Raw genomic sequence first — 576,716 nt, 5'->3', positions numbered from 1 at the left:
ACACAAACACACACACACACATACATACACACACACACACACACACAGAAAGACTCAAAGTCAAGAGAACTTGATGGGGCTTCCCTGGTGGTGCAGTGGTTAAGAATCCGCCTGCCAATGCAGGGGACATGGGTTCAAGCTCTGGTCCGGGAAGATCCCACATGCCGCGGAGCAACTAAGCCCATGCAGCACAACTACTGAGCCTGCGCTCAAGAGCCCGCGAGCCACAACTACTGAAGAACGCACGCTTAGAGCCCGTGTTCTGCAACAAGAGAAGCCACCACAGTGAGAAGCCCGCCTGCTGCAACAAAAAGTAGCCCCTGCTCGCCGCAACTAGAGAAAGCCCGCACACAGCAACGAAGACCCAACGCAGCCAAAAATAAAATAAATAAAATAAATAAATTTATTTTTAAAAAAAAGAGAACTTGATGGAGTCAGGGAACGGCAAGTACCTCAATACTACTAGAGGCAGGACAGAAGTGACAAGCACTGAGGCTAGATGTGTTAGAAAAGGCTAGATCATGCAGGGTCATATTTGTCATGCTGAGAAGATTGGATTTTACCCTGAGTGTCATGGGATCCCACAATAAGGCTTTTGTTATGAGAATTGGTTTTTGCAAAGACCATTCTGGCCCTTTGTGGAGAATAGATTAGAGAAGGGCCATAGTGGAAGCAGAAAGACCAGTAACAAGGATCTTGCATTGTTACAGGCTAGAGATAAGGGTAGTTGAGACTAAAGAAGTGCCAATGGGGATGGGGAGAAGTGGCCAGTTTTGAAAGTTATAATGGACATAGGAGTGGATAGTACTAGATGATTGTCTAAATTGAAGGGGTGAAGAGGGCACACACAAACACATGTCTGTCGGCTCAATGGAGGATGGTGCCATTGACCGAGATGGAGACAACAGGAGAAGAAGCAGGTTGGGTTTAACGAGAACGCTGAGGGTGGATTTTGAGGCAAAATACCCAATTGCAGCTTTGTTACTAAGGTATCTAATTTTATCAGAGAACAACTTTGCTGTTTAGAGCTGCTGAATTTTATAATGATAGAACCAAAGAGGACTTTGGTTATCAGACGTTTAACTTCCTCATTTTAAAAATAAAGAAACTGAGCACAGACTAGGAAAGAAAGCAGCTTAATCCAAAATTTACAACGAATTAATTAATTAATTGAGGCAGAATGTATAATGAAGAAAAAGACTCAGAATCAAATCTCTATTCTGCTGCTTATCCTCTGCATGATCTTTTCAAGCATCTTTTCCTGTCTGCCTCCACCCCTTAGTGTTGTTGCAAAAGAGATCACAGGTGCAAAATGCAGCACAGTGCTGGGTACAGAGCAATTTCTAGAAATATTTTCTTTGTTCCTCATCCCAAAGAACTTGGTCATTCCCTAGATGAAAGGGCAAAAGGATGATTTTCCTAAACTTTAGTGTTCACTTGTCCTCTCCCTGGGCACTGGAATTAGGCAGAATAAGATTTGAAAACAGATTCTGATGCTCTACTCTATTCTAATAAATGTCTTAAATTGATTTCCTTTTCTGTAAATGTGGTGATACCATCTGCCTTACAGGATTTCCCAAAGATTAAGTGAGTGAATGCATGAACACACTTAAAATATCAACAGTACCAGTCACATAGTAGATGCTCAGTAAATCGTTCTGAGTAGGCATATATAGTTGAAATTTTAATCTAGCAGTTTAGAAAGGAGATAAGGATGACAGATCTAAATTGACTTCTCTAAATAGACATGACAACTGATAGGAGATTAAAATTGGGATGGGATGCTGAAAAAGGGAAAATCAACTCAGTCTTAAGGAGAACATATATTTATGAAAGACAGGGGGTGTGGTTGGTCAAAGAAGGAAAATAAAGCCAAGGATTACAGTGTAAAAACTATTAACAGAATTTAGAGGGGAAGTAGGGATTAGTCAAGTGGTAAACACAGCACAGAAGTAAGTAATGAGAGGAGCCAAGAAAAGACTATGAAGTGTGCAAGCTGGATGGGAGGAGAGGGGGACATTTAAGAGAACGGTTTCAAAGTGCTTTCAAAGTGTACAAAGTCAGTAAATATGTACTGCTCTTCAAATATTAATTTCACGGGTGTATATATGTGACTGGGTGGGGTTTTGTGTTTTGTTTATTGGTTTTGGAGTGTGCGTGCTACTTAGTTTCAGAGTCAGAGGAAATGGTTCTTCTCTGCAGCACGTTGATGTTGCCACAACTGTTCTGTTTGTTTTGTTTTGTTTCAACTAGGGGAGAATAACCTGGAATTACAGGAGAGCCCCATTGTAGGAGTTCACACCGTTTTTCATTTCTATGTGCCTGATCTATCCTGGCCAATCCTTTTACTCTCAATAATTTTTGTTATTTTAGTTTTGTCCTTTGGAAACAACATGTATTTATTTTGGTTTTTTTCTCTCTCTTTTCTAAAAATATAAAACTGTAATCTATCTATATTAAATTATAGACAAATTTGTTATTTACTTGTATGTATTTTAATACACCCCTTGTTGATGGTTTGTCCTATAACTTACCTTGTTTCTGTCTTTTCTTTGTGCACTATTGCTATATTTTCTCTACTTTTATCAATTAAAAGTTATCCTAAGTGTTTTCAAAACTCAAAATGTGCTTGAACTCACTGTTTTCAATGATCAGTATTAAGAATGCAAGAGAATCTCTCGACCTTCCCCTGTAAATAAGAGAATTAGCATGTTTGGCTTTCCTTAATTCTCTCTCAGCTACTCAGTTTTTTTATATATAAAATATGAGTTTTTAAGGCATGAATTATTTTTATTTTGTATATTCTCTTTGGGCATATTTTATATTTTTACTTTTAAAATTTATATTTACAGCAAGAATTTAAACTTATCTATGTGGCACTGGTAGCAGTGTTTATAATCAATTTTTCTTTCTTTTTTCCTTTAGCCGCACAGCTTGTGGGATCTTAGTTCCCCAACCAGGGATTGAACCTGGGCCCTCGACAGTGAAAGAGCTGAATCCAAACCACTGCACTACCAGGGAATTCCCTAAAATCAATCTTTTTATGACCTAATTTGTCCTTTTTTTCAGTTTGTTATTAATTTGTCTTATTCCAATGTATATTTAATTTTTAAAAAACAGATGAGTGATACAATTTTTGATTTTATGAGAATTTCTTTCCTTTATTTAATATGTTTCATATTCCATATACTCATATTTTCACATTTCCTATATACCTTGGGAAAGGAAAGGGAAGCTGGGAGTGACATCAGCACCATGGCAGCAAGAGTCATTCCTCTTTTCTCTCCCCTTTGATTAACAGCTAATTAGACATCCATAATGGAACAAAAGTGCCTCTGCACATTATACCAGGATACCCAGAAGGTTTCTACCCACACGTGCTTCCGAAAATGAGCAGACAGGACCTCAGTAGGGGCTATGAGGTTGACTTGACGAGCCTGCCCCGCCTTCACTCACCTTGATCACAGAAAGGAAATCTGGAGGGTACAAAACTGGGTGGATACCCGTGGCCACCTGTGAGAAAGTTTGTGGAGGTCCAGCCTTTCTGAGGGGAGAATCTGGCATACCATAGGAGCAGGACAGAGATGAGTTTGGATGCAGACTAGAGGAAGGAATTTGCCAAGGTGGGAACCCCTCTCCAGGGCGACACTGCAAGTGGCTGGGTTTTTGGCTGTGTCAGTGGGGACCCTTTCCATGGAGGAGGTAAAAAGCAAAAGTGGTGAGTGAATTCCAGGCTGTCCCAGGTGTGCAGGTTGCAGCTGGAGAAACCTGTTTCTCTCTACCAACATCCAGATTTCTGAGGACGAAACTCTGTGACTGGGGAAGGGACAGGAAAGGGAAGGAGGCAGATAACATAAAAGGGCTTTGAAGGAGTGTGTTTCCTGCTGTCTGCTTCAGGACTTCAGCAGGAGGTCAGCCTGTGGGCCTCTGGGAGTGACACACTTGAGGAGTTCGTCCCTGGGCTCACTCGTGGGTACCCCAAAAGTCTCAGGTGCTAAGCTCACACCTCCCCTTACTCTGCTGCCAGCTCCACATTCCCAACTGCATCCCAGACAGCCAGCTCCAGTAGGAGAAACCACAGAATTGAGCTATCACGCCACCTTCTGGAATATAAAAGAAAGGTTTCTAATGGACAGTTTGTTGAATTTTAAGAACCAAAGAACCGAAGTTCAATTAAGGATGGGTCTGCTACTTCAAATGCAAAAGCAAACGTGCATACCTTCAAACAGTATGAAAAATCAAGGAAATGTGGTATCATAAAAGAAAATTATAATTCCCCAGCAACCAAACTCAAAGGCATGGAATATTGCAGTCTAACTTATGAAGAATTCAAAATAGCTGTTATGAAGAAATTCATTGAGCTACAAGAAAACCCAGAAAGACAATTCAGTGAACTCAGGAATAAAATTAATGAAGGGAAGGAGTTCTTTACCCAAAGACTGAAATTATAAAAAAAGAACCAAACAGAAATCCTGAAGCTGAAGAATTCAATAAATGAAATAAAGAATGCAACAGAGAGCATCAAGAACAGGGAAGAACAGATGGGAGACAGAATAAGTGACTTGAAGGAGAGGAATATAGAAATAATTCAATTAGAAGAGGAGAGAGAACTAAGATTTTTTAAAGTGAAAAACCCTAGGAAAGCTATTGGATTTGATTACAAAGGCAAATATAAGTATAACTGATGTATCAGAAGGAAAAGAGAGGGGAAGGGGGCAGGGAGTTTATTTAAAGAAATAGTAGCTGAGAACATCTCAAACCTGGGGAAGAACTTGGACATATAAGTCCACGCTGTTGTCTCAATGCAAAAAGACCTTCACCAAGACACATAATGAAACTAACAAAAATCAGTGGCAAAGAAAGAATCTTAAAGGCAGCAAGGGGAAAAAAGAAAGTAACTCCAAAGAATCCCCAGTTGGGCTATCAGTAGATTTCTCAGCAGAAGCTCTACAGATTAGGAGACAGTGTTATGATATATTCAAAGCGTTGAAAGGTAAAAACTGCCAGCCAAGCATACTTTATCCAGCAAAGTTATCCTTCAGATATGAAGGAGAAATAAAGGCTTACCCAGACAAACAAAAGCTGAGGGAGTTCACCACCAATATACCTACCTGCCTTGCAAGAACGCTGAAAAAGTTCTTTGAGCAGAAATGAAAAGATGATCAGAGACATGAAAACATATGAAAGTATGATACACTCTGGTAAAGGTAAAAAGTTGATAGAATTAGAAAAATATAACTCTATTATTGATAGAATGGTGTGTTAACTACTTAACTATAGTATAAAAGTTTAAGGAAATGAGCATTAAAAATAACTATAGCTACTATAGTTTATGAACAAATACACAACATAAAAAGAGGTAAATTGTGACATGAAGAAGATAAAAGGGGAGGAATGAAAGAATAGAGCCTTTATAGGTGAATGAAAATAAATTGCTATCAGCATAAAATGGACTGTTTTATCTATGAGATGTCTTATGCAAGCTTCGGTGATAACCACAAAGCAAAAATCTACAGTAAATTAATGAAACATGAAAAAGGGAGACAGAGCATACCACAGTGGAAAACCACTAATTTACAAAAGTACACAGAAATAGACAGAAAAAGAAACAAGGGATATACAAAATAACCAGATGGCAAACAATAAGATGGCATTAGTAAGTCCTTACATATCAATAATCACTCTAAACATAAATGGATTGAATTCACCAATCAAAAAGGCACAGAGTGGCTGGCTGGATTTAAAAAACAAGACCCAACTAGATGGTGCCTATAGAAGACTCATTTCAGCCCTACAGACACACATAGGCTCAAAGAGAAGAGATGGAAAAAGAAATTCCAGACATGTGGAAACCAAAAGAAAGCAGGGGTAGCCATACTTATATCAGACAAAATAGACTTTAAGCCAAAAACAGCAACAAAAGACAAAGAAGACAATTATATAATGGTGAAGGGGTTAATACATTATTATATAATGATAAAGGGTTAAGATACAACAATTATAAATACATATGCACACTTCAGCAGAGCTCCTAAATATATTAAGCAAAAACTAATAGATTTGAAGGGAGAAATAGATAACAATACAGTAATAGTAGGGAACTTCAGTACCCCACTAGCAGCAATGAATAGGTCATCCAGACCAAAAAAAAAAAAAATATATATATATATATATCAATAAAAGAAATGTTGGACTTGAACCATACTTTAAACCAAATGGATTAACAGTTATATATATAGAACATTCCAACCACTAGCAGCAGAATACATATTCTTCTCAAGTGCACACAGAATATTCTCTAGGATGGATCACATCATAAGCCACAAAATAAGTCTTAGCAAATTTAAGATTTAAATTATACCAACTATCTTCTCTGATCACAGTGGTATGAAACTAGAAATCAACAACAAAAAGAAAGCCATAAGATATACAAATATGTAGAAGTTGAACAAGACATTTTTGGAAAACCAATGGGTCAAAGAAGAAATCTAAAGGAAAGTAGAACATTATCTCAAAATAAAAAAAAAAAAATGGAAACACAATGTATCAAATCTAATAAAATGTTACAAAAGCATTCAGAGAGAAAATTTATAGCAATAAATGCACATATTAAAAAATTAGAAAGGCTCAAATAAACAACCTAATTTTATACCTCAAGGAACAAAAAAAAAGAAAAAAATTAAACCCATATGTAGCAGAAGGAAGGAAATAAAGTTCAGAAGAGAAATAAATAAAATATATGAGACCAGAAAAATGATAGGAAAAAAACCAATATAACTAAGAGCTGGTTTTTCAAAAAGAAAACAAATTTTACAAATTTTTGGCTACACTAAGAAAAAAAGAGAGAAGACCCAAATAAAATTAGAAATTAAAAGGGACACATTAGTCTCCCAAGGCAATAGAAATAAAAACAAAAATAACCAAATGGGACCTAATCAAACTTACAAGCTTTTGCACAGCAAACATAAACAAAACGAAAAGACAATCCACTGAAAAGACAATCCAGCAAATGATGGGACTGACAAGGGCTTAATTTCCAAAATATACAAACAGCTCATACAACGCAACAACAACAAAAAGCAAACAACCCAATCAAAAAATGGGCAGAAGACCTAAATAGACATTTCTCCAAAGAAGACATACAGATGGCCAATAGGCACATGAAAAGATTCTCAACATCGTTAATTATTAGAGGAATGCAAATCAAAATTACAATGAGGTACCACTTCACACTTATCATTAAAAGGTCTACAAATAAGAAATGCTGGAGAGGGTGTGGAGAAAAGGGAACCCTCCTACACTGTCAGTGGGAATGTAAGTCGGTGCAGCCACTATGGAAAACAGTATGAAGGTTCCTTAGAAAACTAAAAATAGAATTACCATATGACCCAGCAATCCCACTCCTAGGCATGTATCTGTAGAAAACCATGGTTCGAAAGGATGCATGCACCCCTATGTTCATAGCCGCACTATTCACAATAGCCAAGACATGGAAACAACCTAAATGTCCAATGACAGATGAATGGATAAAGAAGACGTGGTACATATAAACAATGGAATAACACTCAGCTATTAAAAAAAAAGAATGGGGCTTCCCTGGTGGCACAGTGGTTGAGAATCTGCCTGCCAATGCAGGGCACACGGGTTCGAGCCCTGGTCTGGGAGGATCCCACATGCCGCGGAGCAACTGGGACCGTGAGCCACAATTACTGAGCCTGCGCGTCTGGAGCCTGTGCTCCGCAACGGGAGAGGCCGCGATGGTGAGAGGCCTGCGCACCGCGATGAAGACTGGCCCCCGCTTGCCGCAGCTGGAGGAAGCCCTCGCACAGAAACGAAGACCCAACACAGACAAATAAATAAATTAATAAATAATAAAGGTGCTAATAAAAAAAAAAAAAAAGAATGAAATAATGTCATTTGCAGCAACATGGATGCAACTAGAGATTATCATAGTAAGTGAAATAAGTCAGAAAGAGGAAGACAAATACCACATGATATAACTTACATGTGGAATCTAAAATATGGCACAAATGAACGTATGTACGAAATAGAAACAGACTCACAGACATAGAGAACAGACTTGTGGTTGCCAAGGGGGAGGGAATGTGGGGGAGGGATGGACTGGGAGTTTGGGGTTAGTAGATGCAAACTATTACATGTAGAATGGATGGACAACAAGGTCCTACTGTGTAGCACAGGGAACTAAATATATTCACTATCCTGGGATAAACCATACTGGAAAAGAATGTAAAAAAGAATGTATGTATGTGTATAACTGAGTTACTTCGCTGTACAGCAGAAATTAACACAACATTGTAAATCAACTATACTTCAATTAAAGAAAAAAATGGTAAATACTCAAAAAAAAAAAGAAAAAGGACACGTTACAACTGATACTACAGAAATACATATGTTCATAGGAGAATACTATGAACAATTACATGCCAACATATTAGACATCCTAGAAGACATGAGTAAATTTCTGGAAACACACAACTTACATGACCTAAGCAGGAAGAAACAGAAAACCTGAACAGACCAACAATGAGTAGAGACTGAATCAGTAATCAAAACTCTCCCAAGAGAGGACCAGATGGCTTATCGGGCAAATTATACCAAACATTTAAAGAAGAATTAATGCTAATCCTTCTCAAACTCTTCCAAATAATTGAACAGGAGAAACACCTCCAAACTCATTCCATGAGACCAGCATTACCCTGATACCAAAGACAGATAAGGACACTACAGAAAAGAGAACTATAGACCAACATACCCGATGAATATAGATGCAAAAATTCTCAACAAAATATTAGCAAACTGAATTGAAGACTACATTAAAAGGATTATATACCATGGCCAAGTGGGCTTTATCCCTGAGATGCAAGGATGGTTCAACATATGCAAACCAATAAATATAATACATCACATTAATAGAATGAAAGATAAAGATAACATGATCATTTTAATAGATGCAGAAAAAGCATTTGACAAAACAAAACATCCTTTCATGATGAAAACCCTCAACAGATTTGGTATAGAAAGAACATACCTCAACATAATAAAGGCCATATACAGCAAAGACACAGCCCACATTATACTCTTCCAGGAATAAAACAAGGATGCCAGTGCCCACTCCCACCACTAGTGAGACATACTGAAGTTCTAGCTAGAAAAATTAAGCAAGGCAATGAAATAAAAGGCATTCAAATCAGAAAGGAAGAAGTAAAATTGTCATTATTTGCAGATGATATGATTTTGTATATAGAAAATCCCAAAGATTCAACCCAAAACTGTTGGAACAGATAAAAAAATTCAGTAAACTTGCAGGATATAAAATCAACATACAGAAATCAGTTGCATTTATATACACTAATTATAAAGTCTGGAAAAGAAATAAAGAAAACTATCTCATTAACAACATCATCAAAAACAATAAAATACCTAGCAATAAATTTAACCAAGGAGGTAAAAGATCTGTACAGTAAAAACTACAAGAATTTGTTGAAAGAAATTGAAGAAGGCACAAACAAATGGAAAAACATCTCATGTTCATAGATTGGAAGAATATTATTAAAATGTCCATACTACCCAAAGCCATCTATAAATTCAATGTAATCTTCATCAAAATAATAATAGCATTTTTTAAAGATGTAGGGAAAAAATTCTAAAATCCTCAAATAGCCAAAGCAATCCTGAGAAAGAAGAACAAAGCCAGAGGCATCACTCTTCCTGATTTTAAACTACACAACAAAGCTACAGTAATAAAAACAGTATGGTACTTGCATAAGAATAGGCACATAGATCAAAGGAACAGAAAGGAGACACCAGAAGCACACAGTCACATAATATTCAACAAGGGAGCCTAGAATACCAGTGGGGAAAGGATAGTCTCTTCTATAAATGATCTCGGGAAAACTGGATAAACACATGCAGAACAGTGGAATTGGACCCCTATCTTACACCACTCACAAAAGTTAACTAGAAATGGATCAAAGACTCAAACATGAGATAGGAAACCATAAAAGTTCTAGAAGAAAACCTAGGGAAGAAGTTCCTCAACATTGGTCTCAGCAATGATTTTGAATATGACACCAAAAGTGCAAACAACAAAAGCAAAATCAACAAATGGGAAGGAAGCAGTTAACAAAATGAAAAGGCAGCCTACAGAATGGGAGAAAATTTTTGCAAACCATATATTGGATAAGGGGTTAACATCCAAATATATAAATAACTCATAGAACATGACAAAAAATTTGTTTTAAAAATGGGCCAAGGAACTAAATAGACATTTTTTCCAAAGAAGACATCCAAAGAACCAACAGGTACATGAAAAGATGCCCAACATCACTAATCAGGGAAATACAAATCAAAATCACAATGAATTATCACCTCACACCTGTCAGAATGGATATCATTAAGAAGAGAAAAAGATAACAAGTGTTGGTGGGGATGCTGAGAAAACAGAAAACTTGTGCACTGTTGATGGGAATATAAATTGGTTCTTCAGCCTCTATGGGACACAACGTGGAGGTTCCTCAAAAAATTAAAAATAGATCTATTGTATGATCCAGCAATTCCACTTCTGGGTATACAGCCAAAGGAAATGAAAACAGGATATGGAGGAAATATATGCACTCCCATGTTTATTGCAGCATTATTTACTATAGCTAAGGTATGGAAACAACCTAAGTGCCCATCAACAGATGAATGGATAAAGAAGTTGTGATATATTTATACAATGGAATATTATTCTGCTATGATAAAGAAGGACATCATGCCGTTTGTAACAACATGGATGGACCTTGAGCACATTATGCTAAGTGAGATAAGTCAGACAGAGAAAGACAAGTACTATATGATATTACTTGTATGTGGAATCTATAAAAGCCAAACTCATAAAAACAGAAAGTAAAGTGGTGGTTACCAGGGGATGGGCATGGGGATAGGACAGATGCTGTTTAAGGGTACAAACTTGAAACACGCAGTAAATAAGTCCTAGAGATCTGATGCACGATGTACTGAATATACACAATATTGTATTAAAATCAAACTTGCCAAGAGATTAGAATTCAATTATTCCAACCTCTAAAAAGAAATAACTATATAACATGATAAAGGTGCTAATTATTGCTACAATGGCGATTATATTACAACCTAAAATTACCAAATTAACATGTTTTATACCTTTAATTTAAACAATGTTATACGTCAAATAAATTTCAACTGAATTTTTTTTTTAATTTTAAAAAAGAAAGAAAAAGAGAAAAATTGGATCACAATTTCTTCCCAGGAGTGGATATAAGTGTTGTGCTCCTAGAGTCTAACACTAATATAAAGAATTGTAAAAACAGTTTCATTTCAATTTATTTGTGATTACCCTAGTTTGTTTCTGTTTTGTTTTTTTTCCATCTGGACACTTAAATAGATTGCTCTCTAGCTCTAAAATTTAAAAACAATTCATCAGGATCTGTCTCAGGGTTGTTTACTTTTCACCAATTTTGCCTGATATTTGGTTGAGCCTACTTTATTTATAACTGGTCTTTCTTAAGTCAGTAAAGCTTTACGCTCTTATATATTTGATCCTTATTACTCTTCATTTTTTTTCTGACCAGGAACATTTTTTTCTAACAGAATTTCTTGAATATTAATTACGCTCTTCACTGCTTCTATTGCAGCTGTAAATCAAACTTCATCGTTTTTAGGTTTTGTGCAGGATTTTCTTATTTTTACCTGCATAGAAGTCACTCCTTTTTCATATTTCTTGTCAAATGTATATTACACGACTATGCTAGTCACCTATATATGCGTGTGTTCCTCATATATCTTCACAGAATAATTTTCCTGTGTTCTATTGAAAACCCAAAGCAGGTGGTTTATAGAATTTAAATTTGTGTGTTTTACATAATTTTTAGAAGTCTGATTTTTCTCTACGACTTGAGAAAAACAGTGTCTTTCTTTAGATCGTAGAATCTTTTCCTAAGTCCAATGTTCCCTTTCACCAGATTCCTCATCTTTCAGCGAGGAGAGCTCTATTCAGGTTGAGGGTTTCCCACAAAAACAGCCTGAGAACCCAGACTTGGTGCTCTGGTTGATGTCCACAGACTCTAATCAAATTCCTAATGTCTGGCATTCATTCTTTCAGAGTTAACATGCTGAATTAACTGTAGTTTGCTGGAGCATATCAGATCATTTGAAAGCCAGTGAAGCCCATAAAACACCCCTCTCACCTTTGCCCCAGGAGGTATTCACCAGCAATAGGCATCTAGATAATCTGAGTACAGATTCTAGAGACCGATTGCTGATGTCCAAATCCTGGCTCCACAACTTAGGAGTTTTGTTATCCAGGTAGCTTTGGAGAGCACCTTTCAAGACTACGGTGGGAGAAGTATTTCATAAGCTTTGATTTTTTTCATCTCTGAACCAGAGATGATGAGTTTTTCCCTCATAGGGTTGTTGTAAGGCTAAAATGAGTTACCATATGTAAAGCGCTTCAAATAATACCTGGTACACAGTTACTGTTACATAGCATGTGTGCTGTTTCTCAGAAATGTTTGCTTTCAAAGGGATTGTGTAGAGATTGGCAAACTCAGCATTTACACAGATCTATGCGGGATCAAGTAGGAGCTGAAACCACCAGAGCAACAGGAGTATAAAGACACTGGCCTAGTGAGCAGAAAATCTCTGTACCTACAGACAGCCCACTCTATACTGGCTGCCCAGAACCGATTCCTCTTTGCGTGTGCTCCCCCGACACCAAGTTCTAACGACTTTGTCAATCCCAGGATGAATAGTCATGCCCATTAAAATCCTCGTGTGGAAAATGTGTCCATAATGACGTAAGTATTCTCATCATCTGGCTGGCAAATGCACAACAATGAAGAAGAGAAAGGACAGCTGTGTTTTGGGAATGAGACATCTGGAAAGATCAGGGAGTGCACTGAAGAGGCCGATGAGACAGGAGATGGAGAGATGAAGGGCTGTGGGCTTAACAACGGGACAGACTTTCAATGAAATGATTATTACAGAGAACAATACCCGTGACGTTTCAAAATGACACAATAAAGAGCAAACAGGTTGCAAGAGGAAAAATGCTACGGAGGCAATGATTCCACAAAGGACATTGAAGGACAGGGCGTGGGCGCTGCCTCACCGCTCACACAAAGAGCACCTTTTGTGCAGCAGACACTTGGGAGTTCAAAGCGCCACCAGATATAATCAAGGGTGAATGCAGAGAAAGGGACTGTGCCCTGTGCATACAAAAAGATTCTGTAAGGGAATAAAAATAAGAGAGTGGTACAGACTTGTGATGAGGCAGAAGGACAAAGAAGGAAGAGAGAAAAAGGATTATGCCTAGACTTATTTGGCCACAAACAGCCCACTCCATTGTGCTCACGTTACATGATTTTACGTGGTAAAAATAACAAGGGTGATGCATCCCTTGACCATATGCAAAGCAGCCTTTTGATTCTTTGCCTGATCTTCTTCCCTCCTTGTTCCTTTATTATCAATAGTCTTCTTTTTTGTTTCCAACCTAAGCATCATACATTTTAAGAAAACTAAACAAACTACTTGAATAAAATAGAATTTGATCCATGGATACTGAAGAATTTAAGAAAATGTGGTAGATTTTTTATGTTTCTCCACTCTAACCGGATCAAGTACAGGACAAATAGTTTTTCTTGTAATTTTGTTTGAAATTGCTTCCATAATTGGAACATTTCTGGTGAAAACTCCTTTCCATCTTGATCATCTGAATAATTGTCTCAATTCACGTCCCTTTTAAAAACTGCCGTGTTTCCTCCTTGATTCAGTAAACGGCCTTGCTCTTACGAGTAGGCATGGTTTAGATAGAATCTGTTGCAATTCTCACTGTGTCCACAAGATGGCAGGCGGGGATTTAGACTAAGTTTAAGAGTGCTAGTGAAAGACTTTTTCATAGATCTTTTTTTCTGATTCAGATCACTTCTTATTCAATCGATTAACAAATCTTTTTGCTTTTTTCCCCAAATTTACTGAGGTATAATTGAAACATTAAAAGTTTTATATAAGGTGTACAATATGATGATTTGATATATATACATAGTGAAATAATTACCACCACCAAGCTGATTAACACATTCATCACTTCACATAGTTACCTTTCTTTTTGTGGTGAGAACACTTAGATCCACCTCCTTAGAAATTTCAGGTATATAATATTGTTAACTATAGTCTGGGGACCTAATGTACAGCAGTAACCATGCTGTACATTAGACCCCCAGAATTTATTCATTTTATAACCATATCCCATTTGACCATCTCCCCATTTTCCCCATCCTCCAGTTGGCAACCACCATTCTACTCTCTGCTTCTATGAGTTCGACTTTTCAATAAATCTTTTTTGAATGCATATTATGTGCCAAGGATTATACTAGATTTGGGGTGGTGGGGAATACCATCCAGTTTTAAAGATTACCTTTATTTACCATATGACTTAGAAAAAAACACCAGGTACTTTGTTTCCTGGAGAAAAGACAAGAACTTTTGGACAGTACATTAATATAATTATATGCTGCACAGGAAGCCGCAACTAAAACGTATGCAAGAAAAGTAGCACATAAAGCAATAATCAAGAGAGAAGACTGGGTGTGTCTGACAATCTTTTAAAATCCTACCAGGATTACCACAAAAAATCTGAAGATTGACTCCAAAATTCCAACCTTTTTTGTTTCTAAAAGTATTTCCTTTGGAATTTAATTTGCTTACAATAATAAAATTGTAAGATATTTTTTTCCAGAGACCAGTTAACTGAGTAAAGTTTGAATTATCAATGCTAAGAAATAAACCTTCACTATATTATGAAAGTCAATAAATAGAGCTATATTTTAAAATAAAGGGAATTTGAGAGGTCCAGAGATGCCAGGGAAAATGTTCCCTTTCCAGATCTTGAAATTTAAATCTGATAAATTTTCTTTCTACTATACTGATATTAGGCAATCTTAATTTAAGCAAAATTAGAATCACTGTAAAATGACATATAGTCTAGTTTATTTTAGATATTCATATGTTTATTTTCTTAGGGTTCCCTACAATTTAACATAATTATTAAAGGTAAAATCATAAAAGGTAAATTTAAAAATTAGTATTCAGTATTAGAGAATACTAAAATTACATGGTTACAAAATGCCAGATGGTGTCATGGATTTAATCCCCGAACAGAAAAAAAGGGCATTAGTGGAAAAAATTGGTGATATCTGAATAAAGTCTGTAGTTTAGTTAGTAGCATAATAGTATCAGTGTTAATTTCTTGGTTTTGACAAACGAACCAAGGATATATGACATGTTATTAGAGCAGAGGAGCTGGGTGGTGCTATACAGGAATGCTCCATATTTGCAACTTTGCTGTGAATCTAAAATCATCCCCCGAAAAAAGTTTAAAAAAATATATTAGTCTAGTTAACAAGCACTATTGCTCATCCACCATACACCAGGTAATGAGCTAGATGCTGGTGAGTTCACAGTCTAGAAGCGATGTTGATATTAATGTTAAATCATAATCACAAAATATCTTCACCAATGTACTTTACCAGCAAGTACATTCTTGCTTTTTTTTTTTTGGAAGAATTAAAAATCACAGAGAAATTAATATGGGTAAAAGAGGAAAGAGAAATAGTGTTGTAAGAGGTCAAATAGAGAAACAAAAGGGATCATGGCAGAAGCAAGGAACAAGTGGGTGGATGGAGTACATAGCCTGGTGTGGTGGTGGACATCCTCTCCATCACTGTTTCCTTTTAGACTTGTTCCTGATTAAAATATGCATTTTTAAAATAGCTGCAAAACAAACACGACTTAAATAGTGCAATTCCCATGGATAATTTCATGTGCGATCTTGTTTTATGTCCTACCATTTTGGCTTGTGTGAGGCATGTTTTACCCCATCCTCCTAATAGCATGTGTTATAGATAGTGCGGGTGGGGAGAGGAAATAGAAGAAAACAAGCAAACAAAAAAATAAGTTGTGGAAGAGATGGAGAAAATAGAAGAAAAATATAAGGTAGGAAAACAGAAAAAGGAAAGTCATCCGGCTTCACCCAAAAACTCACTTCCCAAATAATCAAGTTAAAATGCTGGTATAAACTGAGCCAACCCTCTTCATGCTTCAGCTGTCACCATTAGCTACCAACAGATCGCCCAGGGGATTAACTTTACACAGAAGGGATTTAATAGCTTTCTGAGAAGGTGGGCTCTCAAATTCCAAGAAAGTTACATTTTCATCCTTCTTTTACCAGTCAAGGATAATTTGGCCTCCTCTTAACTCTTTTCAAAAATTGAACAAATAGTTTTTGCTTAATATATCACAGTCGATCAACAGTGATGTGTACGGTATTTAGTACCAGAGGACATGGGGTATGATACAGATGAAGTTTATGATCTTAACATTTAAGTTGACTAGCCATCTAGAATTTCACAGTAAGTAACTATTTTACTGGAAATCATTTTTCACGTCAAAAACTCAAGGTTCATGAAGTGGAAAACATGCACAGAAAGGTAACCACAATGATCAGAGGAGAAAGTTCTGGAACATGTAGGTCTATAAGGATGGGGCTGGACTGTAACAGAAAAATGAATAATACAGTCACTAACACGGATTAGCCGACTCACTCACCTAATTCTATAATGTTAACATACCCTTCAAACCTGAGTGAGGATGAGTCAGGAAACATGGAAGTATTGCTTCTTTCAGCTGGGTAACTTAGGAGGTGACAGCAATTAGAAATTGGTAGAGATTAATTCAAAACTGGTTTGAGAAAAAAGAATTTTGGCTAAAATATCCAAAGTGATCACCTCTGTGTGTGCCCAGCGTTCCTTTTCTAGGAATTGATCTCTCCACAGCCTGGGTAGTTGCTGCAGGAGCTGTCAGGTTACAACAGGTCACCTGCCCGCTAGCCAATGAGTCTCCTTCCTTGGAAATTTGGACATGAATCAAGAGAACTGAGACAGTCTTTCCTTGTGTCTACACATAAGGCATGGGAGTTGTTGCTGGATGACTGTGTCCCATCATGTAAGTTAAGAGCAAACAATAAACCTACACGGAGTGAGGAATAGAGAGAAAAGTCAGAGTCCTGACAGGGGTTCAGATCCCTGAATCCTGCCTTTCCTGAAGCCCAGAAGCATTCCTGTCTTTGGGTTCCATGCTACACTGAGTGTCCTTATAAAGAAATTTCTGGCTGAAATTCATTTTAGTTGGTTTCTCTTCTTTTCAACCAAAATAATTCCACCTAACACAAACGCTATAAACTATTCTCTTTTTCTCTCTCTCTGATCTTTCCCTTTCTCTTATATCTTCAATTTCTGCGTGTAACCAACATGTATAGCAGAGAAAACAATTAAAAACTGTCACCTCCTTGTTAATCAGTAAGTGGAGAGCTTTAGCTACAGCTACAGCTACAGCTAGGTGGATTTCAAGCAGGAGAGGGGGGATAGTGTCATCTGATGAAGCAAACAAAAACTAACAAAAATAATGATTTTTAGTGAAGAGTCCAAGTCTGAAGTAGCACTCAGCCTAAAGGGTCTTCTCTTCTTGCCAAATACAACAGAGGTTCCTACAACCTCTTCCAATGCTACACTGCTATCCAGAGAGGTGGCATCATGCAGTGCAGGCATTTAAAAAGAGCCAAGTCTCAGGATTCAATATTTGTACACACCTTATCACGATACATAGGAACGAAAATATGCAGTCATAAAGAGAGAGTTGTTGAAAACCATAAACTTAAATATGGCAGTTAGTATGTCACCTCTGGCTCTTTGAGTGGCATGATTGGTTTAGGACAAGGAACAGTCCATGAATCAGCTGATGATACAGAAGTGGTCTTATTGGTACCTAATCTATTCAACAGCATCACTGAACACCTAGCAAGTTTGAATCAGGACCAACATTTTCAGATCTCTGTCACAGGATTTCACCAGTTTCCTGGGTCATTAAGAACAGCATTACCTTGTACTGACACCTCTCATTTCTAGGGGAAGCAGAGATCCCAGCAAATGTGGCTGCTTGGACTCGATGATCTAAATTTTTCCTTCCAGCTCAACATGCGTCTGTGCTTTTTATATTCCTAAATGTGAAAGTACTTTGTGGGAGACTCCATTAAAAAGCTATCAGCAATGACAGTGGAGGAAGAAGAAAAGTGGTGACAAGGTACAGGAAATCAGTGAGTATAAAAAGCCATTTATCTCATCAAAAAAAGGATTTTTCTTGTTAAAATGTTTGATGTATTTAGAATACGTCAGACTCTAAAATATCTCTATGGAGTGGGTATCATAATTTATAAAGCTAGACATCACACCAAATTGACTCATTGTATTCTCATTGTACATTCACGTGTATTAAGAAATGAATCAAAAACATTGGGTTGGCCAAAAAGTTCGTTCAGGTTTTTTCCATAACAGCTTATGGAAAACCCAAATGAACTTTTTGGCCAACCCGATATTTCCACATGTGTGAATGTGTGAATGGTTTTTATTTTCACACTTTTTCTGCTTTGATACAGCAATACAGACCTGTAGCCTTCACTTACAGTAAATCTCAAACTTAACTTAGATCAGAGTGGATTAGAGTTATGTGGGAATAATAAAATAAACATTTCTTGAGAAGTTACTATGCACCACGCATTTTTCTAAGTGCTTCATGTGTATATAATTCTCATGCTATCCCTATGTGCCAAGTACTACGCTTACCAAAACTCTTTTACAGATGAGCAAAGTGAAGAACAGAGAGATCTAACTCGCCCAAGGACCCACATCTAGGAAGTCCCAGTATTGGTATTTGAACCCAGACGTTCTGAATTCAGAGCTGCACTCAGAGATAAGCTGTTGCTCAGATTCTGGGAGGCCACCATGGATAGGATTTTATGCTTAGGGGCTTGGTACTGGCTCTGTAAGACCATCACAGACAACAAAGCTGAAAACAACCTTCAGTGCCCCAACTCAGGTGGGAAATGCTGTACAAAATTGAAATGGGCTGTTTGGAGAAAAGGCAATGGATTTTTGTTTACATGGCAGACAAACAGCATTGGATAAAGGACCAAGTACAGGTTTAAAGCCAATTCCACTCTACTTATTTTATGTTGTAGTAGGAAATGACAGGTACCAAAAAGGAAACATCTGATTGCTCTCTATGTTGCCCATGTGGAATTCAAAACTATTATTAGGCTACCAAGACCCACCAGGGTAAGCCCTCTTAGATCATTTAGAGACTGGCCCAGTCACTCACTCACATGACAGTTAGTAGAGAAATCCAAATGTCCTAATGGGACTTGATGTCTTTTTAATACTGCCTGCTGAATTTTTTTTAAGTATTTAATAATTTGGGGGTAAATTTCTTATTTTCTTATCATTATCTTTTAGTATTGGAAATTCTATGGAAGTTACTGGTGGAGAGTTAAGGTAGATTTTAGATGGAAGCCCAGCATATAAAAAGTTATAAAAGTGTGGCAGCTTCACTGAAGGGGCTTGGAGTTCTGGAGCTTCCCCCCTCCACTAGTACATCTCCCTCCTGCCCCTGAGGGAGTGCATAAAGGTCTTTATGAAACCCCTAGGCCCCCAGACTACAGTTTGTAAACCACTGGCTGTTACCAAGTGGAAAACAAATGGGCAGCATTCCTGAGCTCTGGAGGTGGTATGATATGTTCTGAGGATCAAGAATGAAGTCAGGTTTTGATGACTCTGCCAGCGTTAGCCAGTAAAGTCCATTTCCCTGAAGGTCTTCATGGGAACGCTAGGGATGGGAGAAGGGAACACCCATGTCTTTTCCTTTTCTGACCCAAGTCAGAAATGCCCAAGCACATGTGATGGGCCAAACATAAGCCCCTTTAATTTAGGGTTTGATGAGCATCCTCACGTCATTCTAAGGAAAGAAAGAGTCAAGCAGAGAAGAGTCTATGAAGGTTATTAGCACATATAGGGAAGGGAGAGGGTGGAAGGATGGATGCCCAGGGGCAGAATGACAGTTTGACAAAAATGGTTCCAAATAATCCCTAAGGACAAAGAGGGGTACCTGAATTAAATTTGAAGATGACTGCCTAAAGGTGAGAAGGCTGAGGAATGGTGCTAGATGCTGGAATGATCACCACCAACACAGATTTTAAACACTCAGGGAGCATACTGAAGGGGATGAAGCAAATTTTATGATGAATTAGGAATGGAAACCATTAAGAACATCTTAAAGTTCAAAAGATTTTGAGCAAGTGACGGCAGGATAAGCATCGTATGGATGGAAAACCTGGACACAGGGGGTGTTGATGTTGGCGCTCATCCCTGTTGAGGAGCCTCACAATATTGGTGTTAAACTTCATCTTGTTATGGACTTTTGCTCTGGTTGATAAGATACTTTTTAGGTCATCTTTATTTTACCCTAAAATTTCACCATTTCTCCCAGCCATTTATGAAATCTACTTGGTGGGTCTCAGCCAGCATTTTTTAATGAAACAGGATAAAAAAATCAAATGCATTTTATACAGTAAGGGTTAGCATTATTTTGTGTGATTTTTGCTTTCATTAAATATATGTGTTTGTTTATGTATACGCATTTATTATGTGTATATGAATGTATGTGTTCTAAGTCACAACATAAAGTATTTTTTTTCCTTACTCTTGGGTCATATTCAAGAAAAATTTTAAAAGTCACTAAATTAGATAACCTGGTAGTGGTGATGCTGTTGAAAAAAAGACACTCTCTTACACTTCAACAGAGAAAGTGAAAAGGTACAACTGTTACAGAGGGCAATTTGGTAATAGGTTCCCAGAGCATCAGAATTATTCAGACCTTTTGATCTTGTAATTCTGCCACTCAGAAGTTAGCCTAAAGAAGTACCTGATCAAATACTTAGATACATATATCTTCCCACAGCATCATGAATAATAATGAAAACCTAGAAACAATCAAGGGATCAAAGGATAGAGTGATGCTTTATACAAATTTTGTGGCAGGTATACATCACACACCAAAGGTTGCTAGTTGTTATTTATCAATACAGGAAGATATTCATGATAAGATTACATCACAATACAAATGGCGTCACCTAATTTTTAAGTTTTTTTCTTAAATGTGTGTCCAGAAAACAAGCCCGTCATTGGTGGCCCAGGGCAGAAAGGAGTCCTGCCCCCTTGGAATCTGTCCCCGCTGCAGCACAGCCGCTGTTGTCAGAGGTACCTCAGTGGCTCCTTGCCTTCTTTCCACAGCCAAAGCCATTGCTGCTCCTCTGAAATAGATGGGGCTCCCCCACTTGGAGAAGGAGGAATGGGTGCCCCCCACCAGGCAGGCCAGCTTTGAGCAAAACCTGGGGCGAGGCATCGCGACTTTCTCACACCGTCTCTTTCCCATCCCCAGGCAGGAGACCCTGGGTGTGGCCGCCAGGGCTGGGAAGAGCACACATTGAGTTACAGGACTGAAGCAGAAATCAGAACGCGTTCTTCTAGAAATAATGTAAGGGAGCACCCAAAACAGGCAGAGGTATACTAGTTGAGTTGGTAGACTTTCCACAAGGAATCATTAGCGGAAAAAAGCAAGATGCAGAAAGTGAGTGTAATGTGATCTCAGTTCTGTAAACAATTACTATGAACGTATGTATGTACATGTACGTATGTCAACATATGATTATATAAGCACAGAGAAGATAAATTTAATTATATGGACTTTACCTGATGAAGAGGCTAATAAAAGGGGATGCGATAGGGGAAGGGACAAAAAGGAAAATCAAGTAAAATTACACTGAAAATTGAAAACAAAAATGTGTCCATAGAAAAATTTCTGAAAAGGCATTTATACAAAAATTGTAAAATCAGTAACTCTGTGGGAAGTGGGGAGGCATTATGAATGTTTCATTTTTTTTCCTTTTCTATTATTTCACTGTCTTTTTTCTAAAATGAATATAGATTTTAATTTTAGAAACATTGATACTTATTTCAATCCTGTCCAGTCTGAGATACTATGACTTCCAGAGCCTGTATCCAAAGATGAACCTCTGGTATTCAGCCCACACAATTCCTTATGAATATCTTGAGTGCTATAGGGGACAGCCTAAAGTGTGAAGCAAGAAATGGGAATAGCGTATAAAGCAGACAAGAAGAAATTAATCCAGCTGGAATAGAAGATGCCTTTTAAGAATATATTTTAAGATTAAATTGATAAAGGGAAATCAATAGGATATCAGGCCTTACATGTCGGATATGCAATATGGACTTGATCTTTGTGAAGGATCAAGTCATTTCATAGGAGGGCACTGTCACATTTTCCTATCAGTACATCATAGCGTCCACTTAGTTTAACTTTAACACTCCGTGAAAACTAACTCTGAAGGGCAGGAGGTCCACACTGCAATGGGATGGTGTTAGTATATGGAATAGAAGTGAAAGTGATGCAGGAAAGTTTTTCATTGAACTCTTTCCTCAAAAAAACAGCAGACATTCTTTTCTAGCTACTGTAGCAAGTACGTCAGTTTTTATAACAAGCTAAGGAAAATTGCTATACAGCTATAAATGTCAGCTTGAGTTCTAAGATTAATATTCTACTTGGTGCTCCGTTTCTTACAGGACAAGATCTCTACAGTTTCATTCTTAGCAATGTTCCAAGCATTATGTTTGGAAAGCACCATGCCTTAATGAAATAAGACCTAAATATGCTCAAGGGGAAATAAAACAGTCTCTACTTAACATTGTAAAAGATAAGACTACAAATACATTTTACCTTGATTAAGCCTTAGTTTAGAACTTGGCAAACTTTTTCTACAAAGAGTCAGATAATAAATATTTCAGGCTTTGCCAGCCCAATGTTCTGTTGCAACAGCAACAGTAGACAATATATAAACAAAATGGGAGTATATTGCAATAAAATTTTATTTTCAAAAATCGATAACATGCCCAATTTTTCCCACAGGCTATAGTTTGCTAATCGCTAACTTAGACAATATAAAATAAACTTCACCAAAACACAAATTAATCTACATTCAGAAATTTACCAAAAAATAATAATTAAATGAGCAGAGATTATTTGATCATTTAAATATTCTACTATTTAAATACTTATTGGTCAATTAAATATTCTACTAGATTTTATGTAAAAATTATTAATTTATACTAGATTTAGTGTGTTTTCCTAGAGCGTTTTTGTATTTTACAAACCCAACAATATAGAGGTGAAGATCAGATCTCCTCTTTAGATTTTAAATTTATTAAATATGGAAGTTATTGTAACTCTATTGGAATCTGTGTGCTTTTTAAGTACATACTTGAGTATGAAAATATTTAGGCTTCTTCTCTATAACTAGCTCTATAGCCCCATTTCTGCTGATGGTAGAAAACAGGTCAACTCTGGATGAGTTCTGGGTCCAGCCCGAGTACTTAGTGCAGGCCTCCAGCACAGTCTTGTTAAAGTTCCAAATTCCCTCACATGCTTTTGGCTTTTCTCCTTCACCCAGTTCCTGAGTTGGCTCTACCGTCCTAATACTAGGGAGGCTCCAGTGTCAGCTGACGAATCTTTGTCCCACTTCTCCCTGGAGCCTGGGTGATTGTGGGCTTCTCCCATGAACGATGATGACCCTAGCATCCTGTGTAACTGACTCTACGTATTTCCTCCTCCCTGACTTTTGGGATCTATTCAGATTTTGACCAAGTTTCCCTGATAACGTGGGGGTAAACTATCAATACAGTATTTGCCCTCACACTTCATCCTGCTTCTAGCCATGGCCACCACGTGGCAGGCCTGGGAACACTTCCAATTCTTCACTCGCTCAGGGCCCCAGGGAACTCAAGGACGCTTCCAATTCTCTGGAGCCCTGAGAAACTGAGATGGAAGATGAGGGACGGGGCAGTCACTGTTATTCTGATGCTCAGATGCTTTATGTTTCCACTTCAGCTCCCCAACTCAGCCACCGTGAGCTTGGTGCCGTGGGGAGAAGAGGCACACTGCTAAGCTCTCAAACAGCAAAGAGGCTCCAGTGCACTTGCTCTCAGACCCTTAAATCCCATGGCAGTAGGGTTGGGGTGGGGGTTTTGAGGAGGTGAGGCAGGGCATCACACCCACCCAAAGTGCTACCTAACACATTCGATTTCCACATGTAGTCCTTTATATCTGGTAGGGAGGACCCTGAGTTTTACACATAAACCTAAGATTTTGAGGTCCTTTATTTTTCTTTTTTCTTTGTTTGTTGGTTTGTTTTTTCTTTTTGGCTGTGTTGGGTCTTCGTTGCTGTGCGTGGGCTTTCTCTAGCTGTGGTGAGCAGGGGCTACTCTTCGTTGCGGTGCGCGGGCTTCTCACTGTAGTGGCTTCTCTTGTGGAGCACGGGCTCTAAGCGCACGGGCTTCAGTAGTTGTGGCACATGGGCTCGGTAGCTGCGGCTCACGGGCTCTAGAGCACAGGCTCGGTAGTTGCGTCGCGCGGGCTTAGTTGCTCCGCAGCCTGTGGGATCTACCCGGGACAGGGCTCGAACCCGTGTCCTCTGCATTGGCAGGCGGATTCTTAACCACTGCATCACCAGGGAAGTCCAGAGGTCCTTTATTTTTAAATTGGTCTTTCTTTGTCAACTCCCCCTTAGTGTCTGGGGTGGGTGATGAGGGGATTCAGAAACAAAACATGACCTCAGGAATGGAGGCCAAGATCTCCTTTATTGTAAGGAGGTTCCTGTCTCTAGTTATAAGCAGCCCAGAGCCCATGGTTGAAAGCTGGTGGGAATATAACACTTGGCTGGAAAAAGGAAGTAGGAGATAAACATTGAAAATGCTCTCTTTAGGACTGTTAGGTTTTAAAGCCTTTTCAGGAGGAGGCAGGAATGTTATTCAGACACACGGACTAGTGATTGGAGGATAAGGTGACTGAGACGAGCAGGAATAACAGGAAATTGGTTCTGAAAGGCCCCCCGAAAGCAGTACTGAATAGTGCAGTTACTATGTTGCTTGTCATACCTTACGGTGACTCAGCAGTCAGCAAAGTGCAGTTCAGAATCCTCAGTTCCCTTTATTTGTTGTCATGGATGGACTCCCTGCTCCCACCGGCATCTAACCCACTCCACTTGCACAATGGATCATTATAATCCCAGCTCTTTGAAGATTTTTCTCCTGAATAATTGCCCTCTCTCTCCTGCATCATTTGTTTCCGGTCTTCTTGAGGCCATTCTTTTTTTTTTTTTTTTTTAATGTATATTTTATTTTATTTTATTTTTTTAACATCTTTATTGGAGTATAATTGCTTTACAATGGTGTGTTAGTTTCTGCTTTGTAACAAAGTGAATCAGTTATACATATACATATGTTCCCATCTCTTCCCTCTTGCGTCTCCCTCCCTCCCACCCCTCTAGGTGGTCACAAAGCACTGAGCTGATCTCCCTGTGCTATGCAGCTGCTTCCCACTAGCTATCTATTTTCCCCAAAGAAGATATACAGATTGCCAACAGACACGTGAAAGAATGCTCAATATCATTAATCATTAGAGAAATGCAAATCAAAACTACAATGAGATATCACCTCACACCGGTCAGAATGGCCATCATCAAAAAATCTAGAAACAATAAATGCTGGAGAGGGTGTGGAGAAAAGGGAACCCTCTTGCACTGTTGGTGGGAATGTAAATTGATAGAGTCACTATGGAGAACAGTATGGAGGTTCCTTAAAAAACTAAAAATAGAACTACCATACGACCCAACAATCCCACTACTGGGCATATGCCCTGAGAAAACCATAATTCAAAAAGAGTCATGTACCACAATGTTCATTGCATCTCTATGTACAATAGCCAGGACATGGAAGCAACCTAAGTGTCCCATCATCGGATGAATGGATAAAGAAGATGTGGCACATATATACAACGGAATATTACTCAGCCATAAAAAGAGGCCATTCTTATCAGCATACTTACATGCTGTATTGTCTGATGTCTTTAAAAAGATAACAACTCCCTCCAGCTATCAACCCTTTGCTCTGCTCCTATTTATAGCAAAATTTCTCAAGATTTGTCTGTACTCACTGTCTATTCCTCACTTCCCATTCTTAGGAAGGAATTGGGTATGTTTTAATCCCTTCTAAATAAGCATTCATCCTAAATCACCCCAGAGAAACCTCACCCACATAAGGATCTGCTGGTTATTTCTCAAACCTCATCTTCTAAAGCCTCTTGGCAGCATCCGGCACAGCCGGTGATTCTCTCGTTCCCCAAATGCTTTCTGCAGTTGGCCTCCAGAATATTATATTCTTTAAATATGCCTCCTATCTCACTGGCCCCCTATCTCACTGGCCCATCTTTCTCAGCTGCCTTTGCTGCATCCACCTCCTCAGCTCTCTTCTCTACCCTTACTTTCCCTAATCAGTGTACTCAATTCTTGCTTTAAATTATCTTAATATCATTTTCAAGCTGATGATTCCTGAATCTTTATCTCTATTCCTGACATCTCCTCCGAAATCCAGGGAGCCGACTCTACATCTCTACTCAGATATGTAATAAGCACTTCATATGTAATTGTTCTGAATAGAACTTCAAATCCTCCCTTAGCCTTAAGACAAAAAAAGCAAAGAAATATTGAACTGTAGCTCATAGTTTATTTTTCACAGTGATATGCGTTAGCAATTCTGAAACTATTTTGTATATATTGCAGGATTGAGCAAATGGGTCAACATACTGAGAATAATAGGAACCAGGTTTCTCACTGGCTTGTTGTTTGGAGAAGAAATTACAAATACAGAAATGGAGAAGTTAAAAGTATTAGTATAAACTTGGGGTGTTTGACATAGATCAATAGATGATAGACAGATAGAGTAACTAAATATAGAAACACACACACACACACACACACTTCTCTCCTGCTGAGAAGACATAGAAGCACTGACACCCCAGGAACAATAGATCTTGATTTCAAAATGCCATTCCTCACAAAAAGGAATCAGGATTTCTTGGAAACCGAGGAGCAAGAAAAGTAGAAGGTAAGCCTGGAGCATATTCCTGTGCCAGAAAGTAAGGAATTGTTCAAAGAATAATGGAGATAGGTCAAAAGGACAGAACTAGCATGAAGAAACTCTCACTGGCTAAACTTGGGAAGTTTGAACATCAAAATAATTAGTAATGGCAATATATAAAAATAATCCTTTGAATAAAACAAATATCCATGAGATAAAACTAATATAAATACATTGATAAATGCAGGGGAAAGTAAAGCTTTACCTTAAAGTATAATGACAACTAATAAATGTGAAAACAACGATAGAGTTTGGGGGGGATGGAAATCACTATTTTGCAACCATCTTTGTAAGACTTGATTTAGCAAAGAATCATCAGTGGATGATAAAACTAGTGGTTGAGTGTTTGACGAGGAACAGGATATTAATCTCCAAGTAACTGTCTGTAGATTAACAGCAAAGTGAAATACAGTAACTGTACAGTGGAGAGAGGTGGTGGACATTACCTTAACAAAGTAATCAAAGTTAATGTCACCAATAATAAGGCAATGCTCCATTATATGCTTCTTGGTGTGATGCAGTGAGGACATAGCATTTGTAGTATTCCTGCTGAAAATGCTTGCTGATCTAATCATAAGGAAACCTGAGATAAACCCAAATTAAAGGACATGCTAGAAATTATTTTGCCTCTCCTCTTAAAAATTATCAAGGTCTAGAAAGACAAAAATGAGGAACTGTTTCAGGTTAAAGGATACTGAAGATATAGGGAAACTGAAAGTAATGCATAATACTGGGCTGGAAAGAAAAAAAAAAAAGACAATATTGGAAAATTGACTTTGAATATAGAATATAAATTAGATGAGAAATAACATTCAACAGTAAATATACTGTTTTGGATCATTTTATTGTACTTATGTAAGTGAATTTCTTGTTCTAGGAAATGCACTCTCAAATATTAAGGGATAAAGGGTGATTTGCAACTTTTTTAAATGATTCATAAAGAGAAAAGGAATGTTAAAGCAAGAGAGCTAGAATGTAAATAAGTGGTGAATCTGAATATGAAGTAGAGAGTGTATACTATTTTTACAACTTTTCTAGAAGATTGAAATTGCATTAAAATTAAAAGTAATGTTTATATCTGTGTTATTTTAGAAGAATCAGGAGTGGCAGAAAGGTCATAAATAATGTCAGAAGCTAATATCAAGTTCAACAAGAAACAACAACACGAAACATAAGTGAGGATATGCTGAGAAGAAGGAGTTCAGAATTTTACCACATAAAGGAAGCTGTTTCCAAGGGTTACGATGTCTAAATCATGGCCTCACTAATAATGGCTGTGAAAAAGGAAGATCAAGATCCTGGCATTGTGACAGTTAAGGAATGAAGAGGCCAGTCATCAATACAATGCTTGGAGTCTACAAAGATGACAAGAGTGATTGAGAGAAGTCTTTGTCTACAACTAAGTGTTGAAGTCATCAAATAAGATGGAATAAGTAGATAACAGCAACGAAGTTGGGGAGAAGGTGGCATTAAGTGAATAACATTGGGAGTCCAAAGAAAGGCATTAACAAGGGTTTGTGGGGAGCAGTAAGGAAGAAGCAGATAAATGGAAGCTTAACGTGTAATGACCTTTCCAGGATCAATGAGGGAAGGTAGGAAAAAAGCCCTCTGTTTGAGAGGGTGGCCAGAAAAGCAGTATCATCAGGGGAAAACCATGTTTCACTTAAATAAAAGGAATTGAGAGCATTCCAAGGAAATGTCAAAACTGCGGGGTTGTCTCTTCAACAAATGGTGCTGAGAAAACTGATTATCCACATTCAAAAGAATAAGTTGGATCCTTACCTTACAAACTATACAAATACAAAATCAACTCAAATGGACCAAAGACCCAAATAAGAATTAAAAACTATTAGAAGAAAATATAGTGGAAAATCTTCATGATGTTGGATTTGTTAATGATTTCTAAAATACAACACCTAAAGCGTAAGCAATGAAAGAAAAAATACATAAATTGGTTTTCAACAAAACTGAAAACTTATACATCAAAGGACACATTAAGAAAGTAAAAAGTCAATGCACAGAATGGGGGAAAATATTTGCAAACTATATATCTGATAAGGTCTAGTATTTAGAATATAGAAAGAACTCTTACAACAACAAAAAGACAATTTTAAATGGTCAAAGGACTTGAATAGACCTTCCTCCAAAGAAGATATACAAACAGCCAACAAGCACATGAAAAGATGCTCAATATCATTAGTCATTAGGGAAATGCAAATCAAAACAATGAGATAGGGACTTCCCTGGTGGCACAGTGGTTAAGAATCCGTCTGCCAATGCAGGGGACACGGGTTTGAGCCCTGGTCTGGGAAGATCCCACATGCCGCAGAGCAACTAAGCCCGTGCGCCACAACTACTGAGCCTGCGCTCTAGAGCCCGCGAGCCACGACTACTGAGCCCATGTGCCACAACTACTGAGGCCGCGTGCCGCAACTGCTGAAGTCTGTGCTCCTAGAGCCCGTGCTCTGCTAAAGGAGAAGCCACCGCAATGAGAAGCCTGCGCACAGCAATGAAGAGTAGCCCCTGCTTACCACAACTAGAGGGTCTGTGTGCAGCAATGAAGACCCAACGCAGCCAAAAATAAAAAAACAACAACAACAACAACGAGATACCACTTCACACCTGCTAGGATGGCCATAATAAAAAATGGAAAATAACTGTTGGTGAGGACGTAGAGAAACTGGAACCCTCATACATTGCTGGTCGAAATGTAAAATGGTACAACCACTGTGGAAAACAGTTTGGTGGCTTCTCAATAAGTTAAACCTTGAACTACTACATGACTCAGCAATTTCACTCCTAGGTGTGCATGTATGTGTGTGTATATATACAAAAGAAAATTTGCATGCAGATGTTCACAGCAGATCTATTCACAATAGCCAAAAGGTGGAAATAACGTCCACAATGGATGAATGGATAAACAAAATGAGAGAAATCCATACAATGGGATATTATTTAGCTATAAAAAGGAATGAAGTATCAATACTTGCTACAACATGGATAAATCTTGAAAAAATTATGCAAAGTGAAAGAGACCAGACACCTAAGACCACTTATTCTATGATTCCATTTGTATAAAATATCCAGAATAGGTAAATCCATAAAGACAGAAATCAGGTCAGCAGATGCCAAGGGTGGGGCGGCGGGGTGGGGGAACATGGAAGTGGCCACTTAATGGGTACGGGTTTCTTTTCGCAGCAATAAAAAAGTTCTAGAACTAGATAGTAACGACAGTTGCACAATATTATGAATGTACTTAATGCACTGAATTTTATACTTTAAATTGGTTAAAACAGTAAGTTTTATGTTGTATATATTTTACCACAATAAAAAAATGCAGGTTATTTTAGAGAACCTGGTAGAAGTAGCTAGACAGGTGTGAAATTCTATCAAGTGTCTGCAGGATGGGGAACAAGCAGATGGGAGGAGTTGCATGAAGACACCAAAAAGAAACTTTGGAACCAAATTTTGAAGAACTTTGAACGTCATATAAAAGAGTTTGGACATTACTCTAGAATCAATAAAGAACCACTGAGGAGTTTTAAGCAACCTGGTAAATCGATCTGAAGAAGTTCTAAAGTTACTGTAACACTCTTTTAAATGGAGGGCTGATATGACATCTAAACATCTATCAGAAATTCTCTTTTATTGACCGTTTCATTAAATAGACTTGATTAAATTATTTCCCTCTCTGTCCCCAGAAGCCAGGGTGCAAAAGTCCTTTCCTGGTATATAATTTTTCCAATCTCCTTCTTAAACTGTAAGCCAAAAGTAGCCAGACTGGTGGCCATCCCTAACAAGGTTTTAATAGGTCTCTTAGGATGCTTTTTACAAAAGGATACGAATGCCTCCCTCAACAATTAGTGGACTGAACGCCTAGGCTATTTTAACAAAAATATTTCCCCTGCTCCCAGGCAGCCCTGAAGCTTCCTCCCAGCTGGGGGATGATCCCTGTGCCTAAGCCCAAAAGCCAGGGCTGCTAACATTTCATGGCAGGAAGTCAACTCCGCAGCCTGCAAGTCTGGCATGTAAGGCATATAGATCTATCTTTAATCAAAACCACAGACAGTTGGCACTTCGGGCACTCCAAGAATGCAGACAGGAATTCTCTATGATCCAGCCCTGGCCAAAAGCTCCCATGAACACCTGACATTGAGAGACTTGGTAAAATCCATTCTTAACTCTTCACTCTTTGAGATGAGTTAAACACTATCCTATCTGAGACAGATGAGTTCATAAATCTCACACAGAGGCCTCGTGATCATAGCTCTCCAATTATGTGCCTTTCCTGGATTTTAAGGTATTATAGCTTCAGATTCAAATGTTCAACTAAAAAATATTTTTATTTTTTAAAATCAACCACACATTCACCAGGGTTCATTCAAGACCCTTCATGAATTGCCCATAGTCACTCTAACCTTCTAGACTCATCTCCCACTGTTCCCCCACAGAACCCTAACTTTTGCCCATTTATTTCATTAGTTGTGTGTCTTCTGATGTGTCAGTTGCTGAGGATTCTAGGATGGGTTAGACACGGTTTCTGCCTTCATGGTATTATATCAGCTCAACAGAAAGACAGACATTGGGCTGTCATAGGAACAAGGCATTTGCCAAGAATGTCTCTCCAGCACTGTTTTAGTACCTGTCAAATTTTTTTGCCAAAGATCTTCGGAGCTTTATGAAATTAGTGACACCTCCCCATTCTAGGCAGGACTTGACTTTGCATTGTTTTAATCACAATGAGATGGAAGCTTAGGACAATTAGACCAGTCAAGAAAGCTTTACTGTCCCTTTTTGTCTGACAAAATGTGGTGCCAAGCAGCACCCAGGAAACACCAGCTGTGCCCCTGCTCTGAGCAGGGTGTGTGTCTCCCCACCTGAGGGATCCAGGATTCCTAGGGTATGTGTACAAATCCACAGTCAAACCTCATGGCCTTTACCAAGTGATGGCTGCAAAAGGTGAGGGGGTGTTACATCCTTCTGGTGCAACGTGGGCCTCAAACTGTGCTATCGAATCACAACTCTTTTACTTCTTTTGAGTCATAAAGGGGCAAATCTCTTTCTAACCTGTTACAGAATCACTAAACAACATGCAGAATTGTGGACAACTTTATCTCAGAAATGTTTACGAGATCCACATGCTTTCTCAGCTTGTGTGATATGTAGAATGTATTTTATAGTGACTTGTTTAAGAATAATAAACAATGAGCACAGTTTGTTAATCCTATTTGTTTCTCATGAAAAGAGAAAAAAATAATTATACCTTAAGTGTCAGGGATTTTGAGGCCATTGGTGGATGGTTCCTTGACTGGGCTAAGGGATGCCCAGATAGCTGGTAAAACGTCTCTCTCCCTCTCTCTCCCGCCCCCTCTGTCTTGGAGCTGGGACATCCATTTTCTCCAGTCTTCAGACATCAGAGTTGCTGGTTCTTGGGTCTTTGAACTCCTGGGCTTACACCAGCACCCCTACCCCTCCAGGTTCTCAGGCCTTAGGCTCAGACTGGTAGTTACGCCATCGGGCTCCCCTAGTTCTCAGGCCGTTAGACTTGGTCTGAATTATACCACTGGCTTTCCTCGGTCTCCAGCTTGCAGATGGCAGATTGTGGGATCTAGCCTCTGTGATCATGAGTCAATTCCTATAACAAACCTCCTCATATATATCTGTCGATATGGATATAGATCCTATTGATTGTGCTTTTCTGGAGAACACTAATATACCCTTTAAAGAGGAAATTGACTGAGAAGCTCCCACAGCAAATATCTAGCATAGTACTGAGCACATGGGAAGTATGTGATGTCACACTAAGTTTAGTAGTAAGTGTGCTTCCATAGGATACATATTCGCCTTGAATTTCCAAATAGCACTTTTTTAGTGCCTATTAGGTCAATTCTATTTACGTACAGGAATTCTATTACATAATCAGTGACTAAATTTTCATTAATCTCCCCAGCCCCTGCACTTTGCAAGCTAACACCCATTTTTTTTCCCCATGGGAACAAAAAGTTTGCTTTATTCAGGAGGCCAGCAACCTGGGGGTATGTGTCCAAAAACCAACTCTGAAGATTCTGCTTGACCATGAAAGTTTTTAAAGGGAGACCAAACTAACACCAATTTCTGATGCATCTAAGTGAGTCATTAGGCATACAGTTTCTTGTCTGTTATTTCTACTATTTCTACCCTATGGGTCAACCATTCCATACTGCTGGAATGGAATTTAAACAGAGGCAGTAATAATTGTGAACTTTGTATGTAGAAAAGAATTATTGTGGGGCACCTGTGAACCATGTCTGAGTGTTCATTTTGGACTGCATCAGTGTGAAACATCACTATTCCAAGGCTATTAGAGTCTTGGTGCATCCCAAGTGGACCAACATGGAAATCTTTCTCTTCTCCCTGCCCTCCGGGCTGTAAGGCAGCCCAAGATCCTCCACAAAGCTCATAGAGTCAATTCACTGTCTGCTTTGCAGACCCAACTCTCTCCAAGGCCAGTTCAAGGTCTAGATTTAGATGGAGATAGTAGGAATTTTGCCTTAATTTCCAACCAAGGAGCCCTCGGCTTTGGAATTATTAGTTCTTGATTTAAAAAGAATTTGTTTTCCCTGAATCAGTTTTATATCTATTAGCACTTAGAGGACAGGTAATTATTTGGTATCCTAGAACGCCAACAGGCTTAAAATTGGCCATTTCTAAACCAGCTCAGTTTCACTTTCCAGGATAGTTTCTTTATGACCCCAGGGCAAAGGAAAAGAGAGAGTGAACACTGAACTCTTCAGTTCTAACTCCTCCTCTCCCTAAACACACACACACAAATTCTGCAGTTGAAAAGGCAGATCCAATACAGTCTAGAATATCCAACACATCTTATGGGTCATCTGGTCTCTATTTCTCTCCCAAATAACAAGAGCAAGATTCTATTACAGAAAAAAATCCAGAAGAAATATGGGAGGAGAGAAGATCAATAGCCATATAAAGTAGGAAGTAAATTTAACCTCAGCAAAAATAAAAATTCTAATAATGAAAATCCTCAGCAAACAAAGGAAATCCATCCCTGGAAACATGATACGGAAGGTAGATGGTCATGGCAGGGGGCTCTAGAGAGGATATACAGTTTGACTGAGAAATTAAAGATTCTCTGAAATCCAAACACATTATACAGAAGTCACCTGGCTGCTTGCTGTCCAGCCAAAGTACAACCTAGCACGGCTTTCCTTCCCACATAGCAGGAGAAGCCACCAGGTGTCAGTGAAAGCTAGAAAATAAAATCAAGTTTGGGTGTTTTAAAAAAAATAACTTGCCTGAATTTACACTAGGAGATAACATTCTGGACATGTTTTAATAGTAATACTAAAAAGTAATGATAATAAAGAATATCAAATACAGAAACTCACACAAATTATCGAAAAAGTTTGTTAATGAACACCATAATAAATGAACTCCCAATTTTTCTCATGATTCCAGAGAATGTATGTCTTAGTTAACCAATGCCACATTGGGAGAGGAAGAAACAGTGCTTCCTACTGATCAGACACCCAGCAAATAGCAAAATTATTTTAATAAACTTGGCCATCAGACGCATTCCCACCTGAGATCAGCACAAGCATCACGTGAAATGGGCAGCTGTTAGAGGATCACAGCTTTTGATTAATTCCAGGGAATTTTACCTGGCTTTTCCACTCTCCCCACGCAAATAACCTCGCTCAGATTCTTACTGGCAATTTTAGAGAAGGTTCTGCCTATTTAGGGAATTGCCTCTGCCACAAAGAATCAAGTGAAAATCATCAGCTCACCTCAGTGGGACCTGAAAATTACCATGCTTAGAACAGATTGGCACCTCCCAGAAAATTTCATATTTTTCTACTTCAAGGTCAATGGGTTCTTGCGGGGGCCTCGCACGGACTTTCAAATTAGCCATATTCTTGATAATTAGCTACCCCTCTTTGCCTCAAAAGCAAAGAAGAAACAAAAACCAATATTTTTATACCACTTTATGCTTATAAGACAACATTTTCACTCACATTTGATATTAACAGCAATCCTGTGTTGTGGGTAAAATAATTGCATGCCCATTTTATAGATGAGGAGATGGAGGTTAAACAATTAACCCAAGTTTGCACATTGGGTTAACTTCTCAGCATCAAGTTCTCCACTTGTAAATTTTTCTGACTCAGCTCTAAGAGAAAATAAAAATAAAGAGCCATATGCTCTTAAAAATGTTTTCAGTTTCCATAGAAAATCACCATATAAAGGTAGAATAAAGAGACAAATACAGTTATCCAGCAGAAAAAAAATTAAAACATTCAATACTGCAACTAAAGAAATTTTTGTCAAAATCTAGCTAAAGATATTAAACTTGTCATGAGACTATATCATTGTAAACAAAATAGAAGTTATATATTTATCATATATCAAAATACACATTTTTTTTAATCCATGTCTTTGGCAGGAACAGAGTGGGTTGTGAGCCAAATTCACTTAATGTTTGCTTATAAGGCTTAATTTTATATTTTAAAATTTTAATGTGAAGAAACTAGGAGAAGTGGAAAAGTACAAGTTATGGGGGTTTGAGAAGGAGCCTTAATAATATAAACCATTTACCCTCCTGAGTTCTGAACTAAGCGAGATAAACAGAAGTCGGGCAAATCAGACTACCGATGTCAGCTTTACATGAGCTGTTGGAGAACGTGACTCAGGTGGGAAGCAGCAGCGGTCCCTGATAATGCACCCTGAACAGATTTACCCAGAAGCCGGACCCAAGGCAAAGATCTGACCCCAAGTAGTATACCTGGGAGTTAATCCAAGCAGAAGAGTGAGGGAATGAGACAAGGAAGGGAAGAAAGCCAGCAAAGAGCACGTCCTAAAGTCAGTTACCGATATACGAGTGTATAACTGAATCACTTCGCTGTACAGCAGAAACTAACACAACATTGTAAAGCAACTGTATGCCAATAAATATATATATTTTTAAGTATCAAAAAATAAATAAATAAATAAAGTCAGTTCCCACCGTGGGCAGCCTGTTCCCAATCCAGCTGGGGAACTCTGGGGGAAAGCAGAGAACACACCTCTGAGAGTTGTCTCACCCCAGTGTCTCTGAAACTAGCTCTTTATTCATCAACTCCCACTCCATCCTTGTTGGAGAGCTGCCTCTAAGGGCATCAACTCTAGGGCACTTCCAGCTTGTCCTGTGCATGGGCCAAGCACGTTCGTGTGGCCAGGAACACACACTAAGAAAGCGCAGGCACTGGTAATAAGCAACCTTCTGCCTGTAGAGGTGAAGGCTGGGAGGAGAGAGATGGGGCACCCACAGCACTTGCTGCACCCATCGAGTCACAGACAGCACAGGCCAACCTCGCCACATGCCCAAGAGCAGACCAGCTGTTAGGCTCTCCTGAGCCAAGAAAGAGAAAGGGATTGAGTCATGTGTGCTCAGCTCCTCACCCAGAGTCACATCAGCTAAGTCACGCTTCTGCCGAGAGGAACAAGTGAGGGAGCAAGAGTGGCCAGGGGTGAACGCTGACAGAGCTACGGGAAAAGGGGCCCCCACAAGGACAGTCCGGGCTGAGAAGGGTCTAGAAACATTACCTAGAACGTCTTCACTCATCTTTTTACCTCTTGTTACCAAAAAGAAATCCCGAGCAAGCCACTTTTTCCGGTTTGACTTAGGTTTCACTGAATTATTAGCATATTTCTACATAAAGAATAGAAAGTATAATTTGGGCACTACAGATCCAAAACAAATACCTTTAACAGAGCCGACTGGCATAAAAATTACTTTCAGATGTTTTATATATATGTATCTCCTCTAAGGGAGAATTCAAATCATAACCCAATGGTTGGGTAGTAAAAATCAGTCTACTTTAAAATATTTTTATAACTCCCAGATACCAATTAAATTGACTTAAAGAGGTGAGAAGTAAATAGGCAGAAATAAACGCTATGAACAGCAAAATAGCCAAGAATATAACTTGTCAGAAAAAAAGAAAAGTTTGTATAGGGTTATACCATACTTATGCTAGGACTTAAATAATTTCTGGATGTGGCAGACCAACACATCATCTAATTTATTTTATTAGAAAAGGGAAGCCTTTCTGACATGAAAAATATATGGCAGCTCAGTGTATGTATGTATGTGTCTATGCATATATACATGTATGTATATATACATACACACATAGGCTGTGCGTGTTCGTGTATGTGTGCTTATGTGTATATATCACTGACTTATTGGATGGAGATTAAGTAATGGCCTTTGGCAATTTTCAGCTCTGTAGGAAGTGGAGACAACCAATATAGATCTATAAAGTTTCCATAACAAAAGCGAGTGTGTGCTATGAGAAACAATGGACTACCTTTAGAGCCAAAAATCATGTATTTATTCATTCCTCATTCATTTATTCATTCCACAGCAACTGAGTGCCTACTTGGCAGATGGAAGATTACGAAAGAGCAGAAAAGAGGTTGTATATGTTATCTATTGCTGCATAACAAGTTAACCCAAATGTAGTATCTTAAAACAACAAAAATGTATTATCTCACAGTGTCAGGAATCTGAGGGAGGCTTAGCTGGGGGCATCTGGCTCAGAGTCTCTCAGGAGGCTGCAGTCAAGGTATCAGTTGGGGCTGCAGTCATCTGAAGTCCTAGCTGGGCTGGTGGATCTGCTTCCCAGGCCACTCATGGGACTGTTGCCCACAGCCCTCGGTTACTCACCCCATGGTCTTCTCCAAAGGACTGCACACAATATGGCAGCTGGCCTCCCTAGAAGCACATGCTCTAAGAGAAAGAGAGCCACCAAGAAGGAAGCCGCCTGGCAATCTCTTTTGAGACAAGTGTATTTGGAGCCTTGAGTCACCATGTAAGAAGTGCTGCTACCTTAAAACCACCATGATGGAGACAGCACATGGAAAGGGCACATAGACCCACAGAAAGATGCCCGAGGAGCCCCAGCTGTGGGAGCCCTCGGCCCAGGCAGAAGACCTGTGAGTCTGGAGGCCTTAGAGACCACCCAGACCCAGCCACGGAGGGACTGCAATCCCATGAGAGATGCCAAGTGGGAACCCCCTAGCTGAGCCCAGTCAACTCAGCACTAGCAGAGATAATAAGAGATTGTTCTAACAAACCACTACTGGAGGGTGGTTTGTTACACAATAATAGATAACCTGAAACAGATCTTATGAAGAATGCAATCTCCTTCAACTTTAACAAGAAAAAGGATTAAAAGGCATCGTATATTTGCCAAAAAGACTCCGTTGTATTTTAGAAGGGTTTTGGCAACCCTGGAAGCCAGCGATTTCATTCTCCCAGTTTCCCCTCTCCCCTTTATTCTAAGGCCTCCTGCAGCACTTTTTCTAATGCAGAAGCTCAGCTCTGTCAAACCTTCTTCATTACAAAACAAGTGAAACACCACTTTCTAACCCCTCAGTTTGGAAATTCTAGTGGTCCTCACTTTCAGAAACGGCTATTTTGAGAGAGAAAACTACCAAATGACTGACGAAATGCTACTTTACTGGAAGACAGCAGCATCAAAAGGTCACTTTCAACACAGCATTAATATAAATGTTGTGTCTTAAAACACGTGTAAAACCTTCATGGGCGGCTCCTTTTAATCACCACACCAGGAGGTGTTTTACTTATTGAAGGACAACAAAGGCAGGCAACTATCAGGGAGGCATTTGCTTCCCAGATCTAACTTACAGGATGCTACCTGTGAATAACAATCACAGCATCTGCCAACGAGATCAATCACCCCCTCCCCCTCTTCCCACGACACTAACTGAAGCGGGAAGGCAACGGGGGTGGGTGGTGGCCAGCAAGCAGAGAACAGGGGCTGGGCAGGGCAGGGCAGGGCAGGGCAGGGGGATAGGTGAGGTGAAAGGAAGTGAAAAACCCGAGCTCTAACTCATCAACTATTTCTCCCTAAGTCCGTGGCAGCTCTCCTACATGGGAGTTAGAGTGGCCACATATGCTAAATATGAACTAAGTGGCCTGGTCCTCCTCTCTACAGGTACAGAAAGTCAAAACAGCTTTGCTGTCAGATCATGGCCTGAATATTTGATTGGCTCCATAGATCTCAGAGGCCTTTGCTGCAGGTTTTTGACATTTACTTACTGGCCTTTAACTCTGGGCCAGCTCTGCTCTCTATTACAAGTGCAACATAGAAATGTGGTCATGAAGTACTTTGTTGGGTTCAGTCACTCTGCAGGTCAACTCCCGGTTCCTCATGCCAACCCAGAGAGCTTACTTGACACTGTCATTACTTCCTGAGAGAAGCATTACAGTTAGCTCATTATTTAGGTTACTATGATATGGGAATGCCTAACACGAGTGTGTTGGATAGAAGGTATGCGTTCAACAAATGCAGTTCATGTGACGATGGCACTAATCGGCAAGCTTGAGTAAGCCCTAACCTTGGCAGCAATGGTTCAAGTCTAGCAGCACATTTGAATCACCTAAAGGGCTTTTAAAAATGCTGATGCCAAGCCTGCCCCAGAACAGTTATATCAAAATGACCAGGAGTGGGAACATGGCATTGGTATTTTTAAGAGCTCCCTCATGATTCTCATGTGCAGCTAAGTGAATTTCTGCTTTATGTTATTTTCATAGACAATTAATCCTTATTGGTTTCAGAATCAATGTTTTTGAATGCCTTCTCATACTGTAGGGCTGACCACCCTTACTGTTCACCTTCAACTGTTGCTACAGGTAGTACTGCAAATGGCCCTAAATCCTTACTAAAAGGAAATTTACCAGTTAAGAAAAAATGGAAGACTATTAGAAAAAGGAGAGCTCTTAGAAAAATTGTCTGTTGCTTGAAAGTAGAAATTCTGTACTCAATATTATCCTGAGTCTAGTCACTCCCCTAAAAATTTAGCAATTGTTTCTAAGTATCTTATGTAACCCAAACAAATCTGGGTGCCCTCTAGACCAGAATTGGCCTAGTGTTGTATCCATAAGCCAGCACAAATATATCTCCAAAAGGCCTTGACAAAGGGTATAAGTCTTTACTTATATTTCTTGAAAAGTGAGAGAGAAGAAATTATACAGCACAAAACATAGCAAAGTAAGCTTAAAAACACCATCTTCCCCAAATCCCACATCACAGCATAGCAAATGTCTCTAATATCTCCTCCCTGCTCTTTCAGAAACACCCTGTCTTTCAAAAACTCAGCCTACTCAGGATTTTCCATTTCTCTCTCCTTCTTCAAATCCACTCTTTCCTCCTACAAATAGCTTTCTGTCTCTATAATATTTCTGTCATTGTTACCTTTTATGTTTTATGCCCAGCATCCATAATTTCTTATTCTAGTAATAAAAGCACGTTTTCTCAGGAAATCACCCCCTTTCTTGAAAGTGTTTCAAATGTAGCTGAGCAAACCTGTCTCCAAGGCTGAGTGCGAGAGCTGGCCATCACCTATAATCCGCAGTGACCTGTCTGTTCAGGGTGAGCACAGGTCAGCCAGGCCAGTTAGATGCAACGGGACAACTTCAAGACTGCTTATGCTGTTAGACAAAGACTTTCTCTTTCTTCTGAGGATACCAGCCTTAGAGATACATCTCTAATTGCCCTAAGTGAGCACAGAAGCCTGAGAATGAAACCAACAACAAGGACATAGAACGCAGGGGTGGAAAATAGGTGCACCTGGGTGTGACAGCATTGCTCAAGTAGGTTAATCCCAAACCTACTAAGCTTTTGATGGAATCCGGCTGCGCTTCAAGAAAAACTACCCTGTTTCACAAATGAAAGAGAAACTATTTTAAAGTATATTGAGTTAGGTTTCTGTCACTTGACACTGAAAGTTATATGCAATACAGAAACCAGTGCTTGGAAATAGGGAATAGTATTATAAATAAGAGTCCATAATGGGGAACTGGCCAAGCTGTGATAGGTTAGATGGCAGTAAGGAGACCTCTGGCCTAACTAAGCTAAGAAGTTGGAAATGTTTGTTACAAGGTGATTTACCTGTTGCACCTGGGGATATAGAGAACATGTCTAAGAAGGCTGGAATATTAGGGAATTTTGCAGAAAAACTCTAGAATGTAGGGATGTATCGGTTACTCCTTGCCGCCTCCACTAAGCTCCAGCAAGAAAAAAATTTCTTTTACAAAGAACTCCTATGCACACTTGCCCTTCTGGAAACAGAGGGAAAATAAAACCTTGCTAAGAAAGACCCTTTCTACGTACAAGTAATTTGGAGAAGCTTTAAATTCTGTTTGCATTTTACTTGCAGGGTTTGAGATACTAAGCCCCAGGATAATGTTGGAATTGAAGATAAACGTGGAGCAGGAGATTAGACAGCAAGAGGAATCAACAGCCTTCTCCCTCAGGCTTCTTAAAACCTGTGAACTTCCTATTTTAAAAGGAGACAATCAACCCCAAGGAAAAGAGCCAGTCACTGGACTTCGGGTTAGGGACAAGGGAAAGATAAGATGGGACTTTGACCTATCTTGAGACAGAGGCCAAACTGGAGAGTATTAAGCTGATCTCTGGTCAGATGGACGGAACTCACTCTAATCTCAATTCAGGGGCGCTGACTTGACAAGATAACTAGCTTTGTTTTTACTAAAATTGACTGGCTGCAAACAGAGCCCAAACCTACTAAGCTTTTAAGGGAATTGTGTTTTCAGAGAATCCTCGGTCTATTGAACAAAAGTCCACACATATATTTTTCTGCAGCTTTTCTTTTTTCAGTTAGCAATGTCTCGGGAAGAGTTTCATACCAGTGCCTATGAGCTTAACCCTCTCTAACCTCTACAAATTTCCTTGTATAAAGGTTTCATCATTTATTTATCAAGTCCACTACTGCTGACCACTGACCTCTACCCAATTTAGAGACATCATAAAGAATGCTGCACTGAATATCCTTGACTGTACTTACAAAAAGAGGTTTTTCTTCAAAAAAAAACACTGAAACCTGGTACTATGGGAAGGGTTGCCATGTCCTAGCTAACAACTTCTGGGAACTCAAACAGGCATTTGTTCAAAAAAATGAACTGAAAGCTATCTTTATTACCCACGAGTTTTGTGTTTCATTCCCAGATCCGAGAGCCTCAGAAATATCCGCCATAACACTTCATCCAAAGAAAGACCCCAGCGATGAGGAGCAAAGTAACCCAAGGGCTGTGAATTTAAGACCTGACCTTTTGTGTTGCTGCAGCGTCCCACCAGCACAGTCTCCACACTCCAATTCTCTTTTTCTTCCTGGTTGGTTTTGTCAAACCTCCACGGTTTCCTAGTATGCCAGCAGCGTGTTTGTTTTTCATTTTCTTGCGGCTTATAAAGCCGCAGATGTGGGTGGGTGGCAGGAACTCAGTACTTCGCTTCCTTAGCAATAAGTACCGCCATCAACTGCACACATATGTCTCCTATTAAAGTAAATGGAAGGCACGTGTCTAATCTGGAGGACAAAATTGGCAAAACTGAAACAGCTGTAGCTATTGACCCTCTGTTTTGAATGGGTGCTATAGGAGGTGAATAGTTCAGTCCCTTTTTCTAACCTGCTTATATGACTTCTTCCTTGAAAGTGGTCATTTCTTTCTACCCCTGTTCACATATCCTAGGATTTTCCCCAGACTTTTCTAGGTTCAGTATTTCTTTCTTTCTTTCTCATTATAAAAGAAAGAAAAAAAGCCATTTGGCATAGTCTGTAAACACTAATGATAAAGAACAACTCCCAGTGCCTGCAGAAACTGGGTGACCAGGTATTGGTATATTTTAGAGGGAAATCAAATTGGGAATCTAATTGGGACAGTGGTTGAAAGTAAGATTCCTTTTGCCCTCATGTGTCTATGATTCATGAATTAATGCAGTGAACATATTTTGAGCATCTCAGCGTGCCAGTTACTGGTAGAATCTGGACACACACAAAACAAAGACAATTTATATTTCTAAGGATTTCACATTCTAGAGAGGACAGACAAGAAAACTGCCTCTCAAAAGAATCCATGAGGGCTTCCCTGGTGGTACAGTGGTTGAGAATCTGCCTGCCAATGCAGGGGACACGGGTTCGAGCCCTGGTCTGGGAAGATCCCACATGCCTTGGAGCAACTGGGCCCGTGAGCCAAAACTACTGAGCCTGCGCGTCCGGAGCCTGTGCTCTGCAACAAGAGAGGCCGCGATAGTGAGAGGCCCGCGCACCGCGATGAAGAGTGGCCCCCGCTTGCCGCAACTAGAGAAAGCCCTCGCACAGAAACGAAGACCCAACACAGCCAAAAATAAATAAATAAATAAATAAATTTATAAAAAAAAAAAAAAAAAAAAGAATCCATGAACAACGAAAGGGCAGAGAAACTGCGCTATTTGTTGTTGTGTTGTCAGTATTCAACAAATATCTGTTGTATGAAGAAAATAATTGCAATGTATGTGATGAAACCAACCAGAGACAGTAGAAACACAGATCTGAAAGTTAAAAGAATGGTCCAAACTTGGATGGAAAATTATGAACCATCACCATAGAGATGTTAGAAAAAAATGTAAAAGTGGGTGAGACTGACCAGGAGGAATATAGGAAGTCTGGCCAGCTTCAGAGCAACTGACCTCTAAGTGACAGATGAAGGGCAAGGAACCACCAAGACACAATCAAAGACGTGGGATGAATATCTATAAAGTGTAATGTCCTAGAAGTCAAGAGAGAGTGTCTTAGTTCGTTCAGGCTGCTATAACAAAAATACCATAAACCAGGTGGCTTACTTCCTGTTAGCATCTAAAGGCGTCTGCACACCATCACGAAAGAAAGGAAAAGTTCTCCAAGATTAGGCTTCAAGGTGGCAGAGCTAAGGGAAGGATAACTGAATACCATCGTCATGATTGGCCAAATGAAATAGCTGGTCTCTTTAGACGGGCTCAAAGCTTGTGATCTCTACTATTAAATATGAAGAGGGGACTGCATCCAAACCTCTGCACCTGGAAGCAATTGGTCTCCCAGTCTTAGCCAAACTTCTAAGGATGAGGAACCAAAGGCCTTCATCTCATGGTGCAAAATGACTCCTGCATCACTGGTATGCTATCATTTTCCACACAACCACCAAGTGAGCTGAATAGACTCCCCGTCTCCTCCACCCTTGGGAGAATTTGCTGGAAGAAATAGACATCCAACTGATTTACAATTCTGGACAGCCTTTCCTGTGTATGTGAAAAGCTATTTCTCACAGGGCTTTTCTCAGCTGTTGCCTTTTCCTGACGCAAGTGTCAAATGCTCTGGCAGGTGAATTCTACATCCCTGTGGTGGCCTTGGGTGTTGGCACTTGTAAACCGGTATATTTCTGTCATCACTTGCATGCCAAAGCTCAAAAGACAGCTACGTGTGTATTGGAGGGAAATCAATTAAGAAATGTTTTAGCACACAACCTCAGCATTTCCTTTGGAGAATAATGGGGAAAGCTGGAGAGCTAAGGGGGTTCCAGCCAGGGGAATGGAATCTGTAGAACCAGATACATGAATCTAAGAAGCTTAAAGAGAAAGCAAGGCAGCAGGGAATGATAAAAGATCAGAGCCCATTCCACGCCTCATTTGGCTCAAACCTTTGTCTGATGTAAAGCCCAGAAACTGCTTCCTTTGATTTCTGCCTGACAAGGGTGAAATTTATTTCCAATGCACTTAATATTGTATAGACATGGCAGGAACCGAGTGGAATCAAAGGAATGAAATGCATATATATCAAGGGTCATCCTACTCTTAGCTTGGTTACCTGTCAGTTGAAACATCCAACACTTTACTGGAAGATAATTAGGTGCCTCCCCTACTTTACCAAATAAAAGAGAGTAGGAAAAACAATCACTGGTTGAAGCAACACTTTATACATTGAAAAGAATGTGAAATATGAGAGCCAGAAATTATCTTAGAATTAAAATTTCCACACTCATATTGAGTAAGGAAACTGAAGCTCAAATAAAGTGAGTTCACCAAAGTCAGCCAGCTGATTAGTGAGAATAGAGACTCTGATGTAGTTATTTAGCAAAAAAAAAAGTCATTTTTCCAGGCATGGTGCTGGGTATCAATGGGTGCAAAGGGGAAATAAACGAACTACACTCATCACACCAGGAATCACACACGTGTTACAGTGGATAAATGCAGGAGTAAGGAGATCATTCAGGTACAATGTGCAGAGGGAAAACAGGAGACACAAAAGCCCGTCTCCTCATGAGCCACCCAAGGTTCTTTCCACAAGGCCCACCCCAGTCAATACCTTCAAAGGAAAAACTTAACGTCATCTCCACAGCATCACATTGTAAAATCTTGTGATTTAAGACAGTTTTATGTGAATGTAAAATGTCATGTTTATTACCAAGATGCATTCAAATCTCACACTTGTACTATTTACCATAAAGCAGATTTTGGTACATAGCCCAAATATCCCAGACTTCAGCACCCGGGAGGTCACATTACCCTTTTATACATAAATCACAACAGTTGGAACCCCTCATCCTTTTGACATGCATTCTTTTCCAGGTTGTCTTAGTCCATTCAAGTTCAGGGTGTTCTAACAGAATACCATAGACTGGGTGGCATATAAACAACAGAAATTTATTTCTCACAGGTCTGGAGGCTGTAAATCCAAAATCAAGGCACCTGACTGATTTCGCGTCTGGTGAGAGCCCTCTTCCTGGTTCACAGACGGATATTTTTTCACTGTGTCCTCACATGGTACAAGGGGACGAGAAGCTCTCTAGGGCTTCTATTATAAGGGCACTAATCCCATTCATGAAGGTGCTGCTCCTGTGACCTAATCACCTCCCAAGGCCCCACCTCCTAAAACTATCATTGTGCGGGTTAGGATTTCAACATGAATTTAGGGGGAAGGGATATAAACATTCTGCCTACAGCATAGGTTTTCCTCTTTTACCGGTTTCTGAATATCTCAGTATCTTGTGTGTTCTCCAAATCCTCCTGTCACCAGTCATCCGATTCTAGATTCTGTAAGCTGCTTCTTCTCACCCCAGGAGAGCCATCCCCAAGTATAGCAGAAGCCCTTCCCTTTCACTTTTCACAGCCAAGCAGAAAGAGGCTACTTTTGAAAAAATAATGATAATAAAATTATTCTAAAAGTAATTCAAGGGGACTGCACAGTCCCCAGCCCCTTCTAGGTCCCGTATAAAGCAAGTTTATAACATGTCCTCTACCCCAGGCCACTTACTCAGCCCCAAGGGTTTATCCTATGCCCACTGGCTGTTCGTGCTCCAGGTACCTCCACATCTCCCGGCCTAGGCCAAAGGGAACCCAGTCCCAGAGAGAGAGAGAGAAGTGTTTCCCTCACCCTGTTCTAAGGCTCATTTAGGAATGACTTTTTTCCAGAATGATCGACAGTTGAAATGTCCATTTCCTTCGGAGGCAAACCCACTCCTACTACAAGGTTGCAGTTGAGCTGTTCACAGGACAGTTCTATGACGACTGACAGCATATTTCCCAAAGCCCATGTGCTTTAGCCCCTCCCCAGTTTGTAGGACATCAGTAGCTCAATGGAAATTCGGTGATGCCAAAGTTAGTATTATTCTGTGTTGGACAGAATAATGCCTCCCAAAGATGTCCACATCCTAATCCCTGGAACCTGTGAATACGTATGTTACCTTACATGGTAGAAGGGACTCTGAAGATGTGATGAAGTTGAGGGCCTTGAGATGAGGAAACTATCCTGGATTATATGTGTGGGCCCAATGTCATCACAACGGTCCTTAAAAGTAGAGGACATTTCCTGGCTGTGATCAGACATAGATATGACTACAGAAGACTGGTCAGAAAGATGCAACATTACTGGCTTTCAGTGGAGAAGGGGGGCCACAAGCAAAGGAAAGTGGGCAGTCTAGAGAAGACAGAAGAAGCAAGGAAATGGATATTCCCCTAGAGCCTCGAGAAGGAACACAGGTCTGCCAACACCTTGATTTTAGCCCAGTGAGGTCCGTGTCATAATTCTGACCTACAGTCTGTAAGATAATAAATGTGTGCTGCTTTAAGCCACTAGGTGGTAATTTGTTATGGCAGCCCTGGAAAAGTAATTCCTTATTCCTTTTCAGTCTCTCCTCATTAAGGATACAAAAGACATGGAGACACAGTCTCACCTAGGAATACACTAGTAATATGTATTATACTTGTTACCCTTGTAATGCCAGTTTATCTTGGATGTGGTGTGGGGAATTTTGATAAGCAGCGGTTCTGTACTAACTTTAGTCATTCTTGGACTCAAGAAAATGATCTAAAACAATAAATAAAGTTGAAGTCAATTGGGAGAAATTTTAAATCAATTAGAAATAAATTCTCCAACCCAAGGTGTCTCAATTTGGCACTCCTGACATCGAGGGCCAGGTCATTCTTTGTTGTGGGAGGTCATCCTGTGCATGGTAGGATGTTTAACAGCATCCTCTACCCACTAGATGCCAGGAGCCTCCAATTGTGACACACAAAAATTTCTCCTGACATGGCCAAGTGTCCCCTTGAGACAAAATAATCTGTGGTTCAGAACCATTGTTCTATCCCAAAGGTATCTTGAGGGGAAATAAACAAAGCTATCGTCCAAGGATAACTTTGCTATTTCAGGATAGGAAAATGTTCAGTTGAGAATATACACTGGTAGGATATGTGTCAATCCCACAGGCCTTTACATTCTCAATGCACAGAACACACGGTGTCAGGGATACAAATATCTATTTCGAAGTGATTTAGGTATTAGGACCTTCTTGGATAAATTCACTGTACCCTCCTCCACTTTTAATACAAGTTCTTTTTCCATGAGTCAATCATTTTTCCTGGCAAACTGACTTGGAATGGCATTAAAGAGAATGAGGTTCAGTGGCTGCACTTGTAAGGGCATAGCGTGACTTCTTCGGAGATCAGGCACCAACACAACCAACTGCAGGTGGCTTTGGGTTACAGGGCACAGGCCAGTGGGCAGGGGGGATGTCGCCATACAGCCACTCACTGAGAGGGACAGGGGCTTCCAACAGAGCTACATTAACTTGGGCTAAAGTTATTAAATGGGATCTGTTCTCAGAAAACAAACAAAAAAAATTCCATTGAAGTAGATGTCACACATACAACCAATCCCATACTTTTATTCCATGCTTGAGATTTAGCTACATTAACCTAAAAGTGCTGGCACCTCAGACTGCCACATGCACAAGAAATCAAAGGTTATCTCTTCTTCTCAAATATGGTAATGATCTAAAAATAGGGAAGTGATTTAGGAACTAAACAAAGCAGCTGAGGTGGTTGTTTATAACCTGTGAATAAGGCAGTGTATGAATTCAGGAGACAACATTTGAAAATGAAGAATTCAGCTAGAGCAAAATTTAATCCATCATCACAATTATATTAACCAAATTAATAAATTAATGGAGCAGAGAGTCCAAGGTTCTATTCTATAGCAAAATAACCAAGAATTTGGGTGACTTTTTTTTTTTTGAGGTTTTTTTTTTTTTTATCACTTAGCAAAATGCCCTTGATATCCATCAAAGTTTGTGTATCAGTAATTCACTCCATGGTATGGATGACAGATAAACCACAGTTTGTTTAACCATTCACCTATTGAGGGATATTTTTGTTGTTTCCAGGTTTACAAATAAAGCTGCTATTAGCAATCACCTACAGGTTTTTGTGCTGACATAAGTTTTCATTACGAGCATAATTGCTGAATTGTATGGTGAGTTTATGTTTAGTTTTTTAAGAAACTGACAACCTATCTTCTAGAGTAACTGTACCATCTTCCATTCTCAACTAGTAATATATGAGAGATTCAGTTTCTCCACACCCCCTGCAGCATTTGGTATTGTCGCTATTTTGTTTTGTTGTGTTTTTTTTTTGCATAAACCCATTTATTTTATTTTTTTTTTAACATCTTTACTGGAGTATAATTGCTTTACAATGGCGTGTTAGTTTCTGCTTTATAACAAAGTGAATCAGCTATACATATACATATATCCCCATATCCCCTCCTTCTTGCGTCTCCCTCCCACCCTCCCTATCCCACCCCTCTAGGTGGTCACAGAGCACGGAGCTGATCTTCCTGTGCTATGCAGCTGCTTCCCACTAGCTATCTATTTTACATCTGGTAGTGTATATATGTCCATGCCACGCTCTCACTTCGTCCCAGCTTACCTTTCCCCCTCCCCGTGTCCTCAAGTCCATTTTCTACGTCTGCGTCTTTATTCCTGTCCTGCCCCTAGGTTCTTCGTGACTTTCTTTTTCAGACCGTCAGTAAGGTCAGCTGGGTCTTTTTTGTGGGATAGAGACTTTTTAAATTGGGATTTTCTTTAAAGTACATTTATGATGTCCAGTTGCCAGATGTGGTGATAGTCTATGGAAACAGTATTTGGGAATGGAAAAGTAAGCTAAAAGTGATAGATAAATGGGTTCTTTTTAGCAGGGTTCTACTTTAGATGATTTTTTATAAATATATTCCCTGTAATAAACACTACACAATTAGGAAAAATAATCCCCATTTCTCCTTCAAAATAATTAATTCCTATTTTCCTCTTAGATTCAAGGTGATGTCTCAATTACATTACAGATAAAGGCATTATGGCCACAACTTATAGCTCTCTTTAAATATTTCAAGGTCTGTTACCTTAGGGGGGATTAAGTCCCTATGTGTTTCTCCAGAACGAGGGCCCATGGACAGACGCTTCAGGAAGTCAGGTTTCAGAACAAAATACAAAAAGAAACCTCTTGTTGTTGTTGTTTAAGGAGAACGGCTTAGCCACAGACTGAGCTCTACTGTACATCAGCTCTTCCAGCAGGGGCTGCATCCTCACTGAGTTAAAATGATTTAAAGGAGAGGCTAGCCTAGCAGCCCTTAGAGCAACCTCTTCGCACTGCCGGGGTCTACACTCCAGCATCTGGAGGTGGCCATCATGTAAGGCTCCCAGGTGGTGGGTTCTAAGATGTCAGATGACTCTTCCAGCCCCATAGGGACCTAGCACAGCCCCACTGCCACCCCAGAGCATCAGTGACAGGAGGCTTGGCCTATTTTCTGTGGTGCAGCCACCGTTCATGACGGAGCATGAGCTCTGTCAATAGTGCAGGTTACCAGAGAACGCAAATGGCCCACCCTCTACTCTTCTCTGCCCTTACTCCCCTCGCCATCAGCAAAATGGTTTGTAATCCAGTGAAGATCCCATCCCTAATTAGTCAGGTCCCCTTCTGATGTTTTCAAGCCTGCTCAAAATGTTGGCTCAAACCTGTCCCTTGAGTATATTTATAAACCGAAGTCATTCATTCAATAAATATGTATTAAGGACCTACTTGTATCAGGCACTGTAGCAGGCACCGGGATTAAAGGGGTGAGCAAGACAGGGGTGGGTCCTGCCTTTCAAGGTGTTAACAAATACGGAAAACATGCAAATAAACAAGCACTAGCGTAAATGAAGTATAATTTGGGAAAATGTAGGGCAGTAAAGGAGCAGGTGGCAGCAGCCTCTCACCTATTGGGGTGACAAGGGGCCTGCCAGAGCCAGAGGCCTTCAAGCTGAGACCTGAGGAAGGAGAGGGAATTGGACTTGGAAAAGAATGAGTGTTCCAAACAGAGAACAAAGCATGAAGGCCAGAAGTCAGGATAGCTATAGACTTTTGAGGAAGTGGTAGAAGCTGCCCATGGCTGGGTTACGGAGGATCCCGAGCACTGAGTCTGGAGAGGAGGGCCAAGGCCCTTCTGCTCCTTGGTGACCATGTGGTGTAGCCTCATTAACTCAGTTATACTGGGACTAGGGAAAGCCCCACTCCCAAGCACAATAAAACAACACACCCAATACCGGTGCGCGTCTCTTCCTGGGGCAAAGCTCTGTCCCTGCCCAGACATCCCCAGGTGATCTGCTCTGAACACTTCCTGCATACAGTCTAGAGGTGACACTGTGGTAGAGTCACTGACTGTCCCTCTGCCCTGTTTCTCTGCAGTTCCCACCAAAGGTTGCTAGGAAGCTGCCACCCTCCCCCAGAAGGCACCTATCAACAAGAGAGACATTAGACACCATAGGCTCCAGGTCTACCGCCAGCCCCCTGATTCTGGTACTGCCCTCCTGGATCATTCCCAACAGACAGACGTGAGCAGGGACCTCAGTAGGATACGCCCATCTGTGAGCATTGTTCTCAGGGCACAGCCTCATCTGGAGAGGGATGGAGAGCAGGTACTAGTGAGAGAACATGTCCCTTCCATACTGGAAGGGTTTTATCCTTGCTTTTCCCCCTGGGGTTGACTGGAAAGGCCATTCTGGAAGGACAGATACTGATTCCAGCCTTTCTCCTCCACATCCCACCGCTAGGTTGCATGATATGGTGTGGGGCTGGGGGGAGATTATGTGGAGGCAACTGTAAGCAGTGCAGTCTCTCCATCTGTAAGGAGGGCCCCTGCCCACACCTCTGCATCACCCAGCTCACGAATGGGCGAAGAGAAAGCTTTCTCTGATTCCCACGCTTAACCACTACCACTGGTTCAGTGTCTCATGAATGTATGTGGATCTTCAGGGCCCACCCCTCCCCTGCTTCTCAGAGCAGGCAGCTCTCCTGGGCCTTGGCATACAAAGCCCCCAGGGAATGCCCTGAGTTCTGTGTAAAAGTGGATCAACTTGGTTGCCAAAAGTTCTTGGTAGGCACAGAGTGGCCATCCAGTGTTGGCCACAGATACTGATGATTAGCTCTGCAGACCAACCTAGGAAAACAGGCTGCAGTTTTATGTAGTTAAAAGTACGATGAGTTTTGTAGAATCTGAACACTAACTGATTGATCATGATACTAAGGAACAATTGTTTATTTTTTAGGTGTGATCATGGTATTATGGATATATTAAAAATAAGAGAGAGGGCTTCCCTGGTGGTGCGGTGGTTAAGAATCCACTTGCCAATGCAGGAGACACAGGTTCGAGCCCTGGTCCGGGGAGATCCCACATGCCACGGAGCAACTAAGCCCGTGCGCCACAACTACTAAGCCTGCGCTCTAGAGCCCGCGAGCCACAACTACTGAAGCCCGCATGCCTAGAGCCCGTGCTCTGCAACAAGAGAAGCCACCGCAGTGAGAAGCCCGCGCACCACAACGAAGAGTAGCCCCCACTCGCCACAACTAGAGAAAGCCCACGTGCAGCAACGAAGACCCAACGCAACCAAAAATAAATAAATTAAATAAATAAATTTATAAAAAAAAAAAAAAACAGAGAGATCTTTTAGAAAGAGAGGCCCAGGTGCAATATTTATTAGTAAAATTGTGTGTTGTCTAGGGTTTATTTCAACATAATCTGACAATGGAAGGAGAGTGGGTACATAGGTGAGACAAGCTTGGCCATTAACTTATGATTGTTGAAACTGTGATGGAGACTCAGAGTACATAGAAGTGATTACACTATATTTTCTACTTTTGCCTGTGTTTGAAATTTTCCCTACTGTGGAGTTTTAAAGCGTATCTTTAGTAAATATGCAAGCTACTAGAAAGGTTGAAGATAACTGAAATCCTTTAAAAAGGCTTTAATAAATGGCATTTCACTAGATGAATAAAGGCAGAGCAAAGTCTCCACTGTCCATGTTGAAGTCAGCAAACCTAAGATTGCTTTTGAAAGACCTTCTGCTGTGGATTACACGTAAGTGAAAACTTGGGCTCAGAAAATTAAAATTAGATCACATACAAAGAAGGGAAAATCAGTACAGAGAGCTTAAGTAGTATATAGTCTCTCTTGGCAATACTACTATTAGATTTACCAGGTAATCAAGACTGAACGACCAAAAAAACACATTTATTAATTTTCTGAAAAGTTTTGGATCCAGTTCTGCCAGAGGGGAGAGGTCCAGTTCCAAGGAACGTCCAGGCCTCCCAATTTGGTTTCTGAGTAAGTGAGCGAGAACATGAAACCTCTCAGAGTCATTCTTTCTATTCCACCGATGGCGGGTCTGGTCCCCTAAATGGACACAAGTTTTATTATCAAAGGGATTGGAAATCCCCAGGTGTAAGTCTATGGCGTAGAGATACGGCAAGATTCAGGAAGTGAATCCAAACCCTCAGGTTGGGCTCATTCTCAAAATGTAAGAGAAGCGAGGAGAATACAGTGAGCCCGTCATTTCATCCTAAGTTAGAATTTAGATGTCTGTCACGATCCAAATTCCTAGTGCTGAGTCCAGTAAAAACTGTGCCAAGGTTTTTCATGTCACACTTCAACTGTCACTGAGGAGCTGAATTAGCAGACAGACAGATAGTGACCACTTGAGCAAGTGGTCACTTGTCCCGCCACTTTCGGGTAAGATTAGAGTCTAACAGTGAACTACTGAGTGTCCCCTGGGGCACTAAGCACTTCACCAACATCATCGAAAATAAACCTCTCAGCTATTACCTCCCCATTTTACAAATAAGGAAACCAAGGCTCAGAAAGGTTCAGAAAGTTACCTGAGGTCCTACCACTAGTAAGTTGCTAAGCTTGGGTTTAAAACCAGATCTCTCTGACTACGGAACCCAATGTCCTTCACCACAACGCAAGCCCATTTTATTAAATACCACAGAGACTAATAAAACATATCAGAGAGTATTTTCTCTCTGGCCTTGACCAAGTAAACACATACTCTTTTGCTGATTCATTGGGCAAGTTGTCTAGCTATGTCCTTTATCCTTCACTGCAGTTAACCTCTAGTGCTGTGACATTCCCTTCCTTCCAGAAGCTCATCAGGGCTCCAGTCTGGGATATGACAGCGTCGCTTGTACATTTAAAAGTAGCCACTTGTTCGTCACACACACACAGGCACATTCAAACACACATTGATTTTGGTGGATTTGAAAGTTAGAAGCTAAGGAAAAAAACCCTGAGAAGGATGCCTGTGATCATCAAAAATAACTTCTGATTAGAATTCAGAAGAGCCCCATCTAAGGCAAAGTTGACTTGTTAACTTGCCAGAGAAACTGTGTATTTCCTGTCCAAGGAGGAATTTACTCTAGACCAGCAGGTATGTGGGCAAGATGGCTGCACACGACTTGAGAAGGAGGTAGAAAAGGAGGAATTCCTTTCAAATAGGGTCTTTCTATATTTCTATAAGAGGGAAGGTGGGGCTTCCCTGGTGGCGCAGTGGTTGAGAATCTGCCTGCCAATGCAGGGGACACGGGTTCGAGCCCTGGTCTGGGAAGATCCCACATGCCGCGGAGCGACTGGGCCCATGAACCACAGCTACTGAGCCTGTGCATCTGGAGCCTGTGCTCCGCAACAAGAAAGGCCGCGATAGTGAGAGGTCCGCGCACCGCGATGAAGAGTGGCCCCCACTTGCCGCAACTAGAGAAAGCCCTCGCACAGAAACGAAGACCCAACACAGCCATAAATAAATACATAAATAAAATTTTCTTTAAAAAAAGAGGGAAGGCGGATCTTTCCCCTGCAAGTTCAAGCTTATTAGCTCTGTGCCACCCACCTCATATGTGATCACCAAAATTTATTTTATAAGTTTTAAGTGAATGCAGTTACAATGTCCTTCTTAACCCTGAAGGACAAGTTCTTTGGCAGGAAAACTGAATATAATCCTCCCTTTTGAGGGGTATAAATATTTATTGCCCTAACACTACTAGTACAACAAACCTGTGGCTAATATACTCTCAATGCAAAGATTTACCACAGTACCTGGCCCATTACAGTCATTATTTAAACAGCATCTTCTCCATGACATAACTTTTGTGCTAGCTGACCAGAAGTATTTGAAGGTAAAATAAGGCATGTTGTTTCCTCATTTGTAACATTCACATGGGTAGGCTACCTTAAATCCAATTCAAGTACTCCTTGCTTGAGTTTCATATTATATATTTCAAGAAGCTGCCACCTATTAGGTTTAGTGTTTTGTAGTACTTTGTGCTGGGATTTCTCATGAATGGTAGTGAAGTGGCTTGTCTATGATGCTAGGCCATAAGACATTCTTAGGTGTAGTAAATGCTTCATTTAATTAAATATGTGCAAAGGACAAATAATGGCTCTTCCTCACAGACATCTCACAGTGCTCTGAAGTCAGTGGCACAAATGGTCAATAATTTATCTAATTAATTAAAGTAATTGCAATTAAGGGGTCAAAATTTATGCTTTTCTTAAATTAAAACAGAATCATGGTTTTTCCTATAATGTCACTCTCGCTGGTTTATATTTTGTTTAATTGTGGATTTTGATTGATTTTAAATGATAAAATTCCAGTCCAGTGTAGCTTAATAAAAAAGGGAATTTATTAGTTAACATAACTGAAGAGTCTTAGGGGAGTAACATCTACAGGTATGGCTTGACCAAGGTGCTAAAACAGTGTTATCTGGACTCTAACTCTCTCCATCTTCTGATTTGCTTTCCTTTATGTTGATTGCATTTTCATGTAGGCTCTCCCTATGTAGCAAAACAGCTTACCTTATAACTTAGCAAAACCAATAGAAAGAAAACCTTTCCTTCCCAATAATTCCAGAAAAACTCTAGGATTGAGTCTCACTATAGTAATAAGGTTACTTGTCCATTCCTACCTCCAGCAGGGATAAAACACACTGGTTTGTTAGATCAGTCACTCACCAGGACGGGAGGTACAGGACAGGTGGTGGGTTTTTAGTCTCACTCAACTACATAGGCAAAGAATAAGATGATTTCTCAAAGAAAAATTGGGATGCTGTTTCCAGAAAAAAGAAAAATGAGAGCCAAGCAGACAAAACCAAAAGTAGTCAACTCCATAGAGCAAGGTGGAGCTTTAGCAAAAGCACTTGTCAAACATACCTAACAGATGATCCTATCTTACCCTTTACTCACTTGAATGACAACAGTGATGACTTTGTGGTGGTATTTGTGGATTATAATTTCATAAATTCTAACAATTTGTTTTCTCATTTTCTTGATAGATACATTTTGAATAAGAAAGAGACCAAGGGAAAATGCAAAAACAGTAAGTAGTACCTCCATATCCATACTGACTCTGATACCATTATGGTAAACTTTGCTGAAATTTACATCCAGATTTTTTTAAGTGCCATCTCTCACGTGTGTGAAAGCTCTCACGTGTGTGAGAGCTGCTCCGAGACATCTGAAGAATGAGCCTTCAGGTATAACCCAACTCTGCAGAAGGAGAGCCTCTAGCTCATTAAAGATTTTTCTGGCTGCTTAGTTTATGTTATTTGGGTTTACTTTGGAATTTGTTCTTAGATTTTCAACCTATACTAGCATATAATGCAGGAATTGCCAAGGATGTTATTGATATCCACAATATAATTTGCAGAACAATCCATGCCTTAAAATGAAGGTAGAAATGAATGATTTTCATGGCTTTATACATTTAGTTTTTTAGTGTCCTAACATGATACTATCTTGTTTAACATTGTCATAGAACAAGGTATTCTATATAAGAAGATTTCCTAGATAATTGTTTTAATTATGTGTTACTTTGATATGTTTTTCTAAAGTGCATTATTTTATGTAGTAGCTTAGTTAGCATACATATCTGGGTCATAGATAAAAACATCAACTAAATTAGTATGTCAAAAATCAGTGACAGTCTCAAGGCTTATAACTTACTGGGGTTTGTATGGATGTTTAGACAATATGTTAGATGACTTCAAACTCACATGCAGTTGGAGTTGTATCTGCTGTGTCCTCCTGTGGCTTCATAGTGCTGTAAGTATATCTTCCTCATTGCCATTTCCAACCTGTGGCAGAAGAGAAAATGGTAAGTGAGCTTGTTAGAATTTGTCTAAAATAAGACTACATAGATCATTTAAGGAGCTCTGCAATGAATAAGGTACAACAGTTGCAGTGCATAAACTATTTTGTGTTCATCGACCACTACACTCAGAAGTCTAAGACAGCAGGGCCACATCTGCACTCTTAGAACCTGCTAGAGTAGATGATATATAATTGGTACTCAATAAATATATGCTGAATGACTAAATGAATTTACAGTTTGGCACTTATTTAACTGCTCTGAAACTTTTAAATTTCTTGGCTTTGTAGGTTTAAATATGTGGATTCTGCATAAACTGTTACTGATAGTCCTTGTGAGGTGAGAAAACATGTGCAAAACCACTTAGCTTAGTGCTTGATACGTAACATAATAGGTGCTCAGTAACATAAGCTGAATCAGCATTTTCCTTCATTATGATGCTGTCTTTGTTTGCTTATTTTTTAAATTGATTTTCATTTGTTACAGAATTTTCAGAGAGGTTGCATGGTATAATGGGAAAACCACTTCATCAAGACTGAGAATATCAAGTTCAAGTCCTGGCTTTTTCAAGTATTATTTAATGCTGGCAGTGGGCAGTTAACATAATTTCTCAGAACCTCAGTTTATTTGCGGGCAAATAGAAATAACTATCCAACTGCATAACAGTGTATTGAATCCCAGTCAGAGCTAAGGTCCATGAGATTCAAAAATGATCTATCGCTTTTCTACTTCATACAGGTTCTTATGGAATTCAACTTAGATAATATAAGAAACTTTTGTAAACTATGGATCAATATCCAACAATTAAATGCTATTTGGATTATTTTTCCATGAAGCTTAAGGTCTTTTTTTTGTCACTGAAAACCATTCAAGTTCTTTGGTTTCTTTTTCTTTCACTGTACCCTTCAGAGACAAATCAAAACAAGGACTGCTTTGTTTTTTTTCAAACTTTGTTTTTATTTGCAATTGATTTTTCCAAAGCCCAAGTTCTACTCTGCTTTTGGATTTGTTTTGTGGGATTGAGTTACATATTTTATAGATGTTTTGGGCGTGTTGGGGATGAATGTTTGCTTAGAGGATCTTAGGGAAAGGTTTACAGGATTCTAATAAGTGGATTTGATTGATCTAGCAATTTTATTTCCTGTATTGGTCTAACCAGGAGTCGAGGAATGAAGGATGGATAGGGAAGATAAGTAGTCTCTTTGAAACCAGCCCCTGCTCAATATTGGGTAGAGATTCAGGGTATGCTACGTTGCCAAGTTTAGCAAATAAAATAGAGGTCCAGTTAAATTAGCTTTTCAGATAAACAATAAATGAAGTATTGCCAAATGTTATATCCTGTATTTTATCTGGCAATTATAGGTGAGACAATGCCTAGAAGATTCTGAGAAGACTTCTTATTTACTTTAAAGGGTCTATAAGGAGTCAACAAAACAGCAACCTTCAGATCATCTTTACTCTGTTAAAAATTGAGATACATTTGCCACCTGGAAAAGGGTTCTGTAGGGTGACCAGGGTCATCTGAAAGGTTCTCTTTTATGGTCTCTCATGTAGGTGCAATTCCATGGCTGCTGGGGCTGGAGTTGTCTAATCACGTCAGTGAGCTGCAGACCCAAGAGACCTCACAGAACTGACTACTGACCGGAAGCTCACCTGACAGATACTGATTAAAGTGTCTACATATGGCCAATCCACATGGCTTGGGCATCTCCCAACATGGTGGCTGTGGTCCTAGAGAGCATCCCAAGAATGAGTCCAGTGGCCCCCATACCCACAGCTTCCGCATGCGCAGACTCAACTAACCACAGATCAGAAGTTGGAAAAAAACCTCCAGAATGTTTCAAAAAGCAGAACTTCAATTTGCCATGCACTGGCAACTATTTTTTTTTTAATTAATTCATTTAATTTATTTATTTTTGGCTGCGTTGGTTCTCTGTTGGCTGCGTGTGGGCTTTCTCTAGTTGCAGCGAGCGGGGGCTACTCTTCGTTGCAGTGCGTGGGCTTCTCATTGTGGTGGCTTCTCTTGTTGCGGAGCACGGGCTCTAGGCACGCGGGTTTCAGTAGTTGCAGCACACAGGCTCTAGAGCACAGGCTCAGTAGTTGTGGCTCACGGGCTTAGTTGCTCCGCTGCATGTGAGATCTTCCCGGAGCAGGGCTCGAACCCATGTCCCCCTGCATTGGCAGGTAGATTCTCAACCACTGTGCCACCAGGGAAGCCCACTGGCCACTATTAACACACCATTTACGTTGTATTTACAACTATTTACATAGCATTTACACTGTTCTAGATATTATAAGTTACATAGAGATGGTTTAAATATATGGAAGGATTACATAGGTTATATGCAAATACTATGCCATTTTACACAAGGCACTTGAGCGTCCGTGGAGTTTGGTATCCTTGGGGGTCCTGGAAACAATCCCCTTTGGATACCAAGGGACAATTATATTCCAAGAGCTAAATCCTTTGCTTTTGCTTTCAAACTAAGCAAACTCAGTGAATTTGTTGATACCATCAATATGCATGCTTTAGAGATGATTGTTATGGCACTTGTTACATGGCTTCTGCTCTCTAGAACACATTTACTTCAATCAGTAAGAATAGAAAGATGCAAAAGAGAGGTCAAATAGTGCATGTGAAGTGAGGATTGAACAAAGGGCAGCAGGACAGGTGGAGGCAAGTTATAAAGACATAAGCGGTGGCAGGGAAACAGCTATCTTCAGTGGATCAGGGTAGTAGGTAAAATGGAAGAGTTATGAGTTACACTGGACTGATATATGGATTATCTAGGATAATTCTGAGAGCTGGTTTAGTTAAGAAATAAGTTGACTCCTGGGGAAGAAAAACTAAGAACGTGGAATCCAATAAAAAGATCTGCCCCAATATTTTTATACATTAGACCCTATAAGGGACCAAAACATAGTAGGTTCATGGTTTAATCCTTTTTTAAAAAGTAAAATTTCTGTTTGACTTTATTTACACCTGTTTTTCATTTAAGTCTATGCCCAGTTGCTTTAATAAAAGGCTACTTTCCCTTAAATGCACTTAAAAATGTTAATTGAACCGAAAGAACACACCTCTAACACGGATCTTGGCTTACATTTTGAACTATATGATAACATCCACTGCACTGCTGTTTCCTTTTCATATTTCATGAATGTCCCAAGTATAAGCTGAGAGCCCCAAAGGCCTTCAGGAGCCTAAGTGAGTATAAATCCCACTCTATCAACGTTTCTAATCACAAGTCCTTGACATGCCTAGGCATGTGCAGAAAATGTTTGATTGAGTCTCAGTATGATTGTAGGTGAGCCCCAGAGGTTGCTGTTGGTTAAATAAGTATTAGGTCTGTTAGAAGGTCACCTTTCCCAGCCATAACATAGCTGCCTGCTGAGCAAAACAGTTGGTGGCTGGAAAAGTAGTGAATTAAGAACATGTCCTGCCTGTTGCTATGAGATGTGAAAGGGGGAGGCTGAGAGCCCAGCTTGCCCTGAGCGACTTTGCAGAATAGAAAGGTCAAGCAACTCAGCTGTACGTTTGGACTAAGATGCAACTGAGTTGTTTCTGAAAGCCGAGCCCAGAGGGAGAACATACCGAGAGGGAAAAACGAGATCATACTGTCTAGTCATTGATTGAAAACTCAGGCTGTGATCTTTGGGTCTGTCACTATATCAGAAAACACAAAATTTCACTAATAGCGATCAATAATGGGATCTGGAAAGCCACTTGAGTAGGGAAGGAAAGGTAATAAGGTAGGGGGGGGGTGCATTTCATGGTGAATCAGAGTACACAGGGCCCCGGAAGAAAGCAAAATCAAACTGATTGTCAATCAGCATTATATGCATCTTGTTGATGTGGGCTGGCCACTACTCACTAGAAGAAAGTTTTACTTGGAAAATGAGGATTAGGAATGCAAATGAGTTAAGGTCATAAAGGGGAAGTAATCAACTTGACTCCATACAAGATGAAGGTTGAGTTCAACCTGTCCTAAGACAGCATTTCTGAACAGCCTTTGAAACAGGTAAAAACATCTGAAATTTTAGTCTTCAGTCTCCTTCCCTAAGAACTAGTCTTGCCATTAGAGGCATTTAGATAATGTTGGAAATTTAAGGTGGATCTTGTTACATGAAATGTTGCTTTAACCTTGTATCATCATTGCTGCAGAAAGACAAGCATGGTTATTTATAGATGTTTCAAACTTCTGTTACTATTCCTCTCTCACTTAAAGAACAACAACTTGTGAGGTTTATTTAACTTAATTCACAGACTGTCTTTTTCTTCCAGGGAAGATCAAAACCTCTTCTTTATTCCTATATGTTTGAAGCCAGCTTATCATAACCAGGAAAATTTGCAGCTATGTCGCCAAATCCCGGCATCCTCTAAGAAGTCTTTCTGATAATATTTCTGCTCTCTTCGATTACTGCTTTAAAGCATATGTAGAGTCCCCGTTTCTTTTCTCCCTTTCCTGTCTCAGCAAGAGTATTTTAGCAGCTCCATTAAGGTATTCAGATTTCCAAATATCAGACTCCCTGGAGTAGCTTTCCAGGTTGAAACTTTACAGAACAGAGGTGGGTAAATTGACATTTTCAGAGTTTGAGATGAAGATGCAATGAAACACACTGCAACATAAATAAGAGAAGACATATCGCGATTCTTTTTAACAGGTCACTTCAACCACTGAAACTTCACTAGCATCAAAATGACTTACTAAACTTTATCGATGGGTAACACTCAAACGCTTGAACCACTTGGACAGCCTGAGCACTGAATTAAACCTGGGTCTTGAAAGTCCCACTATGTGCCAGGTGTTAAACCCTTGGTTGCTGGACTGGGGGTGTCTAGAGGTCCCTGGGTCAGAGGTGAGGTGGGAAAGCATAACTACTGTTTACATGAGTATTTCAACATTCTAGCAACCGTACTAGCTGTGTCCGTGTACACCTGCATCATATTATTCCTGTTTTATGCCGCTCCAAATTGTTCATTAGGAGATACAACAGAAAACATGATATGATGCAGATTTTGAACCTTTGCTGTGTTTCTTAGGCAACTGTGTGATTAATCTCATTGTCTTAGTTTTCTTGTGTAAAATAGTTTTTCTAACCTCAGTCATCATGAAAACACAGAGATTGTGAAAGCTTTCTGCAGGGAAATCTGTCATCAAAAAGCTCTTTATTACTCTCTAGCATTGTCTGTCTTTGAAATACTCTTAAAGAATTTTCGTCCTGTGACTTTCCTAACACGGTCATTAAAATTGCATACATACTGTCTTAGCTAGGTGACTATCATCATCATCATCACTGGTGCGCTGTGTTGACACTATTTAGATATTTTCAGCGCCTAATGATGTTCTAAAGGGAAGTTTATGTTCACTTTTTTCCACTATCCTTAAGTCAAATATTTTTGATTGGGTTAAAAATATACTCTCCTCATGTTTTTTACCACAATAAAAAAATAATAATTATGATGTTGGCATCTTAGGGTTAGAGTATATTACAAATCCAGGGACTTCTACTACTAGGACATAAATAAATATTTATATGTATGCAGATACCTGTATACTAATTGAGACATGACTTGTAAACATCAAGACTGGCATATTAAAATGATTAACATGTATATATGAAATATATATGTATATCCTCTACAATATTATCATGAATATCTGAGGACACATACAATTTTCACAACTCAGCCACTTCCTCAGCAGCTGACTTGAGAATAGCACGTTTGCATTTAGCCACAAGACCCGAACCCTTAGTTGATAAAGGAATGAAAAGTAAAACATGTACTGAGGGAGATAGACCTGTTTCTTTATCTCATCCTTTAGCAGCTTGAAAATGTTTCTGAGGCAAGAAAAGGTTGTGGGAATTTGGTTGCACGTGGCAGAGGATGATTTATGAAAGTTCAATTATAGTGTGACCCCATCTGTGGTATTTGCCAAGAACCAAATGTGAGTGTCTTTGGTAAAGTAGAACAAAAAAACAGCCCTGAACGCATACTGATCTTCCAAACAAAGAGCAATATAATGGGCGGCTGCCAGATACAAGTCTCCTGAAAGGGCATTATAATTAAAAATACCAGAAGAGTATTTTAAATACAATATACAAGGTCATTCCAATAAGAAGGCAACACAGGCATTGACAAAGAATGACAAGGATTCTCAGAAAGCAAGTGCTTGGAAATTACATTGCACGTGAAGTTTCACGTAGGGGCTTTAACAAATTGTGTCAGAAGAAAGGGTATAATTCATCTCCCATTCTAATTTTATTGTCATGACAGGAGGCAGGCTGCCATTCAAAGGCTCAGAGACCTGCTATTGCTTTTGCATTGTTTATACCTGCAAGAGATGGTGTATAATCGGAAGTAACATTTTGCAAGTCCCAAAACAAAGTTTCAGTCAAAGGGAAAAACTGGACAGTTTACTGACTGGCAGGTTAGGAAGGGCAGACACAGAAGAGAGAAGCAAGTGTAGAGATTCGCACTGGGAAATGTCCGTTTATATAGCCCATCTTCTACCTGAACCTGTCTTGATCCACATAGCAAATAGCTCGTGCTGTTTTGATTATCTGAGCTTGAATCAAGATGCCAGACTTCAATTCTAGCATCGTGTATTTCCTCCACAACATGGACAAATCATTTCCTCCACAGATTCACTTACCTCTCTGTAAAGTGAAGATAAGGCACACGTTTTTCCACTTTGAGTTATAACCAGGAGGTGCCTGGATAGATTCTCTTAGGTGAATAAACCTAACACAAGAAGCAACATAGACTCTAGCAGCATTTACCTATATAATCACTGAAGCAAATTCAAAAGACACACTTGGGATGTCCTGGAAGCTCATATACACAAGATACAACATAATTCCTTGACCATCATTCGCTTTGTCCATCCTGCTTCAGCCCCATTAAAAAGCAGTTTTCAAAAAGTAGGGAATTATAACCACATTTCAGTTATATGCTATAGTAATACGATTTTTTAGCACTTACCATGTTTTACCAAGCTCGGTTTTAAGCACTTTGCACGTATTACTCATTAATCTGCACAGTAACCCCATGGCTAATACTGTTTTTATCACCTTTTTATATTTAGGCAAACAGAGTGGATAAATAAATTGCCTTAGATGTACTGGTTTTCTATTGCTGTGTAACAAAATACCACAAAGTGAACAGCTTAAAACAACACACATTGGGCTTCCCTGGTGGCGCAGTGGTTAAGAATCCGCCTGCCAGTGCAGGGGACACGGGTTCGAGCCCTGGTCCGGGAAGATTCCACGTGCCACGGAGCGACTAAGCCCATGCGCCACAACTACTGAGCCTGTGCTCTAGAGCCCGTGAGCCACAACTACTGAGCCCGTGTGCCACAACTACTGAGCCTGCGCTCCCTGCTCTCCACAACTAGAGAAAGCCCACACACAGCAACGAAGACCCAATGCAGCCAAAAATAAATAAATTAAAAAAAAAAAAACCTAACTTATAAAAAAAAACACACGCATTTATTCACTTATAGTTTCTGTTGGTCAAGAGTCCAGGCCTGAATTAACAGTCCTTTGCTCAGCATCTTGCAAGGCTGCAATCATGGTGTCAGCTGGGCTACGCTGTCATCAGGAGGCTCAGCAGGGGAAGAATTACATCCAAGGTCATTTAGGTGGCTAGTAGGAATCATCTTGCAGCCGTATGATGGAGGGTGTCCCTTTTATCTGTTCTGGTTGGAGGCCACCCTCCGGTCCTGGGGGCTACCTGCCCCACCCACACTCAAGGGAGGGGATTACGCAAAGGCATGAACGACAGGAGGGAGGAACTATTGGGGGGTCACCCCAGGGTCTGTCTGCCAGTGCTTCTCAAACTTCAGTGTACATACAAATCACCTGGTGATCTTGTTAAATGCAGATTCTGGTTTAGTAAGTCTGGGAGGGGCCTGAGCGTCTGCATTTCCAACAAGCTCCCAGGTGATGCTGATGCTACTGACAGCCTGGGGACCACCAAGACCCTGTAAAGCTGAGGTAGGAACCAGCAATTTGAGCTCCTGGCCCCATGCTCTTACCCACTTCACTATACCTGCTAAATCTCCCAGGACTGGACATAAGGTTGTTGGCAACAATGGGTCTACTTTTATTTTTGCTGCGCATTTATTCTTGGAACCCTAAGGTGTTCAATGTAGTGGACATCTGATTACCTCTTTTTCGCATATGTGTGGTTTGCAGAACAAAGCTTTACCACGGGCAAGCTAACCTTTAAATCAAAAGCTTCAGACACCGGCTAGTTGGCCCTAGTGTCCTCCATCCCCTTCCTCAGCCAGGTGACAGTCTGCCCTGGCTAAGGGTGACACCCCTGGGGAGGGGATTTTGCCTGTTCCCTTTTCGGCTTGCTGAGGAGTGTTGGATAAGCGTTCCCCTAGATTCTCAACCATCACCTCCCCTCTCTAAACAAGAGAAGTTTCTTCTTAACTTGTTTTATAAATTGGGCCTCCACGGATATTTTTACTTGACCAAGTGTTACCAGAAAACTTTTTCCTTTTAAAGAAAAGGAAAGATAGTACAGGTTTTGAACACTCCTTGGTGTTTTAAGAGAATAAATATTTACTTGGAAGAAAAGACAAGGATTTAAAACATCTTACTTAACTAACTACAAATAATTCTCCCTGGACTTTGTAGTGGGGGAACCATTCTCACCAAAAGCATAAGAATGGTTGAATTAAAGTTTCTTTTTTGGTAATCTCTCCCAGACAGGAAGCTGTTATCTATCTTCTTTTTAAAATGATGCTTAGACCCTTACAACTTAAATTTAGCTCTCAGGCAGCCTCTCCTTCCTCCCTGTGGGGTACAGGTGGTGTTAAATGACAGACAGTCGTTAAACAAGATACCTCCCCACACAGCTGCCTTTGCCTCTTTGAGTAAGCTCTAATCTCTATTTAAAAAACAAAAAAAGAAATCTGAAGATAAGCCTGTCAGAGGGTTCTGAAATTAACATAACTCAGACCTCCCGCCTGTGTCCTAAAACTTAAAATAGTGAATTTCCAGCTGTCTGCCAGCTAGCTGCAAGGCTTTCAAAGTAAAGCCCCTGTTCTGAGGTTGGAGCAAGTCTGCAGTGCTTACCTTGGCGCTGGGAAAATTAAGGCAGAAGGAAATAACGGAGAGATAAAGGCCTCCTTGTAAAACTACACATTGAAAAGCTGTCACAGATGCTAACCACAGGGAAATCATCTCTTCCCATATTTATTGAGCTGGGCTAATAGCTTTACATTCCATGCCCCATTTACTCCTTATAATAATCCTGTCAAAAGCGCATTTGCACTTCCTGTTTGAACAGAGAACTCAGGCAGAGAGAAGCTAGGTGACATGCCCAAAGGTCACACAGCTAGCTGGCAATGGGGCTTAATTTGATCCAAAGTCAGCCTATATAATACAAACAGAGAAGCCTAAAAGCACAATAGGATGCCAAAGGAAAGTAGAAAAACACTCTGCAAGAAGACTGTGGTGGGCTGAATGGCGGCCCCCCAAAAGATATGTCCACATCCTAACCCCTGGAATCTGTGAATATGATATTATTTGGAAAAGGGGTCTTTGCAGATGTAATTAAGTTGAGGAACTTGAGATCATACTGGCTTATCTGGGTGGGCCCTAAATCCAATGACACGTGTCCTTACATAAGAGAAAGGCAGAGGGCAATTTGACACAGAAAGAAGAGAAACAGACACGGACACGGAGGAGAGAACCATGTAAAGACAGAGGCAGAGACTAGAGTGGTGCAGCCACCAGCCGAGGAGGCCTGGAGCCACCAGGAGCTGGGAGAGGCAAGGAAGCGTGCTCCCCTGGAGGCTTCACAGGGAGCACAGCCAGGCCACCATCTTGATTTCTGACTTCTGGACACCAGAACCGTGAGAGAATAAATTTCTGTTTTAAACCACCAAGTTTGTGGCAATTTGTGACAGCAGCCCTAGCAAAATAATACAGACTTAGACAAAGCAAATCCTTAGGTTAACAACTTGTCGAGGTCCCTGTAATTATCATGCGCACCTGAATCCCTGACTAGAGTGTAAACACTGAGACACCACCTCCTGTGTCTTGGTACCTCTTACAACCATGATACTTATCTGTAGCTCAACGAATGAATGTTGACTTGGGCCATGGAAATAATTGAAGGTCTGGCAAGCGGAACCTGTAGAGACAGCAAGCCTGGAATCATCTGGGAGCAGGCAGAGGAGGCTGTGACCAGTCAGTCCCTTCCAAAGGGCAGATCAGACTGGAATCGCCTGTGTGGCTCTTCTGCAGGACTGAGAAGAAGGACCAGGAACCCTGCCCTCATTTGGGGGGATACAGAGGAGGCCCCAGGAAATTCAGAGCAACCAAATGTTTTCAGTCTTCATCGAATCAAAACACAGTCATGGAAATGGAGACAGATTCCTATAAATTCTGAACTGGAGAACATAACAACTGGAGAAAATAAGAATAAATCTGAGGCCCTTCTATCATTCACTCTTTTGTCGTTTTATTTTTAATTTACCTTTAAAATAGATTCATTATTAAGGTATACAATGGAATTCAGGAACATCTCCCTCCCCCATCACCCGTTCATTCACTGACCAAACATTTGTTGAGGGCCTACCATGTGTGCTCCTCTCATGTTTTCCAAGTATACATTCAAATTCTTTGAGAAAAATACCAGATTTCTCTCTTCTGGTCCCACTCTTCTACCTCTAATATCTCTTCTCCAGTCTTTTTTGTCTTTGATTGGTGTCTTGCCATCTCTCCCATGAATTATTATATCTGCTTTGTGTGCTCTCTTCTTCTTCACAGAGGTCATGTTTTCTGTCTTTAAAGTTTTGGCTGAAGGTTCACATTTTTCACCTGTTCTGTGGTAGCTTTTTTCTGGTGAGTGGTCTTTGTTGGTAAGTTTATTGTTCTTTTCCACATATTTTTCTTAAAGTGTCTTTCGGTTGCTATTGTACCATTTTAAAACTTTTTTTACATCACTAAATGAGTTGAATTTTTCTGGACTAGGCATTTAAGAAAGTTCCTGTAAAGAAAGAGGATGGACCAGAGTAGCTTCCAGGTGTTTCAATCCAAAGAACTCTCTATAGCCACCTTAGAGGTCTGACTGCTTCCTGCAAATATGATGCATCCATTTAATTCTTTGTGTACCCTCACTGCTTCTGCCTCTTTAAATCAACTGCTTTTCGAATTATGGTTTTCTCAGGGTATATGCCCAGTAGAGGGATTGCTTGGTCATATGGTAGTTCTATTTTTAGTGTTTTAAGGAACCTCCAGACTGTTCTCCATCGTGGCTGTATCCATTTACATTCCCACCAACAGTGCAAGAGGGTTCCCTTTTCTCCACACCCCCTCCAGCATTTATTGTTTGTAGATTTTTTGATGATGGCCATTCTGACTGGTGTGAGATGATACCTCATTGTAGTTTTGATTTGCATTTCTCTAATGATTAGTGATGTTGAGCATCCTTTCATGTGTTTGTTGGCAATCTGTATATCTTCTTTGGAGAAATGTCTATTTAGGACTTCTGGATTGGGTTGTTTGGATAAAGAAGATGTGGCACATATATACACTGGAATATTACTCAGCCATAAAAAGAAACGAAATTGAACTATTTGTAGTGAGATGGATGGACCTAGAGTCTGTCATACAGAGTGAAGTCAGAAAGAGAAAAACAAATACCGTATGCTAACACATATATATGGAATCGAAAACAAAAAAAAATGGTTCTGATGAACCTAGGGGCAGGACAGGAATAAAGATGCAGACATAGAGAATGGACTTGAGGACACGGGGAGGGGGAAGGGGAAGCTGGGACGAAGTGAGAGAGTGGCATGGACACATATACACTACCAGATGTAAAATAGCTAGCTAGTGGGAAGCAGCTGCATCGCACAGGGAGATCAGCTCGGTCCTTTGTGACGACCTAAAGGGGTGGGATAGGGAGGGTGGGAGGAAGACGCAAGAGGGAGGGGATATGGGGATATATGTATACATAAAGCTGATCCACTTTGTTGTACAGCAGAAACTAACACAACATTGTAAAGCAAGTATACTCCAATGAAGATGTTAAAAAAAAACAAAACAAACTGCTTTTCAAAGTCGAAGTTTAGGAGGATTTTGATTGCCAGACCTGACACCAGATTTCTACACTCACTACAGCAAACATGCCATGCAGCTTTTTTACAACTTGGTGAATTGCTTCCTTTCAGAAAATGCGTTTTTGCAAAATCCTTCTGCAACCCACCCCTGCAGGCCTTCTCAGTATCCCTCTTGACTTTCTGCTACATAGATTCTAACCAATCTCAGCTAGTTTTAGCAATGATTACACATATGTCAGAGTCTGTAGATTACCTGTGTCCTACTTAACAGAAGACAGAGTCTGAGAGGTTTTTTTAAAAAAAATTGTACCTGTTGCTTTTAGATGATTTCCAGGAAAAGAGGGGAAACATCTGGTGTACAAAGCCATGTTCAATGGGCTATTTCAGCATTTTTTTCTCAAAATGACAGCCCTGCACTGAAAGGAATACTTCTAGCACAACCAAAGTTTCAGGATTTGGAATAAATTGTAACTCTGTATGTTACATTCATGCCGGCCTATGAATAAGTTGCATGAATATAATTAGGATTGGCTATTCCTTCTTGGTTTTCCAAACTTTATCTTTCTGTCAGGACTTTCTCTTTCCCTCAACACATACACATATTCACACACATACACACACACACATATGGAAGGGGATGTATACAAGATGCTATAGAAAGTTTAAATACGTTAGAACTAAAAATCTCCCTTGGGTTTGGCAATGAGGAAGTCATCTGTGCCTTGACTAAATTGAGTTTGTGGGCAGAAACCAGAATTGTGGGTTGAATGGGTTGAGAAGTGAACAGGAGGTCACAAATTAAGAAGTGAAGACTACTTTTTAAACATACCTTTTTTCCAGCTTTACTGAGATATAATTGACATATAACAATGTGTAAGTTTAAGGTGTATAATGTGTTGATGTGATACTTATATATTGCAAAATTATTACCACTATAGAGTTAGCTAACACCTCCACCGGGTCACATAAAGACACTTGGCATTAAGGAAAGGAAAGTTTTACAGGATCAGATAGAAAGTCAGGCCTAAGAAACTCTATATTTCGATCTTCTTAAGAAGCTGTTTTCGAGAGTGGTGTCACAACTTCTGAAGCCTGTCCTTCAAGGTGGGGCGCAAAGCAAGGAGGAGGAAAGGAATTTGTGTCCGACCACCGTCATCAGCAGCCCTGACTCTGGAGTCAAAGTGTCTGACTTTGATCCTGGTGTTAACTCTTGTTGGCTCTGTGACTTGGCATGACTTAGCCTCCATGATCCAAAATGATGCCCTCATCTAAATAAGAGCCCAGACCTTTCTCCTGAGCTCCAATCCCCATCTACTAGATAACTTACCCTGGAGGTCTTACAGGTATCTCCAAGTTAGTATATCCAAAACTTAATATTTGTCCAATCCCCAAGCTTAGTATTCCCTTCGTATTTTTATTTTTCGTGAATGAAACCACCATCTCCCTATCAACCCAAGACAAAGAAGCCTCTCTCCATCCCAAATGCCTTCATTTCTTTCACACGTAATATCTCATTGTGACCAACGCCTATCAATTCCACCTCTTAATTACACCTGTAGTGCTTATTCCCTCCTTTCCGACTTTACCACTACCATTTTAGAGTAGGTTTTCATCATCTCTTACCTAGATTTCTGCGCTCCTCCACCCAGCGCCCTCGCACCTGGCCTGGAACTGTAAATCCCTAGTCCAGATTCGTGAATCCGATTCCTGGGGGCGAGGCCCACGGGGGGAACTGGCGGAAAGCAGGAGCAGCCGCCCGTTGGCTAGAATTTGGCGAGGTCAGCAGGGCTCACTATTTTCTCGGTTTGGGAGGAGGGTGGGAAAGGCACTTAGGTTACCCCGCCTCCCCCTCGCTGTCACCATAGTAACGAAACAGTGGGTGGAGCCGCCTCTCCACTCTCCCACCTCCAGCGGTGGAAACAATTTTGGTCTAGTTGGTGGACTAGTAGGGGAAAGAATTGACTGGGATTTCTGCTTTAGAAGAGCCTTTATAAAGGGGGTGGGAAAGAGACAACAGAGACCTCCAAACATCCTGCCCCTGGCGGGGGTTGCCTCTGGATAAAAGAAAACAAAAATTATCTCAGCCCCTACTCTTGCCCGCTCACCATCCTTGAGCCCATTCTCCGTACTACCGACAAAATGAATTTATTAAAGTGCAATTCTGATGATGCCATTCCTCAGGTTAAAACTTTACAAGGTTTGGATAAAATCTGTATTTCTTATCAGGGCTTTAAAGTTCCTCCACTATCTGGTCTTACTTATTTACCTGACCACCTGCAAACTTCACTGCACTTCCTTCCTCGGTTTCCACTGCAGAAGGATGCAGCATTGCTCTTAAGAGGAGAACCTCTTTTGTTTAGAGAGACTTTGTGTCTCTGGAATATGCAGAGGCAATGGCGCCGGCTGGTGGGGAATGAGGAGGTTAAGACAAAGGGAGCTATAGTGCAGAAGTCCCGGGGGCAGGTGAGAGCTTGGAGATCCGTGTGGCCCAGGCAGGGTGAAGAACGGGGTAGGGGAGAGTCACAGGGAAAGCAGTCAGAGGCCTAAACGGGGAGAGTGTGGTAAGACTTTGCAGACCATTGTGAGGATTTTGGCTTTTACTCTGAGGCAAAAAACAGAGAGAAAAATTCGAGTTAAGTTTTTAAAGGATATGACTAATGTTGGGAATAGATTGGACAAGATTAAGAGTAGGGAGACCAGTTAAGGAGACGATGTAATAATCCACAAAAATGCTGATGGTGGCTTGAGCTGCCCATGGTCCAGGTGAGAAGGGGCGGGCAGGTTAATGTCAATAAAGATGGTGAGAAGTGGTCAAATTCTAGATACTTACATGCACACTCATATTTGAAAAGACTTCTAAATAGCCACTAGACTCTTTCCGTTTACACTGAGTGGAGGGGGATGTAAGTCGTTTTCTTGGGTTATTAAAAGAAAGGGGACCCCATCAGGCTGTAGTATGTAGGGAAACTCAGCTTACACTCCAGTAAGACATGCTGTTTCCTCCTCCGTACCTTGAGTCGTTAAGCCTCTCTCTGGGGCTTCCTCTCCCCAACCGCCTTCGACTGGACAGCAACCCATAATGCTCAGTTCAATCAGCACCTTCTTTTTTGAGGCCTTCCCTAACCCCAAAGATATAACTGATTCTGACCTCAGGTATGCCCCTATTCTGACCCGTATATCATAACCCAGTGACACCTGATTGCTTTCTTTCTTTCTCCATGTTCTACTGTGAGCTTCATTAGGGCAGACACTGGTCAGACTCATCTCTTTTGTCACCCGACCCCTCCATAGCCCACAGGTGGTGCTTAGTGACTACATGGGTGTACAAGACATCAGGTAGTAAGGTAAAAGTAGGTGGCACCAATGGAACCCGGAGACGGGGGTATTACAGAGCTCAGTGGTTTACAATCACTGAGGATCATATTAGGATCTTAAACCACATTAGGATCACCTGTGGAGCTTTAAAAACTACAGCTGGTGCAGAGCTGTAACACAGCCAGAGATGTATTACAATATTACAGTAGACCCAGTGGTGAAGAAGAAAAGAGAAGTCCGAGCATGGTGACTGGGCTACTATCGTTCTTTACAGTTTATGAAACACTTTCGTATACATTATTGACACTCACACCAAGTCCAGGACAAAGAAGATTTTTGCAGGAAGAAACAGGAGCAAAAATTAAATGAATTGTCTCAGCACACACAAAGCTTCTCTATGCGCACTGTTGTTTCAACCATACATCCTCCAAAATAGGAAGAAAAAGGCTTTTTTAGGTGAAATTCCATAGTTACCAAACTGTAAAGGCAAGGAGTAAAAAGTGAAGGCAAATGATAGCAAGCTTTGACTATGAGGCTAAGACATTTTAACTTTATCTGGATGATATTGGGAAGTGGTTAAAGGGTTTTAATCAGCTGAGCGAGTACATGAATTCTGAGTTTTAAGGTGAACATGGGAGATGTGTACAGATGGATTTGCATAGAGCAAAATGAGAAGCAGCAAAATGTATTAAGGAGCTATTGCACTAATTAAGTGGGCGTGATCAGCCCAAACCAGCTGTTGATTTCACTTTTCTTTCATTGAACTATAGCTTGACACCATCCTAGGTGTGTTATACTATACTATTCAAAGATCAGAGGAGTTAGGAACATGATACTTTAATGGGTATTGTCAGTTTAGGGTGTTAATGAGGTATGCTTCTAAATTGTGCAGTTTGGAGTTAATCGATTAAACATGAATTGAACCAAGTTAGTGTTAATAACATAGTGAAGACTGAACAACTGTTATTCAAAGAAGAGTGAGTTTCAGTCATGATTACAAGGTCAGTTTCTGAGACACCACTGTTCAGATTTAATTAAATATCATAAGCATTTATCTGTTTGTCTCCTGAATTAAATTAATGTGACTATAGATTGATAATGGTTTGCGTGACATTTGTTCTCTGAAATTTTCTTTGGTCTCTGGCAATGTATGTAAATTATTATTGTTAATGATGTAAAAGTTTATGTTGTATTATACATATTGAGGTTCGATGTGTTGTCTGTGGACTGAGGTCATTTATGCAGAAGGTGGCATCATTATCCTCAGTAACAGTATAAAGCACAATGTGAACAGCTTCCACGTGGTGCTCTTATCCAGTGTATTGGGCACTGTGCTAATTGCTGCACAAACAAACATCATCTCATGTAGACACACAAACAACGGGGGTGGGGGGAAAGTCATGTTATTGCCGTCAGACAAGGCAACTGAGTCTCAGAGGAGTTAACTCTTCTGGTACACAGATTCTGAAAGGAGATCCAGAATGCAAAATCAATCTGCCTGAACCCATACCTGGGCTACTGGTCATGACACTCTTGAGACCTGCATGTGGAATGTCTGCTGGAAGCCTCTAGAATCTAGAACAAGGGTTGTCAGCCCCGATGGTGTGTTAGGTTAGGATGGTGCTGGGACCCTACCCAAGACCTGTCTCCAGAGACAGTTTAGCACCAGTGGTAGTTTTTAAAGCTCCACAGGTGATCCCAATGTGATTTAAGATTCTAATGTGAGCCTCAGTGATTGGAAACCACTAAGCTCTATATTCCAGGAGGTTCCAGGAAAGCACCTGTGCTCAACTCTTTGGTTATCCCTACCAAGTAACTGAGACCTCATTTGACCTGCAACAGGCTGAGGGAAACCTTTCAAACGCTGCTTTAACGGCCTCACTATAAATGACCTTACAATGAAACACTATAAATAAGCGTTCCCTTGCAGCCACCAGGCCTTACACATCACCCCACTTGACCCTCCCACCTGAAGACGCATCCCGGCCGTGGGTTTGGTATCAGGCCTGTCCTTGATCAGACAGAATTATCTAAGCAGCTTTAATTCTCTAACTCCATGACTCAACATCCAGACATTAGTAACAATAACCACTTATCGAGCTTCCATGGGCCAGGCATGCTGTTCAGTGCTTCACATGTGTTACTCATTTGATTCTCACACTGACCCTATGAGGTAGACGCTCTGATAATACTCATCTTACAGATGAAAAAACTGAATCTTAGAGAAATTAGGTAACATGATCTAGGTCACCCTGCTAACCTGCAGAGCCTGGATTTTCACCTGGTTCTACCCGACCACCGGGTCCATGTTCTTGGTTCCTCTCAGTGCTCCAGGTCTCCACCTGCGCCCCAGCGCTTCCGCAACTCAAGAGGGAAACTCCTCCTTCTCACCACAAGTCGTCCCTTCTATCCTTTTCCAGCTAATGTCACCTCCTCACAACTGTCACTTAAATTGAAACCTCTAGACCACCCCCGATACCCATCACCCTTGGCAACTAGTGGGTCTGATGTGACCCTCAATGGCTCTCAAACCTTTCTCTCTTCTTTCAGATCCTCAATGGGTTCTTTCCAAGGTTATTTTTGTAACCCCTATAAAGAGTCTCCCTATCCTAGTCCTATCTTTTTCAAATCCAAACCCCACTTCACTGGTTTTTGATTTGATCATTTGGTGACGCAAATTTGATAAACACATTGAGGTTTAAAATTTTTTAGTGATGCAGTGAGTCCCATTTGATAAAACACTGATTCCTTAGCAAGGCGTTCTTCGTAATATAGCTGCAACTGACTTCTTCAAAGCCCTTTCCTACTGCTCTGGGGCCCCTTGTTCTTACCCCATAAACACTGTATGCTCTTCTCTAAAGCTTATAAACTGGGGGCCCACAGAATCTGGTCCAAGAACTGGGTAGGTTCACCCAGTACTATTGTGTGTGAGCGTGTGTGCGTGTGTGTGTGTGTGTGTGTGTGTGTGTGTATTAACTGTCACCATTTAAAGAATTGGGAGAGTTCAAGTAAAAATCCAGACCTCTTACTTCTCTTGTGACATTGCTTCTCCAGTTGCCCACAGTCCTCACCACCCCATATTGTGCCCCAACCCAACTCACCTCATGGGTTTAAATGACCTGCATGATCCTGTAGGCGTCTGAGGTTGTGATCTCCACGCTGGGCCATTAGAAGGTCTCTAGGTGTACCGTGCAACTTCATGCCTTCGTATCTTTGTTCACGGCGTTTCTTCAGATTAGAGCACCCTTTCTCCACCTGGTAGAGTTTTACCTTTTAAGCATCAGATAAAGGACCACCACTGCTGTGAAGTCCTTCCAATAAAATCAGTCACCTGTGCTCAATGAGCCCATAAAGCTTTATTTCTATTTCTAATGTAGTTCTCCCCAAACTATTAAGGGCAGTTGTATGCATGTCCTCTCCTGGCTAGATGGGAAGACCTTGAAAGTAGGTTCTGCTTTGTTCAACTTTACACTCTCCCCGACACTGTCTACCATCAGGCCTCACCCACTGTATTCGTTCCATGAGCACTGAGTTAAGTAAATTCATTTGAAATCAAAAGCCATTTTTTGCTGCCCGTTAAAGTCTTTTCATTCCCACTTTTCTGTGAATGAACAAGTAAAAATCGTATTCGTTTATGTAGAAAGGATCAGTGAAATTACTGTTTCACATAAGCCTTGAGCAAACGTCGGTTTCTAAAGTCTCTTTAGTAAGATTATATAGCTGGTGATGAGAGCTGGCTCCACCTGGCTTCTAAGTGTATCATGCAGAGAATTGTATAACTATAACTCCCTCCCTTCCCTAGTATTGCCCACATGATCAAATAATAACTAATATTTTTTACAAAACACTTTCACACTTATGACAAATTTCTTAGGTGGTAAATACTTCACTAATCAGGTCTGCATCTTCACCTACAGTTTCTAATCTCATGGTCTCACAGGAAACTCACATTGTAAACTACTTAGTTCACTATATCTGTCTTTGAGACTTTATTTTCATTTCTTTTACACCTTCTATTAAAGCAGAAGAATGCTGAACTCTTAAGAATCTAGATCGAGGTTGAGAAAGAAGATATAATATTTCTTATAAGATGCACAGTAGGTAGCATACAGACCTTTCTTTAGGGAAGGAATGCCCAAAGCAGACACGAGGAGGAAAAGGATTTCACACTCTCTTCTGAAGAAGCATGAGTGAAGGACCACAGTTGCCGTGGAAGCAAAATCTCAGAAGGAATGACCAGATTCTTTTAGTAGCTGCCTGTTTTTTGCCAAGACTATCTGCTGATAGCCCTAAGCCTCAGGCAGCTGACTGCAATGCCTGTTAATATGTGAAAGACTAGTAACATTTTGCTGTTTCCATTCTCTCCCTATAAGAATTGAATGTGGAACAGGTGTGGGCAGGGAAGCAGAAAAGTCCCTTGGAGAGTTATAAATTAGCCTGGTCCTGGGTTGAGTTCATGGGCATCTCTGAGGGACCCCATTCCTTTCCAAGGCATTCCAAGTAGATGAAGGGAATCTAACAGGAACCAAACAGTCTGCAATGTGTCTACATTCTAAGAAAGAATGCCAGAAATTTCAGACTCAGATTGAAATCTTTGTCATAGTTTTTTCTTGTGATCCAATTTCCTCTTAATCAAGAGGGATTTTGTCTCTGCATTGTCAGACCACAGTTAACATTATCAGCTGCTGTTGAACTCTAAAAACACATCTGACAGATTTCTAGATAGAGTGGTAAATCGTCTCCCCAATTGTCTTAATCCTGGGAGGTAAACGACCTACAGGATGGAAAACTGACATCAACATTTTTTTTTAAATAAATTTGTCTCACAATCAGAAGTACTTAAAGTTCTTACCTTTTTTATGCTCTTAGACAGCAGTTTTCAATCAGTGTGGTTAACTGCATGTCAAGATTGGAGGAAAGTATACAGTTTAAAAATCTATAGAACTGTTGTATGAAGAAAAAATTCTATTTGTCTTACTTTAAGAAATTACTCAGTGTTGAGCCCTGAGCATTTTTACCTGGTTTAGGACACTTAATAGATGGTTCTTTTCCTGTCCAAATGACCTATCTATACAGTCCTTTTTTAAAAACTATATTTCAGTCTTTGTTCTGAGAATTGAAAAAATGGTTTTTCTGCCTGAACTTGAAGTTCTGCTAAGGAAGGTTGTGTTATTAAAAACAAAACTTCGGGTAGGGGTTGCTTCTGATAGCATTCACTTATTTTGTCTTTAAATAGTCTGCTTTAACAAAATATTTGAAAAGATTTGTTGTAATAATCTCTGAAATTCAGTGTGTGTGTTGGTCTCAATTTAAAGATTTTGTAAAAAAATAATTGGACCAAAATTTTGACTATCGTCTTGCGTATTAATAGGATTTGTCTATAAAATAATTCAAACGTGGGTCTAAAACACCAGGCCCTTGTCTTCCCCCTTATCTGGGCCTCAATTTTCTCATCTGGTAAATGGAGGTTGGATGAGGTGACTTCTAAAGTCTGTATCGAATAGAGTTGAAGACAAAAGAAAAAGGCAACTTAGGACCTTTGATGAGTAGAGTGAAAAGAGGCACGTGCCTTACATCAGACATCTGGGTTTGAGTCTCAGATATTATTCGCTATAGGAAGTTATGTGTCATTGTATTCAGCTATAAAATGGGGACTAAGAGCTATATTGAAAGCTGTTGAGGTTTCAATGGAGACAAGCTTATAATGTTCCCAGCACAACTCGTGCACATATTTTATGCTCCTATAAATGGTAGGACCATATTTTAAGGTCAGGAAAAACCTAAGGCTGAACACATGATCGGATCTAGTAATTTCCACTCTGGCACTTGGAGAAGAAAGGGCGTGGTCCTATCACTGTCCTTTACCAACAGAGACGCCCTTCTGCTCTATGAAACTGGAGCTGTCAGGGTTTAAAAAAAGCACACCATCACAGGGAAGGCACTGCATCTTGGCAAGAAGCGCTTAACATAGTTTCCACCGTCACCAAATTCTCTTCCCACCCCACATCCCACTTCTATTTAAATCCCAGGCCCTCCACCGGCCCATACTCATTTTAGCCAGTGCCCAGGCTAGCAGCAGAGAAGAGAAAGGCAGCATGGCTCCGGGGGAAAAGGAAAGGGAGGAGGGGCCAGCCAAGAGTGCCCTCCGGAAGGTACGCACAGCCACCCAGGCTATCCGCTTGGCCCGAGGTTGGCAGCAGTGGGCCAATGAGAACAGCATCAGGCAGGCCCAGGAGCCCACAGGCTGGATGCCAGGAGGGACCCAGGACCCACCCCAAGCTTCTGGACCAGTGATACACCCCGCCACCCACCGGAAAGCTCAGAGTGCCCCAAAGTCTTCCTCCCCAAGGCCAGAGGGACATGGAGACGGACAAAGCTCAGAGGAAGCCACCGAGGTCTCTCAGATCAGAAGGAAAGAGGTGACCAAAACAGTTGTCAGCAAGGCTTATGAGAGAGGAGGGGATGTGGGCCACCTCAGCCACAGATACGAGAAGGATGGTGACACGCCTGAAGCTGGGCAGCCAGAGAGTGAAATGGACAGAATCCTCCGCGGCCATGGCTCCCCAACGCGGAGGAGAAAATGTGCCAACCTGGTATCTGAGCTGACCAAAGGCTGGAAAGAGATGCAGCAGAAGGAGCGGGAGGAGCCCAAGTTCAGGAGCAACAGCATAGACACAGAGGACAGCGGCTATGGAGGGGAGACGGAGGAGAGGCTGGAGCAGGATGCAGAGCGGGTGGCCGCTGCCAGAATCAAACGCCCCTTGCCCTCCCAGTAAGTGAACGCATCTTCCAACTCCTTATCCCGCCTTGAGCCCCAGGCAGCTGCGGGAATCCCAGAGAGCAGGGAAGGACTACCAAAGTCAGAGCGAGACTCTCACAGATAGGGCAGGCAGCAAGGTCTGGGGAAAGGCATGCCCCTGGGCTAAGAGGGCAGTACCAAGCTCAGTCATGGACCTTTGGGCCAAGGGCCTGCACTATTTGGTTTCTCCTTTCTGTTTTGAACACTCAAGGTTTAGCCACAACAAAGATGAAGCCACCGGAGAGGGGTATCTGCTTTGGGTAAATGTTTTAAGTCAATTCTATAATGAGTAACAAATTGGCTTATTTGTCTGCAGAGACAAGTATTTGCTGGTAGACTGAGTGGAGAAACCTTTCCCTTGTCCAAAATGTCTAAAATATTTTCAAGAGACACATCTACCCAAATAGTGCCCCTGGAACACGGATTTCTGTGAGCCTGTATACAGGTGGGAAGCTGCTGTCTGACGTGAAAGCAGGCTCTGAAGTCAGACCCAAGTTCAAATTCCAGCTCTGCCCCAACTATAGTTAACAATACTGTATTATACACTTGAAAGTTGCTAAGAGAATCTCTCTTAAATGTTCTCACCACAAAAAAAAAAAAAAAAACTGCTTATTTTTCTAAACCCATTTCCTCCTTTGTAAAACAATGGCAACAGTAACCTTTTGGAATAAATTCTGTTGTATTGGGAGGAGATGAGAACTTAGCACAGTGCCTGCACATAAGCTCACTGTATGAAAGTTATTACTCCTCATATAGATTGCATTATCTAGCAATTTTTCAAACTTTCAGAAAACTTTGTTCTGCTTATAAACAAAGATAGAAATGCTATTAAAGCTAGGTAATTAAAATATCACAATCCGAAAACAATTAAATGCACACACACACACACACACACACACACACACACTGACTCAAACTGATACTTTAGTCTGACAAGAAACTCATGTTTTGTTTCAAGACAGTAACTGCCTCCACATAACAAAGTCAGGATTTCTCACTCAACAACCACAGGATATCAGAATATAGGAAAAGTCTCAGATGTGGCGAATGCTTATAAACTGACTCCTTCTGGGAACGGTTAGATGTGTAGGTGTTTTTTTCAAGTTTTATGAAGTAATCAGAAAGTAAAGAACAAAACTGGTTACCTTATTTGACAAAAAGCTGTCACAGTTTGTGACTTTAAAGATGTTTTGAAAGAATTAGCACTATTATATTGAAAGCTTTCAAGAAAAATGAAATGGCAGACTTAGATAATCATAATTCCGTGTGCATTTAGTGTGTGCTATGGGTATTTTACGTGCTTTGTCCTTAGAACTCTCACAATGAGGTAGGTAATATCCCATTTTAGGGATGAGAGCACTGCAGCTCAGAGGGAAATTTCACTCAGCAAGTTAGTGACCTGAGATGTGTATGCCTGTCTCCAAATGCAATGCTTTGAAACCAGACGTGATGCTACTTCTCATGCAGCACCTTGAGGATGCATTCAGAGATCTAGATTTGTGCTCTACTTACATTCACATAGGCATTCATAATCAGAAATCACTATTCTACCAGACCATAGGGAACCATAGTCTAAGTTTTGGCCTTGTGAATTTGGGGGGTGTGTGTGCTACAAAACGAAACAAAAGAACAGAATAAACCCAACGGAATAAAGACTAAGGGTGGCACAATGACGATCTTCCTGTCAGCATGTTTTGAATTGGCCAGAGGTAGGGAGGTGACAGCTGGGACCAATCTCCAACGCATGTACTCTTCTTTGGCACTTGTCTAAGTATTTATTCATTTAATCCTCAAAACATTCTCATGGGGTAGGCATAATCATTATCCTCATTGGATAGATGGGAACATGAGACAAAGAAGTATTAGGGAATTTGTATAAGATTGTACAGCCCATGGGGTTTGAACCCAGGCACTCTGGATCCAGAGCCCACCCTCCTGACCACTACTCTAAACTGTCTCACCTGGAAGTGAGAACTTGCATACCGGACCCTTCTGTTGGTTCCCCCAAACAGACGTGTACATGGACACCTTCTTAGTGTGATAGAGAGACACCTTTGAATGAGAGACAGATTTGAATCATGGTTACTTTGGCAAATCCTAAGTTTCTTTGTTCTCATCTAAAAAAAATAGATGTGATAATCCATAGAGTTATTTTGGTATTAATTATGTAAAGCAACGGACCCAGGAAAGCTACTTAATAAGTTGTACTCATTATAATGCAAGGGGCCAGCCCTGGTGATCCCAACACTACGAGATGCTAGGAGATTGGCTCTCAGGGTTTGGGGAGGAGAATGGGAATGAAATCCCTTCCTTCCTTCTTTGGTTCCTTTCCCTTAGTCTTAGAATACGTAGGGTACCAGAATGTTGTACACAGCAACAGCAGCTCTGAATGTCAGCAGTAATCCTAGCTATGCTCAGGAAGCTTCAGCAGAAGCCCAATGGGACTTTTTACCTGATGGGACTCTCACATACTGCTTGAGACAGGAATGTGGCATTATTGAGGAGGCCTATGTGAAAGGGGGTTTTGTTCATTTATTTTTAATTCTAAGCACCATTCTTTCCCCATATCCACTAATAGGGAGAAAATTACGTGTCACGAATATTTAAGTAGAAAAAAAGTTTTCTTGGTGGTTAAGATGTTCTATGGATAACAGAGACAAGTCAGGTTTGGTAGAAAGTAGAAATATTCTTTACCAGTAGAGTTTTACTAACTGGGGCTTTACTATGAAAATGATTTCTATTTTGTGCTTTATTTTTTAAATATTCAGTGTTTTGATTGTATAGCTATGTGACTTGTTTGGTCCAGCTCCTTTAGACAAAGGAAATTTTACTTCCCATACAGTAATGATGCAATATTGAAATGACAATCACTCATCCATCCTCTCCTCCAAGTTCTGTTTGGCAAAAATACTAATGGTTGAGCATGACGGTGCGTTTTATAGAAAAGGGAACTGAGCGCAGAGATGTATACAAGTCATAGAGCTAGTAAGTGATGACATTGGGAAGGCTGATGCTAGAGCTTGCATTCTTAACCACTGTGTTAGACTGATTCTCTGAGGACAGAATGGACTCAAGAAATCAAATGGAGATCAAAGCATCAGCTTAATTAGTGGAATCCCAATAACTCCCAAACTGTAGTGTTTTGGTACAACTATACTGAAGATATTTGCTAGATATGAAGGGGAAAGTATGGCTTTCTAATATTTGCCCCCAATTCTCGAGCTTGGAACCCTTTCCATGGACTCTGAGGACAGTTGCCCATCTGCAAGGAGAAGCACAGGCTTGGCTCCCAAACCTGGTTGATAACAGAAAGGAGCACAGTTTTGAATTCAGTCACCCTGCTTCTGATAAATGTGACCCCGTAGATATCAATCTCCCATTAACCAAATTGACTATACTTCCTGTGGCGAAGGGCAAGCAAACCAGTGGACAGAGGAGCAGATTCTCCCCAGAACTTCCCTGAGAAGTTGGAAAGGGTGGCGGAAGTTCTTCAGTTTACTGACAGAGAAGTGTTCTAGCCTAAGATATGGATGTGGTGCCAGTCTTTGAATATCGCTTTGCTTCTATAAATGTATACGAGATTGTCTTTCTAAAGCTCAATCTAAACTATTATTCACATTTTTACTTGAAATTTAGAAAAACAGGATAAGCTGATATATTAAGTCTTACATTCATTGATCAGGAGGATACTCAGGGTATAAGACTTTCTAATCCTGATTTAAACCTGAAACTTCCATACTTTTTAAAAATTGGAAATACTAAGACAATATAGAACGTTCATAAGATAGAGAAAATTAAATACTCATTAAGATAAATTTTCTTCTAGTACTTCTTTAAAACAACCTTGTCTATTTCCTAATTCTTGCTAATAGGACCAATTCTTTTGCTTTCCTTTTCTCTTATTACTGGGAATTACAGTTTGACCATATAACAAATGGAAATTAAGATTTAGTAGGTGCTTTTTTAGATGTTTCTCTTCTTCACAGAGTTATTACCTCACCAACCCCAACCCTTATCCCAAATGACATAGTGTCAACGCTCAGGGAATTTAAGTTCCTAATTAAAATTAGAAGAAAAAATACAACATCAATGAATGAGAGACCCATATAACATACAGTTTAAACAAATTACCTCTGGATGATAATTTGAATATTTTTCTATTTTTCTGCTTCTTGTAAATTTTAAAATCAATACAGTTGATGCAAAACAACATGGGTTTGAACTGTGTGGGTCCACTTATAAGCGGATTTTTAAAATAAATGCTTGCAACAGTATTACACAATCCATGGCTGGATGAATCTATGGAGGTGGAACCATGGATACAGTATAAGTGTAGAGTTATACTCGGATTTTCAAGTGCTTGAAAGATCAGAACCCCTCCCCCACCATTGTTCCCTTGAACAACCCGATGAGGATCCTGTAGTACTGTAGTATTTACTCTAAAAAAAAATCCATGTATAAGTGGACCCGCGCAGTTCAAGCCTGTGTTGTTCAAGGGTCAACTGTAATACCAGCATGAAAGAGAATTTTGAAAAAGAAAAAAAATCATCCACTGTCATCTAGATACCAACATAATTATTTTCAATTGTGCACATGCTCTTGATTTCTTCAGCCTGGTGTGTACATTTTACATTTTACATGGTTAGAATTGTACATGGTTAGAATTTACATGGTTAGAATTTTACATGGTTAGAATTGTACCATATATACTCAAATGTGGTTTGCTCTGATGATTTTCATGAATGTCTTTTAGTGGTTATTCGCCATTCTTTTTTCATTATTGAATATTCAACTAGTACCTAAAAGAGTGTCTGGCACACAGTAGTTGTCGTAAGTACTTTAAGAGGGGATGGAAGGAATGTCAAAGTGCCCAGAAGCTCCTTAAAGGGAGGATGTATTATGTTTTGTACTATAGGACAGAACCACAGGTGGTGCTCAGGAGACGAAAAGTATGAGTTAATAAATCATGCTATTCTTTTCACTTTCTTCTGAGATGTTTCAAGTCGCTTCTCCAGCAAGATGTTCCAGCCTCAAATGAGGCTGAGCTCTGGGTTTTGCCAGGATGACCCTGGGCTTGCTATTGAAGACTATGTCTGCCATGGATTGCCATCATTCCAAGGGCACTAGGTGTTTACTCTCCTTTGATCATGAGATCAAGCAGCCCATAATCTGAGCAGTTGAACAGGGACAGTCTATGGAGATGCAGATGAAGACGAGGACCAGCAGGGTTGAGGGAAATGCATTCCACTTCAGGGCAGTGTAGCTCCTAGCACTTTTCCATACATGCATGATTTTTTTAAGTTGTGATAATTGTGTGAACAGTTTTTGTATGCTGCTTTTTCCCAGTTAACTTTGTCATGTACTTTTGTCCATGTGGTTACAAAGAATAGCAGTGTTATACTCAGCAGTGTACTCCTAGTTTGAATTCTACTGCAATAGTGAAACAATGCAGCAAGTGTAGGACACAAACCACGGGAATTAGTGAAAGGTCGCCATCTAGTGGATGTCCTTCCTCTTCGAAGAAAACAGTGCTGGCGCAAGTATGCCTGCCTCTCTATCCAGAGTGTTAGCCCCCTGCATCTGAATGACCAGACTGCAGGAAGTGAGTTTGGATAGTGAGGAAGACCCACATCTGACCCGTTACTGGGTTTTGAACAGCAAATTGTGAGAGTTCAGATAGAAGGGGCTATTGAGTTTGGGCATGCCATTCCTATAAGCAAATTCAACCCTGCTCTACATCTCCCACTTCCAATGCTTCCACACATGAAGCCACTCGGAGCTGGGGAGAAGGATGGGTGAGTCACTTGTATGGATGAGGAATACAAATTTCTGACTTTTAGGTAGTCCAAGAGTTCATGCTTTACTCATAAAGGCAAAGAGACCTAGAAAAAATTATCATCTCTTATTTGTTTGAATTGTTCATATTTCTTTTATAATGAAACAATTATAGAGTTACATTAAGATGCATATGTACAAGGAGTACAAACAGAAAGCAACCCTTGGGTGTTAAAATATCAATATTTTGATTCTTCATCCTCTCTCTCTCTTTTAGGGCAAACAGATTCACAGAGAAACTCAACTGCAAAGCCCGGCAAAAATACAGCCAAGTGGGCAACCTGACAGAAAGATGGCAACACTGGGCTGATGAACACAGACAATCTCAGAAGCTCAATCCTTTCAGTGAAGAGTTTGATTATGAGTTGGCCATGTCCACCTGCCTGCACAAAGGAGATGAAGGCTACGGCTGTCCCAAGGAAGGAACCAAAACTGCCGAAAGGGCCAAGAGAGCCAAGGAGCATGTCTACAGAGAAATCATGGACATGTGCTTCATCATCCGAACGATGGCTCACCACAGACAGGACGGCAAGATCCAGGTTACTTTTGGAGATCTCTTTGACAGATACGTTCATATTTCAGATAAAGTTGTGGGCATTCTCATGCGTGCCAGGAAGCATGGACTGGTTGACTTCGAAGGAGAGATGTTATGGCAAGGCCGGGATGACCATGTTGTGATTACTCTACTGACTGAACCTTCAACCGCACGGGCCAAACTTGACCCACTCTTGTCTTAATGCTAAATGCGGATGTAGTGAAAAGTAAAATGCAAACTGCTCTGTAATAAGTTGGTAAATATTAAACAATTTTTACATGATTGACTTTTTTGGCACTCTATTTAAGCACACACAAAGCATTTCGGAAAGCACATCGCGGACTATTCGTATACAACAGTATAAATATTTGAAATTCCATTTACCCTTTTAGGCAAAAATGTTTGACTATTCTTTGCAAAACTACTATAAATCTTTAAATAAATAATTGTATCTAAGAAAAATGCTGACTTCAGGGAAATATCAGCAAAACATATTACAATGTGTCATTGTTCAGGAAAAAAAAATTCCAGCAAGTTTGGCAAAACTAAATTTAAAATTTTCTAGGAAGCTTGACTTTGTACCATTATTTTTATCACTTAAAAAACAAGCACACGAAATAAGCACACAAATAAAAAGTGGTATTCAAATAAGATGCTGAAATTTCTCTGTGGACTTTGAATTTAATAGGTTTCCAACAGAAATTAGCCACCTTTCTCTGATGTGATTTGCACAAATCACATAAAAAGACATTGCTGGTGGTCTTAGAGCCAGCAGAGAAGGCGGTTTTGTTCACTTTCTCTATGAAAGCAGAGCAAAGGTAAGACATTTAGATTTACCTGCCTTTGCAGGACTTCTTGGGGAAGTTTTATTTTTTCTCAAAACCTTAATGAGTCATGCTGTTTGTTTGAAGTAGAAATACAGAAAATGCTACAATGAATTGGAATGTTGAGTGTAGAAGAATCTGATAGAATCATGGGTAGATGAGAAACAGACTTGAGACATTTTACGTTACTTCATGCTGTAATAAATTTTTTGAAATATCTGAAAGTCCTAAAGCAGCAATATTAGTCCTGCCAAAGTGAAAAAAGTATAGCTTAATGATGACAGACAAATTTATTTGGCACTAATCTGTTTCTTGTCAATTGTTCTCAATTAGATTTAATGTGCCTTGTATAATTTTAAAAACAAATTGAATAAAAAATGTGAGATTACAATTCTTACAGAATTCAATGGAAGTTACTAAATGATATTATAGCACTTTGGTGTTAGATACAGAAATTAATGTCAAAGCACAATACCTCAAAGTAATAGACACTCATAAATTGTTAGGCGTTAGGTTTAATATAAAGTATGGATTAAACTACCATAAGAGTTATCCTTGTTTTCATGTATGATTCTCTTTCAAACTGAAAGTTCCAAAAAGCTTCTTAAAGAAGAAAGTTTATACATTTTTGTTTCCATAATAGATTTGTTAAATTACAAATTAATGACTAATATTTCTAAATAGGATTTCATATAAGATGTATACTTTTATCACAACAGTGAAACCTATGTCAAAATTTAAAAACATGGCACAAGAATAAAAGATACTTTCTTGTATTTTATGTTCTTGTTTTTATATTACTATTTTGAAGTTATATTCCACAATACCACTTTCTGGTGTTTGAAATACAAAATTATAGAGTGCAACTAGGGTTACTTCTAGAATCGGTGGAATATTTAGACAAAGAGCACATATTCAACTCTGGACAGTAACAGTTTATGCAAGCATTGATGCAGATCATTCAAAGTTCAGTTTGTCTGAATTTGAGGATGGAATTTAAAAGTCTTCTTCTCAGAGAGCTTACATTAACACTCTTCTGAATAAGGTGTGACTGTAAAATCAGAAAGTTTTCTTAGAGGAAAATGCCTGCTATATGACAGATTTTTATCTTAAAAAAACTCCATGATAGGAAAAATCCATGGCTGAAAACCTTAAGGCTTTTAGACAAAAAAAGATGAGTAGAACTCAGGTGGCAAACATGTTAATGAAAGTCCTCATATTTTCATAGTCACCAAATAACATATGAAATAATTATATATAAAGTTAAGTATACTATCAATAGCACTTTACCTTTGGCGATTCTAAATTCCCAGTAACGGATAAGTGTACAGTTGGTTTCCAAATCTTCAGGATTTTTTTCCCCAAACTTTCAATCGGATGTTTAAAGAGCTTGGGGTTACTGAAAGGTAGGTACATTTTTGTTTTTTTAACCTTTACTGTATGGACCTCCAAATGTTTGATGCCTTTTAATTTCTTTAACTTGAAGTTTTATGACTTCCTGATTCCCAAGTTCACCTTCTTATCACTTTGCCCACTTACATCAACAGGAGGGAAGTCTGCACTCGGACTTTCTTTCTCGCCAACACTGTGTTGGAAAATGAGGCTGCACCTATATTTTTACTTCTGCTTTTACTTTCCCTTTCCCAACTCAAGTTCCTTTTTTTTTTTTAATGAATTTTTATTTTTGATATATATATTTTTAAATAAATTTATTTATTTTTGGCTGCGTTGGGTCTTTGTTGCTGTACGCGGGCTTTCTCCAGCTGTGGCGAGCAGGGGCTACTCTTTGTTGTGGTGCGTGGGCTTCTCATTGCAGTGGCTTCTCTTGTTGAGGATCACAGGCTCTAGGTGCATGGGCTTCAGAAGTTGTGGCATGCGGGCTCAGCAGTTGTGGCTTGTGGGCTCTAGAGCGCAGGCTCAGTAGTTGTGGCGCATGGACTTGGTTGCTCCGCGGCATGTGGGATCTTCCCAGACCAGGGCTTGAACCCGTGTCCCCTGCATTGGCAGGCAGATTCTCAACCACTGCTCCACCAGGGAAGCCCCCCCTTTTTTTTTAATACTACCAACAGATATATTAGGTACTGTTTCTCACATGATATGGGAATAATTCTGTGTAAAGTAGAATTTCGTTTCAATGGGAACTCATGCTAGAGAAAGTATCGCTGTACTTTATTGTCACTATTTTCAGGGATTACAGAAGCAGGGAACCATCTGGCGCATGTTAAAGTGGCCTCTTAATGCAGATGCCTGCTAGAATATGCATTTTCATTCCCAGTACCCAGGATGTTTCTCGATACACAGTAAGAACACAATGTCTGCAGAAGTATTTAATTTATAAATGCGCCGTATGACCTAACTTCTTGGCCTAGAGGTTTTCAGAGTGCTGTGGTTCAATATCATCCCAGCAAGGATTATCTCATGGCATTGTGTGCCCAGATTTGGGGGGCACCCCTGTATCTAACAAAATCACATTGCATTTACTTTTTGACCAATAAATTCCAATCCCCAAACTTCCTTTTAAGATACAACTCAAACAATATGAAAATACATATGCATAACATAGTATACTATTTTTAATTGTAAAATAATGCAATAATCTAATACATATAGGAAAATGGCTGAAAAAAGCATGGTACATACACATGGATGCAGCTCTGAAAAAAGTAAGGAAAAGGTTGCAGGGGAGATTAAGATGGCAGAGAGTAGGAGAATGCTGAGCTCACCTCACCCCAGGAACACATCAAAAATACAACTTCACGTGGAGCAATTCTCACTGAAAACAAACTGGAGACTGGTAGAAAGGCTATTCTACAATGAAGCCTCTAAAGAAAGATTCACACAGAGCCAGGTAGGAAGGGAGGAGAAGCTGTCAGATCAGGGCCTGCGCCCTGAGCAGGGAACACAAAGAGGAGGGGGATATATCACAAGCTCGGGGATCCTGCCTGGGAGTGAGGGGCTCGAGACACATATTGGGCACCCCTAGACCTGGAGTCCGACACTGGGAAGATGAGCCCCTTTAGCTGGTTTGAAAACCAGTGCACCTTACCAGAGGGCTGTTAAGAACCGAGCCTCTGCTAGTGAAGAGTGCCCACGTGCTTGATTACTTCCAGGAACAAGCCAGAGGAAGCAGTAAATTAGACTCAGTAAAAGAGGTGAATGGGTGAGTGTATGGAGGGAGCAGGGCGCTGGTCAGGAGAGGAGAAAGCAAGCAAATAGTTCTTTTGTAAACACTCTAGTACATGTATTTTGGTAAACAAATATACACAATTACTGTTGGGTACATAGCAAGGAATGAAATTTGCCGGCCAAATTTAGCTTTAGTAGAATACCGCCAAAAAACGTTTTCCAAAGTTATTCCACTTCACATTCCTTTTTAAATAGCGTTTATTGGCTGTTTTAATACTCCTAGGAATTGCCAAAGTCTTCTGCCTTTTTTGTCTTTTGAGTCGTAGTCATTTGTATATTGTGTATATGAGACCTTCATTAGATCTGTGTATTACAAAAACCTTCTACTCTGTTGGTTGCCTTTTCATTTTTGATGATGTCTTTTGATGAAAAGCTCTTAAAATTTTAATGTAGTATAATTTACCATTTTTTCCCTTTATAGTTAGTGCTTTTCTGTCCAATTTATGTGTATCCTAAAGTCATGATGATATTCTCCTATATTTTTCAACTGAAAGCATTATTTTTTTACCTTTAACATTTAGATCTACAAATCTGTAATTAATTTTTGTACGTGGTATGAGATGGGGCAAGATTTTTTGTTCCATACAGACATCCGATTAATCCAGCATCATTTATTGAAAAGACCATTCTCTCCACTAAACAGCAGCATCATCTTTTTAAAAAATCAGTCTGTTTCTAGACTCTTGACTTTAATCCATTCTTTTGTATATCCTTTGACCAATACCACATTGTTGTAAACACCTTTTTAACAGATCATGATTGTCTAGTATTTAAGACCACAGCCTCATTCTTCACTGTGGCCTCAGCTGTTCTTTGCCTTTACATTTCCATATAAATTATAGACCAGCTTAATTTCCACAAATAAACCTGGCTGAGATTTTCCCTGCCAATACAGATTGATTTTAGAGAACTGACACCTTTCAATTTTGTCTTTATATCATGAGCATGGTATATCCTTCCTACTTATCTCTATCTTTTTGTTATATATATCCAATTTTTTCAATGGTATTGCAAAATGACAGTATTTTAAGCTTCATTTTCTAATTGTTGGTTTAGAAAGAATAAAAAGAAAGGTTTTTACTCTTTTTTTAATATTGAACTTGTCTTTAGTGACCTTGGTAAATAAACTGATTTCAATAGTTTGATCATTTTGGAATTTTCTATGTCCACAATTGTGTCCTATACAAATGACATTTAAAGTCTTTTCTTCCCAGTCCTTATGCCTTTTCTTTATCTTGCTTTATTGAACTGGTTGGAACTTCCAGGATAATGTTGAATAGAAGTGATGAAAGCAGTTATCATTGTTACGTTTCCTACTTCTGGGAGGAAACTTTCCATAATTCACCATTAAAGATGATGCTTACTGTACATTTTTCAAGGATAATTTTTTATCAGATTGAGGAAGATCCCTTCTTTCCTAATTTGCTAAGTTTTTATCATAAACAGGCACTGAAATTGATCAAATGCTTCTTTTGCTTCTATAGAGATGATCATGGATTTTTTTTCTTTAAATGTGGAAAATAATACCAATTTAAAAATAACTACTGTTGCTTTCCTGGAATAAACTCAATTTGGTTGTAATATATTATTCTTTCATACACTGCTAAATTTGATTTGTGAATATTTTATGTAGGATTTTGTATCTATGCTCATACCATGCTGTTCTGTAATTTTTTTGCTAAGGATTGTAAAGTTTTGGTATCAAGGTGGTGATAGCCTCAATAACATAAGTTCTCCCTTTTCTCAGTACCCTGGAAGAGTTCATGTAAGACTGATACTTTATTTTTCCTTAAATACTTAAAAGGATTACCCAGTGGAAGCATACAGACCTGAGTTTTTTGTGGGAAGGATTTTTTTTTTTTAATTAAGAGATTCAGTTTCTTTAATACAAAAATTTTATTTCTTCTTGGGTCATTTTTAATAAATTCTGTTTTCCAAAACATTTTTCTGTTTCATCTACATTGTCAAGTTTATTGATGCAAAGTTCTTCATAATATCTTATCTCTTTAAGGTTCAATGGCTCCAGCGATGTCTCCCTATAAATTCTTTTTTTTTTTTTTTTAAATACAAATTGACTCTTTTTTTTTTTTTTAATTTTATTTATTTATTTATTTTTGGCTGCGTTGGGTCTTCGTTTCTGTGTGAGGGCTTTCTCCAGTTGCGGCAAGTGGGGGCCACTCTTCATCGCGGTGCGCGGGCCTCTCACTATCGCGGCCTCTCTTGTTGCGGAGCACAGGCTCCAGACACGCAGGCTCAGCAATTGTGGCTCACGGGCCCAGCTGCTCCGCAGCATGTGGGATCCTCCCAGACCAGGGCTCAAACCCGTGTCCCCTGCATTGGCAGGCAGATTCTCAACCACTGCGCCACCAAAGGAAGCCCCTCCCTATAAATTCTTAACAGTGATTTGTCTTTTTCTTAATCTTGCTCGCGGTTTACAATTTCATTATTCTCAGAATTTCTGTTCTGTATGCTTGTTTTAAATTTTACTGATTTTTGCTCACATCTTTATTTCGTTTTTCCTTCTATTTTCATTAGGTTAAATTTGTTACTGTTCTTCTAGCTGCTTGAGATGGAAGCTTACAGCCTTTTCTTCTGTCTGTCACTTAATATTACTATACCCCCAAAACCTATCTCAAGAATTCTCGGGCTTCCCTGGTGGCGCAGTGGTTGGGAGTCTGCCTGCTAATGCAGGGGACACGGGTTCGAGCCCTGGTCTGGGAAGATCCCACATGCCGCGGAGCAGCTGGGCCCATGAGCCACAATTACTGAGCCTGCGTATCTGGAGCCTGTGCTCCGCAACAAGAGAGGCCGCGATAGTGAGAGGCCCGCGCACCGCGATGAAGAGTGGCCCTCGCACAGAAACGAAGACCCAACGCAGCCATAAATAAATTAAAAAAAAGAATTCTCTTTTCACTCAGTCTATAATCTCCAAGGGCATCTCATCCACAGGTTATGGCTTCAACATCTACTTATATGTTGTTCATTTAAACTTTTTTTTAATCTATCAGAACAGAATATTAATTCCCCCCTGCCCCCAATCTGTTCTCTCGTTTCTCATGTTCTACTATAATAAGGTCCACAACTAACCTAACTTCCCTATCTGCTGCTTGTTTCTACTCTTCGTACATCACCCATCTCGATGAATAATATATTCCTAACAAAAAAACCTGAGAGCTATCCTTAACTCTTTCTGACACCCAATTAATAACCATATCTTGTTAATCCTAATTCCTAAATCTCTTTCAAATCCATGCCTCCTTTCTTATCACTATTGCTACTATTCTTGTTCAGACCTCAACATTTTCTCTCTGGACTTTTCAACAGTCTTATTAGTCTCCTTGTCTCTAATTTGTTTCTCTACTAATCTACTTTGCACAGACATCATTCTAAAGTGGAAATCTGATCATAACACTCTTGCACTCAAATTTTCTTAATTGCTCCTATGAGATTAAAAAAAAATCTAAATTTCTTGACACTGCACAACAACAGAGCTCTTTATGAAATTAGTCTTACCCTTGCTATGCACTCCCCACCAAGAAAACCAGGGACATAATTTAAAAATAACAAATGACTTGCATTTCCTCATGTGCCAAGTACCCAAGTATATCCCCATTTTTTAAACTGTGCTGTTCCCTCTGCTTGAATGCATCCTTCCATCATTATTACTATTACCACCACCACACCACCACCATCGCTCCTAGAATCATTTTTCACATATAAAAGATAGTAGTACATTTAATCAGACTTCTTAAATATAAAAATAACTTGATTATTCAATAAATCCAAACTCAAATTTATATTTATGTACTTAATTTTATTTGGTATACACCACTATGACCTTACTGTAATTGAAATCCAATACAGGATTTTTTTATGATTAGTCAACTCCACAAAGACAATAATACTGCTGTGGAAGACCAAAGGGGGAAAAAAACTGATATATTTATTTACAGTTCCCTATATTGTAAACATTTAATCTATACACTGTTAGTAACTTTTAATGAGAGCTTTACTTAAACAAGGAAACGATGCCCTGTATTTCTATTCATATTCGGCAACAGCATATTAAATAGATTATCAGATTTTCTTTTTCATTAGCATTATGCTTTCTTTAGATAATTATCTAAACTTTCAAAAGATCTAAATATATCCAAGTACTATACAACTAAATCTACTTAAGCCAACATATTTGGCTTATAATTTCATTTTTCGAATAATTTAAAGTGCTATAAACAACCTGGCAATCAACACTTTCTATAAGAACAAAACTACCTTTAAACATTAATTTACAAGGTAATATACAATGTTTACCTGGAATAGCTGAAATTTCAGCACAAGGTCACTGTCACATGTATAACGGCAGGATTTTTTTTTTTTTTTTTGCATTACATGAAGCTTTGAAATTAACTGATGAATTATTGCCGCAATGGCTTATTATTGGTTTCCTACAAAAGAGGATAAGAACTACTGATATATTTTATCTTTTCTTTTTTTGTTTTTTTGAGGTCACTTGACAGTAAGTTTGCATATTCAACAAGTCTACTGAGTTACAATATTCTACTATAATCATTGCCCTTTTATAACAGCAAATGTTAATGGTGATTAATAACATACACCACTCAAAAAAAAAAATCACAAGTTTTTTTTTTTTTTTTTCTTTTGAACAGGAACCTTATTTTGGCAGTTGGTGTGCAACAAGGCTAAAACAACAGAACTATAAAACAGTATACCTGACACAATATGTTGACAAAATATGCATCTGTTTCTTAGTTTTTGTAGTTATGATAATGCCCTGCTAAGCTACAGATATGTAAATAGTATATTTTCTTGCTTGATATATTAAATTCAGTAGAATCATCCAGTTCTCATTCTCCTTTGTCATTTTATAACTCTTTATCAGATAATTCAACGATGAAAGCATATGCCCAAACCTGCAGATCATGTGCACTGTGGTCTATTACAATCAGAATTCTCCTCAAATTTCATTTTTATTAAAATGAATTTGAGAATACAGGCAAAATTAATCAAGAGAATGTTGTACTGTGAATTAAAACTAGAACTCAGTGGTCTATGAAGTATGCACTGTTTTGGCATGTGTTTTTTCCTTTCTAAGAATAACTAAGCTGAGCATGTCCAAAAGTCACCTGTGCCAACCTCACAGATACAGTAGTACCTAGTCTTCATTCCCTCAATATCCCAGGTTAGACTACTCTACTAAAACAATCAATATAGTTTAAAAAATAATAAACGAAAATGGGTTCAACAAAAGAGCACCATCCTATTAGGAGACTGAGAAAACATGGATTATAGATGAGGTGGTCACTATGATCAAAATGCTACCAAAATTCTGACAAACCCTAAGCTGTTACACTGCAGGGACCCATGCCATGGTCTAACCCTAAAGACCTCTGGGACAGAAACATGATTTTAAAAATAAATTCCAAAATTATAGCTGTAAGAAATGGTGATATGAACTATTTTTAAAGCATGAGTTACATGTTACATTGTATTGCTTCTTGAACTTTCCAAACAATGCTTGTTTGTCCATGTCAGGTTTGGGCCATTATCCTGCTAAGAGAGAGAGCATTATATTCATTCAAAAGCCCAGATTTCAATGTCTTGGATAAAGAAGTCTTCCTTCTTAGAAAGTGTATGATTTCCAAATGTTTTACAAGAATGGCTTCTTCCATGGTAGAGATCTCCATCAAGCCACAGGGCAAATTCTCCCCTGTAATACATAGAAGAAAACAGTTCTAACAAAAATCTTTTAATACTTATGACCTACGTTGTAAAAGAATAATTGCAGAGGTTGTAAAATATTAATTTAATGAGACATTTCAATATTCAACAACTCTAAAAATCTTTTTTTCAAAACCATTCCCTACTCCTTTCCACACAAAGTGGCACAAGACAACTTTGTTTTGTTCATATCCCATTATAAAATCACTTAACATATAGATCGAGGAGTAAGATGAACCCTCTAAAATTATAGAATTAGCTTTTGAGGCAGGTACTACTCTGTTATTCTTTGCTTGGTATTATGAATTTCTCTTTGCTGTTCGGTTTTAATATATTTAACATGAGTTTCTTAGAGACATGAAAACTCCCTATCATCTAAAATAAAATGTTTGGTTAATGTTAAGGGTTCAACCTCTAACTCACAGCTGAGGAAACTTTAGACTTGAGTTGTTCAAGGTCCCACATGTGATTTATGTTGAAGAATTTGAATCAGGTCTATCTGACTCCAAAGCCTATATTCAGTCCATCACATGATTTTGATTTCTTTGGGGCTCCTGTTTGGAATTCTGGAATATCCAGTCCTTATAGCTCCCATTTTCTGAGACTGTACTCACCTTCAAAGACTGTAAACTTGTCTTAAGTTGTTATCAACTGACCCAATGGTTAGTTTAGCTTGCTGGAATCATGTTGCATCATTAACACTAAGTTCCAGCAAATATCTAATGACATTGTGTACATTACTTTCAAAGACTGAAGGCACCCTTAACAGCTTGAAATTATAAGCCACTTGCTTGTGAGGCTTTCCTGGAGAGCTAACTGAATCACATGTAAGACCACCATTGGAGTAGGGCCGAATGACTGCCTTCTCCCCGAACAAAAAAGGTGTAATTGGAACATATAAACATTATAAGCTGATTCCAACAACTAAAAATAACATGGTTTTTAGTTACCTGGTTATGTCCTTCAAAGAAGGCTACCATAACCATGGTTAATTTTTAATCACTGAAATCATGTCTTCCAAATACCTATCTACAGAGAAGTTGTAAGAGAGAATTTGTTAGAATCACTCAGGATGATGAATATTCAGGCTAACAAGATTCTGTGACCTGAATGAATTATTATTATATATCCTCAAACGTGGGAAACAAATAACACTTCTATAAGTTTGGGAATTATTTAGCATACATTATTCTGATCCTGAAAGATAGAGAGAAATAACAAATGAAGGAGGTTGTGTTTGCTAAGGGCTAGTTGAGAAGTCTAGGCTAGGAGGCAGTAGAGCAAGCTACCTCCAAACACCATGAAGACTAAATGAAGTTGGAATACCAGAACAAAAAAACAAAGTTTCTCACAATGCTTGCTATGCCAAAAGAATCAAATCAAACTGCTGATTACTCATACTGTTAAAAGAAAAGAAAACAAGTCCTGAAAATTTGGCGGGGGGGGGGGCCAGTCACTAACATTTTTAACAGGAAAACAGATTTCTATTGTCTAAAATATCAATCCAAATAGTCTCCAGGGTAGAATAACATGAAAAATTTTAGACCTTTTTTATAAATTGAGAGAAAGAACATATCACCACGGTTTTTTGAAAATTTGAGAAGTTCTAAGGGATTAGTGTATTTCTCTTTCAACTATCAAGAAGTCACTAGACTTTAAAAGAAGGGTTTTTAATCAAAAGGGAATCAACTAAACAGCATTTTGAGATGAGTAATATTCTACCAAGAGTTTCAAATACTACACTCAAGCACCTTCTTGCAAATATTATACTTTCTTAGTCATAATATATAAATTAGGATTCTAATGTCAAAACTTTCCAGAGATAGCTGATTTTATAAATAACACAAATGAATTTTTAAAGTTTCTTTCAAAATCTCACAGTTAAATGTTCAAGAGACTTACCCTCCACCACCAAAAGCTAGTGAATCCATGTCTCCTTTGATAAAAAACATATTATCTCCTGTCCACTTAAAGACCTACAAAAATGACAAAAGCTTTAAATATGTAGATGAAAATATCACTATCTATGTGAATTTCTCTTTTTCTGACTACAAGAGTTCGATGGTTAATGAGAAAAGTTAAGAAAGTAGAAAATTAGTTAAAAACTGAGTAGATGTCATTAACTTTTATTTTAGCATCAAATATAAATGTACATTAATTTGATAATGTTTTAACATTTTGATACAGGGCCAAGGTCTTTTCTTTGGGTATGAATTTGCCTATCATTATTCTCACAGAAGCCTATAGCACGTGTTTATGCTTTCCAGTTTCAATTTCTTTAAAGAGGAGTGAACATAAAAACACTTGAGAAATTCAAGGGTAAAACTTCTAGATGTTAATATTCTTAAATATTTTTAACCTTTCATGGAAGTTCTACCTAAACCTAATACAACATCAATTTCTAGCACCTCACCTTTATAAAAATTTTCCGAAGTATTCATTATAGTTTTCAATAAAATAAACTTTAGCACTCACTTTTTCATAGATATATAACATTTGTTTAATTACATTATTAGTTACCAGGTAGAAACAGCATCATAAAAAAGGATTGGAAACAAGTACAACTGAAACTTCAAAAATCTGTAACAACTACAAGCTTCCAGGTAGCTGTAGGCATCAGTTGATGTTTTATGGAAGGAATGGAAAGCACTAGTTAATCTGGTGAGCCACTTAAACCGAAATTTGTTAAGAGAGTTTGTTCCTATTATGTTATCAAATCCTATTTTGTTCATTATAGAAATTGTTCCTAAAGACAATTCTTTTTAAAACCAACTGTGTTGATTCCTATTTTCAAGGTTATAATTTCATCTCTTAGGTACTGTCTGACATGCTGAACCTGACTGTACCAGAGACTCTGAGATTGCACTCAATGCTTGAAACAGTTACACATTCAACTAAAATACATGTATTAAATTTCAGATCTCATTGGTATTAGAATGTATCTAATTTTAGTCAAGTCACAATAAAGAAAATGAAATCAGGTAATCACTTTTGATTTAACCCCAAATAATTTATTTTTTAAGTTTTCAAGACCGACATCATTAAACTTATTTAGTCATTAAAAGTTTCTAGAAATTTTACAATGATAATTAGTAAACAAAACAGTAATAATGATGTATACTCCTTACTGAGCCCATGATGTCTTTCTGGTACCACGCCAAGTGTTACACATATATGATTCTCATTTAATTTTTAAACAACCTTGTTACATTTTATGATCCCCATTCTAACCACAGGAAAGTTGAAGCTCACAATGGTCAAAAAAGTGCTTGGTTATCAGTTAGTAAAAGGCAGAGATTGAGAGTCAAATGCAAGTATGCAGGACTCCAAAGTGAATGTTCTGTTCAAGATGCCACCTCTTCACAAACTGAATATAACTGGAATAACTGTTCTTACCTCAAATTCTGGACAGAACGTAAAAACAAAGGTCTCTCCAGTACCATAAAAGCCATCACTTACTTTAAATGGCTCAGATGCCAATGCACCAAAAACCTAAGGATAAAAAAGGCATGTTCAATGACATCACTATTAATTTGTTTCGGTAAGCACTGTCCCATTATATATGTTTAAGTAAAATACAAAAAGTTTAATATAGCATAGTTTTGTCTACTTGTGCTTAAAAAGTGGAACATGACCAGTTGTCACACAATTCATATTACTGTCAGGTACAAAGCATATCAGTTTCTCAGTGGGAAAAAACCCGATTTTTCCTAGTTTTGAAATCTAAAAACATGTCTATTATAACAAAAAGATAATCTAAAAAAGTGGTAGCCACATTTCAGCATGACAATGTACACAGTGAGGACAACATGCTGTTGTGGTACTGTAGCACTTACGACAGCAAAAACCCTTCAGTATGGGTAAACATTCTACTACTAAAAAGGTATGCCAGTTTCCTCTTCATTAGACAGTAAATTCCATGAGGACAGAACTTCGGTCTGAATTGTTTGGTCCTGTAATGCCTTGGCTTTACATAGTACACGACACACAGTAGATACCCTAAAAAAAGGATGAATAAATGAACAAGAGGCCTGGACAAGTCATTTCAATGTTCTGGGTCTAAGGTTCCAGACCACGAAATGGCAAAGTAGAGTTTGATGATCTCTATAGTCACTATCTCTCCTGACATTCTACTTCCATACTCAATTTTTAAAACAGACTTTTCTTATTGTAAGGTGTTTATGTACATACATATATATAAAATATAATCACACAGCTCAATTTGGAATCATCACAAAGCAAAGTCCCATTTAACCTTCATGCAGACCTAGAAACAGGACATTACCAGCACCCCAGAAACTCTGGACCACCACCTCCACCTCCCAAAAGGAAGCTACTAGGTCTGACAATAACAAAGATGTGTTTTGCCCATTTATGAACTTGCTGTTTCAGGAATAACCAAACTTTCTCTTCCTTATCTGGGACTTTGTTCTTGGTCTCATCCTCACACAATTATCTTTATTTATTTATTCTGTAAATTTTATTTATTTTTTTGCTATTTTTTTAAAAACATCTTTATTGGAGTATAATTGCTTTACAATGGTGTGTTAGTTGCTGATGTATAACAAAGTGAATCAGCTATACACATACATATATCTCCGTATCGCCTCCCTCTTGCAGCTCCCTCCCTCCCACCCTCCCTGTCCCACCCCTCTAGGTGGTCACAAAGCACGAAGCTGATCTCCCTGTGCTATGTGGCTGCTTCCCGCTAGCTATCTATTTTACATTTGGTAGTGTATATATGTCCATGCCACTCTCTCACTTCATCCCAGCTTACCTTTCCCCCTCCCCGTGTCCTCAAGTCCATTCTCTATGTCTGCGTCTTTATTCCTGTCCTGCCCCTAGGTTCTTCAGAACGATTTTTTTCTTTTTTTTTTTTACATTCCGTATATATGTGTTAGCATACGGTATTTGTTTCTCTCTTTCTGACTTAGTTCACTCTGTATGACAGTCTCTAGGTCTCCCCACCTCACTACAAATAACTCAATTTTGTTTCTTTTTATGGCTGAGTAATATTCCATTGTATATATGTGCCACATCTCCTTTATCCATTCATCTGTCAATGGACACTTAGGTTGCTTCCAAGTCCTGGCTATTGTAAATAGAGCTGCAATGAACACTGTGGTACATGTCTCTTTTTGAATTATGGTTTTCTCAAGGGTATATGCCCAGTAGTGGGATTGCTGGGTCGTATGGTACCTCTATTTTTAGTTTTTTAAGGAACCTCCATACTGTTCTCCATAGTGGCTGTATCAATTTACATTCCCACCAACAGTGCAAAGAGGGTTCCCTTTTCTCCACACCCTCACCAGCAATTATTGTCTGTAGAATTTTTGATGATGGCCATTCTGACTGGTGTGAGGCGATACCTCATTGCAGTTTTGATTTTCATTTCTTTAATGATTAATGATGTTGAGCATCCTTTCAGGTGTTTGTTGGCAATCTGCGTATCTTCTTCGGAGAAATGTCTGTTTAGGTCTTCTGCCCATTTTTGGATTGGGTTGTTTGTTTTTTTGATATTGAGTTGCACGAACTGCCTGTATATTTTGGAGACTAATCCTTTGTCAGTTGCTTCATTTGCAAATATTTTCTCCCATTCTGAGGGCTGTCTTTTCGTCTTGTTTATGGTTTCCTTTGCTGTGCAAAAGCTTTTAAGTTTCATTAGGTCCCATTTGTTTGTGTTTTTATTTCCATTTCTCTAGGAGGTGGGTCAAAAAGGATCTTGCTGTGATTTATGTCATACAGTGTTCTGCCTATGTTTTCCTCTAAGAGTTTTGTAGTGTATGGCTTTACATTTAGGTCTTTAATCCATTTTGAATTTATTTTTGTGTATGGTGTTAGGAAGGGTTCTAATTTCATTCTTTTACATGTAGCTGTCCAGTTTTCCCAGCACCACTTACTGAAGAGGCTGTCTTTTCTCCATTGTATATTCTTGCCTCCTTTATCAAAGATAAGGTGACCATATGCGTGTGGGATTATCTCTGGGCTTTCTATCCTGTTCCATTGATCTATATTTCTGTTTTTCTACCACTACCATACTGTCTTGATTACTGCAGCTTTGTAGTATAGTCTGAAGTCAGGGACTCTGATTCCTCCAGCTCTGTTTTTCTTTCTCAAGATTGCTTTGGCTATCAGGGTGTTTTGTGTTTCCACACAAATTGTGAAATTTTTTGTTCTAGTTCTGTGAAAAATGCCATTGGTAGTTTGATAGGTATTGCAATGGATCTGTAGATTGCTTTGGGTAGTATAGTCATTTTCACAATGTTGATTCTTCCAATCCAAGAACATAGTATATCTCTCCATCTGTTTGTATCTTCTTTAATTTCTCTCATCAGTGTCTTACAGTTTTCGGCATACAGGTCTTTTGTCTCCTTAGGTAGGTTTATTCCTAGGTATTTTATTCTTTTTGTTGCAATGGTAAATGGGAGTGTTTCCTTAATTTCTCTTTCAGATTTTTCATCATTAGTGTATAGGAATGCAAGAGATTTCTGTGCATTAATTTTGTATCCTGCTACTTTACCAAATTCATTGATTAGCTCTAGTAGTTTTCTGGTAGCATCTTCAGGATTCTCTATGTATAGTATCATGTCATCTGCAAACAGTGACAGATTTACTTCTTCTCTTCCGATTTGGATTCCTTTTATTTCTTTTTCTTCTCTGATTGCTGTGGCTAAAACTTTCAAAACTATGCTGAATAACAGTGGTCAGAGTCTTGTTCCTGTCTTGTTCCTGATCTTAGTGGAAATGGTTTCAGTTTTTCACCATTGAGAACAATGTTGGCTGTAGGTTTGTCATATATGGTCTTTATTATGTTGAGGTAAGTTCCCTCTATGCCTATTTTCTGGAGAGTTTTTATCATGGGTGCTGAATTTTGTCAGAAACTTTTTCTGCATCTATTGAGATGATCATATGGTTTTTCTCCTTCAATGTGTTAATATGGTTTATCCCATTGACTGAGTTGCGTATACTGAAGAATCCTTGCATTCCTGGGATAAACCCCACTTGATCATGGTGTATGCTCCTTTTAATGTGCTATTGGATTCTGTTTGCTAGTATTTTGTTGAGGATTTTTGCATCGATGTTCATCAGTGATATTGGTCTGTAGTTTTCTTTTTTTGTGACATCTTTGGTTTTGGTAGCAGGGTGATGGTGGCCTCGTAGAATGAGTTTGGGAGTGTTCTGCCCTCTGCTATATTTTGGAAGAGTCTGAGAAGGACAAGTGTTAGCTCTTCTCGAAATGTTGATAGAATTTGCCTGTGAAGCCATCTGGTCCTGGGCTTTTGTTTGTTGGAAGATTTTTAATCACATTCTCAATTTCAGTGCTTGTGACTGGTCTGTTTATATTTTCTATTTCTTCCTGGTTCAGTCTTGGGAGGTTGTGCTTTTCTAAGAATATGTCCATATTTTCCAGGTTGTCCATTTTATTGGCATAGAGTTGCTTGTAGTAATCTCTCATGATTCTTTGTATTTCTGCAGTGTCAGTGGTTACTTCTCCTTTTTCATTTCTGATTCTATTGATTTGAGTCTTCTCCCTTTTTTTCTTGATGAGTCTGGCTAGTGGTTTATCAATTTTTTTTATCTTCTCAAAGAACCAGATTTTAGTTTTATTGATCTTAGCTACTATTTCCTTCATTTCTTTTTCACTTATTTCTGATCTGATCTTTATGATTTCTTTCCTTCTTTTCTTTCCTTCTTTTGTTCTTCTTTCTCTAATTGCTTTAGCTGTAAGGTTAGGTTGTTTATTTGAGATGTTTCTTGTTTCTTGAGGTAGGACTGTATTGCTATAAACTTCTCTCTTAGAACTGCTTTGGCTGCATCCCATAGGTTTTGGGTTGTCGTGTTTTCATTGTCATTTGTTTCTAGGTATTTTGTTTTCCTCTTTGATTTCTTCAGTGATCTCTTGGTTATTTAAGAGTGTACTGTTTAGCCTCCATGTGTTTGTATTTTTCACAGATTTTTTTCCTGTAATTGATGTCTAGTTTCATAGTGTTGTGGTCGGAAAAGATACTTGATACGATTTCAATTTTCTTAAATTTACCAAGGCTTGATTTGTGACCCAACATATGATCTATCCTGGAGAATGTCCATGAGCACTTGAGAAGAAAGTGTATTGTGCTGTTTTTGGATGGAATGTCCTATAAATATCAATTAAGTCCATCTTGTTTAAAGTATCATTTAAAGCTTGTGTTTCCTTATTTATTTTCATTTTGGATGATCTGTCCATTGGTGAAAGTGGGGTGTTAAAGTCCCCTGCTATGACTGTGCTACTGTCGATTACCCCTTTTATGGCTGTTAGCATTTGCCTTACGTATTGAGGTGCTCCTATGTTGGGTGCATAAATATTTACAACTGTTATTTCTTCTTCTTGGATTGATCCCTTGATCATTATGTAGTGTCCTTCTTTGTCTCTTGTCATAGTCTTTGTTTTAAAGTCTATTTTGTCTGATATGAGGATTGCTACTACAGCTTTCTTTTGATTTCCATTTGCATGGAATATCTTTTTCCATTGCCTCACTTTCAGTCTGTATGTGTCCCTAGGTCTGAAGTGAGTCTCCTGTAGACAGCATATGTACGGGTCTTGTTTTTGTATCCGTTTAGCCAGTCTATGTCTTTTGGTTGGAGCATTTAATCCATTTACATTTAAGGTAGTTATCAGTATGTATGTTCCTATTACCATTTTCTTAATTGTTTTGGGTCTGTTATTGTAGGTGTTTTCCTTCTCTTGTGTTTCCTGCCTAGAGAAGTTCCTTTAGCATTTGTTGTAAAGGTGGTTTGGTGGTGCTGAATTCTCTTAGCTTTTGCTTGTCTGTAAAGGTTTTAATTTCTCCATCAAATCTGAATGAGATCCTTGCTGGGTAATCCTGGTTGTAGGTTTTTCCCTTTCATCACTTTCAATATGTCCTGCCACTCCCTTCTGGCTTGCAGAGTTTCTGCTGAAAGATCAGCGGTTAACCTTATGGGGATTCCCTTGTATGTTATTTGTTGCTTTTCCCTTGCTGCTTTCAATATTTTTCTTTCTATTTAATTTTTGATAGCTTGATTAATATGTTTCTTGGCGTGTTTCTCCTTGGATTTATCCTGTATGGGACTCTCTGCACTTCCTGGACTTGACTATTTCCTTTCCCATATTAGGGAAGTTTTCAAGTATAATCTCTTTAAGTATTTTCTCAGCCCCTTTTTTTTCCCTCTTCTTCTTCTGGGACCCCTATAATTCAAAAGTTGGTGCATTTAATATTATCTCAAAGGTCTCTGAGACTGTCCTCAATTCTTCTAATTCTTTTTTCTTTATTCTGCTCTGTGGTAGTTATTTCCTCTCTTTTATCTTCCAGGTCACTTCTCTGTTCTTCTGCCTCAGGTATTCTGCTATTGATTCCTTCTAGAGAATTTTTAATTATATTTACTGTTTTGTTCATCATTGTTTGTTTGCTCTCTAGTTCTTCTGGGTCCTTGTTAAACGTTTCTTGTATTTTCTCCATTCTATTTCCAAGATTTTGGATCATCTTTACTATCATTACTCGGAATTCCTTTCCAGGTAGACTGCCTATTTCCTCTTCATTTGTTTGGTCTGGTGGGTTTTTACCTTGCTCCTTCATCTGCTGTGTATTTCTCTGTTTTCTCATTTTGCTTAACTTACTGTGTTTGAGGTCTCCTTTTCGCAGCCTGCAGGTTCATAGTTCCCGTTAGTTTTGGTGTCTGCCCCCAGTGGGTGAGGTTGGTTCAGTGGATTTTGCAGGCTTCCTGGTGAAGGGGACTAATTCCTGTGTTCTGGTGGATGAGGCTGCATCTTGTCTTTCTGGTGGGCAGGACCGCGTCCGGTGGTGTGTTTTTGGGTGTCTGTGAACTTGTTATTTTAGGCAGCCTCTCTGCTAATGGGTGGGGTTGTGTTCCTGTCTTGCTAGTTGTTTGGCATAGGGTGTCCAGCACTGTAGCTTGGTGGTTGTTGAGTGGAGCTGGGTCTTCATGTTGAGATGGAGATCTCTGGGAGAGCTTTCGCCGTTTGATATTACGTGGGGCCGGGAGGTCTCTGGTGGACCAATGTCCTGAACTCAGCTCTCTAACCTTAGAGGCTCAGGCCTGACACTTGGCTGGAGCACCAAGACCCCTGATAGCCACATGGCTCAGAAGAAAAGGGAGAAAAAAAAGAAAGAAAGAAAGAAAGAAAGAATGAAAAACAAATTAAAATAAAGTTATTAAAATAAAAAATATATTATTAAAAATTAAAAAATAAATTAAAAAAGAAAGAAAGAAAGAAGAGAGCAGCCAATCCAAAAAACAAATCCACCAATGATAACAAGTGCTACAAACTATACTAAAAAAAACCAAAACAAAGCGAAAAAAAGACAGAACCCTAGGTCAAATGGTAAAATCAAAGCTATACAGACAAAATCACACAAAGAAGCATATACATACACGCTCACGAAAGGAGAAAAGGAAAAAAAAAAAAAAAAAAAAATATATATATATATATATATATATATATATAAAAGAAGAAAAAAGGAAGCGAGCACCAAATCAATAACAAACCTACCAATGATAATAAGCTCTAAATACTAAACTAAGGTAAACATAAAACCAGAAACAAATTAGATGCAGAAATCAAACCCCAAGTCTACAGTTGCTCCCAAAGTCCACCTCTTCAATTTTGGGACGATTCATTGTCTATTCAGGTATTCCACAGATGCAGGGTATATCAATTTGATTGTGGAGATTTAATCCACTGCTCCTGAGGCTGCATGGAGAGATTTCCCTTTCTCTTCTTTGTTCGCACATTTCCTGGGGTTCAGCTTTGGATATGGCTCCGCCTCTGCGTGTAGGTCGCTGAAGGCATCTGTTCCCCACCCAGACAGGACGGGGTTAAAGTAGCAGCTGATTAGGGGGCTCTGGCTCACTCAGGCCAGGGGGGAGGGTGGGGTACGGAATGTGGGGCAAGCTTGTGGCAGCAGAGGCCGACATGACGTTCCAACAGCCTGAGGCGCGCTGTGCGTTCTCCCGGGGAAGTTGTCCCTGGATCACGGGACCCTAGTAGTGGTGGGCTGCACAGGCTCCCGGGAGGGGAGGTGTGGATAGTGACCTGTGCTTGCATACAGGCTTCTTGGTGGCTGCAGCAGCAAGCAGCCTTAGCATTCCATACCCATCTCTGTGGTCCGCACTGATAGCTGTGTCTCGCGCCCGTCTCTGGAGCTCGTTTAGGCAGTCCTCTGAATCCCCTCTCCTTGCGCACCCCGAAACAATGGTCTCTTGCCTCTTAGGCAGGTCCAGACTTTTTCCCAGACTCCCTCCTGGCTAGCTGTGATGCACTAGTCCCCTTCAGGCTGTGTTCATGCAGCGAACCCCAGTCCTCTCCCTGGGGTCTGACCTCTGAAAGCCGGAGCCTCAGCTCCCAGCCCCCACCCGCCCTGGCCAGTGAGCAGACAAGCCTCTCAGGCTGGTGAGTGCTGGTCGGCAGCAATGCTCTGTGCAGGAATCGCTCCGCTTTGCCTTCTGCACCCCTGTTGCTGCACTCTCCTCCATGTCTCTGAAGCTTCCCCCCCACCCACCTGCCATCTCTGCCAGTGAAGGGGCTTCCTAGTGTGTGGAAACTTTTCCTCCTTCACAGCTCCCTCCCAGAGGTGCAGGTCCCATCCCTATTCTTTTGTTTATGTTTTGTTTTTTTTTTTTTTTCTTTTGCCCTACCCAGGTACGTGGGGAGTTTCTTGCCTTTTGGGAAGTCTGAGGTCTTCTGCCAGAGTTCAGTAGGTGTTCTGTAGGAGCGGCTCCTCATGTAGATGTACTTTTTATGTATTTCTGGGGAGGAAGGTTATCTCCACGTCTTACTCCTCCGCCATCTAGAAGCTATCTCTCACGATTATCTTTAACTTTCTAAAATTTACCCACATTTCAAGACTGTCAATTTCCACTATTTCCCTGAACCTCATTCTTATCTCCCTCAGATAGGAATGAACAATCTAAACACCCCTTTTACTTTTTGTAGGTTCTAAGTATACTAGGCATATTTTGCTTGGCTTTAGAGATACTCGCATACTTTAGTATTCTTTTCTACCAGATTATAATTCCTTTGATGGCAGGAACTGTTTAATTATTCATGTTCATATCTATCCCTCTGTAGGACTCAGCATTGCCTTGCATATCAAAAGCACTCAATAATTACCAGTTAAACTTAATAAAATGTACTAATGAAAATTTTTAGCAAAAGAACATGCTAATGTTACTGTTACTACCATCTCTTAAAAGGTAAGGTGTCTATGTTGTTATTTTTCATACCTGCCCATCACTGTCTTTAATCACCATCAGCACTGGAGTGTCTAAACCTGTCATTGTTCGATAAAGGGTCTTCAAGCTTGTACCATGCTTCCCAGTACCATAAACAAGAGTCCATGGGTAGCCAATTGTTCTTGGTGGAAGATGCTTGGTAAGCTTTGAAAAATAAATTGTTAACACATACTCAATAGTTGCTTATTATTAATCTGTACGATACTAATGCCAGTTGGAATTTAATAGTACTTTATAAAATGCAGCCTACAAAAATAACAGTAGAAAATATCATTGTCAAAGATACTGAGATGCTTGAAGAATAACTGTACATTTCTCAGTAGGACATATTAATTGCTCATTAGGAAAAGAAACAGTCATACCAAACAATATACAGATTAGAATAGAGGCAAGAAACATGGATTAATTATTGTTTGCATCCTCTGTATCAAATTAACAAAAATATTTGACGAACTGTTAGCTTGATTATTAATAACCTCTCAAATCCAGAGGCAGACTATCAGAATTAGAAATCAAGCTTCAATATGTTATAACTGTATGGCTTTGAACATTTACGTAACCTCTTGGCACCCAAGTTTCTTCACTTACAAAATGTGACAATAAGAGCATCCAACTCCTATGGGGGCTGCAACAACTACATTAGATTACCCATATAAAGCAAGTAACTGGCACACAATAAGAAATTAAATACTGGCCATTATATTGTCTCACCTAAATTGCTACTGTTATTTATTTTAACATCTGCTTACCCAAATCTCCTAATACCTTCTATTACATTAGTTGCTATATTTTGTTTACTTTTTCTTCATTGAAGACTAAGACTAGGAACAATAGCCCTGCTTCTTCAGTTTTCAAAACAACTGAAAACGGGCTATTTTATTCTCTTGGCACACACTCAGAAATGCCCATATGTGGGTATGTCACATACCTTTTCAATTTGATCTGGCAGTAAGAGTTCACTGGGATCACTTAGGTTTGGTCGAAAAGATTCAGATTCCAGGTCTGCTTTCACTGGAGTAACCTGCTTTGAATTTATATCTTCCCTTGTAGTAATCTAAAGAAGTAAACAGCAGCAACATATTAATACAGAACGGCAACAAACCTTCACAAATTTTAGCCTTTTGAGAGAAATAAAACCTTATACCTTAAAGAAGGTGGCTAAAGCTTTAATTTAGGATTTTAGAATAAGAAAAAGATGCTCCATCTAATAACAATGGCATGTCCAATGCAGAAAAAGTTTTTTTATAAGCAGACATTTTTCTCATCTACTACATCTATTTTTCTCATCTACTACAGGTATTGAATGATAAACTCCACATTTCTGGTAAAAAGAGGTTAAGTTGCATGGAAACTTTAATTTTTCTGTTCAAGGGCAAAAAATGAGCCAGCTAGCTTGCTTTTTATCTGTGCTATTTAAAATATGTGAGACTATTTTTTCATGGTAAACATAAAATTTGCCAAAAGTAATTAGGAAAACTTCCTGGGTGCCAAAATTTTAATTAAAAAAATAGTACAAAAAAAAAGTACAATGTTTCATTGGTGTGCATGTGTATGTGAATTTATCTGCTTCATTGAAAAGGTTATCATTATTTTTAGAAATGCCTTTTTAATTTTTACTTTCTAAACATGAAATTTTTTTATCTAGCTGAACCAAACAATACATTTAAAAGTTAACTTTTTCACAAACCTATTTTTTAAATTAGAACAATGTGATGCACTAAAAAGTATGTATGCTTTTGCTTGATGGAAATGATCTCACTGATATTCTTAAGATGATAAAAATGTTGATTAAATCAAAACAAATTCTTATACAATTTATTCTGTTGGCACTTTTTCCTATTAATTTTATTTTCATATGTAAAATGGAATAATATTAGAAAATAAAATATATGAAACAACAGTGATATTCTTAAAGTGACAGAAACGTTGATTAACTTAAATTCCTGTACAATTTATTCTGTTGGCACCTTTTCATATTAATTTTATTTTAATATATAAAATGCAGTAATATTAGAAAATAAAATATATGAAACTACTGTTGATGAAACTTTGAAATTGGAAAACAGAATTCTATTGCAGCAGATAACTAAAATGCAGCAATTCTCGATGACTGTGATTCCACGCAGGAATGAAATCTTGCTAAATTATTTTGTTCCTTTAACAGATTTCTTACCAAACTTAAACAACATATATTTTCAACCAATACATGTTCTAGAACTGTATTGCTTTTTGATGAAAACTATATTAATTCTTTCACATCATCATCATGTTTTACCCTTATTTTGATGATGTGAAAGGTTAAAAAAAATCCAAGGCAGCATGAGAAGCATTAAAAGAAAAGAAAAAAATTCAGGAGTTCTAGCAAAGCCATGAAAGCATATCTCATTAAGAAGAGGAAAACACACAGTAATACACAAAGCTGAAAAATGAGGTCAAATATATAGTTCTTATTCCTGAAAAATCACAAAGATTATTTCACAGAATTTTAAATAATTTATCTAGTTGTAGTGCCTAATCTATACTATTCCAAAGTATTTCTAATACCAACCAGGAAAACCTCAAGGACACAAACAATTCGTCTCATTATGATATTTGATGTAGGGTTGATACAACTGAAATAGCCTTTAAGAAGAGAACCTTGCTTTCTGTTAAATTTTTAAACATTTTCCCACAGTACCACATCTTTCGGATTCCATTTAGTAAAGATTCAACCTCAAATCCAAGACATTCTTCCAATGTAAAATGAAAACTCCTCATCAATCTAAGAAACACAGTACTGAGAACAGTTCTAAAATAACAGAAAATTCCTCTGAACATTTTTCAAATGAAAAGATGCCAGAAAAGATAGTCCTACAGCTCTTCAAGGCAATACTGTACTCTTTAATACAAAAGGAATTTTCTGATGGGGTATTTTAGTGCTGCAGTCAAAACGAATCCTTCAGAAAAGAGATTTGCCCAGACAAAAGACACCGAAAACAGGGAATATTCAATCTCTGGAGGGGTTTAAACTACTGAAGGGGGCACCTGGAGACGTCTGCAGAGTGTGCGCAGTTCTTCAGTATTTAGAGCATCGATCCTGCGGTGATACTCAGCCACTGACACTACCTGAATATGGAGACAGGAAGACAATAATTCCACTGACAGTTGAGAAAAACAGCCAAAACAAAACAAAAATTGGAGAAATTTAAATGGGAAAGAGAACTGTAATCAGGATTTCTTTCCCCACTCCATGCTGAAAATCCAAGAGATTTATATGTTAAACTACGGTGAAATACACATGAATGAATTTAACTTATTAACTACTACATCCAACTAACTACTAGTACACAACTTAAGGTTTATTTATAACTACTAGTACACAACTTAAGGTTCATATGGACAGAATTTGACTGAATAAATAGAATTACAGTCGTTTATAAAAGAAACGCTATATAAAACATAACATGCTTTGCTAACATCAAAGATAACATCTAAAATCTGTCTTGCAGTTTACAAAGAAAATGGTAGTTTCAACTCTCCCCTTCAAATCAGTTTAACTCAAACGTTACATCCTAATGGCAATGCTGGAAAAATTTCTTCTAGGCAAAGGTAACAAACATACCCATGCTATATGATCTGTATCAGAACAGAGAAGTGGGGGAGCAAGAAAAAGATATGAAGTACATTTTAAAACCTAAGACAGTAAGAAAAACAAGCTCCAGAAATAGAAAATTAGATTTTTAAAAGCATATCTAGGGCTTCCCTGGTGGCGCAGTGGTTGAGAATCTGCCTGCCAATGCAGGGGACATGGGTTCGAGCCCTGGTCTGGGAAGATCCCACATGCCACGGAGCAACTGGGCCCGTGAGCCACAACTACTGAGCCTGCGCGTCTGGAGCCTGTGCTCCGCAACAAGAGAGGCCGCGATGGTGAGAGGCCCGCGCACTGCGATGAAGAGTGGCCCCCGCTTGCCGCAAGTGGAGAAAGCCCTCGCACAAAAACGAAGACCCAACACAGCCAAAAATAAATTAATTAATTAAAAAAAAAAAAGCATATCTAATAGCATTCTCAGGCATGTCCACTTAGTCTTTCTAAATGATCCTAAACTGAAAGTTTTTGCCTTTCCTCTACAGTAATTCTTTGTAGTTGGTACTGTAGCAGTTATTTGTGACTAAAACGTAATGACTTTCCTACACTCTAAATTTCTAAGGGAAATTCTATATCTTCTGTAATTGCCTAGACCAGTCTCTTGCACGGTGCTGAATTTGAAAGCCATGTTTGACAGGTAAATATTATTATAAAAAGCCCACGAAAACAGACAAGTTTCCTCAGACTGACACAACAGCTTCAGCTTTTTCAGATCATGACATAACTCCCAAAACAGTAAGCATAATATAGTGAACTCTGGTGGTGCTATAAGTATGTGCTGAATTCTCCTGACCTATGACAAATTCCTCTTGGATCAATCAATTATGTGTAGAGGTTCTGGCCACAAAATGCAGTTAAACCAACTGACCCATAAAAGGTTTGGATTTTTAAACTAACCTAGGTTTTAAAAGGTTCTTGTTCCAGTCAACTAAAACAAATTAGCTACTTCTATGAAGAGCTGCAAACTTGTTGAAAGCAATGAAAGACATGAGAATAGAAAAAAGGAAAAGAAACCAAACAGATTTTCCATTCTGGCCATTATTATTAGATTGACTTTTGAAAAGCGAGAATGCTTGCAATACGATAGCTGACTCTCTACTTAACAAAGAAACCCAAAGTAGTTATGATTTCAAGCTCTGGGGAATCAGATGGACCTAGGTTTTCCCCCTTCCTTATCTATTTCTCCATAAAACAGTGGAAATAATAATAGTACACACTAAATAGGGTTTTTGTGTAAATAAAACAAAGAAATGAAATGCACATAAAGGATTGAGTATAGTGCCCACCACAGACTAAATAGGGGTTAACACTACTTTTACTTAATTTTCCATCAATTACCCTAAGGACTAAAGGATAATGTTGAAGAGTCTCCATATTTGTTTTTGGTTTTTATTTTTGATATTAAAGTATTTCAGTTTTAAGAACTCAACCATTTTGTATACTTGGTCTATTCTGAAAGTTTAATTTAAAAATATTAAAGATTTTTCAATTAAGAACAACAGAATTTTCAATAAAGATGAAAGAAAAATTAGGTACTAAAAGTAAAAAAATAAAAATCACAGCTTGCTTTTCTAAGACCAGCAAAAGAAATCTCTACAAAATATTTAATGACCAGTTATATCTTTCTTCCTTTTTCCTATGGCATTCAGTCTAATCGAGAGTTTCCTCGACAAGAATTTTCAAATTACATGACTTAACTATTCCTCTGCATTCTTTCTATTCCTCTACTCAACACTGATCTTACACTGAAAGCTCTTCCTTTTACCATATAAAACACAGTTCCTGGATGAAAGTAAAATTGAATTTGCTCACAAAAGGGATCAGTTATAATCTAATTGTATCAACATCACTTAGAGTAGGAATCATCAGTGAGGGAACCATAAACTGCCATCATAAGTATAAGCTTATTAACATCTGGTAGTCATAGTTTCTTTAATGTCACAAATCTACTTTCCTCATTCATTTTGTTTTTTAAACTGTATTATGTATTAAAATTACATCCTGTTAAGTATATCTGCAGATGACTCACATAGAATTTCATAAGAAGGCAGATGTATTCACTGTTCTTTTAGTCAAAAAGAAACCTGTTAACTACTCAAAACCATTCAATTACAATATGTATATATTATACTAGCCTCATGGAACAATAAACGTAAGAAGTGAATCTCACAAAAAGGGAATAATCTTGTTTTCTCCACAGCATATCAGGGGAGAAGAACACTCATTACATAATCTTGAGATATATTAATTCATTATTATAGTTGGAGACTTCAAAACTCCTCTATCAGTAATTTGCAAATCCGACAGAAAATCAGTAAGGACATTGCTGAACTGAACAGTATTCTCAATTAGTTGGGTCTAATTGACATGTATAGAATACGCCATCCAACAACAGCTGAATACATATTCTTCTCAAGCTCACATGGAACAGTCACTCAGATAGAACACATTCTGGAACATAAAACATACCTTAACCAATATAAATCATAAAGTATGCTCTCAGACCACAATGAAATTAAACTAGAAATCAGTAACAGAGAAATAGTGCGAAAATCCCAAATTACTTTAGAACAACACACTGCTAATTAACACATAATCATTAAAGTCTTGGGAGATATTTAAAATATTCTGAACTAAATAAAAACAAAAATATAACTTACCAAAATTTTGGGATACAGTGAGAGCAGGAATTAAGAGGAAAATTTATAGCACTGAATGCATATGTAAGAAAAGAGAAAGATCTAAAATCAATAATCTCAGCTTCCATTTTAGGAAACTAGAAAAAGAAGAGCAAATTAAATCTGAAGTCGAAGAAAAGAAATAATAGAAAAAAATCAGAGTAGAAATCAGTGAAATTGAAAACAGAAAATCAATGGAGAAAACTCAACAAAACCAAAAACTAGTTCTTTGGAAAGGTCAATAAAATTGATAAACCTCTAGCCAGGCTAACTAAAATAAGAAAAAGAACACACAAATGAATTATATCATAAATGAAGACAGGCCATCATTATTGATAATAAAGGAAAATAAAGGAATATTACAAACAACTCTAAACCTGTGAATTTGAAAACCTAGATGAAATGGACCAATTCCTTGAAAGATACAAACCACTAAACTCACACAGAAGAAACAAATCATCTCAACAGCCCTACAGCTGCTAAATAAATTGAATTAGTAATTAATAGCCTTGCAAAACAGAAAGTACCAGGCCCAGTTCTAGCCAACTAAAATGAATTAGCTACCAGTAAACATCAAGGTAACTCTATCAAAAGCTATGCAAACTTGTTGAGTGCTATGATAGACATGATAATAGAAGAAAGGAAAACTGAACAGATTTTCATTCTGGCCAATGTAATTATATTGACTTTTGCAAAGCAAAAATGCATACACCACGGCAGCTGATTTTGTACTTACAAAGAAACCCAAAGTGGTATGATCTCTAGCTCTGGAGCATCTTCAGTGAATCCACATAGGTTCACTAGTGAATTCAATTAAACATTTAAGGAAGAAATTATACTAACTCTCTACAGTCTCTTCCAGAAAGACAGAAGCAGAGAAAATACTTCCCAATTCATTCTATGAGGCCAGCACTACCCTAATAAAAAATAAACAAAGACATTGTACGACAAACTACAGACCAATATCTCCCATGAACATACATGCAAAAAAACCTCAACAAAATATTACCAAATTGAATCCAACAATGTATAAAAAAGATTTCTATACAATGACCAAGTGGGATTTAATTCCAGGTATGCAAGGGATATGCAAGGTATTTCAACATTTGAAAATCGACTGATATAATCTATTACACGTAAATAGATGCAGAAAAAGCATCAGTCAAAATCTAACATTCATTATAAAAACTCCCGGCAACCTAGAAACAGAGGGTAACTCCTGCAACTTGATTTAAGAACATCTAACGAAAAAATCCTACAATTAACATCATACATAATGGTGAAAAATGAAATACTTTCCCACTCCTGTTCAACATTGTACTGGAAGACCTAGCTAATGCAGTAAAACAAGAAAAGGAAATAAAAGGTATACAGATTGGGAAGGATGGAATAAAACTCTTAGTAGACGACGTAACTGTCTATAAAGAAAATTCTAAAGAATCATCCAAAAACTACTGGAATTAATAAGCAGTCATAGTAGGCTTGCAGGATACAAGGTTATGTACAAAAGTCAACTGCTTTTCTATATATCAGCAATGAGTAATTGGAATCTGCAATGTAAAACCATACTATTTATATTAGTATGGAAAAAAATGAAATACATGAAGAAGAGTACAAAATTTTGAAGAAAGAAATCAAAGAAGATTTAAATAAATGAAGAGATATTCCATGTTCATATATATGGATAGGAAGACAATACTGTCAAGGCATCAGTTTTTCCCAACTTGGTCTACAGACTCAACACGATTCCAATAAAAATCCCACCAAGTTATTTTGTGGATATAGGCAAACTGATTATTTAAAGTTTATGTAGAGAGATCCCAATGCCAACACAATAATGAAGGAAAAGAACAAAACTGAATGACTGACACTATTCAACTTCAAGACTTACTATAAAGTAATCAAGATTGTGATACTGGCAAAAGAACAAACAGAGCAGTGGAATGGAAGAGAGCACCTACATATAGACTCACACAAATACAGTCAATTGATTTTTGACAAAGAAGCAAAGATCATGCAATGAAGAATGGATGGTCTTCTACCAAATAGTGGTGGAACAACTGGACAACCACACACAAAAAAGTTAATCTAGACAAAGTCCTTATACTTTTCACAAAAATTAACTCAAAATGGATCATCAACCTAAATGTAAAATGCAAAACTATAAAACAACTAGAAGATAATACAGAAAAAAATCTAGGTGAAGCTGGGTTTGAAGATGCATTTTTAGATAGAACACCAAAAGCATGATCCATAAAAAAAAACTAGTAAGTTGGACTTCATTATAATTAAAAACGTCTGCTCTGTAACAGACACTGTCAAGAGAATAAAAAAATAATCCACAGACTGGGAGAAAATCTTTGTAGAATACATTGCTGATAAATATGTTATCCAAAATATACAAAGAGCTCTTAAAAAACAACAAGAGAACAAACAAAACATGAACTAAAGATCTGGACATGTAAGAATATGAAAAGATGCTCTATGTCATATGTCATCAGAAAAATGCAAATTCAAATAACAATGGGATACCACTACGCACCTATTTAGAATGAAAGCACTGACAATATTAAATGCTGGTGAGGATGTAGAGCAGCAGGAACTCTCATTCATTGCTGGTAGAGCACAAAATGGTACAGCCACTTTGGAAAACAGTTTGGCAGTTTCTGTTACAAAACTAAACATACTCTTATTATACAATCCAGCAGTCACACTCCTTGGTATTTACCTAAATGAGCTGAAAACCTAGGTCCACATAAAATCTGCACATGAATGTTTATAACAACCTTTTATTTAGTATAAGTGTCAAAACTTGGAAGTAACCAAAATGTCCTTTTATAGGTGAATAGATAAACTGTGGTACACTGAGAAAATGGAATGTTAAATATCAGCACTAAAAAGAAATGAGCTATCAAACCTTGAAAAGACAGGGAGGAACCTTAAATGCATTTTACTAACTGAAAGAAGCCAATATGAAAAAGCTACATATGATACGATTCCAACTAGATGATACTCTGGGAAAGGCAAAACTATAGAAAGATTAAAAACATCAGTGGTTCTCAGGTAGAGGGAAGGAGGGATGAACAGATGGAGCATAGGGCATTTTGAAGGCAATGAAACTACATTGTATCATCCCGTAATGGCAGATACATGTCATTCCATAGAATGTGTAACACAAAGAATGAACCCTAACGTAAACTACAGACTTTGGGTGATAATAATGTATCTTAGCTCATAAATTATAACATGTACCACATTAATACAAGATGTAAATAACAGGGGTACTGTGTTTGGAGAGAAAGGGGTATATGGGAGCTCTCTGTACTTCCCATTCAATTTTTCTGTAAATCTAAAATCTAAAATCTCTAAAAAATAAAATCTATTAATTAAAGAAAAACAGGGAAATGGCAAACACAAAATTCAGGGAGGTAATAACCAATTTGGAGGTGACATGAGATGAGATAGAGAAAGAACACACAGGATGATGCACTTTCATTGGTAACGTTCTAGTTCTTAAGCTGGGTAGTGAATGAGTGAGTGGGATCACAAATACTCATTTTATCATTATGTCTCACAATTTACATATGTAATAAATATGCTTTTCAACTACTAAGTCAAATAAATAAAGAAAAAATATTCTACACTGAATATGTGTATATGTCCTTTTTCAATTATGTTGTGACATAATTAGTAAGCAGATGTTTTATACAATAAGGCATAAACACTAGTTAAAAAACTTCCCATGAATATGTACTATAGGTAGGCAACATAGTATAGTAAGTAGGTTTAGCTGTAGAACTCTGTCTTAATTCTGATTCTGTTTAATAGTCGTTCCTACATATGCCTGAGGGATTGGTTCCAGAAACCTTCACAGAAACCAAAACTCATGGATGCTCAGGTCCCTTATAGAAAATGGCACAGTATTTGCATATAATCTATGCATATCCTCTCTTTAAATCATCTATATATTACTTATAATACCTAATACAATGTAAATGCTATGTAAATAGTTGTCAGCATTGTGGCAACTTCAAGTTTTGCTTTTTGGAACTTTCTGGGATTTTTTTCCCAAATATTGTTAATCTCTGGTTGGTTGAATCTGCGAATGCAGAACCATCGAATGCAGAACTGCTGGATAAGGAAGTCTGATTATATTAGTTTTGTGAACTTGAGCAACCGTACTTAACCTCTCAATTTCTGGTCTTTCAAATGGAAATAATAATCATATCTTAGGCACTTTATGAGGAATAAATAATACTATGTGTAAGATATATATAAAGTAGAAAATGATACAGCAAATGTACAAAATAAATGTTAATCCCCTTCTCCCAGTTGTAGTCTGAAGATGTTGAGAGCATGTATAGCAAAGAACTTAAGGGCACAGCTTACAGCCAGAACAGAATGCCTGGATTCAAACCACAGCTCTGACCTTCTTTATTGGTCAGAGTATGGCTGTTATATGCCTCTGTTTTGTAAAACGAAGGTGAAAGCAGCAACATTTCACAGGTTGAGGATTAAGTAAAAAACTCACGGGGCTTCCCTGGTGGCGCAGTGGTTGAGGGCCTGCCTGCTAATGCAGGGGACACGGGTTCGAGCCGTGGTCTGGGAAGATCCCACATGCCGCGGAGTGGCTGGGCCCGTGAGCCACAATTACTGAGCCTGCGCGTCTGGAGCCTGTGCCCCGCAACGAGAGGCCGCGATAGTGAGAGGCCCGCGCACCGCGATGAGGAGTGGCCCCCGCTTGTCACAACTGGGGGGAGCCCTCGCGCAGAAACGAGGACCCAGCACAGCCATAAATAAATAAATAAATTAAAAAAAAAAAACAACTCATGGTAAGTGTACAGTGTTAGTATAAGTAATTATTAATATTTTAATCAGTATTATAATCATTAGCTGAGGTCACTGAAAAGAGTTTTACATTTAAATTTGTTCTTCTTAAAATTCTACCTGTGAGCTAATTTCTATACAGATGTAAATAATTCATCATGTCATGTGTTTTCAAATATAAAAGCCTAAAATACAAAAAAAAAATTCATCTTGTCATATATGAGGGCCTAAAAACAACAAAAAAAGGAAAAGATGAGAAAATTCAGTGAAGTATTGATAGAAACAAATGATGTTGTTACTTAATATTTTGTGACTTTAATCTGATTAAACTTATACCCTTATAAAATGAGCTTATAACCTTCACATAAATTACAATTTATTGACAGACACTAAAAAGGCAGGATATAGTATATGGGTATATCAAATACATAAATAGCTTCAAGTAAATGATTAGAGACTAAAGTTTAGGTTATTTATCAGAATAAACTCTAAAACCGCCTTTAAAAATAAAGAAAACATAGCAAGATGGCTGAGCAGAAAGACCCTGAGCACATGAGCACACCAAAATTACAACTATTTACAGAACAACTATCAGTGAAACAGACCAGAACCTATCAGAAAAGATCTTTTACAGCTATAGATATAATGAAGATGGGCAGTAGGGGTGGAGTCATGGTACAGTCAAGACCATACCTCCGGTAGGTGAACCAGAAACAGAAGAATAATTATTGCAGAAGTTCTCCCCAAGGAGTCTGAGCCCCACATCAGGCTCCCAAACCCAGGGGTCCTGTGTTGGAAAGACAAGCCCCCAGAATGTTCGACTTTGAAGGCAAGTGGGGCTTCCTTTTGGGAGACCCAGAGGGTTGTAGGAAATACAGACTTCACTCTTAAGAGGGTGTACACACTCTGGGACTGGGGACAGAAGCAGTAATTTGAAAGGCGCCTGAGTTAGACCTGCCTGTTGATCTTGGAGAGTCTCCTGGAGAGGCAGGAGGCAAAAGGAGCTTACCTTGGGGACACATACCCTGGCAGAAGCCATCTTTGGGAGCTTGTTCTACCATGGGGACATTGATGCTGGCAAGTGCCATTTGGAATCTTCCCATTACCTTATTAGCACCTGAACCCAGCCCTGCCCACCAATCCTATAGGCACCAGTACCAGGTGCCTCAGGCCAAGGAACTAACTGAGCAGGGACACAGCACCACCCAACAGCAGACAGGCTGCCTTAAGAACCCCTGAGCCCACAGCCTCCCCTGTACATTGCCCAGCCTACCAGAGGGCCCACCAACCAGTACACAGGCACTAGACCTGGGACCAAGGTAATGATCACGATATGATCAAAGAACTCAGGAGAAAAATGGATGAACAGAGTGAGAAATTATAAGTGTTTAACAAAGAGTTAGAAAATATAAAAGAACAACCAAACAGAGGTGAAGAATCCAGAAAGTAAAATGAAAAATACACTAGAAGGAATCAACATTAGACTAAATGACACAGAGGAATGGATAAGCGAGCTGGAAGACAAGAGTAGTGGAAATCACGGAAGTGGAACAGAAAAAAAGAGAAAGGATAAAAAGAAATGAGGACACTAAGTGACCTCTAGGACAACATCAAGTGTGCTAACGTTCGCATTCTAGGAGTCACAGAAGAAGAGAGAAAGGGGCAGAGAAAATACCTGAAGACATAATCATTGAAGACTTCCCTAACCTAGGAAAGGAAACAGACATCCAGGTCTAGGACACACAGAGTTCCAAACATGATCAACCCAAAGAGGACCACAGCAAGACACACTGTAATTAAAATGGCAAAAATTTAAAATAAAGAGAATATTAAAGGCAGCAAGGTAAAAGCAACAACTTATATACAAGGAACTCCCGTAAGACTATGAGCTGAATTTTTAGTAGAAACACTGCAGGATAGAAGGAAGTAGCACGATATATTTTAAATGATGAAAGGGAAAAACCTCCAACTGAGAATACTTTACCTGGCAAGGCTCTCAATCAGATTTGATGGAGACATTAAAAGTTTTACAGACAAGCAAACCGTAAAAGTGTTCACCAAATCAGCTTTACAAGAAATGTTAAACGGGCCTCTCTAAGTGAAAAAGAAAAGGCCACAACTGGAAACATGAAAATTACTAAAGAAAAAAGCTCATCGGTAAAGGCAAATAGGTAGTAAATCAACTGCGTAAAAGCTAGTAGGAAGGTTAAAAGACAAAAGTAGTAAAACCATCTACATGCATGATAAACACTTAAGGGATATGCAAAAGAAAAAAGTGTTAAATATGTCAAAAACAGCAAACGTGAAGAGAGAAGAGTAAAAATGCAGGGTTGTTGAAATGCATTTGAAATTAAGAGAACAGCAATTTAAAATAATCACATACATACATAGATTGCTAGCTCACTGTGTGTGTGTGTGTGTGTGTGTGTGTGTGTGTGTGTGTGTGTGTGTGTGTGTGTATAAAAACCTCATGGTAACCACAAACCAAAAATCTATAACAGATACACAAAAATGAGAAGGGCATCTGCACGTTAACACTAAAGATAGTTATCAAATCACAAGGGAAGAGAACAAAAGAAAGGAACAAAAAAGAACTGCAAAAACAATTAACAAAATGGCAATAAGTACATACAGATCAATAATTACTTTAAATGTAAATGGACTAAATGCTCCAATCAAAAGTCATGAAGTGGTTGAATGCATACAAAAACAAGACCTGTATATATGCTGTCTTAAGAAGTCAGACACACACAGACTGAAAATGAGGAGATAGAAAAACATATTCCATGCAAAAGGAAATCAAAAGAAAGTCAGGGTAGCACTACTTCTATCAGACAAAATACTTTAAAACAAGGCTGTTACAAGACACAAAGAAGGGCCTTACATAATGATCAAGGGATCAATCCAGGAAGAAGATATAGCAACTGTAAATATATATGCACCCAACATGGGACCACCTAACACAGAAAATATTAACAGAAATAAAGGAAGAAACTGACAGTAACACAGTAATAGCAGAGGCCATTAACACCCCACTTACATCATCCTGACAGAAAATCAATATGGGAACACTGGCCTTAAATGACACATTAGACCAGATGAAGTTAACAGATATATATGGAATACTGCATCCAAAAGCAGCAGAGTATACATTCTTTTCAAGGGCACATGAAACATTTTCCAAGATACATCACATGCTAGGCCACAAAACAAACCTCAGTAAATTTAAGAAAATTGAAATCATATGACGCATCTTATCTGACCAGAGTGATATGAGACTAGAAATTGACTACAAGAAAAAAAGCTGCAAAAAACACAAATATATGGAGGCTAAACAATATCCTACTAAACAAACAATGGATCACTGAAGAAATCAAAAAATACCTGGAGACAGATGAAAATGAAACACAATGATCCAAAATCTATAGGATGCAAAAGCAGTTAAAAAAGGGAAGTATATAGCAATACAAGCGTACCTCAGGAAACAAGAAAAATCTCCAATAAACAACCTACCCTTACACCTAAAAGAACTAGAAAAAGAACAAACAAAACACAGAGTTAGTAGAAGGAAAGAAATCATAAAGATAGAAGCAGAAATAAATGAAATGGAGACTAAAAAAAAAAAAAAAAATAGAAAAGATTAGTGAAACAAAGAGATGGTTCTTTGAAGAGATACATAGAACTGATGAACCTTTAGCCTGACTCATCAAGGAAAAAAGAGAGAAGGCCCAATTCAATAAAATCAGAAATGAAAAAGGAAGAGAAATCATAACAGATTACTGCAGACAGCTATATGACAATAAAATGGACAACCTAGAAGAAATGGACAAATTCCTACAAATGTACAATCTCCCAAGCATAAACCAGGAAGAAAGAGAAAATGTGAACAGACCAAATACCAGTAATGAAACTGAATTAGTAATAAAAGTTCCCATCAAACAAAAGTCTAGGGCCAGACGGCTTAACAGGTGAATTGTACCAAACATTTAGCAAAGAGTTAACACCTACCCTTCTCAAACTATTCCAAAACACTGAAGAGAAAAGAACACTTCTGAATTCATTCTATGAGGCCAGCATTACCCTGATACTGAAACCAAAGATATCACACACACAAAAAATTACAGGCCAATATCACTGATAAACATTGGTACAAAAATCCTCAACAAAATATTAGAAAACCAAATCCAACAAAACATTAAAAGGATCATACACCATGAGTAAGTGGGATTTATCCCAGGCATGAAAGGATGGCTCAATATCTGCAAATCAATCAGTGTGATATACCACATTAACAAACTGAAGAATAAAAACCATATGACCATCTTGCTAGATGCAGAAAAAGCTTTTGACAAAATTCAACATCCATTTATGATAAAAACACTCCAGAAAGTGGGTATAGAGGGAACATACCTCAACATAATAAAGGCCACGTACGAGAAGCTCACAGCTAATATTACACTCAATGGTGAAAAGCTGAAAGCACTTCCTCTAAGATAAGGAATAAGACAAGGATGCCCAATCTTGTCACTTTTATCGAACACAGTACTGGAAATCTTAACTATAGCAATTAAACAAGGGGAAAAAAAAAGAGATACAAATTGGAAAGGAAGAAGTAAAACTGTCACTATTTGCAGATGGTATGATACTATACATAGAAAATCCTTAAGATGCCACCAAAAGACTACTATAGATCATCAATGAATTTGGTAAAGTTGCAGGATACTAAATTAATATAGAGAAATCTATTTCATTTCTATACACCAACAACAAGCTATCAGAAAGAGAAATTAAGGAAACAAACTCATTTACCATCACATCAAAAATAATAAAATACCTAGGAATAACCTTACCTAAGGAGGTAATGGTCCTATACTTGAAAAACTGTAGTACACTGATGAAAGAAATTGAAGATGACACAAACAGATGGAAAGATACACTGTGTTCATGGACTGAAAGAATTAATACTGTTAAAATGACTATACTACCCAAGGCAATCTACAGATTCAATGCAATTCCTATCAAAATTCCAATGGCATTTTTCAGAGAACTAGAACAAATATTTTAAAAATTTGTATGGAAACACCAAAGACCCCAAATAGCCAAAACAATCGTGAGAAAGAAGAACAGAGTTGGTGGTGTCACACTCCCCGACTTCAGATTATACTAAAAAGCTACAGTAATCAATACAGTATGGTAGTGGCACAAAAACAGACACATAGATCAATGGAACAGAACAGAGAACCCAAATATTAACCCACATATGGTCAATTTATCTATTACAAAGAAGGCAAGAATATACAATGGGGAATAGACAGTCTCTTCAATAAATGGTACTGGGAAAACTAGATATCTGCATGTAAAAGAATGAAATTAGAACATTTTCTCACACCATATACAAAAATAAACTCAAAATGGATTAAAGAACTAAATGTAAGACCAGAAACCATAAAATTACTAGAAGAAAACTACTAGGCAGAATACTATTTGACATAAATCTTGGCATTATTTTTTGGCTCCATCTCCTCCGGCAAAGGAAATAAAAGCAAAAATAAACACACAGGACCTAACTAAACTTAAAGCTTTGGCACAGCAGAGGAAACCATTGACAAAATGAAGACAGCCTACTGAATGGGAGAAAATACTTGCAAATAATATGACTGATAAGTGGTTAATATCCAAAATACATGAACAGCTCATACAACTCAGTATCAAAAAACCAAAAAACCCAATTAAAATATGGACAGAAGTCCAGAATAGACATTTTTCCACAGAAGACCTAGAGATGGCCAACAGGCACATGAGAAGATGCTCAACATTGCTAATCATCAGGGAAATGCAAGTCAAAACCACAATGAGATATCACCTCACACCTGTCAAAATGGGTATCGTCAAAAAGAACACAAATTGGGCTTCCCTGGTGGCGCAGTGGTTGAGAATCTGCCTGCCAATGCAGGGGACATGGGTTTGAGCCCTGGTCTGGGAAGATCCCACATGCCGCGGAGCAACTGGGCCCGTGAGCCACAATTGCTGAGCCTGCGCGTCTGGAGCCTGTGCTCCGCAACAAGAGGGGCCGCGATAGTGAGAGGCCCGCGCACCGCGATGAAGAGTGGCCCCTGCTTGCCGCAACTGGAGAAAGCCCTCGCACAGAAACGAAGACCCAACACAGCCATAAATTAAAAAATAAATAAATAGAATTAAAAAAAAAAAAAAAACACACAAATTAGCAAATGCTGGCGAGGATGTGGAGAAAAGGGAACCCTGGCACACTTTTGGTGGGAATATAAATGGGTGCAGCCACTGTGGAAAACAGAATGGAGGTTCCTCAGAGAACTAAAAAGAGAACTGCAATTCTATTCCTGGGTATATACCCAAAGAAAACAAAAACACTTAGAAAAGATATATGCACTCCAATTTTCCTAACAGCATTATTTACAATTATTTACAATTTAGCCAAGATACGGAAGTTACCTGTGTCCATCAACAGATGAATTCCTAAATATGTGCTGTATATACATATACAACAGACAGTAAAACATTAAAAACAAAAAGAAATTTTGCCATTTGCAACATGGATGAACCTAGAGGGTATTATGCTTAGTGAAATAAGTTAGAGACAAATGAATACTGTATGTTATCACTTATATGTGGAGTCTAAAAAATAAAGTAGTGAATATAATAAAAAAGAAACAGACTCACAGATATAGAGAACAAACTAATGGTCATCAGTGGGAAGAGGTGATACAGGGGTAGGGGTTTAGGATGCAGAAACTACTATGTATAAAATAAATAGGCTACAAGTATATATTGTACAGCACAGGGAACATAGCCGGTATTTTATAATAGTTATCAACGGCTTATAATCTACAAAAATTTTGAATCACTATGTTGTACACCTGAAGATAATATAATACTGTAAATCAACTATACCTCAATAAAAAACGTATAAGGAAAAGATAAAGTTAAAGCATGTTTCATCAACATCGTTCTCACCCAAGCTAACTGGCAAAGGTTTAACTTTATTCCATGTATTTTGGAGCATATTCTAACTATTAGTCCTATTAGTTATTATCTTTGAGACTTTAATTCATTTACAAAATGAAAATAATCTATCTCTGGTTACACACAGTTACTGAGCATTTAGAAAACTGTCTTAGTTTACATAAATATATGGCCATATCAATACTGGCTTTAAGACTATTTATTACTTAAGTAATACCATTCTACTAATCGGTTGAGTAAAGTTATGAAGAACTGTTAAGAAGTTACAAAATACGAAGTCCAAAAACGAGAAATTTTATTTGTTCTAAAATATTTGTTATACTCCTAGAAAAATTATTTTTTCTTTTCAGTTTTAAAGTGGAAGGGCTCCCTCTCTGGCAGAATCTTAGAGGAAATTTCAATCTACAAAACAAGTAAAAAAAACCTGCTATCATTTTAACCCGTATTTTCTTAAGCCTTTCTCCTACCCTACAGCTTCTAGGATTTCTACTCCAAAGCAAGGAAAACAGCTAGAAAACTGGGACTTGAGCTTGTCTACACACCAAAACACATCATAATGTATTGTACCATTTTATAAAACTCTCAAAGACATCCTGGTGAGGTAATGAATATGCTAGGGTCTAGCTGTCTCTGTGCTCCATGACAACTTAGTTCAGTAAACCACTCCATATGAATTTTCACCTTTAAAATGGGAAGTAATACTACTGACTTTGTAAGGTTATTGTGAAGGTTAAGTGAAACAACATATATGAACTCTATGTGCAGAGCTGAGGACCAGTGAGAAGCATGCTCTCATATCTGAAAAAAAATCACGTAACAGCTTCCTATGAGGTTAAAAAGGAATTGGTGACTGTAAGTGTGTAAGTGTGAATTGGTGACTGTAAGTGTGTGATGTACATTATAATGACCTATAAAGTTCAAAATATCCACGTTTTGCCTGCATTTGTAATAAATTAAACTATATTACAGTATTAGCAAACTAATGATAAATGTTAATTCAAACTGCAAATCAAAAGAATACATGCATAGCATCACTGTTCTTGGTTTAAAAAAAAAAAAAAGCTATGTTAATTGGCTAATCTGATAACCTGATCAGAATTTTAACAAATCCAATCATTTCAGATGCCTAATCCCTTCTGTGCTGATGTTTCATAAACAAAAACTTGAAATCATTCAACTTAAAAATAAAAAGACATAACAAAGTACTCTCGAGCCAAATTACACCACCACCAATGGAAATCATTTTGATATTCTTACATGTTTTACATTTAAGGGTGGCAAGCTGCTTTGGGGGCATCTTCCAAAGTCACTCCTGGTTCTAAGTATATATCTAGTCTCATTTAAATCATCTATAATCTCAGTAAAAATAAAATTAATATTCATAAGGCAAGATATAATCTTAAATTACCAAAGAAAAAACAACTGGCAATACATTTTCTAACAAATAATGCATACATACTTATACTGAAAAATATCTAGGATTCTTAAAATAGTAAGGTTGAGTAAGATATTTCTTTATTAGAATATCATTTAAAGTTCTGTATTAGGCAACAATGCTTGAAACTTTTTGGAAAGCTTAAGAAAGACTTTTCTTAGATTGCTAAAATAATAGTCTTAAAACACAAAATTATAAATGTATTTCGTCTGGGATCCAGTCAATAAAAATTAAAGTTAATTCACTACGATAGTTCTACTAAATTTATTTTTAAGCAAAACAAAAATTCCAAATATTTTCCTACAAAGTTAAATTAAAAATTAAGGCAGTAATAAAGGTTTGATAACTTCCTGTTAATGTAGAACAGGAAAACCAAAACACTTTCACAAACCAAAATTACAGTCCCTTATTCATTTCCTTTTTGAAGATATTTATGATGAGCAGAAATAGCTTAAATTAAGGTACGTTTTTATAATCATACAATTTTGTATTCTATAAATATTCTCTATACTTAAACTTTTAAATTATACAATTTTGCAGAATGTCACCATAAAAAGACTAATAAATAGAGAAATTGAAATCATCGATTAAGATTTACCAGAGTATATTTTTGATTAATTGGTTGATGCCTTCTCCCCTTTTTCCCATACCAGAGACGAGACATTTCCTTTCCAGGGCAAATTAAGTTACATCAAATCTCCTAAGAACTGTTTTAAAAAGCATTCTTCCTCTGTCAAAAATACATTTCTAGCACAGGAGCCCTACTACAGTGACAAAACAGTTTGCTGGAGACAAAGATTTGATTGACAAGACAGAGAGCTAATCACCAAGTAGTATCCATTGCAAAGATAGTCCTGAGTGGAGACTGTAAAGCTGGGGAGGGAAGAGAGGATTTCCCATGTTTAAGTTTGGTTGCACTGTACCCAAATGTGCAGAGAAAGGACTCAAAAGCTTAAAGATACAGAGCATGTATTTCCAAATACCAGTACACTAAGAAATATACTAAAAATAAACCAGTCATAAAAAAGTAATCAGTACAGTTTCCAGAGTCCCTCCCAAAGTACACAAATGATTTCAATTAACATTTTACTATTTGCTCATACAGTCATAAAATTCTGTTCCTCATTTACATCTAAGAGTCCTATAAAATTTCATCTTACATGTATTTTTTAAGCAGTAAAACATCCTTTGAGGCCTCTTCAATCCTCAAACTTTTAGAATGACTATGTAAAAATGAAGCCAATCTACTACAAATAAATCCTATACAGATATTCAGTGTGACCTGAAAATTCCTTTTAGTATTAACACAGTCCATTTTTAAACTGCATTTTCTAACATCTAGTTTCTTGAAAAAATACTTATATTTATTATGCCTATGTATATACTTCACTAACCAGGGGTATCCTGAATATAAGTGAATTTTTAAGATTAAATATTATTATGACTATAAACTATAATTACCTAGATTACCTCAGTTTTAACTAGAATATCAATGCCATATGATACACTGAATATTTCTTCCATTTTAAGTTAAAACTGCTCCTCCCCCTTTACCTTGTTGTGTGTACACACAAAGCTGTGCACACAATGCCACCCTTCACACACTCACAGCTACCTTTCTAGTATATACAACGCTGCACCATATCCACACCCCCCCCCATCTCCTTCCTGCACATTCCAGCATGTGCATGCACAAGACACAGCACACCCCCTGATGAATATCCACCCTGCCATGCCACTCATACCAGTCACCCCCCTAACTCCCCCACCAGCTCCACCACACTTACCCTAAGATCTCTCTACCACAGTCCTTCGTAGGCACACTACACCCATCTCCACACCAGCTTTACAATACAGGGTTCTATTATATACACAGTGAACTGTGGTCGCCAACCCCCACCCCTGCACTCCCTCTGCACACACCAACAGCATTAAATAATTTGGTGGTGGTGGGGTGCTCTTTTGAAAACCTATCATTACTTCCAGCTGGATTTTCTAGAATTAGAAATATTATATGCATACCAAAATGTGGTTTAAATGCGATTTTAAAAAATATACACACATGCACCATGCATAGGATAGCCTATTTCGTTGGTTGTCTTACTCAGCATACACCTCCACACCTTCTTCCTAATACAGTTTTGATTTTGCTAAGGTATCTTTTCAGCCATGTGTTTCTGAGAAGGCTGGCTCCATGCCTAGACAGGATGGGTTCTTAAAGATCTAAACCAGTGGCTCTCAAATTTTTAGCCTACACCAGAATCACTTGGAACATTTGTTAAAACAGAATACTGGGCTCCAAAACCAGTTTCTGATAAGTAGACTGCAATGGAGCCTGAGAATGTATTTTTTAATTTTTTTTTTTTATTTTTTGGCTGCGCTGCGGCTTGTGGTATTTTAGTTCCCTGAGCAGGGATCGAACCTGGGCCCTTGGCAGTGAGAGCGCAGAGTCCCAACCACTGGACCATCAGGGAATTCCCTGTACTTTTTAAACAAATTCCTAGATACTACTGCTGCTGGTCGTGGTCTGGGGACCACACTTTGAAAAACAACTAAAGTACAATGAGATATCACTTCACAGCGGTCAGAATGGCTATTATCAAAAAGACAAGATATAACAAGCATTGGCGAGAATATGGAGAAAAGGGAAACCCTTGTGCACTACTGGTGGGACTGTACATAGGTGTAGCTACCATGGAAAACAGTATGTTTTTTGAGGTTCCCCCAAAAATTAAAAATAGAACTACCATATGATCTAGCAATTCCACTCTTGGGTATTTATCTGAAGAATGAAAACACAAATTTTAAAAGATACATGCACTGCCATGTTGACTGCAACATTATTTACAATAGCCAAGATATAGGAACAACCTAAGTGTCCATCAATGGATGAATGGATGAAGAAAATGTGGTATAGATACACAGTGGAATACTACGTAGGCACAAAAAAAAAAAGGAAAAGACTGAAATATTGCCATTTGAGACAACATGGATGGACCCTGAGTTCATTAGCTAAGTGAAATAAGTCAGACAGAGAAAGACAAATATCATATGACCTCATTTATATGTGGAATTTAAAACAACAACAAAAAATGAAGCCCATAGATACAAGAAACAGATTGGTGGTTGCTGGGGGGGTGGGGGGTGGCATAGGGGAGGGCAAAATGAGTGAAGGGGGGTGGGGGTCAAAGGTACAAACCTCCAATTATAAAATAAGTCATGAGGATATAATACATATCATGGTGAATATAGTTAATAATACTGCATTACATATTTGAAAGTTGCTAAGAGAATAAATAGATCTTAAAAGTCTTTATCACAAAAAAGATTAACTAGACTTACTGTGGTGATCATTTCACAGTATATGCAAATATCAAATTATAATGCTGTACACCTGAAATTAATATGTTATATGTTATTTATACCTCAATTGAAAAAGAAAAATCAACAGGTCTTAGCTATTTTAAGTGTGATTTTCTGTTTCTTGAAGCCAAATGCTTCCATTTAATAAATACAATACCTACCTAGCAGACATAAAATGAACTCAGTAAATCTCTTTCTTGCCCTTTCTTTTTTCATAATACTCAGAAAACATAATGCTAGGTCATTTAAATTTGTCTAGACACCCCAGGGCTTGAAGCAGATGTCAATTTAGCATTAAAAATGTAAAATGACAGGCTATAAAATGAAGCACTTTTAAAAACATAACCAGCTTAAAGGTTGAACATAATCTGTTCTCATAATTCACATATTCAACTTAATAATGTTTTTTCCTTTACTTTCTTTATCAGGGCTGAAATTACTGAAAGACCTTATACCTGATATCCTCTAAGTTGGGAGTGGTCTACTAGAAGCAATAATACATTATCTACCCTACTCAATATTGAAAGTAATATTTTAATTTTTAAAATCATCAAATAGTCTGTCATTCATTCATCCCTTCTCAGAATATCAATTAGACATTTTGTGCTTTAATAGAAATTTTATAGTCTATAGCTTTTGGCTAGTAACTGAGATAGACTATTAATAGGGAAAGCAAAGCATTGGTTCAATACTTTCCTGAGGTAGTTAACATCAGTAATAGTCAAAACAGGCCAAAATGACTCCTGGGTGCTAAATGCTAATATGAAAAAACATAATAATAGCCTAGAACCAGAGACCTACTCTACAGCAGTGCCTATAATAATACTGTACTATATACTTGAAAATTTGCTAAGAAGGTAAATCTTATGTTAAGTGTTCTTATTACAAAATAATAACTATAAAGAGGTGAGAAGAAACTTCTGGAGATGATGAATGTTTACGGCATAGACTGTGGTGATGGTTGCATGGATATATACTTGTCTCCAAACTCATCAAGCTGTATACATTAAATATGCACAGCTTTTTGTAAATCAATCATACCTCAATAAAGAGGTTTAAAAAATACTCAATAGAGAAATATTATATAAGACAATTTGTATTAACTCATAAATTCTAATTGTTTTTAATGCTTTTGATTTATGAATTTTTCAGATTTACTCAATTTCTTTGGCATTATGATTTGTAATCCGATGTGATTAGATCAATGTAAAAAAAAGTATATTCTTCTTTAATTGCTTTTATCTGAGAAATGTGACCTCTACTTAGTGACTTAGAGATAGAGACTACTTTCATTTTGAACAAAATCAATTCTGTATGGATTTTTGCAGGCTAGGCTAAGAGATCAGGAATTTTGTCTTATATATTGACTCAATTTTAATTTTGGCATTACTTGTGCTTTAATTTAAAAAACAAAACAAAAAAACAACCCATGTGTTTAAGAAAATGAACACCAGAATACTCATTGTCTGGCAGCTTAAGAAGTAAAACATTAACCAAACAATTGAAGCTTCCTGATACTGGTGCTTCTTAGAAGTTGCAGCATTACCAAACTGTTAGTCTTCTCTGAGAAACCTAATAAACAACCACGGCAATAACTCTACTTAATTAGTGACAACTAAGAAAACAGAACTGATTCCACATGATGATTACCACATCCTACTGGAAAACCAAATCAATAAGCATATAATATGATACATTTTATAGCCTAAATTGCTAAGATTAGGTTAAATATATTAAATTTATATAATTAAAATGGAGAACACTAAAAATTAATGTCAAAATGGGAAGATCCTATAAATGATTTATAAAATTATCTACGCCAGAAAGCAGATTCTAAAATACTTGGAATAACTACAAAACCTTTGTACAGGTTTATTTAATAAGTAGCCAATATATTTACATTTACACTTTCACTTAAATGAAAGCTTTGATTATTTGAGAAAATGTGAGTAATGTCAAGCACCTAAAAATGAACAAGTCACATCAGAAACCAAACACTGAATGGAACATATTTTTATCAGTACTTTGGCAAGTGTAAGAAGTAAGAAGTAAACCAGAGTAATCTTCTAATATCAATCATTGCTTTTAAAAATGAAAAGCACTAATATGTTATATAATTTACTATGGGCATATAATTTTAGTAAATCCATATTTTAAAATTTAATCAACAAGGATAAACCTGGGGATACAATCTTAGTAAACTTGTATTTTAAAATTTAACCAACAAACAAGCCTGGGAGGTAAACTTTTAAATAAATCAATTAAAGCTAATTTAATAAAGTCAATTTCTTAGTTGTTTTGACCACTGGATGTTTTAATTAGTAGGTCCGGAGTATGAGAGATACTGCATTACAAGTGGTATAAAATTAACTTTAGAGATGAAAAAAACTTGAAAACTTTTTCTGCCAGCTCTTATCCCAAAAGGAGTGGAATGTCAACCCAAAGGAAGTGGTACAACAAGCAATTTTAACTTCAAAAGTTCTACTTTTGAGGCATGTCATCAAGCAGCAAGACTGGTACACTCAACACATGTGACAAGCTGAAACCTGAAACTTTCAGAGGATTCTAGTATAGTGCCTCCTGAAGTTGGTATTTGGGGTCGAGGGTGATAAAGCCTGAGGGGTGCAGTTATGTGCCATGGTACCTGGTGATAGGATAAAACTGATCTGTATTACTGTAGCATCATTTTTATTTCATGATAAGAATTTTAAAAGTTTTTTATGTATATCAGATAAATTAAGAAGATAAATGCAAAATTCAGATAAATTAAGAAGATAAATGCAAAATTCACATGAACCTTAAAAATAAAACAGGCTTCAAAGATATTTCAGGCTTACTGTGGTAGGCACTGCTTTAGACTATACCATTGGACACTTGGGTACTTGTCAAGTACATCCAACTTTAAAGCGCATTTGATAGATAAGTTCAAGAGGCATAGATCAATGAAAAAAAAAGTATGGAAGGCCTGGTATACTTCTTGATTTCCCTTTCTTTGTAGTGCCTCTGAGTACATAAGGCGATAGGAGTCCTTTGGTATGTAAGGGAGCTATGCCTGAAGTAACTATGTCAGGATTGCTACTATTGATAAGAAATCTTTTTAAAAATCAAAGCATAAAATGATTAAAGAAACTTTCTCCACTGTGAAGCAAATTTATGTTTTTGGTGTGCAGATGCAACACCAAAATAAGGGGAATATTTTGAAAATGTTTTATACATTGTAACTTGCATGACAGACACTTGAAAATTAAAGTATATTATGACCAATATAGTCTGAAAGTACCTTTTGTCTTAGCATTATATATGTTTAACACAACACCCAAAGTGGTGGCTTGGGGCAGTACAGTAGTTATTCCACCTCTTAATGTACAATGTAATCACCTGAGGAGCTTTAAACGAATACTGATAAGTAGGTCCCACCCCAGGGGTTCTGATTTAATTGCTCTGAGGTGACCCTGAGTATTAAGATTTTTGAAAGCTCCCCCAGATGATTCAAAGGTTCTGCCTAGGTTGAGAACTTGGTGTGGTAAAAGAGTATAGTCTCTGAATTACAGATTAACCACTTTGAGGATTTTAGCTAAAATTAAGCTTAAGAAACAAGCTTAGAGAAATTATCTGTGAAATAAAGATAATAGTCTATGATTAAATGGGTTGCACTAGATCTAAATATTGATTTATAGGAAATTCAAGGCAGAAGAACATGTCAGTAAGACTGTGGGGACGTGATCAGCAAAATCCAGACTATGGGACATTCTACAGGAAAAATATGATTTCTTAAAAGCTAAAATTACAAGGTAAAAAAGCAAAGCAAGGCAAACAAATGGAGGGAGAACCTACATCTACAGAGAATTAAGAGACATTTTAACTAATCAAAACATCTAAACATTAGCTGGATGCCGATTCAAACAGCAAACAGTAAAAATACATTCATATTACGTGTATCTTAAACATTTTTATCACATTTGAAGAAATGTGAACTGGGGAAAAGGAAGGATTACAGATAAAATCAGTTGAGAAAGCTGAGTGGCACATGCAAATTCACTATACTATTAATCTCTATATTTATGTATTAATCAAATCAAAGCACAATCATCAGCAAACAGTATGGGTCAAAATAGGCATCTTTTCCCACCTTTACCTGACACTGCTGAAATGCCATTAGCGTATTTTCCTTTTCAGTGAACATCCATAAAAACACTCCCCATCAAAAAGCAAGTAATATTTCTCACAAAACTGCAAAGGCCCACATAAAACCTTATCCTCAGTAAACATGCTCTACTGACTTTTTGCACTGAATACTGGCAGAAACCAGAAGACTCTACAATTGTTCCTTTTCAGTCGCAAGGTAGGGTTATTAAACTACCAACAGCAGAAGAATTCATAATTAAGAAACTCAAGACAGTATGGCTAAAAAAGAAACAATGTTGAGGTAAGGTGACGTTTTATGCTAACTATATTTATATTGACTAATGACTAAACTAGAACAATAGAGTACATATTAAATAACATCAATCTGTTACACATCTTGAGTTACATGTACATAGTATTTCTAGATTCTTTCTCCCAATATTCAGGAATCTTAGTTCTAATGTATCTTAAGGGGTTCTTACTCCTGACAATCTTAAAAGTTAGCTATCTTTTCTCTTTGCTAGTAAAGGTAGGTTTCTGCTACTCTCACTTCTCTCTGGAATTCACTGTACAAATCTCTAATACTGCTCTCCTTTTTTTCCTTTTCTCATCATTTCTAATTCTTGAATTCCAACCTTTTCTAATTATCTTCAGTAGAACTGACTTTCAATTTGCACATTTGGGATCTGAAATTGTTTCAAATATTATAGAATTTTTCTTGCTACAAAACGTGCACATTTCAGTAATTTGGGGTGCCACAGTTAACGAATCCTTTTAGGGTAATGATGAGGACAGTGTAAGATCAAAGAAGAGCTACTAAAGTCAAACAGAAGTACCACGGAAAATAATCCTGGTAGAGGATTAAAAAGGAAGATAATAATAATAAATAATTATATTTAATTATATTTAAGTATTAATATCTGATAATAAATTTTCATGTTATCATAGTATACAGAAAAAATATGTTGTTACTAACGTGCACTGGAAGGAAGAACAAAGACAAATGTATTAAACTTACAAAGGCATGTTTCTTTAAACTCACTAAGAGAAAGGACTTTCTAACAGAACTGTCCTAAACTGAAAAGTACTGCCCTTTGAGGTAGTAAGTTTCTTATCACTAAATATATTAAAGCAGAACCAAGAATAGTGTAAAATGTAAAATGAGAGAGGCTGAACTGTCAGTTAATTCCAACTTCCAGAGTCTACGGCTCTATGACAAAATATTTACTACAAGTGACATAAGAACTTACTTTAGGATACAGATCAATTTTTAATAAGTACAAGTTTCATTATTTATTTTAATCTATGTCCAAATTTATTCATTAATGCTGTAAGTATTTATCGAGGATGAATTATATGCCTGTACTGTTCTTAGCTCTGCAGATAGTGTATGAAACCCATAAAACCCTGCCCTCATGCCACTTACAGAGGTAGGGGGACAGGAAGGAAACAGAAGAGAAGTAGTAGAGGAGGTGAGTTTATCATATGCAAAAGTTTCCCCAATGTATAAATTTCATGTTAGCATGAAATAAATTCATAATAAATTCATCCTAAATTCTAAGTCACCTCTTCTCCGGCCGTAGGTAGAAATTTTTAACTACTCTTATTTTATATACGTCTCTAGTCAAATTCCTTTTTTAAAAAACATCCTTTTAACATTTAAAATACTTTTTATGTCATTTTACATTTCTTCAAACCCACAGAATGTGCAACACCAAGAGTGAGCCCTAAGGTAAACAACAGACTTTTGATGGAAAAAAAAAAGCAACAGCAACTGTTTAGGTACTTAGTAGCTATCAGGCACTAGACCAACACTACACAAGAGAAATACAATGCAAGACATATGCAATTACAAATTTTCTAGTGGACACATGAAAAAAGGAAAAAAAAAGTTAAATCAATTTTAATATATTTACTTCACCCAATATATCCAAAATATTATCATTTCAACATAATCAGCATAAAAATTAATGATATCTTACATTTTTTTCTTTCAATTCTAAATCTTTAAAATCCAGTGTATATTTTATATTTACAGATTATCTCTATTTGGACTAGCCACATTTCAAGTGCTCTACAGCTACAAGTGGCTAAGCGCTATTGTATCTATAGGAATTAGTATATTTAACTACATCTCAGTGCAGACACCAAATTTCATAGGAAATACCTGAACTTACTTAGATCATATTTAGATTTCATGAAACTTATAGTTGAAAGAATAGATTCATATATCCAAGTTGTTCCAAACATATTTAAACGTCATCCAATACTGAATCAAGTATCGGTTTTTACATTTAAATTAATTAAAAGTAAATAGAATTAAAACTTCAATTCCTTAGTTGCATTAGCCACATTTCAAGTACTCGATAGCCACATGTCACTAGTGGCTACTGTATTAGATAGTGCAACAAAATGTTTCTAGACGATGCAGCAAAAAAAGTTTTTAAAATTAAATTTTTTATCATCCATCTTCTTTTTATTTGAATCAATTCTAGTTGACAACAAGTGAGGAGACTTTTTTTCTTTAGAAATCATAACTTGCAGAGTCTTCCACAAGAACTGAGGCAGTTCCTTTGAATCAAAATGTCAATACTCAAAAAAATAATAATAAAAGTCTATTATTTCCAAAGTTAAGTATTCCAATCCCAAAGGAGAGAAAACTCTCAACTCCCTTACTTGATTGAAAATATTGCCATCCACCTTGCCACCCAAGTTAGGAACTTCACCATTACCTAATTGTCACTAAATCCTGTCTTATTAGCTAGGTAATACCTTTTTAAAAAACTTTATTTTATCCCCTTCCACTCTACCTTCTACTGTTACTACCTTTGATCACCTGGGCTATTTTAAAAGTATCCTAAAGCTAATTTTAAATACATAGGGATTATTTTGCACATGTGAACACCCATGTAAATCATCCCCAAGAATAAAATACAGACCATCTCCAGTACTCTATATAAAGTTCCCTCCTGCCCCTAGCCAAGCCCTAAACTCCCAGAAACAGGTAGTCTGGTGGACTTTTGACTAGTTTTGCCCTTACGAATTTTATGTAAATGCAATTATACAGTATATAGTCTTTTATGTCTGGCTTGGTTTCTTTTATTAAACTATTATCTTTGAGACTCATCCATGTTGTTGTTACCAATAGAACCTTTTTATTGCTATATTATTTGGAATTATATAAATATTCTGAAATTTATTTATCCAATCTCCTGCTGATAGGCATTCACGTTGTTTCCAGTTTGCGGCTATTGTGAATAAAGCTGGTAAGATTAATAATGTTGGTTTAAATATTAAAATAACTCAAAATAAATGCTCAAAATATGTTAAACTCTTTTCCTCCATTATGTTGTAGTCACAGCAGAAACGGATGCTGTGTATACTACACAGAATGGACTTAGGCACATACAAAATCAGGTTTGCATTTTAAACAAAAGACATGCCACGTATATACCTTCAATCATTATACATGTTAAGTACATACACAATATATTCATCACATAAACAACTGCAAACATTAACACCACATGGATAACAAAATTTGATCCAGTTTATTATCACATTTTAGCATCTGCTTTGTATTTTCTAATGCACGAAGAGATTAATCCAGGCAACCATAACAAGAGAGAAACCGGATACTGTCATCCTATCAATCCCACAAGACAAAGCATGTAAAAACATAATATGTAATATTAAAAGATGGATCTAAGAGGGGTTATAAACAGTTGATTAGTGTTAATCTGACCATTTAGACAAGCTCAGTAAATCTGAGCACATAAAACTTTCATTACTTAGTAAAATTAGCATCAGCTTATTTCCCTAGCATTACTGCTAAACTGATGTCAAGGTAATGCTTTATGAGCTTATTAGAAAGGAGTGCTAATTTGCATGAATGTGTTAAATAACTGCTGTACCGCCTCCATGCAGGAGATAACATTAAAACAAATCAGATCTGAAATAAGTATTTTATGAAAATTAGTATAACAGCAGTTTATATTATTCTAAAGTTCATTCAATCTTTTATTGAGCATTTTATTGCTATAGGTTGCTTCTCTAGTATTTTAAAGCAAAAGGAAAATGACAAATAGGAATAAACCAAAGTTACTAATCAGATTTATTCAATAAACATGTATATACATGGACAGTGAACCTTTAAAAAATTACTCTTTTGTACAAAGATCACTTGTACTTTGCCTGTAACTACTATAAAACTATAAATTCACACAAAGCAAAAAGATAAGTGAAATCTTCACATTTTCCCCCTTACCTCCCATTCTCTAGCTGCTGCTTCATTAGTAGACTCCTCATTTGTTTCAGATTCTTCAATCTTTTTTACTACTATAAATCCAGGTTCTCTGGTATATTCACCAGTATCTTCTGCATATATTTCTGGACTCCACTGAATGAAGAAGGCATACAAGTGGTCTGTCCTGTTAGAACAAGCAATTATTAGTAATAGACCTGGTATTCTGTGCTGTTAGCTAGAATTTTAAAACTATATTTGTTAAGTATTTTCACAAAACTTGAGGACTTAAAATATACAAAATATATACCATGCTTTATTTAAAAATAAAACAAAGCCCACTACCAGGAAGACATTAACTTAAAATTTTTTGGCTGTGTTCTGTCAAGCTCTGAGACAACTACATTAGGATTTTCTTTAGCATGGTTTTGACAGGCTCAGATGCTGTCCACAATAATGTTTCTTTTCTTTAAAGAAACTTAGTAATGGAAAGGAGAACTGAACCCACCATTTTGGCCTCATTCACACAATGATCTAATTATCTAAAATATAAGTAAACAACTTACTAATTACCTATTTTGAAACCTGGACATTATACAGATTTTTTCCAAGTTAATAGAAATTTAGTATGTTTAACTTTTAAATACCAGGAACACACAGTGTATTATTGGTTCAGGGATGATCCAACCTTTTAACGCTCTTGTTCCCCTTTTCAATTCTGTTTACTAGAGTAAAGCCTAAATCCCTGATAAACATTATTTGAGGGTCAGCAACACATTTCAAATATGTATGTTTTGTTGGCTTTAATTAGCATGGATAACTGAAAAGTGATTATAAAACTCTCCACTAGCACATACCAATCAATAACCACTGTTCTGGAAATTGTTTCTAATTTAATAAAATTTTTTAATAATGTCATTTCTTATGTGGCAACTAACACTTTAAAAAGGTATTAAGTATCATCTTTCAGATAATTTGTCTCTATGATACCAAGCAATTGTTTTTTCATAAATTACTTAGATACAATACAGTTCAAAATTCTCATAAAACTAATTTTTAATGAACATTAGCCAAGGTGCAAGGACAACATTAAAATGGAAAATTCCATGCAAAAATTAAAATAAAACCAACAGTAATGAGAATAACAAATCCTTACATTATTTTTAACTAAAGATATAATAGGGTTGAATATTTCATTGTAATCATCTTGGTATCGTTGGCAGATCTGAGTATCTGGCTCTTTGCCTTTCATGTACTCACGAATTATGCAAATCATACCATATTTTAAAATTATTCTAATCACATTTTGTTGAATGCACAGACTGTACTGTATATTTAGGTGAGGGGGGAGAGAGAAGAATTTTATTATTATATTCCTGAAAGCAACAGTCTTCAGAGCAACATATAAAGACTTTCCAAGAGGTACACAGACACATAAGATAGTTCTAAGGGAAGTAATCTCTTATATTCTGCTTCCATATGTTAATCTTATACTAAGATTATACTAAGCTGCCTGAGAACAGTGTGGTCAAGATATCTTACAGATTGCCTGTTCTCTGCTTTCACTAAAGCACTATCACCAGTCATCCAGAATTTTACATGCCATAAACTGTGAAAACTTCCTGGTTGCCCAAAGTTGGTACTGAGATGGGGAAAAGTTTTAAAAGACTGGATAACAAGTCCTTTGGCATATCAGGTGGTTTCTAATGCACTGATTTCCATAAAACTGGAGGAGTTTTTAATGAAGTTGTTCACTAATGGTCACTAAAAATAATTCTGATGAAAGGTAAGTAATTTTGGAATATAAATAGAAACATGTTTAAAGAATTGAGTGACACTATTATAATAAAAATTTTCAGTCTCACAGACTTTTTTATGAACAAAGCTTCCCAATACTTGTAATAAAAAGAAAAAAGGGAGGGGGTAGAACTGAGGGGCTGAATCCTATCTCATCATTTCAATGAACAATATTCATCAATGGATACATAAACTAATTGGAGGAAAGCCCTAAATATTTTATTAAGGCATTCCCTATATTTTACTTTTTTATATGTAATAATTATGACAATTTATAATTTATGTTGCTTTGATGAATTGTTTATTAGTAATAATTGTAATGATAAAATTTTCTTGTGTTTAATTAACATTTGGAATAATGCAGTTGTTGATAGACAATTTTCTCTTTGATTTCCACATGTATTGTGAGCAGAGGCATTGTGTATCTTTGTTCAGCACTACCTTTTCAAGTATGTTAGAACAGGAAACAAAGCATAGCATAGTTTTAGAAGGCAGAAATAGTACCTTACTCTGGAGCAAAGGGTAACCATGCTTACTGTATATTATAAAAGGTTTAAGTTCCCTAAACTTATGGTTCCTCTTCTTTAACATAACCCATGGCACATGTAGCTGTCACTTGGCCTTCTTCACATCCAACTGTGGGGACTGAAGCTCAAAGAACTCATACAAGTGCTGGTACTGTGACTGCTGCTATTGTGACTCTGTTTTCTGCCAGCATGCATTAAACTGAGGCAGGCCAACTTGTTAGCAAGGTAGGGTAAGCCTTAGACCCTTTACTCTTTTGACAATAATCACAGAAAATTTTTTAATAAATGTAATTCCAGTACACACACACACACACACACACACACACACACAGATAAATGTGTAAGTATAGGTAATTTGTTGCAAAAAATGTAAAAGGGAATAAAAATATAGTACCTTAGAGTAAGATTCTATGAGGAGGTATAACTGAAATACAAATTCAAAGAGAAAAAGTAACGATGCAAATTCTAACTGTTAAAGAGCACATTCAAGTGGTGTTTAAACGGATAATGGTAGAGGGCAAACTGTTACAATGTTTAGATCCTACTGGGTATATTTAAAATATAAATGCAAGTTTTAACTTAAAATGTCAATATTTACAATGCAGTGATGACAGACATCCTTTAGAATTGCTTAAACTTAAGATGAAAAATTTTACTGTGTAGTGGGTATAAAAAATACTTTGAGGACCACATCCTTTTAGTAGCTAATTTAGTGCTATTTATTATATAGTAGGCATTCAGTAAGCATTTGATGAAATTTTTAAGAAAGAAATTATACATCATTACCTGCCTTGAGGTAGGGGCTGTACCAGTTAATATTTTGATGAACCTTCTTGATCTAAGACATTTTAAGTCAGTTTCTTTACTACTAAAACTAGGTATATGTTCACATTTTTTGCATCAAACCATGAAGGGGACTAAAATTAGAAATGGGGTAAATTAAAGAGCGTAAAAGAGGAGCTAAATGATTTTGAATAGCTTTAATGTCAGGTTTTAATCATAAACTATTTCAATACTTTGCTACTGGTGGGATGTATTATACGAAATAATTTCAATTCAAGGAATCTCAATAATGTTTTGAATATTCTGTTGTTGTTTTACCTTTCTTGTGGCACAGCAAACCAATATTCATGTTTCTTATCTCTCTGTGCATACTGTTGCATCGTTGCACTTGCTTGAGATACAAATGTTTTCCTCATAGGTTTTCCAACTCTGAGACATAAGAACTTATGTAATCGATGCCTCCTCTTTTCTTTTAAAAGTGCAGAACCTAGAATTGAGACACAAGCAGTGTTTATTCAATTCTCATACACCATGCTTGAATGATTTAAAATAATTTAGATTAAGTAATGCTTATCTCCAAACTTCTGACAAATAATTACAGAATAAAACGTCAACTTACTGAATTCTCTTAAGTAGCTTGTATTTTTTTCCCATCAGAGGCAAAGTGACAAGTACAGCAGGACTAATGAACTAACAGGCAAAGTATGAGCTGACGTTACGTCTAAGTGTTAGGGAAAAGGCTTTGAAAGATCCAGGAACTGTTGTCAAATTTCTGTTTGTGACAACCGCACTAAAGTAATCACGTACACATGCGCAATTTTCTGCATTTCTTTATCAGCCTTCTAGAACAATATCTAAATAAGTCTGTAGAATTTTCAAAGGTTTACTGTAATATGGTTGTTACAGAAAAAAATTTAGTAAAAAATCTTGTGAAGCTTTTATATGCATATGAAGGTGTGATAAAAACAACAATACGCTAGATTCAGCCATCAGTTCGGACAGCCTGAGTTATCTCTAACCCGTCCAACCACAGATGCTGACATATGACACACTGAGAGTCTGACAACATGGTTCAATTCAGGAATCTAGACATTAATTAGCTTACGAAGGTGGCATACTGTGGAAGAAAAAGCACTTAGTTATAGTCAGGAGATCTGGGTACTAGTCGTGGCTTTTTTTCTGTGTAATACTGTGCAAGGTACATAATCTATCTGAGCCCCAACATTCCCATCAGGTTAAAAGAGTGAACTTTTACCATTCTTCCTACAATTATATTTGTACATTTTTATATTTATATATTTACAGTTTTATAACTTTTATGATATTATAAAGTCACTAAAGATCAGAAACTTTAAATACTTCCCTATTATAGGATCTCAAGTTACTTAAAATTAGTTACTTAAAACTAAGTTTCTTGTCCCCCCTCCATACACAGGTACAAAAAGAAGAAACCAAACGGTAACAATCCAGGAATACCTATCTAAGCTATCTACCAATTTTTCTCCTTTTAGTATTTTGTCATAATGGGATGTCCCTCCCATCAAACCCTGCACCCAAACAAACCCAATAAAATAAAAGTAGTCTACTATATTATTGGGTCAAATGGAAATGCCTCATTTTATCTTTTTCAAAGATTTCAAAATACAAGACAACTAGCAGACACAAACATATCAAATAAAGATATTTATGCCAGTATTCTTTACAACATCAAAGAAATATCTTAATAATATGAATTGTTAATAACAACTGAATGTCTTAATACAGAAATGGCTAAATTACAGGGCCATTAAAAACCATGAAAGAATTATATGGATTCAAGTTGACCCTTGAACAACACGGGTTTGAACTGCACAGGACCACTTATATGCAGATCTCCTTCAAATAATACATACTATAATACTACAATACATGGTTGGTTGAATCCATGTATGCAGAACCACAGATAGGGAGGGCTGACTGTAAACTTATAGATAGATTTTCGAATGTGGGAGAAGGGTGTGTGTCACCCCTTAACCCCTGAGTCGTTCAAAGGTCAACTGTATAATGACATGGGAAAATGTTTATTACATAATATACTAAGTAAAAAAAGCAAGAAACAACATATAATCCCGATTTTATATGAATAATACACGTAAGTAAAGATACATACAAAAACTAGCAAAATTGTATGTGTCTGTGTGTATGTATATACACATACACACTAAAGATCAAAGATAAATACACCAAATATTAACAATGATCATTTCTAGGTGATGAACTCAAAGTAATTTTTATAAATTTTCTAAAAACTTCCTACATTTGTCAAATGTTCTTTAATGAACATTCATTAGTTCTGAATAAAGAAAAAAATTACAAAAGAAAAAATATTCAATCTTTTATAGAACTTGCTTTGAGTAAATGAATTCCTGAACATCTACTGAATATAATCCTTAGGTCTTCAGTATACCTAAATTAGACAATGCAAAGAAAATTCAGTGTTTTTAAAACTGAATCAAACCTTTGTGTGTTGCTGGTAGGAATGTAAAATGGTGCAGCCACTGTGGAAAACAGCTCAATGGTTCATCAAAAAATTAAACACAGAATTACCATAGGATCCAGCAAATCCACTTCTGGTATATATCCAAAAAATTGAAAGAAGGAAATCGAGCAGATTATTTGTACACCAATGTTCATAGCAGCATTATTCACAACGGCCAAAAGGTGGAAACAACCCAAATGTCCATCAACAAATGAACATATAAAGAAAATGTGCTGTGTACAGTAGAATATTACTCAGCTTTAAATAGGAAGAAATTTCTGACATGGTACAACACAGATGAAACTTGAGGGCACTATGCTAAGGGAAATAAGCCACACACACAAAAGGGAAAATGTGGTATAATTCCACTTATATGAGGTACTTAGGGTAGAGACACAAATTCACAGAGACAAAAAGTAGAATGGTGGTTGTCAGGGACTGTAGGGAGGAGAGACTGGAAGTTACTGTTTAATGGGTACAGAGTTTCAGTTCAGGAAGATGAAAAAGTTCTGGAAATGGATAGTGGCGATGGTTGTACAACAACGTGAATGTACTTAATGCCACTAAATTTTACATTAAAAACGGTTAAACTGGTAATTTTTATTTTATGTATATTTTAACAATTAAAATTTTTTAAATAAAAAACCTGAAAGTTAATATGTAAATTGGATTAATCTAGAATCAATACTCCGAAAGAATATGAGAAATGTTAGCTAAGATACTTGAGCTATACACCTTTTAACCCATAAGGTACTAAGCGGAAGCACTGTATATTAGAAACAAAAGACAAACTATTACTATAATTTTCGTAAGTAAGTAGTATGAAAAAACAAAATGGTGTTTTAATTTATCCTTAGTACTGCTTTTTAAAGGAAAACATTTAATCAGACAATGACGGAACTTGTGGATACTTGAAAGAATTTCAGAAATAGATTTTTATGTCTAACTGCATTTTTTAAAAATGATGGGATTACAACTTCGGCAATTGCAAATTGCAATTAGGATATTACATATGCAATTTTAAAAGGTATTCTAATGATGAAACATACCAAGAACTAAAAGAGAAATGGAGAAATCAGAGGCATTATGGAACTTGGGTGCACTTTCAAGAAATAAATTGTTTAAAGACAGAATGCAGTGAGTGAGGAATGTTTAAACATGGTGGAAAAGATGCTCATTATGTGTACAACCCACTGTGGGATAAGAAAAGACAGGAGAAACCAGAGACTATGTACTTGTCCCCAGAGAAACATCAGTCAAGGGCTACTAGATCATCCTTCAGAGTGGCCTAAGATACAGCAGCTTTTGAGTCAGTGAGGAAAGACGGAGACAATATACAATAAGATAAACTAACTTTATATATTCCTTAACACTTACCTTCTATATTGGTTGTTGCTATTTTATGCTTAATTTCTTTTTGTGACACCTGTTGAATGTTTTCCCTTTGCTGTTTAGTTTGTTGCATTGTATGGGTTTTCCAGAGTTTCCGTAGCTCTTCTACCTCAGTCTCTGAGTCCTGATTTTGTTCCTTTCTTTGTTTTCCTTTGTTGACAATTGGCTTTTGTTTAAATTCTATTGCTTCCTCACAGGGCATACCTTCTTTTTCACCTTCTTCATGGTGTAATGAATTCTCATTAAGAAGAAAATCCTGGTCTGCATTACCTTTTATACCTGTGCTTTGTTCTTTAGGACCTGATATTTCTTGAAGATTATCTGTAGTCTGATCTCCTTCCTTAGTAGCCATTTCAAGATTATTTAAATCAGTTTTAAGAGAAAGAGTCCCAACTTCATTGGTAGTATGTCCAGAATCGGATTTTAAGTGGTCAGGAGTACTAGCAGCCTCTGCTATGACTGTCAAACATTCTACTCCACTCTGACTGACGGTTTGCACAGATTCTGATGACGCACCAGATGATTTATCTTGTCGCAGCTCATCTGAAGAAACAAGCTCCTCTCGTATAGGAGAGAGTTCTGATTCCGTGAACACATCTTCAGAAAGAGACTCCTCGGTGCTCCTAGGAGCAGTGCTGGCACTATCATTACCTGCATCGCGAATTCTTGAGTCTATTTCATCAGTATTAGTTCTTGTCATTTTCTTTAAATGGCAGAAGTCCCTTCCCGATAACTGATCTATCTCTCTGTCAGTAAACAAAATTTAAAGTTATTACTTTTTAAATTGTAGAATTTTATTTTCCACAAACTTAACACTGAATTAATATCACTAAAAAAGGCTTTCCTAAAAGGATGTAGCATACATCTCTTAACAGCATATCAAAAATTTGATTGATTCCTATAGACCATGTAATTAAGTCAAGTTTTGCATCAACTGCTTAAGATCTGGGAAATATCAATGTAAGATTTCCTGAATTGATCTACCTGAAGAGAAGTTGAAGATACAAGTTCTGGGTGAAGCTATAATTCTAAACTAAAATTTATTCACTGATGAAATATGCAAATAAAATTTTGATTAAAATTTTAAATGTCTTAATAAAATAAAAATACACTGATATTACACACACACACACACACACACACACACACACACACACACACAGTGCTTATTTACATTTAAATAGAAATTAAACTAAAATAAATGACTCAAATGCAAAGCTAAAAACCAACCTGAATAGAACTGAGGCAAAAGTGCTTAGAGGTTAGATATTAGTTAGCTGAATGGTTCATCATTACTTCTAGATTTCCATGTTTAATGGCATTTGTATATGCAAGCACTAATGTTCAATGGTTAGACAGTTTAAGTTCTGGAAGGAGACAGTGTAAACACTATATGAAATACAAGTCTGCAATTCAAAATGATGGCTAAAAGTAGTTTCTGATAAACGGAAATTGCATGAGTTCTTAGTGGAAAAAGTATTAACATTTATGCAAGTCTGAGAATAGGAAAGACTGGAAGCAAGCCGACGCACAATTTATTGGCTACCTCTGGATGGTGAAGTTGGGTCACTCTTTTCCTCTTATTCTAGTACTTGATATTTTTTATAATGATATGCATAATTTTCATTGTGCACAGGATAGGTAAAATTTATTTTTAAAAAAGTATTAATTAGTTGAAGTCCAGTCCCTACCTCTGCTTCCCTTGTACTGACTGATTCACCTTAAGAAATGTATGTAAGCATCTAATCTGTGCTATTAAATGTGTAATAGTGTCATCTACTGGTGAGCCCCTAAAACTGCATATATAGGGTCTTGGAACTTGGCAAAAGTTTTGAGAAACTGTACCTCTAGATTTAATAAGACCCTTAGGTATGAGATAAAGTTAAGTAAACCTAACAGTATATAGATTTAGATACGTGTTGCAACCTTATTTTTTTATGTCAATGATGCTGCTATTGCTCAATATAGTTCCTAAACAATACCTTTGCGATTAACTTCCCAAGCAGCGTAAGACAGAAGAAAACCAATCAAACCTTACGCCTCATTTTTACCATACATGACATTATCTGAGTTGTTGCCAAATATTGTTTTTAATCAATTCATAAGGCAGTAATGAAAGATATTTCTTTTGGAGTAACTTTTTTAAAGGTTTGGATCAAATAGATGGTCTTTCCAGGTGACGTTGTGAATGATAAAACAGTGATTTACAAGAGGAAGGGCCCTATAGCATCTGTGTAGAATAGTTATGGATCATTCAGCATAACAGAATCCCAAAGTATCCTAATACAAATGGAAGAGCAGGGCAAGATAAAATGGATCTCACCAATGACTGGCAACATATACATACATATAATCTTCTTGTTTCTCTTTTAATCTAATCCTTCACTCCTTCACCTTTGTCTTACCCCTCCACCTGCCACAATAATCTTTATTTGCTGAGACTGATTTTGGATGATGATATATTAAATAGCTAACATAGAGGCAATCCTAGGAATAATCTGCACCTCTAAGGATGAGACCAAGCCAAAACAGTATCTACTGGGGGGCCGTTATAATGGAGACTGTTTATATAAAAGATTTTATTCTACCATAGGTATTCTAACAACTCATGTAGTCTGCCTCAGAAACAAAAATAATTTGCTCTCCGTCTCTTTTGTAAGTAGTTCTGTCTCACAGGGGTTAATTTTAAAACAACCATTATCATCCCTGTGGGCTATTATAGGGATAGAAATCTCAGTATCAGTTAAAGTGAAGCCAGTTTTTAAACTGTTCACAAAGTCATGTATGGAGGAATGGGGGAGTTCTTTTCTATTACACATCAATTTTCTTCTTTTGTCCTTCCCTTCCTTTGTTTGTATACCTGTCTTTTATTTTCTTCTCCTTTTATTTCTTATCCTTCCCTTTTCTCTCTGTTATTCCTTTAGTTGAACACATTACTTTCAAAGGCTATGCTGACCTGTAGCCTCACATCTATGTTACCCGAAACACACAAATTCCCTAACCAGTATATTCCAAGGTTAACTCTTTAAATTTGTGCAATCTGTGGGTCTTCTTCCCTGTATTTTATACTTTTCTGAGAGAAGGGTGCAAACATATAAATCAATAAAAGACAAAGCTGCTCTGGCTTTATTAATGTCAGGTCTTTGCTCACGTGACCTCCCCCAAATCCCACACCCAACTCTTCAGGCTCTTCTAAGGAAAATTTGAAAGCTACCCTTGATTACTTATATTACCTTAAATTACTAATAAAAATAATCTGAATTTACCTGAATAAAATGGGCTGGTAAACATTGAATTAAATGAGTACTATAGGTTACTTTTAAATATCAGGTTCTCTGACCAAATATACAAATATAAACCTAAAACAATTCTTAACTATTCTAGTGCAGTAAGAATAATCTTTTCAATACTACATATATTTCTGTTTCATTAATGATAAAATGAAAAGCAGCTATAAGAAAACTATTAAAAAATACTTCAGAGTTATTAGACCAGGGTCAACTATCTAGATGAAATAATATTGCAAGGAGTATAAATATCACTCTTACATGGGTAAGGATTCCTTTATTTTGCTATCGAAAATTTCTTTGTACATTGCAGCTGACATCACCTCTTCCATTGGACACATGATGCCATATTCCTCACAGCCATTCTCTTGAACCAAGGGGTCAGTTTTATGTGGATCAAACATTATGTTATTTGGTGTAACTAGCAACACACCACTGACTGTGCCCTAAGATGAAAAAAGAAAATAGTGTTTAATCTTCAAAGTTTAAATTTTCAAAAATTATTCTAGATATTTTTATTTCCGACGTTAGGCCACCTACCACATATAAAAGTAGTATAGTCAAGCACTATGGCATTCGCATGAAAATGTTTTTAATAACACTCAAATTTTCCCAGTAAATTCTCCTTGTTAGCAGAGGCAAAATACAAAGAATATCATATTCACCTTCAATCAATCAAGTCAGGAATTAAAATTTGCAGCCTCAGTAAAATGCTGAGTTATATCAGCAAGATAACTTCAGTAATATAAGAAGGATTGTAAAGTCCTTCAAGGCATGAGCCATGTTTTACATTAACTTGCATACAGCCTCCTGTGTTCTTCCGTCACTACAGGTATCAAATCGTTTCATGCACACACTGCAGGTTTAATAAATAATGTGCTGATAACTCAATCCATTATAAAAGGAAAATTGTATAATCTGTTTAAAATATCTTTAAAAAAAAACTCTCTATTTCACTCGATTCTGCTACTGCCTAGTTATGTGACCTCTGACAAGCAAAGCCTCTGGGGTTGTTTCTTCATCTGTAAAATTAGGTAGATTAGATTACTTCTAAGGCATACAGTAATTATTTTATCATGAAAAGCTATGAAATTTTAAATATATTTATACAAATAGTGATACAAATATAAAGAGTCCAACCCTCTCATCTTACAAATGAGCAAACTGAAGTACGTAAGAAGCTGATCCCACTAATATTAGCTAATGTTTCTTGAATGCTTTGTATGTACCATGCTTTATATATATTATTGTTCAATTATAGCTCTGAGATGAGAATACAGGTGGGGAAATTAAAATTGAGAGAGGCTAGGCAATTTGTCCTAAATAATAAATAACATAGCTAACTAATAAGTGGCAGGACCAAGATCCAAAATCCAAGCAGCCCATGCTTTTTACTATAATATCTTCACATCTGAGTTACAAACAATAATCACTTCAACTCAAGTACCAAATATTCCTTAATCCTATTTATTTATTTTTATTGAAGTATAGTTAATTTACAATGTTGTGTTAATTTTTGCTGTACAGTAAAGTGATTCAGTTATGTATACATTCTTTCTTAATCCCATTTTCAAACTCCCATTCCACTACATCCTGTAAGAATAAAAATAAAGAGCCAGACAGAATTCTAAAACTAAACCAAATAATTGCTTCAAAGTTGTCTTTTTTTTCTGAAGCTATCAATAGAAAAACTTAAATCTTGCTTGATTTGGTATCACACCCTCCTTCCAAGTCCATATTCAGCTCTGTGAATTTATCTGATTTAACTTTAAGAATGTAAAACTTAAGTTATGACAGACACTAACTTTAGAAACAAAAAAAGAAAAAGAAAAATCCTACTAAAAATGGTCACCCAATCACAAATGAAAAAAAGTTATTGCCAATGTTCGAGATTATAAAATACGCTTATTATTTACAGTAACTGCATGAAATACTGGAGAGAAGAATACATGTGTGTGTGCATTTTGGTGGGGGAAAGGGAATTAATCTCAAACTCTGACTAGCATTTCTTTTAGTTCAGACCATGGACCTCCTAAATAAGGAGGAACTTTATGTAAACCACAGCCTAATCATCTTTCGATCAATATTTTATTTTATTATTTTTTAACATCTTTATTGGAGTATAATTGCTTTACAACGTTGTGTGAGTTTCTGCTGTATAACAAACTGAATCAGCTATATGTATACATATATCCCCATACCCCCTCCCTTTTGTGTTTCCCTCCCACCCTCCCTATCCCACCCCTTGATCAATATTTTAAACAGATTCATGTACATTATGTATTCCTGGATCACATGCCAACTCAAATCAATGAGTGATGATAAAATATGTTGCAGGGACATTTACACTGCCAGGGATAATCCAAGAAATAAATAATCAAGAGTAGAGTATATACAATATAAAAAAGCTGAAAGATTTCCAATCTTTAATACCTTCCTCTATCTCACCATGTCTACAAGCAAGTTATTTGAGAAATGAAACCAAACAATCAGTAAGGATTAAGGAAAGCAAACTTCAGGTTCTCTGAAAGACTTCTGGTCATTCTTGATTTTATAAATTTCATCTGAGCATTAGTTTTAAATGATGATATAATATTTGGTTCACTGGCATAACACTACATCTTTTGCTTTAGAGGATTTTCATTAAAGACAATGATTACTAGGTATTATAGAAAAGGCCCAGTGTAATAGTAATACTTTAATTCACTATACACATGAGTACTATAATCTTAGTAGTGTAATTATAGAAACCATTTGAAGAGCCTCTCAAAACCGTACTTCTACTACTTGGATTACAAGGGGCTTGAAGCCCTATAGCTTAACACTGGAATGATCAATCTGCTAATGTTACATTCCAGGAATTCACCCTTATTTGCTACTATTGAAGGATGCACTGATATATTCTTCAAGCTTCTTTCCCTCTGCCTTTAGCTGGAGCTCTTTGAGGTATTCTGTGAGATGTCAGGTGCCTCCATAAATCAAAAGAGACAGCCATGAGAAACATTACAACACAAAATTCACAAAAATCTCTTCAGAAAGTAGCCTCTCAAATTCATTTGGCCAAGATCAAGTCTGAAGTCATAAACTCATACTAAACCATTACCATGTCATTCTTTTTAAATACTGTTTCATAAATGTAGACATATTTTCAGGAGCAAGAGCATACTGTAAGTAAGAGATTTCCAATTAGCATATCTTAATCCACATGACCTTCAGAAACTTTAAGCACCTACTTCCCTTTAGTATTAGTAACTTCCAATTCTTTATGTGCAATTACTTGACTAATCTTCCAAGAAGGAATTACTTCTATTAGAAAATAAAGTCTATTTCTAAAAGAAAAGTTACCATTTACATTACAATATTTCTGTAAATACTAAAAGATAGAAGACTATGATTTGGGAACTCATCCCAGGAGAAATAAAAGCTTGTACTGATTTTTTTTTCAGTCTTAAGTCCACAGGAATTTAACCATTACAATAATTGTTGATAAATTTCCATAATTTTATATAATCTTTACTACAATCAACCTGTAAGAAGAAGAAAGAAGATGACTTGTATGAGAAAGCACCTTTTCCTGATTACTTTCTTATAAGAGATTATGTTCCAAGAACACCAGTGCAAGCCATTCCTAACCCTGCCAATGACTTTATCTTTTCTTTGATTCTTAAACAAAATTGTTATTCAAATACTTCCAACTAAAATTTTGCTTCTAGCCAAGAACTAATTCTGCCTAAAGCTACTAAAACACATAAAATACATGAAATAACTCTTTTCCGATACTATAATGCTGAATAAGGGGAAACAAATAAGACGAGATCTACAAACGCCCCAGCACACTGGGTGGAGTTTCCTGGCCACAGACAGAGACAGGAAAGGAGAGAACACTCCCTACTGAGAAAGCTTTGGAGATCTACAGAGGATCCTTTTCCAAGGTTCCAGCTGAGGACTGATTGCCACCTGTGTGAAAGCAACTATCCAAGGATGAGAAAAAAAGCACTCAAAAGAAGCTGAGAAAACAATCCCTAGAGTCCACAGAGTCAGAAATAGTTTGTGTTCTCACCAACCAGAGCAAAAACCCTTGTAATTTACAGCACCTCAATATTCAGAAGGGTATTGTCTCAGTAAGGGGAAAACTAGTTAAAGACTTAAAAGCTGCTCTGGTCATGCCTGACAAAACTTAAAAGCAAGCCATGACAGGATGAAGCTGTTTCCAAGAAACAACCGTGTCACAGAAAAATGCGCAAGAATATGTATAGAAATACAAAAATATCCAGCACCAACAAGATAAAAATCCATAATATCTGGTATCCAATTAAAAATTACTAGGCATGCAAACAAACAGGAAAATATGGCTCACAGCAATAACAAAAATCAATTAACTGAAACAAACCCAAAAGTGGAAGAGAGAAAAGAATTGGTAGAAAAAGACATTAAAACAATTATTTTAACTATAGTCCATATATTCAAGAATATAGAAGAAAGATTTTGCGTGGTAAGTAGGGACATGGAAGACACAAGCGACCCAGTTTAAACTTAGAGGGGAAAAATACACTGGATAGAATACCAGATTAGATTTGGCAGAAAAATAAATTACTGAACTTAAAGATACAGCAATTGAAATTGTCCAAAATGGAGAGAGAGGAAAAAAAAGAGCAGAGTATCAGTAAGCTATGAAGCACAACATCAAGCAACCTAAAATACGCATAACTGGAGTTTCCAAAGAAGAGGAGATAACGGGGGAGAAAAAACATTTGAAGAGATATGGCCAAAATTTTTCCAAATTCGATGAAAACTATAAACCTACAGATCCAAGAAGCTGAACGAACCCCAAGTAAAACAAATATGAAACACACACCAAGGCACATCATAATTAAACTGCTCAACAATATCAGAAAAACAAACAACCCAATCAAAAAATGGGCAGAAGACCTAAACAGACATTTCTCCAAAGAAGACATAGAGATAGCCAAAGGCATGTGAAAAAGATGCTCAACATCGTTAATTATTAGAGAAATGCAAATCAAAACTACAGTGAGATATCTCCTCACACCAGTCAGAATGGCCATCATCAAAAAAATCTACAAACAGTAAATGCTGGAGAGGGTGTGGAGAAAAGGGAACCCTCCTACACTGTTGGTGGGAAATGTAAATTGGCACTATGGAGAACAGTATGGAGGTTCCTTAAAAAAGTAAAAACAGAGCTACTATATGATCTGGCAATCCCACTACTGGGCATGTATCTGGAGAAAAACATGGTTTGAAAAGATACATGCAGCACCCCAATGATCACTGCAGCACTGTTTACAACAGCCAAGACATGGAAGCAACCTAAATGTGCATCAACAGATGAACGGATAAAGAAGATGTGGTACATATATACAATGGAGTATTACTCAGCCATTAAAAAGAATGAAATAATGCTGTCTGCAGCAACATGAATGGACCTGGAGATTATCATACTAAGTGAAGTAAGTCAGAGAGAGAAAGACAAATATATATTGCTTATATGCGGAATCTAAAAAACAAAACAAAACATACAAATGAACTTATTTACAAAACAGAAACAGACTCACAGACATAGAGAACAAACTTATGGTTACCAGCGGGGAAAGGTGGGGAGGGAGGGATAGACTGGGAGTTTGGGAGTGATCTGTACACACTACTATATTTAAAATAGATAACCAACACTGTATACTACAGGGAACTCTGCTCAATATTCTGTAATAACCTAAATGGGAAAAGAATTTTAAAAAGAATGTGTATGTAAAAAAATAATAACAATAAAATTAAAAAAAAATAATCAACTTGCTCAAAATCAGTGATAAAGACATCATCTTAAATGCAAACAAAGAAAAAAATATATTTTATACAGCACACCAAATACAAAAATAATAGAAGACTTCTCTTCAGAAACAGTGCAAGCCAGAAAACAGTAGAGATTTGAAAGAAACATCTTTAAAGTTCTGAAAGGAAAAGAAAACCCTGTCAACCTAAAATTCTATGCCCTGTGAAAATATCTTTAAAAATTAAAGAAACTACCAAAGCTATACGAATAGCAAATAAGGAAATGAAAAGATGCTCAGTATCATAAGTCATTAGGGAAATGTAAATTAAATGAGTTACCACTAAAGACCAACAAGCGTAACTAAAATCTAAAACACTGACCACGGTGAATGCTGGTGAGGATGTGGAGCAACAGCAGCTCTCAGTCACTGCCAGCAGGAATGGAGAATAACAGCCACTTCCGGAAGGCAGGTTGGTAGTTTCCGACAGAGCTAAACACAGTCTTACCACACGATCTAACAATCACATGCCTTAGTATTCAACCAAAGGAAATAAAAACTTATACAAAACCTGCATATTAATGTTTATAGCAGCTATCTTCATAAGTGTCCAAACTTGGAAGCAACCAAGATGCCCTTCAGTAGGTGAATGGATAAACTGTTGTACTGTACACCCACAGCGATAAAAACAAATGAGCTGTCAAGCCATGAAAGATATGGAAGGCTCCTAAATGCATATTGCTAAGCGAAAGAAACCACTCTGAAATCATTCAATCATACTTTATGATTCTAACTGCATGACACTCTGTAAAAGGCAAAACTATGGAGACAGCAAAAAGATCAGTAGTTTCCAGGGGTCCAGAGGAAGGGATGGATGAACAGACAGAGCACAGAGGATTTGGGAGGCAATGAAACTATTTTGCACGATACTGTAATGGTGGATACATGTCATCATACATTTCTCAAAACCCACAGAATGTACGACACAAAGAGTGAGTTCTGATGTAAACTATGGAAACCCACTTTAAGTATAAGACACAGTCTAAAAGTAAAAAAATGGAAGAGATAAATCAAGTTAACACTAACTGAACAGAAGCTACGTGACTACATTTGTATCCATCAAAGCAGATTTCATAGCAAAGAGTTTTACCAAGAATAGTCTTTCATAATTAAACAAATCAATTCATCAAGACAATATAAGAATCCAAAACATTTTTATACCTAACCACAGAGTTTCAAAATACACACAAAAAAACTGATAGAACTAGAAGGGGAAATAGACAAATCCACAATTATAGAGGTATTTCAACATCCTTCTGTCAATAATTGATAGAACAAAAAGACAGAAAATCAATAGTAACACTCAACTTGATTTAATTGACATTTATAAACTATTTCTCGCAACAACAGCAGAATACCCATTCTTTCCAAGTACACATGTAACATGTATCAAGATATACCACATTCTGCACCATAAAACATTAAGCCTACAAATAGTAGTATGTTCTCTAACCACAAGGAAAAACATTAGAAATCAGTAACAGGAAGATATCTTGAAAAACACCAAATATTTGGAAACTAAGAAACTTCTAAATATTCCATGGGCCACAAAAGAAATAAAGAGAAAGTATTATGAACTGAATGAAAATGAAAACACAACATATCAAGACTGTGGATTCAGTTAAAACAGTACATAGGGGGAAATTTATAGCACTAAACACCTATTTCAAATACCCATAATTTATGAATTACGACTATAAAGAAACGGTTCTCACGTGTGACTTCTCAAGTGGGTATCATACTATAATTACTTTCTTAGCAACACGTGGAGTTTATTTTGAACACTATTGTACTTTACTATAATTCCCTTTGCAGACTAGAAGTTCTCTGCTTTAGAAAAGCAGCAACGTGTGGTAGATAAAACACAGATTCAAACTGGGTTTGAATTCTAGCCAGGATAGAGAAACCCTGGACTCGTTAACCTTTTCTGAAAGTTTTTTTTTTTTTTTTCCCCTGTGAAGAAGGAATAGGACTGCCTATTTCACAAGATTATTTTAAATTGATCATCATGTGCTGATGCTGATGACTAAAAATGTAAATGCAAAACTGTCATATTTTAGTAATAAATAAAAAATGATTAAAAGTTTTTTCTAAAGTTTTATCCATTACCTTGCCACTGGTAATATATCTGCAATTAATTTTAAGAAATTTCTCAGTAAATGCTTCTTCCTCCTCAGAAGTTGAAGATACAACTCGTGCAGGTCGAATACCAGTAAAAGCAGATGAGAGAGTTTCTTCTTTCGGGTGGACTACATCAGGATTCTTTAAAAAAAAAAAAAAAAAGATAAAGACACTTCAGAGAACTAAATAAAACTAAGCACATTGTTAAATGCAAATGAATAGCTCTCCCCAGTAAGTGTTTTTCTTTCTCATCACATTCTGTAGATCAGCTCAAAACGTTTTTATGTAAAAAAATATGGGAAAGAATGTCACTTCTTTTACATTTGGTAAAGATCTCTAATACAGCTTAAACTTAAATTTTCAATTACTTTTTTAATGGGAATATATATATACTGGTTATAATATATATGTGTGTGTGTGTGTGTGTGTGTATGTACACACACACATACACATTCAGTTGCTCCTGAATCAAATCACTGGTCCTGATCATTTAATATATCCCTCAGGTGCTGGGAGCAGAGAAAAGGTGAGTGCTTGTCTGTGAAACCTAGGAATTCAGCAGAATCCATTCACTGAAGAGCCTGTTAAAATCTCAAGCTACAAAGAATTTATCAGTACCATTTTACAAAGTATTAATTAGTTAGATCATAGATTCTTAACTTTTTTGATGCCATGGACCATTCCCACAGTGAAGCCTATAGACCTCCTTTTCAGAATGTTTTTTTTTGAATACTCAAAATAAATACAGAATTACAAAGAAAAACAATTACATTGAAACAATTATCAAAACACTTTTTAATCAGAGATATATTTATTTATAGATATATATGCTTCTTTATTAATACATTAAATAACAAGATCTAGTGATGACTCAAAACGATAATTTTGAAGTACATGGCCATAAACAACATTCTGTGATATCTACAACAACTCTAAATTGATTTGAAAATATGTCAGTTCTATTGGGGACAAAGTCACAGGTATCCCTGGTGCTTTTCTATAGTTTGCTGCTTATATTCTTAATCTTTAAAAATGTTAGATTTCACTTAAAATTTTTTCTAGCCGAGTTCACAGAACTCATAGTTTTCCCAAAGTTCAATATTCTGTACAAATGTAGGAAGGTTAGACAGATGCCTTTTAATCTTTGTTTTAAATACCTCCACAGAGGCATTTCATACCTTATAAGTAAATGCACAATGCCTTATATAATAGTTTTCATAGTAGCAAGGTTCTTCAGAGCTTTGAACTAAAATCTGCCACTTTGTAATTGACACCTAATAGTTATGATTTGGCCTTCTGTAATAATAAACAAGACTGCTTCCTCTTCAGTCTCACAGACTTTGAGATACTTGAAAAGAACTATCAAATTTTAACATAACTTTTTCTACTCTAATAAATGGATCTAATTCCTTAAATTCTGTCCTATATAGGACAGAATTTTTAGACTTCCTTTCTAAATTTCATATACCCTTCCTAAAATATAGGGCTGAACCCCAAGCACTTGGGCAGATACTCAACAGACATTTTTTGAAGGTAGACCAGTTCAGAACACTGCAAAACAGCTACATTGAATACAGTTATATTTTTAAAAAACCTAAAATGGAATTATATTTTAACAGCTACATGACACTGTTATAGCATTGTTATCAATCTTTTCATTTTGTGATGCAAACTAGTAACTTTACATTCATCCTGTTGTCTCTGGCAGTTACTGTATCTAAGAGTTTTACATCATATATAAATTCATTTAGCACAGATAATTAAATAAGGGACATTAATAATAATATTAATTGATATTTATGAATACCTTTATATTTAAGTATATTATAAAGACCATTTCATTTTCAAATCACTCATAAGGTATATACTATTACCTTAATTTTTAAGGAAACGTATGCTTGGCCAAATTCAGCAACTTGCCCAATGAGTAAGATGAACCTGAGAAGAAAACCCATGTTGCCAACACATGAACTAGTGAGCTTAACTGCACTACTATATGCTTTCCATTTCAAACATTCTTCTAAAAGATTGCGTGCAGAGGGGGAAAAAAAAGCCAATACAGAGCCATCAGAGGGCCCCCTGCAAGCTGGCACAAAGCAATACACAAATTTTGTCTATGACTGTTCAGTTACTCCCAAATCAGGTGACGACAGTATCTACTAAATAACCATATTATTCACAGAAACTGTATCAAGGTACATTGTCAAATATTTTCCTTAAAGATATACCTCACAGAACAACATGATCTCTGAGGTTCCCTCAAAGTCTCAAATTCTACAACTCAGTATCAATAGCAATCCCAACTTGTCAAAGTAATCCTATTAAAAATAATACATGAGATTAGCTTAACGAATGCTCAAACTATAGCACAAAAGAGTATTTCTTTAAAAGGGATCAAAGTTGTTCAGAGAAATCATAATCAGACCTCATTTTAACTTACATACATGTACATGATCCAAAGTATCAGTATCTCTGTACCTCTGTGAATTTACAGATTCTGTTTCTTAATAAGGTGATTTGAATAAGCTTATTTGAGTGCTTTCTGAAGCTTCTTTGTGCAATTTTGTTTTAGCCACTAGGGATGGAAAGGTCCTTAAAAATATAGGATTATAAACATTTATTTACCAAGCCTCAATTGTCACCTCAATTGTTCAAATGTGCAAAAGGAAGCAATGCTATGACAAGTGACCCAAAAAGGTTGACTTATGGTCATCTTTTTTGTACAATATGATTTAATATTATATAATTTGTAGAGTATTATTATAAATCATTACCATAAGCTAATTAACAACTCCAAACTCTCCTTTTCCCATGTTGCCTTGGTTTTATGGAGTTTTTGTTCTTTAGTGATTGAAAATATGTAGAAATGTTCTCTGGTAACATGTAGGTAAGGCATACAAAATTTGAGGAGGAAAAACCATACAGGCACAGAAATACCAACATTTATATTTATTTCATACAACATATATAATATATAATCTAAAAGAAAATGTTTATTTTTAAAGCAATGCATACTATGTTTCTTCACTCAATCCAATAAATATGATGGGTACCATTTACTTCCTATAAATTGTTATGTTTAACTATCACTCTCAGAATTTATTTAAACTCCACTTCTTAAGAATTTGAGGATCTTAAAACAAACATACAGAATAAAATACAATACAAATAAAAAATAAAAATATCAGAGTGAAGAAAAAATAAAATGCAATTTTAAGTGTTGTACTTGGAGTTTTGGATCTGACACTGAGCTTTTTAGTAACCAGGTTAAAAAGCAAAGAAGGATCAATTTTTAAATTCTAATTATGAGAACAATGCTTGCTTTCAGAATCTAGAAGAAAACTCTCACCCAGTAATATAACTATTTATTTGTGATGTTACAAATATAGATTTCTTCTATATAAAGAAATGTTTTCCTAAAATCTATATAAATACAAAGTCCTACTATGAAGTTCTATGTTTTCACATATTTCAAATATAAAATTTTGTTCTAAGAATGTAAGACTAAGGTATAATTATAGCACCATCATTTAAAACGTACATATTAAAAAATTATAATTCCCTAATAAACTGCTGGTATTTAAGTTTAAAAGCACCAAAGCTAAATTATATTATACAATATACAGGTAACATATAATTCACGTGTTATTTATACATACGGCATTTATAGTTGGTTAACTTTATTTTAATATAATATATAATATATAAGCTTATGTTTATTATATAATAAAGTATATATACTTACATACGAAAATTTAGGTTTAAAAGCATGAAATTTAAAATTATAATTTATATATTATATCAGATAAAATATATTTTATATATTATATATTTTAGTGATTTTAAATTTATTTTAACTTTAAATATATAATATTATACACAGAGAGAGAGAGGAAGGAGGTGGAAGTAAGGAGGAAGGGAAAGAGGGGAGAGGCATGTTTGTGACTAGTTTAAGGATGGCATATGTGAGAACAATTTTTGAAGCATATGCTGCTATATTTAATCTCTTCAAACTATATTGATATTTCTAACTAAAATTTTTTTAACTTCTTGCATGTGTGCTATTACTTTAATGTCTGTTTTCAGGTATATAAGTTCAGGATGTCAATGAATTATGTGATTAGTATGATTAAAATAGAGGGAGGTTTATTTTATTAGATTTCACAAATATTCTCAAGATCCCCAAAACCCTGTAAGAAATTAACATCACTCTTTTATATATTATCTCATCTATATGTGAAGAGAATAGTCACTGAATGTCTTTTTAAAAAAAATCTTATTTGACTAGAGCTAGAAAATCTTCTAAAGTTCCCTGACTAAACAATGTGGTTCTCTTGAAATTTTATAAAAGGCAATATTGTGACTTCACTGTGTCACCCAAGAAGATATGCTGTAGTCCTAACCCCCTACCTCAGAATGCGATCTTATTTGGAAATCAGCTTTTCACGGATGAAGTGAGTTAAGCTGAAGGCACACAGGAGGAGTAGAGTGGACCCTTAATCCAATTTAACTGGTTTCCTTATCTGAAGAGGAGACCACTATGTGAAGACACAAACACACAAGGAGAAGACAGCCATGTGACTACAAAGGCAGAAACTGGAGTAATCTGTCCAACAGGACAAGGAATGACAAGGATTGTGGGCAAACACCAGATGATAGAAGAGGCAAAGAAGGATCCTCCCCCACAAGGTGCTTGCCAAAATCTTGATTCCAGACATCTAGCCTCCAGAACTGTGAGGTAAGTTTCTGATTTAAACCACCCATTTTGTAATCCTAGGAAACTAATACAGGCAAATAATAATTTTTTAAGTTACATAAACAGAAGAACAACATATTAAAAAGTCCAGAGAATCTTAAATATTGAAAAAAAAAAAAAAAAGCAATGCTTTTGTTCACCTTTTAATCATTTTAAGCAATACTTCCGATTATCTGCTTTACTTTCATTTTTGCTTTGGTAAGCAAAAATTTGCTACATTACTTCCACATAGCTCTTTACTACAAACTTTCTAGTTTCTACAATTTGGGACACATATATTTTAATTTTAGATTGTATGTCTCAGTCACAGAGAATCTGTACTGCTAATCCTTACCCTTTCATAAATTAGTTCAAAAAGTGGTTAAGAATATAACACAAAACCTGAATGTAGACTGTCAGGGTTTAAATCTCAGCTCTACCACTCATTAAGTATGTGATCTTGTGTAAATTACTCATTCTCTCTATGCCTTAGTTTCCTCATTAATAAATGCATAGTAAGTACTTTTTAAATGTGAATAGTAACTGTAGCAGAATAACTGCCTATGCTTTAAAAGAAGCTTTTAATGTGCCTAAACTCTATTAATGCTTTATATATTTTCTCCTGTAAGGCCTTCTAGGCCTTCCATAGAATCTCTTAGTAGTATTTTTTTCAAAATTATATTTTCTTATTACCATGAAATATAATTTCAAAATTATATTTTCTTACCACATTATAAGTACTCTACTTTTCTTATTATCTTTTACATTTATTAGAGTATACTAAAGAGTGTTTTATATTAAAGAGAATACAACTATCTGCTATCCCATCTTTCAGTGGAGTATAGTAACATAAGCAGAAATTAAAAACTATTTAAAACCATTTCACTTTTCCATATTATTTATTTTAAATATTTTTTCCTCTGAATTCCATCCTAAATATATCACACTAGTAGTTCTAGCCTAAAATGGCATTAGCATAATAAATACATTTAAGATGCAGAGAGGAGAAATCAAAGGAGGTAAACAAACAAAAAAAGGTTTTTATATTTACAAAAGAATGTTACATCAAAAAAATTTTACAAAATGATGATAGTGCAAAAGTGACAGGTTTTACTATACTCACAATGATTGAATATTACTTATCTTTTTGGGTTGGATCCAATTATTTACTGATCAATAGTAGTTTCTGAGCTATCAACTTCCAGCTATAAAGTGCTAGTAAAAAAACATGGGCTCTGGACTCAGACTATCTGCGTTGGAATCCTAATTCAGGTAAGTAGTCTAGCTTTTCACAATTTTGCTTTAGGGTATGGAACACAAGCTAAATTAACCGAAGGCTACACTGCTCTCCTTTGTCATTGCCCCTTATGAATATATCTCTTTGTTAAGTCCCATGGGAAAATGGCATGGCCATGTTCAAAAAGGTCCAGTAATCGTTTTGGTCCAGTATCATTAGACACTGACTTCCATTTTCGTCGATGATGAGAATAAATGTAATATATTACTTTCATGTAGCTGTATTCTAAAGTAGTTGTCATTTTTATAAGATAGCCAACAAATAAGACATTTGAAAAAGACCCCATTTCTCCCTCCCTCCCTCTCTCTCTCACCACAAACACAAAGAAAAAAGTCCCTAGGCAAGGAGACAAATAGTTATTAATAATATCATGTCCTTTACTCCATGAGAGAAGTGGAACTAGTCTAATACTAGAGCTTAGAAACTAATAATTCCTAATAATTTATAGGCAAATTAACATTAATAATTTGTGTTTTGTTACCAGTATGCCATTTGGTATCCTAAACTTTGAGTGCAAATTGAGGCAGAGAAAAGGATGTCTCCTACAATCAGCATAGCAACACAGAAGAATCTCCCACAGGATTCTAGCCAGTTAATGGAGAAATAACCTTTTACATGTAAACATAATCATTATGAAAATGGGAAATTATGATTAGTATTAATTTACACAGGAAAGGCACAAAAAACGTAATTCCTGTCAGAGGGATTTTAATCAAAATTATTAAATAAAGTTTTCTTCCTTGGAATTCATTTGTAAAATGTAACATATAGAACATCTATTCCTTTAAAATGCTAGATAAATTAATATACTATTAGTTACTCCGAATTAATATTCTGAAGAACAAATAAGATAATAAATATTTTTCTTTTCTTTTCTTTTTTTTTTTTTTGGCAGTGCCGTGCAGCATGTGGGATCTTAGTTCCCCGACCAGGGATCGAACCCACGCCCCCTGCAGTGGAAGTGCGAAGTCTTAACCACTGGACTGCCAGGGAAGTCCCCATAAATTATTTTTTTAAAGTGTGCCAAAAATGAACTCAAGAGTTTTAAGTATTATATAAACATTCACAGAAACTCAAATAAAAATCAAATTGGACATGGACTTCTTATCATGATACACTCATGTTTGGTAAGTAAAATTCCTTTCTTAGTTAAATTATTATACGATATTTATAAAAGGGCTGATGAATATCTTTGGATTACTACTACCACCAACAGTAATCAATTTAAGCTGTCTGATTTAATAAGAATGTTTCACTTTAAAAACCGGGATTTACAAATTTAATTAACAAACTAAAAAGGTAAAATTTCGTTCAAGCCATAGGCAAAGTAGGATTAAAAAAAATGATGATATATACAAATACAGTGACATTTCTTGATAGCTTTGAAAAGAAGGGAAACTTACAGTGGTCTTATCAAGTTCAGCCTCGGATGATGTTGGTGACAGAGGACTTATGGGGCTTAGAGACGGGGAGCTCTCAACACTGGAGACATATTCAGGATCAGGAACATATAAAACCTGGAAGAAAATATTCATATAAAGATTTAGTCAAACTAAAATATTAATAATCAGATGGTATTCTCTAAGCAAGCACCATTAACAATGACCTTCAGAAATAAATTTTAAAAATTAAAACCTTCAGATTAAAAGAATGTTTATTACCGAAATAACTGTAACAAAATTTTTAAAAAGATATTTAAATTTAATTTAGATAAGTTTGATAACACAAACTGTGGGCAATAGTGAAGGGAAACAATAATTCTTATAAATTATGGGTGTTCCTCCTAAAGGACAATTTGTCAACAGCCAGCAAAATTTAAAATGCGCATATCCTTTAACTGAGCTATTTTACTTCTAGGACTTGACTTTATAGATATACGTGCATATAAAGAAAAAGAGAAACAAACAAGAGTGTTTCCTAGAGCAATGTTTACAATAGCAAAAAAGTAGAAAGTCTAAAGCTTACTGTGCTTGGTTAAACCATAACACAGGCACACCTCGTTTTACTGTGTCACCTTACTGGACTTCGCAGATATTGCGTTTTTTACAAACTGAAAGATTGTGGCAACCCTGTGTCAAGCAAGTCTATCAGTGCCATTTTTCAACTGCATTTGCTCACTTCCTGTCTCTGGGTTACATTTTGGTGATTCTTCCAACATTTCAAACTTTTCATTATTATTATATTTGTTATAGTGATCTGTGATCAGTGACTGCTGCAAAAAGATTATGACTCTCTGAAAACTCAGACGATGGTTACCATTTTTTAGCAATAAAGTACTTTTAAATTAAGGTTTAAATTAAGGTATGTACTTTTTTTAGACATAATGCTATTGCACACTTAGCAGACAGACTACAGTGTAGTGTAAATATAACTTTTATACACACTAGGAAACCAAATAATTCTATGACTCGCTTTATTGTGATATCTGCTTTACTGCAGTGGTCTGGAACCAAATCCACAATATTTCCAAGGCATGCCTATATATTAATAGAGTGCAATACTTTACATACATGAAAAAGTTTGAGATTGAGTTATGTTTAAATAGAACATTTTTCCAGAATCAACATTATTTTTTTTTTAAAAGAAGAAAGAAAGGCTAGAATATTTTTGGAAGGGGATACATATTGGTAACTGTGGTTGCTTCTGGAAAAAGGAAACTGTGAGTCTGAAATAAACTACCTTTAAAAAAGTTTGAATTTTTTATCAGGTACATGTACTGCTTTGAATATTTTTTAAAGCTCTTTAAAACTATATTTGAAAAGACAACAGTGATTTTCAATATGTATTAAGAAAAATTCACATGGATATAAGTGACATTTAATTTTCTCTTCTAGAACCAACGTGAGTTGTTCAAAGTATGCATAAAATTACTCTTCTTAAGTTAACTATATTGCAATGGATACTTTCTGTCTTACAACTGATGCTTCTAACCATCAATGCATTAAAAAAAAGATACCTGTCCAGTAACAACTGCTCGGGAGAATAACTTATTTAACTGAACAAGTTCGTTGGGCGTTGTATCAAATTTCAGGGCTATACTATTCAAAGAATCCCTTGATTCAACCTGTTTAAGAGAAAAAAAAAAAATTAATCTGTTAAAACAGAAAAACTAAACGATGAGGTTTAATGATCATTAATATGTCTATGGACCAATTTTACATTTGACTAATAAGTGGTATTTCCATCTTTAGAGATAGGATAACTTGACAAATTTTGTGTTTGTTAGCAACTGATCTCAACCTATTATGATACAGAGTATATGCTTTATCATAATACATCACAATTACATGTAGGCCTCTACTTCAAGCAATTTCAAAATAGAAAATATAATTTCCAAAACACAAACAAGTGATTTTTATTTTACAAAGATTTTAAAACAATATAAATAGTTTGTACAACATATGTAACTTCTAGAAACTAATTTTACGTTAGCAAAGTATGCCTGTATTAAACTTAAAGTGCTGTTTCTAATGATCTTTACATAATCTGCCATTTAAATGGATAAATTAGAAAATATATTTGAACCAAAGCTGAGGAATATGTTTTTGAATCAGTATATATTAATGATCATATTTATAGAAATCTTAAATCATGGGATTTAATTGTCATTTATCCTGAAAGAAAAAGTCATTTGATCAGTCAACGTGTTCCTTTAGAGTTCTCTATACATAAAGCATTATGAGAGCTCTGTAGAGAATGATGAAGTCCAACGAAGTGGTTTTAGTGCATAAGGTATTTACAATCTAGTTAGAAAATAAGAAAGACAAAAAAGGTTATATCAAAGATGAAGAGCAATTTAAGTGAAATAACAAATGCAACAGAAGCTCTGAGCAGACAGAGCAACATATTTGCTCCAAATTGTCCAAGAAAGACTTTATGGAAAAGATTTAAAGCTATCTTGAAGAAGGGGTAGGAATTTGAGAAGTAGAGAGAAGGGAAGAACATTCAAAGTGAAGAGAATAGAACTGACATATCAGGAGACAGAAAAGAACAAAACACATTTGTGGGATACTATCTCTTCCTCCTAAACCATCCAGGGTACACTCATGAATTTAGGATTTTAGGAAGGTAAGTCGAGCCAAATCTCAAAAAAGGATGAGATTGAAAGGGCATTTTGAATTAGACTGTAAAAGACTTCGAAAATCAGGAAAAGTAGATATGTATGTGGGGGTAAAAAAAAAAAAACACCAATAAATATATATTTTTTCTTTAATGGTTTTGTAAAACCAAATTGATGCCAAAGACACCGACTAATAATCTAGCTCTGCTCTCTTCTCCCATGCAAACTTTCTCATCTATGAAATGAGATGGTATGTCACCTACCTTATTGAGATAATGTATGTAAAAGCTCTCTATAAACCAATTTTACTTTGCAGAAACATCTGGAAGTTTACAAATTTCATATTAATTAACACACATTTCATCTTCACAGTGATCCTATCAGTTGTGGTAATGAAAGTAATAAAAACACCAATATGAAGCAAGGAAGTTACATGTCCGAGTGGCATCTTAGATTAGTGGCTACAGGTCTATGATTAATGAGGCAAGAGAATGGATGCAAAAAAACCAGTGTAATACTAAAGCAGCAGATCATCTTTAAGGTAATACAAATGTAAAGAAAGAGATAAAGGTATAAGATTTTCAGATAAGACTCAAGAGAAAACAGGAAAGGATTGAATGAGGTTGTAATATAGCAGTAGTTGTACTATGTCAGAGGTGCAAACATTAATGATCAACTGATGCTAAAAAATTCCAACCTGGATGAACAACAGATTGAAGGAAAATGGAAACAAGAAAATAAAGCATTGGGCAAGGATGAAGAAAAAATTGGTAAAAGGTTTGCTATAATTTGTTAAATATGAAGTGGTGGTAGGAAATGTAAGCATCTAGAAAGGTAGAAATAGAAAAAAGTTTGGGTCTTACTTCATATAGTAAAGTTCTTAAGCTCTCCAAGTTGCAGAATATAAATGGGAAAGTGAAAAGATACAAGGAACCACTCACATTTGGAATCAACAAGAGCAGAACAACCAGTGAAAGAGGTGTAAGATACAGTCAAAATGTTAGCAAGAACAGGGCAATGAAGCATAATGATAGCAAAATGTAGTACAATTAGTTTCAAGAACAAATTGAGAAAGGAGAGTATATAATCAAAGAAATAATGGCTGATAATTTTCCAGAATTTACGAATGGCATGATTCCTTAGAGTGAAGAAACACAATAAGTAAGATAAAAATTTGTCTGAATCTAGATTTATCACAGTGGCACTACAGAACTGTAAGGACAAGAAGGAAACTTCAAAAAACAATCTAAAAAAAGAAGACTGCCTAGAAATGAACAAAAATAAAAAGGCAACAGAAGGGCATAAGATAATAGATAACTACATTCAAAGTGTTGACAGAAAATAACTGTTAACCTAATAATCTATAGGCAGCTCAACTACCAGGAATGAGGGTGCAATGAAGACTTTTCAGACACTGCCTGATTATCCATTCACAGATCCTCACTGAAAGATACATTAAAGAACACTGAGAAGGAAAGTAAAACCAGAAAGAAGGAACAGTGAGTGTTATGCAACAACAAAGAAAAAGCCACCAGGTTTAATAATTAGAAAATCATTAGCGACCTTGGACAAGGCTTTCGGTAGAATGGTACAGGGATATTAAATTAACTAGGAAGAAAATGGTTATGGATAGCATTTTCAAGGTCTACTTGATCCTGCTGAAAATAATTTTATAGTTAAAAACTGTGTGTGTATGTGCATATGTGCATATATAAACACATACGTAATATATATATATGATTTTAACTTTAAAGCTACCTAAGGTACAATGACTAATTTATACTATATTTAGGTTAAATATTTACATTAAATCATCTCTAGATTACTTATAATACCTAATACAATGTATGTAAATAGTGGCCAGTACGGGAAATTCAAGTTTTGCTTTTTGGAACTTTCTGGAATGTTTTTCTCCCCAATATTTCCATCCATGGTTGGCTGAATCCGTTGATGCAGAACCCAAGGATACAAATGGCCAAGTTTCAATTAACCTTTGCCCAAAATAATGGTTCTTAATTTAAATTTAAATTTGCTACCGATAACACAAGTTTTATTGAATTACAAGAAAAAAATTGGTAAACTCCTGAATTCAAAACCAACTGAACTTTTGTAATTCTTCAAAACCACAGGATTACATATGTACATAACATCTTATGCCTCATGCCTACAGTCTTATGTCTTAATAAACGCTGATGAATACATCAAACTACATTACTCAATATTTTACTGTCTGAATTTATATTCTCAATTTCTCAATCATGCAGAGAAGGTACAAGCACACTCAAGTTTATAATATGTTTAAGAGGAGATTCTTTTGATAGTAGTAAATATAATTCTACCCTAAATTATCTGGTTTCAAACCTTTTTAAAATACTTAAAATCTCAAATTGTCAATTATACAGTATATGAAAATAAAGTATAACTCAAGGCTTTGATAATTTGTTCAATTTTTAGAATTTATGAAAAATAATCAAGACTCAAACCAAGATTGGAAGGCTTCATGATGACACAAATGGACAAATTGTTTCAACTTGCTATTTTCTTCTTAATACAGTTACAATAACATATTAGAAAAACACAAAATAACACAAAATTAAGCTCAGTTAAAATAACAGCTTTTTAACATGTTATAATTACCTAACAACATTTACATTCAATCAAAGAAGCAGCACATCACAGACTAAAGTAGATTTCTCACTTCAGTTTTCCATAGTAACCAGAAATACGAAAAGCTGACGGCAAGGAAATTTGAGGGTCATTTCAAGAACATAGAAACTTAGCTAAAAATCAGTGCCAATAATCTAATGTGAGAGGTTATTCTGGAAAATTAATATCAACTTGTTTTTTCCGTATTGTATCTGCCATTTTCATTATCGTTAGCACTGCTGGGAATATAATGAAGATCACATTTCTAAAAAAGTAAATATTTCCCTAAAAGTCTAACCTAATAAAAAATTATTGTACCACAGGAACTTTAACTCCAAGTAAATTATCATTTTGTTAAATTTGTTAGAATAATTATCTTTATATCACACTTAATAAAATTTTTCTTTAAGGAAAAAAAAATCCTAAAATACAGTTAAGAACTGAAGTATCATTATTATTCGTAAAACAGTTATCGAAAGTGGTGTACAGATTTTTAAAATAAGGCAATTAGGAACCTTTGTCTTATTTACAGCATAAACAAAGAATGTCTCAAATAAGACTATCACAAAGAGAAATCAGCTTTTTCAAAACAAATAACTTACAGTATATTCAGTAGTCCCTTTGGGTTTCTGAAAAGACATTCTTCTCCCATCTTTCTTGTCTAGGGTCTTCTTTTGGCCAGTGTCTGAAAAAAAAAAAAAATGATGCAAAACTCTATTAAATTCATTTTCCTTTCACAGTAATGTCAAGGACTGCTAAATAGAGCTCACTGGGCAGATATCTACTGGATTCACCAGTAATACAGCTTGCTACTTAACATTCTCCACTCTAAAATACAACCGAGTATCAAAATAAGTAAATGTACTTCCTTCCTGCTTGCTTTACGAACTGACCAGTATGAAACACTATAATAACTGGAAGTCAATTCAAAACCTAAGTAACTGTCAGCTGAAAGGAAGGTATTAAAAAGTAAATTTAGGGCCATATCTTTCAACATATCTAACCTGATTATAATAAAGCTATATTTGAAGATTATTATTATTATTAACCAAACCAAGTCTGAAATATGTAACATTAATCTTCACAGAAGAAAATGTCTCTACTTCTATAATCATAGTAAAAGACAGTCGTCTCTATGGAATTGTATTAAATTACTGAATTCCTTACATATACCATGAAGTAGATTAAGATACTCTTTCATATATAAACATACTTTTATGCACTTCATTTCAGATAGAGTGCCAACTGTTTTTCACTTGCTTATCAAGACATTTCACTTGAACACATCATTACCACCAAGTTTATGGTATCTGTTTTAGTTCAAATTTTGCATTAATGTTAATCTTCTCATCTATACTTCATGTAACAAAGACTGCACTGAACTTATAAAATACCACTCCTACCTAAACAATTTTAAATAAAATCAATCTCTAAAAAACTAATAAAAAACTCAAAACTGAGTAAGATAGTAAACATAGCAAAATGCTATACTCACACTCAATTTTTATAAGATTAAAACAGTAATTTTCAAAGAAAAATTAGTTCTACCTAAGCCTAAAGAATCCAGAAAATATCTACTTCATTGTTCTCCACCTATCCAATCTTAATTGACATTTTGACCATACTAGAGTTTGTTTATATGTATCTAATTAGCTCAGTTGGGTGAATGGTTCTAATGAAGCATTAACAATAACAAAAATAATATTAATAATCAAGTCTGAATCCGAAAGAGGTCAGTTAGCTCTGCAATACTTAAAAAGGCTGTCCTAAAACCTTCCTGATCACCCAGGCTAAGCCAGATCTCTGTTATTAGTCACAGAGCATCTTTGTCTCCTTCACAGCATCTGGCACAGTTTAAAGTTTCTTTTTACATCTCTCCCACTAAACTGTAACCTATAAAACACCGGGCTTGCTTTGTTCACAACGACTTCTCAGTGCCTAACAAAGAGCCTGACACAAGGCAAGCATCACATTTGAATGAACTAATGTTTTGAAGCTACAACTTGAACTGTACCTAGAACTGCCACAATTCTTACAGTCATTTTTTTTTTTAAAGAAAAGTGGACAAAGGAAAAAAATATATATATACCGTCTGGCTGTAGAAAAAGAGGCATTTTTCTAAAGGTATGGTGAGAATGCAAAATGGTACAATTCTTAGGGAAAGACAATATTTTTGCTTATCACTATATTCTAATTTTTTCTCCAATGAACAGCATATATGTGAATTTGATTTTTTGTGATAAAACATTAAAACTATTTTTAAATAAATTTTAAAAATTAATTTATTTCTGCTATTTCATAAACAGCAGGAGCCAAAAACACCTTCCTCATTTTGCAATTTAAAAGCAATGCAAAATACAATTACAGGTTACTTTTAACTAGTAATATATATCCCTTCTTAATTGATTTCAGGAGTAAACATTAGTCTACACTTATTTGTCTAACAGTAGTTTTTCAATCCGTTAAAGAGTTCATTAAACATTTAATCACAATTAAGTTTGCAACTGCACTACCATTTTCAAAAGTTTGCCATGGAGTGCAGTTCAGAGGAAAGAAACTAATATACCAGTTTTCTGCAGTTTAAAGTTTCAAACAAATTGAAAGCATTCACTTTAATAATTTAAAATTGTAAAATAGATTGTAATAATATTATAAAAATAGTTCTAAGATTATTTTAATAACCAATATTAAAACATGTATTCACAAATATAAGTACCAGAGTACAATGAAATACACTGATCATTCTTTTCTATCAATATGAAAATATAATCACAATACTTGAGAGTTGAAAGTGATCACAGTTGTTACCTAGTCCAGTCTCTTACTTGGTAACTTTATAATACCCTTTCTTACATGGTAACTTAATAATACCCTTTTAAAGACAGTTGCCAGCAAACGTGAATCTAGATTGGGAGTATGGAAAGGAGAGGTCCTATTTTTCTTCTTTACAAAAATTATCACAGTTTAGAAATGCATAGATATTTGTCATTTGACAATCAAAATAATAGTTAACATTTACCAAGTGCCTAGCATATTCCAGGCACTGTTCTAAGGACTTTATATTTACTTATTGTCTTACCTAATTCATCAACCTTATAAAGTGGGTATCATTATTATCCCCATTTTACAACTGAGAAAACCAAGGCACAATTTTGGTTATCAAAATGAAGGAGTATTACTGGCATCTAATGGGTATAGGCCGTGGATACTGCTAAACATTGTGTGCTAAACAATGCACACAACAGTCCCCCCAAAAAAGAACAATGTCACAAAATGTCAACACTGCTGAGGCTGAGAAACAATGCTATATACCCAGCACCTAATACAGTAGTAAACATGACATATGGTAGGTGTTCAATAAATATCTGATAAATAAATGAATACATATGACTTTCCCTGAGATATAATTATCTGGTATAGTGGAAACAGCAGGGAGTTATATTTTACTCCATCATTATCAGAAGCAAAAACTTAATATATGTAATCTAAAAAAAGAAATTCCTTTCTAGACTGCATCCTACAAGTTTTGATACACTGTATTTTAATAATTCCATCCAAAATATTTTATGGCTTCTACCCTAATTTCTTCTTTTGCTATTTAGAGAATATTGTTTAATTTGCCGATCTATGAAAATTTAAAATTTTTATCTTTTGGTTACTGATTTCTAGCTTAATTGTACTGTGGTGAAAGAAAATACTCTTAAATAGTTAAAACCTATAAAATTCGTTGAAACTTGCTCTATAATCACATATACATTTAGTAAATGCTCCATACGTGCTTGAAAAGAATGTGTATTCTGTACTGTAGGGTAGTGTTATATGTGTGTTTGTGTGTATGTGTGGATATGCATACATACACACACACACACACTCCTATCTCCACATCCATGAGATTAAGTTTGCTGATTGTGTTGTTTAAATGTTCTACATCCATATTGGTTTGCTTCTGCATGCTTATTCTTTAAATTGCTGATAGAGACTGTTAAAATCTCCCACTATGATTGTGGGTTATTCAGGTCCTCCTAAGTCTCCTTACTTTGCTTTCTATATTTTGAGACCGTGATATTAGGTTCATACAAATTAAGAACCGAACACCTACTAATTGTTTTAGATTACATCTTCCCGGTATATTGAAACTTTTCTTACAATATTTTTTGCCTTAAAGTTTGACATACTCTTTAACTATTATGTTAGTGGTCATCCCATAGGTTACAGCCTAAATTACTAATTTTTCACTATCTAGTATTAATTAGCACTTTTATCATCTTTCTGGATAATGTAAGGATGTTAAAAACTATGTACCTTTACCAAGACTTATATGCAATTGTTATTACATACTTTAATTGCATGTATGTGTATTTAAAAACACTGTAAGACATTATTATTCTTCTAGACAGTCAACATTCATTTAGTTTTGCCCTCATATTTACCATTTTAATTGCATCTCTGGGTAATTTCACAGGGGATGGATTCTAAGCTGGTAGGTATTTTCCCCTGCCATTTAGTTTCCACTGTTTCTGTTGAGAAATCAACTGTCAATCTTATCGCTACATCATTGACTACTTGTTCTGACTGCTTTTAAGATTTTTCATCTTTAGTGAGATTTGTATTGATTCCACTAGGGGCCTGTAGGGATGCCTGAATCTGTGAATTAAAGTATTTCATCAGTCTTGGAGTTTTCAGCCATCCTCTCATTAAATAATACTTTTGCCCCCCTTCTCTCCTTTCATTTGGGGACTCAAATATACACACGTTAGAACTTCTAATTAAAACTTTTTTTTTTCTTTTTTGGCTGTGTTGGGTCTTCATTGCTGGGCATGGGTTTTCTCCAGTTGCGGCAAGCAGGGGCTACTCTTTGTTGTGGTGCGCAGGCTTCTCACTGAGGTGGCTTCTCTTGTTGTGGAGTGACATGTAGGCTCAGTAGCAGCAGCACGCGGGCCCTAGAGCAACCGGGCTTCAGTAATTGCGGCACATGAGCTCAGTAGTTGCGGTGCATGGGCTCTAGGGCACGCAGGCTTCAGTAGTTGTGGTGTCCAGGCTTAGCAGTTGTGATGCGTGGGCTCAGTAGTTGTGGCTCATGGGCTCTAGAGCGGAGGCTCAGTAGTTGTGGTGCACGGGCTTAGTTGCTCCGTGGCATGTGGGATCTTCCTGGACAGGGACTGAACCCATGTCCCCTGCACTGGCAGGCAGATTCTTAACCACTGTGCCACCAGGGAAGTCCCAAGAACTTCTAATTATATTTTGTATTAAGCTTACCCCCTCCTTTATTTTCCACTTTTTCGTCCCTCTCTCTTTATTCTGGATATTTTCTTCTGACCTATCTTTCAATTCACTAATTCTCTCTTCTGTGGTGGCTAATTTGCTGTTAAATTCATCCACAAAGATCCTAATTAAGACCTTTAGATTTCATTAATCTAAAAAATTAATTACATTTTTCAATTCTAGAATATCCATTTTTCTTTTTTATAGTTTGTACCTCTACAAAACTCTCAATTAGCTCAAAATTCTCAACACAGCTATTTCAAATCTGGTAACTACAAGATATAGAGTTCCTGTGGGTCTGTTTCTATTTTCTTGTTTTTTCTGCTATCTTGTCAGGTGCCTAATTATATTTTATATACTGGATACTAAATTTGAAAATTGGTCTATAGACAGAATTTGACACAAAGAAAGCTGTATTTCTCCAGAAAAGATGTTTGCTTCTGCCAAATACTTGAGGACACTAGCAATACCAGATCTTATTAATGCAGTTACAGGAATGATAATTTAAAGCTGAGCTACCATCCTATGAGAGCCTAGCCACTTCAGTTTTTCTGTATCCTAAGGTACAGCATTTTGGGGTCCTAAGTGAGAGGAGTTCACCCCTCTCCTGTGGTGGGTCTTGTACTCTGTCCCTGTCTCCTTATACCCAACAGGCTACCAAAAGCACCTCTTAATCTCTCAGCTGTTGCTTCTGGAATCAACACAACCCCCAGGGAAGAAAAGCAATCCCAAATTGGAGCTGCTCCTCCTTGGGCCTCTGTCAGCACTCAGATCCTAATCTAGTCATATCAGTTAGCATTCTAATACCCGCCATAAAATTTGTTTTGTTTTCACTCAGCTATTTATTTATCTATAATTGAAGTATAGTTGATTTACAATATTGTGTTAGTTTCTGATAAACAGCAAAGTGATTTAGTTATACATATATATACATATTCATTTTCATATTCTTTTCCATTGTGGTTTATAACAGGATATTGAATATAGTTCCCTGTGCTATATAGTAGGACCTTGTTTAGTTTATCTATTTTATATATAGTAGTTTATTTCTGCTAATCCCAAACTCCTAATTTGTCCCTCCCCCACCTCCCTTACCCTTTGGTAACCGTAAGTTTGTTTTCTAAGCCTATGAGTCTGCCTCTGTTTTGTATATAAGTTCATTTGTATCATATTTTAGATTCCACATATAAGTAATATCATATGGTATCTGTCTTCCTCTTTCTGACTTACTTCACTTAGTATCATAATCTCTAGGTCCATCCAAGTTGCTGCAAATGGCATTATTTCATTCTTTTTTATGGCGGAGTAGTATTTTATTGGGCATATATACCACATCCTCTTTATCCATTCATCTGTCGACAGGCATTTAGGTTGCTTCCATGTCTTGGCTATTGTAAATAGTGCTGCTGTGAACACTGAGGCGCATGTATCTTTCGAAATTAGAATTTTCACCAGATATATGCCCAGGAGTCAGACTGCTGAATCATACGACAACTCTATTTTTAGTTTACTAAGGAAACTTCACATGGTTTTCCACAGTGGCTGCGCCAATTTACATTCCCACCAACAGCATAGGAGAGTTCCCTTTTCTCCACATCCTCTCCAGGATTTGTTACTTGTAGACTTTTTAATGACTGGCCCAGCTTTTTAAATTGTTCTCAACAGGACAGTCTGAATTACCTAGCTTGCTATTACCAGATGGAGAAGTTCCAAAAGATTTTTAAGTAGAGAAATGAGAAAGCAGTATCAGACTTTAAATTAAAAATCATGTTGGTAATAGAATGGGAAAGGCAAACTGGAAGAAGAAAGCAAGGCTGAAAACCAACAATGAAAACTGTAGGAGGTTTTAATATACGAAAAGACACCTAGTATAACTGAATATGGTAATTTTGGTAGTAGCTTCTGATAAAAAGTTTGATGATTTAAAAATATTGACATAGACCTTCAAGATGGCGGAAGAGTAAGACGTGGTGATTACCTTCCTCCGCACAAAAACATCAGAAATACATCTACATGTGGAGCAACTCCTACAGAACACCTACTGAATGCTGGCAGAAGACCTCAGACTTCCGAAAAGGAAAGAAACTTGCACGTACCTGGAAAGGGCCAAAAAAAAAAAAAGAAAAACAGAGACAAAAGAATAGGGACAGGACCTGCACCTCGGGGAGGGAGCTGTGAAGGAGGAAAAGTTTCCACACTCTAGGAAGCCCCTTCACTGGCGGAGACAGGGGGTGGCGGCGGGGGGGAAGCTTCGGAGCCACGGAGGAGAGCACAGCAACAGGGGTGCAAAGGGCAAAGCAAAGAGATTAACGCACAAAGGATCAGTGACAACCAGCACTCACCAGCCCAAGAGGCTTGTCTGCTTACCCGCTGGGGCGGGTGGGGGCTGGGAGCTGAGGCTCCGGCTTCGGAGGGAGGATCCCAGGGAGAGGACTGGGGTTGGCTGCGTGAACACAGCCTGAAGGGGGCTAGTGCGCCACAGCTAGCTGGGAGGGAGTCTGGGAAAAAGTCTGGACCTGCCTAAGAGGCAAGGGACCATTGTTTCGGGGTGCACAAGGAGAGGGGACTCAGAGCACCACTTAAACGAGCTCCAGAGACCGGCACAAGCCGCGGCTATCAGCGCGGACACCAGAGACGGGCATGAAACACTAAGGCTGCTTCTGCAGCCACCAAGAAGCCTGTGTGCAAGCACAGGTCACTATCCACACTTCCCCTCCTGGGAGCCTGTGCAGTCCGCCACTGCCAGGGTCCCGTGATCCAGGGACAACTTCCCTGGGAGAACACACGGCGCACCTCAGGCTGGTGCAACGTCATGCCGGCCTCTGACACCGCAGGCTCGCCCCGCACTCCGTACCCCTCCCTCTCCCCAGCCTGAGTGAGCCAGAGCCCCTTAATCAGCTGCTACTTTAACCCCGTCTGGTCTGAGTGAAGAACAGACACCCTCAGGCAACCTACACGCAGAGGCAGGGCCAAATCCAAACCTGAACCCCAGGAGCTGTGCGAACAAAGAAGAGAAAGAGAAATCTTTCCATGCAGCCTCAGGAGCAGCAAATTAAATCTCCACAATCAACTTGATGTACCCTGTATACCTGAATAGACAATGAATCATCCCAAAATTGAGGCGGTGGACTTTGGGAACAACAATATATATATTTTTTTCCTTTTTCTCTTTTTGTGAGTGTGGATGTGTATGCTTCTTTGTGTGATTCTGTCTGTATAGCTTTGCTTTTACCATCTGTCCTAGGGTTCTGTCTGTCCGTTTTTTTGGGTTTTTTTTAGTATAGTTTTTAGCTCTTGTTCTTATTGGTGGATTTGTTTTTTGGTTTGGTTGCTCTCTTCTTTCTTTTATTTTCTTTTTTTTATTACATTTTAATTTTTTAATTTGTAATAACTATTTTATATTTTTTATTCGAATAACTTTTTATTTTCTCTTTCTTTCTTTTTCTCTCTCTCTCCCCCTCCTTTTTCTTCTGAGCCATTTGGCTGATAGGGTCTTGGTGCTGCGGCTGGGTGTAGGCCTGTGCCTCTGAGGTGGGAGAGCTGAGTTCAGGACATTGGTCCAACAGACACCTCCTGGCTCCACGTAATATCAAATGATGAAAGCTCTCCCAGAGATCTCCATCTCAACGTGAAGACCCAGCTCCACTCAACGACCAGCAAGCTACAGTGCTGGACACCCTATGCCAAACAACTAGCAAGACAGGAACACAACTCCACCAATTAGAAGAGAAGCTGCCTAAAATCGTAACAAGTTCGCAGACACCCCAAAACACACCACCAGATGCAGTCCTGCCCACCAGAAAGACAAGATCCAGCCTCATCCACCTGAACACAGGCACCAGTCCCCTCCAGCAGAAAGGCGACACAAGCTACTGAACCAACCTTACCCACTGGAGGCGGACACCAAAAATAACGGGAACTACGAACCTGCAGGCTGCAAAAAGGAGACCCCAAACACAGTAAGTTAAGCAAAATGAGAAGACAGAGAAACACACAGCAGATGAAGGGTCAAGGTAAAAACCCACCAGACCAAACAAATGAAGAGGAAATAGGCAGTCTACCTGAAAAAGAATTAAGCATAAGGATAGTAAAGATGATCCAAAATCTTGGAAATAGAATGGAGAAAATACAAGAAACACTGAACAAGTACCTAGAAGAACTGAAGAGCAAACAAACAATGATGAACCACACAATAAATGAAATTAAAAGTTCTCTAGAAGGAATCAATAGCAGAACAACTGAGGCAGAAGAACGGAAAAGTGAACTGGAAGATAAAATAATGGAAATAACCACTGCAGAGCAGAATAAACAAAAAAGAAAAGAATTGAGCACAGTCTCAGACACCTCTGGGACAACATTAAACGCACCAACATTCGAATTATAGTGGTCCCAGAAGAAGAAGAGAAAAAGAAAGGGACTGAGAAAATATCTGAAGATATTACAGTTGAAAGCTTCCCTAACATAGGAAAGGAAATAGTCAATCAAGTCCAGGAAGCGCAGAGAGTCCCATACAGGATAAATCCAAGGAGAAACACGCCAAGACACATACTAATCTATCAAAAATTAAATACAAAGAACAAATATTAAAAGCAACAAAGGAAAAACAACAAATAACATACAAGGGAATCCCCATAAGGTTAACAGCTGATCTTTCAGCAGAAACTCTGCAAGCCAGAAGGGAGTGGCAGGACGTATTTAAAGTGATGAAAGGGAAAAACCTACAACCAAGATTACTCTACCCAGCAAGGATCTCACTCAGATTTGATGGAGAAATTAAAACCTTCACAGACAAGCAAAAGCTAAGAGAATTCAACACCTCCAAACCAGCTCTACAACAAATGCTAAAGCAACCTCTCTCGGCAGGAAACACAAGAGAAGGAAAAGACCTACAATAACAAACCCAAAACAATTAAGAAAATGGTAATAGGAACATTGTATCGATAACTACCTTAAATGTAAATGGATTAAATGCTCCAACCCAAAGACACAGACTGGCTGAACGGATATAAAAACAAGACCCATATATATGCTGTCTACAAGAGACCCACTTCAGACCTAGGGACACATACAGACTGAAAGTGAGGGGATGGAAAAAGATATTCCGTGCAAATGGCAATCAGAAGAAAGCTGGAGTAGCAATTCTCATATCAGACAAAATCGACTTTAAAATAAAGACTATGACAAGAGACAAAGAAGGACACTACATAATGATCACGGGATCAATCCAAGAAGAAGATATAACAATTGTAAATATTTATGCACCCAACATAAGAGCACCTCAATACATAAGGCAAATGCTAACAGCCATAAAAGGGGAAATTGACAGTAACACAATCATAGTAGGGGACTTTACCACCCCACTTTCACCAATGGACAGATCTCCAAAATGAAAATAAATAAGGGAACACAAGCTTTAAATGATACATTAAATAAGATGGAACTTAACTGATAAAGGACATTCCATCCAAAATCAACAGAATACACTTTCTTCTCAAGTGCTCATGGAACATTCTCCAGGACAGATCACATCCTGGGTCAGAAATCAAGCCTTGGTAAATTTAAGAAAACAGAAATCGTATCAAGTATCTTTTCCGGCCACAACGCTATGAGACTAGATGTCAATTACAGGAAAAAAAATCTGTGAAAAATACGAACACGTGGAGGCTATACAATACATTACTTAATAACCAAGAGGTCACTGAAGAAATCAAAGAGGAAATCAGAAAACACCTAGAAACAAATGACAATGAAGACACGACGACCCAAAACCTATGGGATGCAGCAAAAGCAGTTCTAAGAGGGAAGTTTACAGCAATACAATCCTACCTCAAGAAACAAGAAACATCTCACATAAACAACCTAACCTTACACCTAAAGCAATTAGAGAAAGAAGAACCAAAAAAACCCCAAAGTTAGCAGAAGGAAAGAAATTATAAAGATCAGATCAGAAATAAATGAAAAAGAAATGAAGGAAACGATAGCAAAGATCAATATAACTAAAAGCTGGTTCTTTGAGAAGATAAACAAAACTGATAAACCTTTAGCCAGACTCATCAAGAAAAAAAGGGAGAAGGCTCAAATCAACAGAATTAGAAATGAAAAAGGAGAAGTAACAACCGACACTGCAGAAACACAAAGGATCATGAGAGATGACTACAAGCAACTATATGCCAATAAAATGGACAACCTGGAAGAAATGGACAAATTCTTAGAAAGGTATAATCTTCCAAGACTGAACCAGGAAGGAATAGAAAACATAAACAGACCAATCACAAGCACTGAAATTGAGAATGTGATTAAAAATCTTCCAACAAACAAAAGCCCAGAACCAGATGGCTTCACAGGTGAGTTCTATCAAACATTTAGAGAAGAGCTAACACCTATCCTTCTCAAACTCTTCCAAAATATAGCAAAGGGAGGAACACTCCCAAACTCATTCTATGAGGCCACCATCACCCTGATACCAAAACCAGACAAAGATGTCACAAAGAAAGAAAACTACAGGCCAATATCACTGATGAACATAGATGCAAAAATCCTCAACAAAATACTAGCAAACAGAATCCAACAGCACATTAAAAGGATCATACACCATGATCAAGTGGGGTTTATCCCAGGAATGCAAGGATTCCTCAGTACACACAATTCAATCAATGTAATACACCATATTAACAAACTGAAGGATAAAAACCATATGATCATCTCAATAGATGCAGAAAAAACTTCTGACAAAATTCAACACCCATTTATGATAAAAACCCTGCAGAAAGTAGGCATAGAGGGAACTTACCTCAACATAATAAAGGCCATATATGATAAACCCACAGTCAACATCATTCTCAATGGTGAAAAACTGAAATCATTTTCACTAAGATTAGGAACAAGACAAGGTTGCCCACTCTCACCACGATTATTCAACACAGTTTTGGAAATTTTAGCCACAGCAATAAGAGAAGAAAAAGAAATAAAAGGAATCCAAATCGGAAAAGAAGATGTAAAGCGGTCACTGTTTGCAGATGCCACGATACTATACATAAAGAATCCTAAAGACTCTACCAGAAAACTCTAGAGCTAATCAACGAATTTGCTAAAGGAGAAGGATACAAAATTAATGCACAGAAATCTCTTGCATTCCTATATACTAATGATGAAAAATCGGAAAGAGAAATTAAGGAAACACTCCCATTTACCACTGCAACAGAAAGAATAAAATACCGAGGAATAAACCTACCTAAGGAAGCAAAGTACCTGTGTGCAGAAAACTATAAGACACTCATGAAAGAAAGTAAAGACGATACAAACAGATGGAGAGATATACCATATGCTTGGATTGGAAGAATCCACATTGTGAAAATGACTATAGTACCCAAAGCAATATCCAGATTCAATGCAATTCCTATCAAACTACCAATGGTATTTTTCACAGAACTAGAACAGAAAATTTCACAGTTTGTAGGGAAACACAGAAGACCCCGAATAGCCAAAGCAATCCTGAGAAAGAAAAACAGAGCTGGAGGAATCAGGCTCCTGGACTTCAGACTATACTACAAAGTTACAGTAATCAAGACAGTATGTTACTGGCACAAAAACAGAAATATAGATCAGTGGAACAGGATAGAAACCCCAGAGATAAGCCCAACACACACATGGTCACCTTATTTTTGATAAAGGAGGCAAGAATATACAATGGAGAAAAGACAGCCTCTTCAATAAGTGGTGCTGGGAAAACTGGACAGCTACATGTAAAAGAATGAAATCAGAACACTCCCCAACACCATACACAAAAATAAACTCACAATGGATTAAAGACCTAAATGTAAGGCCAGACACTATAAAACTCACAGAGGAAAACATAGGCAGAACACTTTATGACATAAATCACAGCAAGATCCTTTTTGACCCACCAACTAGAGACATGGAAATAAAACCAAAAATAAACAAATGGGACCTAATGAAACTTAAAAGCTTTTGCACAGCAAGGAAAACAATAAAAAAGACGAAAAGACAGCCCTCAGAATGGGAGAAAATATTTGCAAATGAAGCAACTAACAAAGGATTAGTCTCCAAAATATACAGGCAGTTCATGCAACTCAATATCAAAAAAACAAACAACCCAATCCAAAAATGGGCAGAAGACTTAAATAGACATTTCTCCAAAGAAGATATACAGATTGCCAACAAACACATGAAAGGATGCTCAACATCACTAATCATTAGAGAAATGCAAAGCAAAACCACAATGAGGTATCACCTCACACCAGTCAGAATGGCCATCATCAAAAAATCTAGAAACAATAAATGCTGGAGAGAGGGTGGAGAAAAGGCAACCCTCTTGCACTGTTGGTGGGAATGTAAATTGATACAGCCACTATGGAGAACAGTATGGAGGTTCCTTAAAAAACTAAAAACAGAACTACCATATGACCCAGCAATCCCACTACTGGGCATATACCCTCAGAAAACCATAATTCATAAAGAGTCACGTACCACAATGTTCACTGCAGCTCTATTTACAATAGCCAGGACATGGAAGCAACCTAAGTGTCCATCAACAGATGAATGGATAAAGAAGATGTGGCACATATATACAATGGAATATTGCTCAGCCATAAAAAGAAACAAAGCTGAGTTATTTATAGTGAGGTGGATGGACCTAGAGTCTGTCATACAGAGTGAAGTCAGAAAGAGAGAAACAAATACCGTATGCTAACACATATATATGAATCTTAAAAAAAAAAAAAAAAAAAATGGTTCTGAGAACCTAGCAGCAGGACAGGAATAAAGACGCAGATGTAGAGAATGGACTTGAGGACACGGGGAGGGGGAAGGGTAAGCTGGGACAAAGTGAGAGAGTGGCATGGACATATATACACTACCAAATGTAAAATAGATAGCTAGTGGGAAGCAGCCGCATAGCACAGGGTGATCAGCTCGGTGCTTTGTGACCACCTAGAGGGGTGGGATAAGGAGAGTGGGAGGGAGATGCAAGAGGGAGTAAATATGGGGATATATGTATATATATATAGCTGATTCACTTTGTTATAAAGCAGAAACTAACACACCATTGTAAAGCAATTATACTCCAATAAAGATGTTAAAAAAATAAAATTAAATTAAAAATAAAAATATTGAGCTGGGAGTCAATAATTTCAAACACAATAATATAGATTTTAAACTTTGAAAAGCATCTTCTAAACTAAAAAAATATGGTGATTACTGCTTTTCTAATTAACTGATCCCATCTATAGTGAAATAGTACAGGAAAAAATGCCTGTATTTTCAACCTTTCACTTGTTATTGACTGCTTATCCATAGTCAAAACAAAAATAAACTTTAAAAAAATCCCTCAATTTTTCTTGAACTTTGTAACCATCCTCCTCTAGATTATCAGCCTGTGTTTCTGCTTCTTGTCATAGCTGAACTTTTGGAAATAAGAGTCTACTTGCACTGTCTTTACTCCATCACCTCTTACTGATTCCACAATGTACTGCAATGTCTTCTGTCTTCCCAGTTCCCTAAACCTGCAAAGGAGAATAAACTAAAGGGCAAATTTGATAGTCTTTTTCAATTTTATTTTATTTGAACTTTATGAAGCACCCAACTAATTCCTTATCAATGCTCACCTTTCCTTTTATTTGGTAACATCTCACACTCCTTGGTTTCTAACCCATTTTTTGTTCCCCTTTAATGCTCCCTTCCTCTACCCAGCCAAGGAATTTCTGTGTTGTGGGTGGCTCACTTCTAAGTGAAAAGATCCATGATACAGAGTGCTATAGAGCCTTGCTATGTAAAACTGTGTTCCGAGGACCAGCAGCATTGGCATCACCTGGGAGCTTACTGTGAAGGCAGGATCTCGGGTTTCACTCCAGAACCACTGATTCACCGTTGCATGCACAATAAATTTGAGAAGGACTGTTAGTAGAGCTTTTGAAAGGATTAAACTTGCAGACTGAATAACTGACAGAAGAAACAGCCTTCCTTATACAACTCCCTACCCGTGACCGTAACACTAGCATCTTCCAATCTCTGTCAAACTAATTGTTTTCTAAGGTAGTCATTGTGATAGACTACCTTACAGTTACTAAATACTCTGTATTCCTCCCTGGGGAGGAATATAAAATACACTGTACCATCCCACTGATGTCAGGATGTCAGACTTGGCTATGTGACTTGCTTTTCCCAAGGAAACATGAACAGAAACCATGAGTCTTTCAGGTAGAAGTGTTAAGACCCAACATTAAACTTCTAAGCTCTTTTTTCCTTCTATCTCAAGACCAGGGCTGTTCCATACAGTGACTACTCTCTAAAAGGCTATTACACGTACACATACCTGTGCACACACATCTAGTCATTCCTGTTTCTGCTCCTGGTTAAATTAAAGTGCTTGGAAAATAAAAGTTCTTCAGAAATTCATGCATAAAAAGCAAGTCACCTACTAGGGGAAAAAGAAAACAGTCTAGCTTGCTTAAGACCTCTTTACTGAAACATTATTCAATGCCACAAGAATGAAATTATACCAAATTATCAAAATAAAAACTCTAGGAATGATCAAAGGAGTAGCAGGGAGTACTGAACAATTATGTAGTGGAAAAACTATTTGTGACTGTTATGCTATATAAGTATGAGAATTGTAACTATGATGTAATAAATATCAGGAGGTGGGGAGAAGAAATACGGGAGATGACACTGCTCATGTTACCTCAAAGAGTTAAAGAAACCCCACCTAAAACTGAAACAAGAATGTAACAATAATACCAATCTCTTAATATTTCTGCAGATTCTGCTTAACTTTAGACACACCATTTAGGAAATACTTTCTTAAGGCAAACAAATATCTTTCAGTCACTCTTTCCTTCTAACCATCTATCCATCATTTTATACGTATATATTCATAAAATAGAGCTTAACAATAATGCCTACCCTAACATTAATGACATCACTATATAGTTGGATTGGAGGTGGCTTTTAAGCTTTAATCTTTATTATGTGTGACTTCTTCATAGTTAGCATGCATTAATTTTACCAGAGTTTATAATCTAGCACCTACCCCTCAGTTAAGACAAACCATCAGATAACTGCATATTTGGGTTAACTGTTTTCGTTGTGTATAGAACTGTTTTTACTACCTTGCATTTTGTTGTCACACCACTGAACTACATTAAAGAACGGTGTTAAAAAAGAGCTTTTTGAAATTAGAATATTTACTATAAAGATGATGAGGACACTTTTTGCTATATTAGAATTCCATGAGAATTTTTTCTCTTTATTCTATCAGGAAAAGTTGTGTTTTTCTTACCTGCCTAAGCAACGGGTTTATCTTTATCTTAGAGACACTGTGATTTATGTCTGATCACATTTCCCTTTTTCACTGATTGCTAGAAAACAAAGGCTAATTTTTGGCCTTTCTCTAATACATTAATTCGGTCTTAAAACATGCCCCTTTTTTGTACTAATATTCATTCCTTCAAAAAAATGTATCAAGAGTCTCAATGTAAGTTTGCTGATGGCCATTAGGGAGTCTTTATAAACACAGAAAAAAACTATTTGCAGTTACTTTACTTTTTAATTAATGTTTGATTTATTGAAGTACAAATAAAAAAATCTAGTTTTCCTTTAAGCCTTCAACTATAAGTGTATTCTATTTATAAAACTAGTAAATTTAACACACTTTCTAAGGTGCTTTTGATAGTTAATCAACTCAAACAGAAAACAAACTAAATATCCTTAAATACAAACGAGTAATTAAATTCTCTCACATATATATACTAAATTGTATTTATACCTCTACTATCGTAAACACTTTAATTGCCTCTAACAAGAAAACCTTTCTAAAAACTTAACTCTAGTAAATACATTACAATAAAGTGTTAAATATAATGAATGTTAAGTTCTCTTAAACATTCCAATAGTTTCAAAATTTAGCCCAATACTTGCACCTTTTAACTTAAAATCACTCAAAAAACAATTACATAAGTATTCATCTTCAATTAGATTCTTAGACTAATTTGTATGCACTCTAATAGGCCTAATTCTCTGAAATATAACAAATATTTTAAAGACCAAATACACTGATTATTCCTAAACTTAATACAAAAATACTAAGCATTTAACGAACTTCATCATTTCCATATTTACTTCTAACCTTAACAAGGGTAAAAGACTTACCCACTAAAGAAAGCAGTGATTCTCAAAGTGTGGTCCCCAGATCAGCAGCACTGGCATTACTTTAGAAGTTGTCAGAAATGCAAATTATGGGTCCTGGCTCAGAAGTACTGAATCAGAAACTCTAGAGGAGGCGTCCAACATTTTTAACAAGGCCTTCGGGTGATTCTGAGGCACACTAAAGTCTGAGACTCATTGCTTTATTGTAGCCTCAACTACTCAGAGGCAGTTTTGTCCTAAAACACAGATAATATAAAAGCCGTGAGTTCAGCCATCCAGTGAGGTGAGCAGCAATTCTAAAATGGGCAAATCTACTTCATGCTTGAGAACCAATGGACAAAGGAAACAATATTAAGACCTCAAACTTAGCTGGAGTTACCATCAGAGCAGATTGAGGTTGTTTATCAAGAAGAGATTCTTCTCCCCCTCACCTTAGGAAATGAGACTAAGACTGCAGACGTCTAGGGTTATCCTCTTCCATGAGTAACCAGCACCATGAGTTGTTTTTTTAATAGTAACAACTGGGACTCCAAATCCTATACAGGCACTTGGTCTTCTCTGGGTTCAAGATAAACTATTATCTAACTCTTCCAGACAATCTGCATCTGCAATTTCCAACCTAAAATATATCTAAGTTTTCTTACACCTTCCTTGGATTTTACGTTTTCATCTCATTTTAATATCCTTCTGATTCTAAAGAAATTTCAGTGACTATCCATCCTATCCTTTACCTACTTTAACTTGTTTTAACTTTAACATCACACATGATAGAATTTTGCATTCTTCTCACATCTTTCCCCATCTGACATAACTCTTACAAATAGGAAGGTAACACTCAAATGGATTCTATATCCCTTATTTCTTTGCCTGGCCCAGATTCTTTGTTAGGAAAATGGGATAATAATAGTACCTATCTCACAGAGTTGTTATTAGGATTAAATAAAAATCTCTGCTGGTGCCTGCTCCATAGAAAATGTTCTTAGCCACTCTTATTCTTGTCATTTCCCCAAAAGATATTGTTTTAATTGGTAAAAGTAAATGAAAAGAAACTTCAAATAGGAGTGAGATGTATTTAAAGTATACTGTCACCAAGTGGGAGAACAGAGTTGACCTAACAGGGAAGTTTATGGTAAAAACTATGCTACAATTAAGTTGAAACTCTAAATATGTTAAATTTTTTTACTTATTACCATGTGATCTAGTAACTGACTACTTTTAAAGGTTACCCAATACAGGCTTATGGTGATGCCTCCAAACCTGATCTGTACTCAAGGTCTAAAAATTTTTTTGAATCAGAACATAATTGACTCTTTAAGCAGGAGCAAAAATTGTGTCATAGTGTGTATTCTTTGTAATTGTTATTAACTAGAGCAATGGTGTGATAAGCTCCTTTAATGTGTCTAAGTCCCAATTAGATTTTCCTGAGGGGACTATAATGTTGGAGTCAGCAAACACTGAAAACTGGTAAAAGCAAAAGCAGCCACCTTGGAGAGGAGTGAAGGCATCAGTTAACACTGTCAGGTAAGCAGTTTGTTTATAGAAAGAGTTAAAATCAGAAACATATGACCAAAGTTTTATCTGGTCCATCCTTAAACTGTCAATGGTAAAACTATTTTATCAACATCTTTACTGAACATGAAATGGTGAGGGGTAAGATCACAAACAACAAATGGAGTCCTGGAGTGTAGCCGATCTACAAGTGTAGAAGTGTCTGCACAAGACATACTGCTACAACACACAGGACATTTTAAAGAACTGAAGGAAGGGTGACAAATAACAGGGAACTTAAGCAGCTGTTATAAAAATCTAAAATAAAGGTAGTCACAAGCAGAAAGAGTAGAAGAAATTCTTTAAACAGACTAACAAATACTCATTCCAAAGGACACAAATGTAAAGAAAAACCCTATACCCAAAACCTATCTGGTAGGCAGCTGCCAAGAAAAGAGTTCTCATTTTAAGCAAAGGCTGCCTAGAAATTAATGAAGAACCACTTATTTTTTATCTGTATGTATACATGTTGCCTCTCAAAGGAGTCAACTGAGGAAGCTATACTTATTCTAAGAGTGAGAGGGGGTAATCAAGTTATTGCTGGGGTATTCATCTTTTGAACTACCTTCAGAACTCTGTAGGCATAACTTTATAGACTTACAATGTTTTTAACCCCAAATGCTATTTAATTTGTAGCTTTACCATCTATCATTTTCACTAATTCTGTTCCAAATGAAAAAAGAGCTCCAGAGTCAAGAACCTCTGAGATCATCCAATCAACCTCATTTAAAACAAGAAAACATACACCCAAAGAGATTGAGTAATTTATACAAATTCTTTCAGCTAGTTAATGCTAGAAAGTACCTGTCCACTGACCTTGGTCATAAACTGACATCACAAGGCCTTTCTAACTTGTGTCAGAGATTTGGGGGCACCATGACTATTAAAGAAAGTGCCATGAGTTCATAAGGCAGCTTCAACAGAAGAGGAATTTGTATAGTATTTTGAAGCTGTAACTCTGAAGGAGAGTGTTAGATATAGCAGTGTGCTCAATAAATGTTTCTGAATCAATGAATCAGATGTATATATTTGGGCATATTTGTTAAAGTATTCATCATATCCCTTTCCAGGTTAAGTTACACCACATATTTCTCAGTTCTTCATCTACCTAGAGGCCGGTCACATTTCAATTGTTTTCAATTAGTCAACTGAGGTCTCATTAAAAAAAAAAAAAATCCTTTATTCAAACACTTTAAAGTTCTAGTCCTCATCCCTGGTCCCACTTTTAAGAGGATTCTGCATCTGGTTAATATCCTTCAAAGCAGAAACCAAGCATCCCCTTTTTCATTTTTCTAATTCCATAAACAAGAATTGTGAAGAAAAGATATTATGTAAAGTGAAGAAAAATTAATAAAAGGGACCATGCTAAAATTACATTTTAATATTCAAGTTTCTTCAAAGCTTAAATTACACACACACACACAGATCAACAGATGTCCTCACAGTTTCAGTGCTTTAAAATGAATGTCAGGATGTGGGTTATGGATAGATTTTATATTCTTTGTACTTTTCTCTATTTTCTAAACTAACACTCACATAATTTACTCTCATAACACCAAAATGCATACTAAAACAGGTAACAAGAATAAAATATGATTAGGAGAGGTCTGCCACTTATTAACTAGGGGAAGCCAACGACATTGGAGAAGTTACCATATGCATGATGCAAATACCGCTTCAGCAAGTGCTTTTAAAAATTCCGTTAAGATATCAATATCCTCTCATTATGACTGATTCTGTTTTTTAAAGGGCAGTACAACGCCACTATGACGAAAGAAAACTTAACAGGCAGTAGAAATGATAACTGAGGAAAGTTTCCAGGTTCTGCCACCTCAAGACAACACGCAGCCTTTCAAAATACACGACACAAGAATCCACTGGGTTCCCGTGTACGCTAAACATTTTCTTTTCCAAAGCCGTATTAAGTGCTTATGTGAATTCTAACAGTTGGCAAATATCAAATAAAAACAATGACCCAAACCAAACCCAAGTCAAGCACAGCGTTCTTAATGATTTCCAAGAGGGAAAACACGAGCGTCACAATTGGTTCAATATTCACCTCTTCACGGGGAGGGAAAAACGAAGGGATCCTACCGTTGAAATAGTTGGTGGGGTAAGGAAAGTCAAGCATAGGTGAAGAAAGCAGGAAGAGCAGAGCAGGAAGAGCTACGACGCAGACACGAGCAAGTCTTCCGTCCCCAGAGCAGAGCGAGTCCTCCGCTCCTCGCCCCGGTCCCGACGCCATCCTGGCCCGGGCACACCTGCCAACGCCCGGCCCGCGCCCCCCGCCCACCCCGTTCACGCCGGCGGCCCGCGGGGCCTCGCCCCCCCGCGCAGCGCCCACCCCTCCGCCTCCCCCCCCGCCCTCAGCCCGGGTCGGCCGCGCGGGACGCGAAGGAAGGCTGGGCTCACCGGGTCCCTCCGGGCTGGACGGCGCCGGGGGCCGGTGGGGCGGGGACCCGCACCCGGGGTCCCCCGGGGCGGGCTCCCTCAGGTAATCCTCGAAGCGCACCTGCCGGGCTTCGCGGCCACCCCCGAACCCCCGCAGGCGGTTGGCTGTGCCTCGCAGAAGGCGCCCGCTCTTCCCCGTGAACGTGGTCAGGTAGTCCATGCTGCCCCCGGGCAGGCGCCGAGGAGGCCAACGGTTTCCGCCGAGACGGCCACTCGGTGCTCGCCCACCCACGCGTCCAAGCCGACACTGGTGGCGCTGGCTCCGCACGCCTCACAGGAGGCGGGGAGGGGGAAGGGGAGGGGACGTCCGGAACTTGGCCCCGGGGCGGACCATCAGGGAACTAGGCGTCGGGGGAAAAGAAGCTGGACAAAAGTTTTGAAAAGTTTTTCTTGTTGCTTCCAAAGCGCCAGTTCGGGCCCAACTTAGCTTATAAAGTATATACATACTTCCTGGAACAGAGGCAGCGTCGAAAAGCGGCGGCCTTGTAGCAAGCCGAACCGGACCTACCCGCTTCCCCCCACGTGCCTGACTCCAATGGAGCAGGCCTGCCCCGCCCTACCCCGCCCAGCCCCGACCCAACCGGACTTTCGGGACTGCTGGGGAAAGGGGAGGAGGCCGAGCCTCGGAACCCGAGGGCAGAGCCGGGTATAAGGATGACCCTGGGGAGGCTCTGCTGGATTTGCAGAGAGTTTGGGGGCCTAGGAGGGCAGTGTCCAAAAGTTTCTGTGTGTCCAAAAGTTTCTGTGAGTCTATGTGTGTTAGGGGGAGGGGCACAATCCACAGGAAACTTCTGCAGTTTGAAATTTTGGGGGGCGGGGTGGGTGAGAGGAAGGAGAGAATGTTAAGTTTTAAGGTAAAACTGCAGTCGTAGTTAACATGAAACAACCCAGATAAAATGCTTCCTAGGAAGCCTTATGAGACCATCTTTGTAAAATAAAGCAGTAATCGTCACGTTCGAAGTTCGCCGTGGCATTATGAACTGATGTTAGAGTTTGACATTCCATGACTCTGGTCCTGTAAGGCAAGGTAATTAGGGCTTCAGTGTGCAACTTTATCCTCCTTTAAGCAGAGAAGGAGCAATGACATTTGACGGACATTTACTACCCGATTTTGTTTCCTGTGAGATCTGGTTATTCTCTTCCCTTCACATCTGTTTATAGCTCTTTTAGTTTTTCCCATGCGGTAAATAAACTCTCTTTCTTGGAATTACCAATTTATTAATGCATTTGAAGAAAAGGTTTGAATTAGGAAGTTGAAGAGCTAATCATACCAAACAATGGAGTCCAGAAAACATCTTTCAGGAACTTGAGCATTTTGCCAAACCGTTAAAGATTATCCTCCGCCCTGCCCCCCCCCACCCTTTAAATTATTTGACTGATCTTTTTCCCACCATCACCATTTTCAGCTTAAATTCTTAAAAGGTTGGACAAACTTCACCATTCTAACATCAGCATCACCTTTATACTTGGTTAAATGTGTAGACTGTCCGGGCTGTACCCCCAGAGTGTGATTCACAGTTTCTGAATAAGGACCCAGGAATATGCATATTCAGCAACCATCCCTGTGTTCAGATGTGCTTAGGAAAGCACTGCTCCAGACTTCCTTCTGTACCTCCTTGGAACCCATGTGGTAGAGTGGTAAGTGGCTGCCAGTTTTTCTGCGATTTCCATTTGATAAGGAAGGAAGCATTACCAAGCTTAGCACCACTTCCAAGATCTCAGAGAGGCTCAGTAAGCTTTAAAAATTGAATTTCAATGACTTAAGTCTAATCCTGATTAACTACAGTGAAATCCTTTTTCTAAAATATATTTTACATCTTCAAATTTGCCATTAGTTTGTGATGATCATATCCAAAATAGTGGTTGAGTTTTTTATACCTGATTAAAGCTGCACTTTTACATCTAACCTTAGCAGGAACCTGTACTCTACCAGTTCAAATACAGGTTTACAAGCAGTTAACCCATCAATTTTTTCTACTTCTGTTTCATAGAAAGCTAGAGCTGCTGGATAGAAATGTATAACTTTGATGATTAAGTGCTTTACAAGTTTTTATTTAAACTCAGCTAAGCCCTAATGTCTCTAAAATCCTTTTACTCATTTCATCAGCTTTCCTTTTTATTCTTCCCGTTTGTTGTCTGACCCATCGCCATCCTCCTGAAGTTACCAAATTCGTTACTCAAACATGTTACTTGGTCTTCTAAATGACTCAAAATCATAGGCCATGAAATATAAACACTCTCACTTTTCTTCCCCTTTCCTTTTTAATCTACAAGCTCATCTCCATATATTGCCTCAGAAGGAAGGAAGTCCTTACTCTTGTCCATGCCTCTCCTTCTCCAAATTAATTCTTGGCCTTAGTCTGGCGTATGTTGTCTGTGACTTGTCAGCCTTATTATTCCTTTGCGTTTTATTATTTTTTCTCTCTCCACTCTGGTTCCTTCCTCCTTATCATGCCATATCACCACATATATTCCTCTCATCCTTTAAGAAAAAAAAAAAATTGTCCTTATATATCGTGCATGCCTCCTCCAGCAACCCTTTGCCTTATTTTTAAAATAACTTTATTGACATGTGATTTTACAAACCATATAATTCATCTGTTAAAAGTATACAATTCAATGGTTGTTAGTATATTTACACAGTTGTTGAACCATCACCCAAATCTAATTTTTGAACATTTCTCTTACCTGCCAAAGAAACTTCTTGTCCGTTTCTAGTACTCCCTATTCCCACCACAGGCATAGACAACCACTAATCTACTTTTTGTCTCTATGGATTTGCCTTTTATAAACATTTCACATAAATGGAATCATACAATATCTGGTCTTTGGTGTCTGACTTCTTTCACTTAGCCTAATGTTTCTGAGGCTTATTCATGTTGTAGCAGGTATTAGTATGTCATTCCTTTTTATTGCCCAATAATATTATAGGGATATATCATATTTTATTTATCCATTTATAAGTTGATGGATATTTGTATTATTCCCACTTTTTGGCTATTATGAGTAATGTTGCTATGAACATCTATGTACAAATTTTTTTGTGGACGTACGTTTTCATTTCTCTCTGTACCCAGAAGTTGAATTGCTGGATTTATTTTTTTGGTATATAACATATTCTAAGTTTAAGGTATATAATGTGATGATTTGATCGGAGTATATATTGTAAAATGATTACCACAGTAGAGTTAATTAACATTTCTATAAACTCGTATGATTACCTTTTTTTGTATATGTGCTATGAGAATGTTTAAAATCTACTCTTTTAGCAACTTTCACCTATACAATATTGTTAACTATAGTCGCCATGTTATATGTTAGATCCCCACGAGTTATTCAACTTAAAATTGGAAATTTATACCATTTGAGCAACATCTCACCATTTCCCCCAACCTCCAGACCCTGGCAACCACTATTCTACTCTCTGTTTCTATGAGTTCAGTTTCTTTTAGATTCTACATGTAAGTGAGATCATACAGTATGTGTCTTTGTCTGACTTATTTCACTTCACATAATGCCCTCAAGGTCCATCCATGTTGTTGCAAATAGTAGTATTTCCTTTTTATGGCGGAATAATATTCCATCGTGTATCTATATCACATCTTATTTATCCATTCATCCATTGATGGATATTTAGGTTGTTTCCATGTCTTAGCTATTGTGAATAAAGCTGCAGTGAACATGGGGATGCAGATATCTCTTCGAGACAGTGATTACATTTCCTATGGATATATACCCAGAAGTAGAATTGATGGATCATACAGTAGTTCTATTTTAATTTTTTGTGAAAGCTCCATACTGTTTTCCATAGTGGCTGTACTGATTTACATCCCCACCAACAGTGCATGAGGGTTCCCTTTTCTCTACATCCTTGCTAACACTCATCTCCTACCTTTTTGATAGCAGCCATTCTAATAGGTGTGGGGTGATCTCATTGAGGTTTTGATTTGCATTTCCCTGATGATTAGTGATGTTGAACATCTTTTCACATAACTCTTGGCCATTTGTATGTTTTCTTTGGAAAAATGTCTATTCAGATCCTCTGCCCAGTTTTTAATTCAATTGTTGGTTTTTTGCTATTGAGTTTTATGAGTTCCATATATATTTTGGATATTAACCCCTTATCAGATAAGTGGTTTGCAAATATTTTCTGCCATTCCTTAGGTTTGCTTTTATTTTGTTGATTATTTCTTTTACTGTGATGTAGTCCCACTGGTTTATTTTGCCTGTGCATTTGGTGTCATATCCAAAAATGCATTGCCAAGACCAGTGTCAAGGAACATTTTCCCTGTTTTCTTTTACGAGTTTTATGGTTTTAGGTCTCACACTTGAGTCTTTAACTTGTTTCAAGTTAATTTTTGTGTAGTAAGATAGGGGTCGAATTTCGTTCTTCTGCATGTGACTATCCAGTTTTCCCGGCAACATTTATTTTATTTTTTTTTTAAACATCTTTATTGGAGTATAATTGCTTTACAATGGTGTGTTAGTTTCTGCTTTATAACAAAGTGAATCAGTTATACATATACATATGTTCCCGTATCTCTTCCCTCTTGCATCTCCCTCCCTCCCACCCTCCCTATCCCACCCCTCTAGGTGGTCACAAAGCACCGAGCTGATCTCCCTGTGCTATGCGGCTGCTTCCCACTAGCTATCTATTTTACATTTGGTAGTGTATATATGTCCACCGGCAACATTTATTAAACTGTATCCTTGGCTCCCTTATAGTTGATGGTATATGCATGATTTATTTCTGGGTTCTTGATTCTGTTCCATTGATCTATGTGTCTGTTTTTATGCCAGTACCCCACTGTTTTGATTACTATGACTTTGTAATAAATTTGAAATCAGCAAGTGTGATGCATCAGCTTTGTTCCTCTTTCTCAGGATTGCTTTGGCGGTTTGGGGTCTTCTGCAGCTCCATATGAATTTTAGCATTGTCTGTCCTATTTCTATGAAAAATGACATCGGAATTTTGATAGGGATCACATTGAATATGTAGAACACTTTGGGTAGTATGGACATTTTAACAACATTAATTCTTCCAACTCATGAACACAGGATACCTTTCAATTATTTGTGTCTTATTCAATTTCTTTCATCAATGTCTTACAGTTTTCAAAGTAGCCATCTTTCACCTCCTTGGTTAAATTTATTGCTAAGTATTTTATTGTTTTTGATGCTATTGTAAATGGGATTGTGTTCTTTATTTCTTTTCCAGATAGTTCTTACCATATATGCATACAACAAACTGACTTTCTCTGTCAATTTGTATCCTGCAACTTTATGAAATTATTTGTTCTAACAGTACTTTTATGGAGTCTTTAGGATTTTTCTATATACAAGATCATATCATCTGTAACTTTACCTCTTCCTTTCCAATCTGGATGCCTTTTCTTTGTCTTGCCTAAGTGCTCTGGCTGGAACTTCTAGTACTATGTTGAATAAGAGCGGTGACAGTGGGCACCCTAGTCTTCTTCCTGATCTTAGAAGAAAAGCTTTCAACTTTTCACTGCTGAGTGTGATTTTAGCTGTGGGCTTATCATATATATGGCCTTTATTATTTTGAGGTACATTCCTTCTGTACCCAATTTATTGAGAGTTTTTTGTCATGGAAGGATACTGAGTTTTGTCAAATGGTTTTTCTGTGTCTACTGAGATGATCATATTAGTTTTATTTTTCATTTTAATAATGTGGTATATAACATTTATTGATTTGCGTATGTTGAATCATTCTTGCATCCCAGGAATAAATCCCACTGTTTGCTAGTATTTTGTTAAGAAGTTTTGCATCTATATTCATCAGAGATAAGTGTCCTGTAGTTTTCTTTGGTATTAATTCTTCTTTAAATGTTTGGTAGAATTCACCAGTGAAACCATCTGGTCCTGGGCCTTTCTTTTTGGGGATGTTTTGATTACGGATCCATACTTCTTACTCATTATTGATCTGTTCAGATTTTCTATTACTTTATGATTCAGTTTTAGGTTGAATTTTTCTAGAAATTTATCCATTTTTCCTAAGTTATCCAATTTATTGGCATGTAATTGTTCATAGTAGTCTCTTACGAACGTTTATATTTGTATGTTATCAGTTGTTTTAGTTTAGACTGTATTAGAAATAATTTCCCTATCTCTGCTCTGTATTTTTTTAAAAGGTATTAGAAAAATGTAAATGCAAAAAGGACAAGAAAGAGCAAAATAACTTGGGAGAAACCTAAGCCTGTTGCTAGTTATTATTTTTATACCAAAATGCCAGTTTCCAGCTTCAGTCTGTAGCTGGTAATTGGATAGTATTACTTTTGTTTTTTCTTGTTGGAGGGGCTATGGGGGAATTGAACTTTGGGCTTTATCAATACAAGACAAAATGAAGCATGGCAATAAAAATAGAACCTGCCTACAAGTCCATGCATCTCTCTTAGACAAAGTTCTGGGCAGCAATGCCAAGTTCTTATCAATATTCCACTTGTTTCAGCCGGGGTACATGAGCAGAAAACTAGTAAGTGCTGAGCATAATATCTGAAAGGAAGAGAACCTACTCCTCTTCTTAAAGTGTATGGGGGTTCCTTGACTCCCCACCTCCCCATCCCAAACAACATTTGGGTAAGATGCTAATAATACCAGGCAAATTAGCCAAAATCCAGACTGCATATAGGAAGAGAAACCCAAGCCTGGATGGTCAATCTTTAAATGATCCAGCACTAGCCAGATAGGTTTGATTTTCAAAAGAGTCATGCACTGGCCCTCTCTCCCACTGCAGATCTACTGTTAGTTCTCACAAGGCAACAGAAACATCAACAGAACCAGATTCTGTGCTGTTCTAACAGTCATGAAGAAAAGTTTGACCACTTCCAGCTACCTCTCAAGAGAGAAGCAGACTAAGCCCACCTAACCCACTCCCCACTCCCTACCCAGGGCCTCTTATGGGAGCTAAGCTGGCTCTACAACCAACACCATGAGCAGCAGTGGCATGAAAAACATGTAATGAATGAAGTGAACAAAGACGCTGGAAGCCACTTTGTGCCTACGCTACTAATTTTCTGGAGTTAAGGAAGAAAGGGCTGGGGAGGAGATTCTTAAAACATACAGAGATAGGTACAGCAGCATTGTTAGGCTGCATGATACATAAACACATGCATTTATGTTTGGTCATTAAACCCTATGTGTTGTGTGACATGAAACCTCCCAGCTTTTAGTTTCTCCCCTCTTTAATCATCTCCAACACTGCAGATGGGTAATTTCAAATCCATAGATCTAATTGTTGCCTTTCCTCTACTTTAAAAACATTCCTGGGCTTCCCTGGTGGTGCAGTGGTTGAGAGTCTGCCTGTCAATGCAGGGGACACGGGTTCGAGCCCTGGTCTGGGAAGATCCCACATGCCGCGGAGCAGCTGGGCCCGTGAGCCACAATTACTGAGCCTGCGCGTCTGGAGCCTGTGCTCCGCAACAAGAGAGGCCGTGATAGTGAGAGGCCCGCGCACCGCGATGAAGAGTGGCCCCCGCTTGCCACAACTAGAGAAAGCCCTCGCGCAGAAACGAAGACCCAACACAGCCATAAATAAATAAATAAATAAAATTAAAAAAAAAAAAAGATCCTGCTTTAGATATAAAAAGATGTCACAGGACAGCATTCTGGGAAAAGTTAGGACCTGTAACATAGATCCAAAAAAAAAAAAACATTCCTGTTCACAGCAGTAACGTCTTGCTGATAATGAGAATCAGCTGTGGAACATTTAAAAAAATACAGATTTCCCTACTATACCCCAGAGATCCTGATTCCGGGGTTGTAGGGTGGGGCTCAGGAACCTCATTTTTTGATTATGAGTCGTGTTTGAGATCTCCTTTACAGTTCTTCTAAGTGCTTTGCATATTTAGTTCACGCAAATCACACATTTACTTCTGAAATAGGGCCACAAGACTAGTTTTGACAAACACTGAGCAAAAGTGATGTGTTTTACACTCACATGTGTAAAGAAACAGCCTCTTTTTAGAGCAGCCAATGCTCTACACTCCATATGCCTCTGCCCCTGCCTCAGCAACCAAGGATACTACCTGCTTCAGGTGGCACAGCTATGAGATGGTGGAGCCGTCTCCAATAACCTGGATCCCTGAGAAACTACGTGGATCAGAGTCACTCCCCACAACTTCAGTCTGAATTGGACATGTAATATGAGCGAGAAATAAAGAAATAAACACTATTACAGTAAGCCACTGAGGTTTAGGGGTTCATTTGGCACCACAGCAGAAGCTTAGCCAACCCTGACTGATACAACGGTTTGCAAATGCTTAATTTACATTGATTTTTATCATATATTCCAAGTTAATATACAAAAGACTTCCTGATTTATGTTGTCAAATTCATGCATTTTGTGTTTCAGGCCTCTCTTGCCATTTCTATATTCTGACAAGTATTCTCAGATTCCAAGAATATTTATTAATTTACCATTTAAATGATGTATGTGAATAAGAATTTTCTTGACATTTCACAACCAAAAGCAAGCAAACAAACCAAAACACAATGAGTAGAATGCTGAGGTGCTGATGCTAAAAAGAACCCATCAATCATCCATCACTCCCAGTTTGAAACTTTAGTTTCATTCATATCAGCCTAATTCTCTCAATAAATGTCTTTATGATCAGAAAATATTATAAATTTGAACTTGTAAAACAAATGTATGCTCATAAAATGTCATTTTTATGTTTTATATATTGGTTTTAGGTAAAACTACATTAGAAGAAGTTTAAAAAAAATTGCTTTTAGAGCTATAAAGAGTAAGTCTCAATTCTCTTTCACAAGCTGCCCTTAATTTAGTAATAGCAACCCTGTTAGACCTGAGAGAGACCTTGGTGTTTATCTATTTGAGCCTCTTATATGCTGATTTGTTAGCTAAGACCCAGAGAAGTCAAGCGAATCTCTCAAGGTCACACACTTGGATAAGAGCAGAGCCAGAAGAACCCAGGGCTTTTCTACAGGGAGTCCTGCCACATGAAGTACTCCATCTTTGACTTGAGCAATGAGCTGTGACTCTCAATTCACCCAAACATTTGTTAAAGTGGCAGGATGTCCCATAAAGTGTTTTCCAGATGTGAGAGCTAGGTCAAACTATTTACTTTCGAGATGTAGCTTTCTTATCTATAAAATAAGAGCAAATAATACCTATCTTGTAGCTCTATTTTGATTAGAAAGGATATCACACATGTTCAGTGTTAGACCCATTGTCCCTTGGCCTTAAGTAAACAAATTTAGATTTATTGCCTTCAAATTTCAGCCTATACTTCTGGATCAGGGTTCAACAAAGTATGGCTTATGGATCAAATCTGGCCTGGTACCTGTTTTTATCAATTCAGTCTTACTGGAACACAGCCACACCAGTTCATTTATGTATTGTCTATAGCTGCTTTTATGCTACAACAGCAGAGATGACTAGTTGTGACAGAGACCTTATGACCCAAAAGCCCCAAATATTTACTTCCATGCTGTTTTCAGAAAAATTCTGCTGACCCATGATCTAGGTTGCTGAGATCATTTTGAAACTACTCTTGATTCTTTCACTGAAGTATCATTCAAGTAGCTCTTTCCCTGACTCAGCCACAAATTTATCTCTATTCGAGTTGTTCCTAAAAATATTTGGGACATGGGCAAGGAGAGTCCCAGGGCACAGCACAAGAGAGTGCCTTCATGGTTGACAATGATTACCACTCACTGGACACACTTATCTGAAGAAGTATGAATCCACTAAATGATACCATCACCCAGTTTTCATTTATCAACTATGTCATGTATTTGTCAAATGCCTTTCTAATGTACAGAAGAAGATGAGGTACACACTCCACATGATCACTGTTTTTCCCCTCCCAATGGGTTTCAAACCTTTGTTGTTTCTGTATCCTTCAACTCCATTTCAGCCCCATCCTTTGAAATTTGAATTATTCATCTAACTATAGTTTTCTGGCAGATCTCCTATTATCCTGGTAAAGACTGGTTATCTGTCAACAAATCTGATTATTCTTCCTGGGCATACTATATTTCCCAGCTTTCTTTTTGATCACGGTGCCCAAGTGACTGAGTTCTAGCCAATGGAAGGATTGCTAAAGTGATGTGTGCTACTTCCAGGCTTGGCTCACAAGAGCATCCCACTGATGACCCTTCACGGTCTTTTCCTTTCACAGCCTGGAAGCAGATAAGCAGGAAAACCCAAGAAGCCATTTGTTAAAGATGGTAGAGCCACGAGACAGAAGGAACCTGGGTCCCTGAATCTACTCTTAGAGGGGAGCCACCATTCAGGAACACCAATCTTGGACTTGAAAAAGAAATAAATTTCTCTTGTATTTAAGTCATTATATATATTTGAGGTTTGTTTGTTACAAAAGGGAGTAAAATTTTCACAAATACACTATCATTCTCATCATATTACTACCAAAGGGTCTGTGACCACATAGCAAAATATCCTGATAATCAAGTTTTCTGGACAAAGAGGTTAAAAGTTATGCAAAGTGGATGTCAGTGGTCTTTCACTATATCCTCACCTACCTTAGCCTATAAATCTCCATGTCACAGTTTTTGTTTTGTATTTTCTAGTAGCTCAATCATTTTTTTTTTTTTTTTAAATAATGCTCAGGGGTTTGTTTATTGATTCAATCAGTCAACAGATGTGGGGCCCTGACTAGGCACCAGGGAGATGCTCAACCAGACAGACAACCTTCTGCCTCTAGTGCTTCCTGATTTGTATTCGTGAATAACTCAGTGAACACTGCCTAGCCTCAGTTTCCTCAGCTATCACACTGGGGTGGCAATGGTGACCTAGTGTTTAATGAAAACAGTGTAAGTTCGTGTCATTTGACACAGGCCTGACATATGATCAGTGCTCTGTTGGGGAGGAAGAAAACTTTCCTCTACCCTTCTAGGTTCTCCTGGCTAGATTATTAAATTGACATGTAGCTCATTCATTCTTTTTTTTTTTTTTTTTTTTAATTTATTTATTTTAATTTATTTATTTTTGGCTGTGTTGGGTCCTCGTTTCTGTGCGAGGGCTTTCTCTAGTTGCGGCGAGCGGGGGCCACTCCTCATCGCGGTGCGCGGGCCTCTCACTGTCGCGGCCTCTCTTGTTGCGGAGCACAGGCTCCAGACGCGCAGGCTCAGTAGTTGTGGCTCACGGGCCCAGTTGCTCCGCGGCATGTGGGATCTTCCCAGACCAGGGCTCGAACCCGTGTCCCCTGCACTGGCAGGCAGATTCTCAACCACTGCGCCACCAGGGAAGCCCAGCTCATTCATTCTTAATTGAGAAAAAGCAAAATAGGCACAGTTGTTCTGCCTGTTAATAATCGGTTCAACGAAGCACATCTTCCTCAAGAAGAGAGCCTCATACCGGCTTCTTAGTCTCCTTTATTCTAAGACTTCCCTTTTCACACAATGATCCTAGTTGGCTAGTTCCTTTAGTGTTTCTGAAACCTCACTCTGTGTTTTGACCTTTCTAACACTCTTTACAGTTTTATGCCATCCTTTTACTTGTCCTGGTTAATATGCCCTTCCTACTTTTATCTCTTCTAGGAATTAAACTCAGAGAACATGTTAAGTCACACTGATTTCTCCCCATTTTGCTTTCTCAATAAGAGTATTGATGACTTTGTTTAGAATGCTATCATCTCTCATGCAGGCTTCAGCTTTAATCTTTGAAATTAGATTAAAATGTCTTATTTATTGTCTGTCTCTCTGTACTAGCATTCAACAAGTACAGGGACTCCCTTCACTGCTTAGAACGTGGCCTGGCACATCGTAGGCGCTCAGGTATTGTATCTATTGAATGAATGAATGAATGAATGAAATCATGTCCATCTTTTCTCTAGATTGGATCCCAACCCAGTTTTCTACAACCCAAGAATCAGAGGTAATTAAGTATAGCTTACTCCCTCTCTTCATTATTAAGGAGTACGAACTATCCAACACTTTTCTCTCAAACTGTGGTTCTCAGCCTTAGCTACACATTTTAGGACCTCTGTGGATCTTCTGAAATCCCAGTGCTCAGGCCACCTTCCCGATCAATGAAATCCAAATCTCTTAGAGGTAGGATACAGACATCAGGGAGGACACTGCCTAGGTGATTTCATTGCATAGCCAAGATTGAGAATCACTGCTGGCTTCCTGTTGTTTCTGTAATACAGTCTTTCCTGTTAGTGAAAATTAAGTCCAGAGACCAGTAACTATTATAACACCATCTTGTGAGGGATCCTAAGGTAATAATAATGAACATATATCAATTGCTTACTATGCCAGGCATTGTACTAAGGGTTTTTCATACATTATTTCCTTTAGATCTCATGTCAACCCTGAGGGGAAAGTTAATGAACCCTCCCTTTGTAAACAAGATTACTGGTAACCTCAGAGAGGTAAAGGAAAGCAACACTGTCAGTCAAGTCAGTTAAGAGTCTCTTGGGTGTTTGCTCTTAATTTAGTGATATCTACAGCACAGGGGTTTTCAATCATGGGCAATTTTGTCTCCCAGTAGGGTTACTAAATAACATACAGGACTCCCAGTTAAATTTGAATTTCAGATAAACAATGAATAAATTTTTAGTACAATTCTATACCAAATGTTGCATGGGACATACTTATACCAAAAAGTTATGTGCTGTTTATCAGAAATTCAAATTTACCTCGGGGTCCTCTAATTTTGCTTGCTAAATCTGGCAACCCTACCCCAAGGGAAAATTTAGCAAACTTTGGAGATATTTTGGGTTGTCAAACTGAGGGTGTGCTACTGGCATATAGTAGGCTGAGGCCAAGGATGCTGCTTAAGACCTTACAATGCTCAGGACACCTCCCACGACGAAGAGTTATCCAGCTTCAAATGCCAATAGCGCCCAGGTGGAGAAACCCAGATCTAGTAGATGCTGGGAAAGATAACTGCATTATGCCTCTGGCAACTTCTATAGTTTGTCCTCAAACAGCCTTATTTCATCCTCTGCCTAGCTAAAGTAATATTTAATATTCTTTTACATTTGCATTTTAGTTAACGTTGTGCATGGAGATAGCATGTTTCTCTTGATCCTGATACCTCTCCGTCTCATTACAGAGAAGATGTGGGGCAGGCTGTGGCCACTTCCTGCCATATCTTTCTGTGCTTTCTCTTTCAGCCCCACATTTGCACTTACTGTTTCAAAATCTGTGTGGTCCCAGTTAAGACACCCTACTCTCTGAAGTCCTGTTTGCACCAATTTGACTTAGCTGCAATTAGCACAGAGAAATCTGGGACTGAAAGGTGTCATAAAAGCCCAGATGGCAAAGGGAGAAGATAGCTGCATGCAAAATAGTTTATTGCTAATAGAATGATGCTTCTGAAGATAGCAAATTTTTATGTTGTGAATACCATTAGCATGAATGGCAAGTATTTGATAACTTCTACAGGTGTGCTACCTTCAGATGTTTTCTCAAAACTTTAGCAAAAGAACATTGAAATGAATTTTACCTCAGTGATTTTATAGAACATGCATTATAAGCCTGTCATGAATAAATCTAAGTCAATTTATTTTATAATATGCATATTTTCTAGTTTGATTTTGGAATCTGTAAAAAGCATGCTGGGTATTCTTTCAAGTATTGTGACCGAACATAGGGTGTATTTGGTACAAAGTTTTAACTGTTTCTTCAAGAGCTTAACCATTGAATCATGTGCCAGAATTTGAATTTCAAAAGATTTAATTTGTCTTTTTCAGGTGTAACTTTAATACACTCACCTTAGGGTGTTCCTAAAAATTGATTTGCAAGGTAACAGATGTCAATTTTATGCCACGAAAGGTTAGAGCTTGAGTTACTTCCCAAAGTAAAGATCACTTGCCAATCAGGCTTTTAAAAATATATACTTATTTCTATTATTTCTATATAGAGGATTACTGTGTTTTAAAATCATCATACTCACTACTTATCTCTCACAAAAAGAAGAGACCATGAGTTTTGGATAATATAAAAAGAGCTCTATCCAAAGGTCCTCTTATCCTAAGGTCCCAATAAGGATTATCCGCATTAGCTAGGGATAATCATAATTACCACAAAAATCTAATATACATATACAGTTAGTTGAAATATACACACACACACATATATACACACACATGCACTTCACTGTATGTGTAATATAATTGGTTCTTAATAAATATGAATTCTTTCCACTCCTCCAAAATTTTGAATGTTTATGAGACATGTACTTGGTATTTCCAGACACACTTTATGTGTCTGTCTCTGAAACTATTAGTTGACTGTCTACGTTAGTATGACTTCACTACTCTACTGTCTCCTGGTTCATTTCAGAAACATCCTGAACGAACACATCAACTCTTCAACAGAAAGCATCAACCGACAGTTTACACACCGGAGCTCTTTGAACCCCTTGCCTCAAAATCCTCATCTTATTCTATCAATTCTAAACTATCATACCATGATTCTTACCCAGTCCTAACCAAGTTGTTACACTGGAAGACCTGCTTTAAATCAGATTTGAAAATCTCAAAAATCTCAGCTATTACTGCCCCTGACTTCTCCTCACCCCCAACACAAGGCACTTAAAAGGCTCTGTTGAGGTGGTATTCTCTCTACCTCAATAAACTCAGTTTTGTCTTACCAAAAGGTAGTCTTAGGGGAGCCAGCTTTTGACATTTCCATTAGATTATGAATTCCTAGAGGGCTATCTATGTCTCATTAATCTTATCTGCAGTTTTTTACAGGGTTCTTCTGGGCAGATGGTTATCAAAGTGTTATCTTCAGACCAGTATCATCAGCATCATCTGGGATCTTGTAAGAAATACAAATTCTCAGGCTCAAGCTCAGCTCCACTGAATCAGAGGATGGGCAGAGCCCAGAAATCTGTGTTTTAACTAGCTCTCCAGGTAATCCTGATGTACTCTTAGGTTTGAGAACTACTGTAGATCATAGCAGATGGTCAATACACAGCAAGTGTACGGAAAAAAGTGTGATGAGTCTCAAGTGGAGGTATGGTAATTCCTAGTTAAAATAGATAAAGTACAACATGACTTTTTGGAGGAAGTGACAATTGCGACTTGAAGGATTCGTAGAATTAGTAGAATGTAGTTAACTTTGGCTGAAGAAAGTAGGGTTTAAGGGTGTTGAGCTGGAGAACAGAAATTGGAAAGAGGCTGAAGCTAAATTGTGAATGTCTAAGGAATGTGGACTTTTTTGCATTGATAGCAGAGGGTCACTGATAGTAACAATGCACTTAGGGATACAGTATTGTAAGGGAAAATTAATTCTGTGCTTCAGTGGAAAAACTATGCAGTGTCTAGAGTACACTCTTCTGGGTTATCTGCTTTTGATTCTATGGAACCTAATTTACAACTCTATAAAGTGTAAAAGCTGAGAGCTATGCAAAATTATTCTTGTCTATAAACAAAGACATTCTTGTTTATGCAAATTCTGTCCAACAGACTTTGAATTGACTTCCTTCACCGACAGTGGACAAATGTGTCCCCATCTGCACATTCATTCCAATAAGCCTGTTCTATGTCTGTTTGGATTCTCCTTTAAATTGGTTGTAACATCTTACTGCTTCCGTAGTTAATGAGTTAAATAAAATATTTAACGTGTTAATTTTTATATCTGTCTTGATGTTACCTTTTTTGGGGGATAATTATCCTTAGACAGTACTCTCTGACCATCTTATTTCTCTAATAGAACCTATTTGGGATATACACACATGCATAGACACATACATCAAAGCTTTTTATTTAATATAATGATATTCTTTTAAAATAGCAAAAGGATCTACTATTTTTGCTATATTTATTAATTCTTTGGGCTATGAAACTTTGCATCGTGCTTCCTATAAAGTTCATCTACAGTAATAAAGGTATTTTAGAGCTTTGGAAATATTGTTACATTTTATAATAATAAACAATTTTAACAGTAGCAACAAGGTTAGCAGAACAAACAAGCTGAAGGGTACAGAGGTGTGTGGAACATGTTTGCAGAATGCCAAAAAATCACAGTTTGCCAATCCAAAAATGGGCAGAAGACCTAAATAGACATTTCTCCAAAGAAGACATACAGCTGGCCAAGAAGCACATGAAAAGCTGCTCAACATCACTAATTATTAGAGAAATGCAAATCAAAACTGTAATGAGGTATCACCTCACACTGGTCCCAATGGCCATCATCAGAAAGTCTACAAATAGTTAAGTGCTGGAGAGTGTGTGGAGAAAAGGGAACCCTCCTGCACCATTGCTGGGAATGTAAATTGGTACAGCCACTATGGAAAACAGTATGGAGGTTCCTTAAAAAACTAAAAATAGAGTTGCCATATGATCCAGCAATCCCACTCCTGGGCATATGTCCAGAAAAGATGAAAACTCTTATTTGAAAAGATACATGCACCTCAATGTTCATAGCAGCACTATTTACAATAGCCAAGATATAGAAGCAACCTAAATGTCCATGATGAATGGATAAAGAAGACGTGGTATATATACACAATGGAATACTACTCAACCATAAAAAAGAATGAAATAATGCCATTTGCAGCAACATGGATGGACCTAGAAATTATGATATAAGTGAAGTAAGTGAGAAAGAGAAAGACAAATACCATATGATATCAGTTACATGTGGAATCTAAAATATGACACAAATGAACTTATTTACAAAACAAAAACAGACTCACAGACATAGAAAACAAACTTATGGTTACCAAAGGGAAAAGGTGGGGGGGATAAATTAGGAGTTTGGGATTAGCAGATACAAACTACTATATATAAAATAGATAAACAACAAGGTCCTACTGTATACCACTGGGAGCTATATTCAATATCTTTTAATAAACTATAATGGAAAAGAATTTGAAAAAGAATATATATATAACTGAACCACTTTGCTGCACACCAGAAACTGACACAACATTGTAAATCAGCTATACTTCAAAAAAAAAAGAAAAAAGATCATGGTTTGACTAACAGGGTTTTGTTTGTACTGAAGGCTAATGAGCAATATATAAAATTTCATGCAGAGGCTGCCCTCGTGAAAAGAACAGAGCAAGAAATACTAGCCGATTGGGCATCTACCAGGAAGAATAGGAAGAGAGAGAGAAAAGAACTCGTGTCTAAAAAATCAAAAACCACACACATCTAACAAAGCAGCTTCCTATAAATAGGGAGGCTCTCGGGGCACAGCCTAAATTAGAGAAGTGTAAGAAGCGGCACCTGAGTGTCAGTCACTCTCTGATTCAGAGTCAGAACCAAAATTCCCTCCACTATCCCATTACTCATTTATTCCTCCAAATACATATTCATCAAAGGAAAACCTTAGATCCTCTAGGTTATTCCATAAAATCCAAACCAACAGACCAAAATATAGTGCCATGTAGGGAAAACTACTTGTGGTTCAAATGGGAAGGTTTCTGGAAGCAAATTCTTGCTCATCCACTGACTCACTCCATAAACACAAGGCACCTACTAAACCAGTCAGGGTCAGTTGTTCACCCGTAAACAGTATAATGTCTACATCTGGGGTTGTTGGCAGAGTTTATTATTTAGTCTCTGAGAACCATTCTTAGGTATCTATAGGAAGGAGCCAGAATATATAAAACATATTACCACAAATACTGCCACTTAATAAGCTGCAAAAGTACTTGGTTCCTCTTTTTAATAGCTTGTGGAATTCTCTTCTGCACCCTTTTCCAGAAACAAAAAATGATATGCTGGGCTTCCCTGGTGGCGCAGTGGTTGAGAATCTGCCTGCCAATGCAGGGGACACGGGTTCGAGCCCTGGTCTGGGAAGATCCCACATGCCGCGGAGCGACTAGGCCCGTGAGCCACAATTGCTGAGCCTGTGCGTCTGCAGCCTGTGCTCTGCAATAAGAGAGGCCGCGACAGTGAGAGGCCCGCGCACCACGATGAAGCGTGGCCCCCACTTGCCGCAACTAGAGAAAGCCCTCGCACAGAAACGAAGACCCAACACAGCCATAAATAATAAATACATAAATAAAAATTAAAAAAGAAAAAAAAATGCTTTGCAGTGGTTAAGTACATCAAGGGTTTATATGATGTTGAAAGGAATGCCTTTCTATATGACAAATACATACCAGCTTAAAGGGTTTCCTATTGATCACATAACATCAAAAGGCCTTAGTCTGCTCTTACAGGCATAGACTCTCAACAGAATGAGATCAGTACAGGACTCTCTATTAAATGCTTGATTTGGATGACTATGTAGCTCAACATTCCATCAGTCAACCATTAAAGTGAAGAATGCCACAAGAGAGGAAACACAGGGCTAGAAGAGAGGCATCACCAACTGCTTTTTCTTGTTTTTAAACACAGCTAAGGCATTAAATCTAAGACCAATGGCCCGAAGTATTCACAAAGTATAACATCTACCACAGAATCATTTTTGAGAAAGGGAGCTTGGCCGATTTTTTTAAGTCTTCTGGTTTTTACCAAGACTATATCTAAAATTGCCCATAGACCAAAAAATGTGTGCTATTATTTAAATCCTTTGGAGAAAGATTCTCTGACATTCTGTGAAATGATTAACCCTTTCTACTATGAGACTTCTTTTAGTTATTTCTACAATTTCTAGGGCATAAGTCCATTTATTTTGCTTTTTAAAAATATTTATTTATTTATATTTATTTGGCTGCGTTGGGTCTTAGTTGTGGCATGCAGGCTTCTCTCTAGTTGTGGCACGCGGGCTTAGTTGGCCCGCAGCACGTGAGATCTCAGTTCCCCAACCAGGGATCGAACCTGCATCCCCTGCATTGGAAGGCAGATTCTTAACCACTGGACCACCAGGGAAGTCCCTATTTTGATATTTTTTTTATAAATTTATGAAATATTCTAACATTCAAAAGTAGATCGAAGAGCAGAATGACAGATACAACAATTTTCAAGACTTTGCCACATTTGTATCACTTACTGCTACTGTATTTACCGTGACATTTTAAAGCAAATTCCAGCCATATTATTTCACCCCTACATATCTTGGTATACATGCCTAAATTTTAAAAGATTTGGACATTCATCATTCACCATTAGGTGCTATTATCATACCTAATAAAATTAGAGCTCAGAATCCAAGAACTAGTCCGTGCCCAATTTCCCCAATAGGTGAAAATGTCTTTTTGCAGTTGACTTGTTGAATCATGATCCAAACAAGGTCTACCTATTACAATTAGTTAAATCTCTAGTCATCTAGACCAGTGCTGCTCAAACTCTAATGTGTAAATGAATCACTTAGGGATCTTAAGATTCAGTAGGACTTGGGGCAGGACCTGAGATACTGTCTGTCTAACAATCTCCCAGGTGGTGTCAGTGTTGCTGGACTCAAAATGGGCCACATTTGAAGTGTAAGATCTGAGCAAAGGCTCCACTGGTTTTTGTTTGTTTGTTTTTTGCATGCTATTGGCTTGTTGCAGAAACAGGTCCGTGATACTGGGCTATGTCCCATGGTCTGAATTTCCATGTTTGTTTTTGTGTGATATTATTTAACTTGTTCCTCTTCCATTACCATTACTTTCTGTAAATAATGTTCACTCTAAAACTGGAATAGGTTCAAGCTCACCTCTTTTCATACGAATATCTTAAGAAGTATTCTCTGATTCAAATCACTGTTCAATCTGCATGAATATCACATGCTTTATGGTGACTGTTGTGTTAAAAAGCTGGCTCTAGAGTCAGATTTCTATGATTCAACTTCACCTCCATCAGTTACTGTTTATATGACTTTGGACACGGTAATTTTCTCCAAGCCACAGTCTTCTCATCGGTAAAATGGGTTTAATAATACTATCGTCTTAGGGGCCTCCCTGGTGGCGCAGTGGTGGAGAATCTGCCTGTCAATGCAGGGGACACGGGTTCGAGCCCTGGTCTGGGAAGATCCCACATGCCGCGGAGCAACTAGGCCCGTGAGCCACAACTACTGAGCCTGCGCGTCTGGAGCCTGTGCCCCGCAACAAGAGAGGCCGCGACAGAGAAAGGCCCGCGCACCACGATGAAGAGTGGCCCCCACTCGCCGCAACTAGAGAAAGCCCTCGCACAGAAACGAAGACCCAACACAGCCAAAAATAAATAAGTAAAATAAATAAATAAATAAAAACAAACAAGTGGATGAAAACTCTAAGAGGCAGTAATTTAAAAATAATAATAATAATAATAATACTATCCTCTTATAGAGTAACTGTGAAGAATGGCACATGACAATTGTTCAATAAGTGCAAACTATTATTATTGTTATTGATTCTTTAATCTTTTTACTCCAAGTTAAAGTATTTTAGTTTCTGGGATTTTTCTTCTAAGTCCTAAAACTAACTTTTCAGCTCTTTGTTCACTTTTAGGCTCCCGTATAAATCAGCTATAGCTTTTGTCTTCTTTTGTACAGTGCAGACTACAGAACTACGAAGGACGCTAAGGGAGAGAATATTATTAGTTTTTGGAGGATTTCCTTTTCATGCTTTAATTTCTTTTTCATGGTATCATGGCTTACAAAGCCTACAAATAAGACTTTTAAAAATCTTATATCAACTCATCCGAGTAAGCCTTTCGAAAGCATCAGTTCTTGGCAGTTCACAATAGAAATTTAGGTAATAAAATTGTATAATATGAAATGTTCCAAATCAACCATCTTAAGTGGATACTGCAAAAGTAAGGAAACTTGTTGTTCATTCATATAAATCCTATATAAGTTATAGAGCTTTTTAGTGTGTTACCAGTAAGAAATGTTTTGATACTAGGACTAGGGTTTAGTCAGAGAGTAAATCTTCAAGATTACTGAAGTTGAGCTGATGGGACACGCTGATATTTCCTTATCGTTCTTTTAGCTTGTGAAGTTTGGAGAGAATTCCCAAATTCAACTTGATACTTTGGGAAATCTAAGAAGCTAGGGAAGGAAGCCTAGGTCAATCCAAAACAGCACAGTACATTCTGAATTTTTTTTTATGACTGACTGTATGAACATAGCACATGATTTATATGGACAAGAAGTCTGCAATTGTAAGTTGAAGCCATGACTAGTAAATTATTCCTTTCCTTATAATAAATTCCATCAGCACAGAGTCACTTAGAGTCATCTTTCATAGCAAGCAAGCGCTAGCCCGGACGATCAGGGCCAAAAATAAATTCGGCAATGGGCCCAATATTGTTCTACACTTTGCTCTTTTTTCTTTTGCTTTTGAGTCTGATTTTCTCAGATGTCTTTCCTATGAGACAATGAATATATTTGTTTCAGAGATGTATTCTCTTAGTTTAATGATATGGCAAGTAAGACAGGAAGGTAGAATTGGCAAAGAGTACTAGCAGCAAAGCAAAATAACTGAAGAGAATATTTTGGAAGTCAATTACTTTTGAAGAGTTATTTGCAAGACAGCCATATGGTAATAGACGAGTAGTGATATTACCATAATTTTATAATTATGCAGTGTTTTGGAATCAGTATTTACATGTAATGCAAGTAAAGAATAACTAGAGGGCTTCCCTGGTGGCGCAGTGGTTGAGAATCTGCCTGCCAATGCAGGGGACACGGGTTCGAGCCCTGGTCTGGGAAGATCCCACATGCCGCGGAGCAACTGGGCCCGTGAGCCACAATTACTGAGCCTGCGCGTCTGAAGCCTGTGCTCCTCAACAAGAGAGGCCGCGATGGTGAGAGGCCCGCGCATCGCGATGAGGAGTGGCCCCCGCTTGCCACAACTAGAGAAAGCCCTCGCACAGAAACGAAGACCCAACACAGCCATAAATAAGTAAATTAATTAATTAAAAAAAAAAGAATAACTAGAAATTGTATGGTAGACTATATAATTATGTCTAACTTAACAAAACACAGCAAAAATTTAAATGAAAAAAAGGGTGGTATATAAAAAGTGTCCCCCCCTTTTTCTGTAGCTATAATATATACACATACACATATAGCACCTAAACCACATGTTACATATACATACACAGACATACACGTAACACCTAAACCAGATCAATACAGTATTAGCATTAGCTAACAGTGACAACCCATCTATTATCAGATAATAGAGCATTTTATTGGACAACTTCTTCCATTTTCAGACATTTGATTGCGTTTAGCCTGAAATTATTGATTAAAAGCCAAACGTAAAAAGGAATTAGATGGAATAAGACCACCTAGAAACAAAGTTGCATTTTATAAACATATTTAGAATTTAGGCCACAGCAGTTTTCCAAATCATCCATATAAAGATAAAAGGCACAGAAGATGTGTTATGTGAGCAATCACTCCAACAATGAATGACATTGCAAAGCTAGGTATGTACTCATATGATCACACCCGAAGGTGATATCTGTTTCCAAATTAAGCATGAAGGACACTCTTATTTTCCCACAACCTTTTACTAAAATCTGAAGGGTAGGCCTAATCGGATCACGTTGTATCTTTCTTCACTGTTAATATTTGCAAGATCTACATTTCCTAGGAAACCTTCTGCCTTTGCAAACTGTATTTAGGTTTAGGGACCATATCAATAACATTTTCTCAATGGGGGTAGGTATTTTCTGTCTTCTTGTCTAGGATATGAACTAAAATATCCCATTAATAATAAAATGCCTCTGATTTTATTTCATTTTCCAAACTGCAAGTCTTTAGCATATTTTTTTGGTACTGTATCCTGATGAGAGGCATAGTATTATATAAAGTGTTATAATAAACAGCAGACATAGCAATTTTCTCAGAACAGAGACCTAAAACTTTACTGAAGGAAATCTTTTCAGTTGGTGATTAAATCACTGTATCAGTAATATGTTCCAAGTAAATGTGTGTTGAAAATTATTGAATATTTATATGTTCTTATTAAGATCAAATCTTTCTTAGTAGACTGATTATGATCTTCTATGACATGATCTAGCTCATTACTGGCACATAGTAGCCATTCAATAAATATTTGAATTAAGTTAATAAGTACCAACAGAACACAATGAAAACATATTACATGTTCACTAAATGCTCTCAATCTAGACTCATAGCCATGAAATATTCTACCTTTTACAATTCAACTTATAACTACTTAAAATTAAAGCCACAAAGATATTTTGATATATTTTGTGTGTGTGTGACCAAAAAAGAGATAGATAAATGCAAAACAAGACGCATAACAATTCAAGGGTGACTATTTCTTTTTTTTAAAATAAATTTATTTATTTTATTTACTTATTTTTGGCTGTGTTGGGTCTTCGTTGCTGGGCGTGGGCTTTCTGTAGTTGCAGTGAGCGGGGGCTACTCTCCGTTGCGGTGCACGGGCTTCTCATTGCGGTGACTTCTCTTGTTGCGGAGCACAGGCTCTAGGCACGCGGGCTTCAGTAGTTGTGGCACGCGGGCTCAGTAGTTGTGGCTCACGGGCTCTAGAGCGCAGGCTCAGTAGTTGTGGCGCACGGGCTTAGTTGCTCCGCGGCATGCGGGATCTTCCCGGACCAGGGCTCGAACCCATGTCCCCTGCATTGGCAGGCGGATTCTTAACCACTGCGCCACCAAGGAAACCCCAAGGGTGACTATTTCTAAAGACACTTAATTTGTCTTAATTTCATGTTCCACCCATACTTATAAAAACAACAGTTATTAACATCCTCACATAACGCTGTCAAGAATCACTATCAGACAGTTGTAAGATTTTAGAAAACTACAGGTTGTAATTGTGTATGTGTAGACTCCAGTCTAAAAAACTTCAAACATTTCCACAATCTCCCAGCTCTCTTTCCTGCCCTTCATCTCTTACCACTCACATGTTGATCTTCCCTGCCTTTCATTGTTGAACCTGTATTCGAGATATTTAATCAGTATTTTCTCCTCCTCCCTTGGTTTCCATGCCTGATAACGATTTCCTTTTATCCAGAAGCATCTCCCTTGCTCTCTTGACCTTGTGGTGTATTCCTCCAGGTTTCACACTTGAGGTCAGGTTCCATTTCATACAGCAAAAGGCCAGAAGAAAATCCTCCAGAGGGAACTGGTCTAATCTTTTCTTGAGCATAATGCTACAGATTACGTGAGAAATTTCCATTTAACTGTCCTGTCCACTTACTGAATACTGGCTCAGCTGTGATCCATGTACAAGCAAGAGGCCTATGGCTCTCCACCCCTCTCCACTCTGCCCCAGGGTCATGAGATAGCTCTTGAGTAAAATAAAACAGTTCAGGAAGTTAAAAACAAAAGAAAACTTCTGGGTAGTGATCTCAAATCTTTCAGTGAAATAAGTGTCTTTACTACTACTCTTAGATCTATCCTAGCTCTTAAGGGTCCAGTTGTTTCAATTAGTTAGTAGTGTTGCTATAGAGTTCTACTGTTCCTGATATATTTCACTGATAAACTATTTGGCTATTTCTGAATCTGGATCTATATGAGAAGGTTATTGCATGGATGGCTTCAGGACAATTAGTTGACCTCTGAGGTTTAACTTTAATTCTAATTTTGATTACATAGTAATACTCTTGAAACTAAAATTTAACATGATTCATTGAAAGATACATTTCAATGTAGACCACTGTCAGCCTGACAAAGGATAAATGTTTTTTCACTAGAAAAGTCTGAAGTTCTTGTAATCTTGAATACAAAAAAATACCATTTGGTTTACTTTTAAAATTCAGTCCGCCACTCCCACTCCTTTGTTTGAAAAAAAAATTTTTTTTTTTAAAGCTAGCTATCCACATTAGGGATTTCCAGATAGAAATACTTTAACTGTCTTGTCCTACACCAGGCATATCTGACCCAACTTTTAAGACACTCTGAGACCACATTTGGATTGCACCATGACTGGTCGAATGGCAAGAGCATGGAGGTCATGGATGTAAGAATGGTTTGCAGCTGGTATATTTTAAGGTTAAATTTTTATCACCTATTGGTATATTTTTAAAATGCCCACCATGGATTTTTAAATAATTTATGCTTATTTTACTCTCACCGATGACCAGAGAAGTGGAAAGGCATGCATTAGAGTCTCCTTCTTCGAAAGCATAAAACTCCTTCCCTTCTAATACCTTCTTAATAAAACTACCTTATATTTATATATTCCATTTTGCTTTTCAATTTGCTGAAACTCTCATTTATTTTCCCCTAGTCAATGCTGCTCTGTCCAAGACTGCAACTACCAAATATCCATTCTTCCCTTCTTCCTTCCTGATTCTATTTGGAATGACAGTATGTTTAGCAAAAAAGCTAATTTTTCACATTCTTTTTCAAGTAGCTTTGTGACACAGTTCTGGACACTGAGACATGAGCTGAAGTCTGCTAGAAGTTCTTCTTCACTGATATAGGTGCCCCTCCTTTCTGCCTCTACCTTCCTCCTGTCTGGAAGATGGATGTGATGGCAAGAGCTATAGCAGATCTCTTAGAGCCATGAGGAAAAGGCTAAGAAAATTTCAAAGAGACCCCAGCCTTGACATCCTGAAACTATACCAGTGATTGCCTATTTCTGGACTTCTTTGCACAGGAGAAAACTAAAGCTATATGTGTTTAGATAAGTGTCATCAGGAGTCCTTACGCACAGACAAATGCCAACTCCTTTCTATTAGAGTAGGAATTTGAATTTAGGTTCTCAGTTTCCAGCTCTGTAACCTTTCCATTGTCTCTTCTAGATTATGGTGTCTGCTAATCCAAGACTATAAATTTGACTTGTTCTTATTCCTAGCACTCGTGAAATACAACATTCAATATCAAGTTTTAGGCATGAAAAAAAGGGTAGTGTCATATCTTGGATTTTAATTGGTTACCTCTGTAGCCCTAAGCAAAAAAGCAAAGCAGCCTAAGGCTGTTTTTCCCCCGTTTCTCACCAATTTTTTTTTTTTTTTTTTAAATGAGCTTCTTTTGCCTCCTGGCACTCAGTAACCTTTGGTATCTACCATTCAACGCCTATCTAGGTCTGCCGTTTCCTCAGGGCTTTAAGCTCTTGGTTACACTCTCCTTCACCTCTCCACCACCAATCAAAGCTGATGTGATTAGAGGAGAAATGTAGACTTACTGTTAAGGAAGTAATTTATGGGGATGTAAGTATCATTTTAAGAGAATATTTGCATTTCATAAGAGGGACTTGAAAATCCAGCTGAACTTCTAAAATTGGAAAGCACCGAAGAGTCGTTTGTGGGTGAGAGGTCTCCCTGGTGCCCTCATCTAAACCCAGCAGCTACTCCTCTCCCCAGCTCAGCCCCTTGAACTTCCTCATACACCCTCCGCCCACAGCCAGCACAGGTGGCAACACAGCATAAAGCAGGGACTTCGTGTTCACTGTTAAGATCTGCTAAGTCCTAGAAGAGTGCTAGAAACAGGGAAGGCAAGAAATGTGTTTTTGATAATTCTCTAAGTTAAAAAAATATCCTTTGTAGCTATTTTAACTATGTAATACAAATTGGGTAACTAAACGTTTTTTCATGTTTTAATGTATGTTTGGCAGGCTATAAACACTCTAATAAATATTCTTCCTTGTACCTTCCTCTTTTCTCATTTGCTGTCATGTCACTTGGCGTAAAAAACCTACTTCCTCTTTAAGATCATTCTATCATAGTCTTTACATCCCTTCCTTGTGTATATCAGTTCTGTGGTGCCTATCAAGTGAAAAAAAAAAAAAAAATGGAAGCAAAAACAAAGCACACTCAAGCAAAGGACTTGGTTTCTAGCCTCAGATGTACAACTCACAGGCTAACTGGTCTTGGACACAGCATTTACCATGCCTCTGCCTCCGATTTCTTAGCTGAAAAATGGTGAGGTAGATTCACTTTGGTAAGGTCCTTTTCAGGATCCTATGATTTAAGCCCACGTTTACACACATGTCATTAATCTTTGCAAGAACCTTGTGGGGAAGGAGGAAAATGTTACCCCCATGTTGCAGATGAAGAAATGAGGGGTAAAAGACGTTCAATGACTTTGTCTACTGTTGCACACCTGGCAGGTAGCAGTGCAAGGAACTAAACCCAGGTATTAGCTGACTTTTACATCTGCAGAGAAAGGTAAGCCACCATTTTCCTATACAAAGAGGAGACAAGGGAGGTCAGATGAGTGAGATGTTAAGGGTCACCTACAAGTTCCTAGACAGAGGCAGGGGTTTCACTCTCTTAAGACATGGGATTGTAATGTGTAGATATACATACTGTATTAGATCACACTGACTAAGGGAAATGATTACTATTTTCCCCCAGGATAACAAATCTGCTTTAGACCTTATAGTTGTTGAATATCACTTAGGGATGGAGGATCCCACCACACAAGTTAAAAAGAAAAAGGAAAGTAGTTTATTAAAAATAATGTTTACCCTCTTCTTCGCACAGAATAATGATGGTCAATGAATACTTGTTTTATAATTTAAGAAATGCTTTTGTGCTGATATATGTTGGCTTTCTATATTTTAGGGGATAATATAAATTTTAGACATATATCTTTGTTGGTATTCTTGACATAATATTACATGCTAATCAACAGAACATATGCATTTATGAGTTAAAAATTATTATTCTATTAAGCAGGGAAAAATAGAATATGGGCACTGGCAATGACAATGATTTCTTTCCCCAACTGTGCCATCTTCTATTTTTACCAAATCCTTCAGGGGACATGGCAGTAGTTGGATGCGTAGAACCCTCAACTAGTAGCCAGGTGATCTAAACTTTATTCCTGGGACTTGCACTGACTCACTCTGTGACCATGTGTCTATCAGTTGATCTCCTCTAAGTTCTCAGATTTTAAAAATTAGGGGTGTTTTCTAATTCACTAACCTCTGAGAAATGTGTGAACGGAGGTATAACTGTGTTTGAAAAATGGAAAAAGGATCAAGGCGGGGAAAGCTTAAGACTTGAGTCTTAGTCAACTTAGCATGAGGCATAACTAGTATCTTTTTAAAAGAATTTAAATGTCATTTCACTATTTCTTAATATTATGTTCTCTCCTTCAATCTTGCCTCTTTCTCATTTGGAGGGAAAAGGGGAATGAAGAAAAAGGAGGATTCATCTTCCCTTCACCCTCTCGGACCTCATAAGTCTGATTCTGCTCTTCCATAATTATCCAGTTGAGTGTTATTTGAAGGGTTAGTGCAGTTACACATTAAATGGAAGGAGGAATTCCTCATTTTTGAGAAAGGAGAAAGCCTCACATATTTCAAACTTCTCTTCAGAGCTTGCTTCACTCCTTCCATTTGTTCACCACTTGCTGAATGTTGCACGCTATGCTCAGCTCCAAGGACACAAAGACAGTGAAGATGTGCTATCTGACCCAAGGAACAGCCCACAGATGAGAGGCAGTAGATACTTAAACGATTATTATACCCACAGTACGTTGAGTGTGAAGTGAAAGAGGACAGCATAGAGGAGATTGGAGCATCTAGAAAGAGTCAAAAAAGTGGTTTATCCGTTAACCTTGGTAGGCAATGGAAGCAAGAAAAAAAGGTCATTTTCCAGACACTGTAAGTTTTATAGTAATGGGTTTAAAAAAAATGAATATTTAATCAAGCTGAATTGTACACCAGGCAATGTACCAGGCAGCAGTAAAATCTATAAAAGCATCAGTTTTGGAGTTGGATAGATAAAATTACAACTCCATTTCTGGCTACCGGTGTGACCTTGGGCAAGCTGCCTAACCTCTCAAAATCTGTTTCTTCATTTAGAGAATGGAGATTATAGACGTATCTATACCTCATAAGTTTGTATAAAAGTATCTACACCTCATAAGGTTGTATGAAGATTAATACACATAAGCACTCAGCCCAGTCTCTGGCACCTGGTAAGGTGGTAAGTGTTCAGTAAATACTAGTTATTATTGAATACTCTATATACAGTTTCTCACTGAAATCTTGCAACAATCCAGTGGACAGGCATTCCTAAAATCAGGTCAATACGAAGAGGATATAGAGACAGGAGATGCTAGGAAGATAGGTTCCAAACCAGGAAAGACTGTGTGTACCATGATAAGGAGTTGGCATATATGTAGCAGCCAATGGAAAATCTAAGAGGATTTTTAAAAGAGAGAACCAACCAGTTCTTTGTTTTAGAAAGATCATTAAGATGGCAGTGTGGATAATGGGTTGGAAGAGCATGAAGAAAGAAGGAAGGTTAGAAGTCCAGTTAGGAATCCCTTGTAGTAAATCACTCCGAGTAATAATAGTACGGGAAATTCTAAATGCAACACTACAGACCTTTAGAAAAAATGGCTGGCAGATCCCCTGCCCCTCCAACCTCCACCTCTTCCTATATCCTGTCATGGCAAAAGCTTTAGGACTTGCCTTAAGGCTAATGTTTTCAGCTTTGGCTTGCACCAGCATTGACAGTCTTTTCAGATTGGTTGTCTTTGTTACCAAGTGGCATGAGGTTTTAATCATCTCTGAAAAGGCAGCAAGTAAGTCCCTTGCTGGCACTGGAAGGATTCAGTACCAGTGTGATTGTTCCTTGGCTGTAGGGGAGAAGTAGAAAGCAAAACCTCTAAAATCATTTGGGTAGATTGCTAACCTTTATCATTTTTGTCATCTTCATATGTTGATGATGTCATCATCATCATCAATCTACTCAACAGTAGTAAATCATACACAATAGTACAGTTGATATAAAATGCAAACAGAATATCGCACTTTACATTAATTTACCACCACATACCTAGTTTTTCATCTTTTTCTATTTCAAAAAGCCATTTTTCCTTATCCCAGCATTTAATATTTCTGCTATAAAACAGTAGTCCCCTTCCCCTATTTATGTTTAAGATTATCAACAGTAAAATGTATGCTTTGAAAGAGAAAGGAATACAAGGGAAGTTTAAAACAATTTGATGGCCACTCTTCTCTCAAAAAAAACAGAAGCCAGATAATTCAGAAGGACTGCTCTCTTGATTATGGACCAGCGTCTGAATATAGACCTTGAGAAATGTATGAGAAACCAAGTTTTGAAATACCATCTTTTCTATCCTGAAGTCTTCCCTTTCTGCATGTGCTCTGATCCAGTTTTGATTAACAAGACATGCTTTATCAGAGTTGCCTTGATTTCAGTTGTTTGCATAACATGTACATGTACTTTGAGATAAATGCTGTTGCTGATGTGAGACGTAACTATCTGGAGAAAAGAGTCAAGACCTAGAGGGAAAAAAAGGGTCTGAGCATTTTCTATTTTTCAGTATTTGCAATTTTGAAATAATAAAAGAAAATACGTGTGCTAGCCCTTAAGTTACTGAGTACATTACAAATCATGTTGCATCTGAAATATGTTAATTATTACACATATTTAAAAATTGGCTTGAAATATTTACATGACAATTAGAAACTGTAAATATCCTAAAATTTTTTTGAAACCATGGAGTATTAATTTAATGTGTCTGAAACTGAGAAAACGTTATCACAACAATAGTGAAAAATAACTTTGAGATCTTTTCTTCAAGTTTAAGACTTGGTGGTGGCGGTTGTTTTGATTATTACAAGGATCTACAATGTTAAATGAGGAAATCAGCCTTAACTTGGAAGATAAAGCAGAAGGGAAAAAAAGACATCCTTAAATGAAACACTTATCTCAAGTTTTAAAAAAGTGTATGAGTTTTAAAAAACTAAGAAAATTAGATACTTTTAAAGTAAAAAAAAATTATAACCAAGATTTAATCATCCAGACAGATGTGTTAAGAAACCAGAAGACCAAAGGAGAAATAAACAAATTAATTTAAAAATATGAAAAAGGACTTAATTAAAAGAGAAAAGCTGTCAAACTTCAATCAAGGCCATGCCATACAGAGAATGACATTTGTAGGAATACAATTGAAAATATAAATATAGTAAGCAAGAAAGAGGAAATACTAATTAAAAATGTAATCATCAAATCTACAAAAGGGAAAAAGGGTTTTCTTAGCTAATAGGCTGAGCCAGTAAATAGCATACCTCTACATAACTTCATTTTTAAAAATTAAAAAAAAGAATATGTGGTTAACTGCATAACCTTGACTTGCCTCTAAATAAGCAAGCTTAATATCTGTAGCCCTGAGATATTTCTAATATGTCCAGATTATTTATTCAATTTTTAAAATATTTTTTTGCCTTGAAAGAATTTATGCTACAAAACACACACACACACACACACACACACACACACACACACGTGCTATTAGAGCAAACCTCTTCTTTTATTCATTGTAGCAATTCTTTTTTGTTTCTCTTTTTTTCAGCAATGAGCAGCCTTTAGATATACCAAAGTCCCAAGTTCATTTCAAATCTGGGTTAAAAGACAGTTTTGACTCTTGGACAATATTGGTGATGCACGTGGAATCAAATGACATGAATGTCTGTAGGTGGGGGAAGGGCTGCTTTGTAGACATCTTTGTAGGCAAGTTATGTAACATTTTTATACCACAGTTTCCTTCCCTGTAAAATGGAAATAAAGTTAGCCCTGTCTACTTCATGGGGATGTTAAGGAATTTTAAGTAAAATGAGGATGCATGTAAAGGTTTTTATAAATTATGCAGTGAAGAGCAAATTCAAGTTATTCTCTACTAGAAACAGTAGTAGATTTACACTTGAGACACACTTAAAGAAGAAAAACAATTCCAATGCTCTTAGGCATAAATGAAGGTTAATTATGAGTGTACATCATGTCACTGGCGAACTCTGAGACCTCATCTTGTACTACTACTCTGTCTAGTCGTGTTCTTTCTGTTCTGTGAACAAACCAAATTCGTTTTCACCTCCAAACATTTGCACTTGCTATCTCTCTATCTGGTTAGCTATTCTCCTGGTTCCTTGTATGGCTTCTCGTCATTTGGGTCTCAACTCTAATGACACATTCTCAGAGATACGCTCCCATCATTATCCAAGCTAACTGTATCTCTGCCCACCCCACTCCAGTCTCATGTGACCACATAACGCTATACTATTTTCTTCTTAACATTTATTATTTAAATACCTTATTTCTTTTTTACTTGTTTGTGGAGAAATCACCACCATGCAAGGGCACAGTGCCCTTTTTACAGAGAACCTTAGTAACAACCAAGCAGTCTGTCACTAAGCTAGATCAGACTGCCAACACTTTGGATGACAGTCAGGAAGTTCATAGTGACCTTGCCAAATGAGAGACATGGTCGGCTGGAAACCTGACTTTCCAGAGGAACAAGGTGGGTAGGGAAGGATGTGAAATTGACAATTTTCCATATGATGCATTTGGATAAGTAATGATAGATATCCTTTTACTAATTAAATTCAATATGTATTTATACATCCTTCAGATAACTGATTTGCCTGTAATTTCTATTCTATAGCATACGTAATGCTATTTTAAAATATCCTCTCTCACTGAGTCCCATAATCAAAAGCAAAACTGTGACATGTCATATTTATTGCTGGCATTCCCCAGCCTCCTCTTTCAAAAAGTGTTTCTTGAGGCATTTAATCCCTTTCCACTCACTATTTACATACTTGCCCCACGACTCACTCTCCAAGGCCCTGCTTTCAGCTGTCAGCAGATCTCTATTTGCTGTTTCTTCTTCTAAATTCCAATTCAGAATTATACATAACCCAACCATGACACTTAACGAAATGCATAATTATAACTGTCTGCATATGTGTCTGTCCCGCTCGTTAAATTCTACTTGCATTACCAAACATGGAGTCCCTGCACTTACTTATTACAGAATATAGTACACATTCAATAAATGCTTTCATTTTATATTTTTCCACAGTGTTGCCTTTCTTTTTTTAACCATTGCCCATATGTTACTTTATTATTACTATTTGAATGTCAACATGAGTGGAATTGGGGTCATTTGTACATTTTTCTATGTTAAAAACTCATACCTTCTTTTTAGAAAAAAAATTCAAAAAGTGATGGAGGAAAGAGGCTTCACTGTGTCCTGGCTGTGCTAAGCCAGGCAACTCTCAATTTTTCACTTAAGTGGAAGAAAATTGAAGAAATTAATTAATTGATTAATTGAAGAAAATTTTAATTAATTGAAGAAAATCCCAGAGAATAGCTGAATCTACACATTGTTCTATTTTTCCAATTAATCTACTTAGTCACTTAATTAAGGACGGGGAGTGGTCTGAACACAGATTCCCGGAGTCTTGGGTTTGAATCCTGATTCTGACCCTAAACTTAGCTTGTTTGACTTCAGGCAAATTTCTTAATCTACCTGCATTTTAACTTCCTCGTTTGTAAAATGGGGGTAATAATTGTACCCAATGAATAGGGTTGATCCAAGGATACAGTCAACAAATATTTATTTAGGACATATTATATACCAGGCTCTGCTCTTGGTACAAGGGATAGAATATGAAAAAAAAAAGACAAAAAAATCCTTCTTCACAGGGTTTGCACTCCAGTTAGCAAAATAAATACAAACACACATACATGTGTCAGTGATAAGTGCTAAGGAAAAGTAATAATAAACAAAGAAAGGTATGAACTGTGATGGGGCTGGAGGGATTTAAAGTTTTAGATAAGGTGACCAGGGAAGTTCACACTGAAAAGTCCTGAAAAAAGACTGAAGAACGCAAGGGAGCTGGCCACGTCTGTCTCTATGGGAGAGCCTCCGAGGCAGAGGGAACAGTACTTGTAAAAGCCTTGAGGAAGAAAGAAGCTTGTCTGGTGTGTTCAAGGGACAGCAAAAAGCCCAGTGTAGCTGGAGTGCAGTGAATTGTAGGAAGTTGTGTGTGTGTGTGTGTGTGTACTCGTGTCGGGGTGTCAGGTAGGGCCCTGTGCACCACGATGAGGACTTCAGCTTGGCTTTTACTCTGAGAGAGAAGAGCCCTTGAAGAGGTTTGGGCACACAGGAAAGACACAATGAGATTCATGTTTTAACTGCATTCCTCCAGGTGCCTTACTGAAAGCTGACTGGTAGAGGGGCGATGGGGGAAAGCAAGGGCAGAGGCAGGGAGACCTATTGCCATAATGCAGTTGAAAGATGATGGTGTTTGGACCTAGAAGGAAGTAGTACAGGTAGTTAAGAGCTGGGCAGATTCTGGACTTATTTTGAGAATAGAGCTAGCAGAATCTCTGGGCTGATCAGATATAGAGTGGAAGAGGACAAGGAAGAGTAGCAACGTTTCTGGCCTGAACGACTAGAAAAAGGGTGCTTCCATGAACTGAAATACTAATAAATGCTTAATGCATGATTTATGTAATTTTGCTAAAATGTGTTAACCTGTTAATGAGTTAATAAATGGTACAGATGAACCTATTTGCTGGGCAGGAATAGAGACGCAGATGTAGACAACGGATGTGTGGACACAGGGGGAGGAAGGGAGGGTGGGATGAATCGGGAGATTAGGATTGACATACATACACTACCATGTGTAAACTATTTTACACATAGCTAATGGGAACCTCCTGTATAGCACAGGAGGCTCAGCTCGGTGCTCTGTGATGACCTAGATGGGTGGGATGGGGGTGGAGGGAGGTCCAAGAGGGAGGGGATATAGGTATACATATAGCTGATTCACTTGTTGTACAGCAGAAACTAACAAAACATTGTAAGGCAATTATACTCCAAAAAAAAAAAAAAAAAAAAAAAAATATATATATATATATATATATATATATATATATATATATATATATGTAAAGCACTTAGTATAGTACTGAGTACCAAGTCAGCCCAATATAGGTGTTTGCTGTCAACAACTAATGAATTGAGATGGGAAATGTATTAACCCCCAGAATATTATTAGATGGGAAAATGTTCACAGTAGAGTTAAAACTTTTGGTCTTTGGAAATAAAGTGACTGAAATGAGATACTGAAAGACTCTCCCCGTTGGATGTTAAAGTATAGGAGATAAACAGGATTTTCAAGTAATGACCACAATTCCCTCTCCTTCAATTCCCTCTTTTCACCTGCACGTGCCTTTAATACAGTATTTTTCTCTTTTTCACTCCTACCTCTTGAAAGTATCCCCAACTTCAAAAAACAACACGTGCACAAAACATATTAACCTTCCAAAAAAAAATCTTTGTGCTTTATACTCACTATAGCAATGGAATTTACATTCAACAATACTATTTTAAGTACCATGGAAGTACTTGTATTTTGAAGATACAACGATGACATTTATTTTTTATTGTTATTTTATGTTCTTGAAACTGTGAAAGCCAATACAATGAAATGTAAGTATTAGAGAATGCTCAAATACATACAAATATCCTAACCAGCTTTTTTTTTTTTTTAAAGCACTTTTGGTTTCTATGCGAAGGTTTGGTTTCTATGTTCTTCTATAGAATTCATTTTTCACTGGCGAATTGTAAGATGACATTTCAAGCTAAAAATATCTGGAATCTTCCTGACGGCAGAAAAAGGGTCCTGGCTATGGAAATAACTATGTGACTGATTCCATTTGATTCAATTAACTTTGCATCATTTCATTTCTCCTTTGTGAATATCTGGGATCAGGGAGTAGGGCCCTTCCATAATTACTATTATGACTTACAGTATTTTTTTTCCCCAGTGGGCATTAGCTTATACCTATAACTCTCCTTCTGTAGGAAGTATGACTCTATTAAAATGTATGCTCATGTGCCGATTCCATTTCAGTTTAAGTCTTTATGTATAACAGGGCCTGGTAAATAAATAACACTGGGGACCCAATAAATAGACAATACGGTTTGGCTGCTTCGACCAGACCAAGCAACTAAAACAAACACAGAAAGAACAATAACTGCTGGAAACCCCACCCCACTCCCTCCCGCCGTGTTTTCCTCTGAAGGTGAGGAGTTAGACAAAACTCTTTGTCATATACTGATTCCAAAATCCACTGTTAAACACGCTTATGTTATTTTTTCCAAAGCCTTACTGTAATTTACAGATCGATATGGCTCTTAAATGGAAGGAACAAAGACAGGAAAAGAACTGGGGAATCTAAGTAACCTCTTTTATTTTTAAAGCCACAGAGGTGCTGTGGGCTGTAGTTCTGCTAATTCAGTAAAGGATACAAGTTCTCAGAGACTGGCGTGCATTCAGCACTGGGACTCAAAATAGCTTGAACGCTGCAAGTTGGAAGTTCTCTGAAGACAGATTTCACAGTTCTCCTTTTAATTCAGGCAGTGAGTTAATGGGTCATATCATCATCTCCAATGATAATTAAAATGCAGAATTTACTCTCTTTAATTTGGGATAAATTCTATAATTTCTCCTTCTTTCCTCTTCCCAACCATCTAATGTTTTGTTTAATGTTGATGCTAAAATTGATAGCTGAACAGTACTTCATGGTTTATCAAGTGCTCTTATATACATTATACATTTCGTATTCAACATTTTTACTGGTCCAATATTTTTTACAAATTGTCCTAACAACATCATGATGAAGGAATTATTCCTATGATTTCTATTCTTTAGATATGTAATTTGAAACTCTGAAAACAATTCTGGATCACTAAGTACATATAGTTTAAAGGAGCAGAACCATAACTTGAACCACGTCTTTAATTTTAAAAAACTGTACCCTTGGGCTTCCCTGGTGGCGCAGTGGTTGAGAATCTGCCTGCCAATGCAGGGGACACGGGTTCGAGCCCTGGTCTGGGAAGATCCCACATGCCGCAGAGCAACTAGGCCCGTGAGCCACAACTGCTGAGCCTGCGCGTCTGGAGCCTGTGCTCCGCAACAAGAGAGGCCGTGATAGTGAGAGGCCCGCGCACCGCAACGAAGAGTGGCCCCCGCTTGCCGCAACTAGAGAAAGCCCTCGCACAGAAACGAAGACCCAACACAGCCAAAAATAAAAAACAAACAAACAAACAAAAAGCGGTGTGCTCCTATTTAAAAAAAAAAACTGTACCCTTTCCATTTCATTACAGTTAAATATCGGTAATTATATTACTAAAAATTCTCTGAGTATTTTCCAGAGGTTTTCAGTCAAGACAGTTGCCCAAGAACAGGAAGAACCACAGCGCAAGGGAATTAGGGTGGAGGAAGGTACTGAGAAGAGACCAAAATTGGCCATGGATAAGCTACATAACAGAAAGAGAATACTCTTACAGAGTTTGAATGTGAAATGCACAGCATTTAGCACATTATACAAGTAATGCATTTATCTATAATTTTTACTGCCATATTTCATCCAACTGCATTTATTATAAGATGCACCACCAAGAGAAAAAACAAAAACCAAAAACCAAAACCCTGTCAATTAAACCATGATACGCCATTGATCACAAGATATTTTGAGATTTTAAAAAATCAAAATGTGAAAAAAGGTACGTCTTAGAATCCAGGAAATATAGTACTGGTAACTGCGGAGGGTATGGGAATTCTCAAAATCAGTCAATATAACCTAACTAGACGATCAGTAAGCATTTATTAAGTGCCTATGGATGGGTATAAAGAAGCAAAATGCATAATCTCGGTGAAGAGGCTTAAGTGCTACATATGAAATATTAATTGCTATCCTTCAGTTTCACAATGATGACCACTGGTTGGAGAAAACAAATCTGCCTGTGCAAAAATGATGTCTGGGTGTGCAAGTGCCAGGGGGTTATGAGGTATAGGAAGGAGGAGGAGAGAGAGGAATAAAGAGGAGGAAGCAGCTGGGGGAGGGGAGGATGGCTTGGAGGACCGGTAGGAAGAATGGGAGGAGGGGTCTAACCTCTCCAGGAGCTTCACTGAAATTCATGAGTGGTCTGAATCCTGTGCGCACAGATCTCCTGATCCTATTAATTGCTGGGCTGTATATGAAATGATTCTTTGAAACAACAGCTTTGAAAAAGGGCTTCAAACATTTTTGTAACATCTAGAGTCTAACCCTGAAGATTTTTCCATTCATACGTATATTGTTTAAATCACAAAAACTGAAAACTTAGACACTTTTGATACCTCTCAAATGTGAGCTAAATGTAACTGCTTAAACATTGGGCATTGCTTGGAAATTAAATTTTGTTATGACTGGTTATCAACATTCTTGATGACTTAAAAGTTTTAGATTCTGTGATTAACGTTAAAAAGTTGTTTGGGCTGAAACCAATCATCTAAATATTTAACTTGGGCATTTTGCATATTATTATGATTATAAGCACAAACTCTGTGTGCTGAACTGGAAAAATGGTATTAGATTGTTTATTTCTAATTAAAAACATTTCTGTTTCTGCAGTGAGATTTTCATAAATAAATTACCCTGTAATGTGAAATAATTGCTTTTGCAATTAACCAAATAAGAAGAAAAGATACTCAACCTTTTAGCCGTGCATTATGCTCATAAATCTATTGCTAATTTGAAAGGGATAATATCCTGTAGCATCACTAAGCGTCATGACTAAGTGATAAACTATATTATACATTCTGATACTGTTACATAGTTGCTTGTGATTGAGGAAAAAGTAACCCAGCAATGGTAATTACTTCTTTTAAAAGGAAAAACTATAAATAAATAATAATGCAGAGCAATTCCATTTTTAAAAGTCAATAATAAATTCCATCTGCTGCACGCCATTAAAAATCAAAGAGGTTACTTACGTGCCTCAGATCTTTTTATATCTTTATGCCTTCCATTTAGAAGTATAGGTCGACCCATCAATGATAATGTTATTTTGACTTGTTTGACCAAAACTTATAAAAAAAAAAAAAAAGACAAAAACCTCCTATTGACTTCCCTCCGCATTTCTGTGGAGCCTAAAAGACTTATTTCAATAAAATGCCAAAGGACAACAAAGGCATTTAAGCAAACTTTTAAGAGGATGGTTAGGAGAGCCTAATGAAATGCATTACCAATCTTTGAAACCCAGAGAACACGTATAAGCGTGTGACTTAATCACTATCATTACCCTAGTTGTGCACAACCTTTCAGTTAAGGGCAAGATAAGGCAATATGGAAATCTTACTGACAAATTTCATTTCCTATGAATGAATGAAAGAAGTCACTAATGACATACATAAATGGCCACTGGACATGAAAACAGACCCAATATCACTATGTTTGAATCTATTTCTGGTAGGGCCTCCATATAGAATCACAGCAGCTGCACCTACAGCAAATCATAGACAAATAATGTAGTTGCACAGAAAGTCTTTTTCATATCCTATATTCAGATTAGTATTTTAACAGAGTCACTCCCTCCTGATTGCCCCCAGCAAACATTCCCTTCCTGGAGGTAGTAACCAACAGATCCATATAGCTCATCTGGATTTTGAAAATATAACAAAGTCACCTTTCTCTGACCTTCTAAAATGACTTGTTTAAAGCTGAGAGCACTTACACATACCTTTACGTGCGCAGAACATTTCTGAGGTCCTCCCTTCAACCCCTACTCAGCCAGCAAAGTGCTGCTCTCAGGAAGAGAGGACGGGGATTTTGGTTCCTGTGCTTCCCCGGGTAATACAACACTTCCTTTCTGGAAGAGTGCCCTCTACTCCCGGCCCTGACCTCTGGTGGCAGTGTTCGAGTCTCAAAGGTTTCTGTTTCTGCACATGGTACACCCACTGTATCGCCTCCTGGCTGCGTAAGCCTCCCTCTTGGTTCACTGAACATTCTCGAAACAGTGCCAGCATGCTCTACATAACACACTACTAAGTGGACCCTCTAAGTCTATCATGGAGTGAGATAACAGAACTCAGTATCTAACTTCTGTACGTTTCTTATCTTAAAGTGAATCAATGGCTCAGCCACCTTTAACAAATCTCTATTATGTACTCCTAACAGCACTGAGACTCAGCAGATCTGATAAGGCTGGGGCCTAACCTGATTGGTGTTTTATACCTTTACAGATATTTAAATGCTGTTAGCTCACTGTCCAAACCTAAGTTTGATTTTTTTTTTTTCTCCAGAACCTCCATCTGCATTGTCATGATATAGTACACACTACTTTGCATTACAGTTATTTCCTTCTGTATTTTTTCCCTGTTAGGACAAGAAGAGAGTACGTAACAGCACCTATAATAGTGTGGAAACTTAGTAACTGAATGAATGAATGAGTCATAATAACTCCCTCTTCCTACCTGCCCCCCACCTCCCCTTAATTCACATTCTGTGTTAGTCCTTTAAAAGCAAATGGCACCATCCACAGCCTGGCTCTATTTGACTCCCTGTCCATACACTTAAACTTGAGAATCCTGGAGAAGATTTTGGTGGATGTTTCCCTTTTATTCTCCCCGATCATCACATTTTTATGGAATCCTTCAACGGCAGCTCACTGAGATATAAACATATGATAATACTGTATTCTATTTGGTGCGTAGGGATTATTATCATCAGGAAGAGAAAATGTCAACTCAGTAGATAAAAACCCTTTGCAAGTCCAAGGTCTACTGTCTGCCAAAATAGGCGGGCTCCAGGGGCAAGTTAAAAAAATATACAAGTCATTGAAAACTGCGTGCAGTACATTGTGATAAACTGACAATGATTATAAAGAAAACGGAGTTCATATTACCACCAGTTCATGACACTGGCATCTCTACATAATACAATAAGACCAGGATTTTGCGTGCAGCACAGAACTTATGGCCTTTGCCAAGTTCTGACAGTTCCATAATAAGCTATTCATTGGCTAGTAAAGAACCGGATCAAACCAACATGATTTCAGAGGAAAATGGTATAAACTGGCAATATAATTCATTCTCAAAAGAAAATTTATGATATCTAATCTTCTCTATGGAGCTACCGTTGTATCCACCACAAACTATTTGGCTCCTTTAAGGGTTCCAGCAGTATTCCATATGAATGCTATTAATTAAATAAGACAACCTATGTAAAACTTCTGGTAAAGTTCCTGGCACTCCGCTATAAGTGTTTTAACAACTATTAATTTCTATTCCATTCCTTAACGATATGACTGGCTTATTCCAGTCCTAGATACCATTCTACATAAGAGCAATGCTAATGCTAAACAATGCCTTACATGTAGGTAAGGCTTTATCATTTACAAAGTGCTTCAACTAATATTCTCTAGTTATACACACAACCACCCTGGGAGATGTTGCTTATTCTCAAAGTTTTGTGGAGTTAGCTATGTATAGAAACTTAATGACAATGTATCCTTGCAGCTTTATATGGTGAGCAAAAAGAGAGGGCAGAAGTGTTTTGAAGTTGCTCTAATGTTCACCTTCAAATAATTTGGCATAGCTGCAGACTCCTGGAAACAACAGCAAGCAGGTAGAAAGCAGGAATGAACTGGCTCTTTTTTTAAATCAAGACTTTATATTAGAAGAAGAGACTCACACACAAAAAACCCTAGACAAAACATAAACATATGGTTTTCAGGATCTGCAGAAAATGCAAAAGGGGGGTTTTTATATATTTACATCTCACATAGATGGTAATGCTATCTATATCTGTATTGTGTTTGAATTCAAATAATAGAAGTATAAAGATGTACACACATATCAAATACACTTGTAAACTGGCCATATGAAAAGTACTTGTATAAACAAATATCCATATCTATATATACTTCATATCTACACAAGACATATTTCCCAGTATTTTGTCATTTGCTCTTTCTTATTTGCTTTCACTAGGAATCTGATAGGAACTAGATTTGACTCACTTGTCGGCTAAGTGTAGTTCTTTCAAGGTTTTGTAAGACCAAGTCAATCTTTTAATTGTGCTTAGAACCGTCCGTTAGGCATCTGATGACATAGTTTCCAAAGAATAAATACTGGCTCTTGGGCATTGCTTCCTCTTAGCTGTCCATCAACTTTGGGATCCAGGCTGCTAAGAAGCTCTGTTTTTAAAATATTTTTAGTGCTGTGGTCAGGAATGCCACTGCTTCTACATAACCTCCAGTTTTTATTCTAGATTCTTTTTCCAGTTTTTTTTAAAGGTATTTCCTATCTTACTTCTTGATTGATTTGCCTTATATTATATATGTTACATCATGTAGTTTGATCAATTCGTGATAATAAGACATTTTATTTCATTGAAAGGTTTTTTCTTCTTCAATTTTATTGTGGTAAGAACATAACGTTCTTACCACACAGTCTAGTTCTTATCAGATTCCTAATGTGAGCAAATAAGAAAGAGCAAATGACAACATACTGGGACATACGTACTTTGTGTAGATATGACACATATATAGATATTTGTTTACATAGGTACTTTTCATATGACCATTTCACAAGTGTGTTTGATATATGTGTGTCTCTTATTTGAATTCCAACACTTAACATGTTAACATGTAAAATTTTGCATACAGTACATTATTGTTCATTATAATGTGACTTTTTTCCTTATTATTTTATTTTTTATTGAAGTATAGTTGATTTACAAAGTTGTGTTAGTTTCAAATATACAGCAAAGTGATTCAGCTATATATATACACACACATATATATATTCTTTTTCAGATTCTTTTCCACTATAGGTTATTACAAGATACTGAATTTAGTTCCCTGTGCTATACAGTAGGTCCTTGTTGTTTACTTTATATACAGTGGTGTGTATATGTTAATCCCAAACTCCCAATTTATGCCTCCCTCCCTTTCCCCTTTGGTAACCATAAGTTTGTTTTCTATGGCTGTGGGTCTATTTCTGTATTGTAAATAAGTTCATTTGTATCATTTTTTAAAGATTCCACATACAAGTGACATCATATGATACTCGTTTTTCTCTTTCTGACTTACTTCACTTAGTATGATAATCTCTAGGTCCATCCATGTAGCTGCAAATGGCAAAATTTCATTCTTTTCTATGGCTGAGTAATATTCCATTGTATATATATACCACATCTTCTTTATCCATTCATCTGTCAGTGGACGTTTAGGTTGCTTCCATGTCCTGGCTATTGTAAATAGTGCTGCTATGAACACTGGGGTGCATGTATCTTTTCAAATTACGTTTTCTCTGGATTGCTGGATCATGCGGCAGTTTTATTTTTAGTTTTTTAAGGAACCTCCATACTGTTCTCCATAGTGGCTGCACCAATTTACATTCCCACCAACGGTGTAGGAGGGTTCCTTTTTCTCCACACCCTCTCCAGCAAATAATGTGACTTTAAATGTAAAAATTTGTTGTTTTATTTCTATGAGATGGATAAATCTGCTTGACTACACAATTAGGGCTTGTTCAAACTGAACTTTTTTTTGAAGATGGTAGGGATAGGATCCTTTGCTAAAGGAAAATTTATGAAAAAATAGTCTTTCCAATACTTGGGTGATTTCAGAATCTTGTGGTCTTCCTATTTATAGATGTTAATTGTTGGCAGGTAGGATTATAAAAGCACTTTTGCTAATATCACATTACAATGCCAAGGATACAACCTTAACTTGAGATGTGAATTTTACTTGTGGCGTGCACCCTTATCAAAATGCATGCTACAGAACACAAAAAGAACACTTTCCTCCTCAGGTGAAGTGCCAAACAAATGTGGTTAAGATGCTGAGTGATCAGTGGTGTCAGTTCTAAAACAAAGGTTTTCCAGGGGATGAATGCAAGGAAAGGCAATGTTCCCTGGTGGAGAGAAAACATCCACTTCTCTATGAGAAAGGCTACTTATCAAGTATTTAATTTTCTTTTAGAAGAGAAAGGGTGTCTAAGAGTGATTTTAAAAAGAAAATTTGAACTGCTTACAGTAGTGATTATTGTTGGGTATACGTAGGGTATTTCAAGTGTACTAGTCTTCATGGAAATAAATGCCTCGTAAAATTCCTGTAAGTTTAGTTTGCCTAAAAGAGCTTTCACCAAACCAGATCAGGTAGCACGTAACAAAATTAATGCTGTTTACTGAGCAACTAGTGTTTGAGGGAAGCCTTTGCCAAACACTGGAGTTACAGTGGCGATTCAGTAACCTGATATACACAGTCTTTTTAATTTTCTTCTTTCTCCTTGTGAACATACTTTCTGACCGAAGGGAAAAAAGCCCCAAGTTCTGTGTTTTTCCCTTGGGAAAAATGTCTCCCATTGAGCAGGGAGCACAATTTCTGTTCTATTTTTCCCTCCTGTTATATTTCTCAGCAATCTGCACTAAATGGTCAGCTTGTCTCCTTTCTCTGGGCTGTATCAGCTAACGTAAATATTGCAGAGTGATCAACAGTTAAGACTCTGGAGCCAGTCTGCCTGGGTTCCAGCCTCCACTTTCCAGCCATGAGGCCTGGGGTAAATTATTAACCTCTCTGCCTCTCAGTTTTCTCACCTGTGAAACTAGGATTGTAATACTTCCTATCTCATAGGGCTGCTATGAGGATTAAGTGCCTTAATACATAAGAGAAACTCAGAATAGTACTTGGCATGGAATAAGTACTCAATAAATGCTAGCTTGTTAAATTATCATTATAAAGAGAAAGCTATAAAAGTAGGTGTAGGTATTTCACATATTGCCAGCCATATCAAGATAAGCCATGTTAATACAACATTCTTTATAATATAGAAATTTATTAGGATGAACTCTTCAAAACAAAGCTTTCCTTAACTACCTGATTTTGAAATTTCAAAATTGTCATAAGAAAAGAGATGCAGAAAGGAAATAAAGGAAAAAAACCCTCAGTTCATAATGACAAATGAGTTTTAAGCTTGATTTCAAGCTCCTATAATAAAGTCTAACCAAGAAAATGAATGATTCCACACATAAAAAGTTACACAGTACATGAAAATTATTATAGCCTAAAAGAATTATGTTAAAGTTAGTGTTTGATTAAAATAGTTACATCAATCAATGGTGCCTTGGGACTTCCCTGGTGGCGCAGTGGTTAAGAATCCGCCTGCCAATGCAGGGGACACGGGTTCGAGCCCTGGTCCGGGAGGATCCCACATGCCGTGGAGCAACTAAGCCCGTGCGCCACAACTACTGAGCCTGTGCTCTAGAGCCCGTGAGCCACAACTACTGAGCCTGCGTGCCACAACTACTGAAGCCCACGGCGCCTAGAGCCCGTGCTCCGCAACAAGAGAAGCCACCACAATGAGAAGCCCGTGCACCACAATGAAGAGCAGCCCCTGCTCGTGGCAACTAGAGAAAGCCTGTGCACAGCGACGAAGACCCAACACAGCCAAAAATAAATAAATAAATAGATTGATCGATAGATAAATAAATAGATCGATAGATAGATAAATAAATAAATATTAAAAACAAATCAATGGTGCCTTGGACATTGTCTAATAGTGTATATCTTAAACTTTTACTTTATTATAATTATTAAAAAATTTCCCCAGATATGAATTATATGCCATATAATTGTTTTTCAACAAAAGGGAGACAATCATTAAGATTATGGACATTGAGAAGTGGAAACAACAAAGATCAAGCAGAAGATTATAAAAGAGAAAAACAATGAAATGATTAGTGACTGATTAATAAGAAAAGGAAATGGAATAGGTATCATTTAAGAAAATAATTAAAGATCTCTCAGTCACGTTGGTCAGAAACAAGTTAGTCCTCTTGAAAATCAGAATGACCTTTTAGCTTTTGTCTTCACATATGTTTACCATATGTAGTGTAGAAATTAAAATTATACTATATTTGATCTATTTAGACTATGTGGCTGGAAATTGATGTAAAAACTGGAATTCATTATTTTATTTTTTAAAACAATCTATTACACTTCCTGACAAAAGTCATTTCTATAGTTCAAAAGCAAAAGTACTCTCCATCACCATTTAATGGCTGGAAAAAAAAAAAAAGCCTAGATTTGACAAAGCTAATTTTGGAATAGTCAGGAAAGAATGGGGATGGGAAACAGCAAAAGGAAGATATTTGGGATGTCCAGGCTGTCTGCCCAGCACTGCTACTTTATATGGAACAAAGGCTTTGCTCCAGCAGCTTGAAAGAATCTTTTTGTGCCTTGTAAATTATACTGAGGATTTGGATTTTAATCTGAGGGCAATAGGGAGGTACTTAGGCTTTTAAGCAGAGCACCTTTTGACATCACCCTTACAGTTCTCCAGGGTCTGTCCAATTCTGGCTCTTTAATTCTCTTTAAGGGCAACATCTTTGAACTAGATGGGACTCTCCTCCCATTGTCCTTGGTCCCCAATATCCTTTCTTCCCCACAAAATGCAATCCAGTTTGTGTTCTCAGTCAAAGTAGAGAACCATGAGGACAACTGAAATCAATACTCAGACAAAATCAGACCTGACAGAGTGGATTCACTACTCACAGGATCCGGCCTAAGAACTCATTTCCATCATCACGCCCTCTTGCTCACTGAGTTTAACATATGCAGGCTTCTTTGCTGTTCTTTGAACACACCAAGCATGCTCCTGTCCTAACACTTTTTGTACTTGTGGTTCCCCTTTTCTTAGAGTGCTCTCCCCAGACATTGGCCTGACCTTGCTCCCTCATTTTATTTAAGTCCTTGTTCACATAGCTCTTCCTTAGAGAGGTCTTTTCTCACTACAGTATCCAGGGAAGCACCCCCTTACATGTTTTTTCCTTCATGACACATCACTAACTGATATGATACCTTTATATGTTTCTGCATAGTCCCCCCTACCAGAATTTAAGCTCTAAGAATGTTCATTGCTATAGTCCCCACAACCAAAACAATGTCTGGAACATTGAAGGAGACCAAGTAATATCTATTCAATGGCCCAACTAGAAGTTGCTGGGCATATAACAGATGTCCAATGAGTACTTGTGGAAAACCTATTAAGGTTTAGACTGAATGAATGTGTACATGCTTTATGCTAGATTAAAAATATGTATTCACAATAATAATTATATTGCTATTTTATTTTAAATTTGCTTCTAATTACTGATTTGCTCAGACTTGGGGTGTCATGAGTCTTTCCTAGAGTAATGTTGTCTAAATTGAGATTTAAAGAGAGAAATAAATTAGGCAAACAGGATCATGTGTTGAAAAGGTAGATGGGAACAGGGGAAAGGGAAAGTAAGTACTCAAGGCAGAGAGACTACAGGGGAAAAGGCCTGCTGAGGAAGCTTCAACTGCAAGAAGTTCAGTGTGACAGTAGCATGCTACAGGAGAAGATATGATAAATTATGGTACAGAGAGAGGAGAGATATGAGATTAGGGAAATAAGCAGGAACCAGGGCCTTCATGTGTCCTGTAAATTACACTGAGAATTTAGATTTTAATCTGAGGGCCATAGGGAGAGCATTAATAAGATCAGACTTGAACTCTAAAAATTAGCCCCAATACAGGAGATGGATTGGAGGGGGACACATCCTGAATGTAAGAGTGGTCTTAGGAGGTGATGATTATAATCCATATGATATATGAAGCTCAATAATGACAGCAGGGACTGAAAGAAGTGAATCAATCGAAGAAACTTTACAGGTTAGAATAGCTAGGATTTCTTGAGTGATTATAGCTGCGTTGATGGCGGAGATGTGCTTGGGGTGGTAGAAGAAAGAACCTATTTTGGTACCAGAGAATACTGAAGGGAGCTCAGCTTTAAATGGGGGCATTAGAAAACCAACTGTGGAAAGGTTGGTTTTGAAATACCTGTGGAATATCCTAGTAGATGTCTAGTAAACAGTTGTAGGTCTAAAGTTTATGATAATCTTCTCAGCTGGAAATTCAGATTCGAACATAATCTGCTCATGGATGTGAATTAATATTGCTTAGGACAAACATATTCTCATATATTCTTTACCTATATTCAGCCATTGTTAATATTTTATCCCATTTGTTTTACATTTGTGCTCTCCCTCTCTTTCTCTTCTCTCTCTGACGTATATGTATACACACACACACACACACATAATGTATATATTTGTTGAACCATTTGAGGGTAAGTTACATGCATCATGGCTTTGGCCCTAAATACTCAAGTGTATACTTCCTATGAATAGGGATATTCATGCATACCCATGAATATGCAGTTTTCAATTTGGTCAATTTCACATTGACAGAGTACTTTTATATGATTGTTGTCTGCAGTCCAATTTTGACTACTGACCCAATAATGACTCCAGACAGCATTTTTAATTCTCAAGTTAAGGTTGATTTCTTCTGCTAAGTTTGGCTTTCACAATTACACAAAAGTCTAAGAGTCACGTTAAGTAGTTGATTTTGTTTGATTTTCCTTCCTATAAAAGAAGTAATAAGGTTTGAAAGAATATTTCTTTATGTTACTGAAGTCCATCTCCTGCAGCTTTTTTTTTTTAATTCTATGAGTCCTATCATCTACATAAAGGCAAAGCTATCACATGAATAAAAAAGAGTTGCCCAACTGACCTCCTCTGTATAGTATTTGCTTTGATGCTTTTTTATGAGCAATAAAGCTTCTTAAGCCCCCAGGGAACATTCTTCCTGTTCTTAAGATCACCTAATTTTTGTTTGTTTCTTTTTTGTTTTTTGTTTTTTTTGGCCTCGCGGCTTGTGGGATCTTAGTCCCATGGACTAGGGATTGAACCTGTGGCCTCGGCAGTGAGAGCGCTGAGTCCTAATCACTGGACAGCCAGGGAATTCCCAAGATCAGCTAATTTGAGTTATATTATTTTTTTTCTCCCTTTAGGAAAGTAATTGATAAGGAAAGGATGGAGGGTAGTGGTGGAAGGTGACAAAGTCCATTCTGTAAAGTAGACTTTACTATTAAAGTCACCTTTAAGAAGTATCAAAATTATAATTCTAAAAAATGTAACACACCAAAGCATCAGCTAGAGCTAAATTCAGTAGGTTGTCAGTAAGAGTTCAGAGTAGGACGATATAAACCATCAGCATTCCAAACCTAACAGGACCGGAGCTGCACAATGGGAGGCTTTATTTATAGGAATCCTTTCGCACCCACTTGCAAAGTTGCTAAACTGGTTTCTGTTTCCTTTGTGGGTGTTTTGGTCAAAGAAGAGAAGCGTGTTTTGGCTTGTCACTGAATGTTGATCTTTAATGGAAAAGAAACAGATTTATCAGAATTATTTACCTCCACAATAGTCCTGACTTCACATCGTTCAAAGCCACCCATAGCTGTGCAAATGGCTTCCTCGCTTCCCATCCCTCTTTTTTTAGATATGAGAAATGGACCTGGGTTAATCTGCAAGCCACGTCAAAGGCAAAGGTTTGATACGTCTTAAATCTCTGATAAAAAATAGTACACATAGCAGTCCTTAGCTGCCCTCGGAAACCACCACCAAGATGACCAAACCATGATACGTTTGTCATTAGGCTACTGGAAGATTTGCCCCAAAAGTATGTGAACTTGGGTGTACCTTCATAAGGTATCTGTTTTAGAACCTTAAAAACAAAATCAAATGGTGGGGCTCCAGTATAAAGCTGTAAAATTAGGGGCTTTGAAATCAGACACTTCTGAGTTTGAATTCTCTCTCTGCTGCTTTCTGTGTTGCTTTGGCTGAATTACATAAAGCTCTCTATCCCCCAGTTGCCTCGCTAGTAACAAAGGAGAAATAGCACGTACCTGCCAGGGCATTAAATTAGGATTAAATGAGATAACATATGTAACAGGTCTAAGTGCAATATCTACCATATGGTAGGTGCTTAAAAATAATTCCCTGAGCCCTTCAGCATGCTGACAAGGACTGATTTACTACAAAGCAGAAGGCCTGATTCAAGGCAGAAGGATTGATTTAAGGCAGAAGAGACGGAGAGGAGGGACCCGAGACTTCCTGGAGGCGGTGACATAAATCAGTGAAGGAAGGAAAGCAGGAGACAGGCGGCTATGTCACGGTCTAGACAAGGGCACAAGAAGCTCGAACTTGGATAGCACCGGTGAGGAAGACGACTGTAGAGGACTTGTGAGAGTGTTAGGGAGCACAGGAGACACGTGACTCCCAGTGTTCACGTCTGCGGGGCAGAGAGAGTGATGCTGTCCTTGCACCCAGCGGGCAGGAAGAGATGGCTTGAGTCAAAAATGGTCATTTGAATTCTCAGGTGTTTCCGGGGACCCACAGACTCTTAGGGGGCAGTCGCTCAGCTCCAGCTGGACGTGTGGTGCCTTAAGCTTAACAGAAAAGTTAGCACCCAGTTCTATTTTGGGGGAGTCAGCTACATACAGGTGAGTTGATACCACTGCAGAAAATATCCTCAAGAAAGGAAAAAGTGTAGAGAAAGAAGAGAACAGGAAAGCTCTAGACCATGTGTATTTAGGTCAGACATAACGATCCTGTTCTTTTTCAGCTTTAAAGGCAGAGTGCCAAAACTATGTTTGTAGAAGGTGTTGAAACACAGCGTGGGAGGTTCTACACTCACCTGGTCTCTGGGACATTGGTCAGTTGGCGTCTTCTTAAACAACAAAAAACATTCAGAGAGGGTTTCTTTCTTTATGGGGGATCAAGAATAGCAAAAACTAACATTCCCTGTGTTGCTTTGTGGCAGGTACTCTGGTGTGGTAGGTAGAATAATAACCCCTAAAAGTGCCCTTGTCCTAATCCCCCAAACCTGTGAATATGTTACCTTAAGCAGCTAAGGGGAATTAAGGTTGTAGATGGAATTGAGATGCAGATGAAATGAATTAAGGTTGCTAATCAGTTGGCCTTGAGATGGGAAACTAACCTGGTGGGCCCAGTGTAATCACAAGGGTCCTCCTAAGTGGAAGAGGGAGACAGGAGGGTCAGTGCCTGTGTGATGCGTGTGAGAAAGACTTGATCGGCCATTGCTGGCCCTGAAGATGGCAGTGGGCCACCAGCCAAGGGCTGTAGCCAGAAACCTCTAAAAGCCTCTAGAAGCTAGAAAAGGCAGGGAAATAGATCCTCCCCTAGAGCCTTCAGAAAGAAATGTAGCCCTCCACACATACTGACTTTAGCCTAGTGAGATGCATTTTGGACTTCAGACCACCAGAACTGTAAGATAATAAATTTGTGCTGTTTTAAGCCACTCACTTTTTGATAATTTGTTACAATTGCAACAGGAAACTAATACATCTGGTAAATAGTTCACATACCATATTTGAGGTAGGACCTATTATTACCCCCAGTTTACAAAGAATTAAAATGAAGAGAAGTCATACCTTGGTCTGCTACCAAAGCCTGTGCTCTTAGTCACTACATTTCCCCCTCCAAATTCTTCCAAAATATTGGGTTGGCAAATAAGTTCATTCGGGTTTTTCCATAAGATTTTCAGAAAACCCAAACGAACTTTTTGGCCAACCCAATATCTAGCGAGGAGCCTCAAGTCATCAGCTTTCGTTTTTTACAAAATTCCTCAACATAGTTCTACTCATCTAAAGACAACTACATCATATAATAATGGGACAAGAATGGATTATAATCGCACCCAATAAAAACAGTATGACTGTCTTCTTGTTAGGATGACTTTGTATTAGTTGCTTTCAACCAGGAATGTAAGAAGTGCCTTGTCACAAATAACTAATTGCCATTCCTTGAAGCTTAGTGTTTACGCTGTTTCAACACAAATAAGAAGTAGGAGCTATCTGACTTGAGGTCTTTAGCAATGCCCTTGTTCACATTAAATTCTAGCTATTTCTGTTCTGGCTCCTCCCCTCCAGAAGGTGGTTGGCTCAATTAAAGCAGGCCATGAGGTAAGCCTAGGTTGAGTCTTGCTGGAGAAGAAGGAAGAACCCCTGACCTGTACAAATAGACCTCAGACAGAAACCAGATAGGCAATGCCGACAGCCAGCCATACCCTATCCTTGTGTTTTAATTTAATTCCTGTAGTTGTAATTTTGATAAACAATTCCTTTTAAAAAAATTTTAGTTTTCAAGTGCAAGATAGTACAGAGTTTTTATCTTTATGAATTACCTTATGCAGTAAACGTTTCTAAAAGCTTGCCTTTCCCATGAAATCGTTCTCCTCACTCCCCTTCAGCACAAAGGAATGATTTTGCCCTAGTGCAAATCAAAAGTCCCAGAATCTCACCTCCTTCATCTTGTAACATTTCAAGAAATCTAAGCTGAAGAGAGCATTATGCAGCCTCTGGTCTATTAACTGACTGTAACCTGATGTGGCTTTTTAACCAGAATGACATCCTGTACTACCTCAAATCCTTTGTGCAAAGAGATGTGCGAGTCACACGCACACACGTGTGCACAGGGCACACAAATACACGCACATCTTGTACACAAACATGAGCTGCCTAAATCATTTCTGAAACGCTTACCTCAATCATAGTACATAAACTTTTTGAAAACCACTCTCTGAGAATAAATAAGAAAAGCTTATGTAACAATTATCAAAAGGTAGGGACTACCTCTATCTTATTGCACACAGCTGTACAGCCATTTGTTAATCAGCTGTGTACTGGAAAGGCAGTAAACAGTTTTATTCAATAAACCTCTTCCTCTCTTTGCCCTGGTTTAAAATCATGTAATCCGACACTTCAGTAAAGCAACTGAGCTTTGTTACTGCATAAATTTCCACATCTCTCCACAAAAACAAATGGATGAGTTCAGAAGTAATGATTTTTAATGCTGTAAGTCTTCTTAGTAAGAGCAATACCCATAGAAATTTACAAAAAGCTGAAAACCAATATCATACCTAATTTAGAGGACGTCAACAATACTGTATATGACAGAAAGGGGAAAGATGGTGGCACCTAAGTGTTTTTAAAATTCACATAAATATGCATATTTGTCCAACAAATTATGTATTTTGTGTTTGTTCCCTGTTAAAAGATGGTACCAAACCATGAACACAGGAAACAAGTTTTGCAGTCTCTCTCCATTAATAGCAATGACCTTGTGCCGATACAGCCGTATTTTCCTGTTCTGCAGTTCTTGGCTATTAACAGCTGATGTTTTTCAAATAACTCAGCAGTTCATGACTGTGGAACACAACAAACCTTACAGATAAATAACTGGGGAGAGAAAGAGCAATAATAGAAGTCGAAGTATTTTGGCTCTAAAACTAATTGGTTGCATAAACCTTAGAGAAGTCTTTGAAATTAAACTTAGTAAGAACTCTTACTGCTCTAACATCTATTTAGCAATATAATTAACTAAACTAATGAGATCAAATATTAGTCAGCACCATCTATAACTCAAAATAGCTATATTCCATTTGGAATGACGAATGAAAGTGTTACCACATGGAGGACCGGCTTACATGGCGGTAATTTTTAAGCCTACGGGGAAGAGCTGAAAAACATGTATTGTCAAATTTATGATTGAAAAAAATCATTAATCACCCATAAATATGGTATGCACGGTTTTGTGTATATACCACATGTAGAGAAATTCTTAAGCACACTAAAGCATGTTTAAAGGAAGAACAAAAGGAATGTCTATATGCAGATGTTTGGACATTCAAACCATATTGTCTTTAAGATAACTATGAAACCCTAGTGGTGAATGGGGTATGGATGGGGGATTACAAAGTGTTTCTGTTTGCTTGTTGGTATACTGCTTTTTAGTTTTGTTATTCATATTAAGCTCTATAATTTTAATAGATTTATTTATCATGAGGTTTAGATGACAATAATGGAGGCACATTCTACACTTTATGTGGGTTTTGGGTCTGAAGTCCTTGAATAAGTTCAAGGTGGTATGATTCCACTGCAGCTGCAAGTGGTAGACATGTCTAGGGATATCACCAAAGTCTACAATTTCCTCTTGTTGAAGAGGTGGACCCATGTTGGCACATGGTTCTCCATGACCATTTCCTTGAGCTGACTGGATAATGAGGTCTCCACTTGACACTTGACTCAAGGGCTCTTCTTCCTTGGGCAGACAGTCTGGGCAATCAGATACTCTCTCAAATTGGAACTGAGAGATGAATTCTGGAGCTCAAAGACCATGTTCTTAGAGCCTAATTGAAGTCATAACGACAAAAGCCATCTGTAAGCTAATGGATAAGGAGGGAAACTAGTCTATACACAGGAGAATGGAAAAGACTTGCACAGAAAAATGGAAGTCAAAGACCTTGGGGAAGCAGGGGAAGAGAGAGACAACCTTGGCTCGTGATTTTCTAGGACCAAGTCCTATGTGCACAAAGCCTGGACTGTGGATGTCATTGTTTACCCAATCATTACCATCTCTATCTAGTAGCATTGGATAGTTGTAACTTCTTATGACTCAGTCTTGACTAGAAAGAACACTACCATTTAAAGAGTATGAAACATTCCACTGGAAAAATTTATACAGTTTTCTCATTTGACCCTTACTAAAGCTCTGAAAATTATCACTCCTATTTTATAGGCAATAAAAAGGAAATAGGTAGGTTTTGTTCAACACTGTAGAGCTTTGTCCAACACTGGGATTTTCAACTGGGGACTGTCCATCTCTATTATTCCATCCAACCACCACCATCACGCCCAGACAGTTTCTTCCCAGCAGAAATTTCCTAACAAATTTCCTAACAAAATTTGTCCATATTCATAAATGTTCTTGTTTTCCTAATAACTGACACCACGCCCAGAATTTCTGTAGAATGGTGGAGCTCTCTCACCCCTAACACAATGGTGCCAGACTTGTCATTGGAGGTTTTAGCCCTTATCCTAATTCTGTAAATCTGATAGTACTGCATACAGGTGTTGGGGGCATAATGGGTAAGTGGATTCTGAGAGTAAAGGCTATTTTAAAGAATCATAAGCTTTTCAACTAATCCTTAAGCACACTGAAGGTTATTAACATTTAAATCAATGTACTTTAAGTAAAGCGACTTCGTAATGTAGACAGGCCATATCAGCTGAAGGCCTTAAAAGAAAAGACAGGTTATGCAGATGGCCAACAGGCACATGAAAAGATACTTAACATTATTAATCATCAGAGAAATGCAAATCAAAACAACAATGAGATATCACTTGGCTATCACCAAAAAGAACACAAATAACAAATGTTGGCAGGGATGTGGAAAAAAGGGAACCCTCCTACACTGTTGATGGGAATGTAAATTGGTGCAGCCAATGTGTAAAACATTATGGAGGTTTCTCAAAAAGCTAAAAATAGAACTACCATATGACCCAGCAATTCTACTCCCGGGTATATATCCGAAAAAAACCCAAAAACACTAATTTGAAAAGATACACACACCCCAACGTTCATAGCAGCATTACTTACAATCATCAAGGCATGGAAGCAATCTAAGTGTCCATCAACATATGAAATGGATAAAGAAGATGTGGTATGTATATATATATATATAATGGAATACTACTCAGCCATAAAAAAGAATGAAATTTTGCCATTTGCAACAACATGGATGGACTTGGAGGATATAACGCTAAGTGAAATAAGTCAGAGAAAGAGAAATACTGTAAGATATCACTTATATATGGTATCTAAAAAATACAACAAACTAGGGAACATAAAAAAGAAGCAGACTCACAGATATAGAGAACTAGCGGTTACTGGTGGGAACAGGGAAGTGGGTAGGGGCAGTACAGGGATAGGGGATTAAGAAGTACAAACTGCTATGTATAAAATAAGCTACAGAGATATATTATAGAACACAGGGAATATAGCCAATATTTTATAATAACTATAAATGGAGTATAACCTTTAAAAATTGTGAATCACTATATTGTACACCTGTAACATAAAATATCGCATATCAACTATACTTCAAAAATATTAAAAAAAGAAAAGACAGGTTTCCTGAAGAAGGAATTAGGTCTCAAGACTACAACACAGAGACCCTGCCTGGGTTTCCAGCCTTCCTGTCTTGTCCTGCAGAATTAGGATTAAAGACTGCAATATCAACTCTTACCTGAATTTCTACCCTGCCAGCTTGCTTTCAGATTTTGGATGTGCCAGCTCCCACAACTGTATAAGCCAATTCTTTAAAATAAATCTCTCTAGATAAATAGAGAGTTGGATAGATTATATATTTTTAAATTGTGCGTGTGTGTGTATGTGTGTGTGTTTCCTGTTGATTCTGTTTCTCTGGAGAACCCTGACTGATACTTAGGGTTTGCTGAGGTTGTTGAGGGTGGGAGAATTTGACTGCGGAGGCGTTAAGGAAAAAACCGTCGTTTAAAATCTGCAGGCAGTCCTTTGTAAAGGTGGCGGTAGAGATCCTGAGTGGATGGCACTTGGCTTAGCAGAATATCTTAGTGAGTTATTGAAATATGAACATAGGACCAGAGCCTAGACTGGCGAGGGATGGACAGCTAAATAGCTGTGTGATCTTCCCGGTTTGAGGGAGCATTGGAGAGTTGGGAAGCCAGGTGGGGGTTATAGAAACAACCTGCAGAAGAAAGGCAGAGGGTCCAGCAATGTGTCCAGAGGCCTGAGTCTGAGAAAGAAGTCACCTGTCGTGAGGAATTGCTGGTAAATTCCCAGGGACAGTAGCGTCTGATACGGAATTTTAGTTGTTTCCTGCTCTTTGCAGGAACCACCTTCACCACTTCTCTCCCCACCTGCAATCTCCAATAAAGTGTGTCACACTCTTAATGTTGTTTTAGTTGTGCTTTGGGAGTCAAAGGAAGAAAGTGTGGGTTTCCAGCTTGAAGCAAAGTGGGCAGAGAGTGAGGTTCTGCACCCACCAAGTGCCTCAGTGGACAGCAATGATTAGAGGTGATAATGGCAGAGAAGTAAGTTGCACATAGTCTGACGCAAAGACAGCCAGTCTTGAAAGCAGTGGAGGTTAAATTGCTTATATACTTGGAAGAAAAACAGTTTAGATAGATAGTAGGCTAAGGATTACAAGTAATAGCTAAGAGCGAGAATTAGGAGCAAGACAATCCCGAGGTTAAATCTTACCCTCTCTGTTTACCAAGGGGGGCGGATCTTGGGCAAGCTATCTCTCTGAACATGATTTCCTCATTTATAAAATCAGTCAACTTATAAAAAAATTCTGTAAAGTCCTCAAAAATCGCGTGCATGTAAAGCACAGAGCAGACTACCCAGCACATAGAAAAAACTCAAACAAAAGATATTATCATCATTAACAAAGAGAAGCCTGTAGGTCTTTTAATGTGGTTTCCAAACGCCATTTAATAACTGACATATGTACTTGATGCTGAGCTGTAAAAGGCTTTCTTTTCTTCTGAAAGTCAAGCTTCCTGATTTCACAGCACCCTGGCTTATCCCTTCACCAAAAGGGACTCTTAGCCCTTTTGGCATTTTTTTTTTCCCTGACCCATTTTTTTTTTTAAATAAATTTATTTATTTATTTATTTATTTATTTTTGGCTGTGTTGGGTCTTTGTTGCTGCACGCGGGCTTTCTCTAGTTGCAGTGAGAGGGGGTCTCCTCTTCGTTGTGGTGCGTGGGCTTCCCAATGCGGTGGCTTCTCTTGTTGCAGAGCACGGGCTCTAGGTGCGCGGGCTTCAGTAGTTGTGGCACATGGGCTCAGTAGTTGTGGCTTGCGGGCTCTCGAGCGCAGGCTCAGTAGTTGTGGTGTATGGGCTTAGTTGCTCCGCGGCATGTGGGATCTTCCCGGACCAGGGATCGAACCCATGTCCCCTGCATTGGCAGGCGGATTCTTAACCACTGCGCCACCAGCGAAGTCCCCCTAACCCACTTTTAAAAGGTGTTTAAAATATACATATTTAAAGGGTGGTTTAGGTTTTTACAAAAGTATAATTGTTGGTTTGAGGTCAGGGGTTCTGGCATACAATTACACTGTACAAGCCTGCGTTTTCAAGAGTTTTTTCATTTAATCCCTTCAAGTGTTTAGGTTGCTTCTGTTTATTCTTGATTTTTTAAAGCAGTTTCAAGGAATTGCTTTCTAAGACATCTTAGGGTTTTTTTTTTTAAATTAAAATTTGAAGTTCTATTCGAATCTTTATTTTTAGAGAAAATTACACGTTCAATATTAAACATCTGGGCAATGTAGAAAAATAATAAAAATAAAACAATCACTCATCATGAGCCCATCACCCATAGGGAACATTATTAAATAATATACACCCTCATACATGGAATACATTTTAAATTACTGATTCTTGAGATATACTATAAACGTTTTAATTGATAGTTTTAGCTCAGAAGGATAATATGGTAGTATTATCTACCATATATTATTTAAAAAATATAGAAAAACAGGATGAAAAACGTTGATGACATTTTTTTGTTCTTTCTTTTATATAGAGAAACTGTATAAAAAGTATTTTACGGGCTTCCCTGGTGGCACAGTGGTTGAGAGTCTGCCTGCCAATGCTGGGGACACGGGTTTGAGCCCTGGTCTGGGAGGATCCCACATGCTGCGGAGCGGCTGGGCCCGTGAGCCACAATTACTGAGCCTGTGCGTCTGGAGCCTGTGCTCCGCAACAGGAGAGGCCGCGATGGTGAGAGGCCCGTGCACCGCGATGAAGAGTGGCCCCCACTTGCCACAGCTGGAGAGACCCCTCGCACAGAAGCGAAGACCCAACACAGCCATAAATAAATAAATAAATAAATTTTAAAATTAAAAAAAAAAAAAGTATTTTACACTCTGTGTTTTTGGAGGAAAGCTAATTGAGAATGAGGATAGCACCTGATTCTAGACATAATTTCAGGAACTATATCAGAGAAAATTAATCATCTTGCTTTTCGTCTATTTCCCTGACTAGACCGTAAGACTAAGGAAAGCACAGCCCTTTGTGTCTTTTTCCCATTGTATCCCAGTTCCTAGCTCAGTGCCTAGCACCAAGAAATTGCTCTGTAAGTATGTGATGGGATGAACAAATGCTAATGGCAAATGGGCCTTTCTAAGATCAGCCTATATGACATGAGCCATATAAATAAACATGGAATAATACAGAAAATATGAGGACCTTTTTGCAGTTAAGGAACTATATGTACCATCCATGAAGCAAGTGTTAAAACCCTCAACAGTGACAGACTCTCAAGTGACAATCACAAAACAAACTTGGCAGCTTCAAAAGTTGATGAGTTCTTATCACTGAAATTGTTCTAAGAGAAGTGAATGGCCACTTCGCAAAAATGTTCAAGAAGGGATGTGAACCTTGGGTAAGAGGTTGGAAGAAACTGCTGTTTAGGTTGGGCTAAATCACGAGGGTAGCAAACTGGAGATCCATAGGCCATGTTTGTTTTGTGGATGGGCTTGTTTGGAAGGCAAACAATATTTATTTTTAAGTTGGTTTGAATATCTTTAGATAGGGCATACACTCTCGAATTCCCATGGTTTCCATCACTCTTATTATTTGCAAATCATGTATATACTTATTTATAGTAGCTGCTTGACCCCAAACAAGCCTATGAGTTTTCTGCTCTTGAATTCTCTAAGGTCTCTTTCAACACTTGATTATAAAGGACAAAGTGACATGTTAAGAGAGTTGTTGGGAGGGAGGGATATAAACTTTACACTAAGAATAATCATCACTGTGTGACTTGCAAATCCTTTCTCTACTCTTTATCCTTGACATTCTAGCCTATGAAATCCAACTCTCATTACATAAGCTTGTGGCTCACTTAGAAGATTTTGTCTGCTATCAAAATATTAACTTAACCTTTCCCATAAGAAACTTGATAACAATCCAACACATCTGTGGACCAAAAGAAAATTAATCTTTTTGTTCCTGGTTGAAGAATAAATATGACCCAGTTCAGATATTTGAAGGAAGATATGGAAAGTAACAAGTCTCTCTAATCATGTAAATATTGAATTCAGGCTCAATGTTCTTTTTGATTTCAGGCCATTGAGTTGCAACTGTATGTGATTTTATCAGTGCACATTGTAAACCACTGTGGTGGACCAACTTTGTGTCCTACCACTGATTTTTACTGTTTCAGATGCTGAACTAGTATCTGATAAAGGGAATGCTGACATCTTCTCCTTTCAGGAATAAACAGCAACTAGGAAGAAACAAAAGTGTTCATTGTGTGCGAGGGGGTAACACTATCCTCTAATCTGCTTGTCAACTAGCCTCCTTAAATGGAATATGGTCTACTAAGTGAAGCCACTGAACTTGATTCAAAGTCCCCTCTTTCTCATTTGTTTATCATTTTCTTCACAAAAAAATCCATATTTTGTGTCAATTTCCCAAGTTTTATCATATGAAAACTGGAAAAAAAATTTTTTTAATTGAGGACATAAGAAAAAATAATTTTTTTCGTACACTATAATAAAATTTACACTAAAACTCTCAGATTAATAAACCTGTACTTGGCATTTATTTCATTGATGCGAGCCTAAGAGTGATCAATAAATACCTGAAAAACTTAAACACTGAGGCATTATGTTAATTCTTTTAAGGCCATGGTGTCATTTAGCCAATTAGTACTTGGGCCATTGAACAGTCAGAACAAACAACTCAGCTTCTTGTTATTACACAAATAGTCTATCACCTTAAAATTAGGGAAAAGGAAACAACAACGCTATTTATATAAAGTAAAAAAGTAATTTAGGATATTACTTGTATTTGAAGCCCAACTTGCCTATAATCTTTAACTGCCTAAATACTGTTTAAGTGGTATTAAATCTAAACTCATATTTTTTCTGGAATAACAGTTTTTTAAATACTGAATAACAGGCTTGAATGTTTTAAATTTTTGTGGTATTGGTCAACTTTTTGAGCCAACAGGAAACATCATCATCTACATTTTGGTTACAGAGTAAGTAATCAAACAGATAACCCAAATTTTCTTTTCATAGGTTGTGTTTCTATTGTATTTCAGGAGATTGGTTGTAAAACTTTGTAATAGTTGCCTAACAGTGGCTTTATTTTACCACATCTGAACATACCCCAAAGCACATGGTAGTCTTTCATACCAGTTTTCCTGAGGTCTAGTAGAGTATAGGTTTTCATTTTGGTGAGTTAATAAGTCTTTATTTTAGTTTTACTATTACGTTGCTTTTTACATCCAGTTAAGTAAGTCCAGAGATACCCTTGGTCTCCCACTAACATCAACCTCTGATGGTGGAAGTCAACTTCTCTCTTAGTTAAATTATAGTTAAGTATTAGTTATAGTGAAGGCACCTTCCTCACAATACTCCAAAGCCCCAGGTGTGGAGGGGACATCATGAAGTTGCCTCTGATAATTCTTAGATTCTCTCCTGACATGGGGTCAAGTGGGAGACCTTGTGATACTGCAGAGTCTGCCAAGTTGTCTTACCCCCATGGCTCCTTGCAAGACAGGAAATATTACCTTGAAACCTGTGTGTGCTTATGCAGAGAAGTGTTCACCCTTGTGCCTTCCTGGGCTGCATAGGGATTGAGTATGCTGAGTACAAGAACAGAGGCTGCAGGCAAAAATTGTCTTGAGGAACAGCTGAAACTAGTGGCAATCTTGGAGGATGAATGAACTTCAAAAATCATATTGTAAACTTGATCCAATATGACTACAGTCAATTAGTCTGTCAATTAGTGATCCATAATCCATAACTGATCCATAATTGATACTAACCCAAACAGTATAGCATTTTGCAGGGAAAGATATATTCTTCACAAATTCAGCCTCAGTTTAAGGTAATCGTATTTATAAAACATGAGCCACCTGCAAGATATTACATAGTTGTGAGATTAAATTTTCAAAGACTATTTCAAGGGCAAAATTTATACTAAAACTTCATCCTGAATGTATTCCATCTGGATTATGTAAATATGAATATTAAGCACTTCAAAATTAGCAATGGTTCTGCTCATGAGTTTTGTTTTGATAGATATTTTTATGCTTTCCAAAAATACTAGAAGGTGCTAGTTGAAATTACTGCACAGCTATGTAACATATACCTTAAAAACGGTTGCCTTTTGAATTCTGCAACCTTTTGGTTCACTTAACACAAAATGTTAAACATAAGTCAAAATTAAAATATAACCCGATATTCATGAACAATTTTTGTTTCATGGGATACATTTGAGTTGCCAGGGATGTATTGTAATTTCACACATTAATAATTATGTGAACTCTAAGTATCATAGACTTGCAGAAAAGCAGACTTGCCTAGGTACCTGATTATTTTTAGAAAGTGATCTAAAATTAAGAGATTAAAAAGCACACACAGTAAGGACTCAGACACAGCATATACATCTATGAATCACTAACATCATGCTGTATGATAATATTTTTCTTTGGACCAAATTTTATTTATGATTAGATTGAATATTTATATATTGCTGGCTCTTGCTGCATTATAAAAAAAAAAGTTTTGCTTTTGGTTTTTTCCTTCACTGCATTTCAAGTAGTTAAATTTCTACATAAGAAAACCGAGGCACAGAGTAGTAGCTGGAAATTGCCTCTTTCCACTATACTTCTCTGAATCGCATTTGTTGTTCTGAAAATCCAGTTAAGCAAAATTATCTGTACGTTCTGGTTAACTGAAAGTTTTCCTAAGATTAATTATGAGGATTTAAGTAATTTGGGCCCAAATCAGAATGCTTTAAAAACTCACAATGAAGAAAAGGACTAAGCAAGAGTAAATGGATGAAGGAACTCTCTACTGGACAGGCTCTGGTCCCATGCAATGTCCCTGGCATTAAAAAGAGGACAAGTTCTCTACGGGCATGAACTGTATATAAACAAGAGCTAATAAGAGGTGGTTTGATTTAACAGGGGAAGCACCTGGGCTGATGTCCTGGTTCTGCTACTTCTGTGTGACCTTGGGCTTAAAAGATGATGACTTTTCTAAGCCTCTTATGCCTCATCTGTAAAATAGGCCTCATGGTTTTGTGGAAACCAAATGAGACAATGTGGGTCAGAGGGCTTTGTTCACTTGAAGGCCCTTAAGGAAACCTGATATATTAACAGTCAAATTTTCAAATTAAAATACTCTGGTGTATTTTTCCCCCCACGGCAGCCAGCAAACTGTCACTATTATACTTGGAGCGGGTGATCAAGCATAAGAAGTTCCCAAAGTTGTATTTCTGCTGTGAGTGAAAAATGGAAATAACTGGGGAACGTTGGTACATTCTGAGCCAAACATATATGGCAGGTGAACTGGACGACGATGTCAACGATCTCTACGATCTCCCTTTTGTTTTGTTTTTTTTAACATTAATTAATTTATTTATTTATGGCTGTGTTGGGTCTTCGTTTCTGTGCGAGGGCTTTCTCTAGTTGCGGCGAGCGGGGGCCACTCTTCATCGCGGTGCGCGGGCCTCTCACTATCGCGGCCTCTCTTGTTGCGGAGCACAGGCTCCAGACGCGCAGGCTCAGCAATTGTGGCTCACGGACCCAGTTGCTCCGCGGCATGTGGGATCTTCCCAGACCAGGGCTCGAACCCGTGTCCCCTGCATTGGCAGGCAGACTCCCAACCACTGCGCCACCAGGGAAGCCCTACGATCTCCCTTTGAGTTAATGATGCCTACTGCTAATTGTTGTGATCAAGAAAGTCTCAGCCATTCAGATAAACGAGACGACTGTGGACATTTTCCACCCATATGCAAGATCAGTGCTTAGCAAAGAGAAGATGAAGCAGCAGGTAACTCCGAAAGCAGGAATCAAACTCCAGTGAGCACACTCAGTTTACGTCCATGGAGTGAAAGGGGGGCAGTCGGAGCAGGACTGGGAAAGTGCCAGATGTTGGTGAGTAATTATCAAAACTAGAGGAGTTCTAGAGAGGCCTAGAGACAGAGAGGAAGGAGTTATCTTTATTTCTGTAGTGACCGAGCTGTGACAAGGACAGGAATCACTTGGCAGAAGGAAACTGAAGTTATTAGCAGAAGCAGGGAGCCAGAAGGAGAACCCTGATGAAGCATTATGCTTGCAGAGGAGGCACACGCAAAGCAATTAAGCTATCATCTTGGAAGGTCAACAAAAAATATGGAGGGGCTTCCCTGGTGGCGCAGTGGTTCAGAATCTGCCTGCCAATGCAAGGGACACGGGTTCAAGTCCTGGTCCGGGAGGATCCCACGTGCCGCGGAGCAGCTAAGCCCATGTGCCACAACTACTGAGCCTGTGCTCTGGAGCCCATGAGCCACAACTGCTGAGCCCGCGAGCCACAACTACTGACTCCTGCGTGCCTAGAGCCCGTGCTCCGCAACAGGAGAGGCCACCGCAATGAGAGGCCCGTGCACTGCAACAAACAGTAGCCACTGCTCACCGCAGCTAGAGAAAGCCCACGCTCAGCAGCGAAGACCCAACGCAAGCAAAAATAAATAAATTAATTAATTTTTAAAAAAAGAAAAAAATGGAAAGAGGGAGGCAAAGTTTGATCTAGTCAGATTATGGATTTCACCATATCCAAGCTGCAGGACACCTCTGGAATAAGTTTAAAAAGTGTTGATGAAGGCTGAGGGTCATTGTGTAGGGCTCTGAAGAGGAAGTGCTGAGACAAATTACAGGGGCCAGGAGAAAGCTATTGAAAACCCCGGACCTAGAAGATTTTGCATGAACTGCATTTTTCCAGAACTGCAGCTTCCTATGTGGTCTGAACAATTGATTAATCATGTTGTTCATTCATCAGCTGAAAGACCCCACGTGTAAAATAGCTAGCTAGTGGGAACCTGCTGTATACCATAGAGAGCTCAGCTCGGTGCTCTGTGATGACCTAGATGGGTGGGATTGGGGGCGGGGTGGGAGGGAGGTCCAAGAGGGAGGGGACATATGTATACATAGAGCTGATTCACTTCGTTGTACAGCAGAAACTAACACACCATTGTAAAGCAATGACACTCCAATAAAAAAAATTAACGAATGGATGAATGAAGAAAAAAAACAAAGAAGGGGAGGATTTATACAAAAAAAAGAAAAAAAAAAGAAAGACCCATATGGACCATAAACTGTGCTAACCACTGGGGATACAGTGATGGAGAAGACATAGTCTCTGCCCTCCAGGAGCTCACCAGACAAGCAATTACAGAAGAAGCAGTTAGTACTATGATAAGGATAAGCATGGGGTGCTGGGGAAACACATAATTGTTGGGGTACAAAATTCAGCTTTGGTGGAATCAGGGAAGGCTCACCATAGGAAGTGATGCCCAAGTAGAGACCAGGAGAACCATCTGAGGGTAGCGGAGAACCGCATGCGCAAAGGTCCAGAGGCAAGAGGGCTTGGCAAGTGGGGAAAAGGAAGTAGCTCGGTATGGCTGGAGTGTGGACAGTGAAAGGGAAATTGGCAAGAGATGGTGTGAAAAGGTAAAGCAGAAGCCAGATCGTGAAGGGTCTTGTGAACAAAGATCAGTGGAATGGGTAATCAGAGGGAGGCAATGAGGAACCACTGAGGGGTAAGGAAATTCAGCAAATCTTTAAGCTTCATTACTTCACCTAAAAAAAAATGGAAATCATCCCACCTGTCCCAATGAGTTACAATGAATATCAAATAAAAATGTATGAAAAGACCTTTGTATACAGTAAAAGCTTTATAAAAATATATTTATAATAATATATATTATTCCCTTCCCTCAATTTGTAGAACTGTTTATATTAAATCTGTCTTCTCTTCTTTGCATTAAAGATATGAATTCCATCAGTATACATACAATGTGCCAGTTAGCTTATACTGCTTTGATAAATGGAAAAAAAGAGTGGTAAACAATAAAAAACACCTATCTCCTCTCTGTATTGCTCAAAAGTCACATACGGCCCTCCCTGACCTGCCTATTTAAAAATACAATGTGCGCACCCCCATCCCCGGTCCCTCTTAGCCTGCTCTACTTTTACTTTTTCCATTGCACTTATTTCCTTCTAACATACCAGGACATTTATTATTTATTAGTTCTGAAATATAAGCTCCTTGAGAGCAGGATTTTCATCTGTTTTGTTAAATGATGGATCCCTTGTACTTCGATGGGTGCTTGGCACTAGTAGGTGCTCAACAAATACTTATTGAATTAATTGAATAAATAACTAGATGAACGGGAAGTTCAGTAGAAATTGTTGCTAAAATGTACATTTTCAAAGTAATTACAGTAAGTAGAATTTACAAAATTAAGAAGAAACATTTGGAATGCATTTTCAAAATCTAAAGCCTATTCAGCACTCTGGTTTACAAAGGTTTCTGTTAACTAGTCTCCTCTGACCTGGATCTCATAACAGCCAGTAGCTAGATATGCCATAGATCACATTTCCAGAGCGCGTATTGAATTCTAATTTCAGCAGGTTATTGAGAATTCAACTACTTCTCTAGGAGTTTTATTTGCCACCTTTATTGAATATGTCTTGTTCCTACTATGCCTGTTGGCTTGTTTACAAGCAAGGAGGAAAAAGCCACTTCTATCATTATTACATAGGTAAAGTGACCATAAAAACAAGACAAATGCTGTCTTTCTTATTTTTTTTTACCCCATGAGGTACAGTGTTGGTGTTCTTAAAGGACATAATGCCTCTGTTTGAACAGATAATGTAATGATGCAACTGGTTGTTATAAAGCAGAAAGCTAGTTCTGTGCATGCTCTTTTTTCAGAGTCTGGGGACCAGGAGCCTATTATAATTTTAAAGGAAGGGTTGCAAAACGGTGGTCCACAGCCCACATCTGGCCCCCATCCAGAAGAGTATGGTTTTGACTATAAGTTTCAAAGCTATTTTTTAATTAATTGCTAATACTTAAAGAACATGAGATTTTTCACAAAAACCCAGAATGCCAACCTCCATTGAAAAGTCTGGCAGCAGTGGGGCAGGCGTTTCTGCAAAGCAATGGCCTCCTGGAGCTAAAGAGGAGCTGCTGTTTGATCACACAGGGCTTTCTATTCCAGAATCTCCCATCGGTCACTTCCCCTCCCCTGTAGTACTTGCCCCTGCAGGCAAGGAGGACTGTGTAAAGATCGAACATCTTTCGATGGAGGAGAGACTGGTTCTGGTTCATTTGTGCCCACTCTGCTGTTTGTGATTCATAGGTCTGTTCTGAATCTTAGCAGCAATTTGAGTCAGTCCGTTTTTACCAGTGTCTCTGGGCTCCAAGTTCTATGTCTCATATCACCCCTGGCTGGCATCCTCATATTTTAGGTGGAAACGATTTTTGTTCTTTTTAACTAAACTTGTTCTTCGAGATTTGAACTCATTCATATTGAAGGCAAAGACAGATGAGAACTTCAAGAAGTCTCCAAACAAGAGCTATAACACAAATGCATCATTAAGTTCTCAAAATGAAATAGCAGACAACTAGGCAGTAGTTAGGAATGGGGGTGTGGAAGAGGTTTCCAAGGCTTCTGTGGAGGCTCGACATCATTCTTCCATTCTTGTATGTAACAAAGAGGACCACTTTTACAGACTGATAGATGAACTTGATGATGAATTAATTTAATTTTTAATTAAGTTAAGAGATGACGAGATCTTCTCTTACATAGCAATATTGATGCTGGCGTGCCCCTGTTATGGCTTCGCTTTATAGGGAACAAAGAAGAAACCAGCCCTCAGAATAGAGCCATATGCTCTATAAATTGCCAGTTAGAGAAAAAACTAAATCCTCAGCAATTTAACAGACACCTGTATTTTACTTCCCTTTGAGATTGAGGTGGGGCTTGGTAGGACACCCAACTTCATTCCTTTCTGCACTCAGCCTTGGCAAATAACCAACACAGACTCTAAACCTTGAATCTCTGGTCTTATTTTCCACAACTGGACTTAGTTAAATCAGAATCAACTAAACCAGGTTGATTAAGCACTTACTATGTAGATGCTCGTGTGCTAGGTACTTGGTGCTGTTTGGGATGCAAAGGTGAGTGAAATCAATGCTGGACCCACTACTCTACATGGCACCTTTATGCAAATTAGACAAAAAAGGAAGCCTTCTTGGTGGATGCAGTCCTTTGCCATGGGGTTCAGTTTAGCAAGGAGAACTCAGTAGGATTTTAGCTATGAATCACATTGTTGGTTGGGTGCCCTTGTGAAGGGGTCAGCATACACCCTCATACCTGGTGGCCCTGCAAGTCCTAGTCCTTGATCTCAAGATTATAATCTAACAGTCAATGAGACAGGTACTTAATGAATATCCTAGGATAGAGGTTAACACAGGAAAACTATACTTGGAATACTACAGAGTTCAAAGGATGGAATTATTATACAGTTGAGGGATCAAAAAAAGCTTCACAAAAGAAATCTTAAAAAAGGTTGCAATGGAAAGGAGGAGAGGGTTCAAGGGGGGGATTCTAGGTAGAAAAAAACCCCTGAAAAATGAATAGGACAGGGGAACATGGGGGAATATTTAGGAAACATGAAGTGGTTCAGTATTTCTAGGGTTTGTGTAACGTTTACATAAATGGTGGAAATGGGTGGTGATGTGTAACGTTTACATAAATGGTGGAAATGGGTGGTGATGCTTTAATAATACATTGGGTCCATGACTGGGAAGGCACTGAAGGCCAAACTGAGGATTCTGCTTTTAATTCAGTAGCCACCGTCTCAGATGTTCTTGAGCAGAATAAAGATAGTGATAAAGAAGGCATTTTGCCAAACGCTTGGCATGCATTATCTCATTTAACTCTCATGACAATCCTGTGGAATATGTACTGTTACTACCTCTCATTTTACAAATTGGAAAACTGAGCTTAGAAAGATTAATGTTCCCATGGCTTAGTAGGCAAACAAATGGGAGAGCTGGAGTCAAGCCCCTTTACGATTACAAAGTCCCTAAGCATAAGTGTTCTTCTCCTTCGACAAGTCAGAGCTATGTTTTGGCAATAGTGGGTAAAACGAGTGAAAATGGAGACAAGGATAGAAGGACTATTGCATTGTTCAGGTGAGAGGCAATGAGGACCTGAAGTGGTAGTGGAAATGGAAAGGAGAAAGCTTGTCTGACTGACATTTCAGAGGAATATTTCAGACTTAGAAACTGGATGTTCAGGACAGAGTGCTGATAACATAAGTTTTAAAGTTGGGTGTTCAGCAGAATGGTAGTACTACAAATAAAAATGTGAAAAAGGGTGGAACAGGTTTCCAAGGATAGTTGAGCTTGATGGACCAAAGGAATGTTCAGGTGAAGATATGCAGGAGGCATGATGGCTGGAATGCTAGCAGCCATGTGAAAGATGAAAGCCATGTGCTAAGGAAGGCAGAACAGAAAGACAGAGCCCAGTGACTTTGTGGAACCTGAACTGCCTATCTTTGGTCATTCTGCATGAGTATAAAGGTTTAGTTTGACTAAATATTGTAGTTGTGTCTCTGTTACCACAAGCTAAATGTACCTCCTTTTTGATACAAATATATATATTTTCACTGACATAATGAAAAAACTAGTTCTGATTGCTATAATTGTTTTCACTGATATCCACAACTTACGGAAACAAGGTTGGGGATTCTCTATCATTCCATTATGGACATTCTGCTGTAGTTATGGAACAAAGGGTTTTGTTCTCTCATAAAGTACTAATCCAGATGAAGTTGATGTAAAGTAGGTAAAGCGTTTTAGAACAATTTATGCAAAGTTTGGGCAAGGAGAAAAAATTTTAAATTAACAGGAAATCGAAAGTATGTAAAATTAAAAGTACCGTACCTTATTGCTGGGAAGAAAGCTTAGGAACAGAAAAGGATTTTCTAATTAGAAACATGAGAGTTGGTCTTCCTATTTTTCTAAAAAGAGGTATCAAAAGAAATCTGTTGCTAACTACATGATGTGGGATTCTAGGTGTTGAAAGGATCAAGCTAAGGACATAGGGATTCAGTTGCCCATAAATCCAATCTCATTCCCAAATGGGTCACATGAAGGAGGAAATCAGAGGGAGCTTCCAGGTGCATTTGATGACACGACCCATGATTGAGGGAGGTGACTGTTTCATTGCCTGATGAGATTTGGAGTAGCCTGCCCAGTGCTGAGTGTATAGGGGATACTGGCAAACCAGAGAACATCAGAAGACAACAAGGCTGAAGGCTATGGTGAGAAGAAGGGCTGGAGAACTCGGAATGTTAGGTCTCCTGAAGAGGAGGCCCAGATGGGACAGAAGTTACCGATCTCCTAATTAGTTGCCCTTTACCAGCTCTTGTTCTCCTATAGTCTGTTGTCCTTTCAATATCCAGAGTGAGCTCCTTAAGTCAGGAATAAGTTTACTTCTCTGATTACCATTCTCCAATGGCTCCCTCTTGTAATTTAGAATAAAATCCAAGCTGCTCAGCGTGAACTGGCCTCTGTTACTTTCTCTGCAGGCTCCTCTAATATAGGGTCTTTTTCTTTTGTACGCTGACATTCCAGACTCACTTCCATTTCCTGGCCTTTGCACCTGCTATACCTTCTGCCTGGCTTGCTTTCCCCTAGATCTTCAAAAGCTTGTCTTCTCCTCTTCATTTCAGTGTCATCTCCCCAGAGAAGCTGACCCTAAGCATTCCTGGAGTCAGAAGTGGTTTTGTTTCAAATCCTGGTTCCACCTCTTAGGATCATTCTGGCCTCACCTCAGTATCTTCATCTGTAAAGTGAAGTAGCAACTTGGAGTTGCCGTGACAATCAAATCACAGAAAGCCTTTAACTGAACAGTGCCTTTAACTTTCTGTATTCACCATGACCCACAAATACGAATTATCATCACTGTTGTTTAATGTATCTATCATAACCTTAAATTATTTTATTTATTGATATTTTCCCTATTTTTTTGTCTGTTTACTCGTGCAAGAATATGAATTCTGTCAGTGAAGAAATCTTGGTTTTCTCTTCTCCATCTTCGGCGCTTCTGACAGTATCAGGCTCATAGTAGGCACCCAATAAATAATTTGTTGACTTTCAATTTAATGGGGGAGAGGCAATATGACAAAGCAGGGAGAAGTGACTTTTCAGTAGCCTAAACCTGAATCTTCCACCATCTGTGTCATCTTGGTCACTTTCGGGGCGCCTTAGTGAGATTCTATAATATGGGATCCAGTTTTGTTAATTTTATAAGGGTCCCATGTGTGAAAAGGTACAATTATGTTATCAGGCAGCAGGGGGCAGCAGTGCACCAAAAAATGCATCTGCAGCTCGAGTCCAGGTATCCTCTGTTTTCCCTCGAGCTGAGTAACTTGTATTTAAATATTCCATCAAGTCATTACAACCTGTGAGATAAGGAAAGAATTGATATCTTGAGAGAAATGATGTGTAAACTGTCTTTTCTTTATGTAAAAACTGTTTTCAATTCAAGGATCAAGAAAAACTCACTCTTGACTTCTGATTTTATTTCCACATGGGAAGCAGTTAGTCATGGGATGCATGAGAATTGGATTTAAGGATTGGGGTGATGGTAGGTGATTTTCAGTTCTACCTTTTACTAGCTGTATGGCCTTAGGAATGTTGGGAATAAGTAGCTAATGATAACTTATCTATAATAACACTATTCAATTCTCAGGCCAACCCTATAAGCTAGATATTAAAACACCAAACAGTGAGAGATTAAGTCATCTGCCTAAAATCACGCAGCTGAGATATACAAGCCCTGCTAGAAAGCTGTTAACTATTATGTTATATTATAAGAATTTGCTTGGTTTAAAAGTAAACAAGGGACCATATGAATTTCTTGCAAGTAAATGAAAACTAAGAAGCAAGAAAGATTTTCTTCCTTGCTTGAAAAATTAGATCATTAAATAAGAGGTTCAGTATTCAGTTAATTCAATACCTGGCAGATCTACCAATAGTAACTGAAGATAATTTGAGACTCCTTTTGAGACAGATTAAATTTCCACACGATCATCCTACTTTTTTTTTTTTTTTTTTTAATATTTAGATCATAGTTCAGCTGGCCTTACCTTCATGGGTCTATCCTGAGTAAATTCTTATCTAAATCTGTAACTTTCCCTTCTCTGTTCTCAGGCATTCTATTACCTTTTTTGTTTCTGTTTTTCTTTTTCCCAAGCTCAAAAATAATGCTAATACACATCAGTTCAAACATTAAAATGTCCATCTAGAAATGTCATAAGCAAAGGAAATACATGCCAACAAGAGAGGGAAAATATGCGGAAAGGAGATACAGAAAGGTTTCAAGAAGAGAGGAAGGAGAAAAGCCAGGTCGTAATGTTATGTAGGCACAGCCATGGCCATGTGTGCATACATGTCAAAGAGAAACGCACGGATGATTATACTTTGATCTCTTTGGACTTCTATGAGAAATCTAGCCTATTCTTTGAGAACATTCTTTATTCAAAATCCATCTTAAAAGAACAACCATAAAGATCCGTCTTATTTTCAAGTACAACTATACAGTCATGATAAGCAAGCTTTCTAGAGATATTACTGTGAACTTCAAGCAGACCCATAGTGCTGCCTGGCATTTGTACTACATTTTCCTAGTTATTCACTCTCCCACTCTCCTAGAAGGTGACTTCACACCATCTCCTCTTTCCTAATAGCCCGAATAAACTCTTCCTCCATCCGTATTCTCAGATGATGATCTTGCTACCTCATTTACTGAAAAAAGTGAAGCATTCCGAGGAGGACTTCCACAGACCCTCAGTATCACACTGACCCACCTCCCAGCATCTGCACTCACCCACTCAACCTCTCATCTGCTCCTATTTTAAGCTCATTTATCTCCCTCCCCTACTACTTATTCGAAGACAAACCTTCTGAAACTCTCCGCTCTCCTCTACTTTGTCAACTGGTTCCCTCTCTGCTGGATTACTCTCATTCACATAAGAATATGATGCTATTTCTCCCATTTTAACAAAGCCTTCTCTTGACCCACTTTACTCCATGGATGAGCACCCCCTTCTGCTGTTCCCTAGGCTGAAAAAAAAAAAAAACTCCTTGAATTTTTCCATATTCACCATTTCTAACTTCTCCTTTCCCATGTTCTCTCCTAAATCCACTCCAACAGTGGTGGCAGGCTCACCACTGCACTGGTCTTGTTAAAGTTATCAATGACCTTCACCTTGAGAAAACCAATGGCCATCTCAGTTCTCACTCAACACAGTGACCTCCACCTCCTTCTCCATACGCTTTCTTCACTGGGCTCCATGACATCACCGTCCCCTGGTTGTCCTCCCACTGAGCTGGTTACTCCTCCCATCTCTTCTGTCAGATTTCTTCTTCCAACACTGGAGACCTTAGGCCTCAGTTCTTGGTCATCTGTCAATGCTTACTCTTTTGGTGAGCTCATCTATGGCTTTTGTTACATCTATGTTGGAAATTCCCAAATTAGTATTTCCAACATAGATGTTTTTCCCCAACTCCAGATTCATAGAGCCAACTTCCTGATTTTCCACTTGGAAGCCTAGGTAACCTCTCAGATGTAACACGTTCAGAAATAAACTCATGAATTCTCTGCAAACCTGTTCCACCCATGTCTTTCCCACCTTACATAAGGGAAAATCCTTTCATTTGCTTTGGCCAAAAACCTTAGCAGAATACTTGACTCCTTATTTTGTTTGTTTTTTACTTTCTCTCTGTTCTTTCACACTTCATATTCTAACCATCAAGAGAATCTGTTGGCTCTACACTTAAAATATATCCAGAATGTGACCACTTCTCACTACCGCCATCACTGCCATCTTGGTCTGAAGGACCATCATTTCTCACCTGATCAGAACAACAACTTCCTAAGTGGTGTCTCTGCTTCCACCCTTGGCGGTCCACCAGTCTATTCTCCACATTCCATTTAGAATGAGTCATTCAAAATGTAAGTCAGATCTTGTCACATCTTTCCTCAAAATCATTAATAATGCTTCATTTCACTCTGAGTAAGAGCTATACTATAGTCCATTAACCCAGAATAGAAGTTTCTAAGATGCCATATGATCTGGTCCATTATCTCTCCAAACTCATCTCCCATTTATTCTTCCCTTGCTCACTTCTTTCCAATCACACTGACTTGGATGTTCTTGAGACATATAAAGCAAGCTCCTGCCCCAGGGCCTTTCTTCCCTTCTTCCTGGAATTCTACTTCCCCAAGTACCTGCTTTGCTAACTCCTCAATTCCTTAAAGTCCTTGCTCATCTTTGCCATCTTCTCAATGAGGCTTACCCTTACTACCATTGAAGAAAATTGCAACACACCCCCTTCCCTGGCACTCCTGATCGCCTTTACCTAATATGACATTTAATTTACTCATTAGCTCTTTCACTTAATTTATTATACAATTTACTTATTTACTATGTTCATTCATTTTTTTGCCTTTCTCTACTGATATATATGCTCCATGAGAAACTGAATTACTATAGTATATAGAATGGTAAATAATGAGATAATGTAAAAGTTTTTTTTAAAGTATTAAATTCAATCAGGCAAAAAAGATAACTGCAAACTGGGTAACAGGTATATACCTAGTAAATTAGTTCAGACAAAAGCTGCCTGAGGTGATAGGAAATAAATGAATAAGGAAAGATGTGACTCACTAGGTGGTAAGAAAAGGGATGGGCTTTAAAAGTGACATTAAAAGAAGGGACTTGGCTTGTCAACCTGTATTTGGACAGAATTTTCCTAGAAGTAGCATTGAGAAGTCCAAGAATCACCATCCACAACCAAAATCAATGACCACAGTTGCTGTAGTAGAGTGGAGATGACGATAAGTCTCTTTGGTTGAACGGCTAACTTTTAACATGAGGAAAAGTACATCCGAAAAAGTGCAGAGATGCTGAAGAAATGAATATTGCTCAAGTTGGGTTTATAGAAACTTGTGAATTTTCTAATCAACATGATGATTTGATTACACTTTGTAAGTTTAGTTTTAATTTTTATCAAAGTTCCACATGAACTAAAGGAGCCCATAGTTAGTTCCCCTGGGCTTCTTATAAAATAGAGCAGTTCTTCCAATCCCTTCTTTTTTCTACTCCCTAGAGACAATCACTTTGAACTCTTTTAATTTGGACCTGCTCCGGCCTGGACTGTTGTTATCTAGGACAGCTCTTAGTGGAACTGTCCTTCAGAAGATTCCTTCACTTCTCCCTTATGTATGGATATATCCTGCTTTCTGAATGCCATAACATTTTTTTTCTTGTTTTATTTTCTAATAATGATGGCACATCCAAGAAAGGGGACGTGGGAGGGAAATGTTAAAAATGTGCATTACGAAAATGGCTTTATTCTACTCTCACATATTATTTATAATTTGAGTAAAATTTTTGGTAGGAAATAATTTACATTAGAATTTTGAAAGCAGAAGTCCTATACCATTCTGATTCTTGATCCATTTATTACATATGTCACCTTGAAGATTTGAGGATCTTTTCCTATTTTTATTTATTGTTCTTGGTACTAGGATCTTTCAATTTGGAAACTAATGTCTTTCAGTCACGGGAAATTTTGAGTTATTTCTCTGACTTTTCTCCACTCTATTTTTTCTCTTGTATCTCTTTCTGGAACTCCTGTTTGGATGATGGACTTCCATGACTGGTCCTCTAATTTCCCTTTCTTTTTTTTTCCTTTTATTTTCATCCTTTATCCTATTGTCTTACTTTTGGGAAGATGTCCTTCAAAGCTTTTACTGAGTTTTTAATTTATGGCATTGTATCTTTAATCTCTTAGAGCCTTTTTGCTTTGTTTTGTTTTCTAAATATTCCTTTTTGTATCTCCCTATTTTGGTTTCATGGATACAATGTATTTTATCCTTTTGAGAATATTATTGATGTCTTTTAGAAGTTTTTCTCTCTTCCTGTGTATTTTACATTCTTTACAATTCTTTTCCTGTGTGTTTGGTTTGGTCAGTGCTATCATATTGAAAAAAAAATTTTTTTTTTTGGCTGCACCCCGCATGGCTTGTCTTGTGGGATCTTAGTTCCCTGACCAGGGATTGAACCCAGGCAGTGAAAGCACGGAGTCCTAACCACTGGACAACCAGGGAATTCCCTTAAAAACTTTCTTAATTTAAGCCTGCTTAAATTAAGAAACATACCTCAATAGCTTTCCTATTTAAGAGTGGGACACTAAAAAAGCTGATCGGAAGTGGGGCTTGGTTAGTTGCAGTGTTTACTGTAAGGTGCTCTAGTTGAGCTGATTCCTAGGAGGATTCTTAATATCAGTAACGAGGTCTTTTCTCCTGGGTCAATCTACTTTTTAAACAGATATTATTTTAGTTCTACCTTTATTCCTACTTTCTGAAATACTCAATATCACCAACTGCATTTCAGGAGTTCTGCACTGTAAATTTTGTGCTTCTCACTTTTCCCAAAGTTAGCCTTAGCTTTCTTGGGTCTGCTAAGCCATCTTCTTTCCAACTTCTGAAATATTTTAACTGTTATTTCCTCTCTATATTCCTTTTAACCTATAGTGCCTTCTTAAAAAAATAAAATCACTTTACTGTCATTTTAGTTGAGCATCAAAAAGGAACAGACCTTACTGGCTGTGTTTAATCTGCCATCTTTAACTGGAAGTCTTGTTTCCAGTCATGACTTTAAGATGTTTGAAATACTTAGGAGCATCTAACTTATTGCTTGTTTTTTTTTAATGTAAGTTACAATTTTTAGAAATTGAAATTTTAGAAATTGAGGTATAGTTGATATTATGTAAGTTTCAGGTGTACAACATAGTGATTCACAATTTTAAAAATTTATACTCCATTTTTAGTTAATATAAAATATTGGCTATATTCCCCATGCTGTACAATATATCCTTGTAGCTTATTTACTTTATATATAGTAGTTTTTATCTCTTAATCCCCTACCCTTATATTGCCCCTACCCCTTCCCTCTGGCCCACTGGTAAACTCTAGTTTGTTTTCTATATCCATGAATTTGTTTCTTTTTTTGTTATATTCTCTAGTTTATTTTCAGATTCCACATATAAGTGATAACATACAGTATTTGTATTTCTCTGTCATATTTCACTAAGCATAATACTCTGAAAGTCTGTCCATGTTGTTGCAAATGGCATTATTTCATTCTTTTTTATGGCTGAGTAGTATTCCATTGTGTGTGTGTGTTTGTGTGTGTGTGTGTTTGTGTGTGTGTATGTGTATACATATATATATATATCTCACATCTTCTTTATCCGTTCATCTGTTGATGGACACTTAGGTTGCTTCCATATCTTGGCTATTGTAAATAATGCTGCTATGAACACTGGAGTCCATGTATTTCTTTGAATTAGTGTTTTCGTTTTCTTCGGATATTTACCTAGGAGTGCAAATAAATCTCTTCGGATATTTACCCTGATCATATAGTAGTTCTATTTTTAGTTTTTTGAGGACCCTCCGTATGGTTTTCCACAGTGGCTATACCAATTTATTACATTTATAGATTTGATTATTAGTTTTACAGGAGTTGAGAGCTTAGAAAGTATTGGCTTATTACATTTTAATTTGTCCCATTAAGCATTTATAATGTTTGTTAAAAACAACATAAAAATCATGATTTGTTAAAAATCATTTGTAAGTGTAGTTTAAAATGTTTAAAGAAGCTTATTTAACTAGATTTGTGAATGATAGCAAATTTCAGGGGAACTTAATCTGTTAAATTTATGACTTAATGGAATGAAGTGACTACAGTTTTATACAAAACACCTAGACTTATGAAATGTGCTTAAATCTTAAGGAAAAGCTATGCTTTCTAATTAATATTCAGTTTATAAAAGTTATTTATTTAAAAACAAATAACTTAAAAAAGCCTTTTTCACAAAAGACTACCCTTCCTCCCAACTGAAAACCTCGTTGATGAACCTGAAGGACATTATGCTAGGTCAAATAAGCCAGATACAGAAGAATAAATACCAGATGATCCCACTTTCATGAAGAATCTAAAATAGTCAAACCCATAGAAGCAGAGAGTAAATTGGTGGTTACTAGGACCTACGAGGAAGTAATAGTCAAAGGGTACAAAGTTTTAGTTATGCAAGATGAATAAGACCTAGAAACCTACTGGTCAACATATTACCTATAGTTAACAACAGTGTATTATATACCAAAATTTTTTTCTAAGGGGCTAGAGCTTATGTTAACTGTTCTTATCATAAAGAATAAATAGGGCTTCCCTGGTGGCGCAGTGGTTGAGAATCTGCCTGCCAATGCAGGGGACATGGGTTCGAGCCCTGGTCTGGGAAGATCCCACATGCCGCGGAGCAACTAGGCCCGTGAGCCACAACTACTGAGCCTGCGCGTCTGGAGCCTGTGCTCTGCAACAAGAGAGGCCGCGATGGTGAGAGGCCCGCGCACCGCGATGAAGAGTGGCCCCCGCTTGCCACAACTAGAGAAAGCCCTCGCACAGAAAGGAAGACCCAACACAGCCAAAAATAAATAAATTAATTAATAAAGCTTAAGGCTAAGGCTTCTAAATTTAAAAAAAAAAATAAAGAAGGTGGGAGAAAACTTCTGGAGGTGATGGATGTTTATGGCATAGATTGTGGTGTTGCTTTCGTGGGTGCATACTTATCTCCCAACTCATCAAGTTGTATACGTTAAATGTGTACAGTTTTTTCTTTTTTTTAAATGCAGGTTTAGGTCTACAGATTTGATTCTGAACACCTGACAACAGACAGCTCCTTAGTCATTCTCTCCAAAGGAGTCCCCCAAACGATGGCAGTTTGGGGGTTAAAAGACTTCCTCAGTGATAAGATATTGGATGTAAACTTGTTTGCTATGTTCACAGAGTGAGCAAGGATGTATCCATTGGTACCACCTGCCTCTTGTGTAACTTTTTTTTCTTTCAGTTTTACTGAGAAATAACTGACATACAGCACTGAATACATTTGAGGTATACAGCATAATGATTTGACTTACATACATTATGAAATTATTATCAAAATAAGCTTAGTGCACATTCATCATCTCATATAGACACAGAATTAAAGAAATAGAAAAAATGATTTGTGATGAGACTTCTTAGGATTTGCTCTCTTAACAACTTTCCTATGTAACATACAGCAGCGGCAATTGTATTTATTGTGTTGTACATTACATCCCTAGTACTTACTTATAACTGAAGCTTGTATCTTTTGATTGCCATCATCCAGTTGATGACGGACCCTCCCTCCGTCCCCCACCTCTGGTAACAACAAATCTGATCTCTTTTTCTATGAGTTGTTTGTACATTTGTTTGTTTGTTTTTGAAGTATATTTGACCTGCAACACTGTATTAGTTGCTGTTACACAACATGATGATTTTTTTAAAAATACATTTCAAAATGATCATCACAACAATCAAACTCATCAAGCTGTATACTGTACATATGTACAACTTTTTGTATATCAATCATACCTCAGTAAAGTATTTTTTTAATAAATGAAAAATAGTATAAGTACATCATGTCACAGAAGTGTAGAAGCTATGGAAATGAAACTTTGTTTCAGTTTTGGCTGAGGATCCTAAGGCTGAAGATTGTGGAGTGGGTATCAAATATCTCCATATCCTGAAAGTGATGCAGAGACTATAACGTTGGTTTGGCCCATCAGGTACCTGAAGGGTATGAAACAGTTGCTATGGAAGTCACTGAAAGAGAACTTCTTTGGAGAAAGTGGTCAGTATATTGTGCTTCCACCGCCCCCCCCACTCCCACCCCCATCTGGTGTGGGAAGAGGGCTAGGAAAGCTTCTTCCTCATGTCAAACCAAGTGAAAGACTTCAGGGTGCCTAGTTAGAACCTGGCTGCAGCTGGCTGGCCAGAGAAAGTAGAGGAGGCTGTGTAGGCATTGGGCTGTATTTCCACCAACGGCAGAGCAAAGCGGTCTATCTTCTGGAAACCAGATGCCATGATAAGTAACTACCAAGATATCATGGTAGCTAATTCCCTGGAATTGTTTGATTGTTAATGTCCCTCAAACAAGAGGGACACCTAAGGAGTGAAAGGGAACCTCAGGGAACGTCTGAGGGGCTGGCAGTTTGGAGTAACTGTATGTAGTTAGACATCCTCTGGCGTAATTACACAGAACTCTAGAGAATAAGTATATCCACTACCTGAAAGGAGTACTGTAACAAAGTAAGTCGAATAGCTTGTTGGGTCTGTTAACTAGGACCCACTAGATAATAGTGCTATGTTGTTATTTCATTGGCAAAAGACTTTGATAGACTAGAAAGAAAAAAATACTGTTATAACTATGGCTGGACATTACTTACTACCTCCAACTATTATTAAAAAGATCCCTATAAAAGTCAAAGGTCTTTATTTTTTTCTCTTTTATGCCAATTTTCTCTAAGAAATCTATTTGCTTTGCAACCACTTTGTGACTAAGTCCATGGCCTCCACAGTCTCATTGTTTCATATATTAGTGATTCCTTCATAAATTAAGCCTGCTGGTCAAGTGATAAGCTTTAGTTATTTTCTAAAAACAGGAACTAGAACACTGCTGTTGATTTGTAAGTTATTGTCTCTACTTTATAGCATGTGGTGTTTTCCCTCTAACTTTGTTATTATTAAGCTTTACTCATAAACTCAGTAAGGAATTTGGCTTTTTAAGGTTAGCAAAGGCGAAGTTAAAGTGCTGTAGAAGACTTTTTATGTAATGCTCTCCATTGTTGGACACTTACCCTTGAGAAAGAATATACAGTAAGCTCTACAATGACAGGGCATTTCTGTTTTGTTCCCCATGCTAGACAACCGCAACAAAGAATAAATATGTGAAAGAAAATTTCACTGTCCCCAGGTTTGCTATTTTTAGCTGCCACACAGAACAAATGCCTTGTTTTTGGCTCATCATTAACTTTCACTCTTACACTTCCACATAATCTTGTCTTATCTACTAGGTCTTTGTTATATTTATTTCTCTCTAAGTAAACTATCTTGAGTTTTGAGCAATATTTGTTTTTCAATATATTATAAAAGTCTATTTGTCTCGCTGTGTTTTTTTTAATCACTTATCTGATAGTATTAGAAAATTTATCAGTCACTGGCTGGAAAATGTTAAATATTCTGATTTTTCTTCCATACTAGCAATTCTTTTGAGAATCTAAACACCATCATCTTATAGTAAATAAACGTGAGATTAAATTATTATAATTTTATTTTATTCACCTGTTCTCATGTTTAGAGTGAAAAAAGATATTTGCTTCTAGACATTTCTACTAATGAAATGAGAAATGGAAACAAGAAAAATCAAACAATATTAATAGAAATAAGATAAATGTTTTAAATATTTTTTAACTTGTATCACAGAATCAAAATATTACAGACAGCTAACATAACTACTGCTCTTAAAGTCCAAGGTTAGCAATTTCTGGTGCTTATTCCATAGAAGGGCCACTATGCAAATATCCAAATCCATTCTTATTTGCATAAGATTCTACCATTTGGTTAATTTCCATTAACCAAATGCTTCAGTAGCAGGATTCTGCTTTCCCCAACTATGACTGATATTTCAAATAAATGAGAAATTAAAAAAATAGGCATGATTTCAGAAACTTACTTCTCCACTTCATGAATACTGGGCATATTTTTCTGGAATTCAGCCTTCTGCAGTAGTGGGCTGGCGAGTTGTCTTTCAAACATTCTTGCTATTTCATTGGGTTTATTTCCATCCCAAATTCTAAATCTCCTAGTACAGAGTGCCTTTGAATAGCACCATTTTTTCTCCATCTTTAGAGAGTATTGAAGTGAGAAGTCTATACCTTCCCACTTGTCTTCCTCTGACTAATTTTAAGAAGATTTTAAAGTTGGGTAAGACAGTGGCAGCCAAAGGAATGAAGAAACAAATATGTGTTTTAGGTTCGCAAGAGCAAGTTATTCATTTACTCAAGAAATGTTCTGGGAAGTATTTAGCTTCTTAGATTAAACACATTTTAGGGGGCTGGAAAACATTTAAATATGTTAGCCCCAAATTGTTTCTCACAAAGTATTAGCTTCAGTAATATTATATTTTCTGAAATACAAAGTATATTTCTTCATCAAAACATGAAAAAGGTAACAGGAAATAACAAGTGTTGGTGAGAATGTGGAGATATTAGAACCCTAGGGCACTGTTGGTAGGACTGTAAAATGGTGCAACCACCATGGAAAACAGTACGTAAGTTTCTCAAAAAATTAAAAATAGAACTTCCATAGGATCCAGCAACACTACTTCTGGATATATATCCAAAAGAATGGAAAGCAGGGTCTTGAAGAAATATTTGCATACCCATGTTTATAACAGCAGTATTCACAATGGCCAAGAGTTGGAAGCAACCTAAATGTCCATCAATGGATGAATGGACAAACGAAATGCAGTGTATACATACAATGGAATATCATTCAGCCTTAATAAGGAAGGAAATCCTGTCACATGCCACAATACAGAGGGACCTCAAGAACTTTATGCTAAGTGAAATAAACCAGTCACAGAAAGACAGATATTTTATGATTGCACTTACATGAGGTATCTAAAGTAGTCAAATTCATAAAAACAGAAAGTAGAATGGTGGTTAACAAGGGCTAAGGGGGAGGGGAAAAGGGAAGAAATAAGTTTTATGGTTATAGAGTTTCAGATATGCAAGATGAGAAAGCTGTGGAGATCTGTTTCACAAAAATGTGAATATACTTAACACTACTGAACTGTACACCTAAAAGTGGTTAAGATGGTAAGGAGAAAGATATGTTTGAAAGGCTTCTTATTTAAATTGTTCTCTGACTATCATTCTGTGCATTTAAAATCACAGTGGCTGGTCAGTCACACAGGAAGAAAATGCTGGTCATTAGGATATGTTTTCCAAGCTAAATCATGAATAATGATTTCAGGCAGCTGGCTGGAAGTGTGGGGTCATTCAGAATGCACACACTTCTGCTATGAGTCTGGGATGACCACAGCATTGGGGCTGCTGCTATGAGACTAGTGACACTTTTTGGAGTTTTAACCATTCATTACTACTACCCCAAACTTCACTGAATTAAAGAATTGCGCAGCTCATGAAGGCTAAATTTTACAAAATCAAGCACATAGATAGCATAGTGATTAAGAATATGGGCTCAGAACTCAGCCTGTCTGAGTTTGAATCCTGACTTCCCTACTTAGAGGCTGTATGGATGACTTTGGAAATTCGTAGCTTTTCTGAGCTGTAAGCTTGCTTTCTCTCATCTGAGGAGTAAAAAAAAAAAAAGTTGTAAGTTCTTTGTGAGGCTCTCCAGAGCAGTACATCCGATGAGGCATGCAAATGCTTACTGCAGTGCCTGGCACGTAACACTTAAATCTTGGCTATCATTACAACTTTTTCTTTCTTGGAGAAGATATTTGAAGCTAGAGGTTTTCTTCTCTATATTCTGAGTGAGAAAATGAATCAAACTGTTTGAGTGAGTCTCTGAAACTAGGCTTTATAATTACTTTGATTTTGTAGATTACTTGGTTCCTTCAAATACTAAGGTATTAAATATTCAAATATTAATAGTATTAATTTTTACCGTTGTTACTTTCAAACTCTATGACATCCTTTGAAGTAGTAAGAGAGTTCTGGCATCACCTTAAGGTAATAGAAAGAATAGTAAATTTGGAGTAACCATATGAAGGGGTAGATATGCTCTTGACTACTAGCTAAGTTACATTGGACACATGTAAACTTTACATTTTGTGTCAATATCTTCATATGGAAAATGAGATTAATTTCTATTAAAACCTTGAAAGTTAAATGTGATCAATTGTAATCATGCTTACCAAAAAACTCTGTAAACCCTAATACTGTACAAATGTAATAAGTTCTTTAGAGTTATTTGATAATTAAAATATATGGATTAAGAATCAAATATATGTAGGATGTATATTATTAGTAACTGTTCATTGTAGAGTCACTGCACAGGGGAAAAAAAAAAATGTTAGCCAATTACACGCAGGTTTGCCTTGACAGATGAAAATAGTGTCTTTGTCTCGTACATAGACCCAAGTGTAAACTAAGCTAGACTGTTAATTGCTTAACCCAGCAACTTGGCTGGAACAGGCTGTTCTAAGGTTTCCATTCTAGTCACTGCTTCTTCCAGGTTCCTACAATCTTTGGGCCCTTCAGACACAGACTGAAAGAAAGATTTTATTAATAGTGATCTTTCTCCCGTCTTCATTTACGGAAATAGATGCCACATAAAAATGGAGGGTTCAATAATTGTGTCAGGGAAGTTATATGTATTCAACCATCCTCTCAATGATTGATAAGTCAGGATAGTAGTCATTTAGACATGATATTCAATTTTAGATATCAACAAAATCATCAAGTATCACGATTAATACAACAAAGGCTAACATTTGAGTGCTTCTGTGTTGGACATTTCTGAGCAATTTGCGTGCTTTATTTAAGTTAATCTTTACAATGGTTTTTGAGGCAGATATGTTCTATTCATATTATACACAAGGAAACTGAGGTATAGGGAGGTAAAGAAACTTGCCTAAGGTCACACAACTAGTAAATGGTTGAACTAGTTGTGTGAGCTCAGTCCTTCTGACTCCAGCGCCAGCAAACTCAGCCACAGGGCTTTCCAACATCCTTCCCCAAATACCCTGAGATGAGCACAGATGCAAAAATAGTCGCTCACTTCTCCCACTTTGACCTAGCTTTCCTGCTCAGTTTATTTAGTTAGAGGCTGGCAGGCCCAGGAATCAGCAAGGCTAGGGCTAACCCTGGCCTCAGGTAAGATGAAAGGACACACAGAAGAACCAGAAGTGTGGGGCGAATCAGAGGTGAGGCGTTTCAAGGGTCAAAGAACAGCAATTACAGGATGTCAGACAGGAAGGGATGAGTTTCAAGTGGTCACTGTATAACCAACCGCAGCCATAAACGGAATTATAGCAAAAGCCAAGCAGCAAGCCAGAAATGTGGTCTAGGGCAAGCCAGGAACTCAGAGTCAGCACAAAAATTCTGGAATCCAAACAGTCACAGCTAGAGACAGGCAAAGGAGTAGGGAGTCAAGAATTTCAGGAGCTAGGAGGGGTCAGTCCAAGTCAGCAATAAAAGAGGTAGCATTTATTTCAGGAGGTTTTGGTATATTTTGTTTCTATGCAAGAAAAAGACTGAGAAGATTATCTGGGTAGTAACTAAGGTCAAAGGTGTCATGATAGTAGTAGTTGAGTTCAGATAATGGCAGGAACCAGGAAGAGAGTCAATGGGAAATCGGAGACAACCTTGTTGATAAGAACAATGCAAACACCGTGTAAACACTTTTGAACTGATGAATATGTTACCAGATGTGTTAAGTATTTTGCTAACTAATGAATTTAGTACTCAGAGTCCAGACCTCAGATACAAGTGGTACAGTGAAACTTAACCCATGTTACAAATGAACAATTGACCTATTTTACAACCACATTAAATGTGTAAGTTTTTCCTTCCTGTCACATTTTTACAATATACATAAAAACACACACACATATATGCAATTATATACATACACACAAAGAGTATAAATGGTAAATTTTTAATTCCTTAAAATGTTGACAAGGAAGCTATGCTGGCACATGAGAAGAACTGATTGGTTTGTATTCCTGAACCATAAAGGACTACTTATATCCTGTATATGAACTCATTTCTTTGCAAAGTAGACAAAGTTCTGATAGCCTCTATCAGAGTTACCATATGTACCCACGTTAATTTATTAACTAGTAGGAAAATTATCAACTCCAGTATTTCTGCTTTAGGAAATTATGCTGTCTCAGTTAGTGTAGCCAGGAGACAGAACATGCAAGGAACAGTTTAGGTATGAAGTAGATAACACCAAGCTATCACAAAGATAGCAATTGCATAAAGCAGCTACTACCTTGGGCTGGGGAGCAAAAAGAAGTGGTTGATACTTTTAAAACAAAGGAACTTAGAGAAGGGTTTTTATTGGAATGAACCCTGGTTGCCAAAGTTAAGGGTAGCTGGGTAGCTACTCATAGGAGTAGCAATCAGCCAGGAAAGAGATCGTCTCCCTGCTTCAACCTTGCTGTCTCCCTCTGGCGCCCCCTATGGGCAGAGCAGAAACTTGGTTCACAGAGACCCAGCTGCAGCCGTAACGGAGCTGAGCCCAGAAGAGTGGGTTTGGATCTGAGAGACAATAACTTACTTAAAAACCGGTAAATGTAGAAATATGTTCAATGTAACATAATTTAATAAAGGAAATCATGTAATTACGTTGTTCATGTGATTAGTTTAGAAAATCTGCAGATGATCAATTTCAAGCTATTATATTAAAGGAAATATTTCATACATTTAGTAATTTTCTAGAAAATACTATGAATTCTTCTAAGTAAAAGTAGTAAAAGTTACTCTCCCAAAATACAAAGAGAAATAATTTACACCAAAGAATGCTACAAAAACAATTTAAATAAACACTCCACTCCTACATGCAAGATGAGTGTATATGAAAGAAATTTAAATACACTTTATGGTTTAAATTGTTGAAGTTCTACTTATGCCTGAAACATAATTTTAATTTGTCAAATGTCTGCAATATTACTTATATAGCAAGAGCACTCTGTCTAAATATATAATGATGCTTGACTTAATCTAATTTAAGAATTACCTTTCTAATATCATAATGTATGATCAATCATTATGATCATTACTTCATAGAACAAATAATTTAAATAGTATCCAAGAGACATCCCCAAAAGACTACTGACTAAATAATGATTTTTTTACATCACTACTAATTATGTGTTTTGCATCTCATCTAGTTTACATTTCATATATTACAAATACTGCATGTTTATTTTTACTCTGGATAAAAATCTTTCGAAAAGAGATTATACTTTTCAGGTCTTCTGCAGTAGAGTCTGTGGAACCAAATTTGACCTTTTCTTGTTAACTTGGCTACCACTGTAAGCACAAATTATTGTATAATTCTATATGTTATCAATAAGTACAAAATAATAATTTCTATTCTTAAATTTTCTGGAATATTATTCCAAAATAACATAACTTTAATTCTCTTTATTAGAGTAATACATATACTTTTTAGAAAATTTAGAAGATACAGAAAAAAGTAGGAAAACTTATCTTACCACCCCAAGAAAATCAGAGTTCATATCTTAGTGCATTTATTTCCAATATGTCCCTTTTCAATTTTTAAAATGTCTGTGATCAGATTTTATGTTCAAAGTTATATCCAGCTTTTTCTTATTATAAATGGTATTTTTCTGTTATATTAAATCCATAAAAATAATATGTAAGGCCTTCTTAACATACTTTCAATAGGTGAGCTATAGTCTAATTAAACACTAGTTTTGTTAAAAAGTTACAATTTTAAAAAGCAGAATTTCAGGCTGTTGTGTGTGTGTTTGTGTTATAAACAACACAAGATCTCTCTGTCTCTCTCTCTCCCTCCTCATTGTCAACCTCTTAGCTACCATTATTTGTTGTTAATGTGTCTGCTGCTCTTTTCTAATCTGTTTTTAATCTGCTATTGACTTGGAAATCATATAATCAAGTTTGTCAGGATTTTATCTAACTTCAGAGTTAATGTGCTTTGAAATGAGGATTTGAAGTCTCCCCTCTGAGAAAATTTCATGAACTCTGGCACATAAATGAGGTGTCATTTATTGTAGCAATTCAATACCTGCTTTCCCTCTCTCTCTTTTTTAAAATATGCTCTTCAGGATTCTTGGCTAAATCAAGTTGGTTGGTGTCATTAAGTGAGATATCATACATTCACTTCGTACCTGCTTTAGTGACTAACACAGTTGGGCACATGATAGTTTATATTTGCATTAAAACAAAGGATGAATAAAAGATCAATATAATAGAATTTAATGTAGACATGAAAACATTGCTGGTACATGTGAAACCACACTCAGGCTCATCAGTCATCAAGGGCCTGTGAATGTCCTTTTTCATGTAACCAAGTGAGACAAATTTATTTAATTATAATAATGTTAGTAAGAGTGATATGAAAGAGATTAATAGAACTAGTAGGAGCAATTTTCATGACTCTTTATGAAAAGTGATTTAGCAATATAAATCTAGAGCCTTTAAAATGTTCTTACCTTGTGATTCAAACTTATTTTAAAGACTATTCTAATAATTCAAAATGCAGGCAAACATTAATGCATGAAGATGTTCACAGTAACATTCTTAATACCAACAAAGACCCAAAACTCTAAGTATTTGATATTGGCAACATGTTGAATAAATTCTGGTACTTCTACAGGTTAAGTTAATGCAAACATAAAAAATATTTAGAATCACTTAATATTTCAAAGATGTGATAATAATGTATATTATCTGGTTAAAAAAAATGCAAAACTGTGTCTAATTATCTACATAAACAGAAAAATCTCATGGAGAAAAGCCATAAAGTAAATGCACCAAAATCGTAACAATGGTTATTGCTGCCTAATGGAATTATGGTTGATTGTTACCTTCTTTACATTTTTCTGCATTTTCCAAACTTTCAAAAATATGCATTTTAAAAAATCAGAAACAAAAAGTACATGTTATAACGATTTGAAAGGCTGGATTCTGTAACCCATGGTAACTGAGGTAGAAACTATTTTAGTGTACAAAAATCTTATATTCTGTCCATTATAGTTTATATTTGGACAAGCTGGGGCACAAACTGGGAGAACTGGACAGATGTAACTTAGCTTGGGTGGATAGGGAGTCATGCAGCCTCCTTTCTTCAGATACTCTGTGACAGAGCCTGCTAGTTTTCTTCCTAATATCTGTGCTTGTCTCCTATAGAGACACTGGGTTTAACTGGGCACTAGCCTACCCAGCAGAAGACTTTGTCTCCCAGCCTTCCTTGGTTCTAGGGGTGACCACATGACTAGTTTCTGGCCAGTGAGAAATGAACAGAAGCAGTGATGTGGCAACTTTTGGGACATGCTCCTCCAAGGAAGGGTTTTGTCCCATCTTTCTGTTTCATCTCTTCACTGGCTGAAATGCAGATGCTGGAGTGGACACTAGAGAAGCCTTTTTAGACCAAGAGATGGAAGATGAACATTAATATGTCAGAGGAACTAGAATGAGTCTCTACCTCTTGATACTAAAAACCTGCCCAGGACTCCTTACCCTCAGGCTGTTGTATGGGACAAAAATAAAATCTTTTGGCCTTTATTATAGTAGCAGCCAAATGAGTATCTTAACTAGTGTTGCTTCTATCTGTCAGAAGCAGCTGGACTTAGTTGATTACTTTTAGAAGATTAGGTCACCATTAATGACACTAAAACTAAAATCACTATAGTTCGTATCTATTCCCCAACATTTAAAGAGCTCATCTTAAATAACCCATTCTGTAGGCCAATTAATACAGCTATTTGAGGGTTCAGAGTGGCATGCTACTTGAAACCAGATGTCCCAGAAGCCATCTAAGGTCCTTCAAAGAATGAATGCCTTTTTTTTTTTTTTCAAATTAAAAGTCACTCATCATATGCCATTTGGCTCAGACTCAGTTGCTGGAGAAAAGTCAAAGTATTTATTGGGATACTGCTGGGAGCACTTTCAGGTCACATGACTTTTGACACCAGCGCTGAAATGAGAGTCAGCTTCTCAACTGTTCACAACAGAATGTCAGGCACTTCAGATCTGACATCTTAAGCATAAAGAAACCTTGCTTTACTTCATATCTTAGATGCTGTCCCTTCTCAGAGAACTGAATCATGAATGGACAGCAACTGAATACCGTTCAAGCATTTAAAATGGCTTTATTTGAAAGACTAATGGATATACTAGAAATCTATTCTAGGTTCTCCAAATCATGTCTCCAATTAAGTTAAAACATGAAAAAACAAAATATGTATATAAAAGGTTAGTACTTGACTGGTGTTTCTTACCTAATCTAGCAGAATTATTACTGAATACATTGCCTCTGTTAAATAGTTTTTTTAAGACAATAATCAATTCAATAAAGTCTTCCTCCAATTTCATTTTTGGAAGTATAAGATGAAATTCATTTCCTTTTTTTCAAATATACATTTTTTTTTCCTTTTTTAATATATACATATATAAAACCCAAAATTTCCCCTTCACAGCTACTCTGGGGAATGCCTTCCCTTTAGCCTACCAGCATATATTCCTCTGACCCTTGGTAAAAGCACTCCCATTCTTGTACTGGTTCCACTCCTCTCCAATACAGCCCATGTGCTTCAAGGGTAAGTGGCTTGACCTCCAAATTAAAAGTAGAATCTATGGCTCAGGCCTAAAGCAATTCGCCTAACCTAGATCCAGCCACATGTATTGAGATAAGGGTGGGCAAGTGCTCTAAGCTCATTAACTTAGGCTCAAGCTCCGGATTTTGAGAGTAGGAAACGTGTACTCTTTGCTGAATGAGAATGAGATTAGCGTATATGAGATTCAAGTTCAAGTTTGCAACCATTCACAATAGACTGTTAGCTAATGCAGATCTGACGCCTTAGCCGTAAAGAAACCTGAATGTGAACAAAATAGCCATCTTGGGACTGAGGTGGGCAGCTTGCACAGAATGGAGTTAGCACTAAAGAAGCGGAGTTAAGAAATGGAGAGGGCATAAAAATGGGTCCTTTTCATGTCATTTAAGTAGACAGATCAGGCCTGGTCTCAAGTCATTTTACCTCCAGATCTCAGTCACACATGCCTATGAATTTCTTTTATGTTTAAATCAGTTTGTGGTAGGTTTGCTGTTGCTTGTAACTAAAAGCATCCTGGTAGAGACAGCGAGAAATTGAGACAAATTCAGGGCTTAACCGCAACACTAATTTCACCTCACATTCCTGATAATGCCAATCCCCTCTCTTAAAGGTGGTACTTGGTTGTTTAACTTAATTACACTATTTCCGGTATGTTTACTTTCATAAACCTCTGCAGACCTTCCCCACATTGAGTGGGAAGGTGGTGGGAAAGAAATCTTTATTAATTCTCTGCCTACTTTGAGTCAGGCATTCAACGTATACTACTTTATTTAATTCTCAACACTGAGAAGGTAGGGTCTCCATTAATAGATACAGAAAATGAGGTTCAGAGAAGATCCCCAAGGTCACACAGCAGTTAATCCAGCTGCTGGGAATTGAATCTCCAAAGCTCAGTCTCTTTCTTCCCTATTTTTTTTTTTAAGATTTTTTTTTTGTTTTGATGTGGACCATTTTTAAAGTCTTTATTGAATTTGTTACAATATTGCTTCTGTTTTTATGTTTTGGTTCTTTGGCCGCGACGCATGTGGGATCTTAGCTCCCCGACCAGGGACTGAACCCTCACCCCCTGCATTGGAAGGCGAAGTCTTAACCACTGGACCGCCAGGGAAGTCTCCCTCAGTTTCTTCCTATTATACTAGGCTGCTTTAGACAAGTAATAAATTCCAGAAAAATAAAAACATTGAGATATCCTTTCATATGTGAGTTTCTGAAACATTGGCCACCGCCTACCTCTTTAAATTTGTATAAAGTTTGAAGACTTAAAATTTTGTTTTGGAAAAATTGAGAATTTTCCAGACCGTTTAGAGATAACTTCAATGTCAAAACAAGGCAGATATCACTGACTCTTAAAAAGAGAAAAACATGAATGTGCCAATTTGAACAGTCTGGAAACTAGTAACCATTTTCCCTCAATCTTTATCATCAGAAGGCACACGTGTCTCAAATGATTATCAAAGAGCTATTTCCAGAGTTCTTCCCCATCTCTCTAAGCTACCCAGAGTCCCACAGTTCAAATCTATCTCTATTGTTAAAGCAGGATTCTTGGCCATTCTTCTACTTTCTTACTGTAATTTTTCCTTTGATTTCTTGGTAACTTTCTTTTCCACAATAACCTTCTTCCCTTGCAGGTAGAGGCCAGCTTCTTTGTCTACTTTATATCATCTCTGTCTAGGAGGCACTGAAGTCCAAGTTTCCCATTTTTTCTCTCAATATCCTGTTTAACTCTTCTTTTTAAATGCTCATGCCTCTCCTTTCTCTAAATCTTCACAATATCACCCAACCTCTTTCCTGATTATTAATGTTGTCAATTCTCTCTCTTTGAGCTGCTTCTTAAATAGCAAAGTCATGTCTAAACCTTTTGGTAATCATTAACTGACCACATCAAATTGAGCTCTATGCAATACAGAAAGTACAAAGCCATTGGCTCTGTACTTGCAAGACTATGTAGTCTGGAAATATCTTCAAGGGGGAAAAAAATCTCACATCTGGAGACACAGACACAGTGGCAGCGGCATTAATGATTTTTCTGAATGTCAAAGTCTGAGCACACAAGGAAGCAGAACTGGATATTGTCATATTTGTTGTTCACATAAGGGTGGATAATAAAATTGTGAGCAACAATCATGGCTGGGGGTAAACTCAGATAAACCATCAAAGCTGCACCACGACAGCGTACTGACAAGAGTGCAGTAGCTGTGAAAATTCTGTAAGACCACATTCAGTTGCAATGTGTTCTGGCTGTTTCAAAGTATTTGCACCTAGAGATATAAATAATGATCTATTTACCTTGGAAAAACAGCTCCCACACAGATTTTTCACATTTGATTCCATAAGGGGAGAATGCTGAACAGGCTACAAATATTTCACAAAGTTTTACACCATTTCTGGGTTTCATAACAGTTTGGGATTGATTTAAATGGGCACTGTCAAACTATACAAATGTGAAAAATGATTTACTGAAAATGATTTTAATGTAGAATGGTGGCATGTCAAAGTGAGAGTACTGATATGAATATCAATGGAATATTTATGGGAACTTTCTTGTCATTTCTCCTAATTAACCAAATCAGTGAAACAAACAAAACAGAACTTTCCTGACACTGTTTTAGGAAGATTTTATCCTTTCTGGGTTATAGGATCTTGTATCTCAGAAAAAGTGCTTGGAAAGATGTCCTGGGCTGGTAACATAGCATGCAGAAATAAATATTCTCAACATTTAGTATGCAGTGATCTACTTTTTAAACTGATTTTTAATTTTTTTCAACATAATTCCTAATAATCTGTGAGAGTGAAGAGAAAGAGTCAGTCTCCGTTGACTGGGTTGTGAATTGACACAATCTTCTGGAGGGCGATTTGGCAACATGTAATAATTTTCTAAAATTGTGAGTGGATGACTTGAACTTGGTGATTCCCACCTTTACAAATTTATCCTAACAAAGTCATAAAGAAGAAGAAAGGCATAGGTTTAATTGCATGGATTTTGATTAAAATACTGTTATAGGTAAACACGAACAAACAAAATCTGACAAGTCCAATAACAGAGAATCTAATTAAGTTGCGGTATATCTATACTGTAGTATACTATATAATCATTGAAAATGATGCTGCAGAATCATACTTATTGGCACAAAAGATATATAGATATATAGTAGTTAAAAAAGAGTATTGGGCATATACTCTGTGATTGGCGTGTTCTAGATGTTTGAACAAGAGCAGTGAACAAAACCAAGCACATCCCAGCCCTTACAGAGCACATATACTGGTGCTTACCTTAGAACCATATAATATCAACCAATTTTGTTAATGTGTAAACACAGTTTACATGTAGTTAGAAAATCTGACAAATTATACAAAGTAGTTCTCTCTGGAGAATGTGCTTATGCTTCATTTCTTCTATTTGTTCATATTGTCTATACTTTGTATAATGAAAAAATAATCATAAGTTATTTTTAATTTAAAAAATTGGGATATACAGCAGCCAGCAATAACAAAAAACTGGTGAAAAGGAGCAATGAGAGAAGGTTGTCTAGAGCAACATGGATGGACCTAGAGATTACATACTAAGTGAACTAAGTCAAAAAGAGAAAGACAAATACCATATGATATCACTTATACGTGGAATCTACATTATGACACACAGAGGGCAGACAGCAGAAGCAAGAAGAACTACAATCCTACAGCCTGTGGAACAAAAACCACATTCACAGAAAGATAGACAAGATGAAAAGGCAGAGGGCTATGTACCAGATGAAGAAACAAGACAAAACCCCAGAAAAACAACTAAATGAAGTGGAGATAGGTAACCTTCCAGAAAAAGAACTCAGAATACTGATAGTGAAGGTGATCCAGGACCTCAGAAAAAGAATGGAGGCAAAGATCGAGAAGATGCAAGAAATGTTTAACAAAGACCTAAAAGAATTAAAAAACAAACAAACAGAGATGAACAATACAATAACTGAAATGAAAGACACATTAGAAGGAATCAATAGCAGAATAACGGAGGCAGAAGAACGAATGAGTGACCTGGAAGACAGAATGGTGGAATTCACTGCTGTGGAACAAAATAAAGAAAAAAGAATGAAAAGAAATGAAGACAGCCTAAGAGACCTGTGGGACAACGTTAAACGCAACAACATTCGCATTATAGGGGTCCCAGAAGGAGAAGAGAGAGAGAAAGGACCAGAGAAAATATTTGAAGAGATTATAGTCGAAAACTTCCCTAACATGGGAAAGGAAATAGCCACCCAAGTCCGGGAAGCGCAGAGAGTCCCATACAGGATAAACCCAAGGAGAAACACGCCGACACACATAGTAATCAAAATGGCAAAAATTAAAGACAAAGAAAAATTATTGAAAGCAGCAAGGGAATAACGACAAATAACATACAAGGGAAATGCCATAAGGTTAACAGCTGATTTCTCAGCAGAAACTCTACAAAAAAGAAGGGAGTGGCATGATATACTTAAAGTGATGAAAGGGAAGAACCTACAACCAAGATTACTCTACCCAGCAAGGATCTCATTCAGATTCAATGGAGAAATCAAAAGCTTTACAGACAAGCAAAAGCTAAGAGAATTCAGCACCACCAAACCAGCTCTACAACAAATGCTAATGGAACTTCTCTAAGTGGGAAACACAAGAGAAGAAAAGGACCTACAAAAACAAACCCAAAACAATTAAGAAAATGGTAATAGGAACATACATATCAATAATTACCTTAAATGTGAATGGATTAAATGCTCCAACCAAACGACACAGGCTCGCTGAATGGATCCAAAGCAAGACCCATATATATGCTGTCTACAAGAGACCCACTTCAGACCTAGGGACACATACAGACTGAAAGTGAGGGGATGGAAAAAGATATTCCATGCAAATGGAAATCAAAAGAAAGCTGGAGTAGCAACACTCATATCAGATAAAATAGACTTTAAAATAAAGAATGTTACAAGAGACAAGGAAGGACACTACATAATGATCAAGGGATCAATCCAAGAAGAAGATATAACAATTATAAATATATATGCACCCAACATAGGAGCACCTCAATACATAAGGCAACTGCTAACAGCTATAAAAGAGGAAATTGACAGTAACACAATAATAGTGGGGGACTTTAACACCTCATGTACACCAATGGACAGATCATCCAAACAGAAAATTGATAAGGAAACAGAAGCTTTAAATGACACAATAGACCAGATAGAGTTAATTGATATTTATAGGACATTCCATCCAAAAACAGCAGATTACACTTTCTTCTCAAGTGCACACAAAACATTCTCCAAGATAGATCACATCTTGGGTCACAAATCAAGCCTCAGTAAATTTAAGAAAATTGAAATCATATCAAGCATCTTTTCTGACCACAATTCTATGAGATTAGAAATCAACTACACGGAAAAAAACGTAAAAAACACAAACACATGAAGGCTAAACAATACGTTACTAAATAAACAAGAGATCACTGAAGAAATCAAAGAGGAAATCAAAAAATACCTAGAGACAAATGACAATGAAAACACGATGACCCAAAACCTATGGGGTGCAGCAAAAGCAGTTCTAAGAGGGAAGATTATAGCAATACAAGCCTACCTCAAGAAACAAGAAAAATCTCAAATAAACAATGTAACCGTACACCTAAAGGAACTAGAGAAAGAAGAACAAACAAAACCCAAAGTTAGCAGAAGGAAAGAAATCATAAAGATCAGAGCAGAAATAAATGAAATAGAAACAAAGAAAACAATAGCAAAGATCAATAAAACTAAAAGCTGGTTCTTTGAGAAGATAAACAAAATTGATAAACCATTAGCCAGACTCATCAAAAAAAGAGGGAGAGGACTCAAATTAATAAAATTAGAAATGAAAAAGGAGAAGTTACAACAGACACTGCAGAAATACAAAGCATCCTAAGAGACTACTACAAGCAACCCTATGCCAATAAAATGGACAACCTGGAAGAAATGGACAAATTCTTAGAAAGGTATAACCTTCCAAGACTGAACCAGGAAGAAATAGAAAATATGAACAGACTAATCACAAGTAATGAAATTGAAACTGTGATTAAAAATCTTCCAACAAACAAAAGTCCAGGACCAGATGGCTTCAAAGGTGGATTCTACCAAACATTTAGAGAAGAGCTAACACCCATCCCTCTCAAGCTCTTCCAAAAAAATTGCAGAGGAAGGAACACTCCCAAACTCATTCTATGAGGCCACCATCACCCTGATACCAAAACCAGACAAAGATACTACAAAAAAAGAAAATTACAGACCAATAACACTGATGAATACAGATGCAAAAATCCTCAACAAAATACTTGGAAACAGAATCCAACAACACATTAAAAGGATCATACACCATGATCAAGTGGGATTTATCCCAGGGATGCAAGGATTCTTCAATATGCGCAAATCAATCAATGTGATACACCATATTAACAAACTGAAGAAGAAAAACCATATGATCATCTCAATAGATGCAAAAAAAGCTTTTGACAAAATTCAGCACCCATTTTAGATAAAAAGTCTCCAGAAAGTGGGCATAGAGGGAATCTACCTCAACATAATAAAGGCCATATACAACAAACCCACAGCAAACATCATTCTCAATGGTGAAAAACTGAAAGCATTTACTCTAAGATCAGGAACAGGACAAGGATGTCCACTCTTGCCACTATTATTTAACATAGTTTTGGAATTCCTAGCCACGGCAATCAGAGAAGAAAATGAAATAAAAGGAACACAAACTGGAAAAGAAGAAGTAAAACTGTCACTGTTTGCAGGTGACATGATACTATACATAGAGAATCCTAAAGATGCCACCACAAAACTACTCGAGCTAATCAATGAATTTGGTAAAGTAGCAGGATACAAAATTAATGCACAGAAATCTCTTGCATTCCTATATGCTAATGATGAAAAATCTGAAAGAGAAATTAAGGAAACACTCCCATTTACCACTGCAACAAACAGAATAAAATACCTAGGAATAAACCTACCTAGGGAGACAAAAGACCTGTATGCAGAAAACTATAAGACACTGATGAAAGAAATTAAAGATGATACCAACAGATGGAGAGATATACCATGTTCTTGGATTGGAAGAATCAATATTGTGAAAATGACTATACTACCCAAAGCAATCTACAGATTCAATGTAATCTCTATCAAATTACCAATGGCATTTTTTACAGAACTAGAACAAAAAAATCTTAAAATTTGTATGGAGACACAAAAGACCCCGAATACCCAAAGCAGTCCTGAGGGGAAGAAACGGAGCTGGAGGAATCAGACTCCCTGACTTCAGACTATACTACAAAGCTACAGTAATCAAGACCGTATGATACTGGCACAAAAACAGAAATATAGATCAATGTAACAGGATAGGAAGCCCAGAGATGAAACCACGCACCTATGGTCAATTAATCTATGACAAAGGAGGCAAGGATATACAATGGGGAAAAGACAGTCTCTTCAATAAGTGGTGCTGGGAAAACTGGACAGCTACATGTAAAAGAATGAAATTAGAACACTCCCTAACACCATACACAAAGATAAACTCAAAATGGATTAGAGACCTAAATGTAAGACCGGACACTATAAAACTCTTAGAGGAAAACATAGGAAGAACACTCTTTGACATAAATCACAGCAAGATCTTTTTTGATCCACCTCCTAGAGTAATGGAAATAAAAACAAAAATAAACAAATGGGACCTAATGAAACTTCAAAGCTTTTGCAAAGAAAAGGAAACTACAAACAAGAGAAAAAGACAACCCTCAGAATGGGAGAAAATGTTTGCAAACGAATCAATGGACAAAGGATTAATCTCCAAAATATATACACAGCTCATGCAGCTCAATATTAAAAAAACAAACAACCCAATCCCAAAATGGGCAGAAGACCTAAATAGACATTTCTCCAAAGAAGACATACAGATGGCCAAGAAGCACATGAAAAGCTGCTCAACATCACTATTAGAGAAATGCAGATCAAAACTACAATGAGGTATCACCTCACCCCAGTTAGAATGGGCATCATCAGAAAATCTAAAAACAACAAATGCTGGAGAGGGTGTGGAGAAAAGGGAACCCTCTTGCACTGTTGGTGGGAATGTAAATTGATATAGCTACTATGGAAAACAGTATGGAGGTTCCTTAAAAAACTAAAAATAGAATTACCATATGACCCAGCAATCCCACTACTGGGCATATACCCAGAGAAAACCATAATTCAAAAAGACACATGCACCCCAATGTTCATTGCAGCACTATTTACAATAGCCAGGTCATGGAAGCAACCTAAATGCCCATCGACAGGTGAATGGATAAAGAAGAAGTGGTACATATATACAATGGAATATTACTCAGCCATAAAAAGGAATGAAATCGGGTCATTTGTAGAGATGTGGATGAATCTAGAGACTGTCATACAGAGTGAAGCAAGTCAGAAAGAGAAAAACAAATATCGTATATTAACGCATATATGTGGAAGCTAGAAAAATGGTACAGATGAACTGGTTTGCTGGGCAGAAATTGAGACATAGATGTAGAGAACAAACGTATGGACACCAAGGGGGGAAAGCGGAGGGGGGAGGGGGTGGTGGTGTGCTGAATTGGGCGATTGGGATTGACATGTATACACTGATGTGTATAAAATGGATGACTAATAAGAACCTGCTGTATAAAAAAATAAATAAAATAAAATTCAAAATCAAATAAATAAATAAGTAAAATTTTTTAAAAATTAAAAAATAAAATAAAATATGAGACAAATGAACTTACCTACGAAACAGAAACAATTTCACAGACATAGAGAACAGACTTGTGGTTGCCAAGGGAGAGGGTAAGGGAGGGATGGACTGGGAGTCTGGGATTAGCAGATGCAAACTAGTATATATAGGATGGATAAAGAACAAGGTGTCCTACCATATAGCACAGGGAACTATGTTTAATATCCTGTGATAAACCATAATGGAAAAGAATATGAAAAAGAATGTATATATATATATATGTATAACTGAGTCACTTTGCTGTACAGCAGAAATTAACACATTATAAATCAACTCTACATCAATAAAATAAATTAAAAATAAAAAAGAAAAGGTTGTCTGTCATTTAGGAAGCATGTCACTTTCTCATGATTCAGATATATCTCATTTACAAAAAATAAGGCCAGTACGACTTCATAGACAAAAAGAAAAAGAAATGTCAGGCAGGACAACTGTTTTCAATAGATGCCATTATTTTTTTCACCAAGACAACTCAGGAGAAAAACCAAATTATCTTTTAGGTCTTATCTGCCATGGTTCTATGTTTTACCATCCTTCTAGTACAGTCTCCAGGATTATAACTTTTTCTGTAGGGACCAGAGGTCAGAGGCCAGAAGATTTCATGGAAAAGGCAGATTTGAGAGTTGCAAAATGATGCAGGATAAGAAAAGGAATACAGTTGATGGTGAACCTGACGAGTTGTAAGTGGAGGATTCTGTACTTGGAGCTTTTTACTTCCTTACTTATTTATCATCATTCCACCAGGTAGGTGTTCTCCATTTGTTACACATCAACAATCTTGGAAAAGGTATCTTGTTTATGTTCACACAGTTAGGAAGTGAGGAGACAAGATTTGAATTCATATCTGGGTCCAAAATCAGTCCTTCTTTCAGTGACTCATTAGGCAGGGCAGAAGAAAACAAGCTATAATAAAGCCAGTGACCTAAAAAATCACAGAATTTTAGAACAGGAAAGGATCTTGTAGATCATTGGTTTCAATTTCCTCATACTATAGAAGGAAAGGCAGAGACTCTGGGAGGCTAAGAAACTTGTCCAGGGTCACAAAGTCCCAGCACTAGAGAGAAATGATCATAAAATATCAAAATGTGAGTCATGAAGCAATAATTCTACTTTCTTTTGGCCATTATTCAGTGGCCGTTTGCAAATTATTCAGTGATCACACATCATCCAGGTAGCTTCATGCAGTGAATTCCATTTACATTTTAATTGAAGATATTCTGCGTTTATTAGCAACTGGAATGGAAGGTCAAAAAAATGATTTTTAAATATTATTTTGTTTTCATTACCTTTACTTAGTTTTCATTACCTTTATCAACTCTTCCTGAATACTTTGTGTTTTGAAGGAATGCATAATAGTCACGGCTTTCAAATTATGCAATATATTTACTACTGTGACAGACTAACAAGAGTTTCCAAATATTACCCATTTTAACAGCATTTGTATTTGGTATTGCAATGAATTTTGGCAGACCAACTTCAGAGAAATAACTCCTTATTTGGGTAATTATCCGGTAATGGGCTCATAGAAAACACTGTAAACAGATGAGGCTAAAAAATGTATTTGAACTCTTTCCTCACTGAGGTAAGCACAAAAAGAAAGCCATGGCATCAAACTAAGTATCTCTCCTTTTTGAGGCAGCATCTTTATACAGCATACACTGCTGATGAAATTGCAGAGCATCTGGTGAAGCCATGAGTAATCTTTTTAAAACCTGAGGAACTTACCTAAAGTGTTTGGTCCACCTGTCTTGAATCTAAATAAATTCAACATCCCAGATATCTCTATATGCATAACAAGCATTTATAAAAGATAAAATCCCTTCTTGCCTCTTCTTCCTACACCTAATGAGATACGGAGAGTGTGAAAACAAAATGATCTCATGAGAGGTAAGATATGCAAGTTCTTAAGTCAAGTTTGTTGTAGCAAATTGAATAAAAATGTGATGGGCTGATTCGAGGGTGGGCTCTACTTATCATGGCTCTTAGCAAGTGGCCAGTGACTTTAACAGAATCTGGAGCCCAAGGCATTCAGGCTGATACCCCTGCTTAGCAGATGGGACTTCCAAGGCATGCAGGAACTTCAACGGAGCCCCGACAGGTTACCTGTCAAGGTTCAGGACAGGAACTACCTCTGGATGCCTGCTACGAGTGATCTTGGCCAGCTTTATACAATTCCCAAAGAGGTAAAACTTGGGAGCATCAGTGTTATCAGGACAGGTTTAAGGATGGGACTATGCAAAGAGCTCAGAAGAAAGACCCTAACCAGTTTATGGGACAGAATTCCGTATCCAGTGCATAGCTCAAACTTGCCTTAGTAAGCTGACATCCCTGTGTTTTACTAAGGTTAGTGCCCTTTTACAACTGCATTTCCTCAATACAGCAGACCATCTGTAGCCAATGATTTTCCAACTTTAGTGTCAGTAAGAATGATCTGTTTAAAATCAGACTCCTGGGTTTCACCCTAGAGATTCTGGCTTTCTCCATATTACCTTTAGTTTTATGTATCTCAATGTTTTTAATCCATGGTGCCTTTTGAAATGGGGTGTAGGTCTCTTCCTATTTTGAGCATTGTGTGTTTGGGCAAATCTCTACCAACTTTTATTACCTATTATGATGAAAAATAATTGGACTTTTTGTGTCCCACTTGACAAATATGATTATTATAATATTGGAAAACAATATTTTTTTCCAAGCCCATTACTGCCATCTTTTCCCCAATTAAGAGTCATTGCCCTATTTCTAAGAAGCATGTATAAAACTTGTGCTTGCTATTGATGTGGGTTTATTGGAATTTGGGAGAGGTGAGATGGAGAGACACATGGATGTAAGCAGTATCTTTGGTACCAAGATGAAGGGGGCACTAGTGCTAACTGCAAGGTACAGTATATTAGTGATAAGGTATCAAGAGCTTGGGGCAACGTGGCCAGGAAGAAGATTATAATTTGGATGGGGCAAGGCTAACATTCACCAGTGTGTATCAGAAACACTTTTGTATTGGCTGATCTATAGCTGCTGCACCAGTCCCCCAGACAGCCCTCTCCCTCGCTGTCCAGCCTCCCCAACTTGGCCCCTCAGACCAACTGAACATCCAGGAACTAAGTGATTAACAATCACCTTGCAGGGGGCATCCAGCCCTGCAATTGCACTTGACTGGTCTGAGCTGCTGCCGAAGTGATTGCTAAATATTGTGAATATCACTATTTTGAAAAGGGCTAAAATATGTAAACATTCATAAAAATCAATTATTTTGATTGAGCCAACTGCAGGAGCATGAGAAGCAGGAGAGCCCAGATGAGGCCTGAATAATCACCCTGCTCAGTGTTACCTAAATTGGAAGAAGTAACTTCGATAAATGGTTGTTGTTTTAAGCTACTGGCTTTGGGGTTGGTTTGTTAAGCATCAGTGGCTAACTGATACAAGAGGGCTATCTATGGCTTTAACTTCCAAGAGTAGGAAGTAGGAAGCTTCAAGAAGGAAGCTAGGGGCTTCCCTGGTGGCGCAGTGGCAGAGAATCTGCCTGCTAATGCAGGGGACACGGGTTCGAGCCCTGGTCTGGGAGGATCCCACATGCCATGGAGCAACTAGGCCTATGAGCCACAACTACTGAGCCTGCGCGTCTGGAGCCTGTGCTCCGCAACAAGAGAGGCCGCGATAGTGAGAGGCCCGCGCACCGCGATGAAGAGTGGCCCCCGCTTGCCGCAACTAGAGAAAGCCCTCGCACAGAAATGAAGACCCAACACAGCCAAAAAATAAAAAAATATAAAAATAAATAAGTAAATTAAAAAAAAAAAAGACAGAAGCTAGCTTTTCCCTAGCACATGTCCTAGAAATGGGAGTTCATATCTCATATAATTTTGACAGTAACTCTAAGAAGTGACTGTTATTTCCACTCTGAATGTGAGAAAATGGGCTTTTAGACACATGAAATGACTTCTTCACCAGTTACAAAATCTCATCAGTGGTAAAGCCAGAATTCAAAGTCAGTTACATCTGACTTCAAATCACTGAGGTAAACATCTGTAGTAATGTGCAATATAGTTTAGTTTGCTGTTGTGTTTTCAATTTTCAATTCGGTTTCTTAGTTACACTTAAATTCCTCCTTATTGATTCTTTGTTCTTTATTAAGATGGAGCCTTTTCTCTTAAAACAAATAAGAGAAGTCCAACAAAGATCCCACTTCAGATAGGAGGGTCTGAAACCAACATGAGTGGCATTCGACTTGACAAGTGCACAGAACAGTAGCTCTACTTCAGGACTGTAAGTGTTTATTCTTGCCACATTTTAGCTTAGCTCAGCCTTAGTTGCCTGCAGAGATGGAGAATAAATGCTGAGTCCCAAAGGATCCTATGTGATAAATTCAATAAGTGGAATCTAGGGGAAATATTTGCTTCTTTCTCTTCTTGGGAGCTACCTGTAATAAGGTAGTTCCCAATAAATAAGTAGAATTCCACAAACCATAGTTTTATTGAGAGTTTTGGTATCTGCTAATTCTGTGCCTCAGATAAACATGTCCAGGAAATATTAATCATTTGACTTTGCTGTCAATGCCAAGTGATCATCATTTAGAAGAAACCCAGGCCAGAACAACAGCCTCTGTGGGTAACATAACCCTTAACTGTATGCTTTATATGTCTAAAATTGTGTTTTAAACTGAGTGCTAGTGTACCGCTATGTATGGATTTATTTCCCATGCTTCAGCTACCTTATTACGGCAAGAAATTAAAATGGTTTTAAGTACCATAAAGGGGAAAGTTTCTTTAAATCCTCCTGATCGGCTTTTCAGGTAATGGGTTATGCCTTCTTCATTAGAAAAAGAAGAAGTCTTAATTAATCGGAAGGGCTCAATACAGAAAACGTTTCATTAACTACAATTAGAGCCAACACTAAGAGAAAAAGGAATTCAGGTTTCCATGCATGTGTGAAAAGAAAAGGAAAGAATTCTATTCGTATGAGTTTAGAAAAAAAAGAAAACTGCAGGTGGCTTTTTGCTCAGACTGCTTCAATAGCTTCAAGGTTACAAAATTAATGAGGGAAGGGAATTGCTCAGTTTCAGATGAGAGAACAGGAAGCTGTGGCCTGAAGCTATGGAAGGAAAGATCAGACTAGCTGTTAGGAAACACAGTGAGTTAGAAAGAACATTTAGCAGTGAAGCATACACACAGTCAAGTGACTGTGAGGCAACAACAGCAGAGACATTGCTTAATCAGTGAGGAAAGATTACATAAAACATAGGCCTGGCATTAGGCGGTCATCTTGCATAACTAGGGGCTTCTGGGCAGCCTTTGCTGCAGTCAGTTTCTTGTGTCTCTTGCTTTTCAGGGACAATCCGATGTCCTACTATACTCAGCTGTTGATGCATGATCTCATTTAATTATAAGAATCTATGAATTAGGAATTACCCTGCTTTACAGATGAAATAAATGAAGGGAGAGATATTAAGTACTCAGCCCAGCTCACAAAGAAAATAAGGGCAGAACCAGGATGTGAACACAGATTCTGTCATTTGATATGAACGCTTATGCTCACCAGAGCTCTACAGCTTCTGACATTGACATAATAACATAATCTTAAACATAAAAATGTGTATTCTTCAACACTGCAGAACACTGGTTTGTTCCTCCTGCAAATGCCTAAATCCAGAGTCTTAAATGAAAGCACAGTACAGAACAGGTTTGTGATGCCTCCTCATTACTCCCTAGCCTTCTTCGTTGCACCCACACTCAAGTAACAAGGGCCTGGAATGCTGGGGGTTAAATCTGCTTCTTCCCGCGTCCCCAGCCTACTTGTACTCTTCTTTGGGCTTTACAAATTCTATTATTAACAAGATAGCTCTCGTGGCTAGGCAAAGGTTATGCCTAATACTTTGTTTTGCAGAGTTCTCAGATACTGCCCGTGCTGACAAGAATATGCATTCTCCTGCAAGGCTTAGAGAGTTGGTATCTTTGGGGAATTACCCCCTGCTGCATCTGTTAACATTTCCCCAAACATTTTTTTCTCATTGCAATCTCCAGCCAAACTCAGAGAACTTCCACTGCTCTGTTTTTGTTCTTTATTAACCCTACAGTGGAATAGAACTTACTTTCCAAATGGACACGGCAAATTTTCCTCAGAGGCAAAGTCTTGGCTTAAACAAATGTGTGGACAACTTCATATTATAGCTAATTTCACCTTTTTCCTAGAAGACTCTACTCATGTAGTTTTCCAACATAGCAGGTGGCTTGAAGCCTAGTCTGAGGGAGTCCCAAGATCAAAGAAAAAGAATGTTTTCCATTCCATGGATAATCATCCAGTCTTAGGAATGATACACTGATTTATATCATATATATATATATATATCTCCGAAGGAAAAAATTCATCCATACATGAACCATACCAGTATACCAGTAAGCTGAGGGACTTGTAAAACTTAGGCCAAAATAAATAATAATTTAGAACTGCCTTAAGTAGAAGGGAAAATTATACCATGTCGGTCTCTATTCAATATCCTGTTAGATGAGCAAATGTAACATTCAAATATATTATGTCTACAGCATGCCATCAGTCCTACTAATCCCCAACTTCCTCAATATTTCCACTGAGGAAATAAGTAAGTCAACTCTTACTCTGTGGCAAAACTTTATTTCAAAACAGAACATGCAGTTAAGGTCAGAATTTGTCCTAAGGTATTTTATTAAGCTCATCATAAGCAGAGGCTAGAAAGTCTTCAGTTCACACTTAACTGAAACTTTGGAAAAACCTCCTTAGCATCATTTGAGAAAACTGAGCCTAAGACCCATTTATTATTATGACCAGCATATTCATTACATTCACATTAGAACTGATCCCATCAAAAAGCTGCTTTAGTAAAATGTGCACTTGAAGTAAAATACTTACTTTTATGAGGGCAATTAATTTCTTTTTCAGGGCATCAGCTACTCTATAGCAAAATTCCAGTTCTAGAGCATTATACAGTAAGCCACTGTTTTGCAAAAGGAAATTTACTTAGTATGTTTAATTCTCAGAGTTTATTTTACTCAAATTGTATCATTATTACATAAACCAAGAATGGAAATAGATAATAAATGGATAGATAAATATAGATGAAATATAGATATGGATATAGATATAAATTATTTTCTCAGGTTATGGGGCTATTAAACAACACATATTGGCAAAATGTTTTTGTTTAACAGATACAGGAATGAATCTAGACGTAATATATTAGTTTAATACATAGTTTGTATGAGCAGAGTTTATTTTCTCTGCACAAAAGGTAGAAAAGTATCAGATTAGACCACTTTCTGACAAGGATACTTATTATTCCATATTTATCAGCATAGTGCTGGTTGTTTTTCAAAGGAAAGAGACTGGAAAATTATTTCCACTGAATATGGAAATCACAAATTCCCTCAAATAATATGCCGAACTTGTTTTCACACATTTTTCATTTTAAACACCAGTGGTAAGAACGAATATATTTTAATAAGGATGGAGGAGCCATGCTCCTCCTTTGTAAAGATTCCTGATCAGATTTGCCGTTGTTACAAAATGACAACTTAGGGAAGTGTAGTTACAGCTGTGCTTCTTCCTAGATGCTGTTAGTAATAAGGGTAGCTGGCAGGAGGCATTCTTAGAAGGGAAGCTCTATGATACCACTTCCTCAATAAAAGTATTGCTATTGAAAGAGGAAAGGGGAGGAAAAGTGGTGGGGACCACATGGCCTTTCCTATGCTAGGAACTGCCAGGCTTTCCTCCCCAAGGATTTGCAGATCATCAATCACTGAAGTTCAGTGGTGGGAGGGAGAAAAAAGGACTTGTCGTTCAAGGAAGGGGTCAGTGATGCCTCTGCAGGGGTGTCATCTAATGAGCTCTTAATGAAGAAACAGATGTTCACAACCAGATGTTCACAGGATCTGCAAGAGGCAGGGAGATGGCCACCAGTGGACCTGGTCTGAGTGATGTCTACGGAAAAGCATTGATGTTTATCTCAGTTATTTATTTCTACTCTAACTCCATGCATTTGTGCATAAGAATTCAACACCCATAAAGAATCTTTTTTGTAAGTATTCAGCTTGATTCTTATTCCCAAATGGCTGCAGGGACACAAGTAAGCCAGAAAAAAAAGACACTTTTTTTTTAAATTAAAAAAAAAATTAATTTAAATTAATTAAATTTTAATTAAAATTTCATTTTAATTAAATTTAATTTAAATCAAACAAGACACCTATCTCAGCCCTTAGAACAAAGCCAGTCATGACTAGTAATTGAAACAGGTACTCATCGTCAGCATTTAATAATTCAATGTCTAAGATACCCTTGACATTGATCAAGATAAGACAAAATTCTCTAGGGCCACCAAGATACCTTGGAGCTTGAGAGGTATTAAACATATGTATTCTCCCTCAAAATTCCCCTCCTATCCGAAAATTCAGCCCTATCCGAAATGGGAAAACAAACATGCTCAGATAACACCAACCCCCCAACCTGTTCCTCTTTCCTACCCTCACATCTCTACATCTATTCCATCAACATGCCCTTCAAAAGAGATTCTGAACCCATTTACTTCTTTCTCTATGACTATCACTCTACTCCAAGTTACTATCTTCCCTGCTACACTGAAATAGCATCTTAGCTGGTCCTTCTGCTTCCACCCTTGTCTCCAAAAATCCATTTTTCATACACACTAACTTAAAAATATAAACAGACATGTATATATATTTTAATCATATATATATACGTATATATGTATGTATATACACACATATATGTATATATACACACATATATATGTGTACATATATATATATAGTTAGTTAGTTAGTTAGTTAGTTAGTTAGTTAGGTTCAGATGATGGCTGTTAAAACTCTATAAGCTCCCATACGCCCTACCCCAATTGTCCCTTAAAACTTCACTCACTCTTCCCCTCCCTCACTATGCTGGCCTTATTCCCTTCCTACAATATGTGTAGCTCATTCCCACCTTAGGGCCTTTGCACTTGCTATTCCCTGCATTTGGGATTCTCTAACCCTTGATGTTTACATGACTGGCTTCTTCTATCACTTAGGTCTTATTTCAAAAGTAACTCCTTGGGCAATGCTTTCCCTGGTGGCCCAATCTGGAGTATCCATCCACCACCTACCTTTCTCTATGATGTTGCCATATTAAGTTTTTAAAACTCATTACTATTTTTATTGAGCTATAGTGCACATAACATAAAATTAACTATTTTAAAGTGAACAATTCAGTGGCATTTAGTGCATTTAAAATGTTGTGCAACTAACCTCTATCGACTTCCAGAATATTTTCATAACTCCAAAAGGAAATGCCACATGCATTAAGTAGTTGCTCCCCATTTCACCTACCCCAGCCCCTGGCGATCAACAATGTGTGTTCTGTCTCTAGGGACTGACCTTTTCTGCACATTTAATATAAATGGAGCCATACAATATGCGACCTTTTGTGTCTGGCTTATTTCACTTAACATAAGGTTATCGAGGTTCATCCACATTGTAGCACGTATCAGTATTTCATTCCTTTTTATGGCTGAATAATATTCCATTGAATTTATATACCACAGTTTGTTTATCCATTCATCTGGTGATGGACATTTAGACTGTTTTAAAATTATTTTGAAGTGTAATTTATCTGAAATACCATGTTCACTTATGAATTTACTTGTTTATCATGTGTGTCCCTCTACCACTGGAATGCAAGTTTTGTGAGGGCAGGTACTTGCCTTTCCATTACTCTTTCCCTAGTAAATCACTATTGAATAAATAATGGCCAAACATATTCTATCCAGGCTGGGGGATTTATCATCCATGGATTTCCTCTGAGCCCATCGTTTATACCCCTCCTTCTCCTGCTGGTACAATAAGGAAAAGTCTCTCTCTGCAGGGCCTCAGCCTTCACTGCCAGAATCTAGACCAACTTCAGTATTTCCAGATAACTTGTAATGTTTCCCGAACTTTTCTGATCATAAAATTCACTTTGGCTGAATGTTAAAAATTCTTATCTCCTCTGAATATTGATTCAGTAGGTTTGGAGTGGGGACGTCTATATTAAAATGTTCATGGACCATTGTCATGATCATGGAACATTCCAGGATATGCTTATAATCATGCACATTGGGGAACATTAGCCTAGAGAGTAGCAATTTTCAACCATGTTTTGCATAGAATTACTTCAAGAGCTTTTAAAAAATATCAATGCCTTTGTCCAAGCCCTAGATATTCTAACTTAATCTGGGGTAAAGACTGAGCATTGGGATTTTTAAAAAAACCTTCCCAGGTGATTCTAATGGACAGCCAAATTCAGGTACCTTTGGTTTAGAGCACTGGTTCTCAACTTATCTGTTCATTGGAATCACCCGGGGAGATTTTTAACGTCCCAGTTTCAAGGTCTCAACCCAGACAATTTAAATCAGAACACCTGGTAGTGACATAAGTGACTTTTTAAGTAATTGTAGATTTACAGTCAAGTTGTGATAATGGTACAGAGGATTACCATACAGCCTTCACCCAGCTTTCTCTAATATTAACACCTTATATAACCATACTGCAGTCATCATAATCAGAAAATTAACAATGATGGAATATTTTAACTAATCTGTGTCTTTTTCAAATATTACCAGTTTTCCTACTAATGTCCATTTCCTGGTTCAGAGGACCCTGCATTAGATCATGAAAATAAAGGTGAAATTCGTAACATAAATTTAAGCATGTTGAAGCATGCCAGCCAATCATTTCATAGACTACCACTCAGTTGGATCTGCCTGGCGTTTTCTCATGATTAGACTGGGTTATACCCTTTCCAGATGCGTTCCACAGAGGTAATACTGTAGCCCACCTTAATACATCATACTGGGTGTACAGGATATTAATATGACTTACTATGAGCATGAGTATGTTTTAAAACTCCTCAGGTGATTCCAATACGCAATCAAGTTTGAGAACCATTATTAACACAGAAGAGATTATAATGTCTCCAGAATCTATGGTAACTTGATAAATCCTGGGATTTGGATATTACAGAGAGGAAAACAAGAAAAGAACATTCCCAGATACTGAAAACTGGTGATACAAATATAAATGGAGATATAAATAATATAAATATAAATATGAATAACTAGCATTTAGGCTTAAAATTTTTTTACTGAGTGTTCACTACATGCCAGGTATTGGGAAACAAAAATAAATAGAACATAAACTTAGCCCTCAGGGAGCTTAAGGTAATGGGGAAGAAAATATTTTTAGCATAAAATATCAAATTCTAATACAGAGGTATTATGATGGCTTTCTGGAAGTGATGCTGCTTGAATTGAATCTTAAAAGAAAAAGTTAAAGTTAACTGATGAAAGGTGAGAATAGCCTTTAGGCAAAAGAGGAACTTCGTGAATAAAGAATTGTAGGCAAGAACAGCAAGGTATACAGGTGGGGTATGGAGGGAGTGGCTATATACATTTTACTGTTTATATAATTCAAAAATATACATAATACAAGAAAATAAATTGCAACAGAATAAAATGGCATTAAAAGTTTAGCTTGGGTTGTGTTTTTTAATGTGCAAGACTTTAGGGTTATTTTTCTCTAAATAAGAATACATTTCTAACTATTTTTATAAAAAGTTTTTCTCCCTTTGGGTTTAGAAACATTTTCTTTCCTAAGATGCCGGCAAATGCTTATAAAACACTAACTACACACCCAGCGTACTGATCAATGCTGAGGGGCAATTAAGAGGAGAATAAAACAGTCTTTGATACCCAGGATGCTACTATTTATTTGGAGAGAGAAGTTCAAATGATCCACCACCCATGTCCACACTCAGGTTTACAGAAACCGTGTGGAACTAAAAAAAACTGAGAACCCATCAATGTCATTACTGTTAAGAGAAATGAAATATTCATACTAATGAACTTAGTGCATTTCAAATGAACTTCATAACTGAAAAGCCAAGGTTAAATATAGTCTTGTTACCTCCGTGCCCTGGAAAAGTTATGTGTTTTATTTTTTGCAAATGCAAGAGTCACTGAATCCCCTCTCAGGAAGACACAGAGAGTAAGTGGAATCACAATGCACTTTTACTTTCTGGTTTTTCACAGATATATCTGGCCAATTAGCAGGTAAATTTACAGAATGCTATCTATCAGGAAGGTTTAATACTGAATGTGTAAAGTCCCTATGAATTTCTAGGAGGAATGAATATACTGACTCAATTTTGATTTTTAAATGCAACAATAGTTTCAGCCTGAAGTCCACATATTTACACTGCCTAAGAATAGAGAACAGAGCAGCCCACACAGAATACTCATATGGAGCTTGGGAGATATGATCAAAATTTATTTGCTTCATAAACAGAAATGGGACTACTCAGAATAGATTCACGAAAGAAAGCAGCGTCTGGTTCCTCATCTCAGCTGCAACTCTTCCGGCACGGAGTTCAGCCATGCACTCTGCCTACAGGCAAGCACTAAAAGGCGCAGCAATTTTTTCACCAAAAATAAAGCTTTAGCATCTCAAACGATATGTAAATCCTTTCTGCCGTCTGAACACTACGATTCCCCTAGTATGAGTGATTCCCCTGGTACAAAGAAGTCCCTCTGACTCTCTAAGGCACTGAACTCAGATGTGACCTCAGCATTCTAAACTGAGCTGTTATCACAAAAGCAAACCAGAATCAAGTAGCTGATGGGCATTTCATTTTAGCCTCTAAGGGCCAAAAAGTGAACCCAATGCTAAGCAAATAACGAATTAACAGTTTTTATATTTCTGCACTTAAAAAATACAAAACCACTTTTGTACCCAAACGTGCATGAATAGAAGAGGACTTTAGAGTGGTTTTCCTGGGGCTCATTTCTTTTAACTGTTGTTTCCACTAAATTTTGCTTATTTCAACAAGAAGTATTCCCTAATTACAGCAATTATTGAACACTACATAACTGGTAGTTGGTTGGATACTATGTTTAACTATTTCCTAAAATAAGTATAGTACTCTGGGGTGAGTGAATTTTCCGGATAATTTACATACTTACTTTAAAATGTAACTGCTCTTGATCATACACTATCTGAATTTCATTACTCCAATTAAATGCCCAAGTAAACAAAGGTACAACAGAATGGGGGCAGAGAGAAAGGAAAAATTCCTTTGGGGATTGGGAGAAGGTTTCACAGGAGAGGTAGCATTTGAATTAAGTTTGAGAGCATGAAAAGGCTACTAATTACCTGAGGGTTAGAAGAGAGGATCCTTCTAGGATAAAGAAACAATTGAGTGCTTAAATGTGGTGAGAGCTGTTCGCTCCTCTGCTTGGGCAACTTCACTGAGTTTGGCTTAAGTGTTGTAAGCAGGTGGATGTATTTCCATCATGAGTGAAATCCAGATGGGTGAGGCTTCTGAAGTCTTACTAATGACAATATGGAATGCTGTTATTTATATACTGTGATTTTGGCCCTTGTTCTCTGTCTACAGTGTAATCTGAGTGTTTTGAGAGCTGCAACTACAGTATCCTTCTGCACTGGAATCCTCTCCTTAGAGAAAGAGAGCAGTTTGAGTCTATCATATTAGCAGCAGAACCCAGGACTGACGGCACAGTTTTACTAACAGCACAGTTTTCCAAGTCCCACTTCCTTTGTAGCATTGTGACTTTGGGTAGATATTTAATCAATTTAAGCCAAGGTTTTCTCATATGTAGTATAGGAATGATGGCAACATCAAGCTCATCGTACAGCATTCTTAAAAGGATTAAATTAGATATCTAGGGAAAGCTTGTTAGCATGATGCCAGGTAAATAGAAAGAACTCAGAAATACCACTTATTTTTATTCAGGGTGACCATGCTACACTATGTTCTTCCCAACGGCAGTAGTAACAGGACACAGGAGGATCTCCCACGTGGATAGTAAATGGTTGACCCTTATCATTTATACCTTCAGCCTTTCATCTGGGCGCTCACACCATTTTACAAACAGATATAATGGTGAGTTAGTAAGAAAGAACCCTTGGTGTCATGTGCAGAAATAAAACTCTAGAGTTTAAAACAATTAGAACTTTCCCAATCATGCTCATATACATTTGCTAACATTCGTTTACTCACAAAGTCAGCAAATGTTCATTGAGTGTTTCCTATGTGTCTAGCCCTGAGCAAAGTGCAGGGGAGACAATGATGAACCAAGCAGCCTGGACTCCTGATTTCCTGGAGATTATGGTCTAGATAAGGATGAAAGTCACTTCAAAAACGTTTGATGGGTCTTACGGTGGGAAAATCCAGGGTGCTCTGGGAGTTCTGCAGTCAGGTTGGTGACATCACCATTTCCTTTGCTTCACAGAGCATTGATTCTACGCAGGCTGTTCCAGTTCCCTGGAGGCGATGGGCACTCAGAGCTGAGATTTACATCACTGCTGCTGGTTTTCTCAGTGATAGCGACTTTGAGGCAGGTGTATTCTGCACTGCTGCCTTATGTTGCTTTAATATATTCATGAATGTGCTGGGATTATTTTTGTGTTGTGATTCCAGTGAGGGGGAAGGATTCTGTGATTGGATGTTTACACAAGTAGTTCTTTTTCTGTAGCTGGTTTTAGGCTGCCAGAAAATGGTGCATTTTATAATATTCACAGACTACATTACCTCTGAATCACGAAATATTTTGAGAACTCTAAAAATCAAATCCAAATCTCTTCATATTAATAGAAAATGACAAAGCAATAGGCAATATACATCCTATGAATATATTCAGTTCTCTTTTACACATAGCAATTTCCTGAGAACTACTCCTTTGAGGCCCCAAATACACAGTATACTAATAAATTAAAACCTCTTCAGCTGGTTATCAATTCATTGTTGAGACCAGAGCGTAAATTACTTTTTAATTCACCATTCTTTACTGGTTTGTGGAGAAAACAATATTTGTTCATGTTTCTTATTCAGCTTTTTATATAACTTTTTTATTGTGGTAAACACTTATCAGGACATCTACCTTCTTAGCAAAACTTTAGGTGCACAGTACAGTATTGTTACCTATAGGCACATTTTTATAGTTATTTCCTCCACAGTCTCATAATTTTCCTGCTATCTCTCTTTTTTATAGTGAAAGATTAGAAAATGTTTAGTCATAAAGCAGGAGAGAGGCAACGGTGAAATTAAAATGGAAAGTTTCTGGTGGGTCCCTCTTTGTGTCTACTTGTGTAACCAGAGGAACATGATGGCTTGGTGGAGAAGCAACAGACCAGGAGTCAGGAAACAAGTTAAGTAGCCACTTAACCTGTGCTAAGTCCCATGAATTCTCTGACTCAATGTCTGTTTATGGCAAAATGAGTGAGTCAAATCAGATAATTGCTAAGATATAAAAATGAATGATTCATACCACTTCATACCCTTTAGGACGCCTAATATAAAAAAAAAACAGATGAAAACAAGCGCTGGCAGAGGATGTGGAGAAATTGGAACCCATGTGCATTGCTGGTAGGAATATAAAATTGTACAGCCACTATGAAAACACTATGGTGTTTCCTCAAAAAATTAAAAATAGAATTATTGTATGACCCAGCAATTTCACTTCTGAGTACATACTCAAAAGAACTGAAGGCAGGAAAAAAAACAGTTGTACATACATGTTTACAGCAGCTTATTCACAATGGCCAAAAGGCGGAAGCAACCCACTGTCCATCAATTGATGAATGGATAAACAAAACATGGTAAATGCATACATTAAAATATCATTCAGTCCTAAAAAGGAAGGACGTTCTGATAAATTTTACAACATGGCTGAACCTTGAAGACATCATGCTAAATGAAATAAGCCAGTCACAAAAGGATAAATACTGTAGGTACTTACCTGAGGTACCTAGAGTTGTCAAATTCAGAGACAGAAAGTACAATGAATGGTGGTTGCTAGGCGCTGGGAAAGCAGGGAATAGGGAATTACTGTTTAATTGGCATAGAGTTACAGTTTTGCAAGATGTAAAGTATTCTGGAGATGAATGGGGGTGATGGTTGCATACAGTATGATGTACTCAATGCCACTGAGACGTACACTTAAAAATGGTTAAAATGGTAATTTTTATGTTATGGGTATTTTATCACAATTTAAAAAAATATAAGTATACTTTACAAATAAATCCACTGTGCTAGAGCCTGGGAATACAGTGATAAAAGTCTCAAAGAGTGAACTGTTTAGCAGAGAAGAGAGCTAAGTAAACAGAAACTCACGATAAATGCTAAGCTCATCCTGGTGTGGAATTATATGAGAGCGGAATTAACAGAGACAGCAGAAGTCAGGGGCGGAATGGCTCTGGTAAGTCAGGGGTGAATGTCAAGTGCGCCGGTGAAGGAGAAAGAACAGGCCCTTGGGTAGAAGGATAACCCACAAAATGGCATAGAAGAGTCAACACCTATTTTGTTGAAATGTAAAGTGTGAAGGATTTAACATTTTTCTTTCAGATGGTTAACCAACTGTACCAGAATCATTCAATAAAATTTCTCTCCTTGGGCTTCCCTGGTGGCGCAGTGGTTAAGAATCTGCCTGACAATGCAGGAGACACGGGTTCGAGACCTGGTCCGGGAAGATTCCACATGCCGCGGAGCAACTGTGCCCATACGCCACAACTACTGAGCCTGCGCTCTAGAGCCTGTGAGCCACGACTACTGAAGCCCGTGAGCCACAACTACTGAAGCCTGAGCACCTAGAGCCCATGCTCCGCAATAAGAGAAGCCACCGCAACGAGAAGCCCGCGCACCACAACCAAGAGCAGCCCCCTCTGGCCGCAGCTAGAGAAAGCCCGTGCGCAGCAACGAAGACCCAACGCAGCCAAAAATAAATAAAATAAATAAATTTATAAAAATGAATTTAAATTTCCCTCCTTTACCTTCTGATTTGTGATGCTACCTTTCAAAACTAAATTTTTTAAATGTAAATTAGGTCATTTTGAGGCCATTTATTCTGTGCTACTGGTCTGTTTGTTAGATACCGTGTCAGTGTACCACTGTTTTGATTATTATAGGTATAAGGGATGCTTTAGCAAAAATATTTTCATTCCTTTCTTTTTATAATGTCCGTACATTTCTTACTTGTGGTTTTCATAGGTTTTTGTTGTGTGTTTGCTGCCCATTACAAAAGGGACACTATATTGCATTTCCTAACTTGTTTCTGATGGTTATTGATTTTTGTATGTGTATATATATATATGTATGTATGTAGTTTTGACTAGTTTATTGAAGTCTTTTGTTCAAATAACTTCTCAATTGAATGTCTTGGTTTTACCAGGTGAACAATTATCTCAAATAATAATTTTGTCTCCCTTTCAGTAGCTGTTTCTAATTTCTATTTTGTATTATATTGAACTGTCTAGAAGAGTGCTTCTCAACCATAGGGGACTTTTCTCCCAGGGGATATTTGTCAATGTCTGGTGACATTTTTGGTTGTCACAACTGTGGGTTGTGCTACTAGTACCCAGTGGGTAGAGACCAGGGGTGCTGCTAAATCAGCTTTTTGCCCCCATTATTTTTATTTGCAGAGGAACACAGAATACTTTTACATACTTTCATGCCAGTCAAGAAGACTCCGACACCACAAGAAAAGCAGCACTCATTTCTGTGAGGTTCCTTCCACCGGTAATACGTATATGCTTAACTGCTCTCATCAACTGAAAACAAATCAGATACACCTGAAGGCGCATTTCCATCATGGGGATAAACTTTTACCTTCTAAAACAAGATATAACCGAAAATATTGAAAAATGTTCCTGCTTGCTTCACCTTTTAATGTGATCCAATTTGCTAACCAAAGTGCTCATAAAAGGCTAAGGAAAGCTGATTTTGCCAATATTGTTGGTTGCTAGGTAACTTCCTTATTACCTGTATGTTGCACATATCTGTCTCCTTTTGGATTATACACTTTGACAAGCACACCATCTTGTAAATGGAAGTAAAAAGCTTGTCCTCTCTGCAATTAAGAGGCAGGATAAGAAAGGATATGTAAACATTTAGAATGCTAACTCACTTCACATTACTCAAGCTAGTCCTCTGGAGAGAATGCAGAATTACACCTATGACTTATATGAACTGACAGTGCTCTCTTTGTTATAGAGATATCAATGCAGTCCCATCCCTGACCTTTTAAGTACAGTGACCCAAAGCGCTCGAAGCCTAAAACCTAGATTTTTCTCTATTCTCCTGGAAGTTTTCTATTTAGATTCCATCGATGAGAGGTATTCATAAAGACTTGGAAAGGAGAAGATAAGGAGACTTTTCTTTCCTCCATTAGTGGCAAACGTAGACTTATGGGTAGATGGCAATGTGAAGTTTTCAAAGGCTTCTCCCGTGTCTCTAAAATCATTTATTTCAGTGCTGTAGACAGCTGAGAGCTTGCTTCCTGTCAAATTGGCACTCCAGGTTTTTCAAAACCAGAAAGTTCTGTCTGCCCTTCTCTCCCAGCCTTTCCCATAGCTTTGTAGGCATTAATTCCTTGTAGTAAGTCCTTTCTTGCTCAAATACCTAGAGTGGTCTGTTTTACTAAGCAAACCTTAGCAGACACTCTATAGTATCAGCTGACTAATGAGTATCTATAGGGAGAAATGTACCTACTTGTGTCTGAAGAAATAAAATCCTGTCTAAGGAAGGCAGTAGCTTTTCATACATTTTTAAAGAAATCACTTGTGGCTAAGAATTACATAATTTCTACAGAGTTCTTTTTTTTTGGTCTTTTCTTTTGTTTCAAGTGTATACAATGTTCATTACCTTCTCTCACGGGAATCATTAATCAACCTCTCATCCCCACACACCGGTCCTCAAAAATGAAATAATCCATCAACATAAAACCCAGAAGAAAAACAAAGATAAACTGACTGCATCTCAGGTGGGGATGTTTAAAAAAAATGGGTATAAAAACAAAGGAATGACCATATGGATGGGACAGGAATGACGTAGCTTAAACTAGTTCAACTGAAGTAATTTCAAAGTAGGGTACTTGACCAATAATAAGCCTTTTATGAAATTCTGTGAATGATGAGTGTCATGTCCATTAGATTGCCGCCTTCTCCTTTTCCCCATCCTGCTCTGTAGAATGCCCCAATGTCTATATTTGGAGCCAGTCACTGAGGATTTGCCAAGAAGCACAGACATGTAGGAAGCCTCTTCTTTATGCTTACAGTGCAAAAAGAAGAAGCAAATTTCTGTAGGTGTAGCCCACTTACCATAAAAAAGTCATAAAAATGGGACTTCAGACTTGTGAGTCTTAAGTCAAAAGCTAACAGACTTACGAGCCATATCTGAGATCAGTTACAGCGAAAAAGGAATTTACCATACCCCCAACACTTTTGGGGGAATTGTTGACAAAAACTGTATCCATTTATGAAAAACAACAACAACAACAAAGCAGAGCTTGATGGTTTGCTAAAAAAAAAAAAAAAAAAAAAAGGACAAGTCTTCTGAGATACCAGAACTAATTTACACACTGAAAAATTCATTATTTTTTTTTTCTCATGACCTTAGACCTGAAGCCAATGTGAAATTTAGTTTCTTGTAGTGATATCACTTTCTGGCTATTGCTAACAGCATGATATATTTGAGACATTCACTTAAACTGAATCTATTTATATGCAGTAACCCTACCACAGTTTTATTGAAGGGAATGGAAATTTAAAAGAAAAAAAGCCTAACTCACAGTGGAAATTTACTAAGACGAAATAATTTTATGATTGTATATATGTGAACACATGAATGTGTAACATTTTCTCAATAAACCTTGGCAGAACTACAGATTGGGAAGAAGAAATAAGTTGTTTTTGTGATCTTTTTAAGTTCTGAATATGAACTGAATGTTTTGGAAGCTTTGTCTCCAAAACTTCCTAGAATTGGAGAATATATTTCCCCCTATCAGGTGCTCCACCCATTTAGTAAACACTTGTTTTAGGCTACTTACAGTCTGTGTGCTTTCTTGTGAACTTATTTCATTAGGACTTCAAGTTGGGTAATATTCATAGTAATCTCCATTTATTATATAATCTTAGCTGCTAGACAATCTCTATCAAGCTAAAGAATTCTTTCCAAAGGGCTCAGGAAGATCACCTGTGTCCCTATTTCAATGGTGAAATAAGTTTGCTGTGTTTGTAAAAGAGAGGCTCATTTTATTCATTCAGTGACAGAGAGTAAACAGGTTTCTGCTCTGGTACAGAAGGCAGACTCAAATCCTTGGTTTATTGGTTACTAACTGTGGGATCTCAGGCAAGCTACTTAACCTATCTGAGCCTTAACTTGCTCATTGGTTAAATGGAGATAAAAATACATAACTCATAGGGTATGCTCAAGATAATATAGAATGATACATATAAGAGCCAAGAGCCAATACAACAATAAACTTAGGGCCTAGATAAAATGTTGGTAATCTTAGCCCCACTTGGTATAATGTGTTTCTTCTCTATCGCCTTTGAGATCTCTATTCACTCCCTGGGATCCCTCTGGGATTGCTCTGCCTTTCAATCACTCAGTGTTAATCCTTGCCCTGCTTCTCTAAGGCTTGCTGAAATCAGCGGTTTCCATAGCTCTTCACACCTCAGGAAACCGTTTCTGTGCTTCTAAGATAGCAAACATCAACCTGCTAAATTCAGTTTTGCCAAAGTGCTAATAAGCAAGAATCAAAAGTATTCCCTTTCTTCTTCACAGGTGGATCAGTGATTCCCTGGAAAAAGTCATCTCTTCGTTTTATAACTTGTGGGTGATTTTCACAGGGGGACTTTGGGATCAAACCGAAAGAGAAAATATTTGGGGGTAGACATGGCTTTATGATAGCCCTCGACTCACGCAGCTTGCTTTGGCAACAATGAATCAACCTCATTTTCTTCATTTCTTCACCACTGTATCTCCCTTAGTAAGAATTAATGTAAAGAAAAATGGTGAAATGAATTTGTATTTCCTGCAGAAAAACTTAGGAGAGCATATAGCCTGAGTTTATGCTTGTTGGTAGAGGTACAAGGGTTGGGAATAAATGATTTGTGCTGCATCCCAGGAGCACCATTATACCAATTTGTTTCACACTAACATAATAATCATTCACTTTTATTTATCTACTACTTACTACGTGTCTGACACATTTCTAATTGTTTTAAAAACATGAATTATCATACTCTTGTAAATTATTATTAATGGGTATTTGTTAAGCACTTATCATATTTTATTTGAAATTACTAATTGAAAAAACACACTATCTACATTTAATGCTTAGAACAGCCTAGTGATGTAGACAACATCTTTTTAGAGATGTAGAAACAGAGGTTCAGAGAAATTAAGCAAACTTCCCAGTATCACATAGTAACTAGTAGAGCCTCGATTTAAATCAGGTTATGTTTGGCTTTATAGCGAAGGCTTTTACCCTCTTCTACACTGCCTCTTACTAAGGGGCCCTCCTAATTGAAGGCAGTAATGCTGAAGTACTACAAGAAAAAGGAAATCATTCAGAAGTCTATTAAAATGCAAACAGAATTTGACTGTGGCATTGCATAGTCTAAAAAATGTTAACAGTACAGACATTACCATGGTTTTATGCAAAAATGAAATATGAATGTATTATTTTAAAAAACAAAACAGATTAACCGTTGGGCGGAGTTGCCTTAGAATCCCTTCTTTTTGCAGTCATATTTTCATATAGTCCTTCTTTATATTAAGCTAAAAAGTGGTCTTGGAACTTCCACCTATTGGTTTTAGAGCTATCCTTGGGAGCCATGTAGATGATCCTTCTTCCTTAAGGTAGGAAACAGCTAGCAGGTATCCCTGAGATCCTGACCATTCAAGATTGTATTCCCCTTTTCGGCTCGCAATGTCACATTGCTGACAGTCCGCTTCTAAAACTAAAATCCATGGATCTCTTTTTATCCAAATTGCTGTTAAATCAGGTTTTCTGAAATCTGTACATGTACAGTTGACTTTTTCAAGCAGAGAAAAGTTAACATTTAAACTTATTAAATGTTAATTTTTCAATTTGAATCAATCATTTAAGGTGAACTTATCTTGTCATATTTTGACTTCACTCAGCATTGTGTCAATTTAGAGCTTATCTGTACGAGTCAAGACAACGGTGAAATGTGAATGAGACAAAGTCTTAAATTCAGGCCTTATGGCCCAGTACTAGGAAACCATTCTCTAAGCTGACCCCTCATTATTAGTCATCCTCAAAGCTATCCACAGAATCACCTCATGTTTATCTCTCTCTCTGTTTAACTGACCATCATAAGAAATTTGTCAGATGGCTCTGCTGAAATCAAGATATTTTTTTTCTCTATGACATTTTCCTAACTCTTAAATCTTCTCTTTAAAAAGAAAAGGTTTGTTTGACATGAGTCATTCTTAAAAAACTCATAGCCAATTCCATTGCATGACCTTTTAAATTAATTTACCATTTTTTAGCAATATGTTTAGTGAACTTAGTTTTGGTTCCTGTCAAAAAAAATTGTAATTTTACCAGTTCACAATACACTAGAGCATGAAAACAAACAGGACAGAAGTTCAGTTTAGATTTTACTAAAAAACCTACACACATACACACACACACTCCATAACAAGTCCCAAGCTGAATCATACAATGAGTTTTCAAACATTGCCAGTATTCCGCTTTCATTGAGAAAATATGAAAAGGGCATGTACCGTGCTTCAGTGGGAACAATACATTAACTATAAAATGCTATTTCAAGTACACAATATGAGAAGTAAGATTACATGAGCAGGACTAAGTGCATAATTGTGCCTATCTATTATTTATGATTGTTCCTTAGGAACCTAAAATGACTTATCCAGTTTTATCAACTATAGTGGTAATAAGTCAGAGCTGTACAGCACTTTACAGTTTATGCAGAGCTTATACAGGCATCATCTCATCTGTTAAACAGGTTGGTACGAAAGAGTAGAACTCTTTGGAGAAAGTGAAATTTAACGGAAAGAAGATAGATAGGTTTTGGAGTCCAATGTGGATTTAAATCTTTGTTCTACCCCTTACGAGTTGCACGGCCTTGGGAAAACCATGCGATATCTTTGAACCTCGCGTATACATGTACATATATGACCAAAAAAAACCTATCACAAAATTTTTATGATAATTAAATGAAATGATAATGCATAGTGTCCAGCACACACATGTGCTTATAACTGTTGGTATTTTTCTCTCCTTCTTCTTCCCCACTTTGAAGAAGCTAGCTCCACACGCATTTTTGCATGCTTAACTTTAATTATGCTTTATTGCACTCAAAACACCTACTTCCATGCTATTCAGAATGGTTGAGTTTGTGAGAACTATCTGGGGTCATGAAACCAAAGCAAAGAACATAGCCACTGAGAAAAGGTTCCTTTCTGTAAATGATTTAATTAGTATAAAGATTGCTCCTTTTAACGCAGCAAAACAATTATACTAAATAAAAGGAGTTTAGGAGGCTGTAAAAAGACAAATCATGATGAATGGTTTGAATCATGAACAGGAAATAAGCAGTTCCAACCTGAGACTTGTACTTTTTGGTAAAAGAGCCTAGCCTAGGTTTTGAACAAACAAATCTCATGAAAGAATACTAAAAATGACAGAAAGGACAAGGTACAAGTAACTGCAGCTGTTTTTAAAAACAAATGTTGTTTTGTATTTAGATAGGGGTTATGCCAAAAAAAGTCAATGCTCAAAATAACTTTGAAGGGAATGCTAATAAAAGGCACCGCAGTTAAAAATATTAAAATCCATGTATTAAAGGCTCAGAGGGGTTTTCCTGATCATGAGGATAGCAAATTCCCTAGTTTTTCAAGTAGGAGTTAGAATTCTGGGAGGATAAGTGACCCAGGTCCAGGACCACACCTTTGATTAGGAGTAAATGTGGGAACAGTTTCAAAGTCATCTGATTTTTGAGTCGCCTCTTTCCACTATTAACGATGATCTGTCTGACCCTAATGTCAGGGGTGGGTCTCTCTATCCTATGGGTCTGTCAGATCTACCTATTTCTGCCAATTCAACCAGGACAAGGAACTTAGTCTTTCCATCCGTTTCCACAGGAAATCCTATCACAGACAAAAATGTCTTGATTTGTATAAACTGTGCTGAAAGTTCGGGAGTCATGGGGAGGGGACGGGAGGGGAGGAGGGGCCATCGGAAGGCCCAGGATTAGCCAAAAAACTGGCATCTAGGTAGAAGGATGGCTGAATAAATAAAGAGCTCTGGAGACAGACAGAGATTTATCTCCCTGGAGCTATGTGTTTATATTTCAAAGGAGGCTTAAACCCTGAGCTATCTCGTTTGTTTTGCTAAGGGTTATAAAAATTTAGGGACCAGAGAAGATTCATACACATTACGGACAAAGATTTCTCTCCCTCTTTCTAGAGGGGAGCAGGGCAGCTCTCCAGCTCCTGTATAAATGTCCACATTGATATTTCAGGTTTCCTGCAGTACAAACTCCTACAAGCAGGGTCGACATTGCCCTTCATCAAGTTGCTGCCAGGGAAGGGGAATCAGTGCTGTTATTGCTGTAGGTAATCTTAAGTCTGATGCAGAAACCTCATGTTTGCTTTCAGGACAAAATTAATACATATAGACATTAAAATATATCAATAACGGACTTTCCCCAAGCTAAGACTACTTATTATTGATTATTACTGATCGGCTATTACTTCCCCATTGACCTCTTTCCATTTTCATTCTCCTTCTTTAATGAAAGAGCAACTATTTGTTAAGAATTTACTAACCAGATTCAGTACTAAGAGCTTTACATGCATTGTTTTATTTAATACTCACAAAAAGCCTATAAAGGAAGTGTTTTTATTCCCATTGAATAGTTGAAAAAACTGATCAACAAACTTGACCCATACAACTGGTGAATAGGAGAGCTAAAACAGCCAGTGAATTGCTTAATTCTAACCTGTCTCTTTTGTTTCAGAACATAGTTATTTCTCCTGCTCTGCACTAAATTACATGATGAGGTCCCAATTAGCACCCTTGACTAATCAAATTCAGAAGCTGCTGACACGTGGCAAATTCTCTAATCTTAACAAAACAATTTTATCTATTACTACTTTAGGGTAATTTGTGTATCTGATAGTATGAAAACTATGTGTATGCATGTGTGGGTGTATCCACATTCTTATTCTTACTCTGAAAGTTTCTAATAGCATAGGTATTAAGGGCTTGGCGTAGCAGGAGTTTGTTTCAAGAAAGGAACATAAGTCTTCAAGATATATTTTTAGTCCAGGATGATAACTTGGGTCCAAATGCTGAAAAATATTTTCTATGTGTTGCCTAGTGAAGACGCCTGCAGGCTCTTTAGACCAGCCTTGCTATTCATGGACCAGGAGCACCTGGATGGTTGTTACAAATGCAAAACGGTGGGTCCCACCCCAGGCCTCCTGAGTCAGCCTCTGCATTTTTATAAGATTCTCCCATTTAAGAAGGGATTCTTTAGAATAGTCTTAAGGCTTTAAAGCTTTCCTTTCTGAGTCCTGCTGATGAAAAGTAAAACCAAGCCTTTCCCCTCTTCAGGTGGTGTATCACGGAACCGCCTTGAAACCCTGAGTCATTTGCTGTCTGCTGCTTATCCTGAAGTTTTCTACAAGTCCCCCAATAAGGTAGTAGAAAGTTCTCAGACTGTGTGATGTGACATGACTCTGCAATAAGTAGGGTGTTTAAACAGAATGAATCACAAGTGTGATTTACACTAAGAGGACAGACTCATGAATACTGATTCAATACTGTAAAAAGATGTTTTCGGATGCATTGACTTTCCTCTAAATCAGATAAAAACCATTTGCCTTTAACATCAAAAGGTTTCTGATGAGATACTTAAGACATCAATCCCAGTTCATCCCATTTTTCTTGACAGATTTTATTACTCCAGTAGACTTACATCACAGGGGATGACCAAAGAAGGGAACCAAAGAGAAGTTGCTGTTCCCTCTCTCTTTGACAAAGAATATTCCCCCTCCCCCTCTTCCAACATAGCTTTCTTGAACACCTTTATTCCTGAATCCTAGGATGTCAAGGCCCCATCATGATCATCTTTTGCATGTTTGGTCATGTGAATGGCATAGTTTCATTTCTTTCCTAAATAACTAGTAGAGGCAACAAGGGGACAATTTATAGGATTATAGAGCTTGAGGAAATCACAAAGATTTCTCCTATGTCCCTGTTCGTCCTTTCTCAGTTTCCTTTGCGGCCCACTGGTCTGGTCCTACCCCTTAAATTTTGGGGAGGACTCTTTTCTTTATCACTTTATTCACTCTTCTTAAGAAACTCCGTTATACTTACATGCTGATTTGGAGTGACATCTTCATCCTAAACCTACCTCCTGTGTAACAGAACTGCAGATCCAACTGCCTATCCCCCCAGGAATCCCAAAGCTCAACCGACCCACAATCGAACTCAATATCCCATCTCAATAGCTATCCCCTGAGCATTTCCCATCTTCGCAAATGCTAACCCCATGCACCTAGATGTTCAAATCAGAAACTCAACAGTTATCCTAGAAGCCTCACACAAATCATAAAGTCATTTTAAAAACTAACAGGTTTTTTTTTTTCATTTTCTCTAGTGAATTCCTCACCCAATTGTTGATTTTGTTGACTTTCTCAGTTTTAGCTTTCCTTGTGTACTTCAATTTTAGTTTCAGACTCCTCTTGAGAGGGAGCTTTTAGGTTTCACATTTTTTTTCTCTCTCTAGTGCCTTCACTTCTTCTAGCCATTTTGCTCTTAGCTCAACTTGCCCCCGAGACTTCCATTCCAGAACAAGGTCTTGTATTGGCGGCTCATGGCGAGAAAATTGATTCAGCTGTGGAATGGAGGGATGGCTTCTCCCAGGTCCAGGTTCCAAGCCTCTCTCTGTTTCCTCTGGCCTCTGAAGCTTACGCTGAGCCACAACCCAGGGTGGGCAGTAATCACAGCTTTTTCCAGCCTTTCATGGTTGGGAATCCCTGCTCAGGTGCTACATTTGAAGAAGTAAGTGGGGCTCTGTTCTTCTAACGTGCATGGTACGCATTTTTTTTTTAAATAAAATTTTCTATTTGAGAAAAGTTTTTAGATTTACCGAAAAATTGCTAAGATAGTACAGAGTTCTCATATACCCCATACCCAGTTTTCCCTATTATTAACCTCTTATATTGATTCGTTACATTTGTTATAATTAATAAACCAATACTGATATATTACTATTAACTAAAGTCCATACTTTATCCAGACTTCCTTACATTTTAACCTAATGTTCCTTTTCTGTTCCAGGATCCCATCCAGGATACCACATTACATTTAGATATCATGTCCTCTTGAACTGTTCTTGACTGTGGGTTCCATGCTCCTTTATTGCTATGTGTTTTTGCCCCTTTTCTGGCCCATAGAGATATTTGTTTGGTTTAGAAAAGAAGATATACCTTAATTGAAAAATGTCAGCTATCATTGCTTCAAGCATTCAAAACTTGAAATCATAGAACTGATTGGAAAATCTTCTTCTTTTTAATTTCCAGCTGGTCACCAGTTCCTCTCCATTTATATCCATCACCTCTCTGTAATCCTCTCCTCTGACTTAGACTTAGACTCCTCTGACTTATTGCCTCTGACTTAGATTAGGACTTTGTCACTCTTCATTAATATTATTTTGATACTTTACTTTTTATTTAACTTCTACTGTGTGTTACTCTGTGCCAGGATCTATTAAGCAATTTGTACACATTACCTCATATAAACCTTATTACAAACCTGAGTGGTACAGGGTAATATTCTCATTTCCCAAAGGAAAATCAGTGAGGTTAAGTGACTTGTCCAAGGTCACAGAGCTACTTAGAATGGCTGTGCGGGTATCCAAAACTAGATCTGTGTAATTCCAGAGCCAAAGCTCTTAAGCCGTACAGCATAATATCTAATTAGCCTTGACACTTACACATCTAAAAGATTATTCTGTCTCTAGGCATGTATATCCCCAACCCATTCTCCATATGATGCTCAAAACATCTCTCTATAAAGCAACCTTATCAAGGTACTCCCCTAAGCAAAAACCTTCAACAATTCCCAAGGTGTCATGATTAAGTCCAAATTCTATAGTACAGCCCACAAGACCCCCCATTATCTGGCCCCTCATCTTTCTCAAGCCTCATCTCCAACTGCCAATTGTCAACAGCAGTCATTCATTTATTAAATGAATGAATAAGCCTTCTTAAAATGGACCACTGAATTGAGATTTAGATAGGCTTACTTAGGGGTAGAGGTGAAAAAAATAAATGAGAGCATGGAGAGAGGGAATTACTATTGATATTCCTCTTTTTCTTATTTTAGTGCGACTTTTTGGCTATCCCTATCCCATCCCACTCACCCTATGTTTATTTACAAGAATGTTTCTCATATCAAGAAAGATCTGTAACTTGAGAGAATTATTTAAAGTAGGAAGTGAAACTTTGTAGCCTCAAATAGCACACCAGATATCCTGTTTCTTTAGTTAGAGTAAACAGTATTCTGCTGTTCTGCTATATAATGACTCATTTGAAATAATACTTGAAAAAGACCTCAAAGACACTAAAATTACCTAATTAAAAAGGAAATTGTTTTGAACTGGTTTATGAGACACTCAATAAACAGAGTCACAAGGTAAAACTCTCTGTGGGCACCTATGATATTTTATTTCCAATATACTATTGATGATAATTTTTGCCTCCTCTGGCTCAGAGAACTAGGAGAGGAAATCAATGTCCTTTCTATCAACGTATTAAAATTTAAGCAACAAAATTAAGTCCAAGGATTCTTGAGTGCAAATCCTAGCAAATAAAAAATATTGTGATGCAGCAGGTAGGCAGGCACTGTTTATTAAAGTCTTACTGATTTCTCTGTGATGGACTATCCTCCATATACTTAATGTGTAACATCTTAATACTTAATGTCCATAAGACTGAATGTACCAGAAGACTTAAGATTCCAACTCATGAAACAGGCTGACCAAATAAATGACCAAGGAGAATGGAGGAAATGGGATGCTAAGATGTGTCGGCCATGATTACACAGACAATATAGGCTTTCTCCTCCAGGAAACATCCATCTAAATAGCTAAAGACTTATTCAGATAATATTTTGAAGGTATTTAACTTTGGTATATTCAAACATACATGGTAACATGAAACAGGTTAAGTATTAGATAACATTACTTCAAAACCATTACATGAATTTCTCTTAGCAGGTATTTTTACCTACTAAAAAGCTGTTAAGCTAATTTGCTGAACATAGTATTTTCTGTATTCTGAAATCATGTTTCCACTAAGAATTCACATAGCTTTTTATTCACAGATTATACTGACACAAAGGCTTTGTAGGTCATAGTCTGTCCAGATGATTCAAGGTTTGAATTAGTGAAGTTTTAAAATAGCTCACTAAAAGCTTGCTTGCATGTAGATGTGCACATGATTTATAGTGAATCCATTAGGAATGGTCACTGAAACATTTATAATTGGGTTATTCAAAGTAATTAACTATAGTCAAAGTCATTTCAAAACCTCTGGCACAAATAGCAAATAGAAGCATTTCCCTCAGTTGTGTCTCACTTTCAACTATTTTCACATTCTTCTCAGTAATATTCTTTTGGTCAGAGTGTGAACATGGTCAAAATTTTGTTGAGGAGCATGAATCTTACAGGTTTTTTTAATGTGTGAAAAATGTCTTTAGATATGAAGTAGGAAGAAAAGCCATATCCTAAAAAATCAGGAGATATCAATTGCTTTTTTTAATATATTTTTCATTGAGGTATAATTGACATAGACATTATATTAGTTTCAGGTGTGCAACATAACAAGGGGCTATCAATAGCTTTATTTCTGAATATTTGCAAGATCCTAGAAACTCTTTAAATTGATGCTTTTTAAAAAAATGGAAATACGGGGGAAATTTGAACATATTTCACTGTTCAAAATTCCATTAATTCTATCCCTTAATGTTTAAAACAAAGTAGGTATTTCTTAATAATCTGTCATTTTCTTCCCCTGGCCATGGTTCAGTGGAAAGGAACATTCCTACAAGCGTTGGTGGGTGGAAAGGGCAAGTTTTGATGGCTGGCAGCGCTGAAGGATTTATTGTCATAGGAATTTAGCAAATTTCAAATAAGATCATGATTATTCCTCCACCACGAAACAATGTCTGTTTAAATTATTACACAATTTTAACCAGTATAGCTTCAGTTAGCCTGCTTAGAAATCATTAAATAAATTGACAGGTATAATTTGTTTCTAATAAGTTATAAGTTATGCTGCAACGCAAATACCAAACCAACACCAGTAGCTCAGGGAAACCCTGGGGTACTGACATTTCTTAATCCATTTATCACGGCCATGATTAAGCTGTGTTTCTTGGTCCTGGGTTGATTACCTCTGACAGAGAACAATAACAGAATCAGGGCGAAAGAGAATAAGGCAAATGTACAAAATATGGTGGTAACTTTGTAAATTAGAGTTGGCAAGCTTGTCTAGCATGCTATGAACATTACCAATCTATAGGGGTATCAAACAAACATCTTCTTCTTCTTTCTTAGTACACCTCTACTGTTTAGTAAAATTTAGTTAAAATTGTATAAATGCTTAGTTAAAAAATCTAATTTCTCTTGAAAGAAATAAAGTGTTCATATTTATTCTAGAGTGGAAAAGAAGTTTTCATCTGTGAGTTTTCCTAGGCCTCATGTTTTAAAGTGGATTTTAAATGGATTTTTTTAAATGACATGAAGTAAAAACCCATTCAAATACCCCTCCAGCACATATACACACACAGACGCAGATTCTCATGCACTGAATCCCAAGGTCTGCTTACCCCACAAGTAAACAAAAAAATTGAACTTGGATTTTCAATATCTTCAAATTCCACTATCTTAATACAAATGGCCCAATCTAATGCAATGTGGGTCAAAAAGAAAAGGCACTTCTACATGTGCAGCAGTCTTTGAAATCTGTGAAAAGCCCAGGTCCATTTAGGGAAGTCCAGATTCCATGTATAGCAAGGAACCTCAGCAACAGAATAATTTTCCTTAAATAATCTTGTGACCCAGAAAGTATAAGAAGTCATCAAACAAACTTCAATTCAAAACAAAGTCATTTTTCTCAAGAACATAATTTAATCTGAACCCTCAGAGCAGTTACCCATTTTAGTTTCTGTGCTTACAGACAGTGACCTGTGTGCCAAGTTGGTTCTTCTCATTAAATCAGAGACTTCCTGCTTTTACATGAAGAATCTTCTAGCATGGAGGGAAGGTTCTGGTTCAGTGGTGACCTAGTTTCATGCTGTAGAATGTGTCACCTCCAGCAAGATTAGTCTTTTCCTTTTTTTTCTTTCTCTCTCCTGCTACAATATTTTCACTTTAGAGTCGATCTTTTTTATTCTTATAATTAAAAAGTCTGGATTCAGAAGGAGAGGCATATAAGTTATGTGGTGATATTTTAAAATGCCTGGTGTATTGCAATTAAAAAGCAGTTAAATATGTGTCTTGCTTTTCCCTTTTTAGAGTTTCCAAACTAGTTATTACTGTTTTAATTTTGCCAACTACTCAGAAGAATTCCCAGGGAACCCCTAACTCTGTAGGCTCTCTTTTCAATATGTAAGCAGCCTGGGGTTAGTAAGATACAAATTTGTATTTACCTGCACTTCATTAAGTTTGGAATGTTGAAGATATTCTATTCTGAAGGCAGGGCAAAGGACAAGATCAGTGGATGTCAGACTTTTACAATTTCACAGAAGAGTAATATTTCAAAAGAATATTTGGGGGACATTTCCTAACTTAATTTTGACAAGTGAGGAGATTTAAAAATAACACATCTTATTAAAAAATTGTACAAAAGCAATATATATACTATGCCATCATTTCACAGAAGGCAGTCCATTTTAACACGAGGAAGGAGGTGAGAAAAGAAGAAAAGAGAGGAGGGGAAGAAGGAAAGAAAGAAGGAAGGATGAGCAAAAGAAGGAAAAGATGGTCACTTTAATCGAATAAATGTAATTGTATGAAAAACTAGTATTCTTTTTTTAATGCATCTGTTTCACCATCAATGGTATGGACTAGTGCTTTTGAAACCACTTACTGAGATCTCTGTCAATGATCTAATTTCATTTTTGTTTTTGTTTTTGAGAAGAGAACTGACCTGAAAACATGTAGAAGATAAACTGTTTACCATTAGTTATCAATCTACTTAGATTATTTCCTTGACTTTGCCACCATTTCCAGTGTGATCATGAAAAAATCGTTCAACTTTCAGAGACTCAATTCCAAAGAATGCTATATGGTGGCCATAATAAGTATCCTACTCATCTTTTAGGAATGTTATAAGCATTCACTGAATTTAACATGCATTTTTTAGTCACCTAAAAAACTGACAATGCATATGTTAAAATGCTTTGAATCTATTCATGTTGATCAAATCTGGGGAAGGTGTGGCCAAGTATGAGGGGAATTTGGATGGAATCCTAACACTGTTCTAGGCAGAAGGAAACACTTCCATAAAGCCTATCATACATCATACAGAAGGACACCTTTGGGAAACCACAAGGAGCATGGCTAGAGTGTGGGGCTGGGATCTGAGACTAAGCTGGAGAGTAAACTGGGGCAGAGCATGAAAGGTGTACAGAGCAACAAACAACCTTATCTTGTGGGGAAAGAGGAACCACCTGCTAAAAACCAGGGGGTAAGCGAGCATATCCACGAGGATCAGGGCAGGAGGCTAGCTTCATATACGCAGGCGGGCAGCGATCATGACCTCTCATTCATGCCGCATCTTTAATGCACGACGACAATAACAAGCTCACTAATATTCATGGAGAACTTCCATGTTCTAGGCACTATTATAAGCACTTTACACAGGCTACTTCATTTACTCCTCACAACAGCCCTTTCAGGAAGCATCAGTTTTATTTCCTTTTACAAGTGAAGACACTGAGCTTTGAGATTCTAAGTGCCTTGTTTATGGTCACATAACTAGCAAGGGGAATGGGATTCCAACTTAGACATCAGATTCCGGAGGCCAAGTTCCTCACCATTGATCCATCCTGCCTCTGGGACCAAAAGAAGGAGCTCAGTAAGCGCAGTGGAATGAATGACTACCCTTCCGCCTTCCTGCCACTGATCAAAACCATTTAGGATCCTGGAGAGCTGATCGGAGCACTTTTCCAGGCAAGTTGATGCCTAAACCACTCTAAAGACGTAACAGCTGTACTTTAGAAAACACAACGCAAACTTCCCCAGTAACGGTGCTCAAATTGTTACATTCCCCCAATATTTAATTTTTATATTCTTTGCTACAACTTATTCTTTTCTTGGTAGAAGTGAAGAACATCTGGGCACCTCCTCTTCAAAACAATGCTGGGAAGCTTGAGGATCATTAAATTTCCCCTCAATCATTTTCTTCTTCATGCTGCAAATATCAATTCCATTAGTCTTTTCATAAATTAATTCTATGCCAAGCGAAAACCAACTCTTTGAAAAATCTATTATTAATGTATCGAATGTCCTGTAATTGAAACCAGCCTAACTGATTTCTCAGAACTGTATCATTTATCTGCTAGAACGTTTATAAAAATTGTATAAGATTTAAACACATTTTACAGAGTAACTTTTCTATCACCTTCCTCCATTAACCTGTTCTATTGTTCTTTAAAAACTTACTATTCATTGACAATGAATATCCAATTGCTTATTTATACCCTGTTTTTCCCACTAGAATATAAGCACCTGAGTGCCTGGACTTGGTCTTATTTTCTCTTGTATTAGTGGCACTTTGAACAAGGCCTGGCTTGTAGTAGGCATTTAATAAATATTTATTTAATTAATAAGTGAATAGGTTAATAAATGAAGGAACATATTTTCACATATGAAAAAGTTTGAGTTAAACACATCCACCAAATAAACCCAGAATTTGTTTATCTGAATATAACTGGAAATTACTGTGTAGAGGACACTGACCGATTCATCATAGATGGTATTCAACAAAGAAAAGGTGATACTTTAATATAGAAAGGACAAAAGGTAGAGACTGATCCATGAGGGCAAACAAGAGATTAAAAGGCGTGAACAGACTGTTAGTTCGCTTGACAAGGTGAGGACCTGCACGGAAGTCTCAACTGAAGGAAAGTTCCAGAGGTATTATACAGACACCTGTTATCCAAGGAGCCCCCTATTGGCCCTGTTTGGAAGCCCTGCTGAGCCAGGAGCCTGGGAAGGCTAACTTCAACCCTTTTCTGCCTTGTCTTTGAACTTGCAGAGAGCATTTAAATAGCATAATAAAAGGGAGCTTTAAATATAATACATGACACCATTAAACTCCTAGAAGAGAACACAGGCAAAACATTCTCTGACATAAATCATAGCAATGTTTTCTTAGGTCCGTCTCCCAAGGCAAAAGAAATAAAAGCAAAAATAAACAAATGGGATCTAATCAATCTTATAAGCTTTTGCACAGCAAAGGAAACCATAAACAAAACAAAAAGACAACCTAAGGAATGAGAGAAAATATTTGCAAATGATGCGACCGACAAGGGCTTAATTTCCAAAATATACAAACAGCACATACAGCTCATTATCAAAAAAGCAAACAACCCAATCAAAAAAATGGGCAGAAGATCTAAATGGACATTTCTCCAAAGAAGACATACAGATGGCCAACAGCCACATGAAAAGATGCTCAACATTGTTAATTATTAGAGAAATGCAAATCAAAACTACAATGAGGTATTACCTCACACCAGTCAGAATGGCCATCATCAAAAAGTTTACAAATAATAAATGCTGGAGAGGGTGTGGAGAAAAGGGAATGCTCCTACACTGTTGGTGGGAATGTAAATTGGTACAGCTACTATGGAGAACAGTATGGAGGTTCCTTAAAAACTAAAAATAGAGTTACCATATGATCCAGCAATCCCACTCGTAGGCATATATGTGGAAGAGACAAAGACTCCAATTTGAAAAGACACATGCACCCCAATGTTCACAGCAGCACTATGTACAATAGTCAAGACATGGAAGCAACCTAAATGTCCATCAACAGATGAATGGAGGGACTTCCCTGGTGGTCCAGTGGTTAAGAATCCACCTTCCAATGCAGGGGACGCAGGTGCGACCCCTGGACAGGGAACTAAGATCCCACATGCTGCGGGGTAACTAAGCCTGCACATCACTGAGCCCACATGCCAAAACTAGAGAGCCTGCGTGCCGCAACTATAGAGGCCACATGCTCTGGAACCCGTGCGCCACAACTAGAGAGAAGCCCACGCGCCCCAGCGAAGAGCCTGTGCACCGCAACGAAAGATCCCACATGCCTCAACTATGACACGACACAGCCAAAAAAAAATAAATATTTTTAAAAAACCCAGATGAATGGATAAAGAAGATGATATAAAGAAGATGGATAAAGAAGATGTGTACATACACACACACACACACACACACACACACACACACACACAATGGAATATTACTCAGCCATAAAAAATGAAATAATGCCATTTGCAGCAACATGGATGAACGTAGAGATTATCATACTAAGTGAAACAGGTCAGACAGAGAAAGGCAAATATCATATGATATCACTTATATGTGGAACCTAAAAAAATGGTACAAATGAACTTATTTACAAAACAAAAATAGACTTGTAGACACAGAAAACAAACTTATGGTTACCAAAGGGGAAAGGGGGGAGGGATAAATTGGGAATTTGGGATTAACAGGTACAAATTACTACAAATAAAATAGATAAACAATAAGGACCTACTGTATAGCATAGGGAACTATATTCAATATCTTATAATAACCTATAATGGAAAAGAATCTGAAAAAGAATATATATATATATATATATATATATATATACACACACACACACACACACACACACACACACATATGTATATATATATGTATGGAATGTAACTGAGTCACTTTCCTGTACAACAGAAATTATCACAACACTGGAAATCAATTATGCTTCAATTAAAAAAATAAAAAAGGGCTTTGTTAAATCTAACCTTTTTCTTTTCTAACAGATTTAAAAGTTGTAGATCTTATTCACTGTTCTCCACAGCAGGGGTTCCAATCCTTCTCTCATGCCCGGAAGTATTCAAAGCTCTTTTTTACACTAAGCTCTTGGCCCATTTCTTCCCTCCTCCTCCACTGAAAAGGGCAAGGTTCATCACCACTACCTCCAACAACACCCCCCCCTCCCTCCTCTTTGCCATCCCCAAAGTTTATTTAGCGCTTACTGCGTGCCTTACACTGTACTCAGTGTTAGGATTAATGACATTAATACCATCCTTTCCTACTCATAAGAACTGAGATTTGGTATGGAGACATGCTAACACAAGAAGATAAGGAAGACAGCTAAGTGCTAGATGCCAAGGCAGCAAGGAGAACGGAGGGTGATGAAGGGTGACTAGATCTGTGAAGCCAATAAAGAGCCCCGGAGTGCCTTTAAGGTCTGATGTGATTTCTCCATCTTCTGGATTCCACAGCACTTCGAGTGAAGCTCCCCTGCCCTCCGCTGTTCCTCACTCATCTCCCCTACCTCTGGCCCCACCCATGGCATTGACAGCATCTGTCTTGTATTCTACTCACTGGTGTGCCTGTTTTAACCAAGCACTCCCTCCCCCCACCACCACGTGATGAACACCTCAAGAGCAGGGATCTCTGTTTACCCTTCTTATTCTGACCAGCATCTTCTATGAGGCCTTCACACAGCTGGGTCTGATCGAGGACTAGTCAGCATTTGGTGTGTCACTGAATGACTCTGATTATGGAGACATCTATTCAAGACCTGTCCCACTTCCTAACTGTCAAGCGAAAAAAGTCTCAGAATGGAAAGACATCAGCACATTTTACTAATAGTCACAGATGCTGGAGAAAGATGTACGAACTCTGGCTTTAGATTCTGAATCAAGGAATGAATATTACATGGACTTACAAGCCCAGCTTAGGGAGCGTTGGGACACTGTTGGACCCTGCATGCCCAGTCTTCTTCACTATCTCTACATCTGCTTTACAACTCTTTTCAGAAGTCCTTACATGTAGTTCTCTAAATTAAATGTAGAGAATACACGGAGTATTAAAAATATGAGTCTACTATTTGGTTTCATCTTCCATCTTTAAGTAGGGACTGTGTTTCTGAAGGATATAGGTTTCTTACACACATTGTTAAACTCAAATAGTTTTATTGAGCACAAACAAAAACTGGAGTAGGGAACAATTCTATTGTGTTTTCATCTGTTTACCCATTAGAGCTAGTCCACTAATTTAATACTATATTATTCTAGTTCTAATTAACACTTTTATTTTAAAATAATAATAGAATTTTAAGTACCTGAAGGACTTCAAGTATCTAGTCCAGTTGTAGGTCACAACTCATTAACAGACCATGTAGTCAATTTAGTGTGTTGAGATTGCATTTAAAAAAATGAAAATAACGATCAGAATGGAGAGTAAGGAAATGTTTTCAGGAAATTTTTTTCAGCTATGTTGGTGGTTGAGTGTGCACTGGGTAAGTGCTGTAAAATGTGTTAGGCAGAATTCTAAGATGGTCCCCAAGATTCCTCACCCCTGTTATGTACACACGTGTGTGATCCCCAGGCCTGTGAATATGATGGACATTACACCCATGATTAGGTTTTGTTGACTTTAAAACAGGGAGATCATCTGGGTGGCCCTGACCTAATTACATAAGCCATTTAAAGCAGAGAGCTTTCTTGGCTAGCCCAAGGAGAGGAAGTTAGAGATTCATAAGAGAAGGATTTGACATGCAGTTACTGGCTTGAAGATGGAAGAGGCCACATGGCAAGGGGAAGAGAGTAGCCTCTGAAAGCTAAGAGTGAGCCCCAGTTGACAGCCAACCAGGAAATGCGGACCTCAGACCTACCACTTCAAGGAACTGAATTCTGTCAACAAAAGGAATGCACTTGGAAGCATACTTTTCCCTAGCTGAACCAACCTCCAGACAAGAACTCAGCCCAGCTAACACCTTGATTTTAGCCTTGTAGATACCCCGAGCAGAAAATATAGTCATGTTTTGTGGACTTGTGACCTACACAGCTGTGAGCTGATAAATGGGTGTTGTTTTAAACAGCTAAGTTTGTGGTAATTTGTTTCACAGCAATAGAAAACGTATACAGTACTTCATACGGTCAACTGTATAATAAAAAGCAAGCAAGAAAAAATACTCAGAAAGACTGATTTGGTCTAAATCTATCACTGTCCAGATGAGAAGGTTAAGGTCAAGTGATGGAAAATAACCGTGCAAGATTATACAGTTGGTGACAAAAGCAGCACAGAACAAACTCTTTCTTTAGCCACAGTCCTGATATAGTGGTTACTCTCCTTTTAATTTAGCTGAAGATTCATATATCTCACACCAATAGAGAACAGCTTTTCCTCTGCTTATATCAAAACAATGAAATTTTATTATACTTCTTAAAGATGGACTGTTTTCCTATAAAAAGTAATGAGTTTATGCCGTGCCATTTTTTTTTTTGCTGCTATAATTGGTTTAACATGTTTTTGTTATTAGGAATAATTAAGGACCTAAATCTATTGTCTATACAAGGAGGCAATCATTTCTATTTCCTAGAGTTCTCTCAACAGGAAGTAGATCCTATACATAAGTGCATGAGGGATAAAAGCTGTGAGATCAAAAGAAATTTCTAGAGAAGCTACTGCAGCCACTCATTAGCCACTAAGAGACATTTAAATAACTCCAAAATTTTCTAGTTCTTTTTTTTAATTTAAAAATTCTTCAATTCCCAGAATGATTACTTAAATATAGTACTGCACTTCATTGCTAAATTTAAATGTAGTAGTAACTCGGCCACAAGAGGGCTCCCAGGTTTTTCCAGTTGTGTGAGCTATAAATTGAGACATTGAAAGATATCTTTAAATGAAAGGGCATATTGGCTGGTGGATGGGTTAGTTGGCATGGTTTCCTTAAGTGAAATTTTCTGGGGATTGCAGTAAAAATATCACTCCACTGTATCACTCACAGAAACTCCTCGGGCTCACCTCTCTAGACGGGGATGGTACCCTTCCGAGTGACATAGAAGGCAGACTCTAAAATGTCACAAGAAGGTTAATTTCATTCGCAGAGTTGGCTATCTCTGGCTCACAGTTTTTTCTTTAATTTCTTTAAGGTTCTATCCCTCATCTAAAAAAATGAGAGTATAATACTTACAAGAGTTGTGAGGATCAACTGAGAAAGAAGAAAGGAGCTTAACTTGTGCCTAGTATTTGGAATTGCCAATAAATGGCAATTATAATTGTTGTTGTATTTATTACCAATACATTTACTAAGGGATACTGAAATAGGTTTGTTTTGTGAAATGATCTTTCAATACAGGTGATTACATGGTTGCTAATATTTCAGCCTTGAAAATGTCTCCAGGTCTATTTTAACATATAGACATGCCACTGACATTGCTTATGAATCAAACTGTTGCAAATCCAAAAATTAAACATTCACTAGTTGTAGGACTATTTAAAATAACTGATAGTTCATCTTTTTGCAATCCAAACTCACCATTTAGAATTTTATTTTTCAGGCGTAGTTGTTTATTTACATTGGCCAAGCTGGGGGTCAATGTTTTACCCTCATTTTCTCATCTTTAAGGAATATTGAGTTTATAAGATAAACTTTATTTTCTGAAGGCAAAATACTGTCTTCTTATCCAGTTAATAAATCAGAAAAGCAGTAGATGGTAGTGGATATGTGGGAGGAGAGGTGGGAGGAGAGGACATTGGAAAATGGAGAGAGAAGCAGTTATGTAAATGTCACGGGCTTTTCTAGTTGATTGATTTTTAGAACTCTGCTTCATAAGTTTTAAAAATGGAAATATGTACCTGTCTATACTCTCTTACATCAATTCTCATTATAGCTGACCACTGATATCCTCAAAGACACCATGCTTGTTGCCTATTAAAAAATAAGACTTTAACATCTTCATCTCGAAAAAAGGAAACCTGAGAGTAGATATAGGAAGAAGATATAAAATGGTAGGAAGGGAAAGCATGGTTTTAGGAGACAAATCCTGAAATACTACTAGACATACATGGAGGCATCTCTTCAAGTGTAAAGTAAGTAATTTAACCCAAACACACAGGAGAATGACTGGACAAAGTCACACAGAAAATTGGTATGGGAATCAGAACTAGAAATCTGATCTGATTACATTTCTAGACAGAGGCACTAAAATATCTGAGAAAAAATTCCAAACATCCCATAATGGGGTGGCGGGGTGCTAGATACCAAGAAAAACATGACCCCTTTGATGTAACTTTGGTAAAGCCATTAAACCAACAGTGTCTACTATTAAGGATTTTGGTGATGACCAAATCTCTCCAAATGAAATAATAAGCAACACTGAAGCATCCATCTTCTTCCTGGTAGATTTATCTCCCCTACGCATCACCTCTACCATACATATGTTTAGCAACTTTTGTCTCCATTAGACCTAAAACACTGAAAATTGTTATTGTGAGTTAAAAATCAAGGCCAAAGACATGATGAACAAATATTGGTACATAAAAGTTGGTAATTCAACTTATTTGAATGGATTACCTCTAACACTCCAATTAAGTGTTAACGTTCAAAATTACAGGATATTATTCTACCTGGGAAAAAGGGGGCATAATGTCTGCAAGACCCTATCCACAGCCTACTACCCTGTCATACATTGGGATCTGGATGTGATTCAATCTCTCCAATGTGAAGTAAAGTGCAAGGTAAAAACGGACCTACAACATAATTTGTCCTTCCTCAGAACGTAATAATTTTCTATTTTCTTAGTGGCTTTGTTAGTTACAGGCTGACATCAACCACTGTCTCAACAACCTGACAGAACAGGGTCAGCCACTTGAAAGCCTGGAGGGAGAATGAAAAGAGCAAAAACCGAAAACCAAAAACAAAAACGGCGCCTGGCTAAAGACTGGCAAAAATGAAAATAGTAGCATATAAGCTTAAAACTTGGAAAACCATATATATGTCATTTACTTCTCTTAGGCAGGATATAGAAGGTCCTCAGGCCTACTCTCTTACTTAACTTTGCTGAAGGTTTGCAGTATTTTTCCAACTCCATGTGCAGACTATATGAGAAGATGTCCACATAAACCATCAGAAAGATATACAGTCGGCCCTTTGTATCTGCACGTTCCACATCCACATATTCAACCAACCAAGGACTGAAGATATTTGGGGGGGAAAATCCAGAAAGTTCCAAAAAAAACAAAACTTGAATTTTCTGCACATCCAGTACTATTTACATAGCATTTACATTACATTCGGTATCATAAGTAACCTAGAGATGATTTAAAGTATATGGGAGCGGGCTCCCCTGGTGGTGCAGTAGTTAAGAATCTGCCTGCCAATGCAGGGGACACGGGTTTGAGCCCTGGTCCGGGAAGATCCCACATGCTGCGGAGCAACTTAGCCCGTGCGCCACAACTACTGAGCCTGTGCTCTAGAGCCCACGAGCCACAACTACTGAGACCATGTGCCACAACTCCTGAAGCCCGTGAGCCTAGAGCCCGTGCTCCGCAACAAGAGAAGCCACCGCAATGAGAAGCCCGCGCACCGCAACAAAGAGCAGTCCCCGCTCGCCAAAACCAGAGAAAAGCCCACACGCAGCGACGAAGACCCAATGCAGTCAAAAACAATAAATAAAATAAATAATAAATAAATAAATAAATAAGTAAAGTATATGGGAGGATGTGTGTAGGTTATATGCAAATACTATGCCATTTTATATAAGGGACTTGAGCATCCTTGGATTTTGGTGTCCCTGAATGGTCCTGGAACCAATCCCCGTGGATACTGAGGGCGGACTGTACACGTTACATAAACAAGGGGAATTTAACCACAGCCCCGCACACTGACTGTGCTGTTTGGATCGACCCCATCTATTCACTTGCATAAATCGTGGTGCTCACCAATGGTGTAGAACCGCTTCAGCTCACTCCTTCGGGAAGGATGCTTCTGGGAATTTGCTGCGTTGTTCTGCTCTTCTTCAATGATGGGCGTCTTGGGTGTGGTGGGTTTACTGGCCTGTGGCATTTGCTTTCCTGCACCAGCCAAAGGGTTGAACCCTGGAGCCGTAATATCCACCGACTGGGACCTTTTCTTCAACCTACAGGTAAAGAATACCACATGCTGTAATTACGGACTCTAGAGAAAGACACACTTTCTTCACATTTATCTCCACCATAATTTCTTTCAACAACTGAGTTATACTCGGCCTTGAAAGAGAACAAGGTATATTCAGAAATTACAGACCTTCCCTACAGTATTTTAAATTCTTCAAATATTCTTGAAACTAGTGGGGAAGAAAATCTTCTGTCTAATCATTCTGAAAGGTTTCACTAAAATATATTAAAATGTAAGGTGATAAAAAAAGACCTTTATTTTTTGAATAGCAAATAAAATGTAACTTCAGACAAAGACAATGCATTTGACTATTGCTTGTAGTTTTGAAAGGAGTGTTTTTTAATGCTATAGTAAAACATTAGTTAGAAATAAATAATTTCAACCCAGAAAAGAATAATGAAATGCTTATCTGTATAACTAGAGGCTGCCAGTGCTTTTCTGTTTCATTGGTAACAGCATCTTAGCTGGAAAGATTATAGCGTTTATACTGTTTCTCCAGATACTCTCAATGACAATAAATGTATTGCTCACTCCTGCATTTTAGAGAGCTGACATCAGGCCTAACATGGAAAGCAAAAGGCCACTTAAGCATGAGAACATTTCTCTTGGTATAAAAATAATTGGTAAATGATATGAGGTAAATTCAAATACTTCAAGCTACACAACTTGATATTTGTAATGTAACTGAACCCTAAGCCCAGCTTACTCTGGGCCCTTGGTTCTTCTGGAGGCTAATGTTAAGTGTCATTTTTCAAGTCTTAATTCCCTACAGAAAGCTCGTTGGCAGTTTTCTTTATCAGTTATGGTAGTCACACCTGCGCATTTGGAATTTCCTGGAAGTTTCATACACCTTCACACCTGCAGGTTTTATTCAAGCTTTTCCAGTATATTAGCTTCCACTTTCTGCCCCACGGTCAGACCCTGCTCCTGCTTCTAGACTCGGCTTAGATGTGGTCTCCTCTGGGCAGCTTTCAATGACATAGATCTTGGTGGCCTGACACAATTCTGCATAGGAGGTTATTCATAATGAGCTCTCAATAAGCGTTTATTAAATTGAATTTACCAGAGCAAAAGCTTTGTTAAAGAAATAGAATATATCAATTACTAGAAGATTCTATAATGAAAGCAGTGTTTACTCAATTTTAGTCATTTAATTATCACCTGTAGGATATCTGCCATCTTCACATACCACCTATGTTACCTACTTAATATTCATGAAAATTGACTCGCTTTATCCAAATTGCCAACAAATATATTAACAAGTGCTCAACAGCACTAGTCATGAGAAATACAAACTAAGACCACATTGCACTCATGAATAGATCTACCAAAAGGGCTAAAATGTCAAAGACATGGCATGAAGTATGGTGATAAAGAGCAACTGGAATTCTGGGACACCGATGGTGGAGACCACTTTGGGCAAATGCCCGCTTAGCTGAAGGCATGTATCTTTTGACTCACCAATTCTATTCTTAGAGTTTATCCTACGCAAATATAGGTGTGTTCACCAAAAGACCCAGTTGAGAGTATTCAGAGAAGCACTATCTGTAATACACAAATATCAAAAACAGCCCAAATGTCTTATCAACAGTAGAAATGCATAAGTGAGTTATGATGATACTTACATAATGGATTTTATACAGCAATGGAAATGAACAAACTACAACTACTTGCAGCAACATGGATGGTTTTCATAAAAATAATGTTGAGAAAAGGAGACAGATACATAAAGGCACATGCTGTAGGATTCCATTTATATAAAGTTCAGATAGAAGCAAAACAATCTATGATATTAGAAGTGTGGGTAGGATAACTGCTGGGGAGTTATGACATTGATAGAGACATGAAGGGCTTTCTGGGATTCTGGTACTACTTTGTTTCCTGATCTGGGTTCTGGGTACCAGGATGTATTTACTTTGTGAAAATCTAATGGTCTATGGTTTTTGCATCTTTTTTGAGTATACCATATACTCCAATAAAAAGTCTCCATCTGAAACTGACTGAATTTTTAACTTATTCATTTACAATGAAGATTACATATAGTTACTGAATGGCTGCTTGCTACAAAAAGGTGACAGTAGAAAGAAATAGAATGAAAGTCTTGGCCTCTAGCCTCCCAAAGATGGCCAGAGTAGAGCGAATCTAAAGAAGGATCCTTTCCTCGCTGGGGATGGCTATTCCCTATCCCCATCCCCCTGCTTTTCATGAACTGAAAGGGACTATTCATTCATTCCTTGAATGGCTACTCTGCACCAGGTACTCTACTGGGTACCACGGATACACAGTGAGCAAAAGAGGCAAAATACCTGCCATCATGGAATCCTCATTCTTATAGAGGGAGACAAGTAATAAGCAAAGAAAGAAACCAATATATAACAAATCAGGTGGCAAAAAGTACTGTGGATTAAAATAAAGCAGAGTAAAAGGGATAGCGAACAGAGGTGTACCTGCATACTATCATATAAAGGAGAGCCAAGGTAGTGCTCTCACACCATCAGACTTTTGAGAAGAGACCTGAAAGAAGGAGCCATGAGCATATTTGGGGAGCAGCATTTTAGCAAATGGGGAACCAGTTTTTTTGTGTGTTAGAGGAACAAAGTGGCTGGAACAGAAAAAGGGAGGGGAAGAGAAACAGGAGATGAGGTCAACAAGATGGCGCTGGGGAGCAGGGGGAAAAGGACAGATTATACAGAGCTTCAAGGTCATTCAAGAATGAGGCCAGGAGAGGATGTGAGCAAAGGAGAAACGGCACGATGACTGTATTTTAAAAGAATCACTTTGGTTGCTTTGTTGAAATTAGGTTGAAGGCTGTATTTCCAACTTAAGCAAACTGCATGCAATGTCCTTCAAGGAATCACCACCAAAAATCACCTACAACATACAAATCAACATACAACCAAGTATGTCGTAATGTACAACATACTGAAGGAAACAAGGGTTTACTTTGTACAGGGTTATGTATTTATTAATGCCTTGGTCTTCCAATAACATCATTCTTGTCTTAGTCTGGAGTTTGTAGACTGGAACTAAAAGTTAAGGGAGTACTATATGCAGCTCAAGAAGGCATTAAGATTAACAAGAAGTTAAGAAATAAGCTGGGGGTCACCAAAGCAGCCATGTTAATTTGTCCCAACGTGGCTTTCCGAAAACTGCACTTAGACACAAAGACTTAGACTATACTAAAAATATTACACTGAACCCTACAAACTCTAAGAAATCACCAATATTTGACCATATTCACTTACAAAAAGGTTAATTTTCTAGAGTTCATCCTATAAACTTTATTTCAAAATTAAATTTGAGTTTCAGTATAAAGCAAGTTTTCTAGGGGGAGAGGGGTGCAGAGGAGTAGGGATTGAAAGGAAAAGTGCTAAATTTTACTGAAAGAAATTCAACCGCTCTCTAGTTCTCAACAAAGATTATTTTCAAAATGTAAATGTGACAAGTTTTATTTCCAATTCACATAGCAGATTATTTCATCACCAGAAATTGTTTATATCTTATGTTGGTCTGTTTTAGAATTGATCAGAGTTACTAAATTTATGTGTCCCATTGGAGGATATCAACAATGGATCTTATGTTTGATAAAGGGCTAGATACTATAAGTAATGAAGTTCTCCAACACTTCAAACACCTAAGTGTCCCACAACTCCTTTTATCGCCTCTTTGGAATGAGCAAAGGACAAAGGCAAGCAGCCAGTAGCTTTTCTGTATTTTCCCTCTTCTTTCTGCCCTTCCCCAACAGACACTCTTTCCAATCAAGACTTGAAAGGTATCATGTTTTCATGTTGTTGCTGGAGTCTGGAATACTGCTAGAAGCTTTGTGGGCTTGCTTAAGAAAAGACTTCCATTTGCACGATCTTAGAAAGCAGAACTGTGTGGGTAATTGAATTACTCATTTAAGGATTCTAAAAATGACTACTGTGGTTGACAAGGAAACCTGCTAAATGCTACCTTCAATTTCCAAATTTCATGAAAGGGGAAGTCTTTTTACATTTTTAACAATGTTCTTAATTAAATGTGTTAAACAAATGTAAATATAGCATAATGGCCTATGTAGTTGTACATGAGATGAAATACCCATTGATGATAAATGAAGCACTACAAATAGAGACAAAAATAATCCCTTAATAGGCACCGAAAGGATCTTTGTTTAATGTGCTTTGCGTTTCCGAAGGAAAATAAGTGTCGACATCTTAGATGGGGAAAAGGAAATGAATAGAAGGAGCCATCCTTCTTGGCATGACTCTGATAGGCAGACCGTCTGGTGTTTCATAATCTTTGTCTTTTCTTGTTCCTCTGTTCTTGAACAAAAAAGAACTATTCCTACTCCTCCAAACATATATCCCACTACCTCCTTTCAGCATGGGAACAATGTTGGACACTTCTCTGAGACTCAGTTTCCTCATCTATAAAATGGGGATAAAACATACCCAGGAAGGTTCTGCGAACAAGTCAACATCCTGTGGGAAAGTACCTAGCATAGCACCTGCACAGGATGCAAGTTCCAATATCTTTATGATGATGTAAGGGGATATAATTTTGTTCAAACTTCTATGAATGCTGAGGAAATTATATCAGTTTCTTAGGATCCTTCCCTGCTGCACAACTTTAAACACTGAGCCTATAGGGATTACATTACATTCTGTAGGGGGCTTCACCTTTTCTGGAGTGTGGATTTTGGTGAAGGAATGGAAGATAACAAGAGAAGATACGTTAAATGGGAGTCCTTTGGGTGGTGTGTAATATGATATTTTTCCTGTGAGAGCCCCCAAATCTTTTGGAAAACAACTGAATCCACTGGATAGTTCACTTGAGTTATACATATTTTTAATCTGTGTGGAGTGGACCTAAATTAGCAAACTCGTAAGCAGAGGTAGAGACCAGGGAATCAGGAGGAAGTAAGGACAAGCACTAGAAAGCAAGTGTGAGGAGGGTTTTTGCCTCTCCTACTCTGTAAAAATAGGGTTCATGCCGATTTCAACCAGTTCTCCAAGGAGCAGGAGAAGCCCTGTAGGCGGATGATGAAAGGTGAGGTCACAGGAACTAGAGAAAAAAAAGGAATGGCAGAAAACTTTCAATTCCAACCAATTTAAACAGAATTAATCTCATAGTCATCAGCTAAATTTTTTTCTTGCCTAACTTATTTCGACTTTACCAGAAACATAAGAAATCTTCCACTCATTTTCAAAATCACGGAGTAGAATACATGAATCTTCTGGCTTAAAGGATTTAATGGACATCTGGAGCCCAGGACTTGTGCCGACAGTGAGTGAATGTGGCTTTAAGCTGCTGACCACACAGGACTTCTCCCCAAGATGTGGGTCAACCCTCTATTTCAATGGCTTTCACCATGGAGAAGCTTTCTCTAAGCATGTTCACATTTAGATGTTTATTACTCTGGTTTATTACCTGTCATACTCTTTTGGTCTTACCTTCCCTTTCCCTCTCACATTGTGGGGATTTTCACCTTCCCACTATCTCCACCCTTCAATCATCTTCCCTCCAAGTCATAGCTAAGCAATGCTTTTCATCTTTCTTTGCCTGTCATGCTCTGCATCTTTTAACAGTTTTGTTAACTTGTTTGAATACTGCATAATAGAACTCTACCTTAAGCCTAAACTAAACCCTGGTATGACTTAAATACATAAGAAAAAAAAATTCATTTAACTTGAGTTCTTAACTGGAATTACTTCTCCCATCAAGTGAATTTAAATCGTACATTTATTATAACTAATTGGATATGTTCCTGAGCTCTGTAGCTATCTGGGGAAAAAAATGAACCTTCTATTAATCATTTACTATATAGTATTAGGATGCCCATAGCAATAATAGCAACAGTTGGGAAAATCTACTACAGTGTAAGGGGAATATTCCCTAGGGCATACGAAAAGTTTGGTTGGGAGGCTAAAAATTAGGGAAGCTGGAATCCAACCAGGACATTTTGACCAAAAAGCCATACTTTAGAATTACAAGACAGAGGTAAATTTCAGCTCTGACACTCATCAGTCATGTGACTTTGGACAAGAACTTGGACTGTCTGGGTCTCTACTTTCTTACCCACAATGGTAGCATTCATGCTATCTGCCTACTTGACCCAAGAGAGTTACTGTGAACAGAAAATGCATTAATTTCAATGAAAGTACTTTGTAAAATTCCACAGAACTCTGCAGTACCAGTAGCAGCTATACGAATTCCCTCTTTGCCCCATTTATTTGTTGTATACTTACACAAATGTACATGTACACATACATACGTGGATGCATGTGAATGGCTATGCCCCAAAGACTCAATGCTTGTAGTCCTTTCCAGTAATTTCCAACCAGAAGACCATCTGTGATTTGCACAACTCATTACTGTTAGCAAAGCTGTCTCCTTGCTTCCTAAAAGAGCTAATGTAAGGATATTTTTTAAAGTAGTAAAGCTGCTGAGAATGTAGATTTTCAAAGTTGGATACTGTGTGCTGCAAAAATGTCAAGTCACTCAAAAAGAGCTTTTGAGAGTGAATGCCTAAAGAATTTTCACGCTGCAAAATTAAGGGCTTTTGTTACCCCTGCTGTAAAGTCTGACTAAAAATCAGCAGCTAAAAACAAAACACAAAACCATCAAAAAACAAGCATATTCAGAAGTCCAAGCAGAAGAAATGACAGATTGGAAACCTATGCATTAAAACAAGAAAACAATCCCTTGGGGTATGAGGTATGCCAATTACAGCCTCCTCTATAATTGCTGTGGCCAATCTATTCTTCGTGTTCCTAAACACAAGGATTAAGACAGAAAATATCATTAACATGGGATCAGGAATTATACAGTCTTCTTTTACAATTCCAAACCAATGCAAAAAGTTTCAACAGAATTATCATTTGGGAGTACAAACTGGTATTGGAACAGTTAATGGGACACCAAAACTAGAGACCTTGTTATAATAAGATGTTTCTAGCCCTGTATTCATTCTAAGAGATTTTATACTTTCCTATCTTGGAGATTCAGAGCACAGAAAATTCAAGAATTGAGCCACAGGTGCAATGATATGTAGAAATGGTTTGCTAGAAATTCTCTTGTTAAATGCAATTGAATTCACCTCTGTGAAGAGCAAGGCCAGTGTACATAATATCAACCACATAGAAGCATATGTGAATTCATTACTATCATACCTAATTTTGTAACAAAAATACTAGAAATTAAATCCAAAACCAATCTGCCTCTACAGAGTTCAATAAATCCTAATGTAAAAGGCTAGCCTTTCTTATTGACCTTTCATGAAAAAGACATCCAAGTCCTTGAAGTTTGCCAGCTGGTTTATTTATATCCCCATGCTTATGCCAGCCCAGAGAAAAGAGGTTGGAGAGAAGCATTTTTCATCAGGAATACTCACCACCAGATCAACTGAATTCCTGCATTCACAGAAATTCAGTCTGTTCACCATTTCATTCCTAGGATTTAGCAAAGTTCTTGGCATATAGAAGGCACGTCATAAATAGTTAAATGAATGAGTGGTTTCATAATGGGAAAAAGCCACAAGAGATAACACAAAAATGCAAGCAAGTTCGTGTATAAAATCCATGAAAACAAACTAAGAGAATAAGTAACTTTGGACAGTTTGGGAGCAGATATAATAATCAATTTAGTACATTCACGTAATATAGCCTCTTTCCCATCCGATCATGGTAATGTTTTGAAGCTTAGACAAAGGAAATTATTCTACCTCCATTATCAGTAGTATGATAAATCTGAACAGTATTTCACTTCTTTTTTCACTAAATTCAGCTTTGTAATTTCTAAAAATACACTCTGTAGTCTCGATAAATTGACATCCCCATGCAAAAAATTTCAGTGGTGGCATGAAGAAGTGAAAAGAGCAAGGACTCTGGAATCAAAAACTGGGGTTCAAGTTCAGGATCTACTGTTTTAAAGTAATCTAATATTAAATAATTTTATTGATTTGAAAGTTCTACTTTATATTTCTGATCACTCATTAAGAATTTTGCATATTATCTTTCTCCTATCAAGTTTCCAAAAATTAAGTCAATAGTAGTAAAATTTTATGTTTCCCCTTCCATGTACTTTCCAATTATACCATTATATTGTAAGCATTCACTTTGAAATTACACAGATTTCCAATTTATTTCAGTTTTTGCCTTGGAACTTCAAAGCCTTTCGACTGGAAAATCCTGAAAGTAGAAACACATTATGCGGGCTTCCCTGGTGGCGCAGTGGTTGAGAGTCTGCCTGCCAGTGCAGGGGACACGGGTTCGAGCTCTGGTCTGGGAAGATCCCACATGCCGCGGAGCAACTAGGCCCGTGAGCCACAACTACTGAGCCTGCGCGTCTGGAGCCTGTGCTCCGCAACAAGAGAGGCCGCGACAGTGAGAGGCCCGCGCACCGCGATGAAGAGTGGCCCCCGCTTGCCGCAACCAGAGAAAGCCCTCGCGCAGAAACGAAGACCCAACACAGCCAAAAATAAATTAATTAATTAAAAAAAAATACTTCTAAAAAAAAAAGAAACACATTATGCAAATCCAAAGATTAGGGCTTGAAGGATTTGGAAGTCAAATTCTTGTAAACGTTCAACAGTCTTCTGTAATAACTCCCGGAGATGGAATTTAATTTTATTACCTTTGATGAAATGATTTGTAACATGCTATTGCCACATTGATTGCATTCTGTTTATTCATCTTAGGAAGAAGGAAATCAGAATAAATAAGACTATTTTAAGACTTTAGGCTTCTATCCAACATTCCTGATTAAAGGAATCTATTTTTAACAGGGCCTATTACAAACTATCGTATAAAGTATATGTAGTTTTGCTTACGCACAACATAAGGCAACTCCAAATTTAATCAAGATAGCTTCTGCAGGTAACAATAATCTGGGCCAAAGCGCAATGGTTTATAGTTAAAATGCCAATGTAGCACAAAAATCTCCCATCTTAATTTCCCCAAATGAATACATGAGAAACAGGAAAAGAAGTTCAAAAATATAGGTCTCTTATTTACATATTAATTCAGGAGCTTGGTGGAAAACATCACTTCATTTAATCCATTGTTTCTTTACCTCTTTAAACCAACCCATCCTATTGTCATCCTAAATATTTTCAAATGAAAATGATGCCTTGTTGTTTTTAAGTGTAAGATTGCATTACTGACGGTATTCCTGATTGAAAAGGATTTTCTTTAAACTGTCCTATGTAGACTCCAATTAGCTACCCTAGAATAGGGCAACCATGTGCCCTCTCCCAGTTTGAAGATCACTGGGGAACCTGTTATAGTTTTCTTCTGCTCAGATAATAGTGGTTTAACACATGAGGTCTATGACGTGTGCCCCCAATACAGCAAAGTTGGATTTTACACTTCCTTCAGATAAACATACTATAAAATGTTTAAAATTACATTAGTCACTGTATTCTTCCCGATGGCAACTCTGTAAACCTACATTTATCTTTCCCTATTATTTGAAACATTTTTCCTATTACAGAAAAGGGTATGGTCCTCCTCTTGTTAAAGCTAATCTCCCCATGTGTTCTCTGAACCCAACAGCATCCTCTCTCTATACCTGAGGTTTTAATGTACTAACTGCTCTCTTCCCTCTGTAAATCCTGAACCAACTGAGAAATAAAGACAGGAGTCAAGGACTCCATTACAAGCTGGCAGCTTGGAGAAGCAGTATCCCGGTGAGGCTGTGCCACGTTCAGAGAACATCACAAAGATGCTGTGGGTACCACATCCCAAAGAGAGAAGGCAGAGGAGGTGGGGCCAGACCTCTGCAGTCCTTTTCACAAAAAGTTTGAGAAGTTGCTCTTCTTCCTTTGGAGAGGCATAGATACAGAGAGCCAAAGGTCTCTTCTAAATCCTTCAGAAAGGAAGGAAGTTTCTATTTTACACACACAGGAAGGGATGCAGGCAAGGCAGACAATGTTCCTCCTGCATCACTTTCTCAACTTTACTCCTAGGTTATCTGCTTCCAACCTGGTCACGAATCTCCCCCTCTTTGCTAAACCGTTCCCACCAGCATTCAACGAGGTGCTGAAATCTCTCATCCCTTCAAGAAGCTGTTTTCTTCCTAAGGCTACCATCCCCTTTCTTGACTTCTCTTCTCTGTTTCACAGCACTCGGCTTCATCTCTTCAGCACTGCACAACCCTCTCCAATACCACTCTCACAACTCATTTAGGTTTTCAATCATTTCACGCAGTCAAAAGTTCCTTTTTTTGGTTTTCATCTCTTTTTTAGTCTTTTAGTCACAGGATGTGTTTGTAGAGGTGGACGGCACAAAGGGTAAGACTCTGGAGTTAGAAGCCTGCGTCCAAAATTTGGGCAAATTGCTTAATCTCTCTACAGTTTACTCATTTGTAAAATGAGTTTAATAACTGTACTTACCTTGAAGGGTTATTAAAAGGATAATATAACATCATCCGTATAAATATTCAGCATGATATGCACTGGTACATATAAGTCCGCAACTTTTTTTTTAACGGCCCCTCTATGTTGAAACATCCTAGCTTAGAGCCCCTGACACACAATACTTCTAATATTCCTTTTTTCTCACTATTCCTTAAAGAGTTCCTTTTTTTCCCTTTCAACCCTAAATTCTGGAATATCCAGGGGCCTAACAGAGCTGGGCCTCCCTTCACTTTATGTTCACTATCTCCCTAGATGTTCTCATCCATTCCTTTGGGAAGAAATATTTATATGCTGAAAACTCCCACATTTATACCTCCAGCTCAAACTTTCCCCAGAACAGCAAACTTAAATATACAACTAGCTACTTGGCATTATCGATTACCTGTGGCACATCTTAAACTCACCATGTCCCTAAACAAATTGTTGATTCCTAAATTTGCCTCAACCTTCCTTCCTGTCTTCTCCATCTTTGCAAATGGCACCAACACCCACAGTTATTCAAGCCGGAAAACTGGAAGTTATATTTGTTCCCTTCCTTTGCAACACTCTCCAATTCTAATTCATCAACACATTCTCTCCATTCTGCCTTCCTGAATTATACCTTCAGCCTCTCCACTTCTCTCCATCTCCACTCCCACCTCCCTAGTCACCAGCCCTCTGGATTATTGCCACAGCCTCCATATTGGTCCCCCTGTTAGAGTTTCCTTTTTTCCTACCTATTCTTGCAGCAGCCATAACAAGCATTTTAAGCCTAAAGGAGATAGGCTATTCTCTTGCTCCAAAGAACTGAACGGCGCTCCAGTGTGACTGATGAATTTCTCAACTGCTTTCCATGGTCCGTAAGTCCCTGCATCTCTCCATCTCCTACTTCATCTTGGGCTATTCTTCTTGCTCATGTGCCAGTCCCCTTGGTGTCCTTCAAGGTTCTCAAACACGCCAAGCTCTTTCCTTCCTCAGGGCCTTTGCACATGCTACTTCCTATGACTCTTTTGAGTTGCTGGTTGCTTCTCATTTTTTAACATGATTCTAAGTAGGTTGTCTCTCATCTCCTACCTCCCAGCCCCACTCAAGCTGTGCTTTAGCGCTCTGCTCATCTGCTTCTCAGGGTATTTATCACCAAGTCTAATGACACATTTGTTCCTGTTTACTTTTCTCTCTTCTGTCTCTCTCACTTTGCTGTTCACTCTGGTGGGCCTGGAAGCACATCTCCTTTATCCATCTACCACGTGCCTTGCACAGGATGTGCACATCAAAAATATTTACTACACGAATAAGTGAATCGATGAAGAAATAAGTAAATAATTCCTCTGCATAAATTCCAGACATGTCTTCACTCAGAAGACTTACAGGGCATGAGGTTATGTTTATTCTCTCCCTCTTCTTTCATTTTTAGTTTGGACCAGTCACAATGTCCCAAATCTTTCTTAAGAAATTACTGTCACATCTCTTTGGTTAGAAAACCACAATATTCATAACAGTTGTGTGAAAAGAGAGCTGTCTCCAGATCTATGAGAAGGACTAATTTTAAAGGCTGAAAATTATGGTTGAATGCATCATCTAAGAAATAGGCTTGGGCTAGAAGACCCTTTAAAACATGTGTTGATATAGTGGCATTATGCTAATGGGCATTTCATTCCTGTATTTTCCAGGCGTCATATTTCTGCAGGTAGTAAATTACATTAGGAGAAAAATCAAATGGAGATTGAATGCACAGAAGCAAAATATTACATATTAACAAGCCAGGAAGAAAAGGGCAGTAGAAAAAAATATATCCATATATGTTAATGTCTAATTACATTAAAGACTGATAGAAATACCTACATAACTCTATTTAAAATAGTATATTCAGTCAATCATCGTTAAAGAATAAGAAATAAAATCTGATGATGGCAAAAAGTAGCAATCTATACTTAATTGTAGATTGTAGAACTCAGGGAAGCTAAGTTCAACCACTTGATTTCACAGTGGCATTACTGGAACCAATATTTCTTGAGCTCATGCTATATATTAAGTAAATGACCAATTACTGCCTTTAATCTGTACACTATAAGCTACCTGAGGTCAGGGATTGTCTTATTTATATTTGAACCACCAGTGCCCTGTATCCTGCCGGGCACACAGTAGCCACCATTAAAGGCTTGACTTCACCTAAGGATAAACCGAATAACCAGGTACATACAAGTACCCCAGGAAAGACCGCCTTGGAGTCTTCTTATGAACTCTTAGTTGCTTTACATCACAAACCTGGTAATGGCCACACAGTGCTGTGCCGAGCACCTATTCAGAATAGTGCTCTCGACTAGATTCTGCCGTAACTAGGACTAAACCTGACTTAACACACTTCACCTGACCTCATCATTCTCATCTGTGCCATGCTGGATATTACCCCTGTGATATTTGCCCAACAAGTTTACACTCTTTGTTCACCGAATATCCGCTGATTCCCATCTATGTTCCAGGCACTGTACTATGTTCCAGGGATCTTAGCTGTGGGCATCAGCGCTCTGCCTTTTGTTAGGTGTTTAAAGCCACCTCTTTCTCTCGTCAGGTGGGATATTTTATAGGTTCTTTGTAATCCACTCCTCACTGGAGATCCCTCCTCTGCAGTTTCCTCTCTTTGAGTGAACGCAAATCTTCTCACTGGGCCCTAGTAGCTCCTATACCAGCCCTCACATACACTGCCATGTTATTTCCCCCAAACAGCCCTCCTCGACAAGATCTAAGACCCTTTCAGGCCAGGTCTCTCTCTCTCTGCCACATTTTGCCAACAAGAAACAAACATTCCTTGACCTGTAAGTTTCAGCACACTCACGAGATAGCAGCTCTTTGTATCCCTGTGTCAGATTCTCCCTACTCTTTGATTTCTCATGGTTGAGTCAAAGTCTAACCCATTGTTTCCCCAAGCTCTCTGGGTTGTCCCAATGAAGCCCCATACGCAGATTTAAGGTGAGGCTGGGGGTTGGGATAGGACAAGATTCCCAGAGCGCCAGCAGCTCTCTCTATAAATCCTGCTCTAATCTCCAAACTGTTATATCAGCTGGCGGTGGGTGCTCAGCTAGGAGTCACAAAACAGTCCCTGACCATCAGCTTCTCAAATCTCGATCTGGCGGTTCCACACCTCATTTCAAAATGTGTGAGTATCGGGTGTCTTAGATCCAGATGAACCAGAGAAGATGTCTAATTTTAACTTCCTGCTACAGATGCAATGCACCTTTATTAACCCTTCTTAAGGTGATAGAATGGAGACACTTCTCCATTTCAGGGACATTTCCAGTTAAATATAACATAACATAACATAACATAACATAATACAATATAATATAATATAATATAATATAATATAATATAATATAATATAATATAATATAATATATATTTTTAAAAAATTTATTTTCAATATATTCAATTGAAGGCTTATTGAGCCTAATGCACGATGCTAAGTGTTGGGGATACCAAGATGAAAATTGTTGCTTTCCTTTAGGACACAAAAGGGGATGGATTTATAAAACAGAATTATAAGTACTCTGGTTACAGGAGGGTAATCTCTCCTCCACTTTGGATTTACCTATAAGTTCTAATATTCATGTGAATTTATTTCTGATTACCTTTTACTCAACCTTAAGAAATTAGGTTCAAGTATTTGTGAACTGTGTGTCATTGCTATTGGGAATAATTAGAATAAGAGAAAAGTGAGGTTGGGATTAGAAAAAAAGAGGTAAAGGTAAAGCAGAAGACAGGGATAGGATGGAGTGTTTTGTTTGTTTGTTTGTTTTTTGTCAAGATGCATTAGGCTGAAATGAAGTGGTCAAGTTTTTATAGAAGTGCTTTAAAATAAAAAGTTCCTACCTGCTACCAATATGTCACAAAACAGAAAACATGTTAGACCAAAAGTGGCAAGATTAATCTAATTTCAGAATAAAGAGCAGACCTCTCAGCTGAACAAATTTACCTTTACAAAAAACTGAGGGCCTCCTCGTCCATGTTCCTATTTTTCCACAGAGAGGTAAAAATCAGGTAGGCGTGGACTGAACACAGGCACTTGAAAACCACTGGACTAGATTATCTCAGATTCTACAGGCAATGAATTTCCTTTGCCAGAGAATCCCTTTATTCAAACGTGCTCCACTCCTTCCTCTACCTCTCTATGCCTGACAGCAGAGGGATAGATTTTCATACAGTTTTCCAAGCTCTGTGATCAGGGCCAGCTACGTAATTTGTGGTTCCCTGTGCAAAATGAAAATGCGAGTTTCCTTGTTTAAAAATGTAGTAAGAATTCAAGATAGTGACAGCAGAGCATAAAACCAAGTGTGGACAGGCACAGGCCCTGTACAGCTGCACAGGGCACACACCCGTAAAGCTGGATCTGCCTGTGTTGCCTAACACAATCCCTCACATTGATTTCCCAAAGCAGAGCTTTTTAAAAATGATGTTTCAGCACCTAGGAATTGTATATAAGGAAACACTTCCAGAATGACAGTCCAGCTTGATGAAGTCTTTCTTATTGGTCAGTAAATCGTATCTTGCAGGTCATAGCTCAACCCCAAAGTACTGCAGATTATGAATTTAAATACTGTCTTAACCTCCTGGCAGTTGAAATGTCCTTAGTCAGCTTACGTTAATCTTTGTGTCTGTGGGGTTGTATTGGAGCTTAAGAATAATATTCTACATGTATACAATTTGATCGAAACCACCTGGATGGTTCAAAATAATCTCCATGTGGAGAAAAGGATACTGAGATGGGACACAGCTCTGGGATGGGAAACAGCTGCAGAGAGTATGCTATCCTTCCCTTTTTTGCATTGAAGCAGAAAGTGTTTAGATGGATAACATTTTTATTTTGCAGAGGTAAGAGGCATTTCAGAGCAAGGATAATTCGGAGAGTCCTGAGAAGAATGTCCTGGCTGACCCACCATTATTCCTTCTTTGGATGCCACTACGGCCTCCTACTGCTTCTGCTTTTTCCTCTCATTCAATCCATTTTCCACACAAAGAGCAAATTGCTGTTTTAAAAACATAATTCAGATCAAGTCAGTCCTTCCCATAGGGCTTCTCATCTTCACTGAATAGATTTTACACCACTTACTAAATCCTGCAGGACCCTTCATGACATGGCCCCTGCCTATTACACTGTCCTCATCTCTACGCTCCTCCTCACTCACTGTTGTGTCCACACTTTTTTCTGTTCCTAGACACTTTACTAGTCTCAAAGCTTTTGTACTAGAAGCTCCCCCTGCTTGAAACGCACCTTCCCTAGAAATTCACGTCTGATTCCTTGCCATCCAGGTCTCAACTCAAAAGCCTCTTTAGAGAAAGACCTTCTTTACCACCCAACCTGAAGTTGTCAGTTCCTCCCATCATCCTATTTTATTGGTATTTTCTTCAGACTGTTTATCGTAGATATATTTTCTTGTGAATGATCTGTGGTCCCGAACCGCTTCATTGATGATGTGAGAGCTGAAAGCTCACCTGCCTTGTTCGCCGACAGATTTCCAGTGCTTAGAACAGAATTTTAGACGGTAGAGCAACTGTGTCACAACTCAAATACTTCATTCTGCATTAACTAAGAAGGAAACACTAGACACATCCATTTAAAAATGACAGTTTACCTACAGAGATTTTTAACTAGAAGGAAATGTTATATGCTTTCCATCACTTAAAAATGACAACTTCTCTACAGAGGTTTTTACATATACAGGAAAAAGACTGACATCTTAAATGTAGCACTTCATGTATAGTATCTGCTGTGTTTTTCCTTGATGATTGTACTTTTCCTTTTTAAAGAAATTCTTTGGTAATTTCTCAGGAGCTCGATTAAGTAGTCTACACACAATGACAATTTGCACCACAAAAATCCATAGAGCACTACAGCCAGCAGCTAGACATTAGTGGTCATTTATGATTCCTGGGTCATTGGTTTTGTCACAGTAAGCAAAGGAAAGCTCAGTGACTACATTTTTAACATTCATGTCTCACTTCACAGGCAAAAAAATACTGCCTTATTATTCAGACAAAGCTTTAAAATGGCAAGTCACTGCTTGGACAGTGACGAGAAGGTCAGTTTTAGGGGAAGAACAATTCTTTTTCTGCCACATATTCTCCTATTTAACTTCACGGGTATTGCTGGAGTCAGAACCCAAATATTGCTTTATCTCACTACATATATCAAACTACTGTAATTATATTTCTATGTTTCCTTTCTACCCCAACAGGAAACGTTGAATAAGATTCTATGTGCTACTCAAGAATCAAGGAAGAAGAAGGAAAATTGTGAAACATGTTCATAACTCTTGTCATGCACTCAGCTGATTAAGGGCAGCAGCAATTTTGGAGACAGTGATAGGTCCATTGCGTGTTTTAATCTTTCCCGCACAGTGGAAGCAAATACCATACAGGTTTTGGGGAAAACAATCCTCTAGGCACACAGAGCAGAATCTATTTTGTTACTTTAGTGCTGACAACACAGAATAGAAAAAGCAAAACCATGCTACACAAAGGTTTGGGCCACAGAAGGTGAAGATATTAAAAATGAATATATTTCATATTAAACACATGCTTTTTTTCCCCTGACTTAGGATGACCCTCACGGACTGGACTTCAACAGAGACCACCAGAAATAATAACATTTTTCATGAGAATAAGTATCAGCCCAAAGCAAAAGTAGTAATTAACAAGCAGTTAATCTGGTAATTACCTCCCGGGCAAAATTACAGTTGTCAAAGTAAACAGGACACTACATACTTTAAAAATATCTACTCATTCTTTAGCCAAAGAGGTAAAACCTGCATCAGTTGGTTTCTTGCCATATAAGATGATCAAGGTGAACTAATGCCAAATGAAATCGTCTTGGAGAAAAAATCAACTCCGAGCATTTTTGAAGAAGTTTTTCAAGTGACATACTACAATGAATCCCAAGATGCATTGTCTAATTTACACACACACACACACACACACACACACACACAAACACACACACACCTTAAGATGTGAGGAGAATGGAAACTAGAGATGCAATCATGATTTAAAACAACAGTCTTAAAGTCTGACTTAAACTGCATTCCTATGGTCTATGTTGCTATTTAAAAGTTTCTGGATTTCATACAAAGGTTTATTTGATTGAAGCTAAAATATATGGGCTCCAAACTGTCTCATGAAATTTGTTAGTAAGCAAAAATTTTATTATTTCTGCAGATAGCATTTTTTAAAATTATATCTGAAATGCTCTGTTGATTGATTTGTTTATATGACAGAGTGTGTTGGGATATGTTTAAAGGAATAGTCCATGTGTGGATTTATTATCTAGGCAGCAAACCTCAAAACCACATTGAGAAAAATGTTTGCTTTTAATAAATGTAAAACCGGATGTTCATATACTTGTACCATTTTCTTAAAAATTGTATTTTATTACAATTTTGCAAAATGGAATTCGTAGCAAACAATATATGCCAATTTCCAGGAGTGTCTATAAGAACTTTCGGTGGCTATTGCTTTAGGACAATTATCAGCCAGTTTCTAGCAGGGAACTACAATAAGAAGACACAAGTCATATATACAAAAGTCAGAGATGAGCCAGGACATTTGAACTCAGTTAAAAGTATACTAACTAATCCCATAGAGTTTTCCTGTGCAATACACACATGTTTTTCCCCCTGGGGAAAAACAGGGCGACAAAGTGGGCAGATATTATAATGTGTACATTTCATAGTGAGAAGGTGAAATATTCTCTACCAACATATATGTCAAACCTCATTTTCAGACATTCAATAAAGATACCCCCCTCAAAAAATATATTGTGACCACATAAATTCTTCTACAGAAGCTTTTTCTCCATTGGCGAGGGGCTTAATCACCTACTGGTACATTACAATGCAACAGAAAAAAATCGTGGTTACTAAACACAAATGTAGCATTTAATTGCAGATTTCAATCTTCATCAAATGCACATTTATGGTGGCATAGTGGCTAAGATATTTCCAAGAGGGTCAAGTAATAAAATCTTCACCAGATGAGCCAGGTTTTTTTTTTAACAAGACCGTATTAGATCAACTTTTACTGTGACTACTTTCTCATCATTACATGGCTAATAACTTCTCTTTATTTTGAGGCAAACACAGGGCAAGTAGAGAACATTGTAGAAAAATGCCAGCTGAATGTACGACTTTATAACTGATGAAAAAGAATTACCTGTCACAATCACAAAGAAATGATTAAGTACCAGTGACTCATTCCTCCATTAATTGAGTCCCAATACGAATTTAGAAAAACCTCAGACCTATAATCTTTCTAAGTCAATATGTCAATTTAGTCAGCGCTGAAGTATCCAAAGAGTTTATCATCATCAAAAGCATTTAAGAAATCACCCTTTAAAACGTCCTGCATTAAGTGCTGAACTAGTACACTTTACACAGACAACAGCTCTGGTGGATATGAAGTTTACTCTACAATCTCAGGTGTGTCAGAAATAGGAAGTACAATCTCAGTCACTCTTGTATTTTCCTTCCTTGCCCAGAGTTGTGCAAAAGTCCCTGGGTCTTAAGCATCGTCAAAATAAAACGAAGTGCCCCCTCCTTTGGCCCATCCCAGTCACTGGTCTACTTTGTCATAGACTTCGTGGTCACATTGGTTCACATTGGTCCACCCACTGTTCCAGGCTGCATGGCTTCCTCAGGGTCTGTGATTCTGCTTTTTCCGTGTCTGCTACAAACATGGGAATAATTGGAGCGGCTGTGGGGTGTTAGTGGGTCATCCTCTCTGAGATCTCGCTGTCTCTTGATAATGTGTTAGTCATCCCTAGCTCCCTGGCTTCTGGGCACTTCCTGTCCCCCAGCCATTGGGTAGAGCCTCGTGATGAGTTCTGGCCAATTAGTGGTTAGTGGAAGTGCCATGTATCACTTTTGGTCCATTAATCACCAGTGTGAGACCCTCCATTTTTCTTTCTCCTCTGGCACTAATAATGCTGGAGATGGTGGCTGTTCTGCCACCCGGATCCCAAGTGAGGAGACATGGAGTAGAATGAACCCACCCTAACCGTGATGGAAATTCAACTTGAGTGAAATCAAAAATCATGCTGTTTCATATGGATACTACTGAGATTTAGGGCTAGTTTGTTACTAAACTATAATTTAGTTTAGTGCTTCTCCAGCTTGAGCATGCATCAGAATCACCTGGAGGGCCTGTAAAAACACAGATTTTTGACCCTGTTCCCAGAGTTTCTATTCAGTTGGACTGGGGTAAGACCTGAGAATTTACAGTCCTAACAAGTTCCTAGGTGATGCTCATGCTACTGGTTCAGGGACAAGACACTGAGAACCACTGACCTAGACTCTCCTGACTGATAAGCGCTGCCTGGGAGTGATGCTTAGTCCTTCCTTTGAACCTGGAGACCACACCAAAGGGTTCCATAGACTTGGATGGGAGGATGTTTACATCTTTATTTTCATTAACCTCTAAGTGAAAATGTACCATTTCCTTCTATTACAAATGTAGGCAATAAACTACAATAGTATTGATATTAGCAGTACCTATAAATCCATCATGAATAAAAAGTAGAGATATTTTATATCACTTCATAGCTAAAAATCCATGCTCAGCACTATATCGAAATCAAGGTAATTATTAGTTATGCTTCCAGACCTTATTATTTTATACATTAATAAATCAACATATGTATTACTATATTGAAATCAAGGTAATTATTAGTTATGCTTCCAGACCTTATTATTTTATACATAATAAATAAACATATATATTACTATATCTCAATCTTAAAAAGTGTTTTGATAAATGAATTTCAATACTTTTCACCAAACTACTGGAGGGGACCATGGCATAGAAAAAAATGAATAATACCTACAGCATCATCTTCTCAGCTTAGACTGAATTCTTTTGCCTTGGGAAAAATTCTTTTTCCTTTAGCTGTCCTCAAAAGAACTCTTCTCTCTTCTACCCTACCCCAGGATACATAGCATAATCTCTTCAAGTTTAGGATTTTATAAAAGAAAGAGCAGACTTTCAGCAACTTCTTTTTTGCACTGCAAAATTCTCTATGATAGGAAAACTAAGGAACCGGATAACTGCAGTTATCCGGAAACTGGGGGAAGGCTTCAAGGGGAATAAAACTTAAGGTTAAATCTCAAATAATTATCCTACCAAATTCCATCTACATGAATTACCTTCCTCTCCTTCTCTTTCTATATTTATAAAAGTGTTTGTCTTCACTCAAAACTAATTCAAATTCTATTTCTTTTCTGAAACTTTCAATATTTGCCCAATTTCAAGAAGTTTTATTGTAGTTGTCCATAACACTAATTTGACATGTATTATTGTATATTTACAACTTGAGGTTGATAATATATTCGTTCAAATGTTGCTATTAGGATAATATACACGATATCTAAATATTATGTATGTATGTATATTACCATTACCTATATTCATTTAGTCATTTATTGAATCACAAATATTACTGAGTACTGGTGTGTGAGGAGATGGGCTTCTGGCTGCAGCTCACCCACATGTGTTAGGTGCTATTCTAGGAGCCGGGAATACGGTGATGATCAAAGTAGAAAGGCCTGTGCTCTCACAGAACTTTAATTCTATTGGAGAATATAAGTAAGATGCAAAATAATAAAAGAATAGGAAATGCCAAAAAGTGTTAGAGAATTAAAAGAAGAATGGGATGCCACAGTGCTTCTAGAACTTTAATGTGCCTAAGAATCACCTCTTGGTCCATGGTCCAGCAGCACCGGTGCCACCTGGGAGCTTGTTAGAAACGCAGTCTCAAGTCCCATCCTAGACCGAGTGAACCAGACTTGACATTTTAATAAATCCCATGTGATTTGTATGTTAAGGTTTGAGAAGCATTGTTTTGTGACTACATAGCAGCACACAGTAGGTACTCAATATTCATTCATTTAGGGGCAGTGAATATTCATTAAACTGACTGGCATGCTATAGCTACAGGTTGATAAATCAGGATATTGATTAAAGGTGGAGAGCATTATGGTTTACAGATTCCTGTCTTCAGGCTTTAAAGAAAATTAAATTATTTTTAGGGCTCATTTTGTTCCTCACAATGCACACCGACTATGTGAACTGAAAGGTCATCAAACACAATATTTTTTTCCCTCCCATGGGAGAAAGTCCTTGTTTTAAGTGAGACCATGAACAATTTATTCAGCTTGAAGTTTCACTAAGTGCTAGTGGTGGGGCGGCGGGGGAGAGAGAAGCAGGAGGGAGGCAGCACTAAAATCCTAACGCTGAAAAAATCTGATGCTTCAGAACCCCCAGCTTCTAGACAGCCTCCGAATACCTAATAGGAAAAAGGAATGAGGCAGATGGGGGACGAAGGTGTCTTCTGCTCCTTCTATTTATGAACCATGATCTGCAACAAGTCCCTTACTTCTATCCTCAATTGCCCCTTCTGTAAAATGGGGCTAATGATAACCAATCAGTGTTTATTATTTTCAGAGATCTAAACTCTTTCAACATATTCTGATTCATAATTTCTCATAACAACTATTTAAGGTGGATATCATCATGCCCTTTCTAGAGACGAGGAACTGAGGCTTAGAGTGGCTGAGTGTCTTAATCCAGATCCTATGAACACTACACGGGAGAGTCTGACAGCAGGTACAGAGGACAGACTTCAAAGAGCGTGTTCTTACCTTTAGCTCATACTGCCTCATGGGCTGGTTTTGGTAATGTAATGCTATACTGACCTTTATTCCTACTTCCATTTTTCTTTCAATCTCCTCTCCTATAATGACTGTAAACATTAACATAGGATGTAAAAAAAGAAAAAAAAAATAACGGTCTTGGTATTCCACCAGCAGACCCTGAGTCCCCAGAAGCAATAAGCACAGGTCAGGAAGATAATGACATCCCTGGAAGGGAGGCCAGCGCATTTGAGTGCAGAGTCCCCAGATATGTGGATATGGTGATAACAAAGAGTGTGTAAAATGGGCAGAGGGGAGAGAGTGAGAGGAGATGACTGAAGAGCCCTCTGGGGGGCAGGGAACACACGTGGGGCACACAGGCAGTGTGGATGCCATCAGCACACATTTGAACCTAATGGAGACAGCATGTGATGAAATAAATGTGTACCAGCTTGACAGTCCTGCAGGCTGAAGGGGCTTTGCCCTAATCTGTAAAGTAGTGGCAACACAGTGTGACCTTAAAGCTCCTCACTGACCACACGCCTATCTATAGCTACAGCACATAATGTTGCCGAACAATCTGTAATGCATTTTAGAAAGATTTATTTTTAATTCTAGTTTAATGTAATTCTAGTTTAATGTAAAAAGTAACTTAGCTTGAAGGTCCACTCCAGCTCCTTCAGTATATGTAACTATATCTTTCCAGAATGTAGGAAAAACGTATGAGGCTTTTTTTTTTTTTTTAATTCTTTTTAACATCAATTCATATGTAAAAGCTCTTGTCTCTATGTATCCTCCAGCTCTTCAGGAACCTAGACTTTACTGTTTAGGAGTCCGGACTGGTGAAGTTTTGTTAAATCATTAGCAACACAGTTTGGTAAACATTAACATATAATATAATATATAATGCATGATGGGTTAATTGGCCTGGGAGCTTATAGGTCCGGTGAGGCAGTGCTTCCTTTCTCCAAAGACTTAGTTAGCTTTTTTACAACCAGCCCAAATACCTGCGGGTGGCAACTTGAAACATATGGAGCCATCTGGAAGACGGTGAGTGGACACCGCTGTATTGCTGCCAGTTTCCAGAGCCTGGGGGGTGGAACAGTAAACATCAGGCTTTCCTTTTACCTACATCATTGGGCAGGCGACCTTCGGGTAACTTCTGCTTGGCACACCTGCAGAGGAGCTCCAGGGAACCATAAAAGCAGGTATTCCTAGGTTTTAAGGGCAACTGTGATTGACACAGTGGACACACTGGAGAACTGAGTCTCTTTTTCCTTTACGTTTTGCTGTAGATTCTCCGAGGCCTTCAGGCACACAGCAACACCTTACGTGAAGCCCCAGTTTTCTTTTTTAGGTTTTCCTCTAGAGGGCTTTCTGAGCTAACTCCATGTAGAGACAGATGAAAGGTTTTGGAGAGGGGGAAGTCATTAATCAGCATCACAGAGCACTTGTTGAATGATTATGAAATAACAGGCAGAGGTAAGAGCTAAACAAGTAAGTATCCTTATCATTTCCAAATTGTGCCCCCAAATACCTCAGGGGCTGCAGCAAACTCACAGGGGGTACGCGTGGAGGTTGGGAGGGATTTAAAATTTTCAGGGAAAACACATCGAGAACTGGTGGATATCATGTAAATGTGGACAAAGAACGCAGCCTGTCCTGTCAGTAAGCAAAGGACGCTGTGGCCATCAAGCCATCAGCCACCACAGCTGTCGCCCACCCCCGCTAACAGCTGCCCCCAGCTGTGCACCCTGAGGGGATTCAGGAGGGAGAAAAACAGGATGCTGGCCCCAGACAGTTAAGGTGCCTATCAAAGGAATGATTTAAATGAGCCCAGACTCTTGTATCTTCCCATATAGAGAAAAGCACTACAGTCATTAACTTGAGATATCTGGGTTTTCCTTAATTAACAGTAATCTTTTGATGTTCTGACTACCTCGGTTTTGTTGCCAAAACTCCCTATATATCCTGGCTCCTCCCTTACCTCTTCGGAATAGTCCCTCAGAGCCATCTGAGAGCCTGTCTCCTGGGCTTGCGTCCTCAGTATGTCCGCTGAATAAAACATAATTCTCAACTTTTAGGTTGTGCATTTTTTTTTTTCAGTCAACACAAATGGCTACCTTTCCATGGTTTGGACTTAATTAATTAACAAACTATTAGGTATTTATTTCAGTCTAGGGGCACCATGAGAAAAGCTTGAGATTAGAGTGAACCCAGGATGTTTGAGAACCTCTGGTGCATCTCATGAAATATAACCAGATACTATTTTATACCATTTCCACTTTTTTAAAAATTTGCTTTTTCATTGTTAAATCTAGAGGAAACAAAAAAAAAGGATGACCACATAGTTACCTTAGGATGTGCTAAGCATTGATCTAAATATTCATGCAATCCATTCCAATCAATCCTGGAAAGTCTGTTCTTCTCGGCCTCATTTTACAGGTAAGGAATGAGCAGAAGAGGCTGACTCGCTTGAGGTCACACACATTCAGGGCAGGCAGTAGGTGTGTCTGTGGAGCGAGCACTTGTCACCACGAATCTGCTGCTCATCGCAGGCCGGGAGCATAGAAAACAGTGTGACATGGAGTTCATTCAACAAGCCTCTGCTCCCTTTCACAGGCTTGAAAACTGGAAATTTCACACTACCGATATTTTCACACTTCTAAAATGCCACAGATTTCATAGGAGCTTTTTGGGGGTGTGGGAAGAAAAGATACATCATCACATTAATTGTATGTACTGGTTACAATATATATTCTGTTTAGATTAGTTAATATGTGGGAAAAAAAGTGTTTGTGGGTCAAGGAAAATCAGTGTACTCATGCTGCTGCTTGTGTTTGTGCGTGTGTCTGTATGCAAATGACTGTCCACACACACATATGGATTTCAGTCCTATTAACCAAAATAAAATACTAAGAAATGAGGGGAAAAACCCATAAAAGACAGCAAAAATAAACTGGGGGCAGGAAGGAAAAGAAAGGAATGAAAAGAAAATTAAGGCCAGTTATCTAGGCAAGACTGGGCAAAAGAATAATTCCTTCCTGAGGGTACGAAGGCAGAGCAAGTCTGTTGGTATTGTATTTACAATCGGTAGAAATCAGGAGGCTTATATATTGAGCACATTCACCAGGAGAGCAGACATGAAACGAAGGGAGAAAAATGAATAACCCCAGATTGAGACATTCGGCCAGTATAAAGGCAGAGAGGACAGCCAGGACAAGAGAAGGGGCTGGGACTATCATTTGTTTAATAATAAACACATCACATTAAACATACATTCCTTAGGTTGGCATACAAAGCCCTCCATCATGCCATATGGCATTAGCTCCTCCACACATGGGCTAAACCTGCCAAATCCAGCTCATTCTTCCCCTGTGCCTCTTCAATCCAAGATGACAGAAGACTTCCTCTCACTCAGGGAAACAGCCCCAGGGAACCTCTTGCTCTACAATTCAGTCTTCAGTTCTTTTAACCACCCCTCCAGGCTCACCTTCAGGAGGAACACGCTTTTTAAATACTGCATCCTCCTACCTCGCATAAGATACGCTTTTTTTTAACTCTGCACCTCACAGCATTCTAAATCTTCCTCATGACACTGAACTTATTCTTCTACTCTACTCTTTTGGTGGTTTGCAAGCATTTTAAGTCAGGTAATACATTGTTTATGTGAAAATAAATAAAATTCACCAAAGCAGAACACAGCTGGTTGGTGGTGAAGGAGAAGGCTGGTGAAAGGAAAATGTATTCCTTTTTTTGTATCTTTGGTTCAAAGAAAAATGTCTGGCATGTAATAGTCCTCAGGAAGTATTAGTTGTGTTTAATGAAAACAGGGCTACTGGTAGAGTGATCACACATTCCATTCGCCTGCAACAGTCTAGTTTAAGCCAATTGTCCTGGCATAATTACTAACGGTGTCCTTATTCTCTCTCAAGTGTTTCAATTTGGACACAAATTATATGGTCACCTTAGTTACAGAAAAAAAAACTGTTTGATAGGTGAGAAAAATATGTTGTAGGAAAGGTTAAATTAGCTCCTCAAAATCACAGAGCGTATGATTAGTACATAATCTAGGACATAACCCTAAATCAACAAGAGGCAAGCATCTTTCATAAAACTAAACATCTTAAGTACAGAAGACAGCTTGATGAAACACATTTTATCGTTAATAATTAGAACATTTTTGAAATTATTATTCTGTATAACCATGTCATAACAACTCCCCTGATATATCTAAATAATGTTTTGTGTTGGCTACATCATCACTGGTTTATATAATATTCCCAACTATCAATACCAATCCTCAAATGTCAAAATCAAGCAACTAATAAATATTTACCTAGTGTCTACTATACAGAAGATAGTAAATAATATGTCAGATACACTAACATAAAATGCAAATACTTATTGCACATAGACTTAATTATGAAAGGAAATCTATCTCCTGGGAAAATTTGCAATGATGAGTTTTTCTGGCAACTGCCCAAAGTCACCCCAGGGACGGTGGTGCATTAGAGTGGGTCCCCAGGGCTCCCTCTGCACCCTTCATCCTGACTTCAAGTCACACACCAGCACGAGAGGAACCTGGATTCATATTCAGGAAGGTTGCATAATACTTGAGATATTTACTCACTATGACCCAAAGCTGCTGTTTACCTGAACTTCAAGAACTTTTAGGTTAAAAATTATATTGACATTGAAAACATTATATAGTAATTATAACTTATTATAATATAATAATAACCTCTATCTGGTCACTTCAATAAGCAATTATGCATATGAATTTAACTGAAGTACTAGACTGGGAATCTACAAATTCTACTTCTTCCCAGATGATAAAAGACAAGATGAAAAGTCTCATTTTACGCGTTAAACAGGCATATAAATAAAATGTGAAACCATGAAAAGTCTCAAAAACTCTTAATATAAACAAGATAGGCTTATTTCCTACAGGTCCAGGAAATTAACATATACACATACATTTTATTATATATGTAATTGAAAAGAAAAGGGAGAACAGCACTGTTTTTTTAAAAAAAGCACAAAACTATCAGTATTTTTCTCTAATTCATTCTGTATGATTACACAAATTTAGGAGAGACAGGCAGGATTTGAGAAATTTTTTTACCAAGATCCAGTTTCTTAATATATCTTAATTCTTGACATAGTTGGCTCAGAGATCTAGAAGGTCATATCTGAAAGAATGTATACATGTACAATTGGCTAAAAGAAAACCAATGTGAAGCTCCAGTGACATTAGCTAAACATAGATCATGAAAGCAGAGGCAATTAGAGGGTTGTTGTGGTGTGGTGACATTTCTTTGAAGCGTGTAAAATAGGTGTTCTTAGACCAACAGTCTGAAATAGGTGGACAGTTTTCTTTCACTTGATTAATTTATTCAAAAGCCATTTATTGAATGAACTCAAAAACATTTATTGAGTTGAGCGCTTATGGTGGGGCCCCATCCCAGACACTACAAAACAAATAATATGAAGGAGGTATGGCGGTTCTGCTAACCAGGCTTAAAGATATAGAGGGAGGTAAGGAAACAGACAATTATCATGATGATAACGATGGCAATGCTGTTATCAGAAATGCCGTAATGTGCTGAATGCGTACTACAATCAATGCAATATGTTAAGCAAGAGGGCAACTCATTTACAGGTGAGAAACCCAGAATTCAGAGAGGTTCAGTACTTATACAACATCACTCAGGTAGAATCTGATAAAGCGAGAATTAAAAGTCAACACTCTCAACTACATGGAGATGATTATGAAGGTGAGGAAAAGGATAACAGGAGTGTGGTGGGCAGAATACAGCCCCAAAAGGTGTCCAAATCCTCATCTCTTGAACCTGTAAATAGACTACTACCTTGCACAGCAAAAGGGACTTTGCAAATGTGGTTAAGTATCTTCAGATGGGGGAAGTTATGCTGGATCTAAGTGGGCCCGATGTAATGAAAAGTGTCTTTAAAAGTGGAAGAGGCAGGCAGACGAGGAGCGTCCGGGGGATATATGAGCACAGTAGAACAGGAGTAAATGACCAACAGTGGAACAGAGATTGGTGGCTTTGAACATGGAGGAAAGAGAACATGAGCCAAAGAATGTGACTGGCCTCTGGAAATGAAAAGGCAAGAAACAGATTCTCCCATAGTGTAGCCAAGCAGGACCCCATGGGACCTTCCTGGGACAGACCCTTCCCCCCATGTCCTCTGCCTGCCTCTTGCTTGTAGAACAGCTGTAGTCTCCCAGGCTTCCCCTGAGTCACAAAAGCCTGGCTCAAGAATTACTGATTGAAAGGATGTGAACATGTAGTGACAAAAGTAGCAGTTGGGCCAGGAGAACTGGTAACAATTTAAACAGTAAATCAACCATATGGCAGTCGCAGAATCTTTAGTTCCTCCCTGAAGTACCTAGATAACTATCTCATGCACATTTCCTGAGCTGTTTTACAGATGCTAAAACCTCCACCAAATGGAAGAAGTTAACTACTTGGTGACCATAAGCACATCGCCCAGACCTACTGGAGCCTGAGGATTGATAACCTTAACCCCTATGACACCACCCTGTTACCTCACCATCAACCAATCAGAATTGTGTACAAGCTGATCACAAACCCTGGGATGCCCCTTCCCTCACCTTGCCTTTAAAAATGCTTTGGTGAAACCCATCAGGGAATTCAGGTATTTTGAGCACTAGCTGTCCTGAACTCCTTGCTTGGCGCCCTGCAATAAATGCTGCACTTTCCTTCACCACAATCCAGTGTCAGTTGATTGGCTTTACTGCACGGGGCCAAGTGGATTCAAGTTTGGTTCAGTAACACTGGAGACACCAGAAAGGAAAGCAGCCCTGCTCACATCTTGATTTGAGCCCAGTGAGATGAGCGTCAGGAACTGTTAAGATAACAAATTTGTGCTGCCTCGAACCACTGAGCGTGTGGTCATTCGTCACGGTAGCAACAGAAATCTACTACAAGGGGCAAGACGAGAACCAGATGGACAAGGGGGATAATACTAGAAATCAGAATAAAAACATTCAGAGCTGCAATTACAGCATGGCAGTAGGAATGGAGGAAAGGGACGTAAGATAGAGACCAACTGGACCTGATGGGAAGAGGTAAGAACGGGAAAGGGCAAGGACTGGGCCTATGGCTTGGGAAACTCCATGGTTCCATTTGCTGAGATTGGGGTGGGGAGCACTGCCACGACAGGAGCAGCTGAGCAGGGCTTGCGGGGAGGAGAGAGAAGGGGAGATGCCTAGGCTGGTTGGATATACACTGTGTCCAAATGGAAACTTGCAGCAGGTGGTTGGCTCTGTGTATGTGGCATCTCTAAGACCGTACTTTCTGTATTCACTCTCTTGAGAAGACGACCATGCATTCTTAATGTTGAGCAAATATAACAAAAGCCTTTTCTCTCCCTCAAGGTCCCTCTAATTATCCTCTAAACGGACAGTGGTTGTTCCCCTCCTTGTCTCTCCATTTTCTTCTGGAAAACGACTGACACCCCTCCCCACCCTCCCCTATCCCTCACATAGGCTCTTGTCCTCTGGATGACCAGAACACTACATGCCAGTCAGAGAACCCAAGGGTGCCATGCTCCTGAGGTTTCTCCCTCACTCCCTGTGGGAGGAAACATACAGAGTGTCCCCTCAATAAGCCCACTCAGTCCCCTTCCCAGGGCAGGAATGTAGTGCCCTTGTTGCTCGTATCTGCATTTTTAGCAAGAGATGCTGTGTAAATAGAATTGTTCGCAGTCCTTCAATTGTTAAAGATTTGTTGCTTCACTTGACTACAGTGCATTCATTACCCACTGCTTTGGAAACTAGATTTTAGTTACCTTGACAGCTGAAGTTAGTGCTTAGGGAAAGAGACACACTCTACTTATTACAATGACGCCAGGAGGAAGAAAATGCTGCAGGAAACTACTTAATGCACAGAGCAAAGCCACTGGGCAAGTCAAGGCGACCTTACATGAGACTGCTAGATTTTATTGAGGTATAACTGACCAAAAATAGTATATATTTAAGGTGTACAGTTTGAGCTTTTATATTCATATACATTGTGAAAAGATCACCAAAAACAAGCTAATTAACATAGCTATCACCTCACTTACTCTTCTTTCTTTTTTCTTTTCTTTTCCTTTCCTTCCCTCCCTCTATTCCTTCTTCCTTCCTTTCTTTTTGTGGTAAGAACACTTAAGATTTACCCTATTAGCAAATTTCAAGTATACAGTTCCATATTGTTAACTCTAGTCACCATGCTGTATATTAAATCTCCAGAACGTATTTATCACGAATAACTGAACCTTTGTGCCCTTTTGACCAACATCTCCCCATTTTTCCCCCGCTCCAGCCCTGGCAACCATCATTCTACTCTCTGCTTCTCTGAGGTTGAACTATTTTAGATTCTGCAAGGAGTAGAAGAATAAGTGAGATCACACAGTATTTGCTTTTTACGTGTCTGGCTTATTTCACTTAGCATAATGTCCTCCAGCTCCATCCATGTTGTCACAAATGGCAGGATTTCCTTCTTTTTAAAGGGCGAATAACATTTTATATATATATATATATATATATACACACACACACACACACACACACACATACGTATACACATATATATATACACACATACACATACCACATGGTTAATAAGTATCTTTAAATTTCGATCTCATAGGTACCATAAGAAACCTGAGAATCTATCAAAGAACATGCTATGTTAGGAAGGACAGGGATATAAAGGAGAATGACCTTAAATAGTCTTAAAAAATAGCATTGCCTATTATCTATATATAAAATAGATTTATAATTTTATAAAGATTATTTACCCATGTTGACACTGGAACAGAGTCCACCACTAAATTAATGACTTTATTTCATATGTTTAGATTACTTAGAAGAGGGAATTTTAGTCTATCAAAAGCATTAAAAAATGGGATTGAAATTTAGAGTGATTGAGGAAAAAAACTCCTGACTTCAAATCCAGTTAGACAGGCAATGTTTTTGAACCAAATCATTCAGTTTATGAGCCAGGAGGTGCTTTGCAACAAGATCAAGCATTTTCCTTGATAAAACAATGTTGGTAACTTGCAATACAACGTAGATCTGGTTATTTGGGCAAATCTTTGCCAAAAACAAGCAAGCAAACTAAAATGACATTTAAATCAATAAATTGGTACAACCCAATGATGAATTAATTGATAATTTAACAGTTGAAATTTTGTGCTTTGAAAATTAGTCATACCTTTTAAAATTAACTTTAATTGTATGTTCACAGAAAAATTAAGCAGAAGGAACAGATACTCCCCTCTACTCCTTGCATCCCCCCACTGCAGCCTCCCCCATTATCAACATCCTCCACCAGAGGGGTACATTGGTTACAACTGGTGAACCTAAATTGACATGTCATTATCACCCAAAGTCCATAGTTTACATTAGGGTTCACTCTTGGTGTTGTGCATTCTATGAGTTTGGACAAACACTAGAGTATCATACAGAGTAGTTTCACGGCCCTAAAAGTCCTCTGTGCCTATTTATCCTTCCCTCTCCCCGGTCACTGGCAACCACTAATCTTTTTACTGTTTTCATAGTTTTGCTTTTTCCAGAATGTCACAGAGTTGGAATCATACAGTATGGAGTTTTTTCAGATTGGCTTCTTTCACTTAGGAATATGAATTTAAGGTTCATCCCTATCTTTTTTGGCTGATATATATTTCTTTTAAGTTCAGAGGAATGTTCCATTGTATGGAAGTACCACAGTTTAGTTACCCATTCACCTACTGAAGGACATCTTGATTACCTCCAAGTTTTGGCAATTACAAATAAAGCTGATATAAACATCCATGTGCATGTTTTTGTGTAGACATAAGTTTTCAACTGCTCTGGGTAAATACCAAGGAATGTGATTGCTAGATCACATGGTAAGAGTATGTTTAGTTTTATAAGAAACCATCAAACTGTCTTTCAAAGTGGCTGTACCATTTTGCATTCCTGCCAGCAATGAATGAGAGTTACTGTTGCTTCATAGCCTTGTCAGCATTTAGTGCTGTCAGTATTCTGGATTTTGACCCTTCTAATAGATGTATAGTGGTATCTCATTGTAGTTTTAATTTGCATTTCCCTGATGATGTCTAAACTGGGGCATCTTTTCACATGCCTATTTGCCATCTGTGTATCTTCTTTGGTGAGGTATCCATTAAGGTCTTTGGCTCATTTTTTAATTGAGCCGTTTGTTTTCCTACTGTTGAGTTTTAAGAGTTCTTCATATATTTTGGATAACAGTCCTTTATCAGATATTTCATTTGCAAATATTTTCTCCCAGTCTCTGGGAGACTTTTCATTCTTTTGACAGTGTCTTTCGCAGAGGAGAAATTTTTAATTTTAATGAAGTCCAGCTGATCAATTCTTTCTTTCATAAATTGTGCCTTTGGTGTTCTAACTAAAAAGTCATTGCCAAATTCAATGTCAAATAGATTTTCTAGCTATGTATTTTTTTTTTTTTAATGTGGACCATTTTTTTTTTTAAGGTCTTTATTGAATTTGTTACTATATTGCTTCCGTTTTCTGTTTTGGTTTTTTGGCCACAAGCCAAGTGGGATCTTAGCTCCCCAACCAGGGATTAAACCTGCACCCCCTGAACTGGAAGGCAAACTCTTTAACCACTGGACTGCCAGGGAAGTCCCTAGCTATGTATTTTTAATAAATAGAGTAAGAGGCTAAAGCCAAACCACATCTCTTGATCTGATCCCTTGAAAATCAAGTGTAAATTCAGTCATTGTAGTTGAGTCCAGGATAGGATGGCTTCATTTTGAATGGAAAGGTGTTAGCAAAGATGTTTGGGGAAGGCTGGCTGGCTCTCCAGATAAACTGGCCCCCTTAGCTTGTGATGACATCACCATTTCCCAGAATCTGGTCCTCAGCTTGTGGGCTTGGAAATTTAATTATTCATCCATGCAAGAAAGTCTACAGGTAATCAGATTTCCAAGAGACTAATACATTAAGATCACAATGCTAAGCCTTGAATTTATAACCAGAAATGTTTTCAGGTGGACCAGATACTCCATTGGCCTATATGCAAGCTAATAATTCATAACCAAATTATAACTGGAAGCTTCCTGATGGGGATAAAGATAAGCAGATGATTTTAATGGCTACTTTCATGGCATTACTGGTACATAATTTTTAAAGAAGAAACCATGTTCAGGTGTCATATCACCACCCCCTCAGGATGGGGCTAGAGGTGCTATCAGGCATTCACTCACTAAGTCACCAATTTTTATTTTCAATTGCTATCACTTCTATTTCTTGTTTCCTTCTTCCCTCCCTCCCTTCCTTCCTGCCTTTTTTAATAGAAATGCCAATACCTTCAAGTCAAACCTTGTTCCATGAATCTTTCTCAGTTGACTGCGCTCATACGTAATATTGGTTTACAATTTATCAGCCAGAAAGCAATCTTACTTCTTTATTTCCTAGTCCCCAGTGACTGGGAACTACCTGTTGCTGCCATGTTTTCCTACAGGTGTCAGATGACCAAGTGACAGTTTTATTGCTGGACAGTTTTCTATTTACTTTCACCTGTTCTGTTTCATTAGCTGTGAAGATTTTACCTTCATAGTGATTTCAGGCCCCAACAACTAAACATTAAGGAAACCAGCGAGGCACATTCTGCTCATTATGAAAATAATTGGTCTAAATGCTTTCACATTCTGACATGTACAAAGCCACAGCTCATTTGAAAGAATCCTTGAAGCCTGGAAAAAAAGATCCATAATGAAGTGAAATCCAAATGAGTGAACGAAACAAATTCCACAGTTAATAACAGAGATAAAGAAGAAGACTTTAGTACTTTCTCTGCTATTCGAGTCTATGGATATATGACAAATTGAATACCCATCGAAGTATCTAGTAATAAGGAAATTAATATTTATTAATTGTCTACCATGTACCAGGAGCTATGCAGGACATTATATAATGACCTTGAGAAGTAGGTATTTTTATCTCTACTTTAAAATACAAAGTTGTTCAGGGAATTTCTGTAGCCTTCTAAATGTCACTGAGCTTGCAGGGGCTACAGATGGGATTTGAGCCCAGTTTCCACTGATTCCTAACTCTTGTTCTTCCCAGTATTCTACACTGCCTCAACATATCATCCACTCATTGTTGAATGATTTACTTGGCTGGAACCCTTGAGAAGGGGTTTAATTTCTGCTCTGTGCTCTTGTCTTCCAGATAATTTGGGGGCTCAGAGTATGCATGCCCAGAGAATAGTCTTTCAGAGCCCCCATAACTAACACTGCATCCACCAAAATGCAGTAATATAGAGAAGCCATGGGAGTACTCTGATCTTACTCTAAATCTGTTTGTTTGTTTTGCAGTTGTGTATCTTTTCCCCATGAAATAGCCATGATTCACTTAAAGGTAAGTCAGTATGGTGTCTGTATCAAATTTTACACATTCATTTGTTTAATGAATGAATGAAGGCATCTATGAATGTTATGTGCATATTATTTTTACTTGCCCCATTATCCTCTCCCCAATTTTCTGACAACAATACCTCAAATTTCTCATCCTGTATATCCTACTCATGGAAGCCTAAAAGCATCATAAGCATACAGGAAAAACAGAGTTAATTACTTAACCTACCCATAATTCATATGCATGGCAATTAGAAGGAAGATGACACAGAATAAGATTAGCATGAAGACAGATATTAACTTAATAGAAATCATACTATGAATCCACCAAGGGTATGTTTAAGATATATTTTTCAAAATAAAATAAAACAGGTAAAATGTGGCAAATTGAGTTGCTCCACGTAAGAATGATTTATACTTTCCTTTCTCAAAAGCTATTTGGATGTACTCTTTTCCCCCATGGCTCTTCTTAAGAATTTATTCTGGGGCTTCCCTGGTGGCGCAGTGGTTGAGAATCTGCCTGCTTATGCAGGGGACACGGGTTCGAGCCCTGGTCTGGGAAGATCTCACATGCCGCGGAGCAACTAGGCCCGTGAGCCACAACTACTGAGCCTGCGCGTCTGGAGCCTGTGCTCCGCAACAAGAGAGGCCGCGACAGTGAGAGGCCCGCGCACCGCGATGAAGAGCGGCCCCCGCTTGCCACAACTAGAGAAAGCCCTCGCACAGAAACGAAGACCCAACACAGCCAAAAAATTAATTAATTAATTAATTAATTATTTAAAAAAAAGAATTTATTCTGGTTCACTAGCCTAAAGACACTTCATATTTTTCCTCAATTTCTAGTTCACTTCAAAAGAAGCCAGTCATATATTCTTACTAGAGCTACCAAAACAGTTCGTTGGAGAACTATGCAATATTGCCTTAGAAAGTATTATTTATGTTTACAAAAGGATCAATATTCTAAACCTTCTGTATCTGGTTATGTTTCTGGTATCCAGCCTCTCCCTATTGTTGGAAGTCTTTAATGCAGGTTTCTAGAAGTCTCCTAGTTTAATCTATCATGTAGAATTAAGGAGGTAGCAGAAAACCGTTACATAACTTCAACATAGGGTCTTCCAAGAAAACATTCAGTGTTCAGTCTTTAACATTACTCATCCTGTGTGTCACACATGGCCCAGTTGTTTAAGACTCCAAGATCCAACCACGTTTTGCTAAACCATTTGCCTGGATCAGCACAATAAAAAAAATTTTCAAAGAAATGAGAGGCTACTGTCATCCACCTCATCGTTCTTACTTAGTTCTAGTCATGGCCTCCTTGTTATCTTCATTTACTTGGTAAGCTGCCTCAACACTGACGGAGATGATTATGTAAGATTCCCAGAGATACCAATTTATTTCACTCACTGACCTGAAACAAGGGAGCTTTTGAACAATAACTGTCACCTTAATTTAGTTAGAAGTATTTAATCACTCTCTTCCTTAAATTCATATGATACTTTATTGGTCTAAATTTGTTCATGTACATTAAATAATTTAATCCACATAACCCTTTGTAAGATAGGCAAGGCAGGAACTTTATATTCCTATGAGCAATCTAAGGTTCAGAAAGTTTAAGGGACTATGAAAATTTACACAGCTAGTGATTGACAGAGAAGACACACAAAGCCAGGTCCATCCTCCAGTGCTGTAGCACATATTACTGTGCTACATCATGATTGTTTACTGAGGGCTTACCGTGTACGCACATTCATTCCCAACACTCACTATCTAGATCAGGAAATAAGAAACACAGGGAGGAATCAAGCAATACTATCACTCAAAACGTCTGGGACTGAAATATTTCTATAGTTTATTATCAGCTAATATCCAGTCCACCCATCAAAGTGCATCAATAGGACAAAAGAAATAGAATTTTAAGAAAGGCATTAGTATACTCAGAGCAGTTATTATTTCTTCATAAGCCTAATTAATGTAAAACCTATTTCTATCAGTACTTTGCTAAAAGGAACTGAGAAAAAATGCAGAAAGTGAAATAGCTATCCTAGGTTTGAATTTTACAAGCAAGATGATTTGAGAAATAACACAAGGCAGAGAAGCGAAATATCGGGCTGGCTCTGCATATCGGGGGTAATGCTAACAAAGTCAAGGTGACCTTTCAGGGTTTCTCTTTTTCTTCATCTTCTTCTCATCCCTTCTCAATTGTTAATCACATAGAGCTTGATAATTAATGAACAAAAATTAGTTCTTTGGAAACTACTGTGGGGGAAGAGCATTCCAGAAACTTAGGCATTGCTACTACAGTTGTTAAGAATATAGAGAAGTCAAGAAGTGGCAAAATGTTTTAACATACTGACTATCACAGCTCCTACACCTTCCGCCTACATAACTAGCCAACTTCACAACTGAAAACACTGCACTGTAAATAAACTCAAACTATTTACATTCCCAGTAAAGTCTCTTAAGTTTGTTCTGTAAATCAAGTTAGAAACTTTAATCTTTTGTGATTAAATTCTAGAGTACAAATCTTTACATTCTCAAGTGCTTCTTGTAGTTCAGGAATAATTATAAAGCTACAGTTTTTTCTGTATTCAAATGTGAATACTGATTAAATTAACAGCAACTGAGTCATGTAAGTAAATCCTGGATCTTTACGCAAAAGCTAGTTTATATAAAGTAATTGGCCAGCTCTAAATAGTAAATATAAATATCCAAAATTTAAGTTCTCTATGTTTGGGTAATGACGGTAAATGGCTGCCATGTATGGCCACGCAGGTTGTGCACTACACAATCCCAGGGAGACAATGGCGCCCCCTGGAATTATGTAATGTGGCAGCCCTGTAAGTGAATTTAGTTTAAGCAATTGCTTCCAACTAGCAGTTGAGAAAACATGATGAGAAAATCTAAAGTGATACTGGAGAGGGTAATAAAAACTTACTAGGTAGATAAGACATTGCAGAGAACGTCAATGGGAAGTGAATGAAAGATTTTGATTTTTGATTCCATAAGGCACAGCAGTATGGTAGCATGCATAAGTCCTCGGCAGCATATGGTTAGTATCAATATACAAAAAGAATTTAAACAAGTACAGTCCTAGAGAAACAGACAATATAAAATAGATACTGATATAGTACTATTCAGAGTATACACTAAATATTTAGACCAAAAAGCTAATTATTGATAATACATATTTTTAAAGGCAGTGTAATATTGTTAGGATAGAGCTATAAAAGTGATTAATCTAGAGAAAAGTCACCCTTTTTCTCCTCTTCTGAGGAGGTGGGTATTGAATTGCTATAGTACTCAATAAAGAATATCTAGAAATTGTCAAAAATATAGGACTGAAATTAGATAAGGAATTTAAACTGTCATATATTATTTAAATGCAGTTGAATTTAATTTCTTACTTTAGAAGTATACACACACTCACATACACATAACGCACATATTCTTCAACTTTTCTTAGAAACCAATTCTAATCTTTAACTCTCACTTGAAAGAAAACTTTTTCTTACTGATAAAAGTTACAATGGCTTTATAACTAAAAATAGTAGGAAAAATTACATAACAGCTCTCTCTTATAATCAAATTATTTTTTAGAATTAATCATATAGATTATGTTAAATTTAACTATTAACTAGCTCCAAGGCATCAGGGACCACTGACTAACTTCTCATGCTATCACACCCACCCCTACCCTAAACTATTCTTTTTCTGGATTTAATAAGTCCAGTGTTCATCTCTAAACAAAGAGTCTCTTTCAACCAATTACTGCACTTCATCTTTTTTTAAAATAGGTGCTCTTTCTGTCAAGCATTTTCTTACTGTTCAGACAAGAAAGAATTCAACTATGAGATATTTGTACTGTCCTTTTATTCTGCTTTGCAAGTGTGAATTAACTTTCTTTTCCCCAAACATCAACTTTTGGTGATTTGAGGTGGCCTAAAGTATAGCACACAGTAAAATGTAATTTACTTGGGATTTCCCTGGTGGCACAGTGGTTAAGAATCCGCCTGCCAACGCAGGGGACACGGGTTCGAGCCCTGGTCCAGGAAGATCCCACATGCTGCGGAGCAACTAAGCCCGTGCGCCACAACTACTGAGCCTGCGCTCTACAGCCCGTGAGCCACAACTACTGAGCTCGCGTGCCAGAACTACTGAAGCCTGCGCGCCTAGAGCCCTTGCTCCACGATAAGAGAAGCCTCCGCAATGAGAAGCCCATGCACCACAACGAAGAGTAGCCCCCGCTCACCACAACTAGAGAAAGCCCACGCACAGCAACAAAGACAAATTGCAGCCAAAAGATAAATAAATAAATAAAGTAATTTACTTGGACTCAAATAACTTTAAATTAATTACAATTTGGTTAGGGGCTTGTCATTTTATTTACTTATTTTTAATAAATTAAGGATGGTGTGCTATGTGAAATAACAGTATAAGTGCAAAAATGAGGAGCTCCTTTGATCACACTCAACCCTTGCAGAATTGCTGGTTACATAAAATTCATACACTCATAATAAACTGTTCTCCCCTATTCATATAACAAGGTCACTTACAGATATCGCTAACTAATTAATAGTTACTTTGTCGAGTTAAAGTTAGTGTCACCAATGAATTTAAATGTAGAAATAAATATTATATATTAATCCTATGCAAGACCTTTCTAAATTACTTCCCTTCTACTCCCTTTTATTCTGACAACATTCCAATCCCCAGCCAACATGAGAATTACAGATACATCAACACAGTATAGCCGAAGATGTGCATAATCAATAACAGCTAACATTTATTGAGTGAGATGCCCTAAACTTCACCTGGATTATCTCGTTTAATTCTTAAAATAATCCTATGAGGTAGGTAAAAACAATCACAACACTACCACCAACAGTGATAAAATTACAGCAGTAACACCAGATACTACTTGGTATTATTCACCTGTGTTAATTTTTACAGCAACTGATGAAGTAGGTACTAGTACTACGTTTTCCTTAGTTCACAGATAAGGACACTGAGGCACAGAGCAGTTATGTAACTTGTCTAGACCAAAAGCTATAAATGGCAGACCAATATCAAACTTAGTTTGGCTCCAGAATCTATGCTTGTAACCATTACACTATGCTGCCTCTTTATTCTCTCCTGACAATTCTATGTCACAGGTACTAGTTTACTAACCCTATTTTACAGATGGGGAAACTGAAACACAGAGAATTTAAGTGATTTAACTAAGATTGCCCAGCTCAGAGGAAGGGAAACTTTTTCTATAAAGGGCCAGATAGTAAAATTTTTGGCTTTGCAGAACGTAGGGTCTTTGTTGCAACTACTCAACTCTGGTAATGTAGCACAAAAGCAAGCATAGCCAATACATAAATAAATGAGCATAGCCATGTTCCAATAAAACTTTATTTATGGACACAGAAATTTGAATTTCATATAATTTTCATGTGTCACCAATTTTTTTAAAAAAACTTTTCAACAATGTACAAACCATTCTTAAATTGCCAGCGATTCAAAAACAGGCAGTAGGCCAGATTTGGAAGACCAGCTATAGTTTGTCTACCCCTGACATAGCTTGGGATTGTTGGAGCTGGTATATTAGGCCCAGGTAATCCATCTTCAGAGTTCACATTCCAAACCACTGTAATCTAAAGAAGTGCTTCTCAAACTTAAAGGTTCATAAGGATCTTGTAAAAATTCACTTCTTAAGATTACCATAAGCCTTCCTAGTCTGAAATCCACGCATCAAATTGTATGCTGCTGTCCGTAATCAGGTGTTGAAAAGCTTATGCCTTCCAAGAACACTTTGAGTAACAATCATTTCCTGGCACACGGGGGTGCCAATTTACCTGGTAAACAGAAAAATTCTCTAGATTACATAGTCCATAACATTGTCAGTCCTAAGGGAACACTGGTCTGAAATTCACATGAAATATAAAATACATATATATTTCTAACTGAATTCATGATAGCAAAGTACAAATAAGTAATCAAAGTTTTGCTTTCAAATTGGACAACCTTTCTGCCTTCCAGTGGCAGGTGTAAGGCTCCTGTCAGTGGCAAGGAAAGGCACAGGCAATATGAAAAAAAATAGGGGCTTCTCATCTGATTTTTCTTAGAGTATTGAATAGACAAGACTGAAACTTCTCCCTCTGATGAGACCCCAGATATTAAATGTATAGAAACAATTTGGTAAGCAGTTATTTTTAAAGTATTGCAATAATTTTTTATAATACTCAAGCTTACCCCCTAAAGAATAGAAACAATCCTCTTTAGTAATTTCTTCACTTTCCACTAGAAATGAAGCACTGTTAACTTCTGCTTTATTAAAGTGTCCATTTTTTCCCCTATAGATGTGTAATCATAGCATGTGGCTCTTTTTTAGAGCCCTCTAGAAAATAGAAAGACATACACTTTGTGTTAAAAGAAAGCCTTTATGGTTATCTTAGGAGTTTATTATTTTACATAACAAAAGGTTACATTTAGTTCTCTTTTAAACCTAACAATCTACTACTCAGAACCCTAACATTTGTTTTATTTTTCTGAAGAAACCTTGAGATGCCTAATGAGAGCATTTGCTGCCTAAACAAAACACATATTTTTTATAGTCTTTTCAAGTGGTGTTTTCAAAGGCACGGGGAGAAAGGCTGATATTGTGTGATGACTACCATTAGGGTGCAGTGATATTCTTTGACCTTTATTTAATCACCATCATCAAAAGGCATTTATCTGGTGCCCAGTTGTGGCAGCAGCTTATTTGTGCTGCGGCATTAAGTTCCATCCTGCCTTAGGGCTGGAAGAAAACCTGAGTGGTCATTTTATCCAACATGATCTTCCAACCAAGAATACACTAAACTATTCAGAGAGAGAGTATTCTTTCTTCTTCCAGTTGGTATAAACAGAATCTTTATAACCTTCCCTGTCAATCATTTCATAACAAAGTCAACTGAAAATGAGTGAAAAAGCAGATTTTATAGGACATACCAGTGATGTATAACTTGAGTAGTACTACAAAAAAAAAATCACAGAAAAACACATTGCCTATCCTGGTTAGGCAATTTGTAACATGGCTTACTGCTAGGCAAAAACAAACAAACAAAAACCTCAGAGTACAAAGTTAAGAACAGCTCCAAAAATTTGGGCATGTGCAGCTTAGACCGGAAGAACATACAGAGTGAAACTACTTATTAGTCTGGCTTAATAAGGAGTAATTCCTGAGAAATATGAGCAGTGGACACTGATATTTAGATGACAGGCAAATGTGGATATTAACTTTAGAAGAAAAGAAGATACATCACCATGGAGTGCTGATTTAATTCATATAATTTAATTGTATAAGTCTCTTACATGATCTAAGCATGGGATAGCAAGTTGTTTGAATATACTTTACTAGAGCAATCAATTTGTCTCATATGTTGAGAAGCATTTACACTCTAAATTTAAACCAATTCAAATTTGAGGGTTATAATAAATATCTGGGGGTTTTTTTACATTTAGCATTCACTTACCCTCCTTCCTGTAACCGCATTCCTATATTTCCCTCTGAGGATCAACCCTTCTCCCCCTTAGTCACGTGCCTCCAGTGAAACCTGCTCTGTGATCCAAGCCTAAGCCAATCCTACCATCGTTTTTCCCTTAGCCAGAACTATTGGTTCAGTAACGTGCATGTGACTTAGACCAAACAAGATACGGGAAGATATATGCTATTGTTTCTGAGAAAGTGATTCTTCTTTTCCAGTGTCCCTAAAAACCAAGACGATAGAGACAGGAGTTATTGCTGCTGTTTTGCTAACACATGAGGACTGGGACTAAAGTTGACAAAACAGGAGGCATTGACAGGAGATGGAGAAAAACAAAGTATTGATGATATTTTTAAAGCCTTGAATCCAGAACATCCTGAGAGATGGGCTTTTCAGCCTATACAAGCCAATAAAATTATTTTTTGTTTAAGTCATTAGAAAGAATCAATTGATTCAATGACTTAAATGATAGCGTAATCCTCCTTTAATATGTTGCTTTAAGATGCTCTTTATTTAATCTTTTGTGCATACACATTTTAATAGTGAACAAAGTCAATCAAATAGTGAACAAACTCTCTATATCTTGCCACCTTAGCCTGATTGTATAGTATTTGAGGTAAAGGATTATGGCTTGTATTTCTTTGTATTTCCCAGGGCACCTAACAGTATATTTTTACTGCATATTTTCAGAATTTTTCTGTTTGAATTACTGACTCACCCTTTTATTTGTGAATGGGAAATCCTCAGTAGATCTGAACTGGGGAAAAAGTATCAGCCCAAGACTGTTCAAAACACAGCCTTTAAGATTATTTATGTTTATATATGACATATTACCACTTTTTGAACAAATGCATCCTAGGCTTATATATTCAGCAGAGTATTTTCCTGCATATCCTGAACCCAAACATCAGGAAACATCATTCAAACATTCTACAAAATAACTGACCATTGCTCTTCAAAAGTGACAAGGTCATGGAAGATAAGACTGACACAGATTGGGGATACGACGGGACATAACAATGGAATACAACAAGGGATCCTGCACTGGATCCCAAGCCAGAAAAAGGACAGTAGTGGAAAACTGATAGAATTCTAATAGGGTCTGTAGATTAGTTAATAGAATGCTATATATACCCATTTTCAGGTCTCAATAATCAAAATACGATAATGTAAGAAATTAACATTAGGGGAAGCTGGGTGAAGGGCATATGGGAACCTGCTCACTATTTTTGCAGCTTTCCTCTAAGTCTAAAATTATTTCAAAATAAAATAGTATAAAAAAGAGTATTTTCCTCTTCAAAGTAGCTTAAATATATCCTACATGCTGTTATTGCTTCAAATAATAATATGCTATTATTGGAATTTATCTCCCAGAACTGCCTTTAGAGCAAATTTTTAGAACAAAAAAGCACTCATTACTTTAAAATCAGAGTCCCTAGCTTGGTAGTCTGCTTTATTCATGTGAGGCCCCTGAAGAATCTTCAGCATTGGGAGCAAGCTAGAATGTGATCCAGTAAGTCTGGGTTGTAGCTTAATCACCAAGGCTAACTAAATTATTTGAATCAAACTGTAGACTTCCTCCGTGGCAGGGTTTCATCCCCTCTTCATTATTCTACTATATCTACATTTACCCCTTTATATTTAGTACAGAAATGTATTTCATTTGGGGAAATATTAGTAAATATAAATTGAATTGGAAGTAAATTATATCTAATAAATGAAATTTATAAGGATGAAAGTAATTGAATTGAAAGCAACAAAATCGAAAAGGTAATCATGTCATTTCTAAGTTAAAGTTTTAGCTTGCAAAGAATAATCAAGAGCATGATCAAATTATACTATGTCTGAATAAATTATTTGGGTTAAAAGAATAGTCTTTGAAAGAAAAGTTCCTGTTCCTTGCCACCCTCCCCCTCCCAAAAATGTGGCTCAATTTTTCAAACCAATAATATTAATGCTCCCTTCCTATTCCTATAATATATTCCAAGTTTATACTATGAAGATTCAATTTCATGAAAAAATGATGAATGTTCATTTTTTATTAAATTAGAAAAGCATGTAAAATAAGCAGTTATGTGTCTAAACTGTTATAGTGCAGTATCAAAATTATTCATAAGATAAAAATTCATAAGATATAAGTTTTTCTCTCAATTGAGGAGCACATTTTCTAGTAAGGACAACAGATATGGCAACATATAAAATATAAACACATAGAACAGCAGAAGTTTATACAGGTATAAAGTAGGGCAGTGGAGAAATTGATTAATATTTTTTGGACAATGACATTAGAGAAGGCTTCTTAGAGATGCCTGAGTCAGTCTCATTTAAGAATAAAGTAAGTTTGAGACTTAAAGTGGCTTAACCTACATCACGGGGCTAGTTTATGGAATATTCAAGAATAGAACTCAAGTCCCCAAACTGTCTCTTGGATAAAGTACAATCAAGTACCATAACTCTATGGTATCCTATCACTATGTTCAAGTTGTTGAAGTTTTCTATTCTTAATCTATGGGAGAGAGAATGATGACAAGTAATGATGTTCCTCAAATTGTTATGACAACTCGAGTCTTCTAGGTGCTCAAGTCAAAAACTCTGATATCATCCTGATCCTTCTCTTTCTCTCACATTCTACAACTGGTCCATCAGCAAGTTATGCAGGAGGTACTTTCAAAATATATCCATAGTTTGACCACTTCTCATCCTCCCAACACCACTACTCTGTTCCAAGCCAAGATACCCTCATCTGGTCTCTCTGTTATGCCTTAGTCTATGCTTAACATAACAGCCAAAGTGATTCTGTTAAAATGTCAATCAGATCACATCATTCATCTGCTCTGTACCCTCCAGTGGCTTCCCATCTCACTTAGAGTTAAAGCCAAAGTCCTCACAATGACCCACAAGGCTCTACATGCTTTGGCCTCTTTTTGCCTTTCATACCTCATCTCCCACTACTCTCCCTTGCCCCCATCTACTCCCTTGATGACTTCATTTCAAATGCATTTTCCTCTTCAATATTTTTCAAACACATTGGGCATGCGCCCACCTTAGGCCTTGTACTTATTTTTCCTTCCACTGACATCCACAGCTGGCCCCCTCACTTCTTTCCAGTATTGATCCAATAATCATCCTCACAGTGAGGCTTTCCATGGCCAAATCATCTAAAATTTCACCTACCCAACATTCCCTATCCCCTTTTCTGTCTTATTATCATTAATACTGAAAAAAAGTTAACATACTGTATATTTCATTCAAGTATCCTGCTTTTCTGTCTGCCCCCTCCTTTCAATGTGGGCTTCATGAGGGCAATGACTTTCATCCTTTTTCTCTACTACTTTATCCCTAGTGTCTTTAGAGTAGCTACTCAATAAATACTCATTGAATGAATAAATGAGTGTAGATGTCATGACAACAAAGAACAAGCCCATGTTCAGTGATGCAGAAAAGGGAACCAGATAAGAGATGACAATCCATCCATGGTTACTGTATAAAGAGGCACCTCCCTGCGTGACATATCCTAGGTGTCCTATAAATATTTGTTGAATAAATAAATTAATAAAAAATAACATAAGGAGATTTCTTCCAGCTGCAGGATAACTGAGACCTGCCATTTATCAACTATGAAGTCAACATCAAAAAAAGCCAATAGATGCACTGCTAAGAGTCTCTCTCACTGACACTTACACTGTGCTAATGTCAAGGAACCTGGGGACATCTAAGGGTGGCGGCAGCAGGCTGACATTTGCCATATCAAAAGTTCCTCCTCTCGGGAATTCCCTGGCGGTCCAGTGGTTACGACTCCACACTCTCACTGCCGAGGTCCCTGGTCAGGGAACTAAGATCCCACAAGCCGTGCAATGTGGCCAAAAGAAAAAAAAAAGTTCCTCCACTCTATGAAGAAGAGAAAAAAGGAATAATAGAAGTGAAGTAATGAATGGTTCCTTCTTTATGTCTTTTTTTTCAGTTTTTCAATTTTTGCATTTTTTTTTTTGTACAAAACACTGCACAAGGGACAAGCCTCCTCTCTTCCCACAAAGGCACATATATAATCCATTAATTCGTGTGGTCTAGAAATAAACAACTTGAATAAACAACTTAGCTTAATTTTACTCCATTAACTTTGCTATCAGTTTTCTCATCACAAAATAAGAATAAAAATACCTACAACACAAGATGTTTTAAGAATTAGTGCAACATTGTGCTTGAAAATGTTTTGTAAAATATCAAGTGCTATCATTATTCCAGAGAAATCATTTGTGGAAGACAGTATTTTTCTATGAAGATTCTAGGTTCAACTCAATAGGCTACAATCAAACAAACAATGAGAGTACAATCAGGGAGTTTTAGAAAATATTATGTTAAAATGTAATAAATACATAAATGACAGAAAAAAAGATAGACAGGTTCACTTAAGTGTGATGATAAATAGGTGAGGCCCTGAAATTACACTCTACAATGCAGAAGCACCTGTGGTTTTGAATAAAATCAATTATATTATATATCGATGAAGAAACTGATATTGCTATGAGCAATAACCGACTATATGCTACCCAGATGACTCAGGCTTAGAGCTCAGGTTTTCCTGGTCTAATCCAGGACTCTAAAATATAGCTATAAGCATTTATTGAGCTCTTACTATATGCCAGTATTGCCCTAAGTACTTTATATGCATAACACAATGACGCTGGTGCTCTTATAATCCCTGATTCCCTGATAGGCTAGTTGAGACAAGCATAAATTAGGTAATTTAACAAAGTCACACAGCTCAGAAGTGGCTGACCTAGGATTTGAATCCTAGGTCAACCAAGGCAGGCTGACAGCCTTGCTATGTTCTCAACCTCTATGCCACTTCTCTAAGCAGAACGAGACTGCCTCGCCTTCCATTATGCATTTCTCAATCTCACGAAAAACTAGTTCATGGGCTCTTATTATACTTTTAAATAGTTTATCCAAGGTTTTGGATTGCATTTGCTATTCATTCAGAGAAGCAATGTGTTCTCCCAAAGCTCCCCACAGGAACTGAAGAGTCTGTGAATGGATAGTGATTGAAACAGAGGTGGAAAAATAAACTAACACATTCAATGCAGAAATAGCGATTAAGAAGTTCAACACAATATCCTATTTACACCTTTACATGTTGCCTAAAGCATAACAATCAGACAAACCTTGTGTCCTTTAAAGGTTAATAAAGACTACTGTAGAAATGTGAATATATATATAGCTGAGAAATCTAAATTCATTTCTCTGAAATGATTTTAATTTGGCTAAATTATTCACAGAGGTATACTTTTCTGGAACAGATTATTATCCTTTTCCAAAACTTCTTTGAGACACACAAAATAGTCCAATAGACTAACCAACAAACAAAAACCTGTCGGTAAGATCACCCAAGATCTTCTATATAATAGAAAAATAATATATTAATACAACTAAAAAATAAATATGAAAGGGAAATAAATCCATCTGTATCCAAGTCCCTGTAAAGTGAGTCGGTACCCTTTTCTCTAAACATAAGTCTAAAAAAATACAAGTTCATGTATTACCTTTAGGTGTTTTAATTTGGATGTTTCTTACAGATGCTAATGAATAACTGTGGTATTAGTCAGATCTGATTCACACTCATTAATGAGTAACTTCCCTTCGCGCAACAGAATTACTTATTCTTTATATTTTTTGCAACACTTTGTATACACAGTTGACCCTTGAACAATGCGAGAGTTTAGGGCAAGGGTTAAGGCTGCCGATCTCCACCCCCCTTCCCCCCCACCACCCCGCCCCGAAGTTGAAAATCTGTGTTCTGCTATCTCTGCCTCAAAAACAAAGCAACTGATAAATGATTCACCCAAGGGCAGGAAGCTGAGACAGTCTGTACAGAATCAGTCCTCAAAACCCTAGTTTTGATTCCATGTATTGTGATCTCTAATCAAACACAAACTTTTCCCTTAAAGATCTGTAAAATGAAAACACAGGTGTTATATTTATTGAAAAAAAATCCGCACATAAGTGGACCCATGCAGTTCAAGACCCATGTCGTTCAAGGGTCAGCTGTATCATCTACTCTCCTCTGTACAATAACCTGTGAGGGGAAAGTCACCTATTATTATTTACAAATAAAGAAACTTAGAATCAGCAAGAAGTCTATATTTTTGGGTTTAAAATAACTGTGAAAGCCATCTATCTGAACCACACACCCAAAGATTGACCCCCCTCTAAAATTCCTATTTTATAAGTCAATACATCTAGTGAAGGCAAGTCATCGTTTCCCAAAGGGGATTACTCTTACCTTGGCCAGATCTCTATTTGGGAAAATTTTTCCTTTCTAAAATCTGTTCACATAATCTCAAACCACTGGCCCTAGCTTACCATTAACGACACTTAGGACAAATCTAACCACTCTTGGATAAACAGATTCTTAAACATATGTGCTTGGCTATTAATGGCCCCCTAGTGTTTTTCCCTTCAGGCTAAACATTCTGCTTGTTTAACTCTTCTTTGTGTCCTAAGTATATATAATATAAAATATATAACTAATACGTATTTTATATTAATTTAATATACTTACGTATTAAATTGGTATCTCACTTTACATGTAATAAATATGTAATATATTAATATACAGTATATTATACAATTATACATATATTTATATAAATATATGTAAACTTTTTAATATAAATCTATATACATAGGCCCCAAATACTGCATTTCTCTGTGAGATTCTATACAAGCCTATGGAGGTAAAATTGAATGTCATTCGACTGCATTGTTTTACCAAGTCAATATATGTTTGAGTAATTACTGTGTACCCCAAATTTGAACAGCATCTACAGAAAAAAATAAAGTGGTATAACATATGGAAACTTTTCTCAATCAATTTATAGTCCAGTTGGATTTATCTAATTTTAAAAGTATATGAACTAATTCAAGTAAAATTAACATCCATAATCTGGTACTAATTATAAGTGTAGTAGGAATTTATAGGATTATCACATATCCTACATATATGTTACAGGTCACACATGCTACAATTTCTGTTCCCTTGTCCATGGCAGGCATTGCTAAGAGATCACTGAACTGAATGCTGAGTATGGACCTATGACTTCAGAATCCTTCTCTGGGAGAAGTACCTTAAAAGAGTAATTGAAGATACATTTGGGGATTGTAGCCCAGCAGGATGCTACGGGGCCTTCCTGGGACAGACCCCTCCCCCATATGCTCTGCTTTAGCTCCTCTCTGAAGTACCTAGATGATAGCATCTGATGCACATTTCCTGAGTTGTTTTACAGATGCTAAAACCACCACCAAATGGAAGAAATTAATTACTTGATGATCATGAGCTCACAGCCCCCAGACCTACTGGCACCTAAGGATTGATAATGTTAACCCCTGTGACACCATCCTGTACCTCATCTACAACCAGTCAGAGAACTGTCCACGAGCTGATCATGTACCCTGGGATGCCCTTCCCTCACCTTTCCTTTAAAAATGTTTTGCTAAACCCCATCAGGGAGTTCCGGATTTATGAGCACTAAGCATCTTGAACTCCTTGCTTGGTGCCCTGCAATAAACACTGCACTTTCCTTCACCATAACGCGGTGTCAGTAGATTGGCTTTACTGCACACGGGCGAGTGCACCCAAGGTTGGTTCAGTAACAGGATTACTAGTGGAGTTCACCTATACAATGCTAAGTTTGCTCTTGGATAACTGAGAAAATATTTTTAACTGTGCCCTGCCATATTTTTCCTTAGAATTTATTACTGATTTTATTATTGTTATAGATTATTGTTATAAGTTCTGGAGAAATAACTTTTTTTTTTTTTTTAATTTACTTATTTTTATTATTTATTTATTTTTGGCTGTGTTGGGTCTTCTTTTCTGTACGAGGGCTTTCTCTAGTTGTGGCAAGCGGGGGCCACTCTTCATCGCGGTGCGCGGGCCTCTTCACTATAGCGGCCTCTCTTGTTGCGGAGCACAGGCTCCAGACGCGCAGGCTCAGTAGTTGTGGCTTACGGGCCTAGTTGCTCCGCGGCATGTGGGATCTTCCCAGACCAGGGCTCGAACCCGTGTCCCCTGCATTAGCAGGCAGATTCTCAACCACTGTACCACCAGGGAAGCCCAAATAACTTGTTTTTAAGTAGAATTCCTTTTAAGACGTTTGACTCGTGATAATAACATGCTTTAAGTAAAATTCCTCAAGGCCCCATTAAAGATAATTTATACTCTTCTTTTTCACGTTTCTAAATTTACAGTTTAGAAATGACTATAATAATTGTTTGCTCATCAATAATGGTAGAGGCACCTAAATAAACTTCTGTAAAACTAGGAACACTGTGGATCCTCTTCCTTTTTCACAAAAGAAACAGTAAAGAAAACAGTTAAATATTTTTCCCAAGGTCACGACTACATACACACATACATTTAATATGCTCAATAATTTGATGTCACTCTCAGATATTTTATTTGCAGAGTAAATAACAACAAGATATCTCAGTTACTTTTTGGTGTTTCCTTGGTAGGGACAGAGCTTAGACAGGCTGAGCCTCAGAGAATGTGGAATAATAAAAGATGTTTAATCAGAGTTAGTGGCATTTTCTTTGCAAGACTGTTGGTGGCTCCATGGTTAAAACTTTAGTTTATGTCTGTACAACAATCCTGGCCATAGTGTGTTTGGGAGGAGGGGTAAATTCAAAAGAGGCAAAAAGTGACAGCCCAGGGGCAGTCTAAAATCACTGCCCTGAAAGACAAGGGGAGGGGGGTTAGCCTTTCTGACTGTATCTGCACAGTACAAATATCATACACCTGTACCTGGGAAATTTCTGAATTTCTTTGGGGATACTTTTGGTTCATCTGCTAATCACCTGTCTTAGGCCAGTGTTCATGGTTGGCACATTCTGAGTACAGGGAGATTCTGCCTTACAGAAAGTCTTTTCCTTAATAAGACATATTAATGACAACATATCTCAAACTCTGAAACATCCCAGAACAGTGCATGCTTATTAACTTACTTTTATAAAATGATGATAATTACACAAATTGTTTCACCAGCAGTGGACCTGATTTGGCCCAGGCATGAGGCATAGAGATTAGATTACTTTTAGAGACTGCTTTAAAGCCCTTTAGCTACCACTAGAGATGCTTCTGAAACTAAGGCTGTGCGTGGCCCTATCACTTGACTTGGTACAAATGTTTTCAAAATGCCAGGAAATGGCATGTAAGAAACAACCCAGATTCCCCCATGCTGTCTTCCATGCAATTCCAAGATAACTGGAAACAGAATACAGGGTATTGCGAGTCACATTTCTTATACATAGAAAGATGATGATGGCATTTAATTCTGCACTTGGAAACTGACAGTGGCAGCTCTTGAAGGACAGGGCAGCCTCAGATAGTGTACTGAAAGTCTTTGCAAATATTTCCAGGTGTAGAGAGATTCTTGGTGATATTTCCAGGTGTAAAGAGATTCTCAGTGATTCTCTGGGTTACTGTCAACTTGTGAAGGCACTGATTTACAGCACTGGTGTCAAAAGTAAATTTAAAGTAAGCTTCAAGTGACAGACTGGAATCCACAAGGCTGGGACCATCTCTGCCTCATGAACCACTGCATCTCTTGTACCCAGTACTATGCCTGCCACAAGCAAGCACTCAACATGCCCTTTATTTTAAAAGGAATGAATGAATAAATGAGTGAATGTCTATGATGAGCTGACAGTCAGCTAGCTCTACAGCTCGAGGAAAAGAGACACCTATGAATGCTCCCCCTCCCCTTGATGTTAGCACATGCAGCCCAGCTGGCTTGTGACACTGGGTGAATAATGACGGTTAACGATGATATGGTTTCTCTGACAGGCTTCAGTATATCACAAAGATTGTCTTTTATTAAATTAAAAGATTGTTTAAGTGAAGTAAGAAGGACACATGGTGGCAACTGCTGCAACAGGAAAAACCTGGCATGCATTAATGAGGCCATGTCATTACAGACATATTAAGCTAAATGAACAGCAGATATGCTAGGTCCTGGGCTTTTCAAGATATTGACCCACCTTCTCCCTAGTGAAAGGCTCCTGTATAGGTCAGAAAGTGGTTCATTTATTATAGATGGGAACAGGAAGAGAGACAATTATTCCTAACAAGTGCTGCCAGAAGCCCAAGCTATAGTAGTAGAAAAGCAAGCTGGTTGGAAGTAAGTATCTTGCTCACCTGAGTCCCACTGATAAGCACCGTGCCTGGCACACTGGAGGGATTTAGGACATGTGTGTAATCAGTAAGTAGATGCTAAATGAGTAAATCCTAGCTTCAGAGGTGGAGAAAGACTGAAAATTTTGATGGAAACTGCCTAAAATATAACAATGATACCCAGTCAGAGGTCTTAGCCACTTAATTAGGGGTCAATTTAGTGATGCATTTTTGTATAAAATGCTTACAATAAGTATAACTGCAATTTACAGGAACACACACACACACACACACACATACACACATACACACTCACAACATTTATTTATGTGGTCTCTTGGATTCTTGAGTCTCCATTTATCTGCCATCCCTGGTTGACATGGGACTCTGCTAAGAATCCAAGTAAAGGAGCGGCTGGGCAGAGGGATTAAGTAGGCTCCAGAGGTAATCAAACAGCTGACTAATTTACTGTTATGGAGTTTATGATGGATAGATGTAAATGCAAAGAAAAATGCAGGTGAAATTGCGGTGTGGAGAAAAAAAATGAAGGTGAAATTGTGATGTGGAGGAAAAAAAACTCACAATACCTCATCGAGATGGAGTCAATCTGTCTCTTTCCTCCAAACTACAATGTGATGCTATTAAACAATTTCCAACATAATTATCCTATCAATACAAAACAAAGTCAGACAATAGTGCTAGATGTATTCAAATTCAATTATTTATTTTTTCAAGTTCCTACTGTGTAAATAACCCAATGTCTTTTTTTTTTTTTTTTTTTTTTTTTTTTTTTTTAGTGAGTAATGCTTATTTTGCTTCTGCTGAATATACTAGAAGCAGCCCAGAAAATCCTTACTGAAAAGCTGTTCACACTGTTCCACAGGAGCATGATCATATGACGCAATGACTAGATTAAGAATCATCAGAGGAAGGAGGAAGTGGGTAAGGTATGCAGGACAACACGCACATTCTATTCCCAGTTAGGCAACATCCTCTGGGTGACCTATGATGACTCAGATCTCTTTCTAAGTGTGTGCAGTGACTCAGAATTGTTTTAAAAGTTTTCTGTTTAATTCTATATCACAGATCATTTCCTCTGGAAAGCATACAGTACAAAATGATCTTTTTCAGTTCTTTCTTCCATCTGTATTCACAGTGAGTTATTAACTCCCCATGTATATAGACTGGAGTGAAATGGCATTATGCTTACAGCATTTCATAGTGAAAGGCTAATGATGAAAATATTCTAGAAAATATTTTTCAAAGTTTTTGAATTATGGGACCTAAGAGTGCTGACTTTTACAGCCCAGAAGAAAAAGTCCCTATTGGAATTTGGGAATTAGTCTAGGATTACCAGGTAAATAGTAAATATATCTTCTGTGGCATCAGATTCAATGGATCAGAATCTAAAATCACATATTCTCAAGCTTCTGTGCCTATAAAAATTACCCAGAATCCAGGGAATCAGAAGCTGAGGCCCCATACTGCATTTCTATCCAGTATCCCATGTGACTGACGCAGGCTGGAACAGACAATATTTTCAGTAACACTGTTCCAGAAGGTCATCACCTGTTCCTTTGTCAGTATCTCTTTGAGTCACGTTAACATCTATATATATATTGTAGAATGACTCATGGCTAACGTTAGGGATTTGGACACAGACTCTTCGTTTTGACACTTGTTAATGAAATGAGGAGACACTTTTAAAGAAGAGGCATTGGACCCTGGCTAATGTTTTTTTATCTATACACAATGTTTCAACTGAGAATTTAAATTTGCTCTTAAAGGTTCTAAAATTGTTTTTTGTCTTTTTCAGACTCTGATCTCTGGTTAATTGTAGTATAAAAATTGTGAATGTATAAATGATGTTTAGCAAATAGGTTGTACAATTCTGACGAAATGTACACAAATATTGGATTAGTGAGTTTTTGTTTGTTTTGTAAAATGTAGGTCTTGACCAATGCAGAATTTAGATATTCTATCTAAAGCAAAATACTGGACCAAGGGTACCAGTCATATAAGAGCATTGGTATCACAAGTCCTCCCAGGGAAACTCTGGAACAACGTTCTCTCACTTCATACCATTCCACAGTCAAATAAAGGAATGAGATATACCAAACTATATTTATTCAAGTTTCACTGAAAAATAACTGTGTGCAACAGTAAGAGGACAAAGAAAAATACCACATGTTTGGTCTTTATCCTTAACCATGTCATCAGAAAAAAAATGTGAGAAGTGTTCAAATGAGTGTATACAAACTGCTCAGAGGGTACTGGAGAGGCAGAAACAAAGTCTACCTGGGGTAGTGAGGAAGGCAGGCTTGGAGATGGCATTTAAATTGGATCACGAAGAGCTAGTCTGAGTTTGAGAACAGAGAAGAGAAGTCAATTTCATGCTGAGTGAATAGGAATGAATGCAACAGCACAGAGTTGCAAAAGGATCTCCTCCCATTCACAAAGTCTCTCAGTTCAGAGAAACAGTGTGTGGGACTGAGTGGTGGGGAGAGGAGACTGAAAAGGTAGGTTGGGAGCATTATAATAATAGCATGCATTCAGCCCGTGCATAATTCACTTTGTTCATCAATTCTGAGACGTACCTTACCGTTCTAACCTTTTAACAACACCTCTGAAATCAGGACGCAGCTGGACAGCTGGCAGTTAGGATCTTGTCACTACCTGTGAATGCACATAAGAACTTGCAAAGTGGGTGGAATAAAATAACTCTTCTAAGACATGCTTCATCACTAATACTCTTGATGAAACAGAGAACGATATTATGTGGAACAGAACACAAATGTCAATGACTCTGAGGTGGTAAGAGATGCAGAAAAGTCAGGCTTTCACTGCAAAGCTGTAAGAATAAACTTAGCCCATTTATTTTGCTTACATCTTGTTTTTTATTTATGTACCAGAGTGATAAATAATAAAAACCTGCTTTTATCTGAAGAAGTCTCAAAAGTCTTTCAGGAAGAATAAAATAAAAATTCAAAAGCATATAAGAAAGAAACAGTTGTGCCATATTAGAATTTGCAGATTTCTTTTCCCTTAGTGGTACATAAAATAACGCTGTGTTTTGTGATCACTGACATCTTAGATTTGATGTAATAGGTTATCCTAAGATAGCACATGCATTGTAAGACATGCCAATCACTGTGCTAGGCGCTGGGGTATATATAATGTTGAACAAAACATGATGTGTCCCAGATCTCATACTGTTGCCAGGCTACAGTCTTAGATGCTGGGCCTGGATTATGTATTATGATAGGGTGTGCCCAGGGGGTTTTAAGAACAGGAATGACCAGATATGTTTTCAGGAAGTTAGCTCTCGCAATGATATATAGGCTGGATGACAGAGAAGGGGACTGATGGTAGGGAAGACTAGTTAGGAGGATCCTGAAATAGTTTGTAGGAGATATAATGAGGGCCTGAATGAAAGGCTGGACTAAGAAAGAAGAGGATTTAAACAACATGATTCCCACTGCTCAAAGTTCATAATCAAAGAAAATCCGTACTCAATGTAAAGCGCCTTCACATTGATGGAAGAAGAGTATAGCATTTGAGAGCTACTTGATCATCAAACAGATGATCACTTTCAAAATGGCGCATACACTGTAGCCTTAAATCACCCAACACGGAGGGCAAGGTACCGTGCTGAGCCCTGGGAATACAAAGAAGAATTGAGTCTTCCCAGGTGAATGGGAGAGAGAGATGGAAAGGTGATGTGATCGCACCAATGTGATTATGTGCAGCGACAGAAGGGCAAACTCGGCCTGGGACAGCTCAAACTGAACAGCACTGCCTGGAGATGGGAAGGACCTCCAAAGGGGAGGCACATTTACCAGACACTTGAAGAAGTACTAAAAAGCCACAAAGTGGACAGTCCAAGAAAGGGCATTCTGGGCAGAGGTAAGCCTGTGTAAAAACACAGAGCTGAGAAAGAGAAAAACACATATGAAGCAATTTTCAATATATGGGTTTGCCTATGGACAGGAGGGAGAGATTAGTGTGCATATAACACAGGGGGCTTTACATCACGTTAAAAGGTTTCAATTTAACCCTAGAGCACTGTAGACTCACTAAAGGATTACTTATATTTCGCTTTATGTTATTTAAACAGGCCTTCAAAATTTTTATCACTCTAAATTGGATTACACATAAAAACAAGCCCGAAAAGGGTTTTCATTAAGTTTCAAAATAAACAATAAAAAGCTAGGGAAGAGATTGCTAATATGTCCCCATTAAAGTAGGCAATTAACTTAAAATGCTTCTCAAAAAGTGAAATGCCAGGAGCAGTAAATTGTTGACCAATTTGAAAGAACAAGTCCAGTATCAAGTAGAGAGGGTGGCACTGTTTTCAGAATTATTCCATGACGTACTTGGATGTAATAGAAAGAAAAGGTGTCTATAGATACTGAGTGGCCTAAATATTCTTTTTTGTAAAGATAACAAAATATGGAAAAATTTTCCTGTTAAAGTTTCTCTTTTATATTTATGAGCATAGTATATTTAATATATACACCCAGTAAATATAAACAATATGTAAATATGTATATAAATGAATAGTTAATTTAACATCAACATTTTGGTTTGCTGTCATGTTTACAGAGTAGATTTAAAACACTGCTGTCTTTAAGTTCATATTTACATGCATTTCACAAATTTAACAAGCCGCAAGAGAACAAAAAATTCAGCTAATATCACACTTCTCTTTTGAATATCAGTGGGGTTCAGCACCCATCTTCTACCGTTTTAAAATTACCATTGAAGAATAAGCCACATCCTTTTCCTGTGTCTTTCATTACACACATGACCCTACTAGAAAGAAACCAAATGCAGATGGAGTAAGGAGCTAGACTTTGGTCCGTGCTTTACACATGAAATGTTTTGAAATATTTGCCAGACTCCGGGACACCGAAATGAGTACACAGTGGGCATTTTTAGTCAAGTATGCTCTCTTTCCCCAAATCACCTCATGGCCTCGTGTTTTTAACGCCCCACTGTTTGAGCACATAGCAGCCTTCCTGATGTTATACCATATTAATATTTACACATTTAACTCTGAGTTTCACCCACTAACCAGGAAAATCTGGAGAGCTAGAATTGCGTTTTATTCATTTTTGAATCTTCTTATAACAAAAAGTCAAATGCTTTGCAAAAAATAAAAGCTAAAGAAATCTATGTTGAACTAAATTACAGATATATGTACAATATTTAAAATTTTTATTGCTAGTCTCAACAGATATGAGCACTTCTGGAAAACAATTAAAATTTTACAGTATATAAAGCTTTGTCTCTTTGTGCTATTTTTAAATCATTAATATTCCAACCAGCATACTTCAGCATCATCAAAACCAATATGTAAAAAACAAAAAGAAAAACATTCCTATTATTCTGAATTAAAAACAATCATATAAATTGCTTTGAAACTGAACTGGCTTTGAAGGGAATGACTATACACATAATTTCTCAACAGGTCAAAATTATAAGAACAAATCCTTTATTCTGAATAGTGTATATTTAAAGAACAACTACCATGATGCAGTTTCTGCATAAGTTTTTGTTTCTAAGTGGGTAGAATTCATGTGTATGAATAATATATATATTAGAGCCAGTGTAAGTACTTGTAAGATTTCCAATATCATGCACTCAGATGTAGCCCTGGATTCCAGATGGTCCAGAACAGAACGCTCAGAGTATCGACGTGAAGACTCCCATTCTCAGATGACCGCGTTCTTGTCATCACCTCAAGGGCATATATGTATTTTTTGCACTAAACCCTGAGCAAATAAACACAATGCAAAATTTCTTTCAGACATTTAAGATGTGAATTGAGTCAGGCTCCACATCTCTAGCTTTGATGGGTTCCACAGGAGCACAAAGAGTGTGTTATAGTCTCTCTTGTTTCCCAATTTATGATGGGGACAGTACTGAATGTCACTCTTTGCTGCTTTACAGAATACTGCTAGATAAGCAAACTTGCTTCAGTTCCAGAAGCAGGAAAAGTCAAGCAGATAACTTGATGAGCTGCTTGTTCTTGAGAAATAAGAAATGAGGAATCATTTTTCTGAGGCACAAAAAGGAAGTACTAATCACTGTAGAAGATTTGCTTTGTTTTCAAACTCAAAGAGAAAAAAACTCTCTTTCAGGGCTCTATAAAATGGAAACATAAAAGTATTTAAGGACTAACTCTCCTATGCTCAAGGGGTACTCAGGTGGCTTAAAGATGCCTATTTCATTCTACACGAAATATGACTGGCGCCACAGGAGACAAGGACCTTAAAGGGTTGTTGTATACAGTGTACTGCTGTTCAGTAGGCCATGTAAAGCATATTCTTATGGAGAATATCCCAGGCAATGTGTTTATTTCAGAGCTGCCTATCCTTCGTTATTGTTTTGATTGATTGCTTTTGTCTTTTTCTTTTCAAACCAAAATTTAGAACTGCAATGAATTAGTGTTTTTACTTTTCCCATCAGCAAAAATTTAACAGGTATAGACATTTCAATTTTCCCATGTCCTAAGTCCTTCTGGTTTGCTTCAAAGAATCTAAACTAAGATACTACATAGAGACAAAGATGATGAGATGAATTATAGTCTTTAAGGCAATGGGGAGCATTTTAAGAAGTGTGTACTTGGGATATAGCCAGGCATAATTTTGATCAAGTAATCGCTAAGAAATTGCAGTATTATGAAAAACGTTCTCATAATCAGACCCTACCTTTGGTTAAAGCACCTGGCTCATCTCACTCTTTCTGTCAGGTGTCTACTTCAAACACTTAGGCAATTGATCATTCACTTATCTGAACATCCATCATAACATGAATAAATTATGGTTCATTCATCCCATGACATATTATGCACCATCGTAAAGCTGAGCTGTAACTCTACTGGCATGAAGCATGACTCTACCGTGACGTGTAATTTGGTGAAATACCAAATTTCAAAGTAATGTTTATAGGATGCTTTTATGTTTGTTTAAAAACATGCATGCATGTGGGAGAGTGCACGTGTTTGTTACTTAAGCATGAAGAAAACTGCAGGGAGATATTCTCTACTGTCGGGAGAGTAGGTTCAGAAAGGGGACATGGCAGAATTTTTTTCTTCGTACGTTTTTGTGCTATTTGATTTGTATCCATAGCATATATTTTGTAATTTGAATATCTAATGAAGAAAATATAAGTGGAATTTTAAAAAATTAATCTTGAATTGGATTTGTTTTAATTTTTTAAAAATCTATTACCAAGCTACTATGGACTCTACTGCCACCATTAGTAAATGTGTGATGCTGAGAAACTTATTTACTTTTTTTACTTCAGTATCCTAATCAGTACAATAGGAGTAATAACAACACCAAGCTCACAGGAGTGGTTGTGATAATTGTGTTAATACATGTAAGGCACACAGAATAGTGGCCCATATTAAACGATGAACATCATTTTCTAGTATAAGTGGTGGTACATCTGGGGTTATTTCTAAAGAAATAATTTTGTTAAGGTTTCTGAATATCTCTACTGGTTTTGCAACTAAAGCATTCTATGTAGCTGCCTGCTTTTGCCTCAGAACTTTGGATGGTTTTCCTCATTTAAATATTGATGGAAGGAAGGCAAGAAGAACTGCCAGTTTTTCTCATTATTAAACAAAGAGTGAAACTGGTCAAAAGGGAAACATCTGTTGAAGCAGGTTAATTCTTAATTAGGAAATTTCAACCCCTAAAATATTTCTATAATGCAGGCAAAAATCTATATATTTTTAATTAAGTTTCCAGAAAATTGTGGTTTTCTTGCTTCCAAGATGCAAATTCGTGGTCAACTTTAATTGTCAAACCAGGCAGCAAAGTGCTAATTAAGTAATCTGGTTAAATACTCAAGTTTCAAAAATTATGTTTTTTCCCACCTACCCATCTGTAAACTCCATATCAGAAGGAAAAAATAGCTTTAATTACGTAAAATAATATAATTTTGATACTTGAATGATGTTAAAAACTACTAATGCTGTAGTCCACATCTTACAGAAACAAAGAAAAAGAAAACATAATCTTATAGTTTAAAAAAGGGATTAGGGACTTCCCTTGCGGTCCAGTGGTTAAGATTTTGCCTTCCAATGCGGGGGGTGCAGGTTCGATCCCTGGTCAGGGAGCTAGGGTCCCATGTGCCTCACTGCCAAAACACCAAAACATAAAAAAAAAAAAAAAAAAAAAGAAGCAATATTGTAACAAATTAAATAAAGACTTAAAAAAAAGGATTAGTGAGTAAAGGGAGTTAGTTTATTTCTCGGGGTGAAAAACAAGTTTCTGTACCTTTGCTATGTCAGATGTTGTAAAAGATCACATGGGCATCTACCACTGCCCATAAACAGTTGAAAATTGAGACTATTCAAAAGATATTCTATGTTGCTAGACCGACACCATTGTTAGTTTAAAAAACAAAGTGCTTGAAAAACTATTATTCTCAGAAAAATACAATTCTTCATGACTCGTTTTCTCAAGTAATTATTTTAAAATGATTTTAAATAATGTATTAAGCTAAATACAACATACTAAAATTAAATGCTTAAGATACTTTTAATGGAGAACAAAAAGTATGATTATCTCCCCACGCCATTTAAAATCGTTTAACCCACCAATAAGAGGTGCTAGTCAATGACTGGTAGTGCTAAGGTAAAATTAGAAAAATAGCATTAAAAAATTACAAAGCACTATGGTTTTGAAAGGGATCAGAAGTAATGGATACAGCAAACCAAGCATGTCAGAAGGTTTTCCCTTTCTTTAATACCTATGCCTTTGGCTGCCTGCCTTGTTCATGGTCCCATTTTGCCAGGAAACAGCCACAGAAATCCATCTGTTTGGTCCCATAAACACAAAGATTTGATTTCCCACTTGCACAGAAATCAGAGATGTGATTTCATTTGCTAATGGAACTAGGAAACGTTTTCTTCATAATAACAGAGGAAGTAACAACAGATGGAGCTGGTAGATCTCACCTAACCCCGGGCTGTTTTGGTCCTTCGTCATTTCGGTGCGGGAGAGCAGGCAACCTTATAGCTGTGTGGGAGCCCAGGCGGATCCGACGAGCGTTGTGTTACCTGTGAGCCCGGGACTTGGTGTCTCGCAAGCTCCGCCCACACCGCCACCAGGGGCCCGCCCGGCTGCTGGGGGGAGGGGCTGGCATGCGGAAAAGCATCCGAGGAAAAAGGAGACCCTAAAGTCCACACAGCAAGCTGTTATTCCCTAAAGAACGTGCCATTCAGTGAGTACAAAGAAGGCGGGTGTTAAACGCAATTGCTCTTCGGTTATGTATGTGAGAAATATGCTTCCATAAGTGTATTTTTCTTTGTGGCATATCATTTAAACTACACAATAAGATGTGTTAGTAAATGATAGGTAGTGCTCAGGTGAAATTTCGTCCTCGCATACAAAACAAACAAACAAGCGATTTAGAGACAGTGTCCATATCAGACTTTCAACCTTCAAAGAATGCAATAATACTGACGTGGACACGGCTCTTACTATAATTCATTGTGTTCTTACTATGCTCTAGGCATTGTGGCAAATGCCCTAAATGCATTACTTACTCCCACAGTGGTGCCTGTGAGGTAGCTACTATTCATATTTCCACTTAACAGAAGAAAGAATGGGAAATTGGCAAGGTCGTGGAATTTGCTCAAGGTCAAATAGCTAGTAAATGGCAGACATGGGATTTGAACTCTGTCCTTAAAGACTCCAAACACTGACCTGTTGACCACTTTATCCCATTTCCCTCACTTTATTACATTACTTTAGGTAAAGCCCTTCATACCACCAGAACATTCTTCCTCAGTATTAAAAGAGAAATACTTAGATAAGGTAGATTTTGTAATTTAATGTGCAGCATTACCAAAGATAAGCCTCAATTACTGTCAAATTAATACCCTAAAAAAGTTTAAAATGCCTTCAAAGAAACATTTAACTTTTAATGTTTTTTTCAAAATCTTGGATGTCGACGATGATAATGTATTAAAAATCTGTAAACACAGTCCTTAGGTGTAAATTACCTAGCATCCTAACAAATAGAAGTAGCAGAAAGAGTCAAACATGTTATTTAAAGGATATGTTGGGGATGGGATGAAAACTTAGACTGCTGCTACCAGAGATCACTGTAAAAATTCAATTTGGAAGTGAAAAAGCTCCCTGTGGATTCAGAGAGGCCAGGAAATAGGAAGGCCCCAGGGCATTGCCACACCTAGACTTGTGAAGAGAAGCCGAAATGAGTTAGAGCAGCTTCCTCAGATGACAAACCAATCTGTTAAGGAACCACATTTGGACACACGAAGGTGTCCACCTTGCCAGTTTCTAGAGGGTAACAGTGAAGGGCCACCTCTCATCACGCTCACGCTTTTCACTTGTATCCGCCTGCTTGGGCTGCAGAAGAAGACTGTCACAAAGCCATCCTCCAAGAGAGGAGGCTGGGCCCTGCCCAGATAAGAGATAAAGGACCACATATTTCTCATTCTCAAAGTCAGGGAGACCTTCCCGACTACACATGCACAGAAAGGCTCCTTGGAGATCAAAAGGGAGGGGGCATCACCCCATAGTAAGTGATGTCAACTCTCTATAGGCCTCTTCGCTAGAATCCACCTTGGCTAAGAGATGCGCATGCACACAGGGGAGGACCCTGAAATACACCAAATACAGACTCAGAACCAGGCAAAGCAAGATGATTGGCCAAAGGAAACCTGGAAGAAATGCCCCATAAAAGTGATTCAAACTACCACGAGGGCGAGACTCTCTCTGAGCCCTCCCTTGTGTCTTTCCACACATACTGTACTCTTTTTCCTCCTAATAAACACTTTACTTGCTTCACTACTTTCCATCTCTATGTGGAAATTCATTTCTACAAAGCTGACAGGCCAGGGCCTTGTCACTGGCCGCTGGTCCCTGGTGGTCTGGTGGTCCGGTGGCTTCAGTCTCTGGCTGGAAACCGAAATCCTGCTTCAAGCCGAGGCCACCCAAGACCACTTCTGTTCACTAACACCCATAACCCAGGAGAAATTAAGGCCAACTTGCGTGTAAGGTAGAACTAAACCCAGCCCAACAACAACAAAAATCTATTTTTGCCACTCCCTTTCAGGAGGAGCTACATTTTTATTGTACTTTTAGAGAAATAGTAAGATATGACTTGCCACAGGTGGAAATTCTTCCCGAGCCTTTGCAATCTGAGTAGTGCTAAGCTGTGAACTAACAAGCATGTGTATCTTTTCTTTCTGTCCCTAACATTTTTATTCAGGTAAGATCTGATTAAGTGGCCATCTAGAGTAAACTTAAAAGGTAAGTGAAGTCTAAAAAAGGCAATGGATAATGGACATGGACAGAAATGAAGGCGGATGTCCTACGCCTTGGCAAAAATGGGGAGAGGGCACATAAGGACCAGACACAGCAGTAAGGCTGGTCTTTTAGTGCCGGCTGGATGTGATGCCATCTGGGGGCGGGGGGGCTGCCCTGAAACATGACCAGTTAATAATGAGCGGTTCCCAAACTATGGGCAGCAGGCTGCTAGGCTCAGTATCCTGCCAATGGATTTGCCTGGCACTAGAAAATGCTCATGTTTGGACGGACTCATAATTTAGCAGCTAGGCCTCGTGGTATTTTTTACTTCTTTGTTGTTAGTATGTCTTATAATGATTCAGGGTTCACTTACTTGGGTATTGAGTGCCTAAATAAGCCTCTTAAGTGACTACAAACTTGTCACGAGCCCATGACGTTATACTAGAAATAAAACAGGTGAGATTAGAGTGTTTGTCTACTCCACTGTGCTGTAAGGCTCTTTAATAATAGGAAAGCGGGTGGATATTATCAGGACTGCTTTAGTGGTTTCCGTTTAATTCCCTATAAATAAAGGGCTCTGTTGGTAGACTCATTAAGACAAAGGATTTAGAAACATCAGAAAAAGAACTCTCCTTGGATTCTTAATGGCTATTGCCCAAGGTCATATCTAAAGCATTTCATATTTGTTCTAAAATACTGTGATTTATATTAAATTATCCTAATTCTAACATCTGTGTGACATGTATAGATGGTGTGAGTGTAAGTGTCTCTGTGTGTGTGTGTGTATACATACATTTTCTACAAGAATTTTGGAATTACATTTTCAGATGATACTTTCTTTTTAAAAAATTCAAACAAGGAATGAATGTATTTAACAGATGTTTCAAGTCCGAGCTCAGCTATAAAAATAAACAATAGTTGACAGTCACACTGGGAAAATGTTATGAATGGGAGGGTACTAACTACCTTTATACATTTAACCTGAGAATATCAACTGGTGAAAAATTCTGATCATCTAGGTTAACATGTTGTACTTGATATTTTAATTTCAATTTGGCACTGCTTTCTATTTTCTATGTTTTTCTAAGATGAAACATAAACTTTGATTTTATTATATTATAGATTATATTATTTATTTATTTATATTATTTCTTATTATTTAAAAATTCCAACTGCCAGATATTCTTTTCAATATTATTTTTTAATCTGCCTTTATCCAAAGACGTAAAAACTACAAACCAAATCCTGTGCCTCCTTGAAAAGAAACAAATGAGAGCAGAAACTGTGGATAGTATGTAATCTATTCATCAGTGGCCCGATATTTTTTAGGTACATGCCTCAAAATTTAACAGTAAAATTTTAATGAGTTGGAAGTCGTTCTGTCACCCGGAACTAGAAAAGAATGCTCTTTTACTCCTAACTACATACCGTATAATTCTTCATTATTGAAATCAGCAGTGATTTCAGCATGTAAAGAAAAAAAAAAAATCACAATTTAATCGGGGGTTGTGACATTTATTAGTATTAAGGACAAACTGTGCAGTGGTCCATATGGCATGCCTGAGCACAGCCGTCCAGGAAATGTTGCACTCCTATCTTCAGAGCAGAACCTATTCAACCAGCTTTTGGAGGGTGAGCATATAAGAATAAACCAGTAAGTTATAAATCTATAATCTAGACACTACACTAAAGTTTCTAAAACTGTTGTCCATTTTGAAAACGCAGTTCCATTGATGAGGGGCACCGCTATGAATCCCCTCTATGACAGAGAGAGCAGATCTTTTCTCCATTTTACTGAAGATGAAATAAAAAGGTCAACTTATTTAAGATGAGTTAAATTTTATTCATGCCCCCAAATAATATCAGCCACAGTAAAACCTCACTTATCCAGTGTTTTCAACTATCCAGAACACAATCGCTGATTTACAGATTCACAAATTCTCAAAGACGTTATTCATAGGAGAATTCTATGTGCAGAACCTAATTAGAACTCTATCTAAATCTTTATTTTTATGATTAATCTAATAGACATGGCTACCTGGTTTCTCATTCATTTGACAAATTTATTGAATGTGGCATTTTGCTAGGTTCTGAGGATTCAACAGTGGAAAAAAAAAAAGTGATTTCTCCCCTCTGCCAGCGGGATTTCCAAGAAAAAACCCACAATGTTTGCATGGAAAGTAAGAAGCTGGTTGAGGTGGGGTGGGTAGTGACTATTAAAGGCTAGCACATGCATCCCTTAGCTGCATGGGAAGAGTGTAAAAGGAATAAGCTCAGAAAGCACAGTGGTTTAGGACCCCTAAATTTAGAAGCAAATATCAGGAAATAGAACAAAAACAGTTAAAAAGCTAAAAGAATAAATAAATATATACATATAAATACAATTTTGAAAAACAAATGTCTCCTGAATATTAACAACAGTAAAAGCAACAACGCAACTATCATTTTCCATTATTTTGCTCCAGGTGGGTTTCTAAGCAGCTTTCATGCATTATCTCATTTAATCATCCCAACAACAGTGGGGATGGGACCCTTATTAAACCCAATTCATATGTAGGTGGGGACTGAGGCACAGAGGTGTAACTGGCCCAAGGTCACATGGCTGGCAAGTTAAGGGCACCAGAGCAGTGCTAATCTAATTTCATACCTATCAGACAAGCTATGGGGCCTGAACCAACATGCTTATCCCTGGCCCTGTATCTTAAACATACTGCCATCATTTACTGAATCCTAACTGTGGGATGGGCACTAAGTACTTAATAAATATAATTTGGTTTAACATTTAGAACAAACCTGTGAGAACAGCATTACTCTCATCCGTACTTTACAGATGATAAAACTGAATCTCAGAGTAGTTAAATAATTTGCCCAGCTACAAAGCAGCAGACTCAGGCTGAGAATCCCAGGTTGGACTCCAAAGCCCTTACTCTTTGTCTCTGTAAATACCTTGGTGTAAATATGTAAATACCTTGGTGAATTCCTAACACTCTAGGACTCAGGCAGCACTGGTTTGGTAGCAGAACTTGGGGCATACAACATAGCATATAGACAAGCATCTATTTTGGAATGAGAAGGTCCTGAGTTTGATTCTGCTATGTGTGCTCTCTGGACCCAGGACAAGTTACTTCATCTGAATGAGCTTCCTTTGAATGGAGGATAAAAACTCCAACTTCATATGGCAGCCCAGAAAAGAGTAGGTGCTCAATAAGTATTAGTTTTCTCACACAATTCCCCCAACACATTTTGTAACTAGTGACCAGGCTTTAGAATAAAGATATCTAGAGCTTGCTTACAACTTGGAATTGAGAACTGGTAGAAAATGGGATTCATAAAAAGCATCCTCAGTTCCTGATCTGGTCAAGTTAAATACTGCTCTCCAATAGCCATATAATGTAAGCCATATATGTTTAAATTTCCTAAAGGCCACATCAAAATAACTAATTTTTATAATATTTTACCCAATGTATCCAAAATATTATATCATTTCAAAAGGTGGTCAGTATAAAAATTACTAATGAGATATATTTTGCATTCTGTTTTTGCATATTGAATCAACATGTATTTTTCATTTACAACACATGTTGATATAAATTAGTGCCTCCTGTATATTGTAACACTATAACACATGAATGTTATGATCATTTCTTTGTTTGTGGTAGATTCCCCTTTTCCTTTCCTTACATAATCCACTCTGGATTTGGATATACTTGGTCAACAATCTGGTCCTTGTGTACCTACCTTGACTGCCTGCATCTACCTTTACGCTGATATTCATGGAAATAATTAGGTTCACTCATATTACAAGGTATGTGTAGACAGTCCCTAATGGTCTGAACTGCTCACCAGAAGTTAAACGCCTAAAGCACTTCTATTCACATGGCACACTGTATATGCTGCCTTGTATATTTATCTTTCTTTTTGCCCATATCTCTCCAGGTAGACTATAAGCCCCTTAGAGCTCTTCTGTATATCTTTAAGGTCCCCTCTTCTAGCACAGTGTCATGTACCTATTATGTAATCAGTGCATTTTAGGGAATGACAACAGATTCCCTTGAAGAACCATCTTGTAACTTTCACCATATCTACCACAGTACTTTGCCACAGACTCTCAATCCATTTTTGTCTGAGTGAATGAATTTTGATTTACTGGCCAATTTGAAAAGCTCTACTGTACCCAGTGTGAAAATAGAGCCATTAATGAGATTGTGTAAGAGGGTTATAGGAGATCATCTCAGAAAGTTAGGAACTAATTTGCTGTCCCTCGTTCCTGATTCCTAATCCTGTACTCTTTCCACTGGGTTACATTATTTATTTCTGCCTACACTTTTCTACTTAATTTTTCCCAAGGGGAGAGTACTGTCCTCAAAGTGTGAGGTCAAAAACACTGAAATAAAGATTGTTGAAATGATGATAAAGGCTGTTTTTGTTGTTGGGAAAGACAGAAAATAGTAGTTCAGCCTTAAAATGAAAGATGAGGAGAAAGTCCATTCTATGCCAAATATCCTTTATTTTGGAGATGTGATGAGGGACATTTTATTCAATGCAAAAATTGTCATGAAATTAGACACTAAATCATTGCATTTTTTTACCTAAACTTTAGAGAATCTCTAGTTTCTAGAAATAATATTTCCCTTATGTTGACAGACTTATTTTTAAGAGATATATCACAAGTATGCTGGTGCTTTTAAACATCACTTCCTTCAAAAAAATGGCATTTTTTTTTTTCACAGAAGTACAGGAGATTTTGAAATTATCTCACAATGGATTTTTAAAGACAATTATCTGGAGATGAAGATCAGCGTAAAGGGTAAGAGAAAGTGCTTTGGAGCCTTACAGATCTGAATTTGAGTCCTATCTATGTCACTAAGCACTACTGGAGCACAGGTACATGTGATGGACAGATGTTATGTGGTTGTTTTGTTTTGCTCACCCCACAGTCATCTCCCCTTTCTGGGGGTGAAGGTACAATGGACTACTTCTCTCTGTGGATTTGGGTTCTGTTGAGCCTACTTCCCTGCCCCAGGGGAAGGACGGGATTCAGACTCAGCCAAACAAGGAACATGCTATTCAATTCCAGAAATGTGTAGGAAGTTCAGGGAAAGAGGCATGGCTGGCCTGCTAAGGACTGGTAAGCGGAGAGGATGTCAGCCTTCAGCAGTTGGAGGCCATTCAGCCACCTCCACAGGGAAGAAGGCTGTGTGTGAAAACAGCCAACAGAGAGGAAAAGCACAGCAAAGACATGGAGAGAGGGAGATTACATCCTCTGGGCTCAGGCATAATGGAAGCCAGTTCTGCCCCTCAGCTTTACATGAATTATTAATACCTAGGTTTTCTGTCTCTTGAAATTGTAAGGTCCTGATAAAACTGTAAGTTATGAAACTTCGCTCAACCTCATTTTTTTTAGTGATAAAACAGGCACAAGACACCCATTTTATTAGGCTGTGGGGAGGAGTAATTGAGATTATATTCACGAAGTCCCTGAAACAGAGTGGGATGCAAATAGTCAATGGTGCTATTTTTATTTTAAAAAGGGAAGAGAGTGAGGTGGTTGAGAATTTGAGCTCCTGAGCCAAAGAGATTATGTTTGAAACCTGCAAGTGCTACTAACCTGCAAGGCAAATTTGAGCAAGACTACAGAACCTCTCAGTTCCAGTTTCCAAATCTGTAAACTGGGGATAATAATATGCATTTGAGAGAAACATCATACCATTTGGAAATAACCTATGCAAGGGCCTAGCTCACTGCCTGGTACATGACCAGCAGCCATGAAATGGTGGCTATTTGTTTTGCTATTACCAATTTCAATAATTACTAACTTTAATATATTTCATGTCAAAAGCATTATAAATAGTATCTGTTTTAGTTTTTAGCCAAAAAGTCATAATTATTTTTACTCTTTCCTTGGAGAAAAAAAAAAAAAATGCCATGTGCATTTCAAAAAAGCCAATGTGATCGTGAACAGTGAAAATGGATGTAACATCCCGAATAAGCAAAGTAAAGCCCCACTTTACTCTTTATCCGTCTGACTGATTTTGGAGCTTCATTTCACGTTTAGGACCAACCATTAGATATGGTTGGTCATGCAGATATGCCTAACGGCATCCTACAAAGCAGTCAGTAATCAGAGCACTGAAGGGTGAGGAAATGTGTCACATGGAGAGTGGCTGTCATATCTGGGGCTGCTGAGTGTATGGAAGACAGAGGGTATTTGATAGGGGCACATACCCCAGTGGCTAAGAGCGTATGGTTCCAGAGGACCAGACAGAGAAGTGAAAGAATAGGGAGATAGTTTCCATTATTTGGAGTCAAAATGTATCTACTTTCCATAGTTTTATGATTACCCCTGCTTCCTCCACATCCTACATATAGAAGAAGTACTACCTTTTCATCTGGGACATAAAGTCATACCCACAAGTCCCCAACGTACTTATAGTCACACACACATACATGAATAATTCAGGCCTTTATAAATGATTAAGCAGATGTACTGATATTTATCAGGAACAGGTACTTTCCTTTCACAGTATCACAAATCCTCATGACTGAGGGTGATTAAGGACAAGACCTGACTGAATAACTGACAAGCCCAGATTAGTAAGTAATTTTATATTCTATATTCAAGTAGACTCTGTAAATAGCAACAAAACCAGCAAGTAAGACGTCATTGCCAAACAAAGCCCTTCAGGTTCTGCATTAGTAAACTGTAGATAAATATCATTTGCAATGAGAATATTATTTACAGGCAAATGGGGGTCATATACAAGAACCAATGTCTTCTTTTTCCTGAAATTTCTAGATCTTATCAGTCAGTAGGTCACGTATGCTCTACCACCAGATATATATTAAATATGGCTTCTGTCCCCCATCTCCAATACTATCCCCTTCTCAGTTCTCAACTGGGGCCAATTTTGTTCCCCACCCCCACCCCGGGACATTTGGCAATGTATGGAGATATTTTTGGTAACACCTGGGGCAGGGAGGTGGGCAATGACACTGATATCTAGTGAGAAGAGGCCAGAGACGTTGCTAAATATCCTACAGTGCACAGCACACCCATTCTTGTGTGGTTGCCCCAAGATGCCGATAGTGCCTGGGTTGAGAAATTCTGCCCTCAGCTAATCCACTAGTGCATTTTTTTTCTTCTGAACTACTAGCAACCCTGCCCGTGCTCCTCTTCAGTGGTTTCCCTCACCCACTAGTGGCCCCTTACAATCCATTCTCCAGGTAGTAGCCAGAAAGGTCATTAAAATATAGAAATATATAACATATATATAAAGACGCAGACGTAGAGAATGGATTTGAGGACACAGGGAGGGGGAAGGGTAAGCTGGGACGAAGCGAGAGACTGGCATGGACTTATATATACTACCAAATGTAAAATAGATAGCTAGTGGGAAGCAGCCGCATAGCACAGGGAGATCAGCTCCGTGCTTTGTGACCACCTAGAGGGGTGGGATAGGGAGGGTGGGAGGGAGGGAGATGCAAGAGGGGAGAGATATGGGAACATATGTGTATGTATAGCTGATTCACTTTGTTATACAGCAGAAACTAACACAAAATTGTAAAGCGATTATACTCCAATAAAGATGTTAAAAAAAGATACAGCATATACATATTATATTATATATAATAAATGTTATATATTGTACTATTAATTATATTGAAGGATGGCAGAGTGGGCCACCCCCAGGTGTGCCATATTGCTGTAGGGATGGTTTTGGGCTGGAGGCACTTTAGAAAGAGCCGATGCAAGAAGGATATTCCAATTTCCCCTTTTCTTCCCGAAAACAGGACATAAAAACTCCCGTGGGAAAGATCCCCTCCCCATACCAAGAGAGAAAAGAAACATTCTTCAACCAGGAGTCAAAGCTGAGAGAATTCTGTGCAAACAGACCTTGTAAAAATCATTCTTATCTTCTCTTAGCCTCCCTGTATATTTTAGGTGCTTCTCCACAATCGCCTCTCTTTGTTCAAGCTGGTATAAAAGATTTAGGTTTTGCCACTTCTTTGGGTCTTCATTTCCTCACGAGGGCTCCCATGTCAGGTAAAACTTACAAGTTTCCTCCTGTTAATCTATCTGATGTCAGTTTATTTATTAGACCGAGCTGAAAAACTCTAAGAGGGGAGAGGTAAAATGGTGCCTTCCTTACAATATTATTATAATTAGTATGTCAATAATTGTTAATAATAATATAATATGTATTATGTATATCTAGTATAACACACACACACATAAATCTGCCATGCCACTCCCCTGCTAAACCTTTTCAGTGGCTCCCTAGAATACCTAGGAATTCCTAGCTTAAAATCCAGCTCCTTACCAAGCCTCCAAGGCTCCTAGCTGTCCCACCAACCATATTTTCTGCCCCTCTCTCCCTCACTTCCTCAGTCACACAGACCTCTGCAGTCTTCACACACAGCAAACTTGCTCTCACTTGCTGTTCCTTTGACTACAGAGTCTTTCACTGGATGTCTGCATAATTGATGCCTCATGCAGCTCTTAGCTCAACTGTTACCACCTCAGAGGTGCCCCCAGGACACCAGAGCTAAGGCAATTTTGACCCCCTCTCTGTCCCCCAGATGCACTCACCTTCAATCACACTGCCCTGTGTTATGGGCTTCACGGCACGAGTCAGTTCATAGTGCGGCATCATCTCATTTAAGTATGAGTTTCCTTGTTTATTATCTCTCCTACTACTAGTAAGCTCAAAGGAGTAAAGACCTCAAGTATTTCATCCATAATTGTATCCTGAGTATCTGGAATAGCACCTGACTCCTAGTAGGCCCTCAATAAATAACTGCTAAATGAATACATTATATTTCCTGAATCCAACTTTTTTTCCAGGTTTATTGAGGTATAGTTGCCATTCAACCCTAACACTAGTTACTTGATAATTTTTCTTAGCACAGATAAACTTTTTAAAATGTTGACATTTAGATTAACTTCCCTCCAAATTGTTACAAATTACAAATTAAGTAAATTGAACTCAGCTTTTTTTCCTTTCTGGAATTATTTAACAAGGAGCAAGGCAAAATGATCACCCCCAAAAAGCAATTTTTTCTTATCTGTTTTAGTTGCATTCATAGCTTCACAGTCAAAATGTATGTAATCCAGTAAAATATGCTGTTTCAAAGCATATTGAAAGCTCCAGTTCTTTTGGAAATTGTCTGTATTATATCTTAGTATTAAAGCTCTTAATGAGTTTTTCGGTGTTTTTTCTCATCACCTCTTCAGTTTAACAAAGTTCACAATTTTGTAACAAAATTGGCTTTTTTTTAACTTTAGCAAGCAAAATGCAAAACTCTCTGAATAGTTTCTCTCTGATTTAGTGGAATATTAGCATTGCTTAAACTACTGGGAACACAGTAATTCAAATGATCATATTGCTATATATATATATATATATATATATATATATATATATATACACACACACACACACAACCACACAAACGTGCAGGCACATAACATCAAAATGAAATAATTTAATCAGAGGCAACATTATATTCTAGTTTTAACAGCAGAACATATACATCATTAGGGCACGATGTCAGAAATTATGAGATTTAAAAGGTAAATAGAATATTAAACTTGTTCTTTAAAAAAAAGTTTTGTGACATTGTTTTTCTCCCCACTCCTAAAATGACTTTTACGTTTGCACAGGGACATTTGGTGGATGACAGACGAATCCTGTAAGCAAAAAACTAATTTCTGTGCAATTACTTTTATAGATGAATTTAACTGCTAGGTGAAAAAACTCAGAAGTGTTTATTCTGTTATGCACCTACAAGGAAAAACAAACAAGAAAAGTATATTTTAAAAAATGTTTCTTTCAGCATTGTTTAGAAAAGTGAAAACTAAAAGTAATCACAATCTAAAAAGAGGGGAATAGATAAATAAAATGTATGGAATAACATACCACAGTTAACATGATTGGACTAGATAGATGGATGGAATATAGTGTTCTGTGTATATAAATTATATGTATTATATATATAATTTATATATAAATATATATATAAATTATATATATATTTATATATAAATATATATATAAATTATATATAAATATATATAAATTATATATATATATATAAATACATATATATTATATACACAGAACACTATATTCCTATATTTCTTCATTCAACACATTTTGGGGGCACCTACTTTATGTCTGCCATTATTCTAAGCCCAAAAAAGATGAAATCAAAGAAGGTCCCTGACCTTACAAAAGCTTATAATCTACTGAAGGAATAGACAGCAAAAACGGATAAATGCATGCATATATACATACATACATACATACATGTGCAAATTCTGTCAGGTCGTGGTACATTTTATGGAGAAAAATAAAAGCTGGTAAGAGACCATGAGGGCAATTCAACTATAGATTGAATGGTCTCCCCACCTCATCAGGAGATGACTTTTGGACAAAACCTGAACACAGGCAGTGATCTGATGGAGCCTCAAGAGACAGGCCTGTGGGAAGGGCCATCCAGAGTGAAGGACGAGCAAACGCAAAAGCCCAGAGATGGAAATGTGCTTGACGTGCTCCCTCAACAGCAAGGAGGCCAGTGCTCCTGCAGCACAGGGGGGCAACGCTGAGAGCGGGAGGCCTGGAGGCTGGAGGGCGGATCATACAGGGCCTTGGTGAACAGGGCAAGGACTACGGATTTTATTCCAGTGGCAGTGGGGCCCCCATGGGCTAGGAGGAGGGAAGTTACGTGATCTGATGTATGCTTTTGAAGGATCAGTCTAGCTGCTAGGTGAAGAAGAGATGGAGTATGTCGGGATGACGCTGTGAGAGAGAAAGCAAAGAGCAGTTAGGAAGATGCTGCAGCAGCCCTGATAAAGGATGACAGGAGGCGGACTAGGTAAGTAGCAGGAACAGGTGAACGGGGCTTGGGACTCTGATATACTTTATTTTGAAGGCAGAGCCGAGCAGGTATATTGTTTGTGCACACAATGACATATAGTAAAAGCATAAGAATTTACGTGTTGAATAGTGATAGTATTGCCTCTAGGAGAGGAGAAAGGCGAATAGGAAAACATAGGCAGGTTCAACTTTCTCTCTAATATTTTATTTCCTTTAGAGAAAAAGAACACTCTGATGTGAACATGGTATAATCTGAACATTTGTTAATTCCTGGTTTAGGGTACCCAGATATTTACTATATTATCTTTATAATATTCTGGCTTTCATATTTTTCCAGAAGAATTACATTCTATACAGAAAGAGTAATATCTATGCCTTTTTTTCACTGTGAATCACTGATTCATTCCTTTATTCAACAAATATTCCTTGAGCACCTACTCATGCCAGACTCTGATTGCAGGTGCTATGGAAGCTATAAAGTAAAAAACAAAGTCCTCGTGAAGTTTATATTCTGGGGAAGAATGCAGACAGTTGAAGAAACAGATATATAATATTAGGCCATTTTGGATCATGGCAAATGAATAAAAATGAAGCATGATGGCAGAGTTATTTTAAATTGGTTCTAGCTTTGTTTTCTTATAAGAGAAATCTAACTTATTCAGTTTTATTCCTGTGGTTATAAATCATAAATTTAATGAAACATAACAGGAACACAGGCAGCTGACGTTTACAGGGAGGTTAAGAGCACAGACTTTAGAGTCCGAACCCCTGTGTTAGAAGTTGGTAAGTGTTCCACTTATCTGCTCTGGATTAAAACAACAATTTATCACCATCATCACCTTATTATTATTATTTTATCTCATGAATTTTGTGGGTCAGGAATTTGGTCTGGGTGGAGTGTGGACAGCTTATCTCTGTTTCATGATACTGGAATTTTAGCAGGGATGGCTCAGAAGTCTGGGGCTGAAACAACTGTAGGCTGGTTTAGCATATCTTGGGCTTCCTTATAATATGGTGGCTCCAGCTGGACTGCTATGTCAGCTCAGGGCTCCAAGAACAACTATCCATGAAGTTGTGGGCAGAAGCTGCAAAGTTTCTTACGACCTAGCCTCAGAAGTCCTAGAACATCACTTGTGTCACACACTATTGGTCAAGCAAGCCACTGAAGCCAGCCCAAACTAAAGAGAAAGGAATTAAACTCCACCTGTCAATGGGAGGAGTAGCAAGGAATTTAATCTACCACAGGGAATTACTTTATTTAGAGATGCATTAATTAACTCTCTAAAAAAATGGAGCAATAATGTCTGTCTCAGAGAGTTGTAAGGATAGCAAATAATATATAGAAACTGTCTACAGCAATGCAGGGTTTAGGGACACCAACCCTCTGTGCAGTCAAAAATCTGTTTATAACTTACAGTCTGCCCTCTGTATCCATGGTTCCTCTGTATCTGCGGTTCCACATCCATGGATTCAACCAACCACCTGTATACTGTAGCAATGTAGTAATTACTATTGAATTACTAAGTGAATTCTTGATTCTTAGGCTTATAAAATCAATAAACTTTCAATAAATCAGTAAATAAATCAATAAATACTTTCTTCCTGAGGCAGCTGTTAAAACCAAGGTATTTTGAACATAGTAATAAATGTTCCTTTACTTAGCTCTGAAATGAAGTCAGATAGGTAAAGAGCACAATCTACATTTGAAGAAAGTATGGGATAAACATAACTTTCATTCCCATCTGTGCTGTATACAATTGTATTTTTTAAATGCTAACTAACTTCATCCCATCGGTTCCCTTTTAAGACTAAGCAAACTAAATTGGTCCATTGGTTTATATAACACATAAAGTTCCTTTCAATTCTTTGCAATAGGCCTTTGGATGTTTGAAAAATACATTCATTTTATAAGGGATTATGCCTTAAGGAAAAATGCTTAAAGAAAACAAAAGATACCAACCTATTATGTAAATGAAATCACTAAAGTTCTATCCACACACATAGAAGAGGCTACAGAAATCCTTCTATGCTTAGTTTCCATTTTAAGGGAACATAAATCTCTATAACCATCAATTCAAAGAGAGACATTATTACAGAAATTATATTACATTACATTATTACATTATTACAGAAATATTACAGGAAAATATTTACACTGAACATGCATAAGCTTTAAATATACTGAATAAAATACTGGAAGACATTCACAAACTTACCTACATTTCACAATTATATTTTCTTAGCAAACTGAGAAGTCCAAAGCAGTCTGGAAAAAACTCAACCAGATAGAAAACATATATATATAATCTCATAGTCCTCCAAAAATGGGAGATATATTGATCTCTATCATAGATTGTTTGATAAAGTAATTATTTCTTAAACCTCTACTATGTACCAGATGTTCTGCTGAGATTTAAAGATAATTAGAAGAAATTCTTAATTCTAGAGAAGCTCATAGTCTTGGGCAGGTAGCCTTGCCTCCACCATTGAGGGACAGAGGGTGGAGATTTAGGCTAGGGGCCAATTTTTATCAAAGGGCAGCCATTATTCACGAATTTCCAGCAGGGAACAAACATGAGCAGAAACAGATCATAGAAAGATCACACAATAAGTGAAGAAAACAGACTGTGAGCCCAGGGCTGACTGACTGACAGTCCTCACTGCATCCTACTGTGGAGAACTTTGGCTTGTTGTCAATTCAGATTGATCTGAATCCTGACTCTGCCACACAGTGGTTATAAAGCTGTAGACAAGTACCTTAATTGCTCCAAGCCTCAAGTTCCTATTTTGTAAAAGGAGGTTTTAAATAGCTGCTCATGGTTGAGAGGATAAGTATTCATTTTGGGAGGGGGGTCTTCCAGGGTGACCCATGGGCACATACGGCACCAAACCATGCCTCCCACACATCCCATAACCATGAGATGCCTACATATGTTGACATTTGAATTTCTAACTCTAATATCTTTATTTCCTTAGTAACATGCTAAGTTGTTTTCAATACTTCAAAGACCACTTACATTAGTCAGTTTTCCTTAAATGCAACACTCTGTTCTCATCATCACTCCAATACATCAAAGTGCTAGTCCTATACTCTACAGTACTAAACAGTCTTGAAGCCAAAGTCTTGTGTCATCTACAATTTGTCACCTAGATTTTTGAAAAAGATATTGACTACTCCAAGCCCATAATTGTGGCATTCCATAGGATATGGAATTCCATAGGATAAGTAGCTAAATGTCTGCTATGGCAAAACTGTAGACCAGTACACTCCATATCCTTTCCAACCTTCTCCTCTTTTTGCTTTCTCTGCAGTAGATGCTGGTAAGAGAAATACGTGGACTCCCAACCTCTAATGCAGGCAGGGTGGTCATGTGACAAGTTCTAGCCAGTTAGAGGTGGGTGAAAGTCTTGGGAATAACGCAGAAGGGCCTCCTAAAGTGAAGGCCTAATCTTCTACCCAACTTCCTTCTTTCTGTGTTGAATACAGATGGCATGCCTTGGGGTACAGCCATCTTGTGACCATGAGGATGAAAGGGCTGTGAATGTAGGGCTGCTGAGGCAGAACACTGAAGGAGCTCATTTCCTTAATAACGCCTGTAAGCACCCACACTATCCCTGCATTTCCTAGTTCCAGATTTCTTCTTATATGAGAAATAGACCTAGTACTTATCCAAGTCATCATTTATAGCTGTGCTCTTCAATATGGTAGCCCCTGGCTACACGTGGCTTTAAAATTTTAATAAATTAAAATTAAATAAGATAACAAATTTGGTTCCACAGTGCTGGACAGTGCAATTATAGAACATTTCCATCATCACAGAAATTTCTACTTAAATAGCACTGGGGAAAATGTTGTTATTTGCAGCCAAATATACTGTAAATGTTACGAATGCTAATATTTTCATCACTAAGCTAAGAGCAGAAACATTTCAGTCCCTGTCTCTCAGCTAAGCCCACATGCCCCCAGGTATTTGATTGTTTATTCCATATTGAAATATCACACATTGATTTATCACTAGCCTTTCATCCAAGAGATTTCTCACACTTCTTAGAGGATTAGATTGGTCTGTCAGAACATATTCTTCACATGTCTCCAAATAATCAAGTACTCTCCCTAGAGATAATGGCAGAATTAAGAAAATTAATATTCCTGTGCTAATATTTCAGGAAGAGAGGAAAGCCACAATAATGTCACAATAACAGCATTTGCCAAGTTGAAGCAATTGACCTCAATATATGGCTATCTCTCCAGTGGTAGCTCTTGGCCCTTTCAGAATATAGCAGTCTCTTTTATTCTCTTAAAAAGTATTACAGAACGAGCGCTAAATCTGAGACCACAGAGTTACCCATAGCTGCAAGCGTGACTGTTTGAAGCTGTGTCCCGCAGTCTTTGATTGGGCTTCAATAAGCATGATCACGAATCAGTCTACCAAACATAGAGGCATATCACAGAATTCAAATCAATGGGAAGAATACCTGATGAGGCAATTTCTTACAATTTTAACTTTGTTACAGCAGAAGAGGGGCAGATGATAAAAATTTCAAAAGTATTTCTGACAAATTTCCTAAAGTATTAATTCCAATGTCAGCTTATTTATTTACTTGTAAGTCACAAAACGGTGATTATAATAATAGTATCTAATATTTATTTAGTATTTACTATGAGCCATGCAGTACTGCAAGTAACGTTCATAAGCTTTAATCCTCGCAAATGTACGCTGAGACAGGTACTGTTATCATCCTAATTTTATAGATAAAGAGACTAAGGCACAAAGAGTTTTTAAAAACTTGCCCAAGGTCATGCAACTGAGTAAACGGTGAAACTCAAATTCAGACCCACAAAAATCTGTCTCCAGGGTCTTCCTCTTAGTCACTATATTCTTTTAAATTGATCAAGTTCCTACAGCAATAAATCAAGAATTATTCAGTGACGCTACGAAGAGAATATCACTTTTCATCCAGGTACTGAGATCCTCCAGAAGAAGTCTAAGACCACACTGAAATTTTTCTCCATCACTTATACCCCTTCTTCTTGAAGAACAAAAAACAGCAATTATTATTATTATTTTTGGCCATGCCACGCGACTTGTGGGATCTCAGTTCCCTGACCGGGTATTGAACCCAGGCCACGGCAGTGAAAGCCTGGGATCCTAGCCTCCAGGCCACCAGGGAACTCCCCAGAAAACAACAATTATGAAAATGAATATTTTCTAACACATAAAGTTACTTTAGATTGAGGAATGATCTTCAATTATTTTAAAAGAGTGTATAAAAGAAGACATATAAAAGAAGAAAAGTAGAATAGATTTGCCAGAAATTAGAGGTCTGTAGAATCTGTGTAGCAATTTAAAAAATAATATCCTCAGTATTCTGTAATGACCTATATGGGAAAAGAATCTAAAAAAGAGTGGATATATGCATGTGTATAACTGATACACTTTGCTGTACAGCAGAAACTAATGCAACATTGTAAATCAACGATACTCTAATAAAAATTTTTAAAAATAATAATATCAAAAAGCTACTGAACGCTTAAAGTGCCAGGCCTTATTCTGAGCACCTCGGTTGTAACACCACATTTTATCCTCACAACATCCTAGTGAGGGAGGTGTTATTGTCCCATGTAAGAGGTGAAGCAGCTGAGTCACAGAGATGGTCAGGCAGATAGCAGGCGGCAGTTCCAGGCAACTGGCTCCACAGTTGACCTTTCAGGCCTTTTGTGGTCTGGCCCTTGATCTCTTTGCTTTGATTTAATCCACTAAATAAACAACTGTTCAGGTGAGCTAAATTAGCATAACAGAGGCTTAGAAGGTAAACTTAATTTAGAAGCATCTTGAGAATAACTAATTTACCTGCCAGAATTTAGGCAATTTATTCTCTCAAATTGCTTCGGGAGTTTATCCTAGCCATAGTTCCAGAAATATAGAAATAGCTCCTTAAATAAAGCCCAGTCCCTTAATTTGAATGACGGTTTCAAAACTGAACACCTAAAATTGCTTTACCAATAAAGTAAGGATGGTCAAAAGGATACTTGATAACTATGCTTTAGGACGGACCTTAAATCTGAGGGTACTCATCGGGTGCACTTTGAAGGTGGCATATATCGTTTTGAAAGACTGAGTCTACAGTGATAAGAGCCATGGTCCCTCTTGAAATGTTTTGCTTTGTTAATTTTTATTCAACTAGATACTAATCTAATCAATTATAATATGAAATCACACTCCCACAGGGCCCGACTACTTATTGATTCCTTGTGGGGGGAAATAACAATGAGACAGCGGCAAACACAATCAGGGTTGGGTCAATAATATGACTAACGGGGTTTTGAGCTCTGAAAGTCAGAGGCTTCTAGAACCCTAGGGAAATGCTGGATATTTATGCTAACCAGCCAGGGGGAACCTCTCTCCTGGGCAATACCAAGAGCCATTTTGACCCCCTCTGTAGGCACCATTTAGATCATTCACCTCTTAAAAGATCTCTATAATATTAAAAACCCATTAAGTGCTTTACAGTGTAATGATTAAGAATAAAATTAAGAATATAGAGCATAGAATTTGGTGTCAGAAAGAAATGATTTCAAGGTCTGATTCTTCTGACACTGATTGATTGTGACCTTGGGCAAGTTACTTAAGCCTTTCTAAATCTTTTATTAATCTGTAAACATAGCTACCTCACTGAGTTGTGAGCACTAAATGAATGCTCTAATGTGGCACAAAATGAGTGCTCCAACAATGGTAGTTCATCACCATAAGGGTGAATACGCACTCCGAGAATCCATTCAGCTTTTATATTTGAAATCATACAGGTGGAAAACACACGGAAAATCATAAAATGTGACTTAAAATGAACATATTATTACTATTTATCTTTTTACTATTTTATAATGTTTTATTTTATTTATTTATTTATTTTTGGCAGCTCCACACGGCATGCGGGATCCTAGTTCCCCGACCAGGGATGGGACGCACGCCCCCTGCAGTGTAAGCGCAGAGTCTCAACCACTGGACCGCCAGGGAATTCCTATAATGCTTTAATTTAAATAAGCAAATGTTTTTGTAAGACAATAACAGAATCTGGGACATTTATAAGTTCCCTCAAAAACAGATACAACCTTGCCATTCAGAATTAACTCCTTTTTTCATTGAAGAGAGGTGTCCTCATTTTTTTTCTACTTTGGGGGGTACTTGTTCTTTAAATAATATATGTGTGTGATATACATTACAGGATACAGACTTCTACTGTGTATTTTTTGAGGAATTATCAATTTCTAACTTAAATGATAGAATTTTATCACATTTCCCCTTTAGTTTTAGACCAACGCTTCATGAAAAGAGGCTTAACTTTCCATATGCGAAACAAGTGAGTACATAATTACAACAGTCACAATTACACTTTTCCTGCTTCCTTAGAGCTGAGACTACCCAAGACATTAATGACGAAACCCTTTGGAAATACAATCTTAAAATTTAACTTCAACTTCCAATGAGCTGAATTATAAAAATGAAACATCTATAACCTCTATGGCCAGAAAATTACCCTAAACACTGAAATAATCAGAACACTGAGGTATATTTGGCACTGGCTACTCTTACAGCTATCTAGAAATTATCAGTCCATTTGCATGTCTTAAACAGAAAAGAGACTTTGTGTTGATGCTGTAGATTGACAGCATTTATGGCCCCATCTCTCATACCCATGCCTTTTACTCTTTAATTGTGTATTGCCTTCCCAATCTGATGCTGAGCCCGAGCAGCATTTGCTTTAGCCAGTGAGATAGAAGCAAAACTGACGGAAGCAGAGGCTTGAAAAAGCATTTGGTCATTTGGTCATTTGCTTCCAATCTTGCTTCTCTGAGATCATGGTGAGAACACACCCAGTCTCGCCTTCTGAAGGAATATAATAGACAAGCATGTGGAAGGGAGCCCAGGTGTCCCAGCTGAGGCAATCCTAGCGCAGTCCATAGCTAGACAAGTGAGGGAACCCAGCCAAGATCAGCAAAACCGCCTCCCCAACCTACAGCTAACCACAGACACAGAGTGAGCCCAGCTGAGCCCAGAAGAACCATCCAGCTGACCTACAGACACAGGATTAATGATAAATGCTTATTGTTTTAAACTACTATGTTTGGGGGCAGGTTGTTACTTGGTATTGTTTTGGTGATAGATAACTGATATACCTGTAAATTAGTAAAATGTCTTCCAATTTTAGCTTCCTATTATACAACTCAGAATTATTTAAAGAGGTCTAAGGAAGAGCAGACTTCTATAATAATGTTCTCCTAAGTGTGTATGTTTGTGTGCGTGGGGGGGGGGGGGGGTGGCACACACCCAGATGTTCCACAGAATCATCTGTTTGGGAAGGGTATGAAAGATGTTAAAATTTCTATTTGTGTTAAGAACTCTATTTGGGGAATATGTTTTATCATGTACAGAGTATATTATTATCATAGCTCATATATATAATTTATTAATAAATATATGCATATGTATTGGAGGCACTTTTTTTTTGGTATGACTTGAATAATATATATATATTTTTTATACAGCAGGTTCTTATTAGTCATCCATTTTATACACATCAGTGTATACATGTCAACTCCAATCTCCCAATTCATCACACCACCACCACCACCACCACCACCCCGCCGCTTTCCCCGCTTGGTGTGGAGGCACATATTTTATCAATAGGTATGCACCCTCAAAAAGGTTCAGAGGCCACTGATCTTGACTGTTTACATTTGGTCATTTTCTTATCTAGCATGAGCTTCCTTGGTGGGTCATCTCTTCAGAAACAAAATGAAGGCACATTCATTGGCTAGGTGTCACTCTTCTCTTCTGAATATGATGCAATTTTAAGTATTTTTTTAAATTATTAGTATTCTACTGAAGGAAAATGAAAAACAAGGGTAGTGACTGTATAGTGGTTTCTTTTTTGAACATATGGTTAGTGTATAGAACAGCTGCAGGGGAAAACACAACACAGTCTCTTTAGCTTGAGACCATTCCTCAAATAGTAACATTTTAATCTGCCATACCAATTTAGTGTGATATCATATTAATATTTTGGATATAAAATATTTTCAGATATAAGGTATTTTAGATGTAAAATTTAGATATATAATAGTTTAACTACAAAATATTAACAAGAAGACACAATTATTTTAATGAGTATAAAGATTTAGGAGTTTTGATTTCATAAGAGATTGCACATATTAATGGTTTACAGTGATTTTAAAATACAGCTAATTTAGCTAATCACATAAACCCCCAAATAACTCCTTTATTGGAACTAATATTACAAATATATCTATTAGTAAACTAGTAAGGAATGATGTATTTATTTCTCAGATATAAGGAAATTTATAAAAAAGATATTCTTCATGACTTCAGAGAGTAAAGATAAATGTTAGAACGTAAATTCTACAGATTAACAAAAAAAGATGTATGACCTTCAATTCATGACCTATTTTACAATGTTCTATATCTTTAAAAGGAGAGTAATTTAAAACTGTCAGCTTTGCTTCAGTATGGTTTTCTTATATATTAAATTCTCCTAATGCTACCACACGTATTTTTCTTTTCCTCTGAGATCATTCTGCCAAATTCATACACATTCATATTTAAAGGTATTTTTAAAACACAAGTGATTTTCCTCCCCTTCACATAAAAATGCTTTCCTTCTTTTCTGCCCCAGAGAGTTAAATATTCTGGGCTACCGATTTTCCTGAGAGCTCAGTTTTAAACCTTTAAAAGAAGGTTGGAATAGTCTGTATGTGTTTATTCAGGCTGAGTCGTATTCTTTCTGAAAAAGAAAATAGCTTAAGTGTAAAGTCTGATTTGCATATTGAGTTCCATAGTGTTTTGAGTTATATCTAATTCCATAAAATGAAATAAATCTGCCACTCTACACTATTGCAGTTGGACTGGCAAATAAAAGGTCCAAATTATTAAGAAAATCCATTGAATTATTGCCCAAATAAGAAACAAAGAACCAGAGGGCAGCTAAGAGATTGCCCCCAACAATACAGCAATCCAGACAGATGCAAAGCTGTGGGGTGCAGTGCCCCAGCCTGTCCTGAAGGGGGACCCTCTGCAGCCCCACCAAGGAGTGGGACATAATGCAGCAGAACAAGTCTCCTCACAGACTACGTGGATTTCAGCTTTTCATGCCTTTAGCCAAATAACGAGCTCATCTGTCACCTATTTAGCTTTTGAACTAACAGGCTATTGACTGGATCCACGCTCTAGGGACAATACTCACCATGTGACCACAATCAAGCCAATCAATACACCACTCGGCTCTTCAAAGTTCCCTTTCTGCAAATAGAGGATAAGAAATAGCCTGCAACCTATCTAAGTGTGTGCTATTTTGCAACCTGCTTTTTGCGCAGTTGTTGTGGACACCTATTCCTCTTCCATAAATAAACAGATTAATAGCACAATTTTCGATGGCTGCTGCGTTGTGCTCCATGGCAAGGATACACTGTTTTATTCTGAAAAACAAGCCACCAACAAACAACAGAAGGGAAGTTTAGCACCACTTCAAAATATCCGACATTTTGTTATGAACAAAGGATCAGGAGATGACAGAGACATTACAAGAGAGAAGGACATGGAATATAGAGAAAGATGGTGTGAAGAGATGAACACATTAGTATATTTTCAAATGAATCTTGTATATCATATATATATATACTGAGTAGTCCATTTACAAAATGAAATAAACACTAAAGATTACAAAATCCCAAATTTGCATCATTTATTCACAGCCACAAATGAACCTCCTCCCCATTGATTTACTGTCTTTTCTTTTTAACTTCCTTGTAATCACATTCTGTAAGCTGCCATTTTTGTCAAAAGTTAAAATTTAAGGTGTTCCTTTACTAAGCTGGCCACTTGATGCTGAGTGGACAGCTGGACCCACCAGAGACGGCCGCAGCTAGAGTGAAGCAGCCCTTTTCACAAAGCCCTCTGTCTCCGTCATCCCTGGTCACTTCATGCCTAGGAGTGATAAAGCCCCCTCTCACCACCACTGTCCCTAGTCCCTGGAGGTTACTGTGCTCTCCCTAGTGGCTCCCTACATGCTGGTGAACCCTTTGTAAGTCATCCCTTTATTAAAGTCTTCTCAAATTACACACTCTGAGCGTGCCATTGTTTCTAGACAACACCCTGACTAAACCATACGTATTCCATAGGTATAAAGACACTACAGTAATACTAATGCTATACGGTAATAGTTGGAACTCCTCGTGGTTCCTTTTTTGCACATCAAATTTTTTACATCACAAAATTTGGCTGACGAGGAAACTTAAAAATTTCTTCTGTAAACAGTAATAGTCTTATAGATAGCAGCTCTATGTATTATATTAGGAAGAGACAATTTGATAACTGAGTTCATTGGCCTCAAAGACACATTCGAAATTTACTGAGACTATTAGGTGTTTTCCAATCATGCTTTAAACAAAAGAATTTCCTCGGCCTCACAGAGTGAAGTGAGAAAGAATTAGTTAGAAAGAATTGTACCTGAGAGTAAAGACTATACATAACATATTGTAGTAAACCTTGCTCAGATCTGAGTGATAAGTCCATAATTTTAAGTAGTACACATTCTCTCTTATTTTTACAGGTTGTCTTACTTGCACAATCATGTCATGTTTACATAACAGTAGAGTTTCAATAGCTAACACTATTGGAATATTTAATAACTGACAGCCACCATGTTAGGTATATTATATAAATTACTGTATAATTCTCCAATGATTTTATGACATAGGTATACTATTAACATCATTTTTTTCAAATGAGGTCACATAGCTGGTATTTGACAAAGGTGAAACTTGACAGTTTTAAACACTGTTTAGTATAAGACACTAAAAATGATTCATTCAGCACACAGAAATATATTTGATGCGTACTATTCCTATTAGTCTTTTTATAACACTCTTCCTTCCTATGCATCAACCTTGTTTCTTTGTAATGTTAATTAACATTCTAAGTTAAAAGAAAACTGGATAAACCCTAAGTCAAGGCCCCTTCCAAGTCTTACCAGCCACAAATGGCTAAGCCACCCAATAAAGTAAAATCTTCAAAGCTGCTACTTTGAGTTTAAATCTGGAGATAAGAAATGGCTAAATAAGTAGCACTTTGGCCCAAGTGGTAAATAGTACTTAAAAAATAGTAGACCACAAAAATTAGGCTTCAAGAGAATGTTGGCCAGATTTATGCATTGCTACCAGCCCTGATGTACTTCACGCTTTGGGTCTTTCCCACAATTACAAGAGAGAACACTTCATAATACACACCCATAATACATATTGAGTTCTTATGTTTGCCATGTGGTCACTTTGCGTTAGCTCACTGAAAGTTCACAGCGACCTTAGAAGTAGGTACTACTATTATTATTCTTACACAGATACTAGAACTCTAATTCCGTATGTGTTCTAAATGTGCCTATAAAGTCAAAAATGACAAAATCGTGCCATTTCAAACCAAACGACCATTTCTTCTTTAAAAGAAATGGCAATGGGTAGCCACAGTAATTGACTTCCTTAGAATTAGCACCCAATTACTTTTAAATTGTAGCTTCGAATTACGACATAGAAATCTTAGTGATTGAGTGACCTGATTTTGGGTGTTACCAAAAATACCTTCAGGATCTGGCTCCAGCTTTTCCGATTTCCTCTCCTCCCATGGTCATACTACGTTAGCAGCAATGTCACCCCACCAGGCCCATGTTTCACACTCAGGCCCATGTACGTTCTAACTCTCTCCTGCTTTCTCATCCTTATGCCTTCCCTTTTTAAATTGTATTAAAACTCAGATAAAAGGTCATCCCCTCTAGTAAGCCATTCCCTTACCCCAAGGTTGTTTCTACACTATACCTACAGCAATCACAACACTTACAGATTATATTGTAATCATCTGATCATTTGTCTGCAAGTTTTTAAAGAGAGGGGACTGTATTCTGTTTATCTGCCCAAGTACTTAGGAGCGTCTCAAAAATCTGTTGAGTGAATGAAAGCCCAGGCAAGACTGTCCTAAGATAGGAAAGCTTCAACAGTATGGGGATAATTATTTGAAGATATACGATGAGCCAGGTGCCATGCTTTGCACCAAATGTATAAATATGTTGTCCTCCAGAGACACACAATCTAGTGAGGGGAAAAAGGGCAAAAAACTCACCATAATATAATATATAAAATTACATAAGTTCAAAATAATATTGGATTGCTGACAAGGGAGCAAAACGTCCTCACTATTAAGAGTGAGAGTAATCACCATAATGTATTAGAGAGAAAGTGTTTTATAAGAAACTTAATTATGCAACTTTTTTGTTTGCCAGGAGTTACTCCACAGAAGGAAGCAATATGATAAACATCTAGTCCTTTCTCTACATACTCATATGCATGGTCTCTCTCACTCTCACCCCCTTGCTCTCACATGCATGCACACACTCACGCACACACACACACGACACAAGTAAACACACAAATACACACACACACAAAACACATTAAAAGCCTCTTAACCGAAAGATAAAGGAAACTTTACCTTACATAAAGATTCTTACGTAGCCTACTCTCTAAAAAAAAAAAAAAAATTATCCTCGTTGCTAGAACTGAAATTTGAATATTGTCTTCTAGTCAACATCAGCTGTTAATTCAAACTGCAGATAACATAATGATGCCTTCCCTTTTGGCAAAGCATATGAATACCAATAAAAGATGGCAAAGCATTATTATAAGTAATAAGACAGATGGCAATAGATTTTAGGCCTGCTGAAAAGCCATAAAAATACACTGAATATTGACAAGGAAGAGAGGTTTCAAAAATGGTGAAAAGTAAATCATGGTCCCGTTAAGGGATTTTAACAGTGTGCCACTGTGGTGTCACATAAAAACAGGAGACTCCGAGGAGACATGTCACCTGTCACTTCAGATATTTGTTTATAATTCTAGGAGTTCATACTCCATTATAAAGGATGACTCAGATTAAATTCAGGCCATCATCCCTCACAGTAATTAGTTTGCTAATTCTGCAGCACAGCTTTTGGCTTCTGCTCAGCAGTTGGCCTACGGTTATAAACTGGACTATTTATTAAGCTTTATTAAGACTGCTGTCAGCTGTAATCATATTGCTCCTCCACACAAAACCTTCAGTGGCTCCCTGCTGCCTTCCTAATTAAGTCCATACTCCTTGTCCTGGCATTTCAAAGTCCTTTACAATATGTTGCTAACCTTCCTTTCCAGTCTGTATTTTCACCACTCCAAAGGTTGTTCTGGTCTGGTCCAACTAAACTTCTTCTTGTTTCTCACACACCCTTTCTGATATCTATTCTTTACCCATGAGGTTCTGACCAGACTGCTCTTTCTGCTTCCCATTTTTAACATCCCATGCCCACCCATCCCTCTATATGACCACAGGTTTTCAAGCTTTCCTGATGTATCTCAAAAATACCCTGTCTATTAAAGAATGTAAGTGGTATAAGTGGGAAAAGTGTCACATTTGAATGAGATAGATTGGATTCTGAATTCTAATTTTTTTCTACTTGCTGATGAGCTTGAGGAGGTTAAATGAGATCCCACATGTAACAATCCTGTTATAGTGTCTGGCACATGGTAGAAAATCTATATACACTGGCTTTCCTTTCCCTGATTTCTCCAATTCAGTATGGACTCTTCTCTCTTTGAATTACATATGACAGAAAACACTCCAACTGTGTCACCTGGGAGTTGTTCATGATCCCTTAGCACTTGTCACATAGGAAATATGTGCCTTGTCATCAGTGATAAATCACTGATGGCACATTTACAAATCAAAACCCATCAATTCCAGAAAACAAAGTCCCAAATATCATAAATCAGTTTGTCAAATTCAGAAATTTAACATAGCCTCTTAACTCCTTATTTAGAAAAAAAATATTATTGGTTAAGAAAAAAAAAAAGCACTGTGCAGTTCTAACAACAAAATAATTACAAGATATTCAACCAAAAATAGATACAGCATTAGCTATAGTTTCATCCTATTCTGTTACTTACAATCTGCTAACCACTGTGTATGCAGTGAGAACTGGGTCTACTTTGAAAACTAGAAAACATCTAATTAAGAATATTTTCTAGATAGCATGCAGTTATTGAATAAAACAAAAATAAAATCTAATTACTGACCCTTAACCAACCTGTTAAAACTCTTTTCAGTGTTACTAAAAATTTGTCTTGATTAGCTCTTAATTCAATTTAACAATGTCTGATAATCACTAACTATGTCTAGGAGACCGGAAAATTTTTAAGATTTTAGAGCTTAACCAGAAGCCCGATAGACATTGATGTCTTTCTACAATTATTAGTGCATACATTAATAAATCACAGTGAGTACTGGAAAGATATTTAATTCTGAGAAGAGTGCTTAGAGAGTACAATAGGATTTCTGGGATCAGGTACCTGCATGTGCACTGAATACATGTTTTGGCCTAATATTAAACGACCATGTATTTAAAAGCAGTGTTAGATCAAAGTCAAATCCAAAGCTAAACATTATCATAGAATGAAAATACTAAAAACAGGCTTTATATATGATGAAGACAATAGACCAGTAGCAACCCTAGAAAAATAAGGTATATATTAAAAAAAAAAGAAAACTAAATGAAGGCAAAGCTGAGCCTTGTCTAAAACAAATTTTTCCCTAGTTATTTGTCAAAAAATGTTCTAAGTCAGTCGTAGACAACCAAATGGATTCCCTGGCAAGCAATGAAAACTCATATGGTATTTATCAAGATTAGCTTTCAGAATAATGCAAGTTACCATCTATCACTGAATTTCTACAACATGTTGAGTGTAAGTATTCCCTTTATAGGGCAATATAAACAAATAGGATTACAGAAGAGATAAATATGTATATCATCATCCTGTAATGAAATATATATATCTTTTTTAAAAGAAAATGATTTATCTGATAATATAAATAATACACATTTATTATAAAACTTTTAGAAAATTTAGGAAAACACCAAAATAAAAGAAAAATCACCCCATTACATATAAGAATTAAAGTTCAATCTACTAGTTAACTAATAAAAATAGAGGCTCACATTGCCTGACTTGATCATTAGCATAATTCTATTTCAGGACAGAGTTTTTGGTCTAAAACCTCCTGACTCCTTGTGTACTTCACCTTGAAAATGATAATATTTGTTGAGGAACTTTCTGTGCCAAAATAAACTAGGTAATGGGAATTGATAAGAACACTTATGTAGGAATTGCTCATAGCCCAAAGGTCTGTTTGGTTTTAATGCTGTTAAGAGGCACACTGTTATGTGTGGTGACAATTTTAAAGAGGTCTGGAAACTGTTTCCAGCGCTGGGCCTTAACAGCTTTCATATTTACAGCTCAGTTTGAGAGGTGAAATGTAGCTCACTTTTGGTCCCAGAAACACCTTTTTCCCCATCCTAGCATTTGAAGGACAGGTTGCCTTCTGGGACGCTGGGGATTGATCTGTATGCTATTGGATATGGCTAAGGAAATTTCCTGAGAGACACACAGAGCCTGAGAGAGGCTGATATAGTCAAGAGTGAAAGTTGCCAAAAAAAAAATCTAAGTTCAAATGCTAGAATTACTAGTATCTCAGAAGAATTGTGAGAATTACCTAATATAACAACAATAACAACAAAGGGAACATTTTTGAGTGCTTAATATTAATATGTATTTAGAGTATACTAAGAAATTTATAGAAATGCGTATAGTCAATCCTCACAATAATCGTATGAAGTAGGTTCTGCTTTTCTCTCCATTTTACTGCTGAGAAACTGAGGACAAGAAAATTAAAATATCACAGTGCTAGTGAGTAGCAGAGTCACTACTGCATCCTAAACAGTTTGGCTCCGAAGTGTTCAATTCCTATACTATTATAGGTAGTATGCAGAGTGCCTTTTACAGTCCAGCACTTTAACTGTTCTGAACATAATACAGGCTCCCTTGGTGACACTATATCTAAATTATATAGTTTAACCATAAAGGGTCAATGGCAGAAGTAGCCTGAAGCCTTAAACTCTTTAGATGCCAAAAGGCCAATGTTCTGAGACTCAAAGAGTTGTACAGAAATCAGGGACCTTGGATAAGCAAAGCCTTATCACTGCACTATGGATATTTATACAAAATTATGCAATGAACATATATTTACTACTGAGCACAAATCTGTTGCATTAGAGACAGGGGATAAAATGAAAAGTAAGGGAGACTCTGTCCCAGAAAATTCACATGGGAGAAGAAGCATCACGCATATGTCTCCTTTATGACACTGAGGACTTCTTGAATGAACCAACTATAACTTTCACACTTTCATATCCTTCATGGTGCCAATCATGTACCATCATGTGTCTATTATGTGACAGTTGTATACTACACAGTGCCTTCATGGTGTAGGACATAATGGGTATCCACTGGATGAAAGTCAGCATGTTTAACCTGGTCCAAAGTGCTGTGCATGCTCTGCCCTTGCCTCGTGTCACACCATTCTCTTCCCTCACTTCTTAGCATTCTTGACGACATCAGCACTTTCCCAACACAGGAAGTTTGCCCACATGCAGCTGTCAGCTTAAGTGTCACTTTCATAGAGAAATCTTCTCTCTTCTGTACACTAGGTCAGGTAAAAATTCCCTATAAATCATTCTCATCTCATAAGATACTTTTCCTTCTTAACACTTTCCTCAAATATAATTAAACACTTATTTATGTAATTAATTGCATAAGGGCAAAAACACTGTAAGTCTTATTTGCTGCTATAATCTCAGCAACTAACATAGTATCTGATACCTGGTAGATGCTCAATAGTGACTTATTAAATGAATAAATGAATGAATAAGTGGATTAATAAGCACTTCTGAACAAATGAATCCTTTCTGGAACACACATATAATGATTTAATCATTTCTGGAGGACCACAGATGCAGTTAAGTTGATAAATACTGGGAAGCTTAGAATTTAGTACAAAATAAATTTATCAGAAATGATTGCCCTTTTCTCTGAGACACTCATGGTAAAGTTGGTTGTTGTACACATTCCGTTACTCTTCTTTTGCTTATACCAATCAGTCATCCATATAATGCTTTCATATTTTTTGAGTCATATCCCATATCAGGTTATCCACATCTTAGGTTTTCAAGTCAGAAGCTTTGATAACCTCGTTGCTATGTCTATAAACACTTGCGTCCCCTCTAGGCTCAGCACCTGTTTGCAGGAATCACCTCGGAATTAATTCAATGTTCTAAGAGGCCAAGGCTCCTTCTGAAGGTGCAGGGCTCTTTTTGAAAGAAGGTTCTGGGTTGATTTTGTACTAATGAATTGATTTACTGAATAAAGAAAGAGTCACATCTTTCTTCTAAGGATGTCACTAACAGCCAACATCTACCATTGTTCCAAATACAAAAGATATTTAATATATTACCATTGGATTTGATTAGAAAAACAAGAAAGTAACAGGATTTTTAATTTTCAAGCTAAATTAACTTCGTTTAGTTCTCTCTTCTCTGACAAATTCCCTTCGTTGACAAATGGAATATTAAAACTGGAAAGATGCTTACAGAGAATCAAAACTGTTATTCAATCTACAGAAAAACTGGTATTTATTATTCCTTTTCCTCCTAGAAATGAGGCCAAGTGCAAATGCAAACTCAAAACTTCTCAGCCATCTAGACCTTAGATTGTTACTGAAATAATAGGAAATTATATCTTCATTGGTGGTTTTTGGATTGCATTTTATTGGTAGTTTTGAAAAAGTTCATACTTGTACGTGTGTGTGTGTATTATCTCCTATAGGCATTAAAAAAAATCAATCCCAATAAATCAAAGAAGAAATTCTTCAGTTTGCTCTTTAGTGGGATGAGACCTTGCCGCATACTCTCCGAGGTAAAATATTTTCAAGATGACTCTCTAAGAAAGGAGAAAGATTAAGAAGTATATACAAAAAAAAATCATCTAATTCACTAAGCTCAATTTAAAGACGAGATGTAGTTGTTTTGTATACTCCAAGAAAAGAAAGCCTATCTAATTCTTTTTCTATCATTAAGCCCAACTATAAGCCTTTCATACAATACAACTGTATCAACCTGCTGCATAAAGCTAGTGAGTGAATCACAAATATTCTTAAATATTCTCCAGGAGTTGTGAATTAATTTCCATAAATGTAACCCCTGTGAGCTTTACTTAAAGTTACTCTACGTGTTTCAAGTTCTGTATTCATTACTTTCATAATTTCATTGGTTTGTGTGCCAAGTACATTTAAAAGTCTACTGTTTCTTAAGGAAGATAAAACTCAATTTAATTTCTTTGGAAAGAAACCATTTTCTCAATTTTGACTCCTTCCCAGGCCAAATAATCGTTTTCTAAGAATTAGACAGTTACAGACAAGGAAACATGGCTGTACCAAAAAACAGATTTTTGTTGTGTTTAACAGTAAAATAATCTTTCCTTTCTTTTTCTTTTTCTCTGCTTTTGCAAAATTGACCTCCAGAAGTGATTCGGGAAAAGCTAATTATCATGGGGGAAAGTAATGCATGATCTTTTCCCTCTCTGTGTGTAGTATCAGTATAATATTATTGTATGCATGAGGCATGCTAGGCACTAGAGAGAAAAGCTCAAGGGTTTCATAGTCCAGGGGAGAAAATGAATCTATTACACAATTAAATACCACTGCAGTGATGGAAACTTTTCCTGTAGGACCCCTTGGTTAAATCTCTCTTGAAAGGCCAACTTCCCCTCCTGCTCTCCCTATCAGCTTCCACCAAAACCTCACCATAGAATAAATGATCTTGACCTATTCTAACTGCTTTCTGTTTTCCCTCAACTAAGTCATACTAACACCTGCATGCACCTTACCTAGAGAGCAGCGAAAATTGAAGAAAATGTAAAGTTAATTTGCTGAAATAAAGTTGCCACCAGTGAGATAATAGTTTGCTCTGATCAGAACCCCATATTCTACTTTGGAAGAGAGAAGATAAAGGAATGGAACCATCCCCTACCCACTCCCCTGAAGCAGTGAGTAAAACCCCATGTGTCCAAAATCTTCCAAATAGGGGCCCGGAACAGGAACAGGAGGAGAAAGAAGAGGAAGTGGGGGAGGAGGAAGAAGAGAAGGAATCTCACCAACAAAAAAACTGAAACCAATGCGAATCATATGTGCATATGGTTGAATATAGTTTTGAATTGAAAAAAATGGAAAGAGCAGTGAAAGAAACCCTATGAATTAACATATATCTCTCAACGTCTTGAAATGGCCATCTTACTGCTTATTTTAAGAGAACTAAAAGTAAGTCTATCCCAGAGAGAAGAACCGTCTCTGGTACTGGCAAGCACCTAAGACAATGCTGGAACTCAGGGTTTCCCAAGAGCAGCACTATGGATATTCTGGCCAGACAATTCTTCGTTGTGGAGGGCTGTCCTGTGCACTGTAGGGTGTTTAGCAGCCTTGCTGGTCTCCACGCACTAAATACTAGTAGCAACCTCAAGTCATATCCTTCAGAAACGTCTCCAGACATTTGCCGTGTGTCCCCTGAGAGGCAAAACCACTCCTAGGTTGAGAACCATGGCTGTAACTGATGTGTTGTACAACCCTGGATGGTGGGGACATAGTCAACGTACCTGGGGACATTAGTGAAAGCTTCCCAAACAATGTGATACTTTTCAAGGGTAAGCAAGAATTTGTTCTGAAGGCTAAAATAAACCCTTTGCCCATGAGTAAATTTAACTGGAGATCTCAAAACTGGGAACATTCAGGGTCAGTACTATCCATTCCTGGGCCAATCAATTCTCCAAACTGTACATGAACCTTGCTCTGCTATGCTTCCCTTCTCCACCATAACACATTTTTGACACTGTGCACTGCTGAAAGACAGTATAACTTAATAAATAATGGTACTGGCTCAATCATTAGCTATGTGATCTTGAGGAGTTACCTAACTTTTGGGCGTTTCAGTGCCCACATCTACAAAGTGAAGGTGTTCAATTAGCGTTTGACCTCCAGGGCCCCTTCGAATTAAATTCTTTAATAAATCTTTTCTGTTTTTTTATAGTAGTCTCTCTGCTCATTAAAATGGATACCCTTCATATTATATTGATTTGTAGTGGACACTAATCAAATAACAGTTCTAATAACCTGGGTACTGAAAACTGATTACAAATGCATCCTCACTTTTCATGCCCCTCTGGTGAAAATATTCAGATTCAAAGGAGAAATCATTCACCATTTAGACAAATCCCAGCATTACTGCACTGACAGTGAACTAAACTGCTCAGGATTCAGTTTCAAAGAGTTACAACCTTGTCATGTCACAGATGTACACAAGTATCGTATTTTTATTTTATTTATTTATTTTTATTGGGGTATAGTTGTTTTATAATGTTGTGTTAGTTTCTACTGTACAGCAAAGTGGAGTTCCCTGTGCTATACAGCAGGTTCTTACTAGTTTTCTATTTTATACATATTAGTGTGTATATATCAATCCCAATCCTCCCAATTCATCCCACCCCCACCCTCGACCTCCCTCTTTCCCCCCTTGGTGTCCAAACATTTGTTCCCCAATGTTCATTGCAGCACTATTTACAATAGCCAGGTCATGGAAGCAACCTAGATGTCCATTGACAGATGAATGGATAAAGAAGATGTGGTACATATATACAATGGAATATTACTCAGCCATAAAAAGGAATGAAATTGGGTCATTTATAGAGACGTAGATGGACCTAGAGACTGTCATACAGAGTGCAGTAAGTCAGAAAGAGAAAAACAAATATCGTATGTTAACACATATATGTGGAATCTAGAGCAATGGTACAGATGAACCGGTTTGCAAGGCAGAAATAGAGACACAGATGTAGAGAACAAGTATCATATTAATATTCTTCAAAAATCCTGAATGTTTCCACAAAGAGAGAAATGGAAGAGTTGAATTCAATATATAAACTGTAGTCTTTTTTTTTTAAACAGACTTTTTTAAAGAGCAGTTTCAGGTTCCCAGCAAAACTGACCAGAAAGTACAGAGAGTTCCCATATACTCCCTGACACCACAAATGCACAGCCTCCCTCACTATCGACATGCCTTACCAAAGTGGTACATTTATTACAATTGATGAACCTACATTGACACATCATTATCACCCAACGTCCATAGTTTACATTAGGGTTCACTCTTGGAGTTGTACATCCTATGGGTTTTGATAAAGGTATAATGACATCTATCCACCATTAATAGAATCATACAGAATAGTTTCACTGCCCTAAAAGTCCTCTGTGCTCTGTCTATTCATCCCTCCTTCTCCCTAACCCCTGGAAACCACTGATTTTTTAAAAATTGTCTCCAATAGTTTTGTCTTTTCCAGAATGTCATAGTTAGAACCACAGAGTGTGTAGCTGTTTCAAATTGGCTTCTTTCACTTACTGATTTGCATTTAACTTTCCTCCATGACTTTCCATTGCTTGATAACTTACTTCTTTTTAGTGCTGAATAATATTCCATTGTCTGAATCTATCACTGTTTATCTGTTCACCTACTGAAGAAATCTCGGTTGCTTACAAGTTTTGGCAATTATGAATAAAGCTGCTACAAACATCTGTGTGCATGTTTTGTATGAACATAGTCAGATACTCTTTAAATTGTGGTTTATGTATATGAATAAGCAAAGCCGAAATGGGTATTGCAGCTTATATTCTTGACTCAAAAATAATTCAACTTCTATTGAGTAAACTTCTAACTTACATGTTTCTGAATAAACTCAGCAGTTATGTTAGAGAACCAGAAATAACAGCTATTCTTGGGGTAATAATTAAAGACTGTTTTCCAGGTACTCATACAAGTGCAAAAGCAACAGTAAGACAAGCAGGCCCCAAGACAAGATTAGATCAATGTAAGATACAGAGAGGAGGATTCTAAATATGTTCTTCCAACCGTGCAAATTGTAAATGTTTACTAGTTCCTTAGGAGGGACAAGAGATTGACTTCAGAAGACTTTGAATGTTTTTCAGAGTTCACTGTATATGAATATATAGGAGAGAGTTTTAACACCATATTTACTATTTAGTCTGTTGTGCTGTTAAATAACTCCTCTGGTGTATTGGTTAGCTACTAGTGCATAACAAACCACCCTGAAATGTGGTGGCTGAAAACAACCACTTATTTAACTTATGATTCTCTGGATAAACAATTCTGGCTGGACTCATCTGGGTGGTTCTTTTTTCTCAACTGGCCTCCCTCATCATCTGCCATCATGTGCAACTTGGCATTGCTGATCTGTTTTATACTCTCTCACATCTCTGTGACTGTGGCTGAGACAACTGAGCTGACACAGCTCTGGCCCATATTCTCTCATCCTCCAGCAGGTTAGCATGTAATTGTTCACATGATGTCTGGGTAGGGTTCCAAGGGAGTGGAAGCATGCAAGGGCTCTTGCAGGCTAAGCTCTGAACTTCCACAGTGTCACTTCTGTGGGATTCTGTTGGCTGAAGCAAGTCACAAGCCTACTCAGATTCAAGGGAAGGGGAAACAGACTTCACTTCTTGATGGGGAGAAGCTGAAAAGTCACTTTGTGCAGGGCACGGATTAGGAAAAAGTGAAGAATTATGCCTTTTTTTTTTTTTTTTTTTGCAATCTGCTACATCTGGGCTATTAGACTAGCAGAACAACATTGTGGTTTAAATTCTGAGCTCTGGAAATCAGCCACTGAAGCTCAAAACCCAGCTCTGTCATTCACTAGCTGATTAGTAACGACCACTTTAACCCTAAATCGCCTTATCTGTAAAATGGGGATAATAATGGTAACTACCTTATAGTATTATTATGAGTGTAAGCATACTGCCTGGCACACAGAAAGCATTCAGTGGTGGCTTTCCTTGCTTACTATTCTATTATCATTACTATCTGTTATAAGGGAACTTTACCTCACTGTAAGAAACACAATTATTGCCCAGTTTGGGAAAATGAGATAAACTGCCCTTCCTCCTCAAATAATTCATCATTAAGTCATTTCTTTAAGTACACTTCTGAGTACACAGAAAGATCATGGAGCTATTTTTGGTTAGCTTTTATTTTTATACTAATGAATGCCTTTTTTCCCGTCTTTATTGACAAGAACAAAAGCAATCATCAAATTCTCCTTTGCTAAATAGTTTCAAGTAAAACAATTTTTAAATGCTTAGCTTTCCATCTGTCTTTAACTTTTCATTTTCTTAAATTTAGTATTCACTAGAGTACTTGGTAACACATTGAAATTTTTGAGTAGTAGCTACTCAAATTTTTGAGTAGTAGCATCTAACTTGAATTATGAAGTCAAAAGGATCATTTAATCCTCCAAAACACATACCTACTTGTATCTATCTGTCATAAATCCATTCAGCAGGATCATGATACCTTTGAGCATGCTTTAGTTCCATATCAAAATTAGATATTCTGTCTCTAAGTGTGATTCATAATGGAACCTTGTTATGGAGATATTTTATTACAGATGTTTCCTTTTGTAATGAAACAAATTTAAAACTTGTTTATTTTCCTAATCCAAATTGGATGTCATAACTCAGTATTTCAGTCACTCAAATAATCTGCCAACTCTGGCTATAAAATCATAATACAAGACGAATTTATGTTAATTTTAAAAAGGTTTTAAAAATTATACTGAATCTTTTACTACTCTTGGAAAAAGAAGAAACTGATTTGAAAGGAATATTTTTGTTAATGTTGGAGAAATGCTGGGATTCTTTCAGTCCAAAAATGTTCATGCTATGTCATTCTCTTTTGAGGGTACTTTTAAGAAGGTAGCCATTAAACCAGAGGAAGAAAACCCAGAGTTGAAAACCCAGAGTTGAAAGAGATCGCTTTGCTATACATATATAGAAAGTGCTTTTATTCAATACGAACATGATTTCCAGTTATTCAAATGAAACTTCCTTTACTTACAGCAGGAAGATTTGGCATTTAATAGAAAGTACTTGTGAGCATCTACTAGGCACACTCTGGTGGTGACACAAAGGAAAAGAAGGTAGTATTCCTGATTTAAGAATGTTGGAGTATGCTTGAGAATATGAAGCGTGGGACATTAATGATGTAAGAATACATACAGAGAACAGACATTCAAATGGTCATTAAAATAGTGTAAGATATGCAACTGCTAAAAGACAGAGTTTAAAAAAAAAATCAAAATAGTTGGAAAGCTAATAATCAAGAATTTATTTTGAAAAAATAGTGAGTCTTGGAAGGGCAAAACACAGGTTATGAGAAAAACTAAAGTTAGGGATGTTGACAAAAATAGAAGAGAATGAAGATAACTCATATCATTGCTTTACATAACTGCCTGGTGACGAATTTTCTTAACCAGACACAAGGAGACTTGAAATAAGGAAAAATACACTGAGATTGTCTATAGAACCCTATTTTATTGCAGAGCCAGAAAAGCACAGGAGTTAAGAGCTTGCAATCTGGAATCAGACTGCCTGGATCCAAACCTGATTCTGCCACTCAGGAGCCAGGTGACCTTGGGCAACTTACTTGGCTTTGTGCCCCAGTTTCCGCATTTGTAAGACAAGGAAAATAAATGCACCTGCTTATATGTTGGACTGTGCCATGCCAACTTGGTTAAGGTAGGAATTACATTTCCCAGAACCCCTCCCCTGTACGTTGCTGGGTTATTCTTTTCAAAAGAAAACTTGCCGGAGATGTGCAGAGTGGAAATGAAGCTGTGGTCATTTAATCTCTGAATGGCTTTGTGGTCAGATGTGATGATGGACAGATGGAGAGATGCCCGGTGGTTTTCAGCTTGTCCTAACTTTCCCTCACTGCCCCATTCAGAGGTTCTTCCTTACTTGTCATGCCGCTGACCAAGAGCAGACTCAGAGCTGCCAGCAGGCACTTGACTGAGGACCCACGGAGGCAGAAGTTACAAAGAAACCACAGCTTCTCTCTCTGAGCTCCCCTTCCTGTTGTCATTTCCGTGTCCGGATGTACCTGGCTTCTCAGATTGATTGGCATGTGACTTCTCTGATCCTCTAATTTCCTCTTCTGGACCTTCATGTCCCTCCCACAATTGATCTAATTCTTTTTTTTTTTTTTTAAATTATTTATTTATTTATTTTTGGCTGTGTTGGGTCTTCGTTTCTGCGCGAGGGCTTTCTCTGGTTGCGGCAAGCGGGGGCCACTCTTCATCGCGGTGCGCGGGACTCTCACTGTCGCGGCCTCTCTTGTTGTGGAGCACAGGCTCCAGACGCGCAGGCTCAGTAGTTGTGGCTCACGGGCCTAGTTGCTCCGCGGCATGTGGGATCTTCCCAGACCAGGGCTCGAACCCGTGTCCCCTGCATTGGCAGGCAGATTCTCAACCACTGCGCCACCAGGGAAGCCCTGATCTAATTCTTTTAATAAACCCTTTATGCCATAATACTTATTGTGACTGATCTCCTGAACAAATGTTTACTGATACTCTTTCTCATAGAGCTTTGTGGGGATTATATGAGTTAATATTTGTAAAACGCTTGAAACAGTTTCTAGCATACAGTAAATACTTATATCAGTATTTGTTAAATAAAATAATCTCTAATAAATTAGTGTTAGGCAATTGAGGAAGAAATTTTAAAAGTCTGTGAAGGAGAAGGATGACAAAATGCAATACTTTCTACGACAAATACCATTTGGGGTAACAAGGACATAGGAATTCTGACACATCATGATATGGTGAGTGATACACAAATGAAACAATCAGGTAAGAACTTCTGACAGAATAATAGCTAATACCTACTGAGCGCCTTCTATGTGCAGGTACTAGTCTAGGTCTTTAGAATAAATTATTTCATGTAATCTTCACAAATGCCCTGTGAGATACACACTCTCCATTTCGTAGAGGAGGTTAGTGAATACTATAATGAGATGTAAATAGTAAACCATATGTAAAGGAAATTAACTCCCATGACTACAATTATCATTGTTGGAAAGTGGGTCTAATATTGTCCTTTCCCCCTAGTTCGTCTTAATAAATTCCGTTACAAATTGTACTGCGGCCTGACAATCTCATATCTTACTAGAGATTCTGAGAGGTTCTGTTCTGAGGAACACCATTGTTACTGATGGTTGTTCACATCTCCTGGGCAAAAGAAGCTATAAGTGACATGAAAAAGTAACATTCTGACATAGGGGAAAAATTCTGGGGTTCTGGTAACTAGAAAAATCTGCATGTGATCCCTGACTTTGTCCCCTCTTGTGTGATTTTGAGCTAAGGCCTTAACACACCTAATCCTAATTTGCCTCAAAAGTAAAATGGGAATAACACCACCCTAAAAGAACTTTCATAAAGATTTATGAAATAACACAATAATATTTGGACACTGTCTGGCATATTATTAGGCACTTAGTAAATGGTGACCAATATTATTATTTATTCTCTAGATCTCAAGGTCTAAGAAAAAACATAAACAAAAAGAAAATTCCAAATTCTCTGAATTTGTTCTTGTTAAAAATAATACCAGTGTTCTATGATTCCCATACATAAGACCTGTTGATTTCCTAATTACCCTTGAAATAAGTTAAAGTTAATGTAGAGGTAATGAATATCTTACCTGAAATGCAATAATATGAAAAATAGGCACTTCATTTACAGGGGATCATATTAGGGATAATGTGCACTTTCCAGCATGTTGAGAGAAAACACACAGATGGCATGCCAAGTCATTAAACTAGTAGATATGTTTGATCATAGAAATTTTAGCATAACCGAAAATCCTGATAACATACATATTAGAAAAAAGAATAGAAAATTAAATAATGAAGGTTCTGTTTATATCTCCACTTCAAAGTTAGGTATATACTTAACATAAAAAACTACTCGGACTCCTTTAGTCATACATGCCTATAAGTTAATGGAAATGTATTGCAATTTACCTCTTATTTCACAGCAGGGCAACACTCAAACTTTCCTGAACTAACATTTAATCAAAACAGGTATGTCCTACCTAGGATAGAGAAAATTATACATAACTGAAAGAATTATAAAAAGGAGCATGATTCATTAAGTTTTATTAGTCCTCTCTGCTGTATTAGACAGGGATCTGGCAATCACCCACTCATATCACTATATACACTCTGTTTCACTATTTAGTGTTTCATGGCTACATTATGTAAAACACTGTATATATTTGTACTCCTAAGAAGAAATGGTATTACTCATTTCATTTTTATTCCATTTTAATTGGGTTATTTATTTTTCTTTTCCTTTTTCCTGAATCCAATGAAATACTAGGAAAAGAAGAAAAACAGGGCTTCTAATCACAGTCTGAATGTCTAGTAGAAGCCTTCAGAAAGGCTTCTTTTGGGATAGTGAAATGATATTTTAAATAATGTTCTTTAATTATTCACATCTATGGCTATAGCACTCTTTTCTGAATTATGAGTTTAAAAAAATGATATACTGGCTCAGATTATAAAGCCCAAGATGAGCTATAACAACTCATTTTCATTCCAATTGTTCCCAGCCAGGTAAACAGCTGAGAGCTTAGATGAAATAATGATAATAAAATGCTAGGACTGCTATTTTCATAGCTATATCACTGAATACAATAAAAACTACTGAGCTAGAGTATTTTATATTTCCCAAGCCCTCTTTACTATCTTTATTCATTTAATCTCCACACAAACAGATCAAGTGCACTGACATAATTATGAAATTACTATATCAATGTCAGAGATGGGGAAACTGACTCAGGATTATTTAGGAGGTTTAAAATCTAATTGGTAGTTGCTTCCATTTAAACTCCAAAACGTTTTAGTATTTTCAAGTGGCCTTTGGGGCATCAAAATCATTATGGCAGGTGCAAATAAATAAAGACAATGGAGACAAAAGTTAAAGATTCAGTATTCTAATTTGGATGAGACTATTTAGTGGGTGGGGGGAGAGGAGGATTAAACTGAAATTCTAGAGAAAATGAGAAAAAAATTCCCAGATGTGATGTACAAGGAATATTTTTAGAGAACAATAAGAACTAGTAAAGCAAAGCTGTATCAACAGAGAAAAGAAGCTATGTTAACACTCACATATCTAATATTGTAACTCAATAACAACAACAACAAAATCAATTAAAAAATAGGCAGAGGAATGAAATAGACATTTTCCCAAAAAAAGACATCCAAATAGCCAAGAGGTACATGAAAAGGTACTCAACATCACTAATCAATCAGGGAAATGCAGATCAAAACCACAATGAGATATCATTTCAGACCTGTGAGAATGGCAATCATCAAGAAGACAAGAGATAAGTGTTGGCAAGGATGTGGAGAAAAGGGAACACTTGTGCCCAGCTGATGGTATTGTAAACTGGTGCAGCCACTATGGGGAACAAACAGTTTGGAGGTTCCTCAAAAAATTAAAAATAGAACTACCATACAATCCAGCAATCCATTATGCAAAGGAAATGAAAACAGGTTACTGAGGAGTTTCTATATTTCTGAAAATATAGAAATGCCCTCTTGCTTATTTGTAACTTATTTCTCTGATAGTGATAAATCTGGCTCCAGTTATATGCAATTTACATATATACATACACATCTGAAGTAATTTCAGAATTGCTACTGGGTACTCCTGGGAGAAACAAATTTACCAATTAGAATACAATGTTCATGCATAGTTCTTTTCTGTCTCCAGCTTGATAGCTTCCAGTCAAAACAGTGTTTTCTAGTTATTTAGGTAAACTACTTTTTCCCCGTTACGATCACTAAGGTTATGTCCTACATTTGTAACAAGGTTAGATTTAGTTTTCTGTCTGCATTCTATGCCCTGGGATCCCCCAACACTGTGGTTGATCTTTTTAAAAAATGTATGTACATACATTGACGTTCACGTTTGTGATATACATTTCTATGGATTGTGATAAATGCATAGTGTCCTATATCTGTCACTGGACTAGAATACAGAACAGTTCATCACCCTAAGAACTCCCTTGTGCGCCCCCATTTTATTCAACCGCTGTCCCCTCCTCAAAATTCAGACAACCACTGATCTGTTCCCCATCCCTATAACTTTTCTAGAATGTCAAACAAATGGAACCATGTAATATGTAGCTTCTTCAGTCTTCTTCAGCTTCTTCACTTAACAAAATATAGTTACAATTCATCCACGGTGTTGCTAACATCAATAGTTCCTTCCTTTTTTTACTGCTGAATAGTATTCCATTGTATGGCTACATGACATTGGCTTATCTGTTAACCAGCTGAAGGATATTCAAGTTGTTTCCAATTTTCAGTGATTATGAATAAAGTTATTATAAAAATCCTCATACAGGTGAATATTGGTTTTAATTTCTCTTGAGTAATTATCTAGGAGTGGGGTTGTTGGGTCATATGTCAAGTGTATGATTAATTTTGTAGGCAACTGTTTTCTTTTATCTTTTATTTTACTTTATTTTTAATTTTTTTGCCATTCCAAAAGGTATGTAGCAGTAAACATATCCTTTTAAAATGTCCTCTAATTTTAAACATTTCATTTTTCAAAGCTAGCAAACTTGTCATGATTTGTGGGTGGCTGTGTGTCAACTGCTTAGAAATATGTCCCTTCCACCCTCAACTCTTAGACTAAAATATTGTGTCTCAAATGCCCTGTCATTGGTTATTTAATCATCTAACGGATGAATCATCTATTCATCTCATCTTTAGAATAATTATGGTCTGCTGTTTTAGGTAGAGATTCCATTTAAAATGATTTTCTACTCTTTTCCTAAAATATATGTTCTACTACTTTCTTAAAATGTATTTTAAACTGAAATAGGTAAAATTATCTAAAGAATATGAAAGTACTACTTTTTCTTTGGCCAGTAACTTACTGTATTTCTTTCCTACCTCGAATCACCCAACTTACCAATCTTATATTAACCTTCTTAAAAGAGCCTTTTTTAAAATGGAGCTACCATATGATCCAGCAATCTCACTCCTAGGCATATATCCCAAGAAAACCATGGTTCGAAAGGATACATGCATTCCAATGTTCAGAGCAGCACTATTCACAATAGCCAAGACATAGAAGCAACCTAAATGTCCATCAACAGATGAATGGATAAAGAAGATGTGGTACATATATACAATGGAATATTACTCAGTCATTAAAAAGAATGAAATAATGTGTGACAACATGGATGGACATGGAGATTATCATACTAAGTGAAGAAAGTCAGACAGAGAAAGACAAATATATGATATTGCTTATATGTGGAATCTAAAAAAAAGTGATATAAAGTGATATAAATGAACTTATTTACAAAACAGAAACAGACACAGACTTAGAAAACAAACTTATGGTTAACAAAGGGGAAAGGCAGGGAGGAGGGATAAACTGGGAGTTTGGGATTGACATATACCCACTACTGTATTTAAAATAGATAACCAACAAGGACCTACTATATAGCACAGGGGGACTCTGCTCAATATTCTGTAACAACCTAAAAGGGAAAATAATTTGAAAAAGAATAGATACATGAATATGTATAACTGAGTCACTTTACTGTATACCTGAAACTAACACAACATTGTTAATCAACTATACTCTAATATAAAATAAAATTTTTTTTAAATCTGCTAAAAACAACAGGCAATCCACATAATAGAAGATTATTTCCTTAGTTCTAAGTTCGTATCTCCAACCTTATCTGTTTCTCTGTCCTTCCCTTTACCTCAGCTAAACTTGCAGACTCACGGTCTCAGTGTCACCCCACCCTTCTCAATGGTTGTTCACCTCCAGGGATGCCTCCTATCCAACCTCCTTTAAGACCAAGTACAATTCCCAACTTCATCTTGACTTGGCGGAGAGGCTAGGAGAGGGAAAATAGTGTAAAGGCAAGAGAGAGATGAGAAAAATCTCCATTATTGCTTCTCCACAACTGAGGGTATTAACATAACAAGCAATGCTTTCGGGGGAGGGGCCCTTCTTAATTATGTAGGTTTATTATTCCTCAAGACAGTGTCTGTTACTTTTTTGCCAGACACATTATCTCCCAGAAATGCAGTGCTTTTTGTGAGATGGCTAACTCAGCAAAGGAAGAGATAAACTCTATTGAAAAACTGGCTTAAGCAAATGTATGAAGTCTCTCCTCTCTGCTCTGTTCTGGTCCTTGATCTTAAAAATCATAGAATTTTAAACTTGAAATGAGCCTTCCAGTTCAACTTTCTAATATTGGAGGAATGCATTGCCTCTAGTCAACTTTCCAGTACTGGAGGGACACCAAGGGTCAAAGAGATGCTTGGATAATATCCCTTTATAGACTTGAAGACCTCTGCATTAATCAGGGTTCTTGTTCACAGGGAATGTAATCTAGCTTGCTTAAGTAGAAAGTAAGTTCCCAACCACATGACAAGAATTTCACAGAGGAATTCTCGCTGTTGCTGCCAACCCCCTGCTCAACAGCTATGATGTCAAAGACCAGACCAGTAACTACAGGAGAACAAATGCCTTTGCTGCCTTTTCTGCACCTCGCTTCCACACACCCTAAGTCTGAGTCAACAGAATCTGCTTGGCAGGTCCCGGAGCGTGAGTAAAGCTCTAGCTGTCAGGGAGCCTTGAAAAGGTGCTCTTTGAGTTTCCAGGCTCTATAGCACAGGAGGATATGCTAGAAGGGGAGCAGAGTGGGTATCAAATGAGCCAATCTGCAGCATCCTCCCCATGCACTCACCATACAACGAATGAGTTTGCTTCTCTTACGGATAACAAACTGGATAATGAGGCTGTGCAGAGACTTGATTAAGAGAGTAGGCCCTGGACTGAGACTGCTAAGGTTCAAATCACATCTCAGACACCATCTGTGTGATCTTGGGCAATCACATATTATTTCTATGCATTTATTTTGTCTATAAAGGGGATATTTGTAATTCTTCACTCCCCTGATTAGTATAACGATTAAGGGCATTAAAATGTAAAGGGCTTGAAAACTGCCTCTCACATACTAAGTGCTCAATTAATGTTCGTTATAACTATTTCTATGAAATTGTGGCTTTTTTTGAATTTATGTAAGCTGAACTAAGATCTGTGTGCATCTTTATCAGAAGACAGTTTAGGGCTTCCCTGGTGGCGCAGTGGTTGAGAATCTGCCTGCCAATGCAGGGGACACGGGTTCGAGCCCTGGTCTGGGAAGATCCCACATGCTGCGGAGCAACTAGGCCCGTGAGCCACAATTGCTGAGCCTGCGCATCTGGAGCCTGTGCTCCGCAACAAGAGAGGCCGCGATAGTGAGAGGCCCGCGCACCGCGATGAAGAGTGGCCCCCACTTGCCGCAACTAGAGAGAGCCCTCGCACAGAAACGAAGACCCAACACAACCAAAAATAAATAAATAAATAAAATAAAATAAAATAAAAGAAGACAGTTTATATGAATTGCAACAAATGGAACATATGATACCTGCAAAGTACCAATGAAAATTTTCTCCCGAGACCTTTTGCCAGCTTTTTGTAATACTGCTATGAAAGGATGGAAAGAAATCTGTTATTAACCTGCCTCAAATTAGGTAATTGTCATAGCCTATGATTGCTGTCCCAGGGAAGGTAATGAAAGCTTTCGGATACCTTTCTTTGAAGGAAAAACCCTGCCCAGTGTGTTTACTTTGAGTTCTGAACAGAACTCTCTATTTCTATACCTGAAAAAAAATGGAGAATCCAGACTGGAACTAGCATGGGAAATAACAAAATGCTCCTTAATAATTTTTTGAGTCAATAATTTAAAGACAGTAAAACAGCAACAACAAAAACTTTTGACAACTTTTAGTATCTTAGATAAATGGAAATCTCCATTCCATTAGGGCCAGACCAAAGGAAAGAGCCGCTCTTGATTTTGCATATACCTAAAACAGCTCCCCTGCCAGTTCTTGAGCACCTCTGCTTATTAGAAAATTCTTTCACACAAAGGTTTGAGAATCTGTCTGCCAAATTTAACCCACTGGCTAGTTCCACACTCTGGCACTGTATAAAATCACTCTCTCCTCATGCAAAGCGGTGTAGTCCCAGGACAGCGCTTTCAAGGACAGGCAGCTGTTTACAAGTGGTAACACATGGCAATATCATTAAGGACATGGACTCAAGTGTCCCCCTTCCTGACTGTGTGATCTCAGGGAGGTGCATGAACTTCTCTGTGCCCATTTTATTCTCTGCAAAATGGGTGATAATAAGTATCCTTACCTCACTGGATTGTGAGAACATTAAATAAGATAATGTAATAAGCATGAGTTATCATTAATGATATCCTCATCTCCATCATCACAGACTCCATATTGGTCTTAGCGTTTATCTAACATTTTCTAATAAAAGCATCTTTATGAGATGTAGTTCTATTTTTATCTACCTTTAATAGACAGATTCATTTTCTCAGTCTCTTCCACAATGTGATTGATGGAAGTGTGCACTACCCTCTGTGTGTGATTTAATTAGTACAGCAGACAGATGAAGTCTTCTCCCTTGCCCATTTGTTTTCGCTCTATGCTTCTATTAATGCCACCTATTATAATAGGTATGGGAGCTCATCACAACTCTGGTTTACACTGACTTTATGGACAAATAAAATCCCTAGGTCTTTTTCCCGAGGAGCTATTATGCCAACTGTTTCTCATACTACGGTTTTATGAGTGATTTTTTTTTTTTTAATCCAAAGTGCTATATGATAAAAGAATTCTGCTTAGGGACAGCTTTGACTTGGTTTGTGTGATTTATGGGCAAAGACCATTTTGGTAAATAGGATAAACAAAATAAAGATGATTCCCATGGTGCTGAAAATCCAATCATCTCTCTGGCTCCTCTACCAGACTATTAGCTAGATGAAGCCTAAGATTCAGTCTTGAGCATCTGTTTATTTTTTGGTCAAAAGTGTGCACTCAGTACATGATGAACTGCCAACCTCTACAGTAATGATCTGCTCCCTTTGTTTTTATCAACCATGTGCAAGATAATCCTGATAGATTTGTGAACACTGCCTCAATTTCTACATAATGCGGTACTTCAAATGATGCAATGACAAGGCACACATCTGGTTTATAACTGATGCTTCATTTTAATGCAATCTTGTGGCTGCCTAGAGGATGTAGTACCTGTCGCCGATAATACATTTCCAAACTAACGCAACATGGCGTATTACAGGTACTGAAAATAAATTCAGATGTAAAGACACCAATGATGTTAACTATGTAAAATGCAGTGGAGTTTTACACAGAGAAATTTAAAAATACCTTTTATGCTATAACCTAATTAAAACACTGATCAATAGTGTTCTTGCCTCATTACACAAGCAACTCAAGGGATGACAACTGCTTTTACGATCATTTATTATTAACAATGGGAAAACATGATTTCCATTAAAATAGACACCTTGAAATGAAATGAGCATGCTCTCCAGAGATATGTGTATCAATCTTTCCTTCCCCATATACTTCAAGTCTCTTTCCTCCCCACCCTTCGAGGCATCCAGGGGGAAAATAAAAAGTGAAAAGAGCATTAAAGTTCTTCCTTCTAGGTAAGCCCAGTATTCTTCCTCCCCATGGTTACTCTAGATGTACAAAAACAGAGTAGCAAAGAGCAAAGACTTTGGATGTAAGCTGTCAGAGGTTCAGACAACCTCCCTCCACTTACTTGGGTAAGTTCTTTAACCTGAATTAGTCTTAGTTTCCTCATGTATAAATTGGTGATGACCCAATTTCCAGGAAAGGCATAAAAATGTATTGAGATTAAAGGGAATTCCCTGGCCGTCCAGTGGTTAGGACTCAGCGCTTTCACTGCCGGGGCCTGAGTTCAATCCCTGGTCAGGGAACTAAGATACCACAAGCCATGCAGTGTGGCCAAAAGAAAAAAGAAAAAAAAAAAATTATTGAAATTACATGACAGAGTACCTAGCACAGTGCTTAGTATGGAAAACGTTCCCACAGTCCCCCATCCACATCCCCACAAACCAAAACAAACAAACAAACAAACTCACTGTAGTTCACAGACCCGGATAGGAGAATTTGGAGGAGAGAAGAAAATACCAGATTGCTGGGACCCTCTGGTATGGCTGGGTTGTGGGGCGAGAGTGCAGTAATCACAAATGTGGTTCACATGGAGAAGGAGGTCCAGCAAGTGTATAAATGCTGTTCAGGAGGCCTGAGACTGGGCCAGCCTGGCAAGTGGCTCTCAATCAACATTACATGAAAAGATTCAGGACAGGTAGGACACATCAGGATTTCTGTTTGAAGGATTTGCAATCAATTAAAAAAAAAAATCATCAATGAGAAAATAAGATGGTATGTTGCATTATACCTTTAAATCAGAATGGTATACATATATTAACTTGGAGATCTGGATCAGCAAACAAAGAGAGAAAATGCAACTCCAAATTTACATAAAGACTCACAAAGTAACAAATCTGGAAGCCACTTTCAATTTCATTTTGACCTTGTAATTTTCCCATGAAGAAATAAGGTGTCCAGATTGTGATTTACCCAAGGAGACAGTTAGTTACTGCAGAGGGACTTAAAGTTGGGTCTCCTGGTTTTTGGTCGGTTAAAAGTCTGATTTCCGTACACTTATTCTCCAGATACTGATATTAGGTCGATGGGAAAGCTTCATATATAAACCATAAAAACAAAAAGAAAATCATCTGAAGGAAGCTTGTAATTTAGAAAGAAATGTTTAGATTATTGTTTGTTAAGCATCTAACATTTAGAACAGTGTAGATTATTTATTAATTTTGCTTTGGCTAAGAGATTAAAATTAGTAACCATTTCACAGATCCATAGGCACCTGGATTTGTGGTGTAACTAGAGGTATATTTAGGCCGTTAAAATATTGAACTGTAAGGGATAGCAGGTGAATTTTTCAATTAAAAGCTTGCCTCAAACAGATTGTCACTGTAAAAAAACTCAGTAACAGAATATTCTATAATAAGAAACATTTCTTCATGAACAAACCAACCCTGATGATTTGATAGAAGCTTCAGATGAACATATTATGAGGAGGGAATGTGATGAGAATTAGAAATCTCATTCAGACCAACAGAAAACGACGTGAACAGTAAAGACACAGCCTGTTTGTTTGGGTCCCACATCTGAGAATGGTTGCGGAGCTTAGAGAGGTGGCCTGACGGCCAATAAGGAACCGCTCCCCTTATGTTTTCTATTCTGCCCCGCCCTACCTCACTGAGACTTTGCAACCACCCTCTCCTTTATGGTCAAACAATTGTTCCCTCTCCACACACTTTCTATCCATTGCCTCAAACATGCTCAAATCTCTCCAATCTAAAGACCGTTCTCTTCCTTGTTCCTGATTCCACTTCATGACCAGCCTCCTCTCTCCTACTCATCACATGCCAATTTAATAAAGGCACATGCATACTGCCGTCATGTCCTCCTTCTCCCTTACACATAAGCTGAGTGCATTATGGTTCTTGCCCCATTATTCCAGAGAAACTGTTCTCTTGTGTCACAAATAACCAGGATCCTAATTTCCACAGCTTATATTTAGTTCTCATTCTGTTTGAACTCTTCATTATTTGGCTATCCACCCCTTATGGAAACTCTCTTTCCCTTAAAACTCTGCATTGGTTTTCTCCTCAACAAATTTGAAGCAAAATCCCTCAGTTAAATATCCTAGATAAGTAACACGTGAAGTTGATGTTGAATTATCATAGCAGTGACTATTGCTACTCCGTTGCATTGAAAAGAAAATGTACTTTTTCAAATCTCTCATTAATCTCCATCTCCATATATAGAAATCATATCTAGTCCTTCAAGCCTTTATCAAAAAAAAAAAAAAAACCACCATGAGTCATACACCTGATAAGGACCTGCATCTAGGATTTATAAAGATATATAAAGAATTTTTTATAATTCAATACTGAAAAGTCAAATAACTCAATTAAAATATGGGCAAAGGATCTGAATAGCATTTCTCCAAAGAAGTGGCCAAAAAGCCATTAGAAAGAGGCTTAACATCAGCATCATTAATCATTAGGGAAGTACAAATCAAAACAATGAGATACTACTCATACACACTAAGATGGTTAGATTCAAAAGACAGATAATGGACTTCCCTGGTGGCGCAGTGGTTAAGAATCCGCCTGCCAATGCAGGGGACACGGGTTCAAGCCCTGGTCCGGGAAGATCCCACATGCCACGGAGCAACTAAGCCCGTGCACCACAACTACTGAGCCCACGTGCCACAGCTACTGAAGCCTGCACGCCTAGAGGCTGTGCTCTGCAGCAAGAGAAGCCACCGCAATAAGGAGCCCGCGTACCGCAATGAGGAGCAACCCCCGCTCGCCGCAACTAGAGAAAGCCCACATGCAGCAAGACCCAACGCAGCCAAAAATAAAAATTAATTAATTAATTAATTATTTAAAAAGACAGATAATAACAAGTGCTGGCAAGGATATGGAGAAACTGGAACACTCATACATTGCTGATGGGAATGTAAAATGATGTAGCCACTTAAATAGTCTGGCAGTTCCTAAAGAAATTAAATACAGAGTTACCATACGAACTAGCAATTCTAGTCCTAATTCCTACCCAAGATAAATGAAAATAATGTCCACACAAAAACCTGTACCATGAGTGTTCACAGTGGCATTATTTATTCTAAAATGTGGAAACAACCCGTGTCCATCAGCCGATGAATGGATAAATAAAATGTATATCTATTTATATTTAAAACACCACCTATATTTAGATATAGTATATATATTTAATGGGCCATTATTTGGAATGATTTGAAATAATGAAAAGGACTGAATTACTGATGCATGGTACAACATGGATGAACCTTAAAAATATAATGTTGTCAACATTATTACCAGTGATAAAAGACCATATACTGTATGATGCCATTTATATGAAATGTCCAGAATAGGCAAATTTATAGAGACAGAAAGTAGATTAGTGGTTGTCTATGGCTGAGGGGGGAGTTAGGTAAGGGAGTGGGTGTTAGGTAAGGGTGGGGGGGTGGCTGCTAATGGATACGGGGGTTCTTTTGGGGGGGGTGAGGAAAATGTATTAATTGGGGTGATGGTTGCACAACTCTGAATATACTAAAAGTTATTGAATTGTACATTTTAAATGAGTGAATTATATGACATACGAATTCTATCTCAATAAAGCTGTTATATATTTTTTAAATATCAATACCATGAAAACCAGAATGGGCAGGAATGGCCTCCAGCAACACACATTCCTCTTTGAATGTTTTAAACATTAGGAAATCAGAATTATTGTTTTTAACATGCATACCAAAAAATTGCTCTGAAATTTACATCAATTGGATGCCGCAGCTAACAGGAAAAGAAGCATGATCTTCTACGCTGACAATGTTCTCCTCCCGTCAAAAAACAACTTTAAAAAAACAGCTGAAACTGTTAGTTAAATATTATCAGAAGGATCTTTTGCATATCAATTATGCCCAAAGTCATTACTTTTGGCAGTCACACTGTAAATCTAGACTCTAGAGAGACAATTTTATACCCATCTGTTCTTAAACTTGAGCATGCACCAGAATCACCTGGAGGGCTCGATAAACTACGGATTGCTGGATCCCAGGCCCAGATTTTCTGATTCAGTAGGGTTGGGCTGGAGCCTCTAACAAGTTCCCAGGTGATGCTAATTCTGCTAGCCCAGGGACCACACTTTAATAACCACCCACTATTCTACACTAATCTATTTAGTTTACTTGTGGTCTTACTTAGGACTAACTTATCTCAAAGATAGTTATCAAAAATCAAACCTGTTACATGAGCCATATGGTAGATTAGAACTGCCATAGTAGAAGAATTGCTTGATTGAGAGAAAGTTTGAAATAAGATAGCAGTGCACTCAATGGGCCACCATTTCAGCTTGAAATATATGGGGAGACTTAAGCAGTGGTAGCAGGTACAGAATCGGAAGGTCACAAGGAAAGTCAGGCATTGTTAAATTAGATGAATACAAAAGAACTAGAAGAGAGATCAGTAAAGTTTTGCTCCTTGGTGCAATGAGATGACAGTCACTAGGGCATCAGTGCATCCTAATTGGCCTTCAGTTCTTTTTTTTAAATTAATTAATTGATTTGTTTATTTATTGGCTGCATCGGGTCTTCATTGCTGCGCGTGGGCTTTCTCTAGTTGCAGTGAGTGGGGGGCTACTCTTTGTTGTGGTGCGCAGGCTTCTCATTGCTGTGGCTTCTCTTGTTGCGGAGCACAGGCTCTAGGCGCGCGGGCTTCAGTAGTTGTGGCTCGCGGGCTCTAGAGCGCAGGCTCAGTAGTTGTGGTGCACGGGCTTAGTTGCTCTGCGGCATGTGGGATCTTCCCGGACCAGGGCTCAAACCCGTGTCCCGTGCATTGGCAGGCAGATTCTTAACCACTGCGCCACCAGGGAAGCCCGGCCTTCAGTTCTTGAAACACATTCTCAATTTTGTGAGGACCAATGGTCCTGTTGTCTCAGTGTTCCCCTGACACCTTCTTGTGTCACTGTTTCTTCAGTACAGCAAGCTGTGTAGGTGAGATACCTGTCCTCATTATTCCAGACTCATTCCTTCAATAACCTGTCCCTACTTAGAACAGACTTCAGTGGGTAGCTTTCCTCAAAAGTCCAATGAACACATTTCCAAAAAGATCTTAAGGTCACAGGTTGATGGGCCAGCTCTAACAAGATGATGCTTGATAAGAGATGTGCGCTTGTTATAGACTCAGAGCTCATATTTGACAAGCACGTGATAAAAATGGCAAAAACAAGGCACAGCAAAACTAAACAAAAATGAGCTCCTCTTGCACTTAGAGGAATATACACCCAGAAAAAGAAGATAGCAGTCCCATATTGCACGAGGTCAAGCCAAACCTGGTTTTTGTGTTCATTTATTAGCCATATTTTTAACGGAAGCTAAAGACAAGCTAAGGCATGTCCGGGGTAGAGCAGAAGGGACTGGAAATCATGTAACTGAGTAAGAGTTAAAGGAATCAACGTGTTTAGTTTGCGAATCTTTAAAGAAAGGCAGAGAAGGAGAAAAAATAGCTTTTATCTAATGATTTTAGTGCTGCCCCTAATAACACCAGCTACAAGAAAGAAAAAAAAAGGTACCGCAGTCCAAATTTGGGAAACTCAGATTATTATATCTTCCTCTTAAATATCTCCAGTATAGATTAGAATATAGAACACTGCCTGCCATGTAGTGGATGCCCAATAAATATTTGTTAAATGAATTAGCCCAATAAAGAATTCGTGAAGGGACTTCCCTGGTGGCGCGGTGGTTAAGAATCCGCCTGCCAAAGCAGGGGAAACGGGTTCGAGCCCTGGTCTGGGAACATCCCACATCCTACTAAGCCTGCGCTCTAAAGCCCGCAAGCCGCAACTGCAAAAGCCCATGTGCTGCAACTACTGAAGCCCGTGCGCTTAGAGCCCGCGTTCCGCAACAAGAGAAGCCACCACAATGAGAAGCCTGTGCACCGCAGCAAATAGTTAGCCCCCGCTCGCCGCAACTAAATAAAGCCCGAGCCCAGCAACAAAGACTCAACGCAGCCAAAAATAAATAAATACATAAATAAATTAAAAAAAAAAAGAATTTGTGAAGTATTGAAATTAATCAATCTACTGGTTTGAACTATTGCTTCCCCAAATAATCTGTCTGTGGTTCCCCCTCCTCCTCATGATACCTATTAACACATACCTTGGAATTACTGGTCTTTAGAAGATATTTGGGAAAATACTGTATTAGACACAGCATATATGGCTTTAGGTAAAATGATAAACTACTAATTAGAGTACTAGTCTTAGAGCTAATGTAGAGGAAAACTTGTAATAATCAGAAAAGCCCAAATTCATATGGGCAGCCCATTAGGCTGGGGACTCACAGGAAGGGTGCTGAGAAAAGGCTGAATTGTCACTACTTAGGATTTCTGTTGATGGGATCCATGGCTTGGGTAATTATCTGAACTAGGTCAGTAGTTCCCAGACTCTTAGATTCATAGAACCATAAATCTGAAAATTAAAATTGGACATCCACTTAGTATTTTAGGCTAAATACTTCTGCTTTTCTTAATTAGGGATAATGATTATTATTTATTATCACCTTCTTTGCATAAAAGAAAGACTATTTTAATATCAAATAATCATTTCAGATGAAAAAAAGAAATTTAGCAAAATTAGTCTGATATTATCTTCATTTTTCTCATTTGGTAACAAGATGGTTCGTCACTGACTGCCCTGTGTCCGTGAACCCCAACTCTGTAACCAATGCCCTACGTGACCTCACAGCTTCCTTCTCAAAAATGTTCTATGATTTTAGGCAAATACTGTGCCAGTGCCAGCCAATAATTTATGATGATGTAAAAAGGCTAAGAGACAGAAAGGGCAGAAGATGACAGAACACGGATCTGAGGAAATTTCTCCAAAGTGTAGAGGTTAAAACTCAAGATCTCAGGATGGGAACAGAGCTGTTTTATTTTCTCAAATATCAGGAAAGTTCTTACATTATCATACATTAGACACAGACTAGCTTTTTATGACAGTCAAATCACTTTACCTGCTGTTCCAATGTTGGACTTTTTTTTAAACAAGATTTTCCACCCATACTATATATATCCTGTCCATTACAGTGCCTAGGGAATTAGACTGAATGCTCTGGTGAACATTCAGCTAGCTATGAGTGCAAAGCATCTGGTGAGTACCAGGTGCCAACAATGTGCAAGATGACCTCATCTCTGTCCTAGCAGTTGGCTGTCCAGATACATTTTAACTGGGAAGCTGACGTTTCAGACATCTCATAATATATGTTCTGGTAACAGCTATAGCTCAATGCTTCTATCAATCACATTTACAACTTGCCAAATATAGTATGTACTTGATATGTCTGTTTTATTCTCCAAATGCTTAGAACTTGGAAAAATTATGGAGGAATATCAAGCAAATCCTTACCTCAAGAAAATTACTTTCTCTTACTCAGTTCATGAGAACCCAGAAGTTAATAAACATAATGAATGCTTTCACCATGCAGACGAATTAATAGATGCCTTTCAAATCTTTTCATATCATCATCTTTACAGTCACTTCAAATATCTAGCTAGTTTTCCATAAAAACACTAAAAAGATTATAGACTGAAAAAGATCATCAAAATTTCAATGAGCTTGATTCTATGCAAATTCTGTATCTGCATGTAAGTTTATGATACTATAAAAACCTCAGGGAAAATGACTAAATGAAAATTTACCCGGGGACATCACTTAACTTGAATTTCAATTTCTTCTGTCATATTCATGAAAGCACTTTATATCAGTAATCTAAAACCAAAGAGTAGTTAACCTAATCTAATTTCTTTGTCAAATGTTGGCGTAAAACCAATTTTCGGTTACAGCAGGAGTCCACAAAGCTAGTGTGCATAAAGCTGAAAAACCATCTGGAACAACAGCACCTCTCCTGTGTGAAATGTACCAGTCAGAAAAGATGGTGGAGTGTCAGAACTTGCACTTTCTACCATGAGCTCTCAGCTGAACAAGGGAGGCCTGGTGCGCCTAGCTCTTTAGAAATCATCTGTCAGAGGAGGTTATTCTCTCTCTGCTACTGTCGCTGAGCTGGCCTGAATATTTAGCACGGAAGTTGTAAAATCATGCACCATTTTATCTAAGCAGACCTAGATCAAAGGAAAACGTTCACTTGAATTCAACGTGGTTTCTATAATTAATAGTTTCAATTCACCAGATATCATTTATGTGACCTCTGTCAATGTGAATGTGAGAGCAGTTAACTTTACAATTCTGGAGACTCAAAACATTCCAAAGTTCAAGTTTAGTTATTATGAAATATAGATATTTCTTATTACTTGGGAGTAGCATTAATAAGTTAAGTAGCATTGAGCGATGAACTAACTGATTTTGTTCATAATAAAAAATGAGTTTGCGGAACCACCAGTAGAAAAACTTTAATGTTATCTGATAAAGAAAATGCAATTATTAAAAGGAGAAGGAAAATGCATAAATGTTAAATATGACTAAAACCAAATTGCAGGAAAGTGGTAATTATAACCCTGCAGAGATACTTCCTAGACATCAAATAGTACGTCCAAGAGGAAGGATGGATTAGCCATGCTTCCTTATATAGGCAGAGGCTTGCATAGGTCTAGCAAAAGAAGAATCTAACAGGTTGGATATTATACGCTTGTAAGACCATTTTATCCCATGCAGGCAATAAAGTCATTTTCAAGCTTTCTCAATACACTGAATCTACACCTCTATAGTGCCAAATGAAGGTGGAAGGTATCCATGATGATTTCTTCTGTGACCTGGATTGATATGCCATTGACAATTAATACTTTGGATTGAAGCCAGTTTGAAATAATTCCCAGTACACCAGAAGTTCCTGACTTTTTTTTATGGTCCAATTTAATTAAAACACACACACACACACACACACACACACACACACAGAGACACACACACACAAGATGGGGGAGGAGTGGGATCAACCTTGTCTCCAACTTTAATTTTGCCAAATAAAGACATAAAGAACAATAACCTAACTTACATCTATAACCAGTACCATAAAAGAAATCACACTGTACCACCAAAAGGGTAGAAAGGTCATAATCTTAAACGTAAGTATTTTCCAGAGAAAGAACATCTAGTACTTTAATACAAACATTCTCTCCAAAACACATGTTAACACATGGATGAATGTTGTATTATATCTGATTCCTCACTAAAACCACACACATAAACAACCAGTATAAAACAGACACTTCATTGTTTAATGGACTTTTGTGTTTATAAATTAGTCAAAGTTTATCGTGGGGGGAGATTTAAAAATAAATGTAAAATATAAGTTGGATAATTGATATTTTTTTAAATTTAATTTTATTTTTATACAGCAGGTTCTTATTAGTTATCTATTTTATGCATATTAGTGTATATATGTCAATCCCAATCTCCCAGTTCATCCCACCACCACCACCCCCTCCCCCCGCTTTCTCCCGTTGGTGTCCATACGTTGGTTCTCTACATCTGTGTCTCTATTTCTGTCTTGCAAACCGGTTCATTGGTACCATTTTTCTATATTCCCCATAATGCATTAATATATGATATTTGTTTTTCTCTTTCTGACTTACTTCACTCTGTATGACAGTCTCTAGGTCCATCCACATCTCTACAAATGACCCAATTTCGTTCCTTTTTATGGCTGATAATACTCCATTGCATATATGTACCACAACTTCTTTATCCATTCGTCTGTCGATGGGCATTTAGGTTGCGTCCATGACCTGGCTAGTGTAAATAGTGCTGCAGTGAACATTGGGGTGCATGTGTCTTTTTGAATTATGGTTTTCTCTAGGTATATGTGCAGTAGTGGGATTGCTGGGTCATATGGTAATTCTATTTTTAGTTTTTTAAGGCACCTCCATACTGTTCCCCATAGTGGCTGTATCAATTTACATTCCCACCAGCAGTGCAAGAGGGTTTCCTTTTCTCCACATCCTCTCAAGCAATTTTTGTTTGTAGATTTTCTGATGATGCCCATTCTAACTGGTGTGAGGTGAAAACTCATTGTAGTTTTGATTTGCATTTCTCTAATAACTAGTGATGTTGAGCAGCTTTTCATGTGCCTCTTGGCCATCTGTATGTTTTCTTTGGAGAAATGTCTATTTAGGTCTTCTGCCCATTTCTTGATTGGGCTGTTCGTATTTTAATATTGAGCTGCATGAGCCGTTTGTATATTTGGGAGATTAATCCTTTGTCTGTTGGTTCGTTTGCAAATATTTTCTCCCATTCTGAGGGTTGTTTTTTCGTCTTGTTTATAGTTTCCTTTGTTGTGCAAAAGCTTTTAAGTTTCATTAGGTCCCATTTGTTTATTTCTGTTCTTATTTCCATTACTCTAGGAGGTGGGTCAAAAGAGATCTTGCTGAGACTTATGCCAAAGAGTGTTCTTCCTATGTTTTCCTCTAAGAGTTTTATAATGTCTGGTCTTACATTTAGATCTTTAATCCATTTTGAGCTTATTTTTGTGTATGGTGTTAGGGAGTGTTCTAATTTCATTCTTTTACACGTAGCTGTCCAGTTTTCCCAGCACCACTTATTGAAGACTGTCTTTTCTCCATTGTATATCCTTGCTGCCTTTGTCATAGATTAGTTGACCATAGGTGCGTGGGTTTATCTCTGGGCTTTCTATCCTGTTCCACTGATCTATATTTCTGTTTTTGTGCCAGTACCATATTGTCTTGATTACCGTAGCTTTGTAGTATAGCCTGAAGTCAGGGAGTCTGATTCCTCCAGCCCCATTTTCTTCCCTCAAGACTGCTTTGGCTATTAGGGGTCTTTTGTGTCTCCATACAAATTTTATGATTTTTTTTGTTCTAGTTCTGTAAAAAAATGCCATTGGTATTTTGATAAGAATTGCACTGAATCTGTAGATTGCTTTGGGTAGTATAGTCATTTTCACAATATTGATTCTTCCAGTCCAAGAACATGGTATATCTCTCCATCTGTTTGTGTCATTTTTGATTTCTTTCATCAGTGTCTTATAGCTTTCTGAGTACAGGTCTTTGACCTCTTTAGGTAGGTTTATTCCTAGGTATTTTATTCTTTTTGTTGAAATGGTGAATGGGATTGTTTCCTTAATTTCTTTTCTGATCTTCTGTTGTTAGCGTATAGGAATACAAGAGATTTCTGTGCATTAATTTTGTATCCTGCAACTTTACCAAATTCACTGATTAGCTCTAGCAGTTTTCTGGTGGCATCTTTAGGATTCTCTATGTATAGTATCATGTCATCTGCATAGTGACAGTTTTACTTCTTCTTTTCCAACTTGTATTCCTTTTATTTCTTTTTCTTCTCTGATTGCCATGGCTAGGACTTCCAAAACTATGTTTAATAATAGTGGCAAGAGTGGACATCCTTCTCTTGTTCCTGATCTTAGAGGAAATGCTTTCAGTTTTTCACCATTGAGAATAATGTTTGCTGTGGGTTTGTTGTATATGGCCTTTATTATGTTGAGGTAGGTTCCCTCTATGCCCACTTTCTGGAGAGTTTTTAACATACATGGGTGTTGAAATTTGTCAAAAGCTTTTTCTGCATCTATTGAGATGACCATATGGTTTTTATTCTTCAATTTGTTAATATGGTGTACCACATTGATTGCTTTGCATATATTGAAGAATCCTTGCATCCCTGGGACACACCCCACTTGATCACGGTGTGCGCTCCTTTTAATGTGCTGTTGGATTCTGTTTGTTAGTATTTTGTTGAGGATTTTTGCATTCATCAGTGATATTGGTTTGTAATTTTCTTTCTTTGTCTGGTTTTCATATCAGGGTGATGGTGGACTTGTAGAATGAGTTTGGCAGTGTTCCTTCCTCTGCAATTTTTTGGAAGAGTTTGAGAAGGATGGGTGTTAGCTCTACTCTGTTTGATAGAATTCACCTGTGAAGCCATCTCGTCCTGGACTTTTGTTTGTTGGAAGATTTTTAATCACATTTTCAATTTCATTACTTGTGATTGGTCTGTTCATATTTTCTATTTCTTCCTGGTTCAGTCTTGGAAGGTTATACCTTTCTAAGAATTTGTCCATTTCTTCCAGGTTGTCCATTTTATTGGCATACAGTTGCTTGTAGTAGTCTCTTAGGATGCTTTGTATTTCTGTGGTATCTGTTGTAACTTCTCCTTTTTCATTTCTAATTTTATTGATTTGGGTCCTCTCCCTCTTTTTCTTGATGAGTCTGGCTAAAGGTTTATCAATTTTGTTTCTCTCATCAAAGAACCAGCTTTTAGTTTTATTGATCTTTGCTACTGTTTTCTTTGTTTCTATTTCATTTATTTCTGCTCTGATCTTTATGACTTCTTTCCTTCTACTAACTTTGGGTTTTGTTTGTTCTTCTTTCTCTAGTTACTTTAGGTGTATGGTTAGATGTTTATTTGAGTTTTTTCTTGTTTTTTGAGGTAGGACTGTATTGCTATAAACTTCCCTCTTAGAACTGCTTTAGCTGCATCCCATAGGTTTTGGACCATCATGTTTTCATTGTCATTTGTCTCTAGGTATTTTTTGATTTCCTCTTTGATTTCTCTTGGTTATTTAGTAACGTATTGTTTAGCCTCCATGTGTTTGTGTTTTTTACATTTTTTTCCCCTGTAATTTATTTCTAATCTCATAGCATTGTAGTCGGAAAAATTGCTTGATATGATTTCAATTTTCTTAAATTTACTGAGGCTTGATTTGTGACCCAAGATGTGATCTATCCTGGAGAATGTTCCGTGCGCACTTGAGAAGAACGTGTAATCTGCTGTTTTGGGATGGAATGTCCTATATATATCAATTAAATCTATCTGGTCTATTGTGTCATTTAAAGCTTCTGTTTCCTTATTTATTTTCATTTTGGATGATCTGTCCATTGGTGTACGTGAGGTGTTAAAGTCCCCCACTATTATTGTGTTACTGTCGATTTCCTCTTTTATAGCTGTTAGCATTTGCCTTATGTATTGAGGTGCTCCTATGTTGGGTGCATATATATTTATAATTGTTATATCTTCTTCTTAGATGGATCCCTTGATCATTATGCAGTGTCCTTCGTTGTCTCTTGTAACATTCTTTATTTGAAAGTCTATTTTATCTGATATGAGTATTGCTACTCTAGCTTTCTTTTGATTTCCATTTGCATGGAATATCTTTTTCCATCCCCTCACTTTCAGTCTGTACGTGTCCCTAGGTCTGAAGTGGGTCTGCTGTAGACTGTGTATATGTGAGTCTTGTTTTTGTATCCATTCAGCGAGCCTGTGTCTTTTGGTTGGAGCATTTAATCCCTTCACATTTAAGGTAATTATCAATAGGTAGGTTCCTATTACCATTTTCTTAATTGTTTTGGGTTTGTTTTTGTAGGCCCTTTTCTTTTCTTGTGTTTCCCACTTAGAGAAGTTCCTTTAACATTTGTTGTAGAGCTGGTTTTGTGGTACTGAATTCTCTTAGCTTTTGCTTGTCTGTAAAGCTTTTGATTTCTCCATCAAATCTGAATGAGATTCTTGCCGGGTAGAGTAATCTTGGTTGTACGTTCTTCCGTTTAAATATATCGTGCCACTCCCTTTTGGCTTGTACAGTTTCTGCTGAGGAATCAGCTGTTAACCTTATTAGAGTTCCTTTGTATGTTATTTGCCGTTTTTCCCTTGTTGCTTTTAATAATTTTTCTTTGTCTTTAATTTCTGTCAATTTGATTACTATGTGTCTTGGTGTGTTTCTCCTTGGGTTTATCCTGCCTGGGACTGTCTGCACTTCCTGTAATTGGGTGGCTATTTCCTTTCCCATGTTAGGAAAGTTTTCGACTGTAATCTTCAAATATTTTCTCGCGTCCTTTCTCTTCTCCTTCTGGGACCCCTATAGTGCGAATGTTGGTGCGTTTAATGTTGTCCCAGAGGTCTCTTAGGCTGTCTTCTTTCTTTTTTCATTCTTTTTTCTTTATTCTGTTCCACAGCAGTGAATTCCACAATTCCGTCTTCCAGGTCAATTATCCTTTCTTCTGCCTCAGTTATTCTGCTATTGATTCCTTCCAGTGTATTTTTCATTTCAGTTATTGTATTGTTCATCTCTGTGTGTTTGTTCTTTAATTCTTCTAGGTGTTTTTTCTTTAATTCTTTTAGGTCTTTGTTAAACATTTCTTGCATCTTCTCGATCTTTGCCTCCGTTCTTTTTCCAAGGTCCTGGATCATCTTCACTATCATTATTCTGAATTCTTTTTCTGGAAGGTTGCCTATCTCCACTTCATTTAATTGTTTTTCTGGGGTTTTATCTTGTTCCGTCATCTGGTACATAGCCTTCCACACTTTCATTTTGTCTATCTCTCTGTGAATGTGGTTTTCGTTCCACATGCTGCAGGATTGTAGTTCTTCTAACTTCTGCTGTCTGCCCTCTGGTGGATGAGGCTATCTAAGAGGCTGGTGCAAGCTTCCTGATGGGAGGGGCGGGTGGTGGGTAGAGCTGGGTGTTGCTCTGGTGGGCAGAGCTCAGTAAAACTTTAATCTGCTTGTCTGATGATGGGTGGGGCTGGGTTCCCTCCCTGTTGGTTGTTTGGCCTGAGGCGCCCCAGCACTGGAGGCTACAGGCTCTTTGGTGGCGGACTCTGAGAGGGCTCATGCCAAGGAGTACTTCTCAGAACTTCTGCTGCCAGTGTCCTTGTCCCTGTGGTGAGCCACAGCCACCCCCTGCCTCTGCAGGAGACCCTCCAACACTAGTAGGTAGGTCTGGTTCAGTATCCTGTGGGGTCACTGCTCCTTCCCCCCTGGGTCCTGATGCACACACTACTTCGTGTGTGCCCTCCAAGAGTGGAGTCTCTGTTTCCCCCCAGTCCTGTTGAAGCTCTTCAATCAAATCCCACTAGCCTTCAAAGTCTGATTCTCTGGAAATTCCTCCTCCCGTTGCCAGACCCCCAGGTTGGGAAGCCTGACGTGGGGCTCAGAGCCTTCACTCCAGTGGGTGGACTTCTGTAGTATAATTGTTCTCCAGTTTGTGAGTCACCCACCCAGTGGTTATAGGATTTGATTTTATTGTGATTGCACCCCTCCTACTGTCTCATTTCGGCTTCTCCTTTGTCTTTGGATGTGGGGTGTGTTTTTTGGTGAGTTCCAGTGTCTTCCTGTCGATGACTGTTAAGCAGTTAGTTGTGATTCTGGTGCTCTTGCAAGAGGGAGTGAGTGCATGTCCTTCTACTCCGCCATCTTGAACCCAAAGGTCCGATAATTGATATTATATTCTCAATTTCCACAATTTACAAAAGCATTCATTCACCTTCTTCTGAAAGGCTCCTTAATGCAAGATAGAATATTTCTGTAGATGAAATCTCTTTTATATCATGCCCCTAATTATTCAGATGTATTAGATTTGTTGGATCTTTTAAAATGGATGGTAAGGAGACACAGGCTATTTTCCTGAAAAAAGGTTTTTCATTAAAAACCTTTCATTATTACATCTCATTAATCATATCTGCTGTACGTTTATATTCAGAATATAATATAAACTGTTTTAATAAAATTTGTAGATCACAGAGAGGTCCTTTTAAATAGAAATCAGATTAAGACTCTGGTCTCAACACTCAATTCTTCCCAACACTGAATTTCTCTAAATTTATATTTTATATGAACTTTTGCCTATAATGTGATAAGTGAGGGCAAGGTTTCCCATCACACTTAGAATATAATTCAGTCTTTCTGGTGACCTACATGGTCCCTGCTACCTCTCCAAGCTCAGTCAGTTCCTAGGACTCTCCCCTCTATTGGTTGTTTCCACCAAACTAGCTTCCTTGATGATTCCTCAAACACACCAGGTACATTTCAGTCTCAAGGCCTTTGTCCTTCTGTTTCTCTGCCTGAAATGGCTTTCCTCTGGAAGTTGTATAGCTCATTCCCTTTCTACTTAAGTGCCACCTGCCCAAGAGGCATTTCTTCACCAATTCCCCATGCCTGCCATCACTCTATATTTTCACTCTGCTGATTATTCTTCAAAATCCTTACCACTATCTGATATTATAAAACATATTTGTTAATTTGTTTATTTGTCTTCAGCACTAGAAGGTAATATTAATGAGAGTAGGGGCTTGTTTCATTTATTATTCTATCCACAGCACTGAAAATTGCACATTGCAGGCACTCAAAATATTTGTTGAATGAAGAAATGGATGAATATAACCATAAAGAATTCTAATTTACATAAAAATAATGCAATTAAAATATACTAATATTTCTCTGTACAGGAATTATTTTTAGATTCCTATACAACTCATAACAATAAACCTATTCTTTAGAAAAAAACATAAAAGCAAGTATAAATGAATAAATCTAACTCTTTTAATGACAATCCAACTGACTTGAAAAGTGTTTGATTTTTTTTTTTCTCAGTTGAACTGTAATAGTTTTAAAATCAAGCTGAACTCCATCATTCACAATAGCCAAGACATGGAAACCACCAAAATGTCCATCGACAGAGGAGTGGATAAAGAAGATGTACCTATATACAATAGAATACTACTCAGCCATACAAAAGAATGAAATAATGCCATTTGCAGCAACATGGATGGACCTAGAGATTATCATACTAAGTGAAGTAAGGCAGAAAGAGAAAGACAAATACCATATGATATCACTTATACGTGGAATCTAAAACATGACACAAATGAACTTATCTATGAAACAGAAACAGACTCACAGACATAGAGAACAGATTTGTGGTTGTCGGGGGTCGGGGGTGGAGAAAGGAAGGGCTGGGAGTTTGGGATGAGCAGATGCAAACCATTATATACAGAATGGATAAACAACAAAGTCCTACTGTATAGCACAGGGAACTGTATTCAATATCCTGTGATAAAGCACAATGGAAAAGAATATGAAAAAGAACGTATATATTTATACACATACTCTCTCTTCCCAGTACCTTAATATACTAGTCATTCATTCAACATTCACTTACCACACTGAGAAATACTCACAGTATCTAACCAGCTAAGCCTGTCCTATCACTCAGAAGCTCTCGTCTTTTTTTCAGTTCAAAGTATTAGCTTTATATTTATGTGTAACCTTTTTATTTTTTCCCTCTTCTCCAACAGTAGGCTGTTGACAATTGACTTTTAACCTTTACTGTAAAACTCAGGGTCAAAACTTCCCTTGCAATCTCTACTTAACCACATTTTTTCCCCCTGTGAGTTCTAATCCCTCCAAAAATAGAGACAATTCAAATCTCTACTTCCTCTGCCACTGCAGATCCTGTCCCTGAGAGCCTACTATTTAACAGTGTAAATAGGACAAGTAGTTTGCAGAAGAGTAGCTAAGGCAATTTTTTAAATATTTATTTCTTTTTTTAATTAATTTTTATTGGAGTAGAGTTGCTTTATAATGTTGTGTTAGCTTCCACTGCCCAGCAAAATGAATCAGCCATACATATATATATATATATATCCCCTCCATTTAGGACACTACAGTGCACTAAGTAGAGCTCCCTGTGCTATACAGTATGTTCCCAGCAGTTGTCTATTTTACACATAGTATCAATAGTATATATGTGTCAATCCCAATCTCCCAATTTGAGGAAAGATCCTGATTCTTCCCCTTCTCCCCCTTCTTTAGAATAAATAGGTTGCTCCATCTCTCCAGAATATTTCTTTCTCCTAAATGCAGGTGCCAAAGAATGATATGGAATGATACATTTCTTCGTTTATTCATTAAAGAAGAACTTAGATAAAAATACTATAAATAATGTGAATAATCTGACAAACCAAATTTTGCATCTTTCTCAATTCTAGGATTCTAACACACTATATTTGGATAAAGAAGATAATTCAAATTAGTTTTAATCTCCTATTAGAGCATTACTGAACTTCCCCACATTCATAATAGCATTTTATACTACAGGCATATTCAATAAAAACCATTCACTGCTTCTAAATTTAGTCAATATATCAATAACTTACAGAATTCAGACTTTTGTTATATTTCCAACCTATGGGCATGCGTGATAGAATATTTTGTTGACTTTTGATAAAATTATATTAGTCAAATATAAGAAAATATTTCTTTGACAATTACCAGCACATTTTCAATGTTTATGAGGTTAAACATCTGGTGACAGGTTTAGCGTACATGATGGGTCCTTTTCTAAAATAAATAAGGAAATGAGTTGACAAGACACTTTCTCAGAAATCCCGTATTTTCTCCATAGCCTTGATGTCTGCAATTCCAGGAGCTGCAACAGGATAGGGCCTCGCCAGGTACTCTGAACGGCACAGTACCTTGTGACCCAGCAATGTTTGAATAATTTTCATCTCACGAGAAGTATCAATATTTACAATAGTAAAAACAAAAATTAGAAAACATACGAAGGTCCAATCTGGATGGCTGAAATAAATAACAGTACTGCCATACAATGTCACCAGACTTTACACGTGATGATGTCACTTTATACCCTTCAAATAGAGAGATGGCTGTAGAAACTGTTCAGTGAAAACAGAAGATGGCAAAATATCATGCATGGTTTGAGTCCATTTTTGCAAAAAGATGTGAGTATATGTAGAAAAGAATATATCTCACATTTATAACAGTGGCTTTCTATGAATGACAGGATTTAGTTCATTTTTTATTTCTGCTTTATAGTTGTATAGCGTTTAACTCTTTGTAATTAGCATATTTCTTTATTTTTAGGAACAAATGCAAGAGGTGCATTTGTATTTCTGAAAAACAAGGCATTTCTTCCCAAGCAGAAAAAACAAATATCCATTTTGATTTTCAAAACACCCTGGACATCCTCTTAGAGCGCTTATCACATTAAATCAGTTATTTGAGTATAGTCATCTCCCTCGCTACCTGCAGGGGATTGATTCCAGGACCTGCCAAGGATATCAAAACCCACCAAGCTCAAGTCCAGTAGTGGGCCCTCACATCCGCAGTTTCCACATATGCAGATACTGAAGGCCAACTGTATTTATTGAAAAAAATTCCCATATAAGCGAACCTGTGCAGTTAAAACCCACGTTGTTCAAGGGTCAACCTCACTTAGTCTTCCTGGCCAAACTACAAGCTCCTGTAAGAGCAGTTATTACTTTCCACCAACACTGCTCTGTGTTCGGCACATGGCACATTACAGATGCTCAACTGATTTTGACTGCCTATTTGGCTTCTTACTTTCATCCACTGTCCTCTTCCTCCCTTACCTGGCTCTAGTTGAATTACCTTCACCTCTGTCAGGTGCCATAATGTCTTTAAGATACCATGCGGCAAAAGCTGAAGTGTGTGCAGGCATCACAATGAAAAATAATTTGGGGTCAAAGAGATGTCATTTGGCAAAGTAAGCTGAGCCACTACTAGAATCTCTCTCTAAATACTGACCTACATATGTACAGTAACACTAAAATAATGCAAGCTGAGGGTGCAAGATGGTCTGGGGAGATAGAAAGTACTGGATTTAGTAGTGGAGGGTCTCTATGAGATGAGCACTTGAAGAGCCATTTCAGCTGAACTACAGCAAAGAGCTGGCATCTCCTTGTTGTGCTTCTTTGGTATTACGCTGAAAACCTGACAATTTCTAGCCTGTAACATAACAAGTGGAACTAAGATTTATATTTAGTAGTTTATATTTATATTTAGTAGTTAGCTCACTTTATGGAATTTTGGAAGTTCAACTAAGTTTCTGCTAGCAACAACCTCCTTACCGCCCCTCAGAAATCAGGGGGTTCATTCCACATCCTGCCTTGCTAATGTCTGCTAGGGTTCCCGGTCCGCACACTCCCTTCCTTCCAGGAGAGATTCCAGGATATCCCTATTGGAGGACATTAAGGGAAGCATTCTGGTTGGAAATGGGAACTAGGGCGCTTGCTTTGAAGCCACACATGCAGAGCAGGGATATTGTTTTCACACCGAGAGTTTCCGGACGGGTAGTTTAGTGGTTAGGAGCACTAAATGGCTGCCCGCCTTCATTTCCTAACTCTGCTACTTAGTGGCTGTATCATATTGGGCAAATTACTTAACTTTCTGTGCCTAACTTTTCCATTTGTGGAAATGCAAATAACAATATTACATTCCTAAGAAGGTTGTTGTGAGGAGTATATGGACAAAGTATCTTTAAAAAAGTGCCTAGTACATGGTAAATGCCATGTAAATGTTCACTCTTGATAATATTTATTTAGATTGCATGTTGTAAAAAGTGTATGTTTTAAAACATTACATACATGTACATATAAAATGTTTATATATATTATATATGTACATATATATATCTTATAAAAACATTTTTAAACGGAGGGATGGAGGATGATTATCAGGAAAGGGAAGCACTGAAAGTTCTTCCAAGCACTTCTCGGCATCATCGCTTTTCCCTCTTTGTGCTATAGACATAGGATCCTTTCTCAACTCTTTGTACCTCCTCGTGTCCCCTGCTAATTATCTCTGCTACCAGCAACCATTCTTTCCCTCAGATCATAGCCTGGAACCTCTCACCTGTCTGTGGACGTCTGCAATGGATTCTGTACATCCCTCTGTCTCTATCTTAACCAACGTCAACTCAATCATTGTCTCCCTCTGGTAATTATTTACTAAAGATGAAGATTCACGAAACACCCGTTTTGTGTCCCTGTGTGACTCGTAACCAGTTCCCACCAACCTCCTTACCTGATTGACACTGCATAATTTCCCAGAAATTTGGAACTTTCCTAGATTGTATTTCTTTTTGAGATTCTGCATGAAAGGGCCAAGTTATTGTGTATTTTTTAGGGGTCATACACATAACTTCTAGAGCAAGAAATTTTTTTGTTTTTAATATGTAAAAAGACAATTTTCTTATACTGGTATTTCAAAGCTGGGAGCATTGCTTGGATAGTTGTAAATATGAATGTAAGTATCTTAACCTATATTTTCTAAATTCCTAGGTTACGTGTAGGGATCACAGTTAGGCATCCCTTCTCCCATTAGGCCTCAGAGTTAAATTTTAAGATCAACACATGGTTATGGTCAGGTATGCACAAAATCATGGTAGGCAGAGCAAACTGTTCACAGATTGAAGTAAGTTTTGACGATAAACGCAGTGCTAACATTAATGAGAAAGCCAAGCTGAGGAGAGTCTGGCAGACATGGAACAGACGAATCAGAGTGACAAACACTGACAGTGTTCCTCTAACTCCTAGCCATGAAGAAGCTGCCCTGAGAAACAGATGGTGGGATGTGGCAGATACATCCCTTATTGACAGGTAATCCTGCCAGGCACAGCCTATCCTGTTTCCTTCGAACTCTGGAAGCATATAACTCTCCTTGCCATGACAATGTGACATCAGCCAAACTTCTGATTTAGATTCTCAGATAGTTTTCTGTAACAGTTAGAGGATGCACTGGTCAGGCCAAAGCAAGCATCCCGCAAACTTAAAAATTACCTACATATTTTATTTAAATTAGTAGTCTGGCAACCCAGTTTATTTTCCAATGTCAGTATTTTCACATCTTAGTTTCTGGATTTCAAAACAGAGAGCCAGACCCTAGACTATAATAATTTCACTAAATTAATGTAGATCTGTGAGAAATTCTCATAGAGAATTGATGAGTTACCATGCCTCTGTATTCAAATATTTATAAGATAATGTTTCCCAAATTGTAGATGAGAAATGTTATGAAATATAGAAGAATTACAAAGGTTAATGTGAAAAAAGAAGATTAATGATTTCTAAACTGGGTGTGAGTGAAATAAATCAATGATTTGTTTTGCATATCTTAGATTTCCTTTCCATACTCCTTTCTTGCCAGTACGTGGGGAGCCCAAATTCTAAGAGGGAGAATGGAAGTGCCAAATGGCACACAGTTGGTATGAAGGGGTGACACTGGTAAAACAAACTAAGAGCTCCCTATATGGAAATCTAACGTGGAACATCAGTTGTGGCCAGAATTAAGGATACCATCGAATGAAAATATCCAAGAATTATCTCTGTAAAATTTGAACCTTTAACATGGAAAGAATTCTAACAAATTTCAGATATATGAAATCTATAAGATACTCTCATTTAAATTTTAAATTTTAAATTCTCTTCTCGAATAAAAACATTAATTTCCCATTGAATGACCTGCTTTGCATTTTTTTTTTCACTCATTCACACAGCACACATTTATAGAACATCCACTAAATTCTAAGAGCCAGGCTGGACAATTGGACTGGAACCACAGGATACAATCTCTCTCTTTGTGTGGAGTTCACTTACATCAAGGTATCTGTTCACTGAGGTACAAACCAAGGACAGGCTCCTGTGTCAGCCTTGTCCTGACTCTGTGAACCAGGCCACGCCACGCCACAGCTTACCTTAAGCTATGACAATCACATGTGTGTTTTAATCTCCCTCCCCCTCTCTCGCTTCTTACTCATCTTCTCTTCCCCCAACCCTCTCCCTCCCCCTCCCCCTCCTCTTCCTTTCCCCCTCCCCCTCCTCTTCCTTCTCCTCTTCTGTCCCCTCCCCTTCCTCCTTCTCTTTCTTTTTCCTCTTTGGTACGCAGTCTTCTTTTTGAGGATTCACCTCCACCACACACGTCTGCCAGGCGTATAATTCTTTTAAATACGTGTGTCCTTAATATCTCCCAGGGGTTTGAATGGGTTCACAAGTTTTACAGAAATAGTTTAGTTTTTAAATTTTAATGATAATTTTATTTTCATAATAATATAAAAGGAAACATTTTGCAGTAATAATTCATAACTTAAATGTTTTTTTCATTTAGTTTTACAGAATATATGTCAGCTTCTTCAATTATTTTTTTTCAAACTGAGATCCTTAGCACCCAGTAGGGACCCAAGGACATAGTCTGAGGCATCCATAAAAATGGGTCCCTCAGAAATACTACTCTAAATCTAAACAAATGATTCCATCCTCTGCCCTAAAGAAGTTGCTTACTTAACTAAAACTAAATGTATGGAATTACACTGCAGAAACTAGTCTTTAATCTGATGCTATCTATGGTTCCGGCACAAATTGAAGACAAGGATGAGATGGGTTCTTAAGGAAACAGAAAAGATTACCAGGTTTTTCTGACATTCACATATTGAATACCGTGAATTTGTATAATATCACTTGTTCAGCTCTTTATATACAGAAAAAATCCAAGGTTCAATAAAATGGCTTAAAATTCATCCCTGCTAGTACTGCTCTTCATTGCCAAGGAAAAGTTGATGATTATTTGCCAGAAAAATATCTTCATGCTTTTTTAAAACCACGAACAGATTTTAAACATGAAGTGTAAGTCAAAGATTATTCAGAATGCCAGCTGTTTAGAGGTATGAATCTATAAAGGAAATTTCTCTTCCATATTTGAGTTCTACTCAGTTTAATTTGGGTAGGTCTGTTGAAATAGGAAGTCTGGAGAAAAGTATTGATGAGAAAATGTCTATCCTACCCTTAGAGCCACGCTTACAACTTGTTAGTCCTGAATCTGGGCATATCACAGAGGATATGAATGTTGAAAGGATATTATATTCCTATCCCTCTCTCCCCCAGGGTGTGCTGAAAAGAAAGGCAGTGGATATCACGCAGACTCAGTGGGAGGCTTGAACCCTTTCCAGAGTCCCCAGACACCATGGTTCTGAAAGTGTCAAACTTTTAATTCTAGGTTGCCTTCCTCACCCTAACACAGGACAACAATTTCTTGAAAACAGATTTTTAAGTTCCCTCCCTGTTTTAGTTCTGACCATACAACTTATAAAATATTGCTTCATGATATACGTGTATTTGCCTTTAAAGTTAGGAAGCCATTCACTTACCATGATAAATTAGATACAGACATTGTAGCAATTTCTGGAGGAGTCTTGTGGCACAGTCTTCTCTTGGTTTCAGAGTAGGGAATGAGTAGATCAAGCAGACAAGGCCGCCGGGAACTTTAGCTTGGCTACCGCAATGATGCACAAACCACTTAGTTACTCACAGTTTGAGAAGACCTGGAAAGAAAAGGAAGAAAATGATATCTTTAGTACCTGATCTATATAACTTTTCACAGATTTACTTCATCCAGGTCAATAGTTTTGTCATGGTATAAGTCACACAAAAGAAAATATGAATTTTTTCTTAAAATATAAGACATGTCATAAACCAAAGAAAATCAAATCGAGTTTGTGATGAGCTGAATGCTTTTTCTTGAAAATAAATTGAAAGGTTAATAAAATGTTAATTCCCTGAAGTAGAGAATACAAGGAGGGAAGAGAATATATTTTTTAGAGGCACTGAATTTTTTCCCCATAGGGTCAATCAATTATGCTTTCTAAATCAGTTTTATATACTTGTGATAAAAAGATCAGATCAAGATCTTGATTAGTCAGTAACAGATACTGAAAAAAAAAAGTTCCTTGGCACAAATTGTTGTTATATCCAAAGCTTTAATAAAAAATCATTCATTACTACATCTGAGCAAATGAGAATTTATAATGAGCAACACATGGGAGGTAAGCAGTGTGTTTTTACATAACAAACAGTTCCACACACTTTTTTGCAACATATACTGTGTACAGTGTTCTATGATCTTGAACCAAAAATTTTCTGAGGGTGCAATTAATTCCATGATACTATTTTAGGCACTTTCATTAGTTTAGGTCATTAATCCAGTAGTGTTAACAAACATCCACTGAACATATACTATGTGCATTTAGTCTATCCTAGGTACAGCTCAGGGATAAAGATAAATGGCACATGAATAAGACATTGTTCCCGCCCTCAAAAAAAGTTTTATGTAAAAAAGATACTTGTAATAAAATAGGATAAGAAAGGTTTACACAGAGTACATGGGAGCACAGAAGAGGGGCTTCCAACCCATTCAAGAGATTTGGGAAGGATTTCTAAAGAAAACATGCCCCACACTACTACCACTAGGTTTGGCTGCAAGTTTCAAAAACAAATCTTGAGTCTTAACAAGTCCAAGGTGCATATAGCAACTCCGCGGACACCAGAGACGTAGGCTCCTTTTTTGTTGTTTCATCAGTCTCAACACGTGGCTCCCCATCATGCTCCAAGTGGCTGCTGAGTCCAGGGCGTGTGCCTGCATCCAGCCAGCAGAAAATAGGAAGAGGGAAAGAAGGATGCACCCTAAAATTTACGCATGAAATTTCTACTTTCATTTCATTCACTGGAGTGTAGCCACATGACCACTCCTATTCTAAGGGAGACTGGAAAATGCAGCCATTATCCTAGGCAGCCATCTGTCCAACCCACAAACCAAGGTGCCTATTAGAAAGGAAGAGGGGGGAAGTGGGTCTTGTGAGAAAACTAGAACTGTCTGCCATCATGTTTGAGACTCTATGGCCTTTACCCCCAATATTTATGATGCTGCACCTACTGCAAAGTGACAAACATGGGACAGAGCGGAAGTGGAATTGATCCATTGTTCACTGGTAGTTTTACACATTTGATATGTAATTTTAAATATCAAACTTCTTCAGCTTTCTTAAGTCACTCCTAGAATCAACAAAAGGTTTTTTGTGCCCTACTATTTACAAGGCCCTAACTAAGTACTAAGGACACAAAGATGAATAAAATATAGTCTTTGCTCACAAAGAATTCACTGTCTAACACAGATTCCATCACACAAAAAGTAAATCGTCGTGTACGTTCAAAGGCATACAAGAAGCTACAGCGGAACAGAGAAAGTACCGTAATTCTAACGGATTCTAATTTTAGTAGACCCTGCCTGCTTGTGGCGTAAGCAGCTAGAAAGTCCGTATCTTAAAGCATTTTACAGTCCAAGAAGCTTTCAAGTCCATCCTGCCGTTGGGTAATTGTTAACACATATGGGCTTACATCTATTAAGGATATGGGAACCCCAAATTCTGCTCCCCAAACTGGTAACTGCAAACTCTCACAATCTGTATTACCTGATTCTTATCAAGGGTTTGGTTACCACCCCCCCCCTCCCCCCCAAAAAGTATGTAATACTGTCTGACACAATTCATCCTTCTAGATATTCTTAATTCTATCTTTAGAGAAACGTATGTCTGGATGTTATTATTTTAATACCTAACTAAATTACTTTTACTGAATTATACTTTGGTGTTTGGCCAAGAGTTTGCACTGAGGGACATGACTGAAGAAAATAATAAGTAAACAAGCAAAAACCAGGCCTGTGATATCAGCTATTAGGTGAAACATTAGCCAACACAAAAATATTGCCCTCACAAGTACTCAATGGAAAAATGTGTCAGATCTCAACACCGGGAAAACCATTGTCCTAAACGTCTGGTTTGCTTCAATCTGGTTTGCTTGAACCCGATTCAACAACAGGGGCGCATTATTGCAACTTATGCTTATTTCCTTGCTTTAACTTATGGGAAGCTTTGAAACAAATTTATGATATTTCTTTAAGAACTATATAAGGCCTTGAGGTCTGCTTTTTTAGTGCTAATCCATTTTTGCATTTTGCCAGCTTTAATTTTTAACCTCTTTTTGATAAACACACACACGTATACACACTATATTTATGTAAATACATATAAAACCATCCCCAACTCTATTTTAGAGTGAGAAAGGGCATAACAAAGACCACAGTTCCAGATATGTTTGCTTCTGCAAAATTAAGAAATAACATGCAAAGAAATTTGATCCAGGATCTTTGATCAAGCCATACGAAACTGTTGTTTTTGTACGTCAAAAATGGTCAAATATTGTCGGTGTACATGGTACTCCTTAATGTAAGTGAAGAGTCGACCAAGACAGCCTCTTATCATTCCCTTCAGCCTGACTAAACTTTAGACAGGCTTTTTCTTAACTGTGGGCCACTGACATCCCCTTTCTTAGAGCATTCACCTTAGAAAAACTGCCATCGTAAATTCATTCTCTGCCCTTCTTCCAGCCTCCCAGACCAGTTTTACAACCCAGGAATGTTCTTCTCCAGGACCTGAGAGCCATCCCTTTGAAATGTAAATGTAAAGGGAGATAGCACTCTATTGCCCACTCTCTGTAGGAGGACAGGAGCCTAACTTCTATAAGTACCAATCAGCAAAGACAGATGCCTAATCACATCGACCAACCTCTCCCTAATATCCTCCAGTACTTTTCTACTAGCTCATCCCAGCACTTAAAAACCTTCCTGCCTTTTGTTTCAGCAGAGTTGAGTTCAGTCTCTCTTCCCTATTGCAATAGTCTTGAATTAACTCTGTCTGGTTCACTTTTCTTTGAGAGAGTTTTTGTTGTTGTTGTTGTTGTTTTATCTATCTATTTATTTATTTATGGCTGCATTGGGTCTTCGTTGCTGTGCGCAGGCTTTCTCTAGTTGCAGCGAGCTGGGGCTACTCTTCTTTGCAGTGTGCAGGCTTCTCACTGTGGTGGCTTCTCTTCTTGCGGAGCACAGGCTCTAGGTGCTCAGGCTTCAGTAGTTGCGGCATGGGCTCTAGAGCGCAGGCTCAGTAGTTGTGGTGCATGGGCTTAGTTGCCCCGTGGCATGTGGGATCCTCCCAGACCAGGGATCAAACCCGTGTCCCCTGCACTAGCCGGCAGATTCTTAACCACTGCGCCACAGGGAAGTCTCTGTTTGCATTTTTATGATGCAGAGTTTTTCAAAGGCCTTGTTAGTGGGCTTGTTATTCTCTTAAGTGACATTTAAACGATTCATTGCTTATCAGTGCAAACGTTCCAGAGGAAATATCTTTATGATCTTCAGGCAAGTTTAAATTTTCTGTTTATTGTGATGATTCACAATCTTTATACTAATCCCAATATCAGTCTCCACACTGAAGTACGAATTTCTAGCTTTCAGCCAAAATTCTAGCATTACTAAGAGCCACATTCTGCCTCTTTGTCAAAAGGGAAAAAGAGTATGTCTTTATGGCTATAGAAATGTTTCAAAATATATGGAATGATTTGACTTTCCCTGAATGCCCAGCCAGGATTGTAAGTTATAAGCAAATGCACAACTGTACTCTTTAGGTTACTCTTTTAGCACAATGTTAAGGAAAATGGTATGTGAATTTAATACAAGACCCTTCACTTGGCAGATTCATTAAAAATGTGAATAATACTTGAACAAAACAGTGGATTATTGGGATTATACTTTATCAAAATAATTCTTTTATTGTTTTTTTATTCATTTTATTCATGAATAAGATTCTAGGCTTCAAATCCAGCTGAAAGGAATACTATATTCTCATATGTTCATTTAGTTGAAATTACTTTGCCATTTAGTTATATAGCATTAAAGAATTTTTGTAAAGTGATTTGACTTAAGCAAAAGAAGTGTTTTCATAACCTAGTCTATAAATACAGATACTTTTGTATCTTTAAGATGTTAAAATTCCATGAATATCAGTTTAAGCAATCTACCATACAATAAAAGTATGTTTTTATATATCCCATACTTTAGACAGTAAACCTATAAAAAATACTTGGAATAGGAAAGGAAAACGATTAAGCGTTTTTGACCATAAACACTATTGCGTGTACATAAGTGAATCACATTGCTTTGCCTAGAGAAAAGAGAGCTTGGAGCTCAAAGGTGATACTAAACATTATAGGATAATTTCAAACTGGGTGAGACCATTGGATTTTGTTTAAATGATGTATTGTGCAGGTAATGAGGTACACATTATGTACTGTAATTCCACTAAAGGCATTATAAGGAATAATAGGCATAAAGTGAAGAATAAAATGCATTAAGGAAAGAAAGAACATTTTTATGCCAAAGATTCAAAATAAATGTTAGCAAAGAGAATTATCAAGAAGATATTAGAATATTTTGAGTTTTACAGAGTGGCTTCCTCTTTATTATCACATCGAATCAAAGGCCTTTTCCTTGCTTTCTGGTCCCCCTATAAACTAACATTGATATTTCCAAACCCAGATTCCCTACCTCTGGTTGAGCTTGTTTGCTTACAGTGTCCATTCCTAAGCCCTGACTGTACTACAAAGTTCCGATTCTTCTCCGTGGCCTGATGTTTTCTTTCCCCTCTGATTGCATGTATCCAAATTCTTCAAGGATCAATACAAGGCCCACATATCCTGTGCATTCCTGTCTCATAGTTTCAGGTATCTCTGATCTCCCCTCTTCCCCTCTTTCTGAACTAACCTACATCCAGTTTAGCAATTAAAATATATTGAGCATTAAAATGTATACATAACTTTTCATGTATATGTTATTTTTACTTGCTTAAATAAACCATAATTTTGCAAAGGTCAGGAATTGCCTTTTATGTCTAAAAGTATCAAGTATTCTCCAGGTGTTAATAAACTAGTGGACAAAATGCAATGCCTTAGCAGCAATATGATCTGAATGACTGAAAAATAACAGTTCGAACATTAACTTTTTTTCTTATTTTATTCTCTTATTTGTATTACCAATTTCAGGACCTCCAGGGCTTCAGGAGAATATAAGTTAATCTTTATCCTTAAAGAGATATCCTATGGATTTCCATCTATATCAAACTCTCTCTTTCTCTCTACCTATCTACTATAGGTAGCCTACATACACACTTTTTTCCTGTACCTTGCTTTTTCACATATGCACATAATTATATGTCTATATACAATATTTCCTTATCAATTCACATATAGAGATGCCTCATTGCCTTTAAGGATTATAAAGCATTTCATTGAATGGATTTACTCTAATTTATTAGCCTGTCTCATACTGAAGGAGATTCAGTTTGCATCTGATATTCTGCAATTACAAACAATGCTGCAGTGTATATCTATATCTATATCTATCAATCAATCTATCTATCTATCCAGCTATCTATATTACAACGCAGATACATGTTTGTGGATAAATACCTGGAAGTAAGGTTTCTGGGTCAAATCTACACATATTTTTACTTCTGAAAGATACAGGTAAATTGCCTTTCATAGAAGTTGTACCAATTTGCACTCCTACAGGCAGTGTATAAGTTTAATCTTTCTGATATTACTGCTCCTTAGAGTACAAATAAACCTGGTAGATTTTACAAATACACTTCTTGAAGTGTATTCATTGTTCAAAACAGAAATACTGTTCCACACAACCAATTAATCCCTAAGCCTGGTTGACTCTACTTTTGAAATATCTTTGGAACATGTCCACTCTTCTCCATTCATACCACCTCTGTCCACTGTCTTTTGATGCCTGAATAATAACAATGACTTCATAACTAGGTCCCCTTTCTAGTTTAGCCTTCATACAAAACATTCTCCCGCAGCACACTATGGGCTGAGTGGTCTTCATGGAATGCACTCATTTTCTACTTAAGAGCAGTAGAGAATACAGAAGCAGAGATAATGATGCCAGACAAATCTGGGTATGATTTCCATCTATGCTCCTTGTAACTTATGATCTCAGGAAAATTAAGTACATTCTCTTGGTTTTCTTTATTTTTAAAATAGGAGTGTTAATAGTCTTTTTCTCATAAGATTATGGTGAGAATTAAAATAATAATACATAAAAGGACTTAATATTGTCTGGCACATAGTAAGAGGTGAAAAAATGATAATGGTACTGATGATGATAATGATGAGGAAGATGAAGAAGAAAGAGAAGGAGACATTGATCATAATAGATGTCTGTCTCAATACTCTTTAACTGCTCTACTTTGCCCTCATAGTAAAGCCCCAATTCCTTGATATTGTTAGCAAGACTTCGAAGTGATCTGATATCACAGATGGTGTTTCTTCCAAACTTTCCTAATCCTCATTAGGTGTAGCCTTCTGTGTTCCCTCATAATACCTTGTTCTTAATCCATGATAACTTTTAGAAACAGTGGTTTAATTCCTTGATGCGGGTCTATATTTCCTTCTAGATTGTAAATTCCTTGCATAACCTAGTAAACTCGAGGCCTATCACAGTGCCTGAGACAGAGAAGATATGTAATAAATATCTGTTAAAAAAAAAAAAAGAATAAATGTCTGAAATAAAGAAACCTAAAATTCTACAGAATGCTGAACTAAAAGCAGTGTCTCTTTTCCTTTTAAACTATAAAAATATTATTTCTTTAATTTGGTCATATTTATAGGTTCCAGACTTGTCAAATGTTATTATTTTTTAAACTGATTTTTTATATTTCTTTGAAACTTGTATGTTATTCATGAAATATTAATTATGGAAACTTTGAGTGGAAGCCATTCTGTTTTTCAAATCTATTTTGCTCCTCGATTTTATCCAGACCATGGTTTAGTAGCAACCTAAGATCTTTCTGTTTAGACATGCAAAATGGAATCAAACAATCCTGATATTCTAGCTACTTTTGCAATCATCACACAAAATTTCTAACAGGAGACAGGTGTGTCTCTCTAGAACAGGTCAGCATGATTCAGGTCAGCATGGCTATAGACCAAATAGCACAATTACCTTCCAAGTTGTTTTTATACCCGACTGATACCTAGCCCAAAAATACAGTCTTTGCAGAGGGTTGAGAAATCCCACACATTGAAACTCCAGATTAGCACGGATGGTAACCTTGGAGACAAGCTAATGCAAAGCTTTATGTATCCTTTCGCTGCAGTGCAGCTGTCAGTTTACTTGTATTAAAGCCATTTCATGGGAGGTATTAGTATTCAACTGAGCATGTCAGTAATTGGTCTAAAAGCATTTATCAGAGAGACTTGGCTATATTTATGATTATCATAAGTACCCACTTCCAAAATATCCCCTATGTTCAAATTATAGGAAGCACTTATCATAGGCAGAGAAATAAAGGGTTATGTGTCTTAGAGTAATTTTTAAATAAATTAACACACGAAACAAAGATCCCCTTAAAACTGTTCGAGATTATTTTCTTCAGAATAAATGACCGTACCAGACATGGTTAGAATTTTCTGAGGAAAATTCATTTTACTCTTATACGAACTATAAGGATGGCTTTTCCACCTGTGCTTTCACGCTTTGATCTCATCTTCTCTCGAATCATTATGTAGTCATAAGCTTCTCTGTTGCCTGCATCTTCCAACTCCATCTCTTCCTGGTTCTACTCTGTGTCCCAGATTCTTTAACTCTTTCTTTGTTGTGAGTTCAAACTATTCCTTTTTCTTACTTCTTTTTACTGACAAACTCCACAAAATATTACCTACATTCACTGTCTTCTCTTTTTCATCACCCTCTTTTGCTTCCTGGTTTCTACTCCAATATTCTCATCACCAGTCAACTAGCCAATATTTAATTCCAATAGCCTTCTGTCAGGTGCCGCTCTCACTATTCACTTGTCCTGAAGTCTCCTTCTTTGACTTCCAGGATGCGGAAACATCCAGGCTCTCCTGAGTCTCTCTGTTCTCCACTAATCTATCATGATTCCTCCATTTCCTTTTATGTCAAAATTCTTCAGAGTTTTGTCCAATGTGACTTTCCCAGTAGATAATTCACAAAGTTCTACCTATGGATCTGATCTTTTTTTCTGACTTCCAGAATCATTTTTTCTTATTTATTAAACAGTTGCCAGATCTTGTGTTGTTGTTGTTGTTATTGTTGTTTTACTACTTAATAATATCAAGTCATTGTCTACTTTTTATTCCTCCTACCACCACCCAAGTTCAAGCTCTTATCTTTTGTCTTAACCATCTTTTTTTTTTTCAGATATTTTAAAGCATCTAAAAACATATCAGCAAATAAATAATAAAGCATATTTAAAATCTTAAGACGCACCAGTATTCTAATTGAAAAATAGAGTAAAAAAAAAATGTTCTTTGGACAGTTTAGTGTTTGATGAGGAACATGTCATTTTCTGGAAAACACTTGAAGACTCTCTCCCCTGAGTGCTAGTCTTCTCTGGTAAATAGTTTTCAAATCACTGGTTGGAAATGGTTGCATTGGCTGTGAACTTGTCTCTCACCCTCAATCCATATTAGAAATTAACTTTATTAAGGCAAAGCACTTATGTACACAAATTCCTTGTTTAGGAAACCTCGAATGATTCCCTACCACCTGCATACTACCCTTGAGATCTTCTCCCATATTGTCTATCCTCTATTTTCTGGCTTGTCTTCACTCATGTTGGATTACCATTGTTCAGTGAATTTGTTTTCACCCTCTGCTGTAGGCCTATCACAGCACTCTGTACACATTGGAACTAGTCAAAAATACTAAATTGAATTCTCAGTTCAAAACTCAAAATTTTCAGGTGTACATTATTGTACTCAAGGGTAGCACTAAATAAATAAGCCTTTAAAAAAGTATGATACATCGAAACTGCCTAAGGTTTTTAGAATTTACAATACATTTTGATGAGTCACTAAAGGTTCAATCTAATGTGGATTGCCTAGTAGAAAGGACTGCCAAAACTCAGTTTAATTAAAAACAGAAAGAAACAAAGCAGCAGAATTTTTTTCTAAATAAATCTTTCAAGTGAAAAAATATCTTAGGCACACTTAACAAATCTTCCTGTAGTCTCAGAAAATAAGCATTTTAGTATTCAGAATTAACTTAGGAGAACTGGGGAAAACCAGCCCGTGAACACAATGCAGTCTAGGAATGTAATATATAGTTGTTGATTTTCCCCTGAAGACTTGCCAGGCATGGCTTCAAGGCTCTTTATGGTTCAGCTCAGGTCACCTTGTTGATCCTCATCTCAAGCTCCCCCAACCCTGCCCACCCCCTAAGGCCTGGCAACACCGTGCTTCGTTCTTTCCTGAGTAAACTGAACACTTTCATGCCTGTACGTTTCAGAACTAACAGACTGGTCATTATGTTCCCACTTCTGGGAATGTCTCTCCTCCTGGTCCTGAAGATCTATTTTGCCTGCAAAGTACAGCTCAAATATTGATATAGCCCTGTTATTTAAAACTTAGTAGAATGATGACCCCTTCATATTTGTACCCTTCTCACGATATACATATTTCTACTGCAATATTTATCACATTTCACTAGTGTTATGGTTTACCTGTCTGTTAAAGGTGAGCATTGCATGTTAATAATATGATATTTAACTACCTAAGAAATAGCTAAGAAACATGGATTTTGAAGTTTCTAGCCATGGGTATGGGGAGCACCCTGTGTTACAACAAATGGACAGACAACCAGAGAGGAGATATAGTAATATTTATTTAAAATATATTTGTAGGTATTTTAGAAAAACTACCAAAGCCAAAGAAATCCAGTAGTTATTCACTTATCTGAGTCATACTATTTCCTTAAGAGAAATAATTATATCTTACTTTTTTTTTCCTTCATTCTTGTACTACTTAGCCTGGTTTATTATCTAGAAGGAACAATCAATAAGTATCTGTTAAGTTGATCTTAGTTGAGTTGCTTTATTATTATGGTCATGCAAATTATTGACTTTTCTTTCTGATTTTTCTTTTGTTTTTCCTTTTGTTTGACAGTGAAGTCATCTGCATATCAGAGATTCAAATAATAGATATAAGGAAAAACAGCCTACTTCCAAGAGAAGAAATCTTAAATGTTAAGACCTTCTCTGTTGATAACCACTAGTCAGCCCCTACATGTAGGCAATACCTATTTCTTAAGGAATATAACATCTTAGAGTGAGGCATTTTTCTCAGATACGGATTACAAGAAAACTATTTGCATGTCATTCTTCGCTAAGGCAAATGTTTTCTTCTTTTGGACATTATTTGAAAATACTCAACATCATCACAAATCAATTCATTTCTTTAAACAAGTCCTTTCGATAAGCCTGGAGAAGAACTGACTTTTCTCTAATAGCCTTTGACTTTCATTTTGCAGAGATCGACCTCCTTAAACTGAGGAAATTCCATCTTTTGGAGCTAAACAGAAAGTGTCTCTAAACATCAGAGAGTATCACAGAAGGTTCAGTGAAGTACACAGTCACCTTTGCAGAGGGATGATGTCACCACTGGTGAAATGAATTAGCAATGGAAAAATAGTTCAGATATCCTTCTGAGATGGAAAAAAAAAAGCATTTTCTTAGCTTATCATCCAAATTCTCTTTCTTCACAGCAGCGCTTACTCAACAACCTCTTCATCAACTATTTTATTAAATAAAAATTAACTCAAGTCTCGACCCCAATCCTTTATGTTCTTCTAAGAATTCACACCCTTAAGAAATGAACTGTCAGAAATTATGACTCCTTGAATAATGACTGAATGCCTCCTTTGTCAGCCAAAGTTTTATGATTTGAGGACCATAGAATAGGCAATTTACTCTTCAACATTTCCTTGGGGTATTCAGAGTTATACAAATACATAAGGTTTTTGTTTGTTGAATTGTTTGTTTTTAAACATTACTTTAAATTGTCACTTAAAAGGTATGCCAGCTTATCTTTGGATATTTAATGCCTCCGATATTTTTTTCTTATCCTTTTAAAGTGCCAAATTTTATCAAGAAAATTAGTATTTATGAAAATTTGTTAGCTCCTTTTGTCAATTGTTTTCTGTATTTCACTGGGAAAAACTGCTACAACCTCATTACCAAGAAGCTGCTTCCTCTGTGATCTTCAAATGATGCTGTCTTGCATAGTTTTTAAATCGTTTGTACCATTTTAGGCTTGAAGTTGAAACTTGACTTCTTCTTACCAGATGATCAATCTCTTTCATCTTCTTCTTCAGATCTTCAGAGGTGTGTAGTACCTTCAGTAGCATCTACCCGGTTTCAAAGATTATGATGATCTGCACTGCATGAGACAAATTTCTAGCTTTTCAAACATACCATATTATGCTTGAGTGACACAGTGAAGCTCTCCAAAACCAATAATCATAATATAGCACTGTGATAGATGTTTTTAAAACTAGAAAAAAGCCTATGCGTTATAGATGGAGACATACACATGACCAGGCTTATATCTTGTGTTCACCCCTCTCAATATACTTCCAATGTTCCTTCTAATGAATGGGATTTCCTAGACCTTTTGTGCTCACGAACTTTCTTCAAAAGCTTTTCCATTTCCTTAGAAGACCCTGAAATGACCCTATAAAGAGAACAGCTAAGCTACGATGGAAGAATACATTCTCCTACATGGACTCACCTACAACTTAAAACATTTCCATTTTTGCACTATATAAACTTGTTAGTTGAATTTCTATTTGGATAGTAAATTTTTGGTGAAAATTTCATACAATGTTATAGCACATATTTGGATAGCAAGAGTCCAGATAGTGAGGGCTATCTGCTTTGCAGGAATATATGTGTTTAATAGTTTCTAATTTAAAATCTTAGAGTAAGAAACATTGCCCAACTCATTCCTCCTAGCTCTAGCCAGAATTAATTGCTGCCAGTTAAGAGCCCCTATTATTGCCTGTCAATGTTTCAAAACAGAGGGGGAACATCCGCCAAATTTTTATCATATAAATAATTCCACTACAAGGGGGGGGCGGTGATTTCAGTCTACCAATGTGGCGTTATTGAAAGCAGAGTTGGGAAGGGATGCTCACGATCAGCTCAGGAGCCATGCTGGTGTGGGCTGGCAAATAATCTGGATATGTGGTACAAGTTGTGGAGAAAGAGCTAGCAGAGGGGGGAAAGTTAACACAATACATAAAAAATGGAAAGAGAAGCATTGAAGAAAATTCTTGAAGAGATCAGGTGAATAATAGATGGAAGGATGAAGCCAGTACAGAAAAAAAGAAAACTTCATCTGAGCCTTGACAAAAGGAGGTGAGGTTGGCTATAGATAGAGGAACATTTTTAGGTATAGCAATGGGAAATTGTGGTACTTAAGACTAAGAGAGTTCAGAGTTTCCAATCCCTTTGAAAAGTAGGAAACTAACAATCAGGTGGCACTGGGCAGTCAAGATAGAAGAGCTCATGTGGGGAATAGGAGCAGAGGGTGATCAGGGGCAAGTACTAAATAAATATATGTGTATGTGTGCATGCATATATTTGATGTTCCTATCTATCTTCCCCCACGACACTGGAGTTCCCCTAGAGAAATTCAAGCAACTTACTTACGTTTGTCTCCCTGACATATATCCTAGCTCTTTTAGTTTTCTTTTAACATTATTATTTGTTGATAGGTAGGCATAGGTAGACTGGATGATCAAATAAACATGGAAAAATATGTAGGTATTTCTAAAAGGATGTACTATTTTAAATATTATTTATTTCTCAATCTCATGCAAACCCCATTAATCTGAATTTAAATATCATATTTAAGGTATTTGTTGTTGTTGCAGACAAGAGAGCATTTATTTGGGGAAAAGTCACCTTAGTCCCAAGATAATAATTTTAAGTAAAGGTGCTGGTTATAAAAGAGATTATATACACATAGATGACATAAATACTGGAATCCCTCCCTGCTTTTTTACAGGATATGTAGAACAAAACTTTTAGCATAACAGTTGAATATTTTCAATGCTCTTGAGTCAGATAAACTACCTAAGCTTAGGTCTATCACTTAATATCTTTATTCACAGTTTATGTTTGCTTATTTCTACAGTATGGATAATGCAAGCTTATCTAATGTATCTTTGAGATTACAGTAAGATTTGCTATAAACGTTTTGCAAATATCAGTAAAGGTTGAATAAAACAGGCTTTAAGAGAAAAAGTTTGAGATTTCTAAGATTGTAGTAGGCAGTATAACTTTATAGCAGTTTAAGTCATTGCTTCCTGCTGTGTTCCTTGGTGCTTTTATATTCTTTATTAATTCATCCATTCACTGATTCTTTGGTCCATATTTAAATGACTGTCACATGAGAGGCATTGTTCTATGTGTTAGGAACATAGCAAAAAAATAAGGAAAGAGCTGCTGTCCTCATGTGGCTTATATCATACTGTAGGAGAAAAGCTACAAGAACAAAATAGTAAAGGGATATATATATATATATATATATATATATATATATATATATATATATATATAATATCAAGAAATGATAAATGCTATGAAGAAAAGCAAAGCAAGGCAAGGGGCCAGTGGGTGATGGGGCCACTATTTTAGATACGGTGGTCAGGGAAGACCCATCTAAGGAGGTAATATTTGGACAAAAAATATAAAAGGGAATGATTTTATCTCCTTTCTAAAGTACTTATGTATTTTTATGAATTTTTTTAAGTTGTATCAAAAATAAAAGTAGGGGATTTAGCAGCTCAGGTAAAACTATACTATTACACTTACCTTTGCTTTCTTAAATAGAATAAAACAAAGAAAATTTATTGGTGACTTGGGTGGCAGATCATTATTATGATCCATTTAAATCAGAAGCTTTTCTTTCCTTTCCCCCACTGACAGCTGCTCCAATCACCACCTATCTGTTGACTGCTGCTAATTGCTATGGTATGAAAATTCAGAGCTATGGTTAAAAGGACTCAGTGAAAACAGTTAAAATATTCTGACTGATGGTTTTAAGGCTTGCCTACAGAAGAGGTTTTGGTTGTAGACTTACAAAAGTTCTTTCATTAGCTCTGAGAATTGTGTTTTATAAACTAACTCTGGGAAAAGGAACATATAAACACAAAAGGTGATTACATATGAGATCACAAAAGCTAATATTTATTAAGTGCTTACTCTACTTCAGACATTGTTCTAAGCACTTTATCTCAATTCTTCCTTCAAAAGCTAAGCACACTCTCTCAGTTTTTTTGTCTATAAAATGGGGAGAAAAGTAGTACCTTCTTCAGAATTTTACTGATGAATTTATGATTCCCTACATATTACATTTAGCAGAGAAAGAATTAAATTTTTTTTTTATCAGAAGGAAGATAGAATAACATATAAAGACTCTGAGACAGAAATGAACTTATTGCGCTCAAGGCAGAGGAAAAGGCCAGTATGGCTGATTCAGTACGTATATCTAAAAAGCAGTATGTGCTATTTGCCAGAATATTATTGGTTATCTGTTGTATCTGTTTTATCCTTTGTTAAAGTTGTCAATGCCTACAGCTGAACACATGCAATGAGGGGGAAACTCCCAAATAGCAAGATTTCAAATAAATTTCCTGACATGGAAACAGAGAATGTAACTCTGTTCTTACAGAGAAACATGAAATCCAAAATATGAATCTCCCTTTAAGAAGAGAAACAGCTTTAACTAATAGGAAACCGAAAAAAGCAATCACTTTTATTTCTATGCTGTGTGTAAATTCCTTCTTTTGAGGATGAGGGTAACTTGAGAGGACAGAGTACTGACAGTCCTATTTGCTAAAAAGTCAGATCAAGACCAGATAGGAAGTTAAAAGAGAGACAGCAAGAGGAAGAGAGAAAGAGACAGAGAGAAGCAGTATGATAACAGAAAGCACATATTTCCTTTCTAAATAGTCAATCTTTGAATGGATTTCAAGAAGAATAAAATATGTTTTAGAGAATTACAAGTTATAAAGCATGGATGGTTCAGGATATATTGACATTTCATGAATTATACTTGTAAATCATTTCAAACATAACAACTTACACTGAAAACTCTGAGATTTCCCACTGAAGAGATCAGGATTTGTTCTTATAAAGCTATAAAAAGCCAAATTAGTTTTTAGTTTTTGAGATAGTTATTACAACTTCATGTCTTCCTTTTGTGCAATTTTAAATATTGAAATACAAATGCTTCTGAGAGTACTTAAAGCCAAACATGATTTGGAGTTCTGTTCATACTTCAACATAAGATAAAGGTGATTAACTAAATTTCCAACTGAGACTTTATACTTCCACTCCCTTCCTTGCAGGAATATTTTATTTTGTCCCTTACAACTTGATGGAAAAGGTATGATTTCAAGAACATTTATGTTGGTTGAGGATTTCTGCGTCTATGTTCATCACTGATATTGGCCTGTAATGGAATATTACTCAGCCATAAAAAGGAATGAAATTGGGTCATTTGTAAAGATGTGGATGGACCTAGAGACTGTCATATAGAGTGAAGTAAGTTGGAAAGAGAAAAACAAATATCGTATATTAACACATATATGTAGAATCTGAAAAAGTTGGTATAGACAATCTTATTTACAAAGCAGAAATAGAGACACAGGCGTAGAGAACCAACATATGGATACCAAGGGGGAAAGGGGTGGGTGGGATGAATTGGGAGATTGGGATTGACATTTATATACTATTGATACTATGTATAAAATAGATAACTAATGAGAACCTACTGTACAGCACAGGGAACTCTACTCAGTGCTCTGTGGTGACCTAAATGAGAATGAAATCCAAAAAAGAGGGGATATATGTATACATATAGTTGATTCACTTTGCTGTACAATCACACAACATTGTGAAGCAACTACACTCCAATAAAAATTAAAAAAAAAAAAGAAGAACATTTATGTTTGGAACTTCAAAACGTTTAGGAACTTGTATCGGTCTCTATGTGTAAAACAAGGAAGTTGAACTACATCACCTGCCTGAAATATTTCATAAAATGTCAAGCACTATTTCAATAATCTTTATTATTTATTACCATTGTTACCTAAGTTAACAAGCTTTAAGATTCTAGAATTGTGCTATAATGCTCTTTGGAAAAATTAATAAATTTTAAATCCCCAAATATGAAATTGTATTCCATATAATATTAACATTAAACGTATTTTGTTGTATTCTATTTATTAGGTATATAACAATCTGTTTATCAGATATTTAATTATTTAGAATGCCTTAGTCACAAGTCACGCTTTAATAATAACCTGGTTTACTCTGTATCTCTCTTTCTGTCTTTCTCTGTTTCTGTCTCTCTCTTTCTCTCTCTCTCTTTCCACACACACACATAAATATATTCCTTCCCTATTTTTAGAAAAATTGGTAAATCAAGTCTTTAATGTTCTACTAGGTATGTCCTATGTTTCAGTGACAGTCTATATTTAGAAAATTCTCTGATTTTTATGATAAACTAATTTCCACAAATGTTGGCATATGTAGCTGAAATATACATTAAATAATTGAGAAAGAAATTTTTCTTCATTTACTGACTTTTATTCCCTCTGTATTTCTCAGTTTATGTTACTGTCACATTTTACATAAGATCTTACTTTCAGTTTTCTTATTTTAGTCAATAAGCCAATACCATGTGCAGAACACGTCTAGACTATAAAATTATTTTCTTATAGTAATAATTTCTTCCAAACTGTTTGTATTCATTAAATATGCCATCTGATAGAGATATTTTGGACTTAAAAAATCATAACTAAAATCTCATCGGGAAACGACAAGAATATTCATGAATTATCTCTGTACTTCTATGTTAATTACAAAACTAAATATTTTAAGCCATGCTTTATAACTCAGAGATATTTCCCAATTAGAAAATTGACTAAGCATAGCTTCTTGATGTTAAATTTAAACACATTTGTAAAATACAAATACAGTTTTATTCGTGAAGGCTTTATAATATCCTATCATCGTGTTATAGACATTTGCCTAACAACATTTAAATTAAGCTCTTTGCCTAAATGACTCTTGCTGGCATAAGCCATTGGCTTATGTCAACATCCCCAGGTCATTAAGGAGTCATTCTGGTCCAATGTTTATAATATGAAGTAATAGGAAGTTTTTTCAACCTGCCACAGTGCCCCAAATCCTCCAATTTGGCTTTCATCCCCTAAGAATAGCTGTAGAAGAGTTCAACAAGAATAAAATACCTTCAGAAGAGGAAGGTGAAGTCAATGTAGTGGGCCTTGCCAGTGTCCCTCCCCACATCCAGTTAGTAATGACACCTGGTCGTGGGGATGGGAATGCAAAAACCTGTGCTCTAAATTAGTTAAAGCTGGTGGATGCAATTTCAATGCATCAGTTTGAATTTAGGCACAAGTTTACATGTGAAATGTGAAAGTGAGGTAGCAATATATTCCAAAGGGATCAGTGGGTTAATTATGCCTGGGAAACCCAATCCCTTAATGACTAGAGCCAGGTCCCTTGTCCCCCAAGGGAGCGACTCATAGGCCATCATTCAGGGCAGCCTGAAGAAACACACCCAGTCTCTGACTCTGCCACTGGAACTGCTGAATGCTCGCATCTCAATTGCTGTTCTTCCCAACAGCACACAACGAAAACCTCAGTGTCCTTGGAAATCCAAGGGATGGATGTCATATAATGCCTGCTCCTCTTCTACACTGTCAGTCTGCACTTTGCCCCACCTGCATAAACTGTGATCCTTTAATCTGTTTTTTGACTAGCCTTCCTCGCCTCTCCCTTCTTGCCAATGGGTCTAAGGAAAATGAGATTGGTATTAAAGTCAACTTTTCTATTCATATCTTGTGAGTCTGCATTATCTGGGTAAAAACTCACTCTTTCAGAGAAAAATCAAAGGCCCTGAACCTGGTTCTAATTCTTGACCCAGAGAATTAGTGTTCAATCAGATTAGGAACTAAATAATCCAGGAATCATTTAGCTCAAGTTACTTGCTCTGATTTTACTTCAGTGAACAGAGTACTATAGTGACTGTAGCCAACTGGGTATGATGGGCTGAAAGAGGGAGAAGAGACGTTAAAGGTCCAAATTGTCATGTCCTCTCATGGAAAAAAGCATAAGCAACATGCAGCCTTTAATTATGGATGGCAAAGAAGGCAGTCTAAGGACAACAGCAGACATTCATTCAAATATTTTTCAGCATTTACTGCAGATCACTGTTCAGTTTGGGACATCCAGAAATCAAAGAAAGATCTGATCTCAAGGAGCTCAAGGTGCAGGGTGGGTGACAGAGATGAAAATGAACAATTAAAATAACACACAATTGTATGCCTGGGGATTAGAAGAGGAAAGTGGAGGGTATAAAGCCATGGATCAGGGCAAGGGAAGGCAGATCTGGGTGAGCTTCCTAAAGAAGTTCATGTCAGAGTTTTTAAAAATTGCCAACTGAGGCACTTTGAGTGAGGGAGGAAACATACGCCAAGGCCACAGAGAGACTATGGCATGTTGACATGGTTAGGAATAGGAATGGCTAAGGCGTAAAGGGTGTGTGTGTGTCTGTGTGTGGGTGTGTGTGTATGTGTTTGGGGTAGGACATGAGATGAAACAGGAAAGGTAGGTCTGATGTTTCAAAAAAGATGTTAGGCAACTTTTTTTAGATATAACACCTAAAACACAAGCAATCAAAACAAAAATAAATTGGAATTTTTCAAAATTGAAAAACTTTTGCATGTCAAAGAACACTATAAAGAAAGTGAAAAGACAATCCACAGAGTGGGAGAAAATATTTGCAAAGTATATCTGTCACGACTTTAGCATTCACAAAAGAAAACTAACCCAATTAAAATTTGGGCAATTACCACATTTAAATATTGGCTAGAATGTTTAGAAATTGGAGCTCTCGTATCTTGCTGATGAGAATGTAAAAGTGTGGAAAACAGTTTGACAGTTACTCCAAAATTTAAACATGGTGTTACTATATGAGCCAGCAATTCCACTCCTAGGTATTTATACAAGTGTTGAAAGCATGTATTCACACAAAAACATACATAAATATGCATAGCACTGTTTTCATAATAGCCAAAAGTGGAAGTAAGTTAAATGTCCATCAACTGATAAGTGGGTAAACAAAATGTAGGATACCCATAAAACCATACAATGGAACAATATTCAGCCATAAAAAGGCAGGAAGTACTGATACATGGTACAACACAGATGAACCTTGAAAACATTAGGCTGAGTAAAAGAATAAAGACAGAAAAGGTCACATATTGTACAATTCAATTAATAGGAAATGTCCAGAATAGGCAAATCCACAGAGGCAGAAAGTAGATTATGGTTACCAAGGGCCAAGAGAGGGAGGAGAAGAAAGTGACTGCCAATAGGTATGGAATTTCTTTCAGGAATGATGGAAATGTTCTGCAATTAGCAGTGATGGTTGCACAGTTTTTTGAATATATTAAAAAAACCACTGAATTGTTCACTTTAAAAGGGTGAATTTTATGGCATGCGTATTTTATTTTGATTTTTTAAAAATTTAATGTGTTGCCAAAGGAAATGCAAACTCTACAGACATAACATAGTAGGCCTGGCTCTCAATTATCAGGTACAAGTCTCCAAAACCCAATTTTATCTTTCTTAGCTTTTCCCATGATCAGCCTTTGTACTATAAATGCATTCCTTCCGACCAACAAGTTATGTAGGAATCAGTAAAAATCTAATTCGTTATGGTTAAGTATTGTAAATTTTTTCTTTTTTATAAGAAGACTGAGTAACATCCAGAAAACGACAAGATACACATTAATTCCAATACACTGCAGAATGGGAAAGAGCACAGAAACTCTGATGTTGCACGTAGAAAGTGTTAAATATCGAGTAGCCATGAATTAAAGACCCAGGAGGTGACTTCGAGTAGTGCTACCCCCCAGTATGATTCATGGATCTCTGCCAGTCGACGAAATGTTAGTTACCAGTCTGCAGTGAGATAGGAGGTTGTAACAGAATGTAAAACATTAATTCGTTGTGATAAGCATGGCAAGTTTCTTAAATATACATGGCAAGATCTTAAGTGTCAGCTTTTCTTCGATAATATTTATAAAAGTGGAGATCCAACTGGAAGACGATCCAACTAGATGAAGAAATACAGCACAAACAGATTCTTAAAACAGTATATGCACAGCTCAAATTTTGAAGCTGTTAATTTATCGTGTTAGCCCACATTTTCCCTTGATATCCTCCCATATCTGCTTCCCAATTCCTCAACACATGACTTGGTTTTATAAATTCCCAAATCCAAAAAATGTTATCACTTATTTTATTGAAAAAAAGAAAAAGAAACTAATGTGTGGGGAGTTGGGCGGAAGGAGAGTAGATGTATATACACACATACACACACACACACCCCCTATCCTTTCTAAGAAATAAATATAACAAATGGTGCCAAAAGCATACCACTAAAGATATTTATGTACTGTTTCCCATCACAAATTACAAAGAATAAAAAATCTGTCAAAATGGGATTTACAGAATTTCCTTCTGCAATTCTCACAAATAACTTCCAAGCCATCGCTTATTACATTTTATTTTTACTAAAAAGCTAATACAATATCTTTTAAAGTAATTTTATAATTTATTTCTAAGACACATCTAAGACTTTGTAATTGTAATGAATTCGTAAAGAAAAATGTATTTGTATAAGTGTTTCCATGACAAATTAATCTATGGTAGCAAAAATTTTAATTGTGAAAAACATTTGAAGCAATTTTTCAAATATTTCATTTCAATCAACAAATGGAAAACATCCAACCATATTTGCATAAGTTAATTTTAAAATATTTTGTTGATATTATACAATTAGAATATACTACTCTTTTTTGTCACTGGATGAAATGTTTGTTTACTTGAGGATTAAAGTTAAAGTGAACTTAAATATTTATAAAGTAGGGCAAACAATATTGGAGTAGTAGTTCATAAACAAACAAATAACGAGTAGGTCTTGAACAAGACAGTCATTTATTGTACTTCTGTGATTCTGGGCAACTCACCAACACTGAATCACTGCAATATGCAAATACAGCAACTCCAAAGTCTAAGAAATGTTTACAATGAACCTTAGCTCCTCTTAGCACTTCATACTTTTCCCTTCTTAACTGCATTTTTAAAACCAGCTGGTCACCCCTTAACAAAACTAGCTTCTGGAGATCAGAGAAGAATTATTTTTTCTGAGTCCTTAGAAAAAGTTGCTGAGAAACAGCTACACGTTTTTGTAGTAGAAATGTTCCTAATGTATTTTACTGTGGTCCAATCACTTTGGTTGAATGCTTCAAAACTGATCAAAATGAAAGTGCCACTAGCTCTTCACACCTTGATGACACAGCTGGACGAACTCAACAGCAGTGACCTGCACTTATATTGAATCATGCTGGTTCTCTCCCATGCAGGAAAGGTGGGGTCTTGAGAGAACGAGCCATAATCAAGAAGTAATTCTTAAAACCCAGCAGTCTTAACCCTATCCATCAGGAAAACAAAACACACCCGGAGAAACTTCTGCCCGTGAGATGATTTTCTTCTTTTCCCTTTTAATTCCATGAATGAGCATATTTTCCTTTCTCAAAGTATCTAATGTTAAATCGAGCTTCTGCCTGTTGTAATAGATGGTCTGGTCAGAGACAACTGAAAAGGGTTGTGAAAAAAAATCACTGACTTAGCCCAAAGAACCTATTCCACAACACTTGGATACCCAGGACCCTAGTGTGAAGTAGTTTTTTCCAGCGAGGCTTCTACATTACCCCACTATAACGCCAAACTAAAAGCAAATACTTGAAGAACCCAATTTTATTTTGAGGAATGAACGGCTGTTCTCATTCAACGTTATTTCTTACAAGTCTTCAACAAGGTGCCTGGCATTGTGTTAAGAACAGTAAAGACAAGTAATATATAATTACTGATCTTAAACCATTCAATCTAGTGGGGGAAACAGAGGAAGCAGAATGTATAAAGGCCAAGAAATATAAAACAGAATGGCAATTCAAGAACCAAGAAGCTCGTGGCTAAATCTCAGGGCAGACATAGGGGAATGGCCAAGGATGGGGCTAGGAAGAGAGAGAGAATTCACAGTGTAGCCAATATTTATTAAGAACTAACTATATGCCAACAGCGCACAAGGGTTCCCTTTTCTCCATATCCTTGCCAACATTTGCTACTTCTTGTCTTTTTTGATGATAGCTTGGTGAAGCCACATAGAACTCAATATGGAGGTACTTCAAAGAATTAAAAATAGACTTACCAAATGATCCAGCAATTCCACTACTGGGTATCTATCTGAAGAAAGTGAAAACACTAACTCAAAAAAGACATATGCACCCCTATGTTCACTGCAGCATTATTTACAGTAGCCAAGATATGGAAACAACCTGTCTATCAATGGATGAACGTATAAAGAAGATGTGGAATACACACAATGGAATACTACTCAGTCACAAAAAAGAATGAAATCTTGGCATTTTAGACTACAGGGGTGGACTTTGAGGGTATCATGCTAAGTGAAATAAGTCAGAGAAAGACAAATACTGCATGATTTCACCTATAAGTGGAATCTAAAAAACAAAACAAACAAACAAAATAAAACAAAACCCAAACTCACAGATACAGAGAACAGACTGGTGGTTGCCAGAAGGGAGGGGAATGGGGGGGGGGGTGAAAAGGATGAAGAGGATTAAGAGGTACACACTCCCAGCTATAAAATAAGTTAAGTCATGGGAATATAAACTAGAGCATGGGGAATATAGTCAATAATACTGTATTAACTTTGTATGGTGACAGATGGTATCTAGACTTATTGTGGTGATTATTTCACAACATATATTGTACAAATGTCGAATCACTATGTTGTACACCTGAAACTAATATAATATTGTATGTCAACTGTACCTCAATAAAAAATTAACTATATGCCAGCTGCTGTGGTAAATATGTTACATACTTTTTTCTCATTTAGTCCTTACAAAACAAGTCTGTAAAGCAGATCTTATTTTGATCACCCCATTATAGATGAGGAGGCTTAGATATAAAGAAGGTACATAAACTGATATCTACGCTACCCAGCTAATAAGCAGGAAAACTGTGATTTGATTGCAGCTCCCAGATTTCAGATTCTACGCCTAATATAAAGGGTCTTGTGTAGAAAAACAAGTTTCGCTTTTTCCTTGTAGATGAGAAGGTGTCATGGATGAGTCTTACAAAGGTAAGTAGCACAATTAGTTTGACTCCAGAGAATGGTGACCCTGACCCCAAAGTTGAGCATGAACTACAGGGGACAGACCATGGAGCAGGCAGATATCCAGGGGGCCAAAGTGGTAATCCAGGCTGGAAATGATGGAGTTGTGAATTTGGGCAGCAGAAACGAAAAGAAGCAATGGCTCTACTGGAGCACTGGGTCAATTAGATATACTTAAATTTCTAAATAATAACTCTGAAATGAGAAATATGCTCTTGATAATCCCTGAGAGTCACTCAATGTCCTGGTCTGAAAGGGTGACAGGTGATTAGGAATCCTGTTACGGTACTATTCCTGCTCAGAGCTTTCCTTACTCCTATTACTTTCTTCCTTTTTTATCTTTTATTCTTGGCTCTGAAACAAAATTGTCACGCTTTCGATATGTGAATCTCAGAAAGCAGGCTGACCAACACTGAAGTGTAACATCTCCCCTACAATCAGAGGCCGGCACAGTTGTGTTTACGTTTCACTACGCGGCCTTTCAGACACATCCAAGAGAACAGTTGTGCCTCCTTTGCTTATTACATTTATTTTTAATTTTTAACGTGGGATTTTTTTTTTTAATCCAAAAGAGGATTTCACTAGATCGGAGCAAAAACAAGCAAATAATAAACATGTCATCACAATCTTCCCCTTTATTATTATGAAACAAATGAGGCTACTCTACAAACATCAGGGCTCCTTCCACCTCCCAAATTCAAAAGGGCCCCAAACTACTCATATCAGGACGCTATCTTATGATTCACATCTTGCACTTTGACCCCTTAGCACTTTAACACTTTAAAGAATACTACCTGATAGAACACAAACACAATACACACTTTACTACAATGTAGTTTGCTTATATTTCTCTAGGAGCTCTGAATACCCAGGATAATTAACTGTGGAGACAGTGATTTGAATGGAGGGAAAAAACATGCTCCTACATTTTGAGAGTCTTTGTATCTGAGCTGTTCATGGTTTCCAGAGATTTAGAAGATCGCTTTGAAGAAGTTCTAAAATTTAAGTAACTAACCTAAAGAACTGTTGTTAGTAGAGAGACCCTTGGCCTAACACTCGGCATCAAAAAGACCTGAATTGGACATGGGAGTTTGTTATCGCTGCTCGACTTGCTTCTCCTGTGTAAGAACCTCCCGTCCCTTAACCAGGCCATTTCACCTTCCCCACCTCAGTAAGGCACTAACTCATATTAATCAGAGCTTCTCATCCCTCAGGATGAAAATTTATCCAGGGGTATGCACATGGCGAGAATGGCCAAATGTAACCCTTCTGAAGAAATTATAAACATTAGGGGGAAGAGAATCATGGTCTTTTCTTTGGAAATGTTAACTATGAGGCCTCGGACTGGCAGCTGACCATCTTCGTTGCCACCTGTTACTCAAAAATCATGCCAAAATAAGAAGTTAGTAAAGGTAAGAGAGACACACATACATCTAGAATCCTAGGCTACCACACGAAGCCCTGGATGTACTGTTTGAATCTACCCTACATCTTTATCCTTCCATTCCTTTTTCAATTAAGCTAATTTGAATTGAATTTCTGCCACTTGGCAGCTGAGAGAGTCCTGATTCCCAAAGCAAGAACAGCAATAAATTAATTTTCTCTTTGAAAACACAAAATAATAGAATATTGGTTAAAAAGAGCCACATTATATAATGAAATAAACTCAACTTTGCTTATCAGTAGATTAACTTAAGAACTAACTGGTTCTCAAGGAATTATGAGCTGGTACTTATAATTCCTTTGGCACTGAGTAACCAACTTCGGAGAACCTTGAGGAACAAAACTAAAAAGGATTCTTTTTAGAAGAACCATTTATAAAGAAAGCCAATGACAAAGACTAAAAGAGACTTTCTCGAAAGTATAAAAACAGTAGGAATCTGTAGATTTCAACAACATTTAAAACAATGCAGGGAGCTGCATTTAGCAGGGCACATTTTCAACTGAGCACAATGGAAAACACGAGTGAATATATTTCATGAATTATGCATTATATCAGAACCTCACTTGGTAAGCATTCTGACCTCTGCTATTTCTGTGCTGGTGTCTGTTGTACTCCCAATTAATCAGGAAAGAAATTAGCATGGTAGATAAAAGATAATGCTAGAATTAAAGACAGGAAGTTGAAAACCCTCATAGTAATTTAACATTTAAAAGGATGAAATTAGTTTTGAAATTAAAATGAAATCAAAGAGCGGGAGCAAGAAGTAACCTCTTTCTGGTTCAAGCTGTAATTTTTAAGAGGACATAAAATTGCTCTCTATATGTTTATTCTCCACAAGTAGTTCGAATGTGAATGAACTAAATATATAATAAAAATACAGAGAACAGTGAGTCGATCAATGTAGGCCTGCAATGAAACTGAATATAGCACATTAAAAAATAATCTGGTGGTTAGATATAGGAGAAAACTTTTATAAAGGACACTTCATTGTTGAAATTACTATAGGCAAATATTTTCATCATAAATGGGAAATTTAAACGATTATATGGGTATGTGTATGAATTTTCCTAAAAGTTAAAATAATGTAATGATTTCTATTGTAAAGTATTCATTATATATTAATTATAAATTAATTTCTTTTACAAAATAGTCACTCTTTTATAAAATAGAAAGTTCCAAGCAGGGAAATAATTCAAATGACACTATCTCCTAAAAATCCTATAAACCTCTCACGATGTCCCTCATTCTTGCCCACTACCTTCCTGACTTTATTCCCTACTGCTTTCCTCTGTTCACTCTGCTCCAGCCCCACTGGCTTTCTTAATGCTCCGCCAATGCTACAGGCCTGCTCCAACCTTGCATGAGCTGTACCGTATGCCTTGAATGCTCTTTGGCCTGATATTCACATGGCTCACTCGTCCTTCAAGACTTTGTTCAAGTTCAATTTTCTCAAGAAGGCCTACCTTGACCACTCTATTTTAAATTGCCCTAAAATACCTGTCAGCTCCCCTTACCCTGCTCTACTTCATTGTCTCTTTCCTTTTACCACCTTTTAGCAAACTATATACTTTAATTTTTACTATGTTTTTGTCTAGACTCTATCTAGGCTACTCATTCCAGAAAAATGACTCCCAGCTTTGCTACTGGGTTAAACTGTTAGTGAAAGGGTGATGTCTTTTCCCTAGGAAGTACCCCAGTTCCTCATCTAAATGCACTTCACAATAGTGGTTGTCATTTTCCTTTCAACACACTAGAGGGACATTCTTCTATTAGTAAGACTGGTTTACCATGGGAACGCTGCTTGGAAAGGTGAGAGATGGAGGGAGACGTGTGGATCAATTGAACTCTTGACAGAGGATGTCGACAAAGATGGCACATTCTCACCAAATATTATACTTATCAGCAGTCATAGTCAAAATTCCTCTAAACCTGTTACAATTGCAAAGATGCCAAAACAACTGACTTACCACAGTTGGTATCCCAAGCTCTAAAAAATCAATGGCATTGATGATGACCACTGGCTGTGCACACATCTCCTCTCTACTTTTATTTTATAAGCAACACAAAGGAATTGTGATAGATGACATCATCTAAATTTACTCTTCTACAGACCCTCATATACAAATGCTTTCACCTTTAAAGAAAATTTTATGTTGTAGCAAACAATAAAAACGGTATAAATATTTTTACAGAGCAATTAAAATCAAAATAGTCTGTATATTTCCACAGAAATGTAAATGTAAAATATATTTTGAGGTTTTTTCTGTATGGACATCTTCATAAAACATTCAGATCCAAGTGAAAAATATAAATCAAGAAAAATAAATGTGATTGGCAAATTTCGGGATGATTCAAGAGTTGATGTGTATTAATAACAAGAGTGATAATAGACAACATTCCCTGAGCATGCACAAGAGTAACCAGCACATATGCAGTGGGTGCTGTCATGTATTAGCTCATACAATCTTCACAGCAACCCTATGTCATAGACACTATTATTGTACCCACTGTACAGTTGAGAAAACTGAGGAATAGAGAAGTTCAGTTATTTGAAAAAAGTAAATGCCAGAGCTGGAGGTCAAAACCAGGAAATCTGATCCTAGCTCTAGGGCTCTTAACCACTGCACCATTATACCATATCGTCTCCTACAGGCAGTAGGTCTTTTGTAAGAAAAATATGCAGATAGGGAGTTCCCTGGTGGTCTAGTGGTTAGGATTCAGCACTTTCACTGCTGTGGCCCGGGTTCAATCCCTGGTCAGGGATCCCCCAAGCTGCACATGTGGCCAAAAAAAAAAGAAAAATATGCACATAAACAAAGGAAAACACAGGCAGATTACTTCTGAAGGGAAAATGTGTAGATTCAGAGAGAATATTAAAGAAGCAAAGATACTAATGTTTCCTTACATTATTAGCAGATATGTTACATAACAATACAGTAAGTCCCCTACATGTGAACGAGTTCCTTCCCGAGAGCAAATGCAGAAGTCCAATTTGTTCGTAAGTCCAACAAAGTTAGCCTAGGTACCCAACTAACACAATTGGCTATACAGTACTGTACTGTAACAGGTTTGTAATACTTTTCACACAGATAATACATAAAAAACAAACACTAAAAATATAGAAAACATTTCTAATCTTACAGTACAGTACCTTGAAAAGTACAGCAGTACAGTACAACAGCTGGCATACAGGGGCTGGCATCAAGTGAACAGGCAAGAAGAGTTACCGACTGGAGGAGGGAGGGGGGTGGGAGATGGTAGAGCTGAGGATCGTCAGCAATAGGGACGGAGGGCAACCTGCAATTTCATTCATGCCTGACATCGATGGCACAGGTTCTGGTTCCTTTCTGGATTCAATTCTAGCTACCCTCTTGAAAAAACGATCCAGTGATGTCTGGGTAGTACTGTACCAACTACATCACTGCTGCTTTTACCCTTGCTTCCAGACGTCCTGGGCTTGAAATAAAGATACTGTACTACTGTACTCTATAGAGTACTGTAAAGTACACAAAAGCACAACCACTTGTAGAGGGTGCACGCAGGTGACAATGTACGCCAGACACATGAACTAACTTACGTGACTGGACATACGAACGCATGTTCACATCTTTGAAAGTCCGCAACTTGAAGGTTCGTATGTAGGGGACTTACTGTACATTAACAGTCAACCAAACAATATTATGACAATGCATTGCTCTATTGGGAGGGGGAATTTCTATGAAATTAAAAAAATTAAAAAATTCTTTCCAAGGTTTCCTTCCTCTTTTGTCTTTTATTACTTTTATTCTTTTCCTAAAGGTCTGTTATTCACTTAGAGATGATAAATGCATTTTGTTTTTACCTAGAAAATTTCCTTTATATTTCAGGGGGCCATTCTGCTAGCAGGAATTATGGAAAAAATACAAGATTTGAAGTTAAAAGATGTGGATTATATTTCTAATTCTTTTACCTTGTATTGTGTGCATTTTATCCAAACACAATACATACTGTCTTATGGCTTATTTTGCACTACATCAGCAGAGATGAGTAAATGTGACAGAGCCCTTATGGCCCAAAACGCCTAAAATATTTACCATCTGGCCCTTTACAGAAAAAGTTTACCCACTAATGAGATAGCCCACAGGTAAAACACTTAGAGTGTCTGGCCCATGGGGATCATCACTCAGTACATGTGAGCTCAGCACGGGGGGCAGAGGGTGGCTGATGTCAACTGAGGGCACCAGCTGCTCTGAAAACAGAAAGGAGACACCCCTGCACCCAAGGACAAACCCAGGATGCGGCACATCTATCAGCAGGGATTTCTAAAGCCTTTTTTTCTCTTTTTTGGTACAACACCTTCTTTCAAATAAAATATTACATTGAAACTCAATACACAAAATGAATAAAAATGATGCCATTCTCGCTGGGAATGGGGATGGCCAAGCTGGGATTCAGGCATACCGGCTCACAGCCTTTGGCCCTTTCCTTGTATCACATACTGTTCCTTCATATAATAATGTTTTGTTATTGCTCAATTTTTATTTGCATAATAAAGATAAATAAAGTTGTATAAAGAGGTGCTCTAACAAATCTGTTTTCCAAGTAATAATCTAGGGCCTTCTCAACAAAATGTGGACCTCAAAACATCAAGCACAAGAGATATTTGGTAGCTCCCAATTAGAGAGTTGGTTATTTCACAATGCTAGCATAAATCATCATTCTAGAATATAACCCTTGTCAGGGAAGCTGAAGGCAACTTCTAACCTCATTTCAAACAAACTCTGGGGTAGAATCTGGGGTCTGCCATTGGTTGGGGAGAAAGCCTGCGTGTGAAGGAGAGGCTGCACTCTCATCTCCTCTTCTACCTCATCACTCTTACTTCTCACTGCTCACCTAACATCTTTTCAAAGCAGTCTTAATGCCATTTAGAAGTGGGAAAAGGTGCTGCTTTGTACTGAGTAACATCTAGGTTTGCTTGGTTAATCTGTACCTTTCCCAGGACCGCCCCCCTCCAACCTCAGCATTCACCTCCAACTTTTTCTTCTCACCTGCTCCTGCTACATACACTATTGCTGGTCACAGGCCCACTGTCAGAGGACCCTCCTCACTATAAACACTTCATTTCATTAACTGAGGGAGAAAAAAGAATATGCTAAAAAAAAAACAATCGAACTATCAGATCTATTATATATTTTTCTTTGAAACATGAATTATCAACTCAAAACATTTAATATGGGAAAGATGTATTTAAATCCACTGGTCCTTCTCTCAACAAATAAAATTGTTCACAAAGCTCTGTTTTTGTAAACTGTGATTCCAAAGGCCATTTTACCTAAAAATGATTATTTTCAACACATAATTTGAAGAGGTAAAATGAATCCTAGATTTGAAGAAATTTCGTTCCTGTCACATGAAGTACTACAGACTTGTGTTACTAAATCTTATGCATTATTAATCAATACTTCCAGTTGTCAAAAGCCATAAGCAAGTAAAAACAGTTGTCAAGGATGACAGGGGAGAAGAGAGAAAGAAAAAAGAAAGAGAGAGAGAAAGAAAGAATGAGAGTTACAAACACAGAGTGATTTCATAATTATCACCAAGAAAGTACTTGTGGAAAGAAGTAGATGCTCAGTAAATTCTCAGCTGATAAAATATTATCTATTGTGCCCTAAATCCTAAATGAAAGGGCATATCCAATTAGCATCATTGTAGCACAAGGCAGCAGAATCACGGGATAGGCTAAAATGTTAGTTTTCATAACCATTCCCACTTCTCCCCTTCTGAGGAGGATTTTTGCTATCTTGTATTTGTGGGCTAATCAGAGGTAAAGGGTACAAACAAATATTTGCAGAAACCTAAACCTATGACAAGGAGATCCTGAAGGCAGACGTGGGCAATGGGAGAAGGGACAATGCCTGTGGGGAGAGTAGGGCAAAGAAGTGAGGAACAGGGAAGAGGAGAGTCCCAGAAAATGATGAGGAGAGATTTGAGCACCTATGTACAGTCTCAGAGAGAGGATTTTATGTGATGTGTGATATGACTGCATCATTACATTTCAAAAATAGTCACTATCGCTCCAAGCCCCGCAGCCTGAGAGACAATTTCCTGACAAAGGGGAGGAACTTCACTCAGCTTCTCAACCTCACCCCAGACCATAAGAGGTCACCTCTCAAACTGCCTCCAACTTGGAAATAGAGAAAAGAACCTTAACCAGGCACAGGGACCCCCTGCAAAACTTCAACAACTGGGACATGAAACACTGCAGATGAGCAACTATTCCTTATCAAGAGTTTGGCTGATTTTTAAATTGGGCTAACCAGTCAAGCCACAGAAGTGCCCAGGGTATAAAAATAAAGGATTCACCTTGATTTCCCCTGCCCAAGGCTACTGAGGAACCCATTTATCTTCAGGGAGTTATTCTCTCAAATATTCCCCCAGCATGTTGCCTAAGGGGAAATGGCTGCAGCTGCTTCTTAATGCATTTTTTTGGTCAGGAAAATAAGTTTCCTCATTGAAAGAGTAAATGGAAGAAGAAAAGGCTCTGCAAACTGTCATATTTCACAATCAAAAGGCCTTTTAAAATTCCCTGGGAGTTTGATTTTCTCTTACAGATCAAAAGAGCTTTAATTGCCCTACTTCAGGATGGGCAAGACAGGCCTTGTTTCTACAGTCCAGACCTAGACAAAAAGTTTAATTCTCTGAAAGGCCACTCCTCTATTAAATAGCTTTTCTTCTGGATATAAAGTTAGCCAATCACCAGTCTGAAAATGTGCTGCCTTTAGTGGAATGTGGTTTTCTTTAGACAAAAGAAAGTCACTTTTCAGCTTGTCCTTCTGGCTCCTTGGCAAAGGAGTAGTTAGCCTGCTTCTTTATCTTTTTCTCTGGCTCCACTTCAATGCCATCAGCTATACAGAAGGCTTTTGGATAGACACCAACCTTAAATTACTTCTGCTGGAATATCTTATGGAAACAAGAGCCTGTAAAGTAATAAGTTTCAAGAAAATTTTATGATATATTTTAGCTAGTTACATTAATTTTGTAAGGAATCTTTAGGAAGCCCACAGGTAAGACTTTAAGCTATGGAAAAAAGTGGGAGCAATGTAAATTACCTTGGGAATATACAGGCTACTAGAAATACCAACTATTCAAAGAATCCATCCACTTAAACATTAAGATTAATACACTCATATAAAAGAAAAAGACATTTTGGATATTTTCTCATTTATTAAATGGCTGTTGACAGCTGTAAAAAGATCCGTGATTCAATTCATTTATTTACCTCTTTCACCATGCCAGGCTCTACTGATGAAAAGATAAACAATATATTGTATCTGCTCTCCATAAGATTAAGAAACTAGCAGAGGAGCAAGCATCCTTTAATAACAGTGTAATATACGCCACACTTGTGATGTGAATAAAGAAAGAAAAGGAATGCAGAGGAGGAAGTAAATAATCTGGCCAGGAGACAAAAGAAAGAAAGATACAAGAAGCCTTCACTTAAGGGGAAATTTGAGCTGAGCTTTGAGAGTAATCAGAATTTGCTAGGCAGTTAAGTGATGAGGGGGCATTTCAGACACTGAAGTCTATATCACATTTGAGGAAAGGCAGAGAGCTCGGTGAGCACAGGAAGCAAGGTGAAAGGGTAGGAGAAGTGGCTCACAAGCTAGGTTTCTGTAAGGCCTTGAATACCATATAAAAATTTAAAACTTTCTTTGAGGCTCCGAGGAGTTGTTCAAGATTTCTGAGCAAGGACAAACCCACAAGCAAAACTACTGGCCAGAAAAATTACCACTGAGACAAATGATAACTGTAATAAACATTATACAACATAGTGTTTAAAAAACATTTTCTTATACCTAGATTTTAGTTAATCAGTTCTAGGGTGGGAACAGAGAAGAAATCCTAACCAATTACTTCAGATTTTCCATTTTGTGAGTGTGTTTACGCTGATAACAAAACAATAGATACTTTTTTTTGAATTTTTTAATTTAATTTTATTAATTTTTTATACAGCAGGTTCTTATTAGTCATCAATTTTATACACATCAGTGTATACATGTCAATCCCAATCTCCCAATTCATCCCACCACCACCCCCACCACCCGCCACTTTCCCCCCTTGGTGTCCATACGTTTGTTCTCTACATCTGTGTCTCTATTCCTGCCCTGCAAACCGGTTCACCTGTACCATTTTTCTAGGTTCCACATACATATGTTAATATACGATATTTGTTTTTCTCTTTCTGACTTACTTCACTCTGTATGACAGTCTCTAGATCCATCCACGTCTCAACAAATGACTCAATTTCGTTCCTTTTTATGGCTGAGTAATATTCCATTGTATATATGTACCTTATCTTCTTTATCCATTCGTCTGTCGATGGGCATTTAGGTTGTCTCCATGACCTGGCTATTGTAAATAGTGCTGCAATGAACATTGGGGTGCATGTGTCTTTTTGAATTATGGTTTTCTCTGGGTATATGCCCAGTAGTGGGATTGCTGGATCATATGGTAATACTACTTTTAGTTTTTTAAGGAACCTCCATACTGTTCTCCATAGTGGCTGTGTCAATTTACATTCCCACCAACAGTGCAAGAGGGTTCCCTTTTCTCCACACCCTCTCCAGCGTTTGTTGTTTGTAGATTTTCTGATGATGCCCATTCTAACTGGTGTGAGGTGATACCTCATTGTAGTTTTGATTTGCATTTCTCTAATGATTAGTGATGTTGAGCAGTTTTCATCTGTTTCTTGGCCATGTGTATGTCTTCTTTGGAGAAATGTCTATTTAGGTCTTCTGCCCATTTTTGGATTGGATTGTTTGTTTCTTTAATATTGAGCTGCATGAGCTGTTTATATATTTTGGAGATTAATCCTTTGTCTGTTGATTTGTTTGCAAATATTTTCTCCCATTCTGAGGGTTGTCTTTTCGTCTTCTTTATGGTTTCCTTTGCTGTTCAAAAACTTTGAAGTTTCATTAGGTCCCATTTGTTTATTTTTGATTTTATTTCCATTACTCTAGGAGGTGGATCAAAAAAGATCTTGCTGTGATTTATATCAAAGAGCGTTCGTCCTATGTTTTCCTCTAAGAGTTTTATAGTGTCCAGTCTTACATTTAGGTCTCGAATCCATTTTATTTTTGTGTATGGTGTTAGGGAGTGTTCTAATTTCATTCTTTTACATGTAGCTGCCCAGTTTTCCCAGCACCACTTACTGAAGAGATTGTCTTTTCTCCATTGTATATCCTTGCCTCCTTTGTCATAGACTACTTGACCATAGGTGCGTGGGTTTATCTCTGGGCTTTCTATCTTTTTCCATTGATTTATGTTTCTGTTTTTGTGCCAGTACCATATTGCCTTGATTACTGTAGCTTTGTAGTATAGTCTGAAGTCAGGGAGTCTGATTCCTCCCACCCCATTTTTTTCCCTCAAGACTGCTTTGGCTATTCACGGTCTTCTGTGCCTCCATACAAATTTTAAGATTTTTTGTTCTAGTTCTGTAAAAGATGCCATTGGTAATTTGATAGGGATTGCATTGAATCTGTAGATTGCTTTGGGGAGTATAGTCATTTTCACAATATTGATTCTTCCAATCTAAGAACATGGTATATCTCTCCATCTGTTGGTATCATCTTTAATTTCTTTCATCAGTGTCTTATAGTTTTCTGCATACAGGTCTTTTGTCTCCCTAGGTAGGTTTATTCCTAGGTATTTTATTAGCTTTGTTGCAATGGTAAATGGGAGTGTTTCCTTAATTTCTCTTTCAGATTTTTCATCATTAGTGTATAGGAATGCAGAGATTTCTGTGCATTAATTTTGCATCCTGCAACTTTACCAAATTCATTGATTAGCTCTAGTAGTTTTCAGGTGGCATCTTTAGGATTCTCTATGTATAGTATCATGTTAACCGCAAACAGTGACAGTTTTACTTCTTCTTTTCCAATTTGTATTCCTTTTCTTTCTTTTTCTTCTCTGATTGCTGTGGCTAGGACTTCCAAAACTATGTTGAATAATAGTGGTGAGAGTGGACATCCTTGTCTTATTCCTGATCTTAGAGGAAATGCTTTCACCATTGAGTTTTTCACCATTGAGAATGATGTTTGCTGTGGGTTTGTCATATATGGCCTTTATTATGTTGAGGTAGGTTCCCTCTATGCCCACTTTCTGGAGAGTTTTTATCATTAATGGGTGTTGAATTTTGTTAAAAGCTTTTTCTGCATCTACTGAGATGATCATGTGGTTTTTCTTCTTCAATTTGTTAATATGGTGTATCACATTGATTGATTTACATATATTGAAGAATCCTTGCATCCCTGGGTTAAATCCCACTTGATCATGGTGTATGACCCTTTTAATGTGTTGTTGGATTCTGTTTGCTAGTATTTTGTTGAGGAATTTTGCATCTATATTCATCAGTCATATTGATCTGTAATTTTCTTTTTTTGTAGTATCTTTGTCTGGTTTTGGTATCAGGGTGATGGTGGCGTTACAGAATGAGTTTGGGAGTGTTCCTTCCTCTGCAATTTTTTGGAAGAGTTTGAGAAGGATGGGTGTTAGCGCTTCTCTAAATGTTTGGTAGAATTCACCTGTGAAGCCATCTGGTCCTGGACTTTTGTTTGTTGGAAGATTTTTAATCACAGTTTCAATTTCATTACTTGTGATTAGTCTGTTCATATTTTCTATTTCTTCCTGGTTCAGTCTTGGAAAGTTTTACCTTTCTAAGAATTTGTCCATTTCTTCTAGGTTGTCCAATTTATTGGCATAGAGTTGCTTGTAGTAGTCTCTTAGGATGCTTTGTATTTCCACGGTGTCTGCTGTAACTTCTCCTTTTTCATTTCTAATTTTATTGAGTCCTCTCCCTCTTTTTCTTGATGAGTCTGGCTAATGGTTTATCAATTTTGTTTCTCTTCTCAAAGAACCAGCTTTTAGTTTTATTGATCTATGCTATTGTTTTCTTTGTTTCTATTTCATTTATTTCTGCTCTGATCTTTATGATTTCTTTCCTTCTGCTAACTTTGGGTTTTGTTTTTTCTTCTTTCTCTAGTTCCTTTAGGTGTAATGTTAGATTGTTTATTTGAGATTTTTCTTGTTTCTTGAGGTAGGCTTGTATAGCTATAAACTTCCCTCTTAGAACTGCTTTTGCTGCATCCCATAGGTTTTGGATCATCGTGTTTTCATTGTCATTTGTCTCTAGGTATTTTTTGATTTCCTCTTTGATTTCTTCAGTCATCTCTTGGTTATTTAGTAACGTATTGTCTAGCCTCCATGTGTTTGTGTTTTTTACGTTTTTTTCCCTGTAATTCATTTCTAATCTCATAGAATTGTGGTCAGAAAAGATGCTTGATATGATTTCAATTTTGTTAAATTTACTGAGGCTTGATTTGTGACCCAAGATGTGATCTATCCTGGAGAATGTTCTGTGCGCACTTGAGAAGAAAGTGTAATCTGCTATTTTTGGATGGAATGTCCTATAAATATCAATTAAATCTATCTGGTCTATTGTGTCATTTAAAGCTTCTGTTTCCTTATTTATTTTCATTTTGGATGATCTGTCCATTGGTGTAAGTGAGGTGTTAACGTTCCCCACTATTATTGTGTTACTGTCGATTTCCTCTTTTACAGCTGTTAGCTGCTGCCTTATGTATTGAGGTGCTCCTATGTTGGGTGGGTGCATATATATTTATAATTGTTAAATCTTCTTCTTGGATTGATCCCTTGATCATTATGTAGTGTCCTTCCTTGTCTCTTGTAACATTCTTTATTTTAAAGTCTTCTTTATCTGATATGAGTATTGCTACTCCAGCTTTCTTTTGATTTCCATTTGCATGGAATATCTTTTTCCATCCCCTCACTTTCAGTCTGTATGTGTCCTTAGGTCTGAAGTGGGTCTGCTGTAGACTGTGTATATGTGAGTCTTGTTTTTGTATCCATTCAGTGAGCCTGTGTCTTTTGGTTGGAGCATTTAATCCATTCACATTTAAGGTAATTATCAATAGGTAGGTTCCTATTACCATTTTCTTAATTGTTTTGGGTTTGTTTTTGTAGATCCTTTTCTTTTCTTGTGTTTCCCACTTAGAGAAGTTCCTTTAGCATTTGTTGTAGAGCTGGTTTGGTGGTGCTGAATTCTCTTTGCTTTTGCTTGTCTGTAAAGCTTTTGATTTCTCCATCAAATCTGAATGAGATTCTTGCTGGGTAGAGTAATCTTGGTTGTAGGTTCTTCCCTTTCATCACTTTAAGTATATCATGCCACTCCCTTCTGGCTTGTAGAGTTTCTTCTGAGAAATCAGCTGTTAACCTTATGGGAGTTCCCTTGTATGTTATTTGTCGTTTTTCCTTTGCTGCTTTCAATAATTTTTCTTTCTCTTTAATTTTTGCCAGTTTGATTACTATGTGTCTTGGCGTGTTTCTCCTTGGGTTTATCCTGTATGGGACTCTCTGCACTTCCTGGACTTGGGTGGCTATTTCCTTTCCCATGTTAGGGAAGTTTTCGACTATAATCTCTTCAAATATTTTCTCGGGTCTTTTCTCTCTCTCTTCTCCTTCTGGGACCCCTATAATGCGAATGTTGTTGCATTTAATGTTGTCCCAGAGGTCTCCTAGGCTGTCTTCATTTCTTTTCATTCTTTTTTCCTTATTCTGTTCTGCAGCAGTGAATTCCACCATTCTGTCTTCCAGGTCACTTATCCGTTCTTCTGTGTCAGTTATTCTGCCATTGATTCCTTCCAGTGTAGTTTTCATTTCAGTTATTGTATTGTTCATCTCTGTTTGTTTGTTCTTTAATTCTTCTAGGTTTTTGTTAAACATTTCTTGCATCTTCTCGATCTTTGCCTCCATTCTTTTTCCGAGGTCCTGGATCATCTTCACTATCATTATTATGAATTCTTTTCCTGGAAGGTTGCCTATCTCCACTTCATTTAGTTGTTTTTCTGGGGTTTTATCTTGTTCCTTCATCTGGCACATGCCCTCTGCCTTTTCATCTTGTCTATCTTTCTGTGATTGTGGTTTTTGTTCCATAGGCTGCAGGACTGTAGTCCTTCTTGCTTCTGCTGTTTGCCCTCTACAATAGATAACTTTTAAAATTTATCAATTTTGTTGTAATTCTCAAATTTGGGTCTTTATTTACAGTGCCTATGTGTATTAAGTATCACATATACTTAGTATTCATAAAATTTATGTAAGAGGGATTGGAATTTAATAATGTAATCATTATTACTTGTCAGGGTTGTTTGGACTATATTAATTTTATCTTTTCACATTTAATATTATTCCTTACACAACAGGTTTATTTTCTTTGTTAGTCTTTCTTTTGTGTCCTCTTTCATGAGGGATTAAAGTTTAGAATGTCAATGCACTTTATTGTTGCTGGCCACAAAAAGAAAAGTTTTTACTAAGTGTTAATTTTTAGAAAAATGATACAAACTCTACAACTCCTTTTTTTTGTTATTTGGAAAAGATGAAAAAAGGGGGGTGGGTAGAGAAAGAGTGAGAGAGAGTTCTACAGAAAGGTATTCTGTGGCACCCTGCTGTGTCAGTTAGACCCTACAGTTGCTCCAAATAGGAAATATCCGGAAGCACTCTGCTGTGTAATGGGAGAGAAGCTGTCAGTGTTTTAACTGTCTTGCTCCAATGGTGTCCTAGCTAGAAGGTCATCTGGGGGCATGAGCCAAAGGAAAATACACATTAAGGTCATAATTTATGGAAAATGCGTTAATATGATCAACATTTAAAATCAGACCTTAACCTTAGAATGTTCACATGCACAAAAATTTATATATATATGTGTGTGTGTGTGTGCGTATATATATATATATATACACACACACTTTAATATGAAAAATACTAAGGTATGTTGCAAACTTGGTCACAAATTGCAGTTAACATACTGCAGGTAACAGTAATCAAGACAGTATGGTACTGGTACTAAAACAGAAATACAGACCAATGGAACAGGATAGAAAGCCCAGAGATGAACCCACGTACCTATGGTCACCTAATCTATGACAAAGGAGGCCAGAATATACAGTGGAGCAAAGATACCCTCTTCAATAAGTGGTGCTAGGAAAACTGGACAGCTACATGTAAAAGAATTAGAAATTAGAACACTCCCTAACACCATACACAAAAATAAACTCAAAATGGATTAAAGACCTAACTACATGTAAGGCCAGACACTATAAAACTCTTAGAGGAAAACATAGGCAGAACACTCTTTGACATAAATAGCAGCAAGATCTTTTTTGATCCACCTCCTAGAGTAATGAAAATAAAAACAGAAATAAACAAATGGGACCTAATGAAGCTTAAAAGCTTTCGCACAGCAAAGGAAACCATAAACAAGACAAAAAGACAACCTTCAGAATGGGAGAAAATAGTTGCAAATGAAGCAACTGACAAAGGATTAATCTCCATAATATACAAAGAGCTCATGCAACTCAATACCAAGAAAACAAACAACCCAATCAAAAAATGGGAAGACCTAAACAGACATTTCTCCAAAGAAAACATACAAATGGCCAACAAACACATGAAAAGATGCTCAACATCACTAATTATTAGAGAAATGCTAATCAAAACTACAATGAGGTATCACTTCACACTGGTCAGAATGACCATCATCAAAAAATCTACAAACAACAAATGCTGGAGAAGGTGTGGAGAAAATGGAACCCTCATGCATTGTTGGTGGGAATGTAAATTGATACAGCCACTATGGAGAAGAGTATGAAGATTCGTTAAAAAACTAAAAACAGAACTACCATATGACCCAGCAATCCCACTACTGGGCATATACCCTGAGAAAACCATAATTCAAAAAGGCATATGCACCCCAATGTTCATTGCAGCACTATTTACAATAGCTAGGACATGGAAGCAACCTAAATGTCCATCAACAGAGGAATGGATAAAGAAGATGTGGTACATACATACAATGGAATATTACTCAGCCATAAAAAGGAATGAAATTGGGTCATTTGTAGAGACATGAATGGACCTAGAGACTGTCATGAGAGTGAAGTAAGTCAGAGAAAAAAAATATCATATATTAATGCATATATGTGGAATCTGAAAAAATAGTATAGATGATCTTATTTACAAAGCAGAAATAGAGACACAGACGTAGAGAACAAGCGTATGGACACCAAAGGGGAAGGGGGATGGGATGAATTGGGAGATTGGGATTGACATATATACACTATTGATACTGTGTATAAAATAGATAACTAATGAGAACCTACTGTATAGCACAGGGTACTACTCAGGGCTCTCTGGTGACCTAAATGAGAAAGAAATCCAAAAAAAAGGTGATATATGTATACATATAGCTGATTCACTTTGCTGTACACTATAAACTAACACAATATTGTAAAGCAGCTGTACTCCAATAAATTAAAAAAAAAGTTTTTTACTCTGTCTTTTGAAGGAGAAAACAAATACATCAAGCCACTACCCTTTCCTAGCCTAATGTTTTACTTAAGTTTCGAAGGGAGAGAAGTTCAACACTGAATCTTTACAGCGAGCCAAATAAAATAAAGAAACAGGATGTGATTTAATATTGTAGGTTCATTTATCTTCTTTTGTAAAAATAAAAAATCACTATAAGTAAATGGTTATAACCCTCAAATGACCAACAGAGGTAGGAAGATGGCAGATAAATGCAAAATGTAATGAGGCAGGATTGTCCAAAAAGCCCTGCCTGTCTTTAGTCTAGATTCTTTTCAATAAAGATTGATTGTAGCCTTCAAGGCAGAATGTACGTCATTATTCTTCAGATATCCCATCCTGGGCGGTTAAACTCCACCTTAGCGATTTTTATTAGCCTTCGTTTGTGTATACCTGACACAGAAAAAAAGAAGCTTTGAATCATGTACTTTATAAATTTACCCTTATATAACCAAACAACAGATAAGTTTGCATTAGAATATAATTATCCAATATAGGTGTCTATGTTTCTCCAATGGTCAGATTTTCCTTTACACACCCTGTTACTTCAATGAAACAAATGTACTGTAGATTTACTACAGCTTTTTATTTGACACAAATTATTACCATGTCACACCAACCTTTCAAGACCAAGCTACCTCTCCAAATGGTCTATCCTACATATTATCCATTTCTAAAGGCCTTTGAGAAATGCATTTCATGATTCTTCTTCAGTTCACATCAAAGTTTAAAAATAATACACATACCAAAAAAAAAAAAAAAAAAGGTTTTTTTTCTGATCTACTCTATGTGCCTCTTGTTTCCAATCTGGCTCATTTGGAGTTATTCTTTGTGGAATTAAGGACTAGTGTTAAATAGAATGGAATCAGAAGTCCTTTCTATACCCACTGCTCTGTGGGCTTTTGAGCTTAGGTTTCCTTTTAATGAAATGTAGAAAGTAACATTTGCATATATGAGCAGTTACAATACTTCTCTTTGTTACCTTACCCATTATGTTTTCTATGGTATTTCTTTGATTCTAAGGTGCCATTGATTTTAAGTCTCACTAGTGAATTAATAACAGCTTTTCTGAACGTCATTTCTGAAATGTTAAATGAGTAAAAACATGAATCTTAGAATCAAGACAAAAGAATTTTTCGAAAGTAATTTTCAGCCAGGCTTTAAAGATCTCCAACTATAAATCAGTATGTCAAGAGGATGCTACCCAGTTGTAGAAAGTCTCATATGTTTTATCTTGTGTTTAAAAAAGTACATAAGTTAATTTCAATAACAAACTTATTAAATATTACTAGCATAGGGAAAAGGGGAAGAAAATACCATTTATTTGATACTGGCTACTTGTGTTATGTATATGTTGTATATGAGTCCTTTCATTTAATATTTACAACAATCCTATGAAATATATAATATTTTTCCCATTTTACATTGAAGAAAACTCAGGCTCCAAAGAGGTTAAGCAGCAACAACAACAAAAGCTTGACCAAGGTAGGAGATTTAGTAAGTGGCAGAATGGCAAGTCAAAAAGTATAAGACCCTTTCTACTATAATGCCTCTCCAAGAAATGCCAACTTGACAACTTTACAAAAAACAACATCTCTGCTAAAATAAACTTTCATATGCTTAAAACAATTTGGTGAGAAATGTACCTTTTATATCATCTCAACCTAATTCTTCAGGGATATTTACTCTCTAATCACTAACCCTAAAACCAATGTCATCCCCTGGAGATAATTCTGAGTGACTATATTGTTACAGTCTAATTAAATCATCTTTTCTAAAATTCAGTTAAGACCCCATTATTTTCACATATATCAGGATACTCTTTCTTTAATGAGACTAAACAACAGATTACTCACGTTCTATCCATGCCTGTATTTGCCAGAGGTAGTTAGGAGCTTGTGTGAAGCCAGGCTGGGCTGGGTTTTGAGCCCCTGCTTCACTATGTTACTAGCTGTGGGACTCCAGACCACTTACTGAGCTTCTTTAAGCCACAATGTCATCATTTAAGAGTTCATGTTCATAAAGCTCTGAGCCCACTTAGCACAGAGTAAGCCCAGTTGATTCTTTCCGTAAATATTTTAAGTGTTATTGAGGTATAAAGCCTATGAAAGGGAATTCAAAATCTCAATGCATTTAACTTTAGCTTAGGCAGTGAGCAAAGTGCGCTCAGTGTCTTACATACAGAAGTAATTAAACCTAATTTTAGACTCAGGCATATCATATTCAGTTTCTTCAATAATTAACAATCAAACGTTGCCTTCTCTTTAGAATTGGAGAAGCACTGGTGAAAATTCCACAATGGTCCATAATACACAGGTTTAGAGATCACACCTTGATCAAAACATCAAGAACCAAGGTGAACATCAGTTTGCAATGAATGAGAAATACCTAAAAATGTGTTTCCCAGAATTTGTTCCATATATACTGACCTCATGACATACTCCTAGAGGGAGAAGAGCTCCCTGCAATTTTGGATTCCTACTGTATAAAATATTCCCTTCTGGTCACGCATGATGATCAAGTGCTCTGTGATCACCTATATAGTAAGGAAGCCTGTTTAACGCTACAAATTTATAATTTCCTGAATTTGTATGATGACAGAATTTTTTCTCTCCATATAACACCTATTAAACCAAGTTCTATGGAAAGATAGTCCGGGATTCAACAGACCTCACTGGAAAGTTCACCAAAAAACTCTTCTTTAATTTTTTGTTAAAGCAATAGCATTATGGATTTCCTCTTCAATTTTCAGAAAAATTCTGCTACAGAAGCATGGAATTACATGTTAAAAGTTCAACTTATTTAGTATGGAGGGCTCCAGGATGAGAATAGGATAGGGCAGTGAGTCTTATACTTCATATTAGCTGTTTTAGTTCCATAAAAAGCTTTATGATTTAATTTGGCAATGGATTCCTGCCACACAAAAAATATATCTTTAGGCTATGATATGACTGGAAGAATTCATTTTGTCCTAGGAAGAAGAAACAAAAAAAAAATTACATTGGGCTAGAGATTCTTCCTCATCACAAAATACCAATCTAGCAATTCATAACTGTGCTTGCTAAGAGAAAAAAAAAAATTCCACAGTAAAACATGGTGTGAGCTTACTGGTCACCCATTTAGGAAAATCTCATTAAATTCAAAACACCCAAATGAAAATCAAACAACCACGGAAGACAATATGCTTTATTTGCATGTTTCTGAAAACTACTGCAAGACAGAATATGCTGTACCCTAATTATATTGGTTTCCAGTGGATTTAAAATTTAAATTACAACTTTCTTGAAAAAAATGAATGTACTTAGGGAATTTTAAAAGTTTCAAGAATGAAACTACAGCTCTGACAACATGATGTAAGGTGAGAGTAAATTTTCACCCATCTTGAAGGCAGTCACGATAATAGCAATTATTTTTAACAAGGGAGAGACCAATATTCCACTATCTTGAAATAATATTTCACAGCATTATGACTACTCAGAGTATTAGTACAGAAATACAAATGTATACTGAAGAAACAAAAATGAAGATCCTATATACCCTTCTTAAATTTCACCTTGCCTAGTGGTCTCTGATGTTCTTTATTATCACATGTTTCTAATGACCACTTTTTTAAATAAGAAAATACCTCTGAAATAGTCTATGCAGTTCAAAGGATTTGCTCTTTCAAACAGAAGTCTCTATTTTGGTGTGATCTGACATCTGATTGTCTTGCCTAGATAATCACCATGAAACACCGGACCTACACACAATGTAGGCACCCTTTATTAACATCTGAAGGAGTAATTTTAAGTTCAACCCATTGAGTCCTGTGTTAGCTGACAACCAAATTCACATTATATAACCAATTGTATAGGTTGCTGGATTAATCTAAGCTTTGTAAATGTCTTTCAAGAAGTAAACAATTTTATTTTGATTCTTCACAGGTAACACCATAAAATTTAGTGCATCTCAGTGTACCAATCTGAGTCACTCAAGCTTGAGAGTATTATAGACTGAATGTTTGTGTCCACCCCCCAAATTTATATGTGTTGAAATTTAGTTACTAATGTGATGGTATTTGGAGGTGGGGGCCTTTGGAAGGTGATTAGATCACAAGGGCAGAGCTCTAACAAATGGAACTGGTGCTCTTATGAAAGGACCCCAGAGAGCTCCCTTGTCCCTTCTGCCATGTGAGGACATGGCAAGAAGAGTGTCATCTATGAACCAGGAAGTGGTACCTCACCCAACACTGAGTCTGTTGGTGTCTTGATCTTAGACTTCCCAGCCTCCAGAACTGTGAGATATACATTCTATTGTTTATAAGACACCAAGTCTATGGTATTGTTTCATCAGCCATTATAGATGAAGATAGAGAGCAATTTAACCAGGAAGGGAGCTGGATAAATATCCAGTGTGGTAGCCAACTTCCAGTATGACTGGCAGTGATTCTCACTGTGCATCCTCTCCCACAAAGAACAGAGCTAGCTGACCTCTTTAACTCATAGAATGTTGAGGAAATGAAGCAGTATGGCATCTCAGGCAAGGTCATAGATGATTTTGTGGCTTCTGCTTTGCTTTCTTGACTTGCTCGCTCTGACAGAGCCAGGCGTCACATTGTGAGGACACTCAAGCATAGAGAGGTCCAGATGGGAAAGAACTAAGCCCTCTTGCCAACCACTAGCACTGTGTGAATGAAACATCTTGGAAGCCATCCCAAGTCAAGCTTTCAGATGACTGCAACCTTGTCTGGCAAACTGACTCAATCTTGTGACAAACCCAGTCAGAGAATCCAGCTCAGCTGCTTCTAAAGCCTTGACCCATAGAAACTGTGTGAGATGCCAAGTATTTGTTGTATCTTTAAGCTATTAGATTGTGGGGTGATTTGTTGAATGATAATGGACAACTATGAACTTGTGGGATAATTTAATGCACAGTAATGGGTAAGTATACCCAAAACTGCCAATCCACAGTGTTTTGTTACACTTGACTTGTTATAATATATCTGTTTTATAAGTAAGGTATATGCTCTAGTGGTAGGCATTAAGTGAGTACAGACTTTCAAAGAAGTTAGGCATCTCTCTCAAACGTCAAGGTTTCATTGTACAGTGAGTAACAAGTAGCACAAAAGCATAAGTTTCATGAGGGCAGGTATGTTGTCTGTTTTATTTTCTGCTGTATCCCCAATGCCCAGAAGAGTGTCTCTATCACATAAGGTGTTTAATAAATATTAAATGAATGAATGTATGCAGAGTTGAGAGGTTACCTCCCATGTAACTCTCATTGAGAGAGACTACCTATCTATATAAGTTATTATATATCTATATAGAGAGAGAAATTATTTACAACTTGGATGTAGGAACTAGAAAGACAATTTTTCTATTTATTTTTCTGAAATGTTTCACTTATTATAAGAACTTCAACTTAACATATATCTGTAAGTTATAGATAGATTTTTATGAGTATTATTTTGAATAAAGAACATGGGTAAATATTTAAATGAATATGTAGATTTTGGAAAAATACACTTATTCTAAATTTTGAAGTTTTTAGTTCCAGAGGTTACTCATCATTTGTTTTCCAATTAAGTATACTGACTTCCTTGATGATGAACCCAATAAGCTTTAAGAAAGAATATATTACAGAATAATTAGAGATTTCATGAATATATTTACATTTTACTAGCCAACAATGTAGTTTTATTTCCAAATAGATTGAGAATAGATTTTATAACAGAAGCAGAAATTGCATCATTTAGTAATCAATTAAAGTAATCCTTTCTTGTATGAGACCATCTTGCAAATACTTTCTGTAACCAGATCTCTAAAGCTTTTCAGGTCATACAATTGAAATCACATATTGACTACATCAGACTGAGAAATATATATGTTCTTCTTTGTCAATAATTTATAAATAATAAGGGTAATAAGCAGGTAAATATTTAGTATTTTCCTGGCAATACACACATTTACCTGGCTTTCAATTTTACTTTGTGTAGATCTTGTATTTCATACAAGAGAGAGTTTCTAAATGCATTCTAGCATTTAAAAAGGAGCTTTTAAGGCATTAATCAATAGAGGATTAGGTTAAAGCTTCTTGTTGTGTGGCTATTCACTTGTAGCTTCTTTCTTTGATTTTGATATAATTGGAAAGCATTAACAGGAAGTATTAACTAATACAAAGGGCAGGGAAGGAATTCTTGAACCCTTCTTCTAGGTCTGGCCAGGTCAGCATTGGATTAGTGACTTACAGTAGATCCCACACATTGTCAGAAAGTGGACTGACAATCACCGCCTTTACTCTGTAAACTCAGAAATCTCCCTTCCAAGAATTTGTACCCTTTGACCTAGCATCTTAAGAGCTGTCTACAGACTATCATTTCTTAAATTCATGGTACTATTTTAACAATTCCAACTGTTCATTAATTTAAAATATATCCCTAGAATCAACCACACCCCAGGCCACTGCGCTACCTGTCAAGGACACAACCTTCAAAAGGACACACATAGGGTCCCTGTCCTTAGGAAGCTTACATTCTATTGGGAGATACATACAGATAAAAAGTTAGGGGACAACAAACAGGATCAAAAAATCCTGGAGCAAGTGAGCATGAGACCCAAGAAGTCTGAGCCGCAAATCTTGTGGAAGGAGTACTTGAAACTGAGGGAAGTGCACGTATAAAAGCCCAGAATGAAAGAGAGTAAGATACATTTGGAAACTGGAAGATTATGGGTGGATGAGGAATGTAAGAAAGGGAGAAGGCTGATAAAAGATGAGGCTGGAGAGGTAAGTGGGTGCCAGCCCGTGAAAGATAAAGGTTTTGAATGTTACCCTAAAGACAAAAATACCCATTTTTAAGTAAATTTGAATATAGGATCAGTGTCTCCTCATCCTGCTGTGTAAGCTGAACCTACAAGTGCTTCTTCTTCTCTGTCCATCTTTGGGAGGTGTTGGCGGTATAGCGGTTAGCACAGATGCCTTCCATCTTTGGATTCTTTTTACATCTCCTCCCTTTGGCTGGCTAACATTTACCTTTTACTATTGCAAATTTGTTAATACCTACATTCTGTTTGGAAAATCTCCATAAAATGTACATAGAGTGAAATGCACAGATACTAAGTGTACAATTGGATAAGTGTTAGCAATGTATACACCCCTGTAACCAACACCCTAGTCAAGATACAGAACATCTCTATTATCCCCAAAAGTTCTCTCACTTTCCCTTGTAGAGTAGTCATTTATCAACCCCCATAGGCAACCCCTCTTCTGATTTGTTATCACCCAGATTAGTTTTGCCTATCCCAGAAAGTCATAAAAATGGAATCATACAATGTTCCACAATACAATACTATTCTTTCACACAACATAAAGTTGTAGAGACATCCATGTTTGAGTGTGTATCAGTACTTCATTTTTCTCTATACTGCTAACTAGTATTCTATTGTACGAATACACCACAATTTGTTTAGTCATTCTCTTGTTGGTGAACATTTGGGATTTTTCCAGTTTTTAGCTATTACAGTTAAAGTTACTCTGAACATGTACAACTATTTCTGTAAACAAAGCTTTCCATCTGTTTTGAATAAATATCTTGAACTAGTCATAGGTTAGCTGTATGTTTGAGACACAGTGATAATGGATTCCCACAGCTTTAAATCCCAATTTATTAAGAGTAAAGATGAAATAAAGTTATTAACTTTAAGGATTTATACATCCGTGCTTTGTAAATCTGAAATTGTTGAATCTCACTTGAAGATGAAATCTGAACACTTATGTCTCATATTGCAATTTAGGAGCCATTAAAGAAAATCATTCCTTTGATGTCCCCAAAGAGGAAACATTTAGTACAAGGAAATTTTAAAAACTAATTTGTATAATAGTATCAGTAGCTCTTCAAAATCTGGAGAATCAGTTCATACTGCATTTTAATGAGAAAAAAAAAAAGAGCATTGAAGGTATGGGGCAAAATACACAATGAAGGTAGCCTAAAAAGTAGGAAAAAACTCACTTCGCTTCCTAAAATCTAAGCCCTTTGGACAACATTTTACCCTCTCCTGAGGTATTTAAGTAGATTAGCAAAAAATCCTTTAGCTTTTGCTTTGGAATACAAACTGTGGCTTCGAGTGAGAAACAGCAATAAACACCTCTCTATATCAGTTACAGGTAGGAACAAAAGAGAAGGAAAATCCAACTGACATAGTTAAACAAATGGCAATGGAGCAAAAATATAGAACAGAATGAAACTGAGACACAGTCGCTGCTAAGGATATTGGGTTTAGAGAAATCAAGTGGTACACTGGCAGATAAAAAGAAAAACATGAGTAGCAGCCATAGCAGAAAATAGGATGGGTGTTTACGGGATGTCTGAAGGTAAAAATAGACTTTGGAAATTATTATCCACATAGCTAAAAAAATCATTAAATATTACTTTAATCGAATATTTCTCAAGTAAATGTAAATAAATCTAAGATCATCTTTATTATAGTGAAAAAAAGAACTATTAGAGAAATCATGAAAAAAATTACTTAAAGCTACCTCCTAAATTTAATTTAAATTTATTTAATTGGAGTGGTTTCCTTACCCAGAGCTATTAACACTTAAAAGTATATTTGCTAAATCTGACTCTCTGAAGTAAATAATATTTGAAAGCATGTTCTTCTACACATGTTGAATCTTAGGCTGGAACTATATATAAATTCTTCTGGCTATCTTTTTATAAATTATATCTTGGAGATTAAGAAAAAATTTTAAGATAACACAAATTATAGTACCAAAAAAAGGGTATAAAACATAGAACAAAAAATTATTAAAATACAATTAATTGGTAGACTGAGTGCATGGGAAAAAAAGTACTGTAACATCTTCAATTGTAATGAATATAATTTTTTTCTATATAATAGTTTTACCTTAGCCTAACATAATTTTTTCTTCTCATTTGGAAGGCAAAAGCAAAAAATCTCTGAACATAGTTTTACTCTTTTCTGTATAAAATACTATATTACTTAAAGTGGCATGTAGCAAAAGAGAGGTAATTCTAGTAGACATTATTACACCTTTATCTCAGCTGCAAATAAGGAAAACCAATTTAAACTAGGCATGTGGGTTTCTATCTATATATTAGCTGAACTGCTAGCTACTGTGAATTACACTGTGATCACTCCAGACAACTGACCCAATTAACAGTGAAAGTTCTCTTGAGTCAAAGTACAACCCGCTGAGAGATAATCCCCAAAATAACCATTTAGACCTGAGTTGTCCAATATGGTAGATACTACCCACATGTGGCTATTAAGTACTTGGAAAGAGGCTAGTGCAATGGAGGGGCTGAATGTTTTTAATTTAATCAAGATATGCTCTAAGTGTAAAATACACACTGGATTTCAAAGACTTAGCATAAAAATGCTAAATATCTCATTAATACTTTATTTTCCTTATAGATTGAAATAATAATATTTCTGACACACTGGGATAAATAAAATGTATTATTAAAAGTAATTTCACCTGTTTCTTTTTACTTTTTTAATGTTACTACCAGGAAATTTAAAATTACAAACATAGCTCACATTACATTTCTACTAGATAGCTCTGGTCTGAATTCTTCAAAAGAAAACAGATACAGAGGGTCTGGTTCTGATAGGTTTTAAAAGCTATGGATTCATTTGACTTTCTTCAAATTAAAATGCACAACAATTAAGTCCAGTATTTTGGGGGACTAACAGGTTGGTTCTTACAGTTTAATAAATAGGCATAATTCTAGGCTTAGAATTTAGACAGCAGGAAAGACCAAACTCAAAACACTTATCCAAGAAAATGTGTCTTCAAGCAAAAGACGTAGAACATAAAATAGGATGGAAAAAGTCCAGTCGTTTGCCTTTTAAAAGAAGTACATGAAATATTTAGGCATGTCGGTGATGACTAAATATTTTGGGTTACCAAAGAAGTTGTTACTATTTAGAGATTAGAACTAAATTGGAGAGGATGTGATTTAAAACAACTCAAATTTAATCAGGATTTCAATCACTAGCAGAAAGACCTGACTGAATCAATTTTCCTGAAAAAGTAATTAAAAATAATGTATACTAATGTAGCCAGACAATTTTATTTAATGAAACACATAAGGCATTTTATAGTAGTGATTCTTACGATTATAGAAAAATCTTTCAGTAATTTGCACAGCTAAAAAGAGAGAGACAAATAATGCTATTTATTTCCATTGTTTTTACCAAGATAAGTGAAATACATACTTGTTAAACTACTAGTAGATATTACAGTTATGAAAGGTGAGCTACATACTCAAATATATTTACCTGACAGGTATTGAAAGGGAAAATACACCAGTTTTAAAACATTTAGTTAAAATTTTAATTAAAACAAGTTTATGTATTACACATATTTTACTCCAATGTATATTAAGATATTTCATTAAATAGATATTTGTGTTTTTGAGCATGTGAACCATAAGTACTAAAAATGCCACAGTGACTTTGAATCCTGGTTTTCAATCTATCCAGTAGGTTTACTTGAATGAAGTAAGGGAGTAATGTAGACAAATTTCCAAGTTAATGGCAGAGTAAACATCCAATAAAGTTTATTCCTTTCCCTATAAATGTGAAATGTGTACACTTATAACAATCAGAAACAAGTTCAGGGAAGTCAATATAGAAAACTAAAGTATTAGGCTAACTTACTCAGGGCTTTCCTTTTCATGTTTTTAATTTAGAAAAGACAGGTATGCATTCCTTTTTCCCTTCTTCTCTCAAAATATTCAATCTATAGCTTTTTTCCCCTAGTTATACTATACTGTCATATTTATGTCATAGTTTCTAAATGATTCTCCATGTTTTTTTAAGGCATAGGCTCACCCTTGACTATGAAATTTAATAAACTTAGTATTATAGAAAACCAAATTGCTGAATTCGAATACAGTCAGAACTTCTTCTGCCCGAAGAATGATTCTAGAACTTGGGACAAAGAAGACAGACAATAAACTAGGGAAAAGTAGCAGGCGGCCATGAACTCTTTATAAAGTTATGATGCTAACATTCCCATGTAACTTCAATCTGGCCATATGTAGGTAGGTCCTTCTTTAGTTATTTCTTTCTTATCCCTATCATCAGTAATTTAACAAAGTTGATTTTTATGTTTGTCTACTCTGCTTTTAATTCTCTCATGTGATAGAGACTTTTGTTCTCTCTTAGAAGAAAAATATGCCAAAACTATATTTCAATTTCTACTTCCTAAGATTTACTTGAAATGTAAACAAGTTATCTTGAATAACTGAGGTACTTACTGAATCCTTAAAATAAGGCTCAAAATTTGTACATGTTCTCCCATATAATTCTTAGACTATCTCTGCAAATTTCTAAACCTTTCTGAGGAAGTTACTATTATTCATTCACCTTTTTAACAGATAACGAAATTACAGTTCAAAGAGGTTCTTACATAACGTGCCCCAAATCACACAGCGACTGTGATTACTAGGTTCTAAGATGGGCTTGTTTCACTCGAATGCATCCCTGAAAACAGGATACTATTTAAAATCAACGGTGTCTTCATTTGATGAAATTCAGTGAGAAGAGCATTATGGCAGGGATCTGGACCCCGACTGGTTTGTTCAATCCAAACCCTCTTGCTCCTCTACACAATGGCATTACAATGGCTAGATGGATCTGTACTCGGAGTTCAACATTTGATTGAGTTCCCAGCCCCTGTATATTTCAAAGCCTGACTACATTTTTATATTCCTACTGATTGAGCACTGAAATCAATCCTCCAAAACATAAAAAATAAATTAATACAAGAAAATTTTAAATAGATATTCTATATGTATAACATGAAGACACCTCAACTCAAATTATATGGTTCAACTTTCTAAGTAGTGAAATCAATACATAAGTATAGCTAAAATATACAGTGGTTATAAAATTTATAAACAACATCCTATCAGTAATGAACACTCCTTCCTCAAATCATTTGCCTCCAGGTAACTTTCATCATCCCTAATTTGGGGCAATGTTACAGTTATGTCCAAACACTATAATGAAAGTCAAGAATCCTGACTTTAGATCTCAGCTTTTATATGATGAGTTTTTATCACTTCATATTTTTGGACCGAAAATTGTCACACTTTACAACATAAGGGTTTGAATCATTTTGAAATATTCTGGTTCTAAACCCAAACTATTCATTCTCTAACCCAGATATAAAGAAGAAAAAGAAGGGTGAGGAAAAAGAATGAAATCATCCAACAGAAATTATCCAACAGGGTTTCGGCAGAGATACCCTGAAAGGCAGGGTATGATGAGATTCTTTCTCCCCGGTGGAAAGCACAGCATTAACGTATAGTGTTCCCCACCTCAATTTGATCAAACCTTTTCAAAAAGGTAATGCAGAAGAAGTTCTTTTTCAATATCTGTCCCTCTGACTTTTATAAAAAAGGAACTGAAGTGGTGATGGTTTTCCTAGCAGGTTACATTTTGATCTGTCTCTGAAATGTCTGTACAACACAGTCCTTATGCCACAGATGAGTCATTGCATGCCTTGGGTTGAATATTTGTAGAACATCATAAAAACAATGATTCATGGTGCATTTCATGATGACTCATTAATTCATTTTTCTAAACACATTAACTGAGGGATCCATGTATAAAAGGGAAAATTGTATATGTTGAACAAAAATATGGAAATCCACATAAGGAATTAATTTAGAGGAGAGAAATGTTTTAGGTGACTCACTAGGACAAGCTCACTCTAAGCAAATGGAATAAGCCATAAAACAAAGAGGCTTAAATGCAAATCTTAGACATGGAAAAAGGGAAAGATCAGGGGCCCAAATTAATCAAAGGTAATGGATGCAAGGAAACCCTGGGACTCGACTGGGACATTGCTCAACTGAAAAGGGGAGTGAAAATAACAGAAAAGTCTCCACTATCGGGGCCAGGGAGAACACTGAGAGGTTCAGGAAGGCTAATCTTTCTAGGTAGATATGATAAATTCTATCAAATAAATCCACCATTTCTCTTAATCTATAGACCCAGTCTTTAACTATGCTTTCCCCAAACTCTATACCCTAACTATAAAGAACTACTTGTATTTTTCAAAACTGTTTTACATTTTTTCCCCTGTGCCTCTGCTTTTGTTTATGCTAGTTACTTTGCCTAGAAGGCTTTCACGCCACTTCTTCCTTGACTTTCAACAAACTCCTATCCAACTTTCACAGGACAGGACATATCTCATCTACAGTGCCATGTAATGATTCCATTCCCCAAGAATCTACCTTTCTCTTCTCCATGTTCCAAAGCACTTGGTAAACTCTCCTTCAACAAGTCTTTTCCACAAGACTGTGATCTAGTTTCATTCACTGACTACAATGCTTACTTAATATACATTTTTTAATGAAATACTATTTCCTCCAGGCTTCAAATCACTAAGAAACAGCATTTCTGAATGAGATCAAGGTGTGATCAAGCACATGGTAGTGTGCCTAGCACAGAGGAGGTTCTCAATAGATATCTGATTGAAAAATATTCAGAGTGAACTTTATAATATAGAAATAGTGACTTAATGTCCTTAATAATAGAATGAATGGAAATATGAAAGGGTTTTTTTTGGAGGAGGAGAACGGGAGAGGATATGAGGATAAATGAGGTTAAAGCCATAAAGCAATGTTCTGTTCTTATCTATTACTATCTCCCCAACCACCTGGAAAAAACACCTAGGAGTAGATGTACCAATTCCTGTGGGTACAGTTACATTCTGAAAACTACAGTGCATTCACTGTACACCAATACTCCCCCAACAAATACAGAATTAGTTTGTGTATCACTATATTGGGTTATCATATTGTAGTCGCTTGCATTATCATTCAAAAATATCGTTGCAGGAGGATCATCTATACTCATTCCACGCTGATATCAGGCTTCAGCATGACTTTCTTTGACCAATGACATGTGGGAAGAATTGATGCATGTGGGCAGAAGCTCTTGGATGTATTATAAGGTCTGCCATGTTATTTTTTTCTCTCTGTTATGAGCTAAGCAATATTCCAGATATAGGCTGAACTGTCAGCCTGACTCCAGAGTAAAACTGAGTAAAGGAGAGCTGCCGCTGACTTGCAATGGACATACAGCACGAGTGACACACTTTTGTGGTCTACACCACTAAGATTTGGGGGTTGACTGTTAACACACCATAGCCTAGGTTATCCCAATTCATTATACGTGTGTATATATATGTGGGATTACATAAGCAGGGTAGCACATATAAACACATACATACACAAAATACACACATATGTGTATAAACATGGTTTTCTCATGTTTTGATTTTCAGGGGTTTCACAGTCACTAGAGGGGAAAGAAAGGTATGTCAGTATGGACAGATTAGTAAGGTTCTTATTCTTCTGCCAATAAACAAAATTGCTTTTGTTATATTTTCTCCCCCAGAAGGGTCTCCTCTCAATAAAACAATACACATAAATACCATTTGATACTCCATATCAAGTCAACTATGTGCATATTCCATCTTTGTATAGTTCTGGTTCTGATTATCCGCCTTTGCATCATTTTCTACTCAAGTCCACCCTATTCTATTCTATTCCACTCATCTTTATAAAATACTGCATAAAAAATAGGTATCATAGAGATGGAGACAGCACTCATCATGACTGACCAATTGTCAGGATTTATTCTCTCCTAATCCCTACTTGATATGCATAGATGAGCAGTAGCAAATCTGACAGAGAAGGCAGAAGAGCACATGAGAAAAGATTTTGTTGCCTATCTACAATATTCCTTTGCAGGATCACCGCCTCCCACAGTGATAAATTTTATGTATCTGCCAGGGCCACAGCTTGCCATCAAAAATTGGTTCTCCATGTCAAGCATCTGTGCTGTATTCATGAAGTACCCTCACCAACTTTTGTTTATTTCCTTTATCTTGTAGATTTCTCCCTACTACTTTCCCAAGGTGTTCTTGGACAGAGATTTCTATATCTGTGAGAAAACACTCTCAGTGAGTATTTACACAGAACCAAAAGATTGGTAAAAGTAAGAACCTGTATGCAAACAGTTAGCTTAGTATTTAGCAGATACTTAATAAGTGGTAGTATCCCTCCCCTTAAGAAAATTATCTAATTCAAGACAAAGTAGACAAAAGAATATATCTACTTTAAGACACAATAAAATTATACAACCCAAGACAAAATAAAATAAAATCTTAGAGTCCATTTGTCTAATATATTGCAATCATGGGGCCCAAATCACTTTACTTTGATAGTAAATGAATGAGAGATGCAGTTATCAGCTTTGGGAATGCTGTATGGATAATGCAGTGGAATCAACCTCTTAAAATTCGTTATGAGGATTAAATGAGACAATGCACAAGAAGTAGGTGGCAGTTTCAGAGTAAATGCCCCTAAATATTAGTGGTGATGACATTGAGTGGAGCCATCATCACAGATTTAGGGTAGGGTGTGCTTGGACTCCCCTGGCAGGTGAAGAATAATGATTTTAGGGCAAACCAGTTGACAACACAGCATCTATTACCAGGTCAGGTCAAAATAAGTAATGGAAATCGTAAGCCAAGATTTAGGAAAACTGTACCAGCACGGGTTAGGAATTAAGTGTTAAGGTCTAAGATTACTCTTGCCCCAGCTTTATCATTTCCCTCTTGAACCTGCCTTGGCCTTTGACCCAATCTTGGGGACCATGCAGACAAATATTCACTGCTTGTCCAAGGACAGAATGAGAGCCAGAGATTATATTTAGCCCACAATATGTACACTGGCCCCACCACTCCTCATCGACACAATCCAGGGCATCACTGGAGTTTAGCCAATCACCAGGAGCTAATGGGAGAACCAGAGCTCTATCTGAGGCTCCTTTTGTAGGTGCCTCCTATTTGGTGGTAGGAACTGAGGAGGGTGATGGTCAAGCTACTTCTCTTTGCCTCGGTTACTCATCTGCAAAATGGACATAATAATGATACTTTCCTTCTAGAGTTTTTATAAAGAAAAAATGAGAAAATGTCTGCAAACCGCCTGGGTCAGGGACTCACCTATAATAATAATCATCATCTATTATTAACTAAAAGGAGAAAGATACATGGTAATAGTGATGTGTGTGTCTGTGTTTGTGTGTATGTATGTACGAGAAAGTGTGATATATAAATACACGCACATATATATAGAAATTCATGAAAATAGTAGAAAATGTGGTAGCCATCTTTGTTTTTTTTTTTTAACTTGCCAAAACCATTTCACCATTTTTCTGGCAATAGTTCCCCCAGTTTGGAGGAATTATTCTTTTTCACTCAAGCCATGAGGGTTTCCCAGTTTCTACACATAGGCCTGAACACGTGGCCCGAGCTGAGCCAATAAGAGCCTCTGTTCCCTCCAGTCACAGTGATTAGCTGAGAGTCGAGGGAATCGACATGGCCCGTTCGAAACTTTCCCTGGAATTTTATGATTCAAGCTGGGAGAGTGACTAAGTCATTTTTATACGTGCTTTTAGGAACAGCAATAGGAAGAATATCCTCAGGCAGCTCACCTATAGTCAAGTGAGAGTTGATAGAACCTTTGATTGCCTCAAAGCAGAACAAGGAAATGAAAGGGGCGGGGTACAATGCAAATTGATGCTAAACCCATTAGACCCTATAAGAAATGTAGACTGGAGCAACCAGCCTGAGACTGAGAACAACACTGGCTCTGAAAATTGCTGCCATGGCTGAGATCTTCCTGATGAGTGGTACACCCAAGGGAACAACGATCGCGAGAACCGATGGAAGCACCACCTCGGGGAGCAATCACTGGGAAGAGCAGACAGGGTCAGGGTAGAAGACTTTCAGGCTCTGCGATCTCCACCAAGAAGGCATGACTTACTCTCCAGGGAAAGGGGTTCAGTCTGTGTTATTTTATAACACCTGGAAGTTATGTGCAGCAAAAAGATTGATGATATCTCATTTTACTCCTCCTTAAGGACAAAATCCATGTCTGATTCGTCTTTCTATTCCCCCACAGCACCTAGCACTTTAACGGCACCTGGTACTTTTTGTACATGCTAGATGCTTAAAAAATCTGTTGAATGAAAACAAATTTTTAAAAATTTTAGCTCCAAGTATTCGGATTGGTTACAAAACCTAGAGTCCCTGGATGGTGACCGGTTCACTTGTAAACTGTAATCAGACCTTAAGATTTTCAAGGGATTTTGCCAAACATCACATCTGAACTCCAGCTAACAAAGAAAGAAAGAGAAATTGCTGTTGATAGATCCCACCACCTCAAATTTGATTGTGACATTGTTCGTGGTATAATGAGTCATTCCCTCTACAGTGAGATTATTATAATATATATACATAAGTGTCCTTTATATCTGAAATGATATCACTCATGCCAACTGCTCTCTCTTAATAGATATGGTTGACAAGTCCAATGTGCAAAACTCATTTAACTATTAAAAACTCTTTCATATATTTGAGGCTACAACTGATATCATTTACCTCAAATTTCCGTTAGCTTAGAGAAGTCTTTGCTTTGGTAGCTACCCCAAACTTGAATGCTAACTATTATGCCCAGCAATGCACACAATATCCCTTTGTTCTTTGAAATTATGATCATGCTACAGAGCGTATACAGTTTAATTGGATATCTACAATGTTCCACACATTCTACTTGCTACTGGAGTTATAAGACACAGCCCTTCCTTCTACTTCCTTACAGTTTGCGGGGAGGCAGGGAAAAGTCAGTCAACCATTCTTGATTTATAATAGCGCTATGACAACGGTAAAGCACACACAGTGCTGTGAAAACACATTAAAAAAGACAGATATCCGAATGGTTAGATGATCTGGAAGGCTGCCTAAAAGATGGTGCTAAGCTAAGTTTTGAAGAACAAGTATGGTATAGCTTGAGTTGCCCTGTGACCCTACTTCATAAATATGAGTTAATTTGTTATTTTAAAAGAATGCTCTCCTAAGCCTATTCTCTTACACTTGCCTACTAATCAAAAAAAAACAAAATCAAACAAAGCTAATGAAAATCTAGAAACCATAACTTTAAGAAGGTATTGCTCCACAAAGTATTTTATAACTTATCTGTGTGCAGTTCTGTTAACTTTGGCCACCACAGCACACATGTACAACTACTACAAAATCAGCAGTTCTTCAAGAATGTGCCATACATGGATAACCCTGAGAACTGGGTCATAAAGGTTTTCACTGACGACTTTGTCTAAAGCAAAGCTCCTCAGAGGGAGGGCCACAGATGAGTCTGGTCTGGAAACTCTTTCTGGTCTACGGCAAAAGAAGGAGCTTGTGCTAGAATTTAAATCAATGCACTGCTTCCTTCCTTGAGAAAACCAAGCTATGCAAAAGAAATTCAGCTGATTTACGTTTTGGCGCAAGCTTCTTATGTTGTCACAGACCAGTGACAACGAAGTCTGCACCCCAGTACTTTGAGTAGCACTCATCTAAATGAAGATCACCCAAATAGGACAGTTCTCTTTCCCTCACACCCAATATCGAATCCAACTCTAGGTCATATGTGTATAAGCATGTTTGGTATCCTACCTTCCACCGTATTTTGTGCATATCCCAAATGTAGCTTCTTTGACCACTTCTACCACTATAATCATAGTCCAAACAATCCTTATTTCTCACATCCATTATTGCAGCAGCCCACTAAATGGTTTCTCTTCTTCTGTCCCTGTCCTGTGATAATCCTGCCTCCTTGGCAGCCAGGATGAAACTTCTAAAATCATCAGTTGGGTCAGGTCACTGTTGGGCTTAACAAACGACTTAGACACTCTCTAAGGACTGCTTCCCTGGTTCTCCTGCTACCTCACTGGCCGCTGCTCTCCAGGCGCCTTGCTTTTTCCTCCTTTGCTTCCCATTCTCTAAATTCTCTACCCTGAGCCAGTCCTCAGATCCCTCCTATATTTAATCTATGTACTATTATTGTTCCTCAATCTCCAGGCTTGTCATACTCTTTCATATTATCCACATTATTGGAATATCTTTTCTTCAAAGCCTTTACCTACATGTGTGCTTAACTGTTGATTGTTTCCACAAACTAGAATGTAACGTCTGTGAAAGCAGGGATTTCTTTGGATTTATTCACTATTTTTTTTCTATGTTTGGCAAAGAGTAAGCAATCAATTTACGTACTGAATGAAAGAATGAATAAATGAGTTGGGACTCCTCAAAATTAATATGAAATGAAAACTACCATCAGTTTATTATACAGTTAGCTGAAGTATATTATGCAAAAATATGTATTTGGAGAGGGGGGTTCCTACACATCAACTCCAATCAGATGCTCATTCATGCCGGGCTGTAGGAAACGTCTGGACTTTCCCTGTACTTTCGTCACCCAGATGTTGCTCCTCTGTGACTTATGCTGTTCTGCACTGGAACAGTCCCTTCCCTGTGTCAAGGGCTGTACTGCAAACAGCAGAGAATGCTCAGGTTTTCTGTCAGCAGTTGTACCAAGTGCAAGGTTCATAAATTCAGAGTCGCCACTTGAACTTCTGTAGACCTAGCTCTTCCTTGTCTTAAATTTCACAAAACTGAAGGAGTCTCCTCATCTTCCAATACACTCTGCCTGCCACAAATCAATTTTCATTGCCCAGGAACCCCATCTGTCTGCATGGCCCATCCGTCCCTGGGCTGCAGCTATAGGTCCCAGCGAGCAGCCTCTGCATTCTACACGGGCACGGCCAGGGCAACAGGATGTGCTTCGTACCTCACCCCTTTTGGTGGAAGAACATGCAGACTGAGAGTCAAATGCACAGGAAACTCCACTGCACTGAAGTGTGCATTCCAGACACTTTCTGTGTGAGACTACAAAGCATCCATCTAGCTGGAACCGCCCCCAGGGGGCTCTGTTCTCTTAGCTATATATACTTACAGAAATGATAACCGATAACAAACCGAATACTTGCAGGCAAACACCAAATTTAGATGTGTGTGCTAATTTGTGTTTATTAATCAATCTCCTATGGATACAAAGGTGAGAACTGTTTTGGTTCTTGTTTTTTTGTCACCAAGGAGATAGTTTATTAAGCCATCGGTTCACTAAACACAGCACAACAGAGTTTCATTACCCTCACGCTACTTTCTCTTGTGCGGCATTTGTGTTTTGAAAATGCGATGTTTTTCCCCATTAAATTACCTGGGAAGGAGAAATCTAATTTTTTCTATTGCAGGAGCACAAGGGATAATAAAGACTTCAGTATATTCTATGATATCTAATGGAAAACTGGTGTTTGTTGTATTTTCTCTTCTAAATGGAAGAGAGCAAGCTAACCAAGATGTTTCTTTACATATTTGGAGACCATTCAGGCCATTATCTTGGAAGACAATGTCTTCTGGTCACTGAATTATGATATGCAGAGTACCTCTTCTTATAGCTTAGTAATCAGGTTCTATTATTAGCTAAAGGGCTTGTGTTATAACCCTTCCTAGCACAAATTATTATCCACGAGACAAGCATCAATGTAAAATGAAACGAGTCTTAATAATGCCTCTGATTCCCCTAGCCTCCTTTAAGCCATGAACAATCTTAATTTATAGATGTTTCATGTATCTCTTCAGAAAGAAATCATGAAAAAATAAGCCACTAGCATAAACTTGTACCAGAAATGTTATTATAGATCCTCCGCTTTTCTGCTTTCCACTTTAGGCTCACAGGACACTTGAAATGCTCTTTTTCATTACCATACTGTGTATTTGTTCTTACCTGTCTTTAAAAGGAAATGGCTGTAAGAAACCAATACCTAGGATGCCAAATGGAATGAAGGTGTTGCAGAACTGTGCATGCAAAATGACTGACTCATATTTTCTAGCTATTTAATGTCCAAATGCTGAGTTACTAGAAGTAGAGGATAATTTGTCTTTTATTATTGTTACTGCTTATCCTTCTACTCTTGCTATTCATGTTAGAGACCATTACTGGCGTTGTAATATCTTATTTGTTGAACAACAGATCTTAGAATGCCTCACGGTAAAAGCAAACGCGTAACACATAAATGTATCCATGGATTTCAGATGGCAAGGCTGTAACTAGGAATCAGCCAGCCACCATTAATGTTTGTTTCTGTAATACACAGCAACACTAAGTCTCCCATTTCTGCATTTGGGAAAGACTAGGATGTTAGTACCACAGAATCTAGTTTAAAAGATCCAGCGCTATTTAAAGGAAATGGCATCAGGAGGGAAAAGTTAGCACATCCTTTGGTCTCTCTTACAAACTTTCTGCCTCAGGGCAATGGAGATTTTCAAATCCTTCACTCCACACCAGATGACATCTTCAGACCTCTCCCTTCCTGCTGTCACTTTGTGCAGGGCCAGTTTATGGGCTGCTTTTATGCTTTAATTATTTTATTTAAAAGTAACAAAAACCGGGACTTCCCTGGTGGTCCAGTGGCTAAGACTCCGTGCTCCCGATGCAGGGGGCCCGGGTTCGATCCCTGGCCAGGGAACTAGATCCCACATGCTACAACTAAGAGTTCACATGCCACAACTAAAGATCCCGCACACGGCAATGATGATCCTGCGTGCTGCAACTAAGACCCGGTGCAGCCAAATAAATAAATAAATATTAAAATAAAATAAAATAAAAGTAACAAAAACCTAACTTAAATTAGCTTAAATGGAAGTGAAAAAAATGGGCTCATGCAACTGAAACACTTGGTAATCTTACTGATTTCGGGTGTGGTGAGATCAATAGGCTGAAGTGTGCCTTTTCATCTCATCTCGTTTCTATTTTCCTTGGACTAGCTTCATTTCAGGCAGGCTTTCTCCATTTGATAACAAAGATGGCCACCAGCAGCTCTAGGTACAAATCCTAACAACTCTGTAAGCCCCACAAGAAAGAGAGCATCATTTCCGTGTTCTGTCAAAATCCCAGGGAGTGCTCTCATTATCCTGCCGGCTGAGATCACACACCCATCCTTGAACAAATCACTGTGGCTGCAGGTGGGGGCCCTTTGGCTGGCTGGGTCACATGCTCACCCTAGGTGAACAGGAGCAAAGAAGGCAGGCTAGCTCCACACCACCTGCAGGACTGAAAACGTTAATTCTAGGGGTGGGGGCAGTCCACACAGGAAAGCTGCACAGATAAAAGACACATTTTCATGGGAGCACATTTTCAAACGAAGAACCTAAAATACAGAACAAAGGACTCTGATGTTATGCTTAGGCTCTGAGGCTCTTGTTGACATCATGTGTAAAGATGCCAAACACACAAAAGAATAATTCTCTGTAACTGCTTTAGTCACCTCCTCTAAATATCCTTGTCTCAAGATCCTTTCAAAGTCCTTCACAGTGTAGAACCAATAAGTATCCTCCTAGATCTTCCGTGTACTAGGTAAAAAGAACTGGGGCATTAATAATGAGCCACTTAAGTCCAGGTGGATGCTGGCCATTTCAGCACATGCTGCCTTAGCTTCATGTGAAACGTTGCAGAAATCGCACATAAGGGGACACACAGATCTTGGTTTGGCAGCTTTAAAGGGAAGAAGTTCATGTCCAATGCCTCCACAAGGATGATACAATGATCTGGTAACTAAATCATCCCCACTGGTAGCTAAAAATAAAATGAGGCAGAGCTGCTCCAATTAACTTCTGGAGAAAATGTTACCATTTCAAAAAGTATATACATGAAATAAAAACTGTGTTTTACATTCTTACTCAAATGATCTAAATGTTGCAAGAATTTTTAATTCAGAGAAGTGGTTAAGAAGGCCACATAGACAGCAGTGTTCAATACTACTATGGGCCATATTTTCTAATCAAATGGAAAATTCAAAATTAGTCTACAAAGGTAAATGCAGCAGAGATAACCATCCCTAAAAAGTGCAAGTCAGTTCAATTCAATTATAGCAATAATACCTCCAGCCTTTTATAATGAGGTCCAAGTAAACAGGTGAACAATGGCAGCTAAAATCGCAAGCAGATACCTGAGTGATTTTAATAGCCCTTTTTTTTAACGATTGAAGATAATGTTACAATAGCTTTCATAATGGAAACTTTAGGAAGAAGTCTTCAAAGGCAAATGACAAAGGCACGTGGTTTAGAATTCCCTCAGCTCAGAACCTCAAAGAAACTAGTAATTTAATCTTAACACTGATACCAAAAGCTTGCTGCTGGAGGTGAAGGAATATCTGTAATAATGTACGTGTATTACGGTGCATGTGTCCTGTCCACTGTATTTAAATAGCAAACTTTTTTTTTTTTTAAGTTGAAAGGCATTCTGCTTCTGCTTAATGCTATCTGTTCTCTTGGAAAAGAAACAGCATTACCTTTGGGTCATTGTGTCAATAAAGAATAGCTGATTATGTCACTCCCTGTTTCAAAGACCAAAATCCTCAGCCCGGCCAAGAAGATCCTGTACTGTCTGACGCTAGCTTACCTTTCCACCTCCATCTGGTCCTACCCTCACCCTTGACTCAGCCACACTGACCACCTTCCATTGCCTCATAAAGGCCAAGCTGTTTCCTCTGCTTGGGACACCTCCCTATTCCTGCCCGCAGCTCCACCTAGGAGGCCCTCAATTAGGGAGCCCCCCTTTTCACAGGGTCATGTCACTCTTCTGTAGAGCCTCCCACCCCACCTACTTGGTGTGCCGAGCTCCTTCCGGCACTACAGCTAACACACTCACCCCAACACCCACAAGGGCAGGGACACATCTGCTCTGCCCCTTATTATATATACCATCTGTGTTCAGCTGAGTGCCTGACACATATTAAGATCCCAAACATTTGTTAGAAAAATGTTCCATTGCAGCCTAAGATTAATGTCTCCCAGAAAGTATATTTCAGTCATAATATACTTTGGCAGATTTCACAATGATCTGCATTCTTTGAACACATCAGGAAGGTCACAGTAAGAGCACTGTAGTAACTTCAGGAAATTTAATTGTGAGGTTTTGCAGACCAGACCTAGCTCAGTGATAGAAGTTAAACAAAAGCAGATTTTATTCCAAAAGAGGCAAAACTTCCTGTCAGGGTTGTCAAAAATGAAATACGCTATCCTGAGATATGTAGAAAACTTACCTTCATAATGGATATGTATCTAGCTGCAAAGTATAACCCACAGGGAAGCAATCCTCCCATTCCTCGGGCGTCCAGGTGGATGCCCATTTGCCCAATATCACTACTGGCATTTAAGTCACCCAAATGGTTCACTCTGGCATGACAGCATTTAAAATAAAGTTTAAAAGACAATAAAAGTAAAAATATAAAAATCTTGGCAACGGAGACATGTTCATTTAAATCTTACACTACCTGCCAGGGAACTGAATCAATACTAGAAAAAGAGCCCTGACCTATGGCTCTGAAGTTAGACATCAGTCCTCCTGGAATTCACAAACATGTTAAGTGGAACCCACAAGACTGACCTCTGTTAGAGCTGCCTGTCTCCCCACCAAGGATTCCAGGGGCCCAGAGCCATGAACATGGGATGGTGCTCTAAAACCTAGGCCCCTAATAGGCAAGGTTAAAATGCATGACACCAGGTCCTTACATCTAAGGCTGCACTGGCCCCACTATAGGAGAGCCTTCTTAAAGAAGCCACAGAGAATCTACAGATGCTCAAAAACAAGCCCATTGCCCTCACCATTGACATAAAACCTGCTAGAACCACTATTCCCTACGGAACGGCACAGATGGCATCTGGCAGATCAAGCACACGTGCAGAGTGTGAGAACGCACTCAACAGCTCCGGCTTTCTGGACCAAGCCATCTGCGCTAAGTGGAATTTACTGCTGACAGTCCAAGAGAGGTTCCAGGTTCTTTTGTGATGCTGCGAATCCCTCTAGGAGTCTGCCAAAGCCTATGACCTCTTCTAAGAATGAGATACACAGGATTACAAAGGAAATGAAAAACAATAAAACAGTCATCAAATTATAAAAGAATGAATTTGTGACATGGTATATGTGTTTCTTTTTCTAATACCCTAAATAAAAAGATCTAACAGCAGATCTAATAATAACCAAACTTTCATCTATGCTCATTTCAAAGGAATGAGCATAGATGATTTTTTTTTAACATCTTTATTGGGGTATAATTGCTTTACAATGGTGTGTTAGTTTCTGCTTTATCACAAAGTGAATCAGCTATACATATACATATAACCCCATGTATCTCCTCCCTCTTGCATCTCCCTCCCACCCTCCCTATCCCACCCCTCTGGTGGTCACAAAGCACGGAGCTGATCTCCCTGTGTTATGCGGCTGCTTCCCACTAGCTATCTTACATTTGGTAGTGTATATAAGTCCGTGCCACTCTCTCACTTCGTCCCAGCTTAGCCTTCCCCCTCCCCGTGTCCTCAAGTCCATTCTCTACATCTGCGTCTTTATTCCTGTCCTGTCCCTAGGTTCTTCAGAACTGTTTGTTTTTTTCTTTTTAGATTCCATATATATGTGTTAGCATACGGTATTTATTTTTCTCTTTCTGACTTACTTCACTCTGTAGGACAGTCTCTAGGTCCCTCCACCTCACTACAAATAACTCAATTTTGTTTCTTTTTATGGCTGAGTAATATTCCATGGTATATATGTGCCACATCTTCTTTATCCATTCATCTGTCGATGGACACTTAGGTTGCTTCCATGTCCTGGTTATTGTAAATAGAGCTGCAATGAACGTTGTGGTACATGACTCTTTTTGAATTATGGTTTTCTCAGGGTATATGCCCAGTAGTGGGACTGCTGGGTCGTATGGTAGTTCTATTTTTAGTTTTTTAAGGAACCTCCATACTGTTCTCCATAGTGGCTGTATCAATATACATTCCCACCAACAGTGTAAGAGGGTTCCCTTTTCTCCACACACTCTCCAGCATTTATTGTTTGTAGATTTTTTGATGATGGCCATTCTGACAGGTGTGAGGTGATACCTCATTGTAGTTTTGATTTGCATTTCTCTAATGATTAGTGATGTTGAGCATCCTTTCATGTGTTTGTTGGCAATCTGTATATCTTTGGAGAAATGTCTGTTTAGGTCTTCTGCCCATTTTTGGATTGGGTTGTTTGTTTTTTTGAGATTGAGCTGCATGAGCTGCTTGTAAATTTTGGAGATTAATCCTTTGTCAGTTGCTTCATTTGAAAATATCTTCTCCCATTCTGAGGGTTGTCTTTTTGTCTTGTTTATGTTTTCCTTTGCTGTGCAAAAGCTTTTAAGTTTCATTAGGTCCCATTTGTTTATTTTTCTTTTTATTTCCATTTCTCTAGGAGGTGGGTCAAAAAGGATCTTGTTGTGATTTATGTCATAGAGTGTTCTGCCTGTGTTTTCCTCTAAGAGTTTTAGAGTGTCTGGCCTTACATTTAGGTCTTTAATCCATTTTGAGTTTGTTTTTGTGTATGGTATTAGGGAGTGTTCTAATTTCATTCTTTTACATGTAGCTGTCCAGTTTTCCCAGCACCACTTATTGAAGAGGCTGTCTTTTCTCCATTGTATATTCTTGCCTCCTTTATCAAAAATAAGGTGATCATATGTGCGTGGGTTTATCTCTGGGCTTTCTATCCTGTTCCATTGATCTATATTTCTGTTTTTGTGCCAGTAACATACTATCTTGATTACTGTAGCTTTGTAGTATACTCTGAAGTCCGGGAGCCTGATTCCTCCAGCTCCGTTTTTCTTTCTCAAGATTGCTTTGGGTATTCGGGGTCTTTTGTGTTTCCATGCAAATTGTGAAATATTTTGTTATAGTTCTGTAAAAAATGCCATTGGTAGCTTGATAGGGATTGCATTGAATCTGTAGATTGCTTTGGGTAGTATAGTCATTTTCACAATGTTGATTCTTCCAATCCAAGAACATGGTATATCTCTCCATCTGTTTGTATCATCTTTAATTTCCTTCATGAGTGTCTTACAGTTTTCTGCATACAGGTCTTTTGTCTCCTTAGGTAGGTTTATTCCTAGGTATTTTATTCTTTTTTTGCAATGGTAAATGGGAGTGTTTCCTTAGATGATTTTTTTAAATATCTGCCAACAACTGTAATGGGATATGATATTATCTGTGACTTCCATTGGTGACAAAGTCACAGGTACTGCTGATGCTACTGTGGTTGGTAACCTACACCTATAATGAAGGACAATGCTAAATTTCAATTAGAGGTTAATAACAATAAAGATGTCATTTTTCCTTACCCAAGTTTGTGTACTAGCTGAATTCTATCCATGCCTGTGAACTACAGGTTAAGAACCCCAGTTCAGAAGGATATTAGATGAATTCTAAAGATGCTTTAACTTTGAAGAATCTATCACCAACTTGACGTAAGTTTAGGGTAGGGAAAAAACTGTTTATGTATTTATAGAGGGCTTTGAGGTTCAAAAGGAGAGTAGTTTATAAATCAATAGTATTTTGTGTATCATAATGAAAAAAACCCTCAGATCATATATAGGACTGTCTTCTTGCTGAGCAAATTATGACCTCTAAGTATCTCCTAGCCTCACAATCAGCCCCTCTAAGTACTCCTGCTTTCTACATAATTGTCTTGATCTACTTCCCAACCTTTGCATTTTCTAAAGTGCCATGTTTTTCATGAAATATTCATGGCTGTCTCCCTGATGGTTACTCTCAGTGAACACGTTGGCACACTGGTGAAGTTAGCACTTTCCTTTTATTCCTTTTTATTGTCCTGTAGAATTATATTCTATGGAATACCACCACAATTTGTTTATCCATTCCCCAACTGATGGACCTCTGCGATGTTTCCAATATTTAGCAATTACGAATACAGCTGCTACATAAACGGTTGAGTTCTCTGGGTCTACCCTCACTCTTAGGCGCTATGAACAGGGGCCTTGGGCTGGCTTTTCCTCAACTTTTCTACAGATCTCCACTTTGTACCAGTGCAGGATGCTGGGCTCAGTGGGGTTTCTGCCCCTCCCCCAGTGGCAAAAGGCTTTTGCCAGTAAGAGAAGAATCTGGGGTTGGAGGTGGGATTTTACACCTGTTTCCAGGGGCAGCCTCTCACTATGTGCACACCTGTGGAACCAATGGGGTTTCTGTCTCTGGTTAACCTCCTTACCCCCAAACTCTCTGGTAAGCACTGAGCAGAGGCCCATGGGAAAGAACTTGTCCACTTATATGTGGAATCTACAATATGATACAAATGAACTTATTTACAAAACAGAAACAAAGTCAGAGACATGGAAAACAAATGTATGGTTACCATGGGAGGGAGAGGGATAAATTAGGAGTTTGTGATTAGCAAATTCAAACTACTATATATAAAATAGATAAACAACAAGGTCCTACTGTATAGCACAGGGAACTATATTCAATATCCTGTAATAAATCATAATGGAAAAGAATATGAAAAGGAATATATATATGTATAACTGAATCACTTTGCTGTATACCAGAAACTAACACACATTGTAAATCAACTATACTTCAATTATAAAAAAAGAAAGAACTTGTGAGACAGTGCAGACTCCCCTTGCATCTACGCTCCCAGGTATTCTCAGCTATCCTGCTAGTCCTCACTTGACTTTCAAGAACTTTTTAAAGATTTTAAATCTTTCTTCTTATTCACTTTCTAAAATATTTTTATTATTATCTTTAGTTGTGGTAAAACAAACATAACATAAAATTTATTATCTTTACCATTTTAAGTGTACAGTTCAATGGCATTAAGTCCATTCACATTGTTGAGCAACCATCACCACCGTCCATCTCCAGAACCTTTTCATCTTGCAAAGCTGAAACTCTGTATCCATTAGCCAAGAGCTCCCCATTTCCCCCTCCCTACAGCCCGTGACAGCCACCATTCTACTTTTCATCTCCATGAGTTTGACTATTCAAGGTACCTTACAAAGTGGAATCATATAAGAATTTGTCTTTTTGTGACTGGTTTCTTTCACCTACATAATGTCTTCAAGGTTCATCCATGTTACAGCATGTGTCAGAATTCCCTTCCTTTTTAAGGCTGAATAATATTCTATTGTATATGTATATGCTACATTTTGTTTATCCATTCATCCATCGATAGACACTTGGGTTGTTTCTACGCCATGTCTACTGTGACTAATGCTGCTATGAACATGGGTGTACTCTTCTTATTCTCTTTTATGTATATTATTTCTTCTTCCTATGAGCTGGCACAGGTAAAAGGGTTCATGTCCCATATCTCCTTAGAAGGACTTGTCCTTTTCTGGACTTCAGTTCACTTGCTTATCTTGTGACCTCAGCTCTTTATGGGCCCAAGACAAGTTATGACTTTATATAATATGCAAAATCCAGCTTTTTGTCATTGTGATAGTGGGAGTGATTTCTTGTGAATTTCTCCATCTTAAGTGGAAACCAACTTCTAAACTTTATTTCATCAAAAATTAAAAAATGAAAAGAAAAGAAAGAAATAATGTTGGGAAGAGTGGGAAGATGGAGGAAGAACAAGATGGAAGGAAGTTAGTGAAAGAGATAATAATACTCATCTTCCATATCTTGTAATCTAGGAAGTTACCAGATAAAAGCAAATATCAAGATCTAGAACTCTAAGTATGTATTTAGGAATACGGAAATAAACACCAGAAAAAAAGTGGTTGCTTCCTATGAATAAGTAAATGGAGATGGTGAGCAGTGGAGGAGGATACTACTAGTCTATATCACATGCCTTGTAGAAAATTTTGACTTTTACAACATGCTCATGCATAAAATTGGCTGAAAATTTTTTAGATTCCTTCAGTATTATAATTGATTCCCTGAGGTAGTAAAATGTAAAAAAAAAAAAAAACCTGTAAAAAAAAAAAATCTCCTTTCTTCTTTACGAAGTCTGGGCCCTATCACAAAAAGAAAGGAAAACAAAAACAAATACAATGGAGAAAGAATTACATAAATTAAAATTAATTCAACATTTATTCTATCAATGTACAAATCTACCTTAAAAGCCAGAAAAGAAATTTTGAATTGCTTTTAAAGGATAGTTCAGAAATACAGAGTACCTAGGCACTATAAGCAACGCAAAGCCATATTTATATGCACAAAGTTCCCTTTCTCTGGGCCAACAGGTATCTTGTGAACCAACACACAAAGGGAGGACTCTTACACAGAACAGCTGCTTTCAGGTGTCCACAGTGCAAAGGAGTGCCAGAAACAGCAAGGAAGAAAGTCCAGACATAGGAATCATCAGGAGAACTTTGACATAGAAATTTCCAAGTCTCAATCATCTATATATATTACCTTCTTGATTTTTTAAAAATATCATACCATTAAAAAATTTAACTGCATGAATTTTTAAAGGAAGCTTTGTGTCATTATTTTATATGGAAACTAGCACTTAGCATGAAAGAAAATAAAACAAAAATGAATACAATGAAAACAAAATAGTTTTACTGGACTTTTGAAAGCTTGGCAACTGAAGCCTACTCTGTTAAAAAGGGAGCTAAAACTAGTATCTCGAATACATGTTTAACACTAGCACCAAATTGAAACTTCCTCCTTGCCTTAATAAGAAACACTGGAAGAGAACAAATTCAAAATCCTTTCAATTCAGTTCAATACATATCCATACACCACCCAAAGGCATCTCGTATAAAATCAGTCATAGTGTCCCACACTCTGAGAAACACTGCTTTAGCCAAAGTCCGCTCCAGTCTTCACATGAACACATGAACTTCAGAGGTTCAGGGCTGCCTCTGTTGGCAAAGACAGCCCAGAGGTGGAAAGAGATTAAGGGGGAAAATCACTCCCCAGCTCCAACCCTATTTTTAAGATGGTAAAAATGAAACAAAGAGAGGGATGATATATGAACAAGGTAATCCTATACAGCCAGAAGGCCGTGGAGAAATCGTATGAAGGAATATGACAGTACTGAAAACTATCAGGTTAAGTACTCCAGGTAAACAAGTTGAACCTATATTTGTAAAGTAGACTCCGATTAAACAATAAATTCACTCAACAAGTAATTACTAATCTTGTGCTTTGTGCCAGATACTTTACAGGTTCCTGGATATGTACTATCACTACCATAGTAGACCACTGAAATATTTATCTACGTAATAACCAGAGATTATGCATGCCATGTTTACTACTGTTTCCACCAACATATAATACCATGCTTCATGCTTAGTAAATGTTTGGGGGACCACTAACGTCCTATGTATTCCTAGAAGAAGAGAATCTTAAACATGGAACGTTGGGCAGTTATCTAATTTAAGCTCCCTGGATATTTAGAAATCTCTTCTACATCATCCATAACAAATATGGATGATGAGCTTCCGCTGAGTGCTTCCAGAGATGGGGACTCCTGAACCACACTTATATAAGATTGCTCTCGCTTACAGTGAGAGAAAATCGGCTTCTCTGAAATTCCCGGCCACGGGTCCTAGCTCTTAAGCGAGCAATAAAGATTACATCTTTCTTCCTTTCAACAATTGGAAGCTCATATTATATTTATCTTGAGCTCCTCTTTGCCAAGTTTATGGTCTGTAGTTCCAAAAAACTACCCTTACAAAGCAAATTGTTTTTCCACTAGTTCTCCAGGGGACACATGATCATCTGAAAAGGGGTGCCTAAACCAGGCATGATACTTCAGATAGAGTTTTATAACAGAATAATAGGATAGTACCCCCTTCCCACCCTTTAGGCCTAGCTATGTGCATTGTTGTTTATTTTATCCACATTACATCAGTACTCGGTTGGACAGTGTCTCCCCAAATCTCATGTCCTTCCCAGAATCTCAGAATGTGACCTCATTTGGAATTGGGTCATTATAGATGTTAATTGCTTACATTAAGATGAGGTCATGCAAGAACAGTATGGGCCCTTAATCCAATATGACCAGTGTTCTTATCAGAAAAGGAGAGACACAGATTCAACACAGGGGAGAAAGCACACCATGTGATGATGCAGGCAGAGATTAGAGTGATGCCTCTGTAAACAGAGGAACACCAACGATTACTGGCAGCACCAGGAGCTAAGAGAAAGGCATGGAACAGATTCTCCCCCTAGAATCTTCAAAGAGAGAATGGCCCTGCCAACACCTTGACTGCACACTTCTATCTTCCAGAACTGTGAGAGAACAGATTTCTGTTGTTTTTAGTCACCCAGTGGGTGGTAATTTGTAAGAGTAGCCTTAGAAAACTGACAGAGTATTTTTGTCTCGCACATGGATTCTCTTTAGATAATACACTCGTTTTATTTGTTGTTGCTGTTGTTTTGTTTTTGTTTTCCTTTTTTTCCTTCTAGTAATTCATCATCACTGAAGCAAGTTTTTCCCATCCTAATCTATGTAGTGGACATGAGTTGAGTATGCCTGCCCGGTATCATCTATTCCCCTCCTTCTGGTAGGAGCAGATTAGAGACTATGCCTTGGTAGCCCCTTGGGCCCATGAAACACAATGTTGGTGGACTGCCAGTCAAGATGCCCTGTTCTTTCTCTGAACTGACTCTTTCTCTCTCTCTTAGAATTCTGAGTCTAGGGCACAGTGACACAATGACGGAAAACAGCTAGAGTTGACTCAACCCGACAGCGGGGCATCCTTTCCAAGGTCTTGTTCTTCAGCATTTCCTTCGATTCCATGAACTACTCCATGACCATATGATGAATTCCTTTCTGCTTAAATTGCCCAGAACCAGTTTCTATTTAATTCAGTTAAGGAACTCTGATAAATTACAAAACTGAAGCTTTGAATTTTGTTCTGCTGTGTTTTACTGCTTATCTTATTTTGACTTACCACTATTAGTAGGTTCCATTGAAATTTCAGCTTCACTCCATTCCCTCCCACAAAATAATCTATGTAAGCAGCTCGAAACTTTTCTACGTACAGCTATCTATAATGGATTTATTATTGTTTTTGCAAGGCTGTGTGCTTCTGTCCAAGAAGAGGAAGCTATTGGAAGACTTAAAAGAAATTAATGCATAGTTTCCAACTGGACTACTAACAACCTTTTCATTCTCACTCCCATTAACAATGAACTAGTCACATGGTTTCAGCCTTAAATTAGGTCCTACCTGGAGCCAGATGTACTCCCCTATTTTACTCAGTTACACATTCATGAAGTCTCTCTTTTTTTTCCCCCTCAAGTCACTTAAAATCAGGTTTTCTGATTCTTTACAGTGAAAAACTCTGAACTAATTCAAGTATAAATAATTACTTTCGAGGTATAGCTGAAGTACGGTGAATTAGCAATGTACCAGGACAAAGAAGCGTGCCAGGCATCATGCTAAGATCTTTACTTGCTTATCTTACTTAATCATCACAAGAATCATACTTGTAATCTGGTGGGTGTGATTCACAAAAGACAAGAGAAGCTGGAAAGTCAAGTAATTTGTCCAAGTTTTCACAGCTAGTGACTAAAAAATGGAGATTTGAATTCAAGTTTGTCTGATTCGAAAGGGAATGTTTTTTCTGTCCTGGCTTTCAATTTTAAGTCTTTCATTATTGCAACTTATAATATATCTTTACCATAAATTACAAATAAAACAACATACATAATATACTTTATAACTCACAAAGTACTTCCAACACATGTAGGTTTTAACATTTTCGTTGAATCTGAAACTCTTCAAGAAACCACAATGGCAACAGCACTGAATTAAAACAAAAACGAAACTATTAATTTAGCAACAGAACCATAACAAGGGCCAATCTTCAATTTTCTTGTCATTAATAGCAATAACCTAGTTGAAGAACATTATCCATAGTGGCTTTTTTTTTTTGTTTTTCAAACTCTAGATAAAACTCTACTAATGTTCACCCCAATTAGGAAAAAATAAACATGTACTTGATCATCTTGATCATTTAAGTGAACAGCTGAGTTGAACCCCTATACAAATTCAATTAGAGATCCATTGATGCCTTCTTCAGTTGCCTATAAAAGACCTGGAATATAACAACTGAAAAGAGAGGTTCTTGAGCTGAATAACCATTTTTAGATAAACAGAAGAAACATGGATTTAACCAAGAAAATAAGTGTGCTCTTAAGGTGGAGAATGTTAGGATGGAGACTTTGAAAAATTGTAGACTCAGCTGAAATGATGCAGCATAACCTTGGGCAAATCACACCATAATCCTGAGTCCCCAAGGCCCCATCAGTCAAAAGAGGACATCAGACTACTTCAACCTCCAAAACCCCTTCCTATGATCCACTCCCATTGTCCTTTTCCATCTCATCTTGCTCACCAATGGTCCCACTACTTCCACTTCCTAGACGGTAACCATTTAAATTCCAGCTCTAGAAGGACATATAAGCACCACCATCACCAACACTATTAATACGCACTTTTGCTTTGAAAATATTTCCTCTAATCCTATAGTGAACTCTACAGGAAAAAAAAAAAAATCTCCATTTCAAAGATGAGGAAATTGGAGCTCCATGAAGTTAGAAAAGAAAAACAAAACCTCATCTAAAGTCACAAAACTACTAAGTAAGAGTGCCAGATCTGACTGCAAATCTCTTGATCCTCCTTAAACTGCTGTACCTCCTTCCTGGCAATGGGTGGCGAGTATTCTGGCTCATCATTTGGTCTTTTCCGAAAACATCAATTGATTCACAAGCCTGGTCGTAGCTCTGGTTCCAATCAAAATTGTTAAAATCAGGCTTCATAATCCAGAAGACTGAGATCTATGCTTTGGTCAGTGGAGTCCCAGACCAATGTCCAGTACCAGGCATGTCTGTGTGTAAAAGAGGCTGCTTCCAGCACCCATAACTGTGCTCCCAATGGCAAACAGTATATCTCTTCCACCTTCTTTAAAAGGACAGAGACAACTCTAAATCACTAAATTAGAAGGGATTGCACCAGCCAATTTAGCCTAGTATTCAGATTCCAAATGATATCACATAACGAATATTCTAGAGATAGAAGAGACACGCTATCTTTACTGAAGGCTGAAAGCCTCAGGATATGTTCTAGACTATTTGCTTCTTAAGATGAACAAGCATTTATGAAAAAAAGTAAAACCTTCCACAGGCGAGGTTACCTTTTTCATGCATTACTGCTGCTTGTCCCTAACAGTAATCAGCTAAAATGAAATTAAAAGCAGAAACTCTCTTTGCCTCTGCTATAGCATAAACTTCAAATTCCTGCTTTTGTTGTTCTTTTTCTTGTTCTTGAATTCAGCAAGGACAGCATACACTGTTCAATCAAATTCCCAGCCTTGACACTACCCTTCTTCCAGCTGGGCAATGACCTGCCACAGTGGCCCGCAAGTTTGTTCATAGGTAAGAGAAGCTGCCATATTATTTCATTCCCCACTCCCAATACTTATACTCTGATAGTTTAAAGCATAGGTAGTACCTAGTAGCCAAACCAGCAGAGATGTTCAGCTCTGTAATCTTTATATTAGTCTCATCAAAATAGTGACACGGTATGCTCAGTTTTTGAAAGTGAGCCTTTGTCACAAACATTATTGACAAAATTGATTTGAAATTCTGCTTCACTCTAACCATCATACCAGCCAGCCCACTGCCTCCTACTATGGCTATCAGAAGTATAAAAGGGCACAGATCTATTCAACAAGTATCTGTGGGGAAGGAAACCATCTCTCTTTCCTCAAATGTCAAACAAAATCAATATTTCCTAAAGAAAGGAAAAGAGAGATAAGAACTGACCCCTTTCACCTCGGATTGCTCACTCCCTCCTTGTCTGATCTATAGAGAAACACATGTAACTGTTTCCCCCCTAATGGTTTCTTTTGCCTTCTGCATATCAACACTGTGTTCTGAAGTATTTTTAAGATTAAGGCTATATATCTCTATAGCCTCTCCAACTTTAATGAAAACGAATACCCATTCTGTGTTTCCTTTTATAGATAGACTTCGAGACATACATGAAATATATGTATATTACTCTAAATGAACTTGGTTTTGCAAACCGGTTGCAATGCACAATGCAGCTCGGCATTGCAAATGCAGAGCCCCAGTGCCTAGAACAGAACCTGCTACTGTTGAATTTACAAATGCTTGTCGAATTTACAAATAGGATTATCATTGGTTCAAATCATATTCCTGAGGCTTCATACAAGCCCATGAGAGGTGCCCTCTATCAACACCAGTGCGGCTCACAGTGAAGTTCTGTCTTCCTCAGTTCTTTCACTCTGTCTTTGGGAAGAGGAAGCCTTCCTAAAATCAAGAATATGCAACTGAACAAACAACTGAACAAGACAGTTCAAGGATGCAAGCAGAGAAACTGAGGTTGCCTCTGTGGAAAACAAGGACTCTCCCCACTGCCTTTTTCCAAGAGAGACACAAATCTCTGTTCCTCTTAGAAGCAGGAAAGAGCTGTTTGTCTTTGTACACACAGGAGAAAAGGAGAGGTTACTGGGTGCCCCAGAAACTAAGCAGGAGACTCTTCTGCTGCACGAATTCCTGAAGGACTGAGGGATGGTGACGGCCAAGGATGGAGGGAATGGTTATTAGAACAAGAAGGGAAGTAAGCAGCCCTAATGAGGATCCCTTTAGAATGAATTCTGAAACCAACCCACCAACAAAAGTGCTGGCAGGTGGAGGGAGATGGAGGGGAGAGGGTAGAAACACTGACTAAATCTGTTTAGTTTCTCCAGGCCTCAGTGTGATCATGAAAAAGGTTTTATCAAGCAAGCATTCTGAGTTCCTGCACACAGGTGTTCTTAGAACACTTCCCTGATCTTATTACATCCAAGGGTGTAAGCTATTGTTTCCCCTCTCCAGGCAGTGTATTGTGCTGCAAGCCAGAAAGGTTTGCTTCTCAATACATGCCCTGCTGTCGATTTAAAACTGAAACTAAATGCATGAAAATTATACAGGGTTCTTACCTTCCTGGGCAGAGGTCTACAAATACTAAGGTTTCATTTTGGAACACTTCATGAGGCTTCTAATAAGTGTTCAGCTAACATTTTTCTCTGATTCGGTTCAATCCCTCACTACATGAAGAATTTATTAGTTGTAATTTAAATTAAATTAATATCAATTTTAAAACTATGTATTTTTAAAAGCAATTACCAAACAAGTACAGTGAAAAATACAGTGGCAGAACAGTTTTAACTTGTTTTCATCAAAAAAATGTTTACTCAGTTCCTATGCATACTATATATGTCTTTTCAGACATTCCCAATCTACTTTAGGACTTTTTTTTTTTGAAGGCTGAAAAGAAGTTCTGCTAAAAGGAAACCTCTTTAATTTCCTTAAAGCAACTGTTTTTGAATATGGGGCCATTTGCAAAGAAAGTCTCTTAATGTTACCTACTCTTGATTTTCAAGATAGACTTCCAATAGGAATATGTGAAAGCATCCTGACAGGAGCTGCTTTTCATTATAATCATACCTAGTTCTAAGCCAGGGTTCCTTATCTTCAGCACTACTGACATGTGGGGTTGGATAACTCTTTGTTATGGGGGACTACCCAATGCCTTGTAGAATATTAGCAACATCCCTGGCCCCTGCCCACGAGATGCCAGTAGCACCCCTCCCCACCCAGTTGTAACAACCAAAAACACCTCCAGACATTGCCAGTGTCCCCTGGGGGGCAAAACTGCCCCTGTTGAGAACCACTGTTCTAAGCCTATCAGTAAGATCTATCCCTGAGGCAAGAGAAAGTGATTTCTCTTCTTCCACTTTGGTTAATATTTCTCTCACTCATTATTCTGCTTCATCAAGCCATTTCACCACTTTTTTTTTTTTTTTTTAATGACTTTACCTTAGGGCTGCAAAGAGTCCATTGATTATTTCCTAAAGTGTACCTGAATTTAGGGAACAATCCTCCAGGAAAATTATTAAGCTAGGCTTCAGAGGACTAGGAACCAGCCCAAGGGTACAATCCTTTGTATTTCAAATGCAGGAGGTGAGGAGTGGAGACAGAAGAGTTTTCTCATTTTGCACTGAATTTAGCATTATATAAATGAAGCTTTCACCTCCACACACGCATAAGATCTTCAGGTGCCTAAACTCTGCCTTTATTTGACATCCTAATCAATTTGCCCAACTCTCCTTCCTCCATGACTCCCAAAAACAAAAAACAGGCAAACATATTTGGTTATATCTATTTAAGCAGCAGTCTGGGGAGAACAGGATTCATGGGTAAGTTAATAATTTATTTTACCTTCACCACATGTTCTAATAATAATCAATGAAACAAACGTAGTAATAGAAGCAGAAAACGACAGTATATGTCTTTTTATTCAAACTTTTCACCCTACAGATATCCAGAATCATGGCCATATTTCAAAAGGTATTTTTCAGTAGTAACTGTACTAGAAACTGGGCCAGCCACTGTCCTATGGAATAAGACGATATGCCCCTGGCCATTAGAAGCTTGCTGTTCTTTCTGCTGTGTCCCTCCACAGGTCAGCGATCCCCTTGCAAGACAACCCCATACTATGGTCCTCATCACTTTTTTAGAGTTTCTCACTTCCCTTCATCTGAGTCTCCCCCCTACAATTTGGATGTTCAGAATGATTTCTGATGTCTGAACACACAATCTCAGAGCCCAGCCCTCTGAGATATCTGGCAGACAGTAAGCACAGCTCTCGCTCTCCCTTCTTTGAGTCCTTCCACAGATGGCACAGGTTTCCAGAGTCGCCTTCATCCTCATTTCCTGTATTTGGTAAAGTCTCGCTTAAAATATGGCACGGAGGACAGGAAATAGCAAGCTGGACGGAGTCTAAGAAGCCGTGGACATGGTGACAACTCCCGCTCCGCCGCCCCCTCCCCTCCAGTTTCAGATGCATACGCTGTAGAAGCTTCTTCCCTTCTTGTGGTTGGTGGGTAAAATATTTGTTAGTCTAAGAGGCGCTTTTACATAAAGCTTTTTGCCCTCAGTGCTTGTTTTTTCTACTAATCTGATCTTTTTCTTTTTAAGTTACAATCACCTGTGGGGAACTCCGGGGAGACCCACCTCGCGAGAACCAGTAAGTGCTGGCTATTTGGAGCCATCACTGGGATCCGTGGGGCAACAACACTGCGTCACCTGCAGGGGCAGCAGAGTGAACTGAGGACCCCCAGAGTGACGCCCCAGGGAAAGACTGGTGGATTCGGGAGCCCCTCTAACCAGCGGGACTCCTCGGATTCCCTCTGGCAGAGGAGGGACAGCAGCGTCCTCCGGGGTACCGAATCAGAGGACAAGACCGGCGTCAGGTTTGGGATGTGCAGGAGTCGGGGGAAGAGGTTAGAGAAGAGCATCATTGGACGAGCAAAGAATGTGACCCTAGGGAAAGGAGGCAGAAGAGAGGTAGGAAAGCACGTTTCCTTTAATCCCCTCCCCGTGCCGCCTGTGGAGCCCTGGATCTCCTCGTCATGGAGACAGACTGCAGCAACACACGCGACCCCGGGCGGGCAACACGCGCACAGGCGCGCACACACGCATACTCACACGCCCCGCCGCGAGTTGCACACTGCAGACTTCTGCCTGACTTCCCGGCCCCAAACACCGTACCTCCCGGGCGAGACCGCGGATTCCTGTGGCCTAGAGCAGAAATCACCCTCCCCCACCCCCTGAAACACACACATTCAGACCCTACATTGCACCCTGAGGGTGCCGGGAACCACTCAAGAGAAGCACTGGCGGCTCCCCTGCAAATGACTACCTTCCCGGTGGCTTAATCTGTCCAGATCTACAAGCTTGCCTAAAGCGAGCTGCCCTGTTAACAAGCGAGGTAGAAGATGAAGGAGGAGCCTGGCGTGCAAGTAAACCTCAGAGAACCGCTACTAAGTCACTATTCAGGGGGACCGCACGTAGTAGCCTCCAAGCCTTTCCTGAGCCTTTTAGCCCCACCAGCAGCCCCGTTCCTCCGCTCGATCTCTGCACCGCTCCCCTCCTCCCCTTCACCCAAATCCCTCAGCGATTTTCCTACTGGCCCTTCCAGGCCACTTTCTGCCTCCATCCTCTGTCCAGCCAGTTCCCAACATTTGGCCTCGCGTATTCGCTTCGAAGACCTCGATCCAAGGCTGTCCCTCTCCATCATTATATCGCCCTGACCTGGTACAGACTCCCCAAATTATTCGAGTCCGCTCGTTTCCCGGAGCCCACGGCCCCTTCCACCGGCGTCCTAAGCTCTGGTTCAAATCCGCTTTCCACGCGCCCCACTTTCCATCCATCTTCCCTCCCGCTCCTCCGGCCAGGACACGCTCACCCTCTACTATGCCTCCCACACGGCGCTCTCAACCCTATCCCCCCGGAGACACCCGGCTTTCCTTCTGCGGCTGTTCTCGGTCGGCAGCCCGCATCCCAAACCCATCCCGCACCAGCCCGCTCTCTCGCTGCGCGGTCCTTCCCTCTGCCCAAGTCGGCCCCCTCGGCCTCCGCCGGAGTCAGTTCAGACTTCCTGCTTTGCCGGCCCCCGCTACCCCGCTAGAACATCCCAGTGGCCACTACTTTCAAATTGGCCAAGAGGCTCGCCGAGGCGCCGGGCACCTGGGGCAGCGGCCAGCCTGTTCTCCGGAGCGCCAGCCGTGCCTCCCGCCTGCCAGCGTGGGCTTCCCCGGGGCGCCAAGCCCTCGCCCCACCGCCCAGCCGCCTCACAAACTTACTTGCGGGTCGCCAGGAGGGGGCTGCGGTGAGCGGCGGCGGGCCCCGCGGCGGCGAGTGCGCCCCTCTCGGCGGGGCTGGGCGGCGCGGCGTCGGCGCTGCGCTCCTGCGGCCGCGCGGTGAATGGGCTCAGCCTGACGCAGCCTGGCTCTGCCCCCGCCGCCGCCGAAGCCGCCGAGCGCTTCCAGACATGCTCAGTTTCCAGACCTGCCCGCGTGGACGCTACCAAGAGCGAGTGACGGCGGGGGAGACAGGAGGGAGCCGCGGAGCGGCGGCCGCCAGCCGGAGGCTACCAAGCCGGAGGCCGGGGGAAAGGGGGGCGACGCGCCGCTAAAAATAGCTAGTGCGGCAGCCGCCGCTCGGGCTTAAAGCGCCCGCCCCCGCCGCGCGCGCGCGCGTCCCCGCCGCCAGGGACTTGGGGCTGGGAACCTGAGCGAGCGTCCTGCTAGGTCCCTGCCGGCACTCTGAACCCCACCCCGGGGGAAAATTAGCTTCCCGCACAGGCACCTGAGGGTTTCGCCGGAACTAAGCCCCACGCTTCCCCGATGTAGGGCTCCAGCCTGTCGGGCAGCCCTGATTTCAGGTTCTCGCCAAAGAAACGAAAGAAAGTTGGGTTAAAGCAGTGAAAAAGCTCCGCGACTGCGAAATTGGCTTAGGACTTCTGGAGAAGAATTAAAGTTTTTTGGATGCTTACTTTTGCTGGAAGGAAAAAGGAGGAAAGAAGGGTGATGATCAATAGCCGGGAGAGGGGACCAAAGGGTAGCAAGCGGCAGGCTGTAGGGGACTCTGGAAAGAGCTTCTAAAATTAAAATGTAGAATTCTTTTCAGGGCGTTTATGACTCCTCATTCCGCAGGATTTTGCATAGTTCGCTGACACCCACCCCGACCTTGGTGATTTTGTTGTTCTTGTAATCTGAACTGTAATTTTTTTAACGCACGTTTTACCTCCACCCTTCCTCCTCCAGTCCGACTTTAAATTGCAAAAAGAAAAGGACGCAAACTGGAGGTGGGTAGATTCTGACACCTAAACTGGAACCGGGCCATTTGGTGACCCTGCGCAGAGAGGGGTCTGTCCTCTTGCCACGTCGGGCCAGGAAGCGTCCTAGGTGTCCTGAGCATCTGGCTCTTCCAGCCTCGAGGTCTCAGAGCCGCCTCACCTGCAAACAAACTATCCCCGCTATTCATTTTCAGTGTATTCTACCTTAATTCCTGATCATCTACTTTTGAAAATTTTCCTCCCTTAAAATGAGAGGTACAAAAGTTTCCTGGGTCAAATTCCCGTCAGTATTTAACTCACCCCTCACAACCATCCCGTAAGAGAATCATTATTCTTCCCATTTGACAGATGAGGACGTTGAGCTTCAGAGACGCTCGTCTGTTGCCTGGAGTAATAGTGTTGAACCCAGAGTCTGCCTGACTAGAAACTTCGATGGTTTCCGCATAACCTATTCCCCTGAATCAATAGCTTTACCTGATAAGGGCAGAAAAAAATTAGATTTTTCTCTGTGGAGTGCTCAGAATAGGAAAATGCCAAATATGAGTCTTGTTCTCCATTATTTTACCCCTAATTTCTTTCTCAACATTCACAGCTTAGATTGTGTGTATTCTATTGAAAGTGATGTGTTTTATTTTTATTCATTCATTCAGAGAGCGTTTACTGGGAATCTTCTAAGAACAATGCAGTCATTGGGGATGTATTTTATATCTCACAGTTCAGATTCTTTGTAAGCCTACTTTCTTTTACCATTGTTACAAATTAATGAGGTTTTGCTAACCCTACTAAGTAATGTAGTTGTGATTTTTCACAGAACTGAGTGGTATGTGTGTATCTGGACCAAGTTGTCCTCCCTCTTAAGTTTCCTCCTTCCTTCCCCACTTAAATTTAGTGCCATGTCTAGCCCAAAATAGATGATTAGTTAATGTTTGATCTTTTCCTTGCTAGTCTCCAGCTTCTTGACTCCTTCTTCCTTTAGTGTGTGCCTCCGATAGATGTCATCTCCAGGACTAGAGCCACTTTGTAATGACAACACCATTTTCCTAATTTTCCATGAGCAATTCATTGGGAAGATCAAAATGGAATTTCCCTTAGAGTATCAGCACAACTCACCCATTCCTTTCTGTAGGTAGTGAAAGAAAATGAAAAATATACTTTATCTTCGTCCTGGTTGTTTTTCTTCTTCCTTTCTCAGTAATTAATCTTAAGGTGGGTATGATTATCTGAACATCTTCATACTATAGCATGCATACTAAGCATAATCATGAAAACGGGCAGATTTTGATTTCACAGTAAAGACTATGATTTCCTACCCAAATGTGTAGTTCAAAAACATATTGCATTCAGGATTCTTAATAGCAAGTGACAGAAACTCAACTCTAACTAACTTAGGCAAAAAAGGAAATTCCCTGGGCCATGTAACTCAGAAGTACAAGGGGTGGTTGGGCTTATCCAAGGCTTAACAACATCAGCTAGAATGTGTTTCTCTCTCTCTCACTTGCTCTCAGCATTGCTTTCTGGTTTGGCTTCATTCTCCATCAGACTGTGTCCAGAGTGCAGTTCCAGCCCTACACAGATGACAAAGTTTGCGATCTTACAAAGAAAGCAAACCTTGTGCTCTGATGAGCAGATCAGTCTTTGTCAAAGGAGTCTGGTTGGCTATCCTTGTGCATCCTCTAGGGGAAGAAACCTCTCAAAGGGAAATAAAGTATCCAGTCAGCGGAAGAAGGGATAAGGGATGCTTGCAAGATAGAAATAATAGGTATCCACCACAGGCAGATTTCCCCATAGAACAAAAAGGACAGCAAGCCCGTGGTGGGATATCAGTTGATTTGAGTTATTCAGAAAAGAGCAAAAGGATAATGATGCTTAGAAGTGATTTTTCCTATCTCTTTTTAGGAAGAGGTGCTTTGATTTGCCTGCCTAAGTGTAGCAGTTAGTCTCTCTTTGCTGCCTTTTTGTCTTTATTTCGGGGCCATAGATACTTCCAAGGTGGTGCCCCTCATTAAAGTCTTCTAATGAGCCTTCAGTCAGCTGAGGCCTCCAGTAGATAATCTGTCTCTATGGGAAAAGGACATTTTCCATATTCTTAAAGCCCATTCTTTCTTTTTTGATTTAACATACCCGATAAATATGTAAACCATTTGACAATAAAAAGTGAGATATTTCTCTTTTGCCTCCAATCCTGAACATATAGAGGAGAAATGCTGACCTTCCTATAGTAAATGTATTATGTCTTCATATGGATCACTACAATTCGCTTGTTCCCTTTTTTAGTATTTGTTTATGAATAAATGAATGCAATCGATGAATCACTTCATTTAAACTGCATTTTATGGTTATATTAAAATCATCAAATCCATATCTTTTCCTTAATCTTCTTCCTCATTGACTTCTTTGCACATGGTCTTCTAAGGACTCCTCACTCAGCATTTCTCACACCACACCTTTTATTTTTATTTTTATTTTTTTTTAACGTCTTTATTGGAGTATAATTGCTTTACATTGTTGTGTTAGTTGCTGCTGTATAACAAAGTAAATCAGCTACACGTATACATATATCCCCGTATCCCCTCCCTCTTGTGTCTCCCTCCCACTCTCCCTATCCCACCCCTCTAGGTGGTCACAAAGCACCGAGCTGATCTCCCTGTGCTATGCGGCTGCTTCCCACTAGCTAGCTATTTTACATTTGGTAGTATATATAAGTCCATGCCACTCTCTCACTTCATACAGCTCACCCTTCTCCCTCCCCGTGTCCTCAAGTCCATCCTCTACATCTGCATCTTTATTCCTGTCTTGCCCCTAGGTTCTTCAGAACCGTTTTTTCTTTTTTTAGATTCTATATATATATGTGTTAGCATACGGTATTTGATTTTCTCTTTCTGACTTACTTCACTCTGTATGACAGACTCTAGGTCCATCCACCTCACTACAAATAACTCAATTTCGTTTCTTTATATGGCTTAGTAATATTCCATTGTATATATGTGCCACATCTTCTTTATCCATTCATCTGTCGATGGACACTTAGGTTGCTTCTATGTCCTGGCTATTGTAAATAGTACTGCAATGAATATTTTGGTACATGACTCTTTTTGAATTATGGTTTTTTCAGGGTATATGCCCAGTAGTGGGATTGCTGGGTCATATGGTAGTTCTATTTTTAGTTTTTTAAGGAACCTCCATACTGTTCTTCATAGTGACTGTATCAATTTACATTCCCACCAACAGTGCAAGAGGGTTCCCTTTTCTCCACACCCTCTCCAGCATTTACTGTTTGCAGATTTTTTTTTAACATCTTTATTGGAGTATAATTGCTTTACAATGGTGTGTTAGTTTCTGCTGTATAACAAAGTGAATCAGCTATACATATACATATATCCCCATATCTCCTCCCTCTTGCCTCTCCCTCCCCTCCCTATCCCACCCCTCTAGGTGGTCACAAAGCACGGAGCTGATCTCCCTGTGCTATGCGGCTGTTTCCCACTAGCTATCTATTTTACATTTGGTAGTATATATAAGTCCATGCCACTCTCTCACTTTGTGCCAGCTTACCCTTCCCCCTCCCCGTGTCCTCAAGTCCATTCTCTACGTCTGCGTCTTTATTCCTGTCCTGCCCCTAGGTTCTTCAGAACAATTTTTTTTTTTTTTTTTTAGATTCCATATATATGTGTTAGCATGTTTGTAGATTTTTTGATGATGGCCATTCTGACCGGACACCACACCTTCTTAATCCACACTTCTGATTATTCCTCTTTTCCTAGTTCTCCTTTATCTCACCAGTGCAGTTCTTTGTCCTTCTCTTACACCACTCTCCCATTTGCTTTCATTATCTATATACTTGTTTTTCCTCCCCCACTGAAACACAAGTTCATGGAGGATTGGGACTATGGAAAATTTATATATGTGTGTATTTTTATCTTCTTCATTGTTCTATAGATGTTCGCTGACGCATTAATGGATTATAAAGGGAGGTGAATGTTTAGGTCTGAAACAATGGGTCTAAGCACAAAGTCCCCAGTTTCATGAACTGGAGAAAGGATGGAGGGGACTGATGCTGGGGGTAGGACGACATGGCATGTAGACTTTGTCTGGCTTACCATTTTGTCTGGGGATAGCACAGTATAGCCCCTTCTTCCCTCCTTGATGTTTTCTTACCAAACTTCTTGGTAACTTGAAGTTGGAATGCCTTCAATATGATCTGTGCCACACTGCCAAGCATCTCTAATTTTCCCAGATATTGGCACTGACCGCTGAGCATATTCTGCCTCTATTACATAGAGAGAGCCCATTTTAGACACTTGGACACTGGGCTGCCTCTCCCTTGTACTTCTTTCATACTAAATTTGCTTTTAGAAAATCAGAACTAAATTAGGAATGTGAAGTAATTCATAATTGAGTTCTTTAAGAGAAATGGAAATATCATGATGGCTTCATTGAAGAGCTATTAAAAGCTTGTCTTTTTGATACCTGTTATTTTCCCATTGTGAAAAAAAATGTATAAAATGGAGAATTAAATGGGAGTAATCAAAGTCATTAATGCCCAAATTATTCTTTCATTTCATGACCATAGATAAATGTCATAACAGATCAACTAGTGATAAGTAATAAAGATATAAATGTTCATTTTCCCCTCTCTCTGCACTTCAAGGCTAAAACTGCTCTAGGTAATAGTCATGGGACATTAAGGATGCTCGTAGTATATGTGAATCAAAGATGCTTCTTGACTAAAAGACTTAGCTCTGATGGCCCTTTCCTCAGGGAAAAAGAATGTGGATAATTATGCACTTCAAATATCAGGCTGCTCTTTTCTTGCCTCTAATTCTAACACAAACATGACTTAGTTATTGAACAAGCAGCAAGGTCTTGTTATAGCTGCAATTCTTTTCACTTCTCATTGAGTCCAATGCTACAATAATAAATATTCTTAACATATGATCTCAGATTTTCAAGTATTGTCAAGAGATTCATGACCATTAATTTATTTCCATAATACATTTGAATATAATAGATTCAAAATACGAATCTGCATCAGTTAATAATAATAATATCCAACATTTATCGGTACTTCTCTGTCTCATTCTGCAGTAGGCACTCACTTTGCATACTTTTTATCATTTAATTCTCATAGCAATCCAGTGAGGTAGTATGTTACTTGGCATCTTTTTAACTGTACATATAGAAATCCAACCTAAACTAGTTTAGGTGAAAAGGGAGATTTTCTGGCACAATAGTGGTACAGTAGTGGTGCCCCCCAGAAGGCAGGGGGCTTCTCTGAACCTCAGGGTGTGGAAATACTATCATGATTCTGTACATTTCTCATCAACATCTCTCTCCTGTGTCAGCTTTATTACCCACCTTGCAGACAGCCTTCCTTACAACCTGCATAGTCCAAGGATCCCTCCTTTAAATATATGTTGAATCTATTCCACTTGTTTTAGCTTTAAAATTCCCAGAGAACTTAGTGACTTGCTTCCATAGAATAGAATATGGAAAAGGGAAAGTAGCAACCTTCCAGTGGACACCACCTTAACCAAATGATGAAGGTTAACATCACCAGTGATGTCATGTGGATTTTTTTTTACCTCCTGATACACTGTGATAAAAAGGACACTCATCTCTGTAGAATAATTTCCCCAAAATTACAGTTCTACAAAATATCAGACAAACTCAAAATGAGTGGCATTCTGTAAAGTACCTGAACAGTATTCTTCAAAACTGACAGTCATAAAAAACAAGGAAAGGCTAAGAAACTGTCACATACCAAATGAGAACAAGGAGATATGACAACTAGTTGTACCCTGGATTGGGTCCTGGAGCAAAAAGAGGAAATTAATGAAAAAATTAATTGGATCTAGAGTTTAGTTAATAGTAATTAGCCACATGCCTACATAATACAATATTTGGCTGTTATAAAATTATATCAGCAAGATTCAGGGGAAGGAAAATGTGCGCGTGTGTGTGTGTGTGTGTGTTTGTGTGTGTGTGTGTGTGTGTGTGTGTGTGTGTGCATTCTGAGGTTGCTAGCCCAGGGAAGAAAGAGGGACATAATTTATCAATGTGGGAGTAATTATCGGAGAGTCTGCGTTTGATGTACAAGCTTGAATAGGTGGGAAAGGTTCTAATGGTTTGTTCACTTGGTTATCTAAATCCTGGTCTTGACAGGTACTATACTGAATGAAGTTGAGATGCTAGAAGTTCCTGTGTGTAATATAAAGGGTATGTGAGAGGTTATGGAGCTAGGGATATTAGAGTGGCATTATCAAGGAGGATTGGCTCACCTACTCCCTACTGGTCCCTGAGAAGACCCAGAAGACTATTCTTTCATCAAGACACTGACTGCTGCATTGTCTCTCCTCTTTGGCCACGAATGAAGGTGGGAGATGTTGACATTGAAATGGTTTCTAGCATTTAATGGAAATAAAGGATTATCAGGGTGGAGGAGGCAGGTAGCAACTTAACCACCAGAGTCAAGGTGGGTGATTCTCATAGTGGGTGATAAGGCTGAAATGGTCATAGAAAGTGGAACACACAGTGATCTTTGGAATTGGCTAAAAAGTCATGGTCTCTTTTGGACTGGATACTTGGGTATCCCAGTAAGGTCCCACTTAATCTATAGGTAATTTCTGTCGTGGTGAAAATGGACTTGACTTAAATCACAATAGAAAAATCATGGCTCTTCACTTAATTTCCAGACCTGAGTTAGAGCACTGGAGTCTGGGTACACTCAGAGAGGGATCCTCCATCACAAGTACTTAATTCTTTCTCCTCATTTTTCCCCAAAGGACCTGCAATTATTTACCCGAGTGACTATCATAGGAAAAGGGAAATACCCAGATCTTTCTGGGGATTGTTGCATTCTAATTCTAGCCCAGAGTGCACTGTGGTCCGCTGGCAGGGGATAAATAGAAATTTTGTTCTTAATCAGCGTCACAAGGGGCGCTGTGGTTCTGCAAACCCATTCTGTACTTAATTTTCCCCTTCCTGAGTGAAGAGTTAGAATACATATACTCAGCAGCTGTTATTAACTCTCTGACTTTATCATGAAGGCTTTCAAGGCAGAAAATCACCCCTCAAAACACACAAACAAACCAAAATACTCCCCAAAGACCTAGACCTTAACCTCCCTAGCAAAGTAACAAGAAGTGAGCCAAAGCAACATCACATCGCTAGGGGAATCATAGAGAAAAGTGTTACCACCGAATACTTGAAGGTTGCAAGGGTAGTGACTGCAATCACATCCCCCATTTAACTCACCTGTTTAGTTTATGCACAAGCTATACGGATACTGGAAAAAGACAGAGGACTCTCAAAAGCTTAATTAGGTGATTGCACCAACTGCAGTTGATTTTTCAAAGGTGACCTCATTACTGGAACAACTCAAGACGGCCCCTGACACCTGGTATGCATCTATTTATTGGCCACACGTGTTTTTCATTGTCTCTATAAACACAAAACTGCAGAAGGTATTCGATTTCTTTATTTGATAGAAAAGCAGGACAATTTACTGTCTTGTCTCAGGGCAAGATCAACTCTCTGGTTCTGCACCATAACATATAATCCAGAGGTCCCTTGACTATGTCATCATCCCCCAGCTTTCATGCTGGACAACTACACTGATGACACTCTCCTAGTGGGGTCTGGTGATCAGAAAATAGGAGGTGTACTAGTTGCCTTGATAAGACATCCAGGAGATAGGGAGATAGATTCAGATAAAAATTCCATGTGAGTATGTATTTATGGATATATGTACTTATTATCCAGTTATTTATTTAATGGTGCTCCTCTTGACTAGAATGTACGTTCCAAGAGAGCAAGGATTGTGTCTACCTTGTTGCTCATCATATTCCCAGCACAATCTTGGCACCTAGAATAAATGAATGTTCAATGGATAGGTGTGTTCTTTAATGCACACCCTCTCGTAAAGAATGGTGAGAATTTTATAACAGCTATCTTCTTCAGCTAGAGATGAAGTTTTTACTGGTAGACATTATAATTCAGAAAGGTTTTGAATTGTGCTAAAACAAGATTTGTTGTGAAATCATTTGGAGGAGGAAGCATGGTTTGGAATAGGTAATAAACATTATAAATGTCCTTAAATCTCAGTGACTTGTGTTTGAAAGAATTTCCATTTATGAAAAAGGACAGAATAATTACTTACTTTAAGAGATGCTAAGAAGATACTGGTCACATAGGGCAATTATGATATTCTTTTGTGTATCCGTCGTTCGTTTTACCACTTACTATTGAGCAAACAGTTCGTGAAACACCAAAATGATGCATATTTAATAAGACAGGAGGTCAACGGAACAAAAGAAAGAAGAAAAAATGAAACATCACTAAGGCACTATTTTATATCAGATCTTTAAAGAAGTCATTAAGGAGGGAAATATGTAATGTTTTTGGCTTCTCCAAATAATAGTTGGTGAAAATTTTTGGTTTTTACTATTAAAATTAAAATTGTGTTGATTTGAAGCTTCTAGGGTAAGATGGAATGAGAAGAGACTCCTTCCTCAATAACAAATACGTTATGCCAACAGAGAAAAATCTACACAGGAAACCAGGAATGGTTCACTTACACGCCGTATTTTGCTAGTGCAGTTCAGATGAATTTGCTTCACCTACCCACCTCCCATCACCTTTCTGGAATCACTGATACCCCATCCCCAGCACTCAGAGGTGGACTGGATGCTCTTCCTAAATACTCTCAATTTATCACATCCTACTCATTCCTCTCTAATACTTCATGGTTGCCGTTGACTAATTTCTCATCTGATACCCAAATTGAGAGAAGGGGTATATCTTGTTTCAGATAATATCTCCAACACTTACACAGTGCCTAGGCACAAAGTAGCCTCCAATAAATATGGATTGAATGAACAAGGACACTCTCTCTACAGAGCACTGTCCCAGATTTGAGGGAGAAGGAACTGATCTTGATGATATTTTTAATTCAGAGAAGCAAATGTGGAGGTGAGGATTGACCATGAGGTTAAAAGGCCCATATCCTGGACTTACACTTCCTTCTGAGGATCAGGATCATTTTGACCCATTCAGCACTAGGAGAAAGCCTTGTATTTTGACTGTAGTGTAAACTCTTGTACAATAGAGGAAGGAGTGCAGTGAGAGGGTTTTTGAAGGCATTCCCTGTTGTAGCTATAGAACTAATCAAGTTCTTTCCTCCACTTCCAGAGGTTGTTAAAAAAAATTTTTTTTCTTTTAGGGTTGGTACTTTTTATGTCCTGTCTGCCCCAAGACTCTAAGGCCCTATATTTTTAAATGTTGTTGTAAATAGTATTGCTATTTTAATTTCATTTTCAATTGTTTGTAGAAAGTATATAGAGATGCAGTTTCTTTTGTATATTAATCTTGTAGCCTATAAACTAACCTATTAGTTCTTAGTAACCTTTTAATAGATTACTAAGGATTTTATATGTAGAATATCCTGTCATCTGCAAATAGACAGTTTTACTTCTTTCTTTCCAATGCACATCTTCTTTTTTTTTTCTTTCCTTAATGCTGTGGCTAGCAATTGAATTACAGTGATGAATAGAAGACATGCTCGCCTTTTCTCAATCAAATAAAGTATACCCTTAGGTATACCATCAAACATATCATGTAGTATGATATTTTGTCAGTATTAAAAATTTATTATGAATTGTGAAATACATTGATCACTCTCTTGAAATCTGGATCAAGCTTTTATTCCTGGGATGAACTGCACTTGCTAAAAATGCATTATTCTTTTTTTACGTTACGAGAATCAATTTGCTTGTATTTTGTTGAAGATTTTTGTGGATCCAGGGATATTGGTCTATAATTTGCCTATACTGTAATGTCTTTGTCAGGGTATCAGAATTAGGATAGCCTGAAAAAATGAGTTGGGAATTGTTCTCTCCTTATCTATTTTCTGAGAGAATATGTGTAAGATTGATGTCATCTGAAATGATCTGGATCTAGATTTTTCCTTGTGGGAAGCTTTTTTATTATCAATTAAAGTCAATTAATAGGTATAAAGCTATACAGATATTCTAGCTCTTCCTGAGTTTTGGTAAGTTATATTTTTCAAGGAATTTTTTATTTCTTCAAATTATTGAATGTATCAGCTTAAACATATTCATAATCCCTTTTTATAAGTTTAATACCTGTAAAATTTGTTACGATATTCACTCTTTCATTCCAATGTTATTACTTTGTGCTTTCTTTTATTTGATTAACATTGCCAGGTTTTTTTGCCCATTTTTTAAATCTTTTTAAAACAATCTTTGCCCTTGACAAAAAGTGACTCAAATGGGTCAGATAACTAAACGTAAAATACAAAACTATAAAACTACTGGAAGATAACATAGGAGAAAACCTAGATGACCTTGGGTATGGTGATGCCTTTTTAGATACAACACCAAAGGCATGATCCATAAAAGAAATAACTGATAAGCTGGACTTTATTAAAATTAAAAACTTCTGCTCTGTGAAAGACAATGCCAAGAGAATGAAAAGACAAGCCACAGGCAGGGAGAATATATTTGCAAAATACACATCAGTTAAAGAACTATTACCCAAATTATACAAAGATCTCTTAAAATGTAACAGCGTGACAAAAAAACCCCCAAATAACCAAATTAGAAAATGGGCCAAAGACCTTAACAAACACTTCCTCAGAGAAGATATACAAATGGCAAATAAGCATATGAAAGGATGACCCACATCATATGTCATCAGGGAAATGAAAATTAAAACAGTGGTGAAACACCACTACATATCTACAGGAAAGCCCAAAATTTGGAACACTATCAACAGCAAAAGCTGGCAAGGATATAGAGGAACAGGAACTCTCATACATTGCTTGTGGGAGTGCAAAATAGTACCTACACTATTATTGTTTTGCTTTAAACAAAACAGCTAATTGTTTGTTTGAGGAAAAATGAGGAAAGAAAAGGCCACCATTTTTACAGCTACTTACTTACCATTCATTTCCTGTAGGTCCAATTTTCCATCTGACATCATTTTTGTTTAGCCTAAAAGACATCCATTCCATCCATGGCCTAAAAGTCTATTTCTGTCTACAAGATCACCTATATCAAATACCCAAAAAAGACAATATGATGGGTCCAGCTAGCCATTGTTGGATCATTTGTTTTTATCAATTCATATCAGCTTATGGATTAGCTGCAATTAGGTACAGAATCCATACTTGACTTAATGAGCTGTAGATGATGTTTGAGGGTAATCTAGGACCAAATATTGCTGACTGGAACTAACTCTTCAACAGAGGCTATAGTGCAATAGTTTCTCCTGGAATAATATTAATAATACCTATTAGTCACTGAAAATTTATGAGTTTCCAGTCTAGTTTAGTGGTTAACAGAGGAGATTGTTTTATCTAATCCTTACAGTTACCTTAGGAGGTAGTTATTTTTATGTCTCAGATATGTTAAATGAATATCCTGAAGTCACAAGATCACTTATTGTAGAATTCAAAGCCTAAGCTATGTGACCTAAGACCAATGCATATTTTTAAAACCACCATGCTGTGCTGCTTCCTAGAAAACTAAACTATTTAGATATATAGAACTAACTCTAGGTAGTTGTTCTACATATGGTTACAAAGTTAATTTTAAATGTGTTTTTTACCAGGAAGATACAACATGTAGTAGAAATAGATGACAGTGATTACAATTATATAAATGTTCCATTTTCTATGAAAGCGCATTTAGAAAATTTTGGTCTTTTAGATAGATAATGGAAAGCATGAAAGAAAAATAAACCGGAATTCTGAAGTGGTGATCTCTGGATTGTGAAGTTATGTCTCATTTATCTCATTATAATTTTCTATATTTTTTAAAACAATAAGAAAGAAAAACTTTACTATAAAATTATATTTCCTTTTTGATGCAGTGAAAGACTCAAAGCACTTGAAATATGTAGCAGCTCTGATTTTTATTCCAAAAATGCATCTGTGCAGGAAATGTTTCCTTTGAGTCAACTTAATCCAACCAAATCTCCCACCCTGCAGGGCTAATGGGAATTGTAGCCTTAGATACATCTTGAACTCTCCCTACAACAGAATTCTGCAACAGCCCTGAATGTTGTATGTACAATGCAGCATCTGAAGGTCCTACTTTTCATTGATCTACACTGGTTACTGCTCAACTAGCTAGTGTCCAGGAAGATGGGTCCTTGAAGGCCAAAGAGCTCTATCTTGCCACCTAGCATGTAAGAAAATTTGCCATTTTCTTGAGGTCCTGCTCTTCATAAAATTTATGGTTCTCCTTGGGCTAGAGGGAGCTCGTACTCTCTCTGCTCTTTCCCTCAACTCCCTCAAAGCACTTACCTCTCTTCCTTTTCCCTTGTGGGATAATTGTCTTTTCAGTTAAGGCTTTCACAAAAGATAGGAAGAGATCTTGTCTTTGGACATTTAAAAAAAAAAAAATCTCCACTTTGTTCTTTCTGATGAGTAGACAGCCAAAGATTTTTGGCCGTTAGGGCAGAGAAAAACTTTTAGCTAGGTGCTGGAGTTGAAAGGAACTCACAGCCCAGTTGGGAAGATACGCCACCCATATGGATAAATAATCAGCCAGAGAGCGCCAATGCATAACTTAAGTACAAATTGGTGATCTTGGTTATATTGTCATCTCTTTCGCAGGTCTTTAAATCTTTTCTACATCTTTTTACTTCTCCCTCCTTTATCTGGGCTTTTCCCTCTGCCACATGTCCTTAATCAGTATTCTCAGTCTTTTCCCCCAAATGGAAACAGACAGATTTCTTCCTTCTTACAGTTTACTCAGTGGGTATGTCAGAGAGATTTTGTTTTTCTCACAAGGCAAATCAGAATTTTGAAATGTCAGGTAGACAGATGTGTTAAATGTTCTTTCAGGTAGAGGAAGAGAGATGTGAACTAAATTCACAACAGAATTTAGTTCTATTATGTTCTAGTGAGTATAAATCTCATAAATTACAGTTCTGAATTATTTCAATAAAAATCTGTCCTTTTCAAGGTTTCTCAAGAACACCCCCTTGTTAAAAAAGTAAAGTGATACCACAACACAGTTGGCTTGCTCTCTCATTTCATCCTCTTGAGTTGTCAATTTTATGAGCATTTCTTTCTTCTCTAAATGTGCCTTCTTTAATGAAAGGAACCTAAGTCTTTCCTAAACAAGCTAGTTTGTCCAGTACAGCATAATCTCATCTAACTTTCCTAGTCGCCTCAGTGTCTGTCTTTTTAATCCACCAGAGAAAAAAAATGTAGAGGAAGAAAAAGAATAAGGAAATATATAACTATTCACAATCCTCTAATACCAGAAGATTGGAATGAAACACAGAGAAAGCCATTTAACCCCTTTCTTTCCCCCAAATATTTCCTTATGCTCACCTTTCTTATGACTCATTGTTATAATTTTAAAGCAGACACTGATTCTTAACATTTCCTATTTTCAAGAGCTCAAGAACACATGAATAGCATATACTAAATGCATATTGAAATATGCTTCACTGTTCTGAGCTGAAGGAAGCTTTCTCCTTGGACATCACAGATTTAGTGTCAAAAGACTCGGGTTCTAATTCTCACTTCTCTTCCTAGACAAGTGATGTTATAGAAGTGACAGCTACTCTGTGTTTCAGTTTCCTCATTAGTAAGAAGAGGAAAAGAATAGCATCAAGTTCCCAGGATTGTTGTGAGGGAAAGAAGAGGTACTACAGTGGTTGCAGAGTCTGTAACATAGAAAGTACATCTTTGGAATTTTAAAATGCTTTCTTGAATATAAAGTAAAAGAGAAACTAGTTTATGAATAATATTTCGAGGTTTGGGATCTGTCTATACGTTTTCCTCTCTTTGGGTGTATATCAGATGCCAAGAGGCAGTACCCGAAGAGCTTTGGGGAGAGCCTTTTAAAACTAGCAAAGTTCTTTGAAGTGCCCTCTGCCAAACATATGAGTTGCTTCTACCATTTCTTGACTTTGACTTCTGCTCATAACCTAACTGTAATATCTTTTGGTGTTTTCCATTCAATTCCAAATGGTCAGCTGCACTTTGCTACCCTTTATTTTCCCCTCCTGACTTTGAGTGTGCTTGCCCAGGACAAATAGCTTTGCTCTTCTTGCCTTTAGAAATTACCCTGGCAGTGTTGTCCGGCATTGTTCAGGACTGTGCTCTCCAAAGGAGCTTGGGAAGTAATTTAAAAGCCGTTTTGGAGGCAGAGCTAAGGGATCAAGTGTTAGTAAGACAATAATATTAAAGGCTAGCACTTTATAACTAGCTTTTTGTATTTGTTTACTTATTGGATTCATTTAGCTCTTTTCCACAACAGAAAGCAAGTTTCTGAAAATTCTTCACTCCTAAAATGCAAAAGAAACCCTATTTGAATTTTAAAAGACAACAAAAGGCTTAGAGTGGTACTAAGATAGTGTTTGCACTGACTACATTTGTTTATTTATTCTTCCAATTTTAGGTAAGACTCTAATAAAGGAAATGCATTAGATGCTGTGTGGGTACAAAATTGAATGAGATGTAGACTATGTCTTAAGAAGCACTACATGTTGAATAAAGAACAAAAATGTTAGAAAAAAGTGAAATATTAGAGAAATAAAGTCTCATGGGAATTTAAAGGAAGCGGAGATTATTTCTAGCCGCAAAAATCCAGAAAGTCTGCATGTAGGAGGTAGTTGTCTATTTCTTCTTTCATTGTAAATTGGTATTTTGTCATGGAAAAAAATCCAGTGAAGGCTAAGAAATGAAGAAATGCCAAAGGATAAGTACAAGGAAATAAATGTAATGAAATAAAACTTTTACCTCCAAAGTTTAGCAATGGAAAGGTGAATTGGTGAAGTTTGCGGCAAGAGAGAAGCTCAGCTGTAGCTTAACAAAGGCAATGCCTTGGGCCATAAAACCGTAAAGCCCAGAGGAACGTTAATTTCATGCATAACTGGATACAGGTGCTCAAACAATGTCATCAGGCTCACCTGATGTCATCTCTCTCAGCCTGTTGGCTGTGCTTTCTTTTGTATTATCTTTAAATTCAGGGAAGCTCTTTACACAGTGGTCATAATGGCTGCTGGTTATTCTAAGCTATATGCAACCAGGTCATCAAGTACAGTGGAAAAGGTGTATGTGCTGCTTGTTTGGGTCCTTTTTGACAAAACGTGGGTTTTGCCTATCCCTAAGCCAACTACTATGGCCCGGGGAAGGTGGTTCTTTGACCAAGTCTGCATTATGTGTGAGCCCTTAGAGCCTGAGAATGGGGTCAGCCCCAAAGTACCCCTCAGTCTGAGAATCGAGAGAGGTAGTTCAGCAGGAAAACCAGGGTGTGGTTAGCAGAAGGATGACTGAATGTTGGGGCAGCAGGAACACACTCTATGCCGTTACCAAGGGGAAACTCCAGGTCCGGGGGGGAGAGCGTCTGACTAAGCAGCCGTGACTGTCCCCCAATCACTGCAGTCATCTTTCCGGCTCTGCACACTTCCTTCTTTAACACTCTGGTTAAAGTATATTTTTGAAAAAACAAGCAAATCTTGATTGTGTCTCTTTAGCACAGCTGAAGCCAACTGAGTCTTTAAAAAAAAAAAATAAGAAAATGAAAGGAAATGAATACTGTTAAAAGATAAACTGAGGCATATTAAAATGTTTGTTTATTTGAGCAAAGCTCAAATTGGTTGTCCTTGGGTTTCACTTTCTAACCTTGAGGCATTTACAAGCTTAGATTGAGGTTTGTTTTTGCGGATCACCACAGCATGAGAGCTGCCTCCGTCTAATAGGCCTCCTTGTTTAATTAATTTAACAATACAAAGGAATATAAAATTAGTACTGTATTACAAAATAAAAATTTCTCTTTTAAGAAAATCATCGAGTAGGGGAAAATACTGGTTGCCAGCATCCCTTTCCTGATTCCTTCCTTCATGATAATACCCAGAATTTTGTTCCCATATGCTCATCTCTCCAATAGTGTCCCGGTACCTCAAAGGAAGCTGACTGCTTCCTTGGCAACAGAGGAACTGACATAAATGTCCTCACCGAAAGGCATGAGACCTCACTGAGATGTGAGGAAGGATTTCCTGGGTTTTCTGCAAAGATGTTTCCCCCTTTTTAAAGCATAAGCCTCCAGAAGAAACACTCTTTCTTTTTAGAACATGGTGTGGAGGCATTAAAACTTGGTTTTGTTACTATTACTTTGCTACCAGAAGGGAAACCTCCCCTCTTTCCGTCCCCTCCTCCTCCTCCTTTCCTCCTTCTCTTCCTCCTCTTTTTACTTCTTCTCTTCCTTTTTTACTCCTTTTTCTCTTCATTGAACAACAACAACAAGGTCAAAACCAATGGAGAGTTATGTCTAAAATATACTAGCTTTTATATACGGGCTTATCTAGTCTGAGTGCTACCTGAAAAGAGAGCAGCGTCAAAGTGTGCAGCAAGACAAAAACCATGGTGCTCATTCCCCAAGCTGCCAGGTCACCTGATTTTATGTTTAGAGCTCAATCAGTGTGATCTGATTGTTTCATGGCAGATTAGATTTGGGCTATTCATTCACAAAGATCTTCAAATTCCATTGGTTAAAACACTTATCATGGGCTTCCCTGGTGGCGCAGTGGTTGAGAATCCGCCTGCCAATTCAGGGGACACGGGTTCGAGCCCTGGTCTGGGAAGATCCCACATGCCGCGGAGCAACTGGGCCCGTGAGCTCCAACTACTGAGCCTGTGTGTCTGGAGCCTGTGCTCCGCAACAAGAGAGGCCGCGACGGTGAGAGGCCCGCGCACCGCGATGAAGAGCGGCCCCCACTTGCCGCAACTAGAGAAAGCCCTCGCACAGAAACGAAGACCCAACACAGCCAAAAATATAAATTAAAAAAAACCAAAAAACATTTATCATGGACACATCCATTTCTGCAGGTTTTTCTCCCTTCAACTAGATTAATTACCCAATTACCCACATTTAAATAAAAACAATTATCTACCTTTTTATAAATAGTTTCATGACAGATGTTCTTTAGGGCCATAGTCTTAAAGGTAGACACCTTACTTCCCTTGGCTTTCTCTTTTGTTAGAGTCACTGTGGATAGCCACATGTCAATTACCGTATCCGTTTGGATGTTCAGAGCCTGACTGACATCATGGAAGTGGAGAGTGGAACAGAGAGTGAAAGGTCAGGTCAAAATTCATTTTGCTTTGTAATGATGAAGGGGTAGGACGGCTGAAGTGATTGTTTGCTCACTCCTCGCAGATAATATTGACTGTGATATGTGTTTTTCCACTAGTGTGAAAATTTGTCAAAAGCTTGTTGAGAATAAGTAGGATCGAGCAAAATTGATACCTGGAAAGAAAACACTCCTCTACACCATGAGTCACTCTTTGCACCTATGAAAATCACATACTATGAAACCCAATTATACCTATATGAAAACATACCCAGGGCACCCATTAAATCCATAGCATAGCTTCATGCTGGCAGTGCAGTTTTTAATAATGAATCAAGATAAGCTCACTTAGAATAACTTGTAGTTTTTCACATTTTGGGGACTTGGTTTCTTTCCAAACAGTATAAACAGTGTTTGTACATGACATCATGCAAATATTTGAACCATACATGGGTTTTAAATGAAGTTTGTGTTATTGTGGTTTTAACCCTTTGTTGCCCTTATCTTTGTTTTGGTTGTTCATGTGGTAGTCTTCAAATTAAACCCTGTGATGGTTAATTTTGTGTCAATTTGGGCAAGCCACAAGAGTGCCTAGATAAACATTGTTCTGGGTGTGTCTGTGAGGTGTTTCCGGATGAGATTAACCTCTGAACCCTTGGACTCAGTAGTCTGCCCTCCCCAAAGTGGTAGTGTCATCCAATCCAGCGAGGCCCAAACAGAACAAAGCTGTAGGAAGGAGGAATTCAGCCCTTTTTCCTGTCTCACTGACTGAACTGGAACATCTCGTCTTCTCCTGCCCTTAGACTGGGATTTACGTCATCAGCTCCTCTGGTTCTCAGGCCTTTGGACTTTGACTGAATTACACCACTGGCTTTCTTGGGTCTCCCACTTGCAGATGGCAGATCATGAGACTTCTCAGCCTTCATCATTGCATGAGCCACTTCCTCATAATAAATCTCAGTCCCCCTCTCTCTCTCTCTAACCCTGACCCCCCCCTATCGTGTGTGTGTGTGTGTGTGTGTGTGTGTATACATATTCTCTGGAAACCCCACTAATACAAACCCTATATAACAATTTTCCACAGTCTGTCCCCTGGACTCTGAGGTCTGAAGGAAACTACTAAATTCTCTCTGGAAGAGGAAAGTTTTCCAATGTCTAATAAGTTTAGGAAACGTCAGGCATTACAAGACAAAGAAGCTTCTTTACTTCAGCACTCTTTGGAGACTCCACTAAGCTAACATGCATAAAGACTCCCATGGGTCTACATGAGGGTGGATCTAATATGAAACATTTCCCTAACTTATTTTATCACCAAAGTTTTGGTAATGAACCTCTTATAGAAGTATTGTTCCTTAGAACCCTTTGTGGCAACAGATTATTGCAAGGCCTTCAGGAAGTGAGAAGAATTACGGATGGCGACATGCTTGTTTCCTTTTGGCTCTGACCCTTGGAGTCTCTAGTAAGTAGGTAAATTCTGTACCTCCAATTTCAACTACTCCATTTTCTTGTTTCCTGCCAGCTCAAAGTTCCATGTAAAAAAGTCATTATCAAAATGTCACACTCTAATAGCTCATAGCAATTTAGAAAAAGTCTTGTAAAACAATACATACTTTTAGAAGTTTGAAGTCACCAAGAATTTTTTAAAGAGAAAGAAATGAAAATTTCAAAAAGACTTATGAATTTTAGGAATAATGTACTTTAATTATTTGCAACTTATTGGAAATCATGAAGGTGACCTGTGGTGACATCATGGTCTCTAAAGTATGTTCTGAAGAATTTCACAACCAGTGTGTGTAGAGTGAACTGCTACTTTAAACTTCTAATGATTTTTGAAATAAGTCAGATAAATATTCTGCACTTTCACACTGAAACTCAGAAAGAATATTTACCAGATAATTTTTGAGAGTTAGATTTTTTTTTAAGTTAGGATTATTTTAGCATCTTTGCAAATATAGACCTTGCTGCCAGATAGTTGTACTTTCTCGGAATTTTACTTCACACTTCATTTATTCATTATTCATATGGAATGACATATACATGAGAGAAATTTTTATTAGCATACTTTTTGTGAATTCAAAATTAATCATTTCTATGCATTCGTTCTAGCATAATTTCCTCTTCTTCCCCTGAGCTGAAAATATCTGAACTATAGTACAGGTACTTATAATCTTCTTGTGGCCTTACTACTATGTTTAAAAATTTTTAAAGAAATATAAAATAATATTTTTAAAAAGCTTCAAGACAATTAATGGTATATGAAAGGCAAAAGAAAACTCCAAACTGTTCTTATCCTTGATAGTCTAATATTCAGGGAGTCCCTCCCTTGGTTCACAACAGCCCAAGAGGGAGAGAACATTGCCGTCCTGTGTCCTGTCCAGCCGGTGACCAATATGTCACTCTGCCTTGTCATCTCTGGGATCTCACTGTGGGAATTACTTCCTGGTCTCTAGTACAATAGATACACACAGGCAGCCCCATCAATTGGTGCATGGTCTTAGCAATTGTTTACTTCCTTGAATTACTGTAATATCTGCTGAACATATAATTTTTTTTTAAAATATGGACCACAGTTTTTTTTTTTTTTTAATTGTATTTATTTATTTACTTATTTATGGCTGTGTTGGGTCTTCGTTTCTGTGTGAGGGCTTTCTCTAGTTGCGGCAAGCGGGAGCCACTCTTCATCGCGGTGCGCGGGCCTCTCACTATCGCGGCCTCTCTTGTTGCGGAGCACAGGCTCCAGACGCACAGGCTCAGTAGTTGTGGCGCACGGGCCTAGTTGCTACATGGCATGTGGGATCTTCCCAGACCAGGGCTCGAACCCGTGTCCCCTGCACTGGCAGGCAGATTCTCAACCACTGCGCCACCAGGGAAGCCCTGAACATATAATTTTAGTTTCAGCAGAAGTGAGAGGAAAAGTCACAGCTTCGTTCTCTCCAGATCACCATATCAACTTCTAAATTTAGGCTTCTTTATTTCTTCCCTTTTTATTTCCTTTCTCTCTTTCAATTCACACCCACCATTGTGGAGTCCCTTCTGTTCTCCAAAGGTATGATGGGTTAGTGGAAAGAGTTGTCTTGGAATCAAATAGATCTAGATTTGATCTCCTATTAGCTAGCTGGTCTTAGAAATTAACTTAGACGTTGTTTCTCCAATGGCAGAATAATAACAATCTTACAAGTTTTTGGAAGAATCAGATGAGAAAAGTATCTATTAAAACCCTGGGACATAATGGACATTCCATAAATATTAAGCTCAGATGGAAAATGCTCCCTTTCTGTGCAATCTCCATGCACTTTTCTGCAATGTCTCCTACTCCTAGTGAAAGCAGCAGAGTCAAAACTATTTGCTGGTCATTGCATTGGATTCGTCAGTGCAATAAAATAATTAGGAATTAGTTTATTTAGCAAATGCAATCCATGTACATTGGACTGTGATGGGGATAGTATAAAGAAATTTAAGAAACAGGCTCTACTTTCCGGAAGAAGCATTACATCTATTTGGGTAGATAAGAAATAAAACAGCAAAATATCAATTCAAAGTTATGTATATATAATTAATTGGGAAAAAATGAGTGCTATAAGTGGTGTGGAAAAACTGGAGATCTTGGTGTAGGGATATTTGGAGAAGGCTTTTTGGAACTAAGTGAAATCTAACCATCCACAAAAGGATGCTTTTGGTAAAATGATCCCATAAGGCTATTTCTGTTTTCTGTTTTAAGCTTGATGTTTTGAAGTATTTCATGTTTGATATTCTGAATATTTTATTCAATTTCCCTCGTGACAAAATCAAAGGGTTGTTTCAGAGTTAAGATGGCTTTTAATTCTGTGGGAAAATAATCACCACTTTAACCATAAAATAAGGGATTATTTTTTAAAATGTTTAAGTTACAAAAAAAGCAAGAGGCTATTGTATTTAGACACATAATAACTTTTTAGTAACATTTTGGGGATAACTATTTTAAAATTAAGTTATTTCCACTATCATAAGCTCTAGCCATCCCACTTCTGGGTGTATATCCAAAGGAAAGAAAACAATTTGTCAAAGAGCTATATCACTCCTGTGTTTATTGTAGCATTATTCACAATAGCCAAGTAATGAAAACAACCTAAGTGTCCATCAGTGGATGAATGTATAATGAAGATATGATACACACACACACACACTCACAATGGAATACTATTCAGCAATGAGAAAATAGGAAATCCTGCCATTTGTGACAAAATAGATGGACCTAAAGGACATTATGTTAAGTGAGATAAGTCAGAGAAAGACTAATAGTGTTTGATATCTCTTATATGTGGAGCTCAAAACAAACAAACAAAAAACAAAAACAAGCTAACAAAAAACCAAACTTGAAAAAACAGAGTGGATGGTAGTTACTGGATGCTGGCTGGTGGGGGAATGGGAGAGATCTTTAAAGGTACGTACTTGCAGCTAGTATATAAATAGGTTCTAGAGATCTAATGCACAAAATAGTAATTATAGACAACAAAACTGTACTGTATACATTAAACTTTCTAAGAGACTAGATCTTAATTGTTCCCATCACTAGGAAATGATAATTATGTGACATGATAGAGGTGCTAACTGTCGCTACAATGGCAATCATATTGCAATATAAATTGATCAAATCTATATGTTGTACATCTTAATCTTATAAGTCAATTATGTCTCAATAATAAAAAAAAAAACCCAGCAGGATCAAACTGGAAAAAAGCCACCAAATAAAATAAAATAAAGTAAAATAAAGTTATTTAATATTAATGGTTTAGAAATTACCATGCTTCAACACTATAACTCTAATTCCTTTTTGGTGAATTCATTCATTCACTCAATAAATATAATAAATGTCTTTCACAAATTAGAGGTGGTCCCTGCCCTCCTGGAGCCTCTTACTTAGTGAGGGAGATAGGTATTTAAATACAAATATGTAACTAAATAGATAATCACACATTTTAATGAATGATAATAGAGGACAAGAATGAGTACAGTATGAGAAAGAATAGAAAGGGGGACCAAATTTAGATTTGGGAAGGTGTCAGCGAAGGTCTCTCCAGAGAAATGACTGGTAAACTGAAAGGTAAAGAATGAGCAGGAGCTTGCTAGTGAAGAACAGAAAAGCACAGGGAACAGCATGGGCAAAGGCTCAGGTGTTAGAAAGAGCCTTAAAAAGGCCACTTAGCTAACAAATAAAGAGCAAGGGAAGGGTGGCATGAGATGAGATTGAGGAGGGTCTAGGGGATCATGGATTTTATTGTAAGTAAAAGAAGAATCCATTAAAAGCTAAAGGTAACTTTTCATAGTGATCGTTATATAATATATAGCATGTAACAAACATAGTAGCACGTTGTCTGATTCTTAGCAAGTGCAAATAAATGGTGACATTACTATACCATTATCAACATGAAAATGAATTAAATCTAAGAATTCAATTCTAAGATGAATTTCTTGGAATATTAATTGCTGTTCCTGAGCCTTTTGATTCTACATGTTAGTATAACAGATTATGACCTAGTTAATATTTAATTTTTAGGAACTAGTTCTTAGAGATCCTAGTGTCCTGAAGACTCAATGCCCTAAAGATACCAGGATTCCTCAGTGAATCAAACAATTCATTTCTTTAAATAGTAATATCAACACTTAAAATACTTCAGGAGTATATTTCTTAGAATTCAAAAGTTTGAATAATATCATTATTAATAGCATATATTTATTAAGCACATACTGTTCTTAGGTACTTAAGCTTAGGTACAAAAGCATATAAGAAACAACCCTGGAAGAGTTTAGAATCTGAAGGATCAAGTCAAAATACGCATGAAAAGATAGGAATAGGCATATTGCAGTAACTCAGGGAGTTATCACCAAGAATGGAAGCAGTCTGAACTCTCCTTTCTACTCCAGCAGTTGAATTTCAGATTAGAATTGAGGAGAGGGCAAACTTTTCAAACAATACACTCAGATTGTCCCTTTAAGGTATTAAATTATTGGTGCCAAATGCATTATTCAGAGAAATAAAAGTCTCCTTCCTACACTCCTTGTTAGTGAGAAAAATCTACAATTGAGGAAATTCACTCAGATTTGATTAACAGAAATTCCACACTTTAATTAGAAGCAGCAGCAAACATGAGAATATCTATTTTGGACCAAATTTTATCATTAATAAAGACAGAGTCTTCCAAAATAAGACTTTTTTTTTAAAGGGAACAGCAATGATAATACTTCATTAAATCCTACTGTTTATAGCCACAGACTCATTTAACAGGTTTGATTTTGCTTAGCTCTGTACCAATTAACTAATATTAAATTCAAAAGAGGTTTTCTTTTAATTTCCTAGATAGTAATTTTAATTATAATTTTTACCTTATATTTTGATATTACTTCATATCAAAAAGTATACTTTCCTTTTAATTTTTTCCAAGAGTTTTTCAAGGGGAGTCTCCTTATCCAGGCTCTGGTGACCAAAGTGACGTCTCCTTTATTCATTCCCTACAGAATTTGCTCAGACAAATCTGGGGGAAAAGTATAGTAGTTGTCCCTCATCTGCGGTTTCACCTTCCATGGTTTCAGTTACCCGTGGTAAACTGTGGTCCAAAAATATTAAATGGAAAATTCCAGAAATAAACAATTCAGAAGTTTTAAATTTGCACCTTTCTGAGTAGTGTGATGAAATCTCGTGCCATCCCGCTCCGTCCTGCCTGGGAGGTGAATCATCGCTTTGTCCAGGGTACCCTGCCTGTTAGTCACTTAGTAGCCTTATCAGTTATCAGATCTACAGTTGCGGTAGCACAGTGCTTGTGTTCAAGTCACCCTTATTTGACTTAATATTGGCCCTACAGCACAAGAGTAGTGATGCTGGCAATTTGGAAATGCCAAAGAGAAGCCATAAAGTGCTTCCTTTAAGTGAAAAGGTGAAAGTTCTCTGCTTCTTAAGGAAAGAAAAGAAATCGTATGCTGAGGTTGCTAAGATCCATGGGAGGAACGAATCTGCTATCCTTGAAATTGTGAAGAAGGAAAAAAAATTCATGCTAGTTTTGCTGTTGTACCTCAAGCTGCAAAAGTTAAGGCCACAGTGCATGATAAGTGCTTAGTTAAGATGGAAAAGGCATTAATTTTGTACAATAAGATAATTTGAGAGTGAGAGACCACAGTCACATTACTTTTATTATAGTATATTGTTATAATTGTTCTATTTTATTATCAGTTATTGTTGTTAATCTCTTATTGTGCCTAATTTAGAAATTAAACTTCATCATGGGCAAACACATAGTGTGTGTGTATGTGTGTGTATATATATATATATGTATATATACACATATATGTTTGGTACTATATTTCGTTTCAGACATCCACTGGTAGGGGTTGGACCCTAAACACCACAGATAAGGAGGGACTACTATATTGTCTATTAAAGAAAGTATAAAATGGACTATGGGAAACATTTAACTGACCTTTTAAGAAACAGACTCAGAGCTTATGAGTCAACCTATTTTCATTCCATATTTAAAAATTAATAAACTCAATTTTTAAGAGCTGTTTAGGTTTACATAAAATTGAGCAGAAAATACAGAGAATTCCTATATATCCTCACATCCTTTCCGTCCTTCTCACACAGCTTCCCCTATTAAGTTCTTGCTTTAGTGGCACATTTGTTACAATTGATGAACCAATATTGTGGGTTTTTTGCTGTTTTTTTGTTTTTGTTTGTTTTTTTGCTTTTGGCTGCACCACTTGGCTTGTGGGATCTTAGTTCCTCAACCAGGAATTGAACCCGTGCCCTCAGCAGTGAAAGCTCAGAGTCCTAACCACTGGACAGCCAGGGAATTCCATGATGAACTAATATTGTTACATTATTATTAACTAAAGTCCATAGTTTGTGTTGTGTAGTCTATGGATTTTGGCAAATGTATAATGTGACATGTATCTACTATTACAGTATCATACAGAATAGTTTCACTGCCCTATACACCATCTCCTGTGTTCATCCCCACGTATTTATCCTTCCCTCCTTACTTCAAACCCTGGCTACCACTAATCTTTTGTCTTTTTGACTTTTCCAGAATGTCATGCAGTTGGCATTGTACAGTAGGTAGCCTTTTCAGATTGGTTTCTTTCACTTAGCAAGAGGCATTTATGTTTCCTCTATGTCTTTTCATGGTTAGATAGCTCAGTTCTTTATATTGCTAAATAATATTTCATTTTATGAATGTAACACATTTTGTTTATCCATTTACCTGCTGAAAGGACACCTTAATAACATCCAAGTTTTAGCAATTAGGAATAAAACTGCTATAAACATGCGTGTCCAGGTTTTTGTGTGGATATAAATTTTATATATAAATATAAATATACCTGAAAGCTACATATTATTTGACTTGATGTTTCACAAAATGTCACTTAAAGGGACAATATAATTAAATATATTATGATTGAACATATTAATGATAAACAACTCTTTTTGTGATTTTTTGCCTTTCAGTTTGGGTTATATATCAAATTTTAAATAATATTCATCACAGTGATTTGATCATTTTATATACTGGTTTTGCCACTTAACAGAAATATTACCCATATTCATATATATCATTTTAACAAGTGTATAATATTCCATTTAATTGATATATCACTATTTTCTTAACCAGTCCCTCATTTTTATATTTTATTTATTTTTATAAAGTTCTTTAAAAAGAGCCAAGAGGGAAGCTGGAAGGCCAGGGACAAGCAAGAGTCCACAGGCAGGAGTGGTTGTGTTCATCATCTGTGGGATTATCTTCTCAGCTTTATTTGGGGTTACCACTCCCTTGCTACTCACATAAGTCCATGGAAATTATCTATCTATCTATCTATCTATCTATCTATCTATCTATCTATCTATCATCTATCACTACTCTGACCCCTTCCCCATCCCTGGGCATTGGTGATTGGTTTATGAGCAGACATAGGGATCAAGTTGGATGAATGAATCCTTTCCAAGGGACTTGGGATGAAAGAGAGAATAAGATCAATTTCTTCCCTGGAATTTGTAGTTCTAAGAGTAAAGTCTGGAAGTAGTGGTTGTACAAATATTCTGTCAAGGGGAGCATTATATAAAGGGATTGTTAAAAATGGAGGAGCAGGTGTTTGTTTCTTGTGAGGGTCCAAATTAATTTCTAAGTTATTCCAACAAGGAAATGAGTGAAAGTTTGAGCATACTAAAAGATAGTTATCAGTCTGAAGGGTTTTCCAGCCAAGCTCCTTTATTTTCTTCTCAAGTAAAAATACATTAATAATTTGATTGTTCTTTCACTGGCTTCTCAGGATTCTACTTGTGAGCTCATTCTCCTTGTTTTAAAGATTCAATCAGTTAAAATATCCCCACTGTCTCGTCAATCACCTGTTTCAGAAGGAGAGGTTAGATCAGAAAGGATCTTTTCTAGTTAAATTCTACAAATAGTTCCCACCATGGCATCTCCCTCTTGAGATAAAGTCTTTTTCTTTTATACCCAAGATGATTAATTGACAGTGATGTTGGCTCTAGTGAATTGTATTAATTTTTTCCAAAATATTGGTGACTCTTTCTATCAGACCCTTGTTCACCAGGCTTCTCCCTGATATTCCTCCTTGGAAGAGCAGTAGCCTTCCTGCCCAGTGGCTGTCCAACTTGCCATGACTTCCTTTAGCCAAGAGAATGTGAGCACAGGGGATATATGTCAGTGTGAGCAGAAAATTTAAGAACAATTTCAAGGTTCTGTCATTGTTCATTTCCCTCTGCCACGATAATGGCATATTCCAGGTAGGGGCTGCTCCTTTATTCTAAAACTTCGAACAGGGAAGACACATAGAGCAGAGCCACAGCTGACCTCCAGGCAACATGCAATATGGACAAGAAATAGACTTTGTTATTGTGAGCCACATATATTTTGGGATTGTTTGTTGCCCTAGCATAATCTAGTGGAAGCTGACTACACTATAGCCAATGACTATTTTTCCTCTCTCACTTGGGGCACAGAGGCAGTCTTCTTCTATTCTCTAATAGAGAGAGCCTGAAACAGCTACATGCAAACATTCTCAGGATATTGCGCAAGACAAATACTTAAAAATATCCTATGCTTTTATTTTATTTCCCTTGTTATGACTTAGATAAATTAGTTCCTGGAGAAAACCTGGATTAAGCACTGCCATACCATATCCCCTTCATGGTGGTTTACCAATGCCATAAGTTCAAAAACGAAGAAAGCAAAGTCACATGACAAATAGCTTAAACCTCTGTCAGTCTGATGTGGCAAGAATGGCCAAGAGACGATGGCGTATTCCACATCTCAATTTTTTTTCCTATTGATTGTGAACAGATGGGAGCTATACTATTTAAGGAATAGTAAATCCTGGTGTTTGGCCATTATCCAAAGCTAAATGAAAGAAGGGGGCGGCATTCACATGGCTCAGTAACAGAAGACAAGTAAAAATAGGCACCCAGCCCAAACATAGCAAGGCTCCGAGTTGCTAGGCAAGAAGGCATTTTCCTCAGCAGCTTATGGTCCTCCATTCACAAGTTTTAAATTGCCTACTAATTTGTCAGATTTATTTGTTTCATCATTGTGCTCATTTAACATCCACCTCTATGGCCTCTTATATATATATATATATATAATATATATAATATATATATATATAATATATTATATATATAATATATATATATTTACATATCCATGTATCTATTCTTTTTCAAATTCTTTTCCCATTCAGTTTGTTACATAATATTGAGCAGAGTTCCCTGTGCTATACAGCAGGTCTTTGTTGGTTATGCATTTCAAATATAGCAGTGTGTACATGTCAATCCCAAACTCCCTCACTATCCCTTCCCCACCCTTCCCCCCGGTAACCATAAATTTGTTCTCTAAATCTGTGAGTCTGTTTCTGTTTTGTAAACAAGTTCATTTTTATCTTTTTTTTAGATTCCGCATATAAGCAATGTCATACGATATTTGCCTTTCTCTGTCCAACTTACTTCACTCAGTATGACAATCTCTAGGTCCATCCATGTTGCTGCAAATGGCATTATTTCATTCTTTCTAATGGCTGAGTAATATTCCATTGTGTATATATATATACCACATCTTCTCTATCTATTCCTCTGTTAATGGACATTTAGGTTGCTTCCATATCCTGGCTATTGAAAAATAATGCTGCAATGAACACTGGGGTGCATGTATCCTGTTGGACCATATTTTTCTCTGGGTATATGCCCAGGAGTGGGATTGCAGGATCATATGGTAACTCTATTTTTAGTTTCTTAAGGAACCTCCATACTGTTCTCCATAGTGGCTGCACCAATTTACATTCCCACCAACAGTGTAGGAGGGTTCCCTTCTCTCCACACCCTCTCCAGCATTTATTATTTGTGGATTTTTTGATGGTAGCCATTCTGACTGGTGTGAGGTGATAATCTCATTGATGTTAACATTGCTAATTATTAGAGAAATGCAAATCAAAACCTCTTTATTTTATATTAACCTAAGATATAGTTTAAGATGATTTGTACACTGAAACAGGCCCTTTTTGCTCAGTCCATTGAGTTCAAGAATGATACTACTGGCACTCAATGGTTTCTATCCAAACGCTCTAACTTTATTCTGAAAATTAACATTTCCTGTAGTTATAAAAGTTACACTATTAATTAGGGTCCTGTAAGGGTTACTGATATAAGCATTGGATGCTCTAATTAAGTTGCCACTGATTTCTTGAGCAACTGTTAGAATTGCTAAGTCTTTTCCCATAGATAGAGGAGTAGTTGAATATGTAATAACAGGCTCTTAGAACAGAGCCAGATTTTCCTATTTCTGCTGCAGTGACTATGATTTTAGACTCCTGACCCAGAGGAGTAAAACAACCCACTGAGCACTAGTGTATATATAAGCATAGTGCCGGCAAGTGGGACAGTTTATTGATCGGAAGATCAGAAATGAACTGGCACTCCTGAGGCTCACAAGTGGCTATTGTACCATTCTCAGCAAATCTCACTTTATACACATTTGAGATGCTATCGATAAGATTACACCCTAAAATGAAATAGACAAACTACAAGAACATGAAACTTTTGTAGTTTCATGGAGGAAAGATGGAGGAAACTCAACAAACATAATATTGAACAAAAGAAGCCAGATACAAAAGAATACATGCGTATAATTTCATTTATAAAGTACAAAGCCAGGTGACATTAATCTACAGTGTTAGAAGTTTGTCTTTTCACAGGAGGCAAAGGCTAAAATTGGAAGGATCATGAGGTGGTCTCCAGGGATGGTAGTCATATTTTATTTCTTGACCTAAGTGGTAGTTACATAGATGTGTTCCATTCATGATAACTCATCTAAGTGTATATTTCTAATTTGTGCACTTTTCTGTAAATAAGCTATACTTTAATAAAAAGGGAAAAAAATCATACTCCAGAACTAAACACACAGTCTTGGGTGGTGGGGTCTCTTTTTTTTTTTTTTTTTAGGTGGTGGGGTCTTAATAATTTATTTTGAGAAATTTCCTACTTCTGTTTGTCCATTAAATCAAGTTTCACTCCTTTGCTATTCTAACCAATCAACAACCTCAGCCTCTTGAACGTGGGCAAAGTCTGACCCACAATGAAATGTTGACAGACTTACACGTTTCAAACCACATTATAGCATTGCTCATTCATTTATGCAGTCTCCCTGTCCCTGAAGCCAAGCTGATTCTTATTCAATTTGACCTAGTTCTTTATTCCATGGAATTTTTAAAGTTTGGATGACCCCAGTGAAATCCAGACAAATTTTATATCCAAATATGATTTAGTTCCATGTAGAGTCTTAAAACAGCCTAATTTCCTGTGCATACCCAGCAGGGTTTGATTCTTAACCTATGTACTTCTCCATTTATTATTTTAATTATATTAGACTGATTCTTTATTTCACTTGAGGTTTTTAAAAATGAAATTTATTTTGAGATCTCCACCACTCAGAGTACCAGCAAATGCTTACTGAATATTTTGCGTGTTAATAGAAACATTTATCGTTAGGCTTTGTTAGATAAAATCCAATGTACTTTTTAACTCAGTCCTGATACCAGGCACCTCGAGACCGACTTAAGCTTTATGCACATCAATTATCAT

General features: G+C 37.5%; 2 protein-coding genes across 12 annotated transcripts; one reads left to right on the top strand and one right to left on the bottom strand.

Moving 5' to 3' along the window:
- Positions 1 to 78,070: 78,070 nt before the first annotated feature.
- Positions 78,071 to 85,346, top strand: ABRA (actin binding Rho activating protein). Its single transcript, XM_068525489.1, has 2 exons — positions 78,071 to 78,747; positions 84,827 to 85,346. Exons 1-2 carry the CDS (start codon positions 78,071 to 78,073, stop codon positions 85,344 to 85,346), a joined length of 1,197 nt encoding a protein of 398 aa, XP_068381590.1.
- A 7,622-nt stretch (positions 85,347 to 92,968) lies between these two features.
- On the bottom strand, positions 92,969 to 545,584 carry OXR1 (oxidation resistance 1). 11 transcript variants are annotated; one of them, XM_068525406.1, is made up of 18 exons: positions 545,493 to 545,584; positions 464,522 to 464,695; positions 406,746 to 406,819; positions 330,788 to 330,984; positions 170,067 to 170,149; positions 165,715 to 165,822; positions 164,162 to 164,275; positions 156,715 to 156,867; positions 149,024 to 149,208; positions 145,461 to 146,221; positions 141,884 to 142,052; positions 138,483 to 138,645; positions 110,188 to 110,268; positions 108,092 to 108,217; positions 107,155 to 107,307; positions 98,290 to 98,385; positions 96,796 to 96,869; positions 92,969 to 94,882 (listed from the first exon to the last, which is right to left on the bottom strand). In XM_068525406.1, the coding sequence occupies exons 2-18, from the start codon at positions 464,522 to 464,524 to the stop codon at positions 94,747 to 94,749; spliced, it is 2,676 nt and encodes an 891-aa protein (XP_068381507.1). In that variant the 5' UTR covers positions 464,525 to 464,695; positions 545,493 to 545,584; the 3' UTR covers positions 92,969 to 94,746. The 11 variants fall into 11 exon arrangements, with proteins under 11 accessions (XP_068381507.1, XP_068381510.1, XP_068381508.1 ...); XM_068525409.1 differs by lacking the exon at positions 110,188 to 110,268; XM_068525407.1 differs by lacking the exon at positions 406,746 to 406,819.
- Between the last annotated feature and the right edge of the window lie 31,132 nt (positions 545,585 to 576,716).

The sequence above is a fragment of the Eschrichtius robustus genome, chromosome 17 (assembly GCF_028021215.1).
Source record: "Eschrichtius robustus isolate mEscRob2 chromosome 17, mEscRob2.pri, whole genome shotgun sequence".
Classification (NCBI taxonomy): Eukaryota; Metazoa; Chordata; class Mammalia; order Artiodactyla; family Eschrichtiidae; genus Eschrichtius; species Eschrichtius robustus.
The sequence above is the reverse complement of the archived record's forward strand: the minus strand, read 5'-3'. Positions and strand labels throughout refer to the sequence as shown.

Bases quoted from the DNA above. Each gene is read 5' to 3' on its own strand.
- ABRA (XM_068525489.1), top strand. From the start codon at position 78,071: ATGGCTCCGGGGGAAAAGGAAAGGGAGGAGGGGCCAGCCAAGAGTGCC. The intron at 78,748-84,826 runs GTAAGTGAACGC...TCTCTCTTTTAG, and splicing joins AAACGCCCCTTGCCCTCCCA to GGCAAACAGATTCACAGAGA.
- OXR1 (XM_068525406.1), bottom strand. The intron at 170,150-330,787 runs GTGAGCACCACG...TTTTTTTTTCAG, and splicing joins GAAGCGGTTCTACACCATTG to ACACTGGCCAAAAGAAGACC. The intron at 110,269-138,482 runs GTAAGGGGGAAA...CTCCATATTCAG, and splicing joins CAGCAGCTAGAGAATGGGAG to GTAGTGTCAGTGGCTGAGTA.